Source organism: Martes martes (genome assembly GCF_963455335.1).
Source record: "Martes martes genome assembly, chromosome: 12".
In the NCBI taxonomy this organism is placed as follows: domain Eukaryota; kingdom Metazoa; phylum Chordata; class Mammalia; order Carnivora; family Mustelidae; genus Martes; species Martes martes.
In genome coordinates this window covers 18,077,513-18,654,228 of record NC_137900.1, presented here as the reverse complement: position 1 = coordinate 18,654,228, position 576,716 = coordinate 18,077,513, and the positions used below count along the sequence as shown (strand labels likewise).

Here is a 576,716-nt window from a genome sequence, read left to right as displayed (position 1 = left end):
CTTCTTTATGAAAGACATGTGTTGTAAATGTTAATTTCCAGAAGTGTTATTTATTGGGCCCTTATTTTACACACATGAAAATGCTGCCGTTTCCAGTCAGATTAGCCATCCCATTTCCAGAGGCATGAAGAGAGAAGGCAACTGAAGAGAGAAGAACCCCATTTGGAATGAGGTGAGATTATTTCTGTTGCCCTTTTTGTAGCTGGAGCTGAAGATCTTTTTCCCGTATCATTCATTATTCCCAGAGGAAATGAGAGACAAGGGAGTCATTGTAGTTTAAGTAGCTAAGTAGCAAAAAAGAAACAAAAAGTCAAAATCCTATAACATTCTTCATTCTGACCCCAAAAGACAGAAAAAGTTACTCACCCTACTCACTTTGCTTACCTCAGTTTATTTTTGTCCCCTACTGTGCTTCATTTTTAAAAATTGTGATAAAATATACATAACATGAAATCTACCAGTTTAACCATTTTTAAGGGTACAGTTCAGTGGCATGAGTACTTTCACTGTTGGGCAACCATCACCACCCTCTACCCCAGACTTTTTCATCTTCCCCACCGAAACTCTGACTGTACCTATTGAACAGTAAGTCCCCATTCCCCTTCCCCCAGCCCCTATAAACCACCATTCTGCTTTTTGTCCCTATGCATTCAATGGCTCTGAGTATCTCCTATAAGTGGAACGTACAGAATTTGTCTTCTGTGACTGGCTTATGTCACTTAGCACAATGTCCTCAAGGTGCATCCATTTTGCTCTTTTTTTTAAAACTTCTTTTAGGAGGCTTTATTTTTAGAGCAGTTTTAGGTCCAGAGGGAAAATTGGGAGGAAATTACAGAGATTTCTCATCTACCCCCTGCCCCTACACACGCTTAGATAGCTTCCCTGATTATCAATATCCCTCACCCGAGTGGTACATTTGTTACAAATCAGTGAACCTATATTGACACGTCATTATTACCCAAAGACCAGAGTTTACATTAGGGATCGATGTTGTTGTCACACATACTGTGGGTTTGGACAAATATATAATGATGTGTATCCACCATCATTGTATCATATAGAGTAGTGCAGTGTTCTGCCGATTCATCCCTCTGTCTGCCCCTCTTTTTTTTTTTAATTAATTTATTTATTTGAGAAAGAGAGAGTGAGCATGAGCGGGACAGGCAGAGGGAGAGGGAGAGAGACTCCCAAGCAGACATTGCACTGAGTGCGGAACCTGACACTGGGTTCGATCTCACCACCCTGAGATCTTGACCTGAGCTGAAACCAAGGGTTGGATGTTCAGCCAACTGTGCCACATAGACGCCCTTCCCTTTTTAAAAAATGTTTTAAAGTAATCTTTACACCCAGTGTGGGACTCAGACTCACATCCCAAGGTCAGGAGTCACATGTTTTACCAACTGAGCCAATGAGGTGCCCTCCCCTTTTTTTAAAAGATTTTATTTATTTATTTGTCAGAGAGAGAACATGCTCACATAAGCAGGGGGAGCGGCAGGCAGAGGAAGAAGCAGGCTCCTTACTGAGCAGGGAGCCCAATGTGGGGCTCTATCCCAAGATCCCAGGATCATGACCTGAGCCGAAGGCAGATGCTTAACCGACTGAGCCACCTAGGCGTCCTCTGTCTCCCTTTTTAAATGATCAGTATAGAGAACATTCTACTGCAAGCTTTGCACAAGTAAAAGCTCTAAGGGAATCATTTTAAGAGAAATGCTCTCTGTGGACCAGTGGGCAAAATTACACAGGGGACTGCACACCGCTTGTATCTTCAACAGCCTGAAAAGATTCTGGTATGGTAAAGGCATTAGGATTTTTTTTTTTTAACCTGAGAATATACTTATTTCAGTACTTTTTCTAAGGAAAGGAGCAAAACTCCTTGCCACCATCTGTCTGGTGTGTAGACATGGTGTTCGCCACACCCAGCCGGGCTCACAGGTGCATTTTTGGATCAGCACTCTCCACCTGGGCTACCTCATGCCACGGTCCCACACAGAGGCATGAAAATGGCTGCAGAGCACTTGTTCAATCACCTGTCCGGGTCTATATGTGTCAGAGTGCCTGGGAGGCTCAGTGGATTAAGTGTTTGCCTTCTGCTCAGGTCATGATCTCAGGGTCCTGGGATCAAGCCCTGAATTGGACTCCCTGTTCAGTGGGAAGCCTGCTTCTCCCTCTGCCACTCCCCCTGCTTGTGCGCTGTCAATCTCTCTCTCTCTCTCTCACTATATCAAATAAATGTAAAAAAACAAAAACCCAAAGTCTATGTGTACCTATTATAGAAATCATCAAGTCTCAGAATGACTACTGTAGTGATAGTGATGTGGTGGTGATTTTATTTTTTCCTTTTATTTATTTACTTGTTTTTAGGATTTTATTTTTAAGTAATCTCTACATCCAGCATGGGGCTCGAACTCACAACCCTGAGATCAAAAGTCATGCACTCTACCCACTGAGCCAGGTGGGCGCCTCTCCTTTTGTTTTCTTTCTGGGGGCCAGAGCAAATACCAGACAAAGGAAGGAGATAGAGCAAAGCCAGGGTTATGGGGGCAGAGCCCATGTAGGACTCAGAACTTCCTGTTCCTGCTCCTTCTTTTTCTCATCCCCCAAACAAAATCCCAACTCCAACACACACTGCTTCAGAAACAGACGGGGTTTTATCTAATTGATTGACTACAATTGATTTTATTGGTTTTATCTAATTGATTGGTACAGAAAGGCAGCAAAGATTAATAAAAAATTGCAAGAATTCAGAGCTGCAAATGAGAGCCATTTCTGTAATCCTAGAGATGAAATGGAGGAAAGACAAGGTGGGCAGTGTGGCTGGAGGGCAGTGACTGAGAAGCATGGGGAGACCAGTTCGATACATGATTTATGCACATGCTGAACTGCTGTACTGCTATTACAGGTGATGCATACGAAGACCTTTATTATTTTTTAAGATTTATTTACTAGAGACAGAGGGAGAACATGAGTAGGAGAGCCAGAGGGAGAAAGAATCTTCAGAAGACTCCCTGCTGAGCGTGGAGCCAGACATAGGATTCGATCCCAGGACCTTGGGATCAGGACCTAAGCCAAATCAAGAGTCAAACTCTCAACCGACAGAACCGTTCAGGCGCCCTCCTACGAAGACTTTTAATGACATAGGAATATGCTCAGTATGAAAAAATCAAATGAAAGCAAAAGCCACTTTCCATCACTGCAACCATGAACCAGCTCCATTCTGCAAACATAACAGTGATTCAGCCACTTAAATAAAAAAGGCCTCCTCCTTGGTGTCACAGTTCCTACTCACACTTAGGCAACAATTTATAGTCCCAAACTAGAACATTAACAAATGCATTCAGTCCCATTTATTCATTCCACAAATACTGCATTCCTACCATGTACCTCAAAGAATGCAGGCATGGTCCTTGCCCTCCCACAGCTTCTGCAGTTTGATACGTTTATAGAGAATCTTTTCCTATTTTGCAGATGTCATCATCTCAATGAGGCCTGCCATGATCACCTTGATAATATCAAAACCTCGCCCTCCACACCTGGGGCTCCTGATTACTCTTACCCTGCTAACATTTCTCTTTTTTCCAAAGCATGAATCACCTCTCACATGCAATAGAATTCGTCCATTAATTTTTTATTCGTGTGTATGAAGGGAAGGAGAAATTCTTCTCTATCCTTCAGGGTTTTCCAGCTGGACTAAGAATTAAATTGACATGAGACCCATTCCCAGGAGGAACAAGCAGAGTTTTATTACATGCTCATGGAGGTCCAGTAATGAAATGGGGACCTAAGAAATGACCAAAGCAGGCAGATTTCATACTTCTTAGACAAAGAGACAATAAACCTGTGAGAAATTGACAGGACAAAGAGAAGTTAACTGGGAGCTTCACTTACAAAGGAATTCTCAGCTGAGTTTGGGCTAGGGTAGTAAATTAGATTAGTAAAAAGTAACAAGGGTTGTTTATTCAGGCTTCTCTGTTCTAAATTTTCCATCTCTCATGAAAAGGATGTCTCTTTACGGCCTGGTAGAAGGAGGGGATTTTTCACAGGAGAGTGTTATTTCCTGCTTTCAGGGGGATGGGGGAGGGGCTGAGTGTCCTTCTTGCACAAGAAACTTTTATTTTTAATAATCAATATGCCAAAGTGGAACATTTCGGGGAAGCCTGTCCTTGGCTCCTCCACCTATAGCCTGTGTGGTAGAATTCAGAGTCTGTGATTTGCTGGTACACCTAGATGAATGTCTAGTTCAGGGTAAGCTCAAAAGGATTCGTTGAATGAGAAAGATTGAGATTATAAATAATAGATCTAGGGTGCATGGGTGGCTCAGTTGGTTAAACAACTACCTTCGGCTCAGATCATGATCCCGGAGTTCTGGGATCGAATCCCGCAATGGGCTCCCAGCTCCACAGGGAGTCTGCTTCTCCCTCTGACCTTCTCTCCTCTCATGCTCTCTCTCTCACACTCTCTCTCTCAAATAAATAAATAAAAATCTTTTAATTAATAAATAAATACTGGATCTACTATGATAATTTTCCTAAAACAAAGAGGTCTGTCCCAAAGTGGAACTCTCTTCCTCTAGGGACAGAAAGCTGCTTGCCTTTTTTTTTTTTTTAAGGTTTATTTATTTATTTGAGAGACAGAGCCGGTGCCCAGGCGTGCAAGCATGGGGAAGGGGCAGAGGGAGTGGGAGATTCTCAAGCCGACTCCCCCTGAGAGCAGAGCCTGATGAGAGACTCGATCTCATGACCCTGAGATCATGACCTGAGCTGAAATCAAGAGTCAGACACTCAAATGACTGAACCACACAGGTGCCCTGCTGCTTGCCTTTAGTAATAAATGATTCCCCACCCCATTCTGCAAGGTTTCAGAGGAGGGTACACCTTCCCTCACCGTCCTATTCAATCTCTTAGCAAGTCTATTGAACCTCAGAACTTTTCTCCACCCCATCACTTCTCTCTGTCTCTGCTTACCTAGCCAAGCTCCCATGGTCTCTCTCTTCACAGACTCCTAGACCTGGCCCCCTTGAATTCACTTTGCCCTCTTAGAATCCATTCTTCAAACAGAGCAACAGTTTAAAAAACACACATGAAAAAACACACATGAAGTAGATCTTATAACTGCCCTGCTTAAAGCTTTTAACATCAGGCCATTACCTTTAGAAAAAGACCCAAATTCCTAAGAGGCCCACAAGATAATACCTGGCCTGGTCCTTGGTCCCCCTCTTGGCTCCCTTTTACTCAGTCAGTCCTGGAAGCCTCTCAAGATCTTTCCTTCCCTGGCATTCTCTGGCCTCCCCAAGGCTGGCTCTGCCCATCCCACAGTTTGCAGTTCACACCACCTCCCGCATCTTGCCTGGCCACCTCAGCCACAGTGGCCCCAGCAGACCCTTCGGCTCCTTACCATATTTCCTAGGTTATTTCTCTCAGAACTTGCCAGTCTCTGAAATACTCGTATACTTAGTCACTGTCCACCCTCTCACTAGAACACACGTGCATGAGAACTGAGACCACACCTGCCCTATTCACATCGTCCCCCCAGCATCAGCACAGTATGTGCTTGGTGATACTTTTTGAGCGAATGTCCAGGGCAGGAAGAAGGAATTAACAAGGCTGACAGTCTTTGTTGCTAGGAAAAAGAACTTGCATCTCCTAATGCTCCAGAATTTTCTATAGTGAATATTAAAAACAATAATCATTTTTTTAAAGTCGGTTATTTTTAGGGGCATCTGGGTGGCTCAGTTGGTTAAGCATCTGCCTTTGGCTCAGGTCATGATCTCAGTGTCCTGGGATCGAGTCCTACATCGGGCTCCTTGCTCAGCGGGGAGTCTGCTTTGGCCTCTGCCCCTCCCCCCACCCCTCCCGCATGCTCATGTGTGTGCATGCGCTCTCTCTCTCTCAAATAGATAAATTAATTTTTTTTTAAGTTGACTATTTTTAAAGAGTAGGTGGGGACAGGCATTCGACCATGAGAAAGTCTGGTGATCCTGGCCTACCACTTTGCCACACGGGGACTGCTGGGGCCCGTCCTGCCCAGGGCAAGTGCCGAGACTGGAAGGCTTCCTTCTGCATCGAGTATGAACACGTCGCTGTGCAATTAGAATTCTAGGCAAGTGTTTTCACTGGTAAGGGAGGCTGCAAGGGGGAGTTCAGCAAACCTCTCACTGGCACTGGACCTGTCCGCACTGCCCTGACCTGGCGCAACCTCCTGAGTTCACGGCAGCCCTCGGTGAGTTGCAGGTTGTGGAAGTGATGCATTTTGTCAGGGAAGAAGGGGTCGCTAGAGGAGCAGGAGGACAGGGGGTGGGGACAGAGTGCCTACAGAGCCGCAAGGAATCTTGGAATGTCATCTCGAATTATCCACCCACACATTCTCAGAGTCAGCCTCTCCCAGCATTGTCCTGGGGCAGCAGGGAGGAAAATGACTTCCCCCTATAATCCCATGAAGTCCCTCCCCTTTGACTGCCTGAGGATTGAGGTGGAGGTTTACAGTACTGCAGAAGGGGATAAAAGATTGAAGACTTTTTAATTGATAGCCATCTTTATATTGATGATGTCGGTCCTGGCATCCCTGTAACTCATATCGCCAAAAATCCTCAGGTTACACAGGATGACCTGGTGCCAGGCTGGCCCCCTGAGTCTCAAATCTCTAAGCAAGACTAAACTTCCTTGTATTACTAACCAGGTAGACTGACCCTTTGGAACTCAGGGGTCACAGGAAACTGTCTGCACTCTAAACGCCAAAGTTACAGATGGAAGAAAATGACCAAGTGTGCTTCTGAAGAATAAAATGAAAAGCACCTGTCCTCTTTCAAACATCATGGGATGCTTCTCAGGTATTAAACTGAACTATTTCTGGTGTGTCTTACATCTGTCTTGGACTGTTTACAGCATTCACATGGTAGATCTCAGGCATTTACTGCAACTCCTCCAGCTTCTGATGAGGAAAAAGGATGGTTAGGGCCAGTCCTGCCCTCTCTGGCTCCACGGCTGTTACCTCTTGCTGAGGACTAACACCTGGTCCCACCTGGCAGAAGGAGAACCGAAACCCAGATCAAGGATTTGTCTAGGGTCACCAAGAATCTGGTCAATCGAGCCAAGAAGATACCAAATCATTGCGTTCTGAGTCCCGAGAACATACCCTTTGTCTTATACACACTTCCTTGCTTTCAAAAATGACTTCAGGGGGGCACCTGGGTGGCTCAGTTGGTGAAGCGTCTGACTTCAGTTCAGGTCATGATCTCAGGGTCCTGGGATCGAGCCCCACTTTGGGCTCCCTGTTCAGCAGGGAGTCTGCTCCTCTCTCTGCCTCTGCCTGCTGCTGCCCCTGTTGGTGCGCTCTCTCCCTCTCTATCTCTCTCAAATAAATAAAGAAAAACTTTAAAAATACTGGGTGATGGACATTGAGGAGGGTATGTGTTGTAATGAGCACTGGTTTTTATAGAAGACTGATGAATCACAGACCTGTACTCTTGAAAGAATACATTATATGATAATTAATTGAAGTTAAATTTTAAAAAATTAAAATTAAAAATAAATAAATAAAAATGACTTTGAGGTGTCAGCAAGATTATTTAAATTCTCCCAGAAGAGCACAAGATCAGAGAAATACAAACTGAACCCTGGGCGATCCGAGATCTAGAAAGGAAAGGGCATGGGCTGGGGAGGAAGTTGCACTCGCCCCACTTAGCCCCACCTCCGCTCCTCTAGGAAAATGCTGCGACCTCCCCAAAGTGCAGGCAAGAACTTCATAAGGGTGTTCCTGTGCCTTTTGACAGGCATTGCTCCCCTGTTCTGCCAGCCCTGGAACTGATCCAAGGTATCCCCAGCAGCCTAGGTTACACTTACCCCATTTTTTTTCTGTAGATCTGTGGTCCCTTTCCATCCCATCCCAAGCTCATTATCACCTGATTTCATCCACTTACCAGCAAGTTAGCCGCTGCTGTTAGGCTGGTCTTCAGTCCTTCTGGAATTGCTGAGTAGAGGAGCAGGGTGGCAGAGGGTGGCTCAGAGGAGAAGCACCAGTGATCTAAATTTAGAGACATTTGTGTTAGAAACCCAGAGGTTGGAAGAGTCCCTCTTCTTCCCTACTTTTTGAACTCGGTGCATTTATACACAGTCTTGGTCCTCAGGGAAATATCTGGCACTTTGCCTTTGTCTTCTTGGATCTCTGTACCTAGGAAAAATGTTAACAGCATGTGAAGTTTTCCCGAGACATATTTAAACATGATTGCTTTTAAAATGTTCAAATATGGGTGCCTGAGTGGCTCAGTCAGTTAAGCATCTGCCTTATGCTCAGGTCAGGATCCCAGGATCCTGGGATTGAGCCCCATGTTGGGCTCCCTGCTCAGCAAGGAGCTGCTTCTCCCTCTGCCCCTACCCCTGCTCATGCTCTCTCTATTTCTCTCAAATAAAAAAATAAAATATTTTTTAAAATAAAAATAAAATGTTCAAATATTATAGAAATTCAGAGCATAGGCAGAGAATATCCAACTTTGAGACACTTTTACTTTAGGTACTGAGTCTATTTTTTGAATTGGTAATACATTCACATGGCTCAAAAATCAAACATATAAAAGATGTACGGTGAACATTTCCATATCCTCCACCCAGCTAGCTCCTATCTCAACTGCACTAGTAGATACTTTTGTCATTTCCTTTTGTGTCTTTCCAAGTTTCTTCAGCAAATACAGGCAAATATAAATATATAATTATTCCCTCTCTCCCAATTACACATAAGGTAACATAAGCACTGTTTTACATCTTGCTTTTTTATTCTAAATAATAGATATTAAGCAAATTTTGATTCAGAATGTAAAAAAAAACAACCCAGAAATAAGAGCTATATGCATATATATGCACATGCATACACACAGATCTGTGTGTTTGCTTGGGCATGCACACGTGCACGCGCACACGCGCGCGCGCGCACACACACACACACACACACACACACAACTTTTGTTCTCCCTTTCTTTCTTTCTTTTGTATAACTAAGCAAGATAAACGAATTAAGGTGATGACTGTTCAACCTACTCCTCTCCATGGGCCAGAGGAAGAAATAAACCAGGGATAAGATCTGACGAGAAGATTCTGTTTGATGGGTCGTAGCAGAAGGTGGGAGTAGGTGAGCCCATGGAGGGGCCAGAACTGCTCAGGTTCCTGTCTTGCTTGTTCAGAAGAAACTGTGAGATCCAGCTACGTTAGGGACAACCAAATTTGTGGATGTCTCTCTGCTTGGAACCATTATACCCTTTGATTCTTTCTATCATCAGGAAACGAAAATTAGAGCACACCAAGAGAGAGAAACTAGAGAATGGGCTTCTTCTTCTTTATTCTTTATTAAATACAGTGTCAATATAAATACAGACCTCCCCCATCTGTCTGAGAATAAGACTTCCCCACAGTCCAGATAGCCTCAGGGCCCCAAACTGGTGAAGCTCACTCCTTAGCAGGCAGCCAACAAAGGCTTTTTGCTGTGAAGTTCAGCCAACTCTCTGAAAGCAGAATTATTGTAAGGAATCCTCTGACCCAATTTTTAATTTCTCCCAGCACAAACAAAAACTAAAAGTTCATGGGTCAACCAATGATAATCTTTAACTTTCTGCGTGTGCGCACGCGCACACACACACGCTTCAAAGGAACAAGCAAGCATATTTTTCAGAGGGACTTATCCTATTCAAGAGACACGACACTACTCCCGTTCCTCACAACATAGACAAGATATTTCCTGAAAAGAACAGAGAAACCCCAAAGTGTTTTGTTTAAGAACAACAATCCCAGGCTGTTGAGAGGCTCTTACATAGTTAGGTTGGGGGAAATCACACCTACACAGGGAGTTTTTCCAAGTCTTCCAAAGTAGCAACTCCAACCACTGCCCAAACAGCAGAACTCAACTCTGTCTGCATATCCACTGCATTTTCGGCCACTTCTGTCCTGCAACAAAACATCAGCCCATGCACGGTAGCATTCAGCCTCAGGAGCAGAAAATGCCAAGGATAGTTGGTGATTCTTCTTTCTTCTGCCTTCTTTATGCCCTATGCTGCCAATAACAGGTATCCTCTCTTTATTAAATATCTGAGATCTCAGCTGGGGAGATACAGGGTGCACCATCTCTTCCTGTCTTACTCCCTCTAGCCAACACAGGAAGGACTAACGTTTAAACCCTGTTACAGGGGCGCCTGGGTGGCTCAGTGGTTTAAGCCTCTGCCTTCGGCTCAGGTCGTGATCCCAGCGTCCTGGGATTGAGCCCCACATTGGGCGCTCTGCTCGGTGGGGAGCCTGCTTCCTCCTCTCTCTCTGCCTGCCTCTCTGCCTGCTTGTGATCTGTCTGTCAAATAAGTAAATAAAAAATAAAAAAAAAATTTTTAAACCCTGTTACAATGAGCAAGACTTGGGACGCCTGGGTGGCTCAGTGGGTTAAGCCACTGCCTTCGGCTCAGGTTATGATCCCAGGGTCCTGCCATTGAGTCCCACATCGGGCTCCTTGCTCGGCAGGGAGCTTGCTTCTCTCTCTGCCTCTGCCTGCCTCTCTGCCTGCTTGTGTGCTCTCTCTCTCTCTCTCTCTCCTCTCTGACAAATAAATAAATAAAATCTTTTAAAAAAATGAGCAAGACTCAGGCAAAGAATTAAAGGCAGAGTTGGGGTCAAAACCAAGAGAAGACTCAGTAGCATAAATCAAACTGACATTTCGATAGTTGAAAGAATATAAGTTGAAATGCCCTTCGGATGACATTGTCTAGCCCCCTCTTTTTACGGAGTTCTAGAAGATAACTCATCCAAGATGGCGCAGTTAGTGATGGAGCAGAGGGCAGAGTCCACTGTTCAAGCCTACTTCCTGCGACTCCTTGTTTTCTCAGGAAGGGAAGTCAGTAGCCTAATGTTGCACTGGCTTATCTTCGAGGGATTCTCCTTGTCCTATGGTGCTGGGTGGCTTATGCGGATATGCGCTGGGCTGCATCCCTGGACTCTTTCCACTGAAAATAACAGAAACTCAACTCTGACCAACTCAGGCAGAGGGGAAATGAATCCATTCATGGAACTGGGAGCCAAACCTCAAGGCGGCGGACAAGGGGGAGGCTTTGCTTCATGGAAACCTGGACAAAACCCCCATGCACTGTAAGCTGTATATTTGCACAAGTCTTTGTCCTCTATTTTTGTTTTTCTTTTCACATCATTTTGTTCTCTCAGACTGGCTTTCTCCTCAGGCCTGAAACCATGGCCAGGGACTGTCCCGTCTTTGCCATGAGAGAAGGGACTGTCTTCCCTTGCTTCTAGTTCAAAATCACCTTGAAAGGACTCTGGAGCCTTTGGGTCGCACACCTACTCCTGCACCCAGGTGTGTGGAGCAGTAGGACTGGAAGCACCCCAATAGTGAAGTGAGGTGGGTGGGATGGTCTTCACAGAGGAAAAGCAGAGGCCTGGGAAAGCAAGAACTATATATATCCCCTCTCCTTCCCCTCCTTTGCATAGTTTGGCATGATGACCTCATCTCAAATTCTGTCAATAATCAGAATTCTGAGCTGTTTTGCTGATGTACACTGTCTGTCAGACATTCCAGTTCATCACCCATGCGGGTAAGACTACTCAGTATGAGGTATTGGCCCAGTGGAAAACCAAGTTTCAACAGAAAATCAATGATTAACATTTTTATCCTGAACCAAAGTGCTAGGTGACATTACAAAAGAAAGACATTTTTATTTTAAAATCACTAAATCCTTATTGCTGCAAATTGCACATGACCTTAAATGAACTCAGAAGATCATATATCATTGGGAAATACTGATCATGTAAGAACACTGTATCCTAGGGCTTCAGCAAAAAAAAAAAAAAAAAGAAAGAAAAAAAAAAGACTCTATCTCTCTTGCCCTTCCTGTCCTGGCATCTCAGATTGAACTTCTGAGATTTATTAATTTCATTCTTCTCGGCTTAGACAACTCGGAGAGAAGAAATACTTCACCCCTTCCTTTTACTGGTAAAAAAAAAAAAATACAGAATTGTTTCTTCTGCAAACATTCCAATGACTCTTCAGTTTCATTTATGATTTTCTTTGCCACAGATATTCTTCAGCCACAGGAGCTCTCCAGTGTCTCACTAGTCTCAAATTATATGAAGGCCGGCAGCAGCAGCAGACACTCAGGGCTCCTTTCTTCATAGGAGTGGAGGCTCAGATGTTCTGAGCTGACCCTGCCTACTGGCCACAATTGATGGCTTCAAGAATGAGCCCCCGATCCAAGGAGCGTTCATCACAATCTCTCCCAGGATTTAAAAAAAATTGTGGTAAAATACAAATAACCAAAAACTCTACCATCTTACTCATTTTTATATGTAGAGTTCAGCAGTATTAAGTACATTCATATTGTTGTGCAACCAACCACCAGAAGGCGTCCAGCTAGCAAAACTGCAACTCTTTACCCGTTAAACAACTTCCCCTCCTCCCAGCCCTGGCTGCTGTCATTCTACTTCCTGTCTCTGTGCATGTGACTACTCTCTTATACGTCGCGTAAGAAAAAAACCAGTATTTACTCCCACAGGACTACCACGCTCACCACACTTCTGACACGGGAGGGGTGAGTGCTTTCCCCCACCAAGCAATTCTGCCACACCAGCTGAGGATCCTGCAATTTAACTTGCTTCTGACCTCTCTGCCTTATGTGAGCATCGGTCCCACAGGACAAGGGCTCAGTCCCTCAAGACTTTCGATGCCAATAGCAAGAAGTAGGTCCCCAGGTTACCCACGTCTTCTGTCTGACTTGGCTACAGCCAGAGGTTCGCATGACCTTCTCCCCCATTGGATTCAATTATTCTCTAGAACAGCTCACAGAACTCAGGGACACTTGCTTATATCTACCAGGATATAACAAAGGATATGGAAGAACAGTCAGGTTAAAAAAAATACATAGGGCGAGGTCTGGGAGGGTTCTGAGGGCAGGAGGTTCCGTACCCTGTGTGGCACGTGCCACCATCCTGGTACATGGTTGTGTTCACTGACTCCTGGAAGCTCTCAGAAGCCTATACTACTGAAATTTATTTTGAGGCTTTCTCACGTAGGCATGATCAATTATTAACTCCATTTCCAGCCCCTCTCTTCTCTTTAGAGGAGGAGGAGCCGAGCTAAAAACTCCAAGCTGGTAATTATGTCTTGTTTCTTTGGTGACCAGCCCCCATCCAGGAGCCATCTGGAATCCCACCCAGAGTCACCTCAACAGAACAAAGGATGCTTCTAGTGCTCTTATCACTTAGGAAATGACAAGGGTTTTTGGAGCCCGGTGCCAGGATTCAGAAGCCCATATATATAGATTTTAAATATATGTATTTTAGAGACCAATATATCTATTTTCTATTACCTCACATATGTATATACCACATTCTGTTTATCCATTCATCCATCACAGGATGGGTGGGGCCTTCCACATTTTGGCTATTTTGACTAATGCTGCCATGAACATGGGTGTGCAAGTACATATTTGAGACCCAGCTTTCAGTTCTTTGGGGTATATATTCGGAAGCAGAGTTGCTGGGTCATATAATAGTTCTATTTGTAATTTTGGGGGGAACTCCATACTGTTTTTGGTAGTGGCTGCACCATTTCACATACCCCCCAACAGGGCACAAGGCTTCCTCTTTCTCCACGTCCTGACGAACCGTGGGTACTTTCTGGAGTTTGTTGGTTTGTTAGAGTCGCCATCCTAATGGGTGTGAGGTGGTTTTGCTAGGATTTCTAACTGGAACTGAGGAAGATGGTCATTCTCTCCAAGGACAGAAGCCATGCTGGTGGGACTCCAGAGTTAATTATTATATTTTCTTGACACTGTGAAGAAACACAGCCTGTGTTGTTTCAGGGATGCTAATTAATCCTACTGTTCTTCCAGGTTCTGAACCCAGCTGAAACCTATTCACGGAATCCCAATAGGCCCTAAAGGGGCTTAAAGTAGCCACCTCAGTACTTTTCAAGGGGAACTGCAGCCTAGGAAGGAGGGCCAAATCCAAACTATCTTTCTCTTCTCTTCCTTCACGGGATGGAATGGACTTACCAGGCAATGGCAGGCAGCGGGGACAGGCAGGATCCAGAAGGAGGAGGCTGAGCCTGTGTGATGAACAACCCCCCTGCTGACCTCAAACAGGCAGAATAAGACCCTCCATCCTGGGAGAAGGAAGGGCGCCCGACAAGGAGAATGAACGCTGAAACCCTAAAAGTTCTGAGAAAGCAGACACTCACCTTTATAGACTTCAGCTGACCCAAGAACGGAGGGGAAAACGTCTCTTTCCAGATGCCCCCAATATTTCTAACATTTGGGTTTCTTAACACACACAGCTCAGTCCTGCGCGAGGGCAGCCGTTCTTCCTGGGAAAACGTTGAGTGCTCCCGGCCCTCATCAGCGTCCCCTTGTGAGTCCTCCTGAGGTCAGCCATGGGACCCCGAAGGCTCTGAGGTGGGTCTCAGTGGAGCACGGATTAAATTCCCTCAAGCCCATCCCAATGCTCTGACCTCAAAATGCGCGCCGCAGTCTGCCTTCCGTCTTGGATTTTCCCAGGTAAGGCATTCATTCATTCGCGAGAGCTCGCTGGACATTATGCAATGAATTCAAATGAGGCATAAATCCACTCCAAAGAACAAATGCCGGCTATATTAAAATGCCCTGATTTGAACTGTATGAAATGCCTCACATTATTAAATTCTCAGGGAGGAATTAAAGTCTAAAAAAAAATTAATATCCTTTCTCTTGAAGGTTGAGCTCTAAAGAAATTAAAAATCCACAATTATTTCCTGCCCGCTTTCCCTTCGGTTCGGGGTCAGTCCGAGGGGGCTCGTTCAGCGACGGCGGGAGAGTCGAATTCTTTCCACAGCGGCCTCCGCGGCAGCACAGTCTCGGCTTCCGGTTCTCCAGGAGGTCGCTTCCTGCGCGCGTTTGTCTGGAGTCCCTGACTCGTAAACGGAAACTCAGATGGGAGAGACCCACCTTGGCAGGGTGGGTCCTGCCGCCACGGAGCCCTCCCCACGGCTTGTACAGGGCCAAGGCCGGCCCGAGGCCCCTGGGCTGGGGCGGGAGCTCGCCTCAGAAGCGGCTTCTCCTCAAAACCCACCTCAGGGAGGCACCTCAGCCTGCTGGGAGGTAAGACTCGCCTCATTCTGGCAGGCGCCCTGCCTCTTCTTCACGGGCCTTTGAAGTCCCTGAGGAGATGAAGCTGTTGCTGATTCCGCTGAAGTCACCGGCAAGGGCTGAAGTCGCAACGTTAAGTGTTAGTTAGACGGCCGCCGGCCCGCAAGGCCCATTTCTCAGCCAAGGCGCGAGGCATTGACTCTCCTTCAAGGGAGAACGGGGGAGATGGAGAAATAGGCGGAGAGGCGTCTTTTTGTTGTAGAGAAGAGTGACGGGGACGAACCCCAAGTGATTACAATCTCTCTGTAAATTGTGGAACAGAGTTAGCTCCCTTGAGTGGAAAGTTCGATGCTGGTCCTGCTGGTCCTGTTTATAAAAGGAGATACCTGAGTACTTGCTTGGGCAGCACATTTATTAAAATTGGGACAAAAAGGAAATACCTTAAAGGTATGGCAAAATCATGGACAACTGAGGGTTGTAGGCCTGAAGCTTTATTTTAACCTAAAGCACTAAAATCGTAAGCCCCAGTAAAAGGTTCAGGGTAAATCTGCTCCTATCAGTGAAAGAAAACACCAAACTTCACCTTATCAGTTGTATTCAAAACCCAGGCCTTGAAGACTATGGACTTCACTCTGTATAAGATGAGTGATTTCTGCAAAAAGTTATTATTATTTATTTTTAAGTAGGCTTTACGACCCTGAGATTACCTCACATAAATTACCAGCTCAAGAAAGCTGGGCTTTGTAAGGAATGCCCTAAGAGTCCAACGCTTAACCAACCGAGCCAGGTGCCCCTGGAAAATGTTATGTAATTTTTAAAAAATTATAATATTTAATTTTTAAAAATAAAAAATGAATGGAAATCTATACCAAAAATTTTGAGGCATTAGCCAATTTAAACTTATTATTTAGTTACAAGATTATTACATTAACTACGTTGGAGAAGAGGGCCACTATAGAAAATAATATAAGCCTAAGCATCCATAAAGAACGGGAAACCAAGAAAACCATGTTCCATAGCTTCAAATTTGCCTTTCTTGCCAATCAACCCAAAAAGTAGCCAGCTGTTCACTTGATTGTAAGCAGTAGCTTGAACCAGGGTATGACTGATAGAAAGGGTATGAAGATAACACCTCTGACCCCTCATAGGTTTTAAAGTCTTGGAATAATATGTGAAAATGTCTCCTACCTGATATACAGTAAGGCACTAGATTCTTTCCTGCTTTCCTTTAAAAAAATATTTTATTTATTTATTTATTTATTTAAGAGAGAGAGAGCATGCACGCAGAGGGGCAGAGGGAGAGGAGAGAGAAAATCTCAAGCCGTCTCCCCACTGAGTGCAGAGCCCAACGTGGGGCTCAACGCCATGACTCTGAGATCATGACCTGAGCTGAAATCAATAGTCGAGAGCTTAACTGAGCCACCCAGGAGCCCCAATGTAGTAGGTTCTTAAGAAAGATTTAGTTGGACTTTGATGTAAAGAAATTAGAGCTATTTACTAAGTTGATTTTAGGTTCTTTTTTAATTGAAATATATTTGACGTATAACATTTTGTTAATTTAAGGTGTACAACTCATTGATTTGATACATTTGTATGATTGTCATTGTAGTGGTAGTTAGTACCTGTACCACATCACATAGCTATCATTTCTTTTTAGTGGTTGGAGTAATTAAGATCTAGTCTCTTAGCAAGCTTCATGATTATAATACAATATTGTTGCATTTATTTACTACACTGCGATTACATCTATAGGACTTTCTTAGTACTTGTTATAAGTTTGTAGTCTTACACAACACTTCTCCTATCCCCTCTCCCAATTTTTGTGTTTTCACACCATGGCCAAATTTTATCGTATAAGATAAAATGACCTGGGATTATCCAGTTTTAAGATCTTTGTGAAGTTTTGTTTTTGTTTTTTCTGGCATAGAGATAAAAGCCTCCTCCACAATCAAGGGCGTTGAGGACTGTCTTTTGGAGACCTTAAAATAAACCAAGTAATCCTCACTGGTCACTCAGGAACAAAGTTAATGATTATCTAATCTATAGGAGGTGTCCTTATCTAATTCTAAACTGCTTGGTTGTTTCTGTTTTTCCGCTATTAAATTCACACTAGTTTAAAATTTACAAGCTGTCCTAAGAGGGAATGAGCCCTTTCAACCCTTACAGTAAGTACATTATGTGCCTTGTGAGCAACATCAAGTGAGGCCTTAAATCATAGACATTTGCCTTTTTTTTTTTTTAATTCTTTGACCAAATTACGTTTTTAAGATTCTGCATAGATGCCTCAGTTTGAAAACTTGGGCTTTCACTGTAACAAAAGGGTTTTTAGTTTTTGTTTTTGGTTTTTTTTAGAGGGGAATCTCACATAAATTACCTCACATAAATTACCAGCTCAAGAAAGCTGGGCTTTGCAAGGAATGCACAAATGGAGAAGGACTTTGCCCCATAGAGGAACGAAGCAAAGGTGGGAAAGCCTTGCATTTTACACCGCTGCAGTTTGGTCAAGAGTGGGCAGAACTGAACGTCTGAAGCATTCTCCCCAGTGTTTTCATACCACAGGTCATGACCCAATAGTGGATTGTGAAACCTACTTAGTGGGTTGCAAACAGAATTTTCTTTAAAGGAATGAAACAGAACAGAACATACTAGAATGTGACTAGAAGTACAGTAAGAACTGTTTGATGAAATTTTCCACTCACTATGTGTGCACACAAGGCAGTTGTGGGCTAGGACAATCACCTTTTCCTTTGCATAAAGTATAATTTTTACTGTGGCAGTTTGAATATACTATGTAGGAAGCCATCAGGGGTACAAAGCTCTGAGAGGTTACATAGTAAAGCTCATTTTCCACATGGATACTAGGACAGACATTTTAAAAAATAAATGGAAACAGGACATACAAGATGACAGATCATATGTTTGTATTTTCCAAGGTCTCTGTGATGACTGTGATGAAAAGAACTCAGGGTCATGAGTTCAAGTCCTACATTGGGCTCCACACTGGGCATGGAGTCTACATTGAAAAAAAAAATCAAATAACCTAAAGTAAGTGGAGTAAAATATGAAAAGCCCCCGTTTGTCCCTCCACACAGTACTACTGCCTTCTGCAGAGTCACCGTCAACAGCTTGACATGTATTATTAGAGTATTTTCTAGGCACACACAGACCCAAATGTATACCATATGTATGTAAACAGGTTTTTAACCATATGAATGTAAAAAGTGTGCAATAAGTATTATGGCAGAACTTGTTTTTTGTATCAGTATGTCCTTTTTATTTTATTTTTTAGGTAATCTGTACACTCACCGTGGGACTCGAACTCAACACTGATAACGAGTTGCATGCTTTACTGATTGAGCCAGCGACGTGCCCCATATCAGCACATCTTAAAAATATTTCCATGTCCATACTACAGAGCTGCTGTTTTTATCTGCTGCAGAGTACTGCATGGTAGGAACTGATAAGTCCTAATTCAGTAATTTCCACATTTATGTACAATTATATTGTTTCTTTATTATTATTTCAAAAAATACTTCAATACACATTCTTATTACTGACTCTTAGGACTCTTGTGTGAATATTTAGGTTGGATGCTTAGAATCGTGGTTATTAAACCAGAGGCTAGATGCATTTTAAATATTGATATACACTGCCAAATTGTCCACCCCCAAAACTGTATGGACTTAAACTTCCTTCAGCAACGAGAGTGCTCTTTGTCCACATAATCTCCAGCACTAGCTGTTATCAGTCATTCTGTATCTGCCACTTTAAGGACTGAAAATACTATTGCACTTTAAATTTTTTATTTCTTATGAAGTGAATGTTTATGTTTAGCTTTATAAAAATATTTTTATATCCTTCATCCATTTTTTCTCTGGTTTGTAGGTACATTTTTAGCTATGCTTAACTTGTTAGGTTTTACATATTTTCCCAACCTTTTGTCTATTTGTGTACAGAAGTTTGACATTTTTTTTTTAAAGATTTATTTAAAAGAGACAGAGACAGAGAGAGCATGCAGGGAAGCACGCACAAGCGGGATGGGGAGAGAGAATCTGAAGTAGACTTGTGCTGAGCTTGGAGCCTGATCTCAGGACACTGAGGTCAGGACCTGAGCTGAAACCAAGAGTGGGACACTTAACCCACTGCACCACCCAGGCGCCCCAGAATTTTAACATTTTTTTAGTGTGGGCAAATCTATCAGTTTTTCTTTTGTGGAGACTGGGTTTTGTGTCTTGCTTAAGAGGGCCTTCTTCACCCCATTTATTAAAAGTCATTTTCTGATATTTCTAGTTATTTTTGTATTTCAGGGTTTAACTCATCTGGATTTTATTTCTTTTCCATGGTATGAAAGAAGAAAATGTTTTCCAAGTAATGACTAATCAGAACATCATTTACTGAATAGTTCAAGTCTTCCTTACCTATTTGTAATGCCATTTTTCAAGTACTAAATTCCTGTGTATACATATCTCTGTTCCTGGATTCTCTGTTCTTTGCCTTTAATCTATTTGATTATTCCTGTGCTGGTACCACACTGTTTCATTAACTTTGGCTCCCTGGACTGCTTTGATTTCGATAATGTTTTGTGCATGGTCTTCCAGATGAGAATTGTGATCAGGTTGTCCTATCCATTTAAAAACCTTGTTTTGGTTATATGAAATTGCTATGAATTTACAAGTTTACTTGGTGGAATGGACACATTAACTGTGTTGGGTCTTCCTCTTAGAACTGTGGCATGCCTCTCCATTTGGGGTGAGTCTTTTTTAATATCCTTCAGCATAGGTTGTTTTTTATTATTATTCATAGGTGCCTTCACATTTCTCTGTTAACCTTATTTCTACACAAATGGGATCTTCTCCTCCATACATTTCCTAACTGGTTATTGCTGGTGTATAAAAAAGTTTTTGGTATTGGTGTTGGTGTTGTGCCCTGACTGCTTACTAAGCTTCTCGTAAATTATAATACCATGCCAGTAGATGATCACTAGTTTCCTTTTGGTCCAAAAACATTTATTTACGATGACAACTATCTTACTTTGTGTTGTGTATACTTTTTAGTACTATCTTTGGGCAGAGGAGAGGGAATCTCAGACTCTCTGTGGAGCACAGAGCTGGACGCAGGGTGTGATTTCACGACCCTGAGATGATGAACTGAGACGAAATCAAGAATCAAATGCTTAACCAGCTGAGCAACCCAGGCATCCCAGTATTTATCTTTTTAAAAGAAGTTCTCATACTACCTTTTCAATTTCTCCTTAATTACTTGGTCTATTTACATTTTCTACTTCTTATGTATTTTTAGTTCTGTGTTTTTTTTAAAGTAATCACATTTCATCTAGTTCTTTCAAATTTATTGGAATGAAGCTATATATTCACATTAGGAGTAAATTGTAATAATACTCCCTTCTAATTAAAAAAGTCTCTATATGTACGTTATCTTTTTTTTTTTTTAAGATTTTATTTATTTATTTGACAGATAGAGATCACAAGTGGGCAGAGAGGCAGGCAGAGGCAGAGAGAGGGGGAAGAAGGCACCCTGCTGAGCAGAGAGCCCGATGCGGGGCTCGATCCCAGGACCCTGAGATCATGACCTGAGCTGAAGGCAGAGGCTTTAACCCACTGAGCCACCCAGGCGCCCTGCTGTTAACTTTTTAAATCCCTTGCTTCTTTCAGCTTACCTTGTTTTCTGGTTTCTTAAGTTTTATTTCACTCATTTTCTGACTTCCTCCCCTTTCTCCCTCCTTCCTTCCCTTTCTTTTCTCCTTTTTTAAAAAGACTTTATTCCTAAGTAATCTCCACACCGAGTGTGGGGCTCAAACTCACAACCTGGAGATCAAGTCGCATGTTTCACTGACTGAGCCAGCCAGGTGCCCCTCTTTTCGATTTTCTTTTCTTTTCCTTTTTTTTTTTTTTTTTAAGATTATTTATTTATTTATTTATTTGACAGATAGACATCACAAGCAGGCAGAGAGAGAGAGGAGGAAGCAGGCTCCCTGCTGAGCAGAGAACCCGATTCTGGGCTTGATCCCAGGACCCTGGGATCATGACCTGAGCCGAAGGCCAAGGCTTTAACCCACTGAGCCACCCAGGCACACCTCAATTTTATTTCTTAAAAAATAAGTCAAAACTTATAAATTTTCCTCTAACATGTTATTTAGCAGAATCTCTCCCAGGTTTTGAGAAGTAACTTTTATTCATTCTAAATTGTCTCTAGTTTGTTTTGAGTTCCCCCATCAACGAGTTAATGAAAGGTATAAAAGGTAATTAAAAAATGTCTAAGTGGACTAATTTTGTTACTACTTTTATTCCATTTTGCAAAGAGAACACTATCTGTAGAATCTTTGCATTTTACAAGTTTCCCCCCTCATATCAACCATTTTGATTGTTACATAGATCTTCCAAAAGAACATGTATTGTATTCATGGTGGAAACAAGATACTTAGGAGATAATACCTTCCCTATCTTGATCTATCAATGCTGGGGGTGGGACCTGAGTTTTTTGCTTTAACATTATTATACAATAAAATGATGTGGGAGGGGGTGCAGTTCTATGACTTTTTTTTTTTTTAAGATTTTATTTTATTTGACAGAGAGAGAGAGAAATCACAAGTAGGCAGAGCAGCAGGCAGAGTGAGAAGGGGAAGCAGGCTCCCTGCTCAGCAGAGAGCCCGATGTGGGGCTCGATCCCAGGACCCTGAGATCATAACCTGAGCTGAAGGCAGAGGCCCAACCCACTGAGCCACCCAGGCACCCCCAGTTCCGTGATTTTTGACCTATGTATGGGTTTGTATTACCACCACCAAAATCATAATCACGATCATAATACAGAAGTTCATCACTGAAGGGTACACCTCTGCATAGCCTCTTTGTAATCAAATCACTCCCCTTCCCCCAAACCTGACAACCACAGGTCTATCCTCTATCACTATAGTTTCGCCTTTTCAAGAATGTCAAATACATGAAATCATGGAGTATGTAACTTTTGGGCTTCTTTCACTTAGCCTAGGACTTTGAGATACATCCAAGCTGTTACATATGTAATTAATTCCTTGTTATTGCACATGTGGATACACTATCATTTGCTTATTCATTCACCTGTTGGAAGACATTTTGGTGATTATGAATGGAGCTGCTATAAACATACATGTATAGGTTTTTATGTGAACATGAGTTTTCATCTATTTAGAGTGAACACAGAGGAGTGATGGCGGGGTCATATGGTATGTTTAATATTTAGAGACGCTGCCAATCTGATTTGAGTGGCCATATTATTTTGCATTTCTACCAGCAATCTATGAGAATTCCCATTGTTCTGCATCCTTGTACCATATTTTTTTTTATTTTAGCCATTCTGATAAGTGTGTAGTAGAAGAGCCACTGATTTTGAAGAGATGTGTTAAATCCTCTCTCATAACTGGTTTGTCCATTTTCCCTTACATTTCTAAAGTTTTCACTCTGTAAATTTTGAAACTGAGTTTTTAGGTTGCAGATGTATTTTTAAAAATCTTTCAGGGGTGCCTGGGTGGCTCAGTGGGTTAAAGCCTCGGCCTTTGGCTCAGGTCATGATCCCAGGGTCCTAGGATCAAGCCCCGCATCGGGCTCTCTGCTCAGTGGGGAGCCTGCTTCCTTCTCTCTCTGCCTGCCTCTCCACCTACTTGTGATTTCTCTCTCTGTCAAATAAATAAGTAAAATCTTAAAAAAAAAAAAAAAAGGATTGGAAGTGACCAACATTTAAAAAAAAATCTTTCAGCAAGGGGTACCTGGGCTAAGTTGGTTAAGCATCTGCCTTTGGCCTGGTCATGGTCTGGGGGTCCTGGGATCAAGCTTCACATCAAGGAGTCTGCTTCTCTGTCTCCTTCTTCCCCTCCACCTGCTTGTGCTCTCGATCTAAAATCTTTTAAAAAAATAATGTTAAGAAAAATCTTTCAGCAAAGTATGATTTTTATTAGTCAAAAAGAAATGCTTTGGGCACCTGGGTGGCTCATTCATTTGGCATCTGCCTTCAGCTCAGGTCACGATCCCAGAGTCCTGGGATCGAGTCCTATGTTGGGTTCCCTGCTTGGCGGGGAGCCTGCTTCTCCCTCTCCCACTCCCCTTGCTTGTGCTCCTTCTCTTGCTGTCTCTGTCAAATAAATAAATAAATAAAATCTAAAAAAAAAAAAAAAGAAAGAAAAGAAATGCTTTTTTCTTTGTCTCCTTTAACGGTTTAAATTTTGGATTCTGTTTATTCTATTTAGCCAGAAGTTAACAAAGCCACATCCACTTTTGTTAGCATCCGCCTGGTATACCTTTGTCTAAATTATCCATGATAATTTAATTTGCTTTTTGTAAATAGTGCATAGTTGGATTTTGTGTTTTTACTCAAGCCTAAGGAATCTGAGTATTTAACCTACTCACGCTTGAGAGAAACATTTAACCTACTCACACGTGAGAAAAGCATTTGGTCCTCCCTTTTTTTTTTTCCTATATAACTTGGTTATTTTCTTTTTCTTGACTTCTCTTGGATTTTTAAACTCCACTTCCCATTCCTGGTCGTTGGTAGCTATGAAAGTTGTTGACATGTATTTGCTTCTCTCTCCTTGTCTTGGCACATACTAAGTCTGCACTCTGCTTCCCTGCTTTGAACTCAGGCACAGCCCTGTGACGCTCTTTGGCTAATGAAGTGTGAGAAGTGGCATGTGTGCAGAAGCTGTAAGTCAGTGAATGTTGCCTCACTCTCTTTTTCCTTAGGTATTGCAACCAGCAACATTCTAAATAGTGATACTTTATCAGCTGGCTGCCCGGTTAAGGGTGATATGGAGCTCACTTTAGTTTCCCATAGGCAATAATATTCATTCAGACTTTTTCTGATTATAGACATCTCATGATTACAGAGGGGAACCGCAGGTCCCATGGCATCATCAGTTGCTTTGATTTAAAATCTTATCACGGATTCACTGTTCAGTTTGCTTAGTAATTCTTAGAGAAAAACTTCTTTTAGTTGTTGAGTAAGACGTCTAATACTGAAATCTTGTGTTTTCTCACTAATTCCCCAAGTATTTGTGTACTTACTATATGCCAATTGCTTACTACTTGTGTAATTATTATACATCTCAGTTTGTGGAGGACTTCTACTTTTCTTTCATAATATTTACCTTTCATCCCTTTGCAGGGCATATTGGGGGATCTCTCAAATATCCCATTTCATGAATTGAAGCTTCAGCTGAACCCATTCTGTGATCTAGCCCATCTTCTGAGTGTTTTTACATAAGCATATTTTTAATTTCTAGAAATTAAATATTTTTCCTAGCATCTTATTCCTTATGGATACAATATCCTTATGACTCTCTGAAGAACTTAATCATTTCATTTTTAAATTTCTTCTGTTTCTTCTACTAATTACTTTCTTGAACAGGTTAGTTTGTTTTAATTTGCTCTTTCCTTTTACAATACTGGTTTTCTTCCTGATTCTTGCATATTTATAGATGCAGACCTAAGATTACAGTTTGAAGTGCTTTTCCTCAGCCAAATAATTGTTTCACATTCAGCAAACACAAATGCTGATCATGGCACCTCTGGTGATTAGAAAGGGAGTGGCTGGTCCCCACAGTCAGAGTGAATGGGTGGGCAGCACATCTTCAATTCCTCCTTGGAGTCATTTGGATAACTCCCTTCTTCTCTGATCCCAGTGTGTTCTCCATTAGAACTCCTACCTCAAAGAGCTGCTTTCTGAGCCTTAGCCTGGTGTTAAAGTCCAGAATTAGGTGCTTCAAAGGTGCGCGGAACAGTTCACTCTTTAATTAACTGATCCTTCGATAATCTATTTTTTTTATCTTCTAGTAATTCCACTGTTCATTTTCTAGTTTTCCAACTCTGCTATTAATCTATTTTTAATATTTCTCCAGTCATTTCAGTGAGATTCTGGAAGAATAAAAGAATGTGTTCAGTCATCTCTGTTAAGTGATAGGCTCCAGCATATATAATCAGAATCTTTAAAAAAAATTATCATCGCCTATCTTGCTGATCCTCTGAAAATCTTGAGATTAGGGATTATCCATTTGAAATAAGACTTCTTCCTGGACACAGTACAGGACAGGAATGGAAAAGTAATTATTGCAATAGTAATTATGACCCTTTGTAATTATGTGTGGATTTAAGGCAGGAGTACAAACTCTTTGCTACAGTATCACATCTGACACTGTTTTAAAAACTTCAAAAAACTCCTCTTTGCATAGGCTGCACATACTCTGGTAATCACTCAGCAAAGGTACACAGTAACTTCTCAGTAAACGTACAGGCTTGTAACTAGCTCTAACCCAGATGAAAATACTGTATTTCAAGTGATGTGACATTGCTTCAGGTATAGTATTAGAAGTTTAACATCAAACTTCTAAAATCCTCACATTAAACGACAAAATATCCACATTGATGATTCTTTTTTTTTTTTTAAGATTTATTTATTTGAAAGAGAGCACAAGTACCCGTACAGGTGTATAAGCAGGGGGAGGGGCAGATGGACAAGCAGACTCCCTCCTGAGCAGGGAGCCTGACATGGGACTCATCCCAGGACCTTGAGATCCTGACCTAAGCTGAAGGCAGACATTTATCTGACTGAGCCACCCAGGCACCCCGATGATTCTTAATGAAATCATCTCAAATGATATTTTAAAAAGTCACATAAATGATGCAAGAATTTTAAAACTGTAATTTTGTACTTGTATGTCTTTAAAAAACTCTGTGGTAAAAGAAAACTGAGGTTATCAGCATAAACTCACTTAACTTCTACTTCTTCCCAATGCTGTTTCACCCCAAACTTGCCAGAATTCATCCCACTTGAAGAGTACAAGTCATTCTTAACATATTTTGCAATGTGAACTGTATCCCTGTTTTTTCCTGACCGTATTTCCCTGTTTTCCCAATTCCCTAAGTTACTTATCTCACCATTTTGCACTGCATGCATGGAGGTGAGCCACCTCAAATTCACTGAGCAATCAAGTAATCTACATCCACACCGTTCACATGTCTTTCTTCCGGTCCTAACAGCATTTACACATCTCATGCTCCTGCCTCCTTGGCTCCTGCTCCCCGGGTGAGCCTCTCACTCCTCAGCATCTTCACTATTTTTGACAAGTTCGTTCCCTTCAACCTATAAACACTTAAGTCACTCTCAGTCTAAAAAAATTCTTTTCAAACTCATCGCTTCCTCTTCTCATCCAAACTCCTTCAAAGAGTATTCTATACCCACTCTTCAGTGTCCCCTCAGGGTGGCCCTGTCCCCTCAACTTGTCTCAATCTGGCTACTTGTCTACCACTTCACTGAATGACTCCCTCCAAGGTCACCAGGAACCTAACTGCCAAAGCCAAACACATTCTCTGCAGCATGACACTGTTACCTATTTCCTCCTTCGTGAAATGCTATTACCGCTCTCCTCAAAATCCTTTCTCTGCTTCTGACTTAAACTTTTTTTTTTTTTTAAGATTTTATTTATTTATTTGACAGATCACAAGTAGGCAGAGAGGCAGGGAGAGAGAGAGAGGGGAGGAAGCAGGCTTCCTGCTGAGCAGAGAGCCCGATGTGGGGCTCGATCCCAGGACCCTGAGATCATGACCTAAGCCGAAGGCAGAGGCTTTAACCCACTGAGCCACCCAGGCGCCTCGACTTAAACTTCTTCTTTTTTTTTTTTAATTTTTATTTATTTATTTGACAGACAGAGAACACAAGTAGGCAGAGAGAGGAGGAAGCAGGCTCCCGGCTGAGCAGAGAGCTCGATGCCGGACTCAATCCCAGGACCCTGGGATCATGACCTGAGCCGAAGGCAGAGGCTTTAACTCACTGAGCCACCCAGGTGTCCCTCGACTTTTTTAACTTTTTTTAAGACCCCACAGTTCTCTGTGATCTCAACCACCTTCATAATTTTATCTACTGCTTACACATGCTCACACCATTCATATTTTTATCTTTCCATGCCTTCACATGCGCATCCAGTGATCGACCCATCATCTCCTGAATTCTGTTAGGCAAACGTGATAACCACTATGCTACAGAAACCCCACTCATCTCCTGAAATCTGAAGATGCTTTATTTTTTTTAAAATTTTTTAAAGATTTTATTTATTTGACAGAGAGAGAGATCACAAGTAGGCTGAGAGGCAGGCGGCGGGGGTGCGGGGTGGGGGAAATAGGCTCCCCGCTGAGCAGAGAGCCTGATGCGGGGCTTGATCCCAGGACCCTGAGATCATGATCTGAGCCAAAGGCAGCGGCTTAACCCACTGATCCACCCAGGCACCCTTGAAGATGCTTTAAAATTCAACCCGTCCAAACCTTAAATCTTCTCCCTAATGCAGTTTTCTTTTTTAAAAGATTTTATTTATTTATTTATTTATTTATTTGAGAGCAAGAGAGAGAGAGAGAGAATGAGTGGTGGAGAGGCAGAGGGAGAAGTAGGCTCCCCGCCAAGCAGGGAACCTGACACAGAACTTGATTCCAGGACCCTGGGATCATGACCCGAGCTGAAGGCACACACAACCAACCGAGTTACCCAGGTGCCCCTCCCCCAATACATACCCAATACTCCCTCTATCCAACCTCCATGATACCATCCCCGACCTCAGCCACATAAAGGGCATCCAGCCTCTGCCTCCTACCACCTCCTTACTTCCCACAAGCAAGTCTTGCTTATTTTATTTCCTAAATAAAATTCAAACTTATTTCTTCCCTTGATATCTTATTTCAGATATCTTCAGATATCTTATTTTCCTCTTGTTATTGCCTGATTCAGAAGTTACCAAACTGTTGTTTGGTGGATCTTTTAAAAAAGGATTCTAGGGGTGCTTGGGTGGCTCAGTCAGTTAAGTGACCAACTCTTGATTTCACCTCAGGTCATGATCTCAGGGTTGTGAGATCAAGCCCTGTGTCCAACCCAGTGCTCAGCGTAGAGTCTACTTGAGATGCTCTCTCCTCCTTCTGTCCCTCACCACCCCCATCTGTGCATGCATACTCTCTGAATTAAAGAAAAAAAAATGAAAAAGGATTCTAGAATCAAATATATTTGCGGGCTGTGTACCCTATGCCTGTCTTAGAAATTCAGAATGACCGTTAGCTTGCAGTAGCCCTGAGAAGTCATACAGTAAAGAAACCCGCTTAACTTTATTTAAGTCAGGGTCTCTCTTACTTTTGTCCATGGAACCCTTTCAGTAAAGGATGGGGGGGGGGGGGAGTCTTTAATTTTTACTTGAAAATTAAAAAACAACGCTCCTCAGAAGAGTGTGGCATCATCTCTGATCATTCATGATCTAACATGCAATCCTCCACACGTCATTTCCATTCTTCAACCCTTTCATTAGCTATTTTCTGAGGAGAAAGAACCGGCTCCGTGCAACATGGCTTGTAAGGCCTGCTTGCAGTCTCCTTGCTACCACTGTCTGATGACATCCCACCAACTCTGAAACCCGTATCCGGCCTTCCCCAAACACATCCCTCTCATGCCTTTGGCTCTATACTTCTGCTTATGCTGTTCCCTCCATCTTGAGGATTCTTTCCCTTCCTCCCCTTATTCACCTGTTTCCAACTAGTCCTTCAAGACTTAGCTTAGATGTGAGCTCTTTAAATGACCTTTCTTGGTCCCAGTTCTCTCTTCTTCCCCAAACATGGGCTACGTTCCCTAAGTGGTCCCATTAGAGGATGCGATCTCTGCTTGTGCGTCTCCTACTCTCATGCTACCTACTGGTAAGGGCTATTATCTTTCTTTATTGTTTTACTCCCACAGCACTCAATCCATGATCCATGAACTCAACAGTACTGCAGTGCTCCTTTTTTTTTTTTAAACTTGCATCTTAATTATCTTTTTTTTTAAATTTATTTTTTAATTTATTTGTTAGAGAGCGAGCGAGCACAGGCAGACAGAGTGGCAGGCAGAGGCAGAGGGAGAAGCAGGCTCCCCGCTGAGCAAGGAGCCTGATGTGGGACTCGATCCCAGGACGCTGGGATCATGACCTGAGCCGAAGGCAGCCGCTTAACCAACTGAGCCACCCAGGTGTCCCAGTGCTCCTTTGATAACAATCAGGCAGGGCCTTCTAGAAGAAATCTGACACACCAGTTTTTCTCTGATTTTACCTGTCAAGTCACAGTCTGGTTGAACTCCGGACTTACTATGCATGTTCTACATAGAGAGGCATAATTTGGTCCTGAGATGCACATTCATATGCTCTTTACATATTCTGCCTTTAAGTACCTGACCTTGATGGGGGAGGGTCAGGCATACTTTCTGATAGCCCAGCTCTGTACTTGCAATGCTCACTGGCTTTTCTCTCCATGGCTTCCTCAAGCCCTTCTTCTCTCTCTTTTTTTTTTTTTTTTTAAGATTTTATTTATTTAGGGGTGGGGGAGGGGGCAAAAAAAAAGATTTTATTTATTTATCTGACAGAGATCACAAGTAGGCAGAGAGGCAGGCAGAGAGAGAGAGGGAAGCAGGCTCTACCACTTATTTAAAGCTCTGTAATTTTGGGCAACTTACACAATCTGTCTCCTCAGCCTCCACATCTATAAAATGGGCCCAGTAATGGTTCCCTGCCTTATACAGTTGCTGTAATCCAGAAATAAGGCTAAGTACTTTGGGAAATGTTTGCTGCGCCGGTTATTATGAATTAGGATATGCCAGTGGCTTCTGGCCCATGATTTATAGTATTTCCACTTTTACCCAAATGTTAAAACTCCCCAATTTATTACCCTGTCTTTTCTAGGGCCCTTATCCTGCTTCCATATTTTTTTTTCCTCCCTCCACAGGATATTAATTCCATGAATGTAAAGGTTTTGTTTTGTTCATTGCTGAAAGCAATAGCACCTGGAATAGTATCATACATATTAGGCTCACAGGAAATACTTGTTGAATGAAAGTTGGAGAGTGTCGAAAAGAAAACATATCCAAAAGTTTTGTTGCAATAAAAAGAATGAATCTTTCCATTCTTTAACGGGTCTCTTTAACATCTTCCAGTACTATATTTTAAAATACCATATGCCACAATGAAAACATAAGAAATTTATTAAAATTTGAAGGCAAAAACATAATTTTAAAAGATTTATATCTATGTCAGGTGTGATACAGTATGGATGCTTTCTTGAAATTCAAAATCAGATCCAAGAGTATCACTTTCAGAGTGTTCTAACAGATTGAGTTTACTTTTAGTCGTCTTGGATGAAACAGTCACTATTCTACTTTCTTTCTTGCCAGAAACGTGTTTTTTCAAAGACTCACTTTTAACTGGTTCATTAACCGAAGAATCATTTTGTCCGATTCCTTTACTATTCCGATTTACAGGTGAGTCAGAGCAAGAATGCAGATCCTTTCTGGGCTGTTTTTTAGCACAATATTTTTTGGTATATTCACCTGTTTTGGTCATTTTCTCTGAAGAAGATCTGTTATTTCTAGACAATTCATCTTCTTTTCTTTGGCTTCCAGTTCCAGACATCACATCTGCTGAAGGAGAACATGTTCTAGCAATGAATTCTTTGATAGAGTCCTGTTGCTGTTCATTGACTGGGACTTCCAGGTTGTCTCTAAAAGTTTCTAAGGGCTCCTGCGTGGAAACGGGCACACGGAAGGAGTCGAGAGGCAAAGGAATTCTAGCATCACCTGTAATTTTCTGAAACTGGAGGGAAAAACAAAAGACGACAAAACAAAAATTCAGTGATGAACAAAGTCAACCATTAAAAAGTTGAGTCCCTGTGATCGTATTATTAAGATAGTCGTTGATTGGGGGCACCTGGGTGGCTCAGTGGGTTAAAGCCTCTGCCTTCAGCTCAGGTCATAATCCCAGGGTCCTGGGATCAAGCCCCGAATCAGGCCCTCTGCTCAGCAAGAAGCCTGCTTCCCCCTCTCTCTCTGCCTGCCTCTCTGCCTCTACTTGTGATCTCTGTCTGTCAAATAAATAAATAAAATCTTAAAAAAAAAAAAAAAAGACAGTCATTGATTAGTCAGAAGATTTTAGACCCAGTTTTTTTCTAATTCTATCTTGTCAGTTGATTCCCAACTTAACTTTGCTATATCCAAGGCAATGACTACTACATTTTCAGACTTTGTGTCTGGGATGATTATTGCCCACTTCTCTTTCCTCATTAAAAATAATAAAGTCCGGGGCACCTGGGTGGCTCAATGGGTTAAGCCTCTGCCTTCCGGCTCAGGTCATGATCCCAGGGTCCTGGGATCGAGCCCCGCATCGGGCTCTCTGCTCAGCAAGAAGCCTGCTTCCCCCTCTCTCTCTGCCTGCCTCTCTGCCTCTACTTGTGATCTCTGTCTGTCAAATAAATAAATAAAATCTTAAAAAAAAAAAAACAGTCATTGATTAGTCAGAAGATTTTAGACCCAGTTTTTTTCTAATTCTATCTTGTCAGTTGATTCCTAACTTAACTTTGCTATATCCAAGGCAATGACTACTACATTTTCAGACTTTGTGTCTGGGATGATTATGGCCCACTTCTCTTTCCCTCATTAAAAATAATAAAGTCCGGGGCACCTGGGTGGCTCAATGGGTTAAGCCTCTGCCTTCCGGCTCAGGTCATGATCCCAGGGTCCTGGGATCGAGCCCCGCATCGGGCTCTCTGCTTAGCAGGGAGCCTGCTTACCACCCCCCTCCGCCTGCCTCTCTGCCTACTTGCGATCTCTCTGTCAAATAAATAAATAAAATCTTAAAAAATAATAATAATAAAGCCCTATTCCCTAAGAAAATTAGTTTCTTTTCTATCCTCCAGGAACATGTAAGCAGTATCCAATTTGTGATAAGACTATTTATTCTCAAGCTGTCAGTTCCCAAGACTGTCTAAGGTTGGCTGAGATGGGAGATGAAGGGAAGGCTCCAAGGAAGGCCAGGAGAAAAGCAGATGGGTTGTCCCCTCTCGCTTCCATAACTGGGAGGCTCCCTATAATATACTGTCTATTAGTTATGTCTGGATTACTTAGTTAAGAACATTATCCATATCAGTACTTGTACCTTCATTAGTGTTCCTTCATTGTAAGCTGACTGCATACAAATAGAAACCTAGATGAAATATGAATAGAATAGACATTTACACAATTTAAAATTTGGAATGTTTTCTCTAATGTTTCATTTCTTTCTTCACCGAGGATAGTTTGCTTTATATCATACATTTGCAAAAGACCTATCTTTCTTATTTGTAACTACACAGTATTATGAAATGGGTCCAAACTTACTAATTTCACATCTGGAAAGGACCCCAAAAAGGCTCCTCCCAAGTACGTGAGTTAAACAGGAACAGAGCATCATTATTTTCTGACTTGGTAATTCCCTTTGGGCTAATCACCCTTAGAATCATTATGTTCTTTTCTGTCCACTTACTTGGATATTTTGCATCTGTCCTAGGGGGTTCTGCTTTGATTCTGGTTTTTCTTCTTCAAGTGCCTTCTTTTCTTCCTTAGGCAGACTACTAAGAGTAGAATTCATCTGGGGACGACCCAGTAAATGAAAATCAGACTGATCTATACCAGCCATTGTGGCAAACTGCCCAAGCCTGGACAGGAGGAGGGAAGGAGAAAAAGCAAAGGTTATTACAATTCCATACGAGCAGCTTCGATTTCCCTGTACCTATAATCATGAAATACCCTACTCCAGATACAAGCCCCTATTCTCTCCCAAATTCCAAGCCCTTCCAGATTCATGCTTTGGGACCACATCAGCTCACACAGCCTTTGCAGCCACATCTCAACCACCAGCCGATTTCCTACTCCATTTCAGCGCTTCAGCTTCTAGTAAGCACCCAGTGCATCACCTCTCACCTCACCCCTACTTCCTGACCACCTTTCCTCCAGTTTCCAAAAACGTGTTCATTCCTTCCTTCCCAACACCAACCCCTTCACCCACAAAACATCACTCCATCAATTTCAATCTCCAGTTCTTTCAGTATCTTCCTTTAACAAAATTGTTTCTAGTTGAGAATGACTGATCTGTATCTATATGTGCCCTGCAGATTAATAATAATTTTTATGTGTAGGACAAAAACCACTGTAATTCAAACATATTTTACAAGGAAGATAAATAAAAGGGAAGGAAATTCCAATGCATTCTGGAATATTTTCAGGTAAAATTATCTTCATGTAGTCTTTCCCCAAAACTATACCTACAAATTATCTTATCAACAGGTTATTCTTTTATAATGGGCTCTCTCCTCTACCAAAGCAGGTTTACCATTTTGCATTTCTTTTAATTCCTCACTTAAAAAACACCCTATATTACACACTAAAGACAACTATGAAAGCAATGAAAATTGCTCACATTTCTCAGTAAACCATCATTACAGATGCAAAGAGAATCATGCCACGGAGAGAAATGAACTAACCCGGCATCTTTAAGGAGGTCCAAGAAAGCATGGAACTTCTGAAAAGAATTCTCAATGCTGCCCAAAACACCTTCATCATCCAGGATCATGCTTGTCAAGGACTGTGCATGCAGGGCTTCAGACAAAGAGAAGTTTATATTTCTTAACTGGGCATTTTCATGTTCCAGCTACAAAAGAAAATTGAAAATGTCTGACATGATTTTCTTCCATTGTCCTAAAAAAAATAGTTTTTAAGCAATAAAACTAAAATAAAACAGTTCAAATGTAATTAATTTGTAATTACTATTTCTGCCTATAAAGACAAAGACTATACCACTGAAGAATCAAAACCCAAAGGGGCTGCCTGGGTGGCTCAGTGGGTTAAAGCCTCTGCCTTCGCTCTGCCTTTGGCTCAGGTCATGATTCCAGGGTCCTGGGATAGAGCCCGCATCGGGCTCTCTTCTCAGCAGGGAGCCTGCTTCCCCCCCACTCCCCCACCCCACCCCGGCCTCTCTGCCTACTTGTGATCTCTGTCAAATAAATAAATAAAATCTTAAAAAAAAAATGACATAAGTGGAGGGGTTCCTGGGCTGCTCAGTAGGATATGCTCTGCATTTGACTCAGGTCCCAACCTTAGGGTCCTGGGATTGAGCCCTACATGGGGCTTTCTGCTCAGCGGGGAGATTGCTTCTCCCTCTCCTCCCTGCTTGTGCTCTCTCTCACGCTCTCTCTTTCAAATAAATAAATAAAACCTTTAAAAAAAAAAAAGAAAACCCAAATATACCCAACAAAGTTTCCTATACAACACTTAGGTGGTATATAAATAAACCAAAGTAACTGTTTTATTAAGGATCTTTCAAAAGATAATTTTTCTAACTGGTTATATTCATAACAGGCCCTCATTTACATTAGAAAAATTAGTTGCTTAAGGTTCACCTTAAATTAGAAAGTGAACCGCTTCTCGGGCCTTTTGGCTAAGATCAAGTGTAGTATCTATTCTTTTCAGTTTAAATTAGAAAGTGAAATAGTCTGATTTGAGCAAAGCATATTCCAACTTTGCTGGACATTAAGGATTAACTTTATGGAGCAAAATATTAAATGGCTAAGTTTAAAAGTCCTAAATCATACCCAACTTATTAACCGTACAATGACTAATATCCTCTTTGGCTTCTTGAAAATGTTTCCTCCCTCATGTGACCCCTCCCCCTCACCATCTTTTCATCTAAAGCCACAGGTAAACCTGACTCTAGTATTTCTCAGAGAGACTCTTTTGTTCATGACAGAGCTTTTACCTTACAGGTGCTCAACATTTACTGAATGAGTAAGTATTCGTCAATCCCATGTATGCACTTGGAAAAATTCCTCCCAAAACTCACCTTATAATAATCAATTATGTTTACATACAACTTCTGAGCTTATGTCCTGCTTCCATGCACAGTAGCCTAATGTAATTCTCATATATTTTTATTTTTCATTACATTCTTAGTTTTCCAATATTTTATACGTATTTATTTAAATTATTCACTGTCAGTAAATAGTTTCATCACGTCTTTTATGTTACTATATATGCTTTATAAGCATAAATGCTTTCCTTTCTTTTTTCTTAAAAGATTTTGTTTATTTGACAGAGAGAGAGAGATATCACAAGTAGGCTGAGAGGCAGTCAGAGAGAGAGGGCGAAGCAGGCTCCCCGCTGAGCAGAGAGCCCGATGTGGGGCTCGATCCCAGGATCCTGAGAGCATGACCTGAGCTGAAGGCAGAGGCTCAACCCACTTAGCTACCCAGGTGCCCCCAAGCATAAGTGCTTTCTTGAACTGAAGCGTCATAAACAGAAAATAAGCTAACATCATAAAAACACACATGCATCAAAAAAAACCCCTAAGATTTTTACCTTTTTTTTTTGCCCCATGCCCAAAATAGGTGGACCTCAGTGCAGGGCTTGAACTCACAATGCTGAGATTAGGACCTGAGCTGAGATCAAGAGTCGATGCCTAACTGACTGAGCCACCCAGGCATCCCTAAGATTTTTCCATTTTAAAAACATTTTTTGGAATAGAGGTCATATGACCCCTAAATATAAATAAATACAAAGGTTCATATGGTACAACCAATTCACAATATATTAGTTTAAGAATTTATAAACTGCATGTGTATGCCTTAAGATCAAATAAAAATTAAACCAAAACACTTTCAAAAGTATAAGAAAAACTTGTTTACCTCACTGACTCGTTTATCAGCCTTAAACCTTATTACTCTTTCCTCCTTTAACTGCTTTAGGCACTCCTCCAGTTTCTCCTAGTGTGAAAAAATAGAGTAAATATTATAAACAATTCATAGTATCATATCCAAAAGCCTTTCCAGTTACAGATCTCACCAAGGATATAGGCACAGAGCCACAAGTAGACTCAGAATTCAGGATTTTTTTTTTTTTTTAAATTTATTTGAGAGAGACACAGCGAGAGGGAATACAAGCAGGGGGAATGGGAGAGGGAGAAGCAGGTTTCCTGTCAAGCAGGGAGCCGGATGTGGGGCTCAATCCCAGGACCCTGGAATCATGACCTAAGCCAAAGGCAGACACTTAACAACTGAGCCGCCCAGGTGCCCCAGACTTCAGGATTATAATCTACTACTTATGATATCATACCGTGCTGGTGAAATTAATTAACAAAAATATCAAATTAGCATATTAAAAATTTATTTGAATCCAAAACTTTTGAAGATAAATATGTGGCAGCTCACCATAAAAGGCATATGTGTATAATATAGTTAAGTGTGAAATAAAAAACCAAGGCCAATAAGTTTTTTTAATTTTTTTTATTATTTTATTATTTTATTTTATTATTTTATTATTTATTATTTATTTTTTTATTTTTTATTTTATTTTATTTTTATTAATAGGTCCCTTTATAACTAGAAATCTTATTAACACAGTTAATCCACCCAAATTATGTTATTGCAGATTCAAATGCATTTTTTAAAAAGTAAACACTTTTAAAGCACATAATAGAGCCCTTAGTAGGAATTTCCGGGATATTAATTTAATCATCAAAGCCCTACAAGGAAAGAACAATTATTAACTCCATGTCTTTTTGCAGCTGTGAGAAAACAGAGGCAGAGAAAAGTAGAGTAGGACACCCAAGACCATGTCACCTAAGACATTACGTTGTAGAACCACATTCTGAACTCAGGAAGTTGGGTGCCATGCCTGTTCACAGAAGTGGTAATTTCCCCATTCACCAACGTCCGTAAAATAAAATGCACATTGGTAAACCCCCTTTTAATTCCGAAGAACAAGACTCTTAAAGTCCTTGCAGTGGTTGGCAGAATTCTAAGAGAGCCCCCCTGCCACGCCCCAAGATACTTACCTGCTAAACTATAAATCCTCCCAGTTAATCAAATCCTAGTCTAGGTGCTGCAGTGAAGGGATTTTGCAGATGTAATTAAGGTTCCTCAAATCTTTAATTGATCTTAAGAGATTATTCTGGTGGATGTGACCTAATCAGGTGGCCCACTGAAAGGGACTGGGGTCTTCCTTAAGATCTAAAGTAAAAAGGGGACAAGGGGGAGATTCTCTGTGGCTGGCTTGGAACACGTCAAGTGTGATGTCGTGGCAAGGAAGGCAGGAGGGAGGCCTCTAGGAGCTGAGACTGGCCCCTGACCTCCAGCCAGCACAGAAAGGAGGATCTGTGTCCTACAACTCCAGGAACTGAATTAGGCCAATGAGCTGTGTAGTTAGAAGTAGGTTCTCTCCCAGAGCCTCATGACGGGAACACAGCCTGACTGACATCCTGAGCTCATCTTTATGAGACGAAGCAGAGAGCCCAGCTGTGCCATACAAGGACTTCTGACCTACAGAACTGGGAGCTCGTCAGCAGGTGTTGTTTCAAGCCACTAAGTTCACAGCAACAGAAAATTAATATACTACTCAACCCTCAGGTTCATGAACAAAATAAATGACTGTTACTGTTTTAAGCCACTATTTTGGGGCTGGTGTCTTATGCAGCAATAAATAAATAAAATACCTCTATTTGTTAAAACAAGGAGGTATATTTATATATTTTAAAGGCTTTTGAACAATCACTTAAACAAAGAATTTCAACTTAAAATTTAGTTTGCCCCTGGTGCATGTGGGTTGAGGGGAGGAACTCTATTATATGCTGGCACTGAAAGAGGAAACTAGAACCAGCTTCTGGACAGTGAGTACAGACCAATGATCTTACACGTAGGAATTTACCCTAAGGAAATCACCAGAGATGCGGCAAAGACTTATCTACCGACATGTTATACGGGACTGTTTTAGAACTAAATCCTAGAAGTAAGCTACAAGCTTCCAAATTGGGTTAGTTTAAATAAAAACAGCATACCCATTTGAAGAAATGCTCTGTAAAGCCACTAAAAAACATTGACCACAAGAGGTCTTAACCAGAATTAATGAATGGGCCTCAGGAGTTCTATATACTGTGTGTTTTTTCAGGGAAGATAGTACATAACCTTAATCTAAGATTCTCTGGTGTATAAGAGTATTTAGTGATAGGACAAAATATTTTTGGTATCTTTTTATGGCAAAAGGGTAGATTGGGTATGTGTACATATAGAGGTGGCTTTTATTTTTTTCAGTAAGTTTTTCATTGTTTTTAAAATTTTGCTCAATGAACACACACTTTATACTCAGAACTTATGTTTAAAAATTTAAAAATAGTCTAATAACTTCAAATTCTTTAATGTTTCATTATACAGTTGAAGCCAGCCACATTTTTAATGTGGACAAAGACAAAAAAATTGCAAAATTCCTCTACTCACTTATATAATGGTTTTGATATTTAAAACTTAGTTCACAGAAATTCTAAACAAACACCACAATCAGGGAAGTATAGACTGAAATGCTCCATTCTCAACTGGCTCTAAAGATGAACAGCACATTGTGCAATTACATGACATGGCTTCTCCCTCTAGTGGAGGGAGTTAGAACATCACGTTGGCTCTTCATGAGAGCCTCCTCCAAAGTTTTAAGTAATTCATGCTCTTTAAAAAAATATGAAACCGTACGAGACTCGTAATCATAGGAAACAAACTGAGGGTTGCTGGAGGGGAGGGGGATGGGGGGATGGCATAACCGGGTGATGGACATTAGGGGGACACAAGATGTAAGGAGCACTGGGTATTATGTAAGACTGATGAATCACTGAATTCTACCTCTGGAACTAATAATACATTATGTTAATTGATTGAATTTAAATAAAAAATTTTTTCAAAAGCTCAATGTCTACATTAAAAAAAAATATTGTACCAAAAGATTAGATAATAAAATTACGTGTAGGGTGCCTAAGTGTCTGCCTTTGACTCAGGTCATGATCCCAGGGTACTGGGATAGAGCCCTGCATCTGGCTCTCTGCTCAGCGGGAAGCCTGCTTCTCCCTTTCCCCCTCCTCCTGCTTGTGTTCCCTCTCTGTCAAATAAATAAATAATATCTTAAAAAAAAAAGAAAATTACATGACATCCAGTTATGTAAATTAGACTAACGATCCTTGTTATCTGCTCTCCTTCCCCTTCTATACATTGGCTAGTTTGATTCTTTTTCTGAAACAAAGCTCCCATCATACTACATCTCTAATTTTATATTCAACTTTTTTCCATTGTACATTAGATCAATAATTTTTTATATAATTAAGGGATTCATAGCCTTGATTTTTTAAAAAGATTTATTTTTTGAGAAAGAGAGCAGGTGCACCTGTGAGCTGGCGGGGGGGTGGGGGGGAGTGTGAAAGAATCTCAAACAGACTCCCTACTGAGCAAGCAGCCCAACTCGAGGCTTGATCTCATGACCTGAGCTGAAATCAAGAGTCAGTCACTTAACCAACTGAGCCATCCCTAAACTTGAATTTTTTAATGGGCTATAAAATATTCCACTGAGCATGTCTCTTGGTTCTATAAGCATTCCTGCATTAAACATTTAAATTCTTTCTAACCTTCCAATATAAAACAAAATAACTATTTTTACACATGAAGGCCTTTTTCCATATGCAGGATAATTTTCTTGCAATAAGCCAATAAAAATGAGTTTAAGATCAAAGAAAATGAGCATTTTTAAGGTTCTGTGATAATGATCTTCAAAAGATTCCTAAGATTTTAGACTGCTTTCAGTAATGTATCACTCGGTATATAACTTCTATTGTAACTGTTGGCTTGTTTCCTCACTTTAAAGTGCAAGAAATTTAAGGGAAGGGGGTGTGTCTTATCCTAGAACATGTGCCAGGTTTAAAGTCCACGATAAGTAATTGCTGAATGAGATAAACCCATGCCAATATGAGATCTATGTGTATAATTAACAGTTACACTTCTGGGGCACCTGGGTGGCTCAGTGGGTTAAGCTTCTGCCTTCAGTTCAGGTCATGATCTCAGGGTCCTGGGACTGAGCCCCGAATCGGGCTCTCTGCTCAGTGGGGAGCCTGCTTCCCCCTCTCTGCCTGCCTCTCTGCCTACTTGTGATCTCTCTCTCTGTCAAATAAATAAATAAAATCTTAAAACAACAACAACAAAACAAAAAACAGTTAAATTTCTCTTTCAGATTGTACTTTTAAAAATTCAGAATCTCTGGCTAAAACCTGGCCCTACTCCTTAGCGGTATAACTTTGGGCAAGTTCAGGAACTCTAGGCCTCAATTTCCTCATCTCTAACATGAAGATAGGTTCCACACACGACACAGTTCTTGGGAGGATTTCATGAGTTAACACACACATAAAACTCAGAAGAGTGCTTGGTACGGAGGGTATGTTCAATTAATGCTAACGAATATATGTGAACGCAAATAGTAGCAAAGGATTTAAACTCAAATAGTCTCAACTCACTCACACATCCAGCCCCCTTGAGGCAAACTTTTCTTAAGCAGGTTTTAATTTTTTTAAGTAGTCTTTACGCCCAACGTGGGGTTTGAATTCACATTTCCGAGATCAAGAGCGGCATGCTTTATAGACTGAGCCAGCCAGGTAGCCCTCTGGGCAGGTTTTAATTGTAAAATATGATATACATACTTTATAAAGTGCATCTTTACATGCATGCATCCCTAAAAATTCCCTTTGGCTTTCCCAATTCTTAACTTCGCTAAAAGAGAATCACAGTATATCCAGCCTTCTAGTCAATATTGTTTTTAAAAATTAATCTACGTTGTTGCCGGTAGCTCTAGTTTGTTAAACTTTATTGCTTTATAGTTTCCCACTAAATGAATACACATAATTTAATTTTTGACTCTTAAGGGACATTTGGGCTGTTTTCAGTTGGTGCTAGTGCAAATCACACACACGTCCTGTTGCAGCAGTTACTCTAGTACATATACCAGCTGGGCAGGGGAGAGGGAAACTGGTTGGGTTGTGGAGTAGTAACACAACTTCAGGCAATGAACAACGCTGAATGCTTTCCAAAGTAGCTATGTAGATTTATATGCCTATATAAGCAGGGTGTGGGATTCCTATTATACTCCAGGTCTAGGAAACCCATAATTATCAGACTTTTTTTGTTAATGGGATTGGAGTGTTGTGGCCTTTCATAGTGGACACTTTTCTATGTTTATCAGCCATCTGGATTTCCTTCCTTTTTCTTTTCTTTTTTTTAAAGATTTTATTTATTTGACAGAGACACAGCGAGAGAGGGAACACAAGCACGGGCAGTGGGAGAGGGAGAAGCAGGCTTCCCGCTGAGCATTGAGCCTGATGTGAGGCTCGATCCCAGGACCCTGGGATCATGACCCAAGCTGAAGGCAGGTGCTTAACGACTGAGCCATCCAGGTGCCCCACCCCTGGATTTCCTTTCTTAATGAGCCTTTAGCCATTCTTATTTTCAATTCTTCTCTATTTCCGAGTAACAAACTTACATGACCACGTCATGATTAAGTTTTAGACATTATTAACTTCCTACTTTACTAAATAAGACGTTAATTCATTTACACTCTTTCCCTAAGTCCATTTCTCTCACTGAAGTCACATCCCCATTAGTTTTTCCACTGGTCATGAACTCTTTAACTTGCAGTGATATCCTTAAAAATCTGTATTGTGGGGCGCCTGGATGGCTCAGTCAGTTAAGTGTCTGCCTTTGGCCCTGCATCGGGGCAGGGGCGGGGGGGGGGGGGCTCCCTGCTCAGTGGGGAGCCTGCTTCTTCTTCTCCCTCTGCCCGCCACTCCCCCTGCTTATATGCTCTTTCTCCGAGACAAATAAAGAAATAAAACCTTAAAAAAAATCTGTATTGTTAATTGACCATAAACTCTCCCAAAGCCCCACTTTGGGAATGGGACATTCATGCCTTTTTCCCTTCTTTCCACCTCTTGTTTACCTTCCAAACCTATCTTTTATGTTGTCAAAGCTGATATTTACGTTTTCTTCTGTTTCCTGTTGAGATGCTAACAGCAAATAGTCCCTGGTTCTACCAGGTATCTGCTTTTACTCCTTTTCTTCCAAACCCCCCACCTCCCACCCTGTCATGTTGCATGCTTTACTCAACTCTCAGGCGAACTCTCAGGCGAACCGGTTATTTTCTACTTAGGAACGAGAGCAGAAAGCTCCCTGGAAGCTCATGGTTGACTGCGAGGAGGTGGGTAGTCAGTTATAATACGGAACCTCCCAAATACTCTTTTCTAGGGTGTACAACTGCACTAGATGCCCTAGTTCTCCCCAGTTTTTTCCCTCAAATTTTTATTTAAATTCTAGTTAGTTACCATATAGTGTCCCAGTGGTTTCAGTAGAATTTAGGGATTCATCACTTACATCTAACTCCCCAGTTTTTTCCAAAGTAAAATTATCTCATTTCAGGAGAATGAGGGTGGGGATGGGCGTCTACTCTCCCAAATGAAAACCTCCCACACCCGCTCTCCGTATTTCAGTCACATTTTTACTAATTCCACCGTCTCCTCCCTGCGCATCTGAGGATGGAGCTATTTCTGCCAGGGGGATCAGATTCCCCTCAGCGGAAGTCAGTCCCTGTGCAATTCTAGGTTGTGGTGTTCCTCTGCTCACAGCTTCCCACCCTCCCACTTGTCTTCTGTCTTTGTAAAAAATGTTGAAAAATCCCTTCTCTTGATTGTTGTGGATATATTCTTAAAAATTTTGATACCAGCACTTTAATGTCTTATCAAAATGGAGAAGAGCCGAGAGGGTCCTCAGCACATCCTGAATCAGGTAATCCCTGGTTACAGTTCCTGACCTCCTTGGGTCTTCCCCAGTGCCTACTGCTGCTTTTAGAAGTACAATCTCCCTAGTGTCTTGGTGTGGGAAATGAACACATTGTAAAATGACCATGACTGCAAATTAGACGGTCTGGGGTCTTGTCTCTACCGTGCAACTTAGTAACAAAGCACTTTAAGGGCTACAAATTGTAGGTGCTCGTTTAGAAGATAAAAAGGAGGGGCGCCTGGGTGGCTCAGTGGTTTAAAGCCTCTCCCTTTGGCTCAGGTCATGATCTCAGGGTCTTGGGATTGAGTCCCACATCGGGCACTCTGCTCAGCGGGGAGCCTGCTTTCTCTTCTCTCTGTCTCTGTCTCTCTGCCTACTTGTGATCTCTGTCTGTCAAATAAATAAATAAATAATCTTTTAAAAAAAAGAAGATAAAAGAGATAATTCGACATCAATTCCAGATTCGTCCCACTCTAACATTTTATAATTTTCCAGGTACTTAGCTTAGAATTTCCCTATGTTACTGTCCTTAATTTTTATTAGGAAAATAAAAATCTGGCTTTCTTTTTTAAAAAACCAAATAGTAAAAGGGGCGCCTGGGTGGCTCAGTCGGTTAGGAATAGAAAAATTCCTTTTTGATTTTTCTCTGAATTCAAATGTCTATCTTCCACATTGGTCTAGGCCAAGGAATCGGTGAGGGAAAGACAGAAGCCATGTACAAGCTCTTCCAGTGTCCTGATCAGGCTTCTGCCTGCCCAATAACCACTCCGGTTTAAAAAATTATCTCTAGATCTTTAAAGTGGTAACTTTGTACCTCTAATGCTTCTTGTTTTAAACTGGTTTTCTCAGGCTGCTCTTGAACACTTTCGGATGAATCGTCGACCTCTTCAATTTCTGAGGAGGAAGGACTCTCTACTGTCACAGTCACAGGAAAATCTGATTGCTTAGAGAAAGAAGACAAGGTTGTAAAGACATAACAAAAATCAGATACCAAATATTATAGGACATTTAATAAAACTGATCTAAGGTATCATGTCATTATCTATAAATGTCTTCTACTACTTAGTCTAAAACAAGCAATGACAAAGTAAAATGACAGTGACTTATTTTTGCTGTCAATGTATGGAATTCTGTTAAGGTTAATATTTGGAATCATCCATATTATTTTTAATTTTCTTTCACATAAGCCAAGTGAGGAGCCAGGGTTGAACATTCTTCTCAGACCAACTTTACACTGACGATGAGACATTTACTCTCCACTGTACAAAAAGTCTGGAAGAAATGTAGTTTTTGGAGGAAAAATCCATCAGTAGGGGAGTGGTAAGAATTAGAAGAATAATTAGAAAGTCAACATATTTAGTGAAAAAAATTTTTTTAAAGTAAATCATTTACACATACACAACTAAAATGGACCCATCAAAAATCTCATCGTATCATCCTTCAGCCACCGTAAGCCAGAACTACTGTAACGGTAACACAACTCTCAAGTTTCACTGCCACTGGAATGCAGTTTAGTATGTTGTTTCCAAACACTTGAAAACTGACCTGATCATGACCCCATAAAAAGTCTACAGATCAAAAAGAGGAGCGCTGGGATTGCCTAACTGCACAGAAGACAAGTCACTGGGGTGCCATTTTAACCACAGGCAACAAATCCCAGAGTATAGGAAAGTTCCAATGGTAGAATGAGGTGTACACCCTTTCTTCTGGACATGCAGGGGGCAGGGCTCACACCTGGGGTGCTCTTCTCCCCACCCAGCAGTGTTACCCTACTCAGAGCAACTCTGCAGTTTCCCAGCACAAGGGGGAAGGAGAACCTGACACTCTGACAGGAATGGCTGGTTCTAAGACCATGAGGCAGCAAGACAGGGAATGTGTGTGGTCTTGGTGAGAGAGGAAGTGCTCTGAGAGACTCTGGCTTCTTTATTTTGCCTTTCGGATCTGGAACTTACACATATAGCCCTCAAATAACATTTCTCGAAAACATAAAAACATTCTTGAAAATGACAACTCCATGTGTTGGGTCAGGAATAGCGGTCAAATTCCTTTCACTGGGTTAATAGGTGACCTGTGGGCTGGAGAAATGGCTTCCCTGTTTACAGATGGAACCACAAGATGCCCAGTGTGTGTCACAGTCACAGAACTACATGGTGTCATTGGGAGAGCAACCTGACAAGTTGCAAATGGATTTATTTCAGAGAGGTAATGGTCCCTGTAAGGCTCTGTTTAGTCTAAAACACAAAGAGAATGACCTCCCACCGTTCTCACTTAATCTTCTATACACAGTAAATATGAGAACTACGTACCTGCAAATGATTATATACATCACGAGTTTTGATTAATGGAAAACCCCTAAAGAGATATCAACAAAGTAAGTTAAACATTGACATGAACATCATCAGTTAATGCCAGTTAATAAAATTTGCTAGAATTATGTACAATAATACTATTAATAGGGGCGCCTGGGTGGCTCAGTGGGTTAAAGCCTCTGCCTTCAGCTCAGGTCGTGATCCCAGGGTCCTGGGATTGAGCCCCGCATCGGCGGGCTCTCTGCTCAGCAGGGAGCCTGCTTCCTCCTCTCTCTCTCTGCCTGCCTCTCTGCCTACTTGTGATCTCTGTCTGTCAAATAAATAAATAAAATCTTTAAAAAAATAATAATAATACTATTAATAGTACATATGAATTTTGTATAAAAAAATAAGCTCAAAATAAGGAGCCGGGAGGCTCTGTTATGGAGAAAACTGAACAGGATTTAGCAGACTGGCTTGTCATAACTCCCTGAACTGCTGAGGGATGTCTTCACTTTCTACATTCAGGCTGGTTTAGACTTCCAATCTAACTTCTTTGACTAATAATCATTCTCCAATTGACAACTCCTTGTGATCAGAATGGTCTTGAGATTAGTAAGTATCATAAAAAGATGATATGAAATCACACAGCCATAAAACTGAAGTGTAAAGACTAGAGCCTGGGAACTAGAGTTTATGCAATAATAATTCATATCACCATTTGCAATGGAGAGTACATTTATCAATATAATGTGAGCATCAATTATTTTAGAAAGTACCTACCTCAAGTTTTATTTAAAATCAAGTCTTTGTTTACTTTTTTCTTTTTTTAAAAGATTTTATTTATTTATTTATTTGACAAAGAGAGAGATGCAGCAAGAGAGGGAACACAAGCAGAGGGAGAGGGAGAAGCAGGCTTCCTGCCAAGCAGGGAGCCTGATGTGGGACTCTGATCCCAGGACCCTGGGATCATGACCTGAGAGGAAGGTAGACACTTAATGATGGAGCCACTCAGGCACTCCAAGTCTTTGTTTTCTTAAGCAATTGTTAATCCCCAATTTCTTGAAAACTACCCCGTAAATTATTGAAAAATAATCTATAGCAAATCAATTCACTCAGCAGGCCTAAAATCATAGTTTTGACCATTTAAAGAGACTTTTATACTTCTAGGATAAAAATTGCTAGGCACCATTATCCTCTGGATAAGTAATCAGCTAAAAGTAGTTAAATCTAATTTACTAAATCTGATTCACTAAAATGATTTAAGCCAGTTGACTGAGTTAGATTAAGTCTAATCCCTCCTCCTCATCCATTCTGCATTAAACTATTAAACTATTAAACTATTCACCAGGCTGGAAATGTCTTTTTTCCCCATTCCTTACATATCCTCCTGCACTACAGGGCCCTGCCCAATTATACCCACCTTTAATGAAACCTTTACTCACCTGTACCAGTGGGGAGAATGTTATCTCTTCTTGACTCCCACAGGGTTACATTTGTTGTGACACAAGAAATAGCTTGCAACTCCCAATTATAACTGTTTTTGTTTTGTTTTGTTTTTTCTTCCTTCAAGGACTCATTAGGCAGAAGCCACAGGTGAGTTATCGTTTTTTCCTCTAGAGAAACCACTAGAGACCACCCACATAATAGAAACTCCAAAATGAAAATTTCTGAACAACTTAAGTTAGGAAGATATATACTCTACCTGCTCCTTTTTGCACGTTCCGCTGTGCGCCACGGCAGGAAACCAGACACGCCAGGAGGTAGAGGTTCAGGAGCGTAACACTCTTTACCAAGGGAGTGTTTTCTTCCATTGCTTACAGGTTTCTTCGTGGCCAATCCTGTTTGCAAAAGCATTAAAGGACAAACTCAAGATGCACTAAATGGTGACACAGCAATCATCACATGTTCACACTTTATAAAACAGGCACCTGCCAATGATGCGAGGCCATTAATAACAGGATCGTTCTGTAAAAATGCTTTTACATAGACTAGCAATGTTTACAAATATAAGTTCTCATAGAGTAACAAGTTATCATTTTAACTAAAATATGAGATGCGCATAACATGCAAATAAATAAGTAAATAAAAAATACATCCCAAAGAATGAAACATGCACGATACACCTTATGTATCATGCAGAAACATTCATTTTATTGAATCTCAGAATATCTTTGGTATTTCTGAATCTCAAAGATAGAGAAACACTGACACATCCCTGATTCCTGCCAAAGAGAATCTGAATTGGACCAAAATTTCAACTTAAGTTTAGTTTTCCTATGTGAAAACAATCAAAGTAATAGGACTGAAAGCTGCTAAGTGGCAGGTAAGTCAATGCTACTCTCTGTAAGTCTGTCACCTTCAATGCTCATTTGATTTCATATAGAAAACGAAAAAGAAGTAAGACCCAATGGATAAAAGAGCAAAATATGGAGACTTGGCCCAATTTCAGTATTAAAAAAGTGAAGTATCCTTATATGAAATGGTTAGTAGCAACAACTAGACCTACCTGCCAATACTTTATTTAGAATAAACCATATATTAAAATTGACATTTAAATATTTTTCTGTTACTCAAAACAAGTAACGTAAGTTTATTATATTTATTCCTCAAATCTATTTTACTATACTACTTTAGCAGCATTAGGGTAGCATGAGAAGTAAAGCATATATAGCAACAGAGGGCAAATATTTCAGAGTGTACCTTATTGAAAATCTCTACATGACCCTGTGTAATTTCTCTGGATAAATTTATACACCTCTTAAAATATATAAAAGTTCCATTCACTTTGAGCTATTTTTTTGTTTCTAACTTAATTACTCTCAAGGAAAAATGTTCGTATATTTGTGGTTTGTACGTGTACACTTCTCCCCTGACTTTCAGAAACTAATGCAAATACCATTTGTATTTAAATCCAGAATAATTCTCATGTATCTTGTTAGGAGATACAGTTCCCATTAAAGTTCCTATCTTCTTTCTGCACACATGATTACAATGTGAATGTGACACAACTCACACATTTAACCCTATACTCACCTGGATCTAACTACATAGCCAGACATTGCTGTGGCTTACCTCTATGTCTCCATATAACTGAGGCAAATACAAAAAAAAGCCCAAGAAATAAAATTACTCTTAAAATAGCTCAGTGAGCCTGTAAACTTCAGTCACATTTCCACTTTGTTTAATCATGCTAAGGAAAAAAAAAAGATTTTTAATTTTTTATTCTCATTCCATGAAGTCCTATTATATACCACCAGATACTAAAATTATAGAAATCCTAATATAACATATATATTTTTTACCTATATACAATTCTATTTCTAATATTATATCAAGGGCACCTGGGTGACTCAGTTGGTTGGGCGACTCCTTCAGCTCAGGTCATGATCCTGGAGTCCTGGGATCGAGTCCTACACTGGGCTCCCTGCTCAGCAAGTAGCATGCTTCACCCTCTCCTCCCTCCTCCTGTCCACTCTCACTATTTCTGTGTCTCTCTTTCTCCAATAAATAAATAAAATCTTTAAAAAACAATAATATTATATCAAAATACCAGTTTAGACACTTTCCAGAATGTTTTACACATGATGCAAACTTTTAATAATATCTAATTACTGTGACATCACAAATCTCAGCTTCTTGCATATACTATTTGACTACTAAAATATGTTTTAAAATAAAAATTGGTAGAAGAATTGTTAAGCTTTCTTTTGATTTAATAACTCCTACTCAATATTTTATTGACCAAACAAGGAGATTAATAGAGAATCAAAAACATACCTTTTAATAGTAAAAAAAAAAAAAAAAAAAAAAAGGTGTATTTATGGAAATGTTTACAATACTATTAAAAAATTATATAATATTCAGGTTATTTTGAATTTTCCACTAATTTATTATTTATTTATTTATTTAAAGTGGGCTCCACACCTGACATGGGGCTCAAACCCATGACCCCAAGACCGAGAGTCATGTGCTCTACCGACTGAGCCAGCCAGGCACCCCAAATCTTTCACTAATTTAAAAAATAGACTAAACTCAATGAAACCTTGTGAATACATAAAAAAGTATTAACTATGAAATCATATAGAATTTTAATTCAATTTAAAATGAAGTGAAAGAAGAAAAATGGCAAATTTTATTTGAGCTCTGTGGAATCGTATCAATATTTCATCCACCCTGTCACCTGTGTACCTACATTGTCTATGTTAATAGACCACAGGAAGAGAAAACGAAAATCTTAACCAAGAAATATATTCAAAATAATGAACTTTTTAAGAACACATCGCTGGTTAATTAAAAAAATGGAAGTATTAGCATCTCTTTTTAAAATTGTTTCTAATTCCATAAATTCTCATCATCTATATCAGAATATTTATAGTCTTTCCTATATGCAGTGTGGTTAACCCTGGTTGTTACCCTCAGTATCACACAATGGGAAGAGATTCTAATTTTAGCCATCGGAACACATATATGGCATAAGTTCTAGCCACGTTAAAATACCAGGAGAGAAAGAGTTACCAATTCTAATAGTAGCTTTCCCCTTTCGACCATTTCCCAGAATTATAGTTCTCTTTTTCTGTCTAGCAGTTTTGAATGGTTCCTTCACTGATGGAGAAGTTATCCACTGGTACTGGAAGAGAAATAAAAAAACACTTATTTCAGTTACAGGTTATTTATAAGGGTTTGATCTCAATTGGAAATTAAGCTATTCTGAATTAACAAAAGGTTTGCAATCTGCATTTCTGGGACCTCAAATTAAAGAATCACACAATGTTTTCAAAACAGAAAAGCCATTTGATTTGACTTAATTGATTTAAGATGGCAGAAAAATGCCTTGATAGTTTTATTTTATGAGGGGAAAAAAAAGAAAAACATGCAATTAAAGAAAAACATGCAATTAAAGAAAAATTCTTCCTAGAGAACTACAACATGTTACCTCTGACTTGGCGCTCCTTCCATTCTGGAGAACTTTTTTGATAACTGCTTTCATCACAGAATGATCTAAAGTAAAATAAATTGGAATTATAGTAATTGCTTCCCACTGAGCGGTTATTCCCATTTAAAAACAAACAAATTACAAAAACAAATTACAAAAAGACCAAACTAATTACTGTTTTCACATTAAACTAAATACAAAACCCACATTATGTGATTATATACCTATTTCCCCCTTTTTAGTATTCTAATTTCTTCCTCAGAAACCTAACACGAAAGTATGCCCCCTCCCATATTGCCCACAATGACTATTCTTTTGGCAGCAGCAAAGATGAAATCGAAACACTTCATGTCTAACGTGGCTTTGGATAGCTTTGGATAGAAAGCAAAAGTCTGGGCACTGTCCAGATGCTTAGATACCTAAAGGGCATCTAGTCTGCCAAACCAAAGTCCTGATATTCTCTCAAAGCTGTTCCTCTCATCAGACCCCCTTTCTCAGTGAGTGGTACCAACTGGTTGCACCCGTTATCATCCAGCACTTGCTTCTTTATTACTATTTCCTTTATACCCCACACCCGATCTGTCTTATTAGCTACCCCCTAAAACACAACTGAACTGAACCACTTCGCCAGCCCCAACCTTCCACCCTAAGGCAAACCATAAACAGCCCTTATCTGGACTCCTGAGGGGAGTCATAGTCTCCCGACCGGTCTCCCCATTTTCCTTCTTTATCTCTCCCCCACCCCCAGGTCTATTCTCTACACCAGAGTCATCTTATTGAAACACACTCAAGGGGCGCCTGGGTGGCTCAGCGGGTTAAAGCCTCTGCCTTCGGCTCAGGTCATGATCCCAGGGTCCTGGGATCGAGCCCCGCATCGGGCTCTCTGCTCAGCAGGGAGCCTGCTTCCTCCTCTCTCTCTGCCTGCCTCTCTGCCTACTTGTGATTTCTGTCTGTCAAATAAATAAAAGAAAATAAAATCTTTAAAAAAAAAAAAAAACAACACACACTCAAGCCTTTTCCAGCTCAAAACACTCCACTCATTTAGAATAATCCATGTCCTTACTCTGGCCTTCAAGACCTTGTAAGATCACACCCCTGGCCAGTTCTGTGACCTCCCTGCCTACCTCGCTCTCCCTCACTCAGAGTTCCGACCATGGTGGCCTCCATGTTTTCCTTAAATACTCCACCCACCCTGTCACCTACACGCCTGTGTATGCATTGCCTCCAGGTCTCCCAATGGCCAGCCACTCTCTTCATTCAGCTTTCCGCTCAAAAGTCGTTTCTCCAGTGAAGCTGTCCCTCATCATATGGAATACAGCCCTACTGCCCCCTTCAGGGTCTTTACCTTTGGCTGTTTGGGTACTTCCCGCCATCTAAAATCACACTACTTCTCTGCCTACTCATTTCTACTTGAATTCCTCCACTAGAACATAAGCTCCAAGAGGGTAAGACTTTGGTTGATCCCGTTCACTGTTACATTCCTAGTGCCTAAAGCCTGTATCTGGAACACAGAAAGGATTAAAAAATTACTTGCTACACTGAGAAATGAATGAAATGCTCTTTGCAGCAATGCAGAGGCAATAATTCTCCTGGTGGAAGCTAGTTCATAATCTAGGTTCGCCTTATTCAGAGTGGCAGCCAAGAGCAATTTACACGTATAACTCATGTTAGTTAGTAAATTATCTGCTAAAACACAAGGGAAGTACAAGATTAGGCAAGTATAGCATTAGGAAAGCAAACACATTAGGTTTTAAAAACTGTCAATACACGAACACATTCTTTCTGTTTTGTTATTTGTTCATCAATTAAAAAAGGAGTGACATACCAACGAGTGGATTTTTTCTTATATCCAGAACGACCAGAGTTCTGTTGGTTTCGAGGGCCTTTAGTAAAGCCTTTGCTCCTTCATTGGTGAGGCCACACTGCTGCAGGTCAAGTGCTTTTGAAGAAAGACAAAAGGTCACTTGCCAACTCTACACAGATTTGACACACATACAACTCTCGCGTATTCATGTAAAAGCTCATGTAAGATTTCTGTACAAGAAGTCATGGCAGGTTTTTAATCTTGGGTGTTGAAGAAAGAAAAATAGAAAAGTACATACACACACATATAATACAAAATCCAATAAAAAATTCTTGGATGAGGGGCACCTGGGTGGCTCAGTTGGTTAAGCGACTGCCTTTCGCTCAGGTCATGATCCTGGAGTCCTGGGATCAAGTCCCGCATCGGGCTCCCTGCTCGGCAGGGAGTCTGCTTCTCCCTCTGACCCTTTCCCCTCTCATGCTCTCTCACTCTCTCTCTCCTCTCTCAAGTAAATAAATAAAAATCTTTAAAAAAAAAAAGATTTAAAAAAAAAAAAAAAATTCTTGGATGAGCCATGACCAGCCTGCTCTTGGTACCAATAAATGAGCCAACATATTTTATAATTACAGAGGTAAAGAATAACTCTAGATAGTCTGTGAGTGAAAAACCTCACAAAAGGGGTCTCAAGTGGTGCCTGGGTGGTTCAGTGGGTTAAAGCCTCTGCCTTCGGCTCAGGTCATGATCCCGGGGTCCTGGGATTGAGCCTTGCATTGGGCTCTCTGCTCGGCGGGGAGCCTGCTTACCCCTCTCTCTGCCTACTTGTGATCTCTTGTCTGTCAAATAAATAAAATCTTAAAAAACAAATGTGGCTCCTCAGCAAGGATGCTAGTGGCAGAGTAAACTTCACAGGCAAAAGCTGGGTGGAGCTCAGAGAACACGCTGCATACTTTTGATACGCTCTTGAGTTCCAAATCACTCTTAAAACTAGTTAAAAGGAAAAAGCCAAATAGCAGATATGTAGTAATTGTTAGTTTTAGAAAAGAAAAACAAAGAAAGATGTCTAAGAGGGTGTAAATAATAACGAATCCGAAGAATGTGTGAATAGGGAACATATGCTAAGAACTTACCATGAAAGAATGACAGTCAAGAACACTGTCTTGAAAAGGTCAAAGAACAGAACAAATGATCATAATACTAGTAGTTCTAAGGCTGAACAATATACTCATTTAAACCAAAGGGATCATCACAAAAGCACAAGTATAAAAAACACTACCTAGGAGGAAACTATCATATGAGTCCTTTTTCTTTTTTTTTTTTAAGATTTTATTTATTTATTTAACAGACAGAGATCATAAGTAGGCAGAGAAGCAGGCAGAGACAGAGAGAGGGGAAGTAGGCTCCCCGCTGAGCAGAGAGCCCAATGTGGGGCTTGATCCCAGGACCCTGGGATTATGACCTGAGCCGAAGGCAAAGGCTCAACCTACTGAGCCACCCAGGTGCCCTGTTATGAGCCCTTTTTAAAAAGTATTGTATAAACCATTACACTAAAGTAACTGAGGTCTTTTAAAACCCCATGACACACAGAAACAAGCCAGACATATGGAAACAACACAATGCAATGCTCGCAAACTCTTACCACAAAATGGACAAAGGATATAATTAACCAACTAGCCAAATTAATATAAATAGCCACTACATGTCACTAGTATGTAAACTGAATACAAATTAAAACAATAAAATGAGATTGTTCCATAACAGTAGCTCAAGATCACGTAACAAAAACCTTGAAAATGTACATGCTCTTCTGACCTAGCAACTAAGAATTTAACCAAAGGAAGTAAGAGACGTAGGCAAGGATGTGTATCAGAGTACTGTTTTTAACAGTGAAAACCTGCAAAGAGCTCATATATGTAGCAATAAATAAGCAAAATGGACCACGGCATATTCATATAATGGCAAGTCACTAAAAATGATGTGGGAGATGTAAATGTATGGACTTCTTAAGATGTTCATACCATATTAAATTAAAAAAGCTATAAAGTTTGGAGTAATCCCACCTGCATAAAAAAGGAGGGGTTAAAAAATAAAAAAATTTAAAAAATTAAAAATTAAAAAGGAAGAGTTATCACTTTTATAGCATTACAGTTTTTACTAGTGACACAAGCCAGCATTTGTGAGGGGAGAGGCCTCACATACACTGTTAAGGTGGATTATAAATTGGCACAGGATTTCTGGATGGGAATTCAGCAACGTGCAGTAAGTATAAAAATATGTCACATTATGAGGTGTTTCCACTTTTAGTAACTTAATCTATAGAGCTAATGCAATGGTCATAGAGATGTGTTCACTACACACTGTTCCTGACAGAGCAAAGTACAACGTGTTTAAATCTAATTGCAAAGGATTAAACTATTGTACATCAACATAATGGAGGACTACATGATGCATCATTAAGTAAGAGAAGAGCATGAAACAGTAACTGAACCATGAGTCCACTCTTCTAGTCTCTGAAGTGTATGAACATGTTTATAGAAAAACAAAACACTGAAGGTACGCTAAAATGTGTATTAAGATTATGAGTAATTTTGTTTAGTTACTCTGTATTTCCTATAAAAAGTATATGCAACTCTTAGAGAAGCGTAAAAACACAGTAAAAGGTATTGGAAAAAATAAGGCTTAAAAAAAATCCCATGACAATGGTATCAAGCCAAAAGCTAAACATACTTAACATTTAAAAAATTCTAGGATTTACCTCTAAGCCATAAATCCTCACTGAGAGATTCTGCAAAAGCACTTGTGCCAAGGTCACCAATGAGCGTGTTGCAGTTCAAGGTGATGCGCCTCAGACCAGCCATACAGTCCAGATCAGGCCTCCTGTAACGAAGACTCTCGGCCCAGATTTCTTCGTGCCTTCTCATGGTCTGATACTTCAAAGATTTAACAGGATGAAATTAAGACATCTGGATAAGGAAGCAGGGTATGCCTACTGAGGATGGCTTATCATGTCAGACATTTATACGCACGTACAAGCATATAAGCCAAGAGAGTCACCCCAAGAGGCTCAACAGTCGATTCTAGCTCAAGAGTCTCAGGGACCCAGATTCTAATTTGCCAGTGATTAGATTTCAGCCAGGGAGTGACCTGTGGCTGATTAGTTACATAAACTTTGACAATCAAATTACATTCTATACATTTTATTTTCTTTATCTGCCAAGTCAGGGAATTGGTTCTAAATTCTGTTATTCCTGAGGCTCTAAGTTCTATCATTCTGTCCTCCCATGGTTTCCAGACACTTGACTGGGCATCCTGCAGTAAACTTTCTGTAACATGGATCTATTTATTGATAAATTATATACACGAAGTTACACGTTCAGTTCTGCACATACACTTCACCTACATTATAAACTACACGGTTATTTTTTAAATACCACAAAAGGAATATAGAGGTTCTGGTATTTTCTTTCCCCAACTCAATGGATCTCACTATTTTAGAATTTGCACACCAACTTTAGAGGCCTCCAGTATGCAAAGCCAGTTTGACCTCCCTCAGGAAATTGATGGTTTGATTTTTAACCACAGATAAGAGTCGTAAAGACATATTCAGTTCTCTGTATTCATAAGACAAATTTTGGTAACAGGGAACACTGACTTTAAAAGAAAGAAATCTTATTACATGCTCAAACAACAAAAGACTCAAAGTTCCTATGCCAGTCTAAATGGAAAATCATTGGTGCTGTTTTTCTATGAACAATAATTTATAAAAGCAAAAAGTAGAAATCACAGCAAAACACTTTCACGGTGCTTATAATGTGCCAGGCACTATTTTATACAAACTAGTTCATTTAATCCTCCTAATAAAGCACAGAGGCTAAGTAATGTGTCTGTGGTCAGAAGCTATGAAGCTGGTGAGCTAGAATCTGAAACTGGGATATTTGGCTTCAGAATCCACGCTGTTGACTGTTTTCTATATCTGGGGTCAATGGACTTGCTCTGCACAGGCCCAAATGTAAATTTTTCAGCTTTGTGGGCCATAAGGTTTCCGTTACAAATACTTAACTCTGCTGTTGTAGGACGGAAACAGCCACAGTCCCTAAGTCAGCGAATGGGTCTGGCTATGTTTTAGAAACACTATAACACCCGGTGATGGGCTGTTTCCAAGAACTAAAAATACATGAAAGTATTATTTATAATGTATTATACACTAGATCTTTTATTACTATGGTTAAATGGATTACCTTTCCTTAGTGGTAGAACCCCCAACTGAAAGCTGGTAATAATCTTTCAACAAAACCAAAACTGTAATCATGTACATCAAAAGACAAGAAAAGATGTGCCATCTTGTATCAGAGTATTAATCTGCTTTAATCACAGAATATGTTTTCATGAAAGTTTAAACAGAAAGTCACCTTTAAGATCTTGGCCATGTGATCTGCTCCCTGCCATGTCAGATTACACCCCGTGAAGTTTACTGTCTTAAGAGTGATAGAGTTCTTTATACCTTGACAAATAACTAAAAGGAAAAAAAAAAAAAAAAAAACCACACACACGATAAGATGAAGAGCCCATACAGTCTGGTCAATTCTGACTTATTTGCTTTTCCTGAGTCTACCGGAGGTTTATAGCTATAGTCTTAAAATCACTATCTACAATCTTCCCAGGCAACGGATGGATTGGTGCATTCTAAAAAATGTCAGTAATAAAGGGTTATTCTAGTTTACAGCAACAGTTTAATTTTACCTAGATGCTAGAATTGAATATTCTGAACCTGGCAAACTTTATGCCCAACTAGTCAGTAAAGTACTCTGTACCTTTTGAGGTATAAGAAAGAAAAAGAAAAACCTAAAAAGCCTAAGACTCTTCCCATATATCCCTATATTCCTATTTCCAATGATATAACCCAAACTCATTTATCAGTCATCTGTCAATTTAAATGTCAACTCTAAACCCAGAGTTTCATTAGGTGCCATGCAATATACTAGAGCAATGTAAGACAGAACATGTCAAGTCTTAATCCCCTCAAATTAAAATGCAGCCTTCCTTACCACCCCAGACCACTAGTGGACACAGTGAACACACTAATTCTTCAGGACCCCAATCAACAATTACTTTCTCTGTGATTACTCCTATGATACCCCCCCCACCAACACCACTGAATTTGCTGGCCTTTTATATACTCCCGTAGCACTTTGCATGTATTTCCTATTTTAGTACATAACACGGTGCATTTTGTCATTATGATTGCATACAGATTTTTTAACTATTTAAGGATAATGATTCTTTTGTCTTTACATTTTGCTATTTCCCTTCCCATAATTATTTCTTGATAATAAAAAGATGAATGAAATAATATAGTATATATTATACTGCATATATATAGTATTATACTACATATATATAAACAATATAGTATATACTTGTGTGGCTTTTGGCTTAACATAATCTAAGTGAAAATGGTTCGGAGAGTATCCAGCATGACAAACTTTCAGTGTACAGGTGAGAGGAGACCATGGTTTGATCAGGCATGGGAGACAATCCAGGCAGAAAAGGTACAGACAGCAATTAACATGCAAGCAGGGAGATGTGAGATCAGTCTGGTTGGAGGAGACTTAAAAAACATTGAAACTTACTTTCTAAACCTCCATCTCCAATTGGGCAGTTTGCAAGAGACAGGTGCACCAGAGAGGTGGATTTATTCAATCCCTTTAATGGGAAGAAAAAGTTAAAATTTTTATGGGTTGAGTTTCCCCCCAGAGTAAATATCCAATGTTTGCAGGACACACTGGAGAAGCCTTACCTTTGTCAAGGCAGTCAAATCTCTCTCGCGCAGCACTAGTCCGTTCAGCTCCAGGTTCTTTAGTGCACTTGATATACTTAAACAGCACTTGAGAGCTTTACATAACTGGAAGGTCACATCTTTGTTTCTTATCGCAGGAACACGACTTCTGCAAACTTTACTTCTGTCAGAACCTAAAGCAAAATTATTGCAAAATATATATTATCATCGTGAGAAAGCATCTGCTCTGTGTTCTTAAAGCCCTCTTTGAGGGACACATGTAAGCTCAAAGCATCAACCACACGAGATACAGAAATATAAACTATGGGTATAGAGGCTCCTATGAAAGCAAGATGCTATATCTAATTGATGGCTTCAGGATAACCCTGAAGTTGAATCTAGAAAGGGAATGACCACATAGTCTGGGTGGGAGGAGCTTAACTGCAGAGAGAGCACCTGCGCAAAGACATCCAAGCCTGACACCTGCGGGCCATGGAAAATACTGCAGGTGGGGACGACTAAAGGCCAAGACACCAGGGGGAGGAGACAGAAATTACAAGACAGAGGTTAGCCAAAGCAAGCCTCAGATAAAAAGCCTATGGCTTTCACCCGGAAGCTGATGAGGACAGAGGCTACCACTGGCACAGTAAAGGTGCCTCTGCAGGTTAGAAAAAGGTACCTAAGTCAGACAGATTAGAAAAAGCACCTCTTCCTCAGGGCCAATTAGCCCCCTGGGGCTTGGCAGAGATTTCAAGCTTCTGGGCAGAGCACAAACCTCGCACCCCATACACAATAATCCTGTGCTGGTGAGCCCTTACAAGCATTATTTTAAGCATGTATTTTCATTTTAGAAGATCACTGAAGGGGCGCCTGGTGGGCTCAGTCGGTTAAAGTGGCGATTCTTGGTTCCGGTTCAGGTCATGATCTCAGGGTCCTGGGATTGAGTCCCCTGTTGGGACTCCATGCTGGGAGTGGAGTCTGCCTGTCCCTCTCCCTCTGTTTCCGCACCCCGCACCCCCAACCCCCGTCTCTCTCCTTCTCTCTCTCAAATAAAGAAAAACATCACTGAAGCCCAGTAAGCAGATGAACTGAGAGAAACTGAACTCAGAGGCAGCAACACTAGCTAGAAGTTGGTGAGGTGAAGCGCCTGGGAGGCGCAGTTGATTAGACGACCCAGTCTTGATTTCAGCTCAGGTCTTGATCTCAGGGTTTTGAGACTGAGCCCAGTGTTGAGCTCAGCACAGAGTCGTTTGAGATTCTTTCTCTCCCTCTGTCCCTCCGCTGCTCATGCTCTTGCTCTAAAACAAATAAAATCAAAGAAAGGAAGGAAGGAAGGAAGGAAGGGAAAGGAAAGGAAAGAAAAGAACAAAGAAGAGGAAAGCAAAGCAATGCTGGTGAGAATAAAGAAGCAAACCTAGGAGGTTGAAATCTACAGCCTGGAGCCACTGGATGCAAGAGAAAACAAAGGTTCAGGGAAGGAATTCTGAAGAGAGTGGTCTCTATGACACAGTTTTCTTACATTCAATGTGAAAGATTAGGCAAGATTAAGGACAGTGGCCTTGACTTTGAGGTCTCTTCCCACTGTAATTGCTTCTGATTACTTTGGATACATAAAGTCCCTTCAGAGGTATGGAACAGTTACTACACCTGCATGAAATGAGAGAATAATGTGACTTCTCTTCACCAGGGGATAAACTGAAATGTCCTTGCAGAAGAGATAACAGATGATGTGAAACCTAGAGCCTAGAAAAAGCACATGACAATTGTTCAGATTTTTTTGGTTTTGGTTTTAAAGATTTTATTATTTATTAGTGAGAGAGAGAGAGAGAGAGAAGTAGGCTCCCTGCTGAGCAAGGAGCCCGATGGGGCACTCGATTCTAGGATCCTGGGATCATGACCTGAGCTGAAGGCAGACACTTAACCAACTGAGCCACCCAGGTGTCCCAAGTGTTCAGGTCTCTAAAAAATATATCCATAGTCGCCTTCTCTCCTGGATCTTCACATCCTGTGTCCTGGCTACTTTGTCTCAGCTTGTAAACATACTCAAGTGGGTCCATTTTATTTTCTATTTATTTTTTTATTTTAAGGATTTTTATTTATGTATTTACTTGACACACACAGAGAGACAGCAAGAGAAGGAATACAAGCAGAGGGAGTGGTAGAGGGAGAAGAAGGCTTCCTGCTGAGCAGAGAGCCCGATGCGGGGCTCGATCCCAGGATCCTGGGATCATGACCTGATCGAAAGGCAGACACTTCACTACTTAGCCACCCAGGCGCCCCAAGTGGGTCCATTTTTTAAGATTTTATTTATTTATTTGACAGACAGAGATCACAAGCAGGCAGAGAGGCAGGCAGGGGGCAGGGGCGGGGTGGGGGGGGGAAGCAGGCTCCCTGCTGAGCAGAGAGCCGGATGTGGGGCTCAATCCCAAGACCCTGGGATCATGACCTGAGCTGAAGGCAGAGGCTTTAACCCACTGAGCCACCCAGGTGCATCCGACAAAGTGGGTCCATTTTAAAAAACATCCTTCAGGCTTAGGATTTTCTAGATCTTCTTTGTGGGTTATCTCAGTTTCTCCCATATCTCAAACATTCCCCCATAAAGCCCAGATCTGCACCTGCAGCCACGAGATGTCTAGCAGACATGCTGGGATGCCCCGCCGGGCCCTCCTAAAGCATTAACGATGAAGTGAGATTTTTCTCCCAACCCAAATCCCCTCCTACTGTGCTCTGCGCCTCACAGAAAGATGCCACTATAAACTGTCACCCAAGCTTGCTGCCCTCCCCCCAACTAGTCACCAGGACCCGTCCATTCTATCTCTTTGATCTCTGAAATCCAGTCCTCCGTTTCTATACCTTAATTTGGGCTCTCAGATTACTATTTGTCCTCCTCCCAATCAACTGCCTTCCATATGGAGGGCACAGCAAGCTTCTAAATAAAAAATCCATCTCATCATCCTTGTGTCTCCCACAACCATCGGGATAAACATCCAACTATTTGATAGGACAAACAAGGCCCCTCCCTGTACGGCCCCTGCCAGGTTGGTTTGCAGTCTCAGGTCTCACTTCTAGAACCCTAAGTTCTTGTCCTGTACTTTAGTTTTGCCATATTTTTATATTTCTCAAACTTTCGCACGAGCAGCTCCCTTCCGCCATTTGAATAGCTTCTCACATTCTCAGAAAGGAGGCACGTCCTCCAAGAAGTCTTCCCTGAACATTCCTTTCATTGTTCTCTGCTTTGCAGCACCAGAGGTCACTTATTCCAGAACACTGACTACTACTGTGCTTGTGTTTACTTGCTGCCTCCCTCAGTAGAAGAGGAGATCCTCTAGGCCAGGAGCCTTGCCTCCAACCGTGCTTGGTGCTGGCTGAGCTCATCTGAGTGCCCAGAAACTTTATACAACTTGTGCAATTCTTTTTTTTTTTTTTTGGTCAAATTTATTTATTTTTAAAAATTCCAGTGTAGTTAACATACAGTGTTATGTTAGTTTTAAGTGTACCATACAGTGATTGAATAATTCTGTACAGTGGCGCTTGGGTGGCTCAGTTGGTTAAGCCTCTGCCTTCCACTCAGGTCATAGTCTCAGGGTCCTGGATCTCTGCTCAGTGGGGAGCCTGCTTCCCACCCCCCCCCCCCCGCCTGTCTCCCTGCCTACTTGTGATTTCTCTCTCTGTTAAAAAATAAAATCTTTAAAAATAAATAAATAAATGATTTTATTTATTACCTGCTCACCAGGTAAGTGTACTTTTAAACAACCTGTTAATTCTAAGAAGAGATGGAAAGAATAGTTTTAATGCCACTTTACAAGTGTGGGGATTATAGTTCAAAAGTAACTCGCTCAGGCCACACAGAGTCTATGCACTATAAGATGTCACTAAAAATAATACAAAACCAAAAACAGCTTTTGTTTTGTTTTTTTCCTAAGAGCTATGTCTTATTCAAACCGAAACGAGGCAAAAGGCTGGGCTGTATCAGTTTTCCAAATCGCTTTGTTCTCTGTCAGGCTAACTCATTCAGAAAACCAGGCAAGATCTGTCGAACGCTTAATGATGCCCCAGACCGCGGTGAGTGCTCTACAAGCAATAACTCCGTGCATCTTCGCAATCACCACGTAAAGCGCGTCCTGTCGGCCCACATCACGGATGGGAACGCTGAGACCTACGGGGCCGTAACTCACTCACTCCGGGCCACTGAGCTGGTGAGTCCCCGGGGTGCTGCACCCAGACCGCGGGACTGGCCACCCCGGCTGGTGCCCAGCCTCCACCGGGCACCGTCACCAGGGCCCCCGAAGCGGGAACTACAAACCTGTTTCGCCAAGCCACGGCTGGAAGAAGCTCTTGATAGAGACTAGGGGCAGATCTTTATTAATCTTGAGGGTGCTCAGGAGCGGCGCCCAGTCCACGAGGCGCAGGCGGTCGGCATTGAAGTCCAGCACGCCCTCCCGCAGGCAAGCGCGCACCGAGGGCAGCGGCACCGAGTCCTGCAGCGCGCACAGGTATTCGTAGTGCGAGAAGAAGTCGGCCGCAGCGTCGCGGCGCAGCTTCACCGAGTCGATCATGGCCAGGCGTTGGCCTCCAGGGACGCCGGCGGCGGAGACAATGCCCGCTGGCGCCCGGGAGTGCCGGGTCGCTCACGGCCGGGCAGCTGCGACCCCGCGGCTACGGAACACCCGTGGCTCAGCCGGAAGACGCAGGGTCCCCGGCCACAGCTAGGCCAGCCCCTCGACGCCGCGCTCCCGCACCGCCCCCGGCCCCCGCCGCCGGCCGTTGGCTCCCGCCCCACCGCCCTCCGCAGCGCGGGACCGCGATTCAAGCCGGCGGGCGGAGCCTGCAGGGGCGGAGCGCGGAGACGTCAGCGCGCTCGCTGTGCGTCAGCACGCAGGGGGAGCCCCGCCTCTCGTGGGGACCGGGCGTGAGGACAAGAGGCGGGACCTCCGAGGCGAGGGAGGTGCGGAAGGTAGGAGGTTTTCGGGATTTGAGGTTTGAGGAGAGGTTTTTCTGGTCGAATAACAGTGAGAAATGGATGTAGCAGCACAGTTAAAAAGTGGTCTGAAGGAGAGAGCACCCTTAATAAGGGATGTGCGAACGATTTAGTGGATGTCCCCTGCTGTCCATTAAATCTTTGCTGTGTTAATTCCTACAAGTAACTCTTCACTTCTGTAGTTTCGACTTACCTCACACGGCTGTTGGCATATTTAATGAGTTCCATAAATTCAGGACGTTATTGCGGTTACTAGTAATCGCTTTGTTTTGTGTTGACATTTAACTGTCTCATAACTAGTATTCTGTCTTCTAGCCTTTTTTTTTTTTTTTTTTTGAGTAAAGCGATAGAAGTTTATTAAATGAAGATACAGAAAAAGCTCTAGAGTGAGACGGGGTCCTGACAGGGTTGCCGTTAGGGTTGGTCTTTTATAGAAAGCTAACCAGGGAACTTAAATGCTTTTAACATTTCTATTGATATCACCACCGAGCAAGGACTATCCATAACACCTTCAATGGCTTACTTCCTTTTTAGGGTCTGGTTGATTATCCCCCCACCCCCACCCCTTTTAAAAAGATTTTATTTGAGAGAGAGAGAGAGAGAGAGCGCGAGCGCACAAGCCAGCAGGGAGAGGCAAAGGGAGAAGCGGACTCCCTGCTCAGCAGGGAGCCCGACCTGGGTCTCCATCCCAGGACCTTGGGATCATGGCCTGAGTGAAGGCAGATGCTTAAACCAACTGAGCCACCCAGGTACCCCTCTTGCAAGTGATTATCATAAAAAAGCACCCACTCCACTTGCTTGGGGCGGGGTGGCTGGACCCACCCTGCACGCCCAAGGCATTATTTTTTTCTCAAGGATTTTTATTTATTTATTTGAGAGAGAGAGGGAGAGCACAAGTGGGGACCAGGAGGCAGAGGGAGAAGGAGAAGAGCACTCCCCACTGAACAGGGAGCTCCAGGCAGGGCTCCATTAGAGGACCCTGAGATCCTGACATGAGTTGAAGTCCGTTGCTTAACCAACTTGAGTTACCCAGGCCCACCCTCCCAGGCATTATTTTAAGCACTGTTTAAGTATGAAATAATTTAATTTTCCTAACAACTCCATAAGGAATATATGATTGTATATCCGCTAAGTAGGTAGAACTCAGATAATTGGCCTCTGAACCTGCATTTGTATACAGTTTCCAGAATGGTGATAAACTTTAGGCGTTATGTTTACAGCATTCCTCTTCCACTATAGAGCCAAACTAAAATGGAGTCACTTATGTCAGGGACAAAATGAAGATGGTCAATTGCCACACATAAAGGAAACTTAATAATTACAGGAATATACAGCTCTGCTTAGAAATCAGCAAAGGACACCAGCCAGTCCCCAAATGCCAACTCTGATCTCACCTTCTCTGGACTTCCTTGTTCCCTTGACTCAACTACCCTGATCCAAATAAGATAGAATACGACTAGGCAACCAGTCAGCTTACCCCATAAAAATCCCTTAGCCTGTGAGAGACTCAGAATTGATTGCTCCCAGAGGTTGGAGGTGAAAAGCCTTGAAATAAGCTCATCTTTTTGTTTTGTTTTATTCGATATGTGGAGTTTGGTTTTTGACACCATCCACTGGTTAAGTGGGATCATTTTACCTCTCATTTACTGTATTTCACTGATCCATCCTGACATTATTCCCAGACTTCCAACCCAGCTTACTTTCCTGTGGAGCCTCAGTGCTGATGCCTTCTGCTCATCTCTAATACTGATCTTCTCTGGACCTGGTTTCAGAGCAACGAGTTTGTTAGATCCAATCACAGACCTGTGTCAACCTGGTCAACAACATAGGCTGTCTTGTTTTAACTGCCAAGTCATTCTCATTTCTTTTTTCCACTCCTTTACTTAAAACAATTCACAATGGCTCTTCCAGACCTCCTCTATTCTTTTCATGTCACCATTAGATACAGTGTCCCTGCTCTCTGACCTGAAGAAGATACCTCTTATTTCACCAGGAAAATAAATTTTCAGGCACAGACTTCTTCATCTTCTTTCCATGAACTCTGGCTGCCTTCCAGTCCATGCTTCATAATGCAGCCCCTGCTTCCTGTTCGAATCCTTCCATGACTTCCCATTTCTCTTAGGATAAAGGCAATCCTCCTCACAATTGTTTAAGATATAGCTACTCAATGTGGACTCACAGACTGGCTGCAGTTGAGAATGGTTACTGTTCTATAAGATGAGGAGCTTGCTTCAGAATGTAAATGCACTAGCCATCTTGTTCATTTCAGCAGATGAGATTCTCTTGATGATGGTAGCAGTGTGTTGGTATATTCTAGAGCAAGCTCCTTATCTCACTGTCCACTGGCACTTTGAGTGTCTGATCTACAGGGCACTGCATCCCCTGGACGTGATGGAGGCAAGATCTCTGCAGCCTCTTCTTGCACCCCTCTCCCTTTCATTTTTCAGGAGTCCAGCCCACAGTGGACTCCTCTTAGACCTACGTACCTGTGGTTCATTGTCCATGCTTTCCCCTCTACATGAATATTCCCTTCTGTCTGCACCTGGTTAATGCCTTCTTATCCTTCTCAGGTCATGTGTCACATTGCCAAGGAAACATTCCCTTACCTACTCTACTCATCAAATCCCCCCATCCTAAGCTCTCATAACACCATGTCTCTCTCATTCATAGACTTCATCACATTTCACAGCCCATTTAAGATAGAAATAGAGATCACCATATGACCCATAAGGAAGAGATCATGTCTGTTTTGCATCTCCAGGGACTAGCACAGTTACTACATGCTACATGTAACTGTAGCACTAGTTACAACACTTCTTAAATGAACAAATGAATGTACCTAATCAGTCACCAAGCCCTGGCAGTTTTTCCTTTATAGCGTCTCTCCTACTCCTTTCTTCTATTTGCATTGCCATTATTCGCCATTTATTATCTTACATGTGGATTGTGATGATTGCTTCAGGCTCTCCTTACATCATTTATAAAGCCTCCCAAGGTTCATGGGTCATCCTGTTGTCCTGCCCAAACCTTCCATGACACCTGTTGCCAACACAACAAACCCCTAACTTTTAAGAATGACATTTAAAACTTCCCATAGTTTGGCTTTAATTTCACTTACCAGGCTTGTTTTTAATCTATGGGTCTAATTATCTCTACATCTTTGCTTCCTTCCAGCTCTGTGTATTGTGTCAAAAACTCTTCTAGTCATCACCCTTGTGTCTCCTTCTCTGGGAAAGCTTCACGGACAATCCAAGCAAGATATGGATCCCTTCTCTCCTCTGAGCTTGGAAACAGTTTAATAGGACATATCTGGCACTGCCATAAGGCATCTACATCTTATCTTCCCTGCTGGTATCTAAACTCTTTGAGAGCACGGATACATCTCTGTGTTCTCTGCCGTTCTCAGTATTGCTGTTATACACATAGTCAACCTAGTCAGTGAATATTTGGTGAATGAATGAAGGAATGTTGAATGAAATGAGTTCTCAGGCTCTTTCTGTCTTTTTCTACTTTTCAAGGTTCTGTAGTTAGTTACATTTGGACAATAGGATGCTTCATAGCAACATAATAACCAAGCTCACAGAGTGTTGCAAATAGCTGCTAAGAGCATCCTTCTGCCGCTTTAGAACAGCTTGTTCCCTCTCAAATGAAGAGCAGGATTCCATACTTATTAAATGTCTTTGTTCACTTGGCCTTTAGAGACACTGGGGGCATCAGTGCTCTACATTCAGCGAAATGCCTATTTTGATTATAATTTTCCCTTGTGAATAACAGCTATCCAAAGATGTTCCTGTACAATTTTTCATCCTTTTGTATTCATAAAATGTATTTTAACTACATACAAGCATAAAATAAATAGAACTCTATTTATTTTTGGTAAAAGTATAGGGAGAGGTCTTTATGGCACATTACCAAACTTGTTTGGGGAAATTTTAACCATGTGAAATGTGTTAGAGAGGCACCAAGAGTTCAAGAATTCTCAAAATTCGGACACAGTTGCCTCATGTATAGGCACAGTGGCAGCCATCTATATAACAATAATTTGGAAGATGCTGTGTTAGTCCACTCAAGCTGTAATAATGTGGAACAAATCATCCTAAAACTTTAGTGACATCAGCAAGAATTTCGGGGTTTTTGATCTGTGGACTAGCTGTAGTGGCTGTTTCAGACCTCCAGGTGGCTGGTTTTCCTCCATGGTTGGATCCATTTGAGGTCTGTCCCACATACCTGACTCCAGGGCCCAACTGTGGGGTAGCTGCCTCCAGGGCACACTCTTCTTACTGTGGCCACTGAAACGCAAGAGGTGAGCCCACTTTAGCCCATTTAAGACCTCTGCTGGCATCATATCTGCTCACACTACACTGACCAAAACTCATCCCAAAACTCAACTATTGTTATTACATTGCTGGGAGAATTGGTGATGATAAGGTGAGCACAAATGAAAGGTTGGAGATTCACATCTTCCTTACTAACATTGACAGTCAATGGAACATTCCTGGATTCCTGGGGAACTGTGATGGTAGCTTTTTGTGATTTCTATCACATTACAGTTTGCCAAAGCCACTTAAGTAAAACATACATAACATAGCACATCTCGTTTTAGTTTTCCCCACCACTCCACCACGTATTATCAGTGTGGTACCTAACAGATAAACAGAAACAGAAACCGAAGCAACGCATTGCTAGCACACCTACTTCACAAGAAATACTAATGGAAGTTCTTCCGATGGTATCAGACTCAAATCCATAAAGACAAAACAAGACAAAGAATTCAGATTAAAAAGACAACATAAATTCACATTTCTTCTTTCTTGACTGATTTTAAAAGTACATAAATGTTATATTTAGATGATTGTGCACATAACAGAACTGTAGTATATCTGACAATTCAGACAAAGGAGGCAGTGAGAACAAAGCTGTGTTAGAGTGAGAATGACACTAGAGCACAACCTGAATCCATAGGAAAAAATGAGAACCAGAAATGGTAAATAAACAGATTGACCTAACAAACTCCATTAATATTTATTTGCTCTTATTTCTTCTCTCAGCTCCCCTAAAGGGGTGAGATTATTTACAGTCATACTTACAACAATGTATTGTTGAATATGTGACATATATAAATGTAATAAAACAGAAAAGGATGAAGGAGGAGTAAAGTTTCTATATCTGACTGGAATGAAGTTAGTTTAAATTGAAGTAGATTCTGATAAGATATAGATTATAAGATATAGATTATTTAGAACAGCCATTAACTAAAAAAAATTGATAATAATAAATGGAGTTAAATGTTACACTAGAAAATATCCATTTAATATATACAAATATATTCTACAAAGTAGAATAGAGGAGCAACAACAACAACAAAACCTCCAAACATAAGACATGTAGAAAACAAAAGGTAAAATGACATAGATCCTGCCATATCAATAATAAAATTAGATGTGAATTAATGAAACAATCCAATCAAAAGGCAGGATTATCAAACTGGGTAAAAAACAAAAAACATGTTGTGGATAGGAGGTACTCCTTAAATTTAAAGATACAAATATATTCAAAATAAAAGATGAAAAAATGTACATCATGCAAATAGCAATCAGAAGAGTGCTCTAATGGCTAGACAAATACTGGACAAAATAGACCTTAAAAACAACAGCGAAAAGGAGTTGCGGGATATAAGAGGGAAATTTCATGATGCAAAAAGGGCCAAAACTGGGGCCCTGGGTGGCTCAGGTGTTAAGCCTCTACCTTTGGCTCAGGTCATGATCCTAGGGTTCTGGGCTGGAGCCCCGCATCTGGCTCCCTGCTCAGCAGGAAGCCTCCTTCTCCCTCTACCATTCCCCCTGCTGTGTTCCATCTCCCGTTGTGTCTCTCTGTGTCAAATAAATAAAACCTTTAAAAAAGAAAAGGAAAAAGAGGGTCAATCCATCAGGAAGACATAAAAATTGTTAATATGTGCAACTAGTAAGAGAACACCAAAATGTGAGAAGAAAACAGCAAAATACGTGAAGAATTGAAGGGAGAAATAGAGAATTCAACAATAATAGTTGAAGACTTCTATACCTCCGAGTCAGTAATGGATAGATGAAGTAGGCAGAAGATTGACAACTAGGTAGAAGACTTGAACAACACCATAAATTAACTAGACCTAACAAGGATCTGTAAAACACTCAACCTGACAAGACTTAAATCCATCATCTTCTCAAGTACATATGAAACAATCGCCATGGTAGATCATGTTCTAGGCCATAAGATGAGATTGAAACCCACACACACTGTAGGTGGGAATGTAAATAGTGCTGTCATTTTACAAAATGGTCTGACAGTTTCTCAGAATGTTGAGCATAAGAGTTATTCTGTGATCCTGCACTTTCTGCTACCAGATATATACTCAGCAGAAGTAGAAACTTACGTCCACACAAAAACTTTCACGTGAATGTTCATAGAAGCATATTAATAATATCAAAACGTAGAAATAACCCAAATGTCAACAAAAATGTGTAATATTCATACAATGAAATATTTTCAGCTATAAAAAGGAATGAATTATTGATACATGTTACAACATGGATGAACCATGAAAGCATTATGCAAAGTGAAAAAAACCACTCACAAAAGACCATATATTGTATAACTCCATTTATTATAAAATGCCCGGAATAGGCAAATCTGTAGAGACAGAAAGTAAATGAGTGGTTGCCTAGGGCTGAAGGGTTGAAGAGAATGGCAAAAGACTACTGATGTGTCTTGACTTTTTTGTGGGGGAACAAAAATCTTCTAAAATTGGGTTTTGGTGATGGTTGTACAACTCTGTGGATTGCACTGAATTGCTTACATTAATGGGTGAAATGATGGTAAATTATATCCCAAAGCTGTTAAAATTATGATAAGTCTTATGCTTAGAAATTTGGAAATTCATCCAAGATTACGATTTCTTAAAAAATGCAGCCTAACAATGACCCAAGAAAGAAAAGAGTATCTAATAACCCTAGTTAAGTACATTTACAGAAAACAATCTCCATGGATAAGTGACTTTCTTGGTAAATTCTTCCAAATACTTAGGGAAGAAATAGCAATCTTAAAAATTTTCCAGGAAACAGAAATAACAGAATACACTACTCAAATCTTTTTTTTTTTTTTTTTAATGAGGCCATCATAAGCTTCAGACCAAAGCTGAAAAGAATATTACAAGAATGGAATCACAGGCCAATTTCTCTTCTGAACATGCATGCAAAAATTGTAAACAAAAGCACAAATAGTATCCATGGTATGTAAAACTATAATACATCCCAACTGAATTGTTTTTTTTCTGGTAATGCAAGCTTACTGTCCAAACATAAAATAAATCTCAGGAATAAACTCAAATGGAAATAATTCATGTAAAAAAGAAGTCAATAAAAAAAAGTCAATCAGGAAAAACACAAGAATGAATAAACACAACAGATAATGCCTTATGAAAAAATAGATGAATAATATTCCATAAATTATCAAATATTCTAAAATTTTAAAATACAAAAAGCAGTTGAAAAAGATTCAAGAGTAAGTGACAAATACTGAATATAGGCCAAAAAAAAAAAATCAAATATACAAATGATAGGAGCACCTAAAGAATAAAAGCAAGGAAACAGAACAAATACTAACAGGATAATTTAAGAAATTTTCTAAAATAATAATAGTAATAGTAAAAATAATACTAATTAGAAACTGCATTTTGAACAAGTATATTACATACCTGAGAATAGTAAGTCAGAATGTTCCGCACCAAGCTGTATTCTAGAGAAATTTTAGACGTAAAATGGGAGGTTGGAATTTTAATCCTAACAAAACTAACTTTTAACTATAAAGGGCATGGGCCAACTATTAACCAACACGCAAGAGGTGAGGTTATCTGAATTCCATGAACCCTTATGAAGGAAACTATTAAAGAAAGAGTATCACACAGCTGAAGTGACTGGAGATAATCAATATAAGTATGGCTGATGAGCATTAAGTGTAGTACTACTGCTTGTAGAATGAGAAGTAAATGAGGGTTAAACAGGAAAGACTATCGTATGCAATGGCTGTAAGCTCTGGCAATGTAGGTATCAGTCCTGTAAGTGACAGAGAAGCAATGAACAAACACCAAATGAAGTTAAAACTGTTTTCAAGCATTGTATATTGAAATTGCAATTCTTTTTTTTTTTTAAGATTTTATTTATTTATTTGACAGACAGAGATCACAAGTATGCAGAGAGGCAGGCAGAGAGAGAGGTAGAAGCAGACTCCCCGCTGAGCAGACAGCCCAATGGGGGGCTTGATCCCAGTACCCTGGGATCACAACCTGAGCTGAAGGCAGAGGCTTTAACCCACTGAGCCACCCCGGCGCCCCTGAAATTGCAGTTCTGAGTCTGTTCTGTGAGTAATATGGAATGGAACAAATGAGGAATTATGGAGTATTCTATTTTTTTTTAAAGATTTTATTTATTTGGGAGAAAGAGAAAATGTGCATGCATGGGAGGAGGAGCAGAGGAAGAGAGACAAGCAGACTCTGCACTCAGTGTGAGCCCAATACAGGGTTCAGTCTCACAACCCTGAGATCATGACCCGAGCCAAAATCAAGAGTTCAATGCTTAACTGACTGAGCCACCAGGGCATCCCTGAAGTATTCTAGTTATAACATCTGTGAGCTAGGGGACTTGGAGGATGGAGGAAATGAATACAGAGGTAATATAGAGGATGTTTATTAAAAACTGCAGTGCTGAGTTAGAATTATCTGTCTGTAATTAATAAGTCATTTTAGCTATATATATATTTTATATATTTATATATATTTTGTATAGTTATATAAAATATATATACATATTTTATATATTTTATTTATTTATATAAAATATATATACTTATATATAGTTTATATATTTATATAAAAACATATATGTATATTTTAAAGACTTTATTTATTTGAATGAGAGAGAGAGCATGCATGCACACAAGTAGGGGAGAGGTGGAGGGAGAAAGACAAACAGATTCCACACTGAGTAGGGAGCCTGACCCAGGGCTCGATTCCAGGACCCTGAGATCATGACCTGAACTGAAGGCAGACCCTTAACCATGTGAGTCACCCAGGCATGGCATTTTTAACCATATTTATATAGATAAAGGTATTTAGGTCTATGTCTATATCTATAAATTTATATATAACTATTTGCTCTGTATATAATTATATATAAAAATGTGCCAAACACACACACACACATACACGCTGTCTCTGTCTATTGAATAGGACTAGAAGCAATGACCAACCCAGTAGGAACAAAGATCCATAGAGCTCAGATTATGGTCTTGAAATGGCTGATTTAAGGTCTGTGGTGCATTTGTGTGAAATGTACTTGGAAAGTTTTGTGATACCAAATAACAAGGAAGTTATCAAAGAGCACTGGGCCATTTCAAGAGGATTCCGGGGCCAAATATGAGGAGGCTTTCCATGGACAATAGAACAGTTTGAACTTGAGTAGGTATAATAATTACAATGAATTAAAATCCATCAACTATGTTTAAATCCATGGGTTTCTATGGATACCAAAAAAAAGGTCACCTTATGAGGATCATTGGGAAAAAATTCATTATAATGAAACCTGATTTTTAGAATGGTAGAGGTAGAATGGGGTGAGGTGAGAGAATAACCAAGCTTTTATCCTGTCTTTCTGTTGTGAACTGTATCACTGTGCAACCAAATTGTAGATGAGGGGATAGATATCTTCATAAAAGTATTCCTGCCAATAAGTGGGAAAGAAGTGATTAAGTTAGAATATCTCAATTTTGCAATCCATGATGAATTTATGCTGGGACCTGGTAGAATTTGGAAATGCAAGATTAACTTAGAAGAACTGTGGGTTCTAGTGATTGAACAAAAGATTTTTGTATTCACTGAGTATCAATGGCTGCTGTCATCACATAGAGAGCAATAACCAGACATTATCTGCTTCCTGACAAATAGTACACCACAGTCTATAGTCTTCCTGAAAGGACTGACCAGTTTCTTATTTTCCAGGAAATACAGAGGACAGAGGAACATATTTAGCTGCACCATGAACATGTACTCAGCAAAATCCATATTGTGGGGAACTCTACAGTCAAGGTCATTGTATTCTTCAACAGATTCATTGACAGTCAGTAAAGGGATGGAAAGGTGACTTATAGAGTAAAAGAGAAAAAGTCATTATTTAAAACAGCAAAACTAAACAATGCTGTCTAGGATTACAAACTTGGATGATAAATTTATAAGAAATTTAAGGATGAGTCGATTATAAAAGTGAGGAAAATGATTACTTTTTGGAAGAAGGAAATTGTAATTGGATCAGGACACCAGGAGGGGCTTCAGGCAAAGTTCTGTTTCTTTAATTGTATGATGATTACAGGAGTATTTGTCTTCTAATATCATTAAGCTATATATTTGCCTTTAGTGGTTTCCTGACTCTACAATGTATTTTATAACAAAAATGTTTTAAAAAATCAAACACCTAGGAATAAATATAATAAAAAGATTATGAAAACTCGATACAGAAAACTAAAACTCTTTGAGGTAAATCAGACTTAAACAAATGGGTATCATTGGTCATTGATTGCATAATTCAATATTGTAAATCAGTAATCTCCAAACTTTACAGATTCAATGCAGTAAGAGTATCTCTCGTGTGTGTGTATGTGTGCGTTTGTTTGTCTGTCTGTCTATGTCTGTCGGTAAATTGACAAATTGAATCTAAAATTTATATGGAGGTTCTTAAGGGCAGTCACAGTAAGATAGGAAAAAGTACAAAGTTGAAGGACTATATATCAGACAACATGACTCATTAAGCTATGATAATTAGAACAATGTGGTACTGACAAAGAATAGAAATAGAGCTATGGACTAGAACAGCAGGTTTGGCCCCTACCCAGATAGATGAAGTCACTTCATTTATGACAATGGTGACAATACAATAGATAAGGGAATTTTTTCAATAAGTGCTTATATGTCAAAAATGAAAAAATTAATTTTGATCCTTATGTCATGCCATATACAAAAGTCAGTTCCAGATGGATTGTTGATCTAAGTGGTCAGCGAAATGATCACTGAAGAGTGAAAAAGTAAACCAAAGGGTGATAGAAGGTCTTTTCCATATTTCTTTCTTTTTTTTTTTTAAGATTTTATTTATTTATTTGACAGAGATCACAAGTAGGCAGAGAGGCAGGCAGAGAGAGAGGAGGAAGCAGGCTCCCTGCTGAGCAGAGAGCCCGATGCGGGGCTCGATCCCAAGACCCTGAGATCATGACCCGAGATCATGACCTGAGCCGAAGGCAGAGGCTCACCCCACTGAGCCACCCAGGCGCCCCTCCATATTTATTTCTGACAAGAACTTGGTCCCCAAAAAAGTACTTGATTCCAAGAAAAAGACAGACAACCCAACAGAAAAATAAGCAAATCTTGAACAGGCACTTCACAGAATAGGATATCCAGAATCACTCAAAAAAACCATGACAAGGTACTCACCATAATAAGGGAAAAGAAAAGAAATTTAGTTAAACATTTAAAACACAAGTTAATTAATCAAGGAAATGAAAACCACACTGGGATACCACTGTATGTGCATTATAATGGACAAGATGAAAAGAGCTGATGAAAATGTGGAGCGGCCAGAACTCCCACGTACTGCTGGTGGGAGAGTAAATCAATATGTGCACTTTAGAAACCGCTGGCAGTAGTGTGGAAAGTAAAGGTATGTGTAGCCTAGGACCTGGCAAGTGTAAACCTAGTATATACTCAGCACATGTGTGTGCACATATGTCCCAAGAGGCCTGGAGAAGAATGTTCAAAGAAGCACTATTTATATAGCCCCAAACTAGAAATAACCCGAATTCTGCTCTATCAAGAGCAGAATAATAAATTATAACTTCATGCAATAGAATACAATGAAAGTGAATGAACTCTTGCTCCAAGCAAAAATATGGCTGAATCACAAATGTCATGTTGAGTGAAAGAAGCCAGATGCAAATGAGTACATACCATGTATTAGTTATCTGTTGCTCCATAACAAATTATCACGATATTTAGCTGCTTAAAACATTCACTTTTTTATTTCAGATTCTGTGGCTCGGGATCCCAGGTGTGGCTTAGCCAGTGCCTCTGCCTCAGTGCTGTAATTTAGGTTGTCAGTGGGAGCTGTCATCTCATTTGAAAACTGAACTGAGGGAGGGTCTGCCTCCAAGTGTGCTTATTTGGCTCTGAATGGGATTCCTTCTTTATAAATGACTGGACTTAAGGCCTCAGCTGTCCACTGGCTGGGGGATGTGACCTCCTTGCTGTGGGGTCTCTGATGGTGCAGTTCATGACATGGCAGCTGTCTTCTCTCAGGGGGAGTAAGAGGGAGAACAAGGTAGGAGATTTGTCCCCTAATCTTGGAAGTCCCATCCCACACTTTTGCAACATGCTGTTATTATAAGTAAGTCATGCATTCCAGCATATACTCAAGTGGAGGGGGTGACATGAGGACATCAATAGCAGGATGCATAGGTCATTGGAACTCATTTTGAAGCTGCCTCCCACCTGATATGATTCCATTTTTGAAATTCTGAAACAGGTGAAAAAATCCATGATGACAGGAATCAGAATTGTGAATCCTGATGAGGCTTCAGATTGCTGGTAATGTAAGAGTGCGAAGCTCTGGTTCCACAGATGTTCTTTTTTTTATTAACTATTTTTTATTAACATATAATGTATTATTAGCCCCAGGGGTACAGGTCTGTGGATCATCAGGCTTACACATTTCACAGTACTCATGATAGCACATATCCTCTCCAATGTCCATAACCCAACCACTCTCTCCATCCCCTCATCCCCCAGCAACCCTCAGTTTGTTTTGTAAGATTAAGAGTCTCTTATGGTTTATCTCCCTCCCGATACTGTCTTGCTTCGCTTTTTCCTTTCCTACCCCCCAAACCCTCCACTCTCAAATTCCTCATATCAGGGAGATCATAGGATAATTTCTTTCTCTTGACTTATTTTGTTCAGCATTATACCCTCTAGTTCCATCCACATCATTGCAAATGGCAAGATTTCATTTCTTTTGATGACTGCATAGTATTCCATTGTATATATGTATACCACGTCTTCTTTATCCATTCATCTGTTGATGGACATCTAGGTTCTTCCCATAGTTTGGCTACTGTGGACATTGCTGCTATAAACATTTGGGTGCATGTGCCCCTTCGGATCACTACATTTGTATCGTTAGGGTAGATACCCAGTAGTGTGATTGCTGGGTCATACGGTAGCTCTATTTTCAACTTTTTGAGGCACCTCCATGCTGTTTTCCAGAGTGGCTGCACCAGCTTGCATTCCCACCAGCAGTGTAGGAGGGCTCCCCTTTCTCTGCATCCTTGCCAGCATCTGTCATTTCCTCACTTGTTAATTTTAGCCATTCTGACTGGTGTGAGGTGGTATCTCATTGTGGTTTTGATTTGTATTTCCCTGAGGCCGAGTGATGTGGAGCAAGCACTTTTTCATGTGTCTGTTGGCCATTTGAATGTCTTCTTTGCGGAAATGTCTGTTCATGTCCTCTGCCAATTTCTTGATTGGATTATTTGTTCTTTGAGTGTTGAATTTGATAAGTTCTTTACAGATTTTGGATACTAGCCCTTTATCTGATATGTCAGTTGCAAATATCTTCTCCCATTCTGTCAGTCGTCTTTTGATTTTGTTAACTGTTTCCTTTGCTGTGCAAAAGCTTTTGATCTTGATGAAGTCCCAATAGTTCATTTTTTGCCCTTGCTTCCCTTGTCTTTGGCGATGTTTCTAGGAAGAAGTTGCTGTGGCTGAGGTCAAAGAGGTTGCTGCCTGTGTTCTCCTCAAGGATTTGGATGGATTCCTGTTTCACATTGAGGTCTTTCATCCATTTTGAGTGTATTTTTGTGTATTGTATAAGAAAACGGCCCATTTCATTCTTCTGCATGTGGCTGTCCAATTTTCTCAACACCATTTGCTGAAGAGACTGTCTTTTTTTCCATTGGACTTTCTTCCCTGCTTTGTCAAAGATTAGTTGACCATAGAGTGAAGGGTCTATTTCTGGGCTCTCTATTCTGTTCTATTGATCTATGTGTCTGTTTTTGTGCCAGTACCATACTGTCTTGATGATGACAGCTTTGTAATAGAGCTTGAAGTCTGGAATTGTGATGCCACCCACCAACTTTGGCTTTCTTTTTCAACATTCCTCTGGCTATTTGGAGTCTTTTCTGGTACCATGTAAATTTTAGGATTATTTGTCCCATTTCTTTGAAAAAAATGGATGGTATTTTGATAGGGCTTGCATTAAATGTGTAGATTGCTTTAGTTAGTATAGACATTTTCACAATATTTGTTATTCCAATCCATGAGCATGCAACGTTTTTCCATTTCTTTGTGCTTCCTCAATTTCTTTCATGAGTACTTTATAGTTTTCTCAGTACAAATTCTTTGTCTCTTTGGTTAGATTTATTCCTAGGTGTCTTATGGTTTTGGGTGCAATGGTAAATGCGATTGACTCCTTAATTTCTCTTTCTTCTGTCTTGTTGTTGGTGTATAGAAATGCAGCTGATTTCTGTGCATTGATTTTATATCCTGACACTTTACTGAATTCCTGTATAAGTTCTAGCAGTTTTGGAGTGGAGTCTTTTGGGTTTTCCACATAAAGTATCATATCATCTGCAAAGAGTGAGAGTTTGACTTCTTCTTTGCTGATTCGGATGCATTTTATTTCTTTTTGTTTTCTGATTGCTGAGGCTAGGACTTCTAGTACTATGCTGAATAGCAGTGGTGATAGTGGACATCCCTGTTGTGTTCCTGATCTTAGCAGAAAAGCTCTCAGTTTTTCTCCATTGAGAATGATACTCACTGTGGGATTTTCATAGATGGCTTTGATGGTATTGGGCTACGTACCCTCTATCCCTACACTGTGAAGAGTTTTGATCAAGAAAAGGGTGCTGTACTTAGTCAAAAGCTTTTTCAGCATCTATTGAGAGTATCATATGCTTCTTGTTCTTTCTTTTATTAATGTACTGTATCACATTGATTGATTTGTGGATGTTAAACCAACCTTGCAGCCCAGGAATAAATCCCACTTGGTCATGGTGAATAATCCTTTTAATGTACTGTTGGATCCTGTTGGCTAGTATTTTGTTGAGAATATTTGCATCTGTGTTCATCAAGGGTATTGGTCTGTAATTCTCCTTTTTGATGGGGTCTTTGTCTAGTTTTGGGATCGAGGTAATGCTGGCCTCATAAAATGAGTTTGGAAGTTTTCCTTCCATTTCTATTTTTTGGAACAGTTTTGGGAGAATAGGTATTAATTCTTCTTTAAATGTTTGGTAGAATTCCCCTGGGAAGCTGTCTGGCCCTGGGTTCTTGTTTGTTGGGAGATTTTTGATGACAGCTTCAATCTCCTTACTGTTTATGAGTCTGTTCAGGTTTTCTATTTCTTCCTGGTTCAGTTTTGGCAGTTTATATGTCTCTAGGAATGCATCCATTTCTTCCAGATTATCAAATTTGCTGGCGTATAGTTGCTCATAATATGTTCTTATAATTGCTTGTATTTCTTTAGTGTTGGTTGTGATCTCTCCTCTTTCATTCATGAGTTTATTTATTTGGGTCCTTTTCTCTTTTCTTTTTGATAAGTCTGGCCAGTGGTTTATCAATCTTGTTAATTGTTTCAAAGAACCAGCTCTTAGTTTCGTTGATTTGTTCTAGTGTTCTTTTGGTTCTATTTCGTTGGTTTCTGCTCTTGGTCTGTATTATTTCTCTTCTCCTGTTGGGTTTAGGCTTTCTTTGCTGTTCTTTCTCCAGCTCTTTTAGGTGTAGGGTTAGGTTGTGTACTTGAGACCTTTCTTGTTTCTTGAAAAAGGCTTGCATGGCTATATGCTTTTCTCTCAGGACCACCTTTGCTGTGTCCCACAGATTTTGAACAGTTGTGTTTTCATTTTCATTTGTTTCCATGAATTTTTCAATTCTTTATTTTCCTGGTTGACCCATTCATTCTTTAGTAGGATGCTCTTTAGCCTCCATGTGTTTGAGTTCTTTCCACCTTTCCTCTTGTGATTGAGTTCTAGCTTCAGAGCTTTGTCGTCTGAAAATATGCAGGGAATGATCCTAGTCTTTTGGTACCAGTTGAGACTTGCTTTGTGCCCCAGGATGTGATCTATTCTGGAGAATGTTCCATGTGCAGTAGAGAAGAATGTGTATTCTGTTGCTTTGGGATGGAATGTTCTGAATATATCTGTGATGTCCATCTGGTCCAGTGTGTCATTTAAGGCCTTTATTTCCTTGTTGACCTTTTGCTTGGATGATCTGTCCATTTCAGTAAGGGGGTGTTAAAGTCCCCTACTATTATTGCATTATTGTTGCTGTGTTTCTTTGATTTTGTTATTAATTGGTTTATATAGTTGGCTGCTCCCATGTTAGGGGCATAAATATTTAAAATTGTTAGATCTTCTTGTTGGACAGCCCCCACTTTTTAAAAAGATTTTATTTATTTATTTGACAGAGATCTCAAGTAGGCAGAGAGAGAGAGGAAGGGAAGCAGCTCCCTGCTGAGCATAGAGCCTGATGCAGGGCTTGATCTCAGGACGCTGGGATCATGACCTGAGCCGAAGGCAGAGGCTTTAACCCACTGAGCCACTCAAACACCCCAGGACAGCCCCTTTGAATATGATATAGTGCCCTTCCTCATCTCTTATTATAGTCTTTGGCTTGAAATCTAATTGATCTGTTACAAGGATTGCCACCCCAGTTTTCTTTTGATGTCCATTAGCATGATAAATTGTTTTCCACTCCCTCACTTTAAATCCTTGGGTCTACAATGAGTTTCTTGTAGACAGCATATTGATGGGTCTTGTTTTTTTTACCCATTCTGATACCCTGTGTCTTTTGATTGGGACATTTAGCTCATTTACATTCAGGGCAACTATTGAGAGATATGAACTTAGTGACATTGTATTGCCTGTAAGGTGACTGTTACTGTATATTGCCTCTGTTCCTTTCTGGTCTACTACTTTTAGGCTCTCTCTTTCCTTAGAGGACCCCTTTCAATATTTCCTGTAGGACTGGTTTGGTGTTTGCAGATTCTTTTAATTTTTGTTTGTCCTGGAGGCTTTTTATCTCTCCTTCTATTTTTAATGATAGCCTAGCTGGATATAGTATTCTTGGCAGCATATTTTTCTCATTTAGTGTTTTGAATATATCGTGCCAGTTCTTTCTGGCCTGCCAGGTCTCTGGATAAGTCTGCTGCCAATCTAATATTTCTACCATTGTGTGTTATAGACTTCTTGTCCCGGGCTGCTTTAAGGATTTTCTCTTTGTCACTAAGACTAGTAAGTTTTACTATTAGATGATGGAGTGTGGACCTATTTTTATTGTTTTTGAGGGTGATTCTCTGTGCCTCCTGGCTTTTGATGCTTGTTCCCTTTGCCATATTAGGGAAATTCTCTATTATAATTTGCTCCAATATACCTTCTGCCCCTGTCTCTTGTTGGTCTTCTTTGGAATCACAATTATTCTAATATTGTTTCATCTTATGGTATCACTTCTATCTCAAATTCTCCCCTTCTGGTCTAGTAGTTGTTTGTCTCTCTTTTGCTCAGCTTCTTTATTCCCCATCACTTGGTCTTCTATATCACTAATTCTCTCTTCTGCCTCATTTATCCTAGCAATAAGAGCCTCCATTCTTGATTGCACCTCATTAATAGCTTTTTTGATTTCAGCTTAGTTAGATATTAGTTCTTTTATTTCTTCAGAAAGGATTCTCTAATATCTCCCATTCCTTTTTTGAGCCCAGCTAGCCCCTTAAGAATCGTCATTCTGAACTCTAGATCTGACATATTACCAATGTCTATATTGATTAAGTCCCTAGGCTTTGTTACTGCCTCTTTTCCTTTTTTTTTTTTTTTTTGTGGTGAGTTTTTCTGCCTTGTCATTTTATCCTGATAAGAATAAATGAATGAGAGAATAAAATACCAAAAGGGTGGCAAAGACTCCACAAAAATGTATGCTAACCAAATCAGAAGAGACCGCTAATTGGGGGGGCAAATAAAGGGTATAAAAAGAAATTAAGAAAAAAATATATATATATTAGTGGGTGAATAGGACAGAGCCACCCACTTAATTTCGGGTGTATTTTGGTCTCTTAGAAGAAACTACCTCCCAAAATTTTAAAGAAAGAAAAACTTACATATATATAAAAATAAGGGTAAACATGATGAAGGGATGGAATATGAATGTAAAGATGAAAATTTTTTTCTTTTTTTTTTTTTTAGATGAAAATTTTTTAAAAATTCTAAAAAAGGAATTGATAAGTTGGTTGGGAAAAGAAAGAAGGAAAAAAAAAGGTGGGGAGAGAATGTGGTCAGGCTGGAGACTAGAACAAAGCCCTGTGCTAGATTTAGGGTATATTTTGATCTATTAGAAGAAATTGTATCCCAAAATTTTTTAGAAAAAAAATACCCTATATGTATACAAAAAATAAGGTTAAATACAATGAAGGATAAAATATGACTATAATAATGAAGGTTTAAGATGATTTTTTAAAGAAAGGTATTGTTAAGACAAACTAGTTTAAAAACGTTAAAAGATGAAAGAGGAAAAGTCAAAAAAATTAGAATAAGAAAAAAATAAAATTTGAAAATTCAATTTTATTTTGCAAGACTAAAAGATCATGGTGAGAAAGCCTTGAATTCCATGCATTGCTTTCCCCTAGCTCTGGCTTTCTGCTGTTCTCATTGATAAGAGAGCTTGGTCTTGGCTGGATGTTCTTGCTGATCTTCTGGGCGAGCGGTCTGTTGTAGTGATTCTCAAATGTCTTTTCCCGAGGTGGAATTGCCCTGCCCTTGCTAGGGGACAGGCTAAGAAATCTGCTGGAGTTCCCTCTCAGGAGTTTTTGTTCCCTGAACGCTTTCTGTAGCGCTATGGAGGACTGGAATGAAAATGGCGGCCTCCCAGTCTCCAGCCAGGAGGAGCCAAGAGCTTGGGTCCTCACTCCTCAGTGTGCCCTCAGAGAAAAGGGGTCAATCACTCCCATCTCCCTGGTCTCCGGCCATGCTCTGGGCTCACCCAGCCTGTGACCGAGCATTTCTGTCTCTGGCGCACAGCCCCATTTGGAATCTCCAAACCCAGGAGATTCCTGCCTCCAGAGGAGGAAGGTGAGTCTCCTTGGATCTGCCACTTATGGGGTCCCTGCTGAAAGAGCAGTGGCCCGACTGTGCCATGGATCATGGTTTAAGGTAACCCCGAGCTGAGAGCCCCCTCCTCAGCTCTGTCTCTGCTGCTGGCTTCCCTGCTCCAATATCTGGGAGCTCTGCCACACTCAGACACTCCTGATCTTTCAGTGACTCCGTGGGTACTAAGACCACACTGTCCCTGCGAGGGCTCCACCCCCACTTAGCCTCTGAAGCAATATCCCTCAGTGGAGCAGACTTCTAAAAGTTCTGATTTTGTGCTCCACTGCTCCGCCACTTGCCAGAAGCCAGACCCTCCCCCCGCAGCCTATCTTCCTGTTGCTTCGGATTCACTTCTCCGCACGTTCTACCTTTCAGAAAGTGGTTGATTTTCCATTTCTAAAATTGCTGCTCTTCTTCTCTTCTGTCTCCTGTTGAATTTGTAGGTGTTTGGAATGGTTTGATAGCTATCTAGCTGAACTCCTGCGACCTGATGTCATTTCAGTCTGCTACTCCTCCGCCATCTTGCCTCGCCATCTCCCACAAGTGTTCTTTATAAAGATTCCTTGATGCTTCTGATTTGTGCACTTCTTCTGAATGCATGTTACCTTTCTACTTTAAAATTTACATAAAGATAGTTAGTTTTCTACCCTACCGGCTCATTCTCCTGATAAATAGCTTTCATTGTTCCTAACCATGATCTCCCCCCTCTCCCAAACCAGGCAGTAAGATAAAAACCCAATTTATACTCTACCACTTAAAAGCTGACAATTTAGCAAAAGTGCATGCAGCCTTGCTTTTGGAAAAAATACAGGTTGAGGAGTTAGACTAAAGTTCATATCCAGGTTTCACCATTCACCAGTCGTGTGACCTTGGTCTTTATTTTCCCCATCTGTATTATTAGTATGCATCAGAGGATTACATGGAAAATTAATAACTGGAAATCATACAATATATACCTATTGTAAAAGGACTTGAAGTTCCTCCAAAGACTTATAATGGCTTCTTTCTTTCTTTTTTTTAACCTAAGATTTTATTTATTTATTTGAGAGAAAGAGAGAGAACCTCAAGCTGACTCTGTGTTGAGCCTGGAGCCCAAGATGGGGCTTGGCCCCAAGACCCCGAGATCACAACCTTATCTGAAATCAAGAGTCAGACATCTAGCTGACTGAGCCATCCAGGCATCCTTCATAATGGTTTATAATGGCAACATCTGTACAATTTCCTCACATTACCGTGGCCTTCATGGTCAGGTTGGCTTGACTTGCAGATCTCTGCTCATTCTTACCAGGGAAGAATATTCCTGAAATATTCTCTTAGATTTGACTTAAGGTAGATTGCTCTACTTATCCCTACACATCATTACCTACAATAGTGATCCTCTCCCAGTCAGCCTCAGAATATACCAATACACAGATCTGAAGAAGGTATTTGCTCTATTTTCTTCTCAGGTATTTTCCTTTAGGAATCACTGCTTAATCAATAGGGAAGTGGTTAAATGAATTATGCCCATATCCATTTTATGGAATTCTATGTGGCCAATAGAATATTTAGCAAATTTGCATAAGTTGATGTAGCAAGGTATTCATGATACATCTTAAAGTGAAACAGGCGAGGAACAATACAGTCAGACAAATACCATGCCCACTAGAAGGTAAGATAGGCGAGAGCAGAGACCAAGTCCATCTTATATATCTGCAGTGTCTAGTGGACACACAGCAGGCTCTTGTAAATATTTGTGGACCGAATGTTAGAGCACGGAAAATGACCTGGAAGAACACACATCATGTTGTTATCAGGGTAATCCTTCTCTGGAGGAGCGTTTTTTGTTTACCACATTTCTAATGATCCAAGCAGTTTTATTAGAATGTATTTAATGTTTTATGCTTTCTGGCATGTAAGGTGCTTGGCCCTCCAGCAGTCAGCGCCTGTGTCTCTTTGTTGCTAGGGTGACTTCAGGCTACCAGAAATAGCCAGAAACAGCTGGCTCTGGGGAGCCAGACGTGGCTGGTCATTCACGTACCTGTCCCCATCCAGCTTTTAACAAATAACTGACAGAAGGAGTAAAACGGACTCCTGCAGCCTAGCCCTTGATTGGGCAACTCAAAGGGTGCATTTTGATTCTGTACAGCTCCCCGGTGATTCACCCTAAATGACTTCACTGGCTTCAAGGGACTTTACTTGCAACTGCACTTTCTTTCTGGCCTCCTTCCAGTTCAAGCTTCCCTGGATTGTCTTAGAACAGTTCCCCCTCTGAGTCTGCTTCTGGGGACTCAATCTCAGTCACTTGTGTAATTAAAAACCATAAAAACAGATGGTGCCTATTAGAGGATGAGGTGTATGACCTCCTCACCTCAAACTTGTCACCCTCCATAGCTTTAAATTAATCAGAAAATGTGTCCAGCCACAGCTCCATAACTGACAGGGCCCAGGGCAAAATGAGAATGTGGGGTCCTTTGTTTGAAAAGCAGAAAAAAAGTGATTGTAGCCATACTAAAACATAAAAACTTTTCCTTTTTTCCAGAGTCTCTCTCTCTCAACTTGTTAGGATATTTTTTATTTGCTACTGACTATTGTTTGAAGTAAAGAAAAACTAAAATTAGGCATGATCGGCATGAATTTTTTTCACTCATCTTTATTCTTGTGCAATGTGAATTTTAAGTGCATATATAAAAGCTTTTCACTTACGTGCAGAATTACAAATTGCACAATTTATCCTTCATAGATTATATATGCATATGTATTTCTTTCTTATCTATACCATGGAAATGCTGCACAAAACTAATTCAATTGTTTTAATTTTACTTTCCAACATGTACACTTTCTCCCCTGATTCCTACCTTCTGCTCAGTGTTGTGTGACTAAGGACTGAAAGGAAAAAGAACCCCTGGTTGCCCTCTCTTTCCTTCTGTGTCATCATTTCCAGGGTAAGCAATTGGCTAATACAGGGCAGTGAATGAGTAAGGAAGGTTATGATGGGTTCTTTCATGTTTCTCAGAACTCCATTGCCTTCCCTGTGTCTGAAGGATTTTGATGAGAGTGTAAAAGCACAGCCTCCAGGGGCTGTCAGTCCTTCTGTTCACTCAGAAATTTAGGGAACGTGGGGTGTGTCTGGCCCCACTGCTGGTCCATCTGAATGCTGCGCACGTGGAGCATGGCAACTGCTGTGTATGAATGCTGCAGCGAGAACAGTGGGCATGCTACTGCACGGGCTCCTCTCCTTATAGGCATGTGCCCTCATCCCATAGACTTCACTTAGAAAACACAAGCTGAGGGTGCCTGGGTGGCTCAGTGGTTGATGTCTGCCTTCAGCCTGGATCATGATCCCAGGGTCCTCAGATCGAGACCCACATTGGGCTCCCTGCTCTGCAGGAAGCCTGCTTTTCCCTCTCCCACTCCGCTTGCTTGTGTTGCTGCTCTCGCTGTCTCTCTCTCTGTCAAATAAATAAAATCCAAAAAAGAAAACACAAGCTGAAAGATACAATAAAGAATTTTGAGACAGATGAGAGTAGAATATTAAACCAAGATAAGAGTTCTTCTAAGTGTGAGACCCTGGGGGACTGCTCATGAAGGCACCCCTGGCTGGAGTACAGAAGTAAGTAAGGCCTAGGCCTTGTTGTATATTACGAACATATTCAATATTTATAATATTCAGTAAATTACATTCTTTACATGAATACATGTGATCAGATAAATAATGTTGAGTATTGTCTCCAGTAGTATACTCTAACTGTGTTAATATTTTCTGGGAAAATATTTTGTTCTTCATGCAGGGAATATATTTTAAATTTAAATAAATATATTTAAATTTTAAATTTAAATATTGTTTTAAATTCACCACATTCCCTGTGTATCCTAAATTTCATGCCCATTTGCATTGTGCTCAAGACCATCAAGTAATCATTGCCTTTATTCCCGAGAGTCCTCCATCCTCTTATTCAATATAGACTACTTGTTTTTTGAACCTGCTGCACAGTTGCCACCCAGGGGCTTCCATTCCATGCACTCTTATTTGAGGACCCCATTTCCTGTATGCTAAATTATCCTTTCTTTTGTTTTTCCCTCTCATTTTAATGGTGACATATCCCTATTTAATGGCGACATATCCACATATTCAGGTTTTTCTTAAGTGTACAGTGTACTTTGGATTTCTGCCCATCTTTAGAAATAAGACCTTAAGTATACGGGGAGACTCCATGCACAAATGTGTCTTTTATTCCAGAGTGAGTTGTGGGGAAAGCTTGTTTTTGGGATTGGACACTCAAATATATGTATCTGGAGGGCTTTTCTCTGGAATTTAAAATTTTCATCAGCAAGGCCCACTGATCTCCTGCCTTGGTTTCTGTAACTGACTTCTGGAGGGTTCGAAGCAATGGTGGGTGCTTGAGGTGTGTGGTAAGAGGGGAACTCCCATTCTGAAGGTGCTTTCAGGCAGTCCCTTCACCTCACCCCCACACTCTGCTGTACTTAGATCTTTGAGCTCAGAGGCTGTTCAGTTGCACTTCTCCAGTGATTAATCACCAACCCTACACTCTCCTTGAAGCAGGGTGCAAGGATGGGGAGGAGGTAGAAGGAAACAAATTCGGTTGTTCAGTGATGGGCAGAAACCAAGGAAGGGGAGGGGATCTGACTAGTCAGAGCTATAACCAATGCCTTGTTTTTAGCCTCCCTCATTCCCCATTATTTCTAATGGGGAATCTCTAATAAGTCATCTGGTATTTTGTGGGCATTAAGACATTATGTTTGGAAATAATTGCAAATTTTAAAAAAGTTGTATGAATTCCTGTGTTTTAAAAAATGTCCTCCCATTACTCTGTCTCTGTATTAATCTGTTTCCTGAACATTTGACAGTAAGATGCATGGATCATGGTCCCTTGCCCTGAGTCCCTCAGAGTGTTCTTCTAAAGTAGACTTCTTTACATTAAACTTAGGTCACGTGGGACACAGCCTTCTTCAAGGGCTGAGTGGAAAAATACCTCTCAAAGACTCCAAAGTGGGTGAGACCACAAAGAAAAAGGCAAAGGAGATGTGGAGGTTCCCCCATGACTGTATGATGAAAGAAGCCACTGGAGCCACCCTTTCTACCAATATTGTCCTTTACTCCTAGAAGAGTTGAAAATTCAGGGCAGTATGGCTCCCCTGGCTGCCCCAGGCTCTTCACCTGCCCTAGGTTCTGGATTCTTGTCCTAGAAAAACAACCTTTAGCTCCTGTCACATGGGACAGACTTAGAGAACAAGTAAAGCCTAGAGTCTGAGGAGTTTAATTTATTTAATAGTCTAGAATAATACTGCATACTATCATTGTGTTTGAGTTTTCCAACTTGAAGTGCCAAGATTTTCAGTGTATCCATTAACTAGAAAAGTCAGAACTAAAAGATTGGGGAGATGAGTCTCTAATGCCAGTGATCTCTTTCATGTACTTGGGGCTCAGGAACTTCTCACCAAAGGAGAGTTCGTGCTTGGAAAGAGCTCAGAGAGTGGTCTTTGTTACATAGAAAGTCATTCCTGGAATCCTATTTCTTTGGGTATCTCTGTACACACATAGTTGATGAAACAATCAGGCAGGTTTCGACACTAAGAGGGCTAGTATGAGAGAGTCCCAAATGGAGAGGGGGAAATTGTCTAGGGGAGATGCCTCAGTCTTGCTCTGCTTCAGCACTGTTTCCCTCCCCTTCTCTAACTCTCACCTGTGTGGGAAAATATAAAGGCAGGAAAGCTCATTGACAGAGAGATAAGGGCACTCACACCAGGAATCATTTTCTATTGCTTTGTGCCCACTCCCAGGGCTCACATTTGGTGTGACTAGGGGCCATCATTCATTTTGTTCAGAGTTGGACAGAAAGCACAAAGAGTTGTTCCTTAGCAGGTGTCCTGACATTATGCACAAGGGAGGTATATACCACCATGACTCACACCCCACATCTCCTGTCCGGGCAGCCACAGTGCATGAATTGGCTGACCCTGGGGAATGAAGAGCATGGAACATTCGCAGAGTCCAGCTCTCGCAAAGTTCTTTAAATTAGCATGGGCACGTGGATGCGTGTTCTAGATCGTCACTCGTTTTATGTCAAAGCATATACTGAAGTCCATTCAAAGCTCTCTTTCTGGGAATAAATGAAAGCAGAAAATATTTTCTGTTCTTGTTGTCTTAAAAAATACATGTATGTTTATATACAGGTGTGCAAATATCTGTGTGTATATGTGTGTGTGTGTGTGTGTATTCCCAGAATAAACCCCCACTTCTGAAACTAACCCCAGCACATAATCTGGTAAGAAGGAAATTCTAATCCCAGTATCTTTACAACATCCATTGAAGAACATACTGAAAACTTTATATACCCCAGGATATAGAGTTCAGCAAAGCAACTGTCCAAAGATATTCAAGTCCTATAGATTAGGGTTTTCTAATTATAGCAGATTGTATTTCTCAAAAAATGACCACAGCAGTATTTCAAGTCCCACATTCCCTTCCAGAGCTTTGCTAGCCTCTATCAAAAGTTGGAGTCTATCTTTCCCTTAAAGTTGGGTGGGACTTCTGGCTGTATCGATGAATAGAATGCATCAGACAGGAGTGTGTTCCTTTCTTAGGGCAGATAACAGATAACAAAGTATCTGTATGAATTAAACCACAGGAATATATTCTCTTAAATTTCTCAACGGTAGAATTATGAAACCAAGGCATCATCAAGATTGATTCCTTTTGGAGAACTCTGAGGGAAAGTGTGTTCCAAGCCTCTTTCCTAGCTTCTGTCGATTGCCAGAAAACCTTGCCATCCTTGGTTTGCAGATTCATCATTCCAATCTCTGCTTCCTTTGTCACATGGCATTCTTACTTGTGTGTGTGTCCCATGTCCAAATTTCCTCTTCTATTAAGGATGGCAGTCATTGGATTAGGGCCCACCCTAATCCAATATGGCCCCATCTTAATTTAGTTAAGACCCTCCCCTGCTTTTTTAAGTAGGCGCTACACCCAACATAGAGCCCAGTGTAAGGCTTGAACTCACAGCCCCGAGATCAAGACCTGAGCTGAATCAAGAGTTGGATGCTTAGCCAGCGAAGCCACCCAGGCCCCCTAAGACCCAATTTTTAAATAAGGTCACATAAACAGGTAGTGGGGGTTACAACTTGAACATGTCTTTTAAGGAGACACAATTCAATCCACAAGAGTGAGGTTAAGTGATTTTTAAGTTTAAGTCATAAGAGGCAATCCAGCTTCTGTCTGGATCTTTCTCTCTAAGGATACTTACCTTTGGAACCCAGCCACCATTTTGTGAGGAAGCCCCAGACACAAGAAGAGGCCACATTTGAGTGTTCTGGCTGACAGCCCCAGCTGAGATTCTAATCATAGAATCACCAGTCATGTACCTGAAAAGGCCGTCAGATGAATCTAATTCCAGCCTTTGAGGGGTGCTACTTGATACTGATGAACTCTCTCTACTGATCCCTGTGAAAATCGCAGATTCATAAATGAAATAAATGTAGTTGGTATTTTAATCCCTTAAATTTTTGTTGTTTGTTTATTAATCCATTAAGTTTTATGATGGTTTGTTACACAGCATTTGATTACTGGAACACCACCCAATGTCCACTGCCCTACCTGAGACATCTGAGTCTTCTGTGCTAGGATAACCCTCTGTAATGAGAAGGTGGCCTTGGGATCTGGTTCTGGGTTTGTTTGGGGTTCATCATTCTTCAGGACACAGATGAAGCAGGTGACTAGGTATATAGATACTATTGGTTTCAGGCTGGCTTAAAAATGTAGCCATGTGCTTAAAGTTTTTGTTACTGACTTTTCTTGTGAGGCATTTCTTCTATCCTCTGGAGTTCCAACCAGTGGCATTGAAGTGTAGCTCTGATGCTTACTAGTTGCGTGATCTGAGCCAAATTACTTAAACTCTCCAAACTTTAGTGCCCACATCTATAAAATGGGCATAATGATATCCACCTCCTTTATGTAAGCTTGTAGCTGTTTCCATGGAAAGTTAAAATGTTAAAAAAATTTTTCTATGTAAAATAATCTTATTGGTGGAGGTTGGACAGATTTGTAGAGTGTATCTATACTTTGTACCCAACTGTAAGACTACAATACTTTGAAATCACTGTTCTTCAGATCAGCTAAGGGACAGTAAATACTTATTAAAGCAATACAGTCTTTGTTGCTACAACTCACAAGGACATATTTAAGATTGGTGGCACTAAGCCAGGAGAGACTATAAAATTGACAAACTGAAAGGAGTTTTCTTTTTCTAACTGGCTATAACCTCCTCACAAAAAAAAGAGAGAGAGAGAAAAAAGCCTACATCAAATGCTTGGGAAATTCTAACTAAATTGTTTCTCTTTTCTGATGGCAAGATTTATCCTATGAGAAACACACATGGCATGAGACTTTGTGAATTTTGCTGGGATGAGTTTAAAGACTATAGGATTAGCTAGATTTGGGAGGAGCACTGGAATTTCAAGTGGGAGCCAAACTTAATGCTTCAAAGCCATGCTGTTTTTATATGTGAGATTCTATTCTGGTAATTTTTATTTAGCCTTTTGTATGTGTCAGGGACTTGGACATTTTATGAACTGCAAAATAAATACGAAATTCATCCACATAGCTTTAGGCAGAAGTTTGTTTCAACAGAGTCTGTTTAGTTTTGTTTGTTTTATTCTCATACTCACCAGTGCATACTAAAGGGAATCCATTCTTATTTATATTACTGTCCTTTTTTAGAGATCCTTTTCACTTTTCACAAACCTGGACTCTACTGGTAAATGACTTTTTGTCCCTGCGTTCCATGGAAGGCTTACAGACCCTGAATGATAAGTGGAAAGTAATCAAAGCTCCAACTTGCAAATCTGTGCACTTGAAAATGTGCAGCCGGAGTCAAAACTTTGTTTGGAGCCTTGCTTCTCTTGCTAGGTGGCAATGTTCCCTTACCAAAAGGGTGGTTAGAGTCTGCAGGTCCTTTTCTGAAACAGAAAGGAAAACGCTGCCTTACTGCCTCTTCATTAGCAACTTCTCAACCAAGTTTCCTGGTTTTAGCCCACAAAGAGGCACTAACACTGTCAGAATTGCCAAGCTAGAATCATCAAAACCAAAATTTCTTCCTCGCCGCCACTGTCCATTGCAAAATCAGGCAGTCAGTGATATCAAGCACAGTTGTTTCCAGTAACTGTAAAAATCCACAGTAGGCAGGGACCAGAGCTATCCCAGGGCCTAGTAAACAAGTGATATTATCTCACTGTCCAGTGACTGCTGGTATAGTATTAAGTTCACAAAAGAGCTCTAGCATTGTGGTCGAGAAACGTCTGTGGATGGTGTGTGTAAGACCTACTGAAGGTGCCTTTTAAAAAAGGAATTGATTTCACTCCGATGCCAGATTGGGTTGCCAGATTTAGAAAATAAAAATTCAGGGCAGCCAGTTAAATGTGAATTTCAAATGAATAGTGAATTTTTTTTTAAAGTCAGGTTTATTGAAGTATAATTTACATTTGATAAAATTCATCCTTTTTAGGTATATGGTTCTATATATTTTTACAAACATATACATCATGTAACTACTACCACACTCAACATCTAGAATAGTTTCCTCACCCCCAACATTTCCTCCATGCCCCCTTTTAGACAGTCTTTCATTTCCCTCCATCCCTGGCAACCCCTGATCAGATTTCTGTCTTTGTAAGCTTACCTCTAACACAGTGTAAGTGGAATCGTACAATACATAGCCTTTTGTGTCTGGCTTCTTTCATGTAGCACAATGTGAACACTGATGGGATTTTTTTTTTTTCTTAGTGTAAGTATGACCAGTGGAATAATTGGGTCACTTATAATAAAAAAAAGTATCTGTTGTTTATCTGAAAATTTCTTTCTTATATGTTTCTTTTCTTTTTTAAGATTTTATTTATTTATTTGATAGACAGAGATCACAAGTAGGCAGAGAGGCAGGCAAAGAGAGAGGGGGAAGCAGGCTTCCCGCTTGAGCAGGGAACCCGATGCGGGGCTCGATCCCAGGACCCTGGAGTCATGATCTGAGCCGAAGGCAGAGGCTTTAACCCACTGAGCCACCCAGGTGCCCCTATCTGAAAATTTCTTAATCAGCAGACCAGGAGTGGAAGTTGGAACCTGCATTTTAACAAAACCCATTGTGTTTCCACGCAGGTGATTCTCAGATCACACTTCCACATAATGAGATTCTGAAGCAGTGCGGTTGTGAATCTCCTTGAGAATTTGCTCCATTCAATCAAGTCTTTTACTGGGAAAATATTGATAGACACCCAGAACTTTCACACAGTTCAGGAGGTTGCAGGAGTGGCCAAAATTCACAAACTCCATGAAATCCAGATTGAGAACTGGAGTGTTGTCATCTCATATGCTTTACTGAGAAGCTCAAGTTTTCCCCAGAAGTGAGAGGAAAACAAGTTTGTTTGGGTTTCTCCCGCTCCCTCTATTTACCATCTTTCCCCACGCTTCTCAGAGCAAGAGGTATTTTTTTTTTTTTTGGTCTTTCCACAAGATATAAGGCCTTTCCATTGCTATTTGAATGTTTATTAGAGCAAAAGTGGGTTAATCATTCACAGAGCATGAAAGCCATACATAGTGATGACAAAAAACTAAAATTGCAAAGAGAATTAGAAAATAGGAAAATAGTAATACATAGTCCTACTGCCCAAAGAGGTAGTGAGATAATCATTTTATTTAATTGTCTTCATTTTTTTTCATAGTTGTAATAATAATGTAATTGATGCCTATGGGTCCTATGCCAAATATTCTGATCTGTTTGGTATGGGGTGTCTTCTGGACTCAGCAGTTTTCAAAGGCTTCTTAGGTGATTGTAACATGCAGCAGAGGTTGAGAGCCTCGGCTCCAGCCACCTGCCATGGATTTGCTCTCCGTGTTCTTTCTATATTCTCCATTGGTTGGCCTTGCACAGTGGGTCATAGAATGCACCAGGAATCAGTTATCACAACTGGGCATCAACATGAAAGGGAAAAATCTCATTACTAGCTCATGCTGGAGGGATGTCTACAACTGGCCATTCATGAAGAAGAATAGGGGAGCCCAGCTTGAAATAAGATTAGATCTGAATGGGAGAAGATTATATGCTGGAATTATTAGATTTCACCACAAACCCCTGGAGTTGCCTGAATTCCTGTGATTAGGGAGAGCTAATCAGGGCTGAGGAAGAAAAGAAGACATGGCAGCAATGCTCCAAGAGGAAGACCTAATAATAGAGCTAAGACTCTAGGCACAGGGGCATGAAGGTGGCTCAGTAGGTTACACCTCTGACTCTTGTTTTCGGCTCAGTTCGTGATCTTGCGGCTGTGAGATGGAGCCCGGCATTGGGCTCTGTGTTCAGCATAGAATCAACTTGGAATTTTCTCTCTCTCCCTCTGCCCCTCCCTGCCCCCCCCTTTCAAATTAGTAAATCTTTTTTTTTTTTTTAAAGATTTTATTTATTTATTTGACAGACAGAGATCACAAGTATGCAGAGAGGCAGGCAGAGAGAGAGGAGGAAGCAGGCTCCCTGCCGAGCAGAGAGCCCGATGCGGGGCTCGATCCCAGGACCTGGGATCATGACCTGAGCCGAAGGCAGAGGCTTTAACCCACTGAGCCACCCAGGTGCCCCTCAAATTAGTAAATCTTAAACAACAACAAAAAAAATTCCGGGCTCAAGGCGGACCCAAGTCCCTGGAAGTGATACGGGCATGCCCTGGTGACTTGAAATCCTATCTCCAGCAAGCAAATATGTCCAGACAGGGGTACTCTTACAGGGGGAGCCTCACCTCTCCCCGACTCCTCCAGTCCCACACTCTCCCGAGGCTGCATAGGAGACTCCAGTTTGCTTTCTGTGTGTTGAGAATTATAAGTAAAATCACCGTGCAGGTCCAGGCACCAGCCTCCCAGTGTTCACTAGTCCAAGTTACCAGGATGTTTAAATTCAGTGGCAACCTTTAGGTTGGCACTGAACCTTGGGAAAGGTATTGCGAGTCTTGAGGTTGATTTTATGAGAGGTCTCAAGGTCGTCACCCTCGAGATCTCCATAATCACAACAACTTGTCCCCATCCTTAGACACCCTGGATGAAAGGACTGAAAAGGTCAGGGGCCTTCTCAATGCTTCTCACACATCAGAAACAGACATGCTAGTCCTTATACTGATGTTGGAAGAAACGGGTCAGGGGACTCGGGATGGAAATTGTTTATTATTATTATTGAAGTGTAGTTTACATGTTAGTTTCAGATGTGTAACAGTGATTTAGCATTTATATAGACTATGATACATATAATCGCCATGGTAAATCTAGCTATCCTCTGTCAACTTTCAAACTTGTTACAATATTATTAACTATATTCTCTGTGCTATACATTGCTCCCCTCTGTCTTTTTTTTTTTTAAAGATTTTATTTATTTATTGACAGAGATCACAAGTAGGCAGAGAGGCAGGCAGAGAGAGAGAGGGGGAAGCAGGCTCCCCACTGAGCAGAGAGCCCGATGTTGGACTCGATCCCAGGATCCTGAGACCATGACCTGAGCTAAAGGCAGAGGCCTAACCCACTGAGCCACCCAGGCACCCCTTCACCCCTGTGTCTTATTTATTTTATTTTTTTTATTTTTAAAAAATTTTAATTTTTTGAAAAGTTTATTTATTTTTAGTAATCTCTACACCCATTGTGGGGCTCAAACCCGTGATCACATGCTCTTCTGACTGAGCCAGGCAGGAGCTCTTTATTTATTTTATAACTGGAAGTTTGTACCTTTTAATCCCCTTCCCCTACTTTAGTCATTTCCCCATCCCCCTCCTCCTCTGGCAACCAACAGACTTTTCTCTGTATCTATGAGTCTCTTTCCATTTCGTTTTACATTATTTGTCTGTCTTGTTTTTTTAGATTTCACATATAAGTTAAATCATATGGTATATGTCTTTCTCTGACTTATTTCACTTTGCATTATACCCTCTACCTCCATCCATGTTGTTGCAAATGACAAGATCTCATTCTTTTTTTTTTTTTTTAAGATTTTATTTATTTATTTGACAGAGAGATCACAAGTAGGCAGAGAGGCAGGCAGAGAGAGAGGGGGGGAAGCAGGCTCCTTGCTGAGCAGAGAGCCTGATGCGGGACTCGATCCCAGGACCCTGAGATCATGACCTGAGCCGAAGGCAGAGGCTCAATCCCCTGAGCCACCCAGGCGCCCCAAGATCTCATTCTTTTTTATGGCTAACTAGTATTCATTATATATTTATATATATACTTATATATATATTTATATTATATATTTGTCTTTATATATTTGTATATATATTTATATGATTTATCCATTCTTCTATCAGTGGACATCTAGATTGTTTCCACATCTTGGCTATTGTAAATAATGCTGCAATGAATATGGGCGTACATATATCTTATCAAATTAGTGTTTTCTCTTTGGATAGATATCTAGAAGTAGCATTGCTGGATTGTATGGTAGTTCTATTTTGATTTTTTTAGGAACCTCCGTGCTGTTTTCCATAGTGTCTGCACCATTTTGCATTACTAGCAACAGTGAACGAAGGTTCCCTTTTCTCTGCATTCTTGCCAACACTTATTTATTGTCTCTTTTGGTAACAGCTCTTCTAAAAGGTGATATCTCATTTTGGTTTTGATGGGATGGTGAATCTTCTGTGTACCTCCTATTATAGTTGTTGCAGAGATCTTGTAATAAAATTTGCTATAAAATCATGGTAGCTAGCAGGCTAGCTGCTAGATATTGTTATTTATTAATAAAGCAGAACATTAATTACTAAAACATATTAGTATTTTAATGACTGTATTTCAGTATTATTGGTATCCTTTGTAATACAATGTATTTTATGTAGTTGCAAACATGAACAGGGCTTCATTTTGTATTACTTTGATTCACGATGCTTGTCACTTCCATTTTTTTTTTTTGGTTTAAAGGTAATCAGGAGCTGAAAACTAGCAGAGGGAAATAGGGACATTTACCTCGCTAGAGCTGAAATTCTTTTATTCTACCCTTTATTTTCTTTGTTCCCAGGGTATTTTTTTTTTTTAATCTGCTAGTATGATTTACATATGCAAATTTGCTTTCTATAAGAGCTACATTTGAATTACCTTTTCCGGTGAATAATTATTTGCTTCCCAGTGGGGGCTAGGACGACTCCTGCTGGTTCTATTGCAGAATCAATGATAAGGTACATTAATAAGGTACATTAAGGAGTCTCAGAATCACTCCCATGAGACTGTTTTCCTTTCTGTGCTCTATCTCGTTGATGTGGCCTCTCCTTTTCATGGTATTGGGAATTGTAATTCAGGTACCATACTTACTAGCTTATCCTCTGTGTCTTCGGATCGCAGGTGGAGATGTGACTTTCAAAACCATCTCATATTCAAAGTTCCAAAATCAATAGCATAAGCGCAGAGATGGTTTATGTACTAACTGCCCCCCACCCTTGGTATTTTAGGAATAAATGTTAAGAATAGAAGTGGAAATTATCTATTCCAAGAGGCCTAATTGTAAACGTTCTCAGGGCTATTTTTATGGGAGAATATGCTGTAACAACTGTTTGTGAACTCTTCCCTCAGAAGGACACAAACCAGACTGGCACCTCAGAGCCTTGTTTTATCATGATGTAACAGTAAAGGAAACGTACATTAGTACTAGTGAAAGTTAGTGTTCAAAACAAATAATGAAATGTATTTGTCTATGTGCATTTTAACATCTCCCTCTATAATGAAGAAAATTGTATTTTTATCATATGCTTTTTGTAGTGTCTTATGTAATTCCTTACCATTTGATAGGTGGTCACCCCTTTTCATATTCAACACCTTTGATGAAACACCTAGAGACACAGGGTACAGGGGTAGATTAGTATGTGATGCTTTGTGGTTAAATAGTTCTTTACCTCTCTCTTCCCTTCATCTTATCTTGGGTGGGACCTGAGAGAATTCTCCAGAAATACCCCCTCTGCTGTGGGCCTTAACTGCCAAGAACTGACGATGATAGCAAGGCCAACATATGGGATTTCTTGTAGAGAATGCTTTCCTGCTTTTTAAAAAAATTTTAAGTCCTCTGTGTATTTTGCACTCCCTTTTGTAGCTATTAAGGTATTTACTTTTGTTGTAATGATGCATTACATTTATAGATCCGTACATTTAAACAAGTCCAGTTTAATGAAGAAGGACCATGATGAGGGAATGTTTTCCATAATCTTTCTCTCTCTCTCTCTTTAAACAAAAAGAGCACAAAACAGTTTCATTCTTAAACATTTATTAGAATAATCTTTTGCACAGGGTTCCGTTTGAGCAAATCAACTCTTCTTTCGCTCTGGCAGATAAGAATGTTGTGGAAAAACATAAACACAATGGAGCCTGTCCGTGCCTATCTCTGTGAAAGGCACGATGCTGTGCACTGCAGGGTGTTCAAGGACAGTCTCTGCCAGGACCCTTGATTCTTCTTCTGGGAGGAGGTAAGTATATCCCCAGAGCTCAGAGCAGAGAGATGTAAATGATATGAGAGATCTACCTGAGGAACTTCTGGAGTTCTAAAGAAGATGAACATCCGATTCCAGGGCTTCACCCACAGAAACCTCCGCGGAACATTTGCATGTGGTCCCAGAATCTGCACGAGGCATTTCAGAGTATCTGCTGCACGTGGGCCCCACACTGCATTTTTGAGAAATGCCAATCTACTTGGTCTTTTCATCAATACAGGTTCTTGTTTTTCCTTTTGAGTATAGATTCTTCTTGTTCCATTTAAGAACTCAATGGTGTTAGCACATTGCAATAGTATCCAGAACACAGCACTTACATACTGTGAGAGCTTGCTCTCTGCCATGCCTTCTACTGAATGACTACTAGGTCCACAATCTCTTATTGGAAACCTTTTTGGGTAAATGTGTTCCAGGCTTAAGAATTTTTCATAGATGGGCGCCTGGGTGGCTCAGTTGGTTGAGCAACTGCCTTTGGCTCAGGTCATGATCCCGGACTTCCAGGATCGAGTCCCGCATCGGGCTCCCAGCTCCCTGGGGACTCTGCTTCTCCCTCTGACCTTCTCCTCTCTCATGCTCTCTCTCACTCATTCTCCCTCAAATAAATAGATAAAATCTTTAAAAAAAAAAAAAAGAAGTTTTCATAGAAAGGTGCTAAATGATCCATCTCTAATGACACTGTTAGCTTACATCCTTCTGTCAGCATCAAAACCCTTCAGGACCCATATACACTACGGAGTATTATGCCTCCATCAGGAAGGATGAATACCCAACTTTTGTATCAACATGGATGGGACTGGAAGAGATTATGCTGAGTGAAATAAGTCAAGCAGAGAGAGTCAATTATCATATGGTTTCACTTGTTTGTGGAGCATAAGAAATAAACCAGAGGACATGGGGGGATGGAGAGGAGAAGGGAGTTGAGGGAAATTGGAGGGGGAGATGAACCATGAGAGACTATGGACTATGAAAAACAATCTGAGGGTTTTGAAGGGGTGGGGGGGGTGGGAGGTCGGGGGAGCCAGGTGGTGGGTATTAAGGAGGGCACATATTGCATGGAGCACTGGGTGTGGTGCATAAACAATGAATTCTGTTAAAAAAAAAAAAAAAAAACTCTTCAGGACCCATCACCTCTCTCTGATCCTCCCATTGTGACCCTACCCTCAGCACTCAAAATCTCCCCACACTGCTTCTTTCCACCCACCCCCCACCCCGCCCCGGGAGAGAGAGTGCAAGAGAGCACAGGACAGGTGGTGGTGGTGTCGGAGGGGGAGAATTAGAGGGGGAGAAAGAGAGAGGGAGAATCTTAAGCAGACTCCACACCCAGGGCGGAGCCTGACTCAGGGCTCAATCTCATGACCCTGAGATCGTAACCTGAGCCGAAATCAAGGGTCAGATATTTAACCAGCTGAGCCATCCTGGTGCCCCTCCCTGCGCTGCTTCTAAGAACTTCCATGTTTTTCTGAAATAATCTACAAATCTATTTTATATCAAAATTTTACCAAATTCTATCAAATTGTATTATGCTTCTATTATTATGCTTCTATTCTCATTGATAGCATCAAAACATTTGTATTATGCTGCTCAGCTTTAATATCAATTTTCAGATGTATTTTTATTCACTATTGCTTTTTTTTAAAAAAAATTAACATATTATGTATTATTTGCTTCAGGGGTACAGGTCTGTGATTCATCAGTCTTACTCAATTCACAGTATTCACCATAGCACATACCCTCCCCAATGTCCATAACCCAACCACCCTCTCTCTCCCTCCCCTTCATTCCCCAGCAACCCTCAGTTTGTTTCCTGAAATGAAGAGTCTCTTAAGGTTTGTCTCTCTCCCTGGTCCCATCTTGTTTCATTTTTGTCCCTCCCTACCCCCTATGATCCCCTGCCCTGCCTCTCAAATTCTTTATGTGAGAGAGATCATATGATAATTGTTTTTTTTATTTGGTATATTCCTTCTCGTTGGGTTATACTTTATTCTTTCTGGAATACATTCTTGCTTAATTCTATATAAAAAGCTTTATGGGTGATATGTTTCATGGAAAACATTTCTTTTGCTATCAGCCTTAAATACTGGTTTAGAGTGATAACGAACTCTGGGTCAGACTTTCCTGCAGAAATGGAAAGATATTATTGCTTCACCCTCTGGCATCCCATATTTCAAATGAGAAATTTGAAATCAATCTGATTCTTGCCCTACTGTAATTTTTTATTCTGTGGGTAATTTAGTATATTAATATTATACTTGAAAATTTACTAGGACTTTTGTAGGTATTTTAATAAGTGTTTTTCTTTCTCTCCATTTGATAAGGCAGATTCTTCTAAAATGGATGCTCAAGCTTTTTTTCAACACGGGGAGATTTTTCCATTCTTTGATTTTCTTTATTCCATTGTCCTAAAGCTAAGACCTTAGAGGCCCTGTGCCTCTTATCGTTTCTTCTTTTTTTTCTTTTGTATGTTCTCTGCAAAATAAGGTGACTGATACTTTGGCTCACTAATTCTGTCTTCAGTAGGATTCATCCTGCTATTTAGCCTTCCACTGAGTTTAGTTTTGTGTTTCAGGAATTATGTTTTTAATTTCCCAAATTCCTGAATGCTTACTTTTCACAGCAGCCTTTTTCTGCCCCCTTAGTAAAATACCCTATCAAATCTCTCTCATGTTACCAACTCTTTTCTTCTTCTGTTCCCTATATTGACTCTGCTTCTCTGAGGACTAGTTCTGTTTGTCGACTTTAATTAATTTTTCCATGAGCAAATATTTCCTTTAACTCAAAAAATTTCTAAGCTGGGCATATTTCAGGGTTCTCCTTGCAATATTCTCCTTTTTTCTCATATGAAATTGAGAATTGTTCAGCTCTGTTGAGTTTTGCCATCAGTTTTTTATTTTCTAGAAAAATCCAAAGTGTTTTGAACTATGGTGGCATACCTTCAGGCCTGCTGTACACCAGTATGGGTTTATGGTTGTGTATGGTTTTTGCTATTAATAAAGAGCTATTTTGTTTTCCATTTGGTTATTTTTTCTTGCACCTATTTGGCATGAAATCCCATAAGGAGAAACAGTAAGTGGTAAACAATCAGGGCAGGATTGTTAAGATCATAATAGCATATAATCTTTTCACCAAACAGGTACATATTGACATCCAGTGTGGATATGTATGTAAGAACTAGTATTTGGGCCAAAGTATCATTTAGGGAAACTGAGTCTCAGTGCACCTGTGATAATTGACACTGTCACTTGAGTTAATATTAGATTGTTAGGAAAAGAGGTACTTTGGGGGAATCAGAAGATTGTCATCTCAAGATAGGCAGTACTTCAGTATACAAATGTTTTAGGTACTAATAAGTACAGAACTTTTTTTTTTTTTTTTCACCAGAACTTGTTTTTCCCTTCATTGTATTGTTCAGTCACAATTGTGGGACAGTATTTTTTATTTATTTATTTATTTATTTATTTATTTATTTATTTTTTTGTGGGCCAGTATTTTAAAGTGTAAAAGCCATTTAGTTCCTGAGCAGTAGAAAACACTGATGTGTGAAACATTTGGGATTTAAATTCTTAGCTCTTGGCGTGGGTAGGTGGTGCTAGAATTGTAGTTACAAATCTAGTGTCTCCTTATTTTGAAGAAGATGCAAGGAAAAGAAAATCACTGTCTCATTCAGCATTCGATTCATGTGGCTTGTTCTCAGCTCCTGGAATTCATGACCCTGGTCCCTCACCATCTGGTCTATACCAGCACATGCCTTCCTGTTCTGGTTCTGACTTGTCCATTTCATAAGCTCAAATTACAGATGTGAGTCAAGCTTGGGAATTCAGCTGTGGTGGGGTCAGGGTAGGGGCTGGCATGGAGGTTGATTTTGTTTTAAGCAAATGTTTAAAGAAATGGAAATCCTTAGGTTGATGTAGAGAACAAAGAAACAAATTCAATGATATTATTAAAATCTAAGGACTGAAAAGGAAATTTAAAAACTTGTGCCCAAATACTATGCCTTCAGGACTCAAGTTTGCTTCAAAACTTGGAAAGGAATGTGATCATCTCATGAAATAGGTGTTAGTCTTACAGTCAGAAAAGGAAGAATATGAAACATGTCTTTGATTTTCTTTCTGCTGTTTTCTTTGCCTACCCACCTTTCCCAAGAAAACATTAAGTCTCTGCTCTGTTCTTTGACGGCCAACAGGAATGTGGTCTGGATTATACCATATACTGGGATCTAGAGAAATAATTTTGCTTGGAAAGAAGCTGCTATCACGACGTGGTATTAGTTGGTATTTGGTGGGTGTAGGATCTACTGATGTTCTTACATGTTCTGCTGATCGTTATGAGCTTGAGAAAACCAGAGCAGTGAGACAAGTCAGTTTGGATTAACCCAGTTTTAGAGGGGGTTTGAGAGAGCTTCACCCATCTCAGTGGAAGATGTTCCAGGCCACAGCTGTGAACAAAGCAATTGCTACTCCATGTGAGTGAACTAACTCCAACGGGGAGTGAACAAAATAAGAAATGAGGATGGCAAGAAAAATGGAATGTAAGTTCTTTTAGATTTTAGTTTCACCAGAAGCGGGGGGATTTTGTTTAGGACTTCCATTTCACTCTAGTGAATTAAGTGGGAGAAAATTAATGTTTCTCAGTTTTGTGTTATTCTTTATCTTCTTTAGGCCTGTAGTATAAATTTTGGTGAGTCAGTCTGAACATCATGATTACACATAGGGGATGGAAAAAGAATAGATGGTGAATTTCTTGCTTTAAGTAACCTGTGATGTTTAAGTTAATACACTTCTGTGGCTCGTTTCAGAGACTTTTGGGGACAACAGCTAAGCTAAACAGATTCTTGATGGTTCTGAGGAAAATTAATGAAGTGATTGATATTGGGGGAACTTTTCCAAGTCTGAGGGAAGCTCCACTACTTTAAAATACTATTGGGCTCTGATGGGGTAACTAACTTGTCCTGATTTGCCTAGAGTTTTCTTAGTTTTAAGTGTGCCAGAAAGCCTCCCCTATTTCTGTTTATTAGTCAGGGTTCTCCAAAGAAATAGAACCAATAGGAAGGGAGGAAGAATGGATGGATTGAAGGATGGATGGATGGATGGATGGATGGAGAGAGAGAGAGAGAGAGAAAGAGAGAGAGACTCATTGTGAGAGATTGGTTCACACAATTTTGGAGGCTTAGCCTGTAGTCTGCCCTCTGCAAGCTGAAGACCCAGGAAAGCTGTTGGTGTAATTCCAGTCCCAGCACCTAAGAACCAGGGGAGCCAATGGTATACATCTCAGTCCAAATCTGAAAGCCCGAGAGCCAGAAGAGCCTGCATCCCAAGGTAGAAGAAGGTGGATGCCCCAACTCAAGCAAGAGAGCAGATTTGCTCTTCCTCCACCTTTTTGTTCCGTTCAGGCCTCTGTGATTGGAAGCCTACCCACCTTGGTGAGGACAGTCTTTTTTAACACAATCTATTCAAATGCTTATCTCTTTCAGAAACACCTTCACAGAATGACCCCAACATAATGTTTCACCAGCTATCTGGACACCCCTCAGCCCAGTCAAGTTGATGCACAAAATTAACCATTACACCCTGTCTGACTGGAGGATAGCCCACCATCAGTGGACCTTAATCTCTGTTTGCAATCCCAAGGGGATGAGGCAATCAAATATGAAAATGGAAGTGACGACTTCCCTTCACTCTGCCCACCTGTATACTGTTCCCTGAGGAGGACAGAGTTGTTAATCCACATAGTAAGAGCCCTGGACATTCACTGGGTGTTTTGTTTTGTTTTTGTTTTTGTTTTGCTTGATTTTACTTCTGGGTGAGGTTACTGCGTTTGAAAAGTCAGCACCCATGTAGGGCTTATGCTCTTGCTCCTTCCTCTGAACAAAGCAGAATCTGCTTCCCAGAGACAGGCCAGCCATTCTCTTCTCCATTGGTTCCCAATGCAGGGGGAGTTTTGCCTCCCAGGAACATTTGTCAATGTCTGGAGACAATGTTGGTGTCATAACTGGAAGTGTGTGTGTGTGTTATTGGCATTTAGTGGATAGAGGTCAGGAGATGCTGCTGAACATCCAGTGATGCACAGATTAGCACTCCCTTTGTGCACGAAGAATTATCTCATCTAAAATTTCAGGAGCGCCAGGACGCCTGGGTGGCTCAGTTGGTTAAGCCGCTGCCTTCGGCTCAGGTCACGATCCTAGGGTCCTGGGATCGAGTCCCACATCGGGCTCCTTGCTCAGCAGGGAGCCTGCTTCTCTCGCTGCCTCTGCCTGCCTCTCTGCCTACTTGTGTGTACTCTCTCTCTGACAAATAAATAAATAAAATCTTTAAAATAAAAAAAATAAAATAAAATAAAATTTCAGGAGCGCCCAGACGGTAAAACACTGTGCTTACTTTCTTATTCCATGAAGTTATATATGTGAGTGGACCAGGGTCTGCAAGCACCACTGAGTGTGTTGCTGACATGTGGGGAAGCAGATGCCTTACTTCTGTCTGCAGGTCTTAGCTGAGTTTTTAAAACACAGACTTAATGAAACAGTCTTGCATTGTTTATCTTGTCTAATGGTTTAGAAGGCAATAATGTATTTCCTTTTTGCCCATTATTCTTCACATTTGGTTCCCTCCATTGGGGATTCTGTAGGGAAGAGAGGTGAATATCGAGTCATGATTTCACCTTGTTTCTGGGCTATAATACCATCAGAATACCATGAAAATGCTGCCTCTTTCCACCTGTTGTCCCCTATCAGTGTATCTTCAACCTTTCCTTCGGTCCAGACTCTTTCCTATCAGTAGGAAGACATGTTCATACTTTAAACTATAGTTTAACTAAAAATCATTAAAAAAAAACTTTTCCCTTTCTCCCACATCCCTGTTCTCTATTTAATATTGAAGATTTTTTGAGAGTTGAGAAATGGCAAATTTAGCACAGCCAGTGAGTGTTCCAATGGTAAGTGAGGTCCACACTGAGACCCAGATGAGGTAATGTGCCCATAATCAAAGCATGCATTATTGCTTTCATGCAGCCCATCCTTAGTGTATTGTTACGGGCGAATGTAGAACAATATATCACCTTTCAAAGCTCTTGTGGAAATTTGAACATAGGAACATTAAAGAAAGTCAAGAAAATTTCAAAGGATCCTTAGGGTTGCAGGCAGATTATTTCTAATATGGAAACTGGACTCTCACTTTCTCTGACTGCCCTCATGCTAAAGCCTATGACTTAGAACTCAGCAGATGCCCCTGTGTCAGACTGAGACTCAGAAACTAGTGACACAATGACTCTGTGCATGATCAGTTATGAGGATAGCGGCATCCTGGGTAGCACTCTCCAGTTTCCAGAGGCAGTAGTGGTATTGCCCGTAGCCAGGTCCCGGGCCAGAATAGCATAAGGAGTTTTCTTGTCCAGCAGCAGAGCAGTGTGACCTTCAGGGGACCACTTCCATAGATTTTGGATATTGTTCCTTGTTATGGTGCCTCTAGACCTGGTTCTTTAGCCTTCCTGCATATGAAATGAGCTACTTATATGATTTAACTCAGGCTTTCCTGAGCAAATTAGCCAGAATTTGGTTCTGTTGTTTGCTACTGAGCATTCTCATTGGTCCACAGTGGATCCTCCTTGGCAAGATGGCAGCCAAATGTGGAATAAATATAACATAGACCCTACCACAGAAAAAGGGCAGTTAAGTGAATTGTTTAGTAACAACCATATTTTACTTTTTCGATTCTCTGCTCTAACCTTGCCTCTTCCCTCCTACCTCCATTCATGTAGCTGCATCTGTTAAAATAGGGATGGTACACGTCAAGCCATTTTTTCTGGATTTTAGGATTAAATCCCAACTTTCCCCTTAAGTTATAATTAAGTCTTAACTCTCGCTAAATAGTGATGGATGAAAAATAATAAAAGAAAGGAAGGGAAATAAGGGAGAACTGATAAGAAGTATGGATGCGGACTGTTCAGATTGCAGTACTCAGTCACAGAGGCCTACAGATGTTTTCTGTAAGGAAACGTATAGTAAATATTTTGTCTTTGTGGGCCATAGATTTTGTCCCAGTGACTCAACTCTGCCATCATAGTGAGAAGGGAGCCATAGACAACACATAAGCACATACGTACAACTGTGTTCCAGTGAGATTTTATTCATAAAAACATATGGTAGACTGAATTTGGCTTACTGGTTATAGTCTGCAGACCCCTGCTCTATTATGCCAGGTTCTAGATTTTTCCCCCTGTTTACATTTAGGGCCAATTTTCTTGTGTTCATTCATTCATTCATTCATTCTATAATCATTCATTGAGTACATATTTGTTTCCGCAGGCAAAGATTCTTATAAATACTCAAGGAGCATACAGCCTTTGGTGGATCAGGTAGGAATATTACCCTCTTGGTGTCCTGGCCATGCCCCCTCCACCTTATCTCCTCATTTCACATCATCCACCTTCCCACTGCCAGAAGCTGCATTTCTTTGCCTCAGGAATTTCTCTGGCCATGAGTTGTATAGACTTATATCTCTCAAAGTTTCCTAATACAATCCTTCTCTTGAATCTGGGAGGGCTTTGTGACTGATTTGACCAATAGACTGTAACAGGTTTAAGACCAAGGCCTAAAGAGATTGCCTGCTTGCACCTCTTTACCTCTTAGAACATTTCATCTTAGAATCTAGGCTGCATGCTAGGAGGAAGTCCAAAGAGCCTCATGGAGAGACCAATATGGAGAGGACCCAGTTCCAATTTGGAGTACCTAGACATGAGAGTGAACCAGGAAGCAGATCTTCCAGCCTTAGTCATGGCATCCCAACTAATACTGTGTGGAGCAAGACTGAACTCTCTCCACCAAGTGCCTGTGTTTCAGATTCACAAGCAAAATGAGCTACATAGTTGTTAAATCTCTTAATTTGGGAGTTTTTTTTTAATTGAAATATAATTAACATACAATATTATATTAATACAATATTATATTAATATGTTTCAGAGGCACAACATACTTATTCAACAATTCTAATAATTACTCAGTGCTAATCATGATAAGTGTAGTCACTACCCATCACCATCCAATGTTATTATAATATTAATGATGATATTCTCTATGCCGTAATCTTTATCTCCATGACTTACTCATTTTACAACTGGGTGTTTGTACCTCTTTTGTGTGTGTGTGTGTGTGTGTGTGTGTGTGTGTGTGTGTGTGTTGGTTTTTTATGTGTGTGTGTTTGTACCTCTTAATCCTCTTTATCTATTTCACTCATTCCCCCACCTTCCTGCTCACTGGCAACTACCAGTTTTCTTTATTTAAGAGTCTGTTTTTTGTTTGTTCATTTGTTTTGTTCTTTAGAATCCACATATAAGTGAAATTATATGATACTTATCTTTCTCTGATTTATTTTGCTTAGCAAAATACTCTCTAGGTCTATCCATGACATTGCAAATGGCAAGATCTCATTCTTTTTTATGGCTGCACAATATTCCATTATGTGTGTGTGTGTACATATACATGTACACACACATACAAGTATATGTTTATGTACATATATATGCATATATACATATATATCTGTAGATATATATGTCTCTATACATGTACACACACACGCACACACACATGCCTCTTCTTTATCCATTAATTTATGTATGGACACACTTGGGTTGCTTCCATATCTTGGCTGTATAAATAATGCTGCTGTAAACATAGGGGTGCATATGTCTTTTTGAATTAGTGTTTTTTTGGAGAGGGGGTAAATACCCAGTAATGGAATTACTAGATTATGTGGTATTTCTATTTTTTTAAAGAATTATTTAATTATTTTAAAGAGAGAGAGAGAAAGTGCAAACAGGGGGAGGGGCAGAGGGAGAGGGAGAGAGAGAATCCCAAGCAGACTCTGGGGGTGAGCCTGGCATGGGGTTCCATCTCATGACCCTGAGATCATGACCTGAGCTGAAATCAAGAGTCAGATGCCTAACCAGCTCAGCCACCCAGGAGTCCCTAGTATTTCTTTTTTAATTTTTTTGAGGAACCCCCATACTGTTTTCCACAGTGCCTACACCAGTTTACATTCCCACCAACAGCTGCATGAGGGTTTCTTTTCCTCTATACCCTTGTCAGCACTTCCTTGTTGCCTTTCTGATTCTAGTCATTCTGACAGATGTGAGGTGATAGCTCACTGTGGTTTTGGTTTGCATTCCCCTGATGTTGAGTGATGCTGAGTCTCTTTTCACGTGTCTGTTGGCCATCTGGATATCGTCTTTAGAAAAATGTCTATTCATGTCTTCTGCCCATTTCTTAATTGGATTATTTGTTTTTTGATTGTTGAGTTGTGTAAGTTCTTGATATATTTTGGATATTAACCCCTTATCAGACATAAAATTTGCAAATATCTTTTCCCATTCAATAGATTTCCTTTTTGTTATGTTTATGGTTTTCTTTGCTGCACAAAAGCTTTTATTTTGGTGTAGTTTCAATAGTTTAATTTTGTTTTTGTTTTCCTTCCCTGCAGAGACATACCTAGAAAAATGTTGCTAAGACTGATGTCAAAGAGATCACTCCATATGTTTTCTTCTAGGAATTTTATGGTTTCAGGTCTCACATTTAATCTTTAATCTATCTTGAGTTTATTTTTGTGTATGCTGTGAGAAAGTGGTCCAGTTCCATTCATTGGCATGTAGCTACCCAGTTTTCCAAACACTGTTTTTTGAAGAGACCGTGTTCTCCCCATTGTGTTTCTTGCCTCCTTTGGCAAGATTAATTGAACCTTGTAAGTGTGGGTTTTTCTGGGGTCTCTATTCTGTTCCACTGATCTGCGTTGTCTGTTTTTGTACGAGTACCATACTGTTTGATTGCTATAGCTTTGTAGTAGATCTTGACATCTGGGATTGTAATACCTCCAGCTTTGTTCTTCCTCAAGAATACTGTCATTATCTAGGGTATTTTGCGGTATCATACAAATTTTAGCATTATTTGTTCTAGTTCTGTGAAAAATGCTGTTGGTATTTTAGTAGGGATTGCATTAATTTTTAGATTGCTTTGGGTAATACGGGTATTTTAAGAATATGAATTCTTCTAGTTCATGAGCATGGCATGCCTTTCCATTTGTTTTTGCCATCTTCAATTTCTTCCATTAATGTTTTATAGTTTCCAGGGTATAGGTCCTTCACCTATTTGGTTTAATTTACTTTGAGGCATTTTATTCTTTTTAGTGCAATTATAAATGGAATTTTTTTCTTAATTTCTCTTTCTGCTACTTCATTATTAGTGTATAGAAATGAAACCCATTTCTGTGTATTATTTTTGTATCTTGCAACTTTATTGAATTAATTTATTACTTCTAATAGTTTTTGGTGGAATTTTTAGGGTTTTCTATGTATAGAAATACAGTGTGCAAATAGTGACAGTTTTATTTCTTCCCTTTCAATTTGGGTGCCTTTTGTTTCTTTTTGTTGCCTGATTGCTGTGGCTAGGACTTCCAGTACTCTGTTGAATAAAAGTGGTGAGTGTGGACATCCTTGTCTTTTTCTTGATCTTAGAAGAAAAGCTCTCAGTTTTTCACCATTGAGTGTGATGTTAACTGTGGATTATTCATATATGGTTATTAGGTGGAAGTATGTTCCCTGTAAACTTACTTTGTTGAGAGTTTTTAGCATGAGCAGATGTTGAATCTTGTCAAATGCTTTTTCTGCATCTATTGAGATGATTATTATATAATTTTTATGCTTTTTGTTATTGTTAATGTATTGTTATTATATATCTTTCATAATTTTGGTGTATCACATTGATTTGTGTTAAATCATCCTTATGGTCTTGGAATAAATCCCATTTGATTATGCTGAATGATCCTTTTAAATGTATTTTTTAATTCAGTTTGCTAATATTTTCTTGAGGACTTTTACATCTATGTTCATCAGAGATTTTAACCTATGGGATTTTTGTTTTGTTTTGTTTTGTTCTGTTCTTTTTTTTTTTTTTTAATGTCTTCGATTTTTGGTATCAGAGTAATGCTGACCTCAAAGAATATTTTTGGAAGCTTTCCTTTCTTTTCTATATTTTGGAATAGTTTTTTTTTTTTTTTAAGATTTTTGAGGGGAATAGGTGTTAACTCTTTAAATGTTTGGTAGAATTCATTTGTGAATCCATTTAGTCCTGGACTTTTGTTTCTTGGGAATTTTTGGATTACTAATTCAATTTTGTTGCTAGGAATTGGTCTGTTCAGATTTTCTGTTCCTTCTTGATTCAGTTTTGGGATACTGTTTCTAAGAATTTATCCATTTATTCTAGGTTGTCCAGTTTGGTGGCATTTAATTTTTGTAGTAGTCTCTTATAATTCTTTGTATTTCTTTGGTGTTGGTTGTTACTTCCCCTCTTTTATTTCTGATTTTATTTATTTAGGGTCTCTCTTTTTTCTTGATGAGTCTGGCTACAGTTTTCAGTTTTGTTTATCTTTTCAAAGAAGTAGGTCTTGGTTTCATTGTTCTTTTCTATTGTGTGGTGTTCTTTTTTTGTCTCTATTTCATTTATTTCTGCTCTGATCTTTATTATATCCTTCCTTCTACTAACATTGGCCTTTGTTCTTCTTTTTCTAGTTCCTTTAGGTGTAAGTTTGGATTTTTTTTTTTTTTTGAGATTTTTCTTGCTTTTTGAAGTAGGCCTGTATCACTATAATTTGCTGAGAACTAATGTATCCCAAAGAATTTGGAACTTTATGGTTTCCTTTTCATTAGTCTCCATGTTTTATTTGTTTGTTTGTTTCTTTGTATGTTTTAAATTTCCTCTTTGATTTCTTTGTTTACCCATTGGATATTTAGTAGCATGTTGTTTAGCCTCCATGTGTTTGTGGTTTTTAAAGTTTTTTTCTTATCATTGATTTCTAGTTTCATATTGTTGTAGCTAGAAAAGATGCATGATACAATTTTAATTTTCTTAAACTTTTTGAAACTTGTTTTATGGCTTCACATGTGATCTATCCTGGAGAATGTTCCATGTGCACTTGAAAAATAGATGTGTATTCTCTTGTTTTTGAATGGAATGTTCTATATTTATCTGTTAAGTCCATCTGGTCTAATGTATCATTAAAAGATACTGTTTCCTTACTGATTTTCTGCCTGGATGATCTATCCATTGGTGGAAGTTGGGTGTTAAAGTCCCTACTACTTTTGTGTCCTTGTCAATTTCTCCCTCTGTGTCTGTCGATATTTGCTTTATGAATTTTGGTGTTCCAATGTTGGGTGCATAGATAGGTAAAATTATTATATCCTCTTGTTCAATTTTTGGAAGTTTTTTTTTTTTTTTAAGATTTTATTTATTTATTTATTTGACAGAGAGAGAGAGACAGCAAGAATGGGAACACAAGCAGGGGGAGAGGGAGAGGGAGAAGTGGCCTTCCCACCAAGCAGGGAGCCAGACACAGGGCTCAATCCCAGGATCCTGGGATCATGACCTGAGCCAAGGCAGCTGACTAATGACTGAGCTACCCAGGCACCCCTGGAAGGTTTTTAATGCAGTAGTAGATGCCCACGACATTTACCCTGGACTGAAAATAGTTATTTTTATCAGCCCTTAGCAGATGAAGGAACTGAAGTTCAGAGAAATTAGGCATGCCTTCCCCAAAGTTTTACAACTAGTGTATTACAGATTAAAATTTCAAACCCAGGCCTGCCAGATTCCAAAGCCCAGGCTCTTTTAACCTACCGCGTTACCTCTCTGAGCCAAAAATTAAGATCAACTAAAATGAAATAAAACAAAAGGAAAGAAAAGGAGGATGTAAGAATAAGTCAGGATCATAGGTGATTGCTAAGCTGAAGCTGTCTAGTGCTGCTTTTTTTGGGAAGTATTTCAGGATTACCATTCTTCCCACCACCCCCCTCAGACCTGCACCTGCCCATGTTAACTGTCCCTGTTATTACTATTATTATTACGACTGCTGCTGTTGTAACATTTATCCCATGCTCTACTTGTCTGTCTCCTGAACTTGGGTGAGCCTCCCCTATATATCTTTAATTTATGTACTCCTATTCCTGGCTTAATGCTTGCTTCATAGCAGAAACTCAGTAAATGTTTTTTGGGTGAATGAAAAAATTCTGGAATATATTGTAGAGGCACAAAGAACCTTATCAACTAGACTAGAGGTACAACTATTAGACACATGCTGTCTCTAACCTGGAAAGCAATGCAAAGATTATAAATAAAGAGTTAATAAGCTCTCTCACTCCTTTTATCTCCACCCACACCTGACTCCCCAAGGTAATCCATGTTAATAATCCAGTTGTTTCTCTCACCTCTTTTTTTCATGTCCATACAAATTGAAATACATAAATTCATTATGTAGTTTTTTTAAGCTTGTTTGTTTTTATTCAAATATCATCTTACCTTCCATCTCTGAGCAGTTTGTAGACTAGTGTATGGATAAAAACAGATTCTCTCTCTCTCTCTCTCTCTCTTTTTTTTTTTTAAACAGATTCTCATGTCAAACAGATTAGGCTTGCATCCTGGCTCCTTGCAAACTAGCTCTACTATCTTTGGTAAATCACTTAACCATTTTTGTGCTGAGTTTCCTTATCCATAAAATAAAGTGTGAAAATAATGTTCTCATTTTATAATATTATAAAGTGTACAGCACAAAGCTGTTGCATTGTAAACATTCTAAAAACGTCAGCTACTATATCTGCCATTAATAGATGGGGACTAATTTTTGTTTTATTGTTTTTAAAGATTTATTTATTTATTTTAGAGAGGGGAAGGGGCAGAGGGAGATGGAAAGCAAGTCTCAAACAGACTCCATGCACTGAGTGTAGGGCTTGATCCCACAACCCTGAGATTATGACCTGAGCTGAAACCAAGAGCTGGTCGCCCAACAGAATGTGCCACCTAGGTGCCCTGGTGACTCATTTTTAAATAGCTATATAATAGTCCATAGAATGGAAGTACCAAAATTCATTTGACCATTCTTAATGATGGCCTTTACTTGCTCCCAGCGCTGTTACCACTATAAACATTGCTACAATATACATTTCGGGGCATAAAGCTTAGTACTTTTATTTTCATAGAACAGAGTACTCAAAAATGGATTGCTATGGGTTTAATTAAATAGACTGACACCTGGTGTAGAAGGGAATCTATCATTCTCCATGCATCTGGGCCTCAAGAGATTCACTACTACAGTCCCAGGCTATTTCGAGATTAACTACTATAATCCCTCTGTTCCAGAGACCAGATAACTGTTGTTTATAGCAGGAAATCAAATGAGCTATGTGAATCATATGTCTGTCCTACTTTTGGTTAGAGGTTCAGTTAGCTTTTTTTGGTCTGAGGTTCTAGCTCCTTGTAGCTGAGAACATTGTCTTTCCTAAGCAAGTTTATTTTAATAGCCACTCAGGTAAGAGCGTTGAAGAAATGCTTAATAATGAAGTCTTACTAGAGCCATGGATTTTTTTCTCCTTAGAAGAGCAGTTATATAAAATTAAAAACACAGAAAGAATTAAGAGGCCAATCCCCTCCGGTATCCCCCAAATTGGGGATACCTTATTTTTTCAAATATATTGCGCTGTGTGACTCGACTCAACTGATCTTGCACTTGGGAATCTATGGTAATTCAAACAACCCTGCATGAAAATGTCTTTGGCCTAGTACAGGATCCATGTCCAGTGTTTCTTCAATGGAATAGGCTATCTCTTTTTAAATTGAGCTCTTCTTGTTCCGTATTTTTCATTTCCTCTTTCCTTTGTACTTAGACCTCAGACCCTTGGATAGGCTTACAATACTACCCCTGAGATTTAGAAATAGATTACTTTCAAACTGCCATTTCCTTACAACAAAAGCAGCTTTTCTGATTTCTCAGGGACTGAGCACTTTGAAAGTTCCTAAAACAGAATATGCAATATTCTTTGACATCTTCCTGCTTATCACTGATCTTCTTTCCTAAATATTTTTTAAAAATATTTATTGCTCCCTTTTTGTGGGAATGAAATGATCTGGCTTCCTTCTGCTGTGTTCTAGTGGAAATGAATACCAATATGCTTCCCAAAATAAACAGGCCTCAGGCACCCATGAACATTAAAAAGCACTCACCCATAGAGAGGTATTTGAATCTGTACTCAGCAGCCTTTTTTTTTTTTTTTTTGTCAGTGTGAAAGGAAAACAAAACAAAATAGGCCTAGCCTATTTTTTTAATGAGTTACTCCTAGCAGCCTTTTGTCAATCTGAAACTGGAGAGCATGGAGCAAGAAATATAAACAGTATAAAGGAAAGTAAGCATTTCTAACAAACTGGTTAACTTTAGCATTTTTTATGCAAGCCTTCAACAATAGCAATATGGCTTTTGGAACATGGGGAGAGCCCTAAAATGTACTAATACTATTGCAGTTGTCTTAAAATAATTTTGGGGGATTGTTTTTGTTTATACCTCTTCTTTTCTTGTCCTCTTTTCTATTTTTACTTTAACTTTAGGCTCTGACCACATTCTACAAACATATATTTTTTTTAACCCACTGATTTTCACTTCTAGTTTCTGGCCTTGGAAACAGAAGGGAGAGAATTTTTCGAGGCAGTTCAAGCTACTTCCCTCAGCCAGAAGAGCACACCTTCTGAGGACTGCTCTCGGAAAACTCTTAGATTAGGTCTCATTTCAGGATGTCTTTGTCTCCGGCCAGTTGTCCGAATTGCACACTGACTTAGCAACCCTTTTGAAACACAAACAAATGAACACTCAAAACTTTTCTGATTTCTTGTGAAAGGACAAACTCTTACTTATGTCAATTATTCCTACATTATCTTTTTTCAATTTCCTTGCTTTTCCAGGCCAAGTCGTATAGATCTAAAAAGGATTTCACGTACAGGAGGAGTAAAATATCCATATTAAAGACACTGCTTTTCAAGAAAGGTTAAAAATACCCCTTGAAAATGAAACAAAACAGAAGGGTTAAAATAAAAGGAAGGGCAAAGTTAAGTGAAGTCTCACAAAAATGAAGCATACGACAATATCTAGTTAAATATACCAGAATTAAAAAGGTTTTTGAAAGAAGGTGGAATCCTCCAGGGAGATAAAAGAGTTATAAATCTTTATACCGCATGTAACATAGGACGTGCATAAAGGAAATACTTCTAGAAATGCTGAGAAAATGAAAAATGCATGATGATAAAAAAATGCACGATGATAGTGTTAGACTAACAGAATCCTGTCAGAATTGATATGTCAAATGTTCAAAATTTAAATAATATAAGACTTTGAAAACTTGGATATCTAATTAGTAAGAATGATTTAATAGATATATTGCTAACAGTGTTCCCAGTGAACAGAGAATCATGTTTTTTCTAATAGTTATGAAACGTATGTAACATTGGACTAAACATTAGGCCACAAATAAAATATCAACAAATTCTAGAGAAATATATTAGGTTATACTATTTGACCATAATAAAAAAAATCTAAAAATTAATATTAAAAGGCAGCTATATGTGTGTGTATTTAAGTCACACAAACAACTGGAATTAAAGTTTTCTACGTGAATCTTGGGTTAGAGATTTTTAAAAGCTAGAATTACAAATTAACTGGAAATAAATGATTATAATAAGTCCACATACCTCAACAGGATGTGGCCAAGAATACAGACAGAAATACAGAGCTCAGTGTACAGGATAGGCATCAATCCATGTGCAAGGGAGGAGATAGCAGGACTGGACAAAAAGAGAAACCCATCAGTGGAGTCCTGCTTTAGATCTGTGGGGGTGGACTTTATACCCCTGCCGTGATCAATCACTGGCTGAGGCAGCTCTCTGTAGCTGAGGAACTATGAACTGTGGCAGCAAGTTCCCTCTTGAAAGGGGATTTAGGTGGTTCACCTCCATGCCCACCACAATCTGATTTAAAAAAAATTGTGACTTAGAGTCGTCTCTAGTAAAGTTAGGCAAGGTTATTGCTGATACTGCTACTATTCATCACAGCAAATCATGGACAATTCAATAACACAGGGAAAAGAAACTGGTAAGAGATGTACATATTGGAACATAAGAGACAAACTATTATTTGCAGACAATATGACTACATACAGAGAAAATGTAAGAAAATCAACAACAGCAAAATAAAACCCTAATATTTGTTCTGCAAGATTTGCAGAATATCAAATCAACAGACAGCAATTATTAGCTTTTCTAAACATCCACTCTCCAAATACCATCTGAAAAAACTAAAACATTAAGTAGATAATAAATGTTTATAAATAATATGTTTTGCTAACTTGTTGAACAAAACTAAAATAGATCCCTCACCCTCAACCACAAACACATTGAACTGCTGGATAAAATATGGATAAAAAATATTCAATACTTAACAGAGCTCAAAACAAAAAAGGACATTCCCCAGAGGGGAGAACTCAGAAGAAACATAGCCTCTCAGGGCTCTAAGCTTGAAACTGACCCCCTACAAGCTGAGAGGAAATAAAGCACAATGTCAGTGACAGCCATAAAGACAGTTCTGGTGTGAATCGTATTCTGTGGAGGCGTGCAACAAAACATTCTCCTTGAAAAAGATAAGTTCTAGATAAAACCAGGTCTCTGGAAGAGCTGCCACTTCTGAAAAAGGAAAACTGAAAAAAAACTATGCTCATTGGTCCCGGGAAGCCAAAAAAGGAGCTTGGCATTATGAGCCTCAAAATAGAAATCAAACATGCCTTCCGTAAGACATCAAAGTCTCACATCTGAACTCTGCATAGGTGGAATAAAAATTTGTATTATACATTTAGTGTGGCATTTGCCACACTGCAATATTAATATAAAAACAGGTCTTAAAAAAGCAAAAAACAAAAAACAGTTCTTAGATTAGTCAAAATTCTTGGGAATCCCAGATGAAACAAACATTTAAACAAACGAGTAATAAAACCACAGATCAGTTTTACAACACTGTATTTATACAGTGTATATGAGAATTTATAAAATTCTCATCAGGGAAAAAAATTCGTAATGAATGTTTGCTCGTTATAAGATAATTACAAGTCACGTGAGGAAGTGATCAACTCTTAAGACAGCCAGCAGATAATCAGGAGTATTATGACCCTAAAAACTAAGTAATAAAATGATCTGAACAATTCTTTTAAGTAAATATTTATTAATATTTACATAGATTTTTCTAAAGGAATAGATACAGTAGCTCATATTCTAGATTGTGTACCAAACAGCTCTTTCTTCCAATTTCTTGTAGTAGGTGCTACTTTTGTTTGGATTGTAAGCAGCCATGTACTTCAGAAGAGAATGGGCTCCTTCCCAGACTTAGGAGGCAAATTATAATTGGTATAAGTCAGCTATAGTAATTCCAACATCTTCTAATTTACGAACGATACGGCAAAATTCTGGTAATAATAATAATAATAATACATGAGGAAAAATTGCTATAAGCTTTTGGCAAAGTCTTCTTTGATCATACAAAGGGACGTTTGAAGAGGTATCTTCCTTTCTGCTCTGGGACAACCTACATAAAGATGAGGTCCTTGGAGCTGCTGCAGTCATCTTATAACCAGAAGAGGAAGAGGTTGAGGACAAAAGCCAAATACTTAAGATTGAGAGCAGAAAGTTGGAAAGACCCTATGTCCTTAATATGCCTGATCCACTGAATTGGACTTCTGGAGCTGCCTTATCTCTGAATTTTCTATGTTGTGGGATAAACTTCTCATAGTTTTAATGATTTGCCCTTAGTCTTTTATTATTTATAGCCCAGATCAAAGCAACTGATAAATTATACTGGGAAAAAGAGGACTATTAAAAAAAAAGAGAGAGAACAAGAACAAGCATGTTTGAACACAGTCAAATAATTTTCTAGAAATGAAAAATGTAACTATTGACATTACAAACTTATTGAACAGGTTAAACAGCAGATTAGACCAAGCTGAAGTGACAGTAAAATAGAGGATATATCTGAGGAATCTTGAAAAATGCAGTGTGAAATAAAAGAAATATCGAAGAGTAATAGACTGAAAGATAGACTGAAAGGTCCAATTCACATCTAAGTTCTCCAAAGGAAGAGAATAAAGAGAATGATGGATAAATGAAAATATTTACTTATTTAATGATGGATAATTTTTAAAAATTGATGAAACATATCAATTCTCACATGAGAGAAAAATAATGAATCTTGAGCTGGATAAACAAAAGTAATTCCTCAAAGGACACATTATAGTGAAAGGGAAAACAAAAGGGGAAAACCTTGATCAGAGAGTAAAATGGAATTATCTATAATTAAAAATACAGTGGCCTCCTTCTCAACAAATATCTTTCTGAGTCCACAAACCACTGGCTTTCTTTCAAAACTCTTATTAGAACTCTGATTTTGTTCAAGCATTGGATGGAGATTTCTTGACTAAGCAGTAAAATCTAAGTCATTTCTAGCCAGGATAAGGTAATAACTCTTGTGATGTATGTGCAAGACATATATCTGTTATTATATACGTAAATAACTGGATTTTTAGACAATGTCCAGTAGACATATCACGACTGATCCCTGAGACTATGGAAACAAATGAAATCCATAAGCACCCTGGATTTCTGTAAAGACACATCTTCTGCATGATGGTGGAAGGAGAGGGAACTTAAGTAGAGCACAGCAGTCTCAATGAGGTGAAGAGACAGAGATCAGAATCCACAGACCTGATAGTAGCTGAAATGTGTCTGGAAGGCTAATGTGGGGAAGGCAGCTATGTGCAGAAGAAGATCCAGAAATCGGCACTGCAGACCCTTAAATATCGACCAGATGCTAAGCTGTTCATGAGGGGTGTTAGACTTCACAAGGCCAGGAAGGAGCCATCCCTAGGGAAAGAACAACAACCAGAGTGCTGTGAGATAAACATCTTTGGATGGCTCAGAAGTGGAGGACATTTGAGAACTGGCCACACGGGGGAGAGAGAATTTTTTGAGTACCCAGAGCATGCAATAGAGACCCAAGAAAGGACACAATTTGGGAACACGGCTAATCTGGCACCAGAGGGAGGAAAAGCAACTTTAGACTCCCCCAAGCAAATCTTAGAAGGAACACTGGGAGAGATTAAGCTAATCCTCAGGTAAATTACCCGCCTTCCAGAACAAAGCTCAGTGCTCTATTAAGGAAACAACAGAATCGAGATATTCAAGAAATTAGCATATATCTAGCGTAAAAAACTTCTAGACATGTGAAGAGGTAGGAAAGTTTGGCTCATAATGAGGATAAATATCAACCAATGAAGAATATCTAGAAATCACAGAGATAGAATGAACAGCAAAGATTTAAAACAAGATCAGGGATGTTTTTGTTTTGTTTTTATTTAAATTCCAGTTAACATATAGTGTAATACTAGTTTCAGGTATACAGTAGGGTGACTCACACTTCATACAACACCCAGTGCTCATCCCAGCAAGTGCACTCCTTAATCCCCATCACTGATTTCACCCATCCCTCTGCCCACCTCCCCTCCGGTAAAAACTCTGTAGTTAAGTGTCTGTTCTTTTGTTTGCCTCCCTCTCTTTTTTCCCTTTTAGTCTTTTCTTCTGTTTCTTAAGTTCCACATGTGAGTGAAATGATACAGTATTTGTCTTTCTCTGACTGATTTCAATTAGCATTATACTCTCTGGCTCTATCCATGTTACAATTGGTAAGATTTCATTCTTTTTAATGGTTGAGTAATATGTATCCCATCGTCTTTATCTGTTCGTCAATCAGTAAACACTTGGGCTGCTTCCATATCTTGGCTATTGTAGAGAATGCTGCTAAAAACATAGGGGTGCATGTATCCCTTTGAATTTGTGCTTTTGTATTCTTTGGGCAAATGTAGGGCAATTGCTGGGTTGTAGGGTATTTCTATTTTTAACTTTATGAGGAAACTTCATACTTTTTTTCAGAGTGGCTGCACTAGTTTGCTTTCCCACCAACAGCGCACATGCGTTCTTTTTCCTCCACATCCTCACCAACACCTGTTGTTTCTTGTGTTGTTAATTTTAGCCATTTTGACAGGTGTGTGGTGATATCTCATTGTAGCTTTGATTTGCATTTCCCTGACGGTAAGTGGTGATGAGCATCTTCTCCTTTGTCTGTTGGTCATCTGTATAGCTTCTTTGAGGAACAACGTTAAGGTTTTAAAGGAAAACATAATGAGGGGATAAATACAGAAAGCAAGAGAAATGAAAACAAACAAATGAGGGGATAAATACAGAAAGCAAGAGAAATGAAAACAAACATGATAGTCAAATCGCTGAGGACCAATGATAAATTGAAAATCCTAAAAGTAAGTAGAGGAAATATTTTGCCTTTCTACTTTTCTTAATTTTAGTACGGTCCAATAATCAGTGTTTTCATTTATAAACTGTAATTTTTACCCAACCTTAAGCTCATGAAGCTGTATTTTTTTAAAAAAATATATTATAGTTTTACCTTTGAGATCTAGATCTTCATTTAGAATTAATTTTTCGTATGGTATAGTGGCCAAGATTTGGTTTTCACATGTATTTTGGCTCCTCACTATTTATTGAAAAGTCTACCTTTTGTCGTAAATCACGTGACCATATTTGCGTGGGTCTGTTTCATGACTTTGTTCTGTTCTTTATATTTGTATGCCACACTCTCTTTTTGTTGCTGTGATTTTATAATAAGTCTTGATATCTGATACCAGGAGATATTTAAAAGATTATTGCGGTAGGGATACCAGGAGATTATTAAAAGATTATTGCTGTAGGACTGGAAGTATCGATGGGAAGACAGCATAGTGGTTGCTGTGGTGTGCCACCAAGACACCCCCGTTAGGACTTAGGAATGTATTCTCCCAGATACTGAGAATGTTGGTACATGATGACTCTCATTTGGATCCTCTCTAGAAATTGCCATCTGTCAAAGAAAGCCTGCTGGGATCAATGTAACACCACTCCCCAAGGGCACCTTGCTTCCAGTGACAACCACAGCAATCAATGCTGAGATCCAGAGTCTAGTCCCCTTGCGTCCAGGCTCGAGGTAAGGACCATCCCAGTTCCAGAACTCCCAAGACCTTTGTTGCAATTCCATTTCAGTTCAGTTCTCCTTCTCCAAACTCTACTTCCTTTTATCCCTTACTATTTTTTATCCCCAAAGAATTCCCTAGTAAATTTTCTGCATGCAAATTTCCACCTCAGAATCAGTTCCCAAGGAACTTAACTCAGGCCACATGGGCCAGTATAAAAGAAATAGAGGTGTTGAAGAGTGAAGAATTTTAGGGGCGCCTGGGTGGCTCAGAGGGTTAAGCCTCTCCCCTCAGCTCAGGTCATGATCTCAGGTTCTTGGGATCAAGCCCCACATTGGGCTCTCTGCTCAGCAGGGAGCCTGTTTCCACCTCTCTCTCTGCCTGTCTCTCTGCCTCCTTGTAATCTCTGTCAAATAAATAAGTTTTAAAAAATCTTTTTAAAAAGAGTGAAGAATTTTAGTTACATATTTAAAGCAGTGCCAGTATGATTCCCCAATGGATTTGTTGTAGGATGTGAGGGAAAGGGAATAGATAAGGTAGATTCCAAATATGAGGCTGAGAAATTAAGTAAATGGAGGTGCCATTTATCACATAGGAGAATCACTGGGAGAGAAGAGTGTGTGGATTCTATCTAAGAATTAGGTATTGGACATTTTGGGGTCTCTAGGTTGCTTAGTCATTTGAGTGGCCGACTCCTGGTTTTGGTTCTGCCTCTACCTGCACTCATGATCTCTCTCTCTCTCTAGAATAAATAAATGCATCTTTAAAAAAATTAGGTATTGAACATTCTAATATTAAGATACCTATCAGATATTCAAGAGAAATCTGAAAGATACAGTCGGATAAATAAGTCTGGACATCAGGGAAGAGTTTGGGATAGGCTTTACAGCATTTAGCATGTTGTAGAAAAATTTAGAAATCTTTCTAAGGCAAACACGATTTTAACTGATTAAAGAAAGAAGAACCATATGACCATCTTTATATGATACAGGGAAAAAATTATTCATTGAAATCCAACGTCCATTCATAGTTAAAAACTCTGCAAACTAAGAAGAGAAGGGAATTTCCTTACACTTAATGGACAAAAGGTATATACCAAAATATCACAGCAAACATGAGTCTTCTTCTTTTTTTTTTCTTTTTTATAAATTTTTTTTTATTAACATGTAATGTATTATCAGCCCCAGGGATATAGGTCTGTGAGTCGCCAGGTTTACACACAGTCTTTTTTTTTTTTAATTTTATTTATCAAAAAAAAAGATTTTATTTATCAGATAGAGATCACAAGTAGGCAGAGAGGCAGGCAGAGAGAGAGAGAGAGGAAGGGAAGCAGGCTCCCTGCTGAGCAGAGAGCCCGATGCGGGGCTCAATCCCAGGACCCTGAGATCATGACCCGAGCCGAAGGCAGAGGCTTTAACCCACTGAGCCACCCAGGCGCCTCTACACACAGTCTTTTTAAAGATTTTATTTTTAAGTAATCTCTACATCGAATTTGGGGCTTGAACTTAAACCCCTAGATCAAGAGTCATGTGCTTTACTAACTAAGCCAGCCAGGCACCTCCAAACATCAGTTTTAATAGGGAAAATGTAGATGAGTCCTCCTTAAAATCAGGCATGAGACAGGGTATCAAATTTTATCACTCTGTCATAATTACACAAAAAGGGCCTATGCAATAAGATAAATAGAGTAAGAGGAATAAGAATTGAAAGTAAATTAATAAGAGGTTTGGCTGTGTGTGTAACAGAAATTTTAAAAGAATCACTTTGAATAAGATAGGATGTTATTTTTCTCTCATGTGAAAGGAATTCAGAGATGGGTCATCCAGGGCTGGTATGGCAGTTCTGTGAAGTCATCCACCACCAAGATATCTTCTGACTTTGTGTTTTGCCATCCCGAGTGCTTGATTTTCAGTTTTAGCATTCCTCCGTGTTCCAAGGTGCTTCCTTGAAATCTAACAGTAATGTCTATATTCCAGGCAATAGGAAGAAAGGAGGTGAGAGGATAAAAAAGGTGTACCAAGCCATTTGTCCTTATTTGAAGGGTCTGTCCCAGAAATCTTATACATTAGTTTCTACATATAGTCACATGACTGTAGCAAGCAGCAAGAGAGGTGCTTTTGTTTTTAAGTTTTATTTATTTAAGTAATCTCTACACCCCATGTGGAGCTTAAACTCATGGATCAGGGATCAAGAGTCCCATGCTTTTCCGACCGATTCCACCAGAAGGCCCAAGTTTTTAATTTTAGTTGAAACTATTGCTCTCCTAAAAAGTGCTTTCTTCTGTTCAGGAAGATGGGAGAAATGTGTATTGGGAAATGTTGACTCAAATCCATTCTCACTTTGTTTCTTAGCACATGACCATCTAGCCAAAGGCTTGTTTACTAGCTTCCCTTATTGCCACATGTGGGTTCAGGGCTAAGTTCTGGAATTGGAGTAAAATTGGTATACGTAGTGTCGGCCTCACTAAAAAGAAAATCTCTTGCCCTAGTTATTCCTTTCCTCCTTCCTGTGAGCTGTAATTTGGACCTGCAACAACCCAGCTTTGAATATCCATTTGAAGACAATTTCTTAGGGATGGAAGAGAATCAACATTGAAGGAAAATTAACTTCCACATGAGAAGAAATGATACCAGATCCTTACCTTACACCATCCATAAATATCAATGCCAGATGGATCAAAGACATAAATGTGATAAAACAAAGCTTCAAAAACTTTTAGGAGGGGTGCCTGGGTGGCTCAGTTGGTGAAGCATCTGCCTGCCTTCAGCTCAGGTCATGATCCCAGGGTCCAGGGATTTAATCCCACATCAGGCTCCCTGCTTGGCAGGGTGTCTGCTTCTCCCTCTGTCCCTCCCCCATGCTTGTGCACGCTCTCTCTCTTTCTCTCTCTCATAAAAATAAATAAATAAAATCTTTTAAAAAACCAAACTTTTAAGAAAAAAAACTCTATAGTCTCCAGATCAGAAGGGATTTCAGCATTTTGTACCACTACTCCTTTCTAATTGCTGGATGGGACACTGTCTGACTTATGAATCACTGAATAAAGTCAATTAGAACTTCAAATAAAAAAATGAGACACAGAAACAAATCATAAAGGAAAAGATTGAAAATGTCAACAACACTAAACTTTGAAACTACTCAATGATAAAGGAAAATAGAAACATTTAAAAGATAAGATAGGCCTGTGGCTAAACTAATATACAAACTGTTCCTACTCATTGCTAAGAAAACTACACAATGCAATCAAAATATGGATAAACATTTGCAAACCAATTTAGAAAAGAGAAAATTCTAATTGGCCAAGAAACAGACAAAATCAGCTCAGACTTGCTGTTGATCAGGAAAATTCCAATTAAAACAACAAAGTATTTTTCCTCATATCAACAAAGATTGTAAACATCTGATTCTACCACAGAAAAAGAGAAGACTTACTACCTATAAAAAGGGAAATTGATGAATAAACTGGAGTAGATTTGTGCTATAAAATATGCAATTACTAAGAGAGTATGTATTTGGAAAGAAGTCTCATATATATATATAAATATATTTTTAAAAGATTTTATTTATTTATTTATTTTAGAGAGAGAGAGAGAGAGAGAGAGAGCACACAAGTGGAGGGAGGCACAGAGGAAGATAGAGAAAAAATCTCAAGCAGACTCTGTGCTCAGCACAAGCCTGATGGGGCAGCTTGATCCCATAACCCAGAGATAATGACCTGAGCTGAAACCAAGAGTCAAACGCTTAACCAGCTGAGCCACCCAGGCGCCCCAAAATCTCTAATATTTTTAAATGAAAAAAAATCCTGTCTTAGGATAATAAAGATAGTGTAATCTCATACTTATAAAAACGGAATAATGCTGCCCTTTGTAAGCAAGCTAGTCCTTATAAGTGCATGTAAAATGGACACATTTATTGATAGTAAGTGGGTCCACTTATTAAGGAAATTCCCGCATTACAACACCGGAGCTTTCAGGAAGCTGTGAGCAATGTTCTTTCTGCCGTTGGCACTGCTGTCCCATTTACTTGTTTTCCATTTTTTACAAAAATTTAATATGCAAGTTTGGCTTTTGTAGTAATACCATTCCCCAAGGACACAGTGATAAGAAGATGAGGCTTTAGCAAAGAGATGTGCACAAGCTTGAAAGTTCTTACTGCTTCTTTAACACCTATATGAATTTTCCTGAAAGCTTTCAAGAACATTCATATCCAGATCTTTAGAATCTTGAATCTGCTGAGAATTTTGTTCACAAAACCACTTTGTTTTTGTGCTGAGGTTGGGATAAACCATTATTCAGGAAGTTTTTAAAAAAGCTATTAAATTTGAGACAGAGTCTGGTATGTGGCCAAGTCACTTTCTATCAAACGTTTGATACTTGAGTAGTAACATTAACTGGTTCATGCCATTAGGATGCTATTATTTAGTGCACCAGTAATGGGCCAAATTATTCTCAGTGTAATGCCTATTCCCAGGGAGATTCTTAAGAAGAGTAGAGTTCATTATGTTCACTGATGCTGTGATATTAGGAATCAATAGAGGAATCACAGGGAGATACACAAGTGGTAGAGGGACAAAGATATAAGGCAGCTTAATGCAGTTGAAAATATGCTCTGCCTAGTGGTACTAGAGACCTTTACTACAGACGCTAGTGGGCCACTAGGTGTGTATATATGCTGGGGTCCCCTGATCTGAGAACGAAGGACTTGTCTGAGATTATGACTTTTTTAGCCAATGTCTCTCCAGTTCCCAAGGGTTCATGAAGGTTTCTCAGGGGAAGGGATGGGAGAGGGTGTACAGAGCGCTAACAAAGGTGAAGCTCTAGTCTTCCCAGGTCTGATAAAGCCAGAACAGCTCTGCTTCTCTCAATTTTGTGTACTAGGGTTCTATGTAATATTTAGTTTGAAATAACACAGTTTGAAAATCTCTTCACCAGACTATTTCTTTGTTCCCAGCTAGTTCTCAAAATTCCATGGTTACAAGTATAGATGGAAGATGTTACAATGGACTTTACTGAATTCATATTTTTCACTGTGTCAACAGGAATGTTTTCCAAAGGTTCTTTGGAACTCTGGTATTAATAGGAAAAAGAGGGGAGGGCTACTATCTGGACAAATATGTTTCATAAAATCTTAACTGTGGGACTTCTCAGAGCTTTTTATATGTTTATGCACAATGTGAATTTTAGATGGGTTACTGTAACACTTCTTCATACTTCTTTGTGCTTTATCTTGTGTGACCTGATTCCTGCTGAGCTCTACCTTCCCACACCTTTACACTAGGATCCCAGCAAGCTGAATTTCATACAACGAATACCTCCACATCCTACTTTACCTTTTGATTTTTTTCTTAAAGATTTTATTTATTTATTTTTGCAAAAGAGACTGATAGAAAAAGAGAGAGCGTGCACGAGCAGTGGGGAGGGACAGAGGGAGAAGCAGACTCTGCTGAGCAGGGAGCCCGATATGGAACTTGATCCCAGGACCCTGGCATCATGACCTGAGCTGAAGGCAGATGCTTAACTGACTGAGCCACCCAGACACCCACCTTTTGATTTATCTCCAATTTCTCTCAGTCTAAGAACCTTGGGATAGAGAATGGGGCCACCATTAACCCAACCTCCTAGCACCACATCTGGGGCATTATTACTCCATGTGTCTATAGCATGTACTTTTGTTGTTATAAGGCTCGGTGTTGCAATTCACAGATATTTGGGGGTAGAGGGGGAGGTGAGGGATAGCTTGTTCTAGTCTGCTCAGGCTGCCATAACAAAAGACCTCAGACCAGGGGACTTAGCATAAATTTATTTCTCACAGTTCTGGAGGCTAGGAAGTCCAAGATCAATGTGCTAGTTGATTTGATTCCTGGTAAGGCATCTCTTTCTGGCCTGTAGATGACCTCACATGGTGGAGAGTACAGGTGAGCTCTCTGGTGTCTGCTTTTCTAAGGACTTTAGTCATATTGGATCAGGACTCCATCCTTATGGCCTTACTTAACTTTAATTATTTCTTTACTTCAAATACAATGACATTGGGTGTTAGGGCTTCGACATAGGAATTTTGGAGGGACACAATTCAATTCATAGCAGGGGTCATTTGTTAACAGTGACATAAACTAGCCTATTCTAATACATTATCTACCTACTTGCAAAGTCAGTATCTGGGTATTATCTTTGACTTCTCCTTCTCCATTACCCTTCATACAAATATAATACCAAATTTTGTATTATTTACCGTCTCAAGATCTTTCTAGAATATTCATCATATTTGTTCTCACTGCCAACTCAAGCCATACAAAAGGAGCAGTCCCATGTATTTTTTTTTTTTTTTTTTTTTTTTTTTTTTTTTTTTAAGATTTTATTTATTTGACAGAGAGAAATCAGAGCTAGGCAGAGAGGCAGACAGAGAGAGGGGGAAGCAGGCTCCTGCTGAGCAGAGAGCCCAATGCGGGGCTCGATCCCAGGACCCTGAGATCATGACCTGAGCTGAAGGCAGAGGCTTAAACCACTGAGCCACCCAGGCGCCCCAGTCCCATGTATTTAATCATGCTTCCTATGCCTCCAATCTAATTACATTTTCTTTTCCAGAAAATAGGGTTGGGAAATAAGGGGAATGCAATGTAATGAAAAGGAAGCTTTGAGCAGATGAAACAGAGAAACAGTATGTAGAGAAAGAGAGGGGGGAAAGCAGGTGCAATGAGAAGCAGAAACGAATGACCTCATGGCCAGTGAGGAGAAGGGGCAAGTAGCTATCTCTGTACCTGGTGACTCTCCTGTTCTAGAGTTCAGTTCCTGGTTGTGCTTCTTTCCTTGCCTCCATATTTCTGCCCCGATTCTGTGTGTGGTGATCTTCTCCCTCCTTGCTGTCATTCTCTAATTCCATATCTCTTGTGCTGACCATTGTGCTGATATTAATAACAGAGGACTCTGTTTTGAAAATCTTCCAGAATCAGAATTTAAATACTAACATAGCAGTATTTCTAGGACCCATCACAAGTGTATCTATTGTCAAGGAATCCTAGGAAATTTTTGGAGAACTGTATTGTATAAAAAAACAAGGAAATTCAAAACTTGTAACCAGCCTCTCTTTCTTGCCATTTGTATAGGTTGCATGATGTACCCCCCTCCAAGAAAAAGATATATTGAGGTGTTCACCTCCAGTACCTTAGAATGTGATCTTATTTGAAAACAGCGTTTTACAGATGTAATTAGTTAAGATGAGGTCACGCTGAAGTAGGGTGGGCCCCTAATCCAGTATGACTGTTGTCCTTTTAAGAAGATGGCAGTGGGGACGCCTGGGTGGCTCAGTTGGTTAAGCAGCTGCCTTCGGCTCAGGTCATGATCCCAGCGTCCTGGGATCGAGTCCCACATCGGGCTCCTTGCTCCGCAGGGAGCCTGCTTCTCCCTCTGCCACTCTGTCTGCCTGTGCTCGCTCTCTCTCTCTCTCTCTCTCTCTGACAAAAAAATAAATAAAATCTTTAAAAAAAAAAAAAAAAAAAAAAAAAAAAAAAAGAAGATGGCAGTGAAGACTACGTGAAGACAAGCAGGGATAAGAAAGCTGTATGACAACAGAGGCAAAGATCAGAGTGATGCATCCGAAAGCCAAAGAATGCCAAGGATGCTGGCAACACAAAGAGCTGGAAGAATAATAAAGGCTTCTTGCCTGGAGCCTTGAATAGTGTAGCCCTGCTGACGTCTTGATTTCAGATTTCTAGCCATCAGAAATGTGAAGTTAATTTCTGTTGTTTTAAGATACCAGGTTAATTTTTTTTTTTTTAATTAGAGAGAGAGAGCATAAGTGGGTGGAGGGGCAGAGGGACAAGCAGTCTCTGTGCTCCCGCCGAGCAGAGAGCCAGACTCGGGGCTCGATCCCAGGACCCGGGGATCATGACCTGAACTGAAGGCAGACACTTAACCTACTGAGCCACCCAGGTGCCCCGCCACCAGGTTTTTTTTTAAATTAAGTTTTTAATTTTAATTCCAGTATACTTAACATACAGAGTTATATTAGTTTCAGGTCTACAATATAGTGATTGAACAATCCCATACATTACTCAGTGCTTATCATAATAAGTGCACTCCTTAATCCCCATCACCTATTTCTCTTTTTTAAAGATTTTATTTATCTATTTGACACAAAGAGGGAGAGAGGGCGGGGAGAGCACAAGCAGGGGAGTGTCAGGCAGAGGGAGAAGAGGTTCCCCGCTGAGCAGGGAGCCTGACACAGAACTTGATTTCAGGACTCTGGGATCATGACCTGAGCCAAAGGCAGATGCTTAACTGTCGGAGCCACCCAGGCACCTCCATTACCTGTTTCACCCATTCCTCCGTCCACCTCCCCTCTGGTAACCATCAGTTTATTCTCTACAGCTGAGAGTCTGTTTCTTGGTTTGTCTCTCTCTTTCCTTTGTTTGTTTGTTTTGCTTCTTAAATTCCACATAGGAGTGAAATCAGATGGTATTTGTCTTTCTCTGACTGACTTATTTCACTTAGCATAATACTCTCTAGCTCCATCCATGTTGTTGCAAATAGCAAGGTTTCATTTTTTTATGGCTCATTAATATTCTATTATATATGTACACTACATCTTCTTTATTTGTTCATCAACTGATGGACACTTGGGCAGGTTCTATATCTTGCCTGTTGTAAATAATGCTGCTATTAAAATAGGGGTGCATGTGTCCCTTTGAATTAATGTTTTTATATTCTTTGGGTAAGTACCCAGTAGTGCGATGGCTGGATCATAGTGGGTTCTATTTTTAACTTCTTGAGGAATCTCCATACTATCTTCCACAGAGGCTGTACCAGTTTGCATTCCCACCAGCAGTGCATGAGGGTTCCTTTTCCTCCACTTGTTGTCTCTCGAATTGTTAATTTAGGTCTTAATCCATTTTGGGTTTATTTTTGTGTATGGTGGAAGGAAGCGGTCCAGTTTCATTCTTTTGCATGTAGCCATTCAGTTTTCCCAACACCATTTCTTGAAGATTAATTGACCTTTAATTGAAGATTAATTGCCTCTTTACTTGAAGATTAATTGACTTTTATGCTATGGGCTTATTGGGGGGATTTCTGTTCTGTTCTGTTCTGTTGGTTTGTGTGTTGTTTTTATGCCAGTACCATACTGTTTTAATTACTGTAGCTGTGTAATATAACTTGAAGTTTGGAATTGTGATACCTCCAGTTTCTGTTTTTCTTTTTCAAGATTGCTTTGGCTATTCGGGGTCTTTTGTGGTTCCATGCAAATTTTAGGTTTGTTCTAGTTCTGTGAAAATGCTGTTGGTGTTTTGATAGGGATTGCATTAAATCTGTAGATTGCTTTGGTAATGTGGGTATTTTAACAACATTTGTTCTTCTAATCCATGAGCAGGGAATATCTTTTCATTTATTTGTGTCATCTTCAACTTATTTCATCAGTGTTTTATAAGACTACAGGTCTTTTACCTCTTTGGTTATGTTTATTCCTAGGCATTTTATTGTTTTTGGTGCAGTTGTAAATGGGATTGTTTACTTAGTTTCTCTTTCTGCTGCTTCAGCCTTAGCATACAGAAAAGAAATAGATTTCTGTGCATTGATTTTGCATCCTGTGACTTTACTGAATTCGTTTATCAGTTCTAGCAGTTTTTTGGTGGAGTCTTTTGGGTTTTCTATATATAGTATCATGTCACCTGCAGACAGTGAGAGTTTTACTTTTCCTTACCAATTTGGATGGCTTTTATTTCTTTTTGTCATTTGATTGCTGTGACTAGGACTTCCAGTACTATGTTGAATGCAAGTGGTGAGAGTGGACATTGTGACTTCTTCCTGATCTTAGGATAAAGCTCTCACTTTTCCCCCATTGAGTATGATGTTAGATATGGGTTTTTCATTAAGTGGCCTTTATTATGTTGAGGTATGTTTCCTCCACACCTATTTTGTTGAGAGCTTTTATCATGAATTGATGTTGTACTTTTTCAAATGCTTATTCTACATGGGTTGAAATGATCATATGGTTTTATCCTTTCTCTTGTTGATGTGACATATCACATTGATTAATTTGCAAATATTGAATCACTTTTGCATCCCAGAAATAAATCCCACTTGATCATGGTGAATGACTTTTTAATGTATGGTTGCATCTGATTTACTACTGTTTTTGAGGATTTTTCATGTATATTCATGAGAGATGTTGGCCTGTAGTTCTCTTTGTTTGTGGTGTCTTTATCTGGTTTTGGTATCAGGGTAGTGCTTGCCTCAGAGAATGAATTTGGAAGGTCTCCTTCTGTTTTTTGGAGTAGTTTGAGAAGAATAGGTATTAGTTCTTCTTTAAATGTTTGGTAATATTTGCTTGTGAAGCCATCTGGTCCTGGATGTTTATTTCTTGGAAGTATTTTTTTAATTAATTATTTTTATTAACATATGATGTATTATTTGCCCAAGGGGTACAGGTCTGTGAATCGTCAGACTTACACATTTCACAGCACTCACCCTATCACATACCCTCCCCAATGTCCATAAGCCAACCACCCTCTCCATGCCTCCCCTCCCCCTAGCAACCCTCAATTTGTTTTGTGAGATTAAGAGTCTCTTATGGTTTGTCTCCCTTCCGATCCCATCTTGTTTCATTTTTTTTCCTTCCCTACCCCCCCAAGCCCCTACCCTGACTCTCAAATTCCTCATATCAGAGAGACCATATGATAATTGTCTTTCTCTGATCGACTTATTTTGCTCAGCATAATACCCTCTAGTTCCATCTACATCGTTGCAAATGGCAAGATTTAATTTCTTTTGATGGCTGCATAGTATTCCATTGTATATATGTATACCACTTCTTCTTTATCCATTCATCTCTTGATGGCCATCTAGGTTCTTCCCATAGTTTGGCTATTGTGGACATTGTTGCTATAAACATTCGGGTGCCGGTGCCCCTTTGGATCACTACATTTGTATCTTTAGGGTAAATACCCAGTAGTGCAATGCAATTGCTGGGTCATAGAGTAGCTCTATTTTCAACTTTTTGAGGCACCTCCATGCTGTTTTTCAGAGTGGCTGCACCAGTTTGCATTCCCACCAACAGTGTGGGAATGCAAGGAGGATTCCCCCTTCTCCGTATCCTTGCCAGCATCTGTTGTTTTCTGACTTGTTAGTTTTTGCCATTCTGACTGGTGTGAGGTGGTATCTCTTTGTGGTTTTGATTTGTATTCCCCTGAGGCCGCGTGATGTAGAGCACTTTTTCATGTGTCTGTTTGCCACTTGGATGTCTTCTTTGCAGAAATGTCTGTTCATGTCCTCTGCCAATTTCTTGATTGGATTATTCGTTCTTTGGGTGTTGAGTTTGATAAGTTCTTTACAGATTTTGGATATTGGCCCTCTATCTGATATGTCATTTGTGAATATCTTCTCCCATTCTGTCAGTTGTCTTTTGGTTTTGTTAACTATTTCCTTTGCTATGCTTTTGATCTTGATGAAATCCCAGTAGTTCATTTTTGATCTTGCTTCCCTTGCCTTTGGCGATGTTTCTAGGAAGAAGTTGCTGTGGCTGAGGTCGAAGAGGTTGCTGCCTGTGTTCTCCTCAAGGATTTGGATGGATTCCTGTCTCACATTGAGGTCTTTCATCCATTTTTTAGTCTATTTTTGTGTGTTGTGTAAGAAAACAGCTCATTTCATTTTTCTGCATGTGGCTGTCCAATTTCCCCAACACCATTTGTTGAAGAGACTGTCTTTTTTCCATTGGACATTCTTTCCTGCTTTGTCAAAGATTAGTTGACCATAGAGTTGAGGGTCTATTTCTGAGGTTTCTATTCTGTTCCATTGATCTATGTGTCTGTTTTGTGCCAGTACCATACTGTCTTGATGATGACAGCTTTGTAATAGAGCTTGAAGTCTGGAATTGTGATGCCACCAACTTTGGCTTTCTTTTTCAACATTTCTCTGACTAATCGGGGTCTTTTCTGGTTCCATATAAATTTTAGATTATTTGTTCGATTTTGTTGAAAAAAAATTAATGGCATTTTGACAGGGCTTGCATTAAATGTATAGATTGCTTTAAGTAGCATAGACATTTTCACAATATTTGTTATTCCAATCCGTGAGCATGGAACGTTTTTCCATTTCTTTGTGTCTTCCTCAATTTCTTTCATGAGTACTTTATAGTTTTCTGAGTACAGATTCTTTGCCTCTTTGGTTAGGTTTATTCCTAGGTATCTTATGGTTTGGGGTGCAATAGTAAATGGGATTGATTCCTTAATTTCTCTTTCTTCTGTCTTGTTGTTGGTATATAGAAATGCAACTGATTTCTGTACATTGATTTTATATCCTGACACTTTACTGAATTCCTGTATGAGATCTAGCAGTTTTGGAGTGGGGTCTTTTGGATTTTCCACATAAAGTATCACATCGTCTGCAAAGAGGGAGAGTTTGACTTTTTCTTTGCTGATTCAGATGCCTTTAATTTCTTTTTGTTGTCTGATTGCTGAGGCTAGGACTTCTAGTACTATGTTGAAAAGCAGTAGTGATAGCGGACATCCCTGCCATGTTCCTGACCTTAGTGGAAAAGCTCTCAGTTTTCCCCCATTGAGAATGATATTCACTGTGGGGTTTTCATAGATGGCTTTAATGGTATTGAGGTGCATACTCCCTGTCCCTACACTGTGAAGAGTTTTGATCAAGAAAGGATGCTGTACTTTGTCAAAAGCTTTTTCAGCATCTACTGAGAGTATCATATGGTTCTTGCTCTTTTTTTTAATTAATGTATTGTATCACATTGATTGATTTGTGGATGTTCAACCAACCTTGCAGCCCAGGAATAAATCCCACTTGGTCGTGATGAATAATCCTTTTAATGTACTATTGGATCCTGTTAGCTAGTATTTTGTTGAGAATTTTCGCATCTGTGTTCATCAAGGGTATTGGTCTGTAATTCTCCTTTTTGATAGGGTCTTTGTCTGATTTTGGGATCAAGGTAATTCCTTCCATTTCTATTTTTTGGAATAGTCTTGGGAGAATAGGTATTAATTCTTCTTTAAATGTTTGGTAGAGGGGCACCTAGGTGGCTCAGTGGGTTAAAGCCTCTGCCTTCAGCTCGGGTCATGATCCCAGGGTTCTGGGATTGAGCCTCACATCGGGCTCTCTGCTCAGCAGGGAGCCTGCTTCCTCCTCTCTCTCTCTGCCTGCCTCTCCGCCTACTTGTGATATCTTTCTCTGTCAAATAAATAAATAAAATCTTTAAAAAAAAATAAATGTTTGGTAGAATTCCCCTGGGAAGCTCTCTGGCCCTGGGTTCTTATTTGTTGGGAGAATTTTTTTTTTTAAAGATTTTATTTATTTGACAGAGAGAGACACAGTGAGAGAGGGAATATAAGCAGGGGGAGTGGGAGAGGGAGAAGCAGGCTTCCCGCCGAGCGAGCAGAGAGCCTGATATGGGGCTCAATCCCAGGACGCTGGGATCATGACCTGAGCCGAAGGCAGAGGCTTAACCCACTGAGCTACCCAGGTGCCCCTGTTGGGAGAATTTTTGATGTCTGCTTCAAACTCCTTTCTGGTTATGGGCCTGTTCAGGTTTTCTATTTCTTCCTGGTTTGGTTTTGGTAGTTTATATGTCTCTAGGAATGCATCCATTTCTTCCAGATTATCAAATTTGCTGATGTATAGTTGTTCATAATATGTTCTTATAATTGTTTGTATTTCTTTGGTGTAGGTTGAGATCTCTCCTCTATCATTCACGATTTTATTTATTTGGATGCTTTCTCTTTTCTCTTTGATAAGTCTGGCCAGTGGTTTATCAATCTTATTAATTGTTTCAAAGAACCAGCTCCTAGTTTTGTTGATTTGTTCTAGTGTTCTTTTGGTTTCTATTTCATTGATTTCTGCTCTGATCTTTATTATTTCTCTTCTCCTGTTGGGTTTAGGCTTTCTTTGCTGTTCTTTCTCTAGCTCCTTTAGGTGTAGGGTTAGGTTGTGTACATGAGATCTTTCTTGTTTCTTGAAAAAGGCTTGCATGGCTATATACTTTCCTCTCAGGACCGCCTTTGCTGTGTCCCACAGATTTTGAACAGTTGTGTTTTCATTTTCATTTGTTTCCATGAATTTTTCAATTCTTTAATTTCCTGGTTGACCCATTCATTCTTTAGTAGGATGCTCTTTAGCCTCCATGTGTTTGAGTTCTTTCCACCTTTCCTCTTGTGATTGAGTTCTAGCTTCAGAGCATTGTGGTCTGAAAATATGCAGGGAATAGTCCCAGTCTTTTGGTACTGGTTGAGACCTGATTTGTGCCCCAGGATGTGATCTATTCTGGAGAATGTTCCATGTACAGTAGAGAAGAATGTGTATTCTGTTGCTTTGGGATGGAATGTTCTGAATATATCTGTGATGTCCATCTGGTCCAGTGTGTCATTTAAGGCCTTTATTTCCTTGTTGACCTTTTGCTTGGATGATCTGTCCTTTTCAGTAAGGAGGTGTTAAAGTCCCCTACTATTATTGTATTATTGTCAATGTGTTTCCTTGAGTTTGTTATTAATTGGTTTATATATTTGGCTTCTCCCATGTTAGGGGCATGGATATTTATAATTGTTAGATCTTCTTGTTGGACTAACCCTTTGAGTATGATATAGTGTCCTTCCTCATCTCTTATTATAGTCTTTGGCTTGAAATCTAATTTATCTGATATGAGAATTGCCACCCCAGCTTTCTTTTGATGTCCATTAGCATGGTAAATTGTTTTCCATTCCCTCACTTTAAATCTGGAGGTGTCTTTGGGTCTACAATGAGTTTCTTGTAGACAGCATATTGATGGGTCTTGTTTTTTTATCCATTCTGATACCCTGTGTCTTTTGATTGGGGCATTTAGCCCATTTATATTCAGGGTAACTATTAAAATATTTGAATTTAGCGCCATTGTATTGCCTGTAAGGTGATTGTTACTGTATATCGCCTCTGTTCCTTTCTGGTCTACTACTTGTAGGCTCTCTCTTTGCTTAGAGGACCCCTTTCAATATTTCCTATAGGGCTGGTTTAGTGTTTGCAAATTCTTTTAATTTTTGTTTGTCCTGGAAGCTTCTTATCTCCCCTTCTATTTTCAGTGATAACCTAGCTGGATATAGTACTCTTGGCTGCATATTTTTCTCATGTAGTGCTCTGAATATATCATGCCATTCCTTTCTGGCCTGCCAGGTCTCTGTGGATAAGTCTGCTGCCAATCTAATATTTCTACCATTGTATGTTTCAGAACTTCTTCTCCTGAGCTGCTTTCAAGATTTTCTCTGTGTCACTAAGACTAGTAAGTTTTACTATTAGATGACAGGGTGTGAACTTATTTTTATTGATTTTGAGGAGGGTTCTCTGTGCCTCCTGGATTTTGATGCTTGTTCCCTTTGCCATATTAGGGAAATTCTCTATTATAATTTGCACCAATATACCTTCTGTCCCTGTCTCTCTTTGCTCTTCTTCTGGAATCCCAATTATTTTAATATTGTTTCATCTTATGGTATCACTTATCTCTCGAATTCTCCCGTCATGGTCCAGTACTTGTTTGTCTCTCTTCTACTCAGCTTCTTTATTCTCCATCACTTGGTCTTCTATATCACTAATTCTCTCTTCTGCCTCATTTATCCTAGCAGTAAGAGCCTCCATTCTTGATTGCACCTCATTAATAGCTTTTTTTATTTCAACTTCATTAGATTTTAGTTCTTTTATTTCTCCAGAAAGGGGTTTTATTTATCCAGAAAGCATTTCTCTGATATCTTTTATTCCTTTTTCAAACCCAGCTAGCACCTTAAGAATCATCATTCTGAACTCTAGATCTGACATATTACCAATGTCTGTATTGATTAGGTCCCTAGATGTTGATACTGCCTCTTGTTCTTTTGTTGTTGTTGTGAGTTTTTCCACCTTGTCATGTTATCCAGATAAGAATAAATTAACGAGAGAATAAAATACTAAAAGGGTGGCAAAGACCCCAGAAAAATGTATGCTAACCAAATCAGAAGAGACCCAAAACCAGAGGGAAAAGAGAGGGGGAAAAAAGAAATAAAAATAAAAAATAAAATAATATATATATATTATTTTATTTTATATATATTATATATATATATATATATATATTAGACTGGTGAATAAAATAGAGCCACCCACTTGATTTTGGGTGTATTCTGGTCTCTTAGAAGAAGGTACTTCCCAAAGTTTTAAGGAAAGAAAAACTAATATATATACAAAAATAAGGGTAAACACAATGAAGGGATGGAATATGACTGTAAAGATGAAAATTTAAAAAAAATTCTAAAAAGGGAATTGATAAGTTGGTTGGAAGAAGAAAAAAAAGAGAATGTGCTCAGACTGGAGACTAGAACAAAGCCATGTGCTAGATTTAGGGTATATTTTGATCTATTAGAACAAATTGTATCCCAAAATTTTAAAGAAAAAAAAAAACTATATGTATACAAAAAAAAAAAAGTTAAATACAATGAAGGGGTAAAGTAGGAGTATAACAGTGAAGGTTTAAAAAGATTTTTTTTTAGAAAGGTATTGTTAAGATAAACTAGTAAAAAATGTTAAAAGAGGAAAGAGGAAAAGCTAAAAAATAGAATACAAAAAAAATAAAATTAAAAAATATTTAACTTTGCAAGACTAAAGGATCATGGGAAAAAGCCATGAATTCTATGCATTGCTTTTGCCTTGCTCTGGAGTTCTGCTGTTCTCCTTGATTGGTAAGCACGGTCTTCATTGGGTGTTCTTGCTGATCTTCTGGGGGAGGGGCCTGTTGCCGTGATCTCAAATGTCTTTGCCCAAGGCGGAATTGCACCACCCTTGCCAGGGACCAGGCTAAGCAATCTGCTTGGGGTCGCTCTCCGGAGCTTTTGTTCCCTGATCGCTTTTTGTACTGTTTTGGAGTACGGGAATGAAAATGGCGGCCTCCCAATCTCCAGCCCACAGTTGCCGAGAGCTCAGGGCCCCACTCCTCAGTGCGCGCTCATAGTAAAGCAGTCAAACACTCCTGTCTCCCTGGTCTCTGGTTGTGCTCTCTGCTCACCTGGCCTGTGACCAGGTGTTTCTATCTGGCGCATGGCCCCATTTGGAGTCTCCAAATGGAGCAGATTCCTGCACTGTTCCTCCTAGAGGAGGAAGGAGGGGTCTCTCTGGATCTTCCACTTGAGTCCCTGCTTGAAGAGCTGTGGCCTGACTGTGCCTTGGATCATGGTTTATGGTAACCCGAGCTGAGAGCTCACCCTTTGGCTCTATCTCTGTAGCCGGCTTCCCTACTCTGATACCTGGGAGCTCTGCCACACTCAGACACCCCTAATCTTTCTGTGACCCTGTGGGGCCTGAGATCACACTGTCCCCGCAAGGGGACACCCCCACTTAGCCTCTGGAGCGATGCCCCTCAATGGAGCAGACTTCTAAAAGTTCTGATTTTGTGCTCCACTGCTTCACTGCTTGCCAGGAGTGGCGGTCTATCTTCCCATTGTTTCAGATTCACTTCTCTGCATGTCCTACCTTTAAGAAAGTGGTTGATTTTCCCTTCCTAGAATTACTGCTCTTCTCTAGCTCCTGGTGAGTTTGTAGGTGTTCGGAATGGTTTGATAACTATCTAGCTGAACTTCTGGGACCTGATGTCATTTCAGTTTGCTACTCCTCTGCCATCCAACAGGATTTTTTATTTGGAATTCATTATCATTGCTGGTAATTAGTCCATTCAAATTTTCTCCTTCCTCCTGCTTCAGTTTTGGTAGGTTATATGTTTCTAGGAATTTATCCACTTCCTCTAGGTTGTCCAATTTTTTGAAATATAATTTTTGATGATATTATATTCAGTTGTTAATATTTCTGTGGTGCTGGCTATTATTTCTCTTTTATTTGTGATTTTGTTTGAGTCCTTTCTCTCTCTCTATTTCTCTCTCTCTCTCTCTCCTTCTCTTTGGATAAATCTGGCTAAAGGTTTATCAGTTTTATTTTATTTTATTTTATTTTATTTTTTCAGAGAAACAGCTCCTGGTTTCATTCAACTATTCTATGGTGTGTTTTTCAGTTTCTATAGCATTTATTTCTGCTCTAATCTTTATTATTTCTTTCCTTCATGTGGTGAGTTTTGTTCTTCTTTTTCTAGCTCCTTTAGGTTTAAGTTTAGGTAGGTTATTTGAGATTTTTGCTTCCTGAGGTAGGCCTGTATTGCTGTAAACTTCCCTCTTAGAACTTAGATGCTTTTGCTGCATCCTAAATATTTTGGACTGTTGTGCTATCATTTTCATTTGTCTCCATGCAATTTTTTACTTTTTCTTTGATTTCTTATTTGACCCATTCATTGTTTAGTAGCTTGTTATTTAACCTCTATGTATTTATGCTCTTTCCAGATATTTTCTTTTGGTTGTTTTCTAGTTTCATAGCATTGTGGTCAGAGAAGATGCATGGTATGACTTCAGTCCTTTTGAATTTTTTGAGAATTGTTTTGTGTTCTAATACATGATCTGTTCTGGAGAATGTTCTGTGTATTGTGCTGCTTTAGGATAGAATATTCTAAATATATCTATTAAACCCATCCAGTCCAGTGTGTCATTGAAAGCCACCATTTCCTTGTTGATTTTATGTTTGAATGATCTATTGATATAAGGGTTGGGGGAGTGCTAAAGTCCCCTACTATTATTGTATTACTATCAGTTAGTTACTTTATGTTTGTAATTTTTTTTACTAATTATTTTTATTAACATGTAATGTGTTATTTGCCCCAGGGGTACAGACCTTTGAATCGTCAGGCTTACACATTTCACAGCACTCACCTTATCTTTATGTTTGTTATTAACTGTCTTATATATTTGGGTGCTCTCCTGTTGGGTGCACAATTATTTACAATTATTATATCTTCTGGTTGAATTGTCCCCCTTATTATTATATGTTGTCCTTCTTTGTCCTTTTATAGTCTATTTTGTGCGTTATAAGTATGGCTACCCTAGCTTTCTTTTGACATCCAGTTGCATGATAAATGTTTTTCTATCACCTCACTTTCAATCTGTAGGCATCTTTAGGTCTGAAATGCGTGTCCTGTAGGCAGCATATAATTGGGTCTTTTTTTTTTTTTTAATCCATTCTGTAACCCTGTGTCTCTTGATTGGAGTTTTAGTCCATTTACATTCAAAGTAATTATTGGTAGATATGTATTTATTGCCATTTTGTTACTTGTTTTGTGATTGTTTTTGTAATGTTTCTCTGATGTTCTCTTGCTGTCTTTTATGGTTTGCTGCCTTTCTTTAATGATATATTTGGATTTCCTTCTTTCTTTCTTTCTTTTTTTTTTTTTTTTTGAAGATTTTATTTGAGAGAGAGAGAGAGAGCATGAGAGGAGGGAGTGTCAGAGGGAGAATCAGGTTCCCCACTGAACAGGGCACCCAATGTGGGATTCAATCCTGGGACTCCAGAATCATTACCCGAGCTGAAGGCAGTCGCCCAACCAATTGAGCCATGCAGGCACCCCTATATTAGGATTTCTTTCTCTTTTTTCTTTACATATATATTATTGGGTTTTGATTTATGGTTACCATTAGGTTTGTAAATAACATCTTCTATATGTAGCAGTCAGTATTAAGTCAATGGTCATGTAATTTTGAACTCATTCTTCATGCCTCTTCCCCATAAGTTTAGGTATATGGTGTGATATTTTACATGTTTTTTTCTGTGTGTGAATCACATGACTGACTTATACAGATCTACTTATTTTTACTGCTTTTGTATTTCCCACTTTTCACACTTTTACTTATCATCTTTCCTTTACGCTCAAAGAGTTCCCTTTAACATTTCATGTAGGGCTGGTTTAGTGGTAAACGAAACTAAACTCCTTTAGCTTTTGTTTGAGAAACTCTATATCTCTCCCTCTGTTCTGAATGACAGCCTTGCTGGATAGAATATTCTGGGCTGCAGATTTTTCCCTTTCACCACTTTACATTTATCATGCCATTCCTTAAGCCACCAGTTTTTGGTACTTCATTACAACAGCCCTGGGGAATGAATACACCATTATTCTGGAAGTTCAGGTCCGAGAGATGTCTGTTACTCCTAGGAAGCCCAGGCTTGAGTTACTTCAGGAGTACTTAGGCTCAAAGTACTTAGAGACCAACATGAGAGAGATGGCCATGCAGGTGGATAGGGAAGAGGACAACCCTGCCAGGCTCCTTCATTCCCCTTGGTCCACAGCAGATCCTTCCTGGACCATCTGAAGGCAGGTGCGGGTGGTGGGGGGTGGGTTCATCTAACTTTACCTCACTCTCCCCTCCCTGTCCCAACTGTCACTACCAACTGCCCCAGCAATCTATGTATATGTTTTCAAACAAAATTTAATTAAAAGAGTTTTAAAAATATCACAGTCATCAGTATACCATTTGGAAATACAACCACTTGAGATGATAGAGAAGGAGCTTATAGATTTGGGCCAAGTGGTTAAAAGCCATTTGTCCCAGGTCATGACCCCTTTAATATCTCTTGAGGTTGTCTTCCAGACATCCTTACTCTCCCTGCTCTTTCCCTACAGTCTGAGACCATTTCCCCCAATGCTGCAATTCTGACTTCCACCCTTTGTGGTTTACCAGTCTGGCTCTGTGTATATTACAAAGTAGCTTTCCTTTCCCAGTGGACTCTAAACTGTTAATACATTAAATCAATGGGAACTTTCACCCCATTGAACATCTGGGTGTGGAGAATAGATTTAGTTGGAGTAGGGAAACAAAACAAAACAAAACAAAACAAAAAACTGTCCATCTATTAAAGCCAGATTACCTCTCCAAAGGCTGGGCTCATTCCATGTCTGATCTCAGGTTTGGGTTTCCAGGTATGCTAACAAGCTGTGGCTCCTCTGGCTGTGTCAGTAGACAGACTTCAGGATTCTGATGGCCACCTAGCACAACCAATTTGCTCTCTCGAATAATCTGATTCTATTATAAAATAAGTAAGTAGCAACAAACTAAAATAACTAAAGTGGATGCATTTGAAAAAACACAGCAAAATGGCAATTATGGTTTTCTTTAAGGAATAGAATTAAGAGGGATTTTTACTTCTTTTTTGGTACCTTTCCAAACTGTATGTCTTTTTATTTTTTAACAGTAATAAGTTTTAGTTTAGAACCAGACGAGTAAAGCTGTCTCACGTTTGAAGGCAACCACCACCACCACTCAATGAAGAGAGTAGGTAATATGCTGATTTAGCCTAGCTAAAGAGAAAATTTCTGGGGTGCTTGGGTGGCTCAGTGGGTTAAGCCCTTGCCTTCGGCTCAGGTCATGATCTCAGGGTCCTGGGTTTGAGCCCCACACTGGGCTCTCTGCTCAGCAGGGAGCCTGCTCCCCCAACCCCGCCTCCTGCCTCTCTGCCTACTTATGATCTCTCTCTCTCTCTCTGTCAAATAAATAAAATCTTTTTTTAAAAAAAGAAAATTACTTGATTGTACAGTAAATAAAAACAAAACAGAAAAGCAGCTATTAATGTGCCTATTTACCAGCATTGGTTATTAAAATTCTGGGTTCATTACAAGGCTACACAATTTAAACTTATCATGGATGTATTTAAAACATACTAAATGGCTTCAAGAAATAGAACATCTGAGTAAAAATAGCTTAGATAATAGAGGTCTATTTTTCCCTTATAACTAGAATTTGTACATAGCTCTAGGTTTAACTTCTTTGTGATTCTTTTGGCCTCGCCTCATGGTCACAATATGGCTGCTATAGTTCCAAATATCATGCTGTCCAGTAACAAAAGCAGGAAGGAGAAAGTTTCTATTTTATTAAAGAAGAAAATCTTTTCAGTTTTCTCAGGGCATTCCTCTCAGGTCCCATTGGCCCAGTTAACTTGCTTACCCATTCTGGCAGCAAGGGATGCTAGGAAACTGAATATCTGATTTCTTCAGTATGTAGTGGGAAGGAAGGAGTCTCTTTCCACTAAGAGGCACTATGAGCGCATGGCTGTGGACTAGGCAACCAGGATTATCTGCCACAGTAGAGAACTTGGAGGAAGTCCAGAGAAAAATATATTCAAAATTAAGTCCTTTACAAAAACCTTCATAATAATCTAAGATTTCTTAGCCTGAAGAAAAGAAAGCTAGCAATCAGGTTAATAACTTACTTTGAAAGTATGACATTTTTATACCACAGATAGTGGTATACATCTGTCATATACAAAGCACTGTTGTAGGTGCTTTTAAAAATATGAAAGTGTCATGGAGGAAGGAAAAATACCTACTACATGCTAACTGTAAGTCAGGCACTCTGGCAGATGATTTAAATATATCATTTCTTTTACTACTTTAAGGGAGGATTTACTGGGTTTATTTTGCAGACGAGGAAATGGAAATCTCATGGAATCAGACCATTTTTGCCAGCCTTCTCTCCTGACCCCTTTCACCTTGCACCAGTCCCGTACTGAGCAGTGCACCTTCTAGGGAACAGCTTGGCCAGATTACACAGGTGTACACAGAATATGACTCAGTCAAACAGTGAGTTTATGCATTGGTAAAAGACAGTGGAGGTAAATATGGTGATCTCAAAGTTGATTAGGTGCTATTTATTTTTGTCTTACATTTGCTTAATCTTAACAGTGTTTTGAAAGATGAGAATGCTTTTGAAAATTTTAGTAGAGATCCAGGCTAGGTGCAAGTGGAGTGTGTTTGGCTAATTGTAAATAGTTTCTTTCCATATTTGTGTGTATATATATACATATATATATTTATATTTACATATATATATTTATAACATATCTATGTTATGTCATGTTTTTGGTGGTTTGAAAAAAGAATGGTGTATCTGTTATATACATTATATTCATTATATTTATATTATATATTATATAATTTATATATATTATGTTTTTATTCAACATAATACTGGAAGTCCTGGCCACAGCAGTCATGTTACAAAAAGATATACAAGGCATCCTGGGGTGCTTGGGTGGCTCAGTGGGTTAAGTGTCCAACTCTTGGTTTCAGCTCAGGTCATGATCTCGTGGTTGTGGGAACGAGCCCCATGTTGGACTTTGTGCTCAAATTCTCTCTTGCTCTCCCTCTCCTTACAGCTTGTGCATGCATTCTCTCTCTCTCAAATAAATAAATAGAACCTTTAAAAACAGGCATTCAAATTGATAAGGATTTTAAGAATTTTAAAGGCTTTTTTGTTGTTGTTTTCTAATTCCCATTTCTATGTATAGACCTGTTTTCCTCTCTCTGAAAGCTTTCAGAAGTGTAGCTCTATCCCTTGTGATCTAAAACTTTGTGATGTTCTTCGTTGGTATGGAACATGTTTTTTTTTTTTTTTTTTAAGATTTTATTTCTTTATTTGACAGACAGAGATCACTAGTAGGCAGAGAGGCAGGCAGAGAGAGAGGGGGAAGCAGGCTCCCTGGTGAGCAGGGAGCCCGATATGGGGCTCGATCCCAGGACCCTGGGATCATGACCCGAGCTGAAGGCAGAAGCTTTAACCCACTGAGCCACCCAGGCGTCCCTGAACATATTTTTTATCCATTACACTTCACACTCAATATCCCCTTCCACCATAAATTTTCATTCTTTATTTCTGGAAATATTTCTCATTAAGTCTTCAATAACTTTTCCTCTTTAATTTCTATCTTTCTGGAATGTCTAAGTCTCCTGTCTGATCCTCTCATTTTCTTCTTTCTATCCAGTTTTCCATCTCAAATTGTCTTTCTGTTCTAATTTCTAGAAGATGTATCCACTTTGTCCTCCAACCATTCTATTGATTTTTATACATCAGCTATTATATTTATAATTTAAGTATATCAATTTGACCCTCTTTGGGATGTAATAATTCTCCCAAATCTCCGTGGATGATAATGATTTGAAGTCTTCTTCTGATCTTGGTATTTACTGGTTTTCCTTTTTTTTTTTTTTTTAAGATTTTATTTATTTGTCAGAGAGAGACAGAGAGAGAGAGAGAGAGCGCACAAACAGCCAGAGTGGCAGGCAGAGGCAGAGAGAGAAGCAGGCTCCCTGCTGAGGAAGGAGCCCTTCCCAGGACCCCGGGAGCTTGACCTGAGCCAAAGGCAGCAGCTTAACCCACTGAGCCACCCAGGTGTCCCACCTTGGGGTTTCCTCTTATTTCCCATCTGTTCTGGTCCTTATGCTTACTGTTAGGGGTTGTCTCCAAATGCTTATTGATACTTCGTTTTCTAAACATGTTGAGTGAGGGCCTCAAAAGCTGATTGGTAGCTATCAAATATAATCATCTTCACAAGTTCCTGAGCCTTTCATGGGTGGGGGGGCATGAATTAGCTTCCTTTTTTTAAATTTATAATTTAAAAAAAATTTTATAAATATATAATGTATTATTAGCCCCAGGGGTACAGGTCTTTGAATCACCAGGTTTACACACTTCACAGCACTCACCATAGCACATACCATCCCCAATGTCCATAACCCCAACAACCTCTCCCTTTCCCCCTCCCCCGTCAACCCTCTGTTTTGTGAGATTAAGAGTCTCTTATGGTTTGTCTCCCATCTTGTTTCATTTATTCTTTTCCTTCCCCCCAAACCCCCCACATTGCATCTCCACTTCCTCATATCAGGGAGATCATATGATAGTTGTCTTTCTCTGATTGACTTATTTTGCTCAGCATAATACCCTCTAGTTCCATCCACGTCATTGCAAATGGCAAGATTTCATCTTTTGATGGCTGCATAGTATATATATATATACCACATCTTCTTTATCCATTCATCTGTTGATGGCCATCTAGGTTCTTCCCATAGTTTGGCTACTGTGGACATTGCTGCTATAAACATTCAGGTGCACGTGCCCCTTTGGATCACTATGTTTGTATCTTTAGGGTAAATACCCAGTAGTGCAATTGCTGGGTCATAGGGTTTGGCTTCCTTTTTTGTTTATGCCTTACTTCTTCAGCTTTCTCTGGCTTTCCAAGTCAGTTAACACTTGCATATCTGCCATCAGGATTTAAAATGTAAATAATGTCGCTCATCCACTGGAATGTCTAATGGCATTTTCTTTTACCTTTTGGGTGCATTCTCTTTGTTATTTTTTTTTTCTTAAAGCAATTATTTTGTCATCATTTAATTGTGGTTTCAGGAGGCAACCGAGAAATACTTGCGTTCAGTCTATAATGTTTAACCAGAAGTTACATCTAGTATCCTACCTGCTTTTAGTTTACATAGTTGGTCATATTGAAGAATACAATTTACTGTCCTATTCTTTTATGTATTATTATTATTATTATTTATTTTATTTATTTTTTTTTTTAGAGAGAGAGAGAATATGGGGAGGGGCAGGAGAAGAGGGAGAGAGAGAATCTTAAGCAGGCTCGACGTTCAGTGTGGCGCCCAGTGCAGGGCTCCATCTCATCACACTGATATCATGACCTGAGCTGAAATCAAGAGTTGGATGGTCAACTGACTGAGCCACCTAGGTACCCTGTCTTTTATGTATTATTTTAAGTATTTTTCCAAGATAAAATGTCACTACTTTTTGAACACTAGGATGATAGTCACATAATTCACTCTTATTTCAAGTATACAGTTGTCTTGTCTCTAGACTCTTTCTCTCTCTCTGTGTCTCCCTCACCCAACCATATGTGTGTCTATGTGTGTGTGCATGTGTGTGTGACATATCCATCATGGTTCTGGGAAATGCTATTGAACCATTTGAATATAGGCAGAACCAATCATCACACGTTTATCTTATGATTTTATGGAAATAATATTCACAATATTTGAAGAGAAAATGAACTTCATTCAGCATTAGGAAAAAACTGATCTTTTATCTTATTATCAGTTATGTCTTGCAAGGGGTATAAATACTATTGGACTTAGGTACTTCAGAAAACTCTGTATTACTTTTGTTTCCTGCTTGGGCTGCTTTTTGTTTATAATCATACTCTAATCAGCTTATCAGTACCTGGTCCTTTCACATTTGATATTCAAGACACACAGAGCCAGCTATTTTTTTTTTTTTAATTTGGGTGTGCACATTCCTTTACTATAAATCCCCGAGGAGCCACTAGGTATATGATAGTAAATTATGGTCATGGAAAATATATTGTAGTTTTCAAAAATCATTAAACACTGTGAAATTCTACTCAGTTAAAAAAAAAAAAAAAGGTATAGGCCCTATTTATATTTACCAAACCACCAGCAAAAAAACCCAAAAAACAAAAAAACAAGAATAGATGCGGCTGCTTCCACTCCTCCACCTCTCTGTTTACATTACTAACGCATCTTTCCTTGAGCCTGATACTCCTTCCTCCTAACCTAGGGGTTTGATTGCTGTTGACAGTGTTGCCTGTGCTTGCTGCCCTACCCTTGCTATGCAAAATAATAGAGGGCAAAAGACCTGGGAAAAATAAAAAATAATCATCATTTAACTATGAGACGTTGTTAATCTAGAAAAAGCCATATTCTATACTAAAATCAATTCTGTACACCCTCCCCATCAGTAAAATGGATTCAGAGGCCATTTGGCTGAAATTAAACAATGAGAAGAATAGATGGGGTGAATGTAATAGGAGAACTGCCTCAGGAATGCTTTCCTCATGCAGATTATAAGATTGGCCTGGAGACAAGATATAATAAGGATGGGGAACTTCTCCTGAACAGACAGATTTCTGTGCTAAGTCTCAGTCTTCTAAAAACAGAGCATTGGTAAATTCTGCCCTTATAATCACTTTCCCTAGAAGCAGGTGGTGGAAGGAGTAAAGAGAATTACAAACTTGGATCAAATCCTAAAGAAAAATGAAGAAATTACAGTGGGAAATGATAGAATTCTTAGTTTCATTCTGAGTGTCAGAATGGGGGAATGGAAAGCTAAGAAGTAATCATACATATACTCCAGACTATAAGAAAGCAGTTTTAAGAAAACACAGAAAGGAAGACAATTAAATGGCCAGGGAGAAGGGGATTCTATAAATAAAATTCTTTGCTTTTGACTGGGAATGTTTCTAATGCAGAAGAAAGTTCTTCAGTGTATTTGGTGATGTACACAGCCAGTGTAAAGAACAGGTACAGAAGTTATTGCCCTTATAATCGTTGAATTCCAGGAAGCTTGGACGTAGATTAGTAGCTAAGCTGCTTAACTTGAATGTTTTGAGTAGTTATTTAAATGTCCTGCCTTTTTTTTTTTTTTTTTTTTTTTTTTAGCCAGGAGAGAGTAAGACTCTGGAATTATCCTCCCACTATACACAACTAGAAAAGTGGGCAAAATATAGGAAACACCTATTTTTAGATATTAGATATAAGGCTATGGACTTTATCCCTGAGAAAAGAAAAAAGAAGTGAGCCCCCCTCCCATTGCCTAGGTTTTCTGTCCTGGGATAATTCTTAGACTATGACACAGAAAGAGTTTGACAATGTTCTGGGATTAAGGCGACAGACATTAGATTTCAGGGAATTAGAATTTATAGGACAAGAGAGGATAGAGCGACACAGAGAAACAACTTCAGAGATTTGCATGAGTTCCCTCATGTTTGGACAAAATACCAATCTGTAACTAAGTATGATGAGATCCCATGAAGCTGGAAAAGCAACTTTCAAGGAAGGAACACTGCTGGGGAGCTGTAAGGAGAATAGTCCGCATGCCCACACATTCATTAGTAGAGTTTCTTCCATCCACACTAGAGAGACTTCACTGAATCCAAAGGACATTTGGTAGAGATTCCATAAGGAATATACCTTAGAAATGAGACTAATTAGCTCCAGAAAAAACGCTTTTCTAGACTCACCCTAAGAAGACTTTTCAATAATCTTAAAATGATCAAACTAACCTACCAGTAACTTACCTACTGGTCAGAAAATGTTTAACATTTGTTAAGGAATACAATATTCATTCCCAAATAATGTAACATTCACAAGATCCAGTATCCAATAAAAAATTACTAGGGAACAAGACAATGATGTCCACTTTTGACACTTTCATCGATATAGTATTCGAAGTCCTAGCCAGAGCAGTTAGGCAGAAAAAGAAATAAAAGTCATCCAAGTTTTAAAGGAAGAAATAAAACTGTCACTGTTTGCATATGACATGATATTATATATAGAAAATCCTAAAGACTTCACCAAAAACTGTTAGAACTGATAAACAAATTCAGTAAAGTTTCAGAATACAAAATCAAAATATAAAAGTCTGTTGCATTTTTATACACTGATAGTGAACTATCAGAAAGAGAAATTAAGAAAGCAATTCCATTTATGATTGCATCAATAAGAATAAAATACCTGGGAATAAAATTATTCAAGGAGGTGAAAGAACTACATACTGAAAACCATAAAAGATTGGTGAAAGTAACTGAAGATATAAATAAATGGGAAGATACTCTGTGTTAATGATTTGGAAGAATTGATATTGTTAAAATGTTCATACTACCCAGAGCAATCTACAAATTCAGTGCAATCCCTATAAAAACTCCAATGGCAGTTTTTTTTTACAGAAATAAACGAAATAATCCTAAAATTTGTTTGGAACCACAAAAGATCCCAGATAGACAAAGCAGTCTTGGGAAAGAAGAACAAACCTGGAGGGATCATTCTTTCTGATTTCAAATAATGTTACAAAGCTATAGCAATGAAAATAGTATGGTATTGGCATAAGAACAGACACATAGATCAATGGAACAGAATGGAGAGCCCAGAAATAAATCCATGCATACATGGTGAATTAGTTTATGACAAAGAAGCCACGAATATGGAAAGGACAGTCTCTTCAATAAGTAGTGTTGGGAAAACTGGACAATCACATGCAAAAGAGTAAAATGGGACCACTGTATTATGGCATATACAAAAATGAACTCAAAATGGATTAAAGACTTGAAAATAAGCCTTGAAACCATAAAATTCCTAGAAGGAAATAGGCAGTAAGCTCCTTGCATTGGTCCTGCTTATGATTTTTTGGATTTGATCCTACAAACAAAGGCAACAAAAGCAAAAATAAACAAGTAGGATTACCTCAAACTAAAAAGCTTATGCACAGCAAAGAAAACCCACAAAATAAAAAGTCGATTTACCAAATGGGAGCAAATTTTTGCAAATCATATATCAGATAAAGGGTTTATATCCAAAATGTATAAGGAACTCATACAATTCAATAGCTTAACAAATAAATAAATCAGATTAAAAATGGGCAGAGGATCTGAATAGACATTTTTCCAAAGACATACAGATGGCCAACAGATACATGAAAGGTGCTCAACTCCACTGATCGTCAGAAAGTAAAAATCAAAACCACAATGAGAATATCACCTCACACCTCTCACAATGGCTAAAATCAAAACGCAAGACATAACAAGTGTTGGTTGGCAAGGATATGGAGAAGAGGGAACCCTTGTGCACTGTTGGTAGAAATGTAACTGGTACAGCCACTATGGAGGAGCCTCAAAAAATTAAAAATAAAACTACCATATGATCCAGCACCCCTGCTTTTGGCTATTTATCTGAAGAAAACAAAAACACTAATGTGAAGAGATATCTGTGCCCCCATATTCACTGCAGCATTACTTAAAGTAGCTAAGACATGAAAGCCATGTAGGTGTCCACAGATGGATGAATGGATAAAGAAAATGTGAGAGATGTATATATGCATATGTGCATATATATATGATATGTGAGATATATATAATTCAGCCTTAAGAAAAAGACTGAATATATAAATATTCATTGATTTGTTCATATAAATATATTCATTAATTTATTCATATAAATATAAATATTCATTATAATATATAAATAAACAAATACATAGATATATAATGGAATATTATTCAGCCTTAAGAAAAAGAATTCTTGACATATACAACAACATGGAGGGCCTTGAGGGAATTATGCTAAGTGAAATAAATCAGACAGAGGGGCACCTCGGCAGCGCAGTCAGTGAAATGTCTGCTTTCCGCTCAGGTTATGACCTCAGGCTCCTTGCTCAGCGGGGAGCCAGCTTCTCCCTCTCCTTCTGTCTCTCCCTCCCCCACAACTTGTGCATTCTCTCTGTCTCTCTTGCTCTCTCAAATAAATAAATAAAATCTTAAAAAAAAAAAAAAGAAGGCAGACAGAGGAAGACAAATCCCATATGATCTCACTTATATGTGAAATTTTCAAAACCTCATAGATATGGAGAACAGCTTGGTGTTGCCAGAGTTGTGGGGGGGTGGTGAGTGTCATGAGTGAAAGGTGGTCAGGAGATATAAACTTTTCTTTATAAAATAAATAAGTCCTGGGGATGGACTGTACAGCATGGTGACTATAGTTAATAATACTGTATTGCATATTTGAAAGTTGCTGAGAGACTAGATCTTAACTGTTCTCATCACATGAAGAAAATTGTCACTACATAAGGTGACAGATGTTACCTGGACTTAGCATGGTGATCATTTCACAATGTATACAAATATTGAAGCATTACCTTATACACCTGAAACTACTATAACATTCTATGTTCATTGTATCTCAATAAAAATAAAGTTCGACACCCCCTTAATTCCTTTCAACTGCACAAAATGGCTTAGGAAAAGGAAACTAAAAGTGTGACCTTCTCCCTAGTGTGAAAGCCCTAAGTATCCACAAGTAAATTGTGAGAGAGGATGATACTGAAAAAGCTTTGAAATACTGCAAACTGGGGGCACCTGGGTGGCTCAGTGGGTTAAAGTCTCTGCCTTCAGCTCAGGTCATGATCCCAGGGTCCTGGGATCGAGCCCCGCATCAGTCTCTCTGCTCAGCGGAAAGCCTGCTTCCTCCTCTCTCTGTCTCTGCCTGCCTCTCTGCCTACTTGTGATCTCTATCGAATAAATAAATAAAATCTTCAAAAAGAAAAGAAAAGTAACTCTTTAAAAAAAAAAAAAAAGAAATACTGCAAACTGAAGATGCGTGACGAGAAAATAACTCAAATGTGGCTATTGACACATCAGTGCGGAGAGGAATTAATCAGATAAAAAGCTTACCAGAGGCGCCTGGCTGGCCCAGCTGGAAGAGCATGTGATTCTTGATCTCAGGGTCATGAATTCGAGCCCCACAGTTGGGTGTAGAGATTACTAAAAAAAATTACATAAACTTTAAAAAAAAGTAAAGCCTTAACAAACTTCAGAGGACATCAGGAACCAACAGTCTGGAGAGAGAATTAAATGAGTCCTTTCACAGAGGGTTCAAGGGACAGTGATGTAGTAGCTAGTTCGGACATGCCTGTTGTGGCAGTTTCATAACTTGACCACAAATTTTCTGGCACTCGTTTTATCTGTGCTTGTGACTCCTTCAGTCAGTATCATACAATAGAAGTAACACTATGTTTTTTGATCACTGGAACACTCATTCTTGGAGCCCTCAGTGGGCACGTAAGCGGTCCATCTTCCCCGAGGCTGCCGTCTGACCGGGAAGCGCAGGTCACACGGAGAGGCCACATGTAGTTGTGGTCGACAGTACCATCTGAGCATATATCAGCCGTTTAGCCCAAGCACAAGACAACGTGAGTGAAGAAGCCATCTCAGAAGTGGGTCCTCTGGCTCAGCGGTTGACCAGCACCCAGCCATTTGCGTCATTCCCAGCTGAGGGCCCAGACATCATGGAGCAGAGAAGAGCCATTCCCACTATACCCTTTCTGAATTTCTGGCCTACGTAATCCATGAGTTCCAGGGGTGCCTGGCCAACTCAGTTAGTAGAGCATGTGACTCTTGATCTTGGGGTCTCATGAGTTCAAGCCCCACATTGGGCATAGAGTTTACTTAAAAACATTTTTTTTCTTGTTTCATTTTTTCCTCTCTTCCCCTATGATCTGCTGCCTTTTCCTCAAACGAAACAAGAAGAAAGTGGAGGGGAAGACAAACCATAAGAGACTCATAATCTTAGGAAACAAACAGGGTTGCTGGAGTGGAGGGGGTGGGAGGGATGGGTAGCTGGAGTATAGACATTGGGGAGGGTATGTGCTATGGTGAGCGCTGTGAATTATGTAACACTGATGAATCACAGACCTGTACCTCTGAAACAAATAATACATTATATGTTAATAAAGAAATAAATAAATTTAAAAAAATTTGTTTTACACCACTGAAGTTTGGGTGAGTTGTTAGGCAACAGATGATCTGTGTTCAGAACTGTGTTCCCCCCAAATTTATGTGCTGAAGCCTCTGTACCTCAGAATGTGACTGTATTTCAAGATGGGGCTTTTACAGGTAATTAAATTAAAATCATGCCATTAAATGGGTCCTAATCTAGTCCAGTTGGTGTCCTTATAAAAAAAGAAGGGATTAGGACACACAGAGAGACATCAGGGATGTGCAGACGTGGAGGAAAGACCATATGAGGACACAGCAAGAAGGAGGAGATCATTTGCAAGCTAAGGAAAGAAACGTCGAAAGAAACCAGACCCGCTGACACCCTGTTCTTGGACTTCTGGCCTGCAGAACTATGAGAAAATAAATTTCTGTTGTTTAAGCCACCTGTCTGTGGTACTTTGTTATTGAAGGTCTGGCAAACTCAAGAAAAATCTTTCTCTCCCCACCCCCATTCCCGCCTGATTCTGTCAAATCATTGAGTGAACCTCAGACTCCTCTCTCTTTTTTTGTGCTAAGCAACCCTCATTTTTAACTTAAAGTCCAGACCTGGACTCCTGATCAAACCCAAGGGAATGCCATCCTCTTCGCAGAAATTAGATCTGAGATTTGGGATTTCAGATTATTAGAGATTATTTCAGATTATTATTATTATTATATTATTATAATTATTAGAGATTATTTATTATTATTTTTATTATATTATTATTATATATTCTATATATTATATATAATATATATTGTATATATTATATATAATATATATATAATAATAATATATATAATATATATTATATATATTATTATTATTATATTATTATTATTATTATATTAGAGATTATTTCAGATTATTATTATTATTATAATCAGATTATTTCAGATTTCAGAGATTAGATCTGAAATTAGATCTCAGATTAGATCTGAGCCCTGTGGGCTCACAGGGCAGATAGGGCCAGTCTGCAAAGGCCAGCTGATAGACTAGATACCCAGAAATGAGCAGGTAAAAGAGGTAGGGAAAAATTTTTAAAGATTTCCTTTTTCTAGTCTAATAGAACTTTCTTGAGGCCCAGCTATATTTCATATATTCTGAAAGATGGTCTGGTATTCTTATCGTAGACTCTCCATTTTGACTAGGTTAGCTCAAGCTGGATTCTATGACTTGCAACCAGAGTCCTGAATAACCCAAGTGTCAAGCTGGATCCACCAACAATGGATATTTGTGGGGTGGGGCCTAGACAGAGGAACGTGGTAGGATTCCTGACCCCAGCTCTCACTCCTGGCACACCCAGAAATAACTGGAAAGACCTCTGGTGAGGTCAGGAGCAAGGGGGCAAGATGAATCAGGGAAATTTGAGTTATTACCATAAATGTGATCTCATTTGTACTCAGCCTTGAGTAGAAATTTGAGTTACAGAGAAATAAATCCAAAAGAATGACAGAAACTTGTGACAAAAGTGCCAGGCGGGCCAAAACCCAGAATGAACTGGGGCTTTAAAAAGTGCTAAAGAAAAAAATCACTCCAGAAACACAAGAAAAGTTGAATCTGCTGGCAGTGTGTTTTGAAATGGTTGGCCAGGATAAAAAAATATATAATAATAACAAAATAAAACAAAAACAGTCTTTCAGGAAGAAGCTATATGAGACAAAAAGGAAGAAGCTCAGGGTAGGCCTGGGACCCAGCTGTTAGTAAGAGAGGAAAAGGAGGCATCCGTTCCATGCTTGCTCCTTTCTTATCAATTCTGATGTAAGCCTGGTCCCTGAGCAGACAGGGAACCCACGATGGATGGGAGGAGGAGAAGAAATGCTGGAAAACTGGCCTCGGGAGGAGCTAGGGGGTCATTACCCCAGCCAGAAACTCAGTTATAGCCAATGACCCAGAAGCTTCTTGTTCCTTTGCAATGTCACATATACCCTGATAGAGAAGCAGATCGATCCTGATAGGCACAGGAGCCCTGATAGCAACATATATCCTAACAGCAACAACATATGTGGTAAACTGTGCCCCAGGGGAGGATTATACTTCCCTATAGCACTGACGTCAGGCCGGTCCATGAAATGTCCTTTGGCCGACAAAGTGTCAGCAGAAGTGGCATGTGTCATTTCCAGACAGTCACTTTTAGACCCAGCGTGTGGTTTGCCGTTTCTCCTTTTTCTCGGCGATGAGACTGGCCGTGTTCCAGATGGAGGCTCTTCTCTCCGTGTCCCAGGGCAAAAACAGTATGAGCCAAGCTTCCTGGTTCATCATGAACATGAAGTGTGATGAGAAATAAGTCTTCGTGTTAGCCGTGGTGATTTGGGAGGCCCTTTGTTACGGCGGCACAGCCTGGCTTCTCTTTACTCTCACAACCTGCAAGGTCAGTGGCGCTGGGGGTGAGACTAGAGCATATCTGGTCACCAGCGACAAGCTGCAGGCTCCAGAGGATGGCACTGGAAGAGCAGTAAAGGAAGACCCAGGGCAGTCTGCCAGAAGCCCGGGGCCAAGATAAATGTGAGAACTGTCTGGAGAAAGCAGAACATAAGAAATCCCCTGGAATACAAAGTGTATTATTAATTTCTACTTCAACTGAAAACACAATGGGCTGATGATGTCTGATAAGACAGGTTGTATTAATGATGAGGGTTTGAGGGGATTTTGAGATTTTGTTTTGTTTTGCTTTTCAGCTAGGTCCTGAGCCAAAAGGTAAAGTGAGGATTAGGCTGACTTGTTTGAGGAGGAAGAGCAGATGATGACAAACGAACACATATTCCCTGGAACGACCACTGTTTGGGGATAGAGTCGTTTTTTTTTTTTTTTAATTACAGAAAGTTTTTTTTAGAGATTTTATTTCTTTGAGAGAGAGAGAGCATGAGTTGAGAGAAGGAGCAGAGAGAGAGGGAGAAGCAGACCCCACATTGAGCAGGGAGCCCAACATGGGACTTGAACCCAGGACCCTGGGATCATGACCTGAGCTACCCAGACGTCCCAGGGAAAGAGTCTTTTGAATGTAGAATCCAGAAATGGTAGTGCTCTGCTGTTCACACAGTCTCTGTCTCCATTATAAAAGTTGGTTCTAACCTTCCATTTAACCTTCTATTTAAATAAGTTCTCCATTGAGAACTTGCTTTGCTTTATGCAGCAAGCTTTCTGGGGACAGGAAATATGCCTGAACCTTTGCCTGAGGGCAAGGACCCTCTTGGCCCAGGCACCAAATTTCCTTCCCACTATCTGCCCGTCTACTGGGTTCAGAGTGTTTCACATCAGACTCCATTCTAGGTTCACTGCTCACTTGGGAAGACATCAGTACCATCTTGGAATCATCACCTTTCCATCCTTGCTGGCCCTTTGCCTGAAATAGAACAGGGATTCTTGGGATCCTGGGTCGTCTTTCTTTGCTTGCCAACCTGAGACCTTTCATTTGTCTCAAGCTCCTTCAGTCTGCCCCATTCTGATCCTCCCTGAGTGATTGACTCTTGTGCTCAGCTCTTCTCTCCTGCTGCAAAGCTGTGCTCATCATGTGTGGGCATGTCACAAATTGGGGTGACCCTATGAAAGAAGGGGAGATTCAACTTTTAAGATGATCCAATGTAGGAAAAGACATTAGGTTTTGAAGCTGAGGACCAAGAAAGATTTCTCAAGACATCGTTGGTGCAAAAAGGTGATTTTATTAAATCACAGGGACAGGACCCATGGGCAGAAAGAGCTGCACTGGGGTCACGAGGAGTGGCCCATCATATATTTTCAAGTTGGGAGGGGGTTAGGGATAGTTTAAGCTTCTAAGCCATTTTGGAAGCAAGGTTTCCAGGACCTTGAGGGGGATAGCTATTGTTGGGAAAAGATCATTTATTACCATCTAATAAAACCCAAGTCATGAGACTCTTCAGATGTATATCGGTGGGTCATATGCTTGGGGGCTGATTGCCAACATGTATTTTGGGGGTTAGAGAAAAAGGAAGTTTCTGAAGGAATTTTTATATGTTAAAGTAGGCTTTCCAGATCCTGGGGGTTGGGCTAAGATTACCTGTTGGCCTTAGCAAAGTATTAACATCGAAGCAGTTGAGTCCCTAAAAGAACACCACTCTGCCTGTTTCAAGGACTTGTCAATGAGCTGTAGGTAGTAAGGAAATTTAACAATTTTTCTTCTGCCTTTGTTTCCTACATCAATCTCAACTATTTTTCATGAGTGATCCAAACCAATAGGGAAGAATCCACTGGGAAGGTTTTAGCAGCAATGTCGAAAATGGAATCACAAGAGTCCGAGATGAGGAGGATCCAGGATGACAGGTGTTCATTAAAAAAAAAAAAAAAAATTGGGCCTAGGGTATGGTCTATTTGACCACAAGAGCCAACTGTCTATTGCAGCTACTAAAAAAGTTATCAAAGGAAAGGAGATATTAATCTTCCTCTAAATTAGTTTTGCCTAACTACATCTGGAGAGGGTTTTGGGCCACGACTTGTCAGATTGAGTCAGTCAGGATGGCTGGATTAAAATTTTAACTTCAGCAATGTCATGAAATTCACACAAAGTGAGAGGGACTATTCTACGTTAAAAAAAAACAAAGCTGAAGAATCATGAAAACCAAATGCAATGTGAGCTCCTTTATATGATCCTAGATTGAAAAACCACTAAAAAGGCATTATTTTTATCATAGGGAAGTTTTATGGTCTGTGTATAACATTATTAAATGTATTAAGTTACTATTCATTTTCTTTTCTCAAAAAAGATTTTATTTTTAAGCAATCTCTACACTCAACTTGGGACTCGAACCTACAACCCTGAGATCAAGAATCACACATTCCACTGACTGAGCCAGCCAGGCGCCCCTTGCCGATAATTTTCTAAAGTGAGATAATGATGATGTGGTTTTGAAGACAATGCCCTTGTTCTTAGGAGATACATATTGTCATGCTAAAATAGTTTAGCGTGAAATAGCATGATATTTCCAACTTTCTTTCAAACAGCTCAGAAAAATAAGAATTGTACATAAGTAAAATCTAGGTGAAGGATATACAGGTGCCTATTGTATTCGTCTTTCAACTTTTCTATAGGTTGGAAAATTTTAAAGAATTTATTTATTTATTTGACAGAGAGAGATCCCAAGTAGGCAGAGAGGCAGGCAGGGAGAGAGAGGAGGAAGCAGGCTCCCTGCCGAGCAGAGAGCCCGATGCGGGACTCGATCCCAGGACTCAGATCATGACCTGAGCCAAAGGCAGAGGCTTAACCCACGGAGCCACCCAGGTGCTAGGTTGGAAAATTTTAAAGAAGAAATTTTATCTTGAGGAACCACTGAGAGGAGAGTAACTGGGGCTTAAATGAAGAATGAAAGAAAAGCCCAGATGACTGTGTTCAATTATATGTGTTTCCTCAACTACCTCAGTGGAAAAGGGTGGGGGTTATTCAGAATGTCCCTGAAGATCAAAGGTAGGATCTAGGCATGGGGAGACCAGAAACTAGATTTCGGCTTAACGTAAAGAAAACCTTGCAGTAAGACTCTCATGCCTTGCAGCCCCAGTAGCAGAGAGAAGACAATTTTAAAAATGACCATGTGTTTGTCACTTAATATGGTCTTTGGATTTTTACTATCAGAGTGACCAGCAAAATCAAGGGAGCTGCTTGAATTTTAGTCTAAGAGCAAGGGAATATCCGCACAGAATCAAAGTTAAGAAAACAGTAAAGATTTTTTAAATTATTGGCTACAGCTTGTTCAGAACATTGAAAGCGACCTATCTAACCTATACACCTACTAGATCATACAAACGATGGTGTGAGAGATGGTTCCCCCTGATATATAGATTTTGCCCCTTTCACTTTTCTTTAAACTCTTCTCAGTAGTCAAGAGGAAAGGCTTGGTCTTGTGGTTTTACATCTCCCCAGTACTTTCAGCAAGGTACAATACTTAACTAAGGACTGAAAAAAAAAATGAATTTCTATTTATTTTAATTGTTGCCTTCTCTTTAAATCCTGAATTTTCATTTGTGATATAGTCGTATGTTTTTTCCACTTTAAGTAAATATATTATAGTCTGAAAAAAATAGATTATAATCTGAAAAAAAATTAATCAATGAACAAATTATACCTGGGTGGCTCAGTTGGTTAAGCATCTGCCTTCAGCTTAGGTCATGATCCCAGGGTCCTGGGATCAAGCCCCATGTTGGGCTTCCTGTTCAGCAAGAAGTCTGCTTCTCCTTCCTCCCCTCTGACCCTCCCCCAGCTTGTGCTCTCTCTCTCTCTTTCAAATAAATAAATAAAATCTTAAAAAAATAAATAAATAAAAAATTATACAAAGGGGTATACCAATATGACACAAACTGTGCAGGGGATATTTAGGTATTTGCCCTGGAAGAGATTCTTTTTCTCTCCTGTGTAACCGAAGTGCTAGAGGCCAGTCACTTGCAAACAAGACTCATCTCTAAGGAGAGCTGCCTCCTTTGATGATGAACCTCTGAAGTTCTCCAGGGTGGATGTGGACAGATGCCATCTCTTCATGTGGAATAAAGCTACAAAAGTAGTCTGTCTTCATCGTCTATCTTCACTGCCTTGAATTTTCTGCGACTTCCCCTGAATCGCAGTTCTTTGCATGCTGGTCACCAGCCCTTCATTTGCTTTCTCTTTGATGACTTTCAAGTCTCTGAAGACTTAACAAATACTCTAAGAAAAGAGATGGCTCCAAAATTTCTTTGTGTCTTTCCATGCAGTATTTGCAAGCCTCAAGAGATGGTTGAGAGACATACTATGGTAGCACCTGCATCAGATTCAGTAGTCTTTACAATCTTTTCCTTAGCATTGAACATTATTTGCCCTGTTGAAACCTAGGGAAGCAGGAAGGACACTTTACTCTCTTTAGCCTTCTTCAACTTGTCCTATCATATTTCATTTTATACTGTAGGCAAGAGCTTCCTTTCCTTGTAGGGTTAATAACTTGATGTACTGTGTTTTCCCCCCTTTTCTCCAAGAGGTTAAAGACCACATAATATTATAAATTATAGTACCAATGGGAATCAAAACAAGCCTAAGTAAACCACTGAACCATCCTGGTTGAGCATACAGTACTCTTGACCCCAGTAGAAACAAATGCTCTACCCTGTACAAACAAATCCCACCCCCCATTCTTTGCCTGCTGCCCCTGACTGATCATTCAAATAATAGAGGTGATTGACTATTAATTTCCCTTGAGCATCAAAATCTAACATATCTATGTATTTTTGGAAACCACAATGCTCATAAGTACAAAAATAGTGTTAATACCCAATTTTCTTAACTTAAAAATTGTATATTGGGCATTTGTACACCTGAAAATGAAAGTATTACCTAACAATGAAAATTCTTGCCTTGGGAAGCAGTAATTTTCCTCTTATAGGATCCTTACAGATGGTGACTAGATGATCACATGTTAGAGTTACATTTGTGAAGTGGGATGGTGTAACCATTATTGCCTCACGAATTCAATATTATATAAAGTTTCTGTGGCATAAAGGGACAATTTAAATGATAACGTGTGCTCTCCTGTGTCAGACAGCCCAGTCAGAGGAAAAAAGGAAATTGATAGTTCTGCCAAAATTTGAATCAGACGGTTGATATTCTGAATTGTTACCAGGCTGTATTAGGAAAAAAACAAATTATTAACATACTTTTCTGGGGGAAATGTATTTCTCACACAGATTTCCTCTAAATCTTTCCTGTAACTTAAAGCTAGCCATGCCTCAAAGAATGTGCACCATGGCTGGGTAAGTAAAATTTTCAAAGTACAAAGAACACTCCAAATAATTCATGAAGTATGATAAACATACTCAGGCATGTCAAATTCAAACTTTGATGTGTATTAATGACTCATTTTTTAACTTATAGTTACATAAAATCTTATTTTCATTTTAAACACAGTATAAGAAGTTCAGAGAAAAACCAAGACTCTGGAAGGAGGCTGGACATAAAGACTTCCTCTTTGATAATTGCTTTCATGATTTGTATTAAAGATTTGCAGTGAGGTTGCCTGGAGAATTAAATCACTAGGAAATTTTCACTCAAACGAGGGAAGAAAGCAGTTTACTGTAAGAATAAAAAAATACTTTTTTTCTATATTATATATTGCTCCCATATTCTTTTCAAACTAGTTTTCCAGAGCCAAGGTTTCAAGGACAACCAGAGTCTGATGTTACTCTCTCTAGATTTGCTTCTCGAAGCTCATCTGTCTGCAGCCTATCCCTGGTCATGCTGGGGACTCCGTGTCACACACACGCTTAGCATAACCACTTAGAGCTTCATGTATGTATTTGCCGAGCCTGCAGTAACATTTCCTTTCCCTCCCACCTATTCCTATTTTATTTTTTTAAGATTTTATATATTTCTATATTTCTTTATTTAGCATGAATGGGGGCGGGGCACAAAAGGAGAGGGAGAGAGAGAATCTCAAGCAGACTCCATGCAGAACACAGAGCTCAACTTGGGGCTTGATCTCGTGACCCAGAAATCATGACCTGAGCCGAAATCAAGAGTCAGACACTTAACTGATTGAGACACCCAGGTGCCCCCCAAAGCCCCCAAAACTTAGCTGTCTTGTGTGCTTTTTGTTTTTTGTTTTTTGTTTTTTTGTTTTCAGTAGGCTCCACACTAGGCGTGGAGCCTGGTGCAGGGCTTGAACTGATGGCCCTGAGATCAAGACCTAAGCCGAAATCAAGATTTTGCTTAACCAACTGAACCACCCAGGTGCCCCTTACCCATTCTTATTTTAGAGGAAGAGTTGTATGGCCCCTGTAATACAGTTCTCTCATTTTTGAAATAAGAACCCGTAGCCTAGAAGAACCATTTGAGATTTGCCCAACAAAAAAAGGATAAGACACATCACCTCCACGAGGTTTGATTGTTCCCATAGTACTCATTTATCTTCCTCTCACATGAATACCCTCAAAAGTAACATCCTTTCTGCAGCTTTGCCAATGCTTGGTATCATCAGCCTTTTGATTTTAGCCTTTCCAGTGGGTGTGCAGTGGTGTCTTATTAGGGTTTTAATTTGTATTTCTGTAGTGATTACTAATATTGAACATCTTTTCATGTGCTTGTCTTCAAGTCATTTATTTTCTTTGGTGAGGTGTCTATTAAAATATTTTGGCCATTTTTTTATTGGGCTATTTGTTTTAGTATTGAATTATAAGTTTTTTTCTTTTTCCTATCTTCCTTCTTTTTTAAGTAGGCTCCACACCCAGCATGGAGCCCAATGCAGGGCTTAAACTCATGTGCCTGAGATCAAGACCTGAGCCAAAAATCAAGGGTTGGATGCTTAACCTACTGAGCCACCCAGGCACCCCTAAAATTATTTCTAATATGTATCTTGGGTACAAATCCTTTATCAGGTTTATATTTTGCAAATGTTTTCTCCCAGTTTTTGGCTTGTCAGTTCATTTTCTTAAAGTTGCCTTTTGAAGAGCAAATGTTTTCAGTTTTGATGACTCCAATTTGCCGTTTTCTTTTTTGGAGTATCCTTTTGGTGGCATATCTAAGACATTTTTGCCCAGCCCAAGATTGCAAAGACTTTCATCTTTGTGGTTTTAGTTCTTATATTTAGGTCTACAATCTGTCCTGAGTAAGTTTTTATACATGGTATAAGGAAGAAGGCTAGGTTTATTTTTTTGCATGTAGATCTACAGCTTTTCCAGCACCATTTCATTTGTTTAAAAGATTATTCTTCTCCTTTTGGATTACCCTGGAGACTATCAAAAATATTATTCTTCGTCTCCCCTTCTGATTCCCCCCAACTCACTTTTCCTTTCCTTCTCCTAATGTCCTCCATGTTATTCCTTATGCTCCACAAGTAAGTGAAACCATATGATAATTTACTCTCTCTGCTTGACTTATCTCACTCAGCATAATCTCCTCCAGTCCCATCCATGTTGATGCAAAAGTTGGGTATTCATCCTTTCTGATGGAGGCATTATATTCCATTGTATATATGGGCCATATCTTCTTTATCCGTTTGTCCGTTGAAGGGCATCTTGGCTCTTTCCACAGTTTGGCTGTTGTGGACGTTGCTGCTATGAACATTGGGGTACATATGGCCCTTCTTTTCACTACATCTGTATCTTTGGGATAAATACCCAGTAGTACAATTATAGGGTCATAGGGTAGCTCTATTTTTAATTACCTGCATTTCTTTTGTTAAATATGTTCCTAAGTATTTTGATCTTTTGATATTGTGAGTGAAATTGTTGCCTTAATTTCATTTTTGGATTGCTCATTTTTAGCTTACAGAAATAAAATGGACTTTCCTGTATTGATTTTGTATACTCTGACCTTGTTAACCTAGATTGTTAGTTCTAGTTATTTTTTTTTAATATTCCTTCTATGTACATGATTCTGTCATCACAAATAAAGACAGTTTTACTTTTTCCTTTCCAATCTATGTGTCTCTGATATCTTTATTTTTTTATTGTACTGGGCAGAATCTCCACCATAATCTTGGATAGAAATGATGAGAATGGACATTCTTGGGCGCCTGGGTCCCAGGGTCCTGGGATCGAGTCCCGCATCGGGCTCTCTGCTCAGCAGGGAGCCTGCTTCCTCCTCTCTCTCTGCCTGCCTCTCTGCCTACTTGTGATCTCTGTCTGTCAAATAAATAAATAAAATCTTTAAAAAAAGAGAGAGAGAGAGAGAATGGACATCCTTGTCTTACTCCTGATTGGGAGGTGGGGGACAGAATACAGTTTTTCACTTCTATGGGTGATATTAATTGTAGGTTTTCAGAGATGCCATTTACCAGGTTGGGGAAGTTTGTTGAGAGTATTTTTTTTAAAACCATAAATAGCTATTGAATTTGGCCAAGAGTTTTTTCTGTATCTATTGAGATGGTAACCTGTTTCTTTTTGTCCATCACTGTATTAATATAGTGTATTATATTAACTGATTTTCAGATGTTGAACTAACCTTATATTTCTGAATTAAATTCCACTCCGTCATGATGTATAATTGCTTTCTTATGTTGCTGAGACCCATTTGATATTTTGTTAAGGATTTTCCTTCTATATTCATGAGGGACATTGTTCTATAGTTTTCTTATACTGTCTTTATATATGTATCACTTTTTGACTTGGAAACAATACTGTATGTGTGTGCCTTAAGGTCACAAATACAACAGTGAATAACGTTCACTACATTCTCTACGCTCATGGAGTTTACAGTCCTGTTGGAAAAGTCAGAAATACTAAAGGAAAATAAATGTTATTTTAGATATACTATTATAATTGTCATTGCTTTAAAATAAATAAATAAATAAATAGATAATGTTATATGATTGTTTAAAGTTATGGAACCAAATGGAAAGTGGTAGGTGAACATTTAAAAAAAATTAATTCCAGTATAATTAACAGAGTGTTATATTAGTTTCAGATGTACAGTATAGTGATTCGGCAATTTTATGCATTACTCAGTGCTCATCATGATAAGTATACTTTTAATTCCCTTCACCTATTTCAACCATTCCCTCCACCTCCTTCCCTCTGGTAACCACCGGTTTGTTTTCTGTAGTTAAAAGAGTCTGGTTTTTCTGTTTATTTTGTTTTATACTTTATTTTTGTTTCTTAAATTCCACCCATGACTGATATCATATGGTATTTTGTCTTTTTCTGACCATTTTTTGATTGGATTATTTGTTTTCTTGATGTTGAGCTGTATAACTTCTTTATATATTTTGAATACTAACTCCTTATTGAACATGTCATTTGCAAATATCTTCTCCCATCCAGTAGATTGTCTTTTAGCTTTGTTGATTATTTCCTTTGCTATGCAGAAGCTTTTTATTTTGATATAGTCCTAACAGTTTGTTTTTACTTTTGTTATCCTTGCCTTAGGAGTGATTTCTAGAAAGATGTTGCTAGGGCTGATGTCAGAGAAATTGCTGCCTATGTTCTCTTCTAGGATTTTTATAGTTTCAGTTCTCACATTTAGGTCCTTTCTCCATTTTGGGTTTATTTTTGTCTATGGTGTAAGGAAGCTGTCCAATTTGATTCTTTTGCATGTAGCTGTCCAGTTTTCCCAATACTGTTTGTTGAAGAGACTTCCCATTGCATATTCTTGTTTCTTTTGTTGAAGATTAATTGACTATGTAATTGTGGGTTTATTTCAGGGGTTTCTGTTCTGTTCCATTGATCTATGTGTCTATTTTTATGCCAGTACCATACTGTTTTAATTACTATAGCTTTGTAATATAACTTGAAGTCTGGAATTGTGATACCTCCAGTTTTGATTTTCTTTTTCAAGATTGCTTTGGCTATTTGGGGTCTTTTATGGTTCCATGCAAATTTTAGGATTGTTTGTTCTAGTTCTGTGAAAATGCTGTTGGTGTTTTGATAGGGATTGCATTAAATCTGTAGATTGCTTTGGGTAATGTGGACATTTTAACAATATTTCTTCTTCTAATCCATGAGCAGGGAATATCTTTTCATCTGTTTATGTCATTCTCAATTTCTTTCATCAGTATTTTGTAGTTTGCAGAATATAGATCTTTCACCTCTTTGGTTAAATTTATTCCTAGGTGTTTTATTGTTTTGGTGCAATTGTAAATGAGATTATTTTCTTAGTTTCTCTTTCTGTTACTTAATTATTTGTGTGTAAAATGCAATGTATTTCTGTATATTGATTTTTTATCCTGCAACCTTACTGAATTCATTTATCTGGCCTAGCAGTTTTTTGGTGGAGTCTTTTAGATATTCTAAATACGAATCATGTCATCTTCAAGTAGTGAGAGTTCTGCTTCTTTTTTTCCAATTTGGGTGCCTTCTATTTCTTTCTGTCATTTGATTGCTGTGGCTAGGACTTCCAGTACTATGTTGAATAAAAGTGGTGAGAGTAGACATCCCTGTCATGTCCCTGATCCTTAGGAGAAAAACTCTTAGTTTTGAGTATGTGGGGTGTGGGTTTTTCATAAATGGCCTTGATTATGTTGAGGTATGACTCCTCCAGACCTACTTTGTTGAGGGCTTTTATCATGAATAGAGGTTGTACTTTGTCAAGTGCTTATTCTGCATGTATTGGAATGATCTTTTAGTTTTTATCCTTTCTCTTATTGACGTGATAGATCACATTGATTGATTTGTGAATACTGAGCTACCCCTGCATCGGTAGAGGGACATGCTTTATTGGTTAGTAAGGAAGAACTCTCCCAAAGGGTGATATTTAAGCTAAAACTTTAAACATGGGCCAGCTGGAAAAGGGAAAGGAGACATGGGGGTATTTCAGAGATAACAATAGGTGCAAAGGAGCCAGGCAGGAAAAACTTTGATGAAATTGAGAAACTGAGCCATATGAAGAAAAGCAAAATACATGAATAACTAAAGGAAGGGGGAAACTTGCAAGGTAAAATGTTTTACTTCATCGTCTAGAAGTACTGAATGTGGCCCTGAGAAAAATGCAGGTATTACTCAAAGAAGCCAAAGGGTTGCTTGAATGAAAGAAAGTAATTTCTAATCCTGTCTTCTTGTCACTTAGAAGGTTCCTAGAGGCTGAGTCTGACAGTGCCCTCACAAGCCTTAAGATCCACTGGTTAAATGTGACTTCAGAGATTCTCAGACATCTTGTAAACCAAAACCCAAATAAGAGAATCCTGCCCACTGCATTGTGCTGGAAGCACTTATATAGATAGCTCAGTGTGGTTTTTATTCTTTGGTGGTCATAAGGATTTTTCTGGCACTCAAAGAGTTACATACCCATTCATTTGTCAACTGAAATAGAAATATGACTCAAGAAAGTGTTCACGGGCACATGTCTAAATAAGTGCAGGTAAGACAAGTGAAAAATGGCTCAGTCCTACATACCCTCAGCATTCTAGGAAGCACGTGTACATTTTAAAACTGATTGCCTTTCTAATTGTCTGTGTATCATATTGATGGTTTTAAAAAGAATTTACTGATTTCCTTGATGAAGAGTTTAGCAAATGCAGAATTGAATCTTAATTTCTGAATGCTTTGATTGCTTCTAATTGCCTTTTGTTTCTTTATGTGTCTCAGTTCAATACCACAGAAAGCTTTTGAATCATTAACGCTGGAAACATAAGCCCGCCACTTCATCACACAATAAGTAAATCATAGGCATCCAGGCTAGCCAGCAAATCTGACCTGGAAGTGTCTTTTCTAAGGTTCAGCTGGGAGATTTGTCTATCTTCAGCCGCTTAAATCATTTGTCGTCTTAGTGGAGATTTTCAGGATGCCCTTGCGGCTATAAATTTCCAGCCTGGTATGGAAATTCATTGCCCCGTCCCCATCTGAACATGCTAGATATGGAAGAAGCTTTAAGTTATAGTCACTGTCTGAAACAGCAAGAGAGTCTTAAAGTCCTCTTATTGCAAACTGCTTCTCATTCTCCCCCAACCCAGCAGAAGTGATGGTAAAATGCAAAGGTAGCCTTAAAATAACATATACCAAAGGTTATGGTTAGCTCTTAGCTTAAAATCACAAACTTCAGAATTAGACCTGGATTCAAATCCAGACTCTCCGCTTTCAGTTGTAAGCTCTCAGGAAAGTTATTTACTCTCTCTGAGACTCAGATTCTTCATCTAAAGAATGGAGGAAATAATCTCTATTTCAAATGGCTGTTATAAGAATCAAACAAAATAATATACGTAAAGTGTAGAGCCTAGTTCTTGGCACACAATAAGAGCTCATGATACTGGGGCACCTGGGTGGCTCAGTCGTTAAGCGTCTGCTTTCAGCTCAGGTCGTGATCCTGGGGTCCTGGGGTCCCAGGGTCCTGGGATCCAGCCCTGCATCTGGCTCTCTGCTCAGTGGGGAGACTGCTTCTCCCTCTCCCACTCCCCCTGCTTGTGTTCCCTCTCTTGCTGTGTCTCTCTCTGTCAAATGAATAAATAAAAACTTTTTTTAAAAAAAGAGCTCATGAAACTTATCAATTTACAGAGAAGGAAACTCATCTATCTGTGAAATATCTAAGAGGCTACGCACTTGTCCAGCATGTCATGGAATGACTGGTGCAGAGCCATAGAGCTGAAGGCTCTTGATTTTCACACCAGAGTTCGTTCTGCTCTAAATACTCAAGTACTTTGGTTGTTTTTCAAGTGATAAGTGATGTTCCTCCTGCTTTCTTATTTTTCTGATCACTTGTAGTTTTGATTCTAGCTTGCTATAATGTGAGCCTTAAGTTAACCAATATACTCATCTGAAAAAATATGAAAACAGTGCAAAATATTTAGAAGGTGAAAAACCTAATTGGAAAAGAAATATTCTGAGAATATGGTACAAAATAGTTAGAAGACATGCATGTGCACAAACCTGTATAATAATGGCTTTGTTCTGAATGATGATACATTTCTTTTTAATTTGCTAAAGGAATTTTTCCAGGGAAAAATGATCCTTGATGCAAAGTCTAATATATGGTCTTTGTATATGCATGTTATGTTTATATTACCAAAAATATTTTTAAGAAGCTTAATTCCCCCTCAATGTTTCAGCTAAACAAGAAGGGTTTGTAGATGGGAAAGAGGAGAGAGACCTAGTGCCGTTTTTTCCCCCTGTGACAGGAGGGATTTTACCAAGAAATGACAGATGGATGCCACCTTGTTCCCACTGCCAAAAGGAGTTCCTCTGAAGTCCAGAGCTGAAGAGGGAACTGAGTAAGTCAGTCTCGCTGATAGCTAGAACAGCAAACTGGGAATCGAGAAGGTGTTTTCCCCCTTGTGCTAGTTCAACATTATTTCAGCCTTGTTCTCTTGGGCTCCCAGCCTCTTGCCTTGGTATCACCAATCCACTCCTGATCTAGGAGGGCATAGCCCAAGACCTCTTGCAGCCTGTGGGTTCCAGTGAAACTTACTGGAAATGCGACAGTAGTAATAGTAGTGCTGTGGTTCCTTGGATCATTTAAGTAAGATTCCTTTTATTCATATTTACATAAGCAAAAATGTGCTAGTAACTACAGATAATACAAGTAATATGAAATGTTAGAGTGAAAAAAAAAAACAAGTCCTCTTCGCCCACAGCACTTGGTATCTTGCTTTTCTCACTTGACCATATGTCTTGGAACTCTCACGTAGTAAATATAAATCTACCTCATTTTTTTTCAATCACCAAACAGTATTCTACAGTATAAATGCACAAAATTCATTTAACCATTTCCTAATTGAAGCAAGTTTCTGCCCTTTTCCAATTGTTCTTTTTTTTTTTTTTTTAATTTTTTTGTTTTAATAAACATATAATGTATTTTTATCCCCAGGGGTACAGGTCTGTGAATCGCCAGGTTTATATATTTCACAGCACTCATCATAGCCCATACCCTCCCCAATATCCATTTCCCCACCACCCTCTCCCGTCCCCCTTCCCCCCCGCAACCCTCAGTCTGTTTCTTGAGATTGAGTCTTTTATGGTTTGTCTCCCTCCCAATCCCATCTTTTCATTTTTTCTTTTCCTACCTCCCCCCAAACCCCCCCACCTTGCATCTCCACTTCCTCATATCAAAGAGATCATATGATAGTTATATTTCTCCGATTGACTTATTTCGCTAAGCATGATACCCTCTAGTTCCATCCACGTCGTCGCAAATGGCAAGATTTCATGTCTTTTGATGGCTGCATAGTATTCCATTGTGTATATATACCACATCTTCTTTATCCATTCATCTGTTGATGGACATCTAGGCGCTTTCCACAGTTTGGCTATTGTGGACATTGCTGCTATAAACATTCGGGTGCACGTGCCCCTTCGGAGCACCACGTTTGTATCTTTAGGATATATACCCAGGAGTGCAATTGCTGGGTCGTAGGGTAGCTCTATTTTCAGTTTTTTGAGGAACCTCCACACTGTTTTCCAGAGTGGTTGCACCAGCTTGCATTCCCACCAACAGTGTAGGAGGGTTCCCCTCTCTCCGCATCCTCGCCAGCATCTGTCATTTCTTGACTTGTTAATTTTAGCCATTCTGACTGGTGTGAGGTGGTATCTCATTGTGGTTTTGATTTGTATTTCCCTGATGCCGAGTGATGTGGAGCATTTTTTCATGTGTCTGTTAGCCATCTGGATGTCTTCCTTGCAGAAATGTCTGTTCATGTCCTCTGCCCATTTCTTGACTGGATTATTTGTTCTTTGGGTATTGAGTTTGATAAGCTCTTTATAGATTTTGGATATGAGCCCTTTATCTGATATGTCGTTTGCAAATATCTTCTCCCATTCTGTCAGTTGTCTTTTGGTTTTGTTAACTGTTTCCTTTGCTGTGCAAAAGCTTTTGATCTTGATGAAATCCCAATAGTTCATTTTTGCCCTTGCTTCTGTTGCCTTTGGCGATGTTCCTAGGAAGAAGTTGCTGCGGTTGAGGTCAAAGAGGTTGCTGCCTGCATTGTCCTCAAGGATTTTGATAGATTCCTTTCGCACATTGAGGTCCTTCATCCACTTTGAGTCTATTTTTGTGTGTGGTGTAAGGAAATAGTCCAATTTCATTTTTCTGCATGTGGCTGTCCAATTTTCCCAGCACCATTTGTTGAAGAGGCTGTCTTTTTTCCATTGGATATTCTTTCCTGCTTTGTCAAAGATTAGTTGACCATAGAGTTGAGGGTCTATTTCTGGGCTCTCTATTCTGTTCCATTGGTCTATATGTCTGTTTTTGTGCCAGTACCATACTGTCTTGATGATGACAGCTTTGTAATAGAGCTTGAAGTCTGGAATTGTGATGCCACCGACTTTGGCTTTCTTTTTCAATATTCCTTTGGCTATTCGAGGTCTTTTCTGGTTCCATATAAATTTTAGGATTATTTGTTCTATTTCTTTAAAAAAAATGGATGGGATTTTGATAGGGATTGCATTAAATGTGTAGATTGCTTTAGGTAGAATAGACATTTTCACAATATTTGTTCTTCCAATCCATGAGCATGGAATATTTTTCCATTTCTTTGTGTCTTCCTCAATTTCTTTCATGAGTACTTTATAGTTTTCTGAGTACAGATTCTTTGCCTCTTTGGTTAGATTTATTCCTAGGTATCTTATGGTTTGGGGTACGATTGTAAATGGGACTGACTCCTCAATTTCTCTTTCTTCTGTCTTGTTGTTAGTGTAAAGAAATGCGACTGATTTCTGTGCATTGACTTTATATCCTGACACTTTACTGAATTCCTGTATAAGTTCTAGCAGTTTTGGAGTGGAGACTTTTGGGTTTTCCACATATAGTATCATATCATCTGCAAAGAGTGATAGTTTGACTTCTTCTTTGCCGATTTGGATGCCTTTAATTTCTTTTTGTTGTCTGATTGCTGAGGCTAGGACTTCTAGTACTATATTGAACAGCAGTGGTGATAACGGACATCCCTGCCGTGTTCCTGACCTTAGCGGAAAAGCTTTCAGTTTTTCTCCATTGAGAATGATATTTGCGGTGGGTTTTTCATAGATGGCTTTGATAATATTGAGGTATGTGCCTTCTATCCCTACACTTTGAAGAGTTTTAATCAGGAAGGGATGCTGCACTTTGTCAAACGCTTTTTCAGCATCTATTGAGAGTATCATATGGTTCTTACTCTTTCTTTTATTAATGTATTGTATCACATTGATGGATTTGCGGATGTTGAACCAACCTTGCAGCCCTGGAATAAATCCCACTTGGTCGTGGTGAATAATCCTTTTAATGTACTGTTGGATCCTATTGGCCAGTATTTTGGTGAGAATTTTCGCATCTGTGTTCATCAAGGATATTGGTCTGTAATTCTCTTTTTTGGTGGGATCCTTGTCTGGTTTTGGGATCAAGGTGATGCTGGCCTCATAGAATGAGTTTGGAAGTTTTCCTTCCATTTCTATTTTTTGGAACAGTTTCAGGAGAATAGGAATTAATTCTTCTTTAAATGTTTGGTAGAATTCCCCTGGGAAGCCGTCTGGTCCTGGACTTTTGTTTGTTTGGAGATTTTTGATGACTGTTTCAATCTCCTTACTGGTTATGGGTCTGTTCAGGTTATCTATTTCTTCCTGGTTCAGTTGTGGTAGTTTATACATCTCTAGAAATGTATCCATTTCTTCCAGGTTGTCAAATTTGTTGCCGTAGAGTTGCTCGTAGTATGTTCTTATAATTGTTTGTATTTCTTTGGTGTTGGTTGTGATCTCTCCTCTTTCATTCATGATTTTATTTATTTGCGTCCTTTCTCTTTTCTTTTTGATAAGTCTGGCCAGGGGCTTATCAATTTTATTAATTCTTTCAAAGAACCAGCTCCTAGTTTTGTTGATTTGTTCTATTGTTTTTTTAGTTTCTATTTCATTGATTTCTGCTCTGATCTTTATGATTTCTCTTCTCCTGCTGGGTTTAGGCTTTCTTTGTTGTTCTCTCTCCAGCTCCTTTAGGTGTAGGGTTAGGTTGTGTATTTGAGACCTTTCTTGTTTCTTGAGAAAGGCTTGCACTGCTATATATTTTCCTCTCAGGACTGCCTTTGTTGTGTCCCACAGATTTTGAACTGTTGTGTTTTCATTATCATTTGTTTCCATGAATTTTTTCAATTCTTCTTTAATTTCCTGGTTGACCCATTCATTTTTTAGAAGGATGCTGTTTAGTCTCCATGTATTTGCGTTCTTTCCAAATTTCCTCTTGTGATTGAGTTCGAGCTTCAGAGCATTGTGGTCTGAAAATATGCAGGGAATGATCTCGATCTTTTGGTACCGATTGAGACCTGATTTATGACCCAGGATGTGGTCTATTCTGGAGAATGTTCCATGTGCACTAGAGAAGAATGTATATTCTGTTGCTTTGGGATGGAATGTTCTGAATATATCTGTGATGTCCATCTGGTCCAGTGTGTCATTTAAGGCCTTTATTTCCTTGTTGATCTTTTGCTTAGATGATCTGTCCATTTCAGTGAGGGGAGTGTTAAAGTCCCCTGCTATTATTGTATTACTGTCGATGTATTTCTTTGATTTTGTTATTAATTGGTTTATATAGTTGGCTGCTCCCATGTTAGGGGCATAGATATTTAAGATTGTTAGATCTTCTTGTTGGACAGACCCTTTGAGTATGATATAGTGTCCTTCTTCATCTCTTATTATAGTCTTTGGCTTAAAATCTAATTGATCTGATATAAGGATTGCCACCCCAGCTTTCTTCTGATGTCCATTAGCATGGTACATTGTTTTCCACCCCCTCACTTTAAATCTGGAGGTGTCTTTGGGTCTAAAATGAGTTTCTTGTAGGCAGCATATTGATGGGTTTTGTTTTTTTATCCATTCTGATACCCTGTGTCTTTTGATTGGGGCATTTAGCCCATTAACATTCAGGGTAACTATTGAGAGATATGAATTTAGTGCCATTGTATTGCCTGTAAGGTGATTGTTACTGTATATTGTTTCTGTTTCTTTCTGATCTACTACTTTTAGGGTCTCTCTTTGCTTAGAGGACCCCTTTCAATATTTCCTGTAGAGCTGGTTTGGTGTTTGCAAATTCTTTCAGCTTTTGTTTGTCCTGGAAGCTCTTTATCTCTCCTTCTATTTTCAATGATAGCCTAGCCGGATATAGTATTCTTGGCTGCATGTTTTTCTCGTTTAGTGCTCTGAATATATCATGCCAGTTCTTTCTGGCCTGCCAGGTCTCTGTGGATAGGTCCGCTGCCAATCTAATGTTTTTACCCTTGTATGTTACAGACTTCTTTTCCCGGGCTGCTTTCAGGATTTTCTCTTTGTCGCTAAGACTTGTTAATTTTACTATCAGGTGACGAGGTGTGGACCTATTTTTATTGATTTTGAGGGGCGTTCTTAGCATCTCCTGGATTTTGATGTTTGTTCCCTTTGCCATATTAGGGAAATTCTCTCCAATAATTGTCTCCAATATACCTTCTGCTCCCCTCTCTCTTTCTTCTTCTTCTGGAATCCCAATTATTCTAATGTTGTGTCGTCTTATGGTGTCACTTATCTCTCGAATCCTCTCCTCGTGTTCCAGTAGTTGTTTGTCTCTCTTTTGCTCAGCTTCTTTATTCTCTGTCATTTGGTCTTCTATGTCACTAATTCTTTCTTCTGCCTCATTTATCCTGGCAGTGAGAGCTTCCATTTTTGATTGCACCTCATGAATAGCTTTTTTGATTTCAACTTGGTTAGATTTTAGTTCTTTTATTTCTCCAGAAAGGGCTTTTATCTCTCCGGAGAGGGTTTCTCTAATATCTTCTATGCCTTTTTCGAGCCCGGCTAGAACCTTGAGAATTGTCATTCTGAACTCTAGATCTGTCATGCTACCTATGTCTGTATTGATTAGGTCTCCAGCCTTCGGTACGGCCTCTTGTTCTTTTTTTTGAGGTGAGTTTTTCCGCCTTGTCATTTTGTCCAGGTAGGATTTGCTTTCTCCTGCTGTGGAATTCCGCTGTTCTTGGTGACTGAAGTTGGTTTTGGATCGGTTTCTTGTTGATCTTCTGGGGGAGGGGCCTGTTGTAGTGATTCTCAAGTGTCCTTGCCGCAGGCGGAATTGCACCGCCCTTGCCAGGGGCTGGGCTAAGGAATCCGCTCGGGTTTGCTTTCGGGAGCTTTTGTTCCCTGAGCGCTTTCCGTAGAGTTCCGGAGTACGGGAATGAAGATGGCGGCCTCCCAATCTCTCGGCCCGGAGGAGCCGAGAGCTTTCAGAAAGTGATCGATTTTCTGTTTCTGGGATTGTTGCTCTTCTTCTCTTCGATTTCCCGTTGGATTTGTAGGTGTTCACAATGGTTAGATAAGCTATCTAGCTGATCTCCTGCTACCCGATGTCGTCTCAGCCTGCTACTTCTCCGCCATCTTGACTCCTCCCAATTGTTCTTTATTATAAATAAAGCTGCAATGACTGTGTTTATTTTTGAACATGAATGAATGTTTCAAAAGGATAGATTCTTAGAAATGGAATTCAGAATTCCAAGGATATGCTTATTTTAAATTTTAATAGCTATTTCTAAGTTGCCATCACAAAAGTTTGTATTATTGTACCCTATTACAAACTGGAAACCACCCATTTCTACCTGATAATACTGGTGTCAATCTATTCTTCACAACCTGATTGGTTATAAAGTGTACCTCGTTGCTTATTTTGCATTTCCTTTATTAGTGTTGACACTAAACAACACTTTAAATTTTATCATTCTTTTTTGGTGTTTTAACCATCTCTTTATTTCTTTCAATCAGTTTTACATTTTATCCTTTTCAATAATTTTAGGAGATTTTAACAGATTTTTGCATATTATATTTTAAATATTTTGCAAAGACTTTCAGTGGGACTTTTTTTTGGGGGTCTTTTGCCATACAGACCTTTCCGTTTGTTCAAAGTAAGACCTTTTTATTAATGGCTCCTGTAATTTATGTCTTTCTCAGGAAGCCTTCGTTACCATCTCCCCTAACACTGTAAAAGCTGAAGTACTAAAATTTAATGTAGTTCCTTCCTGATTTGGGGTTTTTTAAATTGGTGTTTAGAATTTAATCCATTTGGATTTTGTGTGTATGATGTGATACTGGCTTCCAAATTAAATCTTTTTCCGGTTTTCCAACCCTCTCAATATAATTTTTGAATAGTCTGTCCTTTTTGTTCTGATTTGAAATGCATGTTCCTTTGTTTTTGAATTTCCTTTTTCAGTTCAATTTGTTCATGTCTTTATTCTGAACCAGTACAACATTATTTAACGTGAACCTAGTATATTGTGATAACTGAAAAGTCAGGTCCTTCCTTCTTGTTCTTCCCCCCTCCCCAATTTTATGGCTTGTTCTTGTGCATTTTTTCTTCCACGCGAACTCTAAAATCAGCTTATCAAGTTCAGTAAATCTCCTGTTGGGATTTTTATTAGGATTTCATTGAATTTATGGATTAATTTGGAAAGGTGACATCTTTATAATATCAACTCTTTCATTCAGAAACATGTATAGCTTTCCATCCATCAATTTTATCTTCCATAAAATTTTATAGTTTTCTTCACGTGGACCTTGCATTGTTCTTGTTGGTTTATTCCTAGAAGATTGTTTTTAAAGCTTATGTTGCCACTGGGAATGGGCTCTTTAGATTTTGGGTTTCTGCAGAAAAAAGAGTATGAGAATGAAAAGAAAGCAGGCAGTGAAAGAACAGGAGAGGGAAGAAAAAGAAAAATTAGAAAGGGAAGGTAAGATGATGAACAAGGAAGACAGAGAGGAGGAATTTGGTGGGGGTTTTTTTTTGAGTACCTATCGTGTGACGTGCCCTGTGATGGAGGCGTTTGCGAGCACCATCTCACACACTCTTCCCGCCAGGTGTCTCATCTGGGAAAACTGAAGCTTAAAAAGGTCAGCAAGGAAGCCTGGAACAGGAAATGGAAAGGGAACAGTTTTGGAGTGAGATCTGGGAACTGCTCCCAGATTCTAATCTCACCAGCTGTGTGATTTTGCTCCAGTTACCTAATTACATTTCTCATTTGGAAAACTTGAATAATATCTGCTCTGTGATTGTGAGTGAGGATTAACTGGAATCATGGATCTGAAGTTTCTACTCATTAGATGCTGCTCTCGGTGAGTGCCGGTTCCCACCCGTGAGCGCATTCCGTCCTGCCCCCTGCCTTTCTGCCATGACAGGGAATCCCAGAGTCTGCTCAGGATAGCAAGGAGCCTTCAAGTTAATATGCAAAGTGATTTTTATTCCCTGAGTCCATAACATGCAGGAACACATACCTAACATTCTTAAGAAACATTGTAGGAGAAACAGTCATTGGATACTGTGATCTGAGTCTGAAAAAAAATCACATAAACCTAAAAAAAAAAATTTTTTTACAAAAGGAGGCATTGTTGAAATGTGAATCCGTATTCAAGTCCAAATCCCCAGTGAGAAACACCCTCTATTTCTACCCAAACAATACTTCCTTGTCCCAAGACAATGCTGTCTACATAGCCCTGGAAAGCATCAAATCCCCATGGTGATGGCAACGGTTTCTCCTAGGGATACTGGAAACAGTGTCTGGAGGAACCACAGCACCTGACCCAGGGCTCTGGCCATTGAAAGGAAACTCATCCCATCCTAAACAGTAGGTTTAAAAGCAGAACTGCCCCCTATGTCCTGGCTATGCCTTTATGTGCTATAGGGCTCTGATCCTTTGGAGAAGTTGTCCTTAAGAGATGTGAGTCTGAAGTCAAGAAAGGCAAATCAGGCATACTGAAATGTTCTCTTCTAGGCACCATGCACATTTGTTCCCAACGCATTACTCTTCCTTATCATGAAAACGTATGACCCGGCCTGGATGGAAATCCTCTGCTCTGAGCCTTATTTCCCTTACCTGAAAAATAACAAGGATCTCAAAGGATTGCTGTGATGATTAAATCACACGTATGTAAAATTATGCCCAGTGAAAATCCAAAGTATTCTTTCATCATATAGGAAACTGCATCCACAGCTGGTGATAATTTTCAGTGGTTCTGTGTTTCACTATTCAAGGAAAAATCTGATTTCTGCAATAAAGCCAAATGTCATATGATTCTGGGACTAGTAAATAATGTGTGTAATGAAGCTGAACAACTGTATTTTTTTTACATTTTTTAAAGGAGGGATCTCTCTTAAATATTGAGACTGGTTTCCATATGTGACCTGTAAATTGACCTCAACCCATCAACTCCATATCCAAATTATATCCAGAAGCCAGTCACTTCCGACCACTTCCTATGCGACTGCCTCTTCAAATCGAAGCCATTGTCATCTTTCTCCAGGATTATTGCAGGTAGTGTCCTCCTAAATGGTTTCCCTACATCCTGACTATTTTCCCTAAAGATATTTTGAACACTGACAGTATCATTGGAATAAATGTATCGTCTCTCTAGAGGGATGTTTTGGCCATCACTTAGATATTCACTCAGTTAACAAATACTTACAGAGCTCCTACCATATGCCAGCATTTTTACCGGCTCTGATGATACAGCAATGAACAGAACATACACAGATCCCTGCCTCACAGAGCATATATTTATTGGACGCAATGACTATTTAACAAATAAGCAAGTACAAAATACCCTATGCCGGAAGATGATGGGCACTATGGAGAAAAGTAGTGTAGAACAAGGGAGGGAAAAGGGCACAGAAGTGGGAGTGGAAAGGTTTTTTAAGTTTAAATATGGTGGCTGGAAAAAGTCCTTCTGATAAGCTGACATTTGAGGAGAGCCTGGAAGGAGAGGTGGGAGAGGGCCCCATGATTATGGAGAGGATAATGGAGAGAAGGGAGTGGAGAGGGTGTTTCAGGCAGAGGAAATAGCAGGCACAAAGGCAAAGCAGAGGCCAGACTAATTTGGCACAGCGAATGGGAGAATAGAGAGGTGACTACACATATGGTGGGAATGCGAAAGGGATCGCAATGATTACTGCAGGCCTTCATGAGGACTCGGGTTCCTACTCAGATGAGCTGGAAAGGCACTGGAGGACTGTGAGGAGAGAGGTGACCATGATCTGATTTACATTTTTAAAGGATCATTCTGGCTAACCACTTCAGTAGAGCAGTGGTTCTCAAACTTGAATATGCATCAGTCACCCCCAAGGGCTGGTTACAACACAGTTGCCACATCCATGCCCAGAGTTTCTGGTTGAGTAGGTCTGGTGTGATGCAGGAGTATTTGCATTTCTGGAAAGTTCCTAGGTGGTGCCAATGCTGTTGGTCTGGGAGCACACTGTGAAGACCACTGGTGAACAAAATAGTTTGTAGGGGACAGAATAGTTGAGGCAGGAGAGCCAGCCACGGGCCTATTTGCAGTAACCTAGAAAAAAGGATGATGATGGCTTCAGTTCAGCTAGGTGGTAGCAGAAGAGTGGTGAGAAGAGATTAGATTCTGGGTAGAATTTGGATATAGATCAATGGGATTTGCTGAAGAATTGAATCTGGAGCATTATGAAAGAAAGGGAAGAGCGCAGGGTTTAGTCCAAGCAACTAGATGAATGGAATTACCATTTACTGAGATGGCAAAGACTTAGGCAGGATATAGGCTTAGTTTGGGGGAGGGTTGGACTTGATATGCCTGTTAGGGATCCAAGTAGAGATGTCAGTCAAGCCTTTCTTTTAGAGGAGTCTAGAATGCAGCAGAGAATTCTGGCCTGGAGGTAGAAAGGCAGGAGTTAACAGTGTGTAGATGGCTTCGTGGAGCCTGGCTGAGATCATCACCAGAGAGAATGAAGTAGAGAAGAGGTTCAGTGCGTCATGCTGTGGCGGTCAGTGTGGGGTTAGAAGTCAGGGTGGGGAGAGGGACCTGAAATGAGACTGGGAAGTGATCAGGGAGGTGAAAGGAAAACCTAGAGAGTGTGGGGACCTGGATGTCAAGGGAAGCAAGTATTTTAATGTGTTCCGGTGCATTTGCTAGGAAGCCACCTTGTCATAATAGTTACCACCAGGCATCTTCTGTGAAGGAGGAGATACTGCCTACCATGGAAAATGCCCAGTTGTGAAGTGGTTCCTTATGGGTAAATTATCCCCACAGGAAAAGACAGTTACCCAGTTACCTTGACTGAAATTTCACGCGCGCGCACACACACACACACACACACACACACTTTTGAGCTGATTTTACTGTTGCAACCAAAAAGCATACCACTGACACAATTTGATCATTGACAGACTAGAATCTTTTCTTTCATCTTCGAGCATTCTGTCTAGCTGACTTTTGTCTTTGAAGCAAATTGTCTAATTTTGAGGGTTGGAGTTATATGTGTGATCAGACTGCTGGGAATATGTGTTCCTGGCATCCCCCCTTTATTTTCTGATATTGAGCCTTGGAAATCTCTAGTTTTTCAACACAACCTCAGGTACCCCAGCTCCCTGAAATACTTACTACAGGAAGCTGTCAATTGCTCCTCTTGTGAGAATTACAGAGAAATTCTGATAATTCAGGATGCACTGAGCAGAGCCATTGGTTGTATCCCTAATCAAGGTACAACAAATGACAAGCCAGCCTTACTCAGTAACCTAGTTAACGAAAATTAATTTTGCACCCCTTTTACTTTGCTTCTTTTTGTAAGTTGCAACTCAACTTTAAATCTGTAGAGTGTAAAAAAAATGTACCCCACAGACTGCGTATTGCTTCTCATTGTAAGAAAAAATACTACTTGTTACTCAGCATTACACTCCCCAGATAAATTGGGTAAAGAAGACAATGCCCAGCATGTGGGTGTTACGAGTGGTGAAGGGGTGAATGATACGGACAGCCCATTGCTGCATCTTTACCTCTTAAAGGGGGACTGTGGGGGCTGGTACTCAGCACTCCTCCCTGTAGAAGATGCATGAAGCTAGGGTCTGCTTCTCTATAGGGAGAAAATAATTGTTTATTATTCAGGTTGATTGACCAAATGGAATATTGAAATACTTAGGACTAGGTATGTAACCTTTTCTTGTCTTGTTCATTCAACAGATATTTCTTTTTTTTTTTAAGATTTTATTTATTTATTTGACAGACAAGAGATTACAAGAAGGCAGAGAAGCAGGCAGAGAGAGAGGAGGGGAAGCAGGCTCCCTGCTGAGCAGAGAGCCCTATGTGGGGCTCAATCCCAGGACCCTGGGATCATGGCCTGAGCCGAAGGCAGAGGCTTTAACCCACTGAGCCACCCAGGTGCCCTTCAACAGATATTTCTATTAAATTTCAGACACTGACCTCTGTGTCTGACATACATATGTAAACAAAACAGACCAAAATCCCTGCTTTCTTGGAGCTCACATTCTGGTGGGGGGAGGGAAAAAAAAACTAAAAGCATATTAAATAGCTAAGTTATAGAATATGTTGCAAAGCCACCATGCTGTGGGAAAAAGCAGAATGTGGTTAAGAGGTTTGGGCATGGAGGGAGAAAAACAGCTTGCAGTTTTCAGTGGAGGAGTCATGATAGGTCTCGTGGAGAAGGTGACATTTGAGTGAAGATTTGCAGGAGGTAAAGTAGTTAGCCAAGTGGATTTCTGAGGGAAGTATGCTTCAGGCAGATAAAAGAGCCAGGCCAGAGTCAAGCCAGGAATGTCGGGGCGCCTGGGTGGCTCAGTGGGTTAAGCCTCTGCCTTTGGCTTTGCTCATGGTCTCGGGGTCCTGGGATAGAGCCCTGCATCGGGCTTTCTGCTCAACAGGATGCTTCTGCCTCTCTCTTTGCCTGCCTCTCTGCCTACTGGTGATCTCTCTCTGTCAAATAAATAAATAAAATCTTAAAAAAAAAAAAAAAGCCAGGAATATGTAAGGAATAGCCTGGAGACCAGTGTGTCTGAAGCAGAGTAACAGGAGATAAGGACAGAGAGGAGACTTGTAAAGGGCCTCGTTGGCCGTTCTAAGGACTTTGGCATTTTCTTTGAGTAAAATGGGAAGCCCTGGGAGGATTTTAGGCAGAAGAATTGTATGATCTGAATTACATATTAGGAAGATCATTCTGGTTTCTTTGTTGGAAAGTCTCTTAAAAGGCAAGTTGGAGGAGCGCCTGGGTGGCTCCGTTGGTTAAGTGGCTGCCTTCAGCTCAGGTCATGATCTCAGGGTCCTGGGATCGAGCCCCACATCAGGCTCCCTGCTCAGCGGAGAGCCTGCTTCTCCCTCTCGTCTGCCTGCCTCTCTGCCTACTTGTGCTCTCTCTCTCTCTCTCTCTCTGGGACAAATAAATAAAATCTTAAAAAAAAAAAAAAAAGGCAAGTTGGGAACAAGAAGACCAAAGAGGAGGCTGTAGCAATAATCCAAGTGAGAGCTGATGACTGAAACCCGAGTGTTGGCTGTGGGGATGGAGGGATGTGGTCAACAGTGATCCCCAGGTTTTGTATGAATAACTGAAAGGATGGAGTTGTCATCAACTGAAATGGGAAAAGCCTCTCACAGAAGAGGTTTGTGGTAGAAGCCGAGAACTTCATTTTCAGACATGTTAAATTTGAGATGTCTGTGAGGCATCCAAGCGGAGATATCAAGTTGGCAACCGCATGTATGAGTCTAAGTTGAAAAGAATTTTGTCACAAGATAGAACTGCGGGAGTCATTGTCACATCAATAAAGGAGTTCATTAAGAAAGTTGGTGCTTATCAAAAACAGACATATAGACCAATGGAACAGAATAGAGAGCCCAGAAATAGACCCTCAACTCTATGGTCAACTAATCTTCGACAAAGCAGGAAAGAATATCCAATGGAAAAAAGACAGCCTCTTCAACAAATGGTGCTGGGAAAATTGGACAGCCACATGCAGAAAAATGAAATTGGACTATTTCCTTACACCACACACGAAAATAGACTCAAAGTGGATGAAGGACCTCAATGTGCGAAAGGAATCTATCAAAATCCTTGAGGACAATGCAGGCAGCAACCTCTTTGACCTCCACCGCAGCAACTTCTTCCTAGGAACATCGCCAAAGGCAACAGAAGCAAGGGCAAAAATGAACTATTGGGATTTCATCAAGATCAAAAGCTTTTGCACAGCAAAGGAAACAGTTAACAAAACCAAAAGACAACTGACAGAATGGGAGAAGATATTTGCAAACGACATATCAGATAAAGGGCTCGTATCCAAAATCTATAAAGAGCTTATCAAACTCAATACCCAAAGAACAAATAATCCAGTCAAGAAATGGGCAGAGGACATGAACAGACATTTCTGCAAGGAAGACATCCAGATGGCCAACAGACACATGAAAAAATGCTCCACATCACTCGGCATCAGGGAAATACAAATCAAAACCACAATGAGATACCACCTCACACCAGTCAGAATGGCTAAAATTAACAAGTCAAGAAATGACAGATGCTGGCGAGGATGCGGAGAGAGGGGAACCCTCCTACACTGTTGGTGGGAATGCAAGCTGGTGCAACCACTCTGGAAAACAGTGTGGAGGTTCCTCAAAAAACTGAAAATAGAGCTACCCTACGACCCAGCAATTGCACTCCTGGGTATATATCCTAAAGATACAAACGTGGTGCTCCGAAGGGGCACGTGCACCCGAATGTTTATAGCAGCAATGTCCACAATAGCCAAACTGTGGAAAGAGCCTAGATGTCCATCAACAGATGAATGGATAAAGAAGATGTGGTATATATACACAATGGAATACTATGCAGCCATCAAAAGACATGAAATCTTGCCATTTGCGACGACGTGGATGGAACTAGAGGGTATCATGCTTAGCGAAATAAGTCAATCGGAGAAATATAACTATCATATGATCTCTTTGATATGAGGAAGGGGAGATGCAAGGTGGGGGGGTTTGGGGGGAGGTAGGAAAAGAAAAAATGAAAAGATGGGATTGGGAGGGAGACAAACCATAAAAGACTCAATCTCAAGAAACAGACTGAGGGTTGCGGGGGGGAAGGGGGATGGGAGAGGGTGGTGGGGAAATGGACATTGGGGAGGGTATGTGCTATGATGAGTGCTGTGAAATGTGTAAACCAGACGATTCACAGACCTGTACCCCTGGGGATAAAAATATATTATATGTTTATTAAAATAAAAAAATTTAAAAAAAAAAAAAAAGAAAAGAAAGTTGGTGCTTATACAACTCAACACCAAATTCCATGTTAATCTGATTAAGAAATTGACAGAGGACCCGAATAAACATTTTTCCAAAGAAAACATATAGATGGCCAATAGACACATGAAAAGATGCTGAGCATGACTAATCATCAGGGAGATACAAATCAAAACCACAATGAGATATTACTTCACACCTGTCAAAATGACTAAAATAAAAAACACAGGGAATAACAAATGTTGGCAAGGATGTGGAGAAAAAGGAACTCTCGTGCACTGTCAGTGGGAATGCAAACTCATGCAGCCACTGTGGAAAACTATATGGAGGTTCCTCAAAAAATGAAAGATAAACTTACCATATAATCCAGTAATTCCACTACTGGGCATTTACCCAAAGAAAACAAAAACACTAATTTGAAATGATATATGCACCCCAATGTATTGCATTATTTACAATAGCCAAGTATTAGAAGCAACCTAAGTCTATCATCTATCCATTGAAAGATGAATGGATAAAGAAACGTGGTTAGTACATATACACTGGAATATTACCCAGCCATAAAAAGGAATAAAATCTTGCCATGTGCAATAACATGGCTGGACCTAGAGAGTATAATGCTGAGTGAAATAAGTCAGTCATAGAAAGATAAATACCATATGATCTCACTTGTATGAAGAATGTAAGAAACAAATGAACAAAGAAAAAAAGAGACAGACAAAACCCAGACTCTCAAATAACAGGGAACAAACTGGTGGTTGCCAGAGGGCAGGTGAGCAGGGGGAGGGGTGAAAGAGATAAAAGAGATTAAGAGTACACTCATCATGTGATGAGCACTGGGCAATGTATAGAATTGTGTAATCATTGTATACCTGAAATTAATGTAACACTGTATGTTAATTACACTTCAATTTTGAAAAAAGTTGGTGCAGGGAAAGAAAGAAAGAAAAAAACAAAAAACAAGGACCGATCCTGGGGTACTCCAAAACTAGTAAGAGAAGAGGAGAAACTAACACGAGGTCTGAGAAGGAATAACCAGTGAGCCAGGAGGCAAACGAAAGAGAGTATGGTGTTCTGGAAGCCAAGCGAAGAAAATATATTGAGGAAGAGGGAGGCATCAACCGTGCCACTGGATTTACAGGGGAATTTCCGTCCTCATTGGCTTGCCAATGCCTACCTCATTGACTTAAATCAGATAATCTATGTGAATGACCCATCACAATGCTCAATGCCAATAAGGGCTCAAAAATACTACCTATTATTTCTATTCCTAACGCCTTCAAAAAATCACTTATTATAAAGCTGGTCACTGTACAAGTTAACCCCTAGGGGGCGCTCAAAGCCTTCCCTTCTTTCCCGCTCCTGCTCTTCCCACAGGAGACCTCAAATTTAGATGCAGGACAAAATAGACACAATGGCAACCGAGTCCTCTATGGTAAAGGTGGAAAAATGCAGTGAATGCAGTGGATGTCAGACTTCAGTGAGGATAAGAATTGCCCAAGGGGCTTGTTAGGATGGAAATCTACAGCAGGCCCAGCCACTGGAGAATCTGATTAAGTACACTGAGAGGGGACCTGAGAATCTGCATTTTCCCACTCCAGGTGATTCCAGTATATCTAGTCGGCTGCACAATGGGAGAAAAAGAAAGTCAGCTGGCCTGTAGCAAATATTTCGTCTGCTCTTTTTAGAACCGTAGAATAATTTTTGCCTCTCTTTTGGCTCTTTTCTCCCATGCAGCCAATGAGTGAGCCAACCCTGGGACTTCTTGTAGATGGCGCGGTCCTAACAGGACCAGGATGGTTCTACAGAATGCAGGCCTGGGGTGAGTGGTTGGCTCAGCTCTTATTCTGTCCTCCTCAAAGGACACAGCATGGGGCCTCCCAGTCCTCATCTGGCCCCCAGGTCTTATTGTTGTTTTGATAACATTAAATTTATGCTCAATGTTTACAACTCAGACTTCCTGCTTCTCTGGGACAATAAGAAGAAAATTGCCACCGTCTCCTTCCTTCTTTACCCCCGAAAAGTCGAAGCCAAGGGTCCATTGCAATTTATCATCATAATTACACTTATCTTTTCCTCAATGAACTATTTCTTTGAAAAATAAAGATATAACAAGAGGGGTTTTAATGTCCTGAAAATCAATTTTCTTTTTTTCTTTTTAGATTTTATTTATTTGACAGAGAGAAACACAGCGAGAGAGGGAATAGAAACAGGGGGAGTGAGAGAGGGAGAAGCAGGCTTCCTGCCGAGCAGGGAGCCTGATGTGGGGCTCGATCCCACTGAGCAAGGAGGCTGATGTGGGACTCCATCCCAGGACCCTGGGATCATGACTTGAACCCAAGGCAGCCGCTCAACGACTGAGCCACCCAGGCGCCCCCCAAAATAAATTTTCTTATACCAGCCCCTTTTTCTCATATTATTTGTGTGGCTTCTCTAGGCACTTAATCTTGTTATCTCTGGCCTAGCTCTATCCAGAGGTGGAAAAGCTGTCCTTATATTAAAAAATAGTCTGGAATATTATTCAGTCATAAAAAGGAGTGAACTGCTAACATACACAATAAAATGAATGAATTTCAAAAATTGGAGGTTTCCTGCGTGGTGCAGTCAGTTAAGCATCTGACTCTTGGTTTTAGCTCAGGTCCATGATCTCTGGGTCATGAGATTGAGTCCCACATCAGGCTCTGTGCTCAGTGGGGAGTCAGCTTGGAGTTTCTCTCTCCCTCTGCCCCTCCTCCTGCACTCTCTCATTCTCTCTCTTTCTCAAATAAATAAATAAATCTTTTAAAAAATTGACTGAGCAAGAAAGTCAGACACGGAAGTGTAATAATGTGTATTTCCACTTACATGAAATTCTAGAAAAGGCAAGACTAATCTGTAGTAAAAAGGAGAACAGTGGTTTCCTGGGGTGGAGATTGGCTGCAAAGGGCATGTTTGGAAAGATGGAAATGCTCTGTGTCTCAAACACAGTGGTGCTTGTACATGGGACCATACATTTGTTAAAACTCATCCAATTGTACGTTTTAAATAAGTGCATTTTATTGTATGACAATGTTATCCCATAGAGTTAATTTTTTAAGGTTTCCTAATAGGGGGATGCGTGGGTGGCTCAGTCAGTTAAGTGTCTGCCTTTGGCTCAGGTCATGATCCCAGGGACCTGAGATGGAACCCCATATCAGGCTCCTTGCTCAGTGGGGGGCCTGCTTCTCCCTCTGCCTGCTGCTCCCCCCTTGCTTGTGCTCCTTTCCTCTTGCTCTCTCTCTGACACATAAATAAATGAATGAATAAATAAATAATCTTAAAGAAAATATGAAGTTACCTAATAGAGTTGCACCAGGAAAGATGTGGAATTAAAGTAAGCCCTTGCCTGGAGTTCTTTTTTGCCTGTCACTGTGGATCACAGTCAATGGCAGGGCAGAATTCAAGGCCTTAAGATTCGTAAACATGGTGGCCAATTTTTAAATCTCCTAGACATAGAAATGGTATTTGGCACTGGCCAGCAGATCTAGATGAGTTGGCAGAAGGGATTGCAGATGTGGGCACAAGTTCTCAGGGGACTTTCCATGGAGTTGCATTCAGACAGAGCTCAGGGCTTCCCCGGGGAGAGGGCCGAGGAACCTAGACAAAGCATTGGCAGGAATGCAGTGTCTTGTCTTCCTCTTCCTCCTTTCCTCTCTCCCCTCTTCCTATCCCTTCTTCTTCACTGTACTCACTTAGTAATCTCAACCTACAAAAGTACTTTTCATAGCTATTGGGTGACATTCCATGTGGTGGGAGTGGAATCTGGGGTTGGCAACCCTTATCATTCTCCTCTAGGGACAGAGCAGGCTCACCTCAAAGTACACAGGACATTGGTGTGTAGGCTCTTCATTTGATTGTACCTGGCGCTGGTGGCAAACATCTCTTTTATCTCCCCCTGTGTTTCTTAGGATTATGGATAAAGCATTTAGGATATGCAAGATGGGGCATCTTTATGGCCGAAGAACCCAACAGAACCCTCTGTAAATTGAGACCTCGAGTGAGTGCAGTTACTTGGGGGTAGAAACAGGTGCTGTGGGCACCCAACCCATCTTCTCTTGCCCTTTCCACTTCCTTGTAGGCTGTCTGATTTCACCTGAAGCACTACATTTCTTTCCTAAGGTTTTCCAAAGTGGCTGTACCACTGTGCATTTCCAGCAGCGGGATCTGAGACTCCAGTCGCCCCCACCCCCATCCCTGCCAACACTTGGAGTTATTGGGTTCTTTCGTTCTTTTTTTTTTTTTTTAAGCTATTCTGTTAGGTGTAGTGTAGTGTCGTTTTATCATCATGGTTTATCATCATGGTTTTATTTGCATTTCCCTAATGACTAATGATGTTGGGCATCTATCATGTGGCTTCTTGGCTCTGCACGTATCTCCTTTAGTGAAGTGTCTGTTCAAATCTTCGCTCATTAAAAAAAAAAAATTCTGTTGTTCATTTTCTTATTGTTGAATTTTGATAGTTCTTCGTATATTCTGGATACAAATTTTTTCTCAAATAAGTCATTTGCAAATATTTTCCCCCAGTCTGTAGCTTCTCCTTTCATGCCTTCAAGAGGGTCTTTCCCAGAGCAAAACTTCTGCATTTTTATGAAGTCCAGTTTATCAATTTTATTTCCTTTATGGCTTGTGCTTCAGGTGTCCCATCTATGACCCATTTTCTTTCTTTCTTTTCTTTTTTTTTTTTTTTTTGGTTAAACTTTTCACAAAGTTGTATTTTTATTTTTTATTTTTTTAATTTAATTTAATTATTTTTAAATTTCTTTTCAGCGTAATAGTATTCATTGTTTTTGCACCACACACAGTGCTCCATGCAATACGTGCCCTCCTTAATACCCACCACCTGGCTCCCCCCAACCTCCCACCCCCCACCCTTTCAAAACCCTCAGGTTGTTTTTCAGAGTCCATAGTCTCTCATGGTTCACCTCCCCTTCCAATTTCCCTCAACTCCCCTCTCCTCTCCATCTCCCCATGTCCTCCATGTTATTTGTTATGCTCCACAAATAAGTGAAACCATATGATAATTGGCTCTCTCTGCTTGACTTATTTCACTCAGCATAATCTCTTCCAGTCCTGTCCATGTTGCTACAAAAGTTGGGTATTCATCCTTTCTGACGGAGGCATAATACTCCATAGTGTGTATGGACCACGTCTTCCTTATCCATTCGTCCGTTGAAGGGCATCTTGGTTCTTTCCACAGTTTGGTGACCATGGCCATTGCTGCTATAAACATTGGGTTACAGATGACCCTTCTTTTCACTACATCTGTATCTTTGGAGTAAATACCCAGTAGTGCAATTGCAGGGTCATAGGGAAGCTCTATTTTTAATTTCTTGAGGAATCTCCACACTGTTCTCCAAAGTGGCTGCACCAACTTGCATTCCCATCAACAGTGTAAGAGGGTTCCCCTTTCTCCACATCCTCTCCAACACACATTGTTTCCTGTCTTGCTAATTTTGGCCATTCTAACTGGCGTAAGGTGGTATCTCAATGTGGTTTTAATTTGAATCTCCCTGATGGCTAGTGATGATGAACATTTTTTCATGTGTCTGATAGCCATTTGTATGTCTTCATTGGAGAAGTGTCTGTTCATATCTTCTGCCCATTTTTTTATATGATTATCTGTTCTGTGTGTTTTGAGTTTGAGAAGTTCTTTATAGATCCTGGATATCAACCTTTTGTCTGTACTGTCATTTGCAAATATCTTCTCCCATTCCGTGGGTGGCCTCTTTGTTTTGTTGACTGTTTCCTTTGCTGTGCAGAAGCTTTTGATCTTGATGAAGTCCCAAAAGTTCATTTTCGCTTTTGTTTCCTTTGCCTTTGGAGACATATCTTGAAAGAAGTTGCTGTAGCTGATATCGAAGAGGTTACTGCCTATGTTCTCCTCTAGGATTCTGATGGAGTTCTGTCTCACATTGAGGTCTTTTATCCATTTCGAGTTTATCTTTGTGTACGGCGTAAGGGAATGGTCGAGTTTCATTCTTCTACATAGAGCTGTCCAATTTTCCCAGCACCATTTATTGAAGAGACTGTCTTTTTTTCCACTGTATATTTTTTCCTGCTTTGTCGAAGATTATTTGACCATAGAATTGAGGGTCCATATCTGGGCTCTCTACTCTGTTCCACTGGTCTATGTGTCTGTTTTTATGCCAGTACCATGCTGTCTTGGTGATCACAGCTTTGTAGTAAAGCTTGAAATCAGGTAACATGATGTTGCCAGTTTTATTTTTGTTTTTCAACATTTCCTTAGCAACTCGGGGTCTCTTCTGATTCCGTACAAATTTTAGGATTCTTTGCTCCAGCTCTTTGAAAAATACTGGTGGAATTTTTATCAGAATGGCATTAAAAGTATAGATTGCTCTAGGCAGTATAGACATTTTAACAATGTTTATTCTTCCGATCCAAGAGCATGGAATTATGACCCATATTCTTAACACAAGATCATGAACTTGAATCAGTGCCTAAGTGTTTATGATTCATTTTGAGTTAATTTTTATAAGATAGAGAAATAAAGCAGGATTCATTCATTTGCATTTTGATGCTTCTTCCTATTATTTTTTAAATAATAAATTTCAGGTAAAGTCCTTTTCAATCATTACATTGCTTGTTTTTCCTTTCTTTGCTTTCTAGGCATAGATAACATTAAGGTTTTTGTGAGAATCCTTCTGATCCAGCATTTACACATTTGGGTATATAGCTGGAAACTAAATATGATATTGTATTTTTTTTTTTTTACTTTTTTAAAAGACTTATTTATTTGGGAGAGAGAGAGTGTGTGGGCAGGAGGAGGGACAGAGGGAGAGAAAGAGAGAGAATCCCCAAGCAGAGCCGGAGGCAGGTCTTGGTCCCAGGACACCAACATCATGACCTGAGCTGAAATCAAGAGTCAGCCGCTTAACCAACAGAGCCACCCAGGTGTCCCCGTACTGTATTTATTTTAACATGTTTTTGAGATCTAGCTATCTTGATACATGTAGATACAGTTTATTCTTTTACAACTGCCTTGTAATATTGCCCCACATGAGGACACCTCCTTTTAAGTATCCATCTCTATATTAATGGACATTGCAATGGAATCCAGCTTTTCACTAGTATGAACACTGCTACAGTAACCATTCTTGCTCACATCCTTTGTGTCCATGTAAAAGTTTCTCTAGGGTATATACAATAAATTCAACTTTTAGGTGTTAGAATGTATGCTTTATTACTAAAATGGCTGAATTCAGTGCACTGATCACAGCACGGTATGATTTAAAATCTCACATCTTCACCAAGTCACAAGTCTCTGAAACTATTGCCAACCTGGCAGATACGAAATTGTTTCTTTAAAAAAATTTGCATTCAGGGGTGCCTGGGTGGCTCAGTTGTTCTAGGTCTGCCTTCGGCTCAGGTCATGATCTTAGGGTCCTGGGATCCAGTCCTGCATGGGGCTCCCTGCTCGGGGGAGCCTGCCTCTCCCTCTCCCACCCTGCGTGCTTGTGTTTCCTCTCTCACTGTCTTTTTCTCGGTCAAATAAATAAATAAAATCTTTAAAAACAAATTGTGTGCTTCCCAAACCCCCTAAAAAAATTTGCATTAACCTGATTACTTGTGAAGTCAGGCATCCTTTCGTTTATTTTTATGGGTTTTTTTTTAATTGAAACATGAATGACACACTAGTTTCAGGTGTGTAACATAGTAATTTAACAACCTTAAAGGTATGCTGAGCACAGCATAGCTACTATCTGTCAGCTTCCCTTACAACGTCTATCAATCTTTTCTGAGTTGGCCTTTTCTCTATGTCTCCTCTTCACATGAATTTTAAGTTTTGATAAAGATATGTATCAGTGGGCGCCTGGGTGGCTCAGCGGGTTAAAGCCTCTGCCTTCGGCTCAGGTCATGATCCCAGGGTCCTGGGATCGAGCTCCGCATTGGGCTCTCTGCTCAGTGGGGAGTCTGCTTCCCCCTCTCTCTCTGCCTGCCTCTCTGCCTACTTGTGATCCCTGTCTGTCAAATAAATAAATAAAATCTTTAAAAAAAAAGATATGGATCAGTATTTTCTATGTAGAGCATTGTGTATCTTGTTTAAGAAATTGTTTTCTACTCTCAGCTTATAAAAATACTTTTCTATACTTTCTCAATTTTGGACCATATCTAGTTCTTCAGTCGAGTCCTTTCCCCACACATTAAGTCGATAAAACTTTCATATAACGAAGCACACAACTCATAAGCATATGGTTTGATTGGTTTTGACAAATACACTCATGTGATCCATACCTCAGTCAAAATATAGATCATGTTTATGACTATAAAATTCCCTTGTATCTCCTCCCAGTCACCTCCTATCCCTTCCCTGACACCACCACTGTTCTGATTTTTTTTTCTACCATGGATTAGATTTGCCTGTTTTAGATGTTCATATGAATGAACTCATCCAATATATACTCTTTTGTGTCTGGCCTAACTTCTTTCATTCAGCATGATCATCGTGAGATTTATTCATGCTGCACGTTTCAGGAGTCCCTCACTGTTACCACTGAGTATTTGCATCGCATGGACATACCACCATTTGTCCTGCAGGTGGACATTTGGGCTGATTCCATTTGGGGGATATGATAAATGAATTTGATGTGAACATTCCCGTACAAGGCTTTCTGTGGACTTATTCCTTCTCTTCCCTCAGATATGTAGGAGTGACCCTGCTAGATAGCCACTTGAGTTTTAAGTTGACAGGTGATGCTCACTGGGCAGCTAGCGTAGAGGGATCGATTGCCCTTGGTGAATAGAAACCATGAAGCTTTTCTTTTTCTTCTTCTTTGGTGTTTCTGCCTGTTCCTCATCAGTCTCACTCCCCTTCAATCTCATCAAGGTCAACAGCTTTAAAAGCAATGTGATTCTAGGTTATGAGACATTTATTGGAGTCTGAGAACACTACTTCAGCTTGGAAAACACTATTTTATAAGGGCAACAGTTCTTAAAATTTTGCAGAGAGAGCAGAACCTATTTTTCAAATGAAATATTCTGAGAAGCCCTAGTATATAAAAAATTACTTTAAAAATATTTTATTTATTTATTTGAGAGAGAGCAAGAATGAGAGAAATCACAGAGGGAGAGGGAGAAGCAGACCTCCCGCTGAGCAGGGATCCTGATGCAGGACTAGACCCCAGGACCCTGAGATCATGACCTGAGCCAAAGGCAGACGCTTAACCACCTGAGCCACCCAAGTGCCCCAGAAATACTTTTTTAAAATGAAGCTGCTTTAGTTTTATGGGCATGCCTCTCTGCTTGTGCCCGATGTCCCCATCCTTGCTAACTAAGCAACTTCTTAATTTCTGTAGCATTTTTTGAAAAAATTTGTTCTCAGTGGTCAATCTTCTTGTCTTGTTTAAATTGTATGGATATGGGTGTTGGTCTGTGGCTGTGACTTTTTTAAAAAGATTAATTAATTAGTTGGTTTTTTAATTTATTTTAGAGATTGAGTGTGTGTATATGTGAGTTGGGGGAGGGGTAAGAGGGAAAGAGTCTCAAGCAGACTCCCCACTGAACTTGGAGCCCAATGTGGGGCTTGATCTCATGACCCTGAGATCATGACCTGAGCTGAAATCAAGAGTCAGATACTTAACCGAATGAGCCACCCAGGCACCCCATGGCTGTGACATTTTATATGTTCAGTTAATAAGTTCATAATACACCTGAGAAACTTCAATCTTCATTCTTTTTTTTTTTTTTTTTACCTGGGAGACTTTAAATTAGAATTCTCTAACTTAGGAGATTCTGAAAAGCTGCTCAATTCTAATGAAAGAATACTTCACTATAGCTATTTAAAGAAGAAAACTGGGCAACTTCATGGGATCACTCTAGCATTTTTAGTGATATAAAGGAATTGAACTGATAATGAGGCATGTGTGTGTGTGTGTGTGAGAGAGAGAGAGAGACAGAGACGGAGACAGAGAGAGACTAAGCTACCTAATACTGTAATGTCACATTTTAAAAATATAGTATGTTGTTATCTAAATATTGCTGTAAAATCTAATCATGTTGAGGTGGTATTTTTTTTGCTTTTTTTTTGTTTGTTTGGTAGCAGTAGATTAGAAAGAGACCAGGGGAACTTCCTTTGTGTAGTGCATAATCTGATTTAAAGGGAGGTTGTGTCTCATTTTAGATAATTCTGCAGCTCCATGAAAGCATCATTCACATATGGACAGGTGGCCTCAGCTATCCATGTCATTGGTCCCAATAAGAGGACTGATCATTTGGATTAGAAAGCTGTTCTCCTCTCCAGTTCAGCTGGTATTCCTTTGGGGGGTGGGGAGGTAGCAATCATGTCAGCTCTAGTTGGTCTATCGTGCAGCTGGGTTAATCCAGGAAAGATGGACATGGAGGGGAATTCTGGCCTCATGTGCAAACCCCTGGGGAACACTCAAACCTCTGTGTCTTCCCTCACCACTTCCCTGTTCTCCTTAAAGGGGAGATGTCAGGTATAGGATGCCAACAAAATGGACACTAAGGATCAATTTAAGCTACTGTACTAAGGAGCAGAGTCCTGATGCGAGGAGGAGAGGGACTATAAATAAAATAGAAGTGAGACAGAAGCCTGCTTGGGCCTCTTTGGGAGTGTTTCATGTTCTTTCTCTCTTTCTTTGAACTCATAAACTGGCCCCTTACCTCCTCCTTCCGCTTAAAAGCAGGGGTCCCCATCTTTGAAGGCAACACAAGCATCAGAGCTGGGCCTACAAGCAGCTGAGGCCTTGCAGGGAGGAACAAGTCCTGTGGCTCATGCATAGTCCATCCTAGCTTAAGAGTCTGTGAGGACAGAGACACCTTGCACAGGGAGCTGTGGTCACAACAACCACTGGTGTTCCAGATCCTGCCTCTGCTCCCACTCGGTTCCAGTGCAACACAGCTTCTGACCCTTCAATTGCCTCTCTTCTTTCTCTTGTTTCTTGTTCTCACCTTGGCACTTGCTCATTTGCCTCAATTTCCCTGACTTGCCCCTCTGTATTCTTGAATGACCCGAGTTTGGACTCACACTTCTTGTTCAGCCCTTTCTTGTAAATTCAGGAAGCTTCTTTAATTCTAGTTTGTTCCCCTAACCCAGACCCCAAATGCTGGCATGAATGAACCTGGATGGATGCCTCCCTTTGCCGACTGACTCTTCTTGATTTGGGTCCCAACATCAAGAGACTGAAAATTCCCGTGACAATTTGAAGTACATTTTGAAAAACAAGCACTGTTCTTGTCCTTAGAGGATTATAATAACACAGAGACAAAATACACTGAGTATGACATTAGCAAAATTATGTAAAGCATTATTATTCATGTTAAGTCTAATTTGGTTCACGAATGCTGGGGCTATCTAAATTTATTTATTGCCTTGGAATAAAATATCTAAAATTACTTGCATATTTAAGTAAATTTGCATGGTGGTAGCATTTGTTAGAAAAATTGGTCTGTAATTCAAACACATTAAGAAAGGTTAGGTGTACAACAGAAAGGATTATTTGAGAATATATTTCAGGAAGAGATAATTTTCAGGTTTGGATTTAAATTAGGAAGAATGTGAGTCAGCATTCAATTACTAATTCAGTGAAGAGATTGAGATAATATCATTTATGATCATTATTGTGGGAACAGGAAATTTATCGGCATCTAGCCCTTAGATAAATCCCACAGCCCTTAGAATGGAACTAGTAATATTACATGACAGACTTTGTCAAAGTGAAGCTTGAGAATAGTTTCTCCTCCTTCTCCCAAGAACATCAGAGCTACTGATACGGTCTGTAATGATTACTGAGGTGCAATAAGGTGAGAAAAACTAAATTTGCCCATAATTTTTAAGATGCTGCCTACCAAGTTATAGATGCACCACCCCCACATGCCCCTTGAGTTAACTAAATTAATGTATATTCTGAATTTTTGATAAAGTGTCTTCTAATGTTTTTGTGTGGGGATCCAGCCAGACAATGATAACTAACTCCAAATATGATGTTTGTGATACAAGATATTAGCTCCCAGCGCTCTACCAGAAGATTGGAGAGTCGAATCATAGCCTCATGTTCAGCGCCTTTTCAGGTCAGAAGAACTCCAGTAACTCATCCATGAGGTTCCGAATGGCTCATACCAGATTATATCTGAAAATCTTCTCACCATTCAGTTCTTGCTCAAAAAGACTTCTAAATAATGGTTCAAGTTCAACTTGAGGAGGGACACAGTGACCATCTGGACTGGTTTTCCATTCAAATCCCCATTTGATTTCATCCTCTCTTTTAGAATTCTGCAGGGCCTTTGTTAGCTCACCAAATAAACTTTAAGTTGTAGACCAAACACTGGGTTTCAAGTGTCATAAAAAATAAATCAAGTGCTTGAAACCAGAGCAATCTATATATATATATATATATTTTTTTTTTTTTTCAAACACACAGTAGGGGGAGAAAAGAGCGTGCTTGTTTCTCTCTCCCATGCATTTTTTTTTCCACCGATCAGCTTTTTGGTCTGTTTCACTATTCATAGAAATTTGCTTATCAACTTTGATTCTCATTAGAACAATCCGTCTAATCTTTGTAGATCTGCAGTGTCAACCGCCCTTATTTTTCTGACAGCTCAAACAGAACATAAAAGATACTAGCATGTGTTATCTAATTTCCTGATCTTTCTTGTTCTGACATCCTGTAATAATTGCAAAATCATAGTTAAATACCAGTCTGGTGATACTCTTTATTGCTTTTCAGTTTATTGACTTGGTAGTACAAAAAGCATTCCCCTGCCCTCTCTGGCAAATGCATTTGTATACAAAGTAGTCACAGGATGGTAGAATTTTAGAGTAAGACAACAGCTTTCAAAGAGCATTGAGTCCAGTATCTTCATTTCACAACTGTGGAAAATGAAGAACAGAGAATGCAGATGACTTCAGCGTTCTTCAAAATACCCTTTTTGGAATTACGAGAGTTATTAACATCATCTAAACATGACCTAGCTCATTCCTGAATCTCAGCTTTCTGTCCCTTCTCCCCCACATCAAACATTTAATCCATCATCGGGCTTTATCCATTTTACCTATTGGCACTTCCCAAATTTGTCTCTTCTCTCCATTTCTAACAGTACTACCATATTTTAGGTCTTCATTGCTTTGAAGATACAGTCCAAACTGCTTAGCATGGTTAAGAGCCCTTTTGCAGGGCACCTGGGTGGCTCAGTGGGTTAAGCCACTGCCTTCGGCTCAGGTCGTGATCTCAGGGTCCTGGGATCGAGTCCCACATCGGGCTCTCTGCTCAGTGGGGAGCCTGCCTCTCTGCCTACTTGTGATCTCTGTCTGTCAAATAAATAAATAAAATCTTTAAAAAAAAAAAAGAGCCCTTTTGCAGGCTTAACCTTGTGATCTTTTTGCCTTTTTGAAGATTTTATTTATTTATTTGACAGAGATCACAAGTAGGCAGAGAGGCAGGCAGAGGGGAGCAGGCTCCCGCCGAGCAGAGAACCCTATGCGGGGCTTGACCCTGGGATCACGACCTGAGCCGAAGGCAGAGGCTTTAACCCACTGAGCCACCCGGGCCCTCCCCACCCTTTTTAAAAGTATTTATTTATTTATTTATTTATCTTTTTGCCTTTTTGTCTTCACTGCCTTCTTTCATCCTCTGACCCAACAAATGATAAACTACTTGCAGGTCTATGAATAGACTGTATTTTTTCTCCTTTCTAGTTCCTTACACTTATTGCCTTCACGTGCATTTGCTTATTCTTCCCCCCTACTCATGTCCATTTACCTGACTAGGGATTATTCATCCATTAGATCTTTGCTACATTATCCCTGCCCCTCAGCCCATTTTGAGTCAAGGCCCTTTTATGTATTCTTACCATACCCGTATTTCTCAACATAGTCTTTTGCTCTTCTGGTATTCAGAACACTGTATTCTAATTGTCAGGTAGTTTATTAGGATCCGTGTATAGACTGTAATTCTTTGAGGACGAAGATTGGTATGTTGTGAGTTGTTACATCTCCAGAACCTAACCTTGTACCCAGCTAAGAAAAAAAAAAAGTAGGTGTTCAATAAAGAATAATAACAACAGCAGCAATAATAATAGCTGTGTTTTTATTGTTATTGGTTTTTTGTGTTAGACATTGCACTAAATTTGTTTCTTGCATGATCAGTATTTCTTCCATGATGGTTAATTTTATATGTCATTTGGGCTAGGCCAGAGCATCCAGATATTTGGTTAAACATGTCTGGATGTTCCTGTGAAAATATTTTTTGGATAAGATTAACACTTAAATCATTAGACTTCAAGTTAAGCAGATTACCCTCCATAGTGTTGGTGGGCCTCATCTGATCAGTTGAAGGCATTAAGGAGAAAGACTGACACATTCCTCAGAAAGACAGCATTCTGTCAGCAGACTGCTGTTGGACTCAAGCTGCAGCATCAGCTTTCCCCTAGGTTTTGCCAGCTGGCCTTCCTGGCAGACTTTGGACTCATCAACCTCTATTCTATAATCATGTAAGTCAATTCCATAAAATCTCTCCCCCACCCCTCTCTACACACACACAGGTGCATATGTGTGCACATGTGCTTGTCCTACTGGTCCTCTGGTCCTGTTTCTCTGGAGAACACTAATACACTTTCCAATAGCCTTATGATGAAAGTAGTATTTTCATTTAGAAATGAGGAAATAGAGGGGCGCCTGGGTGGCTCAGTCTGTTAAGCGACTGCCTTTGGCTCAGGTGATGATCCCAGGGTCCTGGGATCGAGGCCTGCATCGGACTCCCTGCTCAGCGGGCAGTCTGCTTCTCCCTCTGCCTACTGCTCTGCCTACTTGTATTCTCTATCTGTCAAATAAATAGATAAAATCTTTTAAAAAAATTTAAAAAAAAATGAAATGAGGAAATAGAACCACAAAGAAGTCAATCAGTTAACTGTCCAAGGTTATTTATCTAGTAAATAGAGAAACCCAAGTCTTGAGTCAAAGTCTGCTTGACCATGAAACGACAAAAAACTGACCATAAAATTCATGATCTTAACTACACTATTTGAGGGATAAATGAATAATTAAATGAATGAATCATCAGATAATTGAAACTGGCTCATTCTTTATGTAGACATCACAAGTAGTTAAATGTAATATTTCTATCTGAAATAGAGCTTCAGCATCATCTAATCACTTGATCTCTTATTTCACTGACAAGAAAACTGTTGAAAAATTCACTGTTGTTATCCAATTGGTGAATGAGTTGGGAATTATGAAATCCAGCTCTCTGGAGGGTTAATATTGGAATCTTTCCACTATGTGAACATAGTCTCTTCCACAGCATTTGGTCATTGACTCCAACTTTCTATAGAAAATAGAGGATGTAAGCAATGTCCCTGGGGCAGAATCCTGGAGCCACCATGCTACCGGGACCACCTTTCCTTCTCCTCTCCCCAAAAACTATATGACCCAGAGCACTAATGCATGTGAATTTCAAGTCTAGTTGATGTATCTCTCAGACTGTAGTATAGTTTAATCATCTGGGGCAAAACAATGGGATAAATAAAAGGAAGCAATTTGATGATGTGACGTTGAACGTTTCATTGAACTCTTGGGCCAGAGCTGGGAGCTTCTCTCTTTCATCTTCCCATAGCCCCCTGAGAATAGAACTGTGTAATTTCAGCCATTACAAAGGCTTTTAATCCTTTGTGGACCATTAGGTTAATGATACTTAATGGTGCCTGTGACATTTTCATATCTGTTCAGTAAATACTTGTTAAATAAATGATGTGTGCCTAGTCAGGAAGGATGATGGAGCTTATAAATTGATAGGGATTTCAGTTTGGAAGATGAGCTCACCTCAACTTCCCATATTTGTCTTTTCCTTCACAGCTAACCAACATGAGTGCCTTGAAACTGCCTAAATGTGTATTTCTAGAGGGAGCTGAGAAGGGCAGGGGGAGAAGGAAAAAGAGAATCTATTTTTTTTTAAGATTTTACTTATTTATTTATTTGAGTGGGAGGAGAGAGAGAGAGAGAGAAGAGGGAGGGAGAGGGAAAGGCACAAAATCTCAAGCCGACTCCACACCCAGTGGGGAGCCTGACAGGGACTCAGTCTCACAACCCTGAGATCATGATCTGAACCAAGACCAAGAGTCAGCTGCTTAACCCACCGAGCCATCCAGGGGCCTCTAGCTGCCTGAATATTAATGAGAACTCATGAAGATAGATCAGGACAGTCATACTCCCTACCTTCAGGGAGCATCCTATGTGATATTTTCTTCCTGCTCAGTCATTTCAGTGTTAGTTTTTATGATGGAATGAGACTTCTGGTCTTTATGTTTAAGAGATCATGTAAGTTGGGGCGCCGGGGTGGCTCAGTGGGTTAAGCCTCTGCCTTCGGCTCAGGTCATGATCCCAGGGTCCTGGGATCGAGCCCCACATCGGGCTGTCTGCTCGGTGGGGAGCCTGCTTTCTCCTCTCTCTCTGCCTGCCTCTCTGCCTACTTGTGCTCTCTCTCTGTCAAATAAATAAATAAAATCTTAAAAAAGAAAGAGAGATCCTGTAACTAGAGCAGGAACAACAAGATGCAATTAAGAAAAGAAGAAAATTGATAGCAGCTTATACTCTGGTGCTCAAAACAGAAACCACCTCAGGGAAGATTTTGTCTTTCCTTTAGGAAGATACCTCAATGTGTCTCCTGGTGATGGAAGAGAGGGGCCAGGCTGGCAGGGATGGAAGATACTGAGTAATGGGGGCCCAGTTCCTCTGCATGATAAGGTAACAGTGATTTGGGGGGGTGGGGCTGTCTTCTCTGGTGCTTTGAGGGAAATAATGGGGACAAAGGTCTACATAGGAATGACAGGTTCTACCACACAGCCAGCACAGTGGTTGACAGGACTGTGAAGAGTATCTGCCTGAAATAGCTTCTGTAGAGCAGAAAAGGGAAAATATTTTAAGACAAGTGATATCTGCTCTCAATTTTTGTTTCTTTTTCTGAGGTATAAGTCACCTCCTTTATCCCTAACCTTTAGTAAAATTTGAAGCACACGAGAGCATGATGATAAGGGTGCCTCAGGGCATGAAGGAGAGCGAGTGAAAGTCACGGGAAACCAAGAGCTGCTCAGAAGTCAGCAGAGGACATGGAGGGGAGGCCAGAGCAGCAGTTCAGAGGGAAAACGTGACCACGTGGCCCTGGGAAGCACTCCCCAGAATCTGAGAAGGGAGGAGATATGGCCACTAGTCAGGGGAAGGCTTCGGGTGTAACCAAGTGTTGCCTGGGATTCCTGGAGAAACGGAGGCCATTCTGTTTGGATAAGAACACAAACATCAGTTAAGATGATGATCGCACTTCGAGGCACAACTCTTGGTCATTCTGTACCTGTCTCCATTCCAGAGCAGTGCTGAATAAATAAATAAACCAACAAACGAATGAATGAATGCCTGTGGCTAAGAAGAGAAGAGGAAAGAGGAGGCAAGGATTCCAACTGGGTGAGCTCTGCAGAGAGTCTTTTCTACCCACTCAAAATTACACTGTAAGATGGTTGAAAGAAGTAGAGCTAAAATACTTTCCACAGTGTTTAGCACAAATTAGGCACACAGAGAATCCTACTATTGTATTAAATATTATCATTTCTAAAATAATAACAGCAACTTGACCTCCTAAGCACAAAGAAGATCGAGGGAGTAAGAAAAAATTTTTCTTTGCTTCTTTCTAGGGCCTCCCCCCCCCACTTTTGGACAATTAACTAAAATTAAAAAGTAAAGAAACTGCTTTTGAGTATCAGGTGAGGGTGAGTTTTGATTTCAGTTTCTGTGAGTCCCTGTTAGATGCACCTGTCCTGAGTTAGGGCCATTAGCCTCGTCTTCTCTAGACCAAATCATCTTGGTTCACGTAGGCATTGTTTTTTTTTTTAAGATTTTATCCATTTGACAGAGAGAGATCACAAGTAAGCAGAGAGAGAGAGGGAGAGAGAGGGGGGGGGGGGAAGCAGGCTCCCTGCTGAGCAGAGAGCCAGATGCGGGACTCGATCCCAGGACCCTGAGATCATGACCCGAGCCGAAGGCAGTGGCTTAACCCACTGAGCCACCCAGGTGCCCCAGGCATTGTTTCTTTTGCATTTCTACTCCACTTCTCTCTTTGTTGGGGTTATGATGGTAGCCAACCTTTCCAATTTAGCTTGAACAGCTATTAAATCTCGTCCATTAAAATTCACTTCCCCACAGAGTTAAAGGGTAATTTTCTGCACAAACCTCTTAGGGTTGTTACAACAATCAAATTAAAGAAAGTGTGAAGAAGGCTTTTTGCAGGCTGCTTTGCAGGAAGGGGAGAGAAATAGATTGGAACATGGCATTTAGGATCAAAATTCCTCTTTACGCAGAGCCTTCTGACTGCTTCCTTTGCACTCCGTGCCTTGGTTTTCTTGTTTGTAAGATAATAATCCTAACTACCATTTACTGGATGGCTTCCATCCCACTGACTAAATTTTGACCATGGTACATGATCTCTATATATCATTAGACTCCCACAGTCATTCTAAGAAACATAATTTTGTTTTCTTCCAGTTTACAGTGAAGAGACTGAGGGTCAGAGAGTAAGTAAACTAAATCACAGGCTATTGACAGTCAAGATTCCAAACTAATTCAGTTGAACTCCAAAAGCCATGCTAAACAAATCGTTGTGAAGACCGAGTGAAATAATCTGTGTGAAAAGCCATTCCAAACTGTAAAGTTGGGTGGTATTCTAAGCAGTTATTATTCTTGTTTAAAAAGGGGTTTAATCCCCAAGTGAAACAGGGAGTTCAGAATTAGCTCTCCATGGGCTGAAGAAAGCCAATCCAAAATAAAGGGGCTTATGTTTTAAGTTAGTTTAGGTAAAGTAACATGAGGAAAGGAGGACTCCAACCAGCTCCAAACTAATCAATTTTGTTGAAGGCAGAAAATCTCTATTACCCCATTTTGTACACATACTGTATTAGACACTGTAGGAAATGAGACTTATCAGGAGAGAGGACAAGCAAATATGAAGAAACACATAGGGACATGCCCAGTAGAGCAAGGTTTTCTGGAGCCTGGCACACACAGTGAAGCTGATTTGAAGCTTGTGGATTTATCATCAACGATGTCTTATGGAGAATTCCAGAAGGTTTTGAATAAAGAGGGTTTAGTGTGAAAAATGGTGAGCAGAGCATCGGACACAAGAAATGGTTTGTGTCTCAACACCAGAATGATGAAGGAAGGGAAGAAGAGAATTAGTATTCTTGAGCAACTATGGTGTGCTGGCTATGAAATGTTGACTTTTGGGTTATCTCATATATTCTTTATGACAACCCATGTGGTGAATATGTGTCCATTGGTTTATCTGGGTCTCCTAACAATTATTTATTAAATATTTATTCTGTGCCAGGTGTTGTGTGAGGCATCAGAATACATGATGGATAAGAAAACAGTCAAATGCAAGAAATAGCAAATCTAAACAGGCAGATTTTTTTTTTTAATGTCTCCATTTTAACAATTAGGAAACTGAAGCTTGGGGAAGTTTCATGGTTTGTCCATGTCCACCCAATAAGTTATTGACTGAACTAGTATTAGAACTAAGGTTCACGTCTTAACGTTTTCTCTAGTCATGCACTTGATGTGAGAAAGAATTTATACCCTGGTAAAAGCTGTGATGAATTCCACTTGCTTAATGTGGCCAGGTGGGAAGATTCGGTAACACTCGGTGGTAGTGAAACCAGGGTCCCTCGTGTCATCCTTAGTAACTGTGCTCTGAAAGCACATTATGAAATACCTTCCTAATGAAGATATTTTTAAAATTCTGCTTATTTATTTGCTATATATTTTTACTAATCTGTAGTGTTACCTGGAAACGTTGCCTGAATATCATGGGTCAAGTGAGTTACTAGCACCCAAGAGATGTGGGGTTTAAAACTTCTTTTTCTGTTTCTGAGAGAGGATGTAGAACTACATGGCTCTAAACTGACTCAACTTGGAGAAGTGTCTTGAGGGGAATAAAAAACTTGCAGTCATGGTCCTGGTAAACAGGCTCCTTTGAATGTGAGTGACAAACTCAATTCATTATACACTGGGGGATAAATGGTTAAGTTATTTGCACACATAACTGGGAGATCAGAGGTCAATCAAGAGACTCAAGTAGATGTTATGGGAAATCTTTTTCTCCACCGCACACTCTTCTTTTCTCTCCAGGGCTTTAATCTTTCAAATTTTACATTTTGGAATTTCCCTCCAGTGGGGAAATAGCATGGCCCCCGCTCGCATATTCACAGCTCTACATCCTCACATAGCAAATCTTATGGAAGAACTCTGCTTGGCCCTGCTAGTATCACGTGCTTACGGCTGGACCAATCGCTATCATCTGGGTAATGCTGGGGTCATGACTGGTCAGGCCTGAATGCCAGGCCCGCTACTGTAATGGCTGCTGATTGACAGCATCACTCACATAGTTCAGTGGAGGGGAGAACATCTAAGACAGGATTTCTCTCTCCAAAATGCCATGGCTTTTGAAAATCTGATTTTATTAAAAGCGAAAAATGTCAATAACTTCGATTTATGATATATATTTTCCATTGTGTGTTTTTGTTAATTGTACCAGGGACACAATGCTGTACAATCCAGAGGACATCACGCCCGTTACCTACAATGAGTTAAAATTGAATGAAATGTGAATAGTGCCCCCTGAAGTTGTGCAGTGTAGTTCAGCAGTCCTGAACTAGAATAAAGTCGTTAGAAATTGGTCCGATTGAGGAAATAATAACTGTAAGTAAATAAATAAATGTTATTTAGCTAATTGCTTATACATATTGATCGAACGTGCTAAGTATTTGCAGCTTCAGTCATGTTATTGGTTAACAGCAGTGTCTACCTCATGAGAGCTCTAGAAGGAAGGATTCTCACATAAGTTGTTGTCATGCTTCAGTCCTCATATCAGTAGTTTTCTTCTGACTTAAAAAAACAAAAAAACGAAAAAAACTAGCAACATCCAGCCTTCTTCTGCTTGATGAAATATATTTCCAGGTAGAAAGTAAGCAGAAGAGAATCCCCTTTCCTTTATCTAGAATGCATCATTGTCTTTCAAAATATAAATACTATGCCCACATCTATGTGCTCCAAGGGATTGACTCCTGAAATGGCTACTTGATGGTATTAAGAAAGCAATTAGGGCTGCCCTTAGTTTTTGGTATTTCCAGAACAGATCTTGTAAATAACAACCAGCTCAGAACCAAAGCAGAGGCTGTTCATTTCCTTGAACTTTGTCTCAATCAGTGATGTTAAAAATGGTTAAAAGAAAAATAAAATAAGCTTCATTGCATATCAATATGCAATCACATTAAATCAAATGACTATATGTAGGGCATGAAGGATATGGGGCTTTTATGCCTTTAATAACTTGCTAACAGGGGCGCCTAGGTGGTTCAGTCGGTTAAGCTTTGGACTTGATTTTGACTGAGGTCGTGATCTCAGTATCCTAAGATCTTGCTGGGGTGGAGACAGCTTAAGATTCTCTCTCTCCCTCTGCCTCCCCCGCCCAACCCCCTTCTTGCACTCTCTCATTCCCTTGCTCTCTTAAAATAAATAAATAAATAAATAAACAAATAAATAAATAAATAAAAATAATAATAGTTTGCTAACATGAGAATATGACTTACTTCTGTGGAAAAGAAATTATAGCCCATAAATCACTGACTTTTCATGTATATGTTACTACTGAATACGTGTTTTGATAGTATCTCACAAAAGGAAAATCTTATGACTTTTATGGTAGACATTACAATATGAACGACAGTTTATTCATGACAGCTAGTGGTGGAGTTGGAAAGGGCTTTGGGGCAAATGAATTTCTTCCTGAATTTGTTGACTGAATAGCCATCGTTATTCTTTAGCGTCCTCAACATGTGGCTCTCAGAACCAGTCCATGTATTACCAGTGATGGCATTTCTGCAACATTAGTTGGCTTCCGGCTCTGTTACTTGTAAATCTTTAAAAGCGTTCTTCTTTTTGGCTTGAAAACATTTTGCCTTAGCTCCTGATCTTGCTTGTTCAGCTACCATTGTAGAAACATTCCAGGCCCCTCTTCCTCTGCATCAGATTTTATCTGTTAATAACATGTCAGAGCATGTACTTACTTAGAATGTCATCTTTCCCTTGCAAGCTTTCTGTCAGTATTTTGGTGTCACGGTTGGTCCACAGTTACTCCCGCCCAAATCTGAATGATTAGTTGGATGGTGTATACTCTGAAAACCTAGCCAGAATGTTGAGTCTTTTTAAAAAAAGTATTTGTCTAGTTGATTCACAATCCACTCACACACACTCAAAAATCGGGACATAAACTGCACACCGTTCTTTTTCTAAAGTCTTGGAGAGAGTATCAGGTTAGAGTCTGCTCCCTGGGGCTGCCTTACTTTGTGAAATAGATGCAGTCCAGAATGTTAGAGCCCAAAGTGACCAATGGAGAATGGAAGGCCCAGAACTGTCACTGACGTGTCAAGGTCACACTCCAGTTCCACGCAGAACTAGAATTCAATGTGGTGCCTCCTATCGACTAGATTAATGCTCTTCTTTTTCTGCCCTCTCTTGTTTCCTATATGAATTGGACCTTGAAAATCAGGTATGTGTAAAGATTGATTTAAATCAACCCTCCTCTGTAAAGTAGACAGGGGTAAGTCAAAGGTTACTATGGCTTAGCTCCTGAATTTTATCATTTAATGGTCCATATTTCAGCAAATAATTATCCCTTGATTTTTCTTCCTTTTTAAAAACAAATTTTTATTTTAGAATAGTTTTAGATTTACAGAATTATTGCAACAATAGCACAGAGAGTTCGCATATACCCCATGCCAAATTTCTCTTATTAGTAATATCGTACGGGAGTATGATATATTTGTCACAATTAATAAACAAATACTTAAACATTATTAATTTTCTCTTTAGCATTATAGTTTGGATTTACATTAAGAGAGGTACTCCCATAATATTTTTAGGGAATACATAAATTTCTCTGGAGTGTTAAATGAAAATTATAAGCAAATCATTATTGTTTAAAGTTATTCATATTTTTAAAAGATTTTTTTCATTCAAGAGAGAGAGAAAGAGAGGACTGGGAGGAGCAGAAAGAGAGGGACAAGCACACTCCATGCTGAGCACAGAGCCCCACACGGAGCTTGATCCCAGGACCTCGAGATCCTGACCTGAGCCGAAACCAAGAGTCAGACGCTGAACTGACTGAGCCACCCAGACTCCCCTTATTCATCGTATTCTCTTTTCCAATGGACAACACTCTCATCTATTTGTTCAGCGATTACTTAAATTGTGTTTATTGTGTGCCAGACATGTGTTCTAGTTTCTTTATAGTTAATCCTTATGAGCCTTCTAACATCCCCGCATACTGATATTGTCCTTGAGAGAGGTTAAGTAACCTGCTCAAGGTCACACGGCACAGTGTAGCTCCAGAGTCGTGTTCTCAATCATGCACTACTGTGCTTCAGTTCTAGAAGGCAGAGTCCTTGCCTTGTTCCTGTCTGTAACCCCTCCCCCCATCGGAAAGCGACGTGGTGGATGTATTAGTTGGCTCTGGCTACCTCACAGAGTATTACAGATTAGGTGGCTTCAACAGCTGAAATGTGTTTTCTCTCGGTTCTGGAGACTGGACATCCCAGATGGAGTTGCCAGCAGGGTTGGCTTCTGAGACCTTTCCTCCTGGCTTGCAGATGGCTTTCCTTCTGAGCACATAGCCTTCTGGTGTCTCTTTCTTTTCTTAGAAGGACCTCAGTCCTATTGGGTTACCACCCTGGCCTTATGACTTCATTGAACCTTAATTGAACCTTATCCTCATCAAACGCCCATCTCCAAATGCAGGCACACTAGAGGTTAGGGCTTTAACACGAGGATTTAGAGGGGGCCCAATTCAGTCCATAACACCGGATAATCATCACAAATGTCTAGTAGGCTAAATTGACACTTAAAAATTATGTAATCAGTATCCTCTCAAACACGTAGGGGTCTTTTTTTTCTCTTGCTCTGTTTGGTTTCTGTCCCCCCCGGATGCATGTTTACAATGATGTTACAGCTAGATCCCAGGTCTTTCTATTCTGTAGCGCCATCTTGGTAGTTTATCTTCTTTTCTTTCCAAGTTATTTCCAGGCAACAAGATATTTGCCATTGAAGACATTGTTATTACTGAGCACATTTGTTTTTTTTCTCATAAGCTTTTATAAACACATCATGGTGAAATCAAAGCAGTTAATTTATCATTGCAAAAAAAAAATCATTGTGCTATCATTTTAAGCAACTTGCTTTTGTATTTTAGATCCCAGCTGTTGATTTATTTACTTACTCTCTTTTCTTTGTGTGGCATATTTAAAATTCAGAAGTAATTAAGTGCAGGCAATTCAGAAGCACAAAGATACGTAATATGTGTCATCTTTCTTTGTCACCCCTGCTCCACCCCTAGCAAGTTCTCTCTCCTGAATTAACCACTATTTACAATTAGGTGCGTATTCTTCCAGATTTGTTCTATGCATGGGTAGGTGGATAAATGACAGACAGAAAGATGGATAGATAGGGACGCCTGGGTGGCTTGGTCGGTTAAGCGCCTGATTTTGGCTCAGGTCATGATCTCAGAGTCCTGGGATCGAGCCCCGCATGGAGCCCGGCACTGGGCTGCCTGCTCAGCAGGGAGTCTGCTTGTCTTTCTGCCCCTCCTCCTCCTTGTGTTCTCTCTCTCTCTCAAATAAAGAAAATCTTAAAAAAAAAAAAAAAAAGAAAGAAAGACAGATAGATCCATCCATTCACACCCACAGCTTTCTTTCTCACCTTTACTTTTTATGTTCTTATACACTAATTGTTCTACTTCTTTCTTTTATTCATCAACAATACAAGGTCAAGGTGATGTATGATCACAGAATGATCTTGGGAGGACACAGAGCAGGTTATCTGAAACAGCCCTTACCAAATGCCTGCGGACTCTACCCACATATGCATTTCTTTTTCAGACGCTGAGAACATGTCAGCAGGACCTGCAAGGGAGAAGAAAAGTCTTCGAAATTAAGGAAAGAAAATCAAATAATTGCTTTATCCTGTTCCCCAACACCTTTTCCAAATTTTCCCTGTCTTTAACTCTCTGTGGTTTATGTGTATGTGTATCTAGGCTTTGCTTATTCACAAGTGATTTTTGATTTATACAAATATGCAGCTTGTTCTTGTCTATCACTGAGAGCAGGATAATTCCAGATTCCAGAGCACTCCCACCTTCTGCATGGTATATTGCCATGGTATAGCTGCGATACCAAGCAGTAAGAGCCAAAAAGCTTTTGATTATCACAGTGATGTCTCCCTTAATTTGATTGCTATAAAGCTGTCAGAGAAACTACCTAGAAAACAGAAAAAGAACTTAGCATGGGTAGAAAGTTGAAAGCCATCAACAGATCCTAACATCTTTTCTCTGCTTAACAGCAAGACAATGACTCCTTTGTGGGAATATCCAACCAATTCCCTTCGTCTTTGCTCTACCTGCCCACTCGCCAAAGAGTCCACCTGTCTTTATTTGATTTTATTTTTAAAATTCTATTTATTTATTTGAGAAAGAGAGAGAGAGAGCAAGCAGGGGGAGGGGCAAAGGGAAGGGAGAGAGAGAATCTCAAAATAGACTCCTGCTGAGGGGGAGCCTGATGTAGGGCTTGATCTCACAACCCGAGATCATGACTTGAGCTGAAACCAAGAGTCTGACGCTTGCGCGACTGAGCCACCCAGGCACCCCAAGACCCCAAGAGCCCCCCTGTCTTGCAGAACTCCAGATAGACAGCAAGCCCCCAGAAGAGGAACTGATGAATAAGAATGAGAGTGGCAGCCACTGAAAACAGAAGATTACAGTCAACATTGGAGTGGTTGTTTATGGATCACCAATTTACAAATTACTAAATTAAGCACCTCTCCTCCAAGGTGATGATACCAAGTGATCAACACATTTTTTGAATGATTCCCCTCCCTCTGCAAGAGGGCCCCTGATCATCGCCCTCTTCCATGTTGTTTCTTCTTAACTTCTACTGCTGCTCCTTCTTCTCGTTTATGTAATGTCCTCAGAATTCAACATTCTGCTGAAGCCTACCCCATCCCATGGAGGCATCTTCCTTTTCTAATCTCGTAACCTGAGTTACCCATACCAAGCACTTGCCAACTATTTAGGCATGTCTTGGATATATCTTGTTGTCTTGTAATGCAATTTAATTTTCCCCAATTTTTACTTTTACATTTTTTAACTTCCTAACTATGACATAAACATTCTTAAGGCTTTGTAGTGTGTGTGTTTTAGAAACATCTGACAGTTTCCAACAGGCTTCTTTCAGGACCAGCTCAAAAAAGGACCTTTTCTATGAAGATTTGCCCAAGAAATACAGTGAGACTTATGGTTTTATTTCTCCAGTGTGAACTTGGAGAGTCCCTCTGAAGTGGGAAATGAGAAGAAGCATAACGTTTTCCTTATATGATTAAAGAAGAAGCGCAAGTTCAAGTAGGATGATTCTTGGGCACAAGGGAATGCTAACCCCTAGCAAAAGCATGTTGCAAATGACAAATTCTGATTTAATGGATCACCAGCGGAGGTAACACACAGACAGGCGGAGTTAAAACTGGAGGATGAAGATAGAATTAATGTATTCTGCTGGCACACACACACACACACACAGGGGGTGTCCACTAAAAGGAGAACCTGCTGTTTATCTCAGGGCATGTTTCCATGAACAGCATTATGCTTACAACTAGAACCATTATTTGATTCAGACATGTCTCAGCTAATGCAGTATAACTTTCTCCAGTTTTGATCCCTCTTCATATTTCTTTCTGGTACATAAAATATAAAATCTTAGAAACACATGCATGCTTGTACACATACACAAGAACTCACATACCCCTTGTGTGATTTAATCAAATCGGGATGGGGTTGCTATGATGTTAACACCTTTCACTCCTTAAAATGTGTTTATTCAACTATTAGTTTCATATTTTGGTAAGTAATTTTCTTCCATTGTTTGACAACTTACCTTATTTGGGTATATAATTTCAATGTTTTTCTTTCATCATGGCAAAAAACAATTTTACAGCTTGAAAATTTTTTAATTGCAATTTTTAGTTAAAATATATTTGACGCATAGAACATTGTATAGATTTAAGGGGGACAATATGTTGGTACATTTATATATTGTAACATGATTGTCACTGTAGTAATAGCACCGTTGTCATGACACATCATCATCACTTCTTTTTTTGTGTGTTGGGAATAGTTAAGATCTAGATTCGTAGCAAATCTGATGATTACGATACAATATTTTTGTCTATAACTTTATAGGTCTTTATGATGTAGCTTGTATGTAGAGTAATTCTGTATACATGGAAGTACTCTAAAACACACATCCTACATAATCCCTCCTTCAAATCAAGTTTCTTAAACCTTGTTTAAAAAAAATCTCAAAAAAGCAATGATCGCTTCTATACACTGTTTCTGTCTTTGTTGAACTATAGTTTAAAGGATTCAGTTAATCCTTTCTAATTTTAACTTTAATGTCTCTAAAGATTTGCAAATAACCCTGAAGGCCTGTGACCTGTAAATATTCGTCATTTTTTTCGGACACACACCCAGTTTTGACTTTTGAGAGCTGTGAAGCTGGCATCCAAGATCCAGTCATTTTGCTAGTAAGTGAGATTGGCCTGCGCTCCACTCTTAGGTTTCACCATGACTTCATGGTTCTTCACCTACAAAAATTGCCCTGTGTGGTGAGTCCTGGGATAGTAACACTTCCAAAACCTAGGGCATCTGAGATTCCAAGGCTCTTCTCTGCTTTCTTTTGTTACTGGAGGGTAGGTTCCTTTAGTGAGGACATATCAGGTTTTAGAATTATTGTAAGTTCTTTATTTATTTAAAAGAGAGAGAGGGAGCAGGGGGAGCGGCAGAGGGAGAGGGGGACAAGCAGACTCCCTGCTGAGCAGGGAGCCCAGCGTGGGGCTCAACACCAGGACCCTGAGATCATGGCCTGAGCCGAAATCCAAAGTCAGATGCTCAACCAACTCAGCCACCCAGGTGCCCCATATTATTGTTAAGTTCTGATGCTTAGCACACTGTCTGTATATACTGTTGGGAAGCGAAATTCTGGTCCCTTAAATACACACACACAGTGGTCCTCATGCACACATTCACACACATGCACAGACTCCCTCATCATCTTCCTATAATAGAATTATGATTTTAAAAATCATCAGCTCTTTTGGACTCTCTGTGCCTCTGCTTCATTCCATCAGGATGGATCATAGAGAATTGATTTGATCATTACCAGGTGTGATTTTTTTTCTTCTTTTGCACTGATCAGCATGTGGTATGCAGTAGTGGGTTTCCAGTGTGGCTGTATATGAGAACCACCTGGGAAGTTTTGTAAAGCTCCTGCTGCTTAGGCTGCACCCCAGACCAAGTAGTCAGCATCTTTGGGAACAGGACCCAGATATCAGTATTTTAAATGCTTCCCTTGTGATTCCAATGTGCAGCCCACATTGACAACACTGCAGTATAGATTCTCTCACCGCAAGTGAAAAAGAAACCCAAAGACAGACGCTAGATTAAAAAAAAAAGGCAACATCTGGAGTAGTGGAAAGAATGCTGAAGTCAGAACTGGAAAAGTTGGATCTAGGTTTTAACTCTACTGCTTAGAAGCTGTGTGACATCCGGCAGTGTTCCAGCTGTCTAGCGCAGTGTAACAAACCACCCCACCAATCAGGAGCGTGAAGCCACATTCCTGAACATTTCCTTATTCTCAGAAACTCCAGGGTTAGGAATTCCAAAAGTGCATTGCTGGCAGGACTTGTTTCTGCTTCACGGCATTTGGGGACTATGGTGGGCAGACTTGAGTGGCTGGGGCTGGAAGCATCTGGAAGCATCTTACCTGTCTGGCGTCTGGGCTGGGATGGGCAGGTCAGCAGCGACTGTGGTCTGGAGTGCCCACGTGAGGCCTCCCCAAGTGGCTTGGGCTTCCTCACAATGTGGCAGCCTCAGGCTGGTCGGCCTTCTTCCACAGCAGCCCGGGGTTTCATTCATCAGATCAGATGCTGCATGGCCTTTTCCAGCTCAGCCTGAGAAATCCCATAGTGCCACTTTCAGCGTGCTGTGTGGTTGGAAGAACTCACAAGCCCGCCCAGATGCAAGTAGAGGAGCCGTAGAACTCCCCTCTGGATGGCAGGAATGTCCAACAATTGGGGGCCATATTTTACTATTTCCATAGACAGGTTACATTCAGTCTCAGTTTATCCCTGGTATTATTAGTTGGCTATTGCTGGGTAACAAATTGCTGCAAAGCAGCTTAAAGCAATGTGCTTATATTAGTCCATAGTTCCTGTGGGTTAGGCATCAAGGCGTGGCTTAGCTGGCTTCTGTACTTCAGAGTTTCCTCTAAGCCGCAATCAGGGAATTGTCTGGGCTCTCATCATCTCAAGGCTTACCTGGGGAAGGATCCATTTGCAAGCTCACATGATTATTGGCGGGTACAGTTTCTAGTCGTGTAAACCTCTCCAGTGTGGCAGCTTGCTTCATCCAAGTAAGCAAGCTGAGAAACAACAGAGAATCTGCTCCTAAGACAGAAATTACAGGTTTTTCTAACCTGGTCACAAAGGGGCATCCCCTCACCTTTGCTGGATTCTGTTGATATAAGAGCAAGCAAGTCACCAGGTCCAGCCCACACTCAAGGGGTAAGTGTGATACAAGGGCATGAATACCGGGTAGGGTCCTTGAGGGCCACCATAGCAGCTGGTGTACTGAAACTCCTCTATGGAATGGAATAGTCACTCTGGACTGCCCAACTCACAGGCTTTTGATGAGAATTTGAGAGGTTGTTAGGGTACCTCAATGGCTCAGTCGGTAGAGCAGGCAACTCTTGGTCTTGGGGCTGTGAGTTTGAGCCCCACACTGAGTGCAGAGATTACTTAAAAATTAAATCTTAAAAAAGAGAGAGAGAGAGAGAATTCAGGAAGTTGCTATCTTTGGCAGTGTGTTTCAAGATGCATATCACTGTACAAAGCGAATAATTTTCAACGGAGAATGCATTGTGACTCAGGATGGGCCTTCCTTTGGAGAAGGAGAGGTCTCTGAGTGTAAACTGGTTATTTTCTAAGGGGAAGAGAATTTAAGTTCTTTTTAATCAGTAATTTCTCTGTGATTTTCTTTTCACTTGTAGCTACCTAACATCGTTCAAATAAAGAATATGACCTCTTGTTCCCAGGGTAAGTGGAATTTATTTTTTATTAAAAGCATTTACTAACGCTTAAAATCCACCACATCTTGCACTTTCTCAAAGCAAACTAAGCAAAAGGTCAATGTAAATGTTCTTATGAATCAAATCCTAAAATGTTCATATCCTATAAAGGCCAATCTTTAGACAAAACTACTGAGAAATTCTTGTTTTTTGGAAAATACCACTTTCTATTTCTTAAGCTAGAGAGCATTTTTAATGACCAGAAAATACCAACTGGTGGGGTTACCTGTGAGTATACCCATTTAAGAAAGGCAAGTGAGTGTTTCACTGTTTTATGAAAGGTTTTTTTTTGTTTGTTTTATGAAAGTTTTATTTATAGATATCAAACAGCATTTAAAACCTTTTACAGTGTATAAACTGAAATCTTTAAAAATCAATGCCTAAGTGAAACATTTTATACCTAATAGGATTTACTTTTTTTTTCTTTTTAAATATTTTATTTATTTATTTGACAGACATCACAAGTAGGCAGAGAGGCAGGCAGAGAGAGAGAGAGGAGGAAGCAGGCTCCCTGCCAAGCAGAGAGCCCGATGCAGGATTTGATCCCAGGACCCTGAGATCATGACCTGAGCAGAAGGCAGAGGCTTAACCCACTGAGCCACCCAGGCGCCCCCCCCCAATAGGCATTTAAACAAACTTACACATTAAATGTATAATGTGGTGTTAACTTTGTAAAAAAAAATGCACATAATTTTTACATATAAATAGGTAAGATAGACACCAAAATGTTCAAACTGATTATGTCTAAGTGGTAGAATATTTTTATTTTATTCTCTTTGGCCTTTCTGGGGTTTCCTATAGTCAACATTCTTTTATAGACCTGGAAAAGCTATAAAAATTGAAAAGAACCCATGTGTTTCCACTTGAAAAAAAATAGCGTACGGATCTCAGCAGCACATGGACAGAATGGGAATAATATGAAATTGGGAAAGTAGAGCTTGATTTGGAACCAGGCATCTCCACCCTTTCAGAAACCCCAGGGCCCCTAGAAGGAGCCTGGCATTCTTCAAAGCACAGCCTAGATCACTGTCTTATGCAAGCCAGAGCTAGTAAGAGTGAAAATAACATAATGACGCCTCTTGATTTTTCTGATTTAAGAAGTAGGAATCTGAAAGACTACCACTGAAAGAACTACTTCTTGAGCCACTTCTGGCTAATATTTAAATTTTTGAATTGCGTTCATTTAAAAAATAACTGAAAGTCGAAGAAGGTAATCTAAGTTTACTGCAGGTGGATATCAGGAGTAAACTTCCTTCCCTCCCTTGGTGCGTATCAGGATGAGGTGATGGTTTCCCCTCCGCTCCCAAACCAGCTTACAGTAAAGCCCAGCCTCCTCTCAGGGTCCACACTCCCGGCTACTTCGTGGAAGCCACCTCAGACAGACTCTGTGAGCTCACACTCATGTCAACACTTTATCTGGGGGACAAAACCTAACACAGAAACCTGAGAATAAAGCACCCCAGCCAGATGGGTGAGGCAAAATGGTCCTAAGGAAACTGGACAAGAGAAGGGCTTCTTGGGCGCCTAGGTGGCTAGTTGGTTAAGTGTCTGCCTTCAGCTCAGGTCATGATCTCAGGGTCCTGGGATCAAGTCCTGGAACCAGGCTCCCTGCTCTGTGGGGAGTCTGCTTCTCCCTCTGCCCTCCTCCTGCTTGTGCTCTCTCTCTCTCTCTCTCTCTCACACACACACACACACAAATAAACAAAAAATCTTAAAAAAAAAAAAAGAGAGAGAGAGAAAGAGAAGGACTTCTTAGCAAAATTTTGGGTTGAGAAGTAAATTCAGCACCACGTAGATGCTTCTGGAACTGCCATGACTGCCTATTGCTCGACAGTTGATGTACGGTTATTATTTTTTTTAATAAAAAATTCTTGCAAAAGAATTAGATAGAGACCTGCACAGGAAATAAGATAAGAACAGTGGTGTGGGCTTTTGAGAGGAAGAGTGCAGAAGACAAGTCTTGAAAAGGAAGATTCAAAGAATGATTCGTATCTCTCGTCTAAGTAGATTATGTAGCCCCTGGCAAGCACCTTGCGTTTAGCACCGCTCAGCAAATGTTTGCTGAGTGAGTGATTGGATGAGGGGGTGCGAGTGGGGGAGTGGTAAGTGAAATAGTAAATAAGCAAATATTCATTTGCTCTGCCAAAGAAACCCTCTTGCTGCCCACTTGTGAAGATGAAGAGGAAAGAGCATTGGTGACCTTCATGATCCAATGAACGTAGGATGCTTTAATGCGTTACCTCAGGGCAGGATGGATGGAGTTGAAATCTCTCACCATGGTAAGGCCAGAGTAGGAATTCACAGAAGAGTGGAGATTATAAGGGAAAGATGAATTTGTCAGGCGAACCTGAATGGGCATGGGAACAAGTTGGAAGTAAACTGAGAAGGGAGGTGTATGTGATTTTAGATGTTCTAGAAGAGATTTGTGGGCTCCTAGATAGTGACAATTTTTTTTTTTTTGGTCTAACACAGCGCTTCTCTTTGTATGTTAGTGAGCATACAAACCACCCAGGATGGGGCCTGGAACTGCGTTTCTAACAAGCCCCCAGAGGGCTGCTGCCGCCACTGGTCAGTGGCTCACACTCCAAATCGTAAAGATTAAATAATACAAAATCCATATTCAACTTTCTTCATTTGCCCCAGAATATCTTTATTTTTTAATGGAAGTGTAGCGGACACACAAGTTGACATTAGTTGCAGGTGTGCAACATAGTGATTCAACACATCTGTATGTTATACTGTGTTCACTGCAAGTGAGCTACCATCTCTCGCCACACAACACTGTCACGGTACCACTGACTATAATCCTTGTCCTGCACCTTTCATCCCTGTGGCTAATTTATTCCATAACCGGAAGTCTGTGTGGAGAAATAATATTTTTGACATTCAGATCCTACTCATTTTAGAGAAACCTGTCTCACATAGTACATTTATAATAGTTTTTACCCTCCAACCTAAACTATCTCCCCCTCCCTCCCTCCTTCCTTCCCTCTTTTTCCTTTCTTTCTGTCAATCATTAATTACGTTATAGTTAAGAAAAGTGATAGTTGACTTAAGTGAGATGTCACAAGAAGATGAACTGTACTTCAGGGAGGGATAATAAATCAGGAAAGAACAATTTGCAGAGAAGCTCTAGAAAGCAGGACTGAGGAAGAGAATTGCAGACAGGAAGTGCCGAGTGTACAGAAGAATGAGGTATTATATAGGGCACCAGTCATTCAGTGTGAGAAGAAGTAGTTCCCAGTGGTAGTGGCAGAGGATGTGGCTGGAACATTGACAGGGGCTGCATTTTGAAAAGACTTGTGCCTGACACCTGAATGTGAACACCTCTCACTTCCCTCCTCAGGGTACAAAGACTTGAATAGCACACCCTTGTTTTGGACTGATGGAAATCCATATACACCTTCTGATGTCCAAGTGGCTTTGGATCTTGCCATCTACAGTGATTGAGGTTTCAGCCATTCAGTGACTCTGCCCATGTGGCTTAACCAGACCAATTAAATGGTGAACCAGGAGCGCCTGGGTGGCTCAGTGGGTTAAAGCCTCTGCCTTCGGCTCAGGTCATGATCTCAGGGTCCTGGGATCGAGCCCTGCATCGGGCTCTCTGCTCAGTGGGGAGCCTGCTTCCCCCACTCCCTCTGCCTGCCTCTCTGCCTCCTTGTGATCTCTGTCTGTCAAATAAATAAGTAAAAATCTTTTTTAAAAAATGGTGAACCAAAGTTTAACAAGAAAACTCACACTATGACCTGTATGTATCCCCATGGGTCACATGCTTGTGGAGGGGGCGGAAGATGGCCCCTAGAAGGTCTTTCCACTGGGGATAAGAGTTGCTTCTCAGCATACCTATTATTCCCTGTAATCATTGGGAATGAAATCAAAGAGCAGCAACTCGGTGTATGGAAGGATTTTATGAGAGTATGGCACGATCAGATTTGCATTCTGGAAAGAAAATGTAGGGTAATTGAGAGATTATAACCTTAGCTTGATTTACACTCAGACTTTGAAACTGAATCCCCTTGTGGGATGTGACTCCTTAAATTCTTACAACAACAGGCAAGGAAAGTCTCTTAGCATGCATTAAAGTTAAAAGTCACAAAGGCTGAATATTGACAAAATCTAGTAAACACTTTTGGAATTCCCCACCCACGTATCATCAACACAAGGGAATTGATAGTTATCCTAAAAAAGCCTGGTTTGACTGCCCAGAAAAATTGAGCTTCTTTTCCTTCCCTTTTTTTGCATTAGCACACTGGTTCTCAAACTTTGATGTGCATGAATTGAGTTAGGCTGTATACGCAAAACCATATATGCTGTGCTCTGTGGAAAATGGTTGAGTCATTGTGACTGTATGAGACCTTGGCTTTATGCACTGTCTCTGTCCTTTAGCAAAAGTTTGATTCTCATCTCCAGTCTGCTACAATTGTCCTGAAGAAAGAGGGAAAGAGATGAGGAGAGCAGAACCCAAGGCAGGAGCAATGTCTCCTGCTCACTAGTCTCATCATTCCCACTCTGTGCTTTTGACTCACTCCAGGCCTTCAAGCTGCCCATCATTTGGGACCTGCTGGGTCAGCAAGGAGTCCCTGGGATATTCTGAAATCTGGATACACACACATTCTTCTTTCTCTCCCTTCCTCTCTATGCAAGCAAGTTCACAGAAGCCGGCATGGTAAGTTCTTGACCTGACCTTCACAGATATTAAACTAAACTGGAATCTGTGTGAATCTCCCACAATGAATGTAATTTTCATAAAGTTCTTTCTCAGTTCCCCATGGATGAGCTGGGGGCATAATAAGGATATTGACCTCCTGGTCATCAGGAGATTAAATTGTGTGATGAAGGTAACGTTTTTGGTAGAATGACCAGCCAGATAGTAAGTTCTCAATGCATGTTAGGTGCTCCTTCTGTCCTGATGTCTAGGATTTCTTACAGAGTGATCCATTTATTTTTTAGTTTATGCAGAAGAGTATTTTCAGATAACTACTAGAGCTACATCTATGTTGCCTTTTGCCTTGATTTTCTGCCAAAATCTACTCTTTGGCTCTTCTGGTTCCTGTCTTTGCTATTGCAAGGCTGAAGATCTGATTGCTCTTTTTACTCTCATTTCTCATATTCCTGAACGTGACCATGACCAGTGACTGTGTGTTCAGGTAGGTCACCATCACACATAATCAGCATAACAACTTTAGCTATGCCAGTAAGGCCTGTCACTCAAATTTTCTGTGACTCTCTAAATATTTGCTTTCATTCTACCAGTAATTTAAAGTGAAACACAGCCATATTTGTGCTTTGTATATTGAAATTCTAGTAGTCAGTTGACATACATGCATATTTATTACTGTAAGTTGACATGTAATGGTAATCAATTTTTTTCTTTTCTTTTCTTTTTTTTTTTCTTTTTAGGTAATCTCTATACCCAGCATGGTGCTTGGCCTCATAACCCCGAGATCAGGAGTCTCATGCTTTTCGGACTGAGCCAGCCAGGAGCCCTGACATGTAATGATAATAAATGGTGACTTTTATTTTTATTATTTTTAAAAAGATTTTATTTATTCATTTGACAGAGAGAGACACAGCAAGAGAGGGAATACAAGCAAGGGGAATGGAAGAGGGAGAAGCAGGCTTCCTGCCGAGCAGGGAGCCCGATGCGGGGCTCGATCCCAGGACCCTGGGATCATGACCTGAGCTGAAGGCCGACACTTAACGACTGAGCCACCCAGGCACCCCTATAAATGGTGACTTTTAAAGTTACTCAAAGTATTTACAAGAGCACATAAGAATTCATTTTATTTATTTATTTTTTAAGGATTTTATTTATTTATTTATTTGAGAGAGAGAGCACTAGTGTACACAAGTGGAGGGAGGGGCAGAGGGAGAGGGAGAAGCAGACTCCCTGCTGAGGAGGGAGCCCCATATGGTGCTCGGTCCCAGGACCCTGGGATCATGACCTGAGATGAAGTCAGACCTTTAATTGACTGAGCCACCCAGGCGTCCAGCACACAGGAATTTTAAAATAATTAGATGAGTAGGAAAATAGATTGATACTTAATTAGAATATTAGGAGAGTGTACTAGCTGGAAACATTTAGGAAGCTTATTGTATCATTTTTAAGTCAACAAGTCCTATAAAAATTTAAATAATATAAGGCAGAATATTCAAAATTAGATAATACCATAATTTTAGCATCTATAATATTAATAAACCTTTATTTGTAATTTTACATAAAATAACATTAAGTGACTACATTCTTAAATATTAAGAATTGTATTGAATCTTACCTATTTCCATCTGGGCTATGAGTCTGTAAGATTTTATGCATTTATTTTATTTTGACAGAGGGAGACAGAGTGAGGGAGAGCTCGGGGAGGGGCAGAGGGAGAGGGAGAAAAAGAATCCCAAGCCGACTGTGGGCTGAGTGCAGAGCCTGTCCTGAGATCATGACCTGAGCCAGAATCAAGAGTCAGACGCTTAACAGACTGAGCCTCCCAGGAGCCCCAAGGGCTGTGAGTATATAAAGGAAAATTCTTGTTTATGAGTTCTTCTCATAATACAGGCAAGCATGGGGCGCCTGGGTGGCTCAGTGGGTTAAAGCCTCTGCCTTCGGCTCGGGTCATGTTCCCAGGGTCCTGGGATCGAGCCCCGCATGGGGCTCTCTGCTCGGCGGGGAGCCTGCTTCCTCCTCTCTCTCTACCTGTGATCTCTGCCTGTCAAGTAAATGAATAAAATCTTTAAAAAAAAAAAAAAAAAAAAAAGAAAAAAGAAAAAAAAAAAATAATACAGGCAAGCAGAACACTGATTCTACATTTCAATACTTAACACAAAAAGAATGATGTTAAGTGACCTATAGTAACATGCATGATTAATCAACTTTGATGTAGAAATAAATAATAAATAAATAAATAATATAAAGAAGAGGAGAACATATTAGAAAAATTCCTGTTTACAGACCCACACGGTGAATGGCACTACCTCATATTGTGCAGTGTGTGCCCTGAAGTGCTGTGCATGGCGAGCCTGTACAGTCAGTGTCAGGAGTGTGCCAAACAGCGGTCCTGGTAACCGTGTAGGAGCTGGCTGTGTGGAGGAATGATCATTCCCATGCTGTAACATCAAAAGTTTTAGTTTGTTTACTAAGATTTTTTTAAATAACATTTTCATAATAATTGCTTTTAAGTAAATATTTTCAGATTGATTCTTGTAGGCTAGAAGTTCTTCCTGAAACATGATCGTTGTTTTCAGCAGAATATTCTTTTTAACACATGGCAGTCAGCCAAAATGTATATTTCAGCACACCTGTAACTACATGAGGATTCTCTTTTCTGTATTCTTTTTCCTGTTACCATGACGATAATCATACTTCATATTATTGCAGTACTCAAGTTTGCAAAAATGTTTCTTTGCTTTTCTCTAATTAAACAGAGCTGACTTCGTATGAACCTCCATTACTTCTCATAGCAAAGAAACGTAATCTAGCTAATTCAAAGTAAACTCAGCACCTTCTGGATTAAGACCTCAATTTCTTCTAGGTGAGTAATCAGTCCCGTTTCAGGCTTCCCTCCTCTCTGGCCTCCTTTCCTTCCTGGTGATGATCTGAGATCCACATCACCATCCCTAGGTCCTGCCCTAGGCAGCCACTGCTCAGCTCTAGCCACAGTCAGTGTCACAACTCAGGGCTGCTGGAACATCTCATATGACAATAGAGGCTGAAAATCCAGAATCCTATATAACAGTCTTCTAATTTGTCAATATTGGCAAGTGTTTCCCATCCAAATTCACTCTCTACCCTTCGTGACTCCATGGGGAGGTTGGCCTGTAGGGACAGTATCAGTGGACTTCTTTGCTCTCTGGCTTCCTGTCATGCTCAGTGGGGGTCACCAGCCAGTGATCACTGAGGTTAAGTGTGTTCCTTCTCCATCTCCTTATCTACATGATATTGGGTTAGGTGGGGTTGGGCTGTCCATGGCTATTAGCCTCTACCAAAGGCCCCTGTCCAGAAGCCCTTCCAGGTAGGGGATGTGACAGTTCCCTTAGTTACAAACCCCAGAATGTCTTGCCATACTTTGTTATTTCCCGAACTCTGTCCATACCCTTAGGAGGAGTTTGTGTGTGGGTCCCATCTGTTTCCCAGCCAAAGCCAGATTGATTCAGAAACAGATGCAACTTTTTCTTTTGTCATTATATGGGCCAAGTAAAGCATAAAAAACTGTATGGGCCACATAAAACCGTGTCTATAGATCAGATGTAGTCCATGGGTTCTAAATATTTTTTTGTAGGATCTCCCATGATATATTCTTGCCTAAAAAATTAATCTAAATTCAATCAGCTATCTCTATCCATATTAGTTTAGGAGAAATAAGAGAGATGGAAGAACCAATTAAGGGACATGATCCAAAATTTGGGACATTACTATTCCAGGGCAAATGCCCCAGTTTCCAATAAATCAAAGACATAGGAAGGGGGCAGCTGGCAAGGAATAGAATAAAAAGAAGCTCGAGACAAAACAATCGAAGGCAATGTGGGAGTCTTGTCTGGATCCTGACCCAAATCAAATACCTTCGAGACAATCGAGGAATTTTAATATAAACGTGGTATGAATAACTTTGAAGACGTGTTAATTTTTCCATATACTTTTTCAATCTACTTCTTCATGAAGTACCAGTTTGAGATGCATAATGAAGAGTATGAAAGGCCTCATGTCTGGAATGTGCTTTAAAATATGCTGGCAAGAATAATAAATGAGTAAGTGTGGGGAGGGATAAGTGAGAGAAGACGGACAAAATTGTGGCAGTTGTCGAAGTGGGGTGATGGTACACGGGGATTTATCATTCTCCTCTCTCTATTGTCGTTGTGTCTAAAATTTTCCAAACTAAAATGCTTTCAGTTAATGGGAACCAAAGATTTCCTTATTTGTACGCAAGCGGAATTCCACTGTAGAACAATGCCACAACCCACATTCTGTTCAAACTTCTCCACTTCCTAAGAAAAACCCCGAAGGACTCTGCCCCCCAGGGAAGCCTCTTCCTTCATGACAGTTCAGCCTTGCAGCAGCCATCTGGAATGTCTTCATTCAATTCTGGTGTCCTTGTTCCTCCACTTTTGTCTCCCACTTGCTTTTATTTCCTCGCTCAGTTTATTGGATTCACCTTTCTCTCCATCTGTCCTGATTTAAGGCTTAGCCTTGGGCATTGGATCTCCCTGCCCCCGGCCTCTACGAAGAGTTGGAAAGCACCAGGTCCAACCTGACACAGGCCATCAGTCTTTCCTTTCTGGGATGATGGAATTCCCACATTAAGACTACCACAGAGTGGCGCCTAGGTGGCTCAGTCGGTTAAGCACCCCACTCTTGATTTCAGCTCAGGTCATGATCTCGGGGTTGTCAGATTGAGTCCCAAGTCTGACTCTGTACTGGGTATGTGTAGCCTGCTTGAGATTCTCTCCCTCCTTCTGCCCATCCCTCCTCTCTTAAAAAAAAAAAAAAAAGACTACCACAGAGATTTAAAAATGTTTTAATGTTATTCTTTTTAAATATAAAATTTTTTAAATATTAAATTTATATTTTAATATTTTAAATTTAATGTATTTTTATATTTTAAATTTAAATTTAATAAATTTTAATATTTTAAATTTAATATATTTTAATATTTAAAATTTAATATATCTTATATATTTTATAAATTATTTTATTTATTTGAGAGTGAGAACACAAGAGGGAAAGCACAAGGTGGGGGAGAGGCAGAGGGAGAGGGAGAAGCAGACTCCCCGCTGGGATCCCAGTGCAGGACTCCATCCCAGGACCCCGGGATTATGACCTGAATCAAAGACAGATGCTTAACCGACTGAGCCACCCACATGCCCCTACTGCAGAGATTTTTATGGCAAATTCACTTTTTTTAAATTAATTTATTTTTTTTAAGATTTTATTTATTTATTTGACAGCCAGAGATTGCAAGTAGGGAGAGAAACAGGCAGAGAGAGAAGAGGAAGCAGGTTCTCTGCTGAGCAGAGAGCCCGATTTGGGGCTCAATCCCAGGACCCTGAGATCATGACCCGAGCCGAAGGCAAAGGCTTTAACCCACTGAGCCACCCAGGTGCCCCACAAATTCACTTTCTTATATAAATGTGTAAAAATCAGTATAATCAGTATATCTTCATTTCATAAATCAAAAAATGGAGAAATGTCACAAAAAGTAAAAAACTTCATTGAAGACAACAAATAATTCTTTGAAGTTGTTGATACTATAAGTCAAATTGCTCTAATTGGTGGTTATCATTTATATTCGTACAAAAAAATCACTAAAAACTCTGATCCCCTTCTTTTTTTTTTTTTTAAGATTTATTTATTTATTTGACAGACAGAGATCACAAGTAGGCAGAGAGGCAGGCAGAGAGAGAGGGGGAAGCAGGCTCCCTGCCAAGCAGAGAGCCTGATGCAGGGCTCGATCCCAGGACCCTGGGACCATGACCCGAGCCGAAGGCAGAGGCCTTAACCCACTGAGCCACCCAGGTGCCCCTCTGATCTGCTTCTTAAGAGCCGTTGCTGATCAGTAAAATTTGCATACACATATATGCAAACACACATCTGTGGTCCAGTTAACCTTTTCAAGAATATGTTTTAAGTCTTTGAAATATACTACTGTATTTTTTATTATCTCTACATATGTCATGTGTTATTCATGATTATTATTTCTCCAAAGATAAGCTTAATAAAAATTTAAAATGCAAAATGATTTAAAGTTCAGTTTACAGAGGGCAGAACTGGGTGATATACTATATTTATTGCTTTTTAAGAGCTGGGGAATAGAGCGGGATACTGCATCTGAAAATTCCAAAATACTTCAATACTATGTGCCATTCTGTAAATTATTTTAGTTTCAGTTAGTTAAAACAGTACACTTTTAACGCAAAATACATAAATCCTTAGTAAGCATTATTAGAGTGCTAAGAAAAAAATAATGTTTTCAGATTCTAGTTTGATCATCTCTCCATGTGGTCAACTTCATTGTTGTTTTCATTGGGTTTTGCCACTTTGCTATATTTAATGATACTGTACAAAAGTCATTTGACCTGGCTCAGAAGAATTCAAACCCTGGTTTTGCTGACAAGCAGATATGGGATAGCATATGCCTGTGATATGACCTGGGGCGTGTTCTCTGACATTTTTGTCTGTTTCTATATTTATAAAATGCAAATGTAATATAATCTCTTCAACAGTGGGGTAAAACACAAAAGTTGTTTGATGTGTTGGAAGTACTCTCCTATGTAACTCTTAGCCATTATTGTTATAGACCCACAAGTGAGTCCCCGAACTTCTTTGAGTCTGTTTTCTCACCAGAGTGATGAAGGTAACACCTCCTTTTTTTCTCTTTTTAAAGATTTTACTTATTTATTTGAGAGAGAAAGAGCATGAGACGGGGGAGGGTCAGAGGGAGAAGCAGGTTCCCCACTGAGCAGGGAGCCTGACAAGGTACTCAGTCCTGAGACTCCAGGATCATACCTGAGCCGAAGGCAGTTGCTTAACCAACTGAGCCACCCAGGCACCCCAAGGCAACGCCTCCTTAACATGTTAGGGTTACATGAAATAATACAGGTAATGTGCACCATAACTTATATTTTCGCTGACGATTTAGGTTATCATTTTGGGTTTCTTAAAATTATTTAAAAAGCATGAGAGAGATGTTTTTTATTAGTAGTATATGAGTACTCTTTGCATGAATACAGTCCCACACTAACAATTTGGATAACATGGACACCTGACCTTTTAGAAATCTACAATTTAATGTAGTAGCTTAAAATTTCAAGTTAGAATTTGAAGACAAAGTGCTTTAATTAATACGTTCACAGTTAAACATTTTTTAAAAATTATATTAAACTCCTCCACTCAAAATTAACTGTTATTTTGCATAGAGGAAAACAGAACAAAATGAAGCTCAAATCTCTTGTTTGTCAGTTTCAATTACAGAGCCAAACTAAATTCAGAAATTACTTTCCTTATAAATGAACCATACAGTTTGTGCCTGGTGCTTTTAAAAAGTCTGTTATTAAGCCCCATGCAATACTATTTTCATTCGGTATTTTTCCAGATTATTTTTCTTACTTCTCTTGTATACTGTTTCTTAATTCCACGTTTTTCCATTTTTCTTTTCCTATGAGTTTTGCACTGTTATGTCGAATGTCTAATTTTTTTATTATTATTAACATATAATGTATTATTTGTTTTGGGGTACGGGTCTTTGATTCATCAGTCTTACACAATACACAGCTCTCACCACAACACATACCCTCCCCAATGTCCATAATCCAGTCACCCCATCCCCCCGCCTCCCTCCCCTCCAACAACCCTCAGTTTGTTTCCTGAAATTAAGAGTCTTCTTTCGTTCATCTTCCTCTCTGGTTTTATCTTGTTTCATTTTTTTCCTCTCTTCCCCTATGATCTTCTGCCTTGTTTCTTAAATTCCACGTATCAGTGAGACCATATGATAATCTCCTACACTGTTGGTGGGAAGGCAAGCTGGTGCAGCACTCTGGAAAACAGTATGGAGGTTCCTCAAAAAGTTGAAAATAGAGCTACCCTACGACCCAGCAATTGCACTATTGGGTATTTACCTCAAAGATACAAATGTAGTGATCAGAAGTGTTTATAGCAGCAATGTCAACAATAGCCCAACTATGGAAAGAGCCCAGATGTTCATCGACAGATGAATAAATAAAGATGTGGTATATTTATACAATGGAATATTACATGGCCATCCAAAAAATTAAAATCTCGCCATTTGCAATGACACGGATGGAACTAGAGGGTATTATGCTATGTGAATTAAGTCAATCAGAGAAAGACGATTAGGTTATCAGTTTGATTGCATGCCAAGATTCATGCCCTGACCCATCTTTGACAGTACTTTCTACTCTGAGGAGAGTGAGATTTAGCAATTGGAATGAAGGCTTTTCAAACAAGTACATAAAACATCTTTTGTTAACCAAGCCTGAAAACTGATCAGTCATAGCATCTCTTAGATCCTGTGTGTGTATTTTTTAAAGATTTATTTATTTATTTGAGAGAGAGAGGGAAAGAAAAGCAGGAAGGAGAGGGAGAGAGGATCTCAAGCAGACTCTGTGCTGAGTGCAGAGCCCCGCATGGGGCTGGATCCCAAAACCTTGAGATCATGACCCAAGCTGAAACCAAGAGTTAGACACTCAATCTACTGTGCCACCCAGGCACCCCAGATTATGTGTGTTTTTATCTATTTTTATTTATTTTTTAAAGATCTTATTTATTTTTTTTGAGAGAGCATGAGAGAGAACAGAGAGCGGGGGTGAGGAGGGGAATAGAAGGGCAGAGGGAGAAGCAGACTCTCCGCTTAGTAGGGACCCTGATGTGGGCCTCGATCCCAGGACCCTGAGATCATGACCTGAGCCGAAGGCAGACATGTAACCAACTGAGCCACCTAGGCGCCCTGATTAAGTGTGCTTTTAAATCAAGACCCTGCTGGATGACAGACATGCACACACATGCACACACCCACACAGAGGTGGGGGGCTAAGTTTCAAATGGGGAAGCTGAGAGTGGGGTAACAAGAAGCCTTAGAGCAGATTCAAAGAGTTATTGGAAGAAGTAAGTGAACCCATTGACAACAGGGACATGTGTTTTTAGTAAGTACACTAAACAAGATTCTTTCTATCGCAGGTGGCAAGAATCTAGCTCTGACTGGCTTCAGTAAAAGGAATTTTCATTGGTTCATACAACTGAAAACTCTAGGGGTAGATCATTGTTAAGCATGATTAAATCCTTTTCCCCCAAGGCAAAGCAGGGATTTGGGTACCAAAAGATTGATGAATGGATTCTGGGGAGCCAACATGCCCATGACAATATATATTCCAGAAATGGTTTAGAATGGGAAAGGTAAAACTCACATGCTTCCAATATATTTGATGGCCATGCTATTTATGTCTGAAAGATGTATCAAAGTTGTGATGAAGGCCCCAACTCAAAAGACTAGTTCAATGCTAAGATAGAAATCTTAGCCCTAATTCTAAATCCTCAGGAAGGAATCCTGATCAGTCCACTGTGTCCAGGAGTGATCCATCAAATCAGCAGTGGCCAGGGACACAGGGCCACCTACTCTGAAAATGACAAAGGAAATGAATGGGAAAGAGAAGATCTACTCAGAGAAGTAGAAATCACTGTGAAGGGGGACATGCCCAAAAATGTGAATGAAAGACTCCTACAAGTAGGTCCTGCCCCTTTAATTTTTCAGAAGCACCAATGGGACATGAAACAGTGACTGGCAAGAATACCATCAACATTTTTCCTCCATTTAGCTAAGATCTTTAGGCTGTGAATTGGCCTGGGAGAGGTAGCAATCTGTCATACTCAGGAAGGCAGCCAAGTCACTGGCCAAAGGCAGCTCAATGCTAAAGAGCCAGAGAAGCAGGCACTGGTAGAGAAAATCAGTAACTTTATACCTAGGGAAGTTACAAATCCTCCATCTGGCTGTATACAGGTACCCTTTTACTGGGGAGACCAATCTTATAAATCAGGAGTGCATGATAACTTACTTTTTTTTTTAACATAGTAGAAAATATAAATAATAGTTTTTAAAAAGCTGATCACCAATTTTCTAAGTCCTAGTTCTTTTTAAATAAACTTTTGGTTTTAGAATGGTTTCGGATTTATAAAAAAGTTGCAAAACAGTAGAGACTTCCCATGTCCTCTGCCCTCAGTTTCCCTTCTTAACATCTTACGTTAGGATGACAAGTTCATCACAACTAGTGAAGCAGTATTAATACATTATAAGCATTTACTAAAGTCCATATATATTTTATTTAGACTTCCTTAGCCTTTATTTGTTCTTAAAATAACTTACTATGTGAAAAAGAATTCCTGTGTTCCTTGTCTATCCCAGGATCCCACCAGAGATACATTGCATTTAGTTGTCACATTTCCTTGGAGTCCTCAAGACAGACAGTTCTACAGACTTTCCTTATTTTTGATGACCTTGACAATCAAGTGTTATGTAGAATGTCCCTCTACTTTTTTTCTTTTTGAGATTTTATTTATTTATTTGACAGATAGAGATCACAAGTAGGCAGAGAGGCAGGCGGGGCAGGGTGGGGGGAGCAGGCTCCCCGCTGAGCAGAGAGCCTGATTTGGGGCTTGATCCCAGGACCCTGAGATCATGACCTGAGCCAAAGGCAGCGGCTCAACCCACTGAGCCACCGAGGCGCCGCCCTCTATTTGGTTTATGCGATGTTTTTCTCATGGTTAGAAGAAGGTTAGGGTTTTGGGGGCGGGAGACCATAGAGGTCATATACCATCCTTGTTATGTCACATCAAGGTTATTCACTATTAACATGACTTACCATTGATGACATGAAACTTACTTATATGGCTAGTGTGGTTAGGTTTTCCAACTGTAACATTACTCTTTTTCCTCCTTCCTTATTGTACTTTTTGAAGGAAATCACGAATCACAGCCTACACTAAAGGAGTAAGATTAGCATCTACATAAGTCACTTAGAATTCTCCTGTGCAAGAAATTTGGTTATCCCCTATTTATTTATTCTAACATCATTTATATAAGCATAGACTCAGGAATACAGTGTTTCTTATTTTGTAGCTCAAATTGTTGCATCCTCCATTACTGTGTACTTATTTCTCAATTCCAGGATTGCATTTTAAAATAAAGGACAAATAGGGGCGCCAGGGTGCTCAGTCGTTAAGCATCTGCCTTAGTCTCAGGTCATGATCCCAGGGTCCTGGGGGAAGCGCCGCATCAGGCTCCCTGCTCAGTGGGAAGCCTGCTTCTCCTTCTCCCACTCCCCCTGCTTCTGTTCCATCTCTCACTGTGTCTCTCTCTGTCAAGTAAGTAAATAATAAGAAAATAAAGTAAAATAGAGGAGAATTAAATACAACACAAGCTCAGATGGGGATGATAGCTATTGGCCTAAAAGGACCTCATGAAAGTCTGTCCTGAAGAAGAAAGTTTATTCATTCTCATTCTTTTTTTTAAATACCCCTTTTTTAAAGGTTTATTTTTTCTTTTTTAGTAATCTCTACACCCAACATGGCGCTCGAACTCACAACCCTGAGATCAAGAGCCATGCGCTCCCCTGACAGAGGCAGTCAGGCACCCCTATTCATTCTCATTCTTATTATTTAACCAGAAATGTCCATAACTTGTAACCTCTCAAAACGTTTTGTGGGAACAAAAGCAAATACTTAGAAGAGGGACAACTGGTCTTCTAATGATACTCTTGCAGTTTTCAGTTGGGATTAGAGTTGAACTTGAACATCCTTACTTCTAATTGGGCCTTCCAGGGGCATCCCTGAACCCAGACATTGTGGGTTCTAGAGATGGCCTTGTTACTAGACATAGGACTGTGATGGCCACCTTCTCTCCCTAGGCCCCACTTCTTCATCTGTAACCAATGCGCTCAATAGACATTTATTATGTCGCTACTTTCTGTCAGCCTCCGTGGGAGAAGCTCTGCAGAGAAATCCAGTGGAGGGTCCAGGGAGGTGGTGCTCAAACGGTTTAAGCTAGGAAGCTGCCATTTTAATCTCGTAGATTAAAAAATTGAAGAAGTAATGTCCCATGAACCCAGCAATTTCACCTCAAGGTGTCTGCCCAAGGAAAACTCTCCAAGGATGTTCCCTGCAGAATTAGTTATGAAGGAAAAATGTTAAAACAATCTCATTACTTACCATTCTAGGACAAGACAAACAGGTTTAATCAGGAAGCAGAATATCATACAGGTGGTAAAAATATGACCATGGCTGTATCTTGAAAATATAAAGTTGAAAGAAAAAAACAATTTCGGAATAACACATACAGTGTAATACTGTATCAGTGTCAAAACACAGAACTGAAATCCTGCATTTGTAGTAAAAGTAGACAGATGTGGACAGGGAGAGGAGACACCAAGTTTGGCTTAGTGGTTCCCATGGATGGGGGTGGAAATGGGCTCAGGAAAGAGTAGCATTAAGCTTCCACTCCCTCTGTAAAAATATATTTACCAGAAAGTGAAAAGATCAGAAGCAAATCTGGCTAGAAGCTGAGAGCTGTTAATTCTGGGTTGTGACCAGACACTATATTTAATATGATTCCTTATACTTGTTCGCTCTGGGTATGTTGACATAGATTTTTCAAAGAGTGCAGTTTGCTTCATGCAGTGGGGACCTCAAGTCACCGTGGAGGTGATTTTGTGAACAACGGAGTCAGGGAGCAGGCCGTCTCCTTGTCCCTTGGTCTCCAGAAATGCCCACTTTCTGCCACCTGGTTGCCTCCACTCTTTGGGCTCCCCTGTCTTCTCTCTCTACCTCAGGAGGAAAACCAAGTTTCTCTCCTTTCTTCCCACTCTGCAGTTTCGCCACCCTCTCTGTGCCTTGCCCCCCACCCCTCCAGAATCTCATCATTTACCCCAACCACATTGTTATAGGACTGTCTCCAAGGCTGTCTTCTCTCTAAGAGGAATTCAGTCCAAGTTGTAAAGTGAGACAAATTTCACCAGCTTTGTATTTGTACAGGGAAAGTCACCAGAATGAGCTTATGTAGATGGAGGTGCCCATTCACCACCCTGAAGGAAGGAATAATCCAGAAATGTTCTGCCATAGCAAGGGCCCCCAGGTGAAAGTTCGGGAGGTGGAGGGACCTGTGGCAGAGGTCATGAGGATGCTTTCAAGGACAGGCCCGCCCTGCTGCTGAGAGCACCCTGTCAGACAGCATTCTGTCAGTCCCCTCAAAACCAAAACTCACATGGGGAAAGGCCTGGTCATTTGGCCCAATGCAGACCATCACTTATGGTCCGTTTTACCAGCGGATCTCCCCCAGCGGCAGCCGAGGCTGTTGTCAGGTGGGCGTTTCAGCTCGACTTTTTCCTGTGCCCAGTCCCACATCCTTTCCTCCCAAGCAAGTCTCGCTCCCTAGGAGACTCTAGTAAGCCTTCTGCACACTGAGCTCCATCAGGTACCTTGTTTCCTTTCTCCCACACTCACTGGTATATGAAGCGTGTTAGTCAGCTCTCCCTGCATTGATGCTGAATGACAAACAACCCCCCCCTCCCCAAATCTCCGTGACATGTAACAGCAAACATTTATTTCTTGCCCAACTTTCTGTAGGTTGGTTAGCATCTGCTGGGGCTGTTGACTCTACCTGGGTTCAGTTGGGCTTGGCTCCACGCCACAGCTCTATTTTAGGTCTATTCCACTGGCCTTTTATTCTAGAACCTAGCTTAAAAGCCAGGTAAAAGCAACAGCTAGGTAGGACACGTTCTTTCTACAGGGGGATGGCAGAGGTACAATAGGGCTGGTGTGAACTGTGAGACCACAGCTCAGAGCTTAAACTGTTGCCGTCAAAACAAGTCACATGGCCAAATTCTACATCCTTGGGGAAGGGAGGATACTCCACACCACGCATAGCAAAGGAAGGAACAGAGGACTGTGTGCAAAGAATGCTTCTACAGCAAACAACCTAAGAGGTAGGCAGATTTTATTTTCAAGATTTATTTATTGAACAAGACAAAATCAGAGAGGGAGACAAAGCATAAGAGACTCTTAATCACAGGAAACAATCTGGGGGTTGCTGGAAGAGGGGTGAGGGGATGGGTGCTGGACATTAAAGAGGGCACCGGATGTAATGAGCACTGGGTGTTATATAAGACTGATGAATCACTGAACTCTACCTCTGAAACAAATAATATACTATGTGCTAATTAACTGAATTTAAATTTTTTTAAAAAGATTTATTTATTTATTTGAGGTAGGGGCAGAGAGAGAGGGAGAGAGAAACTCAAGCAGACTCCATGCTGAGTGCACAGCCTGACCCGGGGCTTGATCTCACCACCTCAAGATCAGACCTAAGCCAGAACCAAGAGTTGGATGCCTGTCCAACTGTTCCACCCATGTGCCCCGGTGGACAGATTTTCTTAAAACCAAGACCCCTCCAGGTAAAAGGGGGAATGGGAGACAGACTTATTCTCTTGGAAGTTTGGAATTACTAAAGCATTATTGGACGAACTAGGATGGTCCTAACCAAGGCAAGGTGCATGGAGGGACAAAAAGCCCCTGATATAAAACAAATAAATAAATAAAATTGGGTTATGGACATTGGGGAGGGTATGTGATATGGTGAGTGCTGTGAAATGGGTAAGCCAGATGATTCACAGACCTGTACCCCTGGGGCAAATAATACATTATATGTTAATAAAAATAATAAAAAAGAAAAAAATAAATAAAAATTAAAAATTGGGGTGCTGGGTGACTCAGTGGGTTAAAGCCTCTGCCTTCGGCTCAGGTCATGATCCCACATCGGGCTCTCTGCTCAGCAGGGAGCCTGCTTCCCTCTCTCTCTCTCTGCCTGCCTCTCTGCCTACTTGTGATCTCTGTCAAATAAATAAATAAAATCTTTTTAAAAAATAAAAAATCATCATAAGGCTAGAAATAGAGGGAATTGGTGGAAACTGTTTTTAGGCACACATTGAGCTACTACTAGAACACTTCAGAAACATCTTGAGGCGGGGAGTGGAGAGGATTCTTTCAATGTGTAGAAAGTGTCCCTAAAGGGGCATTAACATTAGGAGCTCCAGCCTGTCCCCTGAATCCCAGCCTCTGTGGAGGACCAGTGAAGGCCAGTCCGATAGACAGAACCTTGCACTGAACCCACTCCACCTCCAGCTCCAGATTGGCCTTATGGGGCAATGAAGGACCCATCAGGGAAATGGCTACTTTTCCCTCTCTACTTTTCAGGGCAATAGTAAGCAAGATTGACCCCTTAGACATAGTAAGCATCACACCCCTGGGGGGCCTTGGCCTTAGCATGAGGAACTCAGGGAGTAAACACAGGCTTGCAATGAACAGGAATGTTTCCTTCTTGGAGAGGTTCTCATATAAATAATCTAAATTATTTAGCATGCCAAGTATAAAGCAGCAGGTCCTATTGATTAAGTGGGAATAAATAAGACATTGTCTCTCCTTTCTAGGATTTTACGGTGCTTAGGGGAATACATGTGAAACGAGGGTGCAAGCTTAGATGTTTTGCATGTCTTTTGGCTCAACTCTTCTATAATTTGAAGACGTGACACATCTTCCCCGTGCCTAGTACTTGTTCAGCAAGCCAAATGTGCAATATGCAAGCTGTTTCATGCCAATGTCAGCACTCCCCGAAGGGTACAGATTTGAGTATCTACTGATCTATAGCATCAGCTACCCAATTGCAACATCAAACAGCAAGCTAGATGACTTGCCAACTTATATGAGAAAGAACCTGACATTTCAAAATGCATAGCTCTGGGCAAGGCTGAATCCTGAGGTCTAATGGGAGTCATTGTTCTCATGACAGCATGCAAGTCTGCCTACTATGTTTTTACTCTGTGGACTAGATTGGTATTTTAATGACAAAGAGAGATGCATGAAAATATAGTTAACATTAGTGTCACTCCCTGGCTCTCTAGAGTTGTCATGGCTCAGACAGCCAAGCCCCAGGCAATTTCTAAGTCATTATGGGCCATAGCCCTGCACTCACTACAATCCCATTCACATCAGTAGCGGGATCCTGAGCTACTGGGCTTGCTCTACAGAAAGAATTGGCTTTCTGGGGCTCCTGGGAGACTCCGTTGGTTAGGCGCCTGACTCTTGATTTCAGCTCAGGTCATGATCTCAGGGTCGTGGGATCGAGCTCTGCATGGGGCTCTACTTGAGCTTCTCTACTTCTGCCTCTCCCCCTGTGCACACACTCTCTCTCTCTCTCAAATAAATAAATCTTTAAAAAAAAAAAAAAAAAAAGGAAAGAGCTGACTTCGTATTTTGGTTACCTGAGCCCATTGCAGGTTTTCAGAGAGGCTCAGATCTAGGCTGTGTTCCACACCATGTGGCTGGTGTGGTCCCAAAGTGCCCAGATCTGTCCAGCTTACTCATCTCAAAAGGTAGTTAGCTACAAACCTCATATTTCTACCTGATGGATAGTGTTCTATTAAAGCTCAGAACCCTCACAAGCCCATCTATCTTTGAATAATGGTGGTGCCATGAGATCGCTTTGGTTGTCTTCTACCCACTTGAGAAGACCCCTTGGCATAAGCAAATCTGAGTCAGGACTGAATTAGCCACACTGCTATTCATACTATTTGTCTCTCTAATTGGGTGGAAGTCTTTCTCAATCCAGTCCCAGCACTGAAGACCCAATATGGTTCCAAGCTGACCCATCCATGTTGTAAAAATTACATCTTTGTGTGTCTTCACAGAGAATAATAAATGTATTTATGTTAAATGAATACTATTCGTATTTATTCTTTCTAATGCTGTATTATCATCAGAAATGACAAAACTCTTAAGGTTTATGCATGTGAGAGTTTTGCCCCTAGCTTCAATTGCAACATTTATTGGAATCTTGAGAAATTAGATTGCCAAACTGCCCATGGATTATTTATGCAAGATAGTGAGATTATTTAATCAAAATGTAAAAACAAGGAGGCTTGGGACTCTTACCGAATCAGTGATCAAATCACTGTTGCAAAATATGAAAATTATCTGCTTGAAAATTTCTAGAGGTCGCTGTCAGACACCATAAATTATACGATACAACATTAAATAACCAGGGGTAGTTATGGAAATGAATATTTTAAAAGCAGAATCGTGACTGGAAACAGTGACCTTTACTTTGTTAAATAAGTGTATTTTTTAAAGATAGATAATATTTTAATGTAATATTTTTGTTTGTTTTTATGAGACTATATTGGTACATTATTATTAGCCGAAGTCCATAGTTTTCATAAGGATTCATTCTTTGTGTTATATATTCTTTGACTTTTGACAAATGTATGGCGATGTTTTCCCACCATTACAGTATAACACAGAATCATCTCACTGCCTTAAAAATCCCCTGTGCTCCAGTATTCATCCCTCTCTCCCTCTCCTGAAAACCTGGCAACCACTGATCTTTATACTGTCTCCAGAGTTTTGTCTTTTCCAGAATGTCACAGAGTTGGAATCAGAAAGTATGTAGCCTTTTCAGATTGGCTTCTTTCACTTAACAATATGCATTTCAATTTCTTTCATGTCTTTTTGTGATTTGATAGCTCATTTCTTTTCATTGTATGGATGTAACACAGTTTATGCACCCATTCACCCACTGAAAGACTTCTTGGTTGCTTCCAAGTTTTGGCAATTTTGAGGAAGGCTGCTATAAACATCTGGGTACAGGTTTTTGAATGTATAAGTTTTCAACTCCTTTGGGCAAATACCAAGGAAGTGCAATTGTTGGATCATATGTTAAGATTATGTTTAGTTTTATAAGAAACTGCCAAACTGTCTTCCAAAGTGGCTCTGCCATTTTGCATTCCCACCAGCAAATGAATGAGAATTTCTGTTGTTCCACATCTTTGCTAGCATTTGATACTGTCAGTGGTTTGGATTTTAGCCATTCCAATAGACAGGTGGTTGTATCTCATTGCTGTCTTAAATCTGTAATTCTCTAATGACATATGATGTTGAGCATCTTTTTATATGCATACTTGCCATCAATCTATCTTCTTTAGGAGATGTCTGTTCAGATCTCTTGCCCATTTGTAAGTTGTGCTGTCTGTTTTCTTTTTGTTAAATTTTAGGAGTTCTTTCTGTATTTTTGATACCAGCTTTCATCAGCTATGCATTTTGTAAATATCTTCTCCCCATATGTCTCTTGTCTTTTCATTCTTTTAACAGAGGTTTTCACAAAGAAGTTTTTAAGTTTAAGTCCAACTTTTTCTTTCATGGATCATACTTTTTGGTGCTGTACCTAAAAAGTCATCACGGGCACCTGGGTGGCTCAGTGGGTTATAGCCTCTGCCTTTGGCTCAGGTCATGATCTCAGGGTCCTGGGATCGAGCACTGCATTGGGCTCTCTGCTCATCGGGGAGCCTGCTTCCTCCTCTCTCACTCTGCCTGCCTACTTGTGATCTCTGTCAAATAAATAAATAAATAAAATCTTTAAAAAAATAAATAAAAAGTCATCACTAAATGCTAAGACATACACTGATTTTCTAATAAATGTATCCTTTTATTGTGGTATAATATACTTAACATAGAACTTGCCATTTTAACCATTTGTAAGCGTAAAGTCCATTCACGTTGTTGTGCATCTAATAAACATTTTTTTTTTTAGCTTGAGAGAGAAAGCGCCTGCTCCCAAGTGAGCAGGAGGGAGAGAGGGAGAGGGAGAGAATCCCAAGCAGACTCCCTCCCTGCTGAGGGCGGAGCTTTAGGCGAGGCTCAATCTCAAGTCAGTCCCTCAACCAACTGAGCCACCCAGGTCCCCCTAAATGTATTTTTAAATACATATATTTTTTCAATTTCAAAAGTAAAATAGGTTCACTTTGAAACTTTAAAAATACAGAGTAACAGAAAGCACAAAGTAAAAATCACCCACAATTCCCTTCCAGGAGATACAGCTGTTGATATTTCAGTACACAGCCTTCCAGACACACACACATACACATACACAATTCCCATTCTGTATGTGGAACATGCTGAAAAATGTAATTAGGATCATTCTGTTCACATTGTTTGATAACTTGCTTTTTTAAATTTAACAATGTATTTCATTGGACATTTCGTTTTCTACTATTATTAGGTATATTTTATATAGCATGATTATTCGTTATTACTTCACATTCTATCATATGGATATAATGTAATGTGTTTAGCCAGTTCCCTAAAATTTGACTCATACGTTTATTTCTAGAAATGTCATTTTGAAGTTAAAAAGATATACATACTTTTCATGTATGTACATGTGTACATATGTATTTACTGTCACCAAATTGCTCTCCAGAAAAGTGAAGACAATTTATAAGATAAGAGGATGCCCATTTTGTCACAATATCACCAATGCTTGACAATTAAGAAAGAAAAAGAAATCTCCACCAAACAAAATGTATCAATGCAGTTTGCAAGATGAGAAAATGGAAGGAGGGGCCATATTCAGCAACTTGAAAATCAAAATTAAAATAGTCACCTTCTAAAAGCACCAAAACTGGAAGAAATTTAAGAGCTTAGCTCAAATTTGAGAAACAAGGACCATCTCCATTAAATAATAACATATTTTAAAGGAAAGCCTTATTGTATTAGGCTTAAAAAGTGCAGAAATGTGAATTTCATGTCTAGAAAACCTGTATTTCAAATTTTCATTGTTTTAAACTGTATTTTTTTCTTCCAAAGCCATTTAAGTACCAAGGCATGTTGAAATGTCAGTTTCTGCCGCAATCACATTCTCAATGATTCGAGCATAAGGGCATGTTCATACATAGGACAGGACTTTATGGTCTTCTGTTTTGCCATAGTCATTATGAGATGGCTACGTCATCATTTTCAGTGCCTGCATGAGCCTTCTTAAATGACAAGCGGGGTTATTTTTTCTAGTATGAATGTTATTTATCACATGAAGTTTGGATAAACCACCAAAGTCAGTTATAAGTTACAAGACTTCCTACTTTTATTGAAATTAATTGAATTGACCACCAAAAATAGAACACTGCCTCTGAGGGCTTTTTTTCTCCTTCTATTTCAGAGACTTCCAAAGATTTGCAAGAAATCAATCACAAAAGTTTTCCTGGGAAGAAAATTTTTCTTTAATGTTTTAAACTTTCTATAAATGTCAAACTATCATAGATGTACTTTTTAAAAAGGCAATAATTTATGATGTAGTTATAGTTGAACTTTTAATTTTTGCAAAGGGAATGAAACCTTGCAAGGCATCTAGGTGATGTTCTACAGATCTTTATTGTCACACACTGTGAAAATGTGCAAGCCTTTATTACTTGGCACACAGCTATTTAAATGGTCCCTTGCAGACAGAAATTGAACTACATGCTTATTTGGGTCATGCACTTCACCAGAATCCATACAAGAATTAAGCGTGGTATTGACTATGAAGCCAGTTTTGATAATCTTGACCTTTTGCAAATCAATTAGGAAGTGTCACTTGGAGACTGTGTACCGTTAACTAGCAAAAATACATCCCATGCTGGAGAATGTTTATATCTCACACTTTCTGTTTTCATTGACATGAAATTTGCATGGTGCGATGCATTTATAAAGAAATGATTTCTACAGAATGTACTTGATTATTCCTCTCCCCCCTACTTTAGATTGGGTGAACTACATCTAAGTTAGAAATCTCTTCCTTTAGAAAAGCTTATTATGAAGAAAAAACCCACAAGCTTCTTTCTCGTTAACTTGAATGTGAAATTAGCATTTTTCATAAGCTCCTCCAACACTTGAACTGTGTTTGAAATGAATAGCGAGCAAGCACCGGCTTTCAACTGTTTGTCTGGCTGGTGTAATCGCTGAAGGTCAGGAGCTGCAGCATGAACTACTCCAACAGCACAGCAGGGTTCCCGAATGACTGACGGTTTGGAAAGAGTCTAGGAAGCCCCTCCATCATGTTGTCAACTTCAGCAGAATGAGATGCTGGGCTGGAGTTTCACTTACCTTAAATCAGTGTCTCAGGTGTATCTAAGATCCACCTGGCTCACAATGTCATTCCGCTGTTTGGCATTTACTACGACCTATCCAATTGAGCACAGATGCTTTTGATTCCCCCCCAGGAGAGGCCAAATCATACAACCCTGCTGGGAGGGGAGGTATCCGTTTGCTACAGACTCTAAGAGTACAAATTTGATGGCTAGGAAGGGTGGTAATGCCGGTCACCTGGACATCCTGGGATCTGTCCTCTTCCATGAGCTCAAGGTGAAGCTGTTGTGGGGTTTCCCTTAACCACCATCTCCTAGAATCTGTGCCTACTAAGTATTTGCTCCTCCTTCTCAAGGTCAGATGGACTAGGACTCCTGGGCGGCTGAAACCTACGTCCCACCGCAGGTTCCAGATAAAGGAGAAGTTAGGACTTCAGGAAGCGGTGGTTAAATATCTTGCATTTTTTCCCTCCCTTCGTAGGGTCTCCTCTTTAGCACTTATCGGTGGTTTTGTCTGACAGCCACTGCCAGTGCTCACCAAGGTTCCCACTGCACCCCTGTTTCCAGGCACGAGCCCATGAGACCTGCTCTGGCCAAGGAAATGGGGGTGGAAGCCTTTAATGACAGGCGCTGGACTATCCGTCCTCTTTCCGCCTTCCATAGCTATGGGTGATGCGGATCACTAACCTGGGCTTCCAGAGTGAGGACGAGGTAGATTGGAGCCCTCCCGCTGAGGGCAGTGGACATATAGCATAAGGACGCAATATGAGTTTGTTTTAAACCCTTTAGGTTTAGGGCATGTTTGTTACTGCAGCATATCTTAGCCCAATTTAACAGACACATTTTCCCCTAAATGGAATTTGTGCTCCAGATGATTTGTTCATTTATCTGACCCCAAGTTGGAACTTTTTCTCGCTCTGAAAGTGTGGTCCCGACCCTGGACCTGCTTCCTCGGGGCTGCGCTTTGTTTACCCGCTTCCTTGTCTAACTCCTCCTGCTTCCTGATCTCAAGGACCAGATCCTTGCTTCTGAACTAGAGTGCCCGCTAACCTATGGACAGATATTTCGCATAACCCTTTCCTACCTAATCCCTTGGGAGCCCTTAGTCTGGATCCACACTGCTGGACCCTTCCCTTTGCTAGGACATTCTTTCATAGCCCAGAATGGCCAGATCCTGCTGGGTCCCCTGGATGCTTTGTATGGTCTACAGCTGGGCCTTTTCTGTCAATCCTAAGCTGGAGCAGCTTCTGCAGTAATACTAAGGGCCCTCCAGTGGCTCCAGACCTGGGTCTCGGCTCCCTCTGCTCTGTTTGCTCTGTACTGTCAGGTAGCCTTCCTTCCAGAATAAACACGGTGGGATCAGTAGTGGCCCGATGGGAAGAATGAGCCACGAAAAATAACAGAGCAGGGGCTGGCAGGTGGTAAGAATTACGGAGTTTGTTTAAGATGAAGAAATAGGATTCTCTCTTCCCTATGTTTTGATAGTTCTCTAGTTTTGAAATAGCCATAAAAATCATCTATAAAGAACTTGAATCCTCTATCCCGGACATTAAATTTCTGAATGGGGTGGCAACACGGGGATGCTCGTAAAGATTTAAGGCAAGGATGTTTGTGAGAGTGCTGTTTATACTAGTGGAGAAAAAACATCAGTACTTAAGAGTACATCAGTAGGAGAAAGGTGAATATAAATTATTAAATGCTCATATGATGAAATAACACATAAAATATGTTAGGATTAAAAAAGTAACAGATTACTAAGTAAAAAGAGCAGTAATTCAAAATGGGATGGGCTTCCTAATTCTAACTATATTCAGAAATTCATATTTATGTTTGCATAGAAAATACACAAATGATATAGCAAAATATTTGCCGTTCTGGGCCACAGAGTGATTTTGCTTTCCTCCTTTATACTTTCTGTATTTCCCAAATTTCAATAATAAGCATGAGCTCTTTCCTAATAAAAAATAATGTTACAAATATGATAAAAGCATGGCTCCTGCTTCGGATATGGTCTACACTGTCCTACTGACAGCCGAAGATGACTATTTATTCCTTGTCCTTTCTTTGCAGTCGAGTTCCCTCAGATGTCATCATGGGTTCCTTTCTTGCTTTGGTCTTGCTCGGTTTGTCACAAAAAGATTTAACAAAATTTCCAAGCACTAACTGTTAATACAGAACACAATATGGAGGGTTTCAGAAGTGTTTATCTGGGAATGTGTATTATATACTCCTGGGAGAAATACGAGTAATTTTGAAATTTCATAGTTATTTTCCACAACAACTTGCCTGCAAGTAAAGCTTTGGAATAAGACATCCATTTGGATTGTTATTTTTTTAAGCCCAGAAAAGCCTTTATTTGAGGAATAGATGAGAAAAATGATGAATGATTAAGTTCGCAGAAATCTGAAGTTGGAAACTGGTTTTAACTAAATCCAGAACTGGAAATCAGTTGCATAACTCAGAAGAAGAAAAGAATTTGTCAAGTGCGGATGCTTTTGCCCGCTTCCTCCCAATAGCACTTGGGACTATTCAGTGTCCAGCTCAGAACAGCCCATCTCCAGCTCTTAGGACTAATCCAGGACTTGCTGTCAAGCCTGACTTTTTGGAGCCCAGCATCAGGTCACTCTGTGACAAATTTCCCTTTGAGGCTGTGTGCTGATTGTGGAGGCCGATTTGGTCCCTGACCCTGAGTTCTACTCTGCTAAACTCCCTTGAATCCAATTCCCCAGGGCACTTGGCCCATCCCAGGAATTAGGGCCAGGTCCCCAACTTCTGGCCTTGTGGCCAGCTTTCCTCATGGTGACTCCAGTTCTTGCCATCACAGACTCCTTCCTTGTCCCGTGCCCTGCCTTGCTGCACACTGGAAATCGGATGACTATGACAAGATGTGTGGATGGAGTCATTTGAACTGTGAGCTTATGTAACCGTAATCCTTGGACACTGCGTAATACTGAACTGCCTGGGCCAGAGCTTACTGCAGAGTCCATCTTGTCAGGCCCAAGGGGGTGAACTAGCGTGACCCTCCCCTCTTCCTGCAACCCTCGTCCTATTACCCTGATACTGTGCCTGCCAACGCAACCCTCACACGTGCCAGGTGTCGTCCCCATAGTCAGGTCAAAGAGTTTGGGCAAAGTCATTTACTCACACAACAGCAGTCTTCGTAGGGCATGTCTGCCTTGTTAAGTTGACAAATGTGGCCTGAGAACAAATAAAATTAAAAACATTTTAATTTTATTAAGTTAAATAATTAATTTGGATGTGATGCACCAAGGAGATGCAGATTATTTTCCTGCCGTTTTACCAACGTTCCACCTTCCGTGTAAGTCAGTGCACCAATCCCCCATGGACCAACCTGGCATCGATGTATTATTCCCCATGGAGAAGAGAAGAGAATGATTCCGGAATCCTCAGATAACCTTTCTTTTTCTATTCCTGCCTTGAAGAAGTTTAGAGTGCGTAGTCCCAGAATGGTAGTTAGTGAAACTGGCAGCCTGGCGTCCGTCCCCATGGAAAGATGTACACCAAAATAAATACCTGTGGCACAATGACAAGGCTCAGGTGACATTTCAGCGCCAACAACAGGCATTGGAGCCATCTGCCGTCTCATTGACTTTCCAACACCTGCTTCAAAGCTCTCCAGGCAGGCCCGGCGAAAAAAGTCTTGCAAGGCGTGTGCTTTAGGTAAATCCTCACCGTAAGTTAGGTGCATTCGAGTGATTCCAGACCTTCAGATACTGATCACGTGGCAGGACACAGAGTCCAAGAGACGTGGTGTGTGATGACTTTAAAAAGATTTAAGCATGAATGGTCCGAAAGCGCTCCCGTGAAATTGCTTTACCCTTACTTAGTCTGGCTCTTGGTTTTTTAAAATCAGTTGAAATGTACTGTATTTGGAGGTTTCCCCTGTAAGTACTGTAGCAAAAGAGAAGCATGCAGGCTATGGCTTGATGAGGTAGATAGTAAATGCGACTTCCTATCTAACTGGGGAGCAGTTTTTTCCCCCTGAGTAATAACTAGTAACATCCTTTCCCTGATCCTGCAAAATGTCGCTGATGGGAGCCTAGTCCTCATGAAGCTGGATTCTTCCGTAGATTCCCTGTGAAGGAAAGGAAGCCAGAGCCAGTAGAATTCTCATTTGCTTAGGGCAAGCTCTACCCCTAGAGGCAAAGAGTTAAAAGGGTGTTTGGCCTCCTCGGTATGAAGTTCTAGAAATACATATAGAACAAACACAAGATGTATCCCAACTCTAGATATGTGGATTTGTGTTAAAAGAAAGCCTGGAATCTCTTGGATGTACTACCGAGTAGACTTTTCCACCAAATAATGGCTGTTACTAGAACTTGCTAAAGTAAAATGAATTTGAAATTTAAAAACTTAGCTGTAACTATATGGCTTATTATTCAGTACAAAGAGTGTTCATGATCATCTGGAGATAGATGCTTAGGCTTACAAAAATCTCTGAAATAATTAAAACCTCAGTAGTTCATAATGATGAAGAAAGATCACAGTTTGAAAAAATCTCAAATATTTGACCCCAAACCAATCCCTAATTTTTAAATCAATTATTTGTGGTTTTCAAAGATAGAGGAATGAGACTTTTCATGATTGCTGGTGGGAGTATAAATTGCTGCTAACTTTTTGGAGAACAGTTTAGCAGTATCTATATATAAAAGTGTGTGTCCTTTGGACCGATAATTCTACTCTGTCGAATCTATTCTTGGGAAGCAAAGATACACACAGGTTTATATATAAGGATTGTTCAATGCAGCCTTACTCATAAATGATAAAGAATTGGGAAAAACATAAGTGTCTAACAATTCAGTATTGTTTGGATTATTATAAATTCATACCATGGAACACCAAGATGCTACTCACATAATTTTGAAGCATGTTTACTAAAGGAAAAAAAAGATCATGGGAAGAGCAAAGAACTAAATACATAAATATGTATTATAAAAGTAGCACAACACTGGAAGCAAATACCCATCAGTAATGGACAGGGTAAGAAACTGTGGGGAATCTGCCATAGAAAACTGTAATGTTAAAGAAAAAAAAGTGATGATATGGACCCATCTCTGAGATACATTATGAGTAGGAAAAGCAGGTCATAGAATAGGTTTAACAGAACTGGTTTTGTAACTAAAAGATGTATATCTATCTCTGTGGACACACATAGATATTTCTGGAAGTCTGCCAAAAAGCTAGTAACACTGGTTGCTTCCAGGGAGGTGAGAGGTGGGTTGAGAGTGGGAGGGAGACTGACCGGTGTGAAATTTTGTTCTATTTGAGCATTTTCCCCTATGCTTGTATGCCTGAGAAACTAAAGAAATACCAGTACATAAACTGCAATTTTAATTTGTAAGTAATTTCATGTCTGTCCACTTGAATAGAAAAGACTCAAACCCAAACAAACAAACAAAAAATGTAAACAAGAGTAATCTTTGGGTGGTAGGATTATGGTCATGTTCATTTTCTTTCTGTGTGTTAGCCTGTATTTTCTGAGCCTTCTGCCACCCCCAGGACAACTAACATTGATATAAATTTAAGAAAATAATGATGGGGAAAAGGCAAAGAAAAATGTCTGCAGATCTAATGGGATAGTGAGGTGGGAGGGAAGGGGCCAGCTTGGCTCCCTTGAGCACCAAACCTTGTCTGTAGCTGCCGGCCCTGTGTGGGGCAGGACTGGCCTTCCCAGCTAGAGTAGGTCATTATGGCTACGTTAGCCACCTGTTGGCTGAGGCCTGCACATATGTAATTAGTTTTATTGCTATAACTTAGTTGTTCACCGTCTTGCCTGCATGTTGGAATACCTGAGGGGGGTGGATTAAAAAATACTAAAAATATATCAAGCCCCACCCCAAACCAATCAAATCCAAATATCTGGGGTGAGAATCTGGCATCCAGGATTTAAAGTCTCCCCAGACGATTCTAATGTGCAGCCCAAGGCAGGAACCATGCTTTAACCTGGAGCTCTGATCTGGTTGAAAATACAGACTCCTACAGGGGTGCTGTGATTTATTACCAGTACGTTATGGGGCTTCCGGAGAATAGGTAAAATATAAAACGAACCACTGGGGGCGCCTGGGTGGCTCAGTCGGTTCAGTGTCTGCCTTGGGCTCAGGGTCTTTGGATTAAGTCCCCCATCAGTGCCCTGCTCAGTGGGGGAGTCTGCTTCTCCTTCTGCCAGCCACTCCCCCTGCTTGTGCTCTCTTTCTTTCTCTCTCTCTCTGTCAAATACATAAATTAAAAAAATGTTTTTCAAGATTTATTTATGTATTTGACAGAGACAGCAAGAGAGGGAACATGAGCAGGGAGAGTGTGAGAGGGAGAAGCAGACTTCCTGCTGAGCAGGGAGCCCAGTGTGGGGCTCAATCCCAGGACCCTGGGATCATGACCTGAGCTGAAGGCAGACGCTTAACAACTGAGCCACCCCGGCACCAATTAAATAAAATCTTAAAAAACAAACAAACAAACAAACAAAAAACAAATAAAACGAACCACTGATCTTTTATAAAACATTGAGGACCAGTTCTGAGACCAGGAAAGCTGGACCCCAAATATAACTTCCCCCAGGACTCCTTCAGTTTCAAGGAAAAGGGTCTAGGGGAAAGAGAGTGTGAAATCCCAGATTCTAGTTCTGCTTTTGTCTCCTCCTACATGCAGAACCTGGGTCAATGAGTAGACCCAATAGGTATGACCCTGCTGGAAAAGGAGGCAAATGGGTTAGCTCAGAGGCTGTGAAAATAGTCTGAGGGAAGAGGAAAGCGGAAGTGTTGGCATTCGGTGTCACCCCTTCTCCAGTCAGGACATGACACCTGTACCTTTGCCCTTTTGTAGATTAGTTATCTCCTATGCTTTAGTTTTAAGGAATGATTGCTGCATTTAAAAGACATTCCCTGGATCACATGACCTGTTAGATGTCTTTAGTCTGTGTCTTTGCTACTTAATGTAAGCCAGAGAGTAAACCTAAAATATGTAATATTTGCTGCATTTTTCTTATCATTTTTGGAAGCTTGATTATCCTGATACATGTTGTTTTTGAAGAGGCTATGGATGTTTTTATTGCTTTCATCTGGACAGTCAGTGGCTTTCAACCCAGTTCTTTGGTTCCAGTTCCATAGGCAGAAGTCATGAGTATTTTTAAGATGTAAAGAATAGATAATCTGGGGTGCCGTGATGGCTCAGTTGGTTAAGTGGCCAACTCTTGATTTTGGCTCCAGTCATGATCTCAGGGTCCTGGGATGGAGCTGCATGTTGGGTTCCGCACTCAGCAGAGAGTCTGCTTGGAGATTTTCTTTCCCTCTGCCCGTCCCCCTGCTCTCTCTCTCTCAAATAAGTAAGTAAATCTTAAAAAAAAAAAAAAAGAAAAGAAAAGAAAAGAAAAAGGAATAGATAATCCTCTGCAGCTCAGTTTTTCTCCATGTGTTTGCCATCGTTGGTACAACCTCCACATCAGGGCCAGGAAGGGGTGAGAAAAGTGCTGCATTTGCTTTGGGTGCAAAATTTAAGAGAGCAGCAAAAATCTCGGTAATCAAGATAAATGATATTTTAAGACAGTATTTTTAAAAATTAATGCAAAAATCCATGATGAACAAATTATCAGAATTTTAAATAAAGGGAGGATCATTAACAAGTCTGTGCTGAGCCATATTAAAGCCTAAGGCAAAAAAAAAAAAAAAAAGTGCTCACTCATCTTACCCTATTCCAGACCTCTTTCCATATTGTCCGAAGTACTCATCCCAGGCCCGCCTGGGTGGCTCAGTCCATTAAGCATCTGCCTTTGGCTCAGGTCATAATCCCAGGGTCCTGGAGTCAGCCTGCTCAGTGGGGAGTCTGCTTCTCCCCCAGCGTCCCCCCGACCTGCCCCAGCTTCCCCCCGACCTGCCCCAGCTTGTGCTCTCTCTCTCTCACTTACTCTTTCTCAAATAAATAAATAAAATCTTTAAAAAAACAAAAAAGCAAGAGAAAACAAGACCAAAAAACCCCATGAGTTACCACCCCAAATCTGGGGCTTAAGAATTTGTATAAGGATGCAAAGATGGATATAAGATTGACAAATTTGGAAGGCGCCTTTGGAAATTTTTGTGGCTCAAATAGATCTTGGTAGGTTTAAGAGTTAGGAAAGGAAAGAAAAAATTAAAATGAGAGTGATACTTTTATTTCTAATTTTGTGGTTAGGAAGAAATATTTTATGTACCTACTCAAGATTGAAAAGCTGTTAGCCTTCTTATACTCTGATAAAATTCATAATGGCATCTAAAAATTGATAAGGATAGTAACTAATATTAAATAATAGTAATTAATATTAAGTCCATTTGAGCCATTGAGAAATCAGCACAACAGACACTTTAATTACTTATGGATTTTTCATCAACATGTCCTGTATTTCATTAATGTATCACACATCGAGCAATTAACAACTCTGTATATTGTGTCACGGTCTTCAGTATATAACACGCACAGTACTTGAAATGAATTTGTGTCAGAAATATCAACTTCCCTGCAAGGTTGACTTGGTGGGATTAATACATATTTCCATCTGGTTTTTGAACAAAAATGTTGCCTCTCCAGTTTTCTTGATATCCTAGTGATGGCTAATTTTTCTTGGTGAACTCACTTGAGGCAAGATTTTGATGCACGGGGCCAAGGAATGTTTTACAGAGGGAGCCAAGCTTTGGTGGGTACCATCTGGCTAAGAACAACATAACGACAAGAAAAGAGGCAGGCTGCCATGTGGGCAATCTGTAGCCTCTTTGATTGGAGGATTTCTTTTTCATTCACGGAATGAACATTTATTGAGCATTTAGTATATCCTCGGCACTCTGCTGAGTGCTGGAGCTGGAATAAACAAGACGCACGAAATCCCTTCCCTTTTGGAACTTTACATGAGAAATAGTCAAAGGAGATACATGTAATAGAATACATGATTATTTGATTTAGAAACGCAGAAACAAAGAGTGGGAAAGAAACCAGTTGCCTAGATCAACTCTCTAATTTGGTTCAAAATCCAATATCCTCCTGCTAATTGCCTCAGAGAGCCCACCTGGCATGCCCATGGGTACAGCGTGCTACTAAACAGGGAGTAGAAACAGGTCCAGGTTAAACAGAAATGGAGAGTAAATCAACTGATGGGAATGGTCGTCATCTGGGAATAGAGGCCTGGGATTGTCGGATCTTGACCAGGAGCTGAAATCCAGGTATCTGTGTGAATCTCTTGATGTTTAAGTTCTGGAAGCTAATTCAAATTTTTCAATAGTTGCGTTATGTCAAAAACAACACTTCTTCAGGCCAAAGACCACCAGTTTGCACTGTTGGTCTTAGGTGGGAGGCCCGCAAAGGCAGAGGCCCTTGGGAGATAGGTGGCTCCAACTTGTAGTAACTCCAAAGCAGGAGGGAAACACCTATACTAGCGAAGTCATCCTTGACCGTTTGGGTGCCAGAAATATTGGGATCGTGATTTGAGGTCTCACTACATGGTCTCATTCACTCGTTCATCAAACATTAGTAAACGGCTTCTCTGGTGTGCTCAGCTTAAACACAGCTCCCATCTGGTCAGCCTTTTAGGACCTTCCAGTCTCGTGGGACTCGGTGGCCTTTACACTGTAAGGTACACTGTTTCCCCTGATAATGCTAACCTTGGGAAAGCACAAAATCGATCACATTTGAATAGTAAGAGGATCATTTGGGTGCATCAGAAAGGGTGTGATGGCAAGATGTCCCCGAGGTAGTCGGCTTCATCTAGAGTGTCTGTTTGGTGGCTCTGCAGTTTGGGTATTTTCTCTTTCAGGAGAAGGTATTCTGTTTCATGTCTGGTTTTCCATCTTCAGCATCTTGGCCCTGAAGCCATCTTTCTGGCAACAAAGAATCCTAATCTTTCTGCCTTTATGAAAACTTTCCTCTAGGTGGCGCCATTTGCAGCTCTCTGAGTCTCCCTGGGCCTGCTTGCCAGCCTTCCCACTAACTAGCAAGGCTACTTTATTCCTTGGCTAGACAGCTGTGCCAGCAACCTCTGCACCGAACAGCTCTTTCCCAGCTCTTGTAGGATCCGCAGCGCTTCACGCTAACTTCTAATGGGTCCGTCATGTGCCTACCCATGCTCCTTCTGAACTCCTGTAGCAGTCCATTCTTTATGCTGTAGGTTAGCAATGAGTGCTTCTCATGTTGCGCTCTTATTTATTCTTTTGTGCATGTGGACTGTCTGCCCAAACAGATTATTAAACCTTGAAGAGCTTTGTATGCCTTGGGCATCTGGCATAACGCAATGCCTGGGACAAGTAGTCTTCTAGTGTGTTTGTTGTTGAGGTAGGTTCTGGTTTTCTTTTGTTTATTCATCACTTACTGGGTATCTGTTCCAGGCTGGGCACTCTTCCCCCCCCCCCCCAAAGATTTTATTTATTTGAGAAGGAGACAGTGAGAGAGAGCATGAGAGGAGAGAACGTGGCGCTGGGAGCCTGATGCGGGACTCGATTCTGGGGCTCCAGGATCATGACCTGAGCCGAAGGCAGTTCGGCTTAAGCAACTGGGCCACCCAGGCGCCAGAGGATGGGCACTCTTTTGGGTGCCCTGAAAACAGTTATGAAAGACAAGATCCCTGCTCTCAAGTAGCTCTGACGTTGGGAAGAGAAAGAGCGCGCATGCGCAAGCGCAAGAGAGAAATAGACCATTACAGGGACACTAAGTGACTCTGGGAACAGGAGCAGTGCAGGCTTTTCCCTCCCCAGGAGCTCCCTTTACAAGAGTTCAGCCTTTCACTCTATTATTCTAGGATCACTCCTGGAGACTGAACTATGCCTTCGACTGCTTATCTTTTCCAGTCCCCACAGAAGAGGGGGGCCGGAACATGGGGCAGGTATCCATGTCAGGATGCCATGAAAAAGGTGACAGTTGTCACATCTTCCTCTGGCATTCCATGCCCCTAGGGTTGTGTTTTGTTTTTATTTTAATTTATTATTATTATTTTTTCCCCCAGCCATCTAGTAACTGCCCTTGAATTCTCAAAATGGTTTATCATCTCACTGTCTGGGAGTGATTTGGAAATGCTGATTTACTTTAAGTAATGTAGATACGTATTTATTGAAAACCTGTTTATTCTGTAAGATACATCCCTTTCCTGTGAATGTCCTCCAGTTCTAACAGAATGAATTATTCCTGCCTTTTTATACCTTTGTTACTGTTATGTCTATCCCAATTTTAATACAAATTGGTTTCATTTTTTCTTTTATTATGGCTGTTCAGAGACTCGTGCCTTAAAACTGTAAGCCTGTGGAAGACAAGGACCATATTGAGTTCACCTTCGGATCTCTTACTTCCTGCACTTTCTCCTTATTTACACATAGTAGGCAGTGAATATGTGATAATTTAATGAACTGGGACTTTGTAATATGATCCAAGTTTAGTTACATATTTTAGAGTATTTACTTCCAATATATGGCAATAACTTCAGGAGTTTCTACATGGATTTTGTTTGCTTGACTTAGGTTGTATGAATATTTGCTTGGCAAATGCTTTCCAGATAAATATGCAAAGGTTTCTGGATAGATCTGGGCTCCGACTTTGAATTTTCTTTTCCTGTTTCCTTCTTGTCATCTATATATGGCTTTGTCACTGTCGAGTCTTGCCTTACTTCCGGATTTCTTTCCAATATTTGAAGAAATATCCTCCTATTGATTTGTTTTATCCATTCAAATATCTACTAAGTGCCAAGGCATATCTCTGATTCTGGGGATTCAGGGGTAACAAAACAGATTTTGATTGTACCTACAAAGTGTTCAAACAGTGTAATTCCTTTCATCAAAAGTTATGTCAATTCAGTCAAAATGGATTACCTGATAGCTTGATAGTACAGTTTGAGAGGCATTTTCAAAAATCTCAGAGTCCTTGGCTAGGGAAGCAGAGACTTGAAGCTTTCTGTCATTTGATTTTTTAGTGTTTAATATTTCTCTGATATATATATATACGTATACATACATATATATACATACACACATATATGTATATATATGCACGCACACAAACACACATATATACTTATGATTAAATGTTTCCCCTGAAGCCATCTCAAATTTTTGCATATTGAATTTCCATCTTTAATTTCAGTAGTCACTTAACTTTAAATTTTAATGTCACAGAAAGCCTAGTGGCTTTACGTAGGGGTTCATAGAAAGGTGGTGAGGTTTGTTTTCTCTGCTTTCCTGACCTATGTGAAACGTAATCATTTTTTAAGGCCAGATATTCTTTTAAAAAGGGAGCCAAAGTATAGATCTAACATCTCCATGACTTGTGTGATCTTAGTCCTGGTGTGTGTGTGTCATGAAAGAAGGCAGTCACACACCTGTCATCCAAGGAGTCCATGTACATTCTCGACCTGTAGCCACAGTAGTCATGACCTTACTTTACACTCGGGTGACCAGGTTGCTCCAGAAACATCTCAGAAAGTAGAAAACGTGGAAAAGGGATTCCTCTCACAAATACAGTTTACTCTCGAGGCCGCAGTTTTCATTAAAGCAGGAGGCAATCTGAGTTTCACCTCTTGCAGTTATGAGACCGACTAAAACCTGATTGTGCAAGGAGATTTTTGTGGCCATTTATCAGTCGAGTAGGACAACAAAATAAGCACACATTTTAAAGTAAAGTGCCTCAATTGAAAGTGGACTCTAGAAGGGGATTTTGCCGGGGCAATCTCCCCCCCCCCCACTTCCCCCTATTTTATACTTTCCTTCTTCCACATTATTTTGCATTTTCCTGTAAGTCGACCATAATTCAGTTTCGGGCCAGAAGGGTAAATTTGATTACTTGGCTGTTAAACATCGTGTGCCTTTTCGAAGACCAGAGAGAAGCTTGTGACAAAACAGAAACCACCTCAATGGCATGAAAAACCGGAAGGCATCAGGAGGCTCCTGGAAGCTTGGACAGCTTCATTTTGCAGCTCAGGATTTAGATTTCTATCTCCTGTAACTTTGTGGACAGTTTCGCCTATTAACATCGCCCCCCCCCCCACCCCCGGTCCCTCTGGGAACCGGTGACAGTTCCTCCTCTTCCTCAGTCTCACTGCACGACTGAGTCTATCCTATGTTCCAAAACTGAATGGGGGTCAGAGGTGACGCGAGATAACTTTTCTAACCGAATGGCGTTTTAGAAACAGGGACGGGAACACCGAAGTGGCCGAGAGGCGGCCCCAGGGCGCCGACCTGCGCGGCCCGGGAGCAGGGGGCGCGAGCGCGGTGGCCGCCGGCCGCCAGGCGCCCCGAGGGTTCGCGGAGCCGGCCGGGGCTGGGGGCCGGCGGGGCCGCATCCCGCGACTCCGCCGAGGCCGCCATATTCCTGCTCCACCACGCCCGGGCGGCCGGCGGGCAGCGGCAGGTTGGCGGCGGCCCCGGGCCAACCCCTCGCCGGGGGCGGCCGTGACCGCTGCGCCCGCGGGCCCCCACCAGGGCGCGGGAGCGGGAGGCGCCCGCAGAGCCCGAGGGGCCGGCCCAGCCAGGGAGCGGCAGGCGAGGCGAGAGCCGCACAGGGAGGCGCGCCGCGGCGGCTGCGAGCCCAGGAAAGCCTTCCAGGAGGGGCCGGGCGGCACCGCCTCCCGCTCCCCTCCCTTCCTCCCTCCGCCTCCCCTCCTCCTCCCGCCGCCGCCGCCGCTGCCGCCGCCGCCGCCTCCCTCCCGGATCTGTGCTCCAGTTCAGAGAAAGAAGAAAATGTGTGTGTGTGGCGAGGGGGAGGGCGCGCACTGAGCAGCCGCTCCGCGCCTGGCAATCGGGGCCGGGGGTGGGCGTCTGGCGGAGGCGGGGCGGAGGCGGAGGCGGCGGAGCGCGCGGCGGGCGGGCCGGCGAGCGGGGTTTGCGCGCGAGCCGGGCGGTGGGCGCGGGCAGGGCCCAGGGCGCCCAGGAGCCGTGTCAGGCGGCGGCGAGGAGCGGGCGCGCCGGGCGCGGGGAGCCGTCGGCGGCCGCTCGCTGAGGGGACGCCCCGGTGGATGTGCTCTCGCCGCCGGGCGCAGGGCTTAGGGGAACCTCGGCGGCGGCGGCGGCGGCGGCGCGGGGGGCGAGGCGGGCCGCCCGTTCCCAGGGAAGGAGGCGCGGGCGTCTGAGCGAGGCCGGGCGCGGCGGCCTTCCCTCGCGCGCCCCCCGAGCCAGCGCCCGCGGCCGCCTCCCGCGCCCGCCTCGCTCCTCCCGGCGGCCCGAGCCGCCCGCTCCCGCCGCACCCCCGGCCCACCTGGTGGCCCCGGCCCTGGCCGCGGTCCCCGCGGCCGTTCCCCGAGCTCGTCCCGGACGCGCGCCCGGGCGGCGGGGGCTCGGCGGCCACCGCTGCCTCGGGGGAGCGAGGGCGGGAGGGTGTGTGTGCGCGCGTGTGAGCAGGGGGTGCCGGCGGGGCTGCAGCGGAGGCACTTTGGAAGAATGACTCTGGAGTCCATCATGGCGTGCTGCCTGAGCGAGGAGGCCAAGGAAGCTCGGCGGATCAACGACGAGATCGAGCGGCAGCTCCGCAGGGACAAGCGGGACGCCCGCCGGGAGCTCAAGCTGCTGCTGCTTGGTGAGTACAGCCGGGGGCCGGCCGCCGTGGGCCCTCCCGCCGGGCCCCTGCGGCCCCCACCCGTCGCCCCCGGACCCCGGGGCCGCGGCCCTCCGCGGCCCCCGCCCCCGGGCGCCCGCGGCTCGCCCCGACCCTCGGCGGGCGCGCCCCCGGCCACTACCTGCACCCGCGCGGGCGCGCGGGCGCGCAACACACACGCGCGTGCGCGCATACACGCGCGCACACATACACGCGCAGAGGGGTCGCGGCTGCCTTGCCCGGGGCCTCGGCTGGTGCCTTTTGGTATCCCCGAGGGCTGTGCCTTCGGGGAGTGCGTTTCTGTGCTGTGCATCTGCTAAATGGCAAATCACTTCGAGGGAGAGGCGCGGGGGTGGGAAGGTGGGCAGCGGCGTTGAACTTCCAGTGTCTTGGCCATGGCGCCCGGTGTTGGAGAGCAGAGCTGTGTGTGTGTGTGTGTGTGTGTGTGTGTCTGTCTGTCTGTCTGTCTGTGGCCCGAGGGTGACGAGCCGTGCCGGGGCACGTTGGGGGACGGCGTGCGGTGGGGTGGCCCGTGTGAATCCATTGTCAGTTCTTTCTGGGGTCAGGAGGGAATGGTGGTAGGGTGGGCAGACTCGCGACTGGATTCCCCAAGGAGTGATGATGAGGGAGTCGAGTGGTTGGCCCTCCAGAGAAAGGGGGATTATGTATTCAAGTGGCAGGCAGGCAAGCTCAAATGTGTCACATAAGTGCTTTCTCTAGCCACCAGACCACTGAAAGGAGGGACCCAGAAGAGTTTCTTTACCAGTGGACGGTGGCAGGCTTGTTTCTCGTCTGCACCATTCCTTCCAGATAGGAGGGATACGGGAGGGTTGTGCTGTGTGGTTGTTGACAGCGACCGGTTTCTTTTGTTTAATGAGGCAACCCAGATGTAGGCCTGAATTCACAATAGTTACTACTGAAAACCAGTGCAGCCTCTCAATTACTCTCACGGCAGCAAATAGAAACCTTTTGTTTAAAACGGACAGCATTTTAGTATCTTTGGGATCTGGACTGGAAGGAAAACGGGAAGTGTATAGCAAAAATTTTCCTTTAATCTCTTAAAAAAAAAACAACCCAACATTCTGCCTTCACACTAAGTTATCAAGAAAATGCCACTTCTCAAATAGGATTTCTATTGATAATTATCTTTGAGAGAATGTTCAGAATCAAGGATCAGGGTGCACATAGGAGCCAGCGTGACATAACTCTGAGCTATGGTGGTAGGGAGAGCAAACAGCTTTGCAGTAACAGGCCTGAAAAATGTCTGCACTTGTGTTCAAGATATTTGTGTGTATAATAAATATGTTTCACAGACATGTCTGAAAGAAAGAAATACTGTATTGTCAATTCAGATTTAAGAAGCATGCAGTTTCTTTCTTGAGCATTTCATCTCCTGGTTTAAGGAACCAGTTGCCTTTGGGACTGAACTGCTTATCTACTGGATCATTTACAAGAGGGAACAAAATATAATGATCACAAATAGTTACAAATGGTTAACTCGCATGCCATGCTTTATGTCTTCATCTTGAAACCAGATTAGATACATGTGCACATGCTTCTAAGGAACAGGAGGCAAAGCGCTGGATAAAAGAGGTGGGCTTTAGGGAATGAAGCCAGGGGAGGGGAAAACTGCAATTGGAAAAAGAATATTTAAAAAAAAATGTTTTTATTCTCATTTTGGGCTACTTCTAACGGCTGAATCATGTGTAATTGAATATGTTGCGAATTCTCAAGATTGAGAAAAAAAGAGAGGGGAAGAGAAATAGGCATAGAGTGTCTAAGTACAGATAAAGGAAAAGGATGTGTTTTAGAGAGACTTAAGAATAGGTTCTCTTTTGCCCTGTTTACAGTCTTTGTTTATGGTTAGCTGTGAATACAGTGTTTGAGATCTCAAGCCATCCCTGTTGTTGGAAATGTGACAGCTCGAGGTTCCCAGGAGCTAGGAGTTAGAACCCCGGGGGTTTGTCTGTTTGAAGGCCTCAGTCTGAATGTCTAGGTGGAAGATTTTTAGGCAAATACACATAAATGAACGTTTAATTACATACTGTATATTTCAGTAACATACAGTGCTTTAAAAATGCACTCGGGAAGATGATTTTATGAGCAAAAAAGTGAAACAGTTTTCCTGCTGAAGTGGTAGTAATAGAGAACTTTTTCTTTTATTGGATATTTGAGTGGGGTTTAATAAGCCTCACCGCAGCCCCCAAATAAAGCCCATTAGGAGTGGTGGGAAAATATGGCATTAATTTAGCACCTACCTTCATTAGTAACATTTAAAAATTTGAACAGCTCTTTGTTAGAAATACTACCCCTAGGCATCAGGTAAGATTTGTTACAGTTTCCTGTCCTAGAGATGTTGCTTTTGTAGCATAATGAGTGTGATACCTATACTACCTCTACAGTAAATGTTCTCTACTAAATGTAGATGTGTGCATGTGTGTGTGTGTGTGTGTGTGTGCATGGGATTTCCCAGTTTTTTGAATCCAGGAGGAAAATGATGGTTGATTTGAACCAGGAAAGGTGTTGGGGAGGACTTCTCTTTGAAGAACTGCTCTCCCACCGGCTGCTTGGATGAGTTCACTGCATCTTCCTGTTCCCACCTGTCCAAAGGAGGTTCTAGGATTTATCCTTTCATAGTGTCAGGATTTATCAACATTTTTAACTACCTTATTTAAATGGAGGGGTCACTTTTATATTTAAATGACATTCAGTATGAAATTATTTTCAAACTGAATTTTAGTTCAAGGCATGACGTCATGTTAGTGGAAATGGATTTACTTGGCGGGGGACCTTTGCATATGTTCACCATTTATTTTATATATTACTAATATGAAGAAACGAGGGAGAGAAAATAGTCGTTACCTGTGTAGATGAAAGTATAGCAGTGAAATGTGGGCTGTTTTGATACACATACAGCAATTATGCCGGTGTATTCCAAATAATATAGTACTAATATGTTTTGATTTTTATTCTTTTTTTAAAAAATGAACCCAGAAACTTACCACTGTAAAATAACCATATTTAATAATGAATTCTTGTTTTCTTTACCATATTCGTTCTCTGAATTTACTTACATAAGTGTTTTTCTTTGACACCTCAAAGAAAACTTTGTATTCTACATCTATATGTGAGCAAATAACTTATTTTAACTTGGTTTTAAGTTTTCATATGCTTTGTGCGTATATAGTACATTACATTTACTTTAACTGATTAACATTTATGAATATTAGCTAAATGTTTGTATTTGTAGTACATAGGTCACAGTATTTAATATTAATGTGTCCTTAAGACTGTATACAACAAGTGGCTTTGAATTCCTGCTTTTAGTCACAAATATTTGTGCTGAAATTTTTATCAGTTCCTTGAAGATATATATTTATATATTTCCTGTTAACCTGTTCTTATTTTACATGTTTGTAAAATCTCAGCTCTTTAGATCTTAATCATCAAACAGGAAGATTTTAGCAAGTCTTTGTAATGGACTGGGTTCCACCTATTGAAAACAGGCTGTTTAGGCCGGTCTTAGCTGGAAGAATATATGTTCTCGGTCTTCTAACTGAATTACATGCATGATTGTGGATTTTTGTCCTATTCTAGACCAGCAGCTTAGGAGGGTAGGGAGTGTGTCTCTAGTGCTCACTATTAAACCCCAAATTCCAGCTCAGTAGATCCCTAACTCATAGCATGCCCTCCATTAATTACTTATTGAATGAGTGAGTACCTTTATTTCTGACCCTCCTGATAGAAATTGGGACCATGAAATAATGAATAAATTGTGGGACACAGGGATACATAACGTTTTTTAATCTGTGGCAGATTAAAAAATTATAACACTTTGAGGCAATTGCATATACGCGCGTTCCAGAGTCGGAAGTGTTAACGTGGTATGTGACCTCGCGTACTGCGCCCGTGTGTTACGGTTCTGTGCTGCTTGTGTTTGGGAATGGTGACAGTGATGCTTAAAGTATGAGAGTTGAAAAGGAAAAAAAAAGATAAACCATTCCCTATCTTGGCTACTTCTTATTGCGTAGAAGCTGGTTTAACCCTGTCCTCTTCGGGCCATACACTTTGTTCACGACGCACTCGATAGAGTGAGTTCCAGGTTTCCCCAGAGCACAGGTGGCAACTGCAGAGGTTTTTGTGATTCATCTGTACAGTCAGATGAGAAGCACAGTGATTAAATAGAGTTTTAAGAGTTGCACATGGACTCTTTTGAGTTGCGAGGTATACAGTTGTCCTGAAAACTGGACAGTTTTAGAGCAGGAGCGCACTTGGCTGGCTGGGAATGCTCTCGCAGATTCAGACAGGAGGGAGGGTTCACTCAGGTGGGTCTGGATGAAAGCGCCTGGCCCACCACCCCGCAGTAGAGTTCACTGGAGAGGGATGGGGGTTGATGGTCTGAATCAACCCAGAAGTTAGTGGCCTTCTAGGATGGCCACTCAGAACAGCAGAAGGCAGGGATCCCTATAAGCAGCCCCAATAACAGCATCTCCCTGGAAATGCCAAAATACAGTGCTGCTTTAAAACCAGCGAGTTTTATTTTTGCTATTCTTTCAGCTTCCAAGTGTCAAATATGTTTCTAAATGTCAGGATTTATTTGGATGCATCTCATCTTTTTCTTTCTGCTTTTTTCTGTTTGTTTCTTTGAAACAAAGTACTTATAGTTTATATCTGGAGGGTGAAATGGGGGCATCTCTCATGAAAATCAGAATTGTAGCTCTGACTCTATAGCAAAGCCTTCAGAGTAAGATTTTTGCGTCGAGCCGTGTAGATTTATTGTCTGGATCTGCCATGTAACTCGTGGCTCTCTTTACACGTTATTTCTTCCTATGCGAACTTCGGCACACGTTAAAATCATACTATGCAGTGAAGTTATCCCCTGTATATCGATATGTATATTTTTAGGTAAATGTAGGAAGGAGAACCAGAAGAGTAATTTAGTGGCCATTTTGTTTATTACAAGTAAATTTGATAGCCTTCTTTTCATTAAAAACAACAACAAAACCACAACCCAGTTCCCCTTAATAAGAGATGGCGTATGTTCAGTTTTCAGAGGTGCCTATTCAATATAGTTATGATTTTTATTACAGATGAATTTTTAAGGACCTGTAACAGCTTTCACAGTTGTGAGGCTGCGTGCTATGCTAAACTTAGCAGAAAAAAGGAACAGATTTTTCTTCATGATCCAGGCAAACTTACACTTGAGAAGAAATGAACTAGATTTTCCAAGGATGATTTTGATTCCAGCATTCATATTAATTTTTCTTTAACGGGAGGTCATTAGTTCTGTTGATATTAATGGAAATGTTGATTGGGTGTTGTAGAGGAAAAATAGGGAGCTCAAATGGTACATCTTGGAAAGAGAAGCCATTTTAAGAAGGTTAGGATTGCTTTCTTCTTAAGAAGGTGGAGGGAGAAAGTCTGTTTCCTCCAGACTCTCTGTTTTGGGTTGAGGGAAATACAAGTATTTGTAGCAACAAATTTAAAGTCTAGTTTCCTGGTTAAAACAGGGAGGGCAATGACATTTTTCAAAAGGAAACTTTTATAATGGCTTTTCGGCAATGTTAAGATTTTTGCAGAAATAATCCTAGGCAAGTGTGAAGTAGCAATAGAAGGTAAAATGTGTGATTGTTGGTAATTAAAGCTGTGGCAGTAACTGACTACAGTAAACAGTGAATGTTTTCTCTTGTTCTGCCGAATGGAGTAACATTAAAGACAGAGCTATTCTCAGACCCAAACACGATTTTGTGTGAACAGCTGTTACTAATAAAATTATAGGAAGTTGTTCGACAATCACCTTTGATTTGTTGTGTTACTGATATGTAAAAATCTGTCTGATTTCTCATCTAACAGGTAGTAAAAGGAAGAAAAGGACCTAACCATACTATCGGAAATGAGTTCATAAATCCTAGGTGGTCATGGATCTGGACTTTATACACAAAAATAAATACCTGTATTTCGATGCTGAGAACCAGAATTTGCATTCACTTTATAGCTCTGGGGTTGACCTTTATACCTAGCCATCATTTCTGAGATTAGTGCAGGATATTTTGCTAAAAACCTTCATGGTTGAATTTTTAAGAACAAAATGAGTATTATTTAAAAATGAAGTTATGAACATATTTCAAATTCATTTATTCCACAAACACTTTCCAGCTACTGGAAAATAAACATTTCCTCCAATTTATTTATTTATTTTTAAACAGACATATCTTATGAAAGAACAGTTGCATACAGAATGCTGGTCAAATGAACTGACAGTAAGCATCTAATATATGTAAAAGAATGTGCTGGGCTAGACACTCCTCATTTCTTATTTGTCAATGGGAAACACTACAGTTGTAGCACTTTTTCACAGTTTTTGTTGTTTCTCAGTTGACGCCCTCGGACGGACTTGTCCTTCTGAGTTTATCCTTCCTGGCGTTGGCTTTTTTTTATTGGCTCTTAATACAAAGAAAAAAACAAAATAATCTGAAGGCCATTGTAGAAGCTTTCCGGGGATTACACAACTGGGGAAAGCAGATGATCTTGAGAATTATTTCCTTGGAGCATATCGGGTTTTTTTGCCTTTAACTGTGAGAAATGATTACTGACCGCTTGCCCTGAGCTCCAGCTGGATTGGAAGCTCCATGAAGGCAAAGATAGAGGCTCCTGCGGGTTTGTGTCTCGATGTAACACAAAACCTTGCTCAATTTACCCTGGTTCTGTTTTTGTCAGGAACCCCGGGGGCTCGTGGGCAGAGGAGGGTGTAAGCAGGGTGGGCAGCTGGATTCCCCCGAAGAAAGAGCAGTTGGAGGATGTGAAGGTCAAGCTTTTTGCTTTCGTCCGAGGGAACCATCCATATGTTCTCCATTTGCCACAGCTCTTTGCTGTTTTGGGGGCCGCCCAGGGCACCGTAAAAGGAATTCTATTTGAGCGCTGGAATGGTCTTTGTCTCCTTGCCTTCTTCTCATTCATTGTCTAGCGAGAATGATTCAGTTGAGCATTCTCATATTGTTTCAGGGTTGAAAAGCCAATGGCAGTTTTTGTAGCAGTTTGAATGGAAAACTGTTACACACACAGGTCCTTTGAAATTTAAAAATTCCATACACCTTTATTACAGGATTAATTTTGGATGGTGATTGGTTTGACTGCTTTGGAAACAAAGTAGTTGTTTCAAGGAAGTGTGTAATGGATTGTGGGGCAGTTGGGAACGTGAGTGTTATTAATGCCATTATATTCCGGCAACCTCACAGAGGGAACAATAATTGATCCACAAATTAAAAAGAGCAAGAGTGAGACTCTTTGGCTGTCTTGCAGGAACTGAAGAGTGATGTTCAGAAACCTGTTCCTGCATATTTCTAAGAGATAGCCTTGAGGTTTTTTTTTCCCTTTAGAGAACTGAAGTGATGAATTTATTGTCTCTTCCCAGAATCTTTGTTGTTGTTGTCGCTGTTCTTTGTTCACCATCCCTTGTGAAAAAATCGGAAGAGTTTTTCTGCTGCTGCTTTTTTATATTTTCAAAACTTAAAAAATAAAGTTCTTCATTCTTCCTGTTTCTTTCCTGCTTTTCCTTTTGCCGTGGGAGCAGGCAGGGTGATGGGTGGCACCCTCCATATATTTCCTGGTGGCTGCAACTGACAAGTTGCTTCTAAAGACAAGTGCTTCAGTGTCCCCCCCGCCCCCCTTTTCCAGCTGTTGGGCAGAGGCCCCCCAAATAGCCCTTCCTTGCAGATACCACCCACCCATTCACTCTTTCATGACAGCGCAAGGAGGGGCGCCTTCGACTCCCTGACATGCGCATTTCCTTCCGATTTCAGGAACTTCCAAGTTGGTGCTTCTTTCAAACGTGGCTGTGAGCTGGTGAGGGGAAGTTGGGTGCTTTAATACATTAAAAGGACACTTGTGAGTGCGGTTTTAGGAGATGATTAACTTTCTTTAGCAACCATTTAGTCTGGCGAAACAGAATACGTTGTTAATTGAACAAAATGCACCATTCTCCTTCCTTTTCCAGAGGGCAGGGACTTGAGATTGGTTCATGATTACCAGCGGGGAGTGAGTGAGCCGGTGCTGGGCAAGCTCTCATGCGCCACTGGGTTTCAAAATAGGATGCAATGCATTTGCTAGAAAGGAGGAAGGTGCTGTAGGCCTGCGTTGAGTAATCGCGAATCTTTCTCATGTCTTGAACATTCTCATCTCAGTCGCTGGAGAGCCTTCAAATCTCTCTTTCTACTTGTATTTCTGTACAGATAGGTAGGGAGGATAGCATTAGCCCAGGCCTTTGCTTTTGTTATACCCAGGCAGCTTGAGTAGTTTTTGGTGTTTTTGTTATTTTGTTTGTTTGTTTTCTGTTTTTTTTTTTTTTTTTTTTTTTTAAGGCAAAGATGCAATGTTACTTTCTGGTCACGTGAGTTGATATTTTAGGACCAAGGCTTTTCAGAGCTGCTCTGTTATACTATATGTTCTTTCTGCAGATGGCAAATGCAGTTTTCCTCCTGTCCTAAAGAGCTGACCCATTTCCTGTGACTTGTTCTAATAATACAGGATGACTTTAATTCTTGTTCCTAGTTTGCCCTTAAAAGAATGCCAGGGTACTTGCTAAGTGTTTAACTCTTGTCTTTCTAAGTAAGACTCGTGATAGAGTTTTGAAAATGGGTACATCACGCAAAAGCGGTGGCTTACTGGCCTCGTGAGACTTTATTCGGCTACATATGTACCCCGTGGCTCTGCATCTTGGCGGAGTTATTATTATTTTTTTTTTTTTCTAAAACCTGTAAGGGAAGGGAAGTCAGGGACTCCTGCCCTATCTCCTTGAACTAACCTGGAGGTGTTTCTTTCGTTTGTTCCTTTACTGTTTCAGTAGAAACCTGTAGAGTGACGAGATGGGACCAAATCTGAGGGCCGCTTTCCAACTTTCTCCGCAACCCTGGCGTCTTGGCCGCCTTCGGCCCGGCCACCTCCCTGGACGAGGGGGGCCCGAGCCCCAGCCCTCCAGCAGCCACAGGCTCTCCAGGAGGCGTCGGCAGGTCCGCTGGACTCCCGGCCGCCCTCACTGCCCTAGCTTCCCCTCCGAAGAGACTCTGAGCGCCCTGCCGGCGGCTCCCGCAGCTCCGGGGAGGAGTGAGGAGGAGTGAGGAGGCGTGAGCGAGGCTGTCGGGAGCTGCCCCTCATGCTGCCTGGCCTGCTGCTGATAGTTTCGTCGCCTTCACAGGGAATGGTATCAGAAGCCTCCTGTCATATCAGCATGGGTCTCTTGCTTCCTGCAGGAAGGGCGATAGCCTGGCAGGCGCAGGGGTGGAGCCGGAGGGGCGGGCGCAGTGACCCGGCGCTGTTCTGTTCAGGCCTCCGTGCTTTCTTAGGGACCCTCAGGGCACTACCTTCGACTTACTGCTATGATTTTTTCCCCATCATTGGCCTTTTAGCAATGCTTTTTCCCGTGCTTGCACAGAGTCTCTGCTGCCCGAGCCCATTTCTGCAGTTTTCAGTGAGCGCAGGTTGGCGCTTTGAGCCTGGGCCCGGGGAGCCCTCACACACTGGGCGGAGCACGCTTGCGGGACCGCTTTGGATTGGGAGCCGGTGGGTCCCTTTTCTAGGGTCTTCCAGGGAAGATTTCGAATGAACCCAGGAACAGGCCATTTCTGTCCATTTCTTCTTCCCCGACTGTGTCCATTTTCCCTGCCCCCACCATGGGGCTTTCACTGAAACCAGAAAAACAGGTAGTGGGCTGTTTTTCTGAGCTGCCCTCAATTGTCATGGCCATGTCAGAGAAATTTCAAGAAGGCGGCTTCCTGGGTCTCTTGTCTGCATTCTGGAGAAAGGGCTCTGTGAAGGAACAGCTAGATTCTTGGCCTGGGTCTTCAGAAGCACCCGATTCCCTTGGGCGTGCCAGGCGGGTGTTGGGCGTTTACCCACCCCTGCTTTCCTACTGACCCCGGCTTTCCTCCTGTCCATGGCCTTTTCCTCACGATCTTTTCAGCTGGATCGCAGATTTGAAGCTGGACAGGTAAAGGGGAACAGTCACAGGTGAAGGAGAGTAATGGGGGGTCTAGCGGGGCTTGGCTGGGCAGAGGGTGTTGATGCTGGTGGGGCTGCCAGAGCCTGGAGAGCAAAGGAGGGGTGCGCTGCTCCGCCGCCTGGTGTCTTTGCTCAGGCCACTGCAGTTTCTCTTGCCTGCCTCACTGCCCTGCTGCCTTTCCTCCTCATTGTCACATCCCTTGTGCCTTCCTCTCCCAGATCCCGGGGTGCGAGATGAGCAAGTGTAGCAGTCTGGGTTGTTCGGAAGGAGTTCGGGTTGTGTGCGTTCTCTCCTGACCTTTTGGTCCCCAAGGGAGTTACGTAGACCAAGCCCAGAACTCCTGTGTCAAGCAGTGTCCTGGGAAAAGCGGTGCACACATTATAAAGGAAACTGACAATGTGGCTCCTTTCTCTCTCCTGCTCTCTTTCTTTGTATCTGGCAGCTGTTGAAGGTGATGGAAGTGCATCTCTCACCGTATTGAGAACTCTGCTAATCTGGTGATGGGTTATTAGAATGTCTCTGGAGAGATCGTTGTCCAGGAAATCTGCTTCACCTGGCTTGCCTCTCCTTCAGTAGAGCACCTGCCAGTTGCCCAAGGCAGTAAGTAGAGAAGTAGTAGTCTGAGCTGTGCTTGCCAAGTGGATTCACACTCAGGTGGAGCCCTAGAATGTAGAAGTCACCTTGCAATTTTAGCTGAGAAAGGCACCTATCAGTCGGTGCTGTTCACATTCTCTTTGGAGCTGTTCACCGTCTGGGCTGTCACATCCGAGCCCAGGGAGCGCGTTATTCAATGGGCCCTCAAGCCTATTTCCATTTATGACCAACATTGAGAATGGGCTGCTTTTGTCCAAGATAGAAATCGACTTATGAGGATTTCTTGACTGGAAATGTAGGCAAATTTATTTTGAATAATTTGAATAATTTTGAATAATTTGAAAGCAGAGCGAGGGAGTGCTGAAACAAAGGATACTTGAAATCAACCTCTATTTTTATTACCAACCAATTCCTGATGGGTCAAGAACTAATAAATTGGCATAATACTGGCTCCTCTTGGAGCCAAGCTTAGTGGGGACACAGAGTCTAGAGAAGGAAGGGCCATGATGTGTTCAAGGACTAAGAAATGGTATGAACATGCTAGCTAGCTCCTGTGATGCATTGGGTCACCATCTGAGATGTGACACAGAGCACATTAGAAATGACGAAAAAATTTTGGGCACAAACACATCTCTTGTAATGATGAGTTCCCAAAGTTTCCTGTGTTCTATGAGAGAAGATACCTATATCTTGCTTGATTAGTTTCTGGTAATTTGTTTTTTCCTATCCATATAAATCTTGGCAAAAGGTTGCATTTTAATGGAGGAAATCATAGGAGGACTTCATTAATAGTATTTCTTAGGAAATCTTGACTCCAAATACATTTTCATCAAAATCCCCAGCTGTGTCCTTTGAGAAACACATTTGCTGTAGGGCTTTCCACTCCAGGCCATGCTTATTATGGGAACAGAGAATCTTGTCTAGGGTTTTTCTAAATCCCTAGAGTCTGTGAATTGCTACTCAAATTATGATCTGTCCTTCCCAGAATTAATTAATGCATTGTGCATCCTAGTGTATTGAATCATAGAATCACACAATGATTTATTTTTTTCTATGAAATATATTCATCCTTTATATAATGTGTCTTTAAACAGTATGCTACCAACTGAATTTATATTGTGTTTTATTCTCTTTTGGAAACGAAATAAGAGCACTTGAGATAGCTAATCTTTGGTGGTATGATTGTTTCCTAAAATAGTAAAGTTTAATGATGAGAAAAAAACCATTGTATTTAATGGAGTTTGAATCAAGATGTGTTTATTTTCTTCCACTTAGGAATTTTCTTACATTCCTAAGAAATACATTATATTGTTTTGATGTTGGCCTTCAAAAGAATGACAATCCGTTCTATGTTAATAACTGTTTTTTAAAGGATATTAACTTTTTTTGAAGCATCATGTTGACACAAAATGTTAAAATAGTGTCAGGTGTACAATAATGTTTTTTATGTGTGATTTTTCAGTGATTTTTGAAATATTATAAAATAATGGAAATGGTTTTTTACAGCAAGTTTGAAAAACTTTTAAAATTTATTCATAAATTTCTCCAAAGTGTACTAACCTATGAAACATCATTTTTTGTATGTGATCCTTTCTTGTCTATTTTATTTTTATGTTTCTTGCAAAGGTATAATCATACGGTGCTTAACTGACTAAGCCATCCAGGTGCCTCCCCAATGTAACCATTTAAAAAATTATGCTGTGATGAAATTCTTGGTGGAGTTAGCATTTTAAATTTTTATTTATTTTATTTTTTTAAGGCTTTGTTTCTTTATTTGACAGAGAAAGAGAGAGAGAGAGAGATCATAAGCAGGGGGAGCAGCAGGCAGAGGGAGAGGGAGAAGCAGACTCCTGATCAGCTGGGAGCCTGATGCGGGACTCCATCCCAGGACCCTGGGATCATGACCCAAGTTGGATGCAGACACCTATCTGACTGAGCCACCCAGGTGCCCCTGGAGTTAGTATTTTTTAAACACACACGCTTTATTAGAATAGATTAATAGAAATGTTAATTGTAGGTCTGAGGATATGAAAAATTCTATGACTTGATTGCACACACCTAAAACATGTCTTGAAGTGATTGTATGCGATTTGCAACATCATGAACAATATTATGAGGGTATCAATAAGTTACCAAGCAAAGAAATCATATGTAATTTGAGAATTTGCATTTATTTGATCACTAGTGAGAACAATCATTAGCCCATGTGTTTGTTTCTAGTTGGACCTCCTATTTTGTAAGTTGTCTCTTTATTTCCTTTGTCTATTTACGAGTTCTGAACGTACATATGAAATTAGCCTTTTTCATATTTACTGTAAATAACTTAGCCCCAGTCTTTTGTTTTTCTTTCTCTTTGTTTTGTACTCTTTAATACAGAAGCTTTTAATTATTTTGAGGCCAACTCTGTTGATCTTCTACTATTCTGTTTTAAAATGAAGGTCTTAATCTGGTTTAGGGACTACATGAAAGTTAGATATACTTCTGTTGCTATAGGCAAAAGTAGTTTGAACATTGTGTTTATAAATCACTGTTGTATGATTCTTTTTCTTCTAAAATGACAACGAAATACACATAAGTTCATACTGTTACAGATTATGCAACGTAAGTTGTTCTGTATGTAATTGGCTTTTCTTATCCAATAATATGTAATGGATATCTTGCCATGTTAATATAAATCTTTAGCCTCATATTTATGCGTTGTTAGAGTTGCAATGTGGAGTGCAATTGTAGAGTTGCAATTTTTGTAGTTGCAGTATATTTTCATTCATACAGTGGTGTGCTGCTCTTAGCTTGTGTCTACACGTGAAAGCCAGTTGTACACATATCTTCTAAATTCTCTGTTCAGTGACTTCACTTTGACAGCTTGAACTCAGCCACGATGGGGAGTATTTACACCATGGAAATTGGCAAGTGCTGCAAATCAGGGCTTACCCTCCACTGGGAGGTTACTGTTAAAACATTCACCAACACACTATCATCTATACCTGACCCTTATTGATGGATAGTGTTATTCCTTTATAAAATATTATAATTAATGCTACAGTGAATATTGTAGGGGATCCATTGTGTTTACTTGTACAGTTGATCCCTTCAGTAGGTAAGTCCCTTGAGGTTAGGTCATCAGCCAGATGACAGACTTATTTTAAATTTTGAAACACATCACCACCTTATCTTTCAGAAAGGTTGTATTAGTTTACTTTGCCACCTCTAGTTTACATTAGTGACTGTCACTTGATGGGTTAAAAAAACTCATTTGCATTTTATTGGATTAATTTCTATTATACAGCCTTTATTTTGTTTTCTGTACTTTTTTTTTTTAAAAAACACTTTTAACTTCAACTTTATTATCTTAGCTGTTTCTAGGAAATTGAGTATTTATCTGCAGAAGGATGGAGTGCTCTAGGATGAATGTCTCCAGGGGGAAAAGAAAATAGAACTGAAAACATTATATGACAGGTTTGGCCATGTACAAAATTATACTGAAACACAAAGTTTTTAATTATGATTAAGTCCAGTTTATTTTTTCTGCTGTTCCTTATACTTTTGGTGTCATATTTACCTTCACATTTTCTTCTAAGAGTTTTATAGATTTAGGTCTTAGATGTAGGTCTTCGAGGCGATTTTTGTATATGATGTGAGGTAGGGTTCTGACTTTTTTTTTCCTTTTTTTTTTTTTTTTTACAAGTGATATCTAGTTGTTCTCAGTACCATTTATTGAAAAGATAAATTCTTTTTTTTTTTTTTAAGATTTTATTTATTTATTTGTCCGAGAGAGAGAGGATGATCGCAAGCGGGGGACAGGTAGGCAGAGGGAGAAGCAGGCTCCCTGCCGAGCAGGGAGCCCAATGCAGGACTCGATCCGATCATAACCTGAGCTGAAGGCAGATGCTCAACTGACTGACCCTCCCAGGCGTCCTGAAAAGATAAATTCTTTCCCCATTGTATGGTCTTGGGACCGGTGTTATTTATTCTTGCTTTTATTTCTTTCTTTCAATTTCTGTAGGTTTATTTGGTTGTCCTTTTCCTATTTTCTTGAATTAAAATTGTTTGGTTGTTTATTTTAGCATTTTCTGGATTTGAGTTAGAAGTGGGTAAAGCTTTGAAATTTTCTACTTGCTTCTATGTAGTGCTTATATCATTCTTCTACAGATATTCTAAAATTATGGTTTCGATTTTTATCTTTGAACCAGGGTTGTTTATGATAATTTAAAATTTTCTAAGTGTGATTTTTGTTGTTTATTCCTACTCTTAACGTCAATTTGATAGGAGAATGTGATCTGTACTGTTTTTACTTTTTGGAATATATTGTAGCCTAGTAGGTAGTCAACTTTTGTTCTATGAATACATAAAGTATATATATATAATAAAATATAAATTTATGAGTGTTATTTAATTTTATTGCTTCTATTTTTGTTGAATCTCCTTATTTATATTATATTGTGAGTCTGCCAAGTCCTAAGAATTGAGCTGAAGCCTTCTAAAACTCTGGTGTTTATGGCAACTTCTATTTCCAAAGATTTTTCTTCTCTCTATATAAGAATTCTGTTTTCATGTACCTTAAAAATGTCCATAAGAATTAAACTTTCATCTTATAACATTGCCTTCTTAAATAAGTCAATTCTGTTTTATCTGGAATTCAGCTTCATTGGATGTTAATATGGATCTTTTACTTCCGTTATTTTCATTTGCTTGGCTTATTTCTCCATCTCTTTTCAACTATTCTTAATATCTTATTGCTCCTCTCAGAGGGTTTGTTTTGTTTTTGTTTACCCTCAGTTTAGGGTATCTTTCCTTAAATAGGTGAGTTCATTCTACTTAAACATGTTGATAGCATAGATACGACTGGGTTTTTTGCTGATTTCTGTCTTCTGATCCTTTCATTGGTGTCTGGTAGGTCTCTTCCTCTTTCCATTTCTTCCCCCTTCCCTCTCCTTCCTTTGCCGTTTGGTTTATATTGGGTGTCTTGTTGTGTTTTCCACCTCTGATAATTTGAAACATCGTAGTCTGCTTTTAATTTTACTCTTGGTAGTCTCTGTAGCTTCTAGTGGTATTCTTCAGGCTATGTTTCTCAATTTATCAGCTTCAGAGATGGAATAGTATTTATCATTCCCCCAACCCACACCTCCACTTCCTGGACCCCGCTTGCCCATGTAATGGAGAAATTTGTTCACCTATTACCAGGCTTTGAGAAACTTTTTTTTTTTTTTTCAATATAGTCTTCAGGCCCAGTGTGGAGCCCAACATAGGGCTTGAACTCATGACCCTGAGTTCAAGACCTGAGCTGAGATCAAGAATCAGACACTTAACCAACTGAACCACCCAGGCAACCTGGGGTTGGGAAACTTTATTAATACAAAGTGTGAGACAGTAAATATTTTTGGCTATGTGGGCCGTATGATCTCTGTTCCAACTATTCAACTGTGCCACAGACTTTATTAGTGAATGGGTATGGCTATGTTCCAGTAAAACTTTATTTACAAAAATAAGCAGCAAGCCAGATTTGACACTGTAGATTTAATTTACTACCCCTGATCTATATTACTTCCATTCTTTGCTTCCCTGGTATGTAATTTGCATTTTCTGAATTTTTCTTATTCCTCTGATAGACAAGTTAGTGCTATCAGGATTATAAGGATTCTCTAAATCTTAATGGTTACTAATACGATTAGCACATTTTGTTGTATATATGTATTTTATTTTTTCTGTCTTACCTGAGACAACACTGAATGTATGAAATGATAAAACTCTTATAAGAACAACATAAACTTGTCTTGTGGCTAAGGACATTTTTCTGAAAGTTCAGGTCTGTCCCTGTAATTTTATTGATGGTCAATGAAAGGCTAAACATGCAGAAAACGGAAGTTTTCTTAGTTTGAATGTAAAAAGGATATTTGTGTCAGTTGGCGTGAGATGTATATACGTGGTATTCAAGATAGTTTCTATGCTCTTTTTTTTTTTTTAAAGTTGTTGTTATTCATTTATTTGAGAGAGAGTGAAAGGGCATGCATGGAGGGGCAGAGGGGGAGGGAGAGAGACAAGCAGACTGTGATGGGAGCCCAGTGTGGGGTTCCGTATCAGGATCCTGAGATCATGACTTGAGCCGAAATCAGGGCTCAGCTGCTCAGCCCATTGAGCCACCAGGCGCCCCGCTCTTTTTTTTTTTTTTTTTAAGATTTATTTATTGGAGGGAGAGGGAGAGCATGAGCAGAGGGGAGGGGCAGAGGCAGAAACAGACTCCCCACAGGGAGTCCAACACAGAGCTCGATGCCAGGACCCTGGGATCATGACCTGAGCCGAAGGCAGACTCTCAACTGACTGAACCACCCAGGCGTGCCCCCTCCCCCCCCCCCCCCCCCCCCACGCTCCTTTTTTAATCCACATTCTCTGTATTCTGCTCTTCCCCAGATTACAACTTTCTGACTCTTCAGATTCAGTCTGTCTGCTCTGTTATCCTGAAATGGTTTGTGCTCCTCCTGCTTGCACACTCCCTTCTTACCTTCTTTCTTCATCTCCCCTGAAATAAAGTTGACGTTTGACCTTGCAGGCCTATGCGAACGTTAACGATCACAAACGATTCTGTAGTTTTGCAAAGTTCATACTCTTTATTTTCACACTTCCTAAAACTCTTCATTTTTCGATTTCATATCTAGTATCTGGGATGATCAAGGGAATCATTTCTAGTTAAGCCTAAGGAAACCCATCAAAGTATTTTGTTATGTATTGCTTATTATTCAGCTTTCATGCATAGATTTTAGTCTTTATATATATTCGTGTCTATAATTAAAAATTACTTGTTTAGCATTATTGAAATAAATGCTCGTCACCAGATATTTCTTCTCTCATTTTCTTTAATCGTATGCTTTTATTTATTCTCATTTACTTCTGAGTTGGCTGGATTACACTTTCAGATAGACTTTCCATGAAGGGTCCATGGAGAATGTATTTATTGGCGTTCTTGTGTATTTGAGAATGTATCTCCGTGGAGTTCATGTGCTAAAGGCGGCTGGCACGGGGCTAGTGTTCTCGGACGACGCATCTTTTCCACCCACATCGCTTGCCACGGGGTCACTACTGCTCCGTTGTTTCCTGACATGTACATTTGATGAGAAGCCTGCATCAGCCAGATGGTTTTTCCTTTGTGCTTTGCTTTTTCTCACTGGATGTCTCTCTCTTTCCTTAACCCAGAAGTTTAGTAACTTCACCAGGCTTTGCTTCCGTGTTTGATAATCTTCATTATTTATGCTGAAGCACTCTGACCCCATTCCATCTATATCTTTGTCCTTTCATTTCGGGGGTTTTCCCCAGCGGATCCCTGACTATCTTCTCTCTCCACAGGAATGTTTTGCTGCTTTAGGCACACCAGTGCTTCATATATTGGACTTCTGTTGTTTCTCTACCAAAGCTGTCAACTTGCCTCTGACTGCTTCCTTTCTCTATTCCTTTCCTTGTGGGATTCGCTCACATTGCTTCCCTGCAACACCGATGGGGCCGTGGTTGGCGTCTAACTGGCACACGCTCGGAAGTAGGTTTGGAATCACGGAATGTTCTGCTATACAGTTCTTATTCTCCAACTTCATTTTCAAGTTCCGCAGTATCATTTCCCCCCTCCTTATGTCGTTTCCTAGCTCTGACACTTTCTACCTTTTTCCATTTTTTAATACCCTATTTCAAAACAGTCCACATTTTCTTAAATTTTCTTAATAGTACAGAACGGTTATACGTTGTTTTTGTTTCTTCTTCTTCTTCTTCTTCTGTTTCCTAGAGTGAATCTTCCAGAGTGTTTTCTTCATTTTCCTTTTTGCATGTTCTGTGTGTGCATTGTCTTCAGTTTCTCTTTGGAGTTTTCCCAATTTTGCCTGGCCCTACTCTTTGTCCAAAAATGGTGTGGGTGGAATCTCATTGACTTCCTTCCCTATTTGTCTTGGGTGTCGGTGTCCGTCCCATAGCGCTTGAGCTGCAGGGCTGAAAGATGACGGTCAATGTTGTATGTTCAGCCCCCCGCTTGCTAGAGGACGGGGGGCCAGAAGGCTCCGTGGCAGCCGCAGGTTCGGTCTGCAAGCTTTGCCGCGGCTTCGTCTTGCGCTCCTCCACAGCTGGCGTGGGTCACAAGGCGAGTTTCAGCTAGGCGTTCCTCACCCTTCCTTCCCATTCCCTGTCCGGACCGTCCATGTCCGTGCAGCCGTCCGCCCTGGACTGCTAGACGAGCCAGGAGCGCCGTGCGTGTCCCCAGCGGGCGTGTTCTGTTTGCTCCCTCTGTACTGCTTCTGATCGATAAGTGTTTTGCTGTTATTCACATGGATGAGGTTTTTCTCTCTGCTTTTATTCTTTTTTTTGGTACATTGTGAGGGGTGGACAGGAAGTTATTGTTGTTGTTTTTTTAGAGCCCTTCGCTTTCTTTCCAGGAAGTCTGCTTTATGAGTCTTGATGACTATAATTAACACATGTGAAGTTTTTCAAGGAGATAAGTTTTAATTATAGAATTCCGTTAAGAATGGGCTTTAAGGTCCAAGCTTGCACCCCACACTCGAGTCACCTCCCTAACGTCCCCCGATTTATCGTTCGCTGATTGCCCTCTGTACTGAGTGGTGGGAACATCATCCCTTGAGAGGAATTAATTCTTTGGTCATCTCTCTTTGTTAGGAACTTTTCAGATATTGGGATGTAATCTGTCCGGAAGCTCATTTCAGGTTCCATCCTTTGGGGGCACTGGGAGTCTGGAACCCAGTGTAATATATCTACTTTTCCAACTGACTAAGGTTGGCCTCATGATGCTCTTAGGCCTCGCTTTCTTCTTTTTGTGAAACGTGATGGGTTCTTTCCATCATTTCTCAAAAGGCAGGAATGAAACCTCGTCCTATATCATCCTAGTTGTTTTCTTCTGTAAACAACAAATACCTGTAATGGAGCCCAGCGCTTGCAGTGTGGTTATGAAGTCAAAGTAGATGGTATTTGGGCACCTTCTCCCGAACTGAGATATATGTGAGTCCAGAAATCTTTGTCTTTGGTCTAAATAGATCATTCCAAGAAATAGAGCAATTTTGAGTGCAGAGGGCTTCTGTAACTGTTTTTCTACCAGCACCTTGTTTGTTCTTTTTTTTTCCCAATATGTTAATATGACATGGCTAGCCCTGTTTTAACATATGGTTGTCTTTGATCTGCATACAGTCTCCTGTGTTTTTGCATTTCCCGCTATCATGTTTTTGCATGGATTCCTCCCCCGCCCCGCCCCCTAACTGCTGAGAGTACTTATTCCTGTTGAATTTCATCTTTATTCTGTGAGAACATCCTTCCAAGGTCAAGACCATTTAACTTTTTTTTCTCCAACTTCTAGCATTTGTAATCCTACCCAGTTCATTCTCAGAGGAAAGTAGATAAACCTATTACAATACGATTCATAAAGAATTGCATCAGGGGGCATCTGGGTGGCTCAGTTGGTTAAGCATCTGCCCCGGCTCCGGTCATGATCCTGGAGTCCCGGGATCGAGTCCCGCATTGGGCTCCCTGCTCGGCAGGGAGTCTACTTCTCTCTCTGACCCCCACCCTGCTCTTGTTCTCTCTCTCTCATTCTCTCTCTCAAATTAAAAAAAATAATAATAAAATAAAAAAAAAAGAATTGCATCAGGAAGAAGAAGTATTTTTTATTAATACTGTCAGTAGAGATGTGGGAGGTATTAGATTTCAGGATAGGTCCCAACAGTCTGTCATTCAGTATGACTATCCGGTTGATTCCAAGTCTATAACTTTGTTGTTTACCTTTCTAAAAGATATAGTAAAGCCAAAAATACACTGCTTGAATTTGACTTCATATTTAATTTGTGTTGGTGTAAAAGAGAATACAGAAATCAAGAGAAGGTACATCTGTTCTTCCTTCCTCAGCTGTGGCCTGGTCTCCTGTCACAGAAGGGCATCAGGTTGGCCTGCCTGCGTGGGGCTCTCACTCATCACCGCATTTTGGGAAAAGGGGAGGTGTGGGTGGTTGCACTCCAGGTGTTGTACATTGTGGATGGTCTGTTTTAATCACTCCTTAATACACATCCTGAAGTTTGGGTTGCAACCATGATCACTAAGGAAGGAGGGAACATTTTTTGATTCCTTGTCCTCTGTGAGTTCAAATTTCCATGTAGAACTAAGGGAATATTTTTGGAGAAGCAAATGTCATTTAGTACCTATTTGTTTATTGGCCAGATTGGTTTAATCTTTCTTTTTCTTTTCATAAGGTGAATGGTTCTTAAAGTGAGAAAGCCAACTTACAATTCTATATACTTTATTTTACAGAGTTGGACATGATGCTCACATTTTTAGCAATAATATTAATTTTTTTCATTTAGGAACTTGAATAGTGGAACAGAGGTTTTTTGTTTTTTGTTTTTTTAAAATCTATCTACCTATCTGATTATTTTGTATGAGATAAGCTCAGTTCTCCCAGCTGGATGGTGGTGGTCATGATGGGATGGGAGTTGGTAGCAAATAATTCTGTTTCTTGAACAAAGAATTGACATGGGTTCCTGTTCTTCCTTGCCCCTGCTTCTTGGCCGAGTCAGGCCTGTGCCCGTGTGGGTGTCACCATGGGTAGAAGACTCTGTGTCACAGTGGGAGGATGCTGATTTCAGGACAGTGGTCGGCCCAGGATGTTGCCTTTTTTCTAGAACTTTTCACCAAAAAGGTGATTTTGCGAAGCATGTCCCCTTTAGAGGGGAGGTCATTCTCCCTGTCCTTGTATATGTGTGGTGACCCTCCAGGCTGCTCAAACACATCTTAATGTTATTGTTTTTAGCCTCCCCTTGTTGGAAAGACGGGGCACATTGCTTGTAAGAGGTACTGTCAGGAGTAAGTTTGTTTCCTCATTAATTTGGTAATGTACCAGAATGACTTCTATTCCAGCCTCAATTATTATACCTTGTCGAAATGCCTGAGGGCATTTTTGTTTCCTCTTCTCTTACCCATGAGAATTATTCTAAAACAATTTTTGGCCTTTACATGAATGTTTTAAAATGGTTCTCTACCTGGATTTGGAACGCGGCATACTGTCCTAAATCCAGTTATGGCGAGCAAGATATTATATGCCTTTCTGGAAATTTCAGTCTTGGAAGCCAAAAAGAGTTTTTAAAAAATGTGCTGACTGCGTAGGGATAAATTATGGCCGTGTTCCAAGATGTGTGGAATCTCACAAGGTAACAAGAGTATCCCCGATTTACCACAGTGCTGTTTTAAGAGCCGCCTTCATTGTCAGTGTGTGTTTTGTGTTATCTCAGTGGTCAAGATTCCTTTTAAGAAAAAAATGTGGTTGTGCTGACATTTGCTTTGAGCAAATGAAGCATAGTTCATGTCTGTTGAAACTGAAATTAATAATACATGAGTGCTTTTCCCGACCCTCTTTGTGTGTTCTTGCATATAAATTTTTAGAACTCATGGTAAATCAGATGGTGCAGAGGCTGTTTGATCCCCCCGCCCCACCCGTCTTCTCTGTTTTCCAGTGGGTGGTTGGCTTGAGCAAGGGAATGCAGTGAATAAATGTATCAACATCAGAATCTGTATTTGTACAAGTTTATTTCTTTTATTAAAAATTAAGTATTTTGGTCTAAAGGCTTTCATTTTCTTAAGTGTCCTTTGTTTGCAAAAGAAAAATCATCTTTTGGATTGCTCTTTACTGTGCTTTCAAGTGTTCTTTTCCAGCTGAAAATGGAAGATAAGGAACAAATATTAGTACTTATTCTTTTATTGGCAAGTGTTTTCCCTTGTGATTGTTCCTTTCCTCATACTCCCTGGGAGATGAATAAGTTAGAGGCAAACTTCACTTATCTCGAAACCATAAAGACTTAGCGTTTGTACCAGTGCTTTGTAGGGCCAGAATGCTGTCTGGGCAGCCCCAGTAAGTAAGATCCCCCTACTGCACAGCGGGGAAGTCTGTACTGGTTTAGGACTTCTGCAAAGCCCAACAGTCGAGGTTGCAAAGAGTATTGGGCTCCTCTCACTTTGGTGAGGAATAGCCGCACACACAGGGTTGAACCTCAGTAGCAAAGAACTGAAATTTACTCCTGGCTGGCCAAGAAATGCACAGGGTCACCTCATGTGATCTTTTCGCGGTGCAGCCCAGGCGCTCTCTCTGAGGTTAAGAAAATTGTGCATTACATTGCAAAATCTTCTCCTGACTTAGAAGGGAAGTCTGAAACCTGACTTCTTTGCTTTAGGTAGTATTAAGTTCCCACAAACAGGTAGACATCTCAACTTCCTTCATAACTTTGCGGGAAGTTTACAAAAGGCAGGTTCAGGAGACCTTCAGATAAATGTTGTTTCTGAAAGCATGATAAAACGAAAGGGGAGAAGCCCTGTTTCTGTTTGAAAAATGCTTTAGAAATGTTTTAGTCTTGGGGTTTTAGGTGATTTATTTTTTTGGTAGTGCTAATTAGATACATGCTGAGAACAGGGGGTTAAAGCAATACTAGGTTTATTCCTTATTGTGTCGTGGGTTTTTTTTCCTGCTGATTTTTTTGTCTTTAAAAGCTAACTTTTTTGGGGCGCCTGGGTGACCCAGATCTGACTCTTGATTTTGGCTCAGGTCCCAATCTCAGGGTGGTGAGATCGGTCCCTGCTTGGGGCTCCACGCTTCGTGCAGAGTCTGCTTGAGGTTCTCTCTCCCTCTCCTTCTGCCCCTCCCCCTGTTTGTGTGCACTCGCTCTCTCTCAAATAAATAAACAATATCTGAAAAAAAAAAAAGAAGCAGCCAACTCTTTTTTGGGGAAGGGGAGGGGGGTGGGGAGGTGGGGGGAAAAAGGCAACTTTTTTTTTTGGTTGGTTCCATATCTCAGTGTAAGGAGACAGCGCTAATGAATTGGGATCTTGTGGGACAGGAGCTGCATATTTCTTTTTTTATTGACATAATTGCAGCCAGATGGAAATGTGTAATTACATTTCTTATTATACATACATAATGGATTTGTTTTATGTCTTACTACTTCCTGAAATTAGCCGACAGGTTAGAACAAATTTTTCCAAGTAGAACTGGCGTATGTACCTACATCCTTGTCTGTAACATACCCCACCTCCCTAGAATACCCATTTATGGTAGTTTGCCTCTGGTTAAGTAGGCAGGGCTTGAAGCCAGTAGTGTGATTAGAGCTCAAGCTCCAAGAGTATGTTGTGACCCTGTGTAGGAAAGAGTTAACACAGCAGGTCTGACTGCTCTCCTTGGGAAGGCCTTGCTTGCAGGATGGACCCTTGGTTGGTGTCTGGGAACTTGGATTTCTAGAGAGTTCCCACCACTCTCAGGACTGATTAGAGTGGCTCACGGTGGCGTAAACTGTACAAACAATGTGGTTTATGCTGAGCACCTGCTTTCCTTTTGGGAGTCTGGAAGTTTGGCAGGTGCTAGGCAGACGGTGCCTACTTGACTGACCCCCGCTAAAAACCCTGGACTCCTAGACTCAGGTGAGCTTCCCTGGAAGACAGCATTTCAATGTGCATCGTCACAGCTTGTTGCTGGCAGAATTAAGTGGATCCCAGGAGTCCCCTGGGAAAGGGCCCTCGGAAGTCTGTGCCTGGTTTCTTCCAGACTCACCCAGTGAGGCTTTTCCCGTTGCTGATTCTGCTTTGCTGTAATAAATCTGAGCCTGAGTGCAACTGTGAACTGAGTCCCGGGAGTCTCCCAGGTGAACCATCGAGCCTGGGAGTGAGTGGTCTTGGGGACCCCTGGGGCAGACCCCATCATCATCAACTTCTGAAGGTGTCGACCGTGTTCACGTGTAGTGCTCTGGGCCTGTCACCAGAGGCTGCGCCAGGGTGTGGGTGGAGCTTGGGATGATGATGTTCCTGTAACTTCCTTGAAAGCACCAACTCAAAGCACCAACTCAAACCAAATGAAGGCACAGTGGTAGTATGATTACTTTTCTTCTTCCATAATATGTTTTGGTCACTGCTGTGAGTGGGACATGATCACTTATGCATAGAACACTCAGATATTTACCCTTCAGGTGGTCTTAGCTTCTTCCTCCAAACTGGACAGCAGACCCCCACTGCTCCAGTGTGCTGCACTGTCGGGAGGGACAGACGATGGGGCACAGTGGGGACACTCACTCCCCACGCTCCCTACACGGTTCACACTGCTCTTGCGTGACTTTTCATAAACTATATTGATTATGATTCTCTTCTGTCCAAACCATGAATTTCCTCCCATGAGTTACAAAATAAAGGCCAGATACCTTTCCTTCCCTCTCCTGTCTTCACATCTTCACTGCTGTCCTTCCTCCCCCGTCTCCCGCCCCCGTCCACCTGCCAGCTGCCTTTTCCTCCCACCATCGCTGTCTGTGCAGAGCTACCTCTTCCTGAACAGCTCTGATCTCTGTATTAGTTGGAGTCTCTGAGCGCCCAGGACATCTATCTCTGTCATGTGTCTGCGTTTACTGGGTATGTGCGGGAAGCATTGATGGGACAGCGGAGGCGGGAGATAGTTCAGGGAAGGCAGCCAGCAAATGTGCGTTACTAAGCCAGCCCCGCAGTGGGCAGCCGGGGCCTCAAGCTTGCAGGGAGGCTGTGGTTGGTGGTGTCCTGCAGGGCTTCCCAAACATTCACATGCATGAGACTCACCTGGGGACTTTGTTAAAATGCGGAGGCCGACTGTGACGTGCAGAAGCCTGGGCGTGTGCCTTTGTCCCAAGCTCCTGGGTGCCGGTGACTCTGCTGGTGTGTGGTTTGCAGACCCCATTTTGGAGAACGCTGAAGCTATAAAGTTGTCCCTCCTGTAGGGTGAGGAGGCTGGGGCATTCACATACCCACTTAGGGGGCTTATTAGGTGGGGGCTGTCTTGCCGCTGTTGGCCTGTCCAGTGGCCCAGCGCTCAGGCAGAGAGGCACGGACACCTGCAGCTGGAAGTCCGCTTTGGGGGCTTCAGACGTAGTGGGCTGGATCTTGTAATTATGGCCATCAGTATACTTCTCTTCCTCCGTGCCAGACTACCAGATCCCTGAAGGGAGGATCTGTGATAAACCTTCCCTAGCAGCATCCGGCGCATGCTTTCGTATTTGCGCAAGGAGTGGATTGTGGCTGCTCTCCACTTCGGGAAAATACTGCATGTGAGGTTTATGGTAAAGATCACTGACGGACTCCGTTTGGTCCTCCCCAGTCTCAAGGTCTAAGACGCCGGTCCACCGGAAAGAGCCTTCTTTCTAGGTTCGCATCTCTGAAGGGAACTGTGGCCTGGTCCTTGGGGGCTGGAGTTCACAGGTACAAGAGAGGAGAGTGCCCTGGAAGGAAGCAAAAACCACTCCTTCAAGGATTTATAACACTATTTTAAGGGGAAAACCGGAAAATGGCTCGGAAGAAGAATTCTGGCGAGAAAGTTTTGGAGTAGCTAACCTCATCTAATTTTCCCTCTTGAAGGCACTTAAAATTTTTTTCTTCTTAATTAAGTAATCTCTATGCCCAATGTGAGGCTTGAGCTCATGACCCTGATATCAAGAGTCACATGCTCAATCGACTGAGCTGGCCAGGTGCCCGCTGAAGGCACTTTTCTATTCATTCCTTCACGGATTTCTGTTCTTTGTTTTACATATTTTTTCACGTTTCATCGATTTTCCTTTATGAGGAACAAAAATTTGGTTTTCTAATCATAAAGATTAAAATGAATCTTTGAACCTGGTTGCTAAATTTCCTCTAAATTGTTAAAACCTTTTTTCATTTGAATATCTTTCCCTAAATTTTATTTTTCCTTTAGCTCCTAAACTACAGCATTTAAAAAAACTCTCCATGATACGGAACTTTTCAGATGTGTTATATGAAATAACCACTAAATATTTATTGATGAGCTCCTATGTATCTAGCATTCTGGTTGATTGAAAAGAAATATGAGACTTTCTCTTGGCCCTCAGTTATTTAGGTAGGGATGAAAGATAATATGGAAATGATAGAAAACCATTTTTAAGTGTTTAAGGCTATCCAGTGACAAGTGGATATCTGGTTTTCCCCCCATTCTGTCCTGATTTCATATATTTCCTCTTGTCAGGTTTTATAAATTGGGAGTTCAAATTCCCACTGGAAAAGATATGATCCTGTAGATACAGGAATTTACCTAAAGGCAGGATTGTGTGCTGGTATGATTAGGGAATATCACAGAGAATATGTGGTATTCTATCTTATACTGGAGTAGTAGGTCAGTGTTGAAAAGACTGCAAGGAGATCAGGGACATCACAGCCATTGTGTGCTCCAGTACCCAAGATCTGGTTTGGTGTTCAGTTGGGTCCTAAAGTGGGGGAAGATGCCTCTGTCTTCCAGTAAAACCAGCAACTGAATCAGGATTCTTGATTCTTTTTTGGCATGTCTTTCTTGTGTTCTTCTTTTTAGTTCCTCTCTTGGAGTCCATAAATATTTTAAATATTCATTTCATAATCCTGACCACTTTGATCCTTTCTGGCCTTTCAAAGCTGGTATAATTTCTTTCCATAGATCCTTTCTGTGGGGTGGTTTAGAGCAAGGAGTGACTGATAAACTTGTTTCTCAGAAAGTCATTAGGGGAGGAAACATGTTTTCCTTTGATTCATTCTCATCACTTGTTGAATAATATTGAATGGGATGGTTGACTGGTAAAGTAAAAAGAATGCAAAGGAAAAAAAAGAAAATCCCAGAAAAATGATACGAAGTTTTTCCATGTTGACAAATCCTTGTCTTCTGAATACATATACAACCATTCTACTTTGTGAGGCCCTTCTACTTGCATGATTTCATTGGAAATATAGAAAATTATGATGGAATAAATGTACATGGTCCCCACTGTGAGTGGCACGGAGTAGTTATATGACCTTGTGGAGCAGAGTCCTGCAAATTAGTCCTACTACTTACTAGCCTTACAGCATTGGTAAAGTTCTTAAGGCCTCACAGCCACAGCTTCTTTGTCTTTAAGCTAAGGATAATAATATCTTCTATGGGTTGTCGTGGGGAGTTGAGAAGATGGCGAAGACAAACACGTGAGTGCCTCTCAGTCAGTGTTTCTTTCTCCTCTCATCTCACTTTCCAGTTCATAGAAGCCGGGGCTGGAGGAAAACTTAGGCCTTTCAATTCAATTCGTGGCTTCTTGGAAAAAAAAAAAAAAAGTACAAAGGGGTATGACAATTCAAAATAATATTTCTTTTTATAATTTAACCGACTGATGCTAGCTCATGACTATTGATAGCACTTCTGCTGACTGAGTGTATTCTAGGAATCCACTGTTTGGGGATATTTCTGTTCTTGCCCTAACTCAGGAGTCTTGGTCCCTTATTTTATAGAAATAATTGTGAACACATAAATGCCTTTGTTTCTTTATTTCTTTACTGTATTCTGACAGTTACATGGTTATCTGAGACTCATCTAGTCCCAACATTACTGCGGCATTATTTGTGTGTTTTTTTGTTTTTTTTTTTTTAAAGCCCTGTGTTTATTCTGATTGGTTGGCGTGTCTTCGATTGGTTGGCGTGTCTGTTCTGATTGGTTGGCGTGTGTGTACCGATTGGAAGGTGTGCCTGTCTTGATTGGTAGGTGTATCTGTTCTGCCGGTGTGTCCGTTCTGATTGGAAGGTGTATACTGTTTGGTCATTAAGTATGTTGAATCTCCCTGGAGATTACATGCTCTTACACATTTTTTCTTTGTAGAGCTTTAGGATGTGTCTTTTAAGAGAAGGTTATTTTAGTAAATTCTACCAAATTAAAAGATGAATAGTAAGAATCTGCTGGTTTCCTGTTTATGACTCTTTCTGAGCAAGCATTCATAATTATTTTCTAAAATAACCTTAAGTGAATGCTAATGGAACTGTGTATTATCAGTCCCACATTGGAAGCCTAATTATCCATCTGTAATCTCAGCAAATTATTATGCTTGTTGGTGTACTCCGTGTCAGTGAGGTGACACATTGTAATTATGTATTCATTTTCGCTTACTCTTTGTCTTTTACATGTATCATCAAACAAGCTTTCTTTATTGCAGTTATGGTTATTTTAGTGGCAACCACTTTCACTTGAACTGACACAAAAACCATCCCTTATCTCTGGGCCACATGGTCTTTCCTGAGGTTCGGATGTGACATAGCATCTGCTACATAATCTTTAGTAATGATATGTTTGTAGACACCTTCAAAGTTCCTTTGGTTTCTCTGTCTGAAGTGTTGGATCATTAGATTTACCAGTGGACTGATGGGTTTCTCTGAATTCCACTGGCATAGATATGTGGGCCTGTTTTTCGTTGATCTACATTAGATTTTCCCTATACATGATCCCATAGTTTTCAGTCCAGGAAAACAAATGAATCTTTGATGTTACTCCCTTTTTACTGCTCTCAATTGCAACTTAAGGTGATATACTAGATTTTGGCTACTAATAGTTTATGTTTTCTAATATTTGAACCTTTGTTAGATGGTTTTCTAAAACAAAAATGTCTTGTTCTACAAGCAGATTTATTTGTTAACATGTGCTTTTAGTACTTCCTAAGCATATTAACTTTTCTTAAGTTATAATCTAACACTGATGAGGGATTAATCTGTTTTGACTGGAGGAAGCCTAGATACTCATTTATTAAGTGTTACCTTATATTAGAGCTTTAATAACATTATTTTGTTTTCCAGCTAGGGAACTAACCCACTTACGGGAGGCTGTTCTTTCATTATTCGTATTGACTTCAGATTTTCCATATTTGGTGATTTTTGGTAGGGTAGTGTATGAAATTTGATTTTAGAGTTGGCTTAGGGCTTCAATCAGAATAAATCATTTCTTTGTTATTCCTTTTCATCTGTGTATTCTCAGCTGTTAGCACAACACTAGGCCCAGAATAGACAATAAATATTTGTTGAAATAAATAGCTCCCCAAAGGCTTTCTCAAGTCTTTCTTTTGTTCAGTCACCTGGCAAGAAAATGAGGTCTTTACACCGATTTTGTCTTCCGAGGCCTAATTCCTTCGTTCTTGTGCAGATTGGCATTATGTAATTTTTCTACTATTGGAGAACATTTTCTGTGATAACAGACTCTTCTGGGTGAATGAATTTCTCTATCAGCTATTGAGGCACTGAGTTTGGGTTTAGAAAAACGCAGAAACATTTGTCTGTCAAGCCTAAAGAGATTGTTTAGTGGAAGAGAAAGGGAGTATTTAAATCAGAAAAATTTGCTTTCTATTTGAGATCCTTTAAGCTCTCCGTGCTGGCCATCACTTCCCGGATGGAGTAAGTTCTTTTGCTAGATAGTTGGAATTGAATCTCTAAGCCATAATTACTCACTTGCTGGTTCTGTTTGCATTTTAGGAGGGGGTAGTTCTAGACTTCTACAGGTAGTCTACACGCACGCCGAATCGGTGGTTCTCTGTTACAGATTCACAGTTCTCAAGCCTTATTGCAGTGGCTCTTAAATACAGTTAGTGGGCACTTTTTTTGATTTCATAAGTACAAAGTAATACTGATAATTTTATTTATCAAACCATTAACGGTTTGATTTATTTTATGTGGTGTATTCTTTCTGTTTGTCTACGTTGAGGTAGCGGAATGTAATTTGGAAGTAACTACATAATCAGAATTTGAAGACGTTTCCGTTGAGGTAGTGGCACATGTGTGTTAGCTAAACAGGTTCAGGTCCAGTGCTCTGGGCGCCTGCGACAGGGAATTGGTTACGGTGACAGTCCAGACGTGGGAAGTGAAGGGAATGAGGAGAACAGGGATGTTGTTGTCCCTTTTCTCTAGGATATCAACTAGAGCATAGACTTACTAAGAATCACCAAGTGACATTCAGCGTAAGGCAATGGTTTATGCATTTCATGGTTGGGGACTTTCATCGAAACCAGGTCTTTACTTCAAATCTGTTTTGAAAGTAGGTGCTGCATAAAAATTATTTAAAAATGCGGCGCCCAGGAAAGGCCGCTGGAGCCCTGCCGGAGCCCTTTTTCTTCCTTGGGCAACCGCTGCGAGGAGTGAGCGAGCGGCAGCGAGTGTGTTCTCATTATCAGTCAGTGGGAACGCCTGGGGCAGCCTTCAGCAGGAAGCCAAGTGGCTTGACCCTGCCCTTCCTGCTTAGTAAATGGCCACTCGTTCTTACACAGGCCCTGGAGGGAGGGCTTGGTGTTCTGGTTCTGTGTGTGTGTGTTTGTGTGTGAAAGAGAGAGAGAGACAGACAGAGACTGCTTCTTTGATTCTGCAAACTATCGTGAACGCCTTCAGTTAGGGAAATGCCGCAGTTCTTCCCTTCAGCTAGTTCCTTGACGTAAGTCACCTAATGGGCATCCTAAGAAGTCACCTGCCATATTTATTCGTAGAATCGTGATCATTCACCTGAGCCCCTTCAAACTCCCCTTCTGAGATGCCCTTTGGGATGGGTTGCGGTAGTGCCTGGGGACCGCCCTGCCCACAGGGAGCCCGTGACTAATAGCTTGGCACGATTACAGTGGGAATCTGGGTCTCGAGTGAGGATGTAGGCCAGCCACAGCCTCCCGCTGTCTCAGTCAGGTCAGGCCTATTGATCGGGCCCGCACCCTCTTGCTGGAGGCCTTCACCCAGGGAATCAGGCTGGCGGGGCTCCTGTGCTGAGCTCTCGGGGCTCAGGGGAGCTGAGCCCACCGGGTCCTGGTGGGGATAGAGCATAGGCTGAGGGCGAGAGGCAGCCCAGAAACCGAGAAACCAGGGGCGGCGGGAAATTGGAGCTGGCGGTCACAGAGCAACGAGCCCTCAGGAATCTCTCTGGAGATGAGAGAGGCTGAGGTGGGCACGCCTGAAGGAGGGGAGCTTCAGCCCTTTCAGATGACATTTTATGGAGGAAGAGTAACTAATCTGGGGCCATGGTTTGGAGCGGGGGACCCAAACAGGTTCCCTCAATATAACTGTTAACCTGTTTTTCTGAGGCAACTCACAAGCCATGTTTGAGGATGAGTGAAGCATGGTGGCTGTGGGTCTGGGCTCCAGCATCACCTGGCCAGGATTCGAATCCTGACTCCCACACTGTCTGGGTGGTAAAAGATGAAGGCTGCTATATCTTTCCAGGTCTCATGAGCCTCATCTATAAAATAGGGGGTAAATCGCAGCAATTGTTGTAAAGAATCAGTGAGAGAATATGTGTTAAATATTTTGTATAGGGCCCAGAAGTAGTAAATACTCAATAAAAGTTAGCTGTTGTTATCCCTACACAGCTGTTGTCTGACTTAGGTCGGTGGAAGGAAGGAACAATTAACAATTGTAAAACACACACACACACACACACACACACACACACAGAGCTATTTCTTAGTTATTGAGATCAGAACAAAGCATATCCTTGAGTCTGGATGCTTTTTGTGAAATACGAGGGTTACAAAATTAAGTTTTATGTGTGTAAGCAAAGAAAAGGCATCTTAAAACCTTTTATTATTTTGTTTTATTTTTTAACTAATCTCTACACCCAACATGGGGCTCGAACTCACAACCCTGAGATCAAGTCACACAGTGTGTCAACTGAGCAAGCCAGACACCCCTTAAAATACTGATTGGGGCGGGGGAACTATTGTTTACGTCCAGTAGCTGAATACAAATGATTTCAGTGATGGTGTTTGTGGCTGTTGTCATGTTTGCATTGAAAATTGGTGCATTTTCCATTATCTAAAAAATAAAATAAAACCCTAAGCCACCAAGAGAAGTTGGTAGGAATTGGGCCTGGGAACAATAAAGTCTTTTTGATGCATGTGTAAGAGCTCTTTTGTCCTGACCACTTCAAACCTGCCGGGCCCCATGCTGTACTCCACTCCTCCAAAGGGTGCGGTTTTATGTAGAGTCCTGCGTGCCGGCGGACAGGGAAATCTATACGGAAGATGGTCCTTCCCTTACAAATAAAAAGTTTTTTAGTCCACTTTCTGTCTGCAAATCCGAAGTGTGGCAAAGACTAGTCACATAGATTCCTTAGGAATCTTAGTTTTTTTACTTCTGAGGAATCAAATGTATTAAACATGTATTTTTCAAATGAAAACAAATTCTTGTCATTTTATGGAACTCAAGTCTCTAATGGAATCTGGAAGAGTCTTTATGGCATGACAAGTTTAAGTCTTCATGTAGAATATTGTGTCAGTGATCATCCTTATGCTTCTACCTTCCCCACCTTCATTTTCCATCTCAGTGGGACCCTCGCTGGTCATATTAATATTTCTTTGAATGATAAAAGCTTGGAGAAGCACCACCACACGGTGTTAAGAGCATAGCCTGTGGAGCCCCAGCACCAGAGTTTGCGTCTGGGTCTGCCACTTACTTAAAAGCCCAATCAGCTTGGTCAGGCTAGAAGGTTTCGCTCTGTCCTAGGTGTATTTCAGCTGAAAATGGGGTATTAATAGTACTTTCTCATCAATCATGAGTTCAGAAGTGTAGAGAGTACTTACATTTGGCGCATAGTAGAAGCACTATGTAACCATTAACTTTTCTTTTAGAGGATCGTAATAGGGCACTATGAGCTGCTGTAACAGACATACTGCATAGATCAGTGACATGATTTAGTAGATTTCCTCAGTTATTTGAAGTCTGTAGTGGGTTTTCTTGACTGGTGGGGACCTATCAAACCAGGTGGCACTTGCTATTAATAAAAATATTCAAATGTTAGTGTATCTACCTTGAAAGAGGAGAAATTTCAGCTAATCCTAGGGTTAATCATATATGGTTCATATTTAGGCCTAGCACCAAGAAGATATACATATAATAAAGATAATACATAAAGATATACATATAATAAGGGAATGCCTAAGAGTTGTATAAAAGTCCTTATAGGAGAGAAGTTAATGATTTGGAATGGGGGAAGAAAGTAAAAGTAAGCTTGGATGCAGGAAAACAAAGAAATAGTTCAGTCTAGATGAGAGTAGAAAACTGTGGTCCATGCTGAGTGCAGGGAGAAAGGGGACTTTTGAGTTTGGAGCGTTGTTGGTGATTGACATGTGTTGTCAGTGGCTGTAGAAGCAGGAGCTGGTAACATTGAAATTAAGATGGGTGCTGGGAACCAGTAGCCCATCACCAAATAAATGAATCTGAGGTGATAGCAGCCCATTAGGGAGGCTGGATGAAATGTCTCATGTAGTCCTGAAGGGACAGTAACGGGTTCATAGGTTTTTCATCATAAAGAGAAAGCAAGCGGAATAATAAGGCTAATTAAGTCATTAAAGAGTATTAATGTGTTCCTAGTGCCTAGAAATGATACACGTTGTCTAAAACAAACTCAGCATATTTGAGTTTACAGAGCAGCTTCACTAGGGAAAATTAGAAGTATTTCCTCACTTCATAAGGATTTTACCATAGTTTTTTTTTTCATACTTTACTAGCTTCAAGTATGAATTTATGAACTTAATTCTACATAAATCATTTCAAAATGATGACTTATAGCTAAACTAATCTTGAAATATTTTTTCCATTAAAAGGATTTCAAACAATATTACAAATGTGAATACTTCATAATAAATTTTAAATTTAACTGCACTTTTATATACTTTTTTCCTGTTAGATCAATATGTACATAAATCAAGTATGTTTATATTCCTTTGTTATTTGCTTAGCTTTGCTTATAATAAAGACAAATCTGGAATATCTGATATAGTCTGCTTATATATCAGCTGTTAGATAGATTTTCTGACAACTTACTTAAAAAAATTGGGTAGCGAAGCATATTTCTCCATTAGAAGGCAAAACATAAATTTTGTGGTTTTGACTTTTAGAGCATATGTAGAGCTAAATTAAGTTGACTTGCATTGAATGTAATGAGCTTCTAATCCAAATGAAGGCGCCATGTTTTATATATGAGGTTGCCATTAAGATAGCCAGGCCAGATATTTAACTAACAGTATTAGAATGTGCTTTAGAGAAGGTAAGGGATGTTTTACTATTACAGTAGGGAAATAATAAAAATTAATTCCACCTAAAATCTACTCCTTTTCTCTTTTGTTTCAAATCTCCTGGCTTTTGAAAAGTTACAGAAACAAAATAAATTATTTCCATACCTTTTATAGAGATTACATGGATCAAGAATTTTCCATCTTCATTTTTTAGGAATTGTTCTTCCACTTCTGGGCCTTTGGCCAGACCACTGTCCTCTGTCACTCAAAAGTCCGAGAGGCTTAAGAAAAACAAAAAACGTATTTCAGTGTTTCTAATCTGTCAGTTTCAGAATAGAATTCAGGCCTATAAGGTATTTGGCGACCTAAGTCTTTCCAATCATTGACTAATTTGTATATGACATAAATGCCAGAAGGCCCATGGAAAACATTCATGTGCTTGTAGAAGTTAATTGACTTGTCAGTTTTAAGGGGTTCTTGCATGGTTCAACTTTACAGAGGACAGTGATAGGAAAAAAGTGAGGAGGAAAAAAGTGATAGGAAAAACGTAGATCAAGAGGGAAGGGAATTCTGAAAGGAGCAAAGAAGTTAACAGGTAGGTCGGTGAAGACAGAAAATTGAAGAGTTGATTCTTATGGTGATCTTATCTCCTGCTGTGAGTTGCTGTGCTGGTCCCCATCAAGAACTGTAGTATTTATTGAAAGTTGAATGTGTCTAGCTTTAGGCCTTTCCTGGTATTTGAGGCCATTTCCATTCCACAGTGGTTTCTAACCTTTAATAAGTTCTTCCTGCTACGGTGAGAAATATCACTGATAGAAACATGGAAACAGGTCAACTTTTGGTGTATATTTCTTGAAGTGATTGATGTAGTCTGGTGAGCCCTGTAAGTCACCGGAGCATCCCAGTGCCACCTACAAGCACCTGCTTTGCTGTGAAGGGTTCCCTGACTGAGCCAGGGCTGTTCAGCTGTAGGTGGTGAACAGTCATATGTCAACTATAAATGGCAAATATTCTCAAACTAGTGGAGAAGCAGCGCTGTCGCCAAAATTTTCCGTTTCACTTTGTGCAACTTCTACTGTGGAGACCTGAAAGTAGTTTCTGTAGTTTAGGTCTAAGTTGCCTTGAAATCTGAAGTCAGTAGTACTCTCTATTAAATGCGTTTTTTTTTTTTTAATATTTTATTTATTTGACAGACAGAGATCACAAGTAGGCAGAGAGGCAGGCAGAGAGAGAGGAGGAAGCAGGCTCCCTGCTGAGCAGAGAGCCCGATGTGGGGCTTGATCCCAGGACCCTGAGATCATGACCTGAGCCGAGAAGGCAAAGGCTTTAACCCACTGAGCCACCCAGGCGCCCCTCTATTAATTGCGTTTTGAAGGAAGTTCATTTGGCATTGAGATAACTGACTCCAGTAGCAATTCGCTTTTGTACATATAAAAAAGGTCAACATGGAGGTATGCGAGGAATGCATTCTTAGGTCATGTGTGTCTAAGAAAGCAAGCAAATAAACATCTTCTCTTTGTGTGCTGAAAGGGAGGGAGTGCTGTTTATTGGCATACCATAACTACATTCAACTTTTGTGAATCCATTTTGCAGGAAGGCTGTCATCTGGTACAGTAGCTAGGCAAAAGTTTTGGATGCCAACACCTTTTTATACTTCAGTTGCTGTCTCCAAGGACAGAACTTCGGATAACGTTACATTTACACACATTTATGCTGGCGTGTATGCACGCACGCATATGCCCCACAAGATTCTTCAGACACTCAGGGCAAAGTATGAAAAGCCTGATGTCTTTGGGAAGGACTCAGGAAAAAGCTCAAAAGAAACTGATTTTCCACGGAAATCCTGTAAGCCCCTGAGGCACTGAATACCTACAGAATGAAAGCCCAACTCAGAGGTTGTTGGAAATCTTTCCAACGTTCTAGTTATCAAAATACTGCGAACATATGTGGGCACAGAGTTTTCATTAGCTTTTATAAATAAGGATACGTGGAAGTTTCCTAAAAATAAAGACACACTGTAGGAGAAACCGAAACTTTATTTCAAGTCATTTATGAGAGTTAGAAATGATTTTCGGAAGGGAATGTACATTACGCTTATAATAAACAGGAATAAGAGGGGAAAAGGCATCTCTTCATTTTTGTACAAATGTGATGTCATTTCTCAAAATAAACTTTCAGCAGTAATACTGGATCAAAAGTAATAATGTATTAACACAATCTTTGAGCAGGCTGTTGGTAGCAAAACACCCAATTCTAATTGGCTTCAGCAAGGAGGAAATTCTTTCATGTAACAAGCAGTGCAGAGGTAGGGAAGCCTCCAGATGTCACGGTGCGGGCAGAGGCCCCTGGCTGGAGCTTTGGCTTCTGTGATAGGCTCATAGCAGCTCTGGCAAGGGCTTCCAGCATCCTTATCCCGATGCAGCAAAACCAGAGACAGCAAGGTCTCTTTCTTCTGGCATTTCCTTTTTGGGAGCAAGGCAGACTTTCCTAAGGTCCCTCCACCACGTAGCCACCACTGGTGGCAGTATCCAGTCCTTTTTTGAGTCTGAGAGTCAGGCCTGCCTAAAGGGTCTGCCCATAGGAAGGGGAACCAGACCTTGGACGCAGTGATGGTCCCTTTCAGGATTCACACGTGAACTGAGGGCTGGGTCGCCCGCCATTCCTTGAAGCGTGTGACAGAGGGATAGGTGCCACAATAGGTTTGGGGCTTTGCTAACAAGGGTTAAGGGGGAAATGGAAATGGATGTTGGGTGGGCAACCAGAGGTGTCTGGCAAATGACGGAAAATGATGGAAACAGAGAATGACGGGAAAGCATTAATTTTAAAAAACACTATAAAACATGTCTGTCAAATGAAACCTTTGGTTTTCTAGGTTAAAATTATTTTTGTGAATAACTCTATTTTTGTAAAGAAAAGGGACATTCTGCCAAAAAATAAGAATTTATTTTTTAAAATCTCCTGAATAGAGCAATTACAGCCTCTGGCATAGGGTTAAGGTTGAACAACATTTGATCTTTGTCACCAAGAGTGAAGGAGTTGGAAGTCTGTAGCTGATACGCATCTCCGATCGGTTTGGAACAGCGACTGGCATGCTTCCTTCTCATGAAGTAAAGTCCTGACGAAATATGAGTATTTAGACTTGGACCAGCTTTGGAAAAAGCCCCCTAGTATTGTACTCGAAAGAGGGTTTGGCTGTGAGATTAGTGAGAAAGATAGTTATGTCTTCATAGAATCTTGCAGCGTGTGAATTTTTGACAAAGCCTTGGGGGTCTCTGATCCTTGTCACTAAAATGATAATGGAACCAGCTCCTCTGTTCAGTCCCTGCCTGTTCTGCCAGGCCCCACGCCCAGTAGGTAGAAAATTCATCTTTTTTTTTGTTTTTTAAGGCGCAGACATACTTGGCCTATGCTCCCATGCTCCAAGTGGAGCAGATGAGCATCGAAACCAGGCCCGTCCCATCTTGATGCCCATTTCTGCAGTATATCATTGCTCTTCCAAAGGAGAAACATGAGTAAGCAGTGATTCCGGCCTCTGTTGGTGGAAAGGTGCTGGATCCAGTCCTTGGACAGATGAGTCGGTGCGTGCCAGCGTGCCTTTCGGTCGTCGCGCTAAACACAAGCTATAGTATTTCCAGTGTGGCCGGTATGAAAGGAAGTTCTCTTCCCCGTCTCCCTCCCAGTTAATTCTTCCCAAAGCAGCCAGTTACGCTATTCAAGCAAAAGGCAGCTTGATGAATCCTCTGCTGAGAGCCTTCTGGGGGCTTCCTCTTGGAGTAGAAGCTAAAATGGCAGAGGACCTCCTGGTCGTCTGCCTCCTCTGTCCCTGCCTCCCTCCATTCCCTGACATGGTCTCCTTCTACTCTTCTCTTCCTTGATTCTGCTCTTTCTTCCATCTACCTTCGCGTTCTGGAACACATCGACTTCCTTTCCATTTTTTAGGACTTTGCCTTTGAGGTATGTCCGTCCTGCACTGCTCCCCCTCCCGGAGCAGCCTGGCGTGTTCCCTCCTCTCTTGCAAGTCTCGACTTGAGTCGTTACACTGAGGACTCCCTACCCCCCAGCCACTCCCCATGGCAACTCTAACCTGTTGATACAAGTTTTTGCTATTTTACATCCTGCATTTTGATTGGCCTGATGTCTGTCTCCCCCCTCCTAGAAGCTCTACGAGAGGTTTGGTCTGTTTGGTGTTTTGCTAGACCCATGTGCCGAGAATAGGACTCGACACAAGGGAGGCTTAGTAAGTACTGTTGGCCAGGTGAGTGAGATGACAGCCGTGGCTGTGGACCCCCGAGAGAGATTTGTGGGAGCGTGGCATTACGTCATTGGCAGACCTTCTTTCGACGCTTCTGTCAGGTGAGGGGTGTCCTGCCCTCCTCCCTCACCAAGAGTGAATCAGAGTGTTTGTTCCGCATATTTTACTCCGACATTCCTTAAAACGTGGAACCTGGGTAGAATTCTCAACTGCAAGAGAAATTTTGCAGCCTAGTTGACTTTAAGCATTTCAGAAGTCTTACAGGTAGTCACCCAGAAGCTTCCGTGTGCCAGGGACTCTGCAGACCCAGAGAAACACTCAAGATAATATTGACCCTTATGTAGTTTGCATGGCGCTGCTTGTCAGTGATAAGCCAAATGAAGGCAGAGCTTCGTATGGAGTTAGTATTGTTTTTGCTACCCCAGCAGCATGATGGCCGGTGAAGAACAGAAAACTAGGTCAGACTACCCCGTGTGTACATCTGGCAGGGAAGGAGAACCAGGTGATTCTTCCATTCCAGACCCGACGGAAGATGCGTATCGCAGTGGTGGTAACCAGCTTCGAGGGATTAGACCTTTGCACCTTTGGGATCTTGAGGAGTTTCCATCACTTAATAAATATTTCTGGGGGGCCTGGCTGGCTCAGACAGTAGAGCATGCAACTCTTGATCTTGGGGTTGTAAGTTTGAGCCCCACGTTGGGTTTACTTAAAATTAAAATCTTTTAAATTAAAAATTATTTTAAAAGATTTTCTTTGTTTATTTGACAGAGAGAGACGTGAGAGAGGGAACGCAAGCAGGGGCAGAGGGAGAGGGAGAAGCAGGGTTCTTGCTGAGCACGGAGCCTGATGTGGGTCTCCATCCCAGGACCCTGGAATCACGACCTGAGCCCAGGCAGATGCTTAATGACTGAGCCACCCAGGTGCCCCTAAATTTAAAATTTCATTTAAAAATTAAATCTTTAGGGGGCCTGGGTGGCTCAGTGGGTTAAAGCCTCTGCCTTCAGCTCAGGTTGTGATCCCAGGTTCCTGGGATCGAGCCCCACATCGGGCTCCCTGCTCAGCAGGGAGCCTGCTTCTTCCTCTCTCTCTGCCTGCCTCTCTGCCTGCTTGTGATCTCTGTCAGAAAAATAAAGTCTTTAAAAAAAAAAAAATTAAATCTTGGGACGCCTGGGTGGCTCAGTTGGTTAAGCAGCTGCCTTCAGCTCAGGTCATGATCCCAGCGTCCTGGGATCGAGTCCCACATCGGGCTCCTTGCTTGGCCGGGAGCCTGCTTCTCCCTCTGCCTATGCTCGCTCACTCTCTCTCCCTCTCTCTCTCTGACAAATAAATAAATAAAATCTTAAAAAAAAAAATTAAAACTTTAAAAAAAAATTTCTTTGACCATGTGCCAGCTACTGTGTTAAGAGGTAGGGATACAGTGATAAAAAAGAGTAAGATCCCTACCCTCATGGAGCTTCCAAGTGAGTAGGGAAGGCAGACATTTAACCAGGACCCACATAAATAAATAGAAACCCGTGAGCAAAACTCTGGCAGGGGATAAAAAAGAAGAAAAATAGGCAATGTTGAGAGGGAGTCACGGTGGGAGGGGCCAGGGCAGGCGTCTTCTAGAAACTCAAACTTAACCTTTGAGTAGGTGTGAGAGTCCTGCGACGGAGCTGGTTTTTGTAGCCTTCCTCGCAGTAGCCACTGTGAGCCTCAAAGGTCACATCCAGATCTCTGTCACAGGGGACACAATATTGGGAAGTTCCTTAAGATTCAGAGGTTCTAGGAAGAGAATGGCAGTTGATATCAGGCTAACCGGCTTGCTCAGAGAGACAGGGTTCTGTTGCGTGGAGTGTGTAAGTGTGCAAACAGCACGTATGGCCAGCATATCTGGGCCGCAGCTCTGTGGCGGGGGAGAGGTGGCGGCGGCGGCTGCAATGCACCGGCGGAGGAGTCAGCCAACACTGATGGGACCGGCAGCCGCGCTAGGGGAATCTGGGAGGGAGCGGCAGCGGTAGGGCTGGATTCTGCTGTTTGGGGTCGGGTGTCTTGGGGTTTCCAACCGTGAGGCTGTATAAAGTCAGACCATTCCGGGGAAAAAAACAAAAATAGGAGAAGAGACTTCATGCTGAATCAAGGAGATCAAAGTTGGTTTAAGCTTGGATTGAAAGATGCTGGTCTTTAAAGATTCTGCTTGCTGTCCTCGGGCCACACCCCGTTGCTCCCAGGGCTGTAAAGGTTAATCCCCTGTACCTGTGAGCAGTGCGTAGGATTCAAAGTGGCAGACCGCTGCTCTTTGTGGTGCGGAGTATGGGTTTCGGCAAAAATGACTGCTCGGAAGTAATTCCTTTGGCTTCTTCCAAAGAAGAATAAAGTGCTATGGGTTTCCATAGGAGAAAGAATCAAACCAAACCAAACCTCCACGGATTCTTTTGAAAACCATTTTGGAGCAAGTGGTGTCTGCCTGTGCCATAGAATTGCCATGTCTCTGCCGTGGTGTGTTGGGACCCGCACATGGTAGCACACTTAATTTTGGACGTCTCCGCCGTCTCCAATCAGCTCTCCGGTGCCTGGTAGGCGCCTGAGGATTGTGCCACTGCCGCCTTGGAAACTTGGTCCCTTTGCTGACTTCAGTAGTCCCTCAGGGAGTTTTTTCCTTCCTGACTCTGCTCAAAATACGGAAGGAACCCCTGCATCGGAGCACCTGTACCAGAATCTGCTGCGAGGCTTCTGCTAAACCTGCAGGCTCCTGGGAGGGCCCCTGCCTGGAAAACTCGAGGATCCAGATGGGAATGAGCATGGCGGCTCCGTGCCTGTGGGTCCTTGGGACGACCTAAGTATCATGACTTCACGCCGCGCGTCGGCACGTTATTGTGATAATTCTGTGATTGCAGAGAGCAACAGAAGCTTCAACAAATCCTCTTCAGGGCTCTAACCTATACTTACCTGAAAGGTCTCTCATAGCTGCCTTTTTCTTTTTTTCCCCCAGTTTTGCCCAATTTCTTTTCAGAATAGACTGGCAATTTACCTCTCTATCCTCCGTGGGCCAGCTCATAGGGATGTGATGGTATGTGATGGGGATTTTTTTTTTTCAGGATGATTAGAAAAAGATACTTTAGAACAGGGCATATTAATTTGTAAACGAGTTCTAAAGAAAATAAAAATAAAAATAAAATGAAGTTCTCCTTTCAGGAATCGTCTGTTTCTCCAGGACTGGGCCGAGGATGTCATGAGGTCTGTAAGGCACCTCACGGTAACCACAGTCACCCAGGAAGCCCACCTGAGATTGAGCAACTTCCTGTCAGCGCCCTCCTTGGCTGCCTGACCACTTGGTCCAACTGTTGTTTCTCTGCATATCAGACAGTGATCTAGGATGACTTTTGAGGGGAGGGAAATAGCCCTTGGATGAAGGGATAGAAGTTCAGTCTTTGTTTTCTGTGTCCCCCGATGCTGCGCACAATGACCAACACGCAGCGGGTCCCAGTCAAGCCTGCTATTCCCTACATTAGGTTCAGGCTGTTAGTTCCCAGGGAACAGTCTCCCTAAGAGAGTGGGACAGAGCGAATGGCCATTTGAGTCACCAAAGCCTTCTACTGAGGATACCAAAGCCAAGACCAGACATGCCAGTTGGATGCTGATTTTACATGTCTAGGTCACTAGTATATTTGCTGGGTTTCCATGAAGTGCGAGAAAGTGATCACGGACCAACCGCTCCTAAATCGGTCAAACCCTGAGCCACAGGCAGGAGAGCCTTGAGAGAAGCTAAGGGCATAGCTACCAGCTATGAGGAGAGAGACAAACGGCTCTTTGAAGAGGCCCAAGGCCGCACCAGTGTCCCAGGGGCCACAGGAGAAGGGAGAGGAGGGCGTGGAGGGTGTGAGGAGGAGTCCCCAGGCAGGCTGAGAACTTTTAGAAAGGCGGTGGAGATGCCCTGAGGCTCCCCACAGAGGAACCTGGATGTGAGCAAGCAGAGCCGCACCTGCCCATTCCCTTAGATTTCTCGCAGCTCCTCGAACTGGCTACTCGTAAGTAGGCCCTTTTATAGAAGAACCTTTAAAGAAAAAAAACCAAAACAATGCAGTTGCTTTCTGTGGAAGTATGACGCTGATGTTCGGCTCTCTATAAATATATACTAAGTAAGTGTTACTGCCGTATGCGAGTTCATGCCATTACATCGAATTGGCTGCTGAGGTAAAAACAAAATGCCCGTCCCTCTGTAGGAAGTGCTGGCACGGTTTCTTCGGTGTTTTGTCCCTCAGTATGGCAGAGGGCAGGGTAGTTCAAGTATTTGAAGAATTCAGGCATCGGTACTAATTAGAGACCCAGCTACCGATTTCCTTGATGATGCTTCTAAAGACATTTATCTTGTTAACATTTTTTATTGGTTTTGGCTTTTGGTTTTTCACTTCTTATCTTTATTTATTTATTTTTTGAAAAGATTTTGTTTATCTGAGAGGAAGAACACCAGTGTGGGTGGGGGGAGAGGGACAAGCAGACTCCCCGCTGAGTGTGGAGCCTGGATGTGGGGCTCTGTCCTGGGACCCTGAGATCATGACCTGAGCGGAAGGCAGATGTTCAACTCTCTGAGCCCCACAGTGCCCCTTGGCTTTTTGTTTTTTAGACACAGAATCAAACACTTGATCCCGGGGAAGGATTCTTGAATGAAAATGCATTTTTCACTGCTGTGCAATGAATATTTGATGGCATTTTAAAATTTTTCGGCCTTGAAACACTAAGGTGCTGTAAATACCTCTGAAAAAGCTTTTCAGTAAGTTCACATTACTTGTCAGAAAACGCTGATGTTTGTCTAACATCAGTTAAGAGGCATGGTTGTAGTCTCCCTTCCCCTAAATTGGATGTATTGGTCTCTTACATTCAGCCAACCCAACGGAAAAGTGTAGAGTTTTCATATGAAAAATTCCTGTGAGGTTTCAATAGCTCATAACACCATTACCCTAACTGATCGATCTTTAATCTGCTCACTTCTTAAATAAGTTTCACTTTTTTTTTTTCATTTTGCCAACATCAGCAGTTAAATGGTCCCTCTCCCCCCCTTTTTTTAAATAGTGTGTGTCAGAAGTAGAATTTAAACCCAGGTCTCCTTATGAAGACCAGAATCATTTCCTTGTCATAAAACTCTTTCTGAGAATAGTGATAATGCTTTGCTAAAAGTGTTCCGGAGCAAAGACTTTCCAGAAGCATGCAGACACGATGAGTGTGTATTAGATGGAACCAGTTGCGGTAGCCACACTCAGCAGAGGTCATGTGACCTTTCAGTGCCAGGAGTGAACGGCGGATTTGTGAGTTGTCAGCCTGGGGTGGTTTGGATGTGACCCAGCCTCTGGGGAGGAACCCGAATCAAATACTGAGAGACTTCTCTACCTCAGGAGACTAAACACAGAAGCCAACACTCTCCTCAGACCCATCGAGTCAGTTAATTGTTAGATTTATAATTCCGTAATTGATACTCGCTCTTATGGGTGGTTAGGCAGCTAACTGGCCTTATGGAAGTGATGTGGAGTTATAATCAAGGTAGAATTGAACAGCAGAGTAGAAACTTAGCAGCGTTTTTGGCTTTTGTGCTATGGGAAAAAGGGATCTGGATCGAGGATGAATTCGTTCTTGAGACGGGCCTAATGGCTTCTCCTTAAGACTAGGGTTGCAAGAAATAACCAGAAAATATGAGAGAAATGAGATTTAAGATGAGATTGGCAAAAAGGATGAGTATTTTAAAACCACTACAGCCCTCTGGACTTTCACTTGGGCTGTACAACAGAACATACAGCTGGGAGTGGACGACCAGCCACGAATTTACCTGATTCACAGTGAATGTGATTTTTGTGCCTCTGCATTTGCACCTGCCTCAGTCTGGTTTGGGGTGCTGTAGCTGTCCCTTCCTCCTGCCATCAAGGCTCCCCGGCTGTGCCTTTTTGCAAGATAGCATTTTGTCAATTGCCTCCTGCAAAGGAAATGCTCAGAAGGTGTATGTTGCAGTGAATTTCCAAAGTAATTGAAAATATCACCTTCATAAACAAAAGGACTGATTTTATTTTCTTTCCCCCTTCCCTTCTTTTGATGATTAAAAGTAAGAACACTTAAAGCACTCCCCATTGTTTTCCCTGTCTTGACCAAATAAAAGAAATACTGTTAGATGGCACGGTATTGGCAATGAGAAGAAATACAAAGCAGGTTTAACATGAACCTTATGGAGGAACGGTGGAAGACCACTAAAATGATGCGAGAAAAGGCTTACTAATAATGTTACGTACTGGTGTAATTAAATAAATATGGAAAATTTTCATGCATTTAGATGGTGGTCTAGATCCTAACACTTCACCACTCACTTTCAAATAGAAGCTATTTTTGTAAGCATGTAGGAGTCCAGTAATATCATTTTGGCTAGAAATCATTTTAAGTTTACATCACTGATGCGGATGGATTAAGCAGGTGCAAGGAAATTAAAGAAGAGAATGTTTAGATTTCAGAGAGTGAATTCTTTGTAACATGAGAGGTGGAGCTTGGAATATTGCCGCAGTTTGGGGGAAGACATTTTAGTGACACCATGTTTTCTGTCCATGATTCTTACACACACACACACACATATGTATACATATATATGTACACACACACGCACACACAACATGTGGGAGTAGTCATTATCCAGAATTCTAGAATTCACAATTTTGTAAACAGCTTATAGAGTGATTCATACAACATCTTTTTCTTTTTTTTTTTTTTTAACCATACATTTGAGTAAATTGTGAGTTAAGGATTTTTTTTTTCTTTTAACTAGTAAAGTGGTATCTCTTGGAATGACTTCTTAATTGCCCATGGTAAGGCATATCTTCCTGGTCAAAATATCTTATTATATCCTGGGGCGCCTGGGTGTCTCTGTGAGTTAAGCTGCTGCCTTCAGCTCAGGTCATGATCCCAGGGGCTCCCTGCTCAGACTCGGGGGAGTCTGCTTTCCCTCTCCCTTCGCCCCTCCCCCCCTTGTGTTCTCTCTTTCTTTCTCTCTCAAATAAATAAAGTCTCTCTAAAAAAAAAAATTACTCTATCTTAATATAAGGTAAAGTTCAGAACTAAAATTAAAGAAGGGACTTAACAATTTTTTTTTCCAGTGAGTCTAATTATAAAAGGATTTTGTAATAGCATTGCCCATGACCAAATTTGTGGCCAGCATTGTATGCCTTGTCTTTATTTTGTACATTTCTTTTAGTTTTATGATTAGATTCTTTTTTTTTAATTAAACATTTTATTTATTTGACTGAGAGAGCAGAAACAGGGGGAATAGCAGAGGGAGAGGGAGAAGCAGGCTTCCTGCTGAGCAGGGACCCGCCTGTGGGGCTCAATCCCAGGACCCTGGGATCGTGACTGGAGCCGAAGGCTGTGGCTTAACCGACTGAGCCACCCAGGAGCACCAAGATTCTTAATAATCCTTGCCCACCATTCCCCTCTGCTGTTCTAGGACCTAGAGAAATACAGCATGACACATGGTCTTCACTTCCTGTAGTTCATCAGAGAGGAGCTCGACCCTGGACGTGCAGGATCTTGTGTTACCAGCACTGATTTATAAGCACCAGGACTGTGTTACGGTGACTGTCTTATTTTGTCCTCAGGGTACCCCTGTGTGAAAGAGCTGGTATTTTGCCTCCTTGCAGATCAGGAAACAGGTTCGCAGAGCCTTGGTGTCTCTTCCAAGGCACACAGTCAGACTGTAAGGAAAGGAGTTTACCCTTACCCGGGGTTTAAACTCAGCTTTGTCTTATCCCCAAACTGGGGCTCTTCTGACTGTGCTACATCACTTTTCCTGTAACTTCGCCTATTTCAGAAATTAATTTATCTCCCGGAACAAGCAATTTTCTCTCTGCTAGGTGTTATGACCCATTTTCTTTTTCATAACATTGCCAAGGACATAATTTAAGACTGTGTATGTTTTTATTTTATTTATTTATTTAAAAGATTTTGTTTATCTATTGGAGAGAGAGAGGAGAGCAGGAGTGGGGGAAACGGCATAGGGAGGGGGAGAAGCAAACTCCCTGCTGAGCAGGGAGGCCACCGAACCCTAACTTCAGCTCTAACCCTAATAATCATGGGATCAGGGCCTGAGCCAAAACCAGATACTTAATGGACTGGGCCACCCAGGCGCCCATACACTGTGTACGTTTTTAATTGTCAACATGTAGCTCTTTTGTTTGTGATTACCGTTTATTTGCTCAAAAATCAGGTAGTTGAGAAGCTAAGTCACTTAACCAGCCTACACACAGGGAAAAAAAAAAGAAAAAGTAGCCGTGCCTAGGGAGTCATCTCCTCTACTGGGAGCCAGCCCCTCCCTTGGGCATTTGCCTTGGAGCATTTGGGCCTCAGGGGTGCTTGTTCTTGGCTTAATTGTTCAGCTCAGTAACTGTTCCTGGGCTTTTGCAGTTGTGCACTTCCTTATTAGAAAGGGATGAATATCAGATTGTATTGAGGCTGTACAAACGTAGTTTTGATTAAAAAAAAAAAACAACACATGGGCTCAGATATCAACCAGGACAGGTGGATAATCAAAGAATCATTTCCTTTTTTTTTTTTAAATGTAAAAATAAAAGCCATCTAAGATGGGGTATCATATAATTTTGAGTGTTTTGTGCAGTGTAAGAAAAGAGAACCATTTGACCTTGAGGTGTAGTTAGGTTCACTGACACAGGATTGTATTTACTTCTCCAGGAACTGAGACGTGCTGTTGGTCCTGCAGGAAGTAATGTTTGCGTAGTCAGAATGTTGTAAATGTAGCTACATAGTTTATTGGTTAATCTCCACCCAAGACAAGACACAACTACAGGAAAAAAAACAAAACAAAACAAAAAAAACAAACCAAGGCTTAGAAACCTCCCCAATTTGGAAAGAGGGAAAGAGCAGACAGAAGTCCACGGCTAGGCGGCAGGAGGGAAAGAGAGGCCATAGAGGGACATGTCGGGATTCTGATTTCCTTCTCCTGCAGGGTGGGATGTCAAGATACACTGTGTAAGGCTGTTGAAAAAAGAAACAGAGCTAACCAATTGAAGAGCTAAAAATATCATAATCAAGAAAACTAGGGAAGAATTAGAGGTGAAGGAAGTGTGAATGAGTTAGATATGAGGGAGGCAGCCAGCCAGTCAATAGATTCTGTCTCAGGTTGACAAATCAAGAAGAGATACAAGCCTATTACTTGGTTAGGCTGATAACCACCAGGACTGTAAAAACAGTAATAATGGAAAGGAGTGGGAATGGGGACGATGGGCTCAGGGACGCTTCCTTACCACTTATTATCACCTGGTTCTGTTTGGAAAAAATTAATTGCATATGCATCACTTTTAAGGTAATTTGAGAAAAAAAAAAAGATTGTGACAGTTGTGGATGCCCAGTCCCAAGAATACCTTTCCACATGGACTCTTCTGTCACCAAGCCACCAGGGACTGCTGTTGCTAGCGGCAGAGGGCTCGAGCTCCCCAAGAATCTGGGCAGTGGTAGGTTGGGGTGGGGGCAGACAGCGTGCACCCCGCGTATCACTCAAGTCTTCAGCTGGTTTCACGTTTGGATCCTGATGAATATGTGGCAGAAAACGACCACCTTTCCCCGAACGTGCGAAGGAAGAGGCTCCTGCAGCTCTGCAGACCCTCCCTCCCAAGAAAGCTCAGCAGCCCTCCCCGAGAACACCCTGCTGCCTCGGCCCCCGCTTCCTCGCTTCCTCGGGTGGGATGCCGTGGCCCTCTGGAGCCGAGAGGCCTGCACTGCCTTTGTTTTCTCCGGTCTGAGGAGTGGCTGAGCGTCAGGGCACCGACTTCCTTCCAGGAACTTCCTGCGAGGGGAAATTTCGGCTTTTCTGCATGAACACTCCAAACGCCTGTGGGCTGAACAATGGCCACAGCAGTTGTTTTCCAAGGGACTTGGTTTTGTTTTGACCTTGAGAAGCGTGGTTTGTTGTGTTCACGGCGCCTCCAGGTGGGCAGTCAAGGAAGGGCGTTGTAGGGGCGGAGGGTAGGAGCTCCTGGAGAACGATGACTTACTTGCTTCTGCCATTTTCCCTTTTAGCCTTGGGCTGTGTGGTCCCGGGACAGCCATTCAGTTCTAGGTTTTGGGTGGGGAGTGGAGTCCAGGGTGCGACTGGAGAAGGTACTTTCTTGGGAGGTCCTGCCAGTAGCTCAAGGATGCACCCGGGCTTAGGACTTTGTTTAAATAGATGCCTCTATCCAGTGTGTCCCTCTTTGCCTTTCTCCCGCCAAGTTTCTAAGTAATCCCATCTTTTGAGAAACAGCAACTCCAAGGGGCCTGTTCTGAGGTTCCTCCAGCAGCTGGAAAACCTTGTCTACTAATCGCACCTGCACATTTCCCTTTCCGGAGTTGAGCTGCTGTTGATTTAGGCTGGGGCTGCTAAGCCCGCCGCCACCAAGATTGAAGTGGGTGGTTTTAAATGAGTGACACCGTCTGGGTGGGGACTTTGGCAGACTAAAATCTCATGGCTCATTGAAGTTGTTGTTCAGCTTTGAATGTTGCCATGTATGGAGAGCAGGCGTAGGGGTTGACAGAGCTTCCCATTTTTCAAGAAAAACAAGGAGTCTGGGTTTATGAGTGAAATCTCTTGTATTTTAAATGTTGCCAACTAATTAAAAATTTTTAAGACTATTGCCTAGACTTTGAAAACAATTTTTATTGGGTGGGTAAAGTCTGAGAACTGCCAGTTCTTTCCTCTGGTTAGGACTCTAACCCTTGCCTCTCAAATGTTCTTCTGCCTTGATTATTGAAAATGAGCTGAACGTCTACTGGGCACTTCATTTATAGTCCGTCTTGTCCCCACAGCATTTTAAAGATGCTCTTGTTTATATACGATACTGTAAGTTAGAAGTAGGTGAACACGTCAAAACCATCATAGGAACCAGAATGAAATTGTATGTATGCGTCTCTGAGCACGTCAGGGAATCTCACATGGGGCCTGGAACTTCCTAGCAGCTCGCTCAACACGGAAGCCAGAAGCCTTATCACCTGGACAGTTTGTGATGTCCTTTAAACAAACCATGTAGCAGAGGTTGATGCCAAGATCAGAGGCTACTTCCTAAGCGGTCTTCAGAGGAACACAGTGAATCATAAGAGGCAAGGCCCTCATGGCAGCGTGGGTTTTGTAGGACTTGTTCTTTTTCTGTTGTCCTGGATTAAAAGGCTGATACCATGTACCCTAACGGGTAGTTTGGGAAGTGAGAGAACGAGGACGGCTGAGCTGCAGGTGGAAGTCTTCTGGTGGTCTACTTGCAGCGGGTGGGGAGTGGGGTGGCCAGAGGAGATGGGATAGTTTGGGAGATAAGGAGGTAAGAGTTCATCTCTGGAAGCAAAGGGCTGGGCTTAAATCCTAGTCCGATCCCTTACTAGTGGTAGAACCTGGGTTAAGTTGCTTTAGTTTCCTAAACTAAAGCAAGTTTAGTTTCCTAAACCTCAGTTTTCCCATCTATGAAATGGGCATGATTATGTGATAGGATCACTTTCCTAAGGTGCCGTGTGGCTTAACTGACTTAGTTCAAAGGAAGCTCTCATTGCAGTTCCTGGTATCGAATCAGCATTCCTAGATTTGATGAATTAGCGGCGGGGACTTAATTGTCAAAATGATTCAGTGTGCCTGTCTGAGATTTATTTACAGGATTTAAAATGTTTTTGTTTCCGATAATAAAATATTTTATTGCACTTAATTCCTGGTCACCAAAAATATGTCGAGTACCTATGTACAGAGTGTTTTTTGCGCGATTCAGTGGGATGGCCCCTCGTCTCAAGGGACTTGTATTTTGGTTAACAAGATAAATATGCAGGAAGAGTACAAGTCAGGATGGATCAAGGGGTCATCCCAGCACGGCTGTGGCCATTCGGAGACGGAATAAGGTTTCACAGACTGATGGTCGACTTTAGTATTTTCAGGTTAGATTTCTGTAGTTTGAATCATTCCAAACACCGAACAAGAATATTTCCAGCCATGTAACAAAGTACAGTGGGGATTTACCTCTGTATTTTTATATGAATCATTACAGGAGAGAGTGCACCAGCAGCAATTAGCCATGCTTGGCAATTTGTATTAATTAAACGTTATCATGGGTAATTTAGGCTGGGCCGTCATATGCATGTTTTAGGCTACAGGGAGTGCTCTTAGCTGCTGGTCTTGGGGTCCACAGGGAGATGGAGATCTGTGTGACAGGCAGGGCTAGGCACCCCCGACGGGAAATGCAAGCCTGGAGCCAGAACTTAGGACCCCTGCTCTACCCTTAGTGGCCCCTGTGGCCTGGGGGAAGTTAGGTGGCCATGCTGTGCCTCTGTTTTATCATCGGTGAATGGGGGTATGATTGTACTCGTGTCTGCTACATGAGGCGTGCTGTAAAGATGACAGGACTCAGTATCTTTGAAGTCCTTAGAACAGTGTCTGGCAAAGAGGGAGCACGGCATGTGTTAGTTATTATCATCCGTCCCTCTTGGAACAATCAATATTTAATTTTTCAAGACTGCTGTCTGGTCAGGCTCGGGCATGCGGCCTGTAGTTTCAGAAGGGAACACAGCTGACTGTGCACAAGGGGATGGAAGCTCATAGCTCTCTGGCACTCTGGACCTCATTAGCTCCATGACTATGGAAACATGGGGTGGGGTGGGGGGTGGTTTGCAGTGGCGGCAGCTCCTGTTTCAGACCCAGAAGTTGGAAGCAAGGCTCCCGCCTCCACCGAGGGCCCCCGAAGCCCCTCATCTATGTCTGTAAAAGATGCCTAACTTTTCTCTCCTTCCCGGGTTGAATTTTCATCCGCTCACAATGCACTGGGAGCAGGTAACGGTTGAGAAATAGGGCGGGCAGCGGGTTAGAGTCTTAGAGCGCTATGAAAAAGGAAAGGGGTTGTAAATGTCACTATTAAATATGATCGGTTTGATTTCAGGTTTTCATAGGAATTCACGTATGTAGAATTCATCTTTTGACATCATTAAATTTTACCGTATCACCCTACAGTAGTCAGTAAACACTTTCATTGATTGCTCAGCTTCTGTGTTTCTCCACGTTCCCCTCTTTGCCATCAGAGAAGTGACTTGAGTCTCAGGGTGCGTGCTCTTGAACCCTTCCTGACGAAGTCCCGTTCTTCGTGCCGGGGGCCAGCTCTCACGCCCGTCAGTGCAGCTGCCGTGCGCATCTGGCTTCTGAGGCCTCCTTCCTGGGGGCTTGCTCATTCGCAAGGGGCTGTAGAGAGACGGACGCGTACACTGGCCACCGATGAGAATCCACGCCAGCCCCTGGTGCTGCACACGCAGGACAGGGCTGGCGATCTTGGCGCGGGGCCAGGCTCTCAGCCCACTTGAGTCTCAAAATGCGTGCATGATATCATGACTTCTCTCTTGGAGTGGTTCGTTTTCATTTTCCTTAAAGGAAAATTCTTGGCCATTCTCACACAATTACTCTTTAAATGAAATTTATAATTATTTGGTCAACTTCTTAAAAAAACAGCCCGTTGGTGTTTTGAATGTGATTGCACTAAATATATAGAGTAATTTGGGAGAAATGTACACTGTCACAGTCCGGGAACACGGTAGGCTTCCCCTCCTCTGCTTTCTTAAACACCTTTCCTTCCTTCCTCCCTTCCTCCCTCCCTCCCTCTCTTTCTTACCTCAGTAAGTGAAATTTTGTACATTTATTTATATAGGTCCTACACTTTTCCTGTGTTTATTTCTAGATATTTGATATTTTGTTTCTGATTGCAATAATGAACAGACTGTTCTTAAATTATATCCTGTAACTGGTGTTTGCTGATTATAGAAGAACGGTTGATTTTTGTACATTTATAAGTGGGCTTAAAAGCTCGTTTACTGAATTGCCAAAAAATGGGAACTGATGTCGCCTGCATTTGTTCTGTTCACGAGCACAGGACAAAAAAGTCTGAGGCACATAGATTTTTGTTTTATACTCTGTCAGCCTGGGTTTCTCTGTCCATTTGCCGTGGCTTCCCTGGCACCTACCTCGGGATGTACCACAGTATGCACTTGGTAAACACAGGTGGAATATTTCATTTTCTCAATTCAGTAATAATTTTTCCGTAGTTTTTCTTTAAAGATTTTATTTATTTATTTGACAGAGATCACAATTAGGCAGAGAGGCAGGCAGAGAAGAGAGGAGGAAGCAGGCTCCCCGCTGAGCAGAGCCACCCAGGTGCCCCTGTCTTGTCTTTCTTGAGAATGGCAATTATATTATCCCTGAATCGTAACAATTTTTGTCTTGTTTCTAGAATTTTTTTCATTCTTTCATTTTAAATTTTTTTTTTTAAACCTTTTGATTCCTTTCACCCAGTTTACCCAACTGCCCCCCTCGGCCCCCAGCCTCCAGCAGCCACCAGGCCGTTCACTGTGTCTGTGAGCTTGGGTTTGTCATTGTGGTTGTTTAAATTCCACACGTGGGGTCTTTCTCCGGCTGGCTGACTTCAGATCCGTCCCCGTTGTTGCAAATGGCAAGATTTCATTTCTTTCTTTTTTTTTTTTAATGGATGAATAATATTCCACTGTATGTATATGTTTCTTATAATGTCTTTTTCCGTTCATCCATCGATGGACACTTGGGATGTTTCCGCAATTTGGCTACCATAGTGCTGCAGTGGACATAGGGTGCATATGTCTTTGCGAATTAGCATTTTTGTTTTCTTTGGATAAATACCCCGTAGTGTGAGTACTGGATCACAGGGTAGTTCCATTTTTAATTTTTGGGTAGCCTCCACACTGTTTTCCAGAGTGATTGCACTAATTTGCATTTTCACCACCAGTGCATGACGGTCCCTTTTTCTCCACATCCTCACCAACACTTGTTATTTCTCGTCTTTCTGGTCATAGCTAGGATGAACCTAGGACTTTAATTCCATTTTAATTCTCATCTTGTATTTTGGCTAGAACTTGCAGTATGGTGGTCAGTGATATTCACCATAGTAGGCATCCTTATTTTGGTCCTGAATTTCGTGGAATATGTTTAGGTGTTTTACTATTAGAATTTGAGAAAGATTTTTTTTTTGTTATAGTTACTTTATTCTTGGTTTGCTAGAGTTATTTTGTTTTAAATCAGGAATAGAGTCAGTACATATATATTGGGATGATCATTTGATTGTCCAACTCTGACTTCTGTGATAACTTATTTATATTACGCTATAGTATGGTATTCTTGAATAATTAGAATAATCCCTGTTATTCTAGTAATATATTACCAAATCTGATTTGCTATTTTTTTCTTACGATTTTATGGCTGTATTCATAAACTAGATTTTCTTTTGTATTTTTTATTGTGTTAACTTGATAGATTAAAAAAAAAAATTCTTTTTTTTTTTTTTCTGTGCTGTGATAAAATAGAAGTCATGTGGGAACTGATCCTTAAAGGTTTGGCAGAACTCTCCTGTAAAATTAAGATCAGTGGCAGCCTTTTATTCCATCTTCTTTCTTTCTTTCTTATTTAATACAGTGTGTCTATTAAGTAATTAAAAAAATTAGAATATAACAGATGGCCAGTAAGTAGACCAGTCACTTGAATTGCTACTCTCCAGTGTAAAGCGCTTAAAACTTTTTGGTTTATTTTCTTCTAAACCTTTTTCCTATGGGTAAGCACACATAAATACACATAAATTACATAGATTATTTTAACAAATGTTATTCTGCATGTTATTTTGTAATATCTTGAATGTCTTTCTACATCAGAATTAATCAGTATCATTTTCATGGGTTGCATAGTATTTCTTGATATAAAGATGTATTAATTTATTTAAGCTAGATATGTATTAATTTATTTAAGCTAGATCTCTATTAATGAATATTTAGATTGTCACCATTCTTTACTACATAAAATGTCGAGCAGTCATTTCTATATGGATGTCTTTACTTAATTATCTTTTTTTCCCCTCTCCTCGTGGCAAAGTCCAACAAATGTAATTACTGATCAAAAGGTAGGGAGTATTTTTAAGTACACATTTTATCTAACTGCCTTCCAGAAATGTTCAATTTATAGTGTGTGAGGGTGTCCTTTACCTTTAACTATCACAGATAAATTTATAAAAGAAAATTACCTGACAATCGTTTAGCCTGTGGCCACAGGAGGGCCCATCTCCCTGGAATGGATGAGAAAAACCTGCAGCCTGGCAGGCATTGATAGTAACCTGGCTAATCTAATTAATTGCACTGTACTTAGCAGCCTGGGGCATTCAGGGTACACATGGTACTGGCATCAAGCCAGGCCTCTGAGACTTACAGAAGCCCTGCCAGTTCCAATTTCTGTCCCTTTCACCTGCTCAAGGGCTGTGAACCAACCTTTTTTTGTGTCCGCCTTGCCACCCTCCCTGCCTTGGGAATACCAGAAGAAAACCCCGAACTTCAGAATAGCACTTTCGTTTTGTTTTTGTTTTTGATCAAAGTAAAATTTGTTCTATAAGAAAAAAAAGCTTAGGGAATATTAAAGTATATAAAACACAAATGGAAATTTTCAACCCCACTTTCCAGAAACAGTCACCATTTGCAATTTGGCATCTGACATTCCAGGCTTTGGTTGCTTGGTGGTTTTCTCTGCAGGAGCGTAAATTGGAGGGCGGATATCTTCTGACCATAGACAACAAGGAAGCTAACACGGACTGAAATGGGGTTTTGGTTACTTTGCTATATTTAATTTCATGACATTTCTCCCACTAATATGCTATTTTACACTGGGGAAATATGTTTAAATAGCTTGTTCAAGGTTGTTAGATAGTAAGTGGCAGAACTTGGATTTGGACCGAAGTCTGTTTCTGTGATGCTCATTCCTGTTTCACAGGCCCTGTCTAAGCCCCAACTAAACACGATCGTCATTTGCCACATGTGACCATTTAAATTTAAATTAATTAAAATTAGATACAAATTTAAAATTCAGTCCCTCGACTTCACTGTAATTCAGATGCTCAGTAGGCACAGGTGAGTAGTCACTGCTAAAGAACCTAGATAAAGACTAGAGAGAGAACATTTGCATCGTTGTGCAAAGTTCTGTTTGACAAACATGGAATCACTGAAATCCGAGAAATCGTGAATAGAGAGCTTTTTTAAAAGTTTTTACTTAAATTCCAGTTGACAGTGGATTGTATTTAAGTTACAATTGGCAGTGTAATGTTAGTTTTAGGTGTATGGTATAAACTTCCACACAACACTCTGCTCATCACAGCAAGTGGCCCCCTTAGTCCCCTTCGCTGGTTTCATGCATCCCCCCCCCCCCACCTCCCTTCTGGCAACTGTCAGTTTGTTCTCTAGAGGTAAGAGTCTGTTTCTTGGTTTGCCTCTCTCTCTCTTTTTCCCTTTGTTTGTTTCATTTGTTTCTTGGACTTCAGACATGAGTGAAATCATATAGTTGCCTTTCTCTGACTTACTTCCCTTAGCATAATACTCTGTAGCTCCATCCATGTTGTTTCAAATGGCAAGGTTTCATTCTTTTTTATGGCTGAGTAATATTCCATTGTATATCTATACCACATCGTCTTTATCCTTTCAGTATCAACTAGGGGATGCTTGGGCTGTCTTCATAATTAGACTATTGTAGATAATGCTGCTATAAACATGAGGTGCATGTATCCTTTGAAATTACTATTTTTGTATTCTTTGGGTAAATACTTAGTAGTGCAATAGCTGGGTCATATGGTAGTTCTGTTTTTAACTTTTTGAGGAACCTCTATACTGTTTTCCAGAGTGGCTGCACCAGCTTGCGTTCCCACCGACAGTGTAAGAGTTCCCCTTTCTCCACATCCTCACCGACACCTGTTGTTTCTTGTGTTGTTGATTTTAGCCACTCTTGACAGGTGTGAGGTGATGTCTCATTGTAGTTTTGATTTGTATTTCTCTGATAATAAGTGATGTTGAGCATCTTTTCATGTGTCTACTGGCCATCTCTTTGTCTTCTTTGGAAAAATATCTTTTCATGTCTTCTGCCTGTTTTTTCCTGGACTATTCATTTTTTGGCTATTGAGTTTTAGAAGTTATTTATATATTTTGGATACTAACCCTTTATTGGATATGTCATTTGCAAATATCTTCTCCCATTCTGTAGGCTGCCTTTTAGTTTTGTTGATTGTTTCCTTCACTGTGCAGAAGCTTGTCTTTCGATGAAATCCCAATAGTTTATTTTTGCTTTTGTTGCCCTTGCCTTAGGAGACATGTCTGGAAAGCAGTTGCTATGGCCAGTGTAAGAGACATCACTACCTGGGCTCTCTTCTAGGATTTTTATTGTTTCAGATCTCACATTATGTCTTTAATCCATTTTGAATTTATTTTTCTGTGTGGTGTAAGAAAGTGGTCCAGGTTCATTCTTTTGCATGTTGATGTCCAGTTATTTATTTATTTATTTATTTGACACAGAGAGAAATCGCAAGTAGGTAGAGAGGCAGGCAGATAGAGAGGGAGAAGCAGGCTCCCCGCCGAGCAGAGAGCCCAACGTGGGGCTCGATCCCAGGACCCCGGGACCATGACCTGAGCCGAAGGCAGAGGCTTAACCCACTGAGCCACCCAGGCGCCCCTGATGTCCAGTTTTCCCAACACTATTTGTTGAAGAGACTTTCTTTTTCCTATTGTATCTTCTTTCATTGTTTGTTGAAGATTAATTGACCATGTAGTTGTGGGTTTATTTCTGGATTTTCTATTCTGTTCTATTGATCTGTGTGTCTGTTTTTGTGTCAGTACAATACTGTTTTGTTGATTTCAGTGTTGTAAGATAGCTTGAAGCCTAGAGTTGTGATGCCTCCAGCTTTGCTTTTCTTTTTCAAAGTTGTTTTGGCTATTTGGGGTCTTCTGTGGTTCCATACAAATTGTAGGATTGTTTTCTCCAGCTCTGTGAGAAATACCACTGGTATTTTGATAGGGATTGCATTAAATGTGTAGATAACAACTTTTTTTTTTTTTTTTTTTTTTTTTTAGTTCAATTCTACCACATTTAATAGACTCTCATGCTCTAGCTTTGGAAAGGTAGCACTGAAAACCTGCTTGTTAAGAAATGGGACAGGGGTGCCTGGGTGGCTTAGTCAGTTGAGTGCCTGACTTTTGGTTTCGGCTCAGGTCATGATCTCAGGGATGTGAGATCGAGCCCCAGGTTGGGTTCCACACTCAGCATGGAGTCTGCTTGGAATGCTCTTTCCCCCTGTCCTTCTGCCCCTCCCCCAACTTTCTCTCAAAGAAAGAAAGAACTGCGACAGTGGGTCCAAAGTTTACAAATGAAGTATTGATCACCTCTTATGAACTCTCTGCTGGGATTGGGATATAGATGTTCTAAGAAATAGATTCACTGTCAATTTGTATGTATCTCAGGGGAGAGTATCAGAACAAGTACATACCTCCTCCTTTTCCTTTTCCCAGGAAAAAAAGTGAAGGTCATGTGGTTTTTTTCCCCCTACTGTATGTATATAAAACCAGCAGGATGGGTGAAGATGCCTACACCCCCCGTTTTGACTATGGTCTACAAGTGCTGTCCTGGGGAACCCCCAGTGCTTCTCTCACTGGTCTGTGCACCTGGGCCCCTTGGTAGCAGCACAGTAAATAAAACTGGGGAAGAAATCCTGTGCTGGGGCAGACTTGGGGCAGGTTGGCAGCATCCTGGAGAAAACACTACTTCGTCTGCCTGCCGTTCAGTAGGTGCTCAATACATAAATGTGATGCCATCATGTATTTAAACACAGAACTGCCTCAGGGCTCCTGGACAGTGCGTAGGATTGAACTGTGGATGTGGCTAGAAAGGAAGCTGGGATGTTTTCCAGTGCTGTTGAAGCGATTGAAAAACATTTTGTCATGTGATGTTTAATGTAGTTGTAAAACTCAGGGTATATATATACTGTGTGTGTGTGCATGTGTATCTTTTCTCCTTCACTGGAATGAGTATTGGACATCTCAGTAATTTATTGCCTCCTGTGGACATTTATATTTTATGACTTTTCTGTTTACAAGTTGGCCTTAATTTTATTCTACAGTATCAGGCAGAGTTAAACCAGCGTATCAGACTAATTGTATAGGGAGGCAAGATCTTGGGCAGTAAACAAGTTAATTCCTGAGTGTAAATTGGAAACTTTGATGGTTGCATTAACTCTCAGGCCAGCAGAAATTCTTAAATTGCTGCTTTAGGGCCCTGGATGGTAATTCGGGTGTGTTAAGAAATTACAGGGAATCACGGGAGTGTGAAATCATTGAGAACCACAGCGTATTCCCACCTGCAGGTGGCAAGGCCAAAGGGAACATTTGGGGGGTTGAATAAAACCGATTGGCTGCTTGAGTGCCTTAGGAAGGCATTCCTGTATGTTCCAGCACTTAGAAATAACCAGGCCTGGGCAGTATATGCACCCCAGGGTGGGCATCCCAAAGTAAATATACTTCAATTTCTTCAATGAGAAGTGCCGTGCTCTCGTGTTCTGTCCAAAATGTTTTTACTGGGCGCAGACTCTTACAGCCTGAGATCCTGCATCGCTGGAGGGAACAATGCTGTACTCCGGCAGAGGCACTCGCTGGTGGCATCACTGCCCCCAGCCTCTGGGAGAGTGGAAGGAACATGCCTGGAAGAGGTGACGGCCCAGAAGATCCCAGCACTCAGGAATGACTCCGTCAACTCCACCTCTGGTTTTCTCCCTGGGTTCTCTTTAAGAGGGACGGCATAGCAGCGTCTTTCCTTTGGCAAACAGCGTTGTGTTTCCTTTGGTTCCGGACACTTATGGAGATTAATTTGGAATGAACTGTAATTGAAGGCCAATTACATCTGATGGCTAGATCTATTAGAGCAGAGCAGTGTTGTTGATTGGGGAATGGAAAGCATTTGAGATAGTGTCTGGGCAATACGGCAAATGCATCGAATGTCACTGCCTCCTTGTCTAATAGCCTCATTTAAATGACTTTTTCCTTTGTTGTTGCATTAGTTCACTCCAGACAGACTTCAGAGTCAAGACGGACGAAACATGGTACGTGAACACTGAGGCATTCCGATCCATTCATGATCATTGGTAGAATTAGAAAGAGCTTAAAGGAAATTTTTACTTTTTGATTCTTCTGCAGAGAACAAAGGGAAAATAATTCACCTTCTTGAATTCAGTGGTTCCTTTAGCCCATAGGGACTTGATTTTATTGGAAGCGTCCCTAAGCAAGCAAGCAACATCCTCAGTGTCTTTGTTTCTGCCTTTCCTCAGAAAGTCTGTTCGCATGTGTCACTGTACCTGGGACCCCAGCCGCTTCCTGCCTGGTAGCTCCCGTGTTGCATCCTCTTTGCGGGAGGCACCTAGAGCTAAAAAAAAAAAAAAAAAAAAAAAAAAAAGGTTGCTTGTCTTTACTTCAGATTTCCCATGAAGGTAAAATTTTTGAAGAGCAGATGAAAAACAAAAGTGAAAAAACCCCCCACAAACCTACGCCAGTGAAAGAAAAACCCATAGGGACAGTGATAAAGAATGAGATTGGCCAGAGGGAGGATGTGGCCGCTGTTGGACTGGGCAGAGCCAGGCCACGGAAGGACCTGGGGCAGGGATCTGTGTGCCCGGGGGCAGAGGCAGGGGCCAGGCAGGGAACAGGGCAGCAGGCGAGGCCCTGGACTGCTGAGGAAGGACCGGGGACACTGAGGAAGAACACGGGGCCTGGGAGGACACTGGGGTCCGCAGGTCATTGCTGGTGCCAGGGTTGAGGAAGGGAACACACACGTTTCAAGAGGCAATTTTATAGCCACAGACTGAATATCATTCTTCTCCACAAATTCATTGCCTCTTTCCCCTCATGGGTATCTCAGCTTTGAATTTCCTGACTTTATGATGAATAAATTTTGTTTTAATGTTTATTAATGCCTGATTTACTCTCCCTGGGGTGAAGTTTTGGCTAGTAACAAGATTCAGCGTCTCTGGTGTTGTGAGGCATTGCTGTAGTAAACCAAACCTAAGGAGAGTGAATTTTATTCCATTGGGGAACTGTAATTACATTTAAAAAAATCTAAACTGTGCTTTGCAACTTAGCAAAATCCTATTACGAAGAAAAAAAAATATATAGCAAAATATTCTGCTTGCATGTAATGAGATCCTAGTAAAATATAATTTAGTGAGGGTCTTCTACTTTGTTATAATAACATTTATAACTTTTTTTTATTAACATGTAATGTATTATTTGCCCCAGGGGTACAGGTCCGTGAGTCATCACACTTACACATTTCACAGCACTCATCATAGGACGTACCCACCCCAATGTCCGCAACCCAACCACCCTCTCCCTACCCCCCTGCCCCCCAGCAACCCTCAGTTTGTTTCCTGAGATTAAGAGTCTCTTATGGTTTGTGTCCCTCCTGACCCCATCTTGGTTCATTTTTTCCTTCCCTACGCACCAGGACCCCTGCCCTGCCTTTCACATTCCTCATATCAGGGAGATCCTATGATAATTGTCTTTCTTTGATTGACTTATTTTGCTCAGCATAATACCTTCTAGTTCCATCCATGTTGTATAACTTGTTTTTTGAGATATAATTAATATACACTTAGCTGCATATATTTAACATAGAAAATTTGATAAATTCTGTCATATTACATCACTGCTGCAATGAATATCCTCATCAAACCCGAAAATTGCCTGTTTCCCACTCTCTCAGCCCTTGTTCCCCTGGAGCAACAACTGATCTGATTCGTGTCCCTACAGACTAGAATGTTACAGATATGGGATTATTCAGTATGTGCACTTTTGTCTGTCTTTTTCTTTTCTATTCAATAAAATTAGTTGGGGATTCATGTTGCATGTATCAGTAGTTTGCTCCCTCTTTTCCTGAGGCATATTCTGTTGGGTGGATATACCACCATTCAGCTATATAGATGGATATTTGGATTCTTTCCAGTTTGGGGCTATGACAAAAAAAGTGTGTATGAACGTTCACATATAGGTCTTTGTGTAGACTTAAACTTTCTTTTTCCTAGTGAGTAACTACCTAAAGGTTGAATGTCTGGAACACACGGTAGTGTATGTTTAACTTTGAGAAACCATCAAGCTGTTTTCAGAGCGGTTCTCACATTTGACACCCCCATCAGCAGTGTGTGAGTTCTTGTTGCTCTACATCCCTGCCAGCACTTGCTATGGTCAGTCCTTTTAATTCTTGCAGTTTCAGTAGGTGTGAAGCACTATCTCATCATGGTTTTACATTGTATTTCCCTAATGACTGATGTAGTTTTCTATTTGCTTATTTGCCATTTGTATAGCTTCTTTAGTGAAGTATGCATGCCTTTTGCCTATTTTTTAGTTTATTTATTTATTTATTTTTTAATTTTCCCCTTGGATTTCTTGTTTTCTTATGGAGTTTGGAGAGTTCTTAATATTTTCTGGATACAAATTAAGATATATGCTTTGTAAATATTTTCTCTTTGTGGGCTGTATTTTTATTCTTCTAACAGTGTCTTTTGAAGTTTTTAATTTTGATGAAATCCATTCTGTCAATTTTGTTTTTCTTTTACAGATTCTGCAGTTGGTGTCATATGTAAGAGATCTTTGCCTAACCCAAGGTCACAAATTTTCTCTTATGCTTCCTTCTAGATCTAATGCAAAATGTGTTACCTATAAAATTTCTAAAAAATAGGAGAAAATCTTTTGAGTTCATTTTTTTTTTTTAAAGATTTTATTCATTTATTTGACAGAGGTCACAAGCAGGCAGAGACGCAGGCACAGAGAGGGGGGGGGGAGGAAGCAGGCTCCCCGCTGAGCAGGGAACCCTATGTGGGGCTCGATCCCAGGATCCCAGGATCCTGAGATCATGACCTGAGCTGAAGGCAGAGGCTCAACCCACCGAGCCACCCAGGCGCCCCTTGAGTTCATTTTTTTGTAGATGGTGTGATGTATAGGTCAAGGTTTATTGTTTACCCGTATGGATGTCCAGTGGTTCTAGCACCCTTTGTTGCAAATTTTTTTTTTTCCCCTTTGAATTGTCTTTGCACCATTGTCAGTAATCAGTAGTGTGAGTGTGTATCTGTCTGTTTTTGGCCTCTCTATCCCTTTCATCTATTTGTTTATCCTGATACCAATACCATAGCCTGGATTAGTGTAATTTTTTAATGATGTCTTAAAATCAGATATTAACTTTCCAACTTTGTCCTTTCTAAAAGCTTTTTTTGGCTTTTCCACAGCCTTGTATTTTCTTATTTATTTATTTATTTTAGAGAGAGAGAGACAGTACGTGAGCTGGGGGGAAGGTGGAGGTAAGAGAGAGAATCTTAAGCAGACTCTTTGCTGAGCACGCAGCCCAATGTGGGGCTTGATCCTGTGACCCTGAGATCGATGGAGTGAGCCACTGAGGTGCCCCACGTCCTCGTATTTTTTATGAATTTTATATCAGCTTGTCAGTTTCTACAAAAGAGCCTTCTAGGATTTTGGTGAGGATTAAATTAACTGGGTCTATATAGGGAGAATTGACATCTTAATAATTTTTTGTCTTTTAGCTCATGAGTACATTATTTTTTTCTGCTTATGAAGGTTTTATTTTTAATTTTATTCTTTTGAAGATTTTTTTTTTTTTAAGTAATCTCTACACCTTCTGTGGGGCTCGAACCCACAACACTGAGATCAAGAGTCACATGCTCTACTAACTGAGCCAGCCAAGAGCCCCTTATGAAGGTTTTGAAAGTTTCCTTCAGCAGTGTGTTCTATGCAGGTCTTTATTGTTGTATTTATCCCTAAGTATTTCATAGTTTTATGCCATTGTAAATGGTATTTTTACAAATGTAATAGTCATTTGTTTGTTGCTAGTGTAGAGAAATAGAATTGACTTTTGAATATTGATCTTAGACCATGTTATCTGTGAACAAAGCTTTCTTCCTTTCCAGTTTGGATACCTTTTATTTTTTTTTTCTTGCTTTATTGCATTGGCTAGAATTTCTAGTACATTGTGATTAGAAGTGGTAAGAGAGGGCACTTATCTTACTGTTGATCTTGAGGTGAATGCGGTCAGTCTTTCCCAGTAAATGTGATGTTAGCTGTAGGTTTCTCATAGGTTGTTTATCAGGTGGAGGAATTTCCCTTCTTTTTCTAGTTTGCTAAGACTTTATGAGGAATAGATGTGGGATTTTTTTCAGATACTTCTGTGTGTATTGAAATGATTTTGTTTTTATTTTTATTACCTTCTTAGGTGGCAAACTACTGATATCTACTCTGATCTTTAAATTTCCTTTCTTCTGTGCATTTGGGTTTAATTTGCTCCTTATTTTTAATTTATCTTTATTTATTCATTTTTGAGATTTTATTTGACACAGAGAGAGAGGGAGAGAGCAAGCACAAGCAGGGGGAACAGCAGGTAGAGGGAGAGGGAGAAGGAGACTACCTGCTGAGCAAGGAGTTTGATGTGGGGCTCAATCCCAGGACCTGAGCCAAAGGCAGACACTTGACTAGCTGAGCCACCCAGGTGCTCCTGCTCCTTATTTTTAAAGGTAGAATCTGAGAAATTTGATTTAAGAGCCTACCCCCCCAAATAGGTATTTGGTGCTATTAATTTCTCTTGAATGCTGCTTTAGTGGCATTTCACATTTAAGATGTGTTTTTATTATCATTCTGTTCCTAATACTTTCTAATTTCCCTTTTGATTTTTCTCACATGTTATTTAGAAGTATACTTCTAGTTGCAAATTTAGAGGGGGATTTTTCTAGTTACCTTTGATGTTGATATTTAATTCCATTTTAGTCAGAGAACATATTTTGAATGAATCTTTTAAACTTTTTTGAGACTGGTTTTATAGCCTAGAATATGTTCTAGCTTGATAAATGTTTTGTGTGCACTTGAAAATAATGTTTATTTCATTGTTTTGGGGAAAAGTGTTCTGTAAATGTAAATTGGGTAGTAGCGTTGTTCAGATGTTCTTTATCTTTTCTGCTTTCTGTTTCCTTGTATTCATTTTTGAGAAAGGGGTATTGAAATCTAAGTATAATTTTGGGCTTGTCTATTTCTCTTTGTAGTTTTCTTTCTTTCTTTCTTTCTTGACAGAAGGAGGGAGAGAGTGGGGGTGGGTGGGGCAGCAGGAGAGAGAGAATCTTAAGCAGGCTCCACGTGCGTCATGGAACCTGACATGGGGCTTGATCTCACCACCCTGAGATCTGACCTGAGTTGAAATTAAGAGTTGGACGCTTATCTGACTGACCCACCCAGGTGTCCTCTTGCAATTAATTCTCTTCTTGCTCCTGAAATTTTGAAACTCTGTTATTAGGCACATAAATGTTTGGGATTGTTATGTCCTTTTGATAAACCAACATTTTTATCATTATGAAACCTTTTTTATTCTTAATATTATTTAAGTATTAACTAATCTTTAAAATAAGCTTTAAAATCTATTGTGTCTTATATTAATATACCCACTATAGTTTTCTTTTCATAAGCGTTAGCATATTGTATCTTTTCTCCTCCTTCTACTTATAAACCATTTTTATCTTTATATTTGAAGTGTTTATGAAATCTTTCTCCTTTTGTTCCTTCAAATGTATATATTTTTATGTCTCTGCTTTTCTTTCCTCTCCTAGGATTCATATTCTTAGTAACATAGGTAACAATATTATCCCACATATTGCTGAGGCTGTTCATTTTTTTCCAGTCTTTTCTCTCTCTGTGCTTTGTTTTTGATCATTTCTATTGCTGTGTCTTCAGATTTACTTCTGTTTTCTTTTCAGTTTTTCATCTGCTGGTTTTTTCTCAATCTGTTGCATTTTTCATCTTAGATATTGTAGTTTTAATCACTAGAAGTTCCATTTGGATCTTTTTTTTATATTCCTTTCTCTCTTTATCAAGTTTATATTTTCTTCTACATTCTTTTTTTTTTTTTTAAAGATTCTATTTATTTATTTGACAGAGATCACAAGTAGGCAGAGAGGCAGGCAGAGAGAGGAGGAAGCAGTCTCCCTGCTGAGCAGAGAGCCCGTTGCGGGGCTCGATCCCAGGACCCTGGGATCATGACCCGAGCTGAAGGCAGAAGCTTTAACCCACTGAGCCACCCAGGCACACCTTTCTTCTACATTCTTAAGTGGACAATATATTGAAACATAATATAGGTTTTAAAAAATAACCTTGTCCCCTGGGGTGCCTGGCTGGCACAGTTAGTGGGTGTCCGACTTTTAGTTTTGCCGCAGGTCGTGATCTCGCCGTCGTGGGTTCTGGCCCCCAGTCCGGCTCTGTGCTTGTGTGGAGTCTGCTTAAGACTTTCTCTCCCCTTCTCCTACCTCCCTAACCCCCACTTGCATGCTCTCTCCCTCTTTCTCTCTCTCTCAAATAAATAAATCTTTAAAAAAGAATAGCCTTGTCTGCTAATACCAACAACCTTATCTTTCCTAGATCAAATTTTAATGTTTTTCCTTAGTTCTTAGGTCATGTTTTTCTGTTTCTTTATTTGCCTAGTAGTTTTGGGTTAGATGCCAGACGTTGTGAATCTTCACATTATTGGTTGCTGGATTTTTTGGATTCCTTTGTAGTGGTGGTTTTTGTTCTATCATGCAGCTGATTCACTTGGAATTAGTTTGATAACTTGTAGACTTTTAAGCTTTGTTAGGGCAAGTTTAGAGCAGCCTTTATTCTGTGGTTACTTAAACTTCACTTCTGATGACTCAGTGACCCACGTATTATCCTTTCTTACTGGTGGGAACATGAACATGTGTGAACCTCGGGAATTGTTTGGATTTTGCTTTCCAGTGTTTCTTTCCCAAGACTCTTGGAGGGACGTCCTACTCATTTGTACATCATTACTGAGTCACGGTTCCAGGGATGCCCCTCTTCACACCTCCTGAGCTTTTTCTGTCCATGCAGCTCTCTCCTTCCAGTGTTTGGTCGTGCAGATGTTAGCCTTCTCAGCTTCCCTGAGTGCCCATCTTTGTCCTCGCCATGTTGTTGTGTAGAAACTGCTTTCAGGCAGTTATCTGGAGGTGGTCTTAGGACTTATCTTGTGTTCCTGTGTTGCCTGTTATTCTAGGTCTTAAAACAATTTTTTTTGTGTATATTTTATTTGATCGTCTAATTATTTCCTGTTATTTGTTTTTAGTGGTGAGTATATATTCAGACTTTGCTATAATCAATTAGGTTCTGAAAGCATTTGCTTTTGTTATTTTCATCTTATATATAAAAGTATTACCAGATAACACTTTTAAAAGGAAACGGTATTTTTGTTGTTGTTGTTGTTAGGTGTATGTGGAAGGCAAAGAGTATTTTAAACTGTTTTATTCATTGGGTCCTGAACTATGTGTTTCAAATAATGAAATGTGTTAAAGATACCTCATACAAAGAATGATCTCATACCTCTTGTATGAAATGGTTGCTTGTACGAAATGATTTCCAGGCTTTCTACACTCATTAGTACTGCATTAAAGGGAGAGGCATGAAAAAATGAGGGAAAGACAGTGAGCTCTTAAGTTTCTTCTTTTTCTACTTGTCCTAATGGTAGAGCAAAGGGAGAGTTGATGTAAAAGGTTAAAACAATAGCTTGGATTGACTTGACTTTAGTTCAATCATCCCTTCTCTTATATGTAGTATTTTGTGTTAACTGTATTTTCCTGATGTTCCGGCACTTGAGACCTTGCTGATCCTGGAGACATGGCACCTCCCACGGCTGGCTCATTTCTAGAGACAGAAAATGACTCTCCTGAGAGCATGCTTTTCATATGCAAACCAACCAGTCCAAAGCCCATACCTGTGGCCTGCCCGCTTTGTGGCCAACACCGGCAGGGCGCTCTATCTTGCCCTGGTACCACCCCGGGGCCAGGCACCAGGCGAATAGGGGTAGTCCCTACACCCCAGCATGCAGTGACATCATTCCAACTAACTGATCCCACCTGCCTGTCCTGTGTTGCCCTCTCCTTCCTTTGAAAACCGTGATAAAGGCCCCGTGCCCTGCTCCTCCTCATGCCTTCTGCCTCCTGACTGACCTGGCGCTTCCCCGTGTGGCCCTGCAGGGTGGGGCACGCCCCTCTCCTTGGGGACTGGGAGGGACCAACTCTCTCCTCAGTGGTAATGCTCTCCTGAACTTTTTTGGTCTCAACATACCTGTGTAGAAACAAAATCCCAGGTACATTTTAAACATATTTGAAGATGACATTTGAAAGTATTGAAATTCATCTTTTTTTTTTTTTAGAATAACCGAGCCAAAGGTACTAAAGTGTATAGGACTTGAAGTAGGGAAAGGAAGATGCCTCCCCTAACCGACCAGTGACAGGAGATGAAGGGAGTTAGAGTAAATAAAGGAATAGGAAGATTTGCAAAGAAAGGGCAGGATGTTTGGATTAGGGCATTTTAAGCAAAATTAAAGCTTCCTTACCCCTAGGAATAAACAAAACCAACGGTCGCACCCATTCTCTCCTCTAATACCCAGAAGACTAAAGATAATTATCACATTTAAGTCATGTTATTTCTACAGGAGTAAAACAGAAAATAGGTGGTGTCGAGTCAAAGAGGCGAGGAACGCGTTGGTCCGCCTTTGCCCCTGCTCGTGCTCGTGGACCGCGTCCCTCGATCGCACGCAGCGTGCACGCGGCGAGTTCCACAGCCTCCGGGGCGCCCGGCCTGCGCCGCACTTACTGGACCCCTGGAATCGTGGTGTCCCCTTTGGTGTGGGTCAATCTAGACATCCTTAGTTTCCACGAATTTTTCTGTAAAAAAATTGATTAGCGTATCATTAGATCTGTCGGCAGTCATTTGGAAAGGAGAGCTTTCCCTGGCTTCTTTATACTTGCATTTTTATAATTGTGAAACACTGGATATGGTAGGGAGTAGCATGAAGCAAAAGTCAGCGGTTCTTAGTTAATTAGAGCAATAAACAATCAGTGGCGGAGAGCGCAGCGAGCGAAGGGTGCTCCCTGGATGCTGGTTCTTGGCCGCGCTGTAATGTTTGGATAAACACGCACGCTTTCAGGCAGATTGCGGCTTGCAAGTGGCATTATAAAAACTGACCTGCAGAACTATTTCTATAAAATCCTGGCTTGTGATGGCAGTTTCTATGGTACAGATTTATTTGTATTTTATGGAGATTTTTGAATACCACACATTTAAGACCTAAAAATGACACATTCTCTCTAAGTATGAAGTATGTAATAAGACCGATGAAAATAAAAATTGTCCATAGAAAGTGAGATAAAATAGATGGTTCTTAGAATTAGAATACCCCAGAGGAAAATACAGTATTTTATTGTAGAAGGTTGGAGAACTTAAGCAAGAGACTTCAGAAGGACAGAGCCCAGCTAACAATGTGAATAGGACAGAAACATTTTACAAAGTAAGTTGATGATTACAGAGAGAAGAGGCTTCTCTTTAATGTGTTAAGAATCACTTGGGATGATTATGAAATACTGAACTTCCTGGGACCCTGTTCCTGCATAATTCTGATGCCCCTGTTTATACCTCACACCTTTGGAAACCAGTGACCCTCAGGCTTCTCTTGCATGCATAATGAAGTGATCGTTTGTTTCTTTATTTTTTTCTTTTCAGTGACTATATTTGGAGTACTTTTGAGCTGGGAAAAAGGGAACTCATCAAGGAACCCAGGAGTTTATCAGGGGTCTCGAACCGCTAGTTTGTGGGTTGAAATCAGTCTGCAGGTGTATTTTACTTGGCATTCTCCGTAGACCCTCTCCCACCCTCTTTTGCATTTGATTGCTTGCCTTTGACAGGCTAAACCATCTGTTTGGCCGCAGTCCCCACTGCCCCCACAGTCTCTCCCCGCCCCCATGGCTTCCTGGATGTCCCTCACCTGTTTGTTAATAGTATTAGATTGCCAGTGACCCTAGGGGAACTCGGGTGGCAGACATTGTAGCCAAGAAATAATGGCCCAGTTAAAAAAAAAAAAATCCCTAACCCTAGCAAATAATTTAACCCAAGTTGGTTCCTTAAAAATATTTATCAGCCTTTCATATAATCAATCATTCTCACATTAGGTCAGTTCCATAACCTCCAGAGGAAGCTCTGAATTTTTCCAGCTTAGTGAACAGGCCAGAGTTGTCCACAGTTTTGCACATTCATTGTTTAAGCTGTGTACTTTACGCCTTGGAGCTATAGCTACACTCTCGTCGTTACATTTTCCTTGGTGAGCTATTATTAATTAATTCTTATTAAAGATTAATGCAAAACTTTACTCTCTTTGTATTGGCAGTAGGATATGATGGAGACACAGCCCATAACTGATTGTGGGAAGGGTAGATCAGTACACAAGAGCTGTAAATTTTGGCCCTCAGAGGAATTTGAGAAACAGTGAGGAAGAAGTCGCAGGAGCATTTACTGAAAATTTACGATGCTCCGGATACTGAGCTAAATACAGTTGTTGGCACTTTTCACCTCCTGATTAGCTTATCAGTTGGTAGCTGCGCTACTGTTCCCGTTACAAACACGAGGCAATGGATGCTCAGAAGTATTAGGTAATTTGTCCACGTCGCCTTCATAAAGGCAAGATTGGTCATTCGGGAGACCCCTCTGTGAAGTTAACCGTAGCCTCGTAATACAGGGTTCGATCTTGTAAGAACACGCTTGCCATTGAAGATGCGGCTTTTCTACAGGATACTGCCTGTGTAAGATGCTGTGTGACTGTTCTGTCACTGAGGCAGTGTAGTCAGCAGAGATGCGTCGGGGCACCAAGAACGTCTTTAAGCAGGTTCTGCCCTCTCTCCTTCTGAGCGGACTTTGTCCCGGGGCTCTTGCAGTTTGCTCCCTGCAGCAGGAGCTCATGTGCACGGTGTCTCCTTTATCCTGTGATGGCAGGGCCGGCCTGACTGTATGAAATAAGCTGCTGTCCCTGCTGCCTGCAGCCTCCTCCTTCCTTACCTCTTTAGCTTGCAGATAGCTGACCTTTCTTTCATTCAACTTACTCATGAAATCCCATTGCTTCTGTTGAATCTGACCTAGTTGGAAAAGAACGAGCAAATTCCCCACGCTCTCCCCGGCCGTCGGAGCGTTCACTTCTCGCTAATTGCTTCCCATGCAAGAGTGACTCTGCCCCTTCCTGTGTGCAGTGCAAATGGCTACATGATGCGTGCCTCCAGGGACAGGGACAGGGGCCTTATCCGTCATGGATAGGATGGTGATTATTAGTTTCACACCACCAGCATTTATTTCGTCCCATCCACAGCTGTACTCTCAAATGCGGTTAGTGTATGGACTGTCACGTCGTCCTCGTTCACAGCACTGCGTCTGAACGTTCTCGTGCGTGGGTATGAGTGACACCTATGCTCTTCCCTGGGCCTGTCCAGTGAGGCCACCCGGGAAATGTCTGTGCCTGTGTCAAAAGCCAGAATACATGTTCCCTCCCTGTGTGACTCTTTGTGTCACTCCCATTTCCTCCAGCTCCTGAGGTGTGATTCAGTTGTCTCACAGCTGCCTCACCTGCTCTCCTTGTCCTTGTGTCCCTGGTGTCCAGCGGTACACGTGGAGGGACTCTCAGGAAATGTTGAACACAGTCGAGCGCATCTCGTGTTGGGGAGAGACGGCCCCCTGTGCCTCCATACACCGATGTTCGCGCGTGTTCTCTTTCCCTGGCTGGGAGCTGAGGGAGAGCGCGTTTTCCTTCCTCACCTTTCGTGGGTCTGTTCTCATTACGGGTTGGGAGAGGCTGAAAACCAGAACTTAAAATTCTGAGAAAAGCCTCCGCAACCGAGCAGCGCTGGTCCGAGAGGGTTACAGTGCCTGCTCTGGAAATTGATCTTCTCATAGGAAGGAAGGCTTTCAAAGCAAGGAATCCTCATCCTAAAAGGAAAACATTAATCTTCTGGAGTTTGAAACCGTCTCATCAGCTCTTCCTGCATTCCAAGGATGTGAGAGAGGAAGCTGGGTGTTTGTCATCTGTAACAGATCACGACAGGGTCATAGCGGGATGCTGGGGCTCTGACTTTGCACGAAGAATCAACAGCTTCTTTCTAGTGGTTACCTTCAGACTCCTGTCTTTGAGGACTATATATTTCTCCTTCAGTTTTGGGTCTTGTAGGTTTCAGATGGAACGGTGCTGGGTTTCAGCTAAAACAGTATTATTACCTAGTTTTTATCAGATTGCTGGGAGGGTAGAAAGAGTTAACACAGGTAAAGCACTTTAGAACAAAGCCTGGGAAACAGATTGTGCCCAATACACATATTACTCTTGTTACTGTTTTACGTGTGTGTTCTTTTTTAATTTGTATTTTTCATTGAAGTACAGTTGACATGCAGCATTGTCATAGTTTCAGGTGTACAATGTAGTGATTTGAGGTTTATATACATTAAAAATAATGGCCGCCGTAAGTCTCGTTACCGTCTGTCACCAAAGTTATTACAATGTTATTGACTCTTGTTATTAGTATGTAAGAGTGAAAAAACGATAACCTTGGGTTAAAAAAAAGGGAGAATTAAAAACATTTCACACGAAGGACTTTATTTATCCTGGATGTGGCTTATTCGTGGACCCGCTGACGATAGTAGCTCAGGAATCATCATCATCAGAAGAGAAACATCACCTCTTGGCTTGGAGTACAAACTGATCACCGCCCTCAGTGTGTCAAACAGCAAATCCAAACCAAAAAGTCTACTGAATAGTTTAGGCAAAGTTACTAATAGCCAGTACTTCCTTTATGTCCTATAATTCTAAAGGATTAGATTTAATGACCCTGTAAATCTAAAGGTTTATAATTCCCATAAAAAGAACTTAATCCATAAAATTCTTCTAAGTGATTTGAGGGAGGCAAATTAAATACCTGTTTTTATTGTTTCATATTTACTCTAGTCAAACTTTTGGTGAGTTTTTTTGAGAATTTTTCTTTTCCCGAAGTATCAAGCAAAATTCTTAAATGGTTTACCAGACTTTGCATTAATAGAATTTGTCATTTCCAGTTACTCACATTTGCTTTGTATCTGAATAGATAGATAGATAGAGCACAACAACTGTTTTTCTCTGATCACTTGTGGGGGGTAGTAAAGACTGCAGAAGATCTCCCCGTCTCCTAGGCGCTTACCTTGGAGCAGTGACTGCGGATTTTGAACATTTTCAGTGTTGCTCATGGAAAGTGTGCCGTGCCTGTATCTTAAACTCTTTCAGCCTTTCTCTCTTGCCAGCTCTCACCGTGGTTCTGCAGGAGGGACCTGATGGTTTAGCAGACATTGTGGCTTGGTCAGGACCGGATTTCACGGAAATCGAGCATGGTAACCCAGAGTGCTAACGGCAGTTTTCTCTGGACACTGCTGTTGCCTTCCTTAGAACGGCCTTGTTACCGTGTTGGTGGTTAGCCCGGGAAGGACCGAGGGCATTTTGTCAGCCTCATCCCACTGTGGCAAGAATCGAGGCCTTGTTGCCAGGCCTGGTTTTGCCATCAGCCGGCTCTGGATTTAGGCTGGTCTCTTGATAGCTCTGGGCTTCAGGTTCTATGTCTGTAGTAAATGAGGGGTTTGAGGTGGGCGATCTGGAAGGCCTTTTGGAGCTCCGGAGTCTAAAATTTTGTTCCCATTACCTCTAACATTTCTGTGGAATATGACTCGCTTTCCTGAGCGCTGGTGTGAGTTCATTAGGCTTTGATGTTAATGTCCAGGAGATTCTGAGACCTGGGGGAAGTCACACAGCTGGTAACAGCGTTAGTGAGCCCGACTCTTGCTATCATTCTCCGGTTGTCCCAAGCATTCAGATGCTTCTGGAACATGGTGTGAAAATCCTTGTGCCCTCAGTTCTGTTCCATACACGCTCCTGGGATGGCATGGCGGCCACATGGCCAGTGCATTAGAAACACCTCCCTTTCCTTGGACATTTCCCGAATGAAAGGAAGATGACTTCCCATTAACTGGAATTCTCTAAAACCATCTGGCATGTGGCTGAGCTGAATGAATTAGGAAGAAAAAATTCTAAAGAGGATGGGAATGGAGTTACAGTGGCTCTTTCAACAAAAGCCAGCAGAACTGTCTCCGTGATGTTACCATTGGCTGGTATCAAAAGCGAGCAAAGGATAAAAGTGGACTTTCCAAATCACATGATGACGAGATGGAACCGTTTTCATTATGTCATTTCCAAGACATCTTAAACCTTTTCCTGGAGGAAAGCGTAATGTCTTGTGCCACTCAATTAAGTCGGACACAAAAGACTTGTGACCAGATTTTTTAGTTTGATGAGAAGGGAGAATTGAATGTTTGTGATACTGAGGGACAGTGACAGTTGACTGGGCCATTTAGCAGTGGGCTCGTGCTGGCGGAGCAGTGACGGCAGGGGCCAAGCTGGGTTTTGAGGAAGGGGCTATGTCACTGCTGGTCCTAAGCTCGGTCGCTGCCATTGTCACGACCGTTGTCATCGTTGCTTGTTTCTGTCCCTGGGCCAGCCAGCTGTAGCCATCGACTTCCTTCATTTTGATAGCTGCAACATTTATTATCTGTTCAAACACAGGCAGATTAAGTTCTATAAGAGGATTACTTTCCTAAACAAAGCAGTCACACACGAACTCTCTGCTCATATTTTGTTTTTGTTTTAAGAGAAGAAAAGAAGGCTTGCTGCTGGGTGGAGGTGTGTGAGGGTGTACAGAGGGGTAGGGAGGCTGGGGCCTCTGGCCCGGGAAGCAGTTCAGAATCAGAAAGGCAGGGCTTGCCTGTGTTAGGTCGCACTGAGAGAATGGGCAGAGGGGAGACGGGCCTCTCTACCGCGCGGATTTTTAGTCTCATTGACACCGACTTCTGGACCTTGCCGTAAAAACAATGAACTATTTTCAAAGCATACAGATTTTTTTTTCATATCATAAAGATGGAAATAACAAAAAACACCCAGAGGTGATTTTGTTGAGAGGCAGCAGGGAATAATTGGGGGTTCTGGCACTTGGACACACATCAGAGGCGTCTCAAGAACTTGCCAAAGTACACTTGGCCCCACACCTCCAAGGCTGAACCCCGCTGTGCGCACACTTCCCCAGGCTGGGGAGAGGGTGGGTCTCTGAGCAGCGGTGGGGGAGGGCCCTGCCGCACCTGCCCTCCCTCACCCGACCTCCTGCCGCGTCATTAGCAGTGATGTCCAGCTGCTAGGATGAACGGCCATGATCGTGCAGCTGTTGTTGGTGTATGTGATTTTGTCCCTAACCGACGTTAACAATATTTTTTTCATGTTTATTAAAACCCCTCTCTAGTGAATTACAGGGAATTGCTCACTTGGATAGGGCTCTTAAAAATACACTTAATATTTCTCTTCTTGCCCTCTTGGAAGTGTTTTTCATGGTTTCCCATTCTCAATTTTGTCTTTTGGTTTGAGTCACTAGCGTGACATCTGATATTTTGTTTTTGGTCATTACTTAATGATAGACAATTCTTAGACACTTAGCTGTGAATTATTAAGCAATAATACATGTAGTGAAACACATGTTGAGTTAATACTAGTCCAGTGACACCTTTCTGATTTAGCATGGTAAACTGACTTTGGAAGACATTACATAATTTCAGTACATATGTAATTAATGGGTATTTTGTATTGAAATTTAATAAATAACTTCAAGAATAGCTTTGTAAAAGATAAAAATTAGTTTTTTTTCTGTAATCTTAATTTTCATTCCCTGTTTTAAGTCAGTCATTTGAAAATGTTAAGAGCCATTTGGAATAAAGGTACACATTTGTAAATTGCTAATATACCTGTTTTCTGTTTTACTATTTATATGACACTGGCATTTTTGTTATAGAACCACTAAAAGTTGGGAAAAGGGAAGAGAATCTTTTAGAAAACAAATATCTTTTGCTGTGCTCTTTTTATTTTCATTTTGGACCTGACATATGCAGGAAAAGTTCTTTGAAATGCATCTTATGAGGTTTCTTTATTTTCTTCGCTGTTTTCTAGAACTGTTAGGTCGCATTCTATCCCAGAGTAACTTTTAGAACAACAATAACTTCTTAAACACAAAGATGAGTCTATTTCCCACTTAGATGCAACCCACCTGTAGGCATATGTTTCTGCTTTATTAAGTGGGGTAGAGGAATGCAGAATCCAGATACTACCTAATTTCAGCCTCTCCAAGAGACTTTTTAACAAATAGGGAATTGGACATGTTTGTGTTTCCATGTTTGTGTTTTGTCTTATTGCTCACTATCACTGATCACTGATTAACCTAGTGATCATCCAAGGCCTTTGGGCAGGTAGCTAGAAGGAGTAGGGGTGAAGAGCAGAGCTTCTTTGTAATGTGAGGACCAGAGATCAGCCTGCAACGAATGCCCTCCAGCTTAGCCTGGATCAGTAGACCTGCTTTGTGTCCTTCAGGAAGAATGAATGCTCAAAGAGCTTATTTAGGAAGCTTTGAGATCACTCAGAACTCTTGGATCTGGTGACTCGTGGAGGCAAGCCCCTTCATAGTCTTCGCCATGAATCAAATGTGGGGAGTCATGAGGGCGGGCGGTGGAAAGGTTCTTGGAGTTCATCTTTGCAGCCCACCCTCTTGAACGAGCCCTTTCTCCGGTGTCCGGGTGAGGGATTGTGAACAGACAGAACTTTCCATAGAGAAATTGACCATCTACATGAGAACATTTTACATAAATAAACTGTATAGCAAGAGATACTCTGTCATGTATAACTTGTAAAATGACTGTGAAGGTTATTTGTGAAAGATGAGTGTAAGCGTGTCGTCAGCAATGGCCAATGGATTAAAATAAACGAATGGAGATGATTCTAGTTGACTGTAGTCATGGTTGACTATATTCAACTTTTATATTTTGTACATGTTCCTTAAATAAAGTATACTGCAGTGAAGACAGAGGATATGAATCTTGCCCTCAGCAGTGCTTTTCATCTTATCCAAAGAATGCAGATTTTTTTCCCAAGTGAAAAGAGTTGTTTTATAGCCTGTTTTTAACATATTATAGGTGCTTCCAGCAACAACACAGCAGTTTTCATAGCTGCCCATTATTCTGTTTTATGGATGAGATCTGATATTTTGCACTGAGGCCCTTCGTACTGATTGGTTTGGGTATTTCCAGTTTCTACCGGTTATGTTCTAACTTTACTTTTTTTCCCAGCCAGGGAAAGAAGCATTGCATTGACTACCCCTGTACATACATCTTTAAATTTTTTTTTTTTTTTTTTTTTAAGATTTCATGTGTTTGTTTGAGAGACAGAGAGGGCATGAGCTGGGATGGAGCCAGGTGGAGAGGGTGGAGGGGCAGAAGACGAAGCAGACTCCCTGAGATCATGACCTGAGCTGAATGAGTCAGATGCTTAACCAACTGAGGCACCCAGGCGCCCCGTACATACATCTTTTGATACTAGTTAACTGGTTCTTTTATTTAAAAAAAAAAAAAAAAAGTATATTTATTTAGTGAAAAACAAGTGCAGGGTAAGCACATGGTAGAAAATTTCAAATAGCACGATGCATAAAATGAGAGGAAAAGCCTGCCTTTCCTTTCCCCATCTCCTCCCTAGAGATAACCACTTCTAAACATTTTCTCATGTATCTGTACAAACGTTTTTTGTTTTTATTGCATGAGAAGGAAGACACTGAAATAATCCAAGATGTGGAATGGATGGACAGGAGGGTGGAGAAGTAGCCTGGGGGTGTAGCTGGGTGCCTCCTGGGGCATGCGTGCCAGAGCCAGTGGCTGCTGGTGTGGATTTGAAAGATGGAATTTAAATATGTTGTCATGTTTTCCTGGATCGTGTAGGGAAAGCCATCAAGTGTGGAGGCATGGTCACAAATCAGGAGCACATCAGCACAGAGAGAGTGAGAGCAAGCTTATCCTACTGCAGACAAGGAATGATGTAGTTCTCCGAAATGGGAAATTCTTCTTGTAAGGAACTGGGAATTTGGTGACGAGTTTAGGGCTGACCAACACATGCATATGAGCTTAATGGAATCGTTTATTCTCGTCTACGGAGGAGCATTGTTTCAAGATGGGAACCTGGTGAGAACATTACATTATGTAGTTTACACCAGATACAATGAAGTTTTTTAAATATGGGAAGAGCCAGGGTCAGGAGGAAGGTCCATCTGTAAGAAATAAGGAAGAAGTGATGGGGAGAGGGTGGTTTTACACCAGATGGGGTAAGACGTGGCCACAGGACGCTGGAGGCTAGTTTCTTCCTAGAGTCCAAGACAAAAACCAGATTGTAGGGAATCTAAGAGGGAATTGGAAAACAAGATTCTGAACCAAGGCGGAACTTTCTTTGGGTTTGAATATGAACAAAGATAGAGGAACTCGGCAAAAGTTTCCTGCCCACAAGAACTGGCATGTGACTCTCTTAGTGTTTTTCTTTAAAAAGAAAGTGATGCTCCAGCCCTGGTGGTCTTAGCCCTCCGCGTTCCCTACGGATGGAGCAGCAGCCTTCCCCTCGAGTAGGTCACCTGAACCCACTTCCCCAGGGCTGTGGCCTGGGCCAAGAGATTGGTGCTGGCCCTGCCCCAGCTCCGGTCATCCCCTCTTTTCCTCAGACAGTGAGAGGCCCACATTGCTGCTGACCCAGGGTGTGGTCCATCCTGACATCGGGCTCTTGTTCCCTGCTGGGAGCCCCTTTTCACCCCCTGCCCAGGAGACTCTAAGCCTGTGTCCTTCCCTAGAGTTTCAGAATTTGAATTCAGTCTGGTTCCCACTGTGGGATACTGCCATGACCACCCACCACACTCCCCTGTAGGCTCTGAGCCCCCTCGAGCTGCTTTTCTCTTTCTTGTTTCTGTCTCACCCTTAAGCCCCCCTCGCCCCCCGTGCCTGGGTGAAGCTATCCTAACCTGTTCCCTTCAGGCGTTCACTTCCAGACTCCAGGCTTACAGCCGTTACTCTGAGGCCGGGTGCCACCCACACCTGTGCCTGGACTCACGCAGAGCCGTGCTCCAGCCCTAGATTTGCCCCTTAGTAGTTCTGCGGGCTCGGCCACCAATATCCTTATTTTCTAGTTAACAGTAAGAATTTCTGTCTGCATATCTGTCCCCTCGTTCCAAGAAGATGGCTGCTAGAGTAAATCTGGGGTCCATGTCAGACCCAGGCTTCCAGACATAGGGGCAGTGTGCTTGGGGTCACCCTGGGGCATCTTAAGGAGGTTCTAGCTCTCAGGGGAGGTGTGCCATCAGGGTCAGGACATGGGGGCAGAGGAACATGGGCCCATCTCCGATACAAACCCCAGATGGAAAGTGTTGGGGCAGCTGTATTTGGGATCTGGCTCAGCTCGGCCTCTCTCTGTCCTGGGGCCCCAGGGTCAGTTGCTGTGGTGTTTTTCGTTTTCAGGTTGGGTAACGAGTTTCCCAGACAGTGCACACTAGAGATAATAAAACGTAACCACCCAGGGGTGCCTGGGTGGCTCAGTCGGTTAAGTGTCTGACTCTTGATTTTGGTTCAGGTCATGATCTCATGGGTGGTGGAGCCCGCTTCAGATTGTCTCTCTCCTTTCTCTCTTCCCTGTCCTCCCCTCTAAAAAAATAAAATAAAAATCTTTAAAAAAAGAAAAAAACAACTACTGCCAGGGTCACCAAGGATGAATGGCACAGCTGGGGACTGACATACGGATGCTTAGTAATCTGTAGTAGTGGCCTCCTCTTTGCTGTGTCCGGCCCACTTGTTAGGACCCTGTGCTGATTCTTACACCCCATGGGGCCTGAGCCACAGCTCGGAGACGTCCGGGGGTTGCTGGGTCAAGCTGTGCACCTGGCGGGACCCCAACGCAGCCGCCCCATTTCCAGACCTTCACCTGGAGTCTGCTTCACTTTCTCTCCCTCTGTCCCTCCCCCTCACTCGCTGTTGTGCTCTCACTCTCTCAAATAAATAAATCTTTAAAAAAATAACTAGTTGTCAATATTGATTATGTTTTATTATAATAATGTCTTCTGGGGGTTTAACGTTGGTACTGTTTTATTTATTATTCATACTGTCTGATCAACTTCTTAATTTATTAAAAAACTTTTACTTCAAAAAGTGACCACCTGCCATTTTGAATTGCTACTGTTTTGATAGTTGCAGGACCGTTCAGAAATGAGTATGAACAAAAACAGGAGTGGACACCTTCCAGCACTTTCTCTGTGCTAGATACTCTTCTAGGCGCGTTCGCATGGGTTCACTTTTTCATCCTCGATAACTCCTCCGTGAAGTAGGTACTCTTGGGCACAGATGGGGCACAAAGAGGCCTGGAGAACTGAAGTCATTTGCTCGATTTCACACAGCTGTTCAGCCGCAGAGCTGGGCTGTGAACCCAGGCATTCTCGCTCTGGTGTCCGTGTTCTGGATTCTTGCTCCTTACATGGTCCCGCAGGATCGGTGGCGCCTGGGAGCTGGTCAGACCCCCAGAATTTCAGGCTCTAACCTGGAATTGTGGGATCAGAATGCGAATGTTCTGTGAACATTCCCAGATGCTGTAAGGGCACGGTCAAGTTTGAGAAGCTCTGCTCCAAGCCACTCTGCCTTCCAGTTTCCCCAGGCATGAGAACTTTGTACTGGGGGACACTGTGGGGGGGAAATAAATGGTTAAACACGTATAAGCCACATGATACGTGCCGACTCCCTGCTCTTCCGCCGTCAGCATTTCAGAACCCTTCCCACATGTCCTCAGGATGTTCACACACTTGGGTCTCTTGTCTTTTTCTCTTTCTCTCTCTCACACACGTCCACTCACATTTGACTTCTTGTGAGGTTACTAACTTCGGAGAAGACAGGGAGACAGCCCTGGCAGAGGGCAGCGTCACATCTCAGGCCCGCAGCTTTTTTCGTGTTGTCTTCTTTCACGGCGAGATGCTCCCCAAAGCTTGTGCTCCCTGCCCGGGGACCCCTGCTGCACAGAAGTCCCCACAGGCCGGTCTTCTCCCTTCCCCCCAATTCCAGTAAATAAATTTCTTCCTTGTTACATAAGTAATTATAATCCAAATGTAATCACATAATAGATACAGAAGAAGCAGCCAACCGGCCTCAGGGGAGTTGGCCAACTTGAAGGACAAGAATGAGGGAGATTTTTGCCAGGCAGAGAACCGGAGTGTTCTGGAAGGTCTGGAGTGGGGTGGGGGTGGGGCGCTGATGTTGGGGTCCTACCAGGAGGGCATGCAGGGGGGCAGGAAAGGACAGGCAGGTGAAAAACCTGGAGAACCAAAAGGACATTGCTCGTTCCTGGGGAGGGGGGTCCTGGGGGGAGCCTGGAGCGTGGCCGGCATGCGGGCCAAGATGCAGCTGAGGCTGCAAAGCGAACAAGTGGCTTTAAGGCTTTAGTTACCATGTTGTTGTTACAGAATTTTTCTGGGAGGCAGCCAGTCTGTTCAGGGCTTTACAGGCATTTCATCTGCACACCCTTAGAGATAGGCATCGTTACCACATCTTCACTGTGCAGCTGATGAAAAGTGTCAGCCGAAGGTAATTTGCCCCGAGGCGTACTGATGGTTCTGGTGCCTGCATGGGTCTGTCCCGAGAACCCCGGCTTTGACTCACTCTGCTTCCCAGTGTGGGACCAGCAGTCTGTTTAGCAGGTACTCTATTGTTATTATTTTAATTTAATTTTATTTTTTTTAAAGATTTTGTTTATTGATTTGATAGGAAAAGAGAGAGCACAAGCAGGGGGAGCAGCAGAGGGAGAGGCAAAAGCTTGCTTCCCACCAAGCAAGGAGCCTGACTCAGGATTTGATCGCAGGACCCTAGGATCATGACCTGAGCCAAAGGCAGACACTTAACGACCGAGCCTCCCAGGCACCCTAGCAAGTACTTTAAAAGCCAATGTAAATATGTTGCTAACGTGTAAAGCGAATGTAGTTAACACCAGTGTAGAGCACATTTTAATTTTTCCTTTGACCCAGAGTCATTTCAAGGGACTGGTTTTCCGGCCATCCACATCCTTTAATGTGGAGCCCATGGCTTCCTAGGCCCAGGGTCGGTATATAAGGGTTTGGGGTTCAGTTCAGGCCCTGAACAACAGTGCAGCATGACCTGTCTTTGATGAGGGCTTCTCTGCCTAGGTAATTTGGGGGCCTCCTTAAAATGTGGAATCATCAGAAGAAGAAAATGCATGATTCCTAGAGGTGGGAAGGAAGTTTGTTCTGCTTCTCCTAAATCCTTCACCAACATAGTGATGGTTCTTAGTGATGACTGTTTCGGTTGGGGGTGTGATACTATCTTGTTTTAATTAAGAAATGTCTTCTCTCAGTAGGTAGATTAGTAATAAGGGATATTTGACTCACCTTGAAATTTCTAAGAACCTGGTGTTTTGGACCCATCAGGCTCTTTAATACAGATTTTGTTTCCTTGGGTTTCTGCTGCTTCTCCCTTTGAGCACTGCCAGGTGGCTGCATGGTTGTTATTGTTTTTTCCTTCTCTGCATCAGTTAACCTCCCGTCTAATTATTGTTGTTGTTGTTTTTAAGACTTTATTTTTAATTAACCTCTACACCCAGCGTGGGGCTCGGACTCACAACCGTTTAAGATCAGGTGTCGCATCTCCACCGACTGAGCCCGCCACAGGTGCCCCTTTAATATTTTGTTCTGTGAACTGGTCCGGGATTTCTAACCCTCCTCTGCACTGGACTGCAGCGAGACATGCTAGCATTTTCTGTTTGGAACCAAGCTCCGCGTGCAATTCAGGAAATGTGGCAACTTATAAGTGGTGGGAAAATGAGTTAGAGGATGTAACTTGGGCAATTCACTGAGCTTCAGTAGACCCCAATTTCCTCATTTATAAACGAGGAGGGTCGAGAGCCTGTAGAAGAGGTCTCTGAGGATCCTAAGTGAGGTCCACAGGTCATGTACTTCTTATGAAATTTCACTACCAGTCCTTGGCTGTCTTTATAGTTCATAGGTTTTATCACTCCCATAAATTTAACTGTAATACCCGTTTTTCCCCATTTACAACTTATTAATAGCTTTAATGAATTGTGAATGACAGTTTAATTAGATCACCCATGTATAATTAGGACAACCCTTTTTTTTTCTCCCTAAGCGGATGTATTTTTCATTTCTGAGCATGCACCTTACCTCTAACCTAGGTAATTAAGCATTTTTCTAAAACAGGAAAAACCTCTTTTTGTCTTTGGAGTAAACATAAAGATCATTTTATACTTTCTTGAAAAGCCACATGCGTAAACTATGGAGAGCAGTTTTGGCCTTGGTTTGGCCTGTAATCATAGCCCAGACAAACATGACCTAAGGCAGTAAATTTCGTGTAGTGTTAACAAAGCCGTGTGGAATTTCAGAAAATCTGTTTTCTGTTTACTACCGATTTCCTACTGCTTGTGTAAAGCAACTTTATAGTCACTTCGTATCTGTTTTGAGGGCAAACTTTCCAAAGCTGGCAAGTAGATTTTCTTTAGTATCCTTATCTCTTTTGTGAAGGTGCCACGTTAAACCTGTCAAAGAAAATCACCCTTATCTGATGTGTGGCCTCCAATTAATAGACCAGGAACCATTTGTATTTGGCTTCGTGGTGTGTTTTTGTACTTACGTTTGAGTATGGGTGTGCCTGATATTCTGGGTATTTATAATACTTCGAACAAATAAGGAAGTCCCACTGTGAGACAGACTCAGAAGGAAGTGGAAAGCTGACAGACCTTTATCCTTCCTCAGCTGCTTTGCTTAATTCTCTCTGTCATGGGCCAAGACCCTTCGTGTTCTGGGAGGCAACACCCCTTCCAAGCTTCAAGGGTCTCTCTCTTTTCCCATGTCATCTTTTTTATGTATGGCCTCCCAGAAACTGGGTGCCTCCTAGAATATTTAGATGTTGAATTATTCAGGTGTTCTTGTCACTCCCATGCTGGGCAGCTGATTCCGGGATCACACCTGTTCTGAAGAAGCACTGGGTCATAGTATGCTCATTTGATTATTTGATTGCACTTCACACAGTTATTCCTGCTCTGGATAAGCTAAGTCGGCGTCAAGATGGCGGACCACGTCTGTCCCGGTATTACAATGAGTGGCAAAGGTCGGTGCGGTAATACCTCTGCGGGAGAGATAGCAGTGTACAAGGGTTAATATGAGGGCCCCATGAAATGCCATTTGCCTCCAAACATCTTTCCCAACGTCTTGAGCAGAAGGAGCCTTAGAGAATGGGGTGGTGTATTGTTAAGTTTAATGGTGGAAGGAAGAGGAATGGTTTGGTGTCTGAGCTCATGAGGGTAGGTGGGGTGAGGTAGCTCGATGGCACAGAGATGACTGGGGGCTGTGGGAGAAGGGTGACGACCTGCATCTTATACAAAGCTTTATAAAATAGCCTCTGTCAGTGGTTTATTCAGCCTCTGAATGAACTCGAAAAGAAGAGGAGTGGAGCCCAGAACACCTTGAACAACTGAAAATTTTTAGCCCTATTAGAATCACTCTAAAATGCTGTTACTTGTTTTGGATTATAAAAATAGTACATGTTCGGGTGCCTGGGTGGCTCAGTTTGTTAAGCCACTGCTTTCGGCTCAGGTCATGATCCCGGAGTCCCAGGATCGAGTCCCGCATCGTGCTCCCAGCTTCACAGCTTCTGCTTCTCCCTATGACCTTCTCCCTTCTCATGTTCTCTCTCTCTCTCTCTCTCAAATAAATTAAAAAAAAAAAAAACTTTAAAAAAATACATGTTCAAGTGTACTGAGTTCAGAAAATACAGGGGCGTCTGGGTGGCTTAGTGGTTTAAAGCCTCTGCCTTCGGCTCAGCTCATGATCCCAGGGTCCTGGGATCGAGCCTCACATCGGGCTCCCTGCTCAGCAGGGAGCCTGCTTCCTTTCCTCTCTCTCTGCCTGCCTCTTTGCCTACTTGTGATCTCTGTCAAATAAATAAAATAAAAAAAAAAGAAAATACAGAAAAGATTTAAGAAAATAAATCATGAACACTACCACCACACTGGTATTTTGTTGTTAATATGTGTCTATTCTCAATGCATCGATAGATTTCAAACAGGTGTCATGTATATATTGCCCGCTTTCTCTGTTAATATATGATGAACATGTTCTGTCGCTATTAGCCATTTTTCTAAAGCATTCCTTTGATAGTAGTTGCCTAAAGTGATGTGGGATGATCTTAAAATAAGACCTTAGTCACTCTCATGACAAAAGTACTTGATTCCCCCCCCCCCAACACCATTTGCATTGTGGGGAAAACTGAGCTTTAATTAAGGGTAGCCTGTATGACTGTAGGTACTAGAAATTTATGCCATGGTAGAGATAGGAAGCAATTTTGAGTTTACCCAGTCTCCTGTTCAATTGAGTATATATGGGAATTATGGCCCATGTTATTTATGTGATTGTTCAGAGTCAGATATTTTAATGATGGTAAAGGGATTAGTATTCTTAGTGTTCTTTTCCTGCTCTATCATAGCACACTTGACAAATATACTTTCCTATTCTCGAGACATATTGAACGTGTTTCAGCGTATGCTGTAGTTAACATCTCTGGGTTTCTTTTGTGGTTTCTAGGTTGGCTTTAAAGTGATTTTGAGGCTCAAATTTGGCCCATGAACCAAAACCCCTAAGGGGAGCCCTTTCTTTTGGTTCTATAAGATTAATCTTCAAATCTATGTTGGCTTGAGAGTAGGAAGTCAGAAATAGATTGTACAATGCCAAGTATCTGCTGTTTGAGGTCATCAGCCTTATGTGCTGATTGGAATGAATGGAACGTTACAAATAGTATTTTGTTCATAGATATTGTTCTTCCCCATAAAAAGTTATCACTTTTAAAGCATTCTCAACTATTGTGCTAGACACTTTTGGTGTTTTTAGTCAGCAATCACCTGTATTCCTCCCCTGACCTTGATAAACTTGAAGAGTCTGAAGCCCAGATAGGTAAATTGACTTGCTCACAGTCACGTAACCAGTTGGTTAGTCATTGGGTCCAAGTGCAGTAGATTCTTGGGATTTGCAAAGACTGATTAAAATTTAATTTAATAATCACTCATTAGAATTTTACAAGATAGAGAAACTGACATATTTTCACAAACTAAGCACAGCTACGTTTAACATTTTGGTAAATTTCAGTGTTTATTCTTGAAAATGTTGCATGCATGGATTCTTTTTTTGGCAAAATAACTATGCATCAACCTTTTCCTTTGAATCTCTACTATGTTCAAGGTCCTGAGCTCATGAACTATTAGTAATGTATTTAGCAGAAATCGATTCAATTCTTATTTTTTGGTGACTTTCCCAGGAACCTGATTGGAAATGTCCTATTACTTTCCCTTTGATTAGAAAAGGGTCTAATGAGGTGAGGGGTATGGTTTTCATCTATCATGCCGCTTCGCTTTGTGCTCGGTCTAGCTAGCCGTTTTGTGAATGCATCATGGTATGCCTAAAGCAGAGTGATGAATTCCTGCAGAAGGAAGAAAAACCACCCACCCTGAAGTAACGTGTTCTGGTAATGGCAGGCCATCTAAATAGAATCACTTTTGTATCTAACACTTGACCACCCTTTAAGATGTTCATGTGCATTTCATGTCATTTTTATCCTTACAAGACTGGTTCTTGGGGGGAGTCCAGGGTAGAGCCCCATCCCATTTTCTCCTTCTTCTGACTTAGAGACCAGTGTTAGGTCAGCTCTGTCACTGATTGAGCTCCACCTGTGATGGAAGGTCCTCCGGCCGGTGAAAGAGTAGACTTCTTTCATTTTTTTACTTTCTTCTTTTTACAAAGCGATACCTGTTCAGTTTGTTCAATTAAGAAAATGTAAATTAGCAAGAAGAAGGAAAAAAGTTCTTCATCCCAGCACCCAGAGTTAATTACTTTTAACACTTTATTGTAAATCTTCCCACCTTACCTTTCTCTGCTATGTAGATGTGTGTGTGTGTGTGTGTCTTTGTGTGAGTAAATTTAAAAGAACTCACATGGTATTTACACATGGATTTGTAATCACTTTTTCCCTTTCCATGTTTATTTATCATGAATGTTTTTGTACATAATATAACAAAACATTTTTCGAGGCTACGTGATCTCATAATTTATTTTACCTGTCCCCTATTGCTGCGGGTTTGAATTTTAGTTTCTTTATGTTTTTAACCAATTTTAAGGTACATATCTTATAGTGAATATGTATTTACAAAATTCACAATTATTTCCCTGGGAAAAAGTCCCTAAGAACAGAGTCACTGGCTCAAGAGGCTATGTGCCAATGGGGGATGTGATCATTACCGCAGAGTTTCTCTGAAAAGCTGTGACTGTTCTCTTTCCCGGTAGGTGTACGGAATGCCAGTTTCCCCCTAGATTTCTTAGTCCTGAATATGATCATTTAAAAACAGTCTTTGCCAATTTAATTTATAAAATGACCCAATCTTTCATCCAGCTTAGAGTTAGTCTTCTCATTTTCTTTTGTGATCCCCTAATAAGATTACTTTAAAAAAAAAAAAAAACTGCAGGCACAGGCTACCCTGACCTTGTCTGTAATGTAAGAAAGTGAAGGTCCCAGTCTGTGAGGGGGACCGTGTCTCTAACTCTTGACTCTGTAATACGCACCCGGAGTGATAGTAGGACTTGTGTGCTAGCTCTGATGCTCATTTTTATTCCGTGTCCTGGATTCCTTCCCTTCATAGTTTTCAGGGTTTTGTTTTGTTTTTTTGTTTGTTTGTTTTTAGATTTTTTTCAGTCTTCAATTTTTTTTTTTTAAGATTTTATTTATTTTGTTGTCCGAGAGAGAGAGGGAGTGTGCACAAGCAAAGAGAGTAGCAGGCAGAGGGAGAAGCAGGCTCTTCACTGAGCAGGGAGCCTGAAACAGGACTCGATTCCAGGACCCTGGGGTCATGATGCAAGCCGAAGGCAGATGCTTAACTGACTGAGCCATCCAGGTGTCCCTCTTCAGTTTTTCTGATACTGTGTTATAATCCTCTGAACCAACTGTGCCACCACGTGCCCCTCCAGAGAACCATTAGTGGGACCGCCATCTGTCTCCATTCACCTAGGACTGGCATGGTTTACACATACCATCCTGATGTAATTTTTAACATCCCCCCTTTCACTCTCAAAAGTTACTCATTTAGGATGATAAATTATGTGGTCACTGTATCTTTAAGTATGAGGGCATCATTTGGTACATAAAATTGAGGTAATTCAACCAATTATTTCTTTGATTTGGTTTAAGGAAGTAATTAGCCTTGCCTCATGGCATTGTGTTTTTAATGTGCAAAAAGAGGGTAATAGCCATGTTTCGAAAGGCCCAGGATATTATGGTTATAAAATATTCTTTTTGTGTCATTATATTTTTGATTCTGAGACCTTACTAATTCTAGTGGGACAGAATAATTATTCACTTTGAAATTAGGTTGAAAGTAAAGTTCCTGAATTACTGTTCCTCCCCTTTGAGTGTGACGGCTAATCATTTGAATTTTGGATTTTTAAATTTTACTTCTTTGCTTTCTCTCAGTGGTTTAGATTATTGGTTTCTGGGGATGAGTTGTGAGAGAAAAGGAGGATGTACTATTTTGGAATTTCTTGTATTTTCTACCACCCCAAATCAGTAAAATTTATAAGACGTTGCACTGAGCGGTAGTTTGGCACATTGGTTTCTTTTCAGAGTTTTTAGTCACTTTGATTCAAACTAAAGGAACTTTCAGTAAGGTGACTGGAATGTTCCTGGGGAGACTTGAAGAAGCATGTTCAGATCTTAATGTTCATGATGATGAACATAAACATTATGGTTTTCTGAGCAAACTGAAGATCTGCGGCTTAGGCTTAGCTTTCACGTGCGTTCATAGAATTTGGAAATTTAATTCTGGCCCAGTGAGGTTTCTGAGGTGGCCTCCAATGATCATCATCATAAACAGCCTTAAATGTATGTATTTAGCATTTCTAGAACCCTTCTTATCTTGTGACGTTCAGAAGGCATAGGGGCACACCTCATACTGGAGCAGCAGCGGGAGAGACCAGACCCCACAGGACACGAGGGGCTCCATTTCTTCTGTTTCTCCTAGAGCCGCCTGGACGGGATCTCACCCTTGGACCTCCACTAGGCTGTCCTTCTTTCTTCATGTAGACATTTGCCTGCAGGGGGACAGTGGCCCATCTCAGTCTATCTTCCAGGTTTTTGCTGCTCTTTCCACTGCATCCAGAGCCTTCTTGCGTCAACCACTGTCCCGGGTGCTTTTGTCCCCTGTCTCGAACATTCGGCTGTGCACACCTGTGCACACCTGGCATCATTTCTTTTCCGGCCCGGCAGGCCTCTACATGCCCTGGACATACATTTGTCAACGTAACACATTTAAGTTACGCATCAGCTTCACCTTGAAGTCTGTTTTTCCTTCCGGATTCTCCTTGTGCTGATGGTACCTGCATGTCCCCAGTCTCCGTGTATGACCCAGGGTGTCTTCTGTGACTCCTCCTTCTCTCACCCTGCCACGGACCAGAGAGCCACAGCTACCGGTGCTGGCTTCTCAGGATTGTTCCAGTCCTTCCTTCCTGCTCCTTTTCACCTCACAAATCTAGGCTTGTACCTCCTGCCTGGACTTCTGTAGTAATCTGCTTTGGTCGCATTTCTCTGCCAAGCTTCTCATCTGTGAACTCTGAGGCATGCCATGCCTCTGTCTTCTTAACGGCTTCCGGTGATGGAGTTCGTGCCTCCTCAGAAATTTTCAACAGCTCCTCCTAAGCTTTTGAATCAAATCCAAACTCTGTAGCATGTGTTAAGTGGAAATAAGAACAAAACAAGTACAACAAAGCCCAAATATAAATGTATACTTTGAAGGTGAGGGAATGCTTTTAGCTGCAAGCTTTTCTCAGGGGTCTGGTGCTTTGGCTAGTTAGATGCTTAGCAACTCATTAAAGTTTCATTACCTCAGATGAAAACGTTCTAGGATTGATTGTGGTGATGCTTGCACACGTCTGCGAATATACTAAAAACCACTGAATTGTATACTCTGGTTGAATGAATTACGGGATATGGGAGTTATGTCCCAATAAAGCTGTTATTTAAAAAGTTCGTTACCCATAGTTTGTACAATTCCTGTGACACCTGTTGCAGTATAGTACGAACAATAAGGGGTGACCTAATGACCTTAGGGAGACTATTTATTAAGAAGATTACATGATCAATCAACAAGACAGTAAACAACATGTGTTGGAGAGGATGTGGAGAAAGGGGAACCCTCTTACACTGTTGGTGGGAATGCAAGTTGGTGCAGCCACTTTGGAAAACAGTGTGGAGATTCCTTAAGAAATTAAAAATAGAGCTACCGTATGACCCTGCAATTGCACTACTGGGTATTTACCCCAAAGATACAGATGTAGTGAAAAGAAGGGCCATCTGTACCCCAATGTTCATAGCAGCAGTGGCCACAGTCACCAAACTGTGGAAAGAACCAAGATGCCCTTCAGCAGACGAATGGATAAAGAAGATATGGTCCATATATGGAATATTACTCAGCCATCAGAAAGGATGAATACCCAACTTTTGTATCAACATGGATGGGACTGGAAGAGATTATGCTAAGTGAAATAAGTCAAGCAGAGAGAGTCAATTATCATATGGTTTCGTTTACTTGTGGAGCATATGGAATAACACGGAGGACATTGGGAGATGGAGAGAAGTGAGTTGGGGGAAATCGGAGGGGGAGACGAACCATGAGAGACTGAGGACTCTGAGAGATAAACTGAGGGTTTTGCAGGGGAGGGAGGTGGGGAGTTGCGTGAGCTTGGTGGTAGGTATTAAGGAGGGCACGTATTGTATAGAGCGCTGGGTGTGGTGCATAAAAAATGAATCTTGGAACAATGAAAAATAAATAAAAAGATTGTATTATCAGGAGACATTTGCTCACTTATATTCCTAAACCTGTGTGTGTGGTATATCTAGAACATTGTGCAATAGTCATTCTGTTCAATATGTACCGTGTTAACAGTCTTTTTTTTTTTTTAAAGATTTTATTTATTTATTTGACAGAGATCACAAGTAGGTAGAGAAGCAGGCAGAGAGAGAGAGGAAGGGAAGCAGGCTCCCCGCTGAGCAGAGAGCCCGATGCGGGGCTCGATCCCAGGACCCTGGGATCATGACCTGAGCCGAAGGCAGAGGCTTAACCCACTGAGCCACCCAGGCGCCCCAGTCTTTAAAAAAAAAAAAAAAAAAAAAGTCAAGTCATTGATGAGTATACTTAGGAAAGCCATACATAGAGAACACGATAAGCAAGTCGTTACTCTAGTGTCACCATTAGGCTAAGGCATTTGGATTTTAGTATATGTGCTGCCGAAGCGAGCACTAAGGCATTTGGATTTTAAAGTCCTCTCCAACTCTGTGTGTGTGTTGGGGGGGGCGGTGGGAAGGAGTGTTTGTTTGCAAAATGAAAATGTCATTCCACTTAGCAGGACCTACAGATTCGGCATTTCCTTTCTAAAGAAAAAAAATATTTTGTTTTACTATTTTGCATTCAGTTGATCTACTTTCTGCCAACTTATTTATTAGTTCAAGTAAGCAAGCACTGCCTAGGTGATGTAAGTTTTCATTAAATGCACTAGTGACCTTTTTTCCCTTTTTTGTGATGAAGTATTTCAGAGAAAAGGTTGCATGTGAAAGGGCTGGTTTCTGGTTGTTTTGCTTTTACTCAAATTACTGTTACTGCCTAGCCTCAAATGTTGTTATTATCGCATTATTAGGTCAGTTTGTGAGAAATCACATCTGAATGTATACTGACATAATTGGGCAGCATTTGTTGGGTCCTGTGGCCTAAAACCGAGGCTCATTCTGAGAGCCGAGCATTATCTCAGATTCTGGGTCTCTTCCTCTTTAAATGTGGTTTCTGCTTTTTGGAACAGTTCCATGGATTGTGAGCTAAGAGCAGAGGCTCATTTTAAATTATAAAAGGGTAATTAGTTTCCCTTCCTTTTTTAAAAAATCAGTCAAATGGCAGTAAGTCATCATATGTGTAAGCCTTACTGAACATTAATAAAGTGCACCAATGTGCTTTTTCCTAATTTTGCTTCCTCAAGAAGCAGATCCGGTTTTAAGACTGTCCTTTCTCGTTTCCTGCCCAGTGCCTATACGTCTGTAGGTGCGACCCTTCTGAGAAAGGAGTGTATGCTCTATTCTCTTTTCAGGCGAAGGCCTATTTCCAAGTGCAACTTACTTGAGAATAAGGAAACAGGCACTTCTTGTTTATTTGAACTGAAGTCGACCGGTGTTATTTCTGAAAAAACAAGCAGGGGTAAAAGCGGAAAGGGGAGCCCTGCTCTATCACCGTTCTCTTCCATGTCTGTTATAATTCCTGGCCCGAACACGGGGGAAACATATGGCCATTAGGCAAAATAAATTATGGGACACAATTTAAATTAATGAAACAAACCGCAGGGCGACTCTTCAATGATGATTTCTGGGGAAATTGTCTTGCCATCTCTCTCCGGCTTTGGACAGCTCACCCGAATGCCCGATGCTGGGTTGCCTGGGCATGGTTCAGATCTAAAAGAGCAGGGGCACTTCGTGTCTGTATCTTCAGAGTTCCCTGAGCGTTGACTAGAAAGGGGCCACTTCCTCCCTCCAGTGGTTCATATTTCAACTTTTTTAAAAAGGCTGAATCTTAAGAATTATTTTTGTATGTGTGTTTCTAGGGGAAGTGAGAACTGAAGCCATTTCTTCCTGCATCTCTCGATGGGATAGTCGGGGTGGCCTCCCATAGTAGCCCTTTGGAAATGATGGCTTTCACGAGCCTTTGTGGGGTGGTGTTCACGCTCATGATGACACCCCCAACGGGTACTGTTGTTTTCGATTCATATCCACATTTCACCCAAGGAGAGAATTTTTAAAAAATGTGAACAGTGTCTAGGTTTGACTTCCTTGTGTGTGTGTGAACTGTGTTCTTTCTCTTCCTTTTTTAAAAAAAGGAAACATTTCTCTCAGTTGAGTTTTTGTGTTAATTAAATCTCAGATGCCACCACAAATGGCGGACTCCTCCAAGTCCCCACCAGCCCGATAATGGGCCCACGTGAGCAGAGTCACTAACTCTTGCTGTCCATAAAACGTTCTCTCTCGAAGATCCTTTCATGTGTTCATGCTTACGAGGCAGACTTGGAACAGACAGTCCTTCTTAGTATTCCTGGTGTCATCCTTGGAAATGTTGGGGTGATATTCACCCAGAAGCATGCGGCGTTCTGCGTTCTGTTGAACAGCCGTGCGTTCCATGAGGCAGCCAGACCACTGCTGCCCTTAATTGGAGCACTGCTCGCTCCCTCCTGCACCTTAATTCCCCTACCTCAAAAGATAATTATTTTTAGAGGCTCCAAGTGAAGAGCCACATGAGCAAAAGAAAAAAAAAGTCTTGACATATTAACCTTGAAAGAAGACTAATACAGTTTGTAGTCAACTCATTTGAATTAATACCAGAATACATCGTCAATAGGTTTTTTCCCCCCTGCCCTGTGGGAAATCAAATGAATGATTTTTAATGCTGTGCAACAGAGAGTAAAAATAATCATAAAATCGGAAAGCTGGAGAGAACCTTTGAGGTCATCCAGGCCAGTTCCCTTGTCATCAGCTCTCAGGGGCCAAGTGACCGTGTATTGATCCCTGTCCCCAGCGTCCCTCGATGCAGCTGGCTCTGGAGGGACCCCGACTCCCGCAGATGCTCTTCGCAGGCTCCCCACCTGCTGTGGATTGTCTCCCGATGATATGACGTGAGGTGGAAAATGTCACTTCAGATCTGTCCTGGGCCTTTCCCCCACAACAGATTTAATTCATTGCCGTCCCCGACGGAGGCCACATGAGCCTTCCTGTCCTGCAGCCTTCAGAGAGATTCCCAGGTGTACCTGGTCATTTTCCACCCACCACGTTTTCAAAGTATGCGTGGAACCCAAAAACCTGGACCACCTACCTGCCCGTTTGTTCTTATCTGAAATAACTTAAAAATCTGTGGGTGGCTATTTATCCTAAGGGTCCCTACCTCTTCAAACATTTTTATTACAACTTGGTGCTTTTATGATATCTTCATGTATTCCAAGTAGTGACAGTGAAGTCCCAGTTTTCTCTAAAGTGTCCGCATAGCAGTGTTGCCACCTTATGAATCTATTGTGTGTGTGTGTGTGTGTGTGTGTGTGTGTGTAAAACTTAGAGGCTTGAAAATTTCCTATCTTTTTACATAAGGAACTTCGTCTCATAGGAAATGAGATGATAACCCTGGTTTTGCAGTCGGCTCTGACTCATCCATTAGCATGAGGACCTCAGTCATGGCTGTGTCCTTGCCTTTGCCGGAGGCCTAGAGGATGTAGGACACAAATCGCATCTTTCCCGTGGGTATCCTCCACGTGAATTCAGTGGACCTTTTTTTTTTTTTTTTTTTTTGTGCGTAGGTGCACACACAGTGATTCCGTTGGAACGAATAAACACTTCAAACTGAATGTGCCTCTCGGTACCCAAACCTTTTCCTCTTCAGGCATCTCAGAGAATCTAGAACTTCTGTCCATCTACGTCACCCAAGCCCCAATGCCGGGAGTCATCTCTCTTTCCTCTCCTCCCCTTCCTACCCACTTCTCATCCATCTCCTCCCAGGCTAGACCCGGAATCATTCCTCTTCTCTCCATCACATCACCCACCGTTATCTTTTGCTTGGATTACTGAAACACCCTCCCAGCTTACCCTTACAGTCCACTCTTCACTTAGCAGTACTCAAACCGTATCACTTTCCTAGTTGAAATTCTCCAAAGCTGTCCAGTGTGCCTAAAATAAAATCCAGACATGTTTCCTGAAATGCAGTACCCACTGTGATTAGCCTCTGCCTCTGTAGCCAGCAGAGCCGGCCTCTCTGTTACCTTCTGCCTCTCCCTCACGGCTCCAGTCACCATGCCTGGGCCTCACTGGCCCCTCTGGTCGTCCCCCCAACATGCCAGCCATGCCTGTTCCCACCTTGACCTCTGTGTCAGCTGGTTCACTGCTTGGAATGCTCTCTCTCCCTAATTTTCTTGTGGCTGGATCCTAGATATTCAGATATCAGCTTAAGTGCACCTTCTTAGAAAGTCTTTTCTCAGCTTCCCAAATTAAAGTAGCTGCTAGGTCATTCTGTATGTCACCTGCGTGTCACCTGCCACTCACACTTGCATGGTGCCTGTGTGAGAGCAGGGACTCTGTCCTGTATTGTCGATTACTAGGCTAATAGCTGGCATGAAATATACACATAATAAAATTATGAACAATCCGTGCATACAGTGTTATTTTTTTTAAGATTTTATTTATTTGTGAGATAGAGTGAGCAAGAGAGATACAGCACATGAGCAGAGGGAGAGGGAGAAGCAGGCTCTCTTGCTGACCAGGGAGCCTGATGCGGGGCTCGATCCCAGGACCCCGGGATCATGACCTGAGCTGAAGGCAGACACTTAACCGACTGAGCCACCCAGGCGCCCTTACGCTATGGCTTCAAATACTGAGATACAGGGGATGATTATCTCAGTTATTTTGAGGAATAGAAAATTAGAATCACATCTGAGCCTGGGGTAAGGTGAGTGAGGTAGTTGCTTTGGCTATAGAATTTAAGGAAGCATGTCAGGTGCCAGTGTGGCACAGGACAGCACTGTCACTGATCCTGTCTTTATTTAAAAAAATATATATTTTTTGTTTCTTTTGTTTGATTATATTGCCCATCATGGGCTTTTGGCATTCATCTTGATTTTGAAAAAACACTGCATTGAGATATTCTTTCTCTTAATTACTCAGTTTTTGCCTCTCCCCATCTAGCCCCGGATCAGACTGTTCTCTCATTTTCACATTGGATTTTGCATTATAAATGAAATCTAGTATTTGTTGAGTACCTACGATGTCCCAGTCACTGTTCGATCAACTCACTGAAAATTCACAGCAGAGCTGTAAAGTAGGTAGTGGTACTGAGATGAGGAAAATGTTGGAGAGGCCGGGTGACTTACCCGGGTCACGGAGCCATGGGGGGCGGGGGTGGTGGCACAGGATAGACAGCCTATGCAGAACGTACCGTGTGGGTAGAAGTAGACTAGTAAAATAGAAGAAGAGTAAGACCTTGAACATCCTGGCAGTTACTCCACTGTTCTTGAGAGGCCTTTAAAGGAATGCAGTCAACCAGAATCTAAGGCTTAGGGAGGGACGGTTGATGGGCTACTCGGGTGGGGAAGGGGAGGAAGGGGGAACTCAAAGAATGTGTCAGATGCTTGAGGAGAGTCGCTGGGCTCTGTGTGTCTTCTTGATTGTCATTGGGAGTACGTGAGGGGACATGAGAAAACTCCCCTGTTTGGATCAAATATTTGATTATATCGAGAAATACTCCTATGACAATGTAACTTTTAAAGCCTAGAATGGTTTTAGGGGAAGGTTTTTGATTTATTTAAAAAAAAAAGTTTCTGCACATCAGAATGAAGTATAGATGGATGAGTTAAGTGTAAAACATCAAGCCAAAAAAGCCAAAATAAATGTGTATGTTTGGAACCGTTAAAAACATAAACCTAAATCACAGAGGACATCAGATGAATTAATTAAGTACGGATTTTTAAGTTGATATATCAGATTTTGTCATCAAATGGAAAGAAAAGGACAGGTTGAGGAACTATTTGTAACCAAAGTTTAATTTTCTTTCCTTTTTTTAAAAGATTGACTGATTGATTGATTTGACACACACACACACACACACACACACACACAGCACAAGCAGGCAGAATAGCAGGGAGAGGGAGAGGGAGAAGCAGGCTCCCTGCTGAGCAGGGAGTCTGATGTGGGGCTCGATCCAGGACCCCAGGATCATGACCTGAGCTGAAGGCAGATGCTTAATGACCAAACCACCCAGGTGCCCCTTAATTTTCTATTAAAAACTAAATTGTTCTGGGGTGCCTGGGAAGCTCAGTGCTTCCCACCCCCACCCCCCGCCTGCTTGTGATCTCTGTCAAATAAATAAATAAAACCTTTAAAAAAAAAAAACGAAACTAAATTGTTCTAAGAAATCCACCCCCCCCCCCCATAACAGGTCCTCAAAAGAAAATGCAAGTTCATAGAAGGGATACAAATGACAAAGTATGAAATAAGTTCTCATAAGTAAAGATGTAAATTAAGATAAAGATTTAATTTTGTTTCTCAGATTGTAACTATTGAAGGAGCGTGGTGTTGGTAAATGGAAAGTGGGGTAGAGAAGGGTCTGTGGGCATACCAACTGGTAAAACTGTTGAGGGGCCAAATAACTATGAGGCAGCTCTTCCCCCCAACTGTGTTTCTATCATATTCTCCTAAGGAAGTAGAGATTGAGGCGAGGGGTTTTCTTCAGGGATGTTTATCACAACATTATTTATAAAAGTGAAAAATTGGAAATACTCAAAATGTGTTAGGACAAGGGAATTGTTAAATTATCACACATCCTCATGATGGCCCTTCAGACGGTCATTAATCGCTCTTTCTGAAGCATAATTAGCATCTTGGAATGATTACCACAATATTTTATGTGAAAAACAACAATACAGTATTATTCCAGGTTTATTTTAGAACAAGGACAGAGAGTTCGTTTGCCTAGAAAAGGAGACAGGAAAGAAAGATACCAAAATGTTAAAATTTCAACAATTTTGGAAACTCTTCCGGTTTTCTGAATTTTCTTTAGCAAATACTTACAGCTTTTATAAATTTGGAAAAAATGTTTTCTGAAAAGAAAGTTCATGAGGATATAAGGTTGGGAGCCCCCAGACAGACGGGATCTCTGTGGGTTCTAGTTCATTTCCTTCTATTTTGTTGTCAACTAGCAGAATCCTTGAGCGAGTCCCTTCCCCTTCTTTGCAAACCAAGTGAGCTCAGAGCTTCTCAGACTTTTCCTCTGATCACACTCAGAGGCAGAAGAGCGTGAACGTGCCCTCCTAAAGTGCACTCCTGAAGGAGAAAAGATGGGAGAAGTAATCTCAGAGTAATCTCCTGGGGGTGCCTGGCTGGCTTAATTGGTGGAGCACGTGACTCTTGAACTTGGGGTCGCGAGTTCAAGCCCCATGTTGGGTGCAGAGTGTGCTTTAAAAAAAAAAGAAAAGTAAAAGCAAACAGGCAAAAGGTAACCTCCTGAACAAATTTTAGTATGAAAATTCATGTAAACTTCCCCGTCGTCTCCGAACTATACTGTTACTAGTTTATGAAATTAAAAAAAATATTGAGATATAATTTATATACCATGATATCCAACGTTTAAAACTATACATTCTAATGGTTTTCACTACATTCAGAGGCTTGTGCCACCAATGGATGCTAGCTTTTAATACATGGATGTTTACCATGGATGCTCTGTGGCAAAACTGACTCTCCAGGAAATTATACCGTTTGAGTAACCTCAACCGCATGACAGGTCCCTTTCCCGGGAGGTTTGTACCACATTGAGAAGCCCAGGACTAGATGAAATTCTAGGTATTTTCAGCAAATTGCATTTTCAGTGTATTTTGCTCATCTTTCCTTTAAAACCAACTTACCTGGATGAGTTATTATAATAGTCCTGGCTACCACAAATTTACCCATCTTTTCCATTTCCATTCACAGTGGGTGATGATAACTGAATTCATTTCATTTCTGTGCTGTATTTTTTAAACTGTCCTAGTACCTTCTGCCAGACCCTGTCGGGGATAAAGAGTGAAGTCATTCACTCTTGGCCTCAAAGGACAGTCTTTTAAAGGAGAGGAAGTCACGGTGACTCTTAGATCAGAGCTAGTCGTTTCAAGTGCAGGGTCCCAATTTAAGTGGAGGAAAATATGCAGAGGGCAGAATGCACGTATCTTAGAGTAGACAGCTCGAGATGTGGACGGCACATGGATTGAGTTTGGTTTCAGGGTATTTCAATCACTTTAATCTCAGTGCTATTAATTCTTTGCAGGTGTGGCTTGTTGATGTGCTTGTGGGTAGAAAATTCCTCCCTGAAATTTCTGGTTCTGCTTTATCCAAGATTAGGTGGAAGTAGTCCAAGTTCAGCTTTGATGGTGCTGAGATTCCCTGTCTTAGACTCTTGGCCTAAACCAGCAGGCCTTATTAAGTACAGTTCCTTGAGTTATAATTGAGCTCCATGAGGCTTGGGTCTGTTCTTAGCCTTTCTTTTTCTGGTTGCTGGCCAATCAAGAGGGCAGGACAGGGGCATTTGGCCCGAGCCTTCACATTAATTAAAGGCTTCAGATGTAGATTTCTGATGGTTTGACAATATCTCCAAATACAGTCATGAAAGGCACTGGCAGGACGAAACGAATATATTCATTGTATAACTTTAAATACCACAGTTTTTATAACTCAGTTTTGGCATTTCTTCTTTTTCCCGGGAGCCTAAAAAAAAAAAAAGTGGCAGCGCTGTGGGTCTCCCTCAGCTTGTAAGAGGCCCCAAGAAGGCATATTTTCTGCCTTTTTTTCCGGTGAAGGAAATGAAGCAGGAGGATCCTTCAAGTTCCCGATAGTGTAGTGTCCATTGACTGTTTTCCAGGGCTAGTGTGTGGCCGTCGGGGACACTCGTGCCTTTCAGAGCAGCGACGGCAGTCACCGACACTTTGAGGGCACCGAGCAAGTCTTGTATGTACGTGGATTGTGCTCCGGAGCTCTGTTGATAAAAGTGTAATCCAAGAAGCCAACTTGAGTGTGAGGGAAGGCACCAGTGAATCCATAATCCATTGCCATTAAGAAGTGAATGAAATACTGGATTTAAGACTCCGCCGGTTTAGGAGGGAGGGAGATATGGGATGATAAGCACTGTCCTGCCTTTAGAGGTGAATTGGACAGAACTGTTTATGGCTTTCATTGTGCAAATGGGCAGGATAATCAGTGTCGTCCTGTAGATGCTTTGGGTGAGTAGGATGCGAGAGTAGATGTGGATTTGTGGCAGAAGCCGTGTGTGGAAATCCTCTTGTGTTGAAAAGATCTTGTAAAAGCCTAAAATGGAAGCATCAGATGGTCATGTGTGTGACTGTGTATATGGCTCATACGTTCTATCCTAACTTACGAAGTGATGCCCTCCGCAATGGGATATGAAATTTTTATTTGATTTTGTTCTGATGGAAAGGAATGTGAAGCGACGCAGGGATTGCTCTCTGTGCTTTATCCTGATCTGGTGGGTAGAGAAGAAAAACACCCAAGTATCCCTCAAAGCCAGATATGCACACTGGGTTATAGTCCCCCCCCCCCTTAAAAAGATTTTATTTCTAAGTAATCTCTACACCCAATTTGGGGCTTGAACTCACAACCCAAGAACAGCAGTTGCACGCTCTACCGACTGGGCCAGTGAGACACCCCATGTGTACCCTCTTTAATAGCATGATTATTGCAGAGTCTCGTTTCTGGGTGTTTTGATGAGCTAGGCCAAGAAAAGGCAGAATAGCTACTGAAAGGTAGAACAACTTTTCTGGGGAAAATTTTTACCCATATTATAGAGACCATTAAAAGAAAAAATACAGTGTTGTGGGGGTGCATACCCTTGTGTGTGTTGATGTGCTTGTTGAAGTTGTTAAGTGACTTGATTGGAGATATGTTCAAATTAGCAAAAATGAGCACCTCCCCCACTTTCATGGAAGGGCTCGCTGCTAGATCTAGGTCAGGAAAGGAGGGAAAAATGAAACAAGATAAACCAGAGAGGGAGACAAACCATAAGAGACTCTTAATCTCAGGAAACAAACTGAGGGTTGCTCGAGTGGGGGGTGTGTGGGAGCAATGGGGTGGCTGGGTGTTGGACGTTGGGGAGGGTATGGGCTATGGTGAGTGCTGGGAATTGCGTAAGACTGATGATGCACAGACCTGTACCCCTGAAGCAAATAGTACATTGTATGTTAATTTAAAAAAATAAAATAAATGGGATGTAATTTTTTAAAAAAGAGTTATTTATGCCCTGTGCTATGAAAAGAGGTTAGCCAACTGGATTTGCAGAGAATCTACTAGCAGAAAAGTCTGCTTTCTCGCATTCAGATATATAGAATTGTGAAGTCTTTCAGACTCTTCATGTGGCCTTAGGAAACCACCATTTTACAGAATTCGAGAACAGCTTTTTTTTTTTAATTTGTACCAAAATTTTTTTTTCATATTCATTGTGAGTAGATTGTTAAAATGTCCGTTTCAAATCCTGAGAATGTTGTATAGCTCTATAAAAATAGGAGAACAATGTGATATTTGGCTTGTACATCTATTAAGAATAGTTCATTTGTCTCCATGATAGAACTCTTTCAGTGGAACAAAGAAGCTGAATTTTTTGCTCAGTAGAGGTTTTCAGTCCATATACTTCTTGTTGGGGGGCTAAATCCATCGTTAGTACAGAATCATACATCAGTTGACTACTTTTATCTTCTACCTACAGTATTTGACTGACACAGACATTCTCTTTTTTTTTTTTTTAAGATTTTATTTGTTTATTTGACAGAGATCACAAGTAGACAGAGAGGCAGGCAGAGAGAGAGGAGGAAGCAGGCTCCCCGCTGAGCAGAGAGCCCGATGCGGGGCTCGATCCCAGGACCCTCAGATCATGGCCCGAGCTGAAGGCAGAGGCTTTAACCCACTGAGCCACCCAGGCGCCCCCAGACATTCTCTTCTATGGAGCTCTGCCTTCGCTCTGACTTGGCTGTATTTATATAGTAACATCACAGGGTGAACCTTAAGTTCATGGGTGAAACTTATCTGGGAGGGATGGCCAGTCAATTGGAAGATGGCACAGAGTTTCAAAATGGGTCTCCACTAATCGAAGCAGTATTCAGAAACTCAGAATTAGATTAAATGGATAAAAGTTGGGTGCAGTCAAAGCCATCATAAGATATTTTTAGCCAGTGGGCAGTAGAAGCTAATTCCCCTGGATTTAGGGCAGTCGTGACAAAGAAAATAGTGACAAACCCAAACTGGGTAGCCGAGGGCTGGGCCGAACCCTTGCCTTGCCCATTACTGGCCGTGGCATCTTTGCCTGAGGACTCGCCCTCCAAGGCCTCTTCTTCTATGTGAAATGAGGATAAAGACCTCTATCTCACAGGTTCTTGAAAGGATGAAATGACAGTATATTTCCAAGTTCTTGGCAAAGCGTAAAGGGTTGCACACAGATTTCTTTTGATTTCCGTGATAAGAGAGGACATTCAGGAGGTGGAGACCATAGTTTCTCCTGTTGGTGTTAGAGACTGGTCTTGGGGTGTGTGTGGGTGGGTGTGTGTGTGCACGTTCTGGGGATGGGTGGCTAGTACTGTATTTATTCAGACTTTGGGGGAGAATCAGGCTCTGTCATTTCTTCATCTCAGTTGGCCTCTGGGAGAGTGTCAGGACAGTGAGCTGGTGACCAGCAAGCTCTTAAGGGACTAGCAAGCACTTCATGAATAAGGTTTATACAGAAAGGGCCTCTGTCATGTTATTGAGCGTCCCCTGCTTCTCTTGTGGCATTTGTACTGGTCAGAGTCCCAGTGGGAAACCTGTGGCACACTCCAGCTGGGTGGCTGAGGGGAGTTCTAGAAGGGGATGAGGTCACTAGTGGCTGGCCCTAGCCCGACAAGGGGAGAGAGTGGTCACAGGAACCCAGAGAGGGTAGCTGTATGGGGTGGGGGGCACCCAGTGGGAACTGTGGCCTCTACAGGGGATACAGTATCTCTCTAGGGAGTGAGCCGTGGGGAGAATGACTCTTCCTCATTTTCCAGCTCTCTGGTCTCCTTCTCATGTCTTCTGTGTGCTAAACCCAAGACAAAGATGAGGACAAGGGAGCTGTTGATGTCAACACCTTCGGGACCAGCCTCCTGGGGCACTGAGCAAGGCAAGAGAATGGAGAGGGAGCATCCCTCGATGTGTCTGGGGCAATAGGGACAAATCTTACTTTGGAGATGATGTTTGGATTCTTTTTTCTTTCCCCTTTCCTCGCTCCCCTTCATTCATTGGTCATTCGTTCATCATTAGCGTGATGCCCAGGTGACTAGATCCAAAGAGATACCAAGCGTTGACTGCTGTTGCCTGGCAGGACTGCAGTGATACATAAGCCATAAAAACATAATTTTTATGTTTTAGATTTTATACTCACCCAAATGAGGACATAAAAGCTGTTCTGCCAGCCAGGAGGAAGAGGCTGTAACGCCTGCTTCTCTTTCCTTTGCTTCTTCTGCCATTAACTTCACATACGAAGATGTCTTCTGGTTTTTGTTGTGGAAAAACCTAGCAGGGATTCTGATTTGATGATTGTGTCTATGGTGGGACCCTCTGAGCAGACCATTTTCCCTGGGATAGGGATAATAAAGAAGCAATCTGGATTTCTTTTTTCCCTGCATACTTTGAAATGCTTGGGAGAGTAAAGAGACCTGTTGTTTTCTATAAATTCTGGATCGACAATGAGAATCAGTTTCATAACTTTATTTCTATCAGAGGTGCTACTTTTTAGATACGTTGGTTTTTTTTTTTTTCTTTTTTTTCCTCCTCTATTCATGGTTGGGATTATCAAATAGTTTTTTTAAACTCTTGGGATGCAGCTCGTTAAAATGGGTTGATGGCATTCACATGGCGCTGTTAACTTTATAGTTCAAGGACTCCAGATCACTTATTAAAAGTCATATGAAAATGATAATGGAGCTGCTGACCCAGGACTGCGGAGCTAGAAAGCCTCTTCCTCTGTCACTGGGCAAGGCTTCTGTGTTTACCCGGACATCTGTAGTCATTTAAGCTTGCTTCTGTGAAAACCGTAATACTTAGTTGAATCTTTTGTGATTTGTTTATAAAGATGAAAATGAAATCTAATCCCCAGAAAAACAAAATGAAGTTAGGACAGATGCTGTATTCCTAGCCTTCAGTTTGAAACACCTTGTAGGTTGGAAGTGGCAATAAGGATACGCTGGCCTCCTGTGTATTTTATGCTTCCCTGTTTAATATCCAAATAGGTGCTGTCAGTGTTTTTCTACACTGTTAGGGTTATGGGTAACCATTTTCTACACCGTTAGGTTTATTGATAACAGAGATAGTTATTGTTTTGGAAATCTCAAGGAAGCCTGAAAGTGAGCAAAAAATGTTCAGAAATGAAGTGACATACAGAAGAAACCACCTCCATTTGGAAAAATGAAGTTTTTACCTTAGTAGTTTTAGATCCGTTGTGGAAGAAATAGGTTGTCACTCAGTGATAGGATCCCGTCTTTGTCTTTTCTTACTCCATGGCCATTGGTAGCTTTGTCAGGGATCCACCTCAGGCTTATGGTAACAGAAGAAGGGGTGTTGAAAAGGGAAAAAATAAGAGTGTGGAAGAGAAAAATCTAGTCACAATAAATTTGTATATCATGCTATTAGTCAAGAATGGGCAGAAGGAAGGAGAGTCACTGTGACTTCTCTGAATTAGGCGATTCCTTGAAATAACTCAGCCACATACAGTGGATACTGCTGTCCCCCAAATTCCTGCTTCTTATCTGGGTGTTCTGCTCTCCGTGCGTACATAACATCTTGAAGTGAAAGAAAATGTCGAGAAATTTCAAGGCATTTTTGTCCTACGGCTCTGCACAGCCTTTGTGTAAGTGCATTGTTGTTTCCAGATCCAAATCCTGCCTCCCAGCCCAGCCTCCTGGAAGGCTTTCAGATATTCTGTGGGGAGGAGAGCTTTATCAAGTGTGTGTGCACTTCAAAAGATGCGGATTTCATTGTTTCTTCTAAGATACATGGTTACAAATCACTATCCAAATTCCGTGCTGAGTGGCTTCCAAAGAGGCAACAGGTTGTGTGTCCGTGTGTGTGTACGCGCGCACGCACACGTGCTTAAGCTCCATTCGCCTCCCAAATGCATTCTCGTCCTCCAGTGTGGCTGCGTGTTCTCTGCAGGTGGCATTTCCCCCGCCAGGGAGGGTGCCGTCCTGTGATGCTCCTCCAGCCATCCGTGTGAGGGTGCGACGTCCGTTCCGCCGTGTCTAGCTTAGCTGTCCGGGCGACTGTGAGAAGGTGTCACGGTCTGATGACCTCTTTTGCTGTGGTCCATCTTGCAGGGACGGGAGAGAGCGGCAAGAGTACGTTTATCAAGCAGATGAGAATCATCCACGGGTCGGGCTACTCTGATGAAGACAAAAGGGGCTTCACCAAGCTGGTGTATCAGAACATCTTCACGGCCATGCAGGCTATGATCAGAGCCATGGACACGCTCAAGATCCCCTACAAGTACGAGCATAATAAGGTAGGCCTGGCTCCTCCTGGGAACCGCGGGCAAAGCCATGCACGGTGCGGATGCTGTCTTCACATGGCTGGGTGGGACAGTGGGTTTTCGAAGCATACATTTTTCGTCTCATCCTAAGTGGGACATTTAATGGTTCAGTATGTTCTTTATCGTTTTTTTTTTTTCCCTTAAATCTTTAAAGTGCCATCTCTGCACAATTAGAGTTGTGTTCGTAGTGATATCGGTGGAAGGCTCATTTGGATATTCGACGATAAATATATGGAGGTTTAGAATTCTGGGGGGTGCCCCATTATGTTCAGAAGACCGGTTGTAAGCTCAGGACACATTGACCGAGGTGAGGGAATTCAAAGAAGAGGCAGTGGCCTTGCTTCCCTCCCATTCTTTGTGCTTCCTTGAAGGAAAAAAAAAAAAAAAGAACAAAAACAGCTTAAGAGCATTCTGTCCGTTTTAATTTTGGATTTCGTGACTTCCTGTCAGTAGTACCACAGGCTTAATTTTATTTCAGAATAGGTCCATCTGTCACTTCCAATAACCTTTCAAACATGTTTCCCTGTAGTTGGGTGACAGTCATGCAAACTTCTAAAATCACTTGAGAAGGAAGGAGAAGTGAGGAGAAGAAAAAAATCGGAATCTTCTCAGGGCATGTAGGTGTTGACCTTCTAGTAATCGGGTAGACCTCACCTTTTGTTGACAGAACACTGCATTTGCACCTACACTGGTTTGAGAGCCTCCCTTCAAGTCTTCCAGTCAGTGCTCTTGATAATTTATTCTTAAAAATGTTTCCATATACCAGGTCAGTATGTGACAGCAAGAAGCTGGCATGCTCACTGTGACTCATAATCTGAGAGTTAACTCAAAGTGAATCATGGGTAAAATAAAGGAATGCTGTGTATCTCCCCTTCTCGTACCGTCTAGAAGCTTCTAAATGTACAGATCATCTTGAAATCAGGCATTTATTTTTCTTGGATGTTTCCTTGAAATCGCCTGGCTCTTTCTTATCTCACTGATACTCTGGCATTAGTTTTCCAATGGTGATGGGACAGTGTCTCCCACCAAGAACAGAGAGACTCTCCACAAAGAAGCTTTCCTGTTTGTATCCGCAAGAGTGAGAAGGATCTGGGCAGGTTCACGAGCCTGGGAATGTGGTGCCTGAACCAGTTGAAGCTGCCTGGAGAGTGAACAGTCTAAATTTAGAAGGATCAGGGTTGTCTCCCACCCCCCGCCCCACCCCCTCCAAGAAATCTCAGTGTAATGAGTTTCTGAAATAGTGGCACGCTTGTTTCATTGCAGTTGGGAGAAGATTCTGTGGAGGGAACTGTTTTTTAAGGCCAGCAACTTGTGCCGGTCTACAGTTATTTGATAATATCATGATCTGATAGATTCTGGCTGAATTAACCACATGGGTGGTACGATGTACAGTTGACCCTTGCACAACGTGGGGTTTAGGGGTGCCAACCCCCTGTGCGGGCAAAAATCTACGGGTAACTTTTGACTTGTCCAAAACTTAGCTAATAGCCTACTGTTGACCTGAAGCCTTACCAATAACATAAATAGTCGATTAACACGTATTTTGTGTGTTATACGTATTATACACGTATTGTTAAAGGAAAACAAGCTAGAGAAAAGAAAATGTTATTAAGGAAATCATAAGGAAGAGAAAATACATTTACAGTACCGTACAAAAAATCCATGTATCAGTGCACCTGCAGGGTTCAGTATATGTGCTGCCAAAGCGAGCACAACCTGCAGGGTTCAAACCTGTGTTTTTCAAGGGTCAGCTGTGTGTGTGTGTGTGTGTGTGTGTGTAATTGGCAATATGTTTTATAGGTACCTATAAAACATATGTTGTCACTTAACACTTTATAATACAAGGCAATCTCCCTTAATCATGCACAGAAATCATCTTTCTGGGATGTTCCAGGAGAATAGATCAGGATCTTGCTTCGATGTTAGCTTCTCACATGAGGCCCGTTGATTGTACCATTACACAGGTGTGGAAGCTGGAGTGGAACTTATGCCTTCTTCATGTAACACATTGAAGAATATATAACAACATGTGTTACTTGAGCTCTTTGTATCAGTTATAATTAAGTAGATGTTACTGTGATGAATACCATTCAGTTAAAAATCAACATCATAAAAAGTTACAATAATGTGATTCTTCGCCGATATCATAATTATCCCATGGAATCTTCTCACATCTCTTGGTTGCTTAATACACTGCCTAATATAGGGACACGAGTGTGTGCCAACCTCTGAGTTTCTCAGTAGGTTTAATCCCCTTTAATTTACAATATAAATTACTTTCCCATTTGTTCCATTTTCTTTCTAACGTACACATATTCTGAAACATCACTCCTTGCTTCATCCATTAACTTCCCAAGCTCTGCCCATTCCTTGCCTTCGTTAATGCTTATTAAGGACATAATGTCTTCTTTCTCTTCCACCCAATTGCCACATCCTCCTAGAGTTCTTCTCTGTACAACTCCTCCCCCGCTCCCACCCCACTACACTAAGTAATCCCACCCTCCTGTAGCAGAAACCATAGTGGAGTGTTTATAATTGCCTAACTTACATTCATTATGATGACTTGTGGGAGTTGGTCTTGTTTTCCCCGCTAGACTCAAAGCTTCTTGAAAGTAGATGATGTCACTTGCACGTCAGCGTTTTTCAGGTTCCCAGCATCATACCTTGTACATAGTAGAGGTTCAAAAAATACTGTTTTATGAACGGGCAAGTCATTCATCCCCTTAGACAACTGAAAGTCTCCTCTTCTGCCCCCAGGTTGTTGAAATGCTTATTCAGATCAACAGATCACTGTTGAAATGATTTTACGTGTGTAAGGAAATCAGTACAGTGTGGTGTCAGAGGTGCAGGGAAGTTTCATGAGGGCTGGGCAGAAATTGACAATCCAGAAGAAGTCAAGGGCATTGCTAACGTTGGGGCACTTTGGGGCGGAAGAATGGCAGGAGTAGATGTTAAGAAAAAGGGGTGTGACTGTGTTGGCCAACTTACCTTGAGCAGAATTCTTATAGAGGAGAACTAGAAAATAAAATTTAAAAATGGTTTAGAATTTGTTTCTGAAAGGTATTAAATCCAGACCAAGAAGTTTGAATTTTATTTTCTTGTCTTTATGAGACCCATTTAGTAATGATATTTTTTGTTTCAGTTAGAATTTTCTATGAAAGTTTTTGGTTATAATATGCTCTCTATAAATAGTTTAAGGAATTTGGTGTGCATTTTATTAGCAATTACTTGAAAGCAGTGCACTGTGACTTACATGATTTTGTGACACTAAAGATGTAAAAAAATGTAGTTTTTATAAAAGCTTCTTTGCGTCTACAGCCACATTGGTCATACTATATGGTAGTAGCATAAATAAAAACAAACACGTTCTAATAGTTTCCTCCTAACTTTGTACTTGCGTCTGAGTTCATGTATTTTACAGAACAAAATGTAGATTAAAAATGGTATGGCCTGTTTTTAACTGGGAAATTGTTCACAGTTTTGTTTGCGGTGAAATTCGTTCTAGCAGTGGGAATACCACACCAGAATATTGGAATTCTTTTGGCTCCTGGGTAGTGTTACTGCATTGAATTGAGAGTGCCACTGGTTAGCTGGGGGGCTGGTGCTGTGGTCAGGAGGGAGTCCAGGCCACTGTCTCTGCCCTAGATGGTGGTGTGGCATCCCCTGCCTTTTTTGTAGACCTTACCCACTGATCCAGGGATTGGCTAGCTCAGGAATAGCTTGGGATAAATTACAAACTTTTACCAAAAGAAAGATAAAATTTCCCATGGGTGAGTATCCACTGTCGCGTTCTTGAATTTTCTTTGGCAAGCTAGTAATGTTTACAGGTGAGCTGCTTGGACTCTGCCCAAGTGAGAGAATATATCTGGAGACTTCTTCTGAATATACTGTGAGCTAGGGTTGGTTTTCTCCTAAATATTACTTTGCTATTTCCTTAAACACAACTGTTGATAGCTAATGTTAAAAGGGATGAAATGTTGTCGCTTAGTCAAATCAAAAGATACATTTAATGCTCCACTAGGTACAAGGCATTTGACTGTGACATTCCTCTGTCATTTTTTACTCTCCAAAAGGGAGAATTTTCATCACCCTTATTTTATGGTTTCCCATCTTACGCAGACCTCTTCTTCTGATTATTGGTTGTTTGGGTGCTGAAATCAGTTCTTTATGAAAAGGAAGAGATAAAAAATTTCGGGGTCCACATGGCTAAGAACTGTCCTGGATTACAGAGTGGGGAGGAAACAGACGATGAGGCATTGACGCCTGATTTTCATGTACTTGTTATCTGTGGCTGGCGGTTGGCTTTCTTCCTGCCTTGCCTGTTGATCATTCCTGTGCAGGTGCCTTATTTTCTCAGACTGCACGGTACGTTCTGGTGAGCGCTCTTCTTGTTTTGTAGTTCATTGTCTCCACGACAGGCCACACATGCTGCTGCTTTTTGGAGATTACCCCAGATTAGCATATCCTCATATCCCTTTCCCGTTGGCTTATAGTTTCTGTGGACTGTGAAATCAGGCTATTCTTGGGGCAGTTTCAAAGTATTGACAGGTTTTTGCTGCTTTGTCCAGTCCCAGCAAGAGAAAAGAAAAGAGGAAAGAGGCAAAAGTCCCGGCTGCTTCTTCATGCAGTGAACTCAGGATGGTTACTGAGTAGAACTCAGCTACTTGCTAATGTTGAATAGACACTGTTACCTTTTCTTCTAGTTGCTGCTTTTAGACTTGGAAGTCTGGATGACTGGGGCTCCCTTAGCACCAAAGGCTGCAGTTGCCTTTGTCCAGCCAGGAGTTTCCAGGGGTGACACCTGTTACCCTTTGTCCTGGCGGGTAGGTGGCTGAGAGCACGTTGCTGCAGTACCTCTGTCCTCCCTGAGCTCCCTGAGAAAGGGCTTGCACCAGGAGAATACCTCTTTAAACACTTCCACAGCTTTCTGAATTTTCTGCACTTCCCGAGAAGTCCAAGATCCCAGAAGCCGTGTTTTGGAAGAGAACATAGCCAGGATTCTGGAGAACTTGCCAGTTTTTTCCTGCCTTTGATCAGTTGCACAAGAAATGGCTGTACTACGTTTTCCAACGTGAAGGAATTTTCTTAGTTTACAAAATGCTGAGAGACTGATTTCCTTTTAATATTTCTCACCTACAGAATAAGGACATAAGAAAAGTAGAACTTACTAACAAGCATGTATTTTAATCTGTTCCTCCCGAGAGTTGTATCAATCCGTGTTCTGTGTTTGCAAGCAACAGAAGCCAACCCTGGCTAACTTAGCGGAACAAAGGCCTAATGAGAATGTGAGGGAACCTGGAGAAGTCTGGAGAAGCGGAAGGAGGTCTGGCGAACTCATCTGTGAGGTGGCTGAACTCTGACCATTTTCATTCTTCGGTCACTCCATTCAAAATTCAGATTCTTGGGGAAACATGCCTGAGAATTCCGGCCTGGATTCTGTGCTCGCTCTTCGGGCAAGGCTGGGCGATTGGATTGACAGTTCCTGAGGGAAATCAGGGTGCAGTGACGAGAAGACAGGAATGATGCTGCCACAGATCACAACTACTCACTGCTCAATCATGCTGTTGGTTTAGAGAATAAAACGACCTCTGGATGCTTTGTGGAAGAAAGCCGTCCAGTTCTGTTCCACACTTGCTAAGCCTGTCCAAAAGTACAGCTTCCCATTCTGGGCTTCTTCAGAATGGGGGTGTGGAGAGGTTGAGGGGTTAGTGGCTTAGTAACACTTATATATGAAGGAAGTAGCTGAATTTGAGCCCAAGCCCCAGATAGCTGAGTAACCTTGGCATTGCCATATTTTTTCCCTAAGCCTCAATTTCCTTTCTCTCTAAGCCTGAGTGTCCCCATCTGTAAAACGGGACAGATAATAATAGGATTATTTCAAGTCTGAAAATGTCTTGTAGATGATAAATAAAAAAGAGGTTGCCACTTGTTATGAGTTACCGTGAAGGTGATGAACACTGCTAATCTTCTGTATTTATTAAGAATAAGATAAACAGAAAGTCATTTAAATAGCATGACCAGATATAGGAGGTATCTGACGGAAACTTTCCTCCGAGTGACAGTCATTGAAATGGGACACCAAGGGAGGTACAGAAATCTCCCTATCTGGATGTGTTCAAAAATAGAACGTATTTTTAACACGTGAAATTCTTGAAGGCGTTTTTGCTAAAATAAGACAAGGGATGGACTGGACACCCTCTGAAACCGTTGCTAGCACGGTTTTCCCTCATGCTGATACTGTGATTCCAAAACTCTAAGAAAGCTATTGTCACTTTGTTATAATTTAAATCTCTTCCCTTTTTGGAATTTTGTCTGTTCCAGAGCACTTAACAAAAATTGAAACCAAAGATAAGAAACAAGAGATTTTCTTTGATAGTTTTAAAAAATTTTTTTTGTTTATTTATTTGACAGAGAGGGAGTGAGCACAAGCAGGGGGAGCGGCAGGCAGAGGGAGAGGGAGAAGCAGGCTCCCTGCTGAGCAAGGAGTCCAACGTGGCTCCATCCCCCAGGACCCCAACGGGGGGTGGGGATCATGACCTGAGCCAAAGGCAGAGGGGTAACCGGGTAACTGACTGAGCTGCCCAGATGTCCCAAAGCAAGAGCTTGTAAGTGACGGTGATCTCTAGCCCAAAGGAGACCTTTCTTTGTATTTAAATCCCCTGAGTGATTATAATATTTATGTCCATGTAGGTTTTTTTGTTTCCCCTTTTAAATGGTGTTCAAAGGTCAAAATTTAAAAAAAAATCAAAGACAAAACAAAACAAAGGTCAACATCAGATGCAGGTTTTGGGGAGGTTGTCAGTGATAGCATGTCAGTTGGGTTGTTGACTACTGGCCACCAAAGACAGTCTGCACCTTCTCCTAGGAACACTTGGTACTCCTGCTTCTCTGAATCTGAGTTTTCTTTTTAATAAAGAGTCTAAGGGGATCTCGAGACTTTTCTCGACCAACTTGATCTGAGGTTGGTTTACAACCTCCTCCCTTCTCTCTAGGGCTTTTTTTTTTTTTTTTTTTAAGATTTTATTTCTTTATTTGACAGACAGAGATCAAAAGTAGGCTGAGAGACAAGCAGAGAGAGAGATGGGGAAACAGGCTCCCCGCTGAGCAGAGAGCCCAATGTGGGGCTCGATCCCAAGACCCTGGGATCATGACCCTGAGGCTTTAACCCACTGAGCCACCCAGGTACCCCATCTCTAGGGCTCTGGTTAGGAGTTGAATCACCACTGATTCTCCTGTAGCTTTATCAGCTTTCAGAATTTCTTCACATGCTTTCTTTTCTCTTTTAGTATCTGGCAAATACTGTGTAGCCACATTTTTGTCTCCTCACTCTGTCTTTGCTTCCCTGCAGTTCTTTATTCATTTTATAAAACCCGATGGCCATGTAAAAATAGAAGAATGTAAGATTTGTTAAAAATCCCTTTCTCTTGGCTAAAATAATCCTAAGGCAGGCCATAGCATTTATCCAGGGTGGGCATCTTTTTGTGTGTGTTTTGGGTTTTTTAAAAAGATTTGTTTTATTTCATTTTATTTGAGAGAGTGAGTGAGTGCCTGCTCGTGTGTGAGTTGGGAGAAGGATAGAGGGAGAGGGAAAGAATTCCAAGCAGACTCCACACTGAGGCAAAGCATGTCACAGGGCTCGATCCCACAACAGCCCTGAGATCACCTGAGTGGAAACCAGGAGTCAGACACTTAACCAGCTGAGCCACCCAGGTGCCCTCAGGGTGAGCATTTCAAGTTCAGTTTTATCAGAGAAGGGCTCTGAAGCAAAGAAGGACTTCAGCAGTAGAATGAGGCTGACCGTTGATTTATTTTTTGGTTACATATGGAAGAGTGTACACAGCATCAGTATTAAGCCACATGTGCTCTTCCATTGTGAACACACTTGCATCCACATCTGCCGATCTGGATCAGTGTGACCAAAAGCTCAGAAGCCTCCTCGTGCTGCCTTCCAGTCTATGCCCCCGGCTCCCGCAGGGCGACCACCTCCTGACTTCTAGTACCATGATTACTTGTGTTAGTGTGTGAACTTTGTATGAATGGAAGTAGTATACTAGTGTATACTCTTTTCTATCTGGTTTATTCCACTCAACATTACATTTGTGGCATTCGCCCAGTGACCCATTACTTGTCACTGTAATTCACTTTTTCTCGTTTCCGTATGTATAATAGCAATGCCCTGTAGAACTTTATCAGAATGCTTCATGTCTGTGCTGTACAGTCTGGTAGACACCAGCCACATGTGGCTGTTGAGCCTGTGAAGTGTGGCTAGTCTGACCGAGGAACTGAATTTTTATTTTTATTTTATCTTATTAAGTTACATTAAAACTTACATGTGACTAGTGGCTCTGTATTGGACAACACTGTTGTATAATCCGTTTTATCAATATGACACATTGTATATCCCATTGTTAATACAAGTTTGGGTGTTTCTGGCTATTACAAATAATGCCATTATAAACATTCCCATACCTGTCTTTTGATGAACATAACCATGCATTTCTTCAGATTATGTACCTGGAATTTGGAATTGCTGAACCAGAAGTGATGGGTCTGTTTAGAGTTTTAGTAGATACTACCAAAGATTTTCCCAGAACGACTATACCAATTTACACTTCTCCCAGATATTGATGAGAGTTCTAGTTGCTCCATATCCTTGACAGCTCTTGGTATTATTAGTCTTTTTATTTTAGCTAATCTAGTAGCTGGATAGTGGTATCACATTTTGTTTTAATTTGCATTTCTTTGACAACTAGGGATGTTGAGCACTCATATGTTCGTTGGCTTTAGTTCTTTAAGAAAACGACTTTTTACTCTTTTTTCCTGCTGGTTGTCTGATTTCTTACTGTTCTGTAGAGATCTTTTATATATTAAGGATATACATTTCTGTTGAGTAAATGTATTGAAAATATGTTCTCCACTTTGTGGCTTGCTTTTAATTTTCTTGGTTCCTTCAGTAGAAAGAAATTCTTATCATTTACCCCCTTCTGACTAGTGCTTTTTGTATCCTTTTAAAGTAACTTTTGCCTTCTTTAAGGTCTTGTAGATTATCTACTGGTTTGTCTTCTGAATTGTTGGGTTTTTTTGCTTTTTACATTTAGCTCTAAAAATCCGTTCAGATGGATTGTAAAGAGTGATGTGAGGCAGAAGGTCAAATTTTTACTTTTTTCATATGGATATCTAATTAACCCAACTCATTTATTGAAAAGTCCTTCATTTACCAAGTGCAATTGCAGGTTAAGTGATGGTGTGTATGTGCATTTGTGGCTGAATGGTCTTTTCTGATTCATTGGTCTATTTTGTGTATCTTTATGTCGGTGCTGTAGTAAAGGCTAAACTTTGCATTGAGTTTATCTTTAAAATTTTTTTAAAAGATTTTATTCATTTTGAGAGAGAGAGAGAGAGAGCGAGCAAGCAAGCGCCCCGGTAGGGGGTGGGGCAGAGAGAGAGAGGCGGGGAGAGAGAATCTCGAGCAGACTCCGCATGGAGCATGAACCTGACAGACGACCCAGTCTTACAACCCTGAGATCACAACCTGAGCTGAAATCAAGAGTCAGGCACTTAACCAGCTGAGCCACCCGGGCTCCCCTGCATTGACTTTAACATCAGAGAATATGAGTCATTCAGCTTTGGTTTTACTCTCAAGATTGTACAAGTGCTAGATGTATTTGCTTGTAATTAAAGGTACCTTTCGGGAGTAACATTTCTTTAACTGGTGGTAAATTTCCCGGGATGAATCTGAATGTTTTAATTGTTCTCTGTAATATACGTGGCTTCCCCTTCCTTGAGACCTCTCATTTTCTTATTTCACATGTATTGGCTGCATAGCTCAGTAGAAGGACATCTATTTTTCCTGGATTAATAATGTGACATTTTTATTATCAAGCAGCTCACTTGCAAAGGGTGGCGGAGCTGCTGTACGTGGTTTTGCGTTACTCAGCAGGGTCACGTTCGTTCTTACTGGAGCATTTCCTTTAACCAGATCGGTGCCACACTGTGAAGGCAGTGGAGTTTGACCAAGTTCCCCTCCACGAATCCCTTTTTAGCCAGCACTGGTCTGTACCATGTAGATTTGGCTCCAGAATCCCTTCTTATTTACTGTCTTCACGGTCCGATCCGTAGCCGGTTGGGAGGACTGAATAGGCTTACCTGGGTTTTCTTTTTTGTTGTTGTGTGGTCTCCAGCTGTTGTGGAAATTAACTCTCTTTTGGGGCTCCCTGTAAGAGGTGTAGCTCGCTACGAAGGTAATACGAGCTGGTTTAGCCCTTTTGTTAACTACAGTGTTTTAATCCTATTATGTATAGTTTTTATTCACTTATGCCTTAATGAAGATACTGGGAGGCATCTGGTTTTGGCGAAGCAGAGACTGAAGGGCGGTCAGAACCGTAGGCACATATCCACGCATGCATCCGTATGCACGCACTCATGTATAATTGATGTCTTAGGCATCCGAAATTCCACATATTTAAATATGTGGGGATAACACTGATAAAATTCCACTTTCCTTTCCATATCGTACCTATATAATGACTGTCTTCATTTTTTTTTTAAGACTTTATTTATTTATTTGACAGAGATCACAAGTAGGCAGAGAGGCAGGCAGAGAGAGAGGGGGAAGCAGGCTCCCTGTTGAGCAGAGAGCCTGATGCGGGGCTCAGTCCCGGGACCCTGAGATCATGACCTGAGCCAAAGGCAGAGGCTTAACCCACTGAGCCACTGATGCACCCCTAATGACTGTCTTTAGATAATGTTTCCTCAGCTTACCAACACCCATCTCATCTGGAAGTAACTCGTCTCCCATGTCTGTCTTCAGCTAATCCACATTGTTTAAAATTGGGTGAAAGAAAGAAAATTCACACTGGAGAGCGGAGATAGGGCTTGAATTATTTAAATGTATTCGGCCTACGGTTCTATTCTGTTGAACGAATGAACAAGCGAACTATTTTTGCTGTTCGGCAATGGGCTTTTCTGCGCAGGGTGGTATCCCGTGGTATTGCTGGAGTCCAACGCGACAAGGCGTGAGATCCAGCTCTAGAACAGAATTTCTGTGTGACATTGAGCTAATTAATCTCTCTGAGTTCCAGTCTCCTTATTTGCAAAATTACGGTGATTATAATCCCTACTTCACAGTGTGTTGCAAGGATTAAATGATAACGGTCTATGAAAAGTTGAAAAGTTGTCCATCGTTAAATGGAGATGGTCATTTGGTAGATCCTTACTAAGTACCTCCTATGTGCTCATCAACAGAAACCACTTTGGCTGTTTTCGAAAAAGGAAACAGTAAGCACTGGGAGGAGTATTACTGATCTGATCCGTCCAAACCCGAGAGAGCAATCCTCCTCTAAAACCCCTTTCAACTGCTCAGACCTTGGACGCCCAGGGACTGACAGCCACCATATAAAATACATGTGGCACAGTTTAACACAGTTTAGTAGGAAGTTGTGAATCTGGTCATTTGGCTGTTCCTACTTAACTCCTGGCAAAGCATCACATAAATACTTTCCTTGTTCTTTTAAACCAAGTAATGCGTGATTTTCCCCTTTAATTTTAAAACAATGCATCTCTTTTCAATTAGGGAGGCCGAATGTATTTGTTGGAACCAAGGAAAGTGAACGCCTAAAGAGGTCTGAAGGGATCTGGGGGGTAGGGGGAGAATGAGAAATGCTAGCACTTTTCTTTCACATTTTCACCCCACTGAAGAAGTAATTTCAGTCCTGGGCTTACTTTTTGGTATTGTAGAAATTTAGGGTAGGGCCTGCTTAGTATTTCACAAAGCAATGGTTTTGCTTATCGAAGCCATGTGTATCAGAGGGTAAAATCTTGTTTCTAAGAAGCTCTATTCTCTCATCCTTTCCGATACCGTTTTACCCTAAATCACTTACACCTGCTACACAATTATGTGTGTGTGTGTGTGTGTGTGTGTGTGTGTGTATTTTTTTTTTGGTTAAAGTTTTTATTTATTTGACAGACAGAGATCACAAGTAGGCAGAGAGGCAGGCAGAGAGAGAGGAGGAAGCAGGCTCTGGGCTGAGCAGAGAGCCCGATGCGGGGCTCGATCCCAGGACCCTCAGATCATGACCTGAGCCGAAGGCAGAGGCTTAACCCACCGAGCCACCCAGGTGCCCCACAATTATGTATATTTTTAATAGTATATTGTTAATATACATAAGATTTTCATGAGTACATGCACATGTATCCAAATAAGGAAATGTACTTTAAAAGATCATGTCATGTTGTATTATGATATTTCCTTCCAAGGGATAAAAAAATAAGTCCTTCACTAAAAACTGTGATGACTAATTTGGGTTTGATACATTGTAAACTTATATTTGGAATGCACTTACTTTCCAGAGTCTATGTTTCTTAAAGTGAATTTGCTACGAAGATACTTTTACATTGTTGCCCCCACTTTTTTGTAAGATGATTATGCAGTTCTCTTGCAATCTTGTATTATTTGTTCAAAATGAAAAATGACATAGGGAAGTGGCATTACCGGAATATATCAAGTTGGTATCACTGCTGAGATACACAAGAATAATTAGATTGGTTGGCAGGCTGTCTGCTTTCCTCCGTGTTCATGCATCATCCTCTGTGGTTTAAAAAAAAAAAAACAAAACACCATGGTTTTGAGCTGAAAAAGCTGCACTGATTGTGGTAGGTACTAACTTGTCTGAGAGTGACCAGACCTTACAGTCAGTGATTCTAGGGTGAGAGTTCGGCTGCGCAGGAAATTGTTTCCTTTGTGCATTCTTGAAGGTAGTGGGCTCTAGTTTTCACTCTATTGACCTTTTGTAGCCATTTTACTGCCTTTGAACAGTAGTTCAAAACAGGTCAAAGCAGTTTGTCCATGGCAAAGGGATGAGTCTGTATAGCTGTTCCTTTATAGGACACTGCAACCAAACTCTCACGAAAATTGGATGTTACAAAGCTTCTGAATTCTGCTATTCTTCATTCCATTTCGCAGTAGAAAATTTAGTGTTAGCGATTGTTGTCAGAAGTTTTAGGAATTTAGGCCCTAGTGGGGCCAAGTGCAATGTCAATACGAAGATACTTTTCCACTTCAGAGAATATGCTCATGGCATAAAAATGGCCAGTATACCATATACTCTGTGGATAGTCTATATAATGGTGTGCATTTGTGCCTGGCCACGGGGTGGAATGGTGGCCCCAAGGAAGAGTTGCCTCTTTCTTTGTACAACGACACCATCTTTTTGTCAAATGCTCTACTCGGATGGGATGCCTTTCCTAATTCGCATAAAAGGGAGCCATATAGTCCAGTGTCAGCTTTGGGTCATCCTAACTGAATATGAGGTTGGAAAGAGTGATTTTACATTCTAGAGCAGTGTTTCTCAAACATGTAATGTATGTACAGATCACGTGGGGATCTTGTTATAAGATGCAGATTGTGTTTCGGTGGGTCTAGGGTAGACCCGAGACTTGGCTTTCCTAACAAGTTCCCAGGTGATGTTGAGGTTGCCTGAGATAGAGTCATCTTTGAAATAACCGACTCTCCACCACCAGAGACAGTATGAACTCACCAGCGGGCTAACCTTTGGAGAGAAGGTTCCGGAACTGGTACTTCAGGACATTCAGCAGTTGCTTATACTTCCTGCGGGGTGCCATCCTCATCTGAAGAGCGAGGTTGATCATGGCACCCATCTTGCATAATCAGTGTGGGCACGAATGAGAGAATATAGGTGAAATGTTTAGACGTTAACATAAGTTTAGTACATATTCCCTGAAGGGCCTTTGTTGAATTCTTGCCAGAATGTCCCAGGGAAGGAGACGTGTAGGGACCTTTGGGTAAAGCCCAGGACGTGTGAAGGGAAATTGCTGATAGTTTGAAGATAGGGAAGAAGATGGCCCAAGACTGAGACATAGGTTCCCATGATCTAGTGCATCAGTGGTTTACAGGAAACAGTGGCCTGGTCTGTGACAGGACCTCAGATAGCTGGTCTAGAATGTAAATGACAGGGATGGGGGGACCCTGCAGGGGTTCACGGATGTTGTGACTGCTGAGATCAAGGAGCATGACAAGGTGTCTTGTCATCTTGACTGCAGGGTGTTTTAAGTAAGAGGGCCGCCAGTCCAGTGAGGAAAAAGGAAGGAGAGGGAAAGGAAAGAAAAAGAGAAATAACTGGCCAAGTGCTTCTATGCATGACACAGTGTCTGGTGTTACAGAAAGCGTGAGATGTGGATAGTAGTAGTCTAATTTCGCAGGTGAAAAATATTTATAATGAGCGTCCCTAAATCACCCACTTTGTAAGTTTATGGGGCTAGACTTTAAAACCAGGGTTGGGCTTAATGATTCCAAAAAGCCAACCCATGTAGTTGACACAATAAATACGTTTGGTACCAGGACACATAATGAATTTCCTTCTGAGAAAGAGCCGGTGGCGTTCTCTAGGACCCTACCAGCCAGGGCCTGAGGCAAGGCTGCTCTGCTCACTGCCCATAAAGAGGACTTTGCTGGGAGCCTGGGAGCCTGGAGATTGTCTGGGCTGCTGCCGTACTCCTGGGCCGCCGGTGGGTCTTGATCTGGATCTCCATACCTTACGTAATGGTACAACTCCCTGATAAACTGAGCCACAAATCAGAAAGTGATTGGGAAGCTTATCCACCAGAAAAGGATACTTGACTGTGAATTATAAAACACACAGCTATAATATGTGGATAGAGCTATACGTGAAATTAAGAAATCTTGTTGGGTGTTTTCATAAGGACTAGATTCTTTTTTTTTTTTATTTCCTTTTTCCTAACTGGAAATAAATTGATTTTTACTAATAGATAAATGTGCCCATTATAATAAGAAAATTCAGAACACGTAAAAGCAAAGGGAGAAAGTAAAAAAATCATTTGTAATTTTACCATGTGACAAAGCTACTATAAACATTAGATTATATAGACATACTGTGATTTAACCCTGTGCATATAAATAAATGTAGGTTCACCATACCGTATCCAGAACTCACTAGACCAGATTATTTTGCAATCCCAGTTTTTTCTTTCTAGATTTTATAAACATAATATAAGAGATATACTATAGATTTTACAAAATCCCCATTGAGGTATAGAGTAGCTCCCTACAATCATATATATTATCATTTCAGCAGCAAAGCATATTCTTTGTTTGCATTTAGTGAAATAAGGACTGTAAATAGCCTGCCAGCTGGTCATGTTTTCCCATAAGTGAATTACAAAAACATTTTTCAGTTCTTGGAACTTTTAAGACTTCAGGTTATAGATAATGGAGTACGGCCCTGTATATAAATACTGATTGTTTTCATTGGATACGTACCACAAGCCCTTTTTTCCTGACTTGCTTTCTCACTTTTCCCCCCCAATGAACATCTTTGAATGATAAATTGCTAGAAATGGCACTGTTGGATCAACGCGTATACATACTTTTAGGGCTTTTCCATAAAGATTGCTAGATTGCCGTCCTGAAAGGCCACGCCAGATTTCGTCGTAGGGTCCAAGAAGGCCTGTTTTCATCACATACTTGCCAGTCTTCAGCTCTATTAATGTTTTCAGTCTTTCGGATCTAATAGGTAAAAAGTGATAAAATGGTTGACATTTTTAATGCTAATGATGTAGTTCTTTTTCTAAGTGTCATACTTCTAGATTCATTTCAGAGATTGTAAGATTTTCAGATCATTAAATTGAGGTTCTGTCTTGCCGTGTTTGGGGAGATAGTAATCCGTGTCAGGTATCATCACTGGCATTGGTTGTTTTGTTTCAGAAGTGAATTGCAAGGAAGTACAAATGCCTCTGTAGGTGGCTGCGGACATTCGGCCAGATGTGTATTTAATTCCTGGCCGGTGTCTTGCACTCCCTGTTGGATATGGCTCATCATAGTGTCCCCTTGGTTCCTGTAGCGTGGATGAACCTGGTATGCATACAGCGGGGACGCTTGCAAGAATCGTTCGGATAGAAATTTCCTGAGTACAAAAGGAGTACCGAAGACCATTCTCATCTGAAGGGTTTGGTTGGAAATGTCTAGAATTGTGTCATTACGCTGCAGGTGAGAATAAGCAAGTCTGTTCCCAGTGATCCCGTGCAGTTATCCCATAGAGTCTTATGACAAATGTAAAATAACATGGCCACACTGCTTGTTCTGAAAGGGGAATTTTGATGTCTCATCCCTTCATTCTGTAGTGTCTAAAAAGATCTCCCTCCCCTAAGCCTGAGGCAGTGGTTCTCAGATGTTGGTAAGATCGGGAATCACCCTGGGGAGCTTAATTACCAGGCAGAGACCGGAGCATAGCCACCAGAGAATCCAATCCAGCCGGTTTTGGACTGCCTGGAGACAGGTAGCCCAGCTGTGATTTAATGAGATTATTATACAATTAGAAAAATCATAAAAGTGATTTTATATGTGTAAATGCAGGTACTGTTATTAAAACAGCAATACAGATAATCATAAAATTCTTACTAACAGTACTGTTATGAATGTTTTAAAGATATCAGATAACTGAATATTAGAGTTTCCCATTAAATGAATGAGGGGCTTTTGAATTCATCATTCCTAACATCCAGTCAAATTTTGTTTCTTGGTTATAGAGAATGAGTACTTGAAATAAGGGACATTCTTAACTTTTGAACATTATGAAGACAAATATGTGCATATTTTTATGATAAAGAAATCACTTTGGGAAGGAGATAAATTTTCTTCAGTCAAGCAATGGAATACTACAGGCAGACTGGAAAGTTTCCTACTGACACTATCTCACTATCCTATGTTTTATTATTATTAAAGATTTCTTGTTTTATTTGACAGAGGGAGAGATAGAACAAGCAGGGAGAGCGGCAGACAGAGGGAGAAGGAGAAGCAGGCTCCCCGCTGAGTAAGGGGTCCCATGTCGGGCTCCATCCCAGGACCCTGGGATCATGACCCGAGCCAAAGGCAGATGCTTAACCAACTGAAGCACCCAGGCGCCCCTCTGTGTTTTCTTATAATTTGCATTTCATTTTCTTACGGTTTGTGTGTGTGTGTCTTTCTTTGTGTGTCTTTTTTGAAATAAGCCTTATAGAATCTAGCTGCTTCCTTAGAGATCCGATTTTTAAAAAAATATTTTATTTATTTATTTGACAGAGATCACAAGTAGGCAGAGAGGCAGGCAGAGAGAGAGGGGGAAGCAGGCTCCCTGCTGAGCAGAGAGCCCGATGAGGGGCTCGATCCCAGGACCCCGGGATTGTGACCTGAGCCGAAGGCAGAGGCTTTAACCCACTGAGACACCCAGGTGCCCCTAGAGATCCGATTTTAAACATCATTCTGAACCGTTGATGTAAGAAAGCAGAACGTTCTTTTATTTATTATTATTTTTTATTGTGTTATGTTAGTCACCATACAATACATCATTAGTTTTTGAGGTAGTGTCCCATGATTGATTCATTGTTTGTGTATAACACCCAGTGCTCCGTGCAATCCGTGCCCTCCTTAATACCCATCACTGGGCTCACCCATCCCCTCACCTGCTCACTTCTAAAACCCTCTGTTGGTTTCCCAGAGTCCATAGTCTCTTATGGTTCGTCTCCCACTCTGATTTATTCACCCTTCATTTTTCCCTTCTCCTAATGTCCTCCGTGCTATTCCTTATGGTCCACAAGTAAGTGAAACCATATGGTAATTGACTTTCTCTGCTTGACTTATTTTAGCTCAGCATAATCTCCTCCAGTCCCATCCATGTTGATACAAAAGTCGGGTATTCATCCTTTCTGATGGAGGCATAATACTCCATTGTATATATGGACCATATCTTCTTTATCCATTCGTCTGCTGAAGGGCATCTTGGCTCTTTCCACATTTTGGCTGTTGTGGACATAGAAAGCAGAACATTCTTGCATCGTTTTCAAACACACTGATGGAGTCAGCATTCTGGGGTCAAACATAAAACAATGTTCATCTCCATCAGCTTTGATTTGGGTCACTCCAAAAACCTCATTATTTGACGTAAGCACTAATTATCTTGTGAACCTTGTTTCTTAAAACACAAGTGAGTATAAACTTTCATCACCTTCATCACCTGGGTCCCTTCATAGTCTCTGCAGTCAGCTATTACTAAAATGAAAGCGAAGGTATCCCAAAACGCGATACGAGAAACTAGGTTTTTCGTCCCAGTGGAAGCAAGATACACTGTCAGTCTTCTGTGAGCCTCTTCAGCAAGTGGCTTGCCAGACTGTCCATCCAAGTATATATGGAAAGTCAGTGTCTTCCCATCACTGTCCTTATAACAGCATTTTCCTTTGATTTGAAAATGGTTTAATAGAGTTTTTTGTTTTGTTTTAGTGTTTCACACACGCACCCGCACACACACACACACACACACGTAGCCTGGCTATCAGATGTCAGGAGACAGAGGCACAGATCTGGAGGTGCCTTCTAGATGGCAAAGCAACATGGAGTTGCATTTAGAAAAATGACAGTTCACCTTGGGATATTTTTTTTCTCTCTCCTTTAAAAATAAGTTATATTCACTTGTGCTTTTATGAGATGTTTGGGCCAGCAAGGCCAGGGCCCCAAATTCTGTTGCTTCCTACCCTCTTCACTCCCACCTTCTCCCAGGATGGAGCACTTGCCCACCTGTAAACCAGATAGAGCCGAAATGGGAGAGTCACCCTTTGCTGCAGGGGGGAGAAGGGAAAGGAATTAGCACTTAATGAGAGCTTCCCCCTTCTTGAGCAGCTTGTCCCCACTAGGCATCAGATGTTCTAGGCATTTCTTCTAAATGTCCCATTTGTATCTCACACTCCCTGCGACTATCCCTTTCCTTCTGTAAATAAGGAAGCTGAGGCTTGCGAGGTGAGATAAAATTCAGGGTTGCCAGGTGGTTCTGTGGCATCTCTCTAAATCCCCAGCTGCCTGGCTCTCATCTCTACGTGCGGAGCTGCCACCCTGAGTCGACCTCTGCGCTGATGACCTCGGACCCGGTTGCTCATAGTCCCTGCCAGCCCTCCTCTGACTCGCCGAGACAGAGGTGACTCCTTTCTGGCCTGGCTCACGTCTCCACCTACCACACTGTGAGGCTTCCCAGAATTTGGTGACGGCCTCAAATTTTACTTCCTCCTGTGGTTCTGAGCTGTGCATGATACTAAGGTCTGGGCCAAATTGCAAAATGACGATTGCATGTTGAGCTGGTCAGCAAAGCAAAGAAGGCTTGATTAAGTTCACGTCGGTTACCATGGCTCATGGTTATGGAAGTGGGGTGGGCGAATTAGGAAGCCTTTGTCCACCATTGAGGGCCTCCCCGGGCAGATGTGGGTGAAATTGTCTAGTCTCCCTTCCAGTCTATCCTGTTTCATCCCGACATAAACTGGTATTCATCTTTCTCCTCTAGTTCAGGGTTTGTAAGCTCTGTTCTTCAGTCTGAGATCAGAATACATCATTGATGACATTTTGCGGATTACTGGGCTTTTTAAAACAACAATTTAGATCTCCTTTATTCTTTTTAACATTCTCACTTTCCTTTTTCTTGCCACTTAAAAGTAAACACTGAAAAACAACAACAGAAAAAGGTAAACATTGAGCTGATCTGCCACGTCAGAGGAATTATCTCCTCTGTTCATACCATAACCTGTTAAGGCATTCCTCCCAACATTGTTTGCATGGAAGAGTTTTTTGTCAAGAAAGAATGCAACAAAGAAGAGATTTGAATTAAGGAGGATGCTAATGCTAATAGCCAAAGTAATGTGATTATAAGGCATGCTTGCTGAGACTTAGATATGGACCATAGGTATGAAAAACAAGTTGTTTTCATCAGGCGAGGTACGTCTTTTGGGCATTCACTGCAGTGACAAGTAGAAAGCAATTTCTCCTGAAAGATATTTTCTCTGTATTTGCAGCTCACTTTACATATAAGAAAGTTCTGAGAGAATGTTTCATTTTGCTTTACTCAATGAGTTATAGTATAGCTAAGCCTAAAGATAGTATTGTCTGCCCTACTTACTGATAAATAAACTGAGTTCCGAAAAGCTAAGTACGTAGGCTTAAATGCAAGAGTTTAGGGAAGATGTATTCTAAGCCAGGGTTTCCAGACCAGCCGTGTGAGGAATGCAGGGGTATGTCAGGGATAAGTCTCTGCCTCTAGCAGGTACTGTTCAGGGAGGAACACAGACATTCTGAGGGAGTGAGGAGGAAGGGTAGCTCTCTACCTAGGGAGGAGGAGAGCAGAATGGCTTCGCCAGGTGATGACTGCACTAGGTCCTGAGAGACGGGAGGGTTCTGACAGGTGAGTGGGAGTCAGGGAATGTGGTGGGCAACACGCAGCATCAGAAAGCACTGGGCCAGGGCGCCTGGGTGGCTCAGATGGTTAAGGGGCTGCCTTCGGCTCGGGTCATGATCGCAGGGTCCGGGGATTGAGTCCCGCATACAGCTCCTTGCTCAGTGGGGAGTCTGCTTCTCCCTCTTCCTCTGCCTCTCCCCCTGCTTGTGCTCAATCTCTCTCTCTCTCTTTCTCTCTCTCTGATGAATAAATAAAAAAAAGAAAAGAGAAGAAAGCACTGGGTCATTGTGGGGAAAAGTTGACTCCTTTGAGAGACTAAAGGCAGTAAGGTGAGCAGCAGGTTTTGTGGTGGGAGGTCAGGCAGAAAGGTACAGGGGAAAGATTGTCAAATGCCTCAAATTCTGCTTTTGCGAGATTGATTCCAGTGGCCCAGAGCTGAGGGTGGGAGAAGAAGGCAACAGGAGTCTGTGTTCAGAGACCAGGGGAGGCCAGAGTGCGACCGGTGGTGCTGTCTGGAAGCAGGAAGGACACCGGGAAAGGAGGTGATGAACAGCACAACCAGGACTGAGGGGATGGACGTGGGGAGAAAAGGCGGCTTGAGGGGGGAGCCAGCAGCAGGATTCAAACCAGTATCTTTACTCGTTTTGTTTTGTTTTTGTTTTTTGTTTTTTTAACTTAAGAAGAGACCTGAATGTGTGTGAAGGTCAGTGGAAATTTGCTGGTAGGGCAAGAAATCGTTGACACTATGGAGAACATAAGGTAACACAAAGTTCTGGAGAAGCAGGCTGCCCATTGCTTTGAAGCTGTCGGAAGCGGAAAGAGAAATCGACAAGGTTCAAGGTTTCCCGGCAGGGAAGAAGGCAGCTTTTAACAGACAGGCTTAATCAATATCATCAGAACTGGTCTGCAGGATCATCTGAGAGAGGCAAGTGAGTGAAGCGGGGGTCAGGATTGTGGGGAGAAAAGCGGAAATTGGGGTGCTGATAACTGGGAATTAGTGAATGAGCAAACCCGAGATGGATGCTGCCGATTGCCGAGCAGGGCTGCGCGCCCCATATCTAGCCACAGGCGGATGTTATCAGCCCGTGGGTAGCAAGATTCCATACAGCCGTCGCTCAGTTTTCCATGAGAAGTGAGAATAAGTATAACATGAATAATTTCCGTCTCCGGAGAGGGCTCAAATCTCATTTAACCATCAGCTGCTTTTGCAGTAAGATATCTTCGTGTCCCTGATGGAGCGTCCACAGCGTCTTTTGTGACGGTTGTGTTTGTACCTGGGATTCTGTCAGAATGTGGCATCCCTCTGGCCCGAGAGAGCCCCGCGACCCCAGCTTCCCTGACTGACTTAGTAAAGAACTATGTCGAGCCAAGGAACCTGATTTGGTCAAGAAGGAGCTCCGAGGAGTCTGCTCGCCCATTGCACAAATGGCTTCTGGAAGGGCTGACCAGACCCCAAAGTGGGCAGTTCGGCAGCACGTAACAAAGCTTAAGCTATCTACTCTCACTCGGCTTGCAGTTTCTCTTTGCAAAGAATTTGCTGGAATGAAAGCTCTTCGAGAGCTGGGATTGTATCTGTTTTGTTCCTGTTGGGTGTGTAGCTCCTGGCAGAGTCCCGTGCATGTGCCGTGTGCTCCGTGCAGATGTGAGATAAATGTGTGAGTGAAATGCTCCTAAGAGTGTGCAAACACACTGCTCTCTGCCGGTGTTCTCTGAGGTCCAGCTGCACCTTCTTTCACTTCTGCCGCGGTCTGTCCTGCACCGAGCCGTTGTTCCTGCCGCCCACCTCCGTGTTCTTCCAGGTTCTCTTACGAGATGCTTTCTTATGAGTGTTTTCTCTCTTTCTGAGCATTCGTCCCATTTCGTGATTATATCTTTGTTAGTGTGACTTTCTGAATAATACCTTTCTCATCAAGCTCTGATCTTCCTGAGAGCACGGTGGTAGCTGTTCACTGGGATATCCCTGGGGCCTCGCTAGCAGTGTCCAGTACAAAGCAGCAGCAGCACACACACACACACACACACACACACACACACACACTAGTAGTGAATGAGGTTTGTACAGCATTGTTTATAGTAGTGAAAACTTGGGAATGGCCCAAGTATCTATCCATAAAGAAATTGTTAAATTAGAGCATAGCTGCTCTTTGGAATTCTGTGAGGCTGGAATGAAACAGTGAAGGAGAATGGTGTAATTCGGCAAATCATATATGGTTATTAGGTTTTTTAAAAGGCAGGTTGCAGGGGCACCTGGGTGGCTCAGTTGGATAGACATCTGCCTTCGGCTCAGGTCATGATCCCAGGGTCCTGGGATCGAGCCCCACATTGGGCTGTCTGCTCAGTGAGCACATGCTTCTCCTTCTACCTCTGCCTGCTGCTCTCCCTACTTGTGCTCTCTCTCTGGCAAATAAAGAAATAAAATCTTAAAAAAAAAAAAAGCAGTTTGCAAACTATTATGTGTAATGTAATCCTGTTTTTTAAGAACAATGAAAGAAAGAAATAAAACCCCCAAAATGTATATATTGTAAGTAAATAGAAAAAAAAATTAGATGGGTACATAATAAATCTCAATAGGTTTATTTTTGAGCTATGAAAGCAACACAATTTTTCTTTTTTTCTTTTTTTTGCATGTAATTTATTTGAAAAAAATGTAGCTTTGGGCTATAGATTTTGTTGTCTTCTTCATTTATTCCTTTATTCAAAGTAATTAATTTGCCAGGCACTATACTAAGCATTATATACAGACAGTCCCTAATTTGGGATGATTTGACTTATGATTTTTCAACTTGGTGATGGTGTGGAAGTAATATGCATTCAGAAGAAACTGTAAAAATCAGATTTTAAATTTTGATCTTTTCCTGGGCCAGCAGTATGTGATATGATCCTCTGGGCAGGGCAGTGGCCACAGATCCCAGTCAGCCACTCAGTCAGGACATAATCCTATTGTCAGTGGAGAAGATCTGTATGTAACTAACAAGTAAGCAACTTTAGAGTGACTGAACTGCTCGCTGGGGACACAGGCCAGTACATAGCCAAGTCCCTCCGTAGTGCCGTGAGTGTTACGGTGGGGGAAGCTATACTATACCCCTGGATAGGCAGTGGCCTGGATGAGGAACAGGGACAGAGAAGCTCCCTAAGACTTGTTTGCTGAAGCTGTTATTTATTGAGGGCCTACTATATGCAAGCCTGTGGGCTGATACCCCCACATTCCCTGCCCTCCAGGAGCCCGGAAGCTGTTGGAGAGGGGTGACAGCAAGGGTGTAACGTATTGTGCCTTTTATCAACACTGCAAAACAAAATGTCCAGTGTGCGAGACAATAACCTCCAATTAGAAAGAGGGAGAACGGCCTGGATTATCAGTGATGGAATAGTTAGCCTCTAGGTAATAGATGGTGGCTGCATTTTATTCCCTCTAAGGATGTCACTTTCCCATAGATTTAGAGTACTTGATCATTTTAAATACTTTTTTCCCATCCCACTTTCTTGGCACTTCTTACCATTCATTCACTTTATTCCAAATGAAGCATGTCTTGGATTGCTTTTTTTTTTCTTTTAAGATTTTATTTATTTATTAGAGAGCATGTATGAGCAGGGGGAGGAGCAGAGGGTGAGGGAGAGAATCTCCAGCGACTCTCTACTGAGTGCAGAGCCCAACTCGGGGCTCCATCCCACAACCCTGAGATCATGACCTGAGCCAAAACCAAGAGTCGGACTGAGCCACCCAGGCGCCCCTTGGATTGCTTCCCCCCCACCCCGAGAAAGTCTTTTAAATTGTCTACTGATTTTTCATGGAATCCTGGTCATCTCTGAAATAAAATAATGGGTTTGAGTGAGTAACTGTGGGGCGCTGGGGAACCAGAGGGAGGAGGCCCCAGGACCTTCTAGCCTCCTCTGGGGATCCCCGCAGTCATGGACAGTGACATCCATGGCCTGGATCCGAGTGGCCTCACTTCCTTCACATACACCAGTTTGGATGTTTCGGTCCATAGACTATAAAGCAGGAATGTCAAAAGGAGGCGATCTTAATGAGACTCCCGGGGACATACCCACAGGAAGCTTCGCTCTGGGCAGCAGTCAGGGCTCATCAACCTTTGGCACGAGCCCAGTGCTGAAGGGCAGGCCAAGTGCCGGCAGGAAGAGCTGCGGCCGAGGCAGGCGGAGGGTCCAGCCCTGCCGTTGCTTTCCCCCTGGTGACTTTACCGACAAAATTGTATGTGCCATTCAGAGTTGGACACTTCCCCCCCTCGCTTTTGGTCTGTAGACCTGACCATCATTAACCAGTTGCAAAAAGCTGGTAAGAGGCCCTGGCTCCCTTCCCCAGCTTTCAGCAAAGATTTACTAGCCGTGCCCTGCTGCACGGAGGTTTCACGTTTCGAAGGCTTCATTATTATTACAAAACATGCAACAGAGCTTCATCATAAATAATTAAAAACCCCCGACAAAGAGAATGAGTTGAGCGCATTCTGTGATACAGCAAACTGATTTTCCTCCGCATCACAGTCATCTGTTGGCCTACTAATTCCCCCAGCTCCGTAATTAACAATGGGCAGCTCTGTGCTTGCGCGAATTACCCAGGTTGGGCGCTGGTGCCTCCTTTGTGATGGTGCAAAGGGGTGGGCTGGCTGGGTTCCTACCCATCTCTCAAGTAGGACGTTAGTGTGCTTCCCGTTGTAATTAAGTATCATTGTGATAACAGGCATGTTTAGTCCTTCCTAATGTAGATAACTTCTGGAAGACAAAACACAGCTGCCTGTATGATGTGTCATATGTAGCTGTTTTCCTTCTGGAGGATGGAAAAGGGAGGGAACTGAGAAACCTACGCTGAGGCTAGCAGCTATCAGGTCCAGTCTGATGTGTGTAGCAAATAATTGGGGGCATGCAAGGAATAAAAATGCTTCTACTTGAGCTAGTTTCTTAAGTCGATGACACAATAAAAGGAAAAGTTGACGAGGGGCTGATGTAGATGGCAAGGAACTAAAGAGAAGAAATGCAATGCGTGTTGATTGTTTGGATCCTGTTTTGAACAAAACAAGTGAATAAAAGAAAGAAACAAAGACAAGTTTTGGATAAGCTGTGATGTCTCAATATGGACTGGGTACGATAGCAAGAAATTACTTTTAGTTTTGTCGGGCTTGTTAGTAACATACCGTTGATGTGAAAATGCTCGTGTTTTAGAGATGCATGTTAAAGCTCATAAGGGAGGACACCTGGGTGGCTCAGTCGGTTAGGCTGCTTCCTTGGGCTTGGGTCATGATCCTAGGGTCCTGGGATCGAGTCCCGCATCGGGCTTCTTGCTCGGCGGGGAGCCTTCTTCTCTCTCCGCCTCTGCCTGCCACTCTGCCTGCTTGTGCACTGTCTCTCTCTCTCTCTCTAACGAATAAGTAAATAAAATCCTTAAAAGAAAAAAAAAAAGCTCATAAGGGTAAAGGGCATCTTTAGGACAAGTGGGACTTGCTCTGACCATACTTGGGCAGAAAAATGTTAAAGGCTGGAATAAGTGAAACATATATTATGGCAAAATCATGATGATCATTGAGGGGTTTATAGGAATATATCTTACCGTTTTCCAGACTTTTACGTATGTTTGAAATTTTTTGTAGTGGTTATTTTAAGTTGACTGAGCTCGTAAGTTCTTTAAAGGAAATAGCTACTGAGTGTTTTTTTTTTTTTAAGTAATTTGCAAGTGTTCAAAATCAGCTTCTTTGGTTGTAATTTCTGGTGTTTTAAAATGGGAATAATGGTGCTTGCTTTGGCAGCGCATATACTAAAATTGGAATGATAAAATAGGGGTAATGGATTAACTAGGTAAATGATAATAACTCCTCCCATCCCCTCCCAAACCCACTTTTTTGTATATAAAGCTGTGAACAGGTTTCTATTCAGGATGCCTCACTTCTTCTCGTACCTCCTACCATTCTGGAACGAATTCCCCAAACTCAGGTATTGTCTAACCTAGGAATTTTCTGTATATGTGCTTTGCCCAGTCCTCTCTGGTCCTTGCCATCTCTCATAAGGAGGAAGGGAGGGTGTCAAGAGCTCTACTCCTGCCAGATGGTTGTGCTGGCTTGTCCCTACTCTTCTGAGGGCCTGGGACTCCGAGCCCACCCTCCCTCAGGGGTGTCTCCACCTTTCAGCTCGTCTCCCTGTGGTCTGCATGGTTAACCAGAGTCACTTTCCTGAGTCAGGTCCTGGCAGGATGGTCCACTGGTTGGATTCCCCATCACCAAAACGTGCATACCAGCACTGCCACTTACTAGCTGTGGTCTTGGGCCCACCTTCCCTGTGTTTCAGTGTCCTCCTCTGTTAAAGGATTTGGGGGGCGGTGGTGGAGAGATAGAGGGAGAGTGAGAGAGAATCCCAAGCAGACTCTTTGCTGAGCACAGAGCCTGACACAGGGATCCAGCTCATGACCTGGAGATCATGACCTGAACCGAAAAGAAGAGTTGGACACTTAAACTGCCTGAGTCACTCAGCCGCCCCATTCTTCTTAAGTTTATGATATAAATAAACGTTTCTGGAAAATCATGCTTATGATCAATGGAAAAAGCAATTGTTGTTTATTCTCCTCATCTTATCACAAGTTACAGGCGGATCCATTCCGGGTAATTCCATTTAATCAGTGTGTTACTAAAGCAATACTGCTTTTTGCTGTATGTTTCGCAATGAAACCTTTAAAATGTAATTGATATTTTAAGGATTTAGTAACACCCTTTGCTGTATGGTACAGTTAATAGAGAGAAACAGCACGAATGGTGTGGCATTCTGGAAAGAACAAGATTGAAGAGATGACACGCCTGGGTTGGATTGCTAGCTTTGTTCCTTACTGTTAGAGAATTTCTCTGGGCCACATTGTCCTCAACTTTGAGATGGGAAAATAAGACACCTACTTAGCCGGGCCGTGATGAAGGTTAGGAGAGCCACAAAGCCCTCACTCATGGACGTGTCAGAGGTTATGGTGGTTTCGCACGGTGCACCGTGGGGAGACGGGGCGGGAGAAGGTGACAGACGGGCTGGGAACAGGGAGACCACACTTCACCTCTGCCACACGCTGGCCAGGACCATGAAATCTAATGGCTCAAATGCCAGGACCTGATTGCCTTGACTTCTTCTCAAGGTACCAAACAGACAGGTACTTTGTACTCTCAAGTACTTGTGTGACCTCGTTGTTTACCTCTTACTTCATGCCTCATAGGTTATCCTTAAAATGGGCAGTTCACCCTCAGATGACTAAGAACTGGATGGAACAGTCAGACGAGCATTCCAGTGGAATTCCCTTGTAGCTACATCAAATATGCCTACATCCTATCCACCTCTCCATAATTTTTCTCCTATTTGAGAGGTTAAGGAAAACTTTACAAATGAGAAGAGCTTTTCCTTCTTTTCAAAATTTGCATTATTAACTAAATAACTGTATTATTTATAAGAGGGATCATTCTGTGTGGTTTTTTTTTTTAAGATTATTTATTTATTTATTTGACAGAGAAATCACAAGTAGGCAGAAGTAGGCAGAGAGGCAGGCAGATAGAGAGGGAGAAGCAGGCTCCCTGCTGAACAGAGAGTCTGATGTGGGGCTCGATCCCAGGACCCTGGAATCATGACCTGAGCCTGAAGGCAGAGGCTTAGCCCACTGAGCCACCCAGGCGCCCCTCATTCTGTGTTTTTAATCCCCTTAGAGATTCTTATCCATGCCCCATAAATGAAGCATTATCCAAGTAAGAATGGCTAGCATGTGTCTGATTTCCACACCAGTAATGCTACAGAATAAAGCCCAGGTCATGTTGGTATTCAGTAATGGTTTTGAGCTTTGGTTTTTAACAAAACATTGTTCGTGACTATTGTTGAAAAAGCACTCTTTGCAACGCCGGGAGACTTCATATGACTGAATGGGCTGTGATTACAAAATTCACTCTTGAAAGATAAAACATCGTATCTCTCTGCACGCTCGCCATGAAAAGGGGCATTGATCTAGAAGAAACCAGCATGGACGTAATGGAAACCAGCATTGTGCCTGTGAATCGAAGACTTCTTTCTGTTCCTTTTGTACTTGACGATCAGTTGTAGTGGGTATGAGAAGATTCCGTGTTTACCGGGCAGGCAGGGCAGTAGAAGGTGTGTGTGCGGGCAGAGGATTGCAGAGGGGCTGGGGAGAGAGAGGAGGGTGGGGGACTGACCATAGGCTGGAGGGCCTGGCTGTGAAAACAAGGGGGAGGATAGAGGTCTGGAGTGGGACAGCACGTCTTAGAGGACTCTGCAGACTTGGAATCTATTCACAAGGCTGGATTTAAGATTCTTTAGATGCCAAAGAAGGACAGACGAAACTAGAATCCAGTAAGTTTTGAAATTCCAAATTCAGTGCTTCCAGACCTATTAGAAAGCAAACAAAAGGGGAGGAGAGCTTTTTGGGGACAGAATCTTGGCTTCTGAGAAAAGGCAGAGTTTGGTGAAATTAGTAAGTAAAGGCTTATTTCTCATCTATTTTCATGCCTGGGGTGACGACCTGGCTTCAGAGCTCTAGATCAAAGGGGTTTGTCCACAAGGATTCTGAGTGCGCTCGAAGCGGGGAAAGGAGCCAGTAACAGACGAGAGGGAAGGGGATGTTGGCGCATGCGCTAACCAGACCACCCTGGAAGAGCCGAGCACGGCGGTGGGGCCGTCTCACAGGCGCACGGGCCCCCTTCATAAGAACCGCTGTGCTCTTCAGACCTACGTCCTCACATATCCAGGAGGGCAAGTGGAAGGAGAATGACCCTCTTTCCCTTTTCCTGGGGCTGTTGAGTGGGCCTCACGGGAACGGCCAAGGCAGGGCCCCGCGTCTGGAGACTGGGCGACGGCTTGCAGACGCCATTCCCGTAGAAAGAGCGGGGGTGGGTCGCGCAGAGCTCGGGGAACAAGCCCCTCCCCGGCTTTTCCCCGAAATGTACTGGCGCCAGGTGAGTCCAGTGCTAGATTTTTAAGATTTAAAGTTAAAATAACCATTTCCGGGGCACCTGCCTGCATGGCCCAGTCAGTTAAGGATCTACCTTCAGCGCAGGTCATGATCCCAGAGTCCTGCGATCGAGCCCCATGTCAGGTTCTCTGCTCAGCGGGGAGCCTGCTTCTCCCTCTCCCTCTGCCACTACCCCTGCTTGTTCTCTCTCTCCCTCACTCTCCCTCAGATAAATAAATAAAATCTTAAAATAAAATAAAATAACCATTTCCCTATCTCCTACTTGCTTTCCTCCCCCCTAAAACCAAACCAAACCAAAAACCTATTTTGGGTAAGGGAAGGAATCCAACAAAAATATACAGAATCTATTTAAACTTTCAGAGAAAAGATAAGAACTGCTGGTACAAAAGATAGCGAGAAAGAGAGCGAGAGCGAGCGAGAGAGAGAATGTGTGATGGGTTGAGCCAGTGAGGTTAGGCAAGATTAAAGTAACTTAGTTGAGAATATGTATGAGGATTAAGAAAAAGATGACAAGTGCTTACCATTAAAAAAAAAAAAAATAAGGAGAATTAAACCTGGTCTTTTTTGCTGAAATGCTGACTTAAATGCAATTTATCTTTGAACATTATGTTAATGCATTAGAAAGAGAATCTGAAACAAGGACGAGTAAAGAAGACAGATGATGGAAATTAAAGCATTGTCTTCTTTTCTCATGACTGCTGAGTGAGATATTCTCATCCCTTCTGCCTCTGGGTGGAAGAGTCCAAGCACAGAGATGTTGGGTCTTTTGAAAATGGAGTGCAAGGTTCTTGGTCACCTTGATGTAGAAATGTTGGGAGCCAGCGGTCAAGAAAGAATTCTTGAGATGTTTTCGGTGCAAAAACGTGGTTTTATTAAAGCATGGGGACAGGACCTGTGGGCAGAAGGAGCCATATTGGTGTTGTGACTAGTGACCCATTATATACTTTGAAGTTGGGAGGGGGTTAGGGAGAGCCTAAGTCTCTAAGCATGAAGTCCTTTGGAAGGAAGGTTTGCAGGACCCTGATGGGCTAGCTATTGTTAGGAAAAGGCCATTTATTACTGTCTAATAAAACTTCAGTCATCAAACCCTTCAGATGTGTATGGGTGGGTCATATGCCTGGGAGATGAATGCCAACAGAGATAAAGGAAGTCTCCGGAGGAATTTTTATATGTTAAAGAAGACTTCCAGGATCCCGTAAGGGGGATTCAGGATAATGTTAAGCTAAGATTGCCTTTTCCCTTAGCAAAGTATTAACGTCCAGGCCACTGAGCCCGTAAAGGAAGGTCACTCTGCCTGTTCCAAGGACTTATCAATGGGTTGTAAGTAGTAAGGAAATTTAATTTTTCTTTTGCCTTTGCTTCCCACATCAACCTTTCCTCAATGCATTCTTGTCATTGTTAGAATTTTTATTTCTAGTGCAGTGCTGTTTTATGACACTTTCCGAATTCACATATTTTTCTGCCCCCTCTCTTTTCAGGATGTAATAAGAGGCTTTGGGAAATGACTGGTGCTAAAGCTTTCTGAGGCACAACATAGGTAATGCCGGATGGCTTGGCCAAGTGTATGAAGTTGTCCCAGTCAGTCATAGGTTTCCCACGGGTCTGGCCAGGGGACTGTGAGGGACTCTAGCAGGAGAATGATGTTCTCCCCACCCACCCAAATAACCAGTGCAAAGATATGTGTAAAAAACAGAGTAAGATCCATTTTTTTCCATGACAGTATTGTACACATTGGAAAGAAAAAGCCTTTTGGATAAAAATTTTAGCAAAAAACCAAAGAGTAAAGTATGAAACACGTCAAACACACGAACCAATGTCTGTCTGGAGGAGGATTCGTTTTTTTAGGTGTTTTGTGAGTGAGCAGAGAAAAGGAACAACTGATTTGTAGTCTTGCTTGTTTTAGTTCGGTATGCATGATTTGGTTTTACATGATTTCTGCATGTAAAATTAATACAAATTGACTTTGACAGAAACATTATCTCATAAATAGAAAGTTATCGTAAAGAGCAAGACAAAAATTCCAAAATGGGGTGAGATGGCAGTTTATTAAAATTTGTAGGCTATGGATAACTGATGATTCTGGGAAAAAAATAACAAAAGAGTAGATCTACAGATAGCCACGCGCTGGATGAGAAGTAAATGGATTTATTTTGACAAAGAAGAGCAAACTGATTTAATGCCGCAAGCGGAACTCGTTAGAGACTCTGATAATAAAGGGAAGAGAAAATAAGCAAGGAACATTTCTGCCTAGTGTCAAGGGTCTAGCGTAGACAGCAAAGTAGAAATGAACTTGCGGTGGGACATGGGAACTGGAAGGGCCAACATTCTGTCAGTAAGCATGGGGTAATGGCCCATCTTTGAAAATATTCTGAAGATGCGTGGAATGCCATCTTTACAGACAAAGGCAAGATGCTAGAAACATCAGAAATGAGTAAATGGCCTTATACAAGCTTAGATAGGTTTAAGTACATTTTGAAATGTGTGATTTTGGTATACTTTGACCGAGTAGAGTAGAAGGAATCAGAAGTTGTTTTGAGGCATTTGGTTGAAGGGTTGATAGGTGGTACTTAAAACTCTGAACGAAAAGAGTGCAGAGTGACAAAGAGGGGTTGAGGCTTCGGGGTAGAATAGCAAGTTTTTCGCGTTTTCAAATTTGATGCTGAAAACAACTCTTCATTCTCTGCGGTATTCTCTCGGAGGGAGCGGGTGGCTTTAGTGCTCAGACGGGTCAGACTCTTTAGGGACTTGGCTGGGCGAATAGCGAATAACCTGGAGGCTCCCACTTTGCTGTTCTGGCTTGCAGGAATCCTTATTTTCCTCATCTTTCTCATAAACCCACGCCAAAGATTTCTTCCCAAAAGCTGGCGTTCTTCTCAGCCACTGTCCCATGCACAGAATAAACAGACTCCATGTCAGATTTTGTTGTTTTTTTTTTTAGATTGAGGAACTCTTTTTAATAAGGCAGGTGGAACCCCAACCACGAGATAACCCCAAAGAAGAAGTATTTTTAGGTTTAAATGATAAAAAGTCATCTTATACTGAAGCATTAAAGGACTGGTGACATTTAATAGACATTTAAACTGTTTGCACTCTTGGAGCTAACCATGTGTCCCCTTCCTGCCTCTGCCCACCACGCCCAGCACAGTTGTTGAGCTGAGCTATTATTGCTGTACGGTCTTAATGAGATCTCTTCTCTGGGAACACTAATTTTGAAGGGTAAGCGTTGCAGATGTCACCCAAGAATTAGTATTTCGAAATCTGTATTCAGCAGGAGGAATTATTGCTTGCCATCTAGAATGGATATTCTCAAACTTTCCAGTCTCAGTGACTCTTCACTTTCTTAAAAATTATTGTGGACTGCAACATGGCTTTTGTTTGTATGGCCTAGGTCCATGGATAGTTACCTTACTAGAAACCAAGATTAAGCCACTGTCAGAACACAGGCATATAGAAGCTCATGTTCCATCAGCTGTCAAACTGATGGCGCCAGATGTGCCTTGTAGCCTCTGGAAACCTCCACTGCACAGTCATGGGGGAGTGGGAGCAGGAAGGGCACAACGAGCCCGAGCGTTATACGTCCCCCTGACCTTCTGCAAGGGTCTGAGCCATCCCCAGGGGGACCCAGATGACGCTTTGAGAAGTTCTGATCTGGAGTGCCGTTAACCCTTAAACAGCAGGAGTGTGAATTACAGCCATCTGCTTCCATGCAGGTTTTCCCCATAAATACGGCCCGGTGCTCTAAATGTGTTTTCTCTTCCTGACGATTTTCTTAATACCATTTTCTTTTCTCTAGCTAACTTTATTGTGTGAATATAGTAGATAGTACATACCACATACAAAATATGTTTTAATCAACTGTTACATTATCAGTAAGGCTCCTGGTCAACAGTAGGCTATTGGTAATTAAGTTTTGGGGAGTCAAAAATTATATGTAGATTTTCTGCTGTGCTCAGTACTGGTGCCCCTAACCCTCATGTTATTTAAGGATCCACTGTATATGATTAAATGTAATATATTCTGTTAACTCTGTTATATGCTAATATAACATGTATCGTGTATATCATGTTAATGTTATGTATATTACTGAGAAAAAAAACCATATAATATTGAGAAGAATACAAGAATTGTACATCCTCTGGGAGGATTATATATGTTCAGAGATACTCTGACTCTCTAGCTGTGATGGCTAGAACGGACTAGCAGCGCATCCCAGCAGATGTCCCCAGTGTAGCTGGCCCTCCTTACCTGTGTGCATGAGGCCCCAAACTGCATATAGAGTTGCAAAACTCATCTTCTGAGCAGATAGAAGTTTAGGGAGTGAAGCAAGCAAATAATAAACAATCTGATGATGTATTTCAAGCCTAATAATGAGTCTGTGGCCAAGTCCTAAAAACTATTTCTTTACTTTCTTTGAAAAAGGCAAAAAAAAAGTATTAAATCCATTTTGGTTTAAAATTATAGACTGAAAGAATAGGTGAATTTGCTTTAAGATCTTTCTTTTGAAATATAGGAAATGTGTCTTCGGTTTTTAGGAACACGACATGTGTCTGCTAGTACTCAGGAATGGGGACTCATTTCTTTCTTCTATCATCAGTCAAAGCAAGTTTGAGGCTGGAGACACCACTCAGCTTTTCTCTGCAGCTGCTTTTCTCTTTGGACGGTGGGAGTGGTTGCCTTGCTAAGCTTTGTCTGTGGCTACGGGCAGGCAGACCCCCCCACGTTCACCAGCAGGTAGGTCTCTACAGCACCTTCATCACTGTGATAGACTGTATAGCCTCACACAATATTCATGTCTCAGCGAAGTTTATTTTACATCCTTTGCTCTTTTCATTTGTCTTGTAAAGACCCTAATATCAGAGGATAAAACCTGGAATGCCCCACCCACCAAAATCTTTCCCAGTATAACCCGCCAGCTCCCTCTGCTTTAAGCCAACAGAATCCATTTCTAAAAAGATCTCAGAATTCATTCCAGGAGTCTCTGGGGCTGTTTTCTGCATTGTAGCAATTCCTAATGCTCTGACTTTCTGAGAAGAATGGTTGGAATATTAGAAATTAGCAGCTAAGGTACTTCTTTTTTTTTCCTGAAGAACATAGTCATAGCTAAAAAGTTTAGTTTAATTAAGTTGTGTAAATATATTTTCTGGCAGGTTTCTCCAGATTTATTTAATTTTACAAATAAGAAAAGATGGCACTGCCTTTCTTTTTAAGTACTGAGGATTGTATATTACAGCATTTTAGTAGGTCACTAAATCATATTAAAAGTTTAAACCTTAAGGGGAAGATTTTTATGTTCTTTTAATATCAAGGTTTATTGAATTTGAATCTAGTTTCAACAAAAGACATATTGTCAAGATAATATCACTTTTTTTTTTTTTATCCTTAAAGGAAAAGCTCCTATTTCTCTTCTTTATATTCTGCTCCGTACTTCTGGCCACCAAACATGGGGTGGAGGGGTTTCCCCTCCACTGAGCAATTCTGTGACACCATCTGGATATCCAGATTAAATTAAATTAGACAATCCAATTTAATTATGACACTCATCTACCTGTAGTTAGTGTCCAGCCCACACAGTTTAAGGGTTCAGTCCCACAAGACTGGCCCTCAACCCCCCTTTCGGATGCCAGTCACAAATCCAGGTTTGTGGGCTTCTGTCCCACTGGCTATAAACCAGAGGCTTTCACAGGCCTCTCCTCTCATTTATGCTTTGCTAGAGTGACTTACGGAACGCAGAAAAGAGTTTACTTCCAAGATCGCTGGTTCATTTTAAAAGGCTGTCACTTAGGGAATGCCAGGTAGAAGCAATGGGTATGACAGGCCTGTGGAAAAGCACACGGTGCTTCCGTGCTCAGCCCAGGGATGCCACCGTCCCAGCACTTCCACGCTCACTGGCCGGGAAGCCCTTACACCCCATACTTTAGGGTTTTTTATGGAGGCTTCTCATTATGTAGGCATGATTGATTAAAATATAGAGCCATTGGTGATTGATTAAGTTGGGGCTCTGGAAGTTCCAATCCTCTAAACATATGGTCAGTTCCCTTAGCAACCAGCCCCCATCCTATGATTATCTGGAGGCTTTCCAAAAATCACTCATTCACATCAACTCTGGTGTGCTTGGAGGGGGCTTGTCATGAATAACCAAAGCCTCTCCTTTTCACCTTTACTGTCCTTATCATTTAGGAAATTCCAGAAGTTTTAGGAGTCCTATGCCAGGAATGGATATGAGGGCCAGGTGTGTATTTCTTATTTATAAATCACAATACTACAATCCTCATCTTTTAGTCCTATGGCAGGAATGGAGATGTGGCCAGATGAGGGCCACAATGCTACCATCCTCATCTTTTCTTTTCTCCCTCTTCCTGAATGTTCTCTTTTCACTCTCATTTTAAAAAATTGATTTCAGGGGAATGGAAGTTGTCCGAAATCATGAACGATTTTAGTGAGTTTGAAAACAAGGTATTTCTCTTCCATCCGTAATGAGGCAGGAGGCTTACATCTGAGGACTGGTGTTTTCAGTATCATAAAGGCAAGGCACAGTTTGCGTTGGTTGCGAATGTAGAATACCATAGCTCCTGGGAAAATTAAAAAATCTAATTTACACTTTTTGTGTTTTTTCTCTCTTTTCAAACCCAGTTACTAAAACCGAGTTTAACCCTCAGGAAAGTTAAGCAGATGTGGGGGGAGGGAAGACCCTGTTGCTGTTTGCTTGTTTGTTTTCTCTTCCTTACCCCTAAGAAAATAGTTTATTAAAACATACTGAGTCTTTACTCTTTAGGAATGCTCCCTTGGAATTCCAGTTTGTTCTTGGGATTTTGTTTTCCTCTTTGTCTCTCTTTTGCCCTCTACCTGGCTTATTTGGCATTCCTGCCTCTGGGAGTATGCTGGCTTCTTGAGAGTGAGCAGATGGACTTCTGTCCATGTGCTCGTGGGCGTGAGCACTGGAAGGGTTGAAAAGGCCAGGACCTTGGGCACATCAGTCCCATTCCCCGGAGTTCCAGTTTTCTTAGTTATAAAATAAAGATGTGGAACTATGATATCTCTAAGAACCATGCCAGCCCTTCTCTTACTGTAACAGTAACAATCCCTACTTTGGATAGCTTGTTATGGGCCAGGAATCTCTGTAGTCTTTTTTGTCTTTAGTAATCCAGCAGGTAGGTACCACTGTTTTCTTCATTTATAAGCCTTTGAGAAATTCGTTTTCTGTGGAGAAGTAGATTTTCCCACGATCAGATGGCTAACGAGTTACTAGAGCGTCAGCTCCATTTCAGTCCATGATTGTCTCCATGCCTGATGCTTCCACAAGAAGGAAAAGTCCAGTGGCCACCATCGTCATTGTGGGCCTGCTGTGTGCCAAGATGAGTACTAGGTACTTTGCACAGAGTCCTGAGATGTAAGTGTTATTAGTTCTGTGTTATAGATACAGAAATTGAAGCTCAGAGGTAATACACCTATCAAAGAAACAACCACTGGGAAGTGGTAAGGAAGGATTAGAATCAAAATCTGTGTGTGATGAAGCTTTTACTCCTCTGTGTCCCTGACGGATGCTGGCTATGAAGATTTGGTTGGGGAAAGAGGACCAGGAATGGGAGAGACCTGTTCCTCTCATCAGCTTTTGTGGTTTGGGGCTGTAGCTGCCCCTAAAACATCTTCCCATGGCTGATTCGGGAGTGAGAAGCTGGACAGATGGGTCCGTTGAATTCCTCCCATTTACAAAACTCTCTCCCTCCCTGGAAGCAGCTGCCACGATTTTTGCTCCCTGAACAGCTTAGAAAACAGAAATGAACTGTGTGGTCTTTTGCCCTTAAAGAAAGCAGAACCGAGGTCAGAGCCTAAATGGTCGTTGCTGTTACGCCACCGTGAATGTTTCTGGCTTTCTTTTGGAAGAATCTTCGCCGTCATTGTTCTGTTTATTCAAGAACAAAACCGGAGTGCCAAGTATCATGAGAACAGCCCTTTCTCCTCAAAATTTCCCTCTCTGCGCCCTGAACCCTGATCCCTGCTAGGGATGGCTGATTTCTGACAAGTCTCTTAACTCGCCATGCCCTGGGGCCAGTGGCCCTTCCCTGGTTAAAGGAGATGTTCACACTTCAGGGCGGGCTGACAAAAATGAGCGTCTGAGCCGGAGACCACTAGGCGCGCCAGCTTGCCCTCAGCAGGCAAGGTGCAGCTTTCCCAAGAGCGCAGATGGGCCGCAGGGGGAACAGACAGGAGTTGGGGCTTCAGCTGGGCTTGACAGTGGGATGGGGCTGAGCACATGCGCTCCAGGCAGCTCTAGTCTGCAGCCGGAATGGAGATTCCTACCTCCGTGTTCAGCGTTGTGGACGGAGAGTCTCACTTTCAGTGGAGCTTGCTTCATCCATTGTTTTCTATCCTGCTTTATGTCCCCCCCACCCTGGGCCTGACCCCCCACTTCAAAAAGCCCCCTTTGGTTTCCTGATCACTTGCCTTTTCTCTTCCTCTGAGATACAGCAGAATGGAGACACTGAGCAAAATGGCCCGCACGCTGACGAGAGGCTGCGCGCTCTCCAGGCAGATGGAGGAGAAGGCTTCCCACCCCCAGAGGAACTTGCCAGAAGCAAGTGCTAAGAGGAATCACCTACACAACTTAACAGAGGGGATATACACACACACACACATATATATATAAATATATATTTTTTCCTCCCCCAATTCTACCCGGAGAGTGTTTGTGAAGCTACAGAAGTGTTAGTAGCCTGGAGCTCGTTCTCGAGCTCTTCTCTCTGTCAGCAGTGGCACACAACTCGCTGCTCACCCGGAGCAGCCATCCATTCAGAGATTTTATCTGTTGTCAGGGAAGTCTTCCTCCACGTGTTTGAGAGCGTGTCGGTAGATCAAAGGCATCCCCGTTCTCTTCACCTAAACCCATTTTCCTGAGACACCGGAGTCCTGAGGAGAATTTGAGAGCCCCATGACAGCGTTAAACCTGGTCGTTTCTACTTCAGAAACGTTCGCAATTATTTTGGTGGGGGGTAGTCAGGGAGCAGGAATTGGAGCAGTTTGGGATTAGAGTGAGTTGAGAAAGCAGAGGTGTGGACACGACAGCGTGGAAGGGAGTGGATTTTCCTCCCAGACTAAGGGCTCTTCATACCCAGGTTCCCGGGTGATCCGGAGATGCTAGGCGGAAGCAAGCCCTTTAAAACCCAAGCACTGAAAAGAACCAGCACCTTCTTTCTCTCTGTGGCAAGGACCTGCTTTCCTCAGCCTACCAGAAGAGTTCCCTGCCCGACTCTTCGCTGCTTCTCTGTGAACCAGGCAACGAGAATGAAGTGTCCTGGCTGTTTAGATGCTGCTGTGAAACGGTCCGGAGGCTCCCGCATGTAGCTCGGTTTCACTCCCGGCCACGGGCAGAGGCTGGAGGCTCGCTGTGGAGACGGTCAGAGTAAAGACTGGGTTGTTTATACTGGGAGGTGGATAGGTGGGGGTGTTAATTGCGTCTCTGTAAATGGCTGGAATTCAGATGAGAAAACCATGTCCCCTTCTGGTTCCGGCTGCTGTGTTTTCCTAGTCACCTGCACCTCTCAATTGATTTTACTAATCACTTCTGTTCTCTCATAAGATAGTTTCTTGGGTTAATAAGAGGTGAACTGAAATGTTTGCCTTTGGATTTAAGAATTTGCTTTTTCCTCAGGAGGGTGCGAACCCCGTGAAGCATGCCTCTGACACCCATGTACGCTCCGAACGGGAGACTCAGCGCAGTGAATGTCAAGATAGATGCTTAGTTTCGCTCTGAATCAGTATCCTGTTCTTATGCATCTCATCTGCACACAGGCACTTTAAAAATGGTTTTTCTTTATTACAAAAATACTTAGAAAATACAAGTGAGAAAAAAGGGAACGTTTCCATCAAGTGTCACTTCCCAGTGTGCTTATCATGAATCCTCGTGGAGTAGATCCCGGTCGGTTCTTCATGTGCTTATCCTCTTCCTTTCTCTTCTGAAGTACTGGATCTCGGTACGTCATTTCCAGTAACCTTGTGAACGCCTCTCCATGTCATCTGACCGTCTTCTGTGGCCCGGTGCTCGTGGTCGTGCAGCTTCCCATTGTATAGCTAGAAACGGCCGCGTGATCGACTCAGATGGTCAGACATTTGACTGTTGTTTAGTTGTTCACTGATAGAAGCAATGCTGTGATGAAATTTCTGAAAACCTTTTACTCTTGCTTGACTATAACCTTTAGATGAATGCGTGGTCGTGTTTATTTGCTAGGTCAGAATTTTGCCACTGTGCTCTCCAGGATGGCTCATTTTTCTAGGATTCTGGGTTCAGTTTAGATCACTGAAAGGCTAGATCTCAAACAGCATTTCTCCTGTCACTTTTCCATTTTGTGTAGCACTTTGGGAAAGGGAAAACAACCTCAGATCGACTCCTGTCTTAGCAGGGTCTGATTTTCACGAAAGTATGTGTAAAGACATGGCAGTATGTCCATAATACCATTGACAGTAATTTGGGGTAGCTGATTGAGTCAGCAGCCATTCTCAGAGTTTGGGTCCTGTGCACAGCCTTGGTTCGTGTCTGTGAAAACTTGATGAAAGACAGTAATTCGGCAGAAAATAGGCTGTGAATGGGAGGATCAACCATCTGGTAAAAAATAACCAGCTGAAGGGACACTATTTTTCCACCAAAGAGCTTTTAAGCTTTTAAGCCCCTCCCATGTGCCCTGGAGTGTCCTGGGTGCTTGGGATACCTCAGTGAAAGCCAGATAGGACCCCTCCCCCCCACCTTGCACAGCTGACATTGTAGCATGTACCGTTGTAGGTGTGTGTGTGTATGGCAGAGGAAGAAAATAACGCAATAGTTTACCTAGTATGTTAGAAGATGACCAATGTTATGGGAACAGAATGGTGTAAGATGGGGTGGGACATGTTGTGCAGAATAAAGGAAGATGTTAACCTCATTGGCATGCTGATAGACAGGCCAAGATATTTGCAGGAGGGAGGGATCCAGCACACTGACCCAGGCCTGGCAGGGACGTACCAGGAATTGAAGAGAGCAGTTGCATACCCACACACATACACACACACACACCCCTAGAAGACATCAGCTCCCCCCATTCCTACCTCATTCATGATCCTCTAGAACACTGTCTTTGGCTGCTGGGCTGTCGTGCAGAGGCAGACCCTGGGAAGTATGTACTTTTCATGCAACAGAAAGTACAAAACACATTCGATGTATACCTGGGTCAGTCGGGGTCAATTAAGGGAAAATGAATTCGTTCCGAAAGTAATAAAAAACTCTCCATGATGAATGCCGATTCTTTTTCATAGTCAGCTAAGTAGAATTTAGGATACCATGAAGTCAATGGAGTAGACTTTCTAAAATGAAAATATGGTTCAGTGGTAATCGAAACTATGTGAGAAAAAGTATAAATAATTCCATTTGGAGTTTGGTGAAACTGTAACAATTAGTATAAATCCCCAAATATTAAAGGATCAGCCAGGACATCCGTCTCAGCTCTCTCCCATTTTGTAGTGGAGGAAACTGAGGCACAGGCAGTTCGGGGACAAGCTGGTACGAACTAGTGAGGGCTAGCCACCGCCCCGTCTGGTACCTGTGCTCGGTCTCCACCACGGGTGGGCGGGGCAGGCAGGGGGATGGTAGGGGGGCTCTTCCTGGACCACTGTGCTTCCACCAAACTTCCTTGTTCATTAGAGGGACTGACTGATAAAGACATTTTTTTTAAATACCGTCAATTATGAGGCAATTTCTTCTCACCTTTCCTTGAGGCGGTAATCAATTTTCTGCTCATTAATGTGCGAGGGGCGTGCTTGGACACTGCACGGGTTACAGAACTGTGTGTTGTCCTTGGAGGAAAATGCAGTGCACCTATCACAGCAACGGGACGAGGCCGAGAGAGTACATCTAACTGTAATCTTTCAAGACCAGCAGGATTTAGCCGAACCCGAAATGCAGAATTGGAGCTCAGCCTCAGTGAACTGGTTAGATGAGATTTTTCAGATCTGGTCTGATTTGTTTGTAGATAACCTAAATCTTTCTATTAAATCTCACTATCAGATCTGCCTCTTCCTGGCTACTTTGCAAGAATACATTTTTTTTAAGTCAATGAAGGCAGGATGTATAATTTTAATATTTTAGGCCTTGTCCACAAATATGTATTAGATACTGAGTGGTTGTCAAGAAAATAATCATCAGTGCTGGAATTTGCCCTTACCCTCATCTGAGTAGGTGTTACTCAGAGGCATATGTTTAGTAAGAACAATCCAACATTCATTAAGAACAGCATAAGGATGACCTGGCACAGGGGCGCCTGGTGGCTTAGTCGGTTAAGCATCTGACTCTTGATTTCAGCTGGGGTCATAATCTCAGGATTTTGAGACTGAGCCCCCTGTTGAGCTCTGCACTGCGTGTGGAGTCTGCTTAGGATTCTCTTTGTCCCAGAGCTCCTGGCAGTCTCAGTCAGTTAAGCGTATGCCTTCAGCTCAGGTCATGATCCTGGGGTCCTGGGATGGAGCCCCACATCAGGCTCCCTGCTCAGTGGGAAGCCAGCTTCTCCCTCTCCCACTCCCCCTGCTTGTGTTCCTTCTCACACTCTGTCAAATAAATAAAATCTTTCAAAAAAAAAAAAAAAAGATTCTCTCTCTCCCTCTGTCCTGGCACCCTCCCCCAGCTTTCTCACCCTCTCTCTCAGAAAATGAATATATAAATAAATATAAAGGTAAAAGAATGATTTGCCACAGAAAAAAAGAAAACTAGGCATTTTGGAATTACATTTGAATCCTTATTTCTCAGATGCTCTTCAATTGTGATTACTTTTCAGACTCCTCATTTTGTTCATCTCAAAAGATTACTCAATCTCTTATAAACATTAAAATTTCCATCTCAAATGTTTAGCTTTATGGCAGTATCATAGATCTTAATTTTTATATCCCCACCCAGGAGCTTGATTATCACAATTCCTCTAAATCAGATAATTAGAAGCTGAAAAGTGGCCCTGGGAAGAGCGACGAAGCCAATATACTTAGTGCATTTTATAGCCCAGGAAGTGCGCCATGCATTTAAATCCCCCAAATCCGGGATGCCTAGGTGGCTCCATCAGGTAAGCATCTGACTCTTGGTTTTGGCTCAGATCATGATCTCGGGGGCCTGGCATCGAGCCCTGTGTTGGGCTTTGTGCTCAGCAGGGAGCCTGCTTAGGGTTTTCTCTCTCCCTCTGCCCTTCTTCCCTATTACATACACATCTCTCTCTAAAATAAATAAATCTTTTTAAAACCGCATCCCCTCAAATCATACATAGAAGACATTAAGATCCTCATTTGAGAGTCCAAGAGCCCAGCCCATGAAGGTTGCAGTGCCCAAGCCACAGAGCCTGTGAGGCACAAAAGTGGCCTCCAGATCTCACCTATTCTGAGTTAAAAGCTTATAGTTTTCCTATCCTCTCTTTCTCCTCCCCGTTCTGCCATTACCCTGCCAGTTTTTCCTAGATTGAACATTGTGAGGCAAACTGTAGGTTTCTGTTTTGTTTTTTGTTTTTTTTTCAAGTAGGCAAACGCCTAGCACAGAGCCCGATGCTGGGCTTAAACTCACAACCCAGAGATCAAGACTTGAGCTGAGATCAAGATCAGACACTTAACCAACTGAACCACCCAGGTGCTCCAAATTGTGGTTTTTAATACTTGGGAAGGTTTCTTTAAAAAAAAAAAAAAAAGTAATAATAATTCCTCCACTGCTTTCCGTAATTCCCACCAGAGAGTCAGAACTTTATCCACGTCCTACTCCTGGGAACCTGGGAACTGGCAAACCAGGTAGAGACGAAACAAAAGCAGTCATTCATTCAACAAATCCTCCTTGATCACAGCACTGTGTTCTAAAAACGGGCTGGGTGCTGAGGTGAGGGGAAGAATGAGACCTTCTCGGCGTATGTGCTCAGGGAGCACCCGGGCTCATGGCAGCGAGGATCATGTCCGTTACACGTGTGGTGTCCAGGTCCAATGGGGAAGCACTGGCGCGTGGGAGAGGGTTCAAAAGTTAAGCTTTCCTCAGTAGAACAGACTGAAACCGCGGTAGACATTCAGGGAGGGGAGTGACCGGAGCTCATTTACTGGAGGTCATAGAACAGGAACTTCCGGGCATTAAATAAGAATTTCGCTGACAAAGGGAAGCACCCCTTGCAGAGGGGGCTATGTTGTTTGAAGGGTGGTTTGAGCCCATTTTCTCCCGCCCCATCTCCCAAGGACAATGTGTTATTCCCATCTGCTTGTGTAAGGATGCAAAATGGGATTGTGAAAGCTTTATGTGAAAATGTTTCAGTAAGGCAGGCTACTTTATTGTATCGTACCTGTCCTCAAACAAGCTTCATCTGAGGAGAACTGACATGTCTTATCCACCGTGTTTTTCCCCACTTGGCAGATTCCCATAATTTAAAAAACAGTACAGCGGTCCCAACAAATCTACAGAATCCATACTTGAAAATGTATTCACCTGTCAGATAGCTGTTCAACTCCAGGTTTCAGGTGTCCCTTGAAAAGAACTGGTGGGTTTCTTTTTTTTTTTTTTTTTTTTTTTAAAGACTTATTTATTTATTTATTTGTCAGAGAGAGAGAGAGAGAGGAGCGAGAGTGAGCACAAGCAGACAGAGTGCCAGGCAGAGGGAGAAGCAGGCTCCCTGCCGAGCAAGGAGCCCGATGCGGGACTCGATCCCAGGATGCTGGGATCATGACCTGAGCCGAAGGCAGCTGCCCAACCAACTGAGCCACCCAGGCGTCCCGTGAACTGGTGGGTTTCTAACCAACGCTGACCATCGCACGGGACATTGCAGGAGCTCTGTCGCTGAGATCGTCATACTTGGTATTCATGGTGCTAAAACAGATTTCATGAAAGAATGGTGAGACTAATAACCCTCATAATGGCAGCCTCTATGAAATGGAATAGGGAATATAAACCAATTCTGTGACAGTACAGAATACTTGGATAGCCACCAGAGAATATTCTTTGGAGAGAGCTGGTCTGCCAGCCAAGCATTAGAAGAGTTATTCAAGAGAAAAGTGTTTTGGGGTCACTGCAGCTACCTGTCTGTCCTTTTTCAGGACTTCCTCATCATTCTTGGGAGCGTTGCTATAACAAATGGCTAGTCGCGGGTGCCTCCAAGTGTGAGTTTTTTGGCTAACATCTTGGAAACGAATTTAGTTGAAAGCACTTACTACATTTAATTTAATAATACAATAGGAAAATCTACTTGAATTGATTTTTCCTCAGGTTTGGCCTTTTACAGGTCCACTTTTGTGGTTGAGGGGTCATGAAAGTCAAGTTGAGGGTGCTGCCCTCGTAGGTAGCTCACACTCCTTCATGTCTTCCAGTTTTTAATGCTTTCACGGACGCTGGAGTGGAAGCCAGCTCACTGATTTATTACCGAATGGCCCGGGGCACGTCCCACTTTTTTTCCTCTCTAACATAGGGATACTAATAATACTCACCTTATAGGGTTATTGGAAGGTTTGGAAGAGATAAGGATCAAATGAGAATTAACGTCCAGGGCTTAGCATAATGCCTGGCACCTGGTAAGCAAATCCCTTAATAATCATTAGCTGAAAACAGTGGGGTTCAGGCAGTCCTTAATAGGAACTGTGTTTGCTTATCGTCATTTTAGAGTTAAAACGAAACAGCAGCGGCAACAACTCTAAGAGGTACGTTTTATTGAGCCGAAGAGCTAAGTGCTCTGGCGTGTTATTTCATTTGCTCTCTACAACCACTGTGAAAAGGAGGTTTGTGGCCACTCCAGAGCACAGTGATTAAGTAACTCGCCTCAGGTCATCCAGACAGTCCTGTGGTCGGTGCTTGGAAGTTCACCTGAGCCTGTCTGAAAAGCTGCTTCTGCACCGGATCGTTCACAAGACTGCCCTTAGGAACACGAGCTCTGGATCCTGTCCCGGTGCCGCCTGGGGAGGGGACTGCACTCTGCCCCCTGGGCCTCTACTGTCTGGGGCCTGGAGCCCATCTTCTTTGTACTTGGGGGGCTACTGAAAAAAAGTCAGTAGTTCTGCTCTATGTTTATTAGAAGATACATCTGGAATGTGATATTTGTTTTTCATGGATAAGGTATCTTTTAGAAAATAAGTGAATAATAATCCTGGCGGGAGGCAGATATGGTGGGAAAGTGTGCAGGTGGTATGTGGTGGCTGGGCTGTGGGAAGCTCTGCTACGTATCTTCCACCTCCCCATATGTAGGTTTCTCTCTTGTCCCTCTTTTCAGCCACCCCCTCCTCCTCTTCACCGCACCCCTCCCCCGCAACATACACAGGAACAATAGCAACGGTGAGTTAAGCGAGTTGGTCTGATTGTGGTGCGGACAGTGGGTGGGTAGATGGGGGTTGAGGTTCTTATGTGATGTTATTTGGCTCCCATGTGCTTGGCTCTCTGTCTAGCCTGGCCTTCGTGTTCTGTCACCCACTGTGAGAGGTTCCCATTGTCTGCATGATCGAAGTGTAAAGTGATGCCTTCAGCATTGTGGCTTCTGTGATTCTCCTCCTAATTACCAGGAAAAGGGTCACTGGTTTATGAGCTCATCTTCTGAGGCTCTTTATTGGCATTAAACTTGGCTCTGATCTGTGAAAGTGGACAATTTCCAAGGCATTTCCCCATCCCTGAGAGCTCCATGGAGATCATATTTGCGGGAAGCATATCCATAAAGTAATTAGCCGATGAGTGGATGGACCTGCCCCTGCGAATACTCAGGCTCTCAGCCTAATAGCCTGTCTGCCTGGCTGGTGGCTCCTGCCTCTTTGGGGATAGTTAGCACAGCTGATTGTTTCTGAGCCTGGTAAAAAGTTACATTATACTTGCATTTATACTTACTTGAACAGCAAGTTGTGGGCTAATGTAACCCCTTGCCCTGTTGACTGAGGACATTCATTTTCATTGTGCCGGGGAATTTAATTTCTAACACAAATGGAAGTAGTTCTAGAATGTTGGGTAGCCAGCTCACCTTTTTCAGATTTGGGGGGTATCACTGGCATTAGCTATCTGAAGCAAGGATGAAATTGTCTCGTTTTCTCCACTTTGCTATTTACTCAAGCCTAACCAGAGAATTTGGTTTTCAGTGATCTTTGTGGGTCAAATAAATCACACTGAACGTTAAACTATAGATGGGTCGCTTCTCTTAGCCACCCATGAGTGTAAGTGGAAACGGTGGTTCCCGAAGTTCAAGGGGCTTGGAGGGGTCTGGGGAAAGCCCCCTTCCCCCAAGGCTCTCTCCGGACTCCTTGAAATGACCAGTTCATTTCCGTTGAAGTTCCTGGGATCTGCAAATCCCTGTGCTAGTGGGTTAAGGTGGAATAGATCGAGATGGGATTGGTGATAGGAGGGAGATGGAATGGAGGGTAGAATACTTTGGAGGCAGGGCCACTGCTCTGAGTTCATGCCTAGGCCAGAAACAGTAGAAGGTTCCAGAGAAGGGAAGTGGGACTGTAAAGACAGATTCACTTAATGTTTATGGATATACCTGAGGCAAGTCTGTGCCTAATACACCGTGTGGAGTGCCTCTCACAGCCTGGCTGTTTTCTGTGTACCAAAGAAAAAGGAAGGATGGGAGGCTTTAGTGCGTACACTGGTGAGAACCACCCATGGTCATGAAATCTGAACACAAACGCGAGAGATGTTTTATGTCCTTAATTTGTTTGACGCCTAGGCACACAGCTGCTTTTTTGGACATCTCACATCCCTTTACCACCTGGGCCCAGAAGCAGTGTCTGTGGCTGCTTTTCGTGGTCTCCCACCAGACATCATTTCATCTTCCCCGGCTCCCTCCTCCTGGCCCTTCTCACCCCTTCCTCCTTCTTATGTCTCAGGAAATGCCACCGACACAAAAACACCTGCCAGGAAACTCCTAAATGCATTATGTGCAGTGAGAGAAGAGCCGCTTGATGATTTGGTTCCTACATATGCTTTCATTTGGGAGGAACATTTCAATTCTTGAGAGCGCTGCGAATGCATGTAAAATAAACGGGCATCTCTGCCATCAGCCCTGTTAGAGAGTACATAAGCATTTATTTCCCTTGGAGGTAAAGTCAAGCCTCAAAAAAGGATAAGAAATACAATAAGGCTCATTTCCTCTTTGTACCCAACCAGGAGTGGTATCAGCTGTTGTACCTTGCATGTGAAAAGGGATACAGATATTGCATTGTGCCAGCAAACATCTGCTAACCCCTGTTACTGCAATTCTATTTCTCTTCTTCAGCTAAGCTTCAGCTGAGCTGGGTGTTTGAATGTTGTAACATCCTCAGGATTCCACCCCAAGGGAGGAATACAAAACCCATATTCTACCACACTTTCCAGTACGTTCTTTCTTTCAGCAAGGCAATTTTGCTTACTGTTCCCTCCCTCTGGTGCCTTTGTGGGATCATTCTCATGACCTGGAATTATCCTCTTACTTTCCTCTAAGCCAGATCTTCTGCCAGATTCCACCTTGGATTTTCTGTTCTTCTTTTCTCATTAGTCCTTACCCCTGGAAGAGAGAGCTGTCAGTGTGCATGACCTTTACATGGATTGTGTTGTTTTCCTTTTGGGGGGGGGGGATTGTGTTGTTTTCAATGCGTATAGAAGCCCCTTTCATATATACAGAGGCTGGTACACCACAGAAAGCACAGGACTAGGTGTCAGAAATTCGGGCAGTCCTTAAGTGTGCGACCTTGGACTGGGTATCCCTTTCTCTGGGCTTCAGTGTCCTCATCTGTGAGATGAAGGATAATTTCTTCTATGCCAGTCACACAACTTTGTAGTCAAGAACTTTATTTGCTAAAGTGTGTTAAAATGTGTTTTATAATCTGTAGCTCATGTGAAATACATGTATGTGGTATGAGTTTTCGGAAGTCAGAAACAGTTTCTTAAAAGGAAGAGCTGAATCACACGCCCATTGAGTATATGGGGGATCGAGCTTAGGCGTGGTGCCCCCTCTGAACCCAAGCCTTTGCTGCCCTTGCTCCAGGGAAGGGAAAGCCACAGCAGAAATGATAATAGAGGGGCGCCTGGGTGGCTCAGCAGGTTAAGCCTCTGCCTTCGGCTCAGGTCATGATCTCAGGGTCCTGGGATCGAGCCACGCATCGGGCTCTCTGCTCAGCAGGGAGCCTGCTCCCCCCACCCCCACCACCTGCCTCTCTGCCTACTTGTGATCTCTGTCTGTCAAATAAATGAAGAAATGAAATGAAATGATAATAGAAACAAAAGAAGTTATTTTTTGGCTTTTAAAATCTTCTAAGAACTCAAACCCTAGTAACATAAAGGTAATTTGACAGTGACTTTAGGAATTTGCACAGGTAGCTTTGACCATGTGGATTTTTACTATCAGTGCAGACTTTATAACCAAAACGTAGTACATTTGTACCGTATTTCATATAGTTTCTGATTGCTTAGCGAGGGCCGAGTGGATGCTCAGGAAATATTGAGTAAGATATAATACAGCCAGAAGTTATTTTTTTTTAAAGATTTTATTTATTTATTTAACAGACAGAGATCACAAGTAGGCAGGGAGGCAGGCAGAGAGAGAGGGAGAACCAGGCTTCCTGCCGAGCAGAGAGCCCGATGCGGGCTCGATCCCAGGACCCTGAGATCATGACCTGAGCTGAAGGCAGAGGCTTCAACCCACTGAGCCACCCAGGCGCCCCTACAGCCAGAAGTTATAAGAATTTGATAAATAAGTAATAATTTGCCCTTCAGAAAATTTTGGACACTATGCTATTATTTGCTTTAGAGGAATTACTAAAATCCATTTCTTATTAGCCCTGGAATAATATAAAACTTTAAATTTGGCCTACATGAGATAATAATTTAGGGCATAGCAGTGTTTTATCCAAACTTTTGGATAGGGATTTCTCTTTCAGTCTTGCCCCTTGCATATGCCCCTGTGTGTACACACACACACACACACACACACACACACCTTGGGGAAGTTCACTGTTGGTTCAGATAATCAGGAAATCTCAAATTGTCCTGTATGAGTATTTTTTCTCTTACAACTTCTGGTTTCTGATGTTAAAGGACCATAGGTTTCACATTTGTCCACGCAGATAGTAAAACTCTGCAGTTCTATTATTAGATCAGAAATGAATGATACTTTTATAACACACTCTGGACAATTGACACATCTTTATCACTCCATCTGGGGGACTGATCATGGCATCAAAACCTGGGAGCAAAGCAAGGTGAGGCTATGGACAGAGGAAGCTACCAAGAAGCAGAATTTCCATACCTTGCCTTTGAAGAAGACAGAAGGGATCAGCATAATGCAGCACATTTCATGACAAGTCCTCCCCTCCCCGAGTATACCACCCCCACCAGAGAAAACCCCCAAAGCCCTATGGATTCATTCTTCCGTTTGTTCGTTTTAGAGAGAGTGAGAGTGTAAAATGGGGTTTGGAGCAGAGGGAGAGGGAGAGAGAGAATCCCAAGCAGGCTCCATGTTCAGTGTGGAGCCCAGCACGGGGCTCGATCTCATGACAGATCATGAACTGAGCCAAAATCAAGAGTTGTCCACTTAACCGACTGAGCCACCCAGGTGTACCCCACCCCCAAAAGCCTTATTTGTGAAAAAAGCAAGGAGAAATTTGAACCAGTCTCATTGTTTTGAAAATGACTTTCCTGATCTTTACGTTTAACCCATGTCTTCTGAGCAGGCAACTGGGCTGGCTGTTCTCATCTCCGGTTCCTAAGCATCATCCTGATATGTCATGTTACAATTTAGGAAGAGTCTAGTTCTGGGTAAGGGGCTGTCATCCTCTTCTGGGGAATCCACAGGTCATGCCTTAAGAAAATAGAATGGTATCACAAGAAAAAAGAAAATGGAACTGTCAAACTACTACTATTTAGTTCCTTAGGTACCATATATAACCTATAGTCTATGTTGTGGGGAGGGTCAAAACTAAGCTTTAAAAAATTCTCTTAAAACTTGACTTTGAGATACAATTTACATTCAATAAAATGTGCCCATTTGAAGTGTGCAGCTTGAAGTGCTAGGTAAAGCCTAGGCCTTTGGTAGGTAGAAAGGTCGCACCTAAAGAAGGCATCAGACTTTCTCTGATGTTCTACATATACATTTCAAATTGCTTCCTCTAACCCCATTTTTATGTAGCATATGTGTTTGCCAATATCACATAACTAAACTATCCCCAAAGGAAACTGTTCAAAAATTCTCCATTAGCTGATTAAGCTCTCTCAGTCTTCTTGACCCAGAAGATCATTTTTTATCCTGCCCTTAGAAGCTGTCATATCAGCACGTTACCTTCCGGAGTTACGGAAAAGAACCAGGTGTTGAAGGGGAGCAGTTACGTGTTCTAGCTGTGACTTTGGGTGATTCAGAGATCTCAGAGACAAAGTCTTTCCTACCAGGACTCTACTCAGAAGAGGATCTATCTTTATATAGATAGAAATATTTAAAAATACATTTTTGGGGGCTATCTAAATAGAAATTCTAAATATTCTCAGTGTTTTCTGTGGCTTGAGTGGTCAGAAGACCCTGGTGGCAAAAGGGGGGACTTCAGGTCAGCCCATGAATGTTGGGATGTAGGGAGGGCATTCCAGGAAGGGGGGCGGTGGGTTTGAGCGTAGACGGGAAAGTAAGATCCATTCAGGAGAGGGTGAATGCTGGACCTGTGGAGGGGTAGAGGTTCATAAAATTACATAGGTAGGAAGCAGCCAAAGTAAGGAGCATTTCATAGTCTGCACAGTGAAGTTTGGATCTTATCCTAGAAGAATTTGGGAGAAGGTGCGAATTTTTCAGCAAGGTATTAATGTCAGTAAAGTAGTATTTAGTAAGCTTTAATTCCTACCCTATTCTCTACATTCATATGTAGGAAATATGGTTGTTTAACAGTTCAGGTAACTAAATTGGAATTCCAAGAGGGAATAATGCAAAATTCCCCATAAGTTGATTATGTTTATTTAGCATTCTTGACCCAAATGATTATACTCCTATATATCCGATCATCTTTTATACATATTTTATATGTCCCTGAAATGCTATGATAAACACAGGCAACTGTGACCTGTTAATTTTATCATTTGCCCTCCAGTGTTTTTCCCTGAAGCTCTTAGGGTTGGGGCCCATTCTTTCCACTGTGAAAGAAAATGGCTTAAAATTGAAGAGTAGAAAATACAATTTTCTGACTTCATTTAATCAGGCTTGTCCTACAAATTATACAGCTGAATTTCCTCTCCCGAATGTCAGTTCTTTGTGTTTTTTTTTCTATCAGGATGATGATAGAATGAATGCTTCCGTGATTAGTTTATTTAGAAATAAAATTTTATGTCAAATACTGACAGGCAGTAGGAGACAGTTGGAAATAATATTGTTTTATAATATGAAATATATGGGCTAGGTCAATAAATAGCGCTTGTCTCCTGATATTTAGCATTCATATTTCTCTAAGAATTAAACTGTATTCTTAAAGCTGATTTGGGGAGATGTTATCATGTAAGAAGAAACTGTTTCCTTATTAAAAGTAAGTCTTTTGATCAAACTGCTATAAATCAGTAGGTATCCTCTGATTTGTAATTCATAAAGCTTGATTTATTCCAATGAAGGTTGATTTTTTTTTTGTTTGAAAAACATAATTGCAGATGGAAAAAAAAAGTGACCCATGAGCATTAGAAACATTTTGGTTTGGATGGAATTTGGAGTTACTTTGAAAACTGTAACCATAGAACAGTCCTGAGATTAAATTGGTTTAGTCCTATAATTTGCTATGATTTTTATTATTAGGTAATATACATAGGTATGACAGGTTCATATATGCTCTGATACATATTTGCAAAGACAGGGGTATATAACAAGATACACTAACGCTTCTCCGTATTGCATCTGTGTCAGAGTATGGCTGTTGACTACCCTGAAGCAAAATTGCTGGTATCAAGGTCTGAGAGGACTGATTTTGTGCTTGAGGGCTGGAAGATTTTAAGTAGGTTGGCATCACAAAACTAAATTATGGCTCCCATTGATAATTTGTGATTTGTGTTCATCGCCTACTTGAGTCCTTCTACGGGGGCTTAATGATGATAGGACATTGGAGAGGCTTTATTTATTCCTGAATATTCTCTCAGATCTGTCTCTGGTCATCTCCCATAAGACCATGTTTAGAAATAATACGGACTGGATGAGCCAGTTCTCAAAGGCATACAACTTCAACTCATAAAGAAGACTGCAGTTTGGAATTACAATTAATGACTTCTGTGCATGCTCTTGTATGTGATGCTTCCACACCCAGGTATTGTAGCTTTTCCTCACATTCACAAAGGAAAACTGCCTTTGTCCTCCTGAGGGCCACCTGGAGATGAACTTGCCCCATGGATTTGAGTCCAACAATGCCCCCCTTCTCCTTGACTTTTCTCCACTCACACACTTTGGGGTTTGTTTCAGATGAGTGTATAATCATAATATATGATGATTTGATTGCAACATTTTAACTCAGTCATTTAATTAATAATGTTTTAAGACCCTATATCACATTTCTAGTCCTTATCAGGGTTTCTTTATTTCTTTATTTGTACTTGGCCTTGATTCAAGGAGGATTATACATGGTTTACAAGGAGCAAAATAACATAAATTGGAAGTAGTTTAGAAAAAGGCAACACTATTTATGATGCAAAGAATTTTGGAATCTCGTGTTGGCATCTCAGAAATTTTCAGTTTCGTTGAAGGAATACAAATGAGTAGCTTAACCAGCAACACAAAAAGCCCTTGCTTATCGAGAGGCCCAAATGAGTGGCAGAGAAAGTCACTGCTGTCTGAGTGTCTGGGTCCTGGGGAGCTGGGATGCTCAGACAAGGTTTCACAGAAAAGGTGGATTTGGGGCTGGGTGGGCCTTGAAATAGGGTCTGGACATGAAGATAAAGGTTGATGGCTACACAGCCGAGAGGTAGAGAAAGGATGTTCAGAGCACGCTCTGTCTTACCAAAGGAGCTCCATTTCCAACTGGTACATTCCTATTTTAAAATCTAATATGAAGGGGCGCCTGGGTGGCTCAGTGGGTTAAGCCTCTGCCTTCGGCTCGGGTCATGATCCCAGGGTCCTGGGTTCGAGCCCCACATCAGGCTCTCTGCTCAGCAGGGAGCCTGCTTCTCCCTCTGCCTGCCTGCCTCTCTGCCTACTTCTGCCTACTTGTGATTTCTCGCTCTGTCAAATAAATAAATAAATAAATAATCTTAAAAAAAAAAAAAAACCTAATATGAAGACATTTTAATTCTCAGTTTGAGATGCAAAGCAGGAATAGATTTCGTGAAAGACCCTATATACATTTACTTTAGAAAGATAATAAATTCTGGATCAGTACTATCTTTTAATAAAAAAGATAACCTTATGTGCCTCTATTTTTAAAGTTTTTTTTTAATATAGACAAAATATTGACTACATTTTGTATCCTTTAATTTCTGAGCTTAAATTCATTCTTAAAAGAATGATGCTTAATTTACATTTGAGAACACTCACTTTTTATTTCTATATTCCATTTATAACTCATTTGCTGTACACAACCAAGAAGCTACTATGTGAAATTTCTAGAGAAGCACTCCTGGTTGGATTATTTTGGCCATGGATGCAGTTAATATATACAGCTGATAATTTGATAATTTGCTTAGCCAGAGCAATCAGTAAAGACGGATATCACCGCTAATCGTTTTGGCTGTGATGATTTGCCTTTGGTTTTGTATTTAACCAACTGTCCTTCTTTGTTTTATGGGCTACGGGTAAATAATTTTTGTAAAGCAGAATTTATCAAGCCTGATTATTGCCTCTCTTTCCAGGAGTATTAGAATCAAACACTCATGTCTCTGTCCCCAGTGAAGCCCATGTTAACTTCTAATATACCAGCTTTAACAATTTGATATCTATTTCACTTCAAAATAATTAAGTCCTTCAAGGGAAAGGATAGGTATCTTAATCGTCATTTTATTCCCAGCACCAAAAATAGTACCGGGCACAGAGTTGTCCTCAGTAACTATTGACTGAAAGAATTAATGAGTGGCCATTGCTAAGGCTAGTTACAATTATCCTTCCCTAACTTTTTTTGTTTGTTTGTTTTTGACACAGAATGAGATCACAAGTAGGCAGAGAGCCAGGCAGAGAGAGAGAGGGGGAAGCAGGCTCCCTGCTGAGCAGAGATCCCGATTCGGGACTCGATCCCAGGATCCTGAGATCATGACCTGAGCTGAAGGCAGAGGCTTAACCCACTGAGCCACCCAGGCGCCCATCCTTCCCTAACTTTTGATTAGCATGTTGTAGCACTTTCCAACTCGGTACTTTATAGACCCACAGAACATGAGGGCTGGAGGGTTATTAAAAGTGATCTAGTTTCCTTTACCATGGATAGGAAAAAGCTGAGGTCCAGAGGAAAAGTTGACTTGCCAAAGGACACAGAACCAGTGACTGGCAGAGCTAGGCCTAGAACTCTGGGTGCCTTGTGGTCAGGCTCTGTTCCCATGGCACCCGCTCCCCCTGCCCATTGACCCTCCCATCTTCCCTGTTCTACGTGGTTGGCATTGCTGCCTTCTACACATACAGCTCCAAGGACTTAGCTGCTTAGTATTTACAGTGTCTAATTGGGTTACCCTGAAATAACACTTTTCTAACCAAGGCTGACATCTAATGTAGCCCGAAAGTTTCTGAAGTTTAAAGACCACAGATTATATGAAGCAAATAGCTTTCTTATGTATAAGTTTAGTAGCTTCACAAAAAATGCTGCATAGGTAAGAACAGGAGAAGGACTGTTTTATTCTCATAATATAAATTATAGGCAGTGTCTTAAAATAATATTCTAAAAAAGGGTGTGCCAGGTGTCATCATTTTGGACTGACTCGTTGGCCTAGCAGCCTTTGAGGTAGAGAAAGAAATGGAGAATAGCAAAGTGCGCTGTTTGTTAAAAGAAATAAATGAATAGATGACCGACAGATGTCGATGAGTTCTGGGTTTCAGTAAATTTGGCTCCATTTGGAGCTATGAGTGAAAAAGGATTCATTTTCTTTTAGCAGAAGAAAAGGCATGGGTAGATGACTCTGGGTTCTAAGAAGGGCAGAGGCAAAATGGGGGGAGTTGTGTGCCTGACAAGGCTGTCTACAAAGGGATGGGTAGGAGGCACTGAGGAGGTTCATCGATCTGTGCCTGCGAGAAGAATGCAGAGTTACGAGAACCTTAAAAGAGCACATTCGTTTCCAACTGCCGCTCTGACGACGTACGGCGAACCCACTGGCTTACATCAGCGCAAGACTTCCGGAGGTCAGAAGGAAGTGTGATAAAGATCTGATGGGCCCACATCAACCCACTGATTGACAAATCAGTCTGATGTGCCAACAGGGCTTCTTTCTTTTCTGGAGGCTTTGGGAGGAATCTGTTTTCTTGCCCTTTCCAGCTTCTGGAGGCCGCCTGGCATTTCTTGGCTTGTAGCCCCTTCCTCTACCTTCACAGCAGCAGTGACTTAGGTCCTTCTCAGAGAGACCTCCTCTGTCTCCCTCTTCCACTTTTCAGGACACTTGTAATTGCAGTAGGCCCACCCACATAATCCAGGATAATCTCCCTCATTTATGGCCAACCTTCCTTTTGCCATATGTGGTAACATAATCACAGGGTCTGGGGAGTAGGACGTGACTATCTTTGGGGGCCATTCTTCTGCCTCACACGGAAGTCTGCAGACCTCATAACGTTTGTTACCTTCAGCAGAGCCACGGACTTCAGTTTGGAGTCCGTCTCACCTGTGGTAACTTCGTGTGGACGTCTCCTGCCAGGGGCCCCCGTTGGCTGGACCTGCTGAAAGGGGGGCACAGGGACACGGTTGCTGTGATGTGATGTGTGTAGGGAGCAGGGGAGAAGGGACAAGGGGTGGCCACGAGGGGCACACTGGAGCTTTCCCACTCAGGAATGACGGTTTCCTGAGCGCTGACTTCCTGTGGTGTTTCTGAGCCGTCGTGCCAGTGAGGAGCCCGTCAAACCCAGAAGCTGGGATCGGAGAAGCTGTACGGTTGAGTTTCATGTTTCAACCAGTGTTTATTTCCCTTTTATCCTTAAGTATTTAGTGAAGTCTTTAAATGGGTCCACCTTTTGTTGGCTACATAGTGTTTATTAAGAAAAGAGTCATGTACGTTCACTTAGGCACCAGTGTTGCTGGAAGTTTCCGGCCACCTGTTTGCCACCTCAGACTATTGATGACACTGATTGATGAGGCATCTCAAGGCGGCCTCAGACTCCAGGAGCATCATGGTGTGGTGTTCTTGAAGGGGCGCTGTTTCCAGTGGGGCTGGCCAGTTCCTCCTGGGGTGACAACTGTCCAGCATGTCACAGAACACAAATCGGTTCTGGTCCCCGTCCACTCGATGTGAGTTGTGTCCCACAGTCACTGCAGCAGCCAGACTGTACCCCTTAGGGGACACAGCATAGTGTCTCCACTGGCAGTGACAAGGTAGTCTCTAGAGTCCAGCCAGCCTCCTTGATGCTGGCCACATTACTCGCCTTCTCCCAAACTTGTTTCCTTGTCTGTAAATTGGACAGAGTAATACCTGCTTCTCCAGGTCATTGGCCACATTCGTGATAACCTATGTGAGCTGCCTCCCTCATCCACTGACAGAGAAACCAGCCAAAGAGGTGGGCTGTCGGAACAAGGGGACTGAGAGAGCACTTGGAAACCCCGGACCAGCCGAGTTCCCTTCACTCCCTAAGCACCTGTTTGCCTGGACTAACCCTCCCACGACTGGCCTGCGAGCACTGGGGGGCTGTGGGCTGTGCTCCTGACAGATGCCGATTCTGCCCCTGGCCGGCCAGGATATGAAAACTCAGTCTAGGAATGTGCTATGGCTTCTGTTAATTATGGAAGAATAGCAAGTTAGCCTCTTTCGAATTTTTTTTGCATGCAACCACACTTAACTGAATCATTCCTCTTCCAACTCTCCTAATAGAGAGGATAAATTAACAGCTGTCTGTGCATTGCTTTAGGGATTTTTTTCTTTTTCTTTTTCTTTTTTTCCTACTGCTCCATACATCAATAAATCCAGCATAAAAAGTTATAATTTTGCTAGCTCACTAGTGGCTTGCCAAGGACCCACGAGAGCCTCACTCTTTAAAGACCCAGAACAGCTGCTGGGTAGGTTCATGCAGTCACTGTTCGTCCTACCCAGAAGGCCTCATACTTCATTGTGTCTGTATGGCTGGTGCCTGCCTGATGGGCCTTTAAAATATCATTTAAAAACCTTGCCTTCCATTAGAAAAGTGCCCAAATCTGTAAACACATGAATATCCTGAATGGAGTTAATTTTCTTGAACTTTTCAAATGTTGTTCTAACTGTGGAACTTCTGGTCACCAAGGCTTCGAGGTGAGGTTAAAAGGCAATCCTTGCTTCTTTAAAGCAAAGATTTCAAATGACAGCAGTGGAGGTGATTTTGAAATCACGTTTTCAGGTTGCATTCTAATGGCTTAGTGAACTTCATTTGCTTTTTACTATATACAACGTAGCCAAGCACATGAATGGATCAAAGTGTGGGATTGACTTAATGAAATTATTCAATTTATTGTTAATTCACATCTACCTTCTGTAGGGAGAGCAAAACAAACACGTATTAAGGGAGTGATTAGTTTAACTCTCCTGAATGGACTGTTTATACCCTCGTTAGCTCTAGTTTCTGGATTTTGTTTTGTTATTATGCATCAGAATATGTGAAATGTCACGGTTGTGTTACAGAATAGTCATGGTGAGTAGAGAGGCCTTGTGTTCAAATGGGGACTGGAGAAAATATTTTCTAAGAGTTGGTCTTTAAGCAGGTGAGGGCATTCACCCAGGTGATGTGAAACCAGGGGTGTCCACACACACAGACCGTTTGGGAAGGAACAGGCAGAGCTCTGCTCCTGCGCTTGGTGAGTAGGGGAAAGGAGGAGGAACAGTTCCAAGAAGCTGAGACTGATAGCTGGTGTTGTGAGGGTACTCAAGTGTAAAAATGGAATGGTAGTATCAGAAACAGGAAAATCGGGAAGCCAAGTTAATGGACTTGAGGCCTCCCAGCCCTCACCAGGTTGGATGGGCCATTACAGGGTCGGCTCCGGACTTCGGCAGAGGGGATGGGCTGGAGACGTGAGAGTCTTGCTTTACTTTCATTCACACGATATCTCAGTTCAGAATTGGCCAAGATGGTCACGGGTGGGCAGAACAACGGTGGGCTGTGCATAGGGTTCTGGGAGAATGATCATCCATCAGGGTCAGCCAAAGTGGAGGACGTGGCCACGCAGGGAGAGAAGGCATGCCTAGAGGGGTTGGCAGAGAGCCAGCCAGCAGTTTCAGAAAGGAAGGGGTGACTAGTGGTGTCAGATACTAGAGAGGAGGGTGGAGACTGAGACAAGCTCACAAGTAGGCCTGTGGAGATCTCTCGGAGAGCCATGCCGGCTGCCCACTATGGCTGCCCACTAAGAGATTGAGAGAGGGGGAGTAGGGAATGATGAGAAGCAGGGACACCAGCCTTTGGTTTGGTGGTGAAAAGGAGGCAGAAACTTCTAGTCACTCCACATGGCTGAGGCGACAGCCTCGCTTCTTTCCTCCCTCCATTCCTACGGACTTGGAGCAGTGGTCCTCAGGCGGGATAGGCTGCATATGGCATGACAAAGGCCTCTCAGGTCACATGGGAAGGAGAATCCCAGTGCTGGAGTAATGATACAGAGACCCCGCACAACCCTCGGGCCCAGGGGCTGAGCCCTGTGAGTGGACCAGAGCTGAAAACTGTCGCTCCCCCCAACATCTCAGTCGCTCCCGTGCGCCTCTTGCCAGAATCGGGGTGAACAGAGAGCAGGAAGGGTAGATTCCTGCTCCTCCGTTCAAAAGTAGGATTTTCATGGAAATGCGGCAACAACTTTCCCGACTTGGTACTTGTTCTCATCCGTGGGCTCTTTGTAAATCAGACAGTGGAACAAACAGAGCTGACAGCTCTGTTTAAAAAAGCTTTGGGGGAGTTTGTAAGGAAATAAAAAAGAAGTCTAATGCCATCTGAAACATGTCACCGAAATTCAAAATTGAAAAAAAAAAAAAACTTTATTGCCTTTTCAACATGCTTTACCTATAAAATTTTTTTTCATTAAGTTCTAAACATCAGAAAATAAAATGACCTTTTAAAAAAAAAAAGCATAGAGGTCTTTCTTTTTATTATCACCAGCACTAACGTCCAGGACAGGAATTTAGACAGGCCTCTCCCTCCCTTCTTTGCTCCCAGCCCTTTGGATTGGAACACGGTGTGTACCACCTAGCATCGGGGTCCCCGCAGGTTAAACGAAGATCTAGATAAGCAGTGTGATATTGTGAAAAAATGGTTATTTCAGGGAACTGTATGCCACTAATCTCATGAAGCTAAGAGATACGGGTCAAGTTCTAGATGCCTGTTGAAAGTGAATTTCACAACAGAGAATTCCATGTTTGGTAAAGAAAAGCGCCCACCATGATGAAGAGAACCCAGCCGAGTCCATGTTTGGGTTTTCCACCCCATTTGAACGTGGAAGGGTCTGAACTTGTCTAGCCACCCTGCTCAACACCTCAGCTTTTCTGTGGTTTTGGAAGTGGTGGCGATCACATCACCAAGAAGGCCGGCACTCGGTGTCGCCTGGTGGTAGAGGGGAGGGCGTGGAGTCCAAGGGAATTTGGAAGAGGTGTGGACCACCAAGATGGTACTAAGACTTCTTGATGGCCAGATTATTTCCACCCTCTTCGCAAAATGACCTTTTAACGTCAACAAATACGTCAAAGAGCTGTTGCCCAAGAGGCCATGTTTAAATCCCTTGTTTATTCCATGTTATTGGTTTTCAAGGTAAAATAATGAAAACATAACAAAGGCTTAATTGCTATACAGTCTGACTACTCCAGGAATAATTTTAATTGCCTGCTGAGCGGACCCATTTAGAAAGTACGGAGTGTATATCATAAAAATGATTTTAAAGTACTTATGGAAAGAAGTCATCTTAATTTTTTTTTCTTTAAAAATCACATTATTTTTTTATTATGTAATTTTAAAAAAATTTTTTATAAACATATAATGTATTACTAGCCCCAGGGATACAGGTCTGTGAATCGCCAGGTTTACACACTTCGCAGCACTCACCATAGCACATATCCTCCCCAATGTCCATAACCCCACCCCCCTCTCTCTCCCCCCCTCCCCCTCTCTCTCCCCCCCTCCCCCTGGCCACCCTCAGTTTGTTTTGTGACAGTAAGAGTCTCTTATGGTTTGTCTCCCTCCCAATCCCATCTTGTTTCATTTATTCTTTTCCTACCCCCCAACCCCCCCCCACATTGCATCTCCACTTCCTTATATCAGGGAGATCATATGATAGTTGTCTTTCTCTGATTGACTTATTTCGCTCAGCATAATACCCTCTAGTTCCATCCACGTCGTCGCAAATGGCAAGATTTCATTTCTTTTGATGGCTGCATAGTATTCCATTGTATATATGTATACCATATCTTCTTTATCCATTCATCTGTTGATGGACATCTAGGTTCTTTCCATAGTTTGGCTACTGTGGACATTGCTGCTATAAACATTCGGGTGCACATGCCCCTTTGGATCACTACGTTTGTATCTTTAGGGTAAATACCCAGTAGTGCAATAGTCATCCTAATTTTGATCGTCTTTCTTTGTCCTTTCCTTTCTCTGCCATAATCATGTTGAAAGAGTTTAATTCATATTTCTGATCTTAGGATATCATCGAAGTTGCAGTCCAGGGTTAAGGTGTCCTCTGCAGAGAATGATCACTTAGATGTCACATGCAGCCAACGATAAATTATTTGTGTATGGAAGACTGATAGTGTTCAGTTAGTCTAGAAGAAATCCTGGTTTCCAGTTTGTTGAAAGATGATGCTAATCCGGTTAATGACTTGTTAGTAGTGGTTTATGCACACACATATACACACACAAACACAATCCTTCCTACGAACATACATGTGTTTGTAAATCCTCCAGTTCTTTCTGTATGCAACGTGCCAGTCATCCGCATATAAAATGTTCATCTCCGCTCCTCTGGGCTAGAGCACTTGGTCGGTGTTCGTAGGGAGAAGCTGAGTCCAAAGTCACAAAACTGAGAATGTCGGCAGCCCTCGGTTCCTCCACAGCTGGAGGTTCAGCGTAGGGTAAACTGTATTTGTAAATCCCAGCCTCTGCCCACACCACTCAAAGAATGAAAATCCTTGAGTAGGCCCAGAAATGCCTTTCACTGAAAAGCTGGCACCACTCGTGCCAAAATACAAAGCAAATACAAATCATATTTAGATTATTTATTCATTCAACAAATATTTGGTAAGCAAAACTCATGAGCCAGGACCTATGCCAGAATTTAGTGATAGCTTGTGTTATTTTTCTCATTCCTTTGACAAGAAGGTTTATTTACGCATATTTGGACCGAAGCGTGTGTTAAACATAAGAACTGGATTAAATGTTTTTGTGTGTTTGATAAATTATAAAATATCAGTAGATGCACCTGATTGATTCACACTTTTTTTCTTATTTTTAGTTCTTACGTCTTAACCAGTCATGACATTTATAGCAAATGATGGAAGACTTCTCTTCAGAGTTCACTTTATTGCATTTTTATTGGTAGGTAGTAGAACTGACTTTCCCTAGGAAATTAAATCTCAGTATCTTTGCCCTTAAATGTTTCGGTAGATTCTACATTACCAGGGATCGATTTGTTTTCTTGCTATGGGTAATCGGATTTTTTCCCTGCATATTTAATTATGGGATTTTTATTCTAATAATAGACACATTCTGTGTTTGCATTCAAAATAGACCCCATTTCACCCAAAAAGGGGACACAAAAGGTAAGATGATGAGCTAGTTTTTTATCGGTATACCAGCATCATCAAAATATAAGCCTGGAAAGTCATCCTTTGGCTGTAATTTAAAAGTTAGCTTATGGGGCGCCTGGGTGGCTCAGTGGGTTAAAGCCTCTGCCTTTGGCCCAGGTCATGATCTCAGGGTCCTGGGATCCAGCCCTGCATTGGGCTCTCTGCTCATCAGGGAGCCTGCTTCCCACCCCGCCCCACCTCTCTGACTGCTTGTGATCTTTGTCTGTCAATAAATAAAATCTTTAAAAGTTAGCTTATTACATCTCAGCCAAAAGGTTACAGATGCTTTAGTTCAGTTTTACTGATTTTTATATTTTATGAAAGGGAGTTTTTTTTTTTAACCAAAAAAACTGTTCATTAGCCTTTAACAAGGTTCTCTATGCTTTTATTTGTACCTTCCCTAATTACTTTTGCTTTCTTAAGCTTAATATTTCCTCCCCCTCCCGTTATATCAATTTCATATCTCTTCTTATTTCCCTTCTGTATTTCCATTTATGTTTTCAGATGAATTTCTTCACTAAGATGCCATCTGACCATTCTTAGGATACAAGTCTGTGTCATTTCTTTTGGGCTGGGACAGGTGCACAATCGTCCTTTCATACCACATCATTGAAATCATTTCTGGGCCAGAGATGGTAACCAGTAAACTGTTTGCAGAGCTTTATTGAACATTCTCTTTTCCTATTTTTAAAGTGTCTATTTCCCAGGAAGGCTGGTTATTCGTTCTTTGAAAATATTGGGCTTTAAAAAAAAAAAAAAATTTTTGTTAAGCTTATCTGTTCCACACAGAATACTAAATTTCTAAGTGAGCAAATTTTACCTATTATAATTACACGGTCCTAACAGAAAAAGCAGGATCCATACCATGACCTGCATACCTGCCAGCCTAGAAATGTGTCCCTGCGGGTTGGATTATGCACACTGCTCCAAAAGAACTTGGATCCTGTGATTTTACGGTCTAGTATAGATAGAGGGGAAGCGTTCTTGCCTTGGCTTCATCTCCTTAAAAGGCATTCAGACATTTGTTTATGAATGAGTAGGACCGTCCAGGGCAGAGAAAAATCAGATGTTTTCCTTCTTGCTTATTTGTTTCTGGCTTCAGGGGGCCACGTAGGAGGAAAGAGTAAGCGTGAACAAAGCAAAGCCAAAGCAGTGAGCAAACAGATCATTCCCCGAGCACGGACATCACTGACACTTTAACCTTCAGTCTGGCCCCATGACCAAGCCTCCCTGATTGCGTTTCTTTTGAACGTATCCTGACAGTTTCCATAGCAAGCCTTGAAGCTGATGAGACTTGTAATTCCTAAGTAGTAAGTGGGGGCCATCATTTGCATGGCGTCTGACTTCAAGATTGATCCATTCTTATTTCTCGTGAGACAGTGCTGTTTAGGCATATTCTCTAATAGTCCTTTAAATACATGACTCTCTGGGCTAAAAATCCTAGCTGAATACTTTCCCAGATGCTAACTCAATAATCCCCTATACTGGGTACTTATGGGTCTCCATTTTAGAGTAATAAATATATACAGGATGCAAGGGAATCGAGTGACCTGTATGAAATAGTGACCCTGTATTGGGGTTTCAATTTGGGTTGCAGGATAAAAGTCAGAAAGAGATTCTTCTAATTTAGGTTCAGAAGTCATTTGAACCCCTAACTCATTTTTTTTTTCCTATAGCAATGACTTGTCATTATCCTATCAATAGATTTTTAGCAACTCTGTCCTCTTGCCTGGAGGCACTCCAGAATTCATTAAGGTGGTTTATGTAATAGTGGAAAGAGTCTTAGAAATGGGGCAGGGTGGATATAAGGTAATTGCTTTTTTCTAATGAAGGAGTGTCTTTGGTTTTTTGGTCGTAATTTCACAAAGATCTTAAATTGAAATTTAATGGAATACTAGGACACTCAGGAGTGGCTGCCGCGCGCTGCTCTGGATTATACCCAGCATGTCTGTGTCTCTGACTGATAGTCGTGCATGTCATGGGTCCGTTTTTCAAACGGCCACTTGATCAGGATTTCCTCGGGCTTCATGCAAAATCTAGACTTACTGTGGCTCTAGGGGTCCATCTGTACTGTCAGAAAGACTGTCAGGTTCTTGGTCAAGAGACTGGTTTCCATGGATAGCTCTTGTGGCAAATGGTTCTGTACATAAAATGTCGTGCTCACAGTTACCAAAGTCAGGATCTGCTGTGCATCCAGTGCTATAAACAACACAACAACAAACCTTGTTAACCGTCTGCCTGTGCTGGGCCCCGTTCACACCGTTTATGTCCATTATTTCCTGTAACACTCACAGCATCCCTTGGAGAGAACTGCTTCTGCCCTTATTTTCAGAGAAGGAGCTACGAAGTTTCAGATATGCTCAAGCAGCCACACAGAAATGTAACCCCAGCTCACATCTGCGTTCTGACGGCTACCGACAAATTTTGTTTCTGGGTGGAAACGCCATGAAGCAGGAAAACGACACGTAGTGTACTCTTCTAGACGTTTTCTTTCTTTCGGCATAGTTTGATTGTTAACAATTCTCACACGCTTTCACCTCCCTCTTTTCCTTTATTAAAACCTCATCAGTGTTTAGAGAAAGAGAAACGGGAAAATATCCGGCCTGCTGGCAGGTCGTTTGACCTCTGTGCCTGCTGGAAGGTGGGGGGGCTCCAGGAGCTGCTCTTCTGAGAGCCTCAGCCCTCACGGCCACAGTATTAGCTGCTCAGCCTTTCCTGTCACTGTCCCCACTGGGGGGACAGATGCCATTGCCTCTGCCTTGCCATCAGAGTTCTAATGAGGGTCTGAAACCCGGTGTTTCCGCTCCTTAGGGAAAGTATAAGTTGTCAAGACAAGGCCAGGAGTATGATTGAAAACATGAAACCGAGGTTTCCTCTTCGGGTATTGAGCTGCCTGAGCGGCAGGGCCGTGTTTGGAAGGACAAAGAACCGGGAGGGATGGGGCTCCTGGGAGGCTCAGGCAGTGTAGCGTCTGTCTCTTGATTTCAGCTCAGGTCATGATGTCAGGGTCAAGAGATCCGAGCCCTGCCCTTGGGCTCTGTGCTGGGCATGGAGCCTGCTTAAGATTCTCTCTCTCCGACGGCCCCTCCCAGCCATCTCTCTCTCTCTTAAAAAAAAAAAAAGAAGAAGAAAAGTGGAAGAGCCCAGTGCAAGAAGCCTTCTCACCACCCCCGTGCGAGGACACATGCACCCCCGGAAACGGGGATTCGGTTCACATTGCAGCGAGGGCCGGAAGAGGCGATCGTGGCATTCCTGCGGGTGGCGGACGGGGTGAGGGCCCGGAGCAATGCGTGTCGTTCAGCGGGTATGGGGCTCCCGGGCCTCGCAGGGCAGGAGGGTTGGCAAACCGCAGCTGCCGGGGCTCTCCCTCCCGTCTCCTGGCCACTCTGGCAAAGCACTTGTGCCTCAAGCCTAGTTCGGGCACAGGAGGCCCTGCCTTCCGTGGACGCAGTGGTGTGGGGGCACAGCGGACCCTGGGGATCTGTGGCCGGGAGGGTGGGACAGGGTGGACATACACAAACAAGAGCGTTCTTCCCACGAGAGGAGGCCACTGTCCAATGACACAGAAACATGGGCCGTGCCTGACCACCGTGGAGCAGGCAAACCAGCCCCGTCCCCTTGTTAGAGTTCTGGCCCTTTCTCCTTCCACAGCGTGAACTCCTGCTTCTAGGTCGGCAGTGGAGCCCCGTTACAAGTAATCTTCACAAAAATCGCATTTTCCATATCCTATTGACTCTGGCACCTGCTCTGTTTACTTAAAGCCCTCGGTTGATAAGAACAGGAATCTTAGCTGATTTTCACCCAGAGCTAGAAGAGAAGGCCTCTGAAGCCAAAAAAAATAACCTTCCCCCGAAACAATATGTTGAAGGGGAGAAGCCAGTTGAGTTAGAGGGGCATGCATTGCGTGGAGTGGAAGAGTCCCAGGGTGGAGAGTAAGTAGAGCAAGCAGAAATAGGGCCACGATTAACGCAGGCAGGGCAGGCTCCCCTCGAGATGCTTCTACTAGCATTTCTACAAACCTCCTGGGTGGGCCAGGACTGTAAACATGGTTGTCAAGTTGGAGACTGACAGTAGAGAACACACAGGAACATAGTTACTACAGCAGGAGGTACATAATGCTTGGAGGTCAAAAACAAAAGCAGAACAATCAGAACAATGATATTAATTAACTTGATGTCCTCTAACCCACCAAATTTGGTTTTTTTACAGTGACCCCTGTAAGGATAAGAATGACCTAAGTCCAGTCCATTTTCTTAGGGAACCACAGATCTTGGCTCCCCATACAGAAAGACCCAGCATACTCAATTAATGATGCACATCAGAAGACTTATCATTGAACAATTAAAATTATGGGTGGGGGGAAGGGCCATGACCTACACAATATGCATCCTGTTTTGAGGGAGGTTTTATTATAGAAACTTTTTATTCGCCACTGAGGGAAAAACATGTCTGATATCTGAAAACCTGAGTCTCTGAACTTTTACCTCTCAGATTTTAGGCAAGCTGTACAACTTTGCTCCCCCTTTCCCCATCTTAGAAATGCCCTTGTCGGGTGAGATAAATGTGTACGTGTGATTCCCAAACACCCCACACACTGGTTTGCATGGAGTGAAAGGCTATGAAGTGACACATACCTGTGAAGGTGTAGGAAAAAGTGACATCTTCTGTTTCTTTCTAGTGAACATTCATTGATCATTACAAGATGCCAAGCACTTTCCTTGGGAGTGGTGGGGTGGGTGGGGAGGTTCAGAAGGGAAAGGTGGTAATCTCTGTTGCTGGGGCACACCTAGACCCTGTGTGCCACAAACCAGGGGATGGAGATGCACATTTGCTCCAAGGGTAAAGAGGCGGGACCCACTGCTTAGAAGTGGCCAGGGGGAGGGTCAGAAAAGTCCTCAGAGTAAAGGAGGCCTTAGAGTTGGATCATGAAGGACAAGTCACATTTTTGAAGAACGGGCCAATGGCATACAAGGCAGAGAGAACCTGGAGAGAGGGAGAGAAAGCATGGCGGTATTAGGCTGTGTAGTCTTGGGGAGCTCAAAGGCGGGCCCTCTTGGCCAAGATTAAAGGCACAGTGGGAGGGGAAGAGACTAGGAAGTTCTATGGGGTTCATATTGGAAATCCTTTGTCCTGTAGAAAGTGGGAGGCCACTGGGGATTTTAAGCAGGTGAGCAGGGTGACTGGGTTTGTGTTCTGATAGCAGTTTGGGGAAACAGATTCAGAAGAGTGCTTCCTAAATACAGGAAGATGGGTTTGGAAACTGTTGCTTTGGTCCAAGTAGGAAAGAATGAGCTCTGGACCCAAGACAGTGGAAGTGGAGACTGGGGAGGAGGGAAACACTTGGACAGATGGATAAGCGTAGACTGAATAACACTTCATGACTAATTAGAAGTAGGGGATGCAGGAGGCCGGGAGGGGCCGAGTTGTCTAGTTTCTGGCTGAGGTGACTCGGTAAATGGGGCACCATTAACTCTGACAGACAGACAAGAGGAAGACCAGCTTTGGGGTTTGGGGAAAGCAGATGAGGGGTGTGTCTGGAATATTCTGGGATGGAACATGCCTGCAGACATCAGGTGGAGTGCCCAGTAGGCATTTGGAAGTACTGGCCTGGGACTCACTCAGTGACAAGCTCCACTGCCAGTTAGGAGCTACTGGTGTTATAAAAAAGGAGAAAATAGTATCAGAAAACTACAGAAGAACACAGTTTCAGACAGAGTTGTAAGTAGGAGCACATACTGAAAAAAAAAAAAAAAAAAAAAAAAAACCCAACCACGAGAAGACCTGAAAAGGGCCCAGTGGATTCGATAGCTTGACCAGCACAGCCTCAGTGGAGGTAAATCCTAAGAGGGTGGGAATGGAGGGGCTGGGGGAACGGGTTGAAAAGCCAGTGAGGAGGACCGTTGTAATTCAGTTTGGCCGGGAGAGGAAACAGAAAGAACTGGCAGGTAGGGAATCCATGGGGTCCCCATTAAACTAAAGTTTATTTTAGACTCTCCCTGGCTGCTGATTGAACTCCCACCCCAGTATCAAGGCTTTGCCTGCAACTTGGGAATCATGGTACTCTAAGAAGCATGTAAAAATCTTCCATAAAAAATCTGTTACTTCTAAATAATTCTGTTTTTGTTTTGTTTTGTTTTTTAATAGTTTCAGGATGTTTGTTTCGGGAGTCAGGTTTTAATTCACCCATCCCTGCATGAGATATTACGTTCCTTTCTGGAAAGCCCATGGGAGTCATCAGTCATCTTCTCCTGCAGTTAAATAAGCGATGTCCTTTGCTGTCAGCTCGAGTCAGGGGGTGCTACCCTGTGACTCATGCGTTCTCATTCACAGCATGTTGAGCAACGCGCTTGGTACGAGTGCCTGATAAAGCCTGCTGAGGATGTTGTCACTGAGCGCACATTTTCCTCAATGGGACCGGATTCCTGTCACCACACATTCTTCTTCATGCCATGCTCTGAGGCACTTCTCAATGAAACATTTGTCCTTTTTTCCCCTTTATTAGCTCTAGAATGGCGTGTTCTCTAACATATCACTGCATTTCGCTGCTGGATATTCCTCTCTGGTTCCGGGTTGGATGTTTTAATGTTACCAATGTTCTTTCCTCTTTCTTTTTCCCCAACAAAGACGTCTTTGCAAGGCCTTCTGTCCCCGGCACCCCTCTCCACTGCCTTAAGGGGAAGAGGGTTAAAAGCCGACCCAGTGCAGCTCCTGATGCAGACACTGGCCCTGCCGAGGGGCCGGCACCACAGCCCTCAGGAGGGCAGAGGCTCCGCTCCCCGGACAGGCTGCCACTTGTTCCCACACACTACTTAATTGTCATCTCCGAAGGGCCGTGAGACCGATCGTTCTGGCCTTGCCCTGGCCCAGCCAACTCTGGGAGAGGTATCGAGCTGCCAGCTCTTCTGCGGTTGGCCAGGAATCCGCATCCCAGCAGCCTGTCCGGGGTTTGGTTTGCTGCCTCAGAGAAACCAGCAGTGGGGCCACTCGAGAGAGTTGCCCCACAACGCTGCGGCGAAGTGACACGAAGGTCTGCGGGGCGGGGGTGGGGGTTGGGACCGAGGCACACGGGAGTGTGTGATCTGCTTGGGGAATGGAAGCTGTCCTGTTAAAGCGGAACTGTGGTCCTTTGTCCCTGAGCACCTCGGTGCCCTCAGAGTCTTGATTCCTTCCTTGACTGTGAACCTGAACGAAGAGGAAGACTGTGGTGGTCGCAGGAGGAGCGCTCGGTGGCAGGCTTTCTGGACACGCTGAAGCACCAGGTCTGATGAGATTCTGGCCGTGGCTTCACAGCGGCCCCGAGGACACAGAGGCAGGTGCGGCTCCCCTCACGGCCCCAACTGGAGAAAGTGGAGCAGTAAGCCCGACAGGGGGTTCGCGGGCGGCCCTGCGTGGCGGGTGCTCCCATCCAGCACGTCCCACGGAACCACGTCACGTCGTGTAAAACGGCGTGGGTTTGGAGGGCCAGCCCCAGACCTGGGCCGACCTTTATCTGGGCTCAGGGCACCTGCTGGCGCGTGCGGCACCTCGGGGCCGAGACAAACAGGCATCCAGTTGCAAAAAGGCGCTTCCCCCTGGCTGACCGAGGCGCGCAGCTGGGTGAGCAGAAGGCCGGCTGGCTCTCAGGCCCCAGGCCGACCCCACTGCGTGCCCCTCCGCGCAAGGTGCACAACGCACAACCGTACGGGAGGACCAAGACGGGCGTCCGCCTCCTCAAAGGACCCGCTAGTCCCAGTCCTTTGCAACCAGCGGCCCCAAATGCCCATCTCCCGCTCGCTTCATTCCCACCCCGAGAACGAAAAAGTTCGTCCGCTAGAGACTTGTAAGTGCCCCACCTTCACAGCGTTCTTAAGGAACTCCATTTTTAAAATCTCTTTTTTTTTTCCTCGCTGAAAATTAGACTGCCCACCCTTCCTTTCTGATATCTGCTGTAGCAAATGGTAGGGCCACAGTCTGCCCACAGGACGTGGTCTCTAAAGGAGTCATTTCCTCTTCCATCTCCTCCAGGCCGTTCCCTGCGTGTTTTTCGTGGCACTGGCAACAGGAAGGCGCATTGAATAGCAGCGTTGAAAAGGCACTTTGTTGTTGATGTTATTACTCTGGGGTTGTCTCTGCCTGATAATTAGCGTTTCCGGCTTTCTGAATTTATTTGCCAAAATATTTGCAGGACTTTCGTGAACAAATAAGGGATGTTTCTAGACATGACTGACCCACCGCCTTGCAGGCTGAGCTGACTCCTGGCAGTCTGAGTTTCAGGGCATGGATTTGCTCAGGGAAGGATTATCCTAGTAAGGGAAAAACCGCCTCAGTCCCTAGGCAGCCTTGCTGGTGTCTCAGCCACCACAGTTTCAGGCAGGTTGAAGTAGTCCAGGGTTCCTTGCAGTCAGAGGCGGGTCCTTGCCAAGGGGGGCGGAGCCCTGGGTGCTGGTAAGAGAAACCCCGCCCAGATCCCCGTCCCAGCCAAGTTCCTGGGCCTCCGTCCTCTCTGTACTATAAGCTCCTACTCTTTGCCCTGACTTACTCACCAAATTGTGGTCGAGGAGCATGTGAAAGAAAACGTATGTGAAAGTGCTTTGCTCACGGTGAAGCATTATAAAAATGTTATTTATATTAGACTCTAAGGATCCTGTTGTCCACGGGAGAATTCACCACGGCGAGAGCCTCTTCCTTGTATGTAGGTTAAAAGGGACATGTGCTTTACTCTGCTGCATTTCTCCTCCCCTAAAGGAGAAAATGAGGTGATAAATGGTCCAAGCACCTCCCTGCGCCTTAGATGACTTTATTTGCCCTTTTATCGATGTCGTGTCTGACCACCTCATCCTTTGGAAGAGCTCTTTTTGGGCCACCCAGGGTTGCCGGAGTCCCTTTGGAGCCATTGCACACCTATAAGGAACCCCACTTCCATTTTCCCCCATTATCCTAGTCCACTCTCTCTCAACCAGCTTTTTTTCCCCAAATGGGCAAAAACAACTCCAGTTCCTGCACATTGGCAGGTGAATTAAGTGGATGGAGCCCATGGTCAGGGGAGAGGGCATGGAGGTGACGAGATGGCAGCAGCTGGGTGCGAGCACACATCCACGTCCACTGGCAAGTCGGAAGGCGGTGGGTGCACCCCCGCTTGAGGCAGCTCCTGCTTTGTGGGGTTGCAGGCCCGGACTTGTCACACATATGATTTTTCAAGAGAAGGCAGAAATTAGGAGTTTTCGGTGACATTTTCCCATTTTTAATGTTGGAAGGTACTCTACTATGTTTTTAATAACGGTAGGCAGCTCAACAGAGTGTGGACAGACAGCATACGCACAAGCTGTGTTTCAGTGGCGAATTCCTGCTCTCTGAGCACATGTGATGTGTGCCTCATTGCCCCAAAGATAACATACATTGTCACAGTGTTCAGCCTGTGCATGGACCTCCTTTCTTGCCTCTGCCCAGCCATAGTTCCACTGAGCCGCATTTCTCTTTGATCTGCTGGAACAGAGCTCCCACTGCGGTGGACGGTGGGTCACTTTCCTTTGGGATCTTCTAGTAGCTTCTAGACCCTTCTGCTCTCAGATCCCACTGTGTCAGACCCTCCAAGGTACTACTCTTTGAGTAGGGTGACCTCTCACATCTTTCGCTGTTGATCCATTACAGATTGCTTAAAACCTGTGAGCAGTAAGCTTATTTGCTTCCTTCAGTGTTTCTGGACAAGTAGATCCTCTTTCTGATTATAAAGGGGCAGGAGGGAAGGACTGACACGAGCTGTAATTATGCGGTGATCTTGGAATTATTTTCCTTCAGTGACTTTGGGGAGGAGGGGTTCATGTGAGGACACACAACTCTGCTCAGAGGAAACAACTTTGTACAATAATGTCCACAAAGAAACTCAGTAGGTTTCTGATGTTTTCTGTGTGTTTACCAATTTGACCTACATCTCTTCTTGAGGCCAGATGGATTGTAAGGAATTTCCATGATTCCCTCTCAAGTTTATAATGAAATAATACACTGAAAAAGCTCACCACCAGAGAATGTTGTTTAAAAAAGGAAGGCCTGGCTTCAGCCTAGATTCCACAACTGTTTCTGACATGCACCACTGGCTTCTTGTAAGAAGAGGTAGACATGACGAGGGGAAAGGGAAATGCATTCTGGATTTTCCTTCAAGCAGAACCCAGAACCAATGCAAAAATGAATTATTTAAAAATCTTTAGATTTTTGAGTTTCTGATTCCCAACCAGTCAGTCATTTTGAAATGCTAAAAAAACAACTGCGTTTAGAGTAACACTTTGCAGTTTGGAAACTCTCTCATATATAGTATCTCAGTCCATGTAGTTTCATGATGAGGTGGGTCAAAGAGTTCTTAAAAAGATTTCTTAACTTTATTCTGTATACCAAAAAGAGGCAGATTCAGGGGTATTAAAAGGCTTGCTTGCGGGTACCTGGAGAGCAGGTGGTATATTGAAAATCCAAACTCTTACCTTCTGTTTTTACTGTCTTCCTACAGTTTGTGATTTTCAGAATATTAGGGATGCACCCTACACTTCAGCAGCTGAAACCTGAGATTTTCCCATTGGAATTGATTCTGATGGCTTGTATAATTCCTGAAAAGTATTTGTCTCTGGTTAAAACACATACGTCCTGGGGCACCTGGGTGGCTCAGTGGGTTAAGCCTCTACCTTTGGCTCGGGTCGTGATCTCAGGGTCCTGGGATCGAGCCCCACATCAGGGTCTCTGCTCAGCAGGGAGCCTGCTTCTCCCTCTCACTCTGCCTGCTGCTCTGCCTACTTGTGATTCTCTCTGTCTCTCTGTTAAATAAATAAAATAAAATCTTAAAAAAAAAAAAAAACCAACACATATGTCCCTGGGAAAATAATATAAAGAATAACATAACTATCCCTTCAGTCAGTTGAGTGGATTTTTTTTTGGGGGGGGGCTGGACTTTATCTTAATGGGGGAAGAGCAAATAGGTGGTAGAGGAAGATGAGAGACACCCCTTCATTACCTCTTACAGTGTGCCTTGGTCTTATCCTCTTGTCCAGGAATGGAGTCATTACTTAATTTAGTTTAATTTTTTTGTTTTGTTTAATTTTTTTAGAGCGAGAGAGCATGCACTCGTGCAAGCAAGGCTAGGAAGAGGGAGAGAGAGAATCTTAAGCCGGCTCCATGCCCAGAACCTACTGGGGAGCCCGACATGAGGGCTTGATCTCAGGACCCTGAGATCATGACCTGAGTCAAAATCAAGAGTCAGATGCTTAACAGACTGAGCTACCCAGGCTTCCCTGGAGTCATTATTTTAGAGGTGAAGCCCTTGGTGCTTTTCATTGTGTTCTGCCAGGTGAAGGCTTAAGGAGGCCAGTTGTACACAGTCACCTGCTAGAGAACAAGGTGTCCCAGGAACCTGAAATTGGTATTCTCTTTCATGCTTTTGGCATTGCCGTTATTGGAGTCATGGGCCAGTGGTGCCTCTAATAGTGGATATCTTTGCGTTGAGGTTACCTGTAGAATTCTAGGAGCCTGGCAGAGGGTATATATGTCCGTAGGAGCCTTGCAAAAGATGCATGTACTCATCAGAGTATCCCAGGAGCATGAAGGCCAGCTCTGCTTGGTTGGGCCATATACCTAGCGGTCCCCTCGGCAGCGCTGGGGCTGTCCTGCCAAGACCGAGAAAATCCCAAGGCCTCAGGGTCAGCAGCATGTGGAGAACCCAGCAAATATCTCAGTATGCCAGCATTTCCAGCCTGAGAAAGCCTGCTGCAAGCATGATGGTGTAGATCGTTCAACTTTTCTCTCTCCATAAACAGTCTTCAACAAAACACCACCCAAATGTAGCAAATAGAAGTCACCATTAAGAAAAATCTCTTTTCTCAAAACAAGATTGTTTTCTGTCCCCAAATATTAATTGAATGTCTTCCTACATTCCACCCAATAGCATGTCTAAACTGGTTTGGATGAAAAACGGATCCATTTGCTGAGCCGAGGAATGTTGTTTGTTGAGTGTGTGCCCTTCTGCTCACACTCTGCTGTCAGGATTGATCAGGCCAGACAGAGGGAGGTCATTTGCTGTTTCAGTCCAGCTTTGCGTGCCATGTTTAGAGCACTGGAATCTGAATTGTAGTTCCTGCCCCAGTTCAAGGTTAGCAGAAGGTACTACCATGCCTCCCTAAGTACAGTTGAGGTTTGAACTGAGGGAGGCCAGGAAGGGACTGGGGTTTTAGAGCTCCTTGTTGAATTGCAGTGACATCTGTCTGGGTCGGGGGGTGGGGGGTGGAAAGATAGTCAAGGAGTTCAACTTATTATCATTTCTTGTGGATAGAAGTTCCCTTGGGGAACTCCCAGGTCAAATAGTAGATGATTTCTATGCTATACACCTGATGATGAGTAAAAGGGCTATTCTCATTTTTTAAGGATTTTGTATATATCTTGCAGAGCTTCCTGAGTAATGTTAGCTGTGAAGTCATGGTTTGGGGCAATAGTAGGCACTAACCAACCTTAAGCAAGAGTAGAATTCCTTGACTCAGTTTCTTCTTGTTTTTTAAATATAAAATCTGCCTGTTAAGGGCAGTGCCCTACTCAGGTACTCCTGTAATGAAGTTCTTGTGTCAGAGGACTTTTTCCAGTGTCAAACTGTAGCTTTTAAATTTTTTTTTTAATTTATTTATTTGTTAGAGAGAGAGAGAGCGAGCGAGCACAGGCAGACAGAGTGGTAGGCAGAGGCAGCGAGAGAAGCAGGCTCCCTGCTGAGCAAGGAGCCCGATGTGGGACTTGATCCGAGGACGCTGGGATCGTGACCTGAGCCGAAGGCAGCTGCTTAACCAACTGAGCCACCCAGGCGTCCCAAACTGTATATTTTAAAAAGCTGGCATAATTTATACATGGTTGGTTTTACTTACTCATTTTATTTATGTGTTTAATTAATTATTAATGATTGGATACAGCCCTTGGTAAACCTTAAACAAACAACATATAATGATTATCATAGATTCCTTTTAAGTAAAAATTCTAGAATGCAACTAAGGCAGAGGCAAGAAGGGAAAAAGAACATTAGAATAAAATGTAGTGCTGACTCTAAGAGATATACCTGGCAGGAACATTTATACCAAATTGCAGTGATTTTTGCCCAATTTATTATGTGAAAATTGCAGAACGATGATTGTTCCATTGCCAATCATTTCTCTGTGGCCATGCTGTTTTAAATATATGCTGAAAGCTTTGGGCTTTTCCCTCCCATTTGCCCTTGCAGGAAATGTCAATGCAAAATTTGACTCCCGTGTGAGGTGCTGGATAGTTTTTATTTAAATGCTTCCAATGTCTATTTTTAATGCCAGTCCCTCACAAAGCAGTTAAGAAAGGTTCTCAAATATATGTATTATGCGTACAAAGATTTTTTTCTTCTGTGGGTCAGCATAAACTCCCATGGGGGCAGAAAATATTGAAAATTCTTTATGTGTGTCTGTGTGCATGCTCACTTCGACCCATTTAGGCAAGGCTGAGTTTTTTAAAAACATGAATGCATGAGGTGTCATATCTGGGAATACCAGAGCAACGGGATGGGGCTCAGCGGTGACTGCGGACGGAGTGACAGTCCTTCCGCCCATGCACGATCCCCGGAGTACACCCGATACTCCTTTGGCAGTGCTCAAAAGCAGCCATAGCCGCCTGCTTTCTCTGCCTGCCACCTAGCTCCCCCCTCTCTTTCCAGGGCAGTCCCTGAAGGGAAGGAAAGAGTCTGAGTTGTGACCTTAGGTTCAGACATACAGAATCTGCCACTGCCAACTCAAGGATCCCGAGCAAAGCATCTCTCTCTCACCAAACCCACCTCCCACCAAGACTGGCCCATGGACGTGACCTAGGCTCTGACATTAATGATGGAAGGCTGATTATTGACCCCTTCATTTTGGGGTTGTTTGTTTTAAAGTACTCAATTCAGACATAAGACTCTCCATAACATATATGTTATAAAACGTGATAAAACACATACCCGTGCGCCAAGCACCCAACCCAAGGATGAGAACCGATGATAACTGGTAACTCCCGACATGCTAGTCCAGTCACTTTTTAAAGGAGGACGGAAATGCTCTGTTTAGACGTACATGGATTCTGTTACATTCAGCAGACTGCGTACGCTTTTTAAAATCATTATTCAGTCAACTATTTACTGGGTGTACTATGCATCCAAAGCAGTAGAGGAAGAACTGTAACATTTTCTTTAAAAAATGAAACATGTGCTTCTGGGGCATTTGCCGAGAAAAACTTCCAGGTTCCCAGACAGGAAAAATGAATTAAAGATGAATCACTGAGTCATTTGGAAAGGTTATACTCTCCAGTTGCCGGTGAAGAAAATAAAACAGACAGTCAAAAGTTGAACTTGGCCCGCTCAGAAATCTCAGCAGTGTGAAAAAACAAAGCCCTCTGTCATCATGAACCGAGCACAGGAATGCTAATGTATCAGGGAGGGCATCTTTTGGTTCATGTTCTAATTAAATACATAGTTCTTGTGTCTTTGTCAGTACACTTACCTCATCACAAAGGGGAGGATAACACTCAGGCTTTTAACCCACTAAGTAAGGTAGTTTTTTGAATAGGAAAGTATGCCACACCGGAATCCCCATCAGATGTTTCTTCCAAGTCAAGCACAGGCCGCTCTCACCATCCACACAGTACGTCCCTGCCCTTCTGGATCTCTCCAGTTCAGGGAGCCTCGCTGAGGCTGCGGGACAAGTGATGTTCCCGGCGAGGTGTCACGGGAGTCCCCTGCTGTCCCTGATGGTCCTCAGATGATTTCAACAAATATATGACAGCACATGCTGGAAAATTCAGGATGACCTTTTCTGGGAAGCCTGTATTTATGGTTTTTTTGTTTTGTTTTGTTTTTAAGATTTTATTTATTTACTAGAGAAGGAAAGGGAGAGAAAGAGAGGGAGCACGACCTGCAGGGGGCAGGGGCAAAGGGAGAGGGAGTAGCATCCCGGGAGCCTGAGATCATGACCTGAGCCGAAGGCAGATCCTTAACCGACTGAACCACCCAGGCGCCCTGGGAAACCTGTATTTAAAATAAAATCAAATGAGAAGTCCTGAGCAGAGTTTGGCCTGCCTGAGTGTGAAGGCTGTAATTTGGAACTGTCGGATTCTTCACCCTCCTTTCTCCAGTAACCTTGGTCAGGACTTCAGATACCTGGTAACTCCTGGTCCTAATGGATAAAGTTGAGAGGTATAATGATTTACAGAGGGTACATTTCAGTCCCCTCAGACATGATCCTATTAATCTGTTAATTATTTTAATCCCCGATAAAGGGATTGCCTGTCGTAAATCAGTGTTTGAATGCTCTTCGTCTCATTTTACTGTAAAAATGAAGACTTTTGATAAGGTCTTACGGTCTTGATGAATCAGGTCTGACTTCTAGTTGGGGGTAACAGGGTTCGGAGAGAACTTTGATTATTTACCTGTTAATAACATAGTGCTGTCCAGCACGAGGCGTGGGGAAACAAGGATGGAGACAGAGCCTGAGAACCAGAAATGGAAGTTCTAGAGCAACAAGGGAAGGAAAAGAACAGTATCTGACCCAGCCAGTATGAACCCCAAAGCGGGTGCCATTGACGTTTAGCCCACAGCCCACCAAGAGCTCTCGGAAATTAAAGCATTCTTTCACTGTTGGATTTTTTTTCTTCTTAGAGTCACAAATGCTGTCCAGAAATCATCTTCTCTTCAGAATTTCCATTAAAAAATCTCAGCTGTACCCCAGTAAAAATTGTCAGGGTTCTATTTTGAATGTGTACATTTATTTATATTAAATTGCATAAGCAGTGCTGTTCTTTGTAGACAAATCAGAAAATGCTGCTAAACGTCAATTTAAAAATTAAAGTCACCCACTATTCCACTGGGTATAATCACCCTTAATATTTTGCTCTATTTCTTTTGGGGATTTATTTTATGCATAGAGATTTTTAAAATAAAAATGGTATTTTACTATTTTCCAGTCTTCCTTTTAATTCCAGTGCATATTTCTGGCATCTTCTTCTGCTGATTAATATATTTAGATATCATTTCGATGCTTTTGTTTAAAAGACTTTATTCATTTATTTGACAGAGATCACAAGTAAGCAGAGGCAGGCAGAGAGAGAGAGAGAGAGAGAGAGAGGGAGGCAGACTCCCTGCTGAGCAGAGAGCCGGATGCGGGGCTCGATCCCAAGACCCTGGGATCATGACCTGAGCTGAAGGCAGGGGCCTCAACCCACTGAGCCACCCAGGCGCCCCTATTTTGATGCTTTTTGTAGAACAACAATTTTTTTTGTCTTTTTGAAAGAATGATATACTGCCTTTTTTCCTTTTAGTCAGTCATTATGAAGAAACAATTTCACAAAGTCATTCAGTATCCCATCCCTGAGAAACAGTTGTCAGCATCTGCTAAACACCATTCCAACTGGATACAGAGAAACACTGATGAACTTACTATGTCTTTATATATAAATATTATAAATAATATATTATAACTATTTAACTTAATTTTACTTGAACTAAGAACTAGGAGAAAGAATTTAAGAAGACACTGAAAAGAAGTAACAATTTTCAGGTCGTATTTCTTCACTAGAGAAATTAGTTCCTAATGGCTCCTCGTACAGTTAAAAAGTAGAAGATAATAGAAAACATAATTTTGAAATCATTTGAGTTTTAAAAACTGTACGTTTAATATAGACCTCATCTATTTGCTCATGGCCATCAGAGATTTTAGGAAATTAGAACTCGTTTATATCCTACCTCTCCACCTACCCTTCAATATGTGATATATTATAGTATTATTTTTACATTGTTAAGGTAAGTACTGTCCATAGTCTGTTCTATAAACATAAATTCCACTTGTGATTTTAGTTGTAGGCTTAATAGATATAGGACTTACCACTAGTTCTTTTCTCAAGTTGACTGAATTTAAATCTCTTATAGTTTGTCTTTAGTATTTCAAGATGGCTTGATGGGTACTCTCATCCTTGCTGTCTTGTAGGTTGAGAACCTCTGTTGAGTTCTGGCCTTGCTTGAGAGACATCACTCTAGGACCTTCTGCCATTACTAATTATTATGGAAAAGAGAACAAAAAGATTTTTTTTTTCCCCATTGAACCTGGCTTGAATTTTCTGCCTATAAGTTTGGTGTACAATTTAAAAAAAGAAATGAAACATTGTTTCAGACAGACCAACCTTGCCTAAACAGTGGTGTCTGCCCTAAGGAATCTTCCGAGCATATCCACATTTTTAGACCCAGAAACTCACTGTTAAGAAAAAAGAAATCCTGGGGCGCCTGGGTGGCTCAGTCAGTTCAACGTCTGCCTTAGGCTCAAATCGTGATCCCAGAGTCCTGGGATTGAGCCCAGAGTCTGGCTCCCTGCTCAGCGAAGAGTCTGCTTCTCCCTGTCCCTCTGCTGCTCCCCCTGCAAATCTTAAAAAAAAAAAAAAAAGACTGCCACTTTCTTACCCCCCTAATTTCAAGCATTTGACAGAGTAGTTTAGTCATGGACCCACCTGAAAGGGTCTTGGATTTTCTTGGGATTCACAGTTTTGACAGATCCATGGGACCTCTGATCGTGCAGGTCATGAAGTGAGGGTAACTAAAGGGAAAACATAGAAAAAGGTTTCCAGGCCTAATTCTTAGTGCATCCAATGGATTCCATCTAATCCCTCATCTCCAACCACAGTTCCTCAAATGTACCTGCTTAGGTTGGTTATTGGGGCCACGAATTTTCAATACTGAATGTTCAGATCTCAGCGTGGCTTTTTCTTTCTTTCTTTTGTTTCTTAATACCTTAAAATCATCTTCTCAGGAAGCCTACTTTGCTCTGACTTTTGGAAACATTCCCACTATACCAATAACCTAGAATTACTATCTGCAGTTTCTTTATCTAAATTACTAGACATAACTTTCGCTCATGTCTCCATTGGTAGTGTATTATTGTGATGCAGCCATTCTGGACCCTTGCCAGGTTGAATCTGGACTCTGCCACTTACAAGCTTGAGTGATTTGGGGCAAGTTAAATGACAGTCCCCCCTCCATCCCCCAATAAATGCGGCTAAGAATAATACCTGCCTTCTGCAGTTGTAATGACCAAGTGCGTACTTTATTATAAACCGTATAACACTCTACGTGCCTAGCACAACAGTAAGTGCTCAGAAATGACCATTTTCCTGTCCTTTCTGTGGTTTTATGTAATTCTATACTATAAAAAAATTTTCCTCTACTTTAGTTCAAAATGGCACTGTGAAAGTTCTGTTCCTATCCCAGTATTTTAAAATCATTAGATTTAAAATATTAGACTTTTATCTCCTCACTAGCTGCTACTAGTCTGAAGACTTAATAACGAGTGTATAAATATGTTGTCTGTTTTTGTTTTCAGTAGAGTTTCCTCTTCACTCCACAAGGGAAAAAAGAATCACAGTACCCAATAATGTGTTCTCTCTTCATTCAGAAGTTGGAAACTCCAGTAACGAATACTGTGACAGAACTTGCCTGTGTTGTTCTCTTAAAACTCAGTCTGAGAACCTGAAAGTAGATCTTCATTATTCCCATCCCCCTCCTGGATTAAAAAAAAAATAAATAAATAAATAAATAAAAAACAGATTGGAGGATGGGTATGGGTTTTGGGCCATTCCAAAGCTGTTCCTAGTACCGAATCTCAGAAGACACTACTTTTTCAAGACCCACAGCTGTCTCCTTGTCCTGTATGCATTCAAGCCAGCAGTCAGGTTGCCTCGGGACATTTTTGACAAATGTGGACCAGGCTTTGTTCTCAGAGTAAGGTTTGCAGCTCTTTCTAAAATCAACCAGAGTTGCCGAATGTGGTGCATTAATTAGATGGGGCTAATAACAGAGGTCTCAACAGCGTTCTGTTTCGAGAAAAAAAAAAAAAAAAGTAGATGGAATCATAGTGTACTTGAAAGAACAGTTCTAATTTTAAAAAAATTCTTTTAAATTTTCTTAATTAAAAAAAATCACCCAAGCTATGGAATCTTAATTGTAGTTGGCCTAAAGGTATGAAATCGTATGTGCTGAAAATCACAAACGGTAAACAAATGGATAAAAAAGCAACATGCCACTTTTATTTAACAGTTCATAAATTATGTCGTAATATCTCAATAGCCAACGTGTCCTGAAATGGTGGTAAACTACGGGGAAGCCAAGATGAAGAAGTGGGGAACATTAGACCTGAGCTCCTTCCATCAGAGCTCGCCTGCTATGCATTTATAGCCCAAGACGAAGACCTCACACTGCTCTCACTGGTTCAGCAGTGGACCAGTACAATAAAGGGAGGGTTGTAGTGTGACCCTAGGTCATCCTCGTTCAAGTATTATTACTTATTTTCAGTTTTAACACCATGAGAATTTTGACACTCACTTTCAAAAACTGATACGATTCGGGAGTGCCTGGGTGGCTCAGTGGGTTAAAGCCTCTGCCTTCGGCTCAGGTCATGATCCCAGGGTCCTGGGATCGAGCCCCGCATCGGGCTCTCTGCTCAGCGGGGAGCCTGCTTCCTTCTCTCTCTCTGCCTGCCTCTCTGCCTACTTGTGATCTCTGTCAAATAAATAAATAAAATCTTAAAAAAAAAAACTGATACAATTCATTGATAACCATTACCAAAGTTCTAAATATATTATTACATATTTTAAAATATTTCTTTCTATGTTAAGGGGAAAAAAAACAAACCTCAGCACCACTTGCCATGTGGTTTTAATTTTATCAGACTCTAGGAATTTTGGAAACTGTCTTTGCCTCGATGTTGGAAGAAAGTATTTTTCCTACAACAGCCAAGTCTTTCATACTTTAACTATTGGATCAGCCTCTCCTTGCACAGAGCCTCTTTCTACAAAAGAAACAGCGGCAACTGTAGGATTTACAGAAAACGTTTGCAGTTTGCCTTGTTGAGCAAACTGCCTGCCTAGTAATAGAATGCAGGACTAAAAATGGGTGCATATTTGACCAAACTCGTGGCCTAAAGAGGGCGTGGGTTTCATGCCTCCCTGCCCTCCAAAACCGGTGTGGATGTCTGCTCGAAGACATCATGTAATTCTATACTATATAGAATATACCATATAGGTACATTAGGAAAACTTCTCACTGTCCAGTTTTTCTTCAGCAGGAGCGTCTGAAGAAGTAGACACTACCTGTGAAGCCCAGGATATACATTTGTCTTTTCAGGAATGGTTTCATGTCTGTTCGTGGCCGAGCATAGTAAGGTATGAACCAGAAAACTCCGGAAGGCCACGAGCAGTTCGTACCACACGCCCTGGGGAATTGTCAGCCCGAAGTGGCTGGGTACCAGCCCACTGGTCGTTTACTTGTACTCGGATTCAGATGGGTACCAGAAGCGTAGACACTCCAAACCGACTAAGGGGGTCCCCTTAGGGAATCAAACCACCCAGGGGAGAGACACAGGGCTACCCCTCAGGGGAAGTATAGCTAGGCAGATGATATTTAAAATATAAAATAAAGCAACAGCTGCCCAAGAGAGTATATAATTGTTAAAATGTGTGGCTACATTGGGCTGTAAATGCTACTCAGAAGCAAAGAAGAGAAATATCATGGGCTGGTACAATTGGTGCCTTCCCTGGAGGCCTGCCCTGTCCAAGCCATGCCTTCCTGAGCGTGGACACTGTGTGCCTGGCCAGGAGCACGTTGAGGGTGGGGGTCAGTTCCCATTGTCCCGGTTGGCTTAGGGCCTCATGCCTTGAATAATCTGACAAGTGTCCAAGATGACTGTGCTCCCTCAGTGTCCTTCCGTGTGGGACATGCCGCCCAGCTCTCAGAGGACCTGCGTGTTTTCCTGCCATGCACATTTGGGAGCTCCCTTTCCATTGAACCCTTCTTGGCCCTCCCTTCCTCTCCAGGTGCCTCCTTTTCTTATTTGCCTTCATAATTGTCTAACATTAGCCTCTATGTGCCTCCTGAGCGCCTGTCACAGTGCTGTGCACGAAGTAGGCGATGAGATATTAAATAGACTGTTTCACACCTCACACTTGTGCGTGATGAGAGGGATTATGTCAGAGGAGGAATAGTAGAGAAAGTAGGGAAATGTGAATGCTTTTAACCTTAACAAGGAGAGGAGCAAGTGATACCCGTTATCCTAAACTTGGGTACACCGGGATTATGTGTTCGGAGATTTTCTAATTACGTATTTCCACATTAACTTTATGGATGCTGTGGTTTCTCACCTACTCAGATAGCACATGTCGGTACCATATCCTTGGACTCCAGGCATCATGTGCCAAGTCCTCTCACAGGGGCGCTGTATCCTCTTCTCCCCAACTCCTCACACAGCACCCAGGGTAATGTGCTTAGTTCTGCAGAGATCGATAGCTAGTCTGTATCGTAACATTCAACCAGATAAGTCTTGTGAATGATTGGAGTACAAGAGCTTTGCTGTTGGACATGTGCATTTAAGGGAAAATAAAATGTTTTGGTAGGTGAACCCTAGCCTAGATTTACTTAGTTCCTTTTCCAGCTCCTCTGCACCCTGAATTAGCAAGCAAGGAACAAAAGACACTTTCAGTAAAATGAGCAGGACAGTTGTATGGAATGAGTCCTGCATGGAGAACATTAAGAAGCATGAGATTTTTGTCTTACTAAAGTTCAAGGGTGTTTTTTTGTTTTGTTTTGTTTTTGTTTTTGTTCTTAGATTTTATTTATTTATTTGACAGACAGAGATCACAAGTAGGCAGAGAGGCAGGCAGAGAGAGAGGGGGAGGCAGGCTCTCTGCTGAGCAGAGAGCCCGATGCGGGGCTCGATCCCCGGACCCTGAGATCATGACCTGAGTGGAAGGCAGAGGCTTTAACCCACTGAGCCGCTCAGGCGCCCCTGTTTTTTTGTTTTTTTTTTTAAGATTTTATTTATTTATTTGAGGGAGCAGGGGGAGGGGCAGAGGGAGGAGCAGACTCCCAGCTGAGCAGAGAGCCTGATGTGGGGCTCCATCCCAGGACCCTGAGATCACCACCTGAGCCGGAGGCAGACGCTTAACCAACTGAGCCACCCAGGTGCCCCTAAAGTTCAAGTTTTTGTGGGGCGTCAGGGTGTCTCAGGAGTAAGCAACCAGCTCTTGATTCCGGCTCAGGTCATGATCTCGGGTCCTGGGATCAATCCATGCCCACATCAGGGTCCGAGCCCAGCACAGAGTCCGCTTGAGGCTCCTCCCTTTGTCCCCCCCCCCCCCCACCGCTCGCGCATGCACTCTCTGTCTCTAAAAGTAAATAAATGCATCTTTTTAAAAAATTCAAATTTTTGTGTCCCATATTGAAAAATAAGCAGGGGTGTCCGGGGAGGGGAGTGCTCTAAATGCTGTCTGGGGTGTGGGATGGGTTTAAGTTTCTGCACAGGATGTCTTTGACCTACATGTGCTATATCCTCAGTTACCCAGAGCAGAGGCACCTCAGGCGAGGGAAGCACGTGATCCTGAGCCAGGGGAGGACTCTTCTGCCAGTTAATGCATTCTGAGAGGCGAGCTGGGGACCGCAGTTGCATACAACTAGTTTAGGTCACATGAGACCCTGACACTATAAGGAAGCCAGGGGGGGGGTATATGAGTACATCGAAATGTTCATGAAGAGTTGTTGCTGATAGCTAATCCATTTCCTTAAAGATTGGCTTTTTAAGGGTAAGATTTCCCGAAAGCATGAACAATGTTTCTGTGATCGTGTAAGATGTGATTTCTACATAACAGGTTTCCCTTAGATCACATGAGCATCTTTATAGTCCCCATAATATTAGGGTCAAGATGGTTAGTGATTCTAGCAACTTAACCAAGTAATACATGGAGTGTGAAACAGATAATTCTAACACATTGAAAGTGGGTGTCTTCTGGGTTTCAGAACACTGTCTCATAGTTTCCCAGTGCACTATATTTAGCAGAGGCTTTTTATAATTCACTGCTACTAATTAATAATTTTCCACTTCCCAGTGGCTGCCCACTGTAGATCTGGTATCAGAACATACTATCAATTGGAAGAATGGTGATTTTTTGTTGCATTAGTGGAAGTTGATCTTACTGATAGATTGCTGAGAAGTTACAGTTGTTTTTAACCAAGAAAATGATTGGCTTTTGTTAACAGTATCTCTTAAGCATCCTCATAAAAAGCCATAGTGTAAGACACTGGGACGATCAAAATATGAGGCTCCTCGGGTTCACTGAACTGGTGAAATGTATACGTGATGCTTGATCCCCAAACCAATCTTAGCAGAGTTCCAGAAGTTTCTTCACGGCTCACTCTCAAGGACAGAATTCCTAAGTTTTCCCTCATTTTCCTCTTGCACACGACCAACGCAAGGTAACCATTATCTATGGCAGGCAGTGCAAGCTGCTTCTCTCTGCACCGCCCTTCTCTGATTTTGGAATGGCTGACTGAATGGTCATCTACCAGACAAGAGTATAGCCCAAACTTTGTTGATCATGCCCCCAATTGATAAAAATTATTTTGGTTTTTATTGACATCATGCTTGATAGAATTTTCGAATCCTCTATGATATAAAACATTTAATGATTTTTTTAAAAATTTGATTAATTCTGCAACAGCGATTCGGTAGTCTGGTTCTAAATTCGGCTTAATTCATGACTTAATTTTAATGTCTCATAAATAAAAACACACCACAGAAGCTGTGTGGCTGTAAATGGAACTGTTATCATTGCTTGTGTCTTCTAAAGCATAGTGCTCATTTTCAGTCCCACTGACCACCTATGAAAAGATTTCTTATTGAAATTTTGCAAGTAAATTCCCATCTTCGTAGGTATCAGTCAGCTGTTCTTTCAAACTTATGGAAAGTTATTATGTTAACATTATTCATTTTTAACAAATGACTTTAAAAACCTCATTGAAACTCTTTTCTCCAAAATACTTTTCCCTAGCTTTATAAAATTTATACATGACATGGTCTTTTTCTAGTGTCTCACCTTGCATTGGCTTGGACAGCAGAATCCCATCACACTGAAAACATTTCCAAATACCCATTTTCAAAATGCACTTTGCACAGCACACATTTCCTAGCACTTACTCTCGTTCACTGTTAAAATGCTCTTTGGCCTTGAAGAGAGAGATTAAATATGTTTATTTGTACAAAAGTGTCAGCCAAATAGGCTGCTCCTCCAGCCCCTTGTCCTGACAAAAGGAAGGTCAGCGTATGTCACTTGTCGTTTTGTACAAGAAAAATGTGCAGCTCATCCTTAAGTTAGGCGGTGTTCTAAGTAGTTTGCCATCACATAATTAGGAAGCCTCTGGTGGCTCAAAATATTTCCTGATTATGCCCCTTCTCATTATGAAGTGTTGTCAGGATTCTAATCTTTCAGATAATAGAATCTGTAAATTACCTAGCTAGAGACACATTAACGGAGATACATAACAGCACACTGAGAGTGGGGGTAGGGGCTCCGCAGGACTTCTGGACACCATACAGGGGCCTCTGAGAGGTCCGCGTGCCATTGTGCTTCCGTATAGTAAATACAGTCAAACTTAGTAGCTTGGTTTTTGTTTGTTTGTTTTTAAGATGCAGCCCATAGGTTTTGATAGTTTCTTTTGCCCTCTGTGGATGGTTATATGCCTCCTACTCTGGAGAGCATGGTTTCCACCGGTGTTCCTCAACTCGGGCTGTATATTAGACCACTGGTGGGGGGTGTGGGGGGTGGATTTAAAAACCTTGGCCACTTCCCAGGCCAATTAAGTCAGAGTCTCCAAGGATGGGATGTAGACTTGAGCATTTTTTAAAGTTGCCTAGGTGATTCTGATGTACAGCCAAGTACTCACACTTAGTATGAGGATTATGTCAGCTCTCCCTGCTGTCCCGCTCTTCAGGACGTGGCATGTCACAAGTTGCATCCGAGTCCAGAGGGGCCTCAAGCTCCTAGGTGGGATTGTCGCTGCTGTTGCCTGTCACAGGGAATTGCATTGTGAACAAAAAAATAGCACTCTCCTCCTCTGTAAAACCAAGATGGTAGTTTGGTCTTTTCTTGGCCTTTATGCTTCATTTATTGAACAAAGCAGGGAACATAGCATGATTTGGGTCTTCATTGCAAAATGAACTAAAGTTATTGTGGAGAAGCCAGGACTTACATAGAATGACTCTCTCAGTGGCACCTGGGTGGCTCAGTCAGTTGAGTGTCTCTGCCTTTGGCTCAGGTCATGATCCTGGGGTCCTGGGATCCAGCCCCCCCCGCCCCAACATCGGTGTCCTTGCTCAGCCGGGAGCCCACTTCTCCCTTTCCCTCTGCAAGTCTCTCAAGCTCTCTCTCTTTCTCTTTCTTTCTCTCAAATAAATACAATCTTAAAAAAAAAAAGAATGACTCCCCCCAAAAATGTTAAGTTAGAAGTATGATCAGGAGTGGAATAAAAAGACATATTTTATTGATAGCTTTGGTGGAAATTTCTGGGTTTTTTTTTTTTTCTTTCTTCCTTCCTTTCCCTTTCCTTTTCCCTTTTTTTTTTTTTTTTTTTTAAGATTTACTTATTTATTTAACAGAGAGGGAACACTAGCAAGGGGAGTGGGAGAGAGAGAAGCAGACTTCCTGTCGAGCAGGCAGCCCGATGCGGGGCTCGATCCCAGGACCCTGGATTCATGACATGAGCCAGGCAGACGCTTAATGACTAAGCCACCCAGGTGCCCCTCCTTTCCCTTTCTTAAATTTCTTTCTTTCTTTTGTGCCAGCTGTGTACATAGTCCTACACTATCAGATAAGAATAACTTTTGAGTAAAATTAACATACTTATGACTCAAAGATATTACTTACAGACCAAGTTGGTATTCAGACCTTACCCTTTGCTAACACTGTACCAGTGTTAAAATCTTTTCAATTATGTTATAGCTCTTGCCCCAAGTTCTTTGAGTGACCCCAGCAGCCCTGGTCCTACCGGGGGACATTTATGGCCCCTTTGTCGTCCATCAGTTAAAAGGTTGTTGTGACACATGGCAAGGAAAGTTCAGAGCCCTACTTTGTTCTGTTTGATCAGTGTCCAGGCCATACAACTGGGCAAATATTTTAATTTCAGCCCAGATTTGGTCTGAATGTGTAATCATAAGGGCAAGGCATCTCTATTAGTCTCTCATCCAATAGAAGTCAAGGTTAAGAAAATAGTCCTATACAGCTTAAAAGAATAGTCCAAGATCCTACCAGAGCTCCAGCCAGACCTCCCAACATTGGCAGGACTGCTTCCTGTGTCCAGTACTGGTCATGATTTCTTCTTACCCTCGGTCTTGTCAGATGTTATTTCTGGACAGGTATATCAGAATGAAGGCAGTTGAGTTCAGTTGTAGAAATACATATTAAGTAGCCCTAGCATCGTGCTAAAATGTTAAGAGTAGACAGTTCCTGCCCTCAGGTCATTTACAGCATTGTTGGAAATTCTCGGTGAACAAACGCGAGACATTTAAAAAGCAGCGTCCGGCAAGTATACAGCTCCGTGTCCCCCGAGTGTCTCAGGAAGTCTCTCAGTGCCCTGAGAAGGTAATTCGTAGGAAAGTTTTAAATGAGAAGATGGATTGGATTCTTGGAAGACCGAGGTCCTACCACACATCCTTTCTTTATCAGATCTGTATGTTAGCTTTGTAGTTAATTAAGAACTGCTCCTGGTGACTAATGAGTTCCTTCCTAAACCCCAGATTCCAGTGCTATGTTGTTTCATTTGGGTTGTTTCTGTTTGAAATTTTGAATATATTGCTTGAAGATTTCCCTTTCCTACCAATTATTTTTTTATTTCTCTATAATCCATCCTTAAATCTGGTATTAATGAGTGGAAAATAAAAAGTAATCTGGTCATGAACTCAGATAAATGATTTCAAAGTTTGTGTCTGTAGGCGCACCACTGTTTTTTTGTGGTTTTTTTTTTTAAGATTTTATTTAATTTGACAGACAGAGATCACAGGTAGGCAGAGAGGCAGGCAGAGAGAGAGGAAGGGAAGCAGGCTCATAGCTGGGCAGAGAGCCCGATGTGGGACTCGATCCCAGGACCCTGGGATCATGACCTGAGCTGAAGGCAGAGGCTTTAACCCACTGAGCCACCCAGGTGCCCCGCACCACTGTTTTTAACCTTATTCCACTACCAACTCCTACTGCCTCGCCTTTTTGTTCTCTCTCCCCACAGTGTTCTGCCTTAGGCGAAAAGAGATGAATTTCTTCGTTTACCTCCTTTGCCTAGCAAGAGATTGTTTTAATCAAAGATGCTGAAACTCTAGAAAGGTTGCTTTTTTCCTACCACCAAGTCAAGGGAATTTTAAAATATTTTAATTTAAGATTTTATTTATTTGTCAGAGAGAGAGAGCACAAGCAGGGGGAGCAGCAGGCAGAGGGAGAGGGAGAAGCAGGCTCCCCGCTAAGCAAGGAGCCCAAAGCAGGACTTGATACCAGGATCCTGGGATCATGACCTGAGCTGAAGGCAGACGCTTAACCAACTAAGCCACCCAGGTGTCCTGGGAATTTTAAAATATTTTAAATCTATGTGGACACTGTAGACAGGGAGAGAGTGGTCATCTTGTACCATTCACAAGCACAGAAGAGGTTAGGGGAAGGTTATCCTCCTGCTGGGAGTCAGTCTATAAAGGTTCCTTGGAGTGAGGATCCAAATGTTACCAGAGACGGACTGTAGCCCAGACAGCACAGTAAAAAGGAAGTAGGTCCTAAACTTAGAAATTACATGAGAGCTTTTCAAAAATAGATATATAGCTAAGAACACATAAAAGAAGCAATATGCATTTTTTATCTTCCTGAAAAAGCAATGCAAATTTCAAAGACCTTTTGAGTTATATTAAGATAGATTTGATTTGGTTTTATTTCATGGCCCATGCTACGTCACCAACCTTTCATGGGAAACTTATCAGAATTTAATGGGAAGAGTGCATCTGGATATATTGTATTTGGTAAAATCTTCATGCACATCTATTTGGGTATCTCAGAAGAGGTTTTTGTCAGGTTGTGCTCTTTGCATGTTTTGAAAACTCACATTGAGATGAATGTAGTATAATGTAGTATAATGTAGATGAATGTAGTTTGGGGCTTACCTTTGGAGAATAAGAAATTTTTCTTACATGTTAACTAAAGGCAACATGCTTTAGTTGGAAAAACAATTGTAACTCATCCCCAGTGGTCACTGTAATTAATTGTATATAACCCATAATTTAAGTAAGAGTGTAAAACAGCATGTCCTTAAGATACAAGATACAAAGCCGATAATGGTATATATAGCATGTTGGTAGGAACCGTAGAAGTTATTTTGAAATTTTTGGAATAGATTCTCAAAATCTGAAACCTCCAAAATACTTGTTTCACTGCATACCAAAAAAAAAAAAAAAAAAAAAAAAGACTAGGTGAGGATATTCCATCATCCTTCCCCTTGGATCAGACCCGAAGTTCAAATGAAGGGTTGCTTCTGTATACTGAGCCGTTAGTGTGTGCATGCTACTCTGCTGTTTTATGAACAGTATTACATTTAAGCTTCATAACAATGTTGTGATGACCTTATATGACAACCCCGCTCTAGGGATAAGGAAATTGAGCCTTGGAGAGGTCCTAAAGCAAGTCAGTGGGAGCATGGGAGAAACTCAGTGTTTGCCTCCGAAGCCACAGGCTCTTGGCCACAGCACGTGATACGTTGAAATACTCATTTCAGCCCCTAATAAACCCAAACCATGTGGTACCATTCCGTTCCTAACGCAAGCCCCGGTGTCCTCCGTTCGACCTGCGTGGACTGGAACTCACAACCAGAGCGTTCAAAGTTCAGCGTCACCACAGCTCTAGGGAATACATTAAGGGGCTGGTAAGGGGAAAACACATTGGAAGAGCCCCGGTACACAACATTTTTAATGGATCGTGGTGAGGAAACTGAGTGAATGCCCCCTGCTAGGAGTTGGATTCAGTGTAATTCTTGCTTCCTCTTATGCAGAGTGCAGAAGCCTCCTTACACGACGTGCGGTAGGAGCATCACACGAGCCCTGCAGGGGGTGAGGGGTGGGCGTGAAGTCACAGTACTTCAGGGCCACCCAGGTAATGGGAAGATGGCCAGGGTCTAGTCTTTGTCGCAAAAGAATTAAGTTGGGCATTATGGGAGATAAAATATTCTTCGCTTCCATAAAGAATTACTTCCTCTCCTGTTCTTATTGACAATGGTATGGGGTAGTTGGTAGCCCGCCTGGCTGTAGCCTCTTGTCCTCTTGGAATATGAGTTCAGTGTTGTTCCGTCTCCTCCAGGGTCTCAAGAAAGGTAGGAAATGTGCTTCTTTGTTCCATGGAAGGCTCTTGATTTTAGCTGTTGACCCCTTTAAAAAAAACTGTGCTCCAGAAGGAGGTCTGCATTTCATCAATTTATTACCGCTAGTCTCCTTGGTTCCCCCAAGCCTCGTCTACACCATACGCGGGCTGATCCCAAGTCCCGGCTTGCTAGGGATGCTTGCAGGTTGCACCTGGTGCCCCAGTATCTCATTGGTTTAGTATTTGTTCCATCTTCTCATGTTTAAAAGGAAGCATTCTTCTTATTAAAATAAACCAGGGTGGATTTGATGGGTTTTCACTTTGTATTCCCAGATTCTGTTCATGCAGTTGAACAGACTTCTCACTTCAACACTTGGTGCAATCCGGAAGATGTTCCAACTTTTCCCCAAATCCTTCCAGATGCGGTGTCACTGCATCTCCCTTTCAAAGGCAGCGTGTGGGCACTCGGTGCTAATATGGTGTAGGCTTGGGCAAGAGTTGGGACAGCCAAGTCTTTCCAGCCAGTAGGGTGTTAGAGAAGGATGTGGTGTGTTTGCTTTACCATCTGTGGGTTGTTAGTGGCTAATTATGCTGCGTGCTGGTCTGTAAGCTGTGAGGTCCACTGAGATACCAGACCTTCAGTGAGCAGTGTTAGTGGGAAATTATGTTAGATATAATTGAAGTATATGGAAAGTCAAGGTCAGGCTGTCTTGCCATGGTGATCTGAGAGCATTTGCTTCGATGGTTTTGTCACTTATTGTTTGGTGGAAATCTGTTGACTATTTGTTTTAATGCTGGAGAATGCTTTTATTTTGCAATAAATCTTTTTGGCCATAATAAGCTTTAAAAAAAAAACCTGAAAACATATGTTTAACAAAAAATTAAATGTTGAATTTTTGTTTCTCAAGGAAGTTAACAGTAATGTATAACTTGTACAAAATCGTTTAATATTTAGCATCCATCATGTTTACCGTAATGACATCAGCAACCACACAAAATTCAAAAGACCCAGATCTGCTGAGGAAGTATCAGCGTCTACTTCCAAAATTAGCTGTTATTTTCAGAATATTGTACCCAAAATAACATTTTAGCATGGGCAGCTGCAGAAAGTGCATTTTTGTATTACTCTGTGAAGCATGACTTTTCACTTAGATCAAGTGATCGATGTTAATTTAGCTCATTTGTTTATTCCAAGTTTCCTTATGCATGTACCAAAAAAAAGAAGCAGTAGCTGTGAATCTGTGAACTCCCTTAGCAGAAGAAAATCTTTGCAAACAATTATGGTTTGATCGCCCCCCCCTTTAATTCAGGCAATCAAGGTGGAGCTTTTGAAAGTTCATTCTGATAAAGAGAAGTATCTATCGTTATTTGAAATACTATGGTAAACACTTCTGCTTCTTTAAAAGTTGTTGAGGGGTGCCTGGGTGGCTCAGTGGGTTAAAGCCTCTGCTTTCGGCTCGGGTCATGATCCCAGGGTCCTGGGATCCAGCCCCGCATCAGGCTCTCTGCTCCGCAGGGAGCCTGCTTCCTCCTCTCTCTGCCTGCCTCTCTGCCTACTTGTGATCTTTGTCTGTCGAATAAATAGATAAAATCTTTTAAAAAAAATTGTTGAGAGTGAAAGTATTTAGTGATAAGAATATGAATATAGATTCTGATGGAGCACAGTACAGTAAAACATTTATTAAACTGAGAGACCTATGGAGAGAATGTGCTTGGAATTAGTTACGACATACACATAAGTCATATTTGTGCCCAAACAAGCTGTGATAATCTACCAATAATGAGTTTTGTCTCCTGAAGTATTTGTGATAGAGGAATATTCTACACTAATACAAAAAGAGAGTTCTGTGGAAATATTTGAACTTAAATATTTACTTATTTGCAGTTGAAAAACAGTAGAATTAAGAGTACCTCCCATGTAGGAGAATACCAGCTATTTCGGCCCCCCAAAGGGAGAATATTTCTGAATTAAAAATATTAAGGTCTAAGAAAAAAAAATTAAGGTCTATAAAGAAGGACCCAATTGGAAAATGTTAACAATTTCAAATTTATTAACCTAAAGCAGCTAGTGCAATTTTGGAAAGTATTGCAGGCAGTTTTATAAAATAGTTTATTATATAATGTATCCATACTGAAAAATAAAATCTTCTGAAAAATGTCAGGGACATGATGTTAGAACAGATACGGCTAAGAACATGACTAAAATGCATGAATGTACCAAGAAAAATCCTTCTGCTCATTTTCTTTTTCTTTAATCTATGTGGGTACATATTGATTTTATTTTTTAGAAAGAGTTTTATATTTGAAAACATTTTAGTATACTGATATAAGAAAACTGATTTGTTGGTCAATAAATAAATATTTCAAAGCTATATAACATTGACAATTGTCATATTCAAAAGTGTCACATGTAGACTATAAACTCATATTCTCACTAGAGAGTTACCAGTTTCTCACCCCTTGTGCAAGTAGCTTTTTTTTTTTTTTTAAGATTTTATTTATTTATTTGACAGACAGAGATCACAAGTAGGCAGAGAGGCAGGCAGAGAGAGAGGAGGAAGCAGGCTCCCTGCCAAGCAGAGAGCCCGATGCGGGGCTCAATCTCAGGACCCTGGAATCATGACCTGAGCCGAAGGCAGAGGCTTTAACCCACTGAGCCACCCAGGCACCCCTCCAAGTAGCTTTTTACAGTTGATTCTTACCCATAATCTTTCTGAAATTTGGGTTCTTACTCAAAGTGACAAATTATATAACTTAATATTAAGCCCCTCCCCCCCAAATACTTAATGAGATGTGTGGCTTCTCTTATTTCCGTTCCCTTCTTCCTACTCAGGCTCTAAATGTGTCATTTCTTTCTTTCATTGAACAAGTAGGCAGTGTTGCTGCAGTTTCTTTTAACCTTCTTACTACTGGAACGGTTTCTTGCTGAGTTAAAGGTATGGAAACAAGTGTTCTAGAAGGATCCCTTCCATCTGCAAGATCCCGGGGCTGTGAGCCTTTTGGTTCTCCTGTGCACACGTTCTGAAGGTACAGAGGGCAGGTTTCACAGTGGATGTCCCAGAAAGATTATACCCCCCAGGGCAGGATTCTGGAATTGCCAGGAGCATCTGGGAATGCTTTGTTAAAGGAGCTTGTTCTTTTAATTTTTTTCAGCCTTGTTCAAAAGTCTACCAAGCCAGGCAGGGGAATCTTCTTTATCTGTTCCTCCTGTTGTGAAACAAAGTCCCAACCCTGCAGCAGCATAGTCCTCTGGTTAATATGATTGTAGGAGCACAGACATTGCAGAGGGCTAAAATGATTAGGTTTCTTCTGAGACATAATATCAGGAAATGAGCCACAGGCATAATGTGATCTCAGAAATGAAGAGGATGTGAATCTCTAAAGCAGGCATTTACCTATTCCAGAATCGGGGAGAATCAGTCTGTTGGCTGTTTGGCTTCTATAAAACCAAGCCCCGTCTGTTTGTGCAAGCCTCAGCGTCTACCCAGTTTTGCAGAATGTGATCCATGAGAACACCAGTCCCATCACCTGACCCGAGGGGAAAGAAGCTACCTCGGTCAAGCAGGTTTGGGAAGGACAGTAATATCTCCAAGCCTGGCCTGTGCTCATGGATTCTGAGCACCATTACCTTACTTTTTTTTTTTTTTAAAGATTTTATTTATTTATTTGAGTGAGAGAGCGAGAGAGGGAGTACAAGCACAGTGGAGCTGGAGAGGGAGAGCAGGAGCCCAATACGGGGCTCAATCCCAGGACCCAGGAATGGTGACCTGACTGAAGGCAGACACTTAACTGACTGAGCCACCCAGGTGCCCGCACCATTACCTTATTAAAGGTTCTGAGTTCTGTAGTACAGATATCTGTTTAACTTGTTATAAACCTCATTGTCTGCAGTAATGTGACTTTGATCTTAGAACCCATTTTTCGAATAAACAGCCATTAAAATCTAGAGTAACTAATGCTCCTTAAATATTCTTTGAAAGCAACCTTACAGGCATACCTCATTATTTTGATAAATATGCATATCTTTAAAAGAATCTCCCTTTCCAGTTTCTTCTTTATCATTGTGACTTTGTATAAACTCTTGGGAAATAAGCTGGTTTTTTGTGGTAGTCATAAGGTGTGTGTGGATACGCACACAGGTTCATACTGTGACTTTACTACCGTAATCGTGAAGTAGCATTTCAGCTGTGAATGATTTTTATATTGCATCCCAAGATTTTACATTGCTGAGAGCAAGATTCTTCTTAATGGAACCATGTAATTAATCAGTCAACATACATTTTGGAGCTACTTCATGTATATTATGTCATGCTGACTCAAGCATCTGACCTACAGTGTCATTGATACTGATGATCATGACATGACAGAGAGACACGGAAAAGGACAATGATAAGCAGAAAATAAAACACAAAAATATTTACATGGAATTTTGGTGATAGAGCCAAGAAAGATACTGAGTCTTTAAAAAAATAATATATATTTTTTAAGATTGATTGATTTGAGAGAGAGAGAGCGAGCGCATGAGCGAGAGGGGCAGAGGGGGAGGGAGAGAGAATCTCAAGCAGACTCCCCACTGAGCGTGGAGCCAGACTCAAGGCTCGATCCCACAGCCCTGAGATCATGACCTGAGCCGAAACCGAGAATTGGATGCTCAATTGACTACACCATCCAGGCACCCCAAGAAAAAGAATATTTTAAACAATTAAAGGGGTGCCTGGGTGGCTCAGTCGGTTAAGCATCTTCCTTCGGCTCAGGTCATGATCCCAGGGTCCTGGGATCAAGTCCCACATCAGGCTGTCTGCTCAGCAGGAAGCCTGCTTCTCTCTCTGCCTGCTGTTTCCTCTGCTTGTGCTCTCTCTCTCTGTGTCAAATAAATAAAATCTTAAAAAAAAAAAAATAAAATCAACAACAAGAAGGAGATTTCCTCCAAGAAGAAATTCATTGTATTTTAGAAGAAGAAGAAATTCAAGAAGAAGAAATTCGTTGTATTTTAGAAGTAGGTATAGCTGGTAGTGAAGCAAAACCAGAGAGAGGACAATATTTCTAGCAGCTGTGTTTTGGAAAAGGTCGTGTGCCTTATAGTCTTTGATTGCGTTGGTCAACACCATAATGGAGACTAAAAATAAAAATGTAATGATAAAAGAACAAGTTTAATAATGGGATAATAAATCAATTTGTAGAGTCTTAATGAAAGCAGAGTGGTATGTGACAGTAGACTTAGGTAATATTTTGTTATTTAGAACATTTTATTTCACACAAATTTTCTGATTTATCAGTGTCAAGTGCATTGCCTGACACATGACAGGTAAGTGTTTTTTGAAATAATTAATATTCATTAATGGTAATTTTGAGAGGCCACAATATTTCCTAGTGGTTAAAATGCTTGTTTTAGGCATTTTCCTCTTTTCCCAGTCCTTCAGTGAGTTCTTTTCCACATCTTCTAGATGGGGCTATTGAGTTTCAGGAAGTTTGTTTGTTTGTTGAAGATTTTATTTATTTGAGTGAGTGAGCACAAGCAGGGGGAGGGGCAGAGGCAGAGGGAGAAGCAGGTCCTCGCTGAGCAGGGAGCCCGATGTGGGACTCGATCCCAGGCCGCAGGATCATGACCTGAGCCAGAGGCAGAGGCTTCACTGACTGAGCCACTCAGGCATCCTGAGATTCAGGAAGTTCGAGTGACCTGCCTGAAGACACTGGGCTGGTGTGTGAGAGTCCGGAACGAAGCCTGGTTTGGTCTCAAACTATCGTTCAGACCTTCATCCTCCCCCTCTGGTTCTCTGGAGTTCTCAGTGCAGCTTCCGTAGTCCCCGTTCCATACCCGGGTGAAGAGGGATGTAGTGGGCACTTTAGCTCTGGAAGATTCCACACACAGACTTTATAATCTTCGTCAGGGACTTCAAAAGCCTGTGTCACGTAGTAGTTTGTAATTTTGCTGAGCAATGCGTTGAATCCTAAGCGTGGAGAGGCTCTTCTGTGGGACTGAGTCACTTTGCTACGTGAACCCAGCCAGCGGGAGCTCAGCATGACATTGCTGCTCTCTGTCCTTGATGCGGTAACGGTCATAAAAAGATGTATCAACAACAACTGTCACCCTGTGTATAATGCACCTTAATGAAGGTCAGCTGTTGAAGTTGGGATGAAGTCAGAGAAGGCGAAGCGGTCTGGGAAATGATAGTCCCCGTCCGCATTTTCTGTAGGAAATTGTATGCCGAGGGGTGTTTGCCAGTTTGAGGACTCGGACATCCAACATCCAGTGTGACCTGCGAAATGTTACTTCCCGTGTGAGCAAATTAAGGCTTGGGCGACTTGTCCAGCATCACAGAAGCTCTTGGTGTGTGCGCCATGGTTTATGATTTCTGTGCTGTTTTTCCTTTTCTTACACTTTTTCAGTAACTGGTAGCTTTAGGCATTAGGCTCTGCCTTTCAGAGTTTTCTGTGCATTCTGTCCTTTATCCCCCTAAGGTCAATGTTATTTCTACCCTCATTTGACAGATTGGGACTTAGAGGTTTAGAAATGTTAAATAGCTTGCCAGAGATCCCCTTTTTTCCTGCTGTGTGAAAGTGGGTTTACAACAGAGAAATCCCATCCCAGAGTCCCTTATTTTACTCTGTACTTTCCTTAGAATGGAAGAAAATAAAACAAAAAGCATGGGATTCCCCCCCCCCCCCAACTCACAATTTATTGAAGCGTTTGCAGTGGTTTTTTTGGTTTGGTTTGTTTGTTTTATTTTTTCGTTCTGTTTTGTTTTTTAAGAGTCAAATGTGAACATGGAAAAAGCACCAAGGACAAACAAGAATGAGAGGATGTGAGCCTTGGTTCAGAATTAAAACAGACTCCACAGTGGTTTAGCCTTGAAGTCAGAGGGCCTCTGTGTGTGCCGGGCACCCTTGCCAGCAGGGCAGCCAGCCTCTAACAAGTTGCTGAATGTTTGTGTCTGAACGCGTCCACAAATGTGGAAAGCACCACTTGGTTTTCTCCTTCGGGACTGTAGGAACTGGACTAGGTGTCACATTCCAAACGAAAGCCACCCCAAGCTGTTAATGAGTTTTTAAAAAGCCTTCCAAAGTGATTATAAGATCCTTTTTTTTTTTTCTCATTGGAAGGCTTGCCCTTTTGTGGGCAGGGTGAGACCCACCATGGTGGGGACGCAATTCCTCCCCCTTTGCTGAAGTGACCATGGAAATAGCAACACGTCCAAGATTTACCTGAATTTTACGGCCACCGGATTGTGAAAACAAGACATTACCACATTGACACATCTTGTGGTTTCCATGCGGTCTTTCTCTCCACTTCTGCCAGAGTCCCTAAGAGTAGCTCCTTGGTCTTCACAGTGTTCCTCTAAGGCTTGCCTCCAGCTTGCTAAGATTTCTGAAAGTGAGCATTCATCATTAAGTAATTCCACGCAGTGTGTTCGACTATAACTTAAAATGAAATAGAATTGTGCTTTACATTCTGTTTATTTAATTAACTCATACCTACTTTGCTTTTCTGTGTACAGGGTTGAAAAGAAAACCAACAGTCAGCTGCAATTGTTATTTATATTATCAGAAATGAATTCTTGGGGTGCCCGGGAGGCTCAGTCGGTTAAGCGTCTGCCTTTGGCTCAAGTCACGACCCCAGGGTCCTGGAATCGAGCCCCACATGAGTCTCCTCGCTCAGCAGGGAGCCTGCTTCTCCTTCTCTCTCTCCCTCTGCTTCCCAACCCTGCTTGTGCTCTCTTGCTCTCTCTCTGGCAGATAAATGAAATCTCTTTAAAAAAAGAGAATTCTTTCCTTTTCATCAGAGTTAGGCTTTTTTTCATGAATAATTATGTAATTTTGCGTAATTACTTGTGATTTTCACAATTAATTACACTGGACATTTGGACAAATAAGGAAAAACAAATAGAGTTCCTACTCTCCCATATAACAAAATATTCTTTCCACATACCGAATACTTTTTACAAAAAAAATTGAGAGGATTTACTTTTCATTGGGGACATTTGGAGAAGCAATTTTAAAATTCGAAGTGTATTTTGTAAAAATGCTGTCATACTTTTAAATAACTTAGGGAACTTAAGAGAACGTTCTTATATAAATGCAAATTACAGTTGATTATATTTGGATGTCATTTTCCAAAACAGCAAGGATGGAATTAAACAATGAAGCCCAAAGGCAGGAGAAGTGACTTAGAAGTTCTGCCCCGGGTGAAACCCAACCAATGACCTGTGTTTTCTGAGAGCGATTTTCTTCCAAAGATGGCGGAGGTTGCCTTCTGAGTTAGGGTTTGAAGTTGAGACTAGCATTGCCATGTTCCCTGTGGAGGTTAATTTGGATTAAGAGTCAGCATGAGGGAGCGCCTGGGTGCCTCAGTGGGTTAAAGCCTCTGCCTTCGGCTCAGGTCATGATCCCAGGGTCCTATGATCGAGCCCCGCATCGGGCTCTCTGCTCAGTGGGGAGCCTGCTTCCTCCTCTCTCTCTGCCTGCTTCTCTGCCTACTTGTGTTCTCCATCTGTCAAATAAATAAAATGTTAAAAAAAAAGAAAAAATTAAAATAGTATTATTTAAAAAAAAAAAAAGCATGAAACTTCCTCACTAGACTGTTTTTTTCACAGTTAACAGAAAGCGCCGTGTTTCTCTTGTCCACCAAGCCTCGGTTCGTCTACTCTTCCCGCCTAGAAGCATCCTGGGTCTTCACCTCCACCTGCCAGCTAAATCCTTCTCTCTGACACCCCGTTTGTTCTGTGTCTGTACTGAATTCTGCTTGCTCAGTCCCCATGTAGCATTCATTACTCATGTACAGATTTACTATATCTGCCTGTTTTCTTGGGCGCTGGTTGGAAATAGTGAGCTCTTATTTCAGTAAATGGTATGACGTGCTCCCTGGTGCTCTTTGCATTGTAGATGCGTTTCCTCTGTGTTTGCAATCCTCCTGCTCATGGCTAGGTAAGTCCTTAAGTGATTTGGTCTAATTGCATCATCTTACGGACAAGGAAAATGAAGTTCTAAAAAAGTAATGGGCTTTCCCCTAAGTGAAGATCATGGCCAGTTAGTGTCATGGGTAAAGCCAGGACTGGAAGTTAGAAGTCCTGGTTGCAAGATTAGAACAATTTCTACTCTTCCTTCTTTGCATCCTGCATCCAACAACTATTTGTTGAGCCTCTCCCAAGTGACAGGCATGCTGCGAGGTCCTGAGCCACGTTGAGCCTGTCTTAGACGTTCTTTTGTGAGCGTGGAGGAAGATACGAACGGGTATCACACACATAGATGTGCACCATTTACTCTGATAAGTGCTACTAAGGATTATGTAGTTATACAGGAGTAGTAATGGGTAGAAGATTTCCTTGAGAAACTGACTTTGACTTGTAGGACTTGGCATTGAGCTTCTGTGTACTTTTTAAGTGCAACTAAATTAGGCAAGTATTTCTTATATGGGCCCCTTATATGAGTCCCTTATATGGAACTCAGAGTCTGTAAGCTCCAGCCCTTTGCTCACTGTATAGTGTAGAAGGGGAGTAAGTCAAGATGTAACTATTAACATAAAGCAAAATACAGACGTTCCATGGTACAAAAGCTGCAAAGATAACTCTTTTTTTGGAGGGGCAGACAATCAGGAGTAACTTCCTGTGGCAGGTAGCCTCTAATATAGCTCTGGAGCAAAAGCTAAAGGAGGTACAGAAAGGAGGAGGGAAGGCATTCCAGTTGTAAGTAAAAGCAAGCAGAGATAGACCAGGAGAGGAAATTACAGAGTTTTCTGGCAATAGGAAGTAGTCTCATTTTACAGCAGCAGGCTCTTGGTGGAAAGTTACAACTATACACTCTTGACAATGTTGTCTCAATTAAAATGCCCTTACCGTCAACGGAAATTAAGGATGGAAATGCAAATATTCTGTCTTGTTCCTACTCCTGGAGCCCATAATCCTGTGCTTTGTTTGGTTGCCATTCATATGAACTGCCCTCCCCAGCCCCCCGCAGGAATGCTGTCTAGTTCTGTAACTGCTGTATTACCTAGCATTTCATTGGGGTCCAATAAACGTTTAATCATAATAGTGAAAAGTGTCTGGTATGTTGAAGCTGTTTTCTCTGGCAGACGCTAACTTCTCTAGACACAAAGAGGACTCCTTCCAAATGCTATGGCCGGCCCAGGGTACGAAGTATCAAACGCGTTGTAGAAATAGTACCTATACTAACCTGTGTTACCACGTAGCTTTTACCCTATTCAGAGTGAGATTCCCACCATTTCTTCCTATGGATCGTATAATCATTTGTCTAAGTGTTCTTGTGGAAAAGTACTGAAAATCACCTGCTCTGTGTTCGCCAGTAGCCGGCTACTGTATTCTAGCTTGTGTGGGACAGTGTTATTGGTCAAGCTTATCAGGGAAGCAAATAGAAAAGAATCTTTTAGAACATATGTTGCAAATCAGTGGCCCCGAACTAGCTTTTATTTATCTTTTATAGGGTCGCCAAGATCTAAAATTAGGGATAATTCCCAGGAAAACCTAGATTTTTTTTTTTTTTTTTTTTTGGCTTCCTTGAGAAATTGGAAGAGCTGGCAACAACAGGCCCACCTTGCCAATGGCAGCAATTGGTTGGAGCAAAGCAGCAGCTGCGGTCTTTAATTAGGGAACGTATTCATAACATGCCACAGTCCCCATTACTCCCTATTGCCTGTATCCAGCCCATGTGAGTCATTTCCGTGGCTTCCTGTCTCTTAAGACATCTGCTTTGTAATGATTGTTGCCTCTGTGAGCCTCTTCTCTTTAGCTTCCCATAACAATTTTTGGCCGGCAAGGCAATTAATTATGATCAGAACAACTAGCATCTGTGTGCTTTGTAGTTTGCATTGGTTCTCAAACTTTTGCACACATCAGAATCTTGAAACAGATTGCCTAGCCTTATTTCCAGAGTTTCTGATGCTCCAGGTTTGAGGATCAGAGGATGTGCATTTCTCTCGAATTCCCATGTAACGCCACCTTTCGAGAATGTATTGTATTGTATTGTATTGTATTGTATTGTATTGTATTGTATTGTATTTGTATTGTAACACAATACAAAGCAGCCTGAGGCCAGTGGGGCAGAATGTTCCCCACCAGAAATAATATTTGGAAAGAGTAAGCAATTTACCCGGGGTTATCAGAAGTAGAGTCAGATTGAAAACTTTGTCTTTAGAGTATATCCAGCACGAAGGCATACTTGTAGACCCCTGCTTCTGTACCCAGCTGGTTCCCCAGACCACAAGAATCCTCTCGAGGACCCTATAATGAAGACACAGCCATAGGGACTCTAATTTAGGATCATGCCAAGGATGTGATCATTGTCCTGTCTCAAGACACTAAGTTGGAACTTTCAGTGAGGAAGGGCAGAAAGACAGGGGTTGAAACTTTGACATTAGGTACACCTGCAGAGGTGTGAGACATATATCTGCTGGACAGGACCTTTGACTAAGGTAAGCCCACCTGGAGTGGGACCCAGAAAGAGGACTCCAGGCTGACAAGTTTGCTGCTGGGATAACAAGCCAGTTTGCCTGGATGGGGATTAGGTACAGAAAGCAACTACAGGGATCCATTTTCCAAGATTGGGGTCCAGAGCAGAGCTAGAATTTCTCACTTACTAGATTGTGCAAGGTCAGAACAGAACTAACAAGAAAGATGATTTCTTCAGTCTCATGTTGGGCTTCTAGAAACCTTCTTTAAGTCAAGATTAGTCTAATGATATGGGGCCCTTTCCACTTGGAAGAGAAGAAAAGTGAAGTTGGGAACCAGACAGGGTCTAACATAGATTAAACTTATTTTAAAAATGTCTTAAAATTCCATCTGCATAAAACTCTTTGAAATGAATAATTAGGTCATCATGTGATCATGATGCCCATCCACTAACCTAGTTTGAAAATTTTTATTTCTGCAAGTAAGAGTATATAAATGTTATCAGCTACTTACCTTCAATTTCCAAGGTAGTTATATTTATTTGCATATTTATGTGTGTGTATAATTCACATACATATTTTATGTAATTATGTTAATGTACTATATGTCATTGTAAGTTATGGAGGTAATTTATTACTTCCATGAGCCCTATTTTGACTGGGATTTTAGGCAGTGGTATAATTTGGTTAATTTCAGGGTTGACCATACAGTATTTTGATATCAATCTTGCTGAAAAATTTTTTTAAATCTTCTTACCTCTTTTCTGCTAAATGTTGTATGCTGGAAACAGCAAAGTCCTTTTTCCTCATTAAAAAATTTAACAAAATTCTCAATCTGATAATGTCAGTAAGGCAGATATGAAATAAATACTTTGGCAGTGAGGGTGTATTGGAATGGAGCGGGGGGATGGTTACTGTGTTTCACATCATTAATATTAATTGTTCTTCTAGGGGTTTTATACCCTATCCTGAAAAGGAACGATAGAAACTGAACCCTATTAGTTGAGGAGTGTGATTAAGTCTCTGCTAAGCCCTAAACACTCAAGGGCTGGGTAAATTATGTATTTGATGATAATAAACTATAAACACAGAGGGAATAATTATTCCTGTCCATTTTCTCTTTAATAACATTGGTTTAGGATTCTGATAATCACCAGGAATGATCATATGTGTAGCATGACATCCTCATTGTTCTGATGGGAGCCGAACGCTGTCTTCCCCGTCTTCCTCTAGTCATCTTCAAGTAGCCTCAAGGTTTACTCTACTAGGGAAAGATTTGAGACTGGATTCTCTGTAAGGGGAGGGAGGGGGAGAAGCAGGAGCAGCAACAAGACTTTGATAAACCAGCTTGAAAAAACCATCTGAAGGAAGACCTCAGCCGTGCACAGTATAATACGCGAACTAGGGGCAGTTCTCAGTGACAGAAAGGAGGGAGATTAAAACTGCTGTTTTTGTTTTTAACAGGCTCATGCGCAGTTGGTTCGAGAAGTCGACGTGGAGAAGGTGTCTGCTTTTGAGAATCCATACGTAGATGCAATCAAGAGTTTATGGAATGATCCTGGAATCCAGGAATGCTATGATCGACGACGAGAGTATCAGTTGTCTGACTCTACCAAATAGTGAGTATTCACCCAAGGGGCCCTTTGGATCTTTCTCTAGCTCCGTGTGCTCTGCATCGACAGCTTCCGCATTCTTGTGCTTCACGTACAGTATCGGCCTCCCACTCCAGCTAGGAAGAAGTTTAGCGTGTAAACTCGGGCCAACCTCATACACTTACATTATATTCTAAGGGACTGGCGTCATGAGTCAGGGAGAGTATTTCTTTTACTGTCCCCTGTTCGAAAAGCAGTCTGAGGACTCGAGGACTCTGATTTTTACCAGCCCACCTTTCCACCAAACTGCAGACCAGCAAATCTCAAACACAGACTCCGTTGCGATTCGAAATCCTGGAATAATAATTTTTCATACAAATTTCTGATCTTTTTGTCATGTACTAGAAAGCACCTACACACGTTAAAAGCTCCAAAGAAAAAATACGCTTGACTATGGCTTCTAACACATCAGACTTCCCAGTTTCCAGTTTCCAGACACAGAACCTTGACTGCCTTCTGGGAGCCACTATTATGTTGATGGATAGGTTTGCCTTTGCATGAAAATCGCGTGAGTCTAATTTTGCATGCATTCCAAAGTTATTCCGTGAGTTGTCAATCAAAATCGTGGGTCCTGGGAGAGATTTGCATCCGAGAGAGGTTAGTTAGTTCTCTAGATTAAATCTTGCCTAACAGAAAGAAAGCGAAGATCTGGCAATCATTGAATTCATGTAGTCAGTGCAGTCAGCAATCTAGATAATTGGGCGCCTGAAAAAAATGCACTTTCTGTAGTATTTAGCCAGGCTTCTGTCTACATTAATCACATTAATCCAGCGTTTGCCTCTTGTGTGGGTTCTGGGTGGACAGTGGAATGGGTGGAAAGTCGTCAGCAGCCTCAGGCCGGTTCATAGCATGCATGAGCCACTGGATGAGAGCAGGGCGGTGGGGAAGATAAGGAGCCCCCTGGGCTGATTGGCCTCACCCGTAGTGCCTGGAATATCCAAGAGCTGTTCGGTTCTGTTTTCTCGATATAACCGGCCGTGTTCTTACTCACGTTCTAGGCATTTGTGTAAGATAAGTTATCATGCAGGTCAGCACAGAAATGGTGCCTGGTCTAGACCATTCTTGTTCTCCTGTGGTACACTTCAATTCCACAGTTCTGGAATGTGCCGTAGAAGGCTCACGATCGCCACGCCTGTGGTGTGTTAACTAGTAGGAATCCCCTGGTGTGCCTGAGGAAGGTGCACTTTCCTCATTCCCGACTTTGTTTTTCCTTCCTCCACACCTCCACGCCATCGCTCTTCAATTCTTTCTCTTCTGCTCTCTGCTTGCCTTGGGCCCTCGTCCCTCCCCCTGGAGCCCCTACTGTATGAGTTTCTGTGAGTGCACACATGAGGGATGCAGTCAGCTCTTGTCTCTTCCAAATTCTGCCCCCTCAACCTTTGACCAGCTGTCTTTCTCTTACTTCCTGCCCCCTCTGTCCTTCTGTTTGCTTTGCCATTTCAGATTTCATCTATCTCCCCGGGTGCTGTTGTGTTTTATCTCTTGTTCCCTGTTCCTGCTCAGTATGTCTCCTATCTGCTTGCTTCCCCCTCCACCCTCATCTGTCCTTCTCGTCGGTTCTCCTCTTCCTCCTCTGCACGTCCCACTGTACTACTGGGATGCCTCTCCTGGCCCTTACTAAGCAATAAATCCTCCATTATCAAGTTATATTAACTAATAAATCCTCTAAGCTCTTATCCTATCTAACCTCTCTCTCTGAGAGAGAGGTTAATTCTGTCTCTCCCCCTTCCTCACCTGGTCTAGTCTCTACCTCTTACCTGTGACTTTTCTACCTATAGAGAGGTCTTGCCGCTGGGGCCTCAGAGCATGGGTGTCTAGTAATTACATTCTTACCAGGGTCAGGGTTCCCCCTTAGGAAATGATTTTGCCTCCTGCTCTGGGGATAGACCCTGGGAAAGATTCCAACGACACCTGTATGAGCTGCTGTGCTTGTGTCCTTGAGACAAGGCTCTTCCCGTATCTGGTGACAGTCCTCGGTTGAGATTTGCAGTGCCCATGAGTTAGTACAAGAATAGGATGTTTGCAGTGTCTACTACTTTACGGAAAGAGCTCTTCAAGACCATTTGTTCAGACCCGCATTAACATTGGGATTCTGGGAAAGCCGCCATCTTAGCATTCTGTTGTATAGGCGGCATCTACTATAGAACCATGCCGTTGGGCACATCCCTGATGCTAGAGCCAGACCGAGGTGTGGGGGGCAGCCGGGACAGGCTCATCTAAATCCCTTCAAATGATTATTCTTTAAACAGTTTCACTTTCCACTGATGGGGATATGGAGAAGTTGATTTTCTGAACTATATATATATATGTGGGTCTATGTGTATGCACACGTACCTACTTCTTTTTTTGACCATATTTGTGTGCAGAAGTAAGAAAGTAAATTATTACATATTCTTAGATGCCCACATTTCAGTACCCATCTCTTGGGAAAAAAAAAAAAAAAAAAAAAAGGACGTTTCCCCTCATAGTAAATAATACTCTATTATATCTCAAATTAATCATTGGTCCTTTTTCTCATTATACCCGGTTCACAGTCATACTTCCTAAATTCTTCCAAAATGCCCTTTAGAGTTGGTTGGTTTTAAGATAGCACATAGTTTTGGTTTTTATGTCTCTTAGGCTCTTGTGATTGGGAGAGTCCTGTTTGCATTTCATTGGCATGTTGAAGAGATTAGCCTGATTGCAGCTTTATATAGTGTGAATTAACTTGCTCCTTTGTCTCCTGAACTTACTATAACCTGGAAATTACATTTAAAGACTCAATTAGATTCAAGTTAAATGTGAGGAGAATGCACTTGAAGTGATGTTGTTTGCTCATCGTTGGTGACGGTAAGGCTCACCCACGGTATTAGGACACTGATGCCCTCCATTATAAAGCTACATTTTTCTTCCTGCCACCAGAAGTCGTCCTCGTGGTGATACTTTGTCACTGGGTGACTCTCTGGCTCCCCATCAACTCTTACTTAATGGTTTTACTTCCGTTTGATGTCTTGTGTGATTTAATAATTCCCTTAGGGTTTATAAAAGAGGGATTTTTCTACTTTCCTCAGTCGGTCCACATTGGTATTCTTTGGTGAAATAGAAGTTTCTTTCCTCGGCTGGTGCTATTTGATTACCCTTTAATAAACTTTCTGCTGAAAGGCATGTTTTGATCTTTTTGTTAGAGTAACTTGTTGTATAGACAAAATAAATGGTGACCATAGAATTTATCATTCGAACCAGGACATTTTGAGAAGGAATGAGTTGCTATTAATAATGAGGCTGTGGCGATTCACAGACCTGTACCCCTGGGGCTAAATAATACATTATAGGTTAATTAATAAATAAATAAATAAATAAAATTTTAAAAAAGGAAAAAAATAATGAGGCTGAAATAAAAAGCATAAGCTGGGGATCCTGGCCGAGCAGAAACCTTTGGTCACTTTAGCTACACGAAACGTAGGGAGGTGTTTGGTCTTTTGTTTGGGGTTCCCCCCCACCTTTATTTTCTCTAGAAGACTGTTTGCGTCAAGGGGGGAGTAGAACCAATATATTACTACCAGTAAGGAGTTGTATGTAGGAACCTGAGTTAGCTGGCCCCAGGTTTCTGGTCTCTTCCCAAGATGTTTTAGCTCTCTTTATAGACCAGTGCCCAGCACCTGGCTGGCCTGCCTTTAATCCCACTGAGGATTAGAGACCCCTTAGTCTTCCCCAGTTAGTCCAGGGCACTTTTCCTTTTCCTTAGTTAGGAAAACCCTCCCAGCACAAGGATTGGACCCATGGTATGTTGGATTCACCCACCTGCTGCTGCACTCCACCTCTCTCTCTCTCTCTCTCTCTCTCTCTCTGTCTGTCTGTTGTGTCACCCCACCAGATGCTCTGGGGACTACAGGAAGAGCACCGAGGAGGATCTGGGCCCCACATCTTGAGTACCACTGAGTCCCAGTAATGGCTTCATTTTCACAGAGGAACTATGAAATACGCATGACTCAAGTCATTCTTTTCTCTGTAGTCAGGATAGTTGTTACCTTTTTCCTGATTTTTTGCATGCACCCCTCTGGTGTATCTTTAGCATTTTAGCTCCCTCCTCTACTTCCGGTAGGTCTTCTTTGTTGTTCTGTCTGAATAACTAAAATCAACAATACTTCATTGGTATTCTGGACCTGATTTCTTTTTTTTTTTTAATATTTTACTTATTTATTTGACAGAGGGAGGGAAAGAGATCACAAGTAGGCAGAGAGGCAGAGAGAGAGAGAGAGAGAGGGAAGCAGGCTCCCTACTGAGCAGAGAGCCCGATGTGGGACTCGATCCCAGGACCCTGAGATCATGACCTGAGCTGAAGGCAGAGGCTTAACTCACTGAGCCACCCAGGCGCCCTGAACCTGATTTCTTATATGATGCCATCAACTTACAGAACTCATTCTGGACTCAGGACCGACTTCTCTGAGTGCTGTCTCTACTTGTGGTTCGTTCAGTTGGGATTCAGGGAACGTGGACATTGGTCATCGTTAGCAGGGTGAGAAGCGGGGCCTGCCACGCACTTCTGCTCAGAACTTGCAGCACCGTCGCTGTTCTCTTGATGCCAAGAGTCAGTGCCGGCCACTTGCCAGGGATGCTGAGAGCAAAGGTCAAGGATGTCTCTCTTCTTTTCTATCTGCTGAACTCCTGTTCATCCTTCAAGACCCTATTCAGGGGGCTAGCCTCTGATAGTCCCTGCTAAAGGGTCTCTCCCCTCAAAACCTGATAGGGACTGCTCACGTTTGACCTTCACAAATGATTGTTCCCCGAATAAGAGATGGATGCTTTCTTTCCATGATTTCAGTGACCATGATATAGATGTCATTCTAGATGAACTATAAAGTTTCAGAGCTGAAAGTATTCAAGGTTTGTTTTTGGTTTTGTTTTTTTTTCTGCTGTTTTTGAAGGTCTAGATTCTGGAAAGTTCTGTTACCATTGTAGCCCCTGTTTGCTGAACAGTTCCTTTGTGTTAGATTCTATACTTAGTCATCTACGTGCATTATTTCATTTAATCCTCAAAGCGACCTAAAGTGGTAGGTATTTCCTATCATCCCCATCAACAGTAGAGGAGACCAGTTCTCAGAGAGGTTGAGTCACTTGTTTAAAGTCACACAGTAAGTGATAGGAGTAGGAGTTGAAATCAGATTTCTGTCTCTAGAGCCCAAGCTTTTAATCACTGTGAAATACTTTACAGAGGGTGGATGGATGGGTGAGACATAGGTAGGTAGAAAATTGACCGTAGTTAGATAAATAGATGATAGACTAATAGAAGGATATCTGTGAGTAGGTAAATCACTTACCAGGAAAGATGCGAATTATTCATTAATCTTTATAATGTTGCCTATAGGTACCTCTCTATGTACAAGGTCAAGAGGGAAAATTGTATAGAATTATTGGAAAACAGAGGTGCCTGGGTGGCTCAGTGGGTTAAAGCCTCTGCCTTCGCCTTGGGTCATGATCCCAGGGTCCTGGGATCGAGCCCCCATCGGGCTCTCTGCTCAGCAGAGAGCTTCTACCTCTCTCTCTCTGCCTGCCTCTCTGCCTACTTGTGATCCCTGCCTGTCAAATAAATAAGTATTATCTTAAAAAAAAAAAAAGGAAAAGGAAAAAAAAGGAAAAGAAAAAAAAAAAAGGAAAGAATTATTGGAAAACAAACCATTATCTTAAAAAAAAAAAAAAAAGAAAAGAAAAGAATTATTGGAAAACAAACCTAGCAGGGTTTTGATTATCATCCCGAAAGTTTGTCCTGTTTAACCACACGTAAGTTATTCATACACCATGGAAGATGTTCTAAATCACAGATAATTCAGAATTATTATTTCTTTATTTTAGCCTATAATCTCAACTGTTTTCCCCCATACTCTATCCATTAACTTTTTGCTGCAGTCAAACTAGAGCCAGTAAGAAGGATACAACAAAATCATTTGAGCGTCCCTTTTTCTACTTCGGTTAGCTAACTCACTGATCATAATAAGCAATCAGATGGCTCAGAGGACAGGCAGCACAGAAGCAAGGAGATGGGATAAGTCCAGGCGATGCAGAAGCAGTTTGGGAGAAGTTTGCAATTGGCTTTAATTTGATATAGTCTTCCAATTTTATTTATTAAAAGAATAAAAAGCATGCTAAGGTGCTGGAGAATTTTATAAATTCCTGTATTAATTTTCTTGTTATTGATTTTTAAAAAAGCCCAAGGGCTCTGAATATCTTTAGATAAAGAACACAATAAACAGATGGCTGTAGGTTTACTTTTTTTTTTTTTCTGGGGTCCACCACCTGCTTTAATATACTGAAACATAGGTCAAATGAGTTCACTGCCTACAGTACCGAAAGCTCCCTGACATTAGCCAGAGAACACAAATCTCAATCACACTGGCACATAGTGAGAAAAGTCCTCACTGCAGGCTTTTGGCAAAGACTGCTCTATCTGTGTTCACCTTAAGAGACCAAATAATCCCTAATCTCACTTGCCTGAAATTCCTTCCAAGGAGTTCAGCAGATCAGACACCTTCTTGAAATTTCCATATGTTCCATAGCCCATAAATCCAAAATACACATATAAGTTGGCTTTGGGGCATAAGTCACCATTGGAGTTGACTTTTAAGCTCATGCTTAAATTTTTAATTTAATTTAAAAATGCACAAGGAATTTGAATATTGAATTTGAAATGCAAAAGGAATTTCAGAAGTAGATTTAGCCCATCCGCCTGATCTAGGGCTGAGTTCTTCTTGAAGAGATTTCTTGCTAAAAGTTCCCTACTTGGTGAGCCAAATATTGGACGTCTAGTGTTTCCTCTGACTCTTTCAGCCATCCTGACTCTATTTTTTATCTGATGATGAAAAGGAAGTGTAAGCCTACTGCAGACTTTTGGAGACAGACAAGAGAACACTGGGTCAAGGTCTAGGCTTTGATGAAATTCCCTCTACCACTGTTCACCACTGGGCCTTTCACTGAGTGAATCTCACTTGCCTAAGACTCTGGTGTGCGATCTATAATCTCTAATTTCTCTTAAATTCTGAAATCCTGTGATATATTACAGTAGACTGTCCTTATCTGAGAAACCATTATCCTATGCAGTCCAATGAAAATCTGGCACCCCGAAATTTACCTGAAAGTGAAATGAACAAAGACATTATTCTCCACATGGGCAAATGACTAAAAATGCCGTCTTCAGCTCGGAAGACGGCATTGATCTTGAATGTGTTTGTTTTTTTTAAAGAGTGACAATTGAGTGTCATTTTTTTTCTCTTGAGTGACATATTTACTTCTATTTTGTTCTGTTTTGTTATCTAATGAGCCGTATCTCCTAATAACCTTTTGCAAGAATAAAACAAACAAAACAAAGAAAAAACCCTGTATTTGTCTTCCACAGTGAACTCTGATGATTCTCGGATGCCAGTCTTTATTATTCCTTGTTCGGAATGCTTGGCTCTTTAGAGATAATAAGATAAGACTTAGATATGCTTTAACACTCTAACCTTCATTAGGAGATGTAGTAGGGAAAGGGCACCTGTCTCCCATTCATTCACTCTACCTGAAGGGCATAGTGGCTGTGGGTGACACGCTTCACGTTGTCCCTTTGCTGCCTGCTCACGTTTTGGCTGAGCATCTGTGCCTTCTGTAGGTGGGTCCACCCAGGATGGCATTGTCCCCCCTTGAGACCAGGGCTGCTGTTACTACAGAACAGGGATTGGCAAACCCACGGGTCAAATTCAGCTTGCTGCCCGTTTTTATAAATAAAGTTTTATTGGGACACAGCCATGCTTATTTGTTTGCATATTGTCTATGGCTGGTTTTACACCCAATGGCAGAGTTGAAGAGTTGCAACAAAGACTGAATGGCCCACAAAGCCTAGAATATTTACTGTCTGTTCCCTCCCACCACCACCACCACCAAAAAGGGCAAATCGCTCATATAGAAGAAGACTGAATGTTCAAAGGCAACGGTGTCCTGCTTCCACTTCCATTTAGGCAGAACTTACCTTAGGACCCCAGTGCTCCAAGTTACCCAGAGCTGAAGTTGAGAGTACGCAGGGAATGATTGGCCTGTATTCCTTCAGTGGGACTCCATAAGTATTGCTTTGCACAACAAAGCTTGATAGAAGCGAGCACCAGAGAACTCTTATCTTATATTCCACGGCACTGCGTCTAAGTGCCCTGCAAACAGTGTCTCCACTAAAGCTAGTGGATGACCGAAAGTGCTCATTGAGCTCATCTGGCTCTGGGAGCAAAGATCATGTCTTACACGTCTTGCCTTTTGCCTCGTTGTAGTGCGTGATGCAGCTGGTAAAGGAGAGTGTAATAGGGTTGAACCATCAACGGAGCCAAGAGTAGGAGTGACAGGATTTTGTAAGGGGTCTAAGAGAACATGCACGTGACCGGAACACAACCCTACCTCCAGGCACGAGTGAGCCCAGGAACCTTGCTGTCCACATATAATCCTTCAGGTCGTTTGGGTTCCTCTGTTTTGACTCCCTGCCTGCCAGGTGGTCTTTTGACTCTGGCTGACCCCGATGGGCTGCTTCATGATCACTGTGGCATCTTGATTTAAATAAAGTAATAAACTGAATTTTGATTTGTAATGAGTTCAAGTAGTTTAGCATGAGGAGCTCCTCGGACCTGATCATCCTTGTCAGAATGAAAGTTTTGATCCTGCGGAACCAGTCCTCAAGTTCAGGGAACATGACACGGAGACAACCTGCTTTAATCAGCAGCCTTCTTTCTCACGGCTCACGCTTGGCTCCAGTCCCCGGAGCCTCTCTGATGACCCACATCGTGTCTGCATTATAGTATAGTTATTTATAGTATGTTCATTTCCATTGCCAGAGTACAAGCTCCTGGAGGACAAGACTCACATCTTTTTTCCCTTATTTTATGGTTCCGGCTGTTGTCTGCAAAGTGCCTAGCTCTCAGTGTAGACTTTTAGAGAATGTAATTGAATGAAAGAGTGAGTAATGAGGAAGTAAATAAATTCTGTGTCTTTCCTAATTTCTCCCCATCTTCTCTGTCCCTTTCTACCTGTTCAGATCCCATTTCATCTGCACGGCGTAACTCACCCCCCACTTCTCCACACTATTCTCTAGTGACTATAGTTCATAATCATCTCTCTTTTCTTATTGCATTCATAGTTAGCAGCTAACAATTTTGCACTTAATTATTTCTTAATTGATTCATCTGTGCTATCTTTGTTTCCCAGGTAGCCTCATGTCCCTCAAGGCACAGAATATATATATTTTAAGTATTTTGTACCAGCTCCCTGTGCCAACCCCCTCCCTCCAGCACACATAGTGCATCAGCTTTCACATATAACAGTTTTGCAATAAATTTGTGTAAATTAACTGAATTAAACACTGCCATTACATTCCAGGACAGGCAGGCAGGCATAAGAAGCAGTTTCCTGATGTTTCTTGGTATGTTTCAGAAGTGTAAAAATTGTATCAAAATCAGTCGCAGGTTTGAAAGTTATCCTATAAAAGACAAGTTAAGTTAGCAAAGTGCAAAGCCAAATGAGCAAATTGAAAAAGGCCTCTTCCTTCCTTTTTCTCCCTCTCTTCCTCTCTGTCTCTCTCTTGTGTCGTTTTGCTTTTGTTTTTAATTATAAGGTCAATTTATCTGTTTAAGCAACAGACTTGAGAGTCTGTCTGGGACCCACGCCTGGCCCTGGCTCTCGTGTCTGTCTCGCAGACACACCGTTGCCCGGCCCGTTCCCCATTTGACACTGGCAGTCCCTTTATGTGAAACATTCAGATCACCTATCCATATACAAGAGTCCCAAGAATCTGAAACTCTGTAACAAATGCGGTGATAGGACCTTTTTATGAGCTACTTAATTTACTTTTACAAATCTGCTCTTCTGGGTTGGTTTAAGTTCTTTGGCAAAGGATCATTTTGATGCAGGATTCCTTAGACTTCTCTTTTGTCCCCCAGAACAGTCTCCCATGAGTCGTTGTCACAAACCGTGAGAGTGACACCTGCTTGCTGCCGCTGGGTGATCTTTGTTTTAAATCTGGAATTTTGTATTGAAAACAAATAACGTTTTAGGACCCAAATCCCTGCAGTAGATGCTGTGTTTTCTTGAGCTCTGATCATGGTTGTGCCAGGTGTTAGAAAGGAAGGAGGAAAGTCGAGGTTGGCCCTCTACAACATGAGTTCTTCAAGGGATGGAAGTGTTTGTGTAATGAGTAATCCTGCGCAGCTAACCAGCCTAACCAGATTACCAACCAGGCTCCTTTCAGCCACAGGATCTGCAGGAGGAGGGAGGGACTTGGAGGGCTCTTGGCACAAAGCCTGTACTTGGCTCTCCCCTCAGAATGGCAGGTTGACAGAGTGGGTACTTCCCTCCAGTTTTTTTTTGGGGGGGGGGTGGTGTGTTTTGTTTTGTTTTGTTTTTTTAACATCCACTTTGACAATTTCTTTTCCTTTTTGCCTTTGAATCCTTGTGGTCACGTGGTTTCCTGTACAGGAACCATGTGTTTCTGGCTTCTCCTTAGCTTCCACGTGCCAAATAAGATCTCATGGCGTGATCTAGCTTTCAACTCCCCCAAGACTGTTCCTCTTACAATGAGGTCTTCTTAGGATTTTTAATGAAGCCGACCTAGTTTTTCTAACCTTCTTTTCAATAATTAAAAATGTGAAATTCTACCCAGAGTCATTTTCTGTGCCAGAATTTCACTTCAGTCTCTGACTTGGGCTGCAAATCTGTCATAAATACAGCTTCTCAACAGGAGGCCCTTGTGCAGGAGTCGAAGAGCCCCACACGCACCCGCACCTCCGCCCCATAGCGAGCTCCGCTGACTACTCCAAGGCGCTATTCCTTTATCTTACTATGTTTGGTTGGATTTATACCAAATGTCAGAGATTTCTTTTTTCACTTACCACCCACAGGTACTTTCCCCCTTTTGGCGTAATTGCTGAGGGTTGTATGCCTATAACTTATTACTTTTTTTTTTTTTTAACCACAGCTGTAATGTGATATAGTTTACCTGCTGAGTCATCTCTGAATTTCATTCATGCTTCTTTCATCCAAAAAAAAGGGAAAAAAAACAACCCACTGTATTTCTAATTTCTGCGCTATTCTTGGGGTAGATTTCAGTTACTCTTCCAGTCATAGGTGGTGGGATTTTTTTTCTCTTTAATTTTTTTTAAAGATTTATTTATTTGAGAGAGAGAGAGAGGGAGGGAGGGAGCAGGGGGAGAGGCAGAGGGAGAGGGAGACAAGCAGACTCCCGTCTGAGCAGGGAGCCAACACATGGCTAGGTCCCAGGACTCAGAGATCATGACCTGAGTGGAAACCAAGAGTTGGCAGGCGTAACCAACTGAGCCACCCAGGCATCCCTTCTCTTTAATTTTAAAAAGATGTTTCAAACAAGAAGTTCTTGTTACATGTCAGGCTAGAGCATAAATTAAATTGGAAGATGTATTTAAAACTGTTATTGACAAACGACTATCAAAAGAGAGGAGCAGTTGGAATTTTTTGGAAGGGGGAGGAGGGCAGGGAAGGGGAGGGGCAGAGGCGGAAGGGGAGAAAGAATCGTAAGCGGCCTCCACACTGAGCTCCGAGCCCAGCGCTGGGCTCCATCTCACCACCCTGAGATCATGACCTGAACTGAAATCAACAGTTGGTTGCTTAACCAACTAAGCCACCCAGGTGCCCTCAATTGGATTTTTTTTTTAAAACATATTCAAGAGAGAAAATGCCATAATTCATTTGATTGGAGCTTTTATTTTCGTGACATTTAAGCTTCTCTCATATATTTTTAATCATTTAAAATAATTATATCCCATTTCTGAATTTCTTATTTTGTCTATAGCCAGTGGTAACCCTGAAGTTAAATATATAAGGAAGTTAGCAGGTACAAGGTGTAATTGTAAACTAATGAGCATGATTTCCTTAATCAAATCACTCATACCACAGAAAGATGTTTTGTGGATAATCACCAAGGATTAGAGACAGTTCAAACAAGTTCCCAGAAAATGACTCTGTCCAAAATATACAGATGTTCTTTCTGTCCTTAATGAACTTTATCATTTCTCCTTTTCATATAATCCTTTTTTTGCCACACGTTGGTAGAGTGCCTTTGCAGACAGGGATTGTATCATGGGGAATCTCGCCCATAGCCTTAGCACCTGTGAGAATGCCGTAGTCAAAATGTATCGTGAGTTCTAGATGACCCTGCAGTTTCTCGTGATAGGAAAGCAATGATTGAAATCTTACTACATGAATTTTCCTATTGCCTTGCTTTTCACTGAAAACCATCAGAAACCTGTTTCTTCCATTAAAGAGAGTATGTCAGAATTGCCTGTCAGTAAGGTACCACTCCCTCCGTTTGCCCAGGGCTAGAGGGAATTCCAAGGCCTGAAAGCTTGATATCGACAAGCATGAAACAGACAAATTATTTCATTCTGGGGCCAGGACCTGAGGAAGAGCAGGAAGCATATCTGCTAAATGAAGTTAAAAGATGCCTTTCCTCTCTGTGTTGTCTCTACATTCGTCAGAGGCATTTAAATTCAGAATTTAGTTCTTACATAATCAGGCCAGTAATAGCCCAGCGAGGTAATTACATAAAGGCAGGTAGCTAACAACCCCCTTACTCCTATATTTTCTTCTAGAAGGTATAACTTGCCATCATAACCACTACCACATTTTCTACAAAATTATCTTAATTTGGGTCACGTGTTGCGTACCTGCTGCGTTCTAGGCCCTCGGCTGAGTGTCCGTGACCAAACACGAACAAAGGTACTCATGGTCCCTGACTCCACCGAGTGTGAGAGAGTCCTGACTGGGCAAACACATGTGGGAAAATACTGAGGGTTTTTTTTTTAATCAGTTACCAAGTTATCAATTACAAAATGTCTCAAAGCAGCAGCAAGTTATTCAGTTCCCATGGATGGGTTAGAGTACAGATTCATCAACTAAACCTCCCATTTTCTAGCACACTCTTAAATATGCCTTGTCTCCTAGACAGTTAAATAAGTCCCATGTAGACGATGGGAGATTTCTCTCCCTGACATCAGGAGAGAGCTACTGCCGGCCACTTGTGACACATACATCGCCTTGGAAATGTACCTTGTGCCTGTCACCATAGCAACACCCTGAGAATGACCTCAGCAGCCACTCAGAATCATTCCTACAAAACAAATTATAGCTATAATTAACTCTCTGAATTTACTCTGCAGTATAAATTTGTTCAGACCTTGGTGTTTCTTTGTAAAAGGTTAAATGAATGGAATAATCCACGGTGAGCACCCCCCCGCCCCATAGCCCATCCAAGTTTCTCTTCAGAATATGAGATGCTTCAATGGAAAGCACGGTTCCATTCAGAGACTCTTCTATTACCTTTTCTTAGAATGTAACAAGAATCAACACGAGAGGATGTGCTGGTCCTACTGCTCTGTGCCACATTTCTACAGGAACAGGAGTGGCTCTTTCCCCTAAGCCAGTGTCAAATGCAGAAAGTGTGGGGAGCCCAGAGCAAGGGGGCCACATAGATGGGGCTTAGGCAGGGAGAGGCTGTCCACACTGGCCGCTCCCTGGAGCAAAAAATGCAGGACTCCATTGCACCCACATTTCACCTGTTCCGCAAATCGTCCACAACCCAGTCCTGGTGCAGCTACTGAGACACCCAGACCTTCCTTTGGGAGACAATCACTTATATGTCTTTTGGGTGGTTGGTTGTGTTTTCTCGTTTTGTTCTTCTTGCCTTGTTTCGGAGGTGTTTGGGCTTTGCCTTGGGTTGGGTTCTAGATGACGTGCGGTACAACTAGTGGATCTCAGTCTCGCTCCTTTCAGCTTTTTCCTTTCGGGGAGCTGGATTAATACAACTTTAATACTCCAGATTAAAGTGAGCCTTTCTCTCCCCACCACCTACTGAGACAAAGCAAAAAGAATGCCAAGCGAGGGGCGCCTGGGTGGCTCAGTGGGTTAAAGCCTCTGCCTTCAGCTCAGGTCATGATCTCAGGGTCCTGGGATCGAGCCCCGCATCCGGCTCTCTGCTCGGCAGGGAGCCTGCTTCCCTTGCCCTCTCTCTGCCTGCCTCTCTGCCTACTTGTGATCCTTGTCTGTCAAATAAATAAATAAAATCTTAAAAAAAAAAAAAAAGAATGCCAAGCGAGAACTGGAGAAATGCATGGAACATCTTCAATAGTCATTTCCTTGCTGTACAATTTGTGGTTACCTGAGCAGTGAACAGACAGAGTAGAGCATGGCAAGTAGCACATCAGTGCTCCGTGTAAGTTCATTGTCGTAAGGTTGTCATTCCTCTTTGCGGACTGTGCTGATGTTGAAAAGGAGCAAAGGAAAGGCAAAGAAGGAAAAGTATGCAAGTATGAACACGCTAGATATTCAGCTGATACTGCAGTAGTGCCCTTGGTTCATGGAGAGATACCATAGGCCACATTTTTAGGGAAGTCAGTAAGTCCTTCTAAGTGCTTTTGGTCGCGGAAACAGTACCCCGATTCTCTCTTGCTCCGTCATGGGCAGTGTTGTGATTTCCCACCTCCTGTAATGATTCTCTAAGTTCTCCTCTGCAAAGACACATTCGTGCTTGGAGTGGTCTGTTGAGCTCATCTTCAAGTACCAGAAAGCCATGATTTCTCTTTACTCCAGGAACATGACAGCGCCTTGTGTGCAGGCATGAGCCGCCCCATTTGACCTCTGTGAGTTGTAGTGTGTGAGCGGACATGGTTGACTGGGCAGCGTGTTTCTGGGCCAGCTTGCCCATGGAAACTAGAAGTTCTCTCATTCCTCTGACTTGATTTTTGTATATAGTAGTTAAATAAATGGTGGTCTTGTAGGCTTCAAAATGTACATTCATTTCAAGTTTTTCAAATCAGGGAATTGGTAAATCAGACAACCCCATGGCTACAGACTTGCCAGTTGATTTTGTATTTATGGTGTGTTGAGCTGGTTTATCTGTAGAATGAGACATAATACAGACCAGCTCCCACAACAAGAGCTTGTTAAGCCCATCAGATACCTCCAAGACCATGCCAAGATATTGACAAGAATTTTGGATCCAGTCCATTTTTCTTCCTGCCTCTCACACCAGTATTGTCCCAGTCTCCCTGTCTTCATCCTCCAGCCATTTTTTATAGTAATTCAAGATATCAGACTGGTTCCTATCAGTCAGTAGAGAGCTAATTGCCAGCTAGAGAATAATTGATGTATTTGGGGTAAAGCCACTAGAATACTAATTAATTTGTTACTTTGCATTAGGAATTTCCAAGGTGATCCTTTTTTTTGTCTCAAAGAATTTGATAGACCTCCAAAAAGGCAATAGTTTTATGTCTTTGTTAAAACCACTTAGCTCTACTATTTTATGATCCATGAATCTTAGAGAATTAATGCAATATTTCTTGTCAACACCCAATTTCAAATTTAATAATAAAAGTAATATGGAAACACCGCTAGTAACAATGGTATTTAAATAATGCAAAGACTAAATACCAGCATAGGAAATCCATCTACCCATCCAACAAATACTCATTAAGTACTGTCCTCCAGGCACTCTTTCAGGTTCTAAGGCAAAAATAATGCTGGTCAAGACAAAACCCTTCCCATAGGTAGGTCACATCGACTGAATATTTGTACTCTTGCTGAGTTAGCAACATACTCCACACTAGACATTTCTGTATGTACCTCAGAACTCACTGTCTTGTTTTGTGGGCATAAAGGTGTTGAGATTCTAATCCCCTCCGATTCTATTCGTGGGGCCACCTTTTCTTTAAGTCTTAATGCATATGTTAGTTACTTAGTGTATACCCTTCGTAGCTGTATGCTTTGAAACCATACCTGTGCCGCATCCTCTCCAGGGCCAAGGGGAGCATAGCAAGCCTTTGGAATCATTAGGATGCCATGCAGAGCGGTCCTTTTCACCTGTTTGTCATTAATTCTGTCAAACCAGGTCATTCTCAAAGTTGCAAAATATTGGTTTGCAACTTGAGAGAGTGAAAAGTAAATGGGAAATAACGGTTTTGAGATGACAGAATTACTCTGATGGAGAACATACATGTGGTTGCCAGGGGTTAAGCTCAGGAGAGGCAGTGCACAGGACACTTTCTTCGTGGTGACAGAACAGTTCTGTATCCTGATTGTGGTGGGTATTGTATGAATCTTGACATGTGATAAAATTTCACAGAACTATATACCCCCCCCAAAAATATGTGTGTGTGTGTGTGTGTGTGTGTGTGTGTGTGTATAAGAACTAGTGAAATCTAAATAGATTGTATTTGAGTCAATAGTATTGGATTAATGCCAGTTTCTTGGTTTTGGTAATACATCGTTGTATGTAAGGTATTATCGGGGGTGGACTGGGGGAAGGGTACAGGAGAATTCTCTGGAATATTTTGCAACTTCTTGTTAAGTTAAAAAATTATTTCAAAATGAAAAGGATTTGTTGTTTGTTTGTTTTTTTAAAGGAATGGAGAAGTATCATAGAAGCAGATAAATTGGAAGTTTAGGTGTGGTGACTCTAAACCCTGGGAATATCTGACCTTAGACATTGTTAGCTAAGTAACCAGAAACCTCAAAAATTGTGGCTTCACATTAATCACAAATGACTTAGCTTTGGACAGAATTTAGGACATGGTATGCTGCTGACCTCTCTTAGGGGAATAAGGAAATACATTCCAGAGAAAAATGCTCTGATATTCTGTAAAAAGACAAAAAAAAAAAAAAAGGATTCTGACCTTATGTATCACTCTGTTAACTGTTTATTTATACAAATACACAAATAAAAGTTCTGTCCGTAATTCAAAATCTGTTTGCTTTGAACTCCTGCTTTACCCACCAGACCTGCTAAATAAGCAGAAAATAGAAGACTCCTTTCATTTCTTCTCCTTTCCCCCTCTACTTTGTATGTGGGTTCCAAATGATAGAGAAGAAACGAGAAAGCCTGCAAACCAGGTAATCCATAGATGGGTTACCTTGCTGTGGCCAGTGGAAAGTTGACTTTCTCTCTCAACTTTCCAGATTCCTCTACCCCTTTCTGATATTTCCCTTCCTCTTCTCCGCATCTCTTTTAGGATTTAGTTTTGCCCTTCTGTGTCCAGAGGCAGACTTGGCATGATGGTGTCCTAACATTCTCATTGTGTCTTCCCTCCTCCAGCTATCTTAATGACTTGGACCGCGTTGCTGACCCCGCCTACCTGCCTACGCAGCAAGATGTGCTTAGAGTTCGAGTCCCCACCACAGGGATCATCGAATACCCCTTTGACTTACAAAGTGTCATTTTCAGGTAGTAACTGAGTCCGTTAAACCCACCTCCCAGCTCCTCTGCCTTGACTAGTACGTTTGGGGAACTCTACAAATACTGAAATCATGTGTAGACTTTGAAACAATCTGCAGACCAGTTATTATCAGGAGATATGCAAATGAAGTAATATGTTCCAGAAAGAGGAAGCGGAGGAAAGATGTATGGGCAGGTTTCTCATTTCATATTCAGTCACCAAGAAATCAGCGAAATCTGAAATTTGCTGGTGGTTGAACAAAATCAGTCCCTTCAACGTTGGTCCTGACTATTATTCTGTAAGAATTGGTCCTGACTGTTCTTTGAGTCACTTTTTAATTGTGAGGACAATGGATATATCTTTAGATTTGTGTAAGATATGAATGACCTTATGCCCCTACCAAGAACAGAAAATATATGTTATCAAAAGCTTTCATGGTGTTTCCTTCGAGTCTACTGGTACCAATGCAGAATTCTTCAGTAGCAAGAAAGATATGGGATGTTTTATATTCCTGAAATAACTTGCTTGAAATTTTTCAAAATTGGTAATTTTGAAAATGGATTGATGACCCCAGTCCAAATTTATATGGGAAAATAGAATGAAGAATTCTGCTGCTGTTCAAAAGTATTTTAATGTTTTTTAAGAAGAGAAGAAATAAATAATACCAATACACTTTCGTTTAATCTCTTATTGTACAAATAATCAGTTATACTTCTAGAATACAAACCACATTGTGCTTTGTGAAGTGAGGCCATGTAATATATGTCTTTGAGCAGAGAGAGTTGAGTTCTCTGGGGGAGCCTATCCCATTGAAGACAATTACGTTCACTAGAGGGATGTGAAATAGGAGTCATGTGACTCCCAGTGGGTAACTGCCACGTGGTTCAGATGAGCAGGCCCTCAAAGCACTATGGGATTTATTCTAATCAGTCTCCACCCCTGGAGTCAGGTCTGGCCGCTATATGCCACTCTGATGGATATATCTGGAAAGTGGGTGGCATTTTAGAAATATTTCTGAACCCCGTTTTTTGTCCATCTCTAAAATGGTTGCATTACATGAGCACCAAGATTCCTTGTAGCTCCAGTATGCTGGATTACATAAGCTTTGAGTCCATAGCATTTGGAGATCTTCGATTTGGAACACCCAAATTTCCTACCGCTTGTAAAACTGTCCTGCAGAATATTTTCAGAAGACATAGAGCATTTCATAGAGATTTTCATCACTTCATTGTTTTATAATTGATAGTGAATTCTGAAACAAGGTTAGTCTTACGTCTTGTTTTTACTACATTTTGCTCACTAGCTTAAAGGACACTTTTTTGCCCCTACAGTAAAAGTAATGACTCAGAAGAATAATTTCCTGCCATCATCGAAAGCATCTTATAGGTCTCAGGGTGACAGGATTTTATAGAATCAGGATTTCATATAAATGAGTAATGAATTCTTTACTTGGCATGAAGGAAGAGCTAGAATTTGATATTTCTAAAGACCTAAGAGTTGTAGTTTTGATGTCCATCATACATAGGTCTCCCTGAATCCATTGCTTTGCCCCTTAGAAATCTCTTCTGTGCCTTAGAGAACTTTTAGAAGCAGTCACTAGAAGACCCTTGATTTCTTAGTTTGCATTTAAGGCAGGGAAAGACCAGGAATAACCGTTTTTCAGCAAATGCTCAGAGACACCTCCTCTCATTCTCTGAAAGTATGTTACCCCGCAACCACTGTGCACGTTTTAGCCAAGATATGGATTGAACCTCTTGAGGAAACTTGGCTTCAGTGCCAGCTGCGGCTTGATATTTTCATATAAACATTGAAACTCACATTAATTGATGTCAGCATTGGTTCCTAACCAGGAAGTCAGCACACTGTTGACATGTTAAAAACAAATCCTTGAAAGAGTTCAAGTGATGGCCTCTGGAAGCATCTTGATGTTTCACACAGTTCACTTCTTAGCGGGTTAGAAAGTTTGTTTGCATGAGGCCAGTTGCGCCATGATACCGGGTCCAGTGACTGGACCTGTCCCAAATTATTGCCAGTATCGGAAGGAGAAAACAAGTTAGAATACCCCATGGATAACGTAGCAGTGGAGTTCTGTTTGCATTTTGTTGAAGCATCACACGTACCCATATTGAAATATGTAGCATCTTGTATCTTTTAAATGTGTTTGCAGTCCTTTCTAGCATCCTTGAGAAGTACACAAGGATCTTCATTCTCATTTTACAGAAAAAGAAACTGACGTTAGTACTTGCCATTAGAACTTAACACAAAGAAAGCATATTTTGTTTCTGATTTTTCTGTGCACAATTAAGTAAAATACCATTTTGCTTGACCTGGCACAGGATTTTTTTTTTTTTTTAGCAAAGTTACCATTTTCACTAATCAGATAACATTCTTATAACCACAATTATTAATTACCCAGAATGTCTTGACCTAGATTGTTAGGGAACAGAAAGTTAGTAGATGTTCACCAGAAATATTAATTGAATTGAGTTGGATGGCCATTCTCTTTAGAGAGTGTTTTCCTTAAGTGTGTAAGTAAAGCTGTGTGTATATTGATCCTTTTTTCTTTATATGCTATTAATATGAATATTGTTAACCTTGCAGAATGGTCGATGTAGGGGGCCAAAGGTCAGAGAGAAGAAAATGGATACACTGCTTTGAAAATGTCACCTCTATCATGTTTCTAGTAGCGCTTAGTGAATATGACCAAGTTCTCGTGGAGTCGGACAATGAGGTGAGTGCTCTTTGGACAGGCAATGGATTCTCATTTCAATATCTGACACAAATAAATAAGAGGATGTAGGGTGTGGAACATGGGGTAAACTGATTTCATTGCTTTTTGACTACTGAGTTGGGGACTTTTTTCAGTAGTAAAGATAACCCTGTGGTAGCACATGGTATAATCAGAACAGTAAACTCTTTTGTCAGTGATATGAGCAGGTCTGTGTGTTGAGGTTTAATTAGACTCTATTTGATACTCTTACCACCGTGTAGACGCTCTGAAAATGAAAATAACATAGAAGTCCCTAGGCTAACCCTCACGTCATTTTCTAGCCCTCTTCCTACAGGATGGAGCTGGGAGTGTTGGAGTGAGTCAGCCTGTTTTGTTTTGTTTTCATTTTGTTTAAATCATTGTTTGTGCGTTGGGTGGGCCCCAAAGAGTACTCAAAACCTCTCTTGGCAAATGTGAGTGACTTTGCAGCTGGGCTCTAGATCAGTTCATTGTGGAGCCAAGAAGTGTCTTGGTGACGTGGCCGTTCTGCTCTTACAGAATCCCATAGGCTGTGGCATCATTTTGTCTCTCCTGAACAGTGAGTGAGTGGAAAAATTATCCTTGAGAACAGATTCAGTACTGTCGTCTTCTCCCCATTACCTGAAAACCTAGCAGGTATAAATACGGATTTTGAGGGTGGTAGAGTCTCGGTGAGTCAGAGTTGACTATGGAGGATAACACAGGGGCATAGAAAACTCGCTTTGAGCTGAAATTCCACTCGTGTGTGTTGGAGGAATAGAAAAGATCTCTGATAACTTGTAAGAGGCAGAAATTGCAGACAGACATGCCAATAGTATGTATTAAATATCCGTCTTAATAGGATAGAAAACAAGAGAAGGAAATGAACTATCTCCAACAGCTCATTAAAATATAATCGGGCATATTCAAATGTACTTTTAATTCTATACGTTTTTTGATGTAGAAGAATTCTGGTTTCCAGTCCTTTTAAGTATTTTCTTTTTTTCTGCAAGAATTAATATCTCTATCAAAATGCATATGCAATTTCTTTTGTATGCAGGGTTGATAGAGTCCAGGAAGCAATACCCCGCGTAGAAGCAAGTTACCTATTCATTCATGTCAGAATCCTTCTAGGGGTGCAAGTATATGGGCTTTTGAATCAAAGAACTTTATAAGAGTGTTTCATCAGCCATTTGCCCTCTGTAGTTATAATGTAAACTGCCTGCCTACAAGCTAAAATCTGTAGCAATCAGTTACCAAAATCTAAATTAAGCAGTTACCATCAGAATTTTAGCTATGGTCTGTCTGTATGTATTTCTGTCTTTATACCTGTGTTCATTTGTTGTTCATCATTCTTGAACGTAGTGTTTTGAATATCCTGCGTATCTGGGGAACAGAATAAGACGTTTCTGCTATCTTCAGAAATTGAATCAAGATACAGAATGTTTTGAGGGCTTTTCTACTATGTTCTAGGTACCAGAGTATCTAAAGAGGTTTCATTTCAAAAATGAGTCCTAAAATTAGCTTTGCCCAGAAGGACCTCCTAAGAGATAGATCCTTTTGTTAGAATAGAGAGTAAGGGGAGAGGGAGGCCTTAGATACGTCATGATCTCTCTGCTTTAGTTTACTGTCTGGTAAAATAAAATTTAAGACATTTTTCAAAAGAACACATAGTTTTATTTCTTATGTCACTGTTTACATTATGGCTAGAGAAACAGAAGTGTTTATTGATACACATTTTATACAAAACAAGTACATTATATCTATAAAGACATATATGTTGTGATTCAGTGCTCATTAATTTACTTTAAAATTTACAAAACAGAAAAGGAAGTGAGTTCCCTGGGTAGCCCTTCCTCTAACTCTACCACATCAACCCAGTCCTTCAATTATCTGGACATCACAGATTATCCCACCTTTCACCCAACATTGCTCGTGGATATCTGGTTTTTGTATAAAAGTATTGTATATTAACTAGATTAAGATGACATTGTTTTGATGATTAGGTGTCATAACTAAAGTCTGCACAGTAACTTGCCAATCAATATATAGGCGTTATGTGCATCTAAAAATATTTTGCCAGTTTCATTGATTCTTTGGTGGTTCTTAGTGCCACAAATTAAGATCATCTGTTATCTTTTTCATTAGGACTCCCAGGTCCCTTGTGAATATTTTCAAAGCCTCCCTTGTAATTCTATGAGGTAAAAGTCGTTTTGTGGTGCTCTTTTCTCAGACCTTAAGTCAAGCCTTTTGGTAATATTGTAGGTGATCTTCAGCATAGTAAGAACAATGCTGCCCGTTAATTACTTCGTCATGTTGACCACAGCCATCACTGTTGGTAATTAGGGAACACTGTCAAAAGTATTTTTTTTTGTTAACATATAATGTATTATTCACCCCAGGGGTACACGTCTATGAATTGTCAGGCTTACACACTTCACAGCACTCACCGTAGCACATACTCTCCCCAATGTCCATAACCCAACCACCCTCTCCCTACCCCCTCCCCCCAGCAACCCTCAGTTTGTGTTGTGAGATTAAGAGTCTCTTATGGTTTGTCTCCCTCCCATTCCGATCCCATCTTGTTTCATTTTTCATCAAAAGTATTTTTTAATGTGGGGTTGTAGTCACATTCTTTTTTTCTTCACTTGAGCTGATAGATGAAAATGCCGTTGCTGTAGAGAATTCCACCGTCCCCAGATTTTCTGGTTTGGGTGAGACAAAACTGAAACAAACTCTTGAAACCTTTTTGTTCTTGGTTTTCAAATCTGATGGTCATCACTTGAACCCAAAGCAGACCTTGTGGTACCTGCCATGGTGTATGCTTGTGAGAAACACCTGGGCATGGCTGCCAACGGCCGCCTTTCCTGTCCCGGAGAACTCTGGAAAATGCGCCGCAGGCCCCAGGCAAAACCCTCTGAAGGACTTTGGATGATTGCTTTTGCTTTTCGTACCTCTAAAACTTTTATGTGTTACTCATCAAGGTTTTTATGTAGATCTGCTTTTGTCTTTCTAGATTCTCAACCTTTCTAGGGTTTGAGGAAGGAACTTCTTAATTTTTTTTTTTTCTCCAGAGAGGAACATATATCATTAGATAGGGTGAGACCGATTAGGATCTTTATCAGGATCTTCGAGCTGGGTCGATTTGCGCATTCCCTTTGCTGTGTTATTTTCCCTGCGATAACACATTAGCCTGGAGCCCACCGTGCCCCTGTAACCCTCCCGTGCCTACGTTACTACTTCGGCACCTCTAAAAGCCGGAACACACGTGGAGGCAGCCCCATAACACATTCAGGCTTATCAGCATCTCTCCACACTCTGTCTTTTAGTCTTGATTTTTCTGATTTTCTGTTACACGAATATCAGAGGACTAATACAACAATAATTTCTCAGACCTTGACTCAGGGGCTGCCTTACAGACTATGCTCTTTATAGAATCTCAGACTTAGGTAGGCCTTTTCTCCTCCACTTCCTAACTTAAATTAATCCTTTTGAAATGGTTACAAACCCATTATGGCTTAGTTTTAATAAAACATCGAGACGGTTCCCACACCCCAAGCGTTCCTCCAACATGGCTTTCCATGAACATGTATTCTTGAATCCTGATTCTTGGAGTGGCTCCACTGATTTAAAAAATCAACCAATCAGTCAGAGGAGTGAACAGGCATTTGTAATACCTCAGCACTTTATGCCTGGTCAAAACTGTCTTAAACCATCACTCGTCTGAATTTTGCCCGCTGTCGTGCCAGGGAGGTGAGGTGAGGTGATCGGGTTTGTTGGTAATGCCGTCTAACAATGAAGTGGAAGGATGGAGAGATGAAAGCCCGTGGGCGGGGTCACCCGGGGCCTGAAGCCAGGCCCTTTCAGACCAGCTTGTTTCCCCTCCTTCACAGTGTCTTCCAGAAGAGACAAATTCAGAGGAAAAGCAAAGGGAACCATTAACACATCCAAGAGCATGGAGGTCACATGACAATCCTGCCTTTGCAAGAAGGAATTAAAATGCCCTCCCCTGCTTTTTTTTTTTTTTTTAAAGATTTTATTTATTTGACAGAGATCACAAGTAGGCAGAGAGGCAGGCAGAGAGAGAGGGAAGCAGGGTCCCTGCTGAGCAGAGACCCCAACGCGGGGCTCCATCCCAGGACCCTGAAATCATTACCGGAGCTGAAGGCAGAGGCTTTAACCCACTGAGTCACCCAGGCACCCCCCTTCCCTGCTTCTAAGTCCTTATTATTCTCATGGATGACGGTAGACCAGACAGAGAGCCTTTCCTGGTGGTTCAGAGTTCCCCTGTTGCTCATTGGATTTTGAACTGTGTTAAAACAAATAGTCTAAAATATGCATTTCCTTCACCTATTTCTCTTCTGCTGGGTTTTAAAAATGAATCCATTTTGAAGTTATTCGGCTACAACTAAAGTCTGAACATTTTCCTTAAAAGTGTGAAACCTGTACTTTGTTCTGCTCTAAAAACTTCCAGTGAGTTTTGGGAATTTTCTTCATATAAAATTCAGCATTGGTGAGGAAGTGACTAAAAATTGAGAAAAAAATTCCAGCCCCAGAGGGAAGATCCGTAGGAGACTTAGAAGTAGTTAAAAGCAAGAGTTGAGCTCATGACATCCGCTCTCCGTTGGACTGGCCCTCACGTCCTGTATTGATTTTAAATTATGAGACCAGAACCTTCCTCACGCTCCTCAGCTTTGGGCATACTCGGCTTGGGTTCATGGCCTGATTACCAAGGATCTTCCTGAAAGACGTCCCACTTTTTTTTATATATATATTTTTAACTTTTTCCCCATTTCCTCATTCCTTTGTTCATTTTTAGCCACCTATTCCTTTTTAAGCCCCTTCCCCTTTCATCCTTTAGGCTTTCTGCTTCCTCATTATCATGTTCTTCCCCCTCTCTGCTCAGATGGCTGGAAGGAAGCTAAGAAGAAGTTTTCCTATTACCATTTATGAGTTAGAACCAAGACCTACGCTCGGTGCTGGCAAGGGCGAGGGGAAGCGGGCACACGGGACACTCCTTGTGTACCTGCATATTAGAAATCCTCCAAAGCCTACATGAAACCTATATGGTATAATCTGTGTAATAATCTTTTTTTTTTTTTTTTTAAAGAAAGAGAGAACGGGGAGAGAGGTAGAGGAAGCAGGAGGGAGAATCCCACTGTGGGGCTCAGTCTCCTGACCCTGAGATAATGACCTGAGCTGAAATCAGGAGTCGGACACTTAATGGACTGAGCCACTCAGGTGTCCTGGGATTCGCCCACATGGGGCTCCATGCTCAGTGAGGAGTCTGCTTCTCCTTGCCCCCACCCTCGCTTATGCACTCTCTCTCTTTCTCTCTCAAATAAATAAATAAAATCTTTAAAAAAATAAAGATTTCAAATTTGACTTTTAGCTCTGCCACTTACCGTCTCTGTCCATTTTTCTTTGGGATTATCTGTCATTTTCTTACTGATTTATATGAGTTCCTTATAGTCTTTGAATGTGGGCCTTTTGTCATATGCACTGCAAACATCTACTTTGCAGATTGCCCATTATTAATTGTGTCTTTTGATGACCAGAAGTCGTAAATTCTATACAATAAAATTCATGAAAATTTCCCTTTGTGGCTATATATCAGCACACATGTGTCTACAAATATGCATACAAGGTTGGATAAAATAAATCACCTGAAAAGTCTGGATGAAAGGACAGTAGGGATTGGATGGTAAGATTAAGAATTAAAATGCCAGTGACAGAATCAGGTACCTGTCCTAGCAGTAGTTCACCAATGTAGTCAAGCATCTCTTAGCAATTATAAAAGGAGGTAATCATAGCCTATTAGAAGGTTCATTTATCTTTAAAACAAGTTAGCTTCTCTTTGTGCTGAGCTCCTCCTGCACCTTCACAAGGAGATGTCGTGGGAGGGAGTAAGTTCCATGCACAATAATATCCCTCCAGGAAACCAAATACTAGAATTTATAGGGCTGTCTCTTAAGCTCCTCTCAGTGTAAGCTGGTGCCGCAGCATCAGCGTTGATCGTGAGCCAATACTGAGGGGTCTAAACACAACTTCATGTAAGAAAAAGAGTGAGAAGAGCTAAGGAAGTGCATTTTGTTTTTAGAAACTATTTCCGTGACACAAGAGAGCATGAAATTCTAGAGAACTTAACTTGCTTTAAATATTTATCTTCACAGAAATAAAATGATAACAGGTACAATTAAAGACCTTACATAACTTCGGATCCATTTCTCTCCCTCCCCAAAAGTCACTGGCTTCAAGTTGGCACCATGCATATTTTTTCACTTTTTTACTCCATAGGTATATGTCATTAAACAATATGTAATATTGGATGCTTAATATTACTCATGATTGTAAATTATATTTAGATGATTTTATTTTCACTGTGTTTCTTTTTTCCTTCCCTCAGCATTGTTGTTGAGATTTTTTTTTTTTTAACGTTGGTACACATGACTTTAATTCACTTACTTAGACCGCCATCTAGTCCATTGTGTGACTGTCCCCAACCGTATTTCACACGCTTCTCGGCCGGAGAGATGGTTTTCAGTGTGGGTTACCTTTTCCCACCCTTGCCTGTTCTCCCCCTTGCTCCAACCCCCAATGGGGGTGTCCTTTTTGAATTGGCACATACACCTTTTAAACATATTCTCCTTAGTAATGTTTGCCCATTATACCCAGTGCGTGGCTTCTCTCTTTGCTTTCTTGCTTATAGAAGAGCTTTATTCTTAATGTAGTCAGCTCACTCATTTCCTTTATTGGTTGTATTATTGTATTTTCTTCAGGGATATTTTTTCGTCCCCTGGAATATGAAGATATATCCCTTATTTTCTATTAAAGTTACAAGGTTTTACTCTCCCGGTTTTTGTTTTTTTTTTTTTTTATCAGAGAGGGAGAGAGCAGGGAAGGGGTGGGGAGGGGCTTGAAGGGATGCAGGGGAAGAGAGAGAGAATCCCAAGCAGGCTCCATACCCAGTGGCGAGCTAGAGGCGGGGCTCCGTCTCACAACCCTGAGATCATGACCTGAGCCAAAAATCAAGAGTTGGACAGATGTTTAACCAATTGAGCCAGCAAGGCACCCTTTCATAGTTTTTCTATACACCTTAATTGATTTTTGAGTATGATGGGGGTAAGGATTTCATATTTTCTTACTATACATCTGTTCAGCTGACCCAGTACCATTCATCTCTACTGATCCATCATCCATCTCTACTGATGAGTATTTTTTTTTTACCTTTTCCTTGTGGAATGTGTGTGTGTGTGTGTGTGTGTGTGTAAAGAAAAATACACAAATTCAAAATGTATAGCACACTGATTTATCATAAGGCATCTTGTGTCCACCCTGGTCAAGGGGTGACGAAGCACCATTGGTCAAGAACCAATGCCAAGACCACAGAAACCCTCATGGCACCCCTCCCCCAGCAGGTACCGTTGTTCTTGAAGAGTATTACTACTTTGCTGTTCTCTTTAGTTTTAATACCTTAATATGTATCCCTAAACCCTATAGTTACATTTTAACTTATGTCTGACTTTTATACAAAGGGAATCAGATGGTGCATTTTGAACTTTTATATAAACTTTTGTGTCTAGCTTCTTTTGCTCAAGATTGTACTTTGTAAGGTCTGTACATTTTATATAATTTATTCATTTATAATTCATTCACTGCTGTATAGTATTCTGTTGCATGAAGATACCACTATTCTATTGTTTATAGACTTATCATGTGTTTCCAGTATGGGGTAATTACAAATAATGTTCCTGTGAATATTCAGAGAAATATCTCTTGGTATACACAGGCACGTTTCTGTCAGTTATATACTTAGGAGTAGAATCGCAGGCACATAGGGGATACGTATCTTCAACTTTAGTAGATAAGGCAAAAAGTATTTTCCAAGCTGAACATTACAGTGTACATTCCCACCAGTTATGTCTGAAAGTTCCTGTCATTTGCCACTGTTTTTCATTTTAGCTTTTCTGATGGCTAATGGACTGAGCTACCGGCCCTGCGTGCACCTCTTTCTTTGGGCATACCTTCATTCCTGGTGCAAAATGGTGGTGGTTCACTAGAGCCCCACTCCCTCGGGCTCTCAGCTTCCTCCTCCAGAATCAGTGGCTACCCCTGGGAAAAGAGGCCCTAAATCCTGGGGTCACTTCTCTAGACCTTTCCTTCTCCAGATCTTGCCCTGGTACTTCTTCCCTACTTTCCAGCTCTCGGATGCCCTTAAGCACATGTATTTTTTATTGTATTATTCTGCTGTTTGTCCTCCTCCCTTGATACTAATGATAGATGTGACATGTGTCAAGTCTTACTACATATGTGGTTCTTTCTCTGGGTTTTCTAGTTGGTTGATCTGTTTACTACTCCTCTACCGATATAATAGTTATCAAGTCACTAGTTTTGTCATAATCTTGATATCATCAAATCTTCCTATGTCGTCCTTCAGAATTTTTTGAGCTATTCTTGGTTCTTTTCTCTCTCTCTTGCAAATTTTAATTTAATCAAATTCCAAACAAATATGATTGGAATTTTAATAAATACATAGATAACTTTGAGGTTAGTCTTTCATCGTTGCAGTATTGAATTTTACCATCCATGAATAGGACATGGTATAGCTCACCATTTGTCATTTAAAACACTGCTTATGTCATCACATGTGGTCAGTTTGTATAACTGTTCCACAGGTGCTTGAAATTGTGATTTCCTATTTTTGGGTACAAGGTTCTGTTACATGTATTATAACAAACATTAATGATTTATTCAGATCTTCTAAATCCTTACTTAATTTCTTACCTATTTGATTAATTACTGAGTTATGTTTTTATTGTTTTTAATATTTTATTGACGTAGGGATATGTAGAGCAACATATAAATGACAAGTGTTCAGTTTGAGAAATTATCCCAGAGTGAATACATCCATGTAATTGCCATCTACCATGAGAGATAGACATTATTAGTACCCCAGAAGCTCCCTTGTGCCCCTTTCCAATCACAACTCCCCCCGCCTTTCCCCCAGCAGGAACTACTATTTTGATTTCTAACAGCATTAGTTTTGCCTATTTTGAACTAAATATAAATGAAATTAAATGCATTCTTTTGTGTCAGCTTGTGTTCAAATAGTGTTTGTTAGATAAATTCATGTTGTTGTGTGTCACTAAAGTTTTTCATTTTTATTACTTTCTATCATTCAACTAAATGAATATGCCACAATGTATCCATCCTAGTTTTGACAGACGTCTTAGTAGTTTTCTCTTCCCAAGGGTGGTGAGTAATGCCACCATGAATATCCTTTTCATGGTTTTTGCTTATATGTACCTGATGTTCTGTCCGATAGGAATAGAATTGATAATTCACCGTGAATGTATGTTGTGGATCCTGCCCGTGTTCATTTTCTAGGGCTGCTGTAACAAATCACAGGCTTGATGGGTTACAAGATAGAAATTTGTTCTCACAGTTCCCAAGGCTGAGGCTCTAAATCGGAAATCAAGGTATCAGCAGGTCCGTGCTCCCTCTGAGGGCCATGGAGGAGAATCTCCCCTTTCTCTTCCTCTTTCAGCTTCTGTTGGCATTCCGTATGGTTGCCTAGCTCAGGTGTGTTCCTCTGTCTTCCCTTAGCCTTCTCCTCTCTGCCCATGTCTTCTCTTTTGTGCTCTCTTAGAAGGACTAGTTGTTGGATTTCGGGCCCACTCAAATAATCCGAGAGGATCTCATCTCAAGATCCTTAACTTAATTACGTCTATAAAGATGTTTTTTCCAAATAAGGTCAAATTCACAGGTTCTGGAGGAAAGGGTGTGGACATACCTTTTGGGGGGTCACCATTCAACCCACTACGCTGCCAGTTTGAACTCTGGAAAGAGTTTACACCTCCACCCACAGTATATGTGTGTTCTACTTGGTCCATGTTCTTACCAGCAGAGATGTGGTCAACCCTTAAGTTTCAGTCATTATATTGGGTGTGTAGTAGCATCCCATTTTGGTGTGAATTTACATTTCTCAGATTACAGTGAGATTGAATGCTTTGTGTATTTCTTTACCATTGGATATCCTCTTCTTGAAGTGCCTATTTAATTCCAGTATCAGTTTTCTGTTAGTCTGCTTTATTTTTTTTTTAAGATTTTTCATTTATTTATTTGACAGAGATCACAAGTAGGCAGAGAGGCAGGTAGAGAGAGAGGAAGGCAGAGGCTTTAACCCACTGAGCTACCCAGGCGCCCTGTTGATCTGCGTTAAAAAAATATCATTAATTTAGAGGTCTTCGTATATTCTTGATACAAATCCTTTGTAAGTTATCTGTATTGCAAATAACTTCTGCCCCTCCACGATTTGCTTTTTTACCACCTTAAATTTTTTTTTTTAAGATTTTATTTATTTGACAGAGAGAGACACAGTGAGAGAGGGAACAGAAGCAGGGGGAGTGGGAGAGGGAGAAGCAGGCTTCCCGCCGAGCAAGGAGCCCAATGTGGGGCTCCATCCCAGGACGCTGAGATCACAGCCTGAGCTGAAGGCAGACGCTTGATGACTGAGCCACCCAGGCGTCCCAAATGGTATCTTTTTTTTTTTTTTTTAAGGATTTTATTTATTTATTTTAGAGAGGGAGAGAAAGGAAGAGAAGAAAGAATGCCAGCAGGGGGGAGGAGGGAAAGCGAGAATCTCCCGCGACTGTCTGTTGAGCACAGAGTCCCACCCTGAGCTCAGTCTCCTGACCCTGAGATCATGACCTGTGCCCAAACCAAGAGTTAGTTGGACAGTTAACCAACTGAGCCATTCAGGCACCCCTTAAATGATATCTTTTGATGTGGCTAATTAGTCTTTAAACTCTATCCTTTATGTGTCCTCCTTAAAGAATCTTGAATTATATTGCCTATGTAATTTCACCTTTTTTATATTGTCAATTCTAATTACACTTAGAAATAAAATACTAATATTAACAGCAGCATTTTAATATTATAAACATAAATAACAACTAGCAGATAATTTTTCCAGGATCATAACATCACTTGGGTAGGAATTACCCATTTATGTACTTTGGAAACACTGGAGAAAATGCAAATATATTAAACTTTTGTTTTAATATAGATAAATATAATACAAATATATGTAAAATAAAAATTATAGACACTGTATATCAACTTACCCTGCCAATATTTGGTCATAAAAGTATTTTTATAGCTTGTTTGGCTCATAAAAGTATACAGAAATGAAACTCTGAAATGAAAAAAAAGAGGAAAATAAAGTCCTCTGACTTTTATGAGGGAAAAAAAAATAAAGCCAACTGAAAAGCCGCGTGTGGGGTTTTTTTCCCCCCTCACTGACTGAGTTATTTTTAAACCTCCCACTTGAGTTGTAAACTTGTCTTTTTTAATTCCACACTTCTATTTTTTGTGTTTGCAGATTTCATTATTCTGTCCATAATAAGTTTGCAATTTGTATGTATTCCTGATGAACTGTTCTCTCTGTCATCAAGAAGATGGTTTTGTTTTTCTTTTTTTTAAGTCCGAGTGCTCTTTGCTGAAATAAAGCAGTTATGCAAGACCCAGACCGGAAGTGCCCGTGTCCTGCCTTTCGGTCTGGTGAGTCACAGAAGAGGCTGTGTTTTCACAAGAGGTGGGGACTGAGCGGGAGGACGGCAGTCAGGGCTGGTGGCAGCAGCAGAGAGCCAGGGCCGCACTGGGCAGACGATCCACGCAGGAAGCAAGCCGAACAGGTTGTTACTAACTTGGGAGCGCAAGAGTATTTCGGGAGCCGTGTCTGGAGTGACAGAAGGTCTAGCTGTGGAGAGAGTGGAAGGGATTAAATGGAGGGTTTTTTATTAACAGCTTATTGAGATAGAACTCCTGTACCACCCAGTTCAGCCTCTTGAAGTATATGCTTCAGTGGCTTTTAGTATATTCATAGAATTATACGAATGTCACCACCATCTAATTGTTTGGGGTTTGTTTGTTTTTTTTTAAATACAAAATAGACTTTATCTTCTAGAGCAGTTTCAGGTTCACAGCAAAACTGAGTGGAAGATTTCCCATAGGTCCTCTTCCCCCACACAGGCATAGCCTCCCCCACAGGGGACTTGTTACATTTGTTTGTTACACTTGATGCATTTGTTATAAGTGAGGATCCTACACGGACATGTGATGATCACTCAAAGTCCATAGTTTCCTTTGGGGTTCACACATTCTATGGATTGTTGTACATTGTAGGGATTTTGACAAATACATAACAACATGTATTCACCATTCTAGTAGACATAATGGTTTCACTGCCCTGAAATCCTCTGTTCTCTGCCTGTTTGTCCCTCCTTCCTCCCACCCTCCCTCCTCCACTCTGGCAACCACTGATCTTTTTACTGTCTCCAGAGCTTTGCCTTTTCTAGAATGTCATCGAGTTGGAATCCTACAGTATGTAGCCTTTTCAGATTGGCTTCTTTCACTTCGTGATATGCATTTAAGATTTATCTTGCTTTTTGTGGCGTGGTAGTTTGTTTCATTTTGGTAATGAATAATATTTCATTGTCCGGATGGACCACAGTGTGTTCCTCTCTCCACCTGCCGAAGGACAGCTTCGTTGTTTCCACGTTTTGACAACTTTGAATAAAGCTGCTGACAGCATCCATGTGCAGGTTTTTGTGTGGACAGAAGTTTTCATCTCCTTTGGGTACATACCAAGTTTGCAGGATGGTCTAAGAGTATGTTTCATTTTGTAGGACACCGTTCAACTGTCTTCCCACCAGCAATGAGTGCGAATCCGTGCTGCCCCAAATCGTGCTGCCCCACATTTGGCGTGGTCACTGCTCCAGGGTTTGGTGGTTCTGATAGACTTGTAGTGATATCTCTTTGTTGGTTTAATTGGCATTTCTCTAATGTCATATGTCTTAAAGCGTTTTTGCTATGTTTGTTATTTTGCATATCTTCTTTGGTGAGTGGTCTATTCAGGTATTTGGTCCATTTTTAATCCGGTAGTTGGTTTTCTTGTTGAATTTTAAGAGTTGGGTATTTTGGATAACAGTCCTTTATCAGTTCTTTCATTTGCAAGTAGTTTCTCCCAGTTGTAGCTTATCTTCTCGTTCTCTAGTCCTATTTTCTTATAATGGCTTTGTCTGCTTTTGCTCTTAGGACAAGGCTGTCTCGCAGAATAAGTTAGCAGGTATCCCTCTGCAACTGTCATTTGGAAGAGACTATAGATAATTGGTATAATTTCTTCCTTAAATGTTTGGTAGAATTCACTAGTGAACCCATCTGGGCCTGCTTTCTGATTTGGAAGATGGTTAATTATTGATTCAATTTCTTTACTAGATGAAGGCCAATTGTGAGTTTAGACAGATTCTGTCTTTCAAGGCATTGGTCCATTTCATGTAGGTCATTAAATTTGTGGGCATAGAATTGTCCCTAGTATTCCTTTCTTATCCTTTTAATGTCCATGAGCTCTGTAGTGACCTCTTCTTTTGTTTCTGATATTAGCAATTAGTGTTCTGTCTTTTTTTCTTAGTTATCCCAGCCAGAAGTTAGGCTCTGATAAAACCCCAATAGTTTATACTCTGGTAAAATAATTTCCCTTGAGACCAGCCCTTATTAGGAAGAACACAATGCTCTGGTGTATTTCATAATGGCTCCTTTTCCATTCCCTTATGACTCTGTTCCCCCAGAGTCTTTAGTGCTCAGACTGGCCCTCCGGCAATTTGTCAGTTACAATTTAGGGTTTCCTCCCCCTGCACTGGTCCCTGTGGAAGTTTTTTTCTCATGGTTTCTGTTCCAGTAAGTTGTGATTCTCCATATTCACATGTCTGTCTCTCCAATTCGTGGGATAACAGTATGTCCTATGTCCTCACTTCTGATCTAAGAAGATTTTTCATCTTGTTCACAGTTTTACTTCTTGTTAGGATGCACTGGTGACTTCCAAGCTCCCGGAAGGACAGACTGGAAACAAGAAGTCACTACTCTCTAATATGAGGACGTTATTATTATAACCCCCAAATTCAACACTGTTCCCATTATCAATCACTCTCCCGGCCTTCTACCACCACCCCCCCACTCAACCGTGGCCTTCAGCAAACACTAATCTACTTTATATCTCTATGAATTTGCCTGTTTTGGACAATTCATATAAATGAAATCATATAATATATGGGCTTTTGTGTTCATCCATGTGGCACCATGTTTTAATACTTCCTTTTTATTGCCAAATAATATTCCATTGTATGGATACACCATATTTTACTTATTCATTAATCAGTTGATGGACATTTGGGTTAATCAGATTTTTTGGCTATTACAAATAACACTGCTGGGAACATTCATGGACAGTTTTTTTTTTTCCATGGACATATGTTTTCCCTTCTTTTGGATTGTCCTAGAAGTTAAACTTCTGAGTCATTTGGTAATTTGATGATTACATCTTGAAAAACTGTAGAACCGTTTTCAATGTGACTGCACCATTTTACAATCCTACCAGTAAAATATTAGGGTTCCGCTTTCTCCATATCCTAACCAACACTTGTTGTTGTCTGCCTTTTTTGTTTTAGCCATCCTAAGGGTTGTAAAATGGGGTTTTGATTTCTCAGTTGACTAACAGTGTTTTCATTTGCTTTATTGGCCATTTGTATATCCTCTTTTGAGAAATACCTATTAAAATTGCTAGGTTATTGTTAATGGGCTTATTTCTCTTTTTATTGTTGAGTTGCTAAGAATTCTTTATATGTGATCGATACTAGACTCATGAGGAATATGATTTCCATATATATTCTCCTATTGTGTGGATTGCCTTGTAACTGTCTTAAAAGTGTTTTTTGATTACACAAAGGTTTTTAATTTTGGTGAGTCCAAGTCATCTGTTTTTTCTTTGGTTGCTTAAGCTGTAGGTGTCATGCCTGAGAAATGTGCCTAATGTAAGGCTATGAATATTTACACCTGTGTTTTCTTCTAGGAGTCTTGTGGTTTTTGGCTCTTGGATTTTAGTTTATGACTTATTTTGAATTAAGTTTTGTATATGATACGAGGTAAAGTCCCAACTTTGTTTGTTTATTGGCGTGTGAAAATTCAGTTGGCCCCGCATCATTTCTTCAAAGCTTCTTCTTTTCCCTTGAGTTTCTTGGCACCCTTGTCAAAAACCAGTTGGCCGTAAACATAAGCATTTATTTCTAGACTCTTGATTCTATTTCATTGCCGTGTATGTCTGTCTTTCAGCCAGTATCACTGTGTCTTGATGATTGTAGTGAGTTTTGAAATAAGAAAGTGTGAGTCCTTCCCCTTTGTTCTTTTCAAGATGGTTTTGGCTATTCCGGGTCCCTTGTATTTATTTCCATGTAAATTTTAGGATCACCTTGTCTATTCTTGCACACTTCTGCCCCCCCGCCCCCCCCCGACACACACAAACACACACAAAATCTAACTGGGATTCGGCAGAGATGATGTTTAAAATATATATCAATTTGGGGAGTATTGTTATCTAAACACTTGAGAAGAATGTGAACTCTGCTACTTTTGGGTCAGTGCCTATTAGTAGGTGTCAGGTCGAGTCGGCTTATAGTGTTTTTCAAATCTTTCTTTTTTTTTTTTTAATTTTATTTATTTATTTGTCAGGGACAGAGAGCAAGAATACAAGCAGGGGGAGGGGTAGAGGGAGAAGCAGGCTCCCCACCGAGCAAGGAGCCCCATGCGTGACTTGATCCCAGGACCCTGGGATCGTGACCTGAGCCGAAGGCAGACACTTAACCAACTGAGCCACCCAGGCAGCCCCTGTTTTGCACATCTCTCTGCTTGCTGTTCTGCCTGCTTGCTTCATCCATTATGGAGCGTCTTGAGCTGTTCGATTGTTTATTTCTCCCTTCAATTCTGACGGGGTTTGCTCTGTGTATTTGGGGCCTCTGGTTGTCAGCGCATATGTTTATAACTATTAGCCTTTCTTGACGGATTTAATCTTTTTCATCCTAAAGATGAATGGAATCTTCATTCTCTGTATCTAGTAACAGTTTCCGTTAGAAGGTTTATTTTATCTGATATCCGTGTAGTCATTGCAGCCCTCCCTTTGGTTACTTTTGCACGTGCCTTTTTTTGTCTTTGGACATTCGGTCCCTTTTGCCTTTGAATCTAAAGTGGGTCTCTTGTAGCCAGCGTTTGATTGGAGCATGTTTTTTTTTCTTTTTCTTATCCTTTCTGCCAACCTCTGCCTATTGATAGTGAATGTTTTTGCTGCTGATTTTCCCGGCTGCCATGGCCGGGAGGCAGTTCTTGGTCAAGGCTGTTGTGGAGCTGGGAAGGGGGGGTGGGAATAGTGCAAGTTAAATACCCCAGAACTCACCATTCTCACCCACATTGGCTTTTTTTTTTTTTTTTTTTGAACAAACGTTCTTCAGATTGTTGGACGTCTTTGGTTAATTTCAAAGTTCTGAAAAAGTTGATGTGGATGGCTTTTTGCCAGTTTTCTCATTGTTTTTGTGGCAGGGTGGGTTTTTGGAGATCCTTGCTCCGTCATCCACGTGCACGTCCCTAAATTGCATCTTTAAGGAGTATCTGACCATTCCATCATCCTAGAAATACAGTTGATTTGTGACAGTGCTTTTTTACCTATTAGAACGGCAGAGATTCAAAAGAAAGATGGGTGTAAGGAAATAGATACTCTCACACACTGCCGGAAGGAAGATAAACCTGCTGCTGGTAGGGCAATTCGTGAAAATCCTTTCTGGTGGTTGTACCCTCAGCAGTTCTGCTTCTGGGGATCCGTGCTACTTGCTTAACTGGTTAGGGGTCCCAGTGGTACGTAGAGAATAGTCCATCACAACATTGCGTGTAGTTGTGAATAACTGAAAACAACTGAATTATCCAATAATAGGAGCTTGGATTAAAAAAACAAACTCAGGGTACAGGTTTCTCCCAGGATCGGACGTAGAGCACTCCTGTGAAACTGCCGCTGGAGTCGCTGGAGTGGGATTCTCGGGCTCAACAACACTAGAAACTAGGCCAGAGCTAGAGGCAAAGGCATAGGCAAGGCTCAGTTGGGGCTACAACTTGAGCTGAGGGGAGACACGGCACCAGCACTGACAGTGAAGTCAGCCGTCAGCGGGGCCTCTCTGGTGGGAGGGGAAGCCCTGCATTTAGACAGAAAGTTCCCTCCTCCCAACCGGGGCAGGGCCTTGTCCTGATTGCTTGAAAGGCAGCGCACGCAGCTCATTGGTGCTTTTCGTACCTGGAGTTCTGTTTCAGGTCCGGCTTTTGCATGAGGCCACATCCCAGCAGCATTTTGATATGCTCCTCGAGAGAGGGAGTTTAACCATAGCCCCCAAAGGACAGTGCCCCGGATGCACAACCTTTTTTTGCCTGGGGCTTATTCCCGGGGACCCACTAACTGCCTTTGTCCCCACCTGAGAAAGTTCATCCTTCTTATTCTTAAGGGGAACGTGGATGGCGGGGTGGGGCTCATCTTCTGTATCTGCTTCCTGCTTGTTCCCGATATAGACCCTATCGATCATTGGAGGTTAATGAAATCTCTCGCTCTCTGCTTCCCAGCCGGTATGGGTTTGAATCCCTGTGCAAACATCAGCTTGGAACGGAGCTGTTGTAATGCAGAAAAAAACAGATTCAACAAGTAGGTCAAACAGGCAAGACCCAAAAAGTAACAGCAGAAAAACGGCCACTAAGGGCCCAAGGAAAGGCAAGAACCAAGTAACACTTGGCAGGTACCCCTTAATGGAGTTCCCGATGCTTTGAGCGGTAAGGTTCTTAAAACTCTGGAGCCAGGAGGCTTGTTGGAGGCTGATGTTAGCCCTTTGTTCCACCTCTCCAGAGGCATTAATGTAGAAACAAGAAGATGGATTTTCAGTAGCCCATCCTGCCCCGGGTTCGGCCAGTGAATCCTGTTAGTCTAATTGGGGATCTGAGAGCGTGAGGGCAGAGACTCTAATAAGCTTCCATTGGTTGGGTTCAGGGGTCACAATTTTATTTTATTTTTTCAAGATTTTATTTATTTATTTGACAGAGAGAGATCACAAGTAGGCAGAGAGGCAGGCAGAGAGGGAAACAGGCAGAGAGAGAGTTAGACGGGCTCCCCACTGAGCAGAGAGCCTGATGCAGGGCTCGATCCCAGGACCCTGAGACCATGACCTGAGCCGAAGGCAGAGGCTTTAACCCACTGAGCCACCCAGGTGCCCCATCAGCAGCCACAATTTTAGATTCATCACTAGACCATCCCGATTGATTGAAAGAATGCCCTTCCCTTTCCTACAACCTTTCAGAAGCCAAAATGGCATAAAGCAGAGATGCATTTACAGTCTCATGAAGGCAAAACATCCGTCTTGGATTTCTTTCCATTAGCAAAAGCAGGTACAGGTGTAGTCTGCCATTAAAGCGAAGTGGCATAAAGTGAGCTTTTGGATAGCGGGGGAACCTGTATATCTAGAAAGTCAAATGCCATTTGGTACTAAAAATGATCATATAGATGTATCATTATTATATAGAAAGGGGCTCCTTGTATATTGATGTTAAGAAATGATTTCAAAATACCATTGACAGGTTGTGTCTAATTTTTAAAGATATGTAGCACAGATATTTATTACTGATACTTACAGAAACGTCTGGAGGTTAGTTAACATGCAACGGGTTAGCAGGGATTATCTCCGAATGGTTGGATTAAGGGCAATTTTGTTTTTATGTTTCATTTGTCTTATCTGCATTTCTAATGTTTTTCATAAACATATATGCTGTATGAACTACAGAAATGATAGATGTTTTTAAAGTCAAATTAAGAAATCTTTTTTAGAATGTTTATCAACTGAAATCTGGTTAAGTAAAAATAAACCTTGGACTGCTTTCTTTTTTTCTAATTGCTTTCAGAAGGATAAGATGGGGATACAAGTGAGGAAGGAAATCAGTACCAATGAGTAGTCAAAGCAGCTTAGCTGTATTAGAAAACATCCATTTTCTGTCAATTTGCCGAAAATATCTTGAAGACTGAGACAGCCTTTAGAAATAATACAAATTAAGGAGTTCATTGAAATAAGGGAGACAGTTTTACAGGGCCAGGATTTATCTCAACACTTGTTTGTTCATCTTTGACGGAGCAAACGCAGAGGGTGGAAAGCTCTGCATTGACCACAGTCAAATAAGTGGTGTGAGCTCAAAGCCAGAGGAGTCCGGACCACTTTGGGGGCCAGACTGAAACAGCTGGGGTCTTGAATACCATCTGATTCTCCCTCTCCCCCCCCCCCCGGAAAAGAGAAGAGTTTTTTTGTCTTTTTGTGGCAAATCTGCACTTTATAAAGCTTAATTAAGATCATTGTCGATGGCTCTGTTACTCTCTAGAGAGTCATCCTGTGGGATGGAACTCCAGGCTCAGTAGTTCCTAGGAGGTCCGGATCGCATGAAATTGTCTTCATAGGGATTAGAGTAAGAGTCGAGGGCATGAATAAGTGCCAGTCTCTGTGTTCCTTCTGTGACCTCAGTTGAATCTGCTACAGTGACATCTCCAGCATGTTGTCACACAGGAGCCTATGAAGAAATGAAGGAAAGCTGTATTTTTTTTTTTTTTTGAATTACCGATTCCTGTAATGGGAATCACCGCTTTAGGAAAGGAATAAGAGAACAGGGATTTCTTTGAAAGGGAGAACATTTCCTTGAAAGGGGGACATGGGCAGCTGCGATGTACAACTTCGAGACAGTGCCTGGAAGAGCAGGAAGGAAGAAGGGCCGGATTGCCCTGGTTTGAATCCAGCTCCTCCCACTTCCGGGGGGATAATCTGGAAGAGGTTACTGTGGCCCTGCCTTGCCTCCCTTCCCATGTACACAATGAGGATATTATTTGTCTCAAGGTGTCATGGGGATTATTAAAATAGGTCCCATCTAAACTTACTGGATGGGGCACGTGGAGATGGAGTAAGTGACCGTTCACATTATCAACAGTTTTAATGGTGAAGGAAACGCTGTTCTAACTTTCATTTCTAAACAGTATCCTCTGTGGCCAATTCATTCTTCCTCGAGAGAACTCTTTGATGTGACATTTATGCCTTACAGCCAGAGAAATAGACGTAACTAGTATTTGTTCAATAAGATAAAAATAGGGGGGAAAGTGTTATTTGTGCAAATGCTAAAAAAAAAAGAAGCTTTTGTTTAGGAAAATTCCTTTCAGAATAATAGGAGGAAAAGGTTTTAAAATGCAAAACAGGGAATGAAATCAATATGGCTTTTAAAATACAGCTACTGCTATTCATAACAAGTTTGGTTTCTGCTTCCATGTTTTATTTATCATAGTGTTTGCAGTAGTCAGGACTTTGTGCTTGAAAAAGACAAAAATTCTTGCAGACTAACTCAAGCATTTGGGGGCTCAGGTACCCAGGAAGTGGCCCTCGAGGCTCCTTGAACCAGGGACGGAGCTGGGGATCTCTTTCTCCAGTCAGACAGCCCCGAATCACATCTCCCCATCTCAGCAACGCAAGAGAAAAGGGAGTCTCCACTTCATGAGAAAATTGAAAATTTCAGGGGAGGGGGATGTGGGGTACTGACCGTCTCGGTGTGAATTAACGTTGACCCATGGTCAGAGGCAGATTTTGTTGTCAGAAGACTAGAGGGCACGAAGGGGAACACACCTGGCAGAGAAAAACAATGGCCACTATGATAGTGTTTTCCGATTGCGGGTTTCAACACATCACAGCCATTATTGGGTTGAGAATTCCATATGGTGGGTCCTGAGCAGCATCTTTAAAAAATTAAATAAAATAGATTTATTTTTATTTTTTTTAAAGATTTTATTTATTTATTTGAAAGAGAGACAGGGATCACAGGCAGGTCAGAGAGGGGAGAAAGCAGGCTCCCTGCTGAGCAAGGAGCCTGGTGCGGGGCTCACTTTCAGGACCCTGGGATCATGACCTGAGCCCAAGGCAGAGCCTTAAACACTGAGCCACCCAGGCGCCTCTCAAATAGATTTAAATGAAATTGAATAGAAAAGATCAAAGGGTATCATAGGAGAATTATTGTTTCATAAAACTCTTGTTTCCATTTTGTGTGTGTGTGTGTGTTTGGACTAACTACAACATAAAATGAATTTGTTCATGTGCGTTGCAATTTTCAAAGGCTCCCAGTCTGCATTGCACTGTGCTTTCACTGGTAAATGACTGCTCTCAGTGGGAAGGTAGACCGCTGTGTACTGGGCTCTGACTCTGTGTTCCAACCTAGGCATCGAGAGGAACAGGGAGTATGGGATAGCACCAGCTGGGGATGGGAAATAGTTACCCTCTTCCCCCCCAGTCATCAGGGTTGGGTTTTTAAAAGTTGTTTTTGGTTTTTTGTTTGTTTGTTTGTTTGTTGTTTTGTCTGGAAGTCTAGGGGCAGTTCCTTCCCTCCTTCTGTGACTCAGTTTATGATAGAAGTAATTATCAGAAATGACTGCAGCCGTAAATTCCATCCCATCTGTATGGCTTAACATACAAAGTCTCTTTCATGAGCAGGGTCAGCTTCACAGGTGTGCAACCCTGTGCCATCACATGGGGCCCCGTGCGTGGCTTAGTGCCCTGATATCTCCATCCTAATTTCTGAACGTGACCTTGCGTTTTCATTTTGTACAGGATCCTGCAAATTATGTAGCCGGTCCTTTTCACTAAACCGAGAGATCAGTGGTTAGAATCCTTTGGCCTGCGCCCAGAGACCTGTGGACTTTCTTAGATCTCCCTTGTGCTTGCTGTACCCGTGACACCTACAGGAGGAATATACATCTTAAGTTCCTTGTGAAACTTCATTTCACCCGATGCCTCTTCGTTTTAACTCTCTTAAAAAAAAAGCCTCTGAACGTGCTCTTCCTGATTAATTTGCAGCTTGTTAATCTATACTGTAATTAGCAGCTGATTTCCTGCCTCACTTCCCCAACAGCGCCGGGCTGACATGCCCAGTGAGGACGGTCAGAAACTAATCATTGAAGCCGTGGCAGCCCAGACTTATGTTTAATGTATGCCCCATTTCTCCCCATCCCCTCACTGCCCCCGCATCCCCTAAATAGGCTGTCAGCTTACTAAAAGGGAAGAGACAGCGTTGAATTTAAAAGAGCTTGCACTCAGGTTATGTATTCATTCAACTGAGTTCCTAACGCTCGGTGTTCACACGCCAGCACGTCCTTCCCGTCTCATCTTCGGAGTTGTCCGTTGAACGGAGTTAACGGCTAGACCCACCCCTCACCTACCCCTCACCTCACCCCCACCCCAACCTCTGCCCAGAGCTACCCAGCTAATTAAAAACTATGGATGAACTGGGCGAAATAATGTCTTATTTCTCATGCCCTGGAAAATAAACATCTTAAAACGGTTTCATCTTTCCGATTGTTGCTCTCTGCTTCCATTTGCAAATTGCCCAGTGCTCAGAGTCCCTTTGGCACAGATACAAAACATATATAATCTTTTGTCTCCTCTTAATTCAGATCCACTGAAATCATCAGAGGCCCGGTGGTGTTCAGGTCCTCTCCCACCTGAGTAGGGAGGTCTTGCCGTGGGACTTGTCAAACCCAGAGGAAGCGCTTCTAAGACATTCGAGCTGCATTGCCGCGTGGTCTGAGCCATCCAGGCTAAATGATTCGCAGGCTGGGGTTTCAGAGGCTCGCTCACGCAGAAGTAGAGCTCTTTCCTAGGGAAAAGACGGTAATGAAAAAACATCTGGGGTAGGAGGCCTTTTTTGACAAAGGCCTGTTGTTGACACTGAGAATAAGCTCCCTGTTTTTTTGTTTTGTTTTTTCGAGTCTGGCAGGCCTTGGTCTCTGGTTTCAGTTGAGATCGTGTTTTTTTGAGTCTTGGGATGAGAAGTGAAGTATTTACCTGTCTTTCCACAAGTCCTCCAGGCACTGAGCACACAAAGGAGCCAACACGCAACTGGATGAAAATCATTCTGTTTGTTATCAGACAATGAATGAGTGTTCACCTGTAGACATCTACCTCTTCTTGCTCTCATGCACAGAGTACCTTTAGAAAAAGTCAAGATAAATTGTCAGCCTGCTCTTGGGGAGTGCTGGATATCACTTGAAACACTGAAATTAACACAGCATCCTTCGTATGCCAAGCCATATGCTAAATTCCCAAAACTAACCTGAAATTTCTCCAGTGGTGCCATTTTGCTCTTCATTCAGTCCCGTTAACCTGTATGCGGCACCTCGAGAAGTAATGCTTCTTGCTCTTTGATCACCCAAGTACCCCATCCACGTGAAGATTTTATTTCTTTATCTATCACTGTGGGAAGAACGGTAATTCTTGTTGAATTATTACCATCTGTGTTCTTCTTTTGAACGAGTGTCACAGTCTCAGGAGATAAGAAACCTGTGCATTCTGATCGCACCTTCTGCCCACCTGGTATATAAAGCTGTGTGAACGTTGAAGGACGTTTGTCCTTCCTGTGTCTTCTCTCCAGCCGCTGTGCCCCTTCCTATGGCATTAAGCAGATTCGTGTGGAGCAGTAGTCGCCGTGCTGTTTCATACGGGGTGTCTCTCCAGTGCGGTTCAAGGAGCAGAGGTGAACTTCACTCTCTGTCTTCCCTGGGCAACACAGGCCCTGGTGTTACCAGGGCCGGCATGTCACAGTCAAGGGTAAGGGGTTCTCTGGGTTCGCTCTCTCATTCCACTTGGCTGTCCTCAGAGTGGGTTTGCTCAGAATTTCACTGCTGAACCAGACTCTCCACTCAGAGCATTAGCAGACCATCACCATGTGACGAGGGAAGAAGTCTCTGATGCCCATGCCAGGGGCTTTGGGGTGACCTGCGGCCTCTTCAGCAGCCAGTCTGAGCCCACTTGACTGACGTCCCCCTAGGCTTCCGAGTACGCAGGTGGGTTTGGATTCCCAAGTGGTTTAGCTGTAGGTCTAGCTGAAATCAGAATCCGTAGAATGGATTTCTTGACCACAAGTCCAGAGAGATTTCTTCAGAAAAATACTTCTTGTGATAAAAGAAAGCCTCAAAGGAAAAGTTGGTACTGCTCTTGCACTTGGCCATTGACATCAACCAGTCTGTTGTCTCACAGAGAAACTGAACCCAAGAGGCATCTCGTACAGGAAGGGGAAAGCCTTTGACTCATGTCTTCCAGTCCCAAGCTTGGTGTTCGTCCTGCCACACTTTGCTTTGAATGTCAAGCTAAGATTAGGGACATTCTTGTTCCTGAGTTGAATATCTCATGGCAGAAATTTCCAGGGCTAAATATTTATTGACCATCCCTCCTGAGTGAGGCACGGGAAGGAGCTCTACAAACCATCTAGCTCAGTAGCCTTTACAGTTGAGGCTAAAGAGATTGGGGTATCCAGGTTACTCAGACTTGGGTTTCCATTGGCGATTTTAGCAAAAAGAGCTTAGAACTTGAAAGAGGATTGAGATCCCAGGTTTACTACTTTCTCACTTTCTGGCCGTGAGCGCTCTCAAGGCCTCAGTCTGTTTGGCTGTGAGGTAGGGATAAGAACAGGACTTCACATATGTAAAGTATTTAGGACAGTCCCTGACACATAGGAAATGCTATGAAAGTGAGTATTATAATCACGGTGATGATTATTCCTAATCTGGCACTCTGAAAATAATTCCATTTTGGAAATTTGCTCTTTCCCTGGGGTTCGGAGGATAAAAACTACAACCTCCAAACACTAAAACTCAATAAATTCCCTATATTTGGAAGATGTTTTAGGCCTTGTTTCTTTGCAGAAGGAGCAAGGAAGCGGGGGCGGGGGGGGGGGCGCACCATGTCTTCAAGATTTAATAGTCTTGATTCGATGTCTGGATGGACTGAGGAGAGAGAAAGAAGGCCAAAGTTTTCACATACGAAATCCTGTGAAAACACACTGATTTGAGATCTCTTACTGTTCCTTCTCTTTCCAGCAGTCATCTTAAAGAAGAGAGACTTCTCTTTAGATATTAATATTACCATGTTATCAAATTGCACTGGAAAGCTTCTTAACGGAAATCTGATGAGAGTTACGGTCAGTGTTTGCACTGTCAAGTTCTTGGTCTTCTGTCCTGGCTTGGACCATTTGCTAATAGTTTCAGTGTAGATCTGAATTCCTTAGTGAGATTATAAGCTCCTTGGCAAGAATAGCTAGTGATGCATATTGGCAGAGCAGCTGACCACCTACATGGTTATGTTTAGAGCAGTGGTTCTCAACAAAGCTGGTGGGAGGTGCTTTTGTCCCTACCCTCCCCCCCACCCAGGGAACATTTGCCAATGTTTGGAGCCACTGTGGGGTCTCACAATTGGAGGGGGCTGCTGGCATCCAGTGTGAGGGGTTGGGGCGCTGCTGAACATCCTGCAATGCCCAGGACAGCCCTGCAGAAGGAAGAGGACCACCTTACCTACCTCCCCCAGCCTCCGTTTTTGCCCTTGCCAACTCGTTGACCGTCAGGAATTCTGAAGTTAGAGGATCATCTGTTTGTTTGGTGTCGAGCCCTGTTAAAATGCCAGTACATGACGCTTCCCCTGACACTTCTCTATTAGGGTAGTTTCCTTTGCCCACTATCTCTTTCCAAAGGTAGATTTTGTAAAGATAGATGAAATACGGGAGCACAGAGTATTTCCAAAGGGAAAGGCACTGGAAAGAGCTTGCAGAACCTAAAATTAACTTAATTTCTTTTTGCCCAGGGCAGTCAGACCTTTTGTACCCCCCCAGGGGAGCCCCACACAGCTACCTGGTTGAAAACAAGAGCAAAGGGCATCGGCTCAGAGCCGGTCATTCTTTATGGAGTGTCGGTCCCCTCCTGCGACGGCAGCTCCCCTGTCACTGGCCAACGCCTGCTCTTGGGCCTCGGACTATGGAGCAAAGCGGCAGGCCCGGCGCTCTAGGCATCTGAGCACCGCCGTCTGATCCCCCCAGGCGCCGAGCCCAGTCTGGAATGGAGTGAACATTTTCAAGTTTAGCACCTCTCCCTTCTGGATCAAGCTCAAAACAAAATCAGAGACACCCAGAAGTCTCATCCAGTTTGCATTATTTATTAGTCAAAAATCACAAGGGGCGACGGTGTTTATTTTCTCTCTCCTCAATTCTTGAAAGTGCACATAGCCCTTTGGAAAGCGTTTCAGCCGTTACCAAGAACAAGTCCCTCTTTCCAGTGTGGAGTAGGGGTTGACGTATTCTATACGAGCTCTAAGTCAGAATCAAGGAGAATTTTTTTTTTTTAAGTTTTAAGGACATGAAGATTTTTTTCTTCCCCCCAAAGAGACTTCGCTCTCCACTTCACACTGATACCAGTTTTTTGTTTTTTGTTTGTTGGGGTTTTTTTGGTTTTGTTTTGTTTTACTGTAATAAAATAGACAAGGAACTTCCTGTTTCTCAGCACACAGTTGAGTGGGGCAAAGAACATCCACGCGGGTACACAGCCATCACCACCGTCCATCTGCAGAATTCTTTTCGTCTTCGCAAACTGACCCTTTGAACCTGTTAAGCTCTAACTCCCGCTCTGCCCTTCCCCCGGCCCCTGACAGCCACCATTCAACTTTCTGTCACTATGAACCTGACCCTTCTAGGTACCTCATGGGAGTGGAATCATACAGTGTTTGGCCTTTTACGATGGGCTTCTTGTCCATAACTTGTCTTCAGGGCTCATCCATGAAGCATGTGCCACAGTTTCTGTTCTCTCTGCGGCTGAAATGATAATTCCACTGTCCATTTGTTCCACATTTTGTTTACTCACTCATCCATCGGTGGACACTTGGGTTGCTTCTACCTTTTGTCTGTTTAAATAGTGCTGCTTATGAAAATGGGCCTCGGGGCGCCTGGGTGGCTCAGTCGGTTAAGCAGCTGCCTTCAGCTCAGGTCATGATCTTAGGGTCCCAGGATCAAGCCCCATTTTGGGCTCCCCGCTGAGTGAGGAGTCTGCTTCTTCCTCTGCCTCTGCCCCCTGACTCTGGCTTAGGCTCGAGTGCACATGCTCTCAAATAAATAAAATCTTTAAAAAAAAAAAAAAGAAAGAAAGAAAATAGGTATGTAAATAAGAGTTCAAATTCCTGCTTTCACTTCTCTTGGGTTCCTGCTTTCGATTCTTTCTTTCATCCCAAAGTGGGCTAGCTGGATGATATGGTAATTCTATTTTTAATTTTTTGGAGGAACTGCCTACTGTTTTTCATAGTGGCTGTACCATTCTACATCCTCACCAGCAAACAAGGGTTTGAATTTCTCTGCATCCTTGCCCAACACTTAGTATTTTCTGGTTCTTCATGTGTGATTTATAATATAATACTCATCCTAATGGATATGAAGTGATATCTCATTGTGGTTTTGATTGCCCTGGTAATTAGTTTTCATGTGCTTATTGGCCATTTATGTATCTTCTATGGAGAAATGTCTTTTCAGTTTCTTTGCCCCTCTTTGAATCAAGTTTTTTGTTGTTGTTAAGCTATCAGAGTTATCTGTATAGTCTGGATATTAAACTCTTGTAAGATAATTTGCAAACATTTTCTCCCAATCCTTGGGTGATCTCAATTGCTTCAAGTCCTTACTTTTCTAGTATACCAAATAATGGACTCAATCACTTCAGCAGTGAAAAGAGCCTCCTTTGTCGATGATAGTTATATTTTACCCTTCCTCAAGTCAGAGAGAACGAGCAGTGAGATCTTTAGACGTCCTTCCTGTCATCTGGTTGTTCGTCTGTCTGTTAGTTTAAATAGATAAACAGTTCTAACACATGTGTGAACTGGAATTCTGATTTCCTCGTGCCTGGTCACGGCAGGGAAATGTCCACTAGGTGGTGCTGTAACTGCAGAATAAAGCTGAGGCTAGATTCCCAAGTGTCCGGACAAGAGTTGCTGCACAAAAATACGGTCTTTACGTGACCTTGAACAAACTAATCACCTTTATAAAATACCAGCACTGAAGGTTAGAGTTTATCTATTTCCATCTTCTCCCTGTAAAATGAGAAAATAGGGATTGGGTGAGTTTAAGTGACATGCCCATGATGGTACGGCTGGTTACCGATGGAGCCAGGCTTCGCCGCAGGACTTTCACCCACAATCTGGGGCTTCAGCCGATTCCCCATGCCACCCCTGCTGACTGGTCAAGAGTCCTTCAGAGTGTCCTGCAGTATGCCAAATCCCTGATTAGTGTCGCTCCTTCCAGGAGTAAAGGAAACCACAGCTGCCAGCAGGGTCCTGTATTGCTTCTGTGAAAGATGCTTGGGCTACCGGTAAGGAAAACAAAACTCCACTAGTTTACCTATTAATCCTGGGGAAACCACTTAATATCCAAGTCTTGGTACCCTTACTATTTCATTAAGAGATTGTTTTAAATCTGTGCAGATGAATTTCAAACTCTGTGTTATATCAAAAAATCGAGTCTGAAACAGGAACTCAGTCTGGAGGCCTGATATTTCTGTAACTTCAACTTACTGTTTTTTAAGTTTTTATTTAAATTCCAGTTAGTTAACATACAGTGTAGTATCAGTTTCAGGTGTACAATGTAGTGATTCAACACTTCCATCCAACACCCAGCGCTCATCAGGACGAGTGCCCTCCTTAATCCCCATCACCTCTTTAACCCATCCCCCACCCCCCTTGGGGTAACCATCAGCTTGTTCTCTAGAGTTAAGACTCTGTTTCTTGGTTTGCCCCCCTCTCTCCCTTTTCTTCCCCCCTTTGCTCATTAGACTTACCTTCTTGTTTGACAGCCTAGCTCTGTTATTTCTTTTTTGACCATCAACTGAGGAAATTCCTATTTATCTTTTCTTGCGGCTTTGGATGAAATTGTCTAACCATGTTTAAACTTTGTGCAACTTTCACTTTGACGAATGTTGGTTCTAGACATTACCAGTAATGCATCAGCCTGCAATTTAAATGGAACTACTGAGGAAATAAGACTATTTCATAGCAATGTATTGCAGAGGGTACAAAAATAGCCTTGATGGGGAACATTTATGTGGGCCTCCCAGAGCAGCTTGCCGTGCTCAAGACTGCTAATCATTTACAGATTTTCACACACTGTTTCTCACCTGCCTCTTCCCTAAGTAACATGCTGCTCTATCACCAACATACTTCGCTTTTCACTCTCTGTTTACAGAATCATCCCACCAGACAGGACATTTTGAACATTCTGTTTGTACCGCTCAGTCATGTTCAGAGTAACGGTTTTTATTTACCCTCATAATGAATATAAATGGTGTCTTCACATGGGATCTGTCACCCTACAAGAATCCCTCACCAAAGTCAGAATTACCTTCCTGGAAAATACATCAATTAACGAGATCACAGAAGGCAGGATCATTGCCTCATAGAAAACAGGGAGTGGGGGCAGACAGTTTTAAACAGCTTTACACATAGAATATTATCATCACAGCATGCGAGAGTTCTAGAAGGCCAAGGGAGGCAAAAAGCCTGCACTCTTTTCATGAGTTACCTTATTCAAGACATGCGTTGCAGTCTCGAGCTTTGTTAAACATTTTTAAAATTCTCTAACTGGCTCCTGTACCCCGGTCATTAGCCTTTTCCTTGGTTTCACTGTTCCATGTGTTAACAGGGTATCTGTGCCATTGTCTGGTCTTCTCACAAGTTATCTTGGGGTTAAGGGCATGGCTTTCTGGGTTACAGACTGAAGCCGGGAGCAGAAGTTGGCCCAGAGTCTGCACGAGTCCGCAGAACTGCCTCACAGTCGGGCAGAGAGGGAGCGATGGCTGTAGCCACGTCCCGCAGGTGTTCATGAGGGCACTGAACCGGACATGGGCTTTTAAATATTTGATGTACAAGTAGAAGAACATATCATCTCATCAGTTGGCTAGGGACTATCCCATTTTTGTTTTTTGAAAAATGCCTGATGAAGAGAGTTCACTTTTGCTAGGATTGCACTGAACAGAAACATTAAAAAAAAAAAAAAAAAAAAAGGTTTTGGATTTGTCGTGTTCATTCAACATCCAGATATTTCCTAATGATGAATTGAAAAGTCAAAAAATAAAGACTCATTAGAATTTTTGAAGATATCCGAGAGCTAGAAAATTACGATTTTTGCTCCGTACATAATGGGATTAAGTTCAGATCAATATTGATAAAATTTGCATGAGATTGTTTCAGATGCCAAGTTTACATGGCTGGCATTGCTCTACGAAATCTGAAACACGTATTTCATATTTCTTTCCATGGAATTCCATGGAATTCTCCCAAGAAGATATGTCTTAGAAGTGTTGGACATATCCGGATCATTTCATATCCTAAGGACACTCTGTTGAGTCCATTTATTTTTGTCTGTATGTTTATTTTAATGGGCTGTTTTTAGCTTTACAAACAAGATGATTTGTTTTTTAAATTAATCATGCATCAATCAGTCTCCTCTGAAAGCAACTTTAGATATCTTTCAAAATTTTAAATACACGTGCCCTTTGCCTCAGCAGTTTACTTGTGCATATCTGTACGAAAACTTAAGTGCATGATTCAGAAAATTATCCAAGCCCTTTAAAGAACATATGAGCTGGATTTACATGTGCTGACATAAAATAGTCTCAAAAGCATATTATTAAGGGAAAAAAGGGAAATCATCAACAATGCATAAAGTCCATTTCCACCTACCTAAACATCATACATAAATTCATATTACATGTATGTCCATAATATTTTTCTGAAACGATCCAGGAGAAAATGGGACAGTCACCTGGATCTCAGATGGAGGGACCTCCTGTTTCTCTTTGTGCATTTTTGATGTTAAAATTTTTTTGACCCCGTATATGTAGTTTTCATTTCATCAACTAGCAATTTAGTTTACGGATTAGCCCTTTGATATTTAGGAGGCCGTTAAACACAGACATGCCGTTATGTGTCGTTCGTGCCATCCAAATGTACTCTACCCTTTCTTATTCAAGATTTCTTGAATGTATTCCCTGACATTGTGTTCTGAAGAATTTGTAATGTTGCTCAGGGCTCTTAATTTCATCATTGCTTGAAGTCCTACATGCTAATGCCCGTGCGAACTTGAAGGAAAACCACATCGAGAACGCGTGTAAGCTGTATTAGAGATGAGGGTCATTTGAGGAAAGAATAATTTAAAAATGGGTAAAAATTAAATTCTGAAAGCAAATGTAGGGTAGGTCCTTATGTGGCAATGCACATGAATACTTAACCATGCCCCCCTCCATCTCCCACCTGCTGGAGGGAAATACTCCCTTAAGCTTTCCAGATAAACTTTTCTTTGACTTGGCTTAAATGTATATAATATTTTTAGATAGCATTGAACCAAGAAATACTATAGTTGGGTGATGGATATTTGCATCTTTTAGAATTTTGCTTTAGCTTTTAGTGACAGAGTTGGATTTAGCAGGCTTAGAAAACATCAGAGCCATTCAAATGTGCATGATAGGTGTATGTTGGGAAGCTGAGTGTTGATTGAAAGAAACTAAATAAGGGTTTTCAAGTGTTCCCAGAGCCAGATGCTGGACTGTAGAAGTGGCAAAAACAATTGATTGTGCCAGTGGGCGGTTCATGTGTGGTTAGGGAAATTGGAGAACATCTGTGTTGCTAATGGAATCATTAGCTAGTAGAAGCCAGAAGTTGAATTATGGTTTGTGTGGTCCTTATACAAGTTGGTATTGAGGACCTAGTGAGAGCTCTATGGTGATAGGTCCTTAGCTTGGTAGGAGTGGGAGGAAATAGCATAGTGAGCCATTTCTCTGCTGGGAAGATTGGGGACCTGAGCCGTTAGAGCAGACACTGGGCTCTCAGAGATAGAGATATGAAAGCCATTCTACTTTACTTTCTTTTTCTAATAGAAAGAATTTATGAGCTGGAGAGGAGGCGGAAAGGGAGAGAAAAATGCCAGTGGATGTGGGAGAAATTGTGGAAAAATGGGAAAGAGATCTTTAACCTGGTAGAAAATTGATAATTATTTGCAGGCCTGGTGAAGGGTCAGTAGTAAGGTAGCCAGAAGTGAGAGAAATTACTACGTGGTCAGAGGGCCTTGAGGATGGTTCCTTGGATGGTTTTAAAAAGATAAATGAGGCGTTGTTTGTAGCGGTTGTGGGGAATAGATTGCCGTCTGTTGGAAGACAGTTACAACAGATTTTCAGCATGTTTATGTTTTAATGCCAGCAGAGCTTAACTCGAAGTTTCCATTTCACGGGTGTGATTTCGGGGAGAGTCTTTGCCTTTCCAAAATGTCATCAACTCCGGTCGGTACCTGAGCTGTCAAATATGAGCTCCCTCCTTTAATATTAAGGTTCTGATCCTCAGTAAATGGCACAAGCTCCACGTTGAGATAACAAGCGGTTACTGGGGTGGAGGAAAGCTGGGGAGCAGCCTTCGACAAGGCCCCGTGAAAGCATACCTGGGGGAGCTGTGCTTCTATCAGGATGGGATGAGCCTCAGGGGAATGAGACTCCCGATGAATCACAGAACTTGGGAGCCAGGAAGGATTTTAGTGACCCTGCTCGTTTTACAGATAAGGGAAGCTGAAGCTCCGAGATGTGAAGGGAAAATGAGGCCGCCACCCTCCACCTCCTCCGAATTCCCACTCCTCCGTAGAGAATTGGTTAGCTCAGCTGCTGCAACAGAGTCCTGAGGAGAGTGGTTTAGAGATTGGAGACCTCCATTCCCCTTTGAAGGAAGCAATCCTGTGCCGCCGAGCCGAGCCGCTCCTCTTGACCCCTCGGGAGCCCAGATCCTCCAAGTCCCCGTCCCACCCTTCCCAAGGGCACGGTTGTCACATGGGCCATTGCCCCGGGTAATTGCCACATCAGGTGTCAGGGAGCGGAAAGCAGAGGGCGGCGTGGTGCGGACCCCACCTGCTGTTGGAAGGCCCCGACCCAGAGTGGCACACGTCCTCTCGCTCGTGGTTGGTTTCTAAGAACTCAGCCACAGTGTCACATCCAACTTCAAGATGTGCGTGGCCATGGAGTCTAGCTGGGAAGTCATTTCTCTGGCTACAGTTGCACTGTAATAGGAAAAAGGGAGAAACCCATTGGGATGGTGAATGGTCGCGGCGGCCATAAGGGGCCCCACTAGACTCCTGGTCAGGTGACTGCCCACAGTTTTGGCTTCTGAGAAGTCTACAGGCATACTGCCTCGTTTCCACCCAGGTTGTAATATGTCCTTGACATAGGTCTCCTGATTTTGGCTTACCTGGCAGGTCTGTTAATGGGTCCTGTTGATCCCCACCTTCTGTGCAGGACACGTGTATAGCAAAAAGCATCTCTTACCCGGGAGTAACATGCCCACCACTCGGGACCATATTGTATCTGCCATCAAGGTCCTCTAAATAAATCCAGGGCTGGAAGTATATTATGGCAGAACAAGGGAATTCTTGCTCAGTAAATGCTTCCCTCCCCCCATATTGGGATCATTAAAGTAAATTGACTATTTGGGAACTTATTGTGAATGTTAAATGAGATAATAGCTTTAAATGCCAATTTATTTTGCCAAGAGGTATTTATGGAGTGTTCCAGGAACTGTGCTAAATACTTAGGATGCTCTAGTCCCTGAGATGTTATCCCTGGCCCTTAAGAAGCCCCCAGCCCATTGGAGGAGAAGTGATGTCAGCGGACAGTCAAGAGTGCACACAGGCAGAAAGTTTTTCCATAGCCATAAGTTGACGTGCTGGGGGAGCAGAGACCAAAGGCGCTTCACCCCGGTTGGGAGGCATGCAGTTCTGAGGAAGCTTGCCTGGGCTGACACCTAATAACATGTAGGGATTTGCCAGCGGCGGGACTCCAGGACACCGTCCGTCCCAAGGCTGGATTACAGGGATACCAAATGCTTCTGACCCTTTCTCTGAGAATTTCCTTTGGCCTCCCCCTCCTCCAGCGTTACTTCCCAGGACTCCAGTCCTCGAGGCTTATGGGGAAAAGACTGAGGTTTTGCTTCCAAGAGAAATTGTTTTCCTTGACTTGGGCATTGTGAGGTCAGTCCCTACACACAAAGAAAGGAAAGTGATTTGATAAGGATACCATTATGACCGGAGAGTTCTGGGAGATTTGGCTTTTACTGTTTCAAATTAGGAAATTGAGCAACAATTTAGTAAGGGCATTCAGTAAGTACACAGAGTAATTTAATATTGTTAAATATCCCGCTGGCTCATAGCTTTTTAATTAATTCAGATATATTGGTTTTTCAAGGGAGAATACCCATTGCCTTTCCCATTATTTGTATTATACAATAGCAGTCTTAGGAAGAGCATGCTGAGGAATAATAAATATGGTCATCAGATACACGCCAATTTGGTATTTGTAGACCACTCGAGGGGAAAAGGTAGTTTTACATACGTCATGAGCACTGGAAAATTCTCAGACCATACTTTCTCTCCCTGCACCCACCCCCACCATAGCACCAGATCCCCGAGAATCCTCCCAAACGATTTTATAATAGAATCTATCTGATTGCCGTCATCTTTTAATCTGTGAAAGCTTATTTGCTTTCTAATTAAAGACAGACTTTTAATCATAGCCCTTCTCATTGCTGAAAGCGGTGATACTCACAGAGCCATCCATAGGCAACGTGAGCACGGGTGACTTTCACAAAGGGACCGCTTCTCATCTTAGAGCCAGGAGGACAGGTGAGACTCTGGGAAGAGCGAATGCACGATGTGCCTTCTTCAGCTCTTTCATCTCTGACCCTGAAACCTTTCTCATATGTAGCTATAGATAGAAGAAATATAGACAGACATACATACAAACATCATCTGTCAGATAAACGTGGGCCACCTCCCAACGATCACAGTGAAGACTGTCTCTCACGTAAATGTCTGAGCAATGTAACTTCGCCAGTGGACTTAAATTCTCTAGTACCGGGGCACCTGGGTGGCTCAGTGGGTTAAGCCACTGCCTTCAGCTCAGGTCATGATGTCAGGGTCCTGGGATCGAGCCCTGCATTGGGCTCTCTGCTCAGCGGGGAGCCTGCTTCCCTCTCTCTCTCACTACCTGTCTCTCTGCCTACTTGTGATCTCTCTCTCTACTTGTGATCTCTCTCTCTCTCTCTCTGTCAAATAAATAAATAAATAAATAATCTTTGAAAAAAAAAATTCTCTACTACCTGTTCATGACAAAAAAATCCTCAGTGAACGAAATTCCCATCTCTACGAATGCTAATTTTGAAATCGCCCTCAATTTAAAAATCACTTGGGAGGAAGTAAGACCGAAATCTGTAGGCAGAAAAACCCCTGTAGAAAGCCAGCGGGTTTGCACAAGTACTTCCGGGGTTACGAGGTTTAACGGCAGAGGCAGAGGGTTCCAGATAGCAGAGCAAGGAGACAAAAAGGCTTGGTGAGAAGACTCGAGTGTACGCCTGGCATCACCAGAAATGCCTTGTGGGTTTTGGGGCGAGTTCTTCGACCTCTGCAGGTTGTGGTTGGATCGGCCGCCGTCAGGAGATCGGGTCCGGATGAAGGCCGTGTTGCCTCGCTGCTTATTCTCTACTGCTTGAGTGGGTGCGTAAGGCACTCTTCACATCAGTCCTATGGGAACTTCTCACAGCTTGGCAGTGCCGTCAACTTAGCAAGCATTTATTGAGCACCTACTGTACCTGGCCGGTGCAAGCCACTGGTGAGCCTCCCTTGATAGCATTCAGACTCACTTGCTGACGAGGCTTTAAATGAACCACTGGGATGCTTTCTCCGTCTTCAGTTCTCGCAGATTTCTGTAGTAGTTTTGAATGCTCTGCCATTTTTCTGAGGTACAAGAGTTGCAATTTTGCTCACGCCGTGTTTGTTTTGTTTTATTATCTGTTGGCGGTTCAGCTGCAAACAGGAGTAAGTACTTGCCAAAGGGACGCATTTCCCAGTGGCTACAGGTTTTTGGAAATGAGGTTTTCCTCCCCACAGGGTGCATGGTAAGACTTAGAGAAAGCGTCCCGTTATCCATGGCCAAGGGAAGCATTTACGCTCTGACAGGTGAGTCTCTCCCACAGCCTGATGTGGGCAGGCGTACCTGCCACCATCGTGTTTCAGGACAGTGGCACCGGCTTCAAATTCCTGTTTGCCTTTCCCTTGGCAGAGCCCCAGTTCCTGTAAGAATTAATGTAATAGCTTCACTTCAGTGACCTGGTTCTCTCTCTCTCTCTCTCTCTCTCTCTCTCTCTCTGGAGGTGTCTCTGTTCTTGCCTCATTTCCTAGTTGTCCTGGCAACAGCCATCAGATTGAAATTACGGGAAGTGAAAGGTCCTCCTTGTTGGTTACAAAGGAGAAGGGGGTGCCGTGGACTCTGATACAAACTCTGACTCTTGGTATCCACCGGGTGGCAGCATTGTTTCGAGTGAGGTCCCTGCTCCCTGTACCCCTTGACTCCCACCCACTCCCCCATTGTAAAATTCTCCCTACTTCTGGCCAACCACAGTTACCCCTGTCTTTATGAAATACACTCAACTATCTTCAAGTCCAGGCGATGGCTGATCGCCTTGCCTGGAATGATGTGGAAAACAGAGGCCTCAGCTCCCTTAATCACCTGTCATTGCTAAATGGGATTCCAGCGACTCCCCATGTTGCATACTATTCAGACTACGAAGGGGGAAAAGATTTGTAAAGGAAAAAATGTATCAGAAGAGAGAAGCTTGGAAAGGCAAAGGAGTACTGGCTCTCCCTTTAGTCCTCTCAGGAGTGGGTCTGTATTTAAATCACTTTAGGGGGCAGCCTTACCCCACTGTTTCAGATATATACCCATCTTCATCCTTGTTCAGAATACTCACTCACCCAACAAATATTCCCTGACCATTTGCCATGAAAAAAAAAAAAAAACCACTTGACGTTTGGGTTTTGGGAGAGATTAGAGATAGAGGTAAGACACAGCCTTTACCCTCTAGGAAGCTCACACCTATTGGGGCTGCTAGAACGTGTACATGAATATAATGTAAACTCAAGTGGGGGTTCATGTCCTAAATGATTGTGAACCATGTGTGATTTCAGAGATTTTTTTTTTCCAGCGAAATGACTGGGGAGGCTTCAAGAAAGAGGCAGCTCTTAAACTAAGACTTGAAATAGTCCAGTTTTCAAAAGAAGAACATGAGGTTTAAGGATATTCCAATCAGGGAATGGTGGAAATAATGAAAAGCAGTAAACCAAAAAATACAGGCATCTTTAGGGAAGGGAGAGCCACTCCAGTTGGCTGGAGGATAGAGGGCTGGGGCTCAGCCTCTGTATACCATCTTGGAAATGACCCTGCCTGATGCATAGACTTTCCTTTTTCTTCCTTATGTGATGATGATAACCTGATGATTACTAACAGGCTTATCTTATCTCAAGAACCTTCTTACACTCATAATGTTCTTATGAAGGTCCCATCTGTATTTGCTAATTAAGGGAAACTGTACTAGGATTATAACTGGTAGGAAGAGGCAAGTTTGCTTGCTTGCTTGTTTTTCATATTTTGCATTTAGGAAAAATTGAGTGTCCCCAACATCTGTTCTTGATAACCCTATGACAGATACAAAGGTCGGTATAGTTGAAGTTGTTGCCCGTGTATTAGGAATCTTTCCATACTGGTAGAAAGGACTTGTGAGATTTCTTTAATATTGATTTGGCATTTATAGGAGGAAAATACACGTTCAGCTGATTTTCAGTGGAGACAGCATTTTTTTGAAGATGCAGTAGATGTGGCTAATCACATACCCTTTTGCCAGTGAGGACTTCTGCTGCAGAATTTCAAAACTGTATATCCATTTGGTTACAGAGACTTTTGAGCCCAATCTTGCAAAATATTCATGATTCTAATATGATTGGGGAGAAGACAGCGTAAATTAGTGAAGAAATACAGAATATCCACCAAGACCTATTACTGGGTCATAAAATCAATTCAGTGGGTCTTGTTCAGTGTATTTTTTAAAACCATAAGTGGCCGGAGTAGCCTCGGGAAAATAGGCAGTTGAGTGGAATAGGGTACATTGCACAATATAAGGAAAGTTACTGTTTCATGAAACTTCAGTTTCAGCCGTGTGGGTTACTGGATTGCTTTGTATGGGTTGTGATCAGTAGTTTGAAAAACATTATTTCAGAGAAATGCCAATTTATTCCTTTCAGCTTGTGCACCATAAATGAATTACACCAACAGTTGTTGGCCTGAAAGAACCAGGATGAGTGATTAGAGAAAAATGATCCACGTATAGCGTGTGATTTATGTAAATAAATATTTGTAAACTGCCTTTGTTCTCACCAGAAACTTCTTCCCATATGTACACATTCCTGAGACTCATAGACGAAGAGAAGAGGAAGGATGAGAAGGGCCTGCTGGCATATTGAAGCTTTCAGCCTGTTTTCCTTGAAAATGCTCTGTGACTTGCTTAAGGGAGTTGGAAGACGGAGTACCTTAGGGTGAAGGCCCAAGACCTCACTTGATGAAGGTGTCATTGGCATTAGCTCATGGCTTCTGCAGGGTCCGGCCTCTTACCCCACGAGGGGCTGGTAGTAGTCTCATGATACCTTGACTGGGCTCTAAGCAGGAAGGGAGCCCAGGCGGCCAGGGAGACTGAGAAAATGTCAGAGTCACATAGAGTGTTGAGAGCCTGGGGGCAGAGTGGAAGGGAACGCCCCATGTCCTTCCCAGATGCTGAGGCTGAGAACACAGAGAATGGAGAAGCTAACGTGTTGGAGATGGCCAACCCCTGGAGACGTCAGAAGCCAGGCTCCAAGCAGGAGACATGCCCTCCTCTTAGATCTCCTCCTTACCCTGCCCCTGGCCTTTCCGGAGGAATCACTCCATCCCTGTGCTCAACTTTTTGAAACTGGTGGAATCTGACTGTCGTGACAGGAGCAGTCCTGATACAGCGCCTGGGACTGACCTAGGGCGTGGCACCTGGGCCATGTGGTGCACTTGACTCCCACCCCAATGAGTCAAAACCCACTCCTTAAACACTTGTCATTACGTTTACTTTGGAACTTACTAAACATTTGTCACGCGCGTGCTGTGCCATAGATTCCATATTCTTTTTGACCAAGGCATTTGCCATTTTCTATCTAGAATGAGGGAGGGTTGGGAATTTCAACAAAGAGGCATTAAGTAACGTTTCCTGTTAACCCAGTGCTTTCAAAGCTGCCCCAGGCCTACAGTCGTGGATTTTACTACGGAGCTGGGCCGTTGTTTGAGACTCATCCGCTCCCATCACCTCACCACGGTTGTTCACGGGGAGGCAGTTTACGCCTCACGTTTGCTGTAGTGCCTGCTTCTGGCTTCAGGCTCCACAGAGCTTTATGCTTGTCCTTAAAAGTTAATCAGGAGTGTCGGGAGGCGTGAGTGCTAGGAACATCTACTTCCCTTTCCCAGAACTGGAATGAATCCTTGGATCTTTCCGGGGTATTTTAAATGAGCCTCAGTCGTGTACTGTGTTTTCATTGTCTAGGGTTCAGCTTTTCCACACCTTGAAATGACAAGGTTTTTTTAAAAAGATGCTGTTTGAAGTGCAGTGAAATGTAGATTTAAAAGAAAAAGAAAAGGTGACTATCAAAGTAAACCTTTAAAAAAAAACAATAGCTAAAAATATCGATGCTACTAACATTTCTTCCACTAATTTTATCTCATCTTAAAATGTCACATTTCCTCTGGGGGAAGGAACCGGAGCCTAGAGAGGTGGAAGGACTTCCCAGGAAGTGGCCTTGGGACGAGGCTGGGAACCAAGCCCTCCTCGCCACCCGTCCCAGTACCACAGTGTCTTGCTTGGCCAAAACGTGAGAAATCTTCACGGACATCCTAAACGTGTTGCTCGCTTTGAAGAGGATACTTTTTTTTTTTTTAAGTCCTGTCTTGTTGATACCATTGAGTATGGCTTAATAGAAAAAGCAGGGACTTTGTAGGCAGGGAAATTCAAAATGGAGCCTCCGATCTCTTCATCTGCGCTGTGGGAAAAATGAATGCTTCATCTCACAGGGCTGCGTGAGTGGACTGAGGTAACACGGGGGCCAGGTGGCACAGACCAGATGCTCAGTGAGTAGGTTCCCATGCAGAAGTTAAGAGCTCCATTCCTCAGGGAGGCTGGTCTCTCGTTCCTTATTATTTAGCAGCCACTGTCTGGGAGGTACTGTGGATGGATAGGTTCCTGGACCTTTGTGAAGGTCTTCTGAAAATTCATTGTGCAGCTGCCTTCCTTCCACGTACCATTCTGTCCCATCCCTGCTCCCCATCTGAATTAAGGTCTTTGGACCCATTCCCAGCCAGCCTGGCTAGTTATATAAATGTTCACCAAAAGGGTAGTATTTACAATGAGATAGTTGTATTGCCTTAGCATGTCATGTCCAGCTGGAAACTTGATCTCGGAGCACTAATTAGGGTACTTTTAAAATCTCCATACCAGTCTTACTTTCTTCTTAGTGATCTTCTCTTCGCTTTTTTCAATAGGAAGTTCTTCTCCTTGACAGAACAAAGGAGGTCAAAAGGTTCTGGCTTTCTTTGTGACATTTATCAACTCCGCACCATGCAATGGACTTGTGTTACCCTTGGATGTCTTGTCTTTTGATTATTATGTTACTTTTTTAAAAAGATTTATTTACTTGAGAGAGAGAGAGAGAGAGAGAGAGAGGGAGCACACACACACAGGAGAGGGAGAGGGAGAGCAGGCTCCCCGCTGAGCAGGGAGCCCAATACAGGGCTCGATCCCAGGACCCTGGGACCATGACCTGAGCCGAAGGCAGACGCTTAATCAACTGAGCCACCCAGGCGCCCCTTATATTACTTTTTAAATATAAAGTAAATGTTTTGTCAAATTCTTGGAATGTATTAGTCAATTTTTGTCATTTTAATAACCAAGGTAATACTACCTGTTCATTATTAAAAATTCTTAATATATAGAAGGCTACAGAAGAGAGTCAAAGTTCCTTCGTGTGTTCACTCTACCTTCTCTATCCCCCAAATTTAGGTGACGACTGCCAGCAGTTTTTTGCGTTACTTCCCAGATCTTTATTTTTTGCACATGAAACCAGTATATTTTTTTTTATAAAGTTTAAAAACTAATTTGTATTTTTTTACATCAAATAATGGTCTAGAACGCTGAATAACCAAAAGACTCACAGCAGGTCCCTCTTACTCCCACCAGTGATGTCACTTTCTATGGTTTCATTTACCTGCGATCAGCCGCAGTCTGGAAACAAATAATCCTCCTCCTGACATACGGTCAGAAGGTCAGTCATAGACTGTGTCACAGTGTCATTCATTTCATCTCATCACAGGCATTTGATCATCTCCTGTCCTCACAAGAACAGTGAGTACAGTACAGTAAGATATTCTGAGAGAGGCCACATAACTCTTATTATAGCACATTGTTACAGTTGTTCTACCTTATTATTAATTGTTGCTGTTAATCTCTTACTGTGTCTAATTTATAAATTAAACTTTATTGTAGACATGTCTGTATAGAAAAAAACAGTATATGTAGAGTTCAGTACTATCCGTGGTTTCAGGAATTTACTCTGGGTCTTGGAGCATATACCCCTGATGGGGGGAGGGACTACTGTATAATTTTTTTTTAAAAGATTTTATTTATTTATTTGACAGAGACAGAAACAGCGAGGGAGGGAATACAAGCAGGGGGAGTGGGAGAGGGAGAAGCAGGCTTCTCGCGTGGCAGAGAGCCCCATGCAGGGCTCGATCCCAGGACTCCGGGATCATGACCTGAGCCGAAGACAGACGCTTAACACGACTGAGCCACCCAGGCACCTCTAATTTTTTAAATAGTACTTTTTCAACTGCCACCTCACCACAGACGTATTACCAGACATGCTACCCTCAGCTCTTACCTCTTGCTTTCTGTTATTCATATCTCTAAATGTTGCATTTATACTTCTCTATCTTGATTTGTCAGGTGTATGGTTCTTCTTTTATGGCGAATAAAGATTATGTTTTCAGTACTTCCAACCATTTCTTCTCCCATCCTTTCAACATGGTCATGTCACAGTTTTTTAATAATTCAGTGTTCACAGTATAGGACAATATAAATACGGTTCATCAATGAGCTAAGTAGTAAATTGTGATTTTAGTCATTTTTTTGGTCAACTTTTCTCCCCCTGAAGTTCATAGTTGCCTTATTTTTCTTTTCTTTTCTATTCTTTTCTTTTTTTTTCTCTTCTCTTCTCTTTTCTTGGTGTGTATATATGTGTCTCACTCACTGATTCTTTTCCAACTCATCAACAGATCAGTGAAATCTTACAAGACATGGTCACCGTAGCAGATAATCTATGAATTCCTTTTTTCCTTTCTTGTTTTAATTGAGGACATCCTCCTAGAATTCCTTTGTCTTCCTTTTCTAACCAGGACTGCTGATTCTTTTGCATCTTACACGCTTGGCATCCTGGGAGCTCACTTAACTTCTTTTCTGTGTTGAATTTCCTATTTCTGAGTCCAATCCTATCTTCTCTCTTGGCTTATTTCCTTAATTTACTGGGGCATAACCCCCCCACGCTTTCTGAGTAAGGACCTAAGGGAGGTAGTTTTAAAATTCTGTCCACGTCTAAAAATGTACATATTCTGTCCTCGAAGTTGACTGGTATTTTGGCAGGGTATAGAATTCTCAGATGTCAACCATTCTAAAAACATGATTCCACTGTCTGCCAATATTTCCTTTCAGAAATATGTGGCTCCTGTGATCTCTTTTCTATGGGAAGTTTTAGAATCTTTTATTTATCCTAGATATTCTCAAATTTAAGGAAGGATCTGTTTCATTGAAGATCCCTCCCCCTGCCTTTCTGGAGCTGCTTAATTTAAAGATTAAATTACAGCAAGTTTTAATTTATTATTCATTTGAAAATTCCTCTTCATTTTCTCGGTTTTCTCTTACTATAATGTCTTTCTAGCAAGAGAAATGGAGGACCTTGACTGATTTCATTTTACTGAACTTTTCTCTAGTTGTCCATTTCTTTTTATTTCCTGACAAATTTCCTAGAGTTATCTTTCCAACTACCTTTTTGTTTGGTTGGTTTTTGGTTTTCATAAATTTCCTTTTTTTCAAACTCTTAAGAACTCTTTTTATTCTCCAAATGTTCCCTTTTTAAGGTCAGTATCCTGTTTTTGTTTCACGGATGTATTTCTGAGGATTTTTTTTTTGAAGTATTTTTAGATTTCTGCATTGATCTCTTTCCTCTGATTTCTTTTCTTTCTTTCTCTCTCTCTCCACCCCACCCCTTCTTGTTTGTTGCTTAGGTTTCTGTATCTTCATGCAGGAATTTTCTTCAAAGGTTTAGTGTTCCTAGGTATTTTATAGCAGTGAGGCCCTAAACACCTTCCACTCTCTGCCTCCTGCCTGGGCTGTTCTCTGGGCTAGGAGTCAGGTTTTGGAGAGTTATAAAGATGGTGTAACCCAGCTGTTCTGCTCGTCATTTCTGCTTCCATGTACAGCCATGAGTTATGCAGTGAGACCTCCACGAGGCTCCCCCTCCCCCACTCCAAGGGCCAGTTCTCACCTCCCTCCAGTCCTCCACGTGCTGAGTGAAAGGTCATCACTTGAATGTCTCTGGACCGTACATTTGCACACATACAATTGCAGCCTGACTGAAAGATGCTCTCAGCATCCTTCCGGAGGTGGGGCACAGATCCCGTATGTGGCAGCTTCGTTTCCACATCCACAGTTGGAGTTGTTTCCTAGTTTCTTCATTAGATTTTGTTATTGTGGTTTCATTCTTTCGGGGTCTCAGGGACCAGAATGAAGTGAATATGTCTCTCCTAGAAGTTTCCGAAAATCTCTCTCAAAGCCACGTTGCTCTTGGCATTTTTCTGAAGTTCTGAGTCCTTTCCAGTTTTTACTGTCAGGCATGTAACAATTTTGCAGCACCTGCTAAGCGTAGAACATGATGGTAATTCTTCCAAGTCCTTGTATTACCCCGTTGTCCTTGATTCTATGATTTTCTCCACTGTTACCCCCTCCCTGCTCCCATTTTCTCTCCTTAAAACTTTCGATCATGAGAAAGCTTCTTTTGCAGCCCAGAGCATTTTGAAACTCTCTTTTTACCGTCCTCAGAATGCAGTGGATGTAGTGGTCCAAATCCTATCTCTGGGACTGTCTAAATCTTTTAGGGTCAGCTTCACCTTACAGATAGATGCTGTCAGATTACACAGTAGAGTCATATGAGAACTAGATTCATAAAGATGTACTTGTAGATGTCCAGCCAAAAAAGAGAAGAGGAAGAAGAGAGAAAGAAAGAGAAAATAAGTTATACAGAAGGCTCTGGGATGCCTTTTACCCACCTGGCGATGGCATAGAGAAATGCAGTTGTTCTTGTGGTTGGTCTCAGTTCCTGCATGCCTTGCCTAGTTGAGAGCAGCTTGTGGTGTGGAATGTGAGCCTGGTGTTTAGTGATACCAACTCTTCGCTCAGCATGGCCCCTACTGCGAACACAAGCCCAAACCGACTTCATTGGGTGCTCCCCAAAGGAACCATGACCTTCCCTACCACGAAGGAAATAGCAGTCTGAATCAGACATACAGTGCGGCAGGATGGCGGCCACCAGTGGATACCTTCGAAAGATACTTCTTAGGGTAATTTAGACTGTATGAGTTCCACCTTGCACCCTGATCCTAATTGTTATGAAATTGCATTTTACAGTTAGTGGAAATATATATATTTTTAAGACCTATGCTCCTTTCTGTTAGCACAGTCATCAAGAGCACCCGGTCCTTGTCACCCGAAATTCCTTCTACTTTCAGTTTCTGAACTTCCACCAGGGTCGTTCAGAGTTCGACCAGGAGATGCAGCAGTTCCTTAACCGTATATTCAATTTTCAGGATGAAAATGGGGGTGGTGAAGAGGACGGACTGGCCAATTCCAGGCGCTCTTCTTATAAGGAACCAAATAAAACTTACAGCTTATAACCTTATAAAACTTTACAAAGGTACAAGTTTTTTTTAAGATTTTATTCATTTATTTGACAGACAGAGATCACAAGTAGGCAGAGAGGCAGGCAGAGAGAGGAAGGAGGCAGGCTCCCTGCTGAGCAGAGAGCCCGACGCGGGGCTTGATCCCAGGACTCTGGGGTCATGACCCGAGCTGAAGGCAGAGGCTTAACCCACTGAGCCACCCAGGCGCCCCACAAAGGTACAAGTATTTAACAAGGATGGACAGCTGCGAAGCAGCCAGAAAAGACAATCGGCCAAAGTGGACCTCCACCATCACGGCATGCGTACCTCCTTAATGGTTGAACACTTACTGCCTCCCTCTGCCTCTAGCACTTTCCAGACCTGTGTCCTTTTCCCTTGGCTGGTCCATTTCAACAAGAAAAGCAGTTCCAATCCCTTCCCCGGTTTCCAGCACACTTGTACCCGTTGATTTTATACATTTCCTAACACGTTTATATCATCTGGGTACCTGAAGAGTTGCCTCACCTCCAGGGTTTGAAATCAGATGCTCGCTTTCAAGGCTGTGTGCCAACCCTTCGGCCTCTCTGCCTGGGTCTCCATGGTAACACAGCAATGGAGTCTAGCGATTGTGTGTCTGTGACCACAGGCGTGGATTTTCCCACATGAATGACCGGTGTTTGCTCATGTGCTGCTCGAGGTCTTTCCTCGGGTCTCTCAGAGGTTTCTGCTTTCTTCATAAAACCTGACTTATCTGTACCCCAAACACCTCCTTTCTTTCACTATAGAATAACCTGATTTTGTGGGATTTTAATGTTTCACTTAGTTGTATCTAAAGGTGTTTGTGTTGGACATATCTCTGATCTCAGCTGATCATTATCTTTGGAAGAATTATTTTACTTCCTTCCTGACACCCAGAGTGGGATTTTCTGTACATAGTGGAACATGGATATTTTCTTTTTCTTTCTTTTTTTTTTTTTTTTTGGTCTGCCTGCCTAATGTAGTACTGAGGCCGCATATCAAATGTTGCGTAAAAACATTTCATTAAAAATGTTTTCAAATCATTCAGCAAATTTTTATCAGAATAAAGAAGAAAGAGAAGAAAACCCTTCTTTGAATTAAAATCTTGCTTTCCTTCTGAACACTTTACAATCAGTCTGCAGGTTTTCGCTGGTGTAGTTAATGCTTTTTGTTATTGAAAAGACGATACTTAGTCTCTTTGTAAATTTTATAATACCCTATGTACCTTCTCCATTACTGGCATGTGTACATTATACAAAATGCTGGGATTTTTAAAACCCAGGTGTGGAGGAAGCCTACTATTTTCCAAGCTTGTTAATACAAAACATAATTGAACACTGTATCGTTTCCCAAGGAGGGATCTTTTGAGTCACCCCACGTGTATTAGGGTGAATATCTTCTGCCCACCAGTAAGTCATTTAGGATGGGAATACTGATTTTTTAAGCAGAAGTAAACATTGCTTTTAAAAACTGCCAGGACAGGGTGCCTGGGTGGCTCAGTTGGTTAAGCAACTGCCTTCAGCTCAGGTCATGATCCTGGAGTCCCGGGTTCGGGTCCCACATCGGGCTCCCTACTCGGTGGGGAGTCTGCTTCTCCCTCTGATCCTCCCCCTTCTCATGTTCTCTCTCTGTCTCTCAAAGAAATAAATAAAATCTTTAAAAAATATAAAATAAAACAAAAATAATAAAATAAAAAGTGCCAGGACCTTGTTCTACGGTGTACTGTAAATAGAATCATTGGTAAGAGACCAAGGACCAACTAAACATTCCAGACTGCAGATTATGCAAACAACAGACTTTTACCCCCAAATCCTATAATCATACCTTTTAGTAGATACAGAAACCAAAGCCGAGTGGTTTGAGTGTTTCATGTTCATTGTCCCTGCCCTCCCTGTCCTTTGTTGATCATCAGGAGGAATAAGGAGTAAAAGCCAGAACAGAGAAATCTACACACAGGTTATTATTAGCATCTTATTAACTGAGAATGTTTGTAGAATTATTTTTTAAGCTCCTTTAAAGTAGCATGAAAAATAGATCTTCATCTTCAAATGAGGGCTATTTCACAAGAATTTTATTGGTTTACAATACCAGCTGTATGGTATTTGCACATCTGGAAAGGCATTTTTACATGTGTGCAACATCTGGGTAAATAGCTCTACTGAGAATGAAGTAGCCTGCACGCGGAAATCCAGCAAGTGAATTAAGACCTTGATTCTTTTCCTTATGTTTCCTTCTCTGTGCTATGGAAAGGAAGAAGGCAATGCTTTTTCCTTAAAAAAAAAGAAGGAAAGAAAGAAAATAAATTTAGAATCTCGATATTTAAGAATTAGGGAAACGAGCTGGGAAAATTAAGTCTCAAAGATGTGACAGATTCACAGGGAGAAGAAACCTTATTTTTGCTTTTTTCCCCACATATATGCGTTTCCCATCACCCATTACCAATTCTCTGAACATAAGTTATGAGTAAATACACGCCAGCTCGTGTGTGTGTGCATAAATTGAAATGTTGCTAATACATCAAGTAGCTCTGATAGTTATTTAAGTACACAGTAGGTGTGTTAGCTTTTTATCCATCTTCTCACCTAGGAAATAGGAAATCACAGCAACCCCTCCTGCTCAGATCTGGTGTGAGAATTAAATGCTTCCCACCCCAGAGGTCAGCGGGCAACAGCCCACAGGCCAAATCCAGCCCGCTATCTCTACTGCACAGCTTGTAAGCAAAGATTGGTTTTTACATTTTTAAGGAGCTGGAAAAAAAAGTCACGATAAGGATAATATTTCTGGGCACATGACAGTTTTACGGAATTCACATTTCAGTGTCCAAAACAAAGTTTTGTTGGCACCCGGCCACACTCCCGCATGTATGTATTGTCTATAAATGCTTTCCTGCTATGTTGGCAGAGCCAAACAATGACATCTCAGACTGTGTGGCCCGCAAGGCCTAAAATATTGACTCTCCAGCCCTTTCAGAAAAGCTTGCCAACCCTTTTATATTCTAAAGCGCTTAAGACCATGTCTGGTATATATTTGTACTAAACAAATGTTAGTTGTATCATGAATTTTATTAAATTTTATATAAAATAAGTAATTTTACTCCTATAGCCAAAAATACATGTCAGAGTCTGAAAACTTTCATGGTACATTATCCCTGAAAATCAGACCCCCCCCCAAAAAAAAACCCTAGTAATCAGACAACAAATCATTTTACTGCTTAAAAATGTAAAATGACCTTAGGAATATAATGCACGGAGCTCCTTTCACAAGAGACTTATTTTCAGAATATTTTATATATTCCTTTGGGAAAATTTCCATGCTAACAGGTCACACATCCTCTCTCCTTAATTTTGTAGGCATTGGGCCCATTTGTTTGCTCACTGCTATCCTCCTGTGCCTACTTACTCAGATTCCTTATCTGAATTCTCCATTTTTTCCACTGTCTGATCCTTCTCATTGGAAATTCTGGCCAGACACCTGCAGTCTCTGAAAGGTAGAAGGAGAGTCTGAATGGTAGAAGGGTAGAAACACGAACTTCGGCATGTACATGATCACAAACAGACCAGGTCATGTGGTACCCCATTGAAAAGGGCTCCAAAAATGCAGTCCATACAAATCCTTTGAGCTTATCTCTTTGGACACACAGCAAACCAAAGTCTTACCCTCACACTGATGTCACCCTATTGTATTTGCCAACAGAGGCAACCACATGCTTCTGGGCCAGACCAACACATTGATTAAAAACCACTTTGAGGCACTAAAGGAAATACTTTACCAAATTGGTTTAGATTATTTTATGTCATCCCCATTTTCCCTAGATTTGGACTCTCCTGGCCTGACTCACACACCAGGGACTTTGCCTAGATTCAGTCTGGTGCGGTGATCTGTATGGATTCAGATATTCCTCAGACTTTTTCAGGCTTTCAGGATTTCCAAGCTCGGCTGTATCATCTGAGCCTGTTTCCTGTCTAATCCCATACCCCTGCAACATCCCCACAGCCAACTCTATTTCTGTTTATCTGTGGTCTCCAGCAACTTGGTCAAGTCACTGCTCAAGTCAACCACAGAATCAGAAAGTGAACAAGTGGGGGATTGGGGGGGAAGCTGACATTCAGGCACACTTTGCTCTTGACAACAGCTCTGGTCCAGTTGGCAAAATACTTGTCTGGGTTGATCCAGGACTTAAGTTCACCAGGCTGGCTAGCACAGAAAACCGAGTTGGCTTTAAGGAAACGAGACCCCAGTTTATGACAATGTAGAGCTGTTTTTTTTTAAGTTAGAAATACCCTATTTAGGGGTGCCTGGGTGGCTCAGTGGGTTAAGGCCTCTGCCTTTGGCTCAGGTCATGATCTCAGGGTCCTGGGATCAAGCCCTGCATCGGGCTCTCTGCTCAGCAGGGAGCCTGCTTCCCTTCCTCTCTCTGCCTGCCTCTCTGCCTACTTGTGATCTCTCTCTGTCAAATAAATAAATAAAATCTTAAAAAAAAAAAAAGAAAATGTTAAAAAAATATCAGAGCTATTTAATCTGATTTCAAACATGCTCCAGAAAACCTCTTTGAGACACTCAACATTCAAAATGACAAAAATTCAGAAAAACTAAAATCGTTAATTACGAAAGTATATCAAGAGTTCATACAAACCCATAACTAAACATTAAGAGCAACAAACACATCCAGTTTTCATTAGCAAAGGCGTGAGCAGACAATTCACAAAAAGGGAAAATACTACCAGTTAGTAAATTTACTGGAAAATGTTCTACCTCACGGATAACCAAAGAAATTCAAACCAGGACAGTGAACTATCATTTTTTTTCATCCTGTCACCTGATCTATCCTTTCATGCCATGTGTCATTTGATAAAAAAAGATTTTGAAAGGTTAGAACTCTTTTCTTACGAGGGAACAATAAAATGAGCAAGTATATACGGGGTGCCTTAAGTTCTCTCACCCAGCTGTTTGATAGTCCGTTAGCAGGAACCTTAAATTGTATCATGTACTTTGATAGGCTGTTACAAAGAAAGTTTTGAGGGGCACTTGGATGGCTCAGTTGGTTAAGCATCTGACTCTTGATTTCAGCTCAGGTCACGATCTCAGGGTCATGAGATTGAGCCCTATGTTGGGCTCTGCACTGGGCGTGGACCTCCTTGAGATTCTCTCTCTCCCTCTCCCTGCCCCTCCCCCACTAGCCTGTGTGCATGCACGCTCTCTCTCTCTCTAAAAAATAGTAATAATGTTTTAAAGGTTCTTAAAAAAAAATCTTCATGATGCAAATCTATATACAGAGCAATAAATCATAAGGATTTATAATAGTACAAAGTATTTTATAGTAGGGATTTCGTTAAGTTCGTTATAACTTTATGAAGTTATTCAAATATTTATGAATTGTTAAACAGAAAAGTGCTTTGGATATAGTGTTGAAAACAAAATATAGGATATATTTTATAGACAAAATAACACAGTCCTTTAAAACTGCACTAATATGGTATCCACAGGTCCCATGTGACCAATGTTTAAATAAAACTTTGAAGTTATTTCCTCAGTTGCATTAGTCACCCTTCAAGTGCTTTGTGGCCACGAGTTCTGGTGGCTTCTCAGTTGGACGTGGACGTGGCAGTCCAAAAATGGCTTTCCTTTATCTCAGAAAGTTCTTTTAGACAACACCAATACAAAATAACCCCTAGAGCCACATAGCTCAAAGACTAAGAAAAGTTAAAATTGGAAAAAAACCAATAGTTTTTTTTTTTTTTAAGATTTTATTTATTTGTCAGAGAGAGAGTACACACAGGCAGAGAGGCAGGCAGAGGGAGCGAGAGAAGCAGGCTCCCTGCTGAGCAAGGAGCCCGATGTGGGACTCGATCCCAGGACCCTGGGATCATGACCTGAGCCGAAGGCAGCGGCTTAACCAACTGAACCACCCAGGCCTCCCAAAACCAATAGTTTTATGTGGGCAATTCACCCAGAGAATTTTTTTTTCCTTCTTCCTGCTCTTTTAGTTTTTTAATTTTCTACCATGACCGTATTAATTTTATAATGGAAAAAAAATCACTAGGCTTTATTTTAAATAATTTTTAAAAGTGTAGAAAATGAACCACAAGGATTGTGTTGGGGAAAGCCAACAGAAATTTTCTCTCTAGAGTTGTTGCTACTGTTAACATTCGGGTCAGATCAGAATTTCAGAAACTTAGGTCTTTAAGGGAATGGGGCACCATGGAATTGATACTCGGTCTTTGAAAAAGTCTGCACACAGCATAATTCAGAATTCTCATACCACCATTTCCTGTTTGCTCTTCTCCACAGTTCACACTGGTGGGTTACAAATGGAGTCTTTTAGCCTTAACTTGTGCCCTGGAGCCAACATTAAATGCCCACCTGATGCCCAAAGAGAAGAATCACTAGTGTCTATGGAGATAATCCATGTTTTCTTCTTTGTTGTCCCTTTTAAGTTGATTTGTATCTGGTCCGCTGAATCTAGCAAAGAGATAACCAAGTAGACCTCGGTAGATGAGCCGTTTCTATAAGCTATGACCTTGATGCAGTGGAAACACAGGCTTACTCAGCCTGGTTGTGCCTCTGAATTCTCAACACGTGCTCTGAATTCTCCACTGGGGTTCCAGAGTTAGCGCTCAGCCACTCAAGAGTCAGCCACGTTCTGTACATCTGCCTGGTTGTTTCCTTGACGCTTTTGATGGCTGGCCCCATGCTTGGCCACCCGAGTTGTTTGTTGCTGAAATATGTTATGTGAATGGGGACGTAGCCCAAGGAGTTAATGACAGGTTGGAAGGCTGAATAAGTTATTCTTCTGTCTAAACGGTGCAGGTAAATCTGTATCTTAAATATGCAAAAATGTATAAGTCTTCTCCAGTTAGCTCCAGTAAAAACAAAGAAATTATAGTCAACCTAAACAACTTTGAAATATGGGAGTTACGGGTCGTGAGAGCTAGGCTGGAAGAAATGCCCTGTGAACCAGCTAAGGGAAATTATCTGGTGCCTAGATACTTAGTAGAGGGCGAGGAGTCACAGTGAAAGTGACAGCATGTGGGAGTTAAGTTTGTGGTATGATGGAGCAATTTCTGAGAAGCACGGGTGGGATGTGGGAGGACAGCTGCTTTTGGCCATAGGGTGTCATGTCCAAGAGCAAGGAAGTGGTTATCTTTCCTGAGCCGGTGGCAGAGCTGCCCCAAGACGGTGACTCGGGCTGTTGGGTGTGAATGGAGTACAGGAGAGATAGGAAGAATGTCAACAAATTGAAAAGTCAATGATGTGAATACTCAAGGCATTAAATATCGAAATCCTGGCTCAGTAAGTGAGGGGTAGTATAAGAGAAGGAATGTATGTGTGTAAGTTAAGGATAGACATTGGATCACTGACATGTAGCATAAAATTAGTAGGATGATGGAACATAGGGTGACTGTACGTATAAAGCTCAGTGTGCTGTAAAGTAGTGTTTGTGAGGGGGCTGCTACTTGATCACTCGACGGAACGAAAACACTAGAAAACATTCAAGGACATCATAGTCCCATCTCCCCTAGGTCTCTAGGACCATGGGCTTCCACATCAGAAGGGTTAAACATCTGTCGTGCTTTTCTCTTGCCTGTGTTGAGGTCCTCTGTTCTCTTTAGTCTGATGATGTGATCACCTCCCTCCAGGCTTTCTCTCTGTCCCCTCTTCCCCCCTACTTTTCTCCTACAACCCACTGTGGTTTGCATCAGTTCACTTCCCAAGGGCCTGGCCTCTTACCTCATCTCATTGCCTAGAAACCTCAGACCTGGAGGTAACAGGCAAATGTGCTCTCTTTCTTTGCTTCTCTAAACATCCTGCACAGCACGATACATTGACTCGTAGGTAGAAATTATAATAGTAAAACTTTCAGGAGCGGTCTTCGGGTCTGGAGTGTATGCCAAATTCAATCTCAAATAATCGCTTGCAAAGATTTGCAAAGACTACGAAAATGAAGGAGGAAGTTCTGTCTGTCCAGCTGTGTGTAATATCCTTATTAGTTCTATTCCTACCATCTGATTTGGATAGCAGAGGTAGAAAGGCTAGGATGCTGTGTTTAATTATTTGTCATTCCAGCTGCTCCCCTTAAGTATCTGTTTTCTTGGTTTGCTCTGGGGTTGAGAGCACTGAACATTTTTTAGGCCTTTTGAAGATACTCCCCCTTGATGAATGAACAAACGGAGGAAATCTTTCTGTAAGTGAGCAATTGGCGGAAACCTGGATAATTTTCCGGTTTCTTGTAAATCAAATATATCTGGATTTGAAAGCATAGATAGATTAACTTTGTGCAGTTCCTGGGAATAGAAAGATTCCACTGGATTTAGAATTTGGCCAAGGATTTGAGGTAAGCGAATTGTCTTCCCGAGAGGTTCCTTTGCAGCCATCTTGCCATCTCGGAGAGTGGCCGTCATCACAAGCTGTCGTGTGCTGGGGTCACAGCTAAGCACTTTGCACACATTGTCTCTTTCTGTCCTCCCAAACTTTGGGGAGGTGTAAGGAAACCGAATTCCAATCAGTTGCCCAAGGTCATAGGAGTATTTGAGGCAGAACCATCTCTCAAGCTGAGGTCCCCAGCCCACCGTGCTGGCCCTTCCCTCTCCCACCACCCACCAACCACAGGAGCTTGGCACAGACCATGTTTGGAATTCTCTCGTAGTGTTGACGTCAGATAGGACACATAACCATGTGATCCTGCTGGGGACACAGAGTCAAACACGCCAAGCTGTTTCCTAAATCATTGAGGGAGGAAAGAAATATGCAGAAGACCAGCTTGCAAATGTTTTTTCATAAGGCTTCGGCGTTACTGTCTTTGCATTGACACATGTCAATGACATGACAGTTGACACATGTCAGTGAAATATTGGAGAGAACATTTCCTAATTCCCTGTTAAAGGTGTGAATTTTTACAGATGTTCAGTTTTAAAAAAGGATTCAATGTTTGATAAGCCAGAAATGACCGTTTTCATTCAAATTTTACATTGTCACGGGTCCTTCCATTAAAACTAGCTTATTTTTTTTTATTGTGTTGTTAGTCACTATACATCATTAGTGTTTGATGCAGTCTTCTAAGATTCATTGTTTATGTACAACACCCAGTGCTCCTTGCAATCTGTGCCCTCAATACCCATCACTGGGCTCACCCATCCCCCCACCTCCCTCCCCTCTAAAACCCTCAGTTTGTTTCCCAGAGTCCACAGTCTCTCATGGTTCATCTCCCCCTCTGATTTTGCCCAACTCACTTCTCCTCTCCTTCTCCTGATGTCCTCCATGTTATCCCTTATGCTCCACAAGCAGTGAAACCATATGGTGATTGACTTTCTCTGTTTGAACTTACTTCACTCAGCATAATCCCCTGCAGTCCCAATCCATGTTGACGCAAAAGTTGGGTGTTCATCCTTTCTGATGGAGGCGTAATATTCCCTTGAACATCTTCTTTATCCGCTTGTCTGTTGAAAGGCATCTTGGCTCTTTCCGCAGGTTGGCTGTTGCGGACATTGCTGTTATGAACACTGGGGTACAGATGGGCCTTCTTTTCACTACATCTTTATCTCTGGGGTGAATACCCAGTAGTTAGCTTGCTTGCTTAAAGTAATGACCCTGAATAAGGTTGATTTATAAGGTTCTCTTGAATGAGTTACATCAGAGAAAAACTCACGAAGCTGGTCAGAGCAATTCAAAGTGAAGAGTGGTATTGAAAATGTGGTGTCGGGGCGCCTGGGTGGCTCAGTGGGTTAAGCCGCTGCCTTCGGCTCAGGTCATGATCTCAGGGTCCTGGGACTGAGTCCCGCATCGGGCTCTCTGCTCAGCAGGGAGCCTGCTCCCCCCTCTCTCTCTCTGCCTGCCTCTCTGCCTGCTTGTGCTCTCTGTCTCTCTCTCTGTCAAATAAATAAATAAAATATTTTAAAAAAAATGTGGTGTCGTATGAATTCCTGAAGCATAAAATCCTACATTGTGATGATCTATCTCCTTTCCAGATCAGTTGCAGAAGAGAAATGGTACCGATGAAAGCGTCCCCAGTGTAGGGTCTCTTGCCTGCACATTCTCCATCATGTGCCAACAGATAGAAGGAAGCCCCAGGGGCTCCCTGAAATTGCCATGGATTGTGGGTGTGTGGCCAGCAGATGTCTTAACCCGGAACTCTGAAGACCTGGGTTCAAAAATATCGTAAATATCGTAAAGCACGATCATTGCGTGTCACTTCACAGACACACTCATGTTTCTGCTTTGTCTATCTGTACCTCACTCATGTCAGTCGAGTGTATGGCTTTGGCCTTGTTAGCGGAAGGCTCAGGGATCACAGAATCTTTGCTACCTGGCCATTCTCTGGCATTTGCTGGTGTATTTTGGCGATCACTCCGCTCGCCTGCATCCCCAATACTGAAGGGCATCTCTGGGCCCTAGAAAGCTTCACCCCAGTTTCTCCGGGGTACACAGGACCTGGGGGGACAGCTGGATCCAGGTGGTAGAGGACTGTCAGCCCTCAGTGAACTCTTCTCTGGGTTTATGTCTTCAGTGTAAAGTTTTGAATTTAAAGGCCACGTCCTAATCTCATGGGGAATGTGTATCAACCCATTAGTAAGAGGGAAAAATAGCCAACAGGGAGAGGCAGGCTTGTATCATGGACAAGAAGAGTTAAGGGTCTTAGTCTAAATTGTATTTTTGGGGAAAGAAAAGTGGATTTTGTGAGAAGAGCATGGATGTACTGGCAAAATAATGAGGAGTTGTAGAAGTTCTAGAAATGGACTTTCCAGTCTCTGGTTTGATGCTAACTTTTGCCAAAGGGAAATGCCAGCTCGGTGGGAGGGAAGGAGGGGGCCACAGCCTTCTGAGCAAATGTCAGTTCTTTGTGGCAGTGGGGCCACAAAGGCCGCAGACAGGGAAGAGTGTCCCTTTGAGCCCACTGGGAATATTTCCTACAGGACAGAGCCTGAAGAAAGCCAGCATCCAATTGGTTTCTTGGGCCAAGTCCATGGGATCCAGCCTCTTCCTCCGTGGGAGGGAGGTTTGCACAAAAGCCAAAAGGAAAGCAGTGGCCTCCTAGCTCTAGGCAAGGAATTGCCTCTCATTAAGCTGCACTTGAGCTGTGTGTTGGGGTTTCCTGTGGGAGCTTCCTACCTGTCAGCACAGGAAACAAGCAGGAGAGCAGACAGGGCAGCTTATGTGAGGGGAGTGATGAAGGAGGCTCGGAGACCTTGACATGTTGGGACCATTCCAGCCCCTACCCTAAGATGCAAACAAGGAGGAAATGCTTCCTATTCTCAATGCGGAGAATTTTCTTAATGCCCAAATTATAGCCCTCAGAAGCCCTCATGAACTGTTTTCTACAGAATTCCCACAGATCTCTTCTTACACAGTTGTGGGTTCAGATTCGCCTGGGCTTTGCTTTTGTTCTTTCTTCCTTGCAATCTCTCCTTCATCGAGAGTCATCTCAAAACTACCTTTGTTTTTAAGCCTTTCCCCTGTCACACCTTTCCTTCTCGTGTGACCCCAACCTCTTTTGTTTCCCATTCCTTCCACCCAACACGTGGAGTTAGACTCACGGTAAGGCTCCTGTCTTAGTCCATCCTTCCGGACCCTGTCCAACAAACCTTCATTCCCAGCTTCTAGCAAACCCTGTGTGTGTCCAGGAATGATGGGCAGACAAGGAACAGTAGGCCAGTGTGTGCGGGGCGGCGGGGGGTGGGAAGGGGCAGGAGGCAGACGGGGGCCAATCCAAGTGAGGCCCAGGGAAGGATTTCTCGGGAAAGTCCTGTTGATCGGGGCCTGTGACACAGGGACACAGAGTCTGTTTTTGTGGAGAAGAGGACACTTGTGTCGGAGTTTAGGCTGAGGACGTGCGTGGGGGTCAGGCCATGCTGAGTGGTGAATGGCAGAATGAGGAGCTCAGGGCCTTTCCCCGGAGGCTGTGTGAGTCATGGGTTGGGGGGGTGGGGAAGTTTGCACAGAACAGCCGTGTTTGCTGGAGATGGGGGATCTTGAGAATCCGTATGAAGTATTTGAAGGTGAGGTGTGTGAGACCCCCTCACTGGTGGTTTGAACAGGGGAGGACACGCGGTGGTCACCGCATTCTGCCTGTGATTATGGAGTGGGGAGCAGGGAGCTGGTCCTTCCCCCAGGGCCCTGGGGAGGAGGGATGCTTTTCCATTTGGGGCTTTACCCCCTGATCAGTGCCAGCCCTGGGGAGGAGTAATTTACCTGATAAGCATTGTCACAGTCCTTTCGGGTTCCTGTAACAAAACACCACAGGGGGATGGCTTATAAACCCAAAACACTCCTTACAGTTCTGGAGGCTGGGAAGCCCAAGATTAAGGTGTGAGCAGTTCCGATGTCTGGTGAGGACCTCCTTCCTGGATAAGAGAGTTGTGGCTTCTCTCTGTGTCCTCACATGGCAGGAGCGGGTAAGGGAGCTCTCAGGGATCTTATAGGGCCACTGATCCTAGTCACCTCCTGTGGGCCCCGCCTCCTAACATCATCACACTGGGGTTAGGATTTCACTTCTCTAAGGGCGCTAATCCCATTCTCGAGGGTTCTATTCTCATGACCTAATCAACTCCCGAAGGCCCCACCTCCTAAACCCGTCACATCAGGGGGTAGGGTTTCAACATACGAATTTTGGAGAAACACATTCAGTCTGTATCAAGTGTGGTCTGGGCAAGACTGACCTTTCTGTGGCCACCTTTACTTCGGGCAGGGCGACCTCGCAGGGACCCACTGACCACCATGCTCCCTCACAGCCTATCCTCAGTCCTCTTCCCATGCCTGTGGGGCTCGGAGACCAGGCAGGACCTGGCAGCTCCGTCTCTCTTTGCCTCCTCTGTTCCAGCTGTGTCACCTCTATCCGGTCCCCTTTCACCGGGAAAGACACTGGCTTTCAGTTTAGGAGCAGTTGTGTGTGTGTGTGTTGGAGGCGGGGTGGTGACAACTTGTCCAGTCTTACCGGGTCTTCGGCAGAGGCCGGGCCCACCCGGTTCACGAGGAGCTGTGTCTGGGCGAGGGAAACCGTTACCAGTTTCCTTTTCAACTCAGCTACTTCAAAGCCCCGCAGAAGGTGGGTGTGATGAGCACCACCCCCGCGACTGCCTTTAAGTGTCTCGTGAGAGCCGAACAGAACCTCATTGCTTCTCGTCAGTCTTCTGCGTGTCCCCGGCCCTGCTGTGTCGTTTTCCTCCGCAACGTCCCATGCCCTGGCAGTGCCACCCAGCCTCCCGGGACACGCTGTTTGTTCCCTCGCAGATTGCGGTTTTCCTGAGCAAAGTGGGTTATGCCTCAGGCTCTACACACCCTGCCACCTTGTGAAATAAAAACCTCATTCGTTCATTTAGGATTGAGTCCAGGGGCTTTGCGTAGCATACAGGTTTATAAAATTCACCCATGGCACGGGGTGGACAGGGGGGGATGGCCCATCAGGACTTCACTGTGGAGTAAATACTCAAAGCGCCAAGTCAGGATCCTAATTGGGCAAAATAAAGAGGGAGGCGGGGCACCTGGGTGGCTCAGTGGGTTAAGCCTCTGCCTTCGTCTCAGGTCATGATCTCAGGGTCCTGGGATCGAGTCCCGCATCGGGCTCTCTGCTCAGCGGGGAGCCTGCTTCCTCCTCTCTCTCTCTCTGCCTGCCTCTCTGCCTACTTATGATCTCTGTCAAATAAATAAGTAAAATCTTTAAAAAAAAAAAAAAAAAGAGGGAGGCACGGTTAGGCTTTCACCCGGAGACCTGCACTGCTTATTGCAAAAATGAAGTCTGTCCTTGTCCTGCCTCTGCGAGCTTTCCGCGCCTTCCGACTCCCAGTGCCCTGTGGGGCAGCAGCAGCCCCACCTGGGAGCTTGCTAGAAATGCAGAGTCCCGGGCCCCGCCCCCCCCACTGAATCCGAATGCAGCTCTTAACAAGGTCCCCCAGGTGGTGTTATGACCAAGTTGGAGCTGGCCTTGGAGCCTCGTGCTTCCCAAAGCTGAATCCGCACAAGAATGTCCCAGAGGGACACAGGTTCCCGGGTTCCCAGGTGGAGCTTGTAGACCTAGTCCAAGGGACAGTGATACAGATCCTGCTGGTCAGCTGCCCACTTGGCTGCTCTCTAGCTTGTCCTGAATCAGAAGCTTCAGTCCCAGTCCATACACACATTATGGTCACTGGTCGATAGAAGATGCTGCACGCATGGGCAAAGCTTCAGTGGGACCAGTCCAGCCAGCGGTCCTGCTTCCAGAGTAGCCCTGAGTGCAGCCACACTGGGCACAGAGGGACAGCCGGCCGGGCAGGTCATCCCTGGAACATGCTGCTGGGCTCAGTCCACTCTCCTGGCCACCATCCTGCAGGCTGATATGAGGTCCTCTCCCAGCAGACTCTACCTGGAGCTTGGAGGTTCCCTCCAGTCCAGTCTTGAAACTCTTAGACCTCGGGAGCCTCCTTTTCCGTGAGCTCAGCACCTCTCTCCCTTTTCCAGTCTCCTCTAGCGTCTAGTCCCTTACCTTTGAAGGACTCCACCCAGAAAAGGCCCAAAGAGAGCCCTGTCCCTAGGGGTCACGTCACATCCCTTCTGGAGAATGCTAACTATAGTAACTGTTTCTAATGGAAACTCACTGGTTGATGCCCCTTTGTCTATACCCACCTTTTAAACAGGTCTTCCTTGAAGACCACAGTCTGCCTTTCTAGAATTTCTTTAGCCATAAGAAAAAAAAAAAAAAAATGTTAACTGTCCCATCAGGATGTCACTGTTTAATTTAACCTTCTTTAGAGTCTTTTAAAGTTCTTTTAGTTCTTATGAGGGCCTTTGCTCTTCTTCAGTCCTGAAATTTCCAACCTATAAAATCATAGACTCCGAGACATGATTTCTTAATGAATATTGTTTCTGGGGGTTAAAATTTTGCCACTGGTGATGATAACCAGTAAAAGGCATACAGCTAGATATTTTTAAAAGCCGTGCATGTCATTTATACAAAAGAGAAATGTATGCAGTGAAATAAACATTGTCCCTTGAGCCATGAAGTCACCTTTCCCTGATTTACTCCCACAGTGCTTAGTATTTAAATAAGCAATTATAGGCAGGAAGTTTAAAAGTTAAAGAGATTGGTGATCATCCGCTTTATAAAGCTTGGGAAAACCTCTCTTTGCCAAGTGGGTCTTTTCAACCTGATTTGAATTGGCCCACTTTACAGAAGGAAAGAATAAGACACGTTTAGGATCTAAAAAATTCTCCCTGGTGAACAGAGTTTCCTGGAGACTTCCTGGAACTACTGTCGAAGGGTTATGAAGGAGACTTAATTTGACCTTTGTAATCCTGTGCTATGCAGCTTAGGGAACCTTCTACATCAGGAAGGCAAACTCTGAGCAGAAAACATTAACAGCGTCAGTCCCCGGTTTTCGTGGTCATCCTTGAAAATCATTTATTCATTCATTTCCTTTTGGAAGCTTGGGAGGGGGGAGGTATCCAGCTATATCCCCCATCGCAAGGATGTTATATAACAAACAGAAAAACACAGTTCAAACTAGCGTCAAAACTAAAGGATTCTTATTGGCTGATGTTGCTGAAAATCCAGAGGCAGAACCAAGGTCAGGCATAGTTTGACCAAGTAGTTAAAAGCACGTGAGCAGGACCTAGTTTCTTTTTCTGTTTCAAGACCGTTGCCAGAAGTCCTAAAGCTGTAGGAGTCCTTGTCCACATTCTGCATGAAATCAAGGTTCTCCTTCCAGAGTCCCCAGCCCCACTCCTGGGGTTGATGGGACCAGACGAGCTGGTTGGCTAAGCTAATGACCATAAACCAGAGACGAGTTGTTCCACGGGATGTGGGGCCTGGATTTGGACCTGGGGCCCGAATCACGCTGGGTGCCATGGGAGGAGGAGGCTATGGTTTCTACCACCCTTGGGATCAGTGGAAGTGGACTGAATCCCAGGCAGGCATTTTCGCCGCTGGAATCCTGGTCATCACGCACAGCCCTAAATCGGGCGGCTGGAAAGTATCATCCGTGTGGCCGGGAAGAAATGTCCCCGTGCACCAAGGCTTTTGTATCCCCAGGCAAAGGAGGACTCCCCCAAATTTGCTGCCTTTTCTCCACCCCCCGCCCAGGGGCCCCAGGGCCCTGGCCCGCCCACCCCTTTGCTGCCTTTTCTTGACCTGCGGGTGGGAAAGATCTAGCGGTGAGTGTGTCTGTCGGAGGAAGAGCTAGTCACCCGTGTCAGTCTGAGAGGTTTCTTAATGAAAGAGCCGATGGGTGTCATGAACCCTTTGCAACTAAATCCTGATAAAAACAACTACAGTTTGAATGCCTGCAGAAAATGGGTTGCACTTCCAAAACAATACACGGATGGAGTAATCATGTAATTCATGCCTTGTTTTTCTGATTTCTTTTCCAGAACCGAATGGAGGAAAGCAAAGCACTCTTTAGAACAATTATCACCTATCCCTGGTTCCAGAACTCCTCGGTTATCCTATTCTTAAACAAGAAAGATCTTCTAGAGGAGAAAATTATGTATTCCCACCTAGTTGACTACTTCCCGGAATATGATGGTAAGTGGGCACTCTTCAGCCAGCCCAGTAGCTGGGGGTACATTTGGCTGCCCAGCCAGTCCAAGCGCTGACACCGTGCAGCCCATTGTTGCTGCCTTTGTCTGCAAAGCCCGCCTGTGTGATTGATGAAGTAGAAATGACTGTTTGCTCCGCTCTTTGAGGACCTCAAATGTTTCAGTCCCCTGACAATGCTGAAAGTGATAGCAAAAACAAAAAACAAAAAAACCCTACATGTTTGGAAATAAGTGGATCATGGGAGGGAACAGTCCCACAGCTTTGAACAATGGTGTTTCAGCCATTATGGTCCCGTTTTGTTCACGGGCTGCTCTCACCTCTCTCTGGAAAGAGAATAGTTTTGTGTCAAGAGCCCATGCTCTGAAATCACTCTATGCAGGTTCATACCCCAGTTTCAGTACTTTCCATCTGTAGAACCATTATCAAGTCACTTAATTTCTCAGGATTTTTGGCTCAAACTCATGCAATTGTAGGCTACACTAGACCGATGTATGACATTTTAGTATGATGGGAGACACATGGTGAGTGGTAGGTTTGTTTTGTTGAAGGTTTCCTCCACTGTGCAGAAGCTTTTTATGCTACTGTAGTTTTAATAGGGTTATTTTTGCTTTGGTTTCCATTGCCACAGGGGACATAGCTAGAAATATGTTGGTAAAGCCAGTAGCAAAGAGATCACTGCCTCTGTATTTTTCTAGGATTTTATAGTTTCAGGTCTAAAATTTAGGTCTTTAATCCACTCTGAGTTTATTTTTGTATTTGAGTTTATTTTTGCATATGGTGCAAGAAAGCGGTCCAGTTTCATTCTTTTTCATGTAGCTGTCCAGTTTTCCCAGCGCTGTGAAGAGACTGTCTTCTCCCCATTGTGTATTCTTGCCTCCTTTGTCACAGATTAATTGACCATGTTAGTGTGAGTTTATTTCTCAATTCTGTTCCATTGATCTGTGTGTCTGTTTTTATACCGGTACCTTAGTGTTGTGATTATACAGTTTTGCTGTAGATCTGGCATTGTGCTACCTCCAGCTTTGTTCTTTCTCACAATTGTTTTGGCTATTCAGGGTCTTTTGTGGTTCCATACAAACTGTAGGATTGGTTGTACTCTGTGAAAAATGCTCTTGGTACTTTGATAGGGATTTTATGGAATCTGTCCATTGCTTTGGATAGTATGGACATTTTAAGGATACGGATTCTTCCAATCCAGGAGCACGGAAGATATTTGTGTCATCTTCAGTTTGTCTCATCAGTGTTTTGTAGTTTTCAGAGTACAGATCTTTCACCTTGTTCATTAAGTGTATTCCTAGGTATTTTATTATTTTTGGTGCAATTGTAATGGGATTCTTTTCTTCATTTCTCATTCTGCTACTTCTTTATTATTGTATAGAAATGCAACCAATATGTGTGTACTAATTTTGTGTCCTGCAGCTTTACTTATTACTTCTAGTAATGTTTTGGTGGAGTTGTAGGGTTTTTCTGTGTATAGAAATGCACTGGACAGGGGCGCCTGGGTGGCTCGGTCGTTAAGCATCTGCCTTCAGCTCAGGTCATGATCCCAGGGTCCTGGGATCGAGCCCCTCATCTGGCTCCCTGCTCAGCAGGAAGCCTGCTTCTCCCTCTCCCATTCCCTCTGCTTCTCTTCCTTACTAATTTACATGTCTTTTATTCCCTTTTCTTGTCTGAGTGCTGTTACTTGCACTTGCAGTACTATATTGAATAAAAGTAGTGAGAGTGGACATCCTGATTTTGGGGAAAGAATTTTTTCCCATTGAGTAGGAGGTTGGCTGTGGGTTTTTCCTGTGTGGCCTTTATTATGTTGAGATACGTACCCTCTAAGCCTACTTTGTTGAGGGTTTTCATCATGAACAGATGTTGAATTTGGTCAAATGGTTTTGCTGCATCTTTTGAGATGGTCATATGGTTCTTACCTTTCATTTTATCAATGGGATGTATCACATTGATTGATTTGTGAATATTGAACCACTTTGGATCCCTGGAATGGATCTGAATGGATCTCATATGACCATGGTGAATGACCCTCATACTGTATTGTTGAATGTGATTTGCTAATATTTTGTTGATTTTTGCATCTAAGTTCATCAGAGATGTTGGCCTGTAGGGGGTTTTTTGTAGTGACTTTGATTTGGGTAGGAAGGTAATGCTGGCATTATAAGCTTTCCTTCTCCTATTTTTTTTTTTTTAAGATTTTATTTGTTTACTTGAGAGAGAGAGTGACAGAGAGAGCATGAGAGGGGAGAGGGTCAGAGGAAAAAGCAGACTCCCCACTGAGCAGGGAGCCCGATGCGGGACTCGATCCCAGGAATCCAGGATCATGATCATGAAGGCAGTCGCCCAACCGAGCCACCCAGGTGCCCCTCTTCTATTTTTATAATAGATTATTACAGATGATTTGGAATAGATATTTTTTAAATGTTTGGTAGAATTCACCTGTGTAGCCATTTGGTACTAGACTTTTGGTTTGTTGGGAGTTGATTACCAATTCTATTCCGTTACTAGTAATTGATCTGTTCAGATTTTCTGTTTCATCCTGATTTAGTTTTAGAAGATATATCCATTTTTTATAGGCTATCCAATTTGTCCGCATATAACTTTTTGTAGTAGTCTTTTATAATCCCTTGTATTTCTGTAGTTGGTTGTTACTTCTCTTTCTTTCTTGAGGAGTTTGACTAAAGGTTTATAATTTTGTTTATCTTTTCAAAAAACCTGCTCTTGGTTTCATTGATCTTTTCTATTTTTTAGTCTCTGTTTTGTTTACTTCTGATCTGGTCTTTATTATGTCCTTCCTTCTACTAAATTTGGGCTTTGTTCTTTTTCTAGTTCCTATAGTTGTCATGTTAGATTGTTTGAGATTTTCATTTCTTGCTGTAGGTTTGTATCATTGTTAATTTCCCTGCTTTTGCTGGGAAACAGCTTTTGCTGCTGCATATCAAAGATTCTGGCCCTTTGTGCTTTCATTTGTCTTCATGTATTTTTTCATTTCTTCTCAGATTTTTTTATTGACCTATTGATTGTTTAGTACCATGTTGTTTGGCCTCTACATGTTTGTTTTTTCCATTTTTTTTTCTTTTACTGATTTCTAGTTTTATATCATCATGGTCAGTTGCATGATATGATTCCAGTCTTCTTAAATTTATTGCGACTTGTTTTGTGATCTCTCCTGGAGAATGTCTCATGTGCATTTGAAAACAATATGTATTTTGTTGTTTTTGGATAGAATTTCTGAATGTATCTATACATACATATATTTCTGTATACATCTGATCTAAGGTATCATTCAAAAACATGGTTTCCGTCTAGATTTTCTGCCTGGATCATGTATCCATTAATGTAAGTAGGTTTCAAAGTCCCTTAGTATTATTGTATTACTGTCAGTTTCTCTCCTTGTATCATTAATATTTACTTTCTGTATTTAGCTGCTCCAGTATTGGAGCTATTTACAATTGTTTTACTTTCTTGATGGATTAACCCCTTCATCATTATGTAATGCTCTCGTCTCTTGTTACAGTCTGTTTTAAAGTCTGTTTTGTCTGATATAAGTATTGGTAGCCCAGCGTTTTTTCACTTTCATTTGTAAGGAATATTTTTATCTGTCCTTTCACATGCAGTCTGCATGTGTCTTTAGGTCTGAAGGGAGTCTCTTGTAGGCAGCATTTAGAGGGCCCTGTTTTGTTTTGTTTTTTAATCTGTTCTGCCTCCCTATGTCTTTTGGTGGATTATTTAGGTCATTTACATTTAAAAGAATTGTTGATAGCTCTGTAGTTACAGCCATTTTGTTAAATTTCATCATTCTCTGTTCCTTTCTTCTGCTTTTGCTCTGTGATTCATGACTTTCTGTAATGTTGTGCTTGGCTTTCTTCTTTTTTGTGTATCCATATGAAAGGTTTTACGCTTGCAGTTACCATGGGGTTCATATATAACATCCTAAGTATATAGCAGTCCGTCAAGTGGACGGTTGCTGATGTTTGAATACGTTCTAGAAGAACTTTTTTACTCCCACTTATGTATTATGTGTTATCCCATTTTTCATCTTTTTATTCCTAATTATCTTCCAACTGTAGCCTTTTCCACTTCAAGAAGTCACTCTAACATTTCTTGTAAGAATTCCTCTATCTGGGAAACTCAGTATCCCTCCCTCAATTCTGAAAGATAACCTCACCAAGTAGTCTTGTTGATGGCAGGGTTTTTTTTTTTTCCCCCTTTTAGCACTGTGGAGCTGGCATCCCCCTTTCTTCTGACCTGCCGTATTTCTGCTGAGAAGTCAGCTCAGAGACTTAAGGGGTTACCTTTTACATGACTTTTTGCTTCTCCCTTGCTGCTTTTAAAATTCTCTTTACCTGTTGTGTCTGTGGGCCCCATCCTGTTTGGGACTGTCTGTACTTTCTGCACCTAAACGTCTGTTTTTTTCCTTATACAGAGGAACTTTTCAGCTGTTACTTCTTCGACTAAGTTTTCTGCCTCTCTCTGTTCTCTTTCTGGTGCCCTGTAATGCAGCTGTTTGCTTGAGGTTATCCAAGAGATCCTTTAACTTATCCTCATTTAAAAACATTTTTTTTTAAACCATTCAGCTTGTGTGCTTTCCATCAACCCTGTCTTCCTTATTATTTTGCATTTCTGCATACATTTACTTACTATTGATTCCCTCTAGTGTATTCTTCATTTCAGTTATTGTATTCTTCAATTCTGATTTTTTAAAAATACATTTTCTATCTCATTATTGAAGTTCTGAGTTCCTCCACTCTTTTGTCCAAGCCAGTGAGCATCCTCGTGACCATTAAACTCTATTGGGCATATTGCTTATCTGTTTTTGTTTTTTGTTTGGAGCATATTCCTCTGTCTGCTCATTTTGCTTGACTTTCTGCATTTGTTTCTATGAAGTAGGCAGAACGGCTCCTTCTCCTAAACTTGATGGAATAGTCTCATGCATGGTTGTCCCCTGTGTAGACCGTGTGTGCCTGGTCACTTTGGCCAGAGCTGTGGCTGGCATGGGCCAGGGAATCCCAGAGCACTCCATGCTGGGGTTGCCCTGCTGGGATGGCTGGAGTGGAAATGGGCATGGACTGGGGCAGTCCTGAGTCCTGGGGCTCTTACAGGTAGCACCTTGGCAGAATAGTGAGATCTGAAGTGAGTGCAAGCTGAGGGATCCCAGGGCTTTCCATGCTGAGGGTGTGTTGGCAGGACAGTTAAATCTGGAGTAGACACAAGCCAACATATCCCAGGCAGGACAACTGAAGATAAAGTACGTGCAAGCCAGGGATCCTAGGGCTCTAACCACAAGGGGTGGTCCCAGGGCTCTCTATTCAGAGGATGCTCTGGGAGGGTAGTTGAAGTTCAAGTAGGTACAAGCCAGGGTGTCCCAGGGTAGTCCACACAGGGGGCACCATGCAGGGTAGCTGGGGCCGAGTCGGGGTACACGTCTCAGGGCATCCCAGGGGGGCCTGGCAGGGCTGCTATAAAGCCAACGTGGTAGGAGCCTGGAACATTCCGGTGTGCTTTGCACCCATGTTCTCTTGGTGAGATCCCTAAAGCTGTAGTGAGCATTGACCAGGGGGTCACAGTGTGCATGGTGCTGGGGCCACCTTGGTAGGAGGGCAGAGGAGGTCGTATGGGCTAGGGGCCCAGGGCTCCCTGAGGCAGCAGGCCAGCTAGGGCACCCACAGCCTACTTCCATCAAGGTGGGGAGGTGCATCAACTGTAGCACCTACCAGCCCCTCTGACCAGGAGAGAGTTCCAGCAGCTCCCTCCTCCACCTTTTGGCAGGTTTGAAGACTGGTCCCTTACATTCGAGTTGCCCTTGCAACCCTCCGCATTTTTTCTGTGCCCATGGACAGACAGATCTGTTCACAGTCCCTCAGTACGGTCCCTCTCTGCCACAGTTGGTAGCATTAGGGGTGGGGCTCCCCTCATCCCCGTGTCTTCCTCTCTCTTGCCATTCTTTATGTGGTCTCTCCCTGTGGTGTTGTCCTGAAGCTGTACAGTCAGCCCTTAGTTCTTCAAGAGGATTTGCTCTAACAGTAGGTGTGGATAGGGTGTATCCTGAAGGAGGGGAGTTTAGGGCCTTCCAGTGTCGCCATATTGCCCCAGAACCAATCTTACTCTCCGGTCCTTTATAGAGAAAGTGTGCCAAACCCAGATGCAGATGAACAGTAGTTAAGAGGACAGCTCTGAATGTCACCAAGTTCCAGCTCTGCCACTTATGGGCATTGTTGGCTTAGACAAGTCTATTCAACTTTTCAGTTTCTTCTTAAGTAGAAAAGAATTGAGTAGAATCCTATGTAAGTCCCTAGCATGGGATCTGGCACAGAGAAGAGCACAAACCCAAAGAAGGGGTTCTAAAGATGTACGTATGCAACATTATCCACATAGGATCTGCAGTGGGTACCAGTTCGAGGTTTCTGTACTTCTAAAAGCTCCCTCAGAAAGGTGATTACTTCAAGAAGCGAATATTCAGTTCGGCTTCCTAGCTTTCTGTGAAGATACAAACACCTCAAGGAGGGAGTTTTTCTCATCTTTTCATCCCACATGCATCTGGTACAATGCCGGCTCCCAGAACAGGAAGGGTTGCATCTTTCGTGAACTCAATTTCCCTTCTCAAACATGTCTAGGATTCTAAAGGTTGCTGGATGGAAATAGAAACATTTGGGGATGGTATAGGGTATTAGAAACAGTACGCTCCATCATTTGTTAGCGATGTGCTCCCCTCCCCTATCCAAGGGCATTTTCCTTTGTGCTTTGTTCTCCCTTCAAAAACAACTACTTCCCTAGCCTAAGCAGTCTTTTCATTTTTATGCTTTTTTATTGACCACTGGTCCGCCGCAAAATTATCAATGCCAGAGACTGTGTCCCTCACTGTTCCTGAGGAAACTATAGAAGGAACTTTGCAGGTGGCCAACTTGGTTTCCAAAAGCAATGCTCCAGTCTTCCAACACAAGATTGACCTGTAGAAGATATGCATGAAACATCCCGCTTACCCGTAACCACACGTTTGCCTTACACCTCTAGACTGTTCGCTTATCTCAGAGTCCCGTGAGAACCAACAAATAGGAAATGACGCCCCACACCATACATGGCCCCCACTCTAGGCCAGCAGGTTTTCATGATGGGCTTGCATACAGGACAACAGGGGCTAAATACAGCACCGCCTGCCCCACAGAGCAAAGCCACGGAGACTCAAGCTACTCAGTACAGCACCCACAACACACCACCCCTGGGCTTGACTTCTCTATAGCACAAGACTTATTCTCTGTGATAGATGTTTAGGGGTTTTTTTTGTTTTTTGTTTTTTCCTTTTTGCCACATCCTTCTAATCTCTTTCCCTCTCTCCTTCATCCGGTAAATTTCCCAGATTCCCCATCGCCGTGAGCATTTTCCTTTTGCCAGATGTGCATACACGGCAAAGGTCTGAAACTGTGAACATATGTGAGGGTTTTGGGTTTTTTTTTTTTACTACTAATCTCCCCCAACATGCACATAACACACAGAGGCAACTTAGCCATGGAGGAAGAAAAAAAGACACTTATTCACAAAGCAAACACAGCTGTCATTTCATACAAAGCCCTTGTAAGATGAGCTACAACTAAAAAAATTCTAGGCTGACTCTGCAGTGATGTTTTTATAACAAACATGTTTATAGTATTATGAATTTCACACTTCCACATTTCTGCACTTAGAAGGTCTTAATCATAATGAATGCCATTTCTGTATTTCTCTTCAGGAAGAGAAATTACTGTTTCCACATGGACGTGAATTGCAGAATTGTTCCTAGAGGCTGTGGAATTCTGTGCCTGCTAGGATGGCTAGAATGATTTCTTTGTAGTTTGTGTTTATTCAAATCATGTAATTTATGCTTAAAAACTGAACACACTGCAAGTGCTCTTCGCTGAACTTGGTTGGGTCTAATTCTGATATTCTTTAGGGTTTAAGTAAAAAGAGCCCTTTTCCCTTGAATTGAGTAAATACTAAAATCAAAGGGAACTTCCTTCACAAACCAGGAAGATGGGGTTCCTTTATGAAAATAAGAAGCTGCTCCAACCCCAACAACCTATTAGTCCTGGTTTTAAATATTATTACTGCTGTGAAATTAGTGAATTAATAGCACACTGAGAAAGATGAGACACTGTCATGGTATTTGTATGGCATTTTCATTATGATGCTGCCTTCTTAATTGCCAACAAGGATTTCAATTCTGATCACTGAAGTTGAAAATTGAAACATTACCTTTGTTAACTGTGTCTTTATGGCTCTTTCCTCCTTCCTGTTGGCAGAGTTAGATAGAAGCTTATGGGGGTAATCCCCAACTTACAGTAAGGCTGGCTTGATGTCTTCAAGTTGGCTGTCAAAAAACCATGATTCCTTTTGTTAGAAGTGATAGTCAAGCCCTCAGTTGAATTTTCAAATATTTCTTTGTCCTAAACAATAGATAACAAGAATATTGATAGAAAAAAAAAATGGAAGCTGTGGATCCTGAGAGTGTCTTGTCAGACAGAAGGAAGTAGAGGAGGAGAAGGTTATATAACATGACCGCCATCTTTCTTTGGACGGAACTCACCGGAAAAAAATGCCAATGTACATCTATAGAGCCTCAAAGACTAAAACACAGATGCTCAGTACTTGATAGAGGCAGTGTTTCGATGTTACTAACTAACATTAATTTCAGGATGACATCAATACATTCATCAGGATCTGTTAAATAGGTTTTTTTTTTTTAATTTTATTTTTTTTATGCTTTTTTTTTTTTTTCATTTATTTATTGGACAGAGAGAGATCACAAGTAGGCAGAGAGGCAGGCAGAGAGAGAGGAGGAAGCAGGCTCCCCGCTTAGCAGAGAGCCCGATGCGGGGCTCGATCCCAGGACCCCGGGATCATGACCTGAGCCGAAGGCAGAGGCTTTAACCCACTGAGCCACCCAGGCGCCCCTGTTAAATAGGTTTTTAAAACAACTCTATTGACCTATAACTCACATAACCATGTAATTCACCCATTTAAAGCACACAGTTCAGTGCCTTTTGGTAAATTTTTAAATTATGGTAAAATACATAACAAAGTTTGTTATTTTAACTGTTTTAAAACATGCAGTTCAGTGACATTAATGCAACCATCCCTCTTCCCGAGACTTTTGATCACCCCAAACAGAAATTCTCTAACCGTTAAGCAGTAGCTCCTCATTTCCCCTGCCCCCACCTCTCAGTAACCTCTAATGTGGTTTGTCTCTTCTGATTGGCCTATCATAGGTGCCTCGTCTCAGTGCAGTCCTACATTTGTTCTTTTGTCTGGCTCCTTAGCATCACGTTTTCAAGGTTCATGCATGTTGTGGCAACTTTTCTGCGGCTCACTACTATTCCGTTGTGTGTCTCCAACCTCTTGTTTATCCATTCCTCTTTTCTTTGTTGATGACCACTCGGGTCGTTTCTACCTGTTAGCTGTTGTGAATACTACAGCAGTGAAACTCATTGTCCAGTCCCTGCTTTCACTTCCTTTGGACATATACCTAGGAATATAATGGCTAGGTCATATGGTAATACTGTGTTGAGATTTTGGGGGAACTATGCACCTGTTTTCCGCAGCAGCTACACCATGGTACGTTCCCACCCACGGTGCATGAGGCTTTCAATTTTTCTGCATCCTTGCCCACACTGATTTTCTACCTTTTTCTGAGCTAGCCCCTCTGGTAGATAGGAAGTGGTATCTCATTGTGGTTTGGATTTGCATTTCCCAGTGACACATGATGCTGAGCCTCTCTGGATGTGCTTATGGGCCAATTGTAGATCTTTGGAGACATGTGTCTTCAAGCCCTTTGCCTATTTTTTAATCAGATCCCTTTGCTGTTGCTGAGTTGGAAGAGTTCTAGTTTCTGAATACTAACCTCGTAGGAGGTACGGGATTAGCCAGTATTCTACACATTCTGTAAGTTGTCTCTTCACGGTCTTGATAGTGATGCACAACTTTGATGCACAGAAGTTTTCTTGTTTTGATGAGGTCCAGTTTTTGCCCATGATTTTGGTGTAAGACTTAATTGCAAAATTATTAACTAATTTTTTAACGTGTCCTCAATAGATCATAGTCAGTAGGTCAATAGACCGCAGTCCTATTTCAAGGCATCTAGGACAGTGTTTGGCCTGGAAGAGAGCCTAAATAAAGCTAAGAAAATCTAAAACCAGTCTTCCTCATTACCACACGTAGTACATTGAAGACTGCGTCAAGGTGGTGTGCTCAGCAAGACCGGCATCTAGAAGCTAGGCGGAGGGACGGGCAGAGAACGGGCCAGAGAGGAACCATATGACACAGTGCCGTGCGGCTGTCCTCTCCGCACCAGTTTCGTGACCCCGTAAGCCCTTATTGAGCGAAGGCATTAACACATCAGCTGACGAACCTTCCCTCTCCTCCCTTGGCCAACAGGACCCCAGAGAGATGCCCAGGCAGCTCGAGAATTCATCCTGAAGATGTTCGTGGACCTGAACCCAGACAGTGATAAAATTATCTACTCCCACTTCACGTGCGCCACAGACACCGAGAACATCCGCTTTGTCTTTGCTGCCGTCAAGGACACCATCCTCCAGTTGAACCTGAAGGAGTACAACCTGGTCTAATTGTGCCTCCTCGACACCGCCCTTCCCTTCCCTGGTGGGCTATTGAAGCTGTACAAGAGGGACTGTATTTCTGTGGAAAACAATTTGCATAATACTAATTTATTGCCGTCCCGGACTCTGTGTGAACGTGTCCACAGAGTTTGTAGTAAATATTATGATTTTATTTAAACTCTTCAGAGGAAAAACAGGATGCTGAAGTACAGTCCCAGCACATTTCCTCTCTCTCTTTTTTTTAGGCAAAACCTTGTGACTCAATGTATTTTAAATCCTCAGTCATGCACTCACCCAGATAAGGGTTGTTACTTTCTCTTTTTTTTTTTTTTCTTTTCTATTGAGCAAAACAAAGCTGATTGCCCTTCTGCTAACCCATACCCACCGCCCCCCAACCTCAATTTTTCCCAGGTTACAATGGCCTTTACCTTAGTTCCATTCTTGGTCAAGTTTTTCTCCCAAATGATACAGTCAGGACAGCATCATTTGATTTAAGCCATTGACATCAGCTTAATTTCAATGTTTGTAGTTTCGCTGAAGGATTCTAAATATTAATACTGTGGTTTTCACTGTATGGCCCTGGATACACATACAGAGGTGTTTTATATAAATATATTGTCTTGCCTCACTTTGGGCTAGGATGACAGATGCCCATCTTACGGTTAAGTGTCATTTCTTTTGGATTTCTACCTTCAGCCATAGCTTGGTCGCTCAGAGAGAGATGCACAAGTCAGTAAGGCAAGAACAGAGACACACAGTTTTTGTTTTTTAATGCCATGTGCCATAATCCTTCCACCCACCCTTTTTTTTTAACCCTCTCTTTAAATTGCAGATGCCAAAAAATATATATATATATGTATATGCCAACAGACACTACATTACCCCAAAGGCTGCTACCCAGAACCTTTTTCTTAGGTTGTTCTTGGTTTCTCCCCCTCTTGGTTCAGGTTTTTCCTCCCTTTTTTCCCCCTTAGTGTTTGGGCCAGAATTTATTATGGGTGTGTGTTGCCAAAGCTGGCTTTTTATGAAAGGAAAATGGTGAAAATGTAAAAGATAAAAGCCAGTATCTTAAAATGGAGGAGAGTAAGACTGAGTCCTAAAGTAATTGGCTGAGAACAACCCCGAAACACCAAACAGTCGGTAACTGTAAATTTGATTGGCATGGTCCATTCTTTTCTTTGCCGTGAGATCACATTGTTCAGTGTCCATTCCATGTTGCGTGTCCAGATCGGCAATGTAACGTAACACAGTGTCTTTGTGATAGAACACGAAATCTGCTGTCTCGTCACTTAAAGCCAGTGTTACTCTTTATGTTCTTTAAGGTCAAGTAGGTCTGCCAAGAACATTGGTTGAGTATTCTGACGCCTCTAATTTGCAAAACCTTACCTTCCTGCTGGTTTACCACCTTTGGGATCTTTCTAAACTGGTCACTGGTTAAGTTGAACCTAAGGAAGACTTGTGGACTCAAGAGTAGCTCGTCAGTGTTCTATAGAACATGTATTTATGTAACTGAACCTACTAGGAGAGAGATTGGGAGTTCTCTACGTGCAATTGATCAACAAATGCAAAGGAAAAAAAAAACACAGCACATGTATTGGTGAGCTTGAGTTGAAGTAGGATTTAAGGAAATGAATCAAGATTGTTTTAAACCTGCTGGGGAGTAGGAATTAGGCCACGACACTGGTCTTACTTTAAGTATCATACTATTTGGCCCAAGTCTAAACTTCCCTATCAATCACTCTTTGGGAGACAACAAAGGGAAGAGAGAAAATGCATGGCTTATTAGAGGAGTCCAAGGAGTTCCTAAGTCGTGGTAGAACGTTCTTCTTTACTTTCCCAGCCACAAACAACACAGGTTACCTTTTCACTTTGCTCAGAAAGCACCTGTAATTTAATTAAGAACCAGACTGCCTGTAGGTATAGTGCAATTCTGAATGCTCTAATCATTGTACATACATCTCTTGATATTGCAGCGTCCATACTGGCTTTGTAATCATTAATTTTTTGGCAGATTGAATGTGCTGTATTGATATGTATCTATGTAATTGTATGTCTTATAGCTAATTCACATTTTGGATAATGTTATTTTATTTACTTTTTTAAGAGAGGAGAATGTAAATTTGTCAGTTTATTTCTGACTAGGGATATTTTTTTTTTTCCATTTAGAAAAGAAAAAAAAATCTTACTATCGTACAGAGCGGTACTAGCATCGTGCTGTATAAAATCATTTGCACATTCCTGAGTAGAGGTATACTGGTAAGACCCAAAGGTAATTTCATAGCAAAATACATAAAATCAGTCGGAGCTTTTATACAAACATGGAAACCAACTTTGTAGAACTTTTGCCATTTGACCTAGGATTGGAATATGAGCTTTTATACAATTCATATTCTTATTTGGCAAATGCACAGTTTAGTATTACCTCTCTGATGGCCTTTATTAGAAAGGCAGTTTTAGAAGCTATTGTGATCCACTAAGGAAATGTTTTAACAGCTAGAGACCACTGCTTGCCCAAAAGGGCAATCTTAAATTTGGTGCAGCAAAAAAAAAAACAAAAACAAAAACAAAAAAATGGAAAAAAAAAAAAAAGAAAAGAAAAAAAGAAAAAAAAAGAAAAGAAAAAAAAAGAAAAAGAAAAAAAGAGAAAAAAACGAAAAAAGAAAAAAAAAACAAAAAAGAAAAGAAAAAAGTCAACAATAACATTTGAAGGCCTACAGTGTGTATAGAGAAAACCTCATCACAAGATCATAAGTGTTACAGTTTTAGGGAATCAAGATATTCTATTTACTAGAGCTATAGTAGATGTAGTCGATTAAACATGATCTCAAAGCTCGAAGAAGATGAGCAAACAGGGAAAGATTGTTCTATTTGTCTTTATGAAATTGGGATGGAATTGCTATGCAGAACTGAGGTTTGTGGCTTCACTGTTTGCTGTAGGGTGCATGACAAGATCCCTTTCTGTTGAGAAAGGAAGAAATTGATCACCCTAGCTGCAGTGACGCATGGAAACCTAATTGTATCCACACTAGTCAATCGAAGCTAAAGGATTTTCTTTTCTGTTTCTTTGGGGTTTTACTGAAGGGGCTAGGGGTGGGAAGGGATTCTTCTCAGTTTTGTATAAAAACAAAAGTTTACTCATGCTTTCTATTATATTGTGATTGCAAGCGTTAGAAGCGTGTGCCACTGGACTCCTCACATGGATGCTCCAGGTAATGGAGGCCCGTGGCGAGTTTTTGGTGACTTGGGCATGTCTTATTCAAAAAGAAAAACACAAACACAAAAACCTTTCTTCAGCATACCAAGGCAAGCAGCCATTTCATGACTCACTCAACACATTGCAGTGTACCAGTTTACAGATAATTTTCCCTCTTTCGCGTGACATGGCAGTTCCAAACCCACAGAGAATTCCTCACTTGTAAATTGGAGGTTTGTACTATGCCTTACAGAGCTTAAATTCAGAAGTTTGTGCCTCATATCTGAAACAAAGGGAAATAACACACCTATTCAAAAGTCAATAAATCCCCTCGAAGTTTTTTTTGTTTTGTTTTGTTTTGTTTTTAAAAACATTTTCATATAAAGAGCTCTGTTGAATGTCATGAATAGACTGGGAAAAAAAATCTTAGGAACCTGCATATGTTGTTTACTAGCATATGACACCTACAAAAGGTATTCGAAGAACACCTGAAACTTGTATTTTGTGTGTGTGTGTGGATTAACTAGCAAGCCTACTATTAAAAAAAAAAAAAAAGGTAATTCAGCTAAAGGACAATTTACTTTTTGTACTTTAGACTATCTTGACTGTCAAGGTGTATGAACTGTAATTTTAAAATTTATACTGCCACATGATTGTAAATTTTAGTTGTCTTAAGTTAGGCATTGGTAAAAAGCTATTTATGCTGGATTTGGGTCAAATGACTTATTTGCAAAAAATAATAATAATAATGGGAAGAAAGGGCTGTATAATGAGATACTGCAAGACTCAGATAGTGGTTGGAAATAACCTTCAAAATTACCCTCAATTTCCCTTTGTTTTCAGTTTCTCAAAAAAAAAAAAATGAAATGAAATATAGAAGAATGTTAACCCGTATCAAAATAAAGTGTACCCAAGTATTGTTATGTATATTGCTGCTCTTCTTAAAATTAAATAAGGGTGTAAAACCACTTAATTGATAATTGACAACATCTCAGTTGATACAAACAAGGTGTGCTTGGTATACATTACTATTTTCTTCCAAAGATCTCTCTTTGGTTAGAAACACAGACAGAAATTAAGACTTGTAGTATCGTATGTTTATCTATCTCCACATATTTCCAGCATATGTAGCGTTAATAGGTCTGTCCTGGTAATGATGTGTTTGGCATTTCATTTTGGTTCCACCGAATTAGGAAAAGAAATGACATAGTTGTGTATGATTAGTTAAAAGATTTTTGGAGCCAGACACCTGCTGTTTAGTAGACACCTAGTACAGAGTCTAAACTTGTCATTTGTTTTTCCTCCCAAGAGTAACCACCCATTCATTGCTGTCTTCCCAACTTCCAATGACCTTTTTTTTAAAATATATAAGTACATCCCAAATATTTCATGGGATACTCTTCTTTTTATTATTTAAATTCAATTAGCCAACATATAGTACATCGTTAGTTTCAGATGTAGTGTTCAGTAATTCATCAGTTGCGTATAACACCCAGTGCTCATCACATCGGTAACACTCTTGCCTCTAGAATCATCTGTTTAAAGTATGCATATACACCTAGCACATAGTAGGTGCTCAAATATTAATTTCCTTCTTACCTCCATATTGATCATGTATCTTCCATTTCCCCATATGATTCCAACCCAATAGTAAAGGACCTTTCCATGTTATGAAAACATCTATTGGGCTAAATTGGACCTTACTTGGATAAAGCAGTTCTGACTTTCATATACGCTTTGGTAGATAGGAAAAACAAACAAACACAAAAACAGGGAGGAAAATATTCTTTCTAGAATATTTTCAAGTTTAGGAAGAAAGATGGCAAATTGCCGTGTAACGTTCAGGTTACTTGGACCGAAACATGTGTTTTTGGTAGATTTCTTTTCCTCAAAGAACTCTAAATACAACTTCTTGCTGGATTCCTCACCTGTCATCATGTTGGAAACCCTTACTAGACCTATGTATTTAGGGAGTTTTGTCAGAAAACATTTTTAACTTGCAGTATTTAAAAGAATCATATTTACTGTTCTTAAAATGTCATTCAAATGCATGTATTGTCTATTGTTTGGGGATGGGAACTAGTTTTGCAAAAAACACCTAATGTTGTATAATAATGCCCCAATGATCTTGCTGGTTAAAAATACAGTATTTTTGGCCATAATTTTGTACTACAGTATTCTTCATTCTTGAGTTTTGCTTCTCGAAGTTGCCTCAGCCTCTTCTAGAATTTTTTTTTTTTTTAATTCTAGGGACTATCGGAATCAATTTTTCCTTTCCTAAAATACTTTATACTGCACATGCATTGCCCAAGTAGATAGGTTTAGGAGTCTCTAAGCAAACATGAAAAAAAATTTTTTCCCTTCTGTATATAACCAGATTTTAGTCTTCAGTGGAGGTATTTGTAGTGGTGGCATTTTTTTTTTCCAATTTTTAAAAATGTGACCTAACCAACTATAAATACAAATTTTAATAGCTGCTCACTAAAGAATGAGAGCTGCCTGCCTTCAACCTGTGACAATCTTCTAAGAAGGAACGATTAACTGGCTGAAAGAGGCAAGGGCTTGGCTCAGAACTTTTCCTGCTTCGGCAGCCATCGTGAACGGTCATCTCTGCACAGGGAAAAGGAGCTGTAGATGTCCTTTGGGGCTGGGACTTTTAGAAACCAACACCAAAGATTTTGAGATCAGCTAAAAACTAGCTTTTCTCTCTCTAGCAGCGTTATGAAGTTCGGGTGATGATGGCCAATGTTCTAGAAAAACAGCTCTTAAATAGGTAGGGACTTAAGAACCGTAACAAAAATCTGTTCCTGCTACTTACTAACCACGTCTTTGGTTTTTGTTTTTCAAAATACTGTTCCTTCCAAATACTTTACCAAGTGTTGTCTTCAGTTAAAAGCCTTTGGGTAAGACTCTCCTGTTCTTACATGCTTCAGAGACCATTTCCAGTAAATGGTGTCCCGTCTCTAGATCTTCCTATTAAGGGTTGGTGTGACGGGGGACTGTCATTTAGTACAAGGCCTGGAGGGGTCAGTCCCCGCAACCTTCCCCCTAAGGAAATGGGGTTTCATCCAGTCCCAGCACCCTTCACTCTGTGCCTCTGGGACCTGTGTCCATCTGTATCATCATCTTGAAGACCCATAGCCCACAGGAGAAATGAACTCACTATACATTGAGCCAAATATTTTAACTTGACCCTTTGACTCATAGACCCAGCCTGATGAGTCAGATGTTTTTGGTCCTATTCTGGAAGCAATAAAAGCATTTGGTCCAAAAACTTCTGTCTTTCTCCTCATCTTCCCTGCCTCTACCATCCCCCCGCCCCACCCCCACTGCTGCTGCCATTTTACTTGTAGGTTGTGAGAGGCTGACCACTACACCTCAAGAAACCAATTAAACTATTGCAGAAAAGTGGGGTGCGAAGTAATGCTACAGAACAGGGGTTCATCTGATGAGGAACAAGAGAATTTCTGACGGTCAGTTAGCTAGGGCCTTGCTTTTCTTGCTGTCCAGTCTTGAGTTCTTACCATGCTCATGAGTTACTCCGTATTTAAGCCCTGACTGAAATGTGGATCACAGTTGGAGAGTGGAAGCCTGTGGTTAAGGGTAGGTTTCTGGTTGTTAGATTATCTTGGCCTTACCGTTATCCCTTTGTTTCATTGTCATAGCTAATTAAAATATGGATCCAGCTAGGATGAGGAACTCAACCCATCTACTTTGAGGGTGCACCCTAAGTCCCTGTAAGACAAGGCCTTGGTGATAAAACGCAGGTCTCTTTAGAATCTAAGAAGCACAGGGAGTTCTGCAGACTTTTCTCCAAATTCTTACCCCTGAGGACTTTGAAATCTGACCTGTGTTGACTTTCTCTCTTCCTGTTCTCTTCAAGAAGACAGAGGCCATACTATTTTCCTGTCCCATAAGTTGATGGGTGAAATAAGGCAACTTACCCTCTGGGGGTTATGGAAGGAAAAAATGAAATAAGATGGGACCAGGAGGGAGACAAACCGTAAGAGACTTAATCTCACAAAACTAACTGAGGGTTGCTGGGGGCAGGGGGTCGGGAGAGGGTGATTGGGTTATGGACATTGGGGAGGGGATGTGCTATGGTAAGTGCTATGAAGTGTGTAAACCCGGTGATTCACAGACCTGTACCCCTGGGGCTAATAATACATTATACGTTAATAAAAAATAAAAAATTATATTAAAAAAAGAGGGTAATTAAATCAACCCCTGGTAACAAAGAGCTAATGGCAGGAATCCCTCAGTGCTGGCCTTCCACAACCCAGTTAGGGGAGTCGCTTTATAGCTGAGCGGACTGGGAGCCGGTCCCATCCAGGTGGACTATGTAAGGGCCCCTGGGACTATCACTGTTCCCCAGTTCACCCAATACATGGGTATGGTGGGTATCTCAAGTATCTTTGGAAATAAGAGGGCTGGTAGGAGACATACTGACAGGTGATGCTTGGCAAACACGACAAGTCGGCAAGTGGAAATTCTACCCTGTATGCCCAGCTGCCAAGAAGCTCACATTGCTGACAAGACCATGTTTGCGTCTGCTCTGAGGTGTGCCTCACCTAGCATGCCATGCCCATTGGGAACCCCACGCTGCCTGCCATACACTGTCCAGTCAAGGCACGAGCTAGGGCCCCCTTGATCCTTCTCCGTCAAGGATCGGAGCAGCAGTGATTACATGCCTGGGATCAGAGCGGTGTCCACAGAAGGGGCCTGCTGCTGCCTGTGGAACAGCCAAGGGCCAACCCCAGTAGGATCTGGGTCCACGGTTAACAGTGGGGGACAAGCGGGGTGGGATTGTGGTACTGATCTGTAGTGTGTGCTCATTGTCATGGTGTTAATAAATATCCTACCAAGTCCCATTTTCAGCTACTGATTTGTGGGGTCACTGAACCCAGTGGGGAAGAGGTCCTAGCAATGATCTCCCTCAAGCTGTTCCTGCACACACCCTCAGTCCCCTTAGGACACCACCTCTCTGTAAACCTGGGGAAAAATGGCAGGACAAGCCCAGCTGGCTTATTGCTCCCCCAGCGTCTGAGTTCCCTCCCCTGGTGACCTGGAGCTAATTACCAAAGAGCTCTATGCTCACGATGGCCTCTTAGCCAGAAATATCAAGTACTTTGAACTCAAAAGGAATTTGGACATCAGATTCAACTAACGCTAAGTATGAGTGCGTGTGCACATGTACATGGAAGAAATGTCTCAGCATCTCCAAGCAGTTCAGTCAATGCTGGGGGGAAAGAAAAAAAAAAAAAAAAAAAAAAAAAACCTTGTCCAAATGTTCATGTTCTTTGGGGGAACTAGATTAATCCTCAATCTTTTGAACACTGATCTCTGAACATATGTGGATACACACACAGAAACCAACCATGGTTTGACCTTGAAGTTGTATACACATGCACGCCCATGAGTATAGACACACTTGGTTAAGAGAAGCAGTTTAACAGAAAAGCATTCTTCACCTTGACATGATCAAGACAGAGAAGATCATAAAATCCACAGCTAAGATTTTCTGTAAGAAATGCTTTCTTGCCAGTCTTTCCAGGTGTTATCTTAAAAGAGCTCTGCTCCATCCAAGCAAGAACACACCTCACGACAAACTATAAATATTTCTTTAAAAGGGCAGATGAACCTCGGCTGGGACTTCCATGTCTGAGCAACAAGGGGCTGGGTTTTCAGCTGCAGCAGGAAGGAAGGGCTTCCACGAAGTTACGGAAGTTGGGTGAAGTCTTAGCCAAATTACAAAAGCCAGCGCCACACGATTTGGCTGCACCATCACTGCTATTTCTGTTCTAGAGCTCAATCTTCTCTGTGCAGACTGCTCACCTCCCATGAAGGATCATGACTTCCCAGACACCACACCTGAGCCACACGAATACCTGCACAGAACCACAGCCTCTGATCCATGGGGCAGAGGACTGCTTTCGTGTCACGTTCTCCCGCCGAGGAGTGGCCACACTTCCACGTCCCCTGCTCCACACGGGGACTACTGAAGATCCTTCTCTGTCAGGTCACTCTGGCCACAAGCCAATGCCTCAGGAGTGATGCTCAAGCAGGGAGGAACGGGGTTGGTGGACACATACTACGGCTGGCGACCCTCACTGGGCAAACTATAGGCTTATTCTACACACTTTTCCAGAGGGGCCCCAGCAGGCCCCACTTCCTCTACAGAACCTGCTCATTAACACACCCTCTACTGGGGTTACTTCCAAATTCTCACTATGCTTTCTGGGGTCCTCTCATACACAACTTGCACCCAAATCCTTTGCAATGGTCTGCTTTGGGGGAAATCCCAGATAAGACATTAAGACCATCAAGGGATGACATTCACATACAGGGAAGCAGCCACAGGGACTTGTCCAAACCTGTCACAACCAAGGCTTCAATACTTGGCCTTCGGTACTTGGCCTTGAGTACAACAGCAGCTGACGACTGAGGTCCCAGATGAGCATCTGGAACTCTAGTGTGAACTGAAGTTGCTACACAGGCTCCACAGTGGGAGACTAGATCTAGCAATAATATAGTTATGAAAAAAAAAATCCCACCTATTACTGGAAGCTACTATTATAGTATCTTCAAAAGATAATCCATTTCCATTATTGAAGAAAAGTGATGCGGACATTTCCATCTTATCCTCATTCTGTTTAGAGGATGTCTCTACTCCTTTCCTCCTCCTGCCCAGCTCTGGCCCCTGGCTCCAAGATGAGCCCCCCCATCAGCCCTAATTGATTCCAGATGTGCGAGGTTGGCCGCCTCCTTAGAGACACAAAGGCACTTCAGTCACGCTCCCCACCCCCAACCCCAGTGGATGGTGCTGACATAATCACAGGCAGAGAGGAAAGAATATTCCATCAGAGCATTGGCACATATGGTGACATTTAATTGAAAAGTAGCACAAAAGTACGGGAACATTATCTAGGCCATGTTCTGAAAGAGTATCTTCCTTCTTTGAAAAACTAAGTTTCTCTAATTTGACAGTTGGTCAAAGTATATACTTAGAAAAAATTAAGAAAGCTATATTTCAAATCTTGATGAAACAGGACTTTAGAATGAGAGGCTCTCCGCCGATGTACAAACTTGGACCACAATTTCGTTAGTAATCATACCTCAGTATTTGTTCTAATAGGTTGGAATGTACATACTGTATTTAGCTATCTTATTACTTTGTGGAGGAATCGGTTTTTCAGTAGGGGTTACATGTCTGTATATTTTGTGATGATCGATAGCTAAATAAAGCCCTGTTCACACTCAAATACTGTCATCTTTTTAGAAGGCACAATGAGGATTCCAAATTATTTCTTAAGACCAACTATCTTATTTAAACACTTTTGCTGGCCATAATTCTATAAAGAGTGACAAAGTATTTCCAGAAAGAAATAAACAACAACAAAATTCAGTGATGGCTTAAAACATTTAAGAAAAAAGATATTCAAAGACATCTACTATAAGAATATATGCCAACGCGTCTGGAATTTGGGCTAAAATTTAAGCAAACTCAGAAGGAAAAAACTTAGTGTTGAAGTAGATTGTGTTTTTGCAATTAGGCACCAAAAGCCTAATCCAACAGTTCTAAATATGATTGATTCCAGAAAATCTCTAACAAGACTGACTTGTCACATTTCATGTAGCCTACAGAAATATGTATAATCTCTCATTTTTTTCCATTGTTTATACATTTTAAAAATACACCATCGCAGTTATTCAGACTGCAGTTTGAGACCCCTTCGCTAGCTTCTAACTCTTCAATTTTATCATAATACATCAGCCTTCTCAAGATAAACTCAAAAACCTCCAGGATTGCCTGGTCTGGGGGTACCCACAGAATCATTGAAGAATGGGAACACTGATTTACTTTTTGACATCCCTTAGAGTTATATTTTTTACTTCAAATGGGATTTTTCCCCAATAAGCACTTGTGATCTGCTGGTGTTAAATACTAGTTAGGGATAAATTCGATTGTGAGCACTATAGATTCTATTACACATAATCCTCCAAATATAGGCTACCGTCCATGGAATAGATTCTGGGCGTTGTGGACCTGAAATCCGTTTGTACTCCTGCTTGATGTGGGGGAAGTCTGGGAGCTCAACAGTGTGGTGTGGACTGAGGGTCACAATTTTGACCATCAGAAGAGACCAACTCACTCGTATGACCTCATATATTTGAGTTTGCTTTTGCTCTTTACTATGTATTTGAAGGATTTTTTTGAGACTGTAGTCTGCTAAAGTGACACAGATTTCCACACTTCCCCAGCCCCCTTCACGTATCACAAAGTCTGGAGTAAGCACTGCTTCCTTTTTGATGAATTAGCTATGGAACGGCTGATTTCTCTAAGGTTTTAAGGCATTTCTTCATGGTCACAAGATGGCTGTTGCAGTTCCAACCATCGCTCTTACACACAAGGGAAGACTGAAGAAAAAGGCAAGAGTACTTGTGTCAAGAAAGCAATAACTTTTCCACTTACTCTATGACACATTTCTGCTCACACTGCATTGGTCAGATCTGTATCCTATGACAAACCCTCTAAAGAGGCCAACTAAGGAGAAGATCAGAAATGGGAGTTGAGTCACTCAGGGTCTTGCACCATGAGTGTACATATTAATTTTAAAAACATGGACTAAATATGCATAAGTCTTTCAGGAGGGGAATGTGAACCACATCAGATGGTAGAGTGAGACCATTTAAGGGAATAAAAAAATTCATAAAGGCTTTACTAAACTCTGATCTATGGTCTGGAAAACAAATATGCCCACTTCCCTCCTGGTTTCTACCATCTATTAACCTCCCTGACATTACCCTGGGCGGTTTCAGCGAGCTGTATGGAAAACCCATTTGGCAGCCTAGACTTTGGATCTTCCCATCTTCATCTTCAGTGATCAAATCCTCTACTCCACTCTAACCACCCACTTTTGTGATCACTCTTTGCACTTTAACTTCTCCACCTCCAAAGCACTAACTCAAAGATCTGGGTGCAACTTCCCTTCCTAACACTTTATTCAGTGATTTCTACTTTACTCCTGAAATCTAAAGATTTTCTTCAGACTCTCCTTCACTTTATTTCTCCCAACTCACCAGCTTTCTATGCTCCTTACGTTTCCTTCTTATCTAGCTCTGATTTCACATCCCTGAACTAAATACACTTGCAAGTACTCCACACTTATGCTATCCCAAACCAGAGTGTTTACTGCATACATGAAGCCAACTGATTGGTCCGTGCAGCCCTCAGAAGCCAAGGGAAGCTAGAGAGAAGGACCAAACCGAGCAGATTAGTTCCACCAGAAATTTCTTGTTACAGCAGACTAGATAATCCAGGCCAATTATCCCAAAAAGGTCATTTAGAAAAGTTGGATTAAATATTAAAAACAGGGGCACCTGGGTTGCTCTGTGGGTTAAGCCTCTGCCTTCGGCTCAGGTCATGATCTCAGGGTCCTGGGATCGAGCCCCGCATCGGGCTCTCTGCTCGGCGGGGAACCTGCTTCCTCCTCTCTCTCTCTGCCTGCCTCTCTGCCTACTTGTGATCTGTCAAATAAATAAATAAAATCTTTAAAAAAATAAATATTAAAAACAGTTTCCTAAAGGCAGAGATAAGCTAACAAGATAGTGAATAATGACTGGACCAGGTTTCGGAAGAAGACAAAAGCCCAGGAGAATGAGACCAGTGTTTAGGTCCACTCTTCCTCTGGCAGAATAAAACAGTTCCAGAAAGGAAAGAGGAGAAGCTGAGAAGCAGTGTGACCCATTTTTGTTAGCCTTTTACAGTTAGAAAGACAAGTATTAGCATGAAGACCATACCCATAAGCAGTGTGGTCTGGGTAAACCACCTCACCTTGGGATGGGAGTAAAAAGAACTACAGCCAAAGAGTAATGATGGGTCAGAAGTGTATAGCCCTCAAGTTCAGCTTCAAAATGAGTGTGCATTGAAATGAGATAAGAGAAAAAGATAGTGAATTTTGGAAGACCTTTGATGACTATGGAAATGGACTAATGAGCATTCAAGAAAAAATATATAAACCTAAATTAAGAGCCCAGGATGTGACTTATTTGCAGATTACCAATAGCTGAGGAGAAAAATAGTGAAACTGGAAATGGATCATGTGAACATAATGAAGATAAAGTGGGGAAAGGAAAAAAAGAATGGACAATAGATAGGGTAAGAAACATGCAAATTTCAGAGAGGTATAGAATAAAATACACACACACACACACACACACATATTCATATATATATATTCATTCCCATAGAAGCAGAGAGAGAATGGTCAAGAAGCAATTTTTAAAGACAAAACATAGAGAACTTATCCAAACTGATGTAACGCATCAAGCTATAAATTCAAGATGTTCAACGATCCCCAAGGAAGATAAGTAAAAAGAAGTATATGCGTAGACACATAGTAAAATGCTAAAAAAAAAAAAAAAAAAAAAAAAAAAAAAAAAAGAGAGAGAGAGAGAGAGGCAGAAATGAAAGACAATAAAAGCTGCTCGTGGGAAAAATAAAAACAACTACCTTTAAAAAAAAATCCATCAAATTTACAGCTGAGTCTTCAATAGAAACCATTAAATGCAGAAGGCATGGAATGGTATCTTTGAAGTGCTAGGGGGAAAAAAAAAAAAAAAACTACCAACCTAGAATCCTATCCAGGATGAAAATATAGCAGAAAAATAGAGGTGAGTCTGGCTGTGATGGAGTGAACGGGACCAGATTTACCTTCTCAGTGTAAGGAACTGGAAAACTGTAAAGTTTTCTGATAGTAGCGGACAGTGTAGAATCGTGATCTCTGACAGGAAGAAAACAAAGGAGACCCTCCTGGAAATCCTTCATGAGCTATAGTGAAGGAAAGATAAGTACAGCACAAAGGTTCAAGTTCAGGAAGGCTGAGGTAGCCGGAATTTGTGATCCATACTAAGCTTCCTAAGGGCTCCTCAGAGAATGGGGAGCTCTCCGCGCCCCTGGAGTTGGGTACTTTGGTGAACCGGGGTTCATAAAACCTCTGGCCCGCATCCCTCCCTTCTCGGTCTCGCTTGCTGCCCCACACCGTGGCCCTCACGGGCCCGACGGACCTGCGCTGGAGCTGCTCTATCTAGGGGGGAGGGGGGTGGCACAGCAGCCTGGGTCCCCCTCAACCTCCAGGAGCTAGTGGAGGGGTGTGTAACAGGGTCATACCTCCTCCTTCTTGTCCGCCCTACCCCCAGGGTGAGGGGAGCCTCTCTCCTTCCCCATCAGACTGGATGTGCCTTTATCCTCTAACGCCCTGATCTCTCTGAACACCCCCGTCCTCCGCCTGCTGGTGCGGGGTGCTCCTCGACCCACCCAGATACGACAGTTCAGGGGGCTCCCCTGCTATCCCTCCTCCCATCCTGTACCCCCCATCTCTGGGGCCTCATCACTGTGGAAGACGGGGATAGTAAGGGTATGAGTGGGTGGGAGGCATGGGGAAGGTTTTGGAGTAGAACCAGGGGTGCGTATGAAGGGGGGGTGACAAGGTCCCCCAGGGGAGGGGGGACCAACCTTGTCTGGTGGATGAGAGGACGTATTTATTTTTCACTGTACAGTATTTAAAAAGAGAATAAAAAAATCCAAATGGAAAAAAAAATCTTAATTCTTAATCTTAAGATTAAGAATACTGATATCCATACTACCAGAGTGGAGGGAGTGGCCCAACGACAGAATTCCAGAAACACGCATGAAGGTCCTGGGGACATGGGACAGCTGCTCAGTACAAAAACATGCCTGTGTAAAGTGAAAGTGCTGGATGCCAAACCAAGAAGAACCGAGAACTTTAAGCTTAACAATTTCCAGAGTTCACAAAGAGCAGGGAGATGCATGAGATACGTGAGCTCCAACCCTTGAGGAGCATTCTCACTCAACAGACCTTAGAAATAGGTCTTAGAAATAGAAGTTAAGCCTAAAATAAGGGCCACTTGAAAACCACCAGATCAAGTATTAAAAATAAACCTTCACAGTGGCTAACAGAATGGAAAGAGGAGGAGGAGGGGTAGAAGAAAGAAACACACTGATGGTTACCAGAGGAGAGGTGGGTGGGGGATGGGCGAAATAGGTGATGGGGGTAAAGGAGGGCGCTTGATCTGGTGAGCGCTGGGTGGTATATGGAATTGTTGAATCACTACCTTGTGCACCTGAAACTAATAACTAACTGGAATTAAAATAAAAACTTAAAAAAAAAATAAACCTTGAAAGGGTTAAGTTGATCCTCAGATAACCTGACTGCTAGAGCAAAGTCCAACACTCCTGAAAGAAATACAATCGATCCAGCACTCAAAATATATAATGTCCAATATCCAATTAAAAATTAATTTACCAGTTGGGGGCCTGGCTGTCTCAGTCAATAGAGCACCCAACTCTTCATCTCAGGGTTGGGAGTTTGAGCCCCACAGTGGGCATGGAGCCTACTTGAAAAGTTAAATGTTTTTTATAAATGTGTGTACAGGTAAACAAGCAGGAAACCAGGAAGGAAAAAAAATCAGAACCAGGAAGGGAAAAGAAAAGAAAATCAGTCATTGGAAAGACACTTAGACGTGATAGATATGGAATTAGCATCTAAGAACTTTAGCATAGCTATTATTTATATGCTCAAGGATTTAAAGAAAAACTTAATCACATTTTTCTCAAGTGAACACAGAATTTACTAGGATAGATCATATATTAGGCCACGAAACAGATCTTAAGATTAAGAATACTGAAACCATATCAAGCATCTTTTAGTGACCCAGTGCTATAAAACTAGAAATTAAAGGGGAAAAGGGAAAAAAATCATAAATATGTGAAGATTAAACAAACAACCAACTGATCAATGAATTTAAAAAGTATTTTTAAAAATACCCCAGGACAAATCAAAATAGAAATGCAACTTACTAAAACTTATGAGTTGCAGCAAAACATTTCTAAGAGGAAGTTCATAGCAAAAAATACCTACCTCCAAAAATAACAGTATCTCAAACAACCTCACTTTACACCTCAAGAAACCCAAGAAAAAAGGAACAAATAAACCTCGAAGTTAACAGAACAGTAACAAAGATCAGAGCAGAAATAAATGAAAAAAAAAAAAAAGAATAAAATGACAATAATATAAAAGATCTATGAAATCAAGAGCTAGTTCTTTGAAAGACAGACAAAATTGGCAACCCTTTAGCTAGGCTTACTAAGGAAAAAAATAATAGAGAAGGGAGTCAAAACTCAGAAGCAAAAGAAGGCACACTACACCTGATAGCCCAGAAACAAAAGATTATAGGAGACTACTATGACAAATTTACAACATCAAATTGGACAACATGAGAAATGGCTCAATTCCTAGAGATGTGCAACATTCTCATTTTCAATTATGAAGAGATAAAAAATCTAAATATACTGATTACTGATAAGGAGATGGAAGGTTTTTGACTACTGATTCAAATAAACAAAAGCCCAAGACCAGAGAGCTTCACTGGTACGTTTGACCAAACATTTAAAGAACCCCAATCCTTTTCAAACTCTCCCCAAAAGTACAAGAGGAGGGAATGCTTCCAACTCATTTTACCTAGCCAGCGTTACCCTGATACCAAAACCAAACACTGACACCACGGGAAGAAAAAATTACAGGACAGTATCGCTGATGAGCATAAATGCTAAAATCCTCACCAAAATATAAGCAAATTTAATTCAACAAAACATTAAAGGGGCATACACCATAATCAAGTCGGTGTATAACATTCAATATCTGCAAATAAAGGGGATAAACCACACTAACAAAATGAATTAAAATCATATAATCACTTCAGTAGATACAGAAACAGCTTTTGACCAAATTCAACATCCATTTATGATAAAAACTATCCAAAAAGTGAGTATAGAAGGGAAATACTGTAACATAATAAAAGGTCATATAAGACAAGCCCACAGCTATCTTACTCAACAGTGAAAAGCTTAAAGCTTTTTAAGACCACAAAGTAAGAATGTCCATCTCACCACTTGTATTCAACATGGTATTAGAAGTCCTAGCCAGAGCAGTTAGCCAAGAAATTAAAATGCATCCAAATTAGAAAGGAAGTAAAACTCTATTTGCAGATGACATATTTTATACATAAAAAATACACTAATAACTACTAGAACTAATATATGAATTTAGTGAAGTTGCAGGATATAAAAATATGTAGAAATCTGTTGGGTGTCTATACACTAATAATGAACTGTCTGAAAAATTAAGAAAACAATCCCATTTACAATGGCATCAAAAAGAATGTACTTATGAATAAAACAAACCTAGGAATAAATTTAACCAAGGAAGTAAAGTATTTTACACTGACAACTTTAAGATATTAATGAGAGGAACTGAGAACAAAAATAAAGATACTTTGAGATCATAAACTGGAAGTATTCATATTGTTAAAATATTCTTACTACCCAGGGCAATCTACAGATTCAATGCAATCCCCATCAAAATACCAATGGCATTTTTTCACAGAAATAGTTTAACAATCTGGTATTTATATGAAACCACAAAAGACCCCAAATAGCCAGTGTAATCTTAAAAACACAGTTGGAGGTACCATGTTCCCTGATTTCAAACTATATTACAAAGCTATAATAATCAAAACTCTATGGTATTGGTATAAAAACAGATGCAGAGATCAACAGAACAGAATAGCCCAGAAACAAACTGAGGTGTATATATAGTCTATTAATTAACAAAGGAGCCAAGGATATACAATGAGGAAAGGACAGTTTCTTTGGTAAATGGTGTTGGGAAAACCAGACAGCCACAAGCAAACAAATGAAAGTGAACCACTATCTTACACCATACAAGAAACTAAAAATGGATTAAGAAGACCTGAAACTGGGGTGCCTGGGTGGCTCAGTGGGTTAAAGCCTCTGCCTTCGGCTCAGGTCATGATCTCGGGGTCCTGGGATCGAGCCCGGCATCGGGCTCTCTGCTCTGCAGGGAGCCTGCTTCCTCCTCTCTCTGCCTCTCTGCCTACTTGTGATCTCTGTCAAATAAATTAAAAAAAAAAAAAAAAAGAAGCTTTGCACAGTGGCAGTATCGTAGCCAATGAGGTTTATCCGAGGTGCGATTATTGCTAATTAAAAAAAAAAAAGAAAGAAAGAAAGAAAAGAAAACTATTAAAAAAAAAAAAAAAGAAGACCTGAAACTATAAGACTCCTAGAAGAAAAAAAGGTTATCAGCTCGGTGGCATTGGTTTCAGTAATCATTTTTTTAATTTGACACTGAAATCAAAGACAACAAAAGCAAAAACAAACAAGTGGGACAACAACAAAATGAAGTCTGTGCCATGAAGGACACAACGAAATGAAAGGCAACCTGCTGAATGGAAGATAGTGTCTACTACGAGGGTCTGATAAGGTGTTAATGTCAAGAATTCACACAACTCAACAGAAAAATATTTTGATTTAAAAATGGACAGAGGACTGGGACGCCTGGGTGGCATGGTTGGCTGGGCGACTGACTCTTAGTTTCGTTCAGGCAGGGCCTCAGGGTTGTAAGGTTGACTCTCGACGTGGGCCATGTGTTCAGCACGGAGTTTGCTTAAGATTCTCTCTCCCTCTCCTTCTGCCCCTCCCACTCATGCACTCTTTCTAAAATAAATAAATCTTAAAAAAGAAAATGGACAGAGGATCTACATAGACATTTTTCTAAAGAAGGCATATAGGTGGCCAACAGGTACACACAAAAAAAGATGGTCAATGTCATTTGTCAGAGAAATACAAATCAAGACCACAGTGAATTTTCTCCTTATACATATTAGAATGGCCATTATCAAAAAGATAATAAAGTATAAGGATTGGCAAGGATGTGGAGAGAAGATAACCCTTGTGTACAGTTGCTGAAAATGTGGATTGGTACAGCTACTGTGGAAAACAGTATAGACGTTCCTCAAAAAGTTAAAAGTAAAACTACCATATGATTCAGCAGTTCCACTTCTGAGTATTTATATGAAAAAAATGAAAGTACTAATGTAAAATATATATATATACTTATATATAACTATATATAACCATAGCATTATTTTTAATAGCCAAGATTTGGAAACAACCTCAACTATCCATTGATGAATGGATCAAGAAATTGTGGTACACACAAACATTTGCACATAAACACACTGGATTTTTTTTTAAGTAAGTTTTATGTTAAGATTTTATTTATTCTTTTGACAGCAAGAGAGACAGCCAGAGAGGGAACACAAGCTGGGGGAGAGAAAGAAGCTGGCCTCCAGCCGAGCAGGGAGTGCAATGTGGGGTTCGATATCAGGACCCTGGGATCATGACCTGAGCCAAAGGCAGACGGTGAATAACTGAGCCACCCAGGTGCCCCAACACACTGGATTATTACTCACTTATAAAAACAGAATTAAATCTTGCCTTTGCAACAACATGGACAGACCTTGAGGGCATTATACTAAGTGAAATAATTCAGACAGAGAAATACTGTATGATCTCATTTCTATGTGGAATTGAAAAAAAAAGGTGGGGAGGAGGGAGGGGGAGAGAGGAAGAAAGGGGGAAGAGAGAGACAGAGGGAGGAAGTGCGCCCGCGCGCGCGCACACACACACACACACACTCCAAAACAAAATCCCCTCCACCATGTCCCAGGGTCCTGCTCAGCAGGGAGCCTGCTTCTCCCTCTCCCTGCCGCTCTGCCCACTTGCGCTCTCTGTCAAATAAATAAAAAATCTTAAAAAACAAAAACAAAAAACAAACAAACAAAAAACCCCTCCACCAACTCCTAGCTTTAGAAAATGGATTGGTGATTGCTAAAGGTAGGGGTTAGGGGTGGGCAATAGGGACTCAGGGAGTCAAAATGTTACAAATTTCCTGTTACAAAGTCATAGGAATGTAACATACAGCTGTAGCTAATAATAACAGTGATAGCTAATAAGACAATATTGCATATTGGGATGCCTGGGTAGCTCAGTCAGTTAAGCGGCTGCCTTCGGCGCAGGTCATGAATCCCCGCGTCCTGGGATCAAGTCCCACATCAGGCTCCTTGCTCGGCAGGGAGCGTGTGCTCTGCTCAGCGGGGAGCCTGCTTCCCCCTCTCACTCTCTCTCTGCCTACCTCTCTGCCTGCTTGTGATCTCTGTCTGTCACAAGATAATAAATAAATAAATAAATAAATAAATAAATAAATAAATAAAAAGTTATCATAAGAGGAAAAATTCTGTAGTTACCTATGTTGACAGATGTTAACTAGACTTGTGGTGATCATTTGTAATATATACAAGTATTGAATCATTATGTTGTATACCTGAAACTTAATTTTGCATGTATAATTATACCTCAATTAAAAGACAAACTTGAAGCAATGAAGAAAACATGAAGCCATGAAAAGGAATTAAATGAAACTATGACAAAAACACCTGAAATTAAAAATTCACTGATGATATTTAGAATAAATTGATACACATGTTATGTCCAGAAGAGGGGGTTGCCAAGAAAAGGAGAAGGTGGGAAAAGAGAAAAAAACAAAAACAAAAATAAACACAACAAAACAAACAAAACACCCAAAACAAAAAATTACCACTTTGGGATTTTATGAACACTGTAAACCCACCTATCTAAAAATTCAACAAGCCTAACAACGATAAACACAAAACCACATGAAGTCCCATCATAATCAAGTTACTGGAAACCAACAAGAGGGGAAAAGCTTAAAAGTAACCAAAGATGAACATTTTTTCATGTGTCTGGTAGCCATTTGTATGTCTTCATTGGAGAAGTGTCTGTTCATATCTTCTGCCCATTTTTTAATATGATTGTCTGTTTTGTGTGTGTTGAGTTTGAGGAGTTCTTTATAGATCCTGGATATCAACCTTTTGTCTGTACTGTCATTTGCAAATATCTTCTCCCATTCCGTGGGTTGCCTCTTTGTTTTGTTGACTGTTTCTTTTGCTGTGCAGAAGCTTTTGACCACCTTACACCAGTTACAATGGCCAAAAATTAGCAAGACAGGAAACAACGTGTGGAGAGGATGTGGAGAAAGGGGAACCCTCTTACACTGTTGGTGGGAATGCAAACTGGTGCAGCTACTTTGGAGAACAGTGTGGAGATTCCTCAGGAAATTAAAAATAGAGCTTCCCTATGACCCTGCAATTGCACTACTGGGTATTTACCCCAAAGATACAGATATAGTGAAAAGAAGGGCCATCTGTACCCCAATGTTTATAGCAGCAATGGCCACGGTCGCCAAACTGTGGAAAGAACCAAGATGCCCTTCAACGGACGAATGGATAAGGAAGATGTGGTCCATATACACTATGGAGTATTATGCCTCCATCAGAAAGGACGAATACCCAACTTTTGTAGCAACATGGACAGGACTGGAAGAGATTATGCTGAGTGAAATAAGTCAAGCAGAGAGAGTCAAGTATCATATGGTTTCACTTCTTTGTGGAGCATAACAAATAATATAGAGGACAAGGGGAGATGGAGAGGAGAAGGGAATTGAGGGAAATTGGAGGGGGAGGTGAACCATGAGAGACTACAGACTCTGAAAAACAACCTGGGGGTTTTGAAGGGGCGGGGGGTGGGAGGTTGGGGGAACCAGGTGGTGGGTATTAGGGAGGGCACAGATTGCATGGAGCACTGGGTGTGGTGAAAAAACAATGAATACTGTTATGCTGAAAATAAATTTAAAAAAATATCTGTTAGGCTCATCCTCACCCTAAAAAAAAAAAAAAAAAAAAAAAAAAAAAAAAAAAAAAAGTAGCCAAAGATATAAGTCACACTGTATCTCCAGAGGAACCAAGATAAAAATTAACAGGAACATCTTATCTGAAACTATTATGACAATGGAATGCTGTGTTTAAAGAGCTTGAGGGGGAAAAGAAGTCAGCCTAGATATCCACATCTAGCAGAAGGATAAATCCTTTAAAAATTAAAGATACATACATTTTTGGAGGAAAAAAAAATGCCAAGAGAATGTGCTACAAATAAACTTACTTAAACACAATTTCTTCAGACAAGAGCAATCTACCAGATGAACACTCGGATTGCTCTCATAGACTGAAGAAAACTCAGAGTGGTGAATATGTATGTAAACCTAAGTTTTTTTTCCTCTTTTTTTTTTTGTTTCTTTAAAAGATAATAAACTGTTGAAGGCAGAAATAATACATTATGGAGTTTATAACACATATAGAATTAAAAGATAGGACAGTAATGGCAAAAGGACAGGGTAGAGAAATGGAAGTATATTTAAGGTTCTTACAAGTGAAGTGGTTTATATTATCAGAAGGTAGACTTTAGGGACGCCAGGGTGGCTCAGTGGGTTAAAGCCTCTGTCTTCGGCTCAGGTTATGATCTCAGAATCCTGGGATGGAGGCCCGCATTGGCTCTCTGCTCAGCAGGGAGCCCGCTTCCCCCTCTCTCTCTGCCTGCCTCTCTGCCTACTTGTGATTTCTGTCTGTCAAATAAATAAATAAAAATCCAGAAAAAAAAAAAAAGGTAGATTTTGGTAAGTTTAAGATGGATATTGTAGACCCTAGAACAACCACTAAAAAAATAAAGAGGTATAATTAATGGGCTAAAAGGAAATACTAAATAAAAATCATAAAAGTACTTTATTCATCCAAAAGAATGCAGAAAAGAGGGATAAGTAATAAAGAAAGATAGTTTTAATTTAAAAACTATCAAGATGGTAGATTTAAACCTAACCCTGTGAATAATTACATTAAATGTAAATGAGTAATACTCAAAGGCATAGATGATGAAGGTGAATGAAAAATGCCACACTAAATGGTTGCCCTTCACAATAAACACTATAAATGTAAACACACATATATAGTACAAGGAAAAGCAAAGTTTAGTTTTTAGTTCAACATGTAAGGAAGTTGTCACTCCATCCTAAAAACAAGTGAAAATCTGGACAAACAGAAATCCCAACTCGTCTTAGATCTGTCAGGGAAGTAAGATCACAGGGCAAATTGCTACTCCTAAAACTGGAGTGGCAGAGAATCATAACTTACTAGAACAGAAACCTGTGACCAGTAGCCTCTGTCGGGATCAGTACCAAGGTAGAAAAACCTGAACTGTAATCAATGAATTACTTGATGTGCAATGTGGACAAGTTTGTGAGATAAAAATTCTGGGGAGGGAGACCCCACACTTACTGGAGCTCTGCCAAATTCTCACAGAAACTAGTAATTTCTGTAGATTCGAGAGGATTACAGAAAAGGCCCCTGTGGCTTCAGGCAGTGGAGAGGAAGAGGAACCAGAAGCACACTGGAATATTTTGTTCTAATAAGGCTTGCCCTCAAGAGAAATTCTTTTACTACCGCCTATACCATGGGGGTTTTGTGAGAGCCTAACTGACTGGGGGGAAAAGAAATACCCAATTGCAGTCCCACCTAAGATAGTGAAAAAACTGAAAATCCCTTGTCAAGTTCACAGTTCAGGGGCAAAGATCGAAGATCACCAAAAGACCAAGTCCTAATCATAGGATTATAGAGTGTTTCCCCTCCCTCATCACATTATTAAAGGCCTGTTTGCTAGAGCTCCTTTCACTCAGTACATTCTATCTGGCTTTCAACAAAAAATTACAAGACACACACATGCACAGTTTGAAGAGACAGAACAAACATCATAACTAGACTAGTATATGGCAGGGACATTGTGATTTTCAGACTGGAAATGTAAATCAGCCATGATCAACATGATAAGGGAATTAATGGATAAGTAGACAGTATGCAAGATGGGCAATGCAAGCAAAGAGATGGAAATTCTAGGTAAGAACCAACAAGAAAAGCAGAGATAAAAAATACTGTAGCAGAAATGAAGAATGCCTGTGATTAGTAGAATGGACATAGCGAAGGAAGGAAGTGCTGACTTTGATAATGCCTCAATAGAAACTTCCA

At 41.7% G+C, this 576,716-nt stretch overlaps 2 protein-coding genes across 3 annotated transcripts; one reads left to right on the top strand and one right to left on the bottom strand.

The window, feature by feature from the left end:
- Positions 1-29,996: 29,996 nt before the first annotated feature.
- CEP78 (centrosomal protein 78) lies at positions 29,997-62,081 on the bottom strand (the record flags this gene model as incomplete). 2 transcript variants are annotated; one of them, XM_080819995.1, is made up of 16 exons in its annotated part: positions 29,997-30,707; positions 32,046-32,093; positions 32,412-32,583; positions 33,409-33,575; positions 35,605-35,682; positions 43,358-43,486; positions 44,850-44,895; positions 46,537-46,672; positions 49,350-49,461; positions 49,768-49,832; positions 51,593-51,706; positions 54,324-54,498; positions 55,978-56,081; positions 57,199-57,271; positions 57,366-57,538; positions 61,648-61,900. In XM_080819995.1, the coding sequence occupies 16 exons, from the start codon at positions 61,898-61,900 to the stop codon at positions 30,144-30,146; spliced, it is 2,409 nt and encodes an 802-aa protein (XP_080676121.1). In that variant the 3' UTR covers positions 29,997-30,143. The 2 variants fall into 2 exon arrangements, with proteins under 2 accessions (XP_080676121.1, XP_080676122.1); XM_080819996.1 differs by lacking the exon at positions 32,046-32,093 and having other exon boundaries at positions 30,041-30,707; positions 61,648-62,081.
- Positions 62,082-252,248: 190,167 nt separating this feature from the next.
- Positions 252,249-555,196, top strand: GNAQ (G protein subunit alpha q; the record flags this gene model as incomplete). Its single annotated transcript, XM_080820525.1, has 7 exons — positions 252,249-252,384; positions 356,587-356,771; positions 460,793-460,947; positions 478,079-478,207; positions 480,801-480,930; positions 541,901-542,054; positions 552,474-555,196. 7 exons carry the CDS (start codon positions 252,249-252,251, stop codon positions 552,662-552,664), a joined length of 1,080 nt encoding a protein of 359 aa, XP_080676651.1. The 3' UTR covers positions 552,665-555,196.
- Positions 555,197-576,716: the final 21,520 nt, after the last annotated feature.